This window comes from Talpa occidentalis, unplaced genomic scaffold (genome assembly GCF_014898055.3).
Source record: "Talpa occidentalis isolate TD23 unplaced genomic scaffold, MPIMG_talOcc4v2.1 talOcc4.7, whole genome shotgun sequence".
NCBI classification, from domain to species: Eukaryota; Metazoa; Chordata; class Mammalia; order Eulipotyphla; family Talpidae; genus Talpa; species Talpa occidentalis.
The window spans coordinates 9,972,906-10,549,621 of NW_023605083.1; the positions used below are offsets into that span (position 1 = coordinate 9,972,906).

At 37.5% G+C, this 576,716-nt stretch overlaps 3 protein-coding genes across 7 annotated transcripts in view; 2 read left to right on the forward strand and 1 right to left on the reverse strand.

The window, feature by feature from the left end:
• The first annotated feature begins 7,070 nt into the window (after positions 1 to 7,070).
• HACD4 (3-hydroxyacyl-CoA dehydratase 4) lies at positions 7,071 to 31,530 on the forward strand. 2 transcript variants are annotated; one of them, XM_037493048.2, is made up of 8 exons: positions 7,071 to 7,188; positions 8,565 to 8,668; positions 11,223 to 11,350; positions 19,694 to 19,806; positions 22,543 to 22,649; positions 25,110 to 25,235; positions 26,502 to 26,582; positions 29,463 to 29,497. In XM_037493048.2, exons 1-7 carry the CDS (start codon positions 7,151 to 7,153, stop codon positions 26,579 to 26,581), a joined length of 696 nt encoding a protein of 231 aa, XP_037348945.1. In that variant the 5' UTR covers positions 7,071 to 7,150; the 3' UTR covers position 26,582; positions 29,463 to 29,497. The 2 variants fall into 2 exon arrangements, with proteins under 2 accessions (XP_037348945.1, XP_037348946.1); XM_037493049.2 differs by lacking the exon at positions 26,502 to 26,582 and having other exon boundaries at positions 29,463 to 31,530.
• Positions 31,531 to 34,495: 2,965 nt separating this feature from the next.
• FOCAD (focadhesin) lies at positions 34,496 to 303,165 on the reverse strand. 3 transcript variants are annotated; one of them, XM_037495054.2, is made up of 44 exons: positions 303,124 to 303,165; positions 275,768 to 275,856; positions 272,883 to 272,957; positions 270,250 to 270,404; positions 253,334 to 253,438; positions 236,019 to 236,120; positions 229,467 to 229,671; positions 225,827 to 226,033; positions 219,103 to 219,190; positions 214,154 to 214,356; positions 204,629 to 204,886; positions 169,176 to 169,280; positions 168,678 to 168,779; positions 168,016 to 168,146; positions 166,006 to 166,132; positions 138,385 to 138,519; positions 134,953 to 135,003; positions 134,153 to 134,236; positions 127,312 to 127,450; positions 123,395 to 123,580; positions 119,445 to 119,566; positions 108,060 to 108,152; positions 101,288 to 101,376; positions 98,063 to 98,107; positions 93,256 to 93,364; positions 90,803 to 90,919; positions 88,126 to 88,364; positions 84,934 to 85,023; positions 77,100 to 77,247; positions 74,799 to 74,918; positions 73,402 to 73,524; positions 72,885 to 72,962; positions 72,156 to 72,227; positions 69,212 to 69,314; positions 67,129 to 67,209; positions 53,935 to 54,063; positions 52,118 to 52,233; positions 48,878 to 49,138; positions 48,139 to 48,228; positions 44,508 to 44,685; positions 42,455 to 42,552; positions 39,988 to 40,239; positions 37,467 to 37,542; positions 34,496 to 34,884 (listed from the first exon to the last, which is right to left on the reverse strand). In XM_037495054.2, the coding sequence occupies exons 2-44, from the start codon at positions 275,822 to 275,824 to the stop codon at positions 34,811 to 34,813; spliced, it is 5,418 nt and encodes a 1,805-aa protein (XP_037350951.1). In that variant the 5' UTR covers positions 275,825 to 275,856; positions 303,124 to 303,165; the 3' UTR covers positions 34,496 to 34,810. The 3 variants fall into 3 exon arrangements, with proteins under 3 accessions (XP_037350951.1, XP_037350952.1, XP_037350953.1); XM_037495055.2 differs by lacking the exon at positions 303,124 to 303,165 and adding an exon at positions 287,395 to 287,727; XM_037495056.2 differs by lacking the exons at positions 270,250 to 270,404; positions 272,883 to 272,957; positions 275,768 to 275,856; positions 303,124 to 303,165 and adding an exon at positions 265,489 to 265,573.
• A 45,861-nt stretch (positions 303,166 to 349,026) lies between these two features.
• MLLT3 (MLLT3 super elongation complex subunit) overlaps positions 349,027 to 576,716 on the forward strand; it is a 285,529-nt gene continuing 57,839 nt past the window's right edge. Inside the window, exons 1-5 of one of the 2 annotated variants that reach the window (XM_054689447.1) lie at positions 349,027 to 349,312; positions 350,759 to 350,939; positions 518,332 to 518,414; positions 527,209 to 527,352; positions 568,570 to 569,289. In XM_054689447.1, coding sequence (XP_054545422.1) covers positions 349,301 to 349,312; positions 350,759 to 350,939; positions 518,332 to 518,414; positions 527,209 to 527,352; positions 568,570 to 569,289 — 1,140 coding nt within the window. In that variant the 5' untranslated portion in view covers positions 349,027 to 349,300. Of the gene's footprint in view, positions 349,313 to 349,577; positions 349,813 to 350,758; positions 350,940 to 518,331; positions 518,415 to 527,208; positions 527,353 to 568,569; positions 569,290 to 576,716 lie in introns of those variants that run through there. The other variant, XM_054689448.1, reaches the window with a different exon arrangement.

Consider the following 576,716-nt stretch of genomic DNA (forward strand, 5'->3'; position numbering starts at 1 on the left):
CTTTAAAGGTGATCAGAATATAATGCAGGTAATTTTATCTAATAGCATTAATATAGAAATAACCTTCTGATACTATTTATATCTGCAACCCAAATGTTTCCATCATTATAAAACTAAACACTATGACCAAAATTACCATATTAAGTTTGTTTTCTTTGGGTGAATGGCCTAAATAATTTGTAAAGTGAATTAATTTAAGAAAAACAGCTTTCTGTAATCAGAGCAATCACATGGAACAAGTATATATAGAAATAAAAACTGTGAACTGAACTAAAACCTTACTAGGCAGATAAGGGGGGTAAGAGTTTTGAAATATACTGATGAGACTTTCTTTTTTGCATTTTTTTGCATGTGACCTTCCTCAGCTGCCAAAGACATCCTTCAGCCTCAAGGGGTTTGGCCCATTGTATTAAGATTGTCAAGAATGGAGTGACTTCACTCAGCAGAGGGCCTTTTCCTGTCCTCATGAGGCAATAGTTTTGACAGTTGTAAAGGCAGGAATGGACACAATGCAGGTTTTCTGATCCCATGCAGACCGGGTAAAGGAGGAGTCAGAGTCCTCAGTGGTTTTGCAGGTCTTTTATTGGGGTTCACCAGGCATATGGCAGGCAGGTGTGCTGGCTGGGGGGCTGGCAGGCCACCCAGCCCCCAACAAGTCTTTACTCTATCTGGGCTCTCTGGTGTTCGTTCTGCTGCTTCTCGGCTTCTCTTTCCACTTCTGCTTCGGCTTCTGCTGCTGCTGCTGGCGTCCCCGTGACGCAGCCCTTAAAAGCACAGTCTTAGCTCAGCTGAATCCCATCTACCCATGCCCACACCCTATTCCAGGTGCCCGCCATCAGGCATGCATTCAGGACAAGGATCCATCATCTATCCTGATGGTGGAAGGGCAGAAAAGCCTGACATTTTCTTTACCCTACAATAGTCAAACTTTATCAGGAGTAAAAGGAACTTCTAACTAGTCCAAGAACTCTTTTTTTTTTTTTAAATTTATTTATTTTTTAATAGAGGCATGTTTTATTTATTTATTTATTTGTTTGTTTGTTTATACATGCACTGGGTACAGTCAGAAGCGCGGGAGGGTGAGAGAATTCACCAGAGGCAGAGCGGGGAGCAGAGCAGGCAGAAGGACCGAAGTACACTGCTGAGGGGAGCAGCGGGCGGCAGGAGAGGTCTGCGCGCCATGTGGGACCCTCCTCCGGTGGCCGGGGAGCAGCCGGGGATCGAACCTGCGTCGCAGAGGCCGCGGCAGCTTCGCAACCCAGCACTCAACTGCTGCGCCACCGGGGAGGCCCCAAGAACTCTTTTTTATAATAGCAATGTGGGAAGTTATGGATTGAGTTTTACAATAAGCCCAGGGAAAGAAAATTCAATGTATGACAATAAGGAAAACATACTTTCCTAGGAATTAGTTTAGTGGGGAGGTTTTAGGGTGGGAGGAAAGAGAGATTTTTTTTTTTTAAAGATGCCATAGAATTGTTACAGAGAACCCCAAATGGGGCCTCCCTAGTGGCACAAGGGGTTAAGTCTCAGCACTATCAAGCTATTGCCAGCCACTGCATTATGAGTTCAATCAGGCCAGGGAACTAACCCACATGGTGCAGGAGACCTCTCCTGTCTCACCGGCTGCTCCCCTCAGCAGTGTATTTCAGTAGATCTGCATGTTCTGCTCCCCACTCTGTGTCTGGTGAATCCTCTCACCCCCTACTCCTCTGGCCTACACCCCGGTCCTTGTATGCATAAATAAACAAAAATAAAACTTTTTTAAAAAGGGAGAAATGAAGAAAGGAATAAATCAGCGAGAAAGAGGGAGAAATAAATTGGTGAATGCATCCTACCAGTTCCGCTGGCTGGGACTCCAACAGCATGCTGAAAAAACAGCGGTAAACCAAGCCCCAAGCTCACTTGGCTGGTTATATACCAAGCCAGGATGCTCCACCCTCAGTTCCCAGCAACCCTCCCTTGAGTGGTGATGACATCATGGGATTTGTAGTCCTTGGTCTTTCTTGGATCTCTTTGGTCTGCGGTGGGGGGTGAGGTCCGTAAAACCTGTTCTTGGAGTTCATTCAGGATATCCTTTCCCCGCAACAGAATGACAAGATCTACATCAGAAAGCTCTGGTTTCTTTTTACCCACTCTCTACCCCAAACAGAAACTAAATCACTTGTTATAGGGCAGGATGAGGGGCACCCCGGGCCCCCAAATCCACTTGCTCTAAATAGGCCCTACCATCCATCACATAAAGACAAAACATACTGTAGTGCTTAAGGCCTTCAACAGAAAATAACTTTAATATAATTAGTGCACAAAAAAAGAAAAGAGAAGAAAAAGAGAAAGGATATAGTTTCCAAATTAAGCACCCAAAGTTATCTATCCTCTCATGGGTAAATGTCCAGCAACACAGGTTGGGCCACTGAGGCCCAAAAGCTTGCCACAAGTCTAAGGCACCTTCTGGTGGGGACCATAGAGATGGGCAGAAGGAGCCAGGCAAGTCTGGGCAGAGAAAAATCAAAATACAAACAAGATAAAGGCTGCCATTGTCAACTTCGCCCTGGGTCTCTTACCCAAATTTCTGTCTCTTTCAAGTATCTCCTTCCATGTCCCCCAAGTCCCTGGTACAAGTCTGTAAAGGGCTAGGACAGGACACAGTGCAGGTTTTCTGATCCCATGCAGACCGGGTAAAGGAGGAGTCAGAGTCCTTAGTAGTTTTGCAGGTTTTTTATTGGGGTTCACCAGGCATATGGCAGGCAGGTGTGCTGGCTGGGGGGGCTGGGAGGCTGGCAGCCTCTATCTTTAGTCTTTACTCTATCTGGGCTCTCTGGAGTTCGTTCTGCTGCTTCTCGGCTTCTCTTTCCGCTTCTGCTTCGGCTTCTGCTGCTGCTGCTGGGGTCCCCGTGACGCCGCCCTTAAAAAGCACAGTCTTAGCTCAGCTGAATCCCATCTACCTATGCCCACACCCTATTCCAGGTGCCCGCCATCAGGCATGCATTCAGGACAAGGATTCATCATCTATCCTGATGGCGGAAGGGCAGAAAAGCCTGACATTTTCTTTACCCTACAAAGTCCAAGGCCAAGAAGCAAATGCAGCTTCTTCACATTTCTCTCTGCTCCATGCACCTCCTCTGGGTCTTGATCTTCCTGCCTGCCTGCCTGCCTGCCTGCCTGCCTTCCTTTCTAGCTTCCCCTCCCTGCCCAGCTTCACCCTTCAATTGCCTGGGGCAGTAATGCCCCTTCCCCTGGGTATTACCCTGTAACACACCTAGCAGGTTTGGGATTTACTAAGGATTGGAGGTGACTGAATTACAAAATTCAAGCACTCCCTCTCAGTACTAGGAGTTGGAAAGGGAGTACCTCTTTAAATTTTGCACCTAGGTGCCTCACTAGTTTCATCTAGTCCCTGCAACAAAGATGATAATAAAAACACCTTAAATTATTAGAGTAATCTGCAGCCATCAGGTCCTATTTTCTCAGCCAGATGCTGGAAAACCTGCAGCTTCTTTGTGTAGCACCACACTCAGCCCAGGTGAATGCATATGATGTGGGAAGGACAGGGAAGTGCCTGCATAGAGTCTGAAATAATATGACTACTTTGCCACAGTTTGCTCCACAAGTTTCCACATGCCCTCCCAAGGGAATGAGGAGATGTAGAGAGAATGGGAGGGCTAGCAGCGGCCTTGAGGATGAGTAAGCATGAATACAAGACAGGAAGTAATGCCTAGTTGTAACGCATCTTGAGCAACATTGGATGTGGAGAGTTGTTTTTTTTTAAGATTTATTTAATTATTCATTGAAGAACTCGGGTGTAGGCCAGAGATATGGGTTGAGATGATTCACTGGATACAGAGTGCAACACGGGCAGATCTACTGAAATACACTACTGGGGGGAGCAGCTGATGAGATGGGAGAGGTCTGCTTTGCCATATGTGGGTTAGCTCCCTGACTGGGGATTGAACTCAGGCCACAGTGTTGATAGTGCTGAGACTTAATCCCTGGGCCCTCAGGAGTTCTTAATTTAACCATTCTCATAGGTATATAGTACTAACTCATTGTAGTTTTAATTTGCACTTCCCTAATGACTAATGATGCGGAGTACATGCTTTCCTTTTAAAGTGGGTTTTATCTGCTTTACAACTTCATGAAAAAACAACATGGCAAGCTGAGAATGCAGAAGTGAGCAAAATTCAAGAGAAATTAAAAAAAAAATCCAAGGTACAAACTCTGGGGTAACCAGGAACACCTGGGCTAAAACACCAGTCTTCAAGGGATTGAAAAATTCGCTCATCAGTACAGAATGCCTTTGCCAGGGCCTCCCCAGGTGGCGCAGCGGTTGAGCGCTGGGCTGCGAGGCTGCCAATCTCTGCAGCGCCGATTTGTTCCCTGGCCACAGGCGAGGGTCCCGCCAAAAGAAAAAAAGAAAAAAGAATGCCTTTGACAAAGGTATTCACCAAGGTTACGACTGAAGCACATGCTCCAATACAGGTAGAAACCAATTTCTAGCCCTGTTTTACAATATCTGGTTCTCTTTTATATTACATCTGATTTTTTTAAATACCAAAACCCACAAAATGCTTGTAATCGTCCATTCCTGATATCCCATTGTTACAGGGCCACCTCAAAGGGAAACAAAATGGCCTGGGTGTGAGTCCTCATGTACTCATTAAAACAAACAAACAAACAAACAAACAAAAAAAAACATAGAACAGGCCTCCCAGGTGGCGCAGTGGTTGAGCGCTGGGCTGCGAAGCTGCCCGCAGCCTCTGCAGTGCCGGCTCGATCCCCGGCCACCGGCGAGGGTCCCACCTGGCGCGCAGACCTCTCCTGTCTCGCCCTACCGCTTCCCTCAGCAGTGTATTCGTCGGTCTGCCTGTTCTGTTCCCCACTCTGGCTCTGGTGAATTCTCTCACCCTCCCCTGCTTTTGACTGTACCCAGTACTTGTATAAATAAATCTTTGTATAAATAAATCTTTAAAAACAAAACAAAACAAAACACAGAACAGGAGCTAAGGGCAGACACGCATAGAAAGGTTAATAAAAGGTTTGTTTACAAGGGAAATGAAAAGAGGGGGATATAGATAGAGCTATAGAGAGATTAATTGGTCAAGACCTGCTACCAGTAACCCCAGGGCCAGGCAAGTCTGGAAGAAAAAGAGCAAAATCAAAATACAAGCCAAGATAAAGGCTGTCATTGCCAGCGTTCCCTCAGGTCTCTCACCCCTATCTTTGAACAGGGATGTTTTCTGCAGAGAGCAGAGAAGCTGGAAGATGGTCTGAACCTTCTCAGCAAAGTTGGAGGCTGGTCATCTGAACGTGAAGGACACAGTGATGCCATAAGTCCTGAAGTTTACAGGAAATACATCTGAACAGAGAAAGCGTTCAAGCATAGAGTGTACAAAAATGAACAGTGTTCATCTTCCTAGTCTAGCCCAGCACTCAGAAAGTCTTTTAGGACTGCTTGGGTCTTTATATATATATATATATATAAATAAATGTCTTTTTATTTTTTCTTTCTTTTTTTATATGTGTGTATATATATGCATATATATATAGGTCTTTTTTTTCTTTCTTCTTTTTCATGTGTGTACATGTGTGTAAAGACATAGGGGCAGGACAGGACACAGTGCAGGTTTTTTGATCCAGCAGATGGGGTAAAGGAGTCAGAGTCCTCAGTGGCTTTTTGCAGGCTTTTATTGGGGTTTGCCAGGTACACAGCAGGCAGGGGTACTGGTGGGCCGGGAGGCTGGCAGGCCTCCCAGCCCCCAGCAAGTCTTCACTCTATCCGAGCTCTCCGGCATTCTCTGCTTCTCTCTTGGCTTCTGCTGCTGCTGGCATCCCCGTGGCGCTGCCCTTAAAAGCCCAGTCTTAGCCCAGGTGAATCCCATCTACCTATGCCCACACCCTACTCCAGGTGCCCGCCATCAGGCATGCATTCAGGACCACAAGGATCCATCTTCTATCCTGATGGCTGGAGGGCAGAAAAGCCTGACATTTTTTTTCCTTACCCTACAAAAGACCTGAGCAGTTCTAAAAGATTTTCTGAGCGCTGGGCTAGAATAGGAAGATGAGCACAATGTGGATAGATGGATCTCCAAGAATGACCAATGCCCCAAGTGGGACTGGGGCTGGTGAGGGGAGGTGATTCCTGATCTTGTAGGAATCTGGGCTTAGCTGAAAAGATGCTTGGGGCAGGGGCTGCTCTCACAGCTGAGGTTAGTAAAAGAAGCCAAAACCCTTGGGGGTCCTGGCATCTGGGGAGGTTTTTTTTTTAATTAATTTTTTTTTTTTAATATTTTACATCATTATTCTTTTTTTTTTTTTTTAAGGTTTATTTATTTAAGCAAGCACTGGGTACAGTCAGAAGCGTGGGAGGGTGAGAGAATTCACCAGAGCCAGAGCGGGGAACAGAACAGGCAGACTGATGAAATACACTGCTGAGGGGAGTAGCGGGCGAGACAGGAGAGGTCTGAGCGCTATGTGGGACCCTCGCCAGTGGTGGGGATCGAACCCGCGCTGCAGAGGCTGCAGGCAGCTTTGCATCCCAGCGCTCAACCGCTGCACCACCAGGGGAGGCCCTACAACATTGTTCATTTTCAAACAATATTTGCTTCCCCCCACCCCCTCAGGTGGAGTCCCCAGAAAGTTTCCTTCCCCAAGGCACCCGTGCACCATCACCTCAGTCCCCTGTGCTCCTCCCTCCCTCCCTCTGATCCCTCTCCCTCCTCCTCCCCTGCAGGATGTCTCTGATTCATAATTGTCTGTTTTTGCTTTGTTGCGGGGAGGTTTTGGAAAGGCCTATCTGAATGCTCTTAGAGACAGAGGAGAGGGTCCATTATCACGAGGCTGCAATCAGATCTCAACCCAAAAGACCTGAAGCCCTGAAAGGAGCTTCGTGACCCCGGGGGGTGCAGCTTCCAGGCGGGCCACTCGCAGTGTGGCGCGCTCCCGCGGCTGCAAGAATAATAATGAAGCTGGTTTTTAGCTTGACCATTGCACGACTTCTGCCTTTTTTTTTTTTTTTTTTTTTTTGTAAGTTGCTTAGCATGGAGAGGCCCCGCCCTTCCGCGCCCGGGCTCCGCCAGCCCTCGGGCCGCCCCTCGCGCGCTCCTGGCGGGTTCTCCTCCCCGGACTGCGCAGGAGGGCCTGCTGGTGGTGGTCCATGTGGTCCATGGCGCTGCCCGCCTGGCTGCAGCCCAGGTAGGGCGCTCGGCCGAGGGGGGAGGGGTAGGGGCGCGGGAGAAGGGACCTCTGGGGGCGGGGGCTCCCCCAGCGCAACCTCTGGACTCGCACCAGCCAGCGCGGTGCAGCCCTGCACTCCCTGGAGCTCTTGCCAAGTATTTAGCTCATGCAGTTCTCTCGACCATTCTAGCAAGAAGCCTCCGGTATTTCCCCCATTTTACAGACGAGGAAATGGGCAGGACTGGCTGCTGGGCCAGCCCTTCCTTCTGTGTGCCCTCTGCTCATCCTTTCCTCCTGCCTCCTCCCTCCCCTACAACCCCCACCCACACCCCCTGGCCCTTCTCCAGACTGTCCAGACCCTGTGTTGCAGATCTACCTGCTACAGAATCTCCTACTGTACAGGTATCTTCCAGGGCCCAGGATCCGGGTACTGATGTAGTGGTACAGTGGTAGGGTCTTAGGATGTGTATTTCAGCCAACAAGCAAATGGCTCTGATGCTGGCTAAGGGAAGAAATTCCTCTTTTCTCCCCCTTTACTAGTTCCCATCATCCCTAGGGTGCCCTCTCATCAAGCCACACTGGATTTGCTTGCTGACTTCTTTGCCTGATGTCTCAGGTTTGACATTCATTAGGAGAAAATCTTGTCTACACTGTCAGGGCCACACCCACTACCCTTCTGAACCCTCAGGGGACACTTCAAACAAAATTTTCTCTCTCACAAACCCCATATCTGCCGATCTTCTCTTTGTCATCGTCCCAGAAATCCATTTTTTTAAACCTAGCTTGACTTCCCTTTCCTGGCTCCAGCCACTAAACTGCTACGTGTGTCAGAAGAGGATCTACTCTTGCAAAACGGAGTAGGAGGCCGAGGTGCTTGCAGGCCTGGCTCACACAATGAGTTCAAAAGTCCATTTACTGAATTGCTCACAACTTGGGGCTGCCACCATCACTGCTCCCCTCTTTAACTATACACTCCTTTCTCTCACGTTCTGCACCTACCAAGCTGAGCTACTGGGGACACATGTTGAGCATATCACTCCATCTCCAGCCATATTTTTTTTTTTTTTTCAAAAATATTCAAAGCATTTTTCCAGTGATGACTCCTATCCCTCAGTGAGGAGCAAGGTTCGAACTTTAGCAAAGATGAAAGTGGATTTTGAAATAGAACCACATTTGGTTTCAAGCAAAGCAAGAGTTTCATTTTAGCATATAACATGTGTTCTGTGTCCTTTCAAAATCTGATGTGCATTTGGGGGTAACCAAATAAAAGAGTCTGATGTGGAATCATTTTCTCTTGCTTGTTCAGGTTGGCTCATAAGTTAAAGGGCATGTGTGTAATGTGGAAAGGGTGATTTATTAAGGAAGTGTCTAATAGTATTTCCCTGTATTTGTAGGTATAGGAAGAACACTTACCTTTTCATTTACTACCTAATCCAGTTCTGTGGCCACTCATGGATATTTACGAATATGACAGTCCGATTCTTTTCATTTGGAAAAGGTAAAACTTCAAAACAAGTTTTGATTATTCATGGTTAATCCTGTTTTCATCTAGTCCTGCTTACATTAATTTTAATTTTTAGACTTATGTGAACTTCACCTAATATCCTGCACACCTCTAAAAATAACCATACTTTTCAGTAACCATATTTCTTGCTTATTGTGAAAACCAAGCCTTTTCGGAGATGGGGAGAGAGAAAATGAAGGGGTTTGACTTCCTCCTGAGCAGGCAATTTGCCCTGAAAAGATGTGCCATCAAAGTGGTGCCTTTTAACTTCCTTTCTGGTTCCGACCAAACAGCTAGACTATTTTGTGCAGAGATATCAGGAATTAACCAAACGCTTCCCGTGTTTTTTTCTTACCCAATTTTAAGGGAATTGCAAGTTATTCATAAATCAAAGACAAACTTTCTATCCCCCAGCCCTTGTTGGTCCCTTCAGGGGTCATGTGTCCCTGAGAAAATGGCACGCTTTGTAGATGACTCAGTACACGTGTGTGAGTTGACATTAAGGGTTTAGTCATAAGCTTCCTCTAGTTTCCTGAAAAGTAAAGATTTCAAACAGCATTTCAATTTTCAAAAAAAAAAAAAAAAAAAAAAAACAATGAATCACTAAATTACTGTCAAAATAATATGCTTTTCATGTTCCATCCCCACATGGCTAAGTGTCATTACAGTTTACAACTGTTGGGTGACTTGACAATTTGAGCAACTGCTGGTTTCAGCTAAAAACAAACTGCTGGTTTCCCAGATATATTATCTGGGAAAAGCCATGCTGTGCTCATCAATTCTGACTAATGTATCATAGAAGATTAATCTATATACTATTTTATGTTGCTTTTTCCTACTGCAAACTACAGATAAATTCCTGCCTTATTAAGAGCCTCCAGAGATACAACCTAAGGCTTGAATTTCAGCTCTAATTATTGGAGGTCTCCAAACAGAGGAAACCACAGGCATTGGGAAAACTTCCCTTACATTTTTAGGAAAAAAAATCACTCAGGTCTTGGAAGTTAGCTGCAGCTTTGTGGGCACATTATAGATCATTCACAACACAAGTCACAAGCATGAACTTTCTTAAGCCTTTCCAGTGGGAAAAATGGCCTTAGTCAGCAGTGTATTTATTTCTTAATTATTATCCTGCTGTTATAATTATAGCAGCTGCTTATTATTAAAGAAATACAACCCCTTCCTATGGAAGGCAGCTGAAAACAACTAAGTGGGGATTCAGCACAACTTTGGAGTCAATGTATAATTTAAGTCAGTAGAGCAACAACAATCTAATTACCTGAACTACTAACACATGCCACCTTCCTTTCCAGCGCTGTGTAACTGACAGTGTTCTGGCACAGCCAGTGCAAGGCTAAGTAGAGAAGGGTGTAGACCATGCCTCAGGAATCATCTGTGAAATGGGGTGATAACAGTGTCTGCCTCACAGAGCTGCTGAGAAAAGAAACCCTTAGTGCTTGATAAGTTATGTGAATGATCACTACACAATAAAGAGACTGCGAAGTCTTCACTAGAAGCTTTTTAGCATTGAAAAATTTCATTTTAAAATTGAAAGATTTTGGGCCTCCCCGGTGGCGCAGCGGTTAAGCGCTGGGTTGCGAAGCTGCCTGCAGCCTCTGCAGGGCCGGTTCCATCCCCAGCTGCTCCCCGGCCACCCGAGGAGGGTCCCACATGGCGCGCAGACCTCTCCTGCTGCCCGCTGCTCCCCTCAGCAGTGTGATTCGGTCCTTCTGCCTGCTTTGCTCCCTGCTCTGGTGAATTCTCTCACCCTCCCACACTCTGACTGTACCCATTGCTTGTATAAATAAATAAATAAATCTTAAAAAAATAAAATAAAAAATTGAGAGTTTTTTTCTGATTCAGAGGGACATTTGTTTCACCCCTATTTCATCTCTATCCAAATGTAGAATTTTACTTGGGTTCTCTGCAATGCATACTCCAAAATTCCCCATTCAGAATGCCAAGCTTTAGTGTCTAAAACAAAGCAACAAAGCTGCCCGCAGCCCCAGCTTACCAGATATCAGCTTCACACCTAGTGCATGTATGCAACTACCAATCTAGTATGTATAGCACACAAATGCTGGACACATACGTTATTTAATATCATGCTATCATTAATGTGGTTTCCATAACACTCTGAATTCATATTTTTCTATATCTCTGTCATTTTCTTGTAATTTGAAAAGTTGGGAGCAGGGCGGCTTTTTAAATATGCTTACTCCCTCCCTATTTACATTTGATCTTTCTAGAGTTTAACTAGCTACTTTAAGGAGGAATTGCTTTATAAGCCAATATATGGGGAATACTGTAATTTGGGCTATGGAGACTTCTTCAAGTTGTTACTTTTTGGAAGAATAAATGTACTGTAATGTGAACTACTTGATTGCATTGTATTCTTAATAGTTTAGTAGCCTACTTAGAAAATTTCTCACATGCACAATGAAAAAAGAAGTAAATAATCCCAACTTTATTACAAAGCACTATGTAGATTTGGGTTGCAGTCAAGCTTTTACTTACTCTATCTGTATTTTTAATTCACTGGACACAGATTCAATGGCTGACACTTTTTATGCTATTGGGCTGGTGATGCGAGTTTGCCAATCCATTTCCCTCTTGGAATTGCTGCACATATTTGTGGGCATTGAATCAAACCTACTACTTCCGAGGCTTTTGCAGGTAGGTTTTAATCCAACTGATAATTATTATTACTTTAGAATCTGTCTCATACCTATGTTTGTTTCCATTTGCAGCCTCTCTTGACTTTATAGCAGACAAGAAGCCAATACCTGCTACCTTGCAACCCTAGTCACTATTAATGAGAAAGTTGTAAAAAAATTACCTCTCTAAAACACTGAGTTGATCCCTGGCACTTCTACTTACCACTGTGGGATCATATCACCTACAATTACTGGGCTCTTGAGGACAAGGACACAATACAAAATATTTTTCAGAGTTAATGATAAGAAAAACAACAACAAAACAAGTTCCTTTTATCCCTATCCTGACAATGAAAGCATCTCTAGTTATTTCTTGTTTATTTTATCACTTTTACTAACTACTGATGGAAAGATCATTCACCTTTCTCTAAGGTAGCATCTCATTATAGACTTGGGGATCACATCGACCCGGACTGAAATTCCAGTTTACTTGTTACTAGTTGTATGTATCTAAGCAAATAATTATTTTGAATCTTATTTTCTCATGTGATGTGAAAATAAAAATATGTCTCATGGAGTTACTGAGAAAAATGTATGGCCTAAGTTCCTAACTCTTAGTTAAGGATGTGATAGCTGATAGCTATTGCTATTAGTTTAGCTATTATTTCTTCCCTCTACCATGTCTGTAGCTTTAGATGACCAAGCTTCTTTAAAGGCAGGTTGAAGGAAGGTGGAAAATTCACTGTTGGAGACTCACTATAGGAAATAATTGCTGGATTAGAGTAAGAAAAAGAAAAAAAGTGGTATTTTCCATAAGAACAAAGAGATGAGTTAGGTGATTATGTGAACATGTGTTAAAAGTCTATAGAAAAGGGCATTTATATGAGTATTATTTTTGCTATTTGTAAAATACACCTGAAAATGGATAAATAACTGAATTTGATAATGGTGCATTATAAAATCATTAAAATATCAGAATCTAGTGATATTGTCAGCACCTGGCAAAGTGCTTAGAACATAAGTTACACCTTAAATTTTTGTTGACTGCAGGAATGGCATAGATTGTTGTATTAAAATTTGCTTAAAATATCATGAAAGTTTAAAAGGTGAAAAGAGGAAGATATTCCTAAGAAGTTTGTTAAGAATTCAGCATTATAAGTTTATGGGTGATCTTAAATTTTACTTATTCAATAAAAGTAAAAAAATGTATTTATTAGGACGAAGACAATTTAAGTGTTGAAATCTCAAATGTAAAATAAAGATCAGGGGCCACCCTGCTGGCATGGGGGTTAAAGTCTCAGAACTATCAAGCTATCACAAGCCACTGCAGCATGAGTTTGATCCCCTGTCAGGGCGCTAACCCATATGAGGCAGCAGACCTCTCCTGTCTGGCCCGCTGCTCCCCTCAGCAGTGTATTTGAATAGATCTGCCTGTTCTGCTCCCCAGTCTATCTCTGGTGAATCCTCTCACCCCGCCCCCACACCTTCTGACCTACACCCCAGTTCTTTTATGCATAAATAAATCTTTAAAAAGTAAAGTAAAATAAAAAATCAGAGCAATGTTTAGAGTATGAGCTATTTACAACAGAGTAGTAGTCATTTAGTGAATCAACACCTAGATGGAATTCCCTTAAATGTATTTCCTTAGAAATTAAGAAGGGGTACATATCTTCCCAGAAAAAGTCTATTATTTACGAACAAGATTTATTGGTGTTTATTCCTTGTTAAGAACCAAAATGCATAGAGCACCAAGGTCCCATAATGCTAATTTTAGAGAACAGAAATAACAACTGAGATTATATAAAAGTTGTATTCTATCATGGAATTACTTAACTTGAAGAACAGTAAATTCATCTAAAATCTAAGGCATTTTTTTCTTTTGGTATACTCTTTTGGACTTTTTACTTTTTTAGACTATATTGGCTAACGTTAACTTGATGTTAAGAGAATGATTTCAAAATTCTGAGTAGTGTTATTTTAATTATTGCCAATATCAGGAATGCAAGTGTGTACTAGGATGGGTACATTTGTAAGGGAGAAAATAGAGCATCCTGAATATGCTGAATATATGTACATTTTTAATGCTTTCCAAAATTATGTAGGCTTGCCTAACAATAGAAATTATTGTACAACTTAGATACCTGATTCTTTGGAGTTTTAGAAATTTCAGAAGATATAAGGATGATTTTAATCACTATTAATTGAAACTCTGGTGGTTTATAGAAATATGATCACTGTAATCAAACTCTGTCCTGGTTTGATAATTTAAAAATAAGGCAAATGGGGGCCTCCCTGGTGGCACAAGGGGTTAAGTCTCAGCACTATGAAGCTATGGGCAGTCACTGCAAAATGAATTTGATCCTCAATCAGGGAGCTACCCACATAGCGCAGCAGACCTCTCCTATCTCGCCCACTACTCCCTTCAGCAGTGTATTTCAGTCAGTCTGCCTGTTCTGTTCCCCACTCTGTCTCTGGTGAATCTTTTCACCACTAACCACCCCCTGCCCCCGCACCTCTGGCCTACACCCCAGCTCTTGTATGCATAAATAAATGAATCTTAAAAAAATAAAATAAAGGCAATGTACATAGAAACTTTTTATTCAAAGGTGACCTTTAAACTCTATTGTTACTGAGGCTCAAAGTCTTTAAGTCTTTCATTGTTAGGAGGTTCAACAAATCTGGGATCACCACAGGACAAAGGACAATATCGTCATTCTGGGATAATTACACATTTTTGTTGTGATTGTTTGGATTCTTTTTGTCGATTTGAGAGTTTACCTGTCCTCTGTTTTATTAATTTATATTTTTCTATGGTTTTCAGAATGTACATGGTGTTGGAGAAAGCATAAAAAAAAAGCAAGTTCAAAGTTTCATTTTTCTCTTCCCTTATTAGCTTTTTATAGCCAATAGAGAGAATTCCCTTATTATGAGATGACTCTGAGGTCCTTGCTTTAAAATAACCAAATAAAACTGTGAGGTTGTGTAATCATTCTTGGTTTTCCTGTTTCCCCATTTTAAGTGAAGAAACTTGTTGAAGATGTGACTAAGCTACTGCCACCATCCTCATAGCTGATTGCAGATGCTCTCTTGAAAAATATATGGTGTCCAGCTGATTTCAAGTGGGTTGAAATCCACATCAACTTATTTGTGATGTTACTGGACATTACCTTTAGGATGGTGCTAAGTCACAACTGAATTTTCTTTTTGGGAACTGGTCTTCCAAAATATCAAGATAAGTAATTCCAATAAGCAGTAGGAAGTATTAGCTAATTCAGCAAATAGAATCACCTGTAGAGAGGGGATATTTTCATTTCTTTGTTCTGTTCTGTGCATTTTAAAATGTTTTGTACATACAGCTTTATGACAGTTAGGGAAAGCCATTATGAATTTCTAACGTTACACACAATAAAGGAAAAAGGAAGAAAACCATTGACAATAAGACAAACTTCAGCACAGATATATATATATATATATATATATATATATATATATATATATATATATACCCTTCAGGGGAAAGGCGCAAAACAAAAGTAAATCTTTAAAAAAAAGTAGTGGTTTATAGGCATCCATTTTTAAAAATAGTGACATGCCAATTAAAACAATTACATGCCAATTACTATACATAAGAATATATAGTAAACTTTTGATATGTTTTTTTATATTTTTTTAAAAGATTTTTAATTTTTCAAATTTTTTTTTATTTTATTTATACAAGCACTGGGGGGGCTACGGTCAGAAGTGCGGAAGGGTGAGAGAACTTACCAGAGCCAGAGCGGAGAGCAGAACAGGCAGACTGATGAAGTACACTGCTGAGGGGAGCAGCAGGTGTGGCAGGAGAGGTCTGCGCGCCATGTGGGACCCTCGCCCGGTGGCCGGGGATCAAACTGGTGCTGTAGAGGCTGCAGGCAGCTTTGCAACCCAGCACTCAACCGCTGCACCACCAGGGAGGCCCAAACTTTTGATTTTTTTTTTTAAAGATTTTATGTATGTATGTATGTATGTATGTATGTATGTATGTATTTATACAAGCACTGGGTACAGTCAGAAGTGCGGGAGGGTGAGAGAATTCACCAGAGACAGAGCCGGGACCAGAGCAGGCAGAAGGACCGAAGTACACTGCTGAGGGGAGCAGCAGGCGGCATGAGAGTTCTGCCCGCCATGTGGGACCCTCCTCCCATGGCCGGGGAGCAGCCGGGGATCGAAATGGCGCTGCAGAGGCTGCGGGCAGCTTCGCAACCCAGTGCTCAACCGCTGCGCCACTGGGGAGGCCCTTAAAGAGATATTTATGCATATAAGAAATGGGGTACAGGCCAGAGGTGTGGGGGTGAGAGGATTCACCAGAGACTGAGTGGGGAAACAGAACAGGTGGTTCTACTGAAATACACTGTTGAGGGGAGCAGTGGGCCAGACAGGAGAGGTCTGCTGCGCCATGTGGGTAACCCCCAGGCTAGGGATCAAACTCATGCTGCAGTGGCTGCGGATAACTTCATAGTGCTGAGACTTAACCCCTTGTGCCACCAGAGAGGCCCAAGAATATATAGTAAACTTTGGGTATTTTTAATTTATAAAGTAGTAATGTAAAAATGGTTCAAAAGAAGCATGTAACTGTTGGAAGAAATGACAACTGGAAACTAGGCATCTCTCCTTGCCAACCCTCCCTCCCAAATTAGCATCCATATTTTATTAGTTTGGGAAATAAAAGTTGGATTGGGAAATCAGTTTATTTCAGTAGGCTTAATCAAAACAACTTGACTTTTAAGGAGTGGAAATACTACCAACCCTTAAATGTTAATTTTGAGGGACTTTGTTCTAACTTTGCTTAGGAGAAAGCCCAAGAAAGAGGTTTTGGTTGGTGATAGAGCTTAAACATTTAGAATGTCTTAACTGTGAGAGGGGAAAATATCCACAAAATTTTTAATCTTTTCCATGAAATAAGAGAGATGTCTCTTTACTCCTTTAGCATTTGAGAAATGCTTTAAATGAAAAGCCTTCCTATATAACTGAATTAAAATGGCTAAATTCTGCATTCTTTCCTTTACATCACAATAAGTACTGCTGCACATGTATTAATTTTACATACTTTTAAAACCTGTAAATCAAAACAGTAGGGAGTATCATCCCAAGTTATTGTGCCCATTGTGAACCTAAATTGGGAGAACTATTTTTATATTTACCAATATCACCTTATTCTTATTTCTGACAAGGATAAGAAGAGATTTGCTTGCCAAAAATCACTCCAAAGGTTTCATATTCACAGACTCTTATGAGAACTGATATGAAGGAAATCCCAAAGGAGAGTGTCTTAAAATAACCCTTTTAGGAAAACAGCCAAGTTCCACCCTAATTTCTTTTTAGCTGTGAAGCAGGTGCTTCTTTGCATTGCTAGAGTAATAATTTTCTGATTTTCCATAAAATCATGTAGATTTTCTCTCAGTTTGATTTAGAAACTGGTGAGTATTAGAGTTGAAACTATACCAAAGAGAATGTTAAGCTATAAGATTCTCTGAACTTTGAAGACTTTTGGGAATCAATATATGCATAATTCACTCTGTGGATAAGATTTTTGGACTTTTTTTTGCATTTGAGTTCTTCAGTGTGATAACTATAAAGCTATATTCATAGTCTGATTTTAAGATACTGAGATTAACTTTTCATGGGCATAGGCCATAAAATATCAAAGGTGAATAAAACAGTATTTCAGAACAAGGGGCTCAGAATCACCTTGTCTAGGTTTTTATTTCAGACCTTAGAAGTCATTTTCACTCCACTAAGTACAGTGTCCTTTGTAAAGATGATGACAATAGAGCTTACTTCATAGGGTTATGGAAATTAAATGAGATTTAATTTATATTATTCAGAATTTGGCACAAAGTAACCCAAAATATCAGCTTTTATCAATTTAAGAATATCTCTACCTAAATTCTCCCATTATGTTACTATTGAATGCTTACAATGGAGTTAAGTAGCCATCAGATAATTTGGATATTAGATTGACATCATAGGAGGGGGGTCTTCATATATTTACATATATGCATAAGCTGTGGTTTTTTTGGTGGCAGGCATATTGATTGTTGATTTTTATATAACTGGGATTCCATCACTAACATGCTACAGAAACTCAAGGTTTTCAACAGGGCACGTTTCATTGTGTAGCTCCAGTCTCTTTTGGAAGATTCTCCCCTCTGTACTCAGCAACTAAGGGGCAGCCAGGTGTCATGTATAACTTACAACTCTGGAAACCATGAGACTTGGGATATATGTGTCCAGTCTGTTTCTAGTTTGGGCAAGTCCCTGAATACTTTTTTTCTGGTGCCCAAATTCCTTATATATAAAAAGGTTGGGCTAATATCTAGAAAAGACTCTAGCTATCCATCTTATCAAGAGCTATCTGTGTTTTTTCTTTCAATTGTAAGTAAGAGATTAGAATAGTAGTCAAGAGATTAGAAATAGTAAGTAATGAGATTAGAAATAGTAAATTAAGAGATTAGAAATAGTAAATCAAGAGATTAGAAAACTGTGTGCACATATTCATGTGTAAGTATTTCCTAAGACTTTATCAAAAATTAGAAGATTTTCATAATTAGCAGGCACTGATCAAATGTAAGATTAGGCAGTGTCTACGTATTTGTTTGCTGTTAAGATCTTGTATCTGATCGCTGCTAGGTGTCATGACAGCAAGCTTGGATTATTCAGTAATTATAATTGCAGTTAAGTATAATTAATTACATAAACATAATTAAATCAAGAAAATAGGGCAGTATAAAGAAAGACTGTCAAAAGAAAAACAGTTCAGTAGCTAGCTTCTATAGATTGAGAAAGGTTTGAATCATATCTAATTCCCTTAGCCAAGCAAAGACCAATTGACTCACTAGTCACAGGCATGGAAATAGTTTGCCCATGTGGATTTCTGATCATGTGCCCCACGATTGGCAAGTCTTGGATTTCTGTGCATTAGGTGATTTTCTGGGACTAACGTCCTATGATTTTAAGTCATAGATTATCCCAGTCTTTTTTCTTTGATCCACTTTAAAAATAAAGACAGCTATTGAGAAATACAAAGCTGTCCACCCCTTTCCTTTATCTCTAATGTGTTCCTCAATATTTTCCTTTGACTACTGAGAACAAAGTAATCTACTAACAGTGCACAAAATGCAGAATGTTCAGAAGATACTAATACAACATAAGAAGGCACATTATATTTAGATTGGGAAAGAGGAATGCATTTTTTGAGGTTGGTAATTGGAGTTTTTAAACCATCAGTGTGTGAATTCTCAATGATCTGTAAATGCTTACTGACTTGGAAAAAAATGAATATGCTGAATTTTTTCATTTTCTATGAGCTTATAAGAGGTAGAGTTACGTTACTCTCCCCCACCCAGCCAAAAAAAAAAAAAAAAAAAAGCTGCTAAGGCTTCTCCCATTAGATGAAGTTGAAAAATTTCTGCCTATTGTTCAAACCCCTTTACAACTCAGTCCCAAACACATTTCCAGTTCTATCTCCTAGTATTCCCTTCTGAGCATTGAAGAACTATGGCCCTCATGATTCTTAGAACGTGCCAAAGCAACCTACATTTTCACATCTCTGCTCCTTTGCTGGGATTGCTTCCTAGGTCTGGGATGTCATTTTCCCTTTCTCTTCGGCCTGACAAATTCCTATCCTGGCCTGACAAATTCCTATTTTTTTTTAAATGTATTTTTTAATTTTTTAAATTTTTATATTCCCCATACAAGAAAAAATCAAAATCAACAAACAACTATAAACCAGAGACACACTATGGGAGTGGGGCCGGCAGGGAAAAAAGGGATTGGGGTCAAAATGAGGAGGGGTGCAAATTCCTATTCTCAAGACCCTACTGAAATAGTGCCTGTCACCATAGTGCCTCCTTTCCCCAGGCAGGTATCTCCCTCCCCACTGCTCCCAGCCCCAGCAATGACAGCATTCCTCTCATTGTGTTATAGTTGTTGCTCCCCATTCCCCCAGCACTGCTCCCCTCTGGAGCAAGGACCGTGTTTTCATTAGATATATAATCTTAGCATCTAATACACAGTGAGCACTCAACAAAAGCTTGCCCAAGTGAATAAAAACATGTGTGCCTGTATCACAAGAGGGAAAATATCCTGATTCAGATAAAATATTATCTTTTCATTCATCATTTACCATTTGGAGAATACAGAAAAACAAAGGAGGAAATGAAATTCACCCATAACCCTATTCCCCGAGAGATAATGTTAATAGTTTAGTATGCATATTTTCATTTAAAGCATGTCTTTAGGAGGAACTCTGGTTTTTTAAAATTAGAAAATTACCTACATGCTTAACAGATGATCCTAATTCTTGACTTTGCTGTTTCTTTGTTAGCTCACAGAGAGAATAATCATCCTCTTTGTAGTGATCACCAGTCAAGAGGAAGTTCAAGAGAAATATGTGGTGTGCGTTTTATTCATCTTTTGGAATCTATTGGATATGGTTAGGTAAGGAGGCAAATGATTTCTTAAAACAAAACTAAATTGCTTTCTATAGTGAGGCCAGTAATAGCTGCTTACATTTGGTTACTCTGAATGAGAGAGAAAAACATAACTCCTTTGCAAATTATTTTATCTTGATATGGAAATGTATTTTTAGTACTTTCCATAATGGGCATATCAAAGATAATGAAAACCTACCGTGGTATTACAAGAGCAAATCAGTGCATTTGGGTTTCCAGCAGAAGACTTGGCATGACACCAATTTGGAATAAACCTCACAGCTGTTTGCTAATGAAAGGCATTCCTTGCAATTGCTCCAGTACATGTTACTTTAATAAGCAAAGCAAGACTTTTATTATATCACAGTCTGAATTTACAAAGTTGGTTTCTGTAAATTCAAGAATATTTTAAGTATGGAGCCTCATCTCTCTGCAGAAAAATACACCCCCGCATATATTTTTTGTGCACAATTCCAGTGAGTTCAAATGACTGTGGACTCCCCAGAATCTTTGGGGCTCAGGTTAAGAATCCCTGCTTTAGAATGTCTTCAGTTTCCTTCCCCTTCTAACACTTTGCCACGTTGTGATGCGATGAACTTAGCCTTGTCTCTGCCAGCAGTAGTGTAAGAGTCAGTTTTGCTCAGTGGCTCACTTTGGGGAGTTGTCACAACTGCTGTTTGAACTTTCACAAATGAGAACTGGTCCTCCCACTTGACAGATCTGGATGTGATGACTGGGTAACAAAAGAGCCCTGGCATTTTAGCTGAGATTGTGCAAATTCTGTATGTACTATATTGCCAATAACTTATTTGATTTAAAATATTTCTAAATAATGGCTTGAGCCCTACAGTGAATTGGAATGAAATATCTTGTTGGATTCAAGTGACTACAGTTCTCTGTATATATAACTTAGTAAGCTACTTCTCCTTTTTAAACTAATACTTTTGTAGACTTGGGGCAAATTTTATGGACTTTTGTAGCCTGTGGCTTCTGGTTCATGAGACATTGGCACCTCATTTGGACCTGTGACTTTCTGATGTATTGTTCCCCAGTATACCTGGCTCTTTCTGTATTGATTTCAGTCTCAAATGAACCCATTTGAGAACAAAACAACTTTTGCATTGAGAGTGATATCATGGAAAGACTTTTGGATACACAAGTAAGATCTTGGGATATACCTGTCTTCACTACTCACTTGCTAAATGATCTTGGGCAAATCACTTAATTCTTTAAAAAAATAATAGTGTTGAGATGTAATTTGTATACCTTGAAAGTCACCCTTTTAAATATAAAGTGCTTTTTTTTTAATATCATTTTTCCGGTACTATTTTTTTTTTAAGATTTATTTATTTATACAAGCACTGGGTACAGTCAGAAGCACAGGAGGGTGAGAGAATTCACCAGAGCCAGAGCAGGGAGCAGAACAGGCAGAAGAACCGAAGTACACTGCTGAGGGGAGCAGCAGGCGGCAGGAGAGGTCTGCACGCCATGTGGGACCCTCCTCCGGTGGCCGGGGAGCAGCCGGGGATGGAACCAGTGCTGCAGAGGCTGCGGGCAGCTTTGCAACCCAGTGCTCAACCGCTGCGCCACTGGGGAGGCCCTATAAAGTGCTTTTTTGTGTGTATTCAAAGACATGTACAAACATCAATCTATCTAATTAAAGAGCACTTTCATTATCCCCCAAAGAAACCCCAAGTACATTAGCAGTCACTCCCCCTTCATCCCAGCTCCTGATAAGTACATACTGTCTCTATGTCTATCCTGGACATTTGTGACTGGCTTCTTACATTTAGCATGTTTTCAGGTCCTTCATGTTGTAACATGTAGCAGTATTTCTTTCCCTTTTTATGACTGAATACTATTCCATTGTGTTAACATACTGCTTTTTTTTCCCCCCAATCAGAGAGGAATTAGGGTCCTGGAATGAAAGCGTTCCCTTCCTTTTTTCATGTTTTCAAGGTTTGGGGTTTTGTTTTGCTGAATGTGTGCACTGCCTAGTCTAGTAGTTCTCAAGATACGGTCTCTGGACCAGTGGCGCCAGCATCTCTGGGATCTTGCTTGTAAAAGAAGGTCTCAGGCATTTTTTCAGAATCACTGATCAGACACTGAGGGAATAGTAGTCTGTGCTTTAGCAGGCCCTCTGGATGTTTTTGATAAATACTTAATCTTGAAAACCACTGGCTATTCAGAGAAATTAAAAGATGGGCACTACTTCATCTATTATGTCAGGAAGGGCAGGTTTAAAACTACCTGCGGTATCCAAAGCAGGCTACATGGCGTTCTTTAATTGGTCACATAAGATGGCACCACTGCAAAAGCAGAACAATGCCAGATAAGGATACAGAAGTAATTTTTTTCTTTAAAATTCATTCCCATCAACATTTACAAGTATGCCTGTCTTAGAAAACCTAAGTGCTTGCTGCGTAAAGTGAGCTTGATTTCTGAAACTGAAGTAAATAATCAAAGAAACGTATAACCATAATTTGTGGGAGGTAAGTGTTATTTTTCTGTTTACCTCCACATTTATCCATGATCCATCCCATGAGACAAGCCAAACTTATAAGGTCTCCTCTTCCTATTGTTAAAAACCTGTTCTACTTAAATTATAGAAAATATTGAGAGTAACGAAGTCACACACTTCCCAGTTTTATCTGTGTATTTAATTATATAGTGAGGTGTTTTCTTCCTTTGGTATTTCTAAGATGTCAGCAGTAAATGTTAATGAGCTCCTTGTCTTTTTCAGGTATACTTACAGTATGTTATCAGTCATAGGAATATCTTACACTGTCTTGACCTGGCTCAGTCAAACATTGTGGATGCCGATTTATCCTTTGTGTGTTCTTGCTGAAGGTAAGAAGAGAGTATCTTGATGTCTTGCTTACTGTCAAAGGCAATGTAGTTATAGTGGTTCACCAAATTTTTGATGATTAAGTTACTATTTTTGCTATTGCTTAGCTAACTCCATGGATCTTCCATGGCATATTTCCCTTGATGTAAAGAAACAAATCATTAAATAACAAAGTTAGAGGGGGAAGCAGCACTGCACAGTAAGTTGTCAAAATATTCGCTAAGGAATGAGGACATCTGAGTCCAAGCTCTTAAGTCCATTAACCCCCAGTATGAGTTTTGCGTAAATCATTTAAACACTCAAAGTCTGTTTATTTATCCAAAGGAGATTTAACATTTAGTGATTGAGTGATTATTTTTAATGCATAGAAATTCAGTTCTCCCTGGCTGGACTATCCTTTCACTTACCTTCTACCATGGGTCCCACTCTCTACCAGAGACCTCTACCTTTAGAGCAATCATTTTCTCAAGGAAGCACTCCTTGACTTTCAACCACGTCAGTTCCCCCAATACAGCATCATAGATCTTTTATAAGATCTATCTCAGCTGTCATTAGACATTTATATGATTTTTTTTTTGTTGTTGTTTTATGTCTTTTTACCTCACTGGCCACTAAGCTCCATGAGGAAATAGGGTTATCTTATTTCCTTGCTGCCTTTCTCTTATTTACCCAGTATATGTGCTCAATAAACACTGACTGAATTATTGAATACAAAATGAAGTAGGTGAATTACTTAGTCTAAATCAATTTGCAAAGAGCTTGCAGGTATTTGGGAGATATAAGCTTTAATATGTAATAGATTCGGTATGTAGGGATCTTTCTGAAAGACATGATTGAAGTTTTTGAAAGGTCTAAAGAAATCAAGAATGTTAAGGTAATGAAGGAAAAGCATATAGAAATAGATAAAACATTAAAATGGTGACATTGGCAATGATTGCATAGTACATCAAATACAATCACACTATTTAGTGATGATCAGAGAGAAGGAACAGATAATAAATCATATTTAAAATTTTAAAACTTGTTTTTTTTTCAAGAGAATTAAATTTTTAAATAGGCTATGCTGAATCTAGAGAATAATCTTTTTGAAAACCATAAAAAAAGTCTACTCCTTTGAGAATGAAATCCTCACTCATGAAACATTATAAATATATTTATATTTAATATATATTTATTACAAATAAATATAAAGAGCTTAGGTATAATTTGATATTCCTTTTGTTATATCAAATAATACAGAATATATAAAAGAATAAGATAGAAATAATTTTTTCTAAAAATGAGGAATAAATAAATGCATAGAAAGCTTTCGTGTTCTTATAATTCATAATTCTGAGCCATCTCCACTTCAGGAATGCCATGTTCCTAGATGACTGCCGTGCAAGTTTTTTATTAAAATTAGAATCATAAACCTTTTCTTGCAATTAAAAAATAAAGTGTGCATAGAAAAATGTCTGGAAGCATGTAAGGCAAAAGTCAATACTACTTCTGGGTGATGGGATGTATGGGACTGTAATTTTATCTTTGTATGTTTCTATATATTTCAAATGTTCCAAAGTATACAAACATGTAGTTAAGAAAACCTACTTGACTTATAAACAATGCAGGAGCTTCAGTGCAATGCTGGAACTCTCAGATGGGATGCTTTGCTGTCTTCTATGTAGATCTCTTTGCACTCTTTCTGGCTCTTACAACTGTGGGTGCCTGGTGGTTGTTTTTTTTTTTTTAACTCAAAAGAACTTGCAAAAGTAGTGCATTTTTTTTTGCATGTATTCTTCACCCAGCTTACCCTGATAACATCTTCCGTGACCATAAATTTCATCCCATGAAATGTTACTCAAAGCCCAGATATGGAATATAATTTCATAAAAGCTCTATCTCTTTTTATCTAATACCAGCCTTCTCCCTCAAAATAATTTGTACAGCATTTCTCAGAGTTCCTCAGAATGTTTATTAAGTACTGCCAGGGGTGGGGAGGAAGAAACAATTTCAAGGTCAGTTAGGCTGAGGAAATGTCTATGAAGTCAGTTTTTTTACTGCAAAACTTTTCAGAATCTCTACTAATGTGTTGTGAAACTTCAAGAGGAAAATATGTGCAACATTTTCTAAGTTCATTTTCACTTGTGTTTGTGGCTAAGGAGACAGGTTTATCTGAGATAACATTTTAAGAAATATTACAAGCTATTTCTCAGGCATAGAAGAATATAGGAAACAAGAATTCAAGGAGTAACACTGCTGTAAGGCCTTGTCAATTTAATTATTCAGCAGATTTCGTTATCAAACTGAAGCATTCTTGAAGGATTTAGTAAATGTCACAAAACTGCCATCAAATCCAAAATACCCTTCAATATGCACACACACGCGCGCGCGCGCACACACACACACACACACACACACACACACACACATCCCTATCACAAGTTGCAGAGAGAAACTTCCTAACTCCTTTTTTCTATAAACAGCATTTGCCATCTATCAATCGCTGCCTTATTTTGAATCATTCGGCACTTACTCCACAAAGCTGCCCTTTGACTTATCCATTTATTTCCCATATGTGCTGAAAATATATCTCATGATGCTCTTTATAGGTAAGTGGCTTTTCTATTTTTCCCTTTTGTGTTTGTCTTTCCCCTTGTTTTGTGCTGCCATCTTCCTTAATGAAAGACAGAGACCAAGGAAGAAGGTGAACCAGCTCTTGTTAGTAAAGCACCTACAAGTTAAAAAGTTACAAAGCCTTTTGTAGGACATCACAAGATCAAATGTATCACTACTTAACAAAACAGTTATACTAGAAGAAATTATAACTGCCATATTGTATGGAATACAGAAGTTTTAACCATGGACTCAGCTACCTATAAACAAATTCTAGATACCAAATAAGCAGTTAGGGATCTTTCTGGTTTTCCCAGTTATATCTGTTTTGTTGGTTTGACTGTGTTGCTACCATTTCCTAACAGGCAAATGAGAGCAGATGCTAGAGACTGAAGAAAAATGTACCCAACAAAAACTTAGAATTGGGAAAATTTGATCAAGTAACTTCATTTTTTCCCCAGGATATTAGGAAAAAGACTTCCATTATTAAATTTTAGTTTCTTCAGTTCCAATATTCCCAAATCCCAAGATAATGATTACTTCTAGAAGGTAACAACTGCCAGATATAAAAAGCAACACAGAAAATGACAGATGTGAAACTTTAGAAGGGGTGGTAAGAATGACATTAAAGAAGGGGAAAGATTAATTCCTTGCAATAAAAAAAAATAGGATAGAGAAGGTTGCCTACTTCCCTTTCTGCAAGAAAATCTGGACATTTCTTTCAGTGTCCTGGCTTTGAATCTTCCTCGTGTACTTGCTATGAAGGCAGCACTATGAGTAGATTTTAAAGCCATGGTTCTTGGGAGGGCTAGAACAAAGTGGGCTGGGGGCACAATGGACTGTTGGTGCTTTGGTGGAGCATGCTATGGTAACAACACTTATAGTGGGGAGGGATCCTATACTTTTAAAATACAAACAACTGTGTAAATCAACATTACCTCCATTAAAAATTAATACAAAGTAAAAATCAAAATCAACAAGCAACTATAAACCAGAGACACACTATGGGTGGGGGAGGGACGGGGAGAGGAAGGACTAGGGTTAAAATAAGGGGGGGGGTGCAATTGTATGGGGAATATAACCAAAATGAAAATGCATGCATTGTGCAAAAATGAAAAATGATGTAAGAATTATATAAAATAAAATATTAAAAAAGTATATTAAAAATAAATTGGAAGCTATAAAATAAATAAAACCATGGTTCTTTCCAAGATATGGTTAATTAACCTTACTTACTTTTGCCACTTCTTTTTCCATGTTAGGTATGTATTTTACCTACAGTCATCTTTACTCAGAAAGAAGAGACATCCTCAGAATCTTTCCCATTAAAAAGAAAATATGAGGTACTGCAGTTCAATGTGACATTCGAAGAGCCAGGCTTATGGATTCAGCTACAGTAAACGACACAGGAAGGATTCTAGTGGGGAAATATCTAGTAACTTGACGAAATACATCACATGATACAATTATACTCCTCCTCAAAAAACTCTAGACATATCACAGCAGTCTATGTTTCTCACACATTGTATTTCCCAAATACATACGCTATACAACCTGCTTCATCAAAGCCATAGATTTGATACAATTACATTACAATTGTGTGAAGCTTGATTATTTTTCTGTAAGGTTAATAAAAAAATAGCTGGAGTAGATTCAATTAAATTGAGAAACTAAAGTTGTAAATCTAAATTACATCTATTTACATCTATATATTTTCACTTCTGAGTTCCCAAGTAGCTGCGATCCATAGGAGGGGAGTTAATGTGAAATATCTTCTGTAGTTGTCTAGAGTAAAATATAGACAGATATTTTATAGACAGATATCACTGTTTCCAGGCTAACACCCACCTTAAACATTAGAAACACTTGGAAAATTAAAGGTCTAGCCAAACCCTGAAATAGTAGTCTTTAATATTATGCAAATGTTTGGGCTTTAACACCTTAAAAGAGAACCCAGATGAAAGCAGAATAGACCTTTGGTAAACATACAAATAATGCCCCATCTTCATGTGAAAGCTATCAGACCATGGATACATACTTTACTGGGAGATAAAAGATACAAAAGTATAGTAAATCATTTATATATCTATACACACACACACACACACACACATATATATACACACATCAAGGAGATAAAAAAATTAAGAACCAATAATATTATAGATTATTAATATTCTCATTGATACTTGCTAGAAGTTATATGTCATCATTTATAGTCTTGGAAAATGCTCCCTTTTTGAAGATCTCAAATATGTGTGAATAAATGACTAATAGTATCATATCTGCACCAACAGTATATCATCACTTTTGAAAGAATTATAGAATCTTATTAGCCAGTAACTATATAAACAGGGTAATACATATCTTGTGCCTAGTTCTTAACTAGATAATAAAAATGTAATCATAAAAAAGAGAATCTATTTTCACTAGATAAAATGTTTGAAAATAAGTGAATATTAAAGGTATAGCTTTACAAATTAATATATTTGGAATTTTAAAACATTAAAATTATCCTTTCAAAGCTGCATTCTACTCTTTAAGGTTATTTTACTTTTAAATTTAAAAAAAATTACTGAAAGAATAGTTTGAAGAGTAGAATCCCTATGCCTTCATCCCAATAGGATGGTGATCGAAATTGCTAAAATACACACTGAGAATCACTAAAATGAAAAGTATAGAAACCACCCCTTATTAGGTCATTATAAGAAATTAACTTTTCATTGTTAAATAAAAATTTAATTTTTAAAACTAGTTACCTTAAGAATTTTCCTACTTAAAATAGAAGACAAAAAATTCATAATTATGGCAATTTTGAAATAGAGATGAGAATTAATAATAATTTCGGATATCTATAGCAACTAACATAACGAAGATCTGTGATTTCTTAAGGTGAGAGAATCACAGTATTACTGTGGTTGATTGTCTATATTTATAATTGAAAGAAACTTACTTTCATTAGAAATTAATGAGAATGAGGATGCATTTTATTTTCCCACTCAAGTTCACTTTCATAGTGACAGCAAATATGTAATCAGATGTTACCTAAATTGCAACATTGATTTCTTTTGACTGTCTGAAATGTATGTCCACAAAATCTCCATTTCATTTTGTTTAGTATCATCAAAGGTTTAGTTTCTCAACTCTAATTAATATAGATGACATAGGAAGCATCAGCTATTTTGAAAGCATAAGACATAACTTTTAAAATGATCTTTCCCTGGAGTTTCAAATGATTCATGTTCCAGGTAGCCCAAGCTAAGGAGTAGCAAGCAATCTCAGCAGAGCCTCTGCTGGGGACAAATAAGTAAATAAAACTGCAGTGAATAAAACTGCTTTGGAGAATTGAATCAGCATAGGTCTACCCTGAAAGTACAAATAAAATACATATATACACAAGCTCATGCAACAAGTAACATCAACGTCTCTGGGTTTTACCATCATCAAAGTAGCTCAATGAAAAGTAATAACTAACACTTCTTCCAAATATAGCCATTCCGTATTGGTGCATTTTATTTCTGTATGCTTTTCAAGAAACATTCATCCTGTTCTTAGATTTTAATTCAAAAACAGGTTAACCTTAGTAGACATACACACACCTGTGTTCATTCAAGAAACACTTGTTTTATACCTACAGTATGCCAGGCACATTATAAAATGTTTACCAGACTTCCTGCAAACAAGTTTATTACTGAACTGCATCTCAGTGAAGTTCCTAGGAGAAATGTGCTATTTTTCTTTTTAAAATTATACCTTATGTAACCTGTCTTCTGCAAATTGTCACATAAAAGAACATTTTCTTTCAGAAATGGATGATCCAAATGTTTCTCCAGAGAATCTTACATTAAGTTTATGTACAGTTACATTTATTTCTTTTGGTGTTGAAGAACTGGGGTGTCGGCCAGAGATGTGGTGGGTGAGAGTATTCACTAGAAACAGAGCAGGGAGCACAACAGGCAGATCTACTGAAATGCACTGTTGAGGGGAGCAGCAGGCCAGACAGAAGAGCTCTGCTTTGCTATATGTGGGTTAGTTCCCTGGCTAGTACTGCTGAGACTTTATTCCAAGGCCACCAAAGGGCCCCCAATTTTATTTTACTGTGCTAAAGTATTAGTGATTTAAAATTAAAATTAAAAATTATCTCCCTTTTCCCTAACATCCTTTTTGCATTTTTGTTTTGAGAACATTGTTTCTTCTATTTAGATAACTTTTACTTTCTCCAGGGCCTGCTACGTGATATGCCAATTTTGATATGGCCATTTTCCGTAGAGTTGTTTTCAGCAAAATTCCATGGAACAAGAGCCACAGAATTAACAAGTGTGCCTATTTAGCAGGCAGATTCCTGGGCTTCGCTAATGGTCTGTTGAGTCAGCAGCTTTGCTAATGAGCTCAAGAACCTGAATTTTGACAGGCTCCACAAATGAGCCTTATGCACGCTGTGGTTTAAGAACCACTGCTTTTGGGCCTAAAGAATTTCATCTTTGGACAGAAAATGACTAATAAACTATTTATATAAAAACCACCCTATGATTTAGTTTTTTTGTTCATAGAATTGAGATGACATTCATTTTTCCTTGTGTTTAAATACTTTCAAAACATGCCTTCAACATGCTAAATAGGAATTAGTCTATTTTGCTAAGCGTAGCTAGAGTTTTAAATTTCATCTTCCAAAAAATTACAATTTCATATGAAAATCAATTAGTAAAAACATGCCTTCAGTCATCAGATGACTGTGTCTATTGTGTGCTTCCATTGTGATATTCAGCCGAACCACGGCCTCTCGTGAGAGAATGTGGTCTGGGGTTAATACCACTGGGCTGGAGACCCAGCTCTAATGCTTACTGAATGCTGAGTTCAGTTTCTTTAACTGACCAAGGTGGTTGTGAAGAGCAAATCAAGTATGGCAAATTAAACCTTATAAAGGACTATACAAAAGTAGGAAATGTATAAAGTCTTCTGGATGTTTATGCCACATAAGGGTTTATTATTTATATTTTCTGAACAAAAGCACCATAAGGGCAGTAATGTCAGATCTTGTTCACTTTTACCCTAGTACCTTGTATGGTGATGCAGGGTAGACAGTCATAATTGGGCAATTCTGATTTTATGGATTATTACCTATCTTAAACCTATTTTAAGAAATCAGATTAAATTAGATATTATTTCAATTACATTTGGTTAACCTCAAAAGGTATCTCATATTCAGAAGACACATATAGGTTCTTTAAAGAATACATGCAAGTATCTTTTCTGAAAGTTTTATTTGCTCCTAAAATATTTTAATAGCTAAGGAGACCAATTTTTTAATGAAGAAATTTCCATTATCTTTCCAAGTCCCAGTGTAGATGCCATCAGGCTTAAGCCTATGTATGACAGCTACTATTTTTCAATGAAACATACAAAAATGATAGCATTTCTAGTAAATTTTACAATGTATAAAGCATATTTTTGTATCCTTTCCTTTAATTCTCACAACTACTTTGCAAGCTAAATTATTTCTTTCAGTCAAAAAATAAAACCAGTGCCTCCCTGGTGGTGCAGGGGTTAAAGTCTCAGTACTATCAAGCTATCACCAGTCACTGTGGCTTGAGTTTGATCCCTGGCCAGGGCATAGCAGACCCCTCCTGTCTTGCCTGCTGCTCCCCTCAGCAGTGTATTTCAGTAGATCTGCCTGTTCTGGCCCCCATTCTGTCTCTGGTGAAACCTCTCACCCCTCCACACCTCTGGCCTATACCCCAGTCCTTGTATGCATAAAATAAAAAATAAATCCTAACAAAACCAAAGCCATGGAGTCATCATGTCATTTTTAATTCAGTTTCATATCCAATAATGAAGTTGAAATTATTTACAAGTTTCCTATATTTGAGAAAAAACAGAAGATCTTTCTAAATTGCAATTTTGAAGAAGTTTTTAATGTTTATGGAGATTACCTTCATACATAACTTTGTGTGTGATTTAAGAAAGATGAGACTTTGGAGTTTCCGAGATCAGAATGAAGCATGTCCTTCCAGAAACATAAAAACATATGACGTCACCTAAAACCAGAGCAATGGTGATACACATGCATGGACGAGGATGATGCTGTGAGATGTTTTTCCACAGATGTGATGAAGATGTGAACTGTTCCAGTTACATTCTGTGCCATGTTCCATCTGAAATGCTTGCAGCTCTGACTGATTAGGCTGGTTGGTTGGGGTTAGAGATACAAACTGACCACACAGAGACCTAGCCTGTAACTCTGGCTTTAATAAAGGTTTCCATCTCTCTTAACCAAATGGTCTGATTTATTTTCTAAAACAGCAGCTTTTAAACAAACATGTTTACTAAAAATCTAAAGTTATTGCTTACTCTCAAATTGACTAAGTTATTTCAAGATGGTAGTTTAGTTCTTAATGAAGTCTTCCTCCTTATATAATATTATCATTTTTGGTTAAAGTTATTTTTGGGGAGGTTAACTTTGGCATTAACTCTAAAAAATTAACAGCCTTGGTTACTGTAGAGCCATTATGTTAGATATAAAACTCAAAGAAGATTCTAGGCACTTGCATGGCTTCTAACATCTGTTCCAAAGTACACTCTTGAAATTAAGAATCATAGTATTTGGATATTTCTGAGACACAAAACAAGTCTTTAACCCCACACATTAATTTGTTAGTGTATCCCAGCAGGCTATTTGTCTTGGCAACTTGTGATTTTTAAAAACTAACACAAGATGACTTATAAGAAAACATTTCTTTTTGTGTATAGTTGGAACATCTGGTTGAAAAAAGACTTTGTTTCCAGAGAACAAACTGAAGGGACTAACTCTATTCTTACCTGAGGTCATGCAAATTCATAAGAGAAAGGGTATTATTATTTGAGTGACCTGTATCTTAGAATGGTTAGAGTTTAAAGCATTTAGAATTTCAAATTTAGAACCTTACATTCTATTTTAATTTTTTCTACAGCTTTTTTTTTAAAAGATTTATTTATTTATTTATTTATACAAGCACTAGGTACAGTCAGAAGCGCGGGAGGGTGAGAGGATTCACCAGAGCCAGAACGGGGAACAGAACAGGCAGACTGACGAAATACACTGCTGAGGGGAGCAGCAGGCGAGGCAGGAGAGGTCTGAGTGCCATGCGGGACCCTCGCCTGTGGCCGGGAATCGAACTGGTGCTTGCAGAGGCTGCGGACAGCTTCATAGCCCAGCACTCAACCGCTGCACCACCAGGGGAGGCCCAGAATCTTACATTTTAGAATCTTTAGGGGTTTCCATGAATAGCAAAATTGTATTAACCCCTGAGTACTGAAAACAAACAGAGAGGATAGATACATACCTTGCTTGTACCCTCTCGTACTCCTTTTTTATTAAGGGAAAGAATTAGGGACAAAATTTGCATGAGAAGACACTGGGCTGATTTGAAATAAAGCAGTCTGGTTTTAAGTGCATGGAACAGAATCTTTGTTCCTTTCCTTGAGCATTTAGCAAGCTGTCTGCTGACTCAAGGGAAAAGATGCAGAGTAGTTCAATGATCACTTCCTCTTTGCTATTCTTTATTGCCGTTCATGTTTGCGAGCTCGCGCAGGAATCGAAGATCCTTCAACCCATAAAGACTGTGAGCCTTTACACACAACAGCTCCTAAGATTCCCAATTCCAGAGACTTATTAATAAGGCAGGGCTGTGTCAGTTCTCTATGTTAAGCATGAATGAGGTTGACTCCTTGGTGGGCATTTTCATCTTAAAGTTGGTGCTGATGATCCTGATAGAGTAGAAGGAATACTGGGTCTGAGTTCTGAGGCCTTCGTTCTAGGAATAGCTCTGCCACTTTTCTCTATGTTAAAAAAGCAATACCTCTTTACAATATTGCTGGCATCTAACAATAAATATGAGATGAATTTCAACCTCTGATTGGTGGGAAGTATAAGAAAGCATACGTGGTTGGGAAGGAGAGGGAAGCTGGCTTCTACTGTAAATTTTCCACCTTTCTGCTACCTTTGAATTAATTTCCCTCTAGTCCAACCTTTAAGTAAGTTATGTATGATATTCAGTAATGCAAATATATACTACTTTAGAGCTCACCTTCCCATGCCCTTCCTCTGTAAGCATCTCAGCTCTCTATGGAGTTCAGCAAAAGAAAACCTGTGATCTAGGAAGAGAGTGTGAGTTACCTAATGAAACACAAATATTTGAAAATTGGAATCATAAATCAGATATTTGGAAAATAAAACAAGTTATTTTTAACCTAAGTGGTAGGCAAGTGACAACATGAAGGCATATGTTACCTGGGAACACTGAATGCAAAGTACCAGGCACTGCTAGGCATGACACACACAGAGGCACATTATCCAGTGGCACAAATTTTCTCCCCAGTGATCATATATACATATGCATATACATGGCTGGCTAAAGACAATCCTGATTAGTGGCTCTGTGGAGGACAGCTAATTAGCCAACAGATCAAAATTAAAATGTCTGACTCTCCAGCCCTTGAGTAAAATGCAAATCTTCTGGGTATTGTCACATTCACTTACACTTCATTTACTTGTCATTAGATCACTATCAACCTGATTGGAGATTTGTACTTAATAAAAAAGATTGGGCTTCAAGGAGTAATTTGCCTTTTTTTTTTTTTTTGATTGCCCAGCATCTCATCATCTTTCTTAAGGGGGAAACCCAGCTCAACTGGACATATGATCCAGACCTGGTCAATTAGAGGTCCCCAAACCTTAGGACCTGGACAGTTGTTAACGACTCCCAGGTGACCAGGGTGAACCAGCATCCTTCCCATATCTCCTCTGCCATACCTATGAGCAGATACCTTTCCTTCCTTTTGAGGTTGCTGGCAGACACCTTACCAGCTATGGAGACTAACTGCACAAGGTGCAAAGCCTGGTGGCACTGTTTGATTCACAGGGTACAGCTATGCCTGAATTAATCTACTCTTAAACTTCATGGATTGTGAACTCTTTATTTTCAGCTGAATCTATTCTGAATTAGAGTAGATTTCACTTGCATTCAAAAACCCAAAAAAAAATAGAAAATTAAAGCCACCATTAATGAATCTGATTGAACTAATGGTCAAGGTTAATACCATGCTTATTTAAATGTGTAGTGTAGTTTCAGAGTGTTTTTATCCATATGAAAAAGTGTCCAATTCATTAAATTAACTGGTATCTTCTTGGAGACTCTGTGATGCCACTGTTTCCCCTATAGTTTGGTTTTGCTAGTAAAACCTTCCTCATGCCTTACACCAAATAAAAGTCACATGCACAAAATTCATAAGATTATTTTACTAGGATTTAGGTGGGAGGAGATGACATAGTCAAATTTTCAGAAAGAAAATTTTCAGATTGAACTCTAGCCAAATAAGGGGAAATTCAAGTTCTTATTTCAGACTCAACTGGCCCGGATAACAAAACAATGCCACCTTCTCCTGGCACCATATGTCAAGCTGTCAGTTATGTGGCCACCCCTTCATGACCCTTAACTCCCTGTACCATGTCTCAGCGATGCCAGACCCAAATTCTGAAAAAGCTTCATGGTTTTCTTCATCCAGCTGAGAATGCTGCTGGCCACTGCAAAGCTGTTCACCAACCATAGGCTTTGGTCCATACGGCTTTCTTCTTGAACTCTGGGAAGATTCTTAAGGACAGCAGTGTGGCTAAGGGGACAAAAAATAAAGTACACTGTTGCCTTTGATGGAGCTTTCAAAAGGTCATTTAGATCAGAAAGGTGTCAGAATTTGGCTTTCTCTTACTTGATAATCTTCAAATCTGAGAATCCCATCAAACCTTAGGTGGGAGAAAAGGAGGTTTTTTTTTTTTTTGGCTTGCTTTAAATATGACACAATCATCAAACTATCACTATTTGCAGATGATATGATAATATACATAGAGAACCCCAAAAACTCCACAGAAAAACTAATTCAACTCATCAATCAGTTCAGTAAAGTGGCAGGATACAAAATCAACATGCAAAAGTCAGTAGCCTTCCTATACACAAACAATAAATCTGAAGAAGAAGAAATTAAAAAAACCATCCCTTTTATTATCGAAACAAAAAAAATCAAATATTCGGGAATAAATCTAACAAAAGAGGTAAAGGACCTATACAAAGAAAACTATAAAACACTGTTAAAAGAAATAGAAGAAGACACAAAGAAATGGAAAGACATCCCCTGCTCATGGATTGGAAGAATAAACATTATTAAAATGGCCATCCTACCAAAAGCAATATACAGATTCAATGCTATTCCAATCAAAATTTCAATGTCATTCTTCAAAGAAATAGAACAATTATTGATGAAATTCATATGGAATCACAAAAAACCCCGAATAGCCAAAGCTCTCCTGAAAAAAAAAGAAGGGAATGGAGGCATCACACTCCCAGACTTCAAACTATACTACAAAGCCATAATCATCAAAACTGCATGGTATTGGAACAAGAACAGACATACAGACCAATGAAATTGAACAGAAAATCCAGAAATAAACCCACAGATTTATGGTCAACTAATCTTTGACAAAGGAGCAAAGAAAGTTTGTTCAATAAATGGTGCTGGGAAAAGTGGGTTGCTACATGCAAAAAAATGGAGCTTGACCACTACCTCACACCATACACAAAAATCAACTCAAAATGGATTAAAGAACTAGACATAAGACCTGAAACCATAAAATACATAGAAGGAAATATAGGCGAAACACTACATGATATTCACATCAAAGACATCTTTACAGACACATCACCCAAAGCAGTGATAGTGAAGGCAAAGATAAACAGCTGGGACTACATCAAATTAAAGAGCTTCTGCACAGCAAAAGAGACAATAACAAAAACAAAGAGAAACCCCACCGACTGGGAGAACATTTTTGCACACAACACTAATGATAAAGGACTGATCACAAAAATCTGCAAAGAGCTGATGAGACTCAACACAAACAAAGAAAATAATCCAGTCAAAAAATGGGCAGAAGAGCTAAAAAGAAACTTCTCTGGAGAGGAAATGCAAATGGCCAACAGGCATATGAAAAAATGTTCAACATCACTTGTAATCAGGGAAATGCAAATCAAAACTTCCATGAGAAGTTGTGCACCCTTCTGCACATCTTACACCAGTGAGAATGGCACATATTAAAAAAACTAGCAACAACAAATGTTGGCGAGGATGTGGAGAAAAAGGAACTCTCCTGCACTGTTGGTGGGAGTGCAAACTGGTCCAACCACTATGGAGAGCTATGTGGAGATTTCTGGACCTACTAAACATAGAACTTCCATATGATCCAGCAATTCCACTCCTAGGTATTTACCCAAAGGACACAGAAACATCAATTCCAAAGAGCACCTGCACCCCTATGTTTATAGCAGCACTGTTTACAATAGCTAAGCTTTGGAAACAGCCCAAATGCCCAAAAATAGATGACTGGATCAAGAAGATGTGGTACATATACAACATGGAATATTACTCAGCATTCAAAAAAGATAAACACATGCAATTTGCAGCAACATAGATGGCGCTGGAAGGGATCACGCTCAGCGAAATAAGCCAGAAAGAAAAAGAAAAATACCGGATGGTCTCACTCATAGCAGGAATCTAGAAAACTTAAATAAGGGACCAGGAAAATGAGTAACTATAAGAAAGTGAAAATCAAAATCAACAAAAAACTATGAACCAGAGACACTTTTTGGGGGATGGGGGACGGGAGGGGAGGGACTGGGGTCAGAATGGGGGGGTTGCAATTGTATGGGGAATATAAAAATAAAATTTATTATTTAAAAAAAAAAATACGACACAATCATTAAAAGTACTACTGATGAAGGCAGGGTAAGAATAAGCTAAAATACTTTTTTTAAAAAGGAAGTACTCAGTGTGTACAAGTGTACTTTTAAATTGCTATGTGATTATAAGTGTTTATAATCAACATAGACAGAAGGGGCAAAACTGTCATTGGGAAGTGGGATTCTGAATTCCTCTTTACCTTCTTTTTAGTTTTCTTATTGATATTTTTAAAGTCATACTTTACTATTATATGAAACAATCACAAGCTATTTAAATGAAAGTGAAATTTAAAGGCATTACACTTCTTATTTAAAATCCACTTCCCTATTCAAAATGCCACTTTGGTGATATTCTAGACTGAACCAAGGTGACCCCTTTCAGGGACCAACAAACACTAGAAGCTGTTCTGCAACACAGACAACTGGATGGTTTTCACTCGTGTTTAACATAAGGCATAGAAGTAATACCTTTCAAAAGGTCCCTGGATTTTGCTGAGAGGGCTTCTTGAGGGCTTCCCATGATGCTGAAGAGCCAGTCAATGAACTAGGGTGAAAATGAAGAACAGTATCAGTGAAGACACCCCCACTATCAGTAAGCAACCAGTCAGACGATGCAGCCCTGCTTGGCTGGGGCAGTAGAGATATGACAGGGACCAGCCACAGGAGATGGTAAGTTGGACACAGCTCTCATTTAGGCCAAATTCAAAACTCCTTCCCCTACTGGATACCCTTACACCTGCTATAGGTTTTAAGAGTGAGACCAACATAGGCCCAGAGGGACTTCTGTGTCCTGAAAGTAATCTTTCAACACTTGAGAGGCCCAGAGAAGTTAAGAGCCTTGCCCAAGTCCATTGCCAGTGACTATCAGGCTCAACATTTGAACCCAAGTGCAAGTGGCTTCAAAGTCATAACTCTTTCTTTGTATTATGCTGCCTCCCACCTGGTTTGCATACATGTAGGCCTAGGAAGTAAATAGGGAAACACTTCCAAGGGGAGAAGTGGGCGAGACAGAAGAGGTCTGCTGTGCCACATGGGTAGCTCCCTGGCCAGAGATTGAACTCGTTGCTGCAGAGGCTGCGGATAGCTTTATAGTGCTGCATCTTAACCCCTTGTGCCACCAGGGAGGCCCTGTAAGCCTGTTTCTAAAATAAAGTATGGGGCCTCCTCTGGTGGCGCAGGCAGTTGAGCGCCACTCTGTGAAGCTGTCCACAACCTCTGCAACACGGGTTTGATCCTGGCCAGCCAGCGAGGATCCCACATGGAGTGGCAGACCTCTCCTGTTGTGCCCGCTGCTCCCCTCAGCAGTGTATTTCATCAGTCTGCCTGTTCTGTTCCCTGCTCTGTCTCTGGTGAATCCTCTCACCCTTCTGCACATCTAGCCTGTGCCCCAGTTCTTGTGTAAAATAAATAAATATATCTTTAAAAAAAATAAAATAAACTATGTGTCTTTAAATGAGAACAATTTGTGCCCAAATGAATATGAAACAGAAAGTTGAAAAGCTAAAGAAAAGGCATAAAATACTTTAAAAGTTAATAAAAAAGGGGGGTTTGAAGAAAGAAGAATATAGAAAAAGTAATCCTAATTTCCTGCTTTAATTAGAAATTTTTCTTTCTTTCTTTTTTTTTTGTCCATTTGTTTTATAGTATCCTAATGGAAAGTAAAAAGTAGAACGCTATGAATATACTACAATGCAGTCCAAAGTGAAAATGGTACCCGGGCCAGAAATAATAAAATTATTTTTGTTTAAAATAATGTGGAAAAACAAAAAATTGCAATAATACTAATGTATGTTAGGTTTAAGAAAACAAACCTAATTTTTAATTTTTTTTTTTTTTTTAATTGAGGTGCTCAGGGAGCTGAGCTTGGCTCAACTGTTAGTCCACAATTCAGGAATATTTTTAAAGATTAAGGTTCTTATTTTAAGACTAAGCCACAGAAAGTTGGTTTTAAGTTTTCACATTCATAAAGATCCAGTTTGGATGAAATGGGACTCAAAAGAGAATCTTTTAATCAACTACATTAAGCCAAGTTAGAGCTGTGTATGAAGAAGTACAGGAAACACAGTATTTTCATCCACTCTACGTGGCAGCCAGTGGCCTGGAGAGACTCAACGTTAAATACCAGAGGTGCTTCCTACAGTTTGTATATGCCTGAGGGCAAATGTGATGACATTAGATCTTTACAAACTTCCCCACAGCATCTGGGCACAGGCTCTGAGCACCCAGGTTGCCTGGAACATGGCTGTGGGATGGAATGAGCTACGGGATATGCTAAAAGAAAATGGATGGTCCAGATTCATGATTCCCCTGGTGAAGATTTCCCTGGCATGCTGATCACCTCCCTAATCATCCTATTTGTAGTCTTGAACTCGCTTCCTTGACTGCCCTTATTCTGAGATTCCAAGCTCTCATACACTTACTCATTCTTTCACCCCTAGGGTTAAGAACATGTGGACCTTCAATAAATAGTGCAAGTATAAATTCTTTTTTTTTTTTCCAGCATAGAATAACCGGGCTGTAGGTCAGAGGTGTGGGGAATGAGAGGATTCAGCAGAGACAGAGTGGGGAGTAGAACAGGTGGATTTTACTGAACTATACTGCTAAGGGGAGCATATGGAAAGACAGGAAAGTTCTGCTGTGCCATATGTGGGTTAGCTCCCTGGCCCGGGATTAAACTTAGGCCTTAGCAGTAACAGCACTGAGACTTAACCCCTAGGCCACCAGGGGCTCTGCAAGTGTAAATTCTTCCTTTCATCTTACCCCCAAACCCCAGCTGTAAGCTAGATGTCACTGTTCCTGCTTTTAATCAGTTACCCCAAGCCTGGGCTAGCCTCAACTTCTGAGGTTCCACCTGTGGCTGAAGTTTAGGGCTGTATGAAAGCCTGTGGTGTGATTGAGGTTTCATTCACTCCCACCTCAATCTGACAGCAGAAATTGCTAAAAAGAAGACAGTCTCCTGCCCTGACAAGCAGCTGATCGTCTACCCTACCTTCTGGGTCTGCTCCTTCCATGGCTCTTTCTGCAGCAGAAGAGTTAAGCTACTGGGAAGGAGAGTGAGAGTCTCCTGCAAAGTGACCCTGTTCACTGGACTCCTGCCAAGGAAGCTTGATGCTGGCCCAGCTTGGCTACTTTCCTGATGCCATGGTAACCAACTGGCGCTGAGGCCAAGCAGGAGAGGGGCAGCATGATCTGCCCATACAACCACTGCAGCTGCAAATACCAGCAACAAGAAGTCCAAAGCCTACAAAGGAAGTAGAAACAGCTTAGCTCTCATTTTAACAATTCAAAGTAACACATGTTTACACCACAACCCCCTGCGTGATCTTACCCTCCATCCAGCCCTCCTCCTGCCCCACTGCTACCCCGGAAGAGGAAGTGGACTGAACAGCAATCTCCATTTCCACACTGAATGAAACGATGCTTTGGGAGGCTTCTGGGATCTTTTGTGAAGACAGAGGCCCAACAGTTTCCTAATTATTACTCTTAAGATTTCAGGAGAAATGTGATCGATTTAATTTCAAATCATAGTGAGATCCAAACACTCCTCTGTTCTGGTGTTTTCAAAGAAGTTAACAGTTAAGACTGATATGGAAAGAGATATTTAGATTTATTTTTATGTGGCCCAAACTGATTTTAGAAAATATGTATAATCTGATTCCATTTTTGAACAATAACAACAACAAAAGACTCCCCTCTCACATACAAAAAAATCTAGGCAATCACAGGAAAGGTGGTAATGGGTTATCTATACTTTTATCTGCTTATCTGTATTTTCTAAGTTTTAAAAGATTTTTGTAAGAAAATAAAAGGTTAATAAAAACTTACGATAGGTGTTATTATTATTATTTTGCTTTTATGGAAGTAACGCTGCATTATATTATGTAAGTTTCTGCAGTGTGTGCATCATTGTGAATCAACATTTGCATATAGTACATTAAGTTCACTGCTTCAATGTATCGTTGTTCCTGAAGTTCTTAATTTCACTAATTAAAATTTTGAAAGATACGCAACTTTCAGAAAAACTGAGCTGAATTTCAAACAACATCCCAGGTCATGAAATTTTACTCACACAGTGAACAAGAAAGTCAAAAAATATGCCTGCAGAAAGCATTCTAGGGCTAAAAATTACAGTGTGAGCAGCTAAATCAAGATAATTAAGAGAGCAAGACAGTGTTGTTTCATTTTACTTGGTAATATTTTTTTCTTTTTAAAATTCACTCATTTCCCATACTTGCTAGCTTTTTGTGGTTCTGAGGTCATTCTGCAGGGGTGATGAAATCGTTTTTCCAGCTTGTGCACATGTGCACATAAGCACAAGCTTGCACACTACTCAGCAACTTCTCCAAACCAAACACTTGAATCCACACTCTAGGTTGGTGCAGAGGCCAGAGCCATGTCCATTGCGAATCAATTGCAAGAACACAGGACCCAGGGCTCCCTCCACTTCTGTCAAGGAATTTATTCTGCTGAAAATATTTCTCAAAGGGCAGCCCTGGGTGTTTCCAAGCACTGGGTAGGAACATGTGTTTCCTTCTGACATCAGACAGGTGTCACCATTGCTTCCCCAAAATTAAAGGAAGGAGGGAATGAACAGAATTCTAATAACATTGAATATTTTAGTATGTAATTTCTGTGAAACACAAAAGTGGGCTCACATTTCTCAGATACGTGGCATTAAGTTCACTCTACAAGGAGGTAGCAAAGAGTAACAAGCAAGGGCTTTACAGCAAGAAGCCATGGCTTCCAGTTCCTGAGCCACCTCCTATTAGCAGTATGACTCAGGTCAATAATTTTCTTTGACTTGTCATTTTCTCTTCTACAAGTCAATGGAGAAATTAATCATTCTTCCTTAAGGCTTCTCAGGTGGATCATTAAATAACGCATATGAAAGCATTCTGCAAAGTTTTAAATGCTATAACAGGCTAGGGCTTCTATTTTGACAACAAAATCAAGAATTCTGTTTGATCATTTCTATTGTTATGAAAAGTATAATTTTCTGAATAATTTAGAGTTTTTAACTACATAGAAAACTTCATCATTCTTAACATAGATTGGAAAAGCTTTTTTAAAAAAACAGGCTCTTAACACTTAAATAAGGGCCTCCTGGTGGTGGAAGGGTTTTAGCGTCATCACTATGAAGCATTCCACAGCTACTGCAGCACGATTTCCATTCCTGGCCAGGCAGGTGACCCACATGGCCCGGCAGACCTCTCCTGTCTCGCCTGCTGCTCCCTTCAGCACTGTATTTCACCAGTCTGCCTATTCTGTTCCCCATTCTGCCTCTGGTGAATCCTCTCACCCTCCCACACCTCTGGCCTGTACCCCAGTTCTTGTATGCATAAATAAATAAATCTTTAAAAAAAAAATAAAGGAAGGAGGGAAAGGAAATATGCAAGCCACAGCATATATCTTTTCTTGAAGAGCAAATATTCTATATTTGTTTCTCTAGTTTTTACCTTATCAAGAGCCACATTTGGAATAGAGGTTGATTGGTAAGCAACATTTCTGATATAACCCATCAATTCCAAGAGCCATTCCATTCTCTTCAACACACCTGAAACAAAAAGGGAAGATTTTCAGACCAGGGTTTTCCTCTGAAACATAAAATACATTAGTAATAACCACCATAAATAATAAACCACCATAAATAATAACCACCATAAGTAATAAACTAAAGCAGAACACCTAGTGAGGACTCCATGAAACAGTTTCAAGTTCTTTGGCAATACCTAGGCTTGTGGTTGTCTATAAGAGAGTTCTTTGACTTTATTCATATCATATAACTAAGCTTTGGCCTTGATTTTTATTTTATTTTAATTTTTTAAAAAGATTTATTTATGCATAAAAGAACTGGGATACATGCCAGAGGTGTGTGTGGGGGTGGGTAGGGAGGGGTGAGAGGATCGACCAGAGACAGAGTTGGCCTTTATTTTTAAAAGCTAATTTATTCTTCGAACCTACCACTTACTAGTGATAAAATACATTTTGGGGGGCCTTTCTCTTTAAACATTAAGTATACTAGAAGTCTGGAATTTTGGATCTTGGATAATCAGTTGTTTTTATGGACTTCTTTTGCTTAAATGTTTCCAATTTATGCTAAAATCACAGAGAAAACCTATTCCAAAGACATAAAAAGAAAAAAAATACAATAACTGAAGAATAAACATCAGCATAAACAAAGATTTTTTCCCTTTGTTGTTTTGTTTTTTTTTTAAATGAATATTCCTAGCACAGTAAAGACTATTTGGGCAGGTTTTCAAAATTTAGTGAATAAGGAAAATGGAAACTAAATCTGAATGCCAGTAAATTGGAACCAAAGGCAATATCAAATTTATTTCAGTTGCATGTATTTTCATGCTTAATTGGGAGCAAGCAACTGGATTAACTTCTTGACTTTTGCTCTAGAGTAAAAAAATCAAGTTTCTCATCACAGGTTCATTTTTCACTGGGCAGGCACTGATGCAGGTACAAGTATCTGAATTGCCAAAGAGGAAGAAGAATTGAAATACTTTTGCAGTTTTGAAAAGAGCATTACAATCATGCTTGTCAGATTTCAGAACCTTAAAGATACAAAAGTTGGGGACTCCCTGGTGGCACAAGGGGTTAGGCATCAGCACTATGAAGCCATCCACAACTACTGCAGCATGAGTTCGATCCTTGGCCAGGGAGCTACCCACATGGTACAGTTGACTCTCCTGTCTTGCCCACTGCTCCCCTCAGCAGTATATTTCAGTACATCTGCCTATTCTGTTCCCCACTCTGTCTCTGGTGAATCCTCTCACTCCCCACACCTCTGGCCTACACCCCAGTTCTTGTATGCATAGATAATCTTAAAAAAAAAAAGATATAAAAGTTGAGGGATAAGGACCACAGACACATGTGTATGTTGCCTAGGGTCACATGGTCTTCCCAGCCACTTCTTATCTAGGTGCATTCAGAACGTAGACCAGAGAAATTACAAACATATGACCAAAGGCATGGGAAGAGGAGCTTCCTTTGCAGGGGATCATTAAAGTATAAATGTTTCAAGTGATCTAAAAGTTGCACCATATGATTCATTAGCAGAGTTTCAAGCCTAGAGCTTGAAGAGTTAGGGTATTCAGATACTATTTTTCTCACACCTAAGAACTTCTATATAATACCTACTTAATTTTGCTGTTGCTTTGTTTGTTAAATGATCATCTAAAAGCCATTTTCATGAAAACATCAGGCAGAATAATCCTGTCTGTTGGGGAAACTGAAGCAGGCAGTATCAACGTGATAAACTTGTCTATCGTGCTGAGGGCCTATTTAGGCAAATACAAAAACAAAAAAAAATCCTTAAAAGAATTTGTTCCCCTCTCCAAAGAGTGGATGCTGGGAGGGCTTATTGCTGTCCATGGTGCTCCTCATTCCATGAAAGACCTAGCTTGTCAAGAAGCACTAGCTTGTCAGCTGAGGAAACCATTACACCTTGAAAGGGTAGGTAGGCAGCTCTCAGTTCCTGATGCTCACCCCGAGAGGCCTCACCTGTGTTAGCATGGCTCACGATCCGGGCCTGGTACAGACTCTGCAATACCATCCAGGCCACCGCATCTTTTTCATGATGTTGAACAGCAACTCTGAGCATATCAGTCAAGCCCATCAAGGGGAGTCGTCCTTGAGAGACCAAGTACAGTCTGACAAAGGCAGCCTTTTCTATGCTGCTCTGCAAAAAAGCAAATTGTTCAGTTACTATTAAATTAACTGAAGTCATTATAAAACCTCAGGGCAAGGGCAAAACAGAAAGGTTGAGTTTGATGTTAATTATTATTCCAAATGCTAAAACTGCTCATTTCCTGCAGCATATGCCCCAGCTGCCTGTGTGCTTTATTAAATGTACATACAGAGAGGGGGTTGTAATGTCACCTCCTGTTTCCTCATAAAAACCATAAATGATTTTGGGGGTTAACTGATGATTGTATATAGGAAGGACACACAAATGATAATACTAACATTGATAACTAACAAATACAGTACTTTTCAAGTGCCAGGCACCATTCTGAGCACTTAACATTTATTAATTCAGTAGTTCACAAAGTGTGATACACAGGCCTCTGGAGGGTCACCAAGACCCTTTTAGAGGCTCTGTGAGGTCAAACCATACTCATAATAGCACCAAAACTATTAGTCACATTCATTGTATTTTTCATTGCCATTTGCAATTTTTTAAAAGGCTAATTTCATTTAAAATCTTTGTACGCAACAAAAATGATTAGCCTGAATAAACCTTTGTCCTTGAAAATACATCTTGTAAAAATTGTGAATGGTGAAATGGGCAGTGCATAAGGGATGTCTGCTTTATGCTCAAGCATGATGATTGTCTCAAGGGCAAACACTTGTAAAACTGAATTGTGAGCTGAAGTAGCCACCCTTCATGGAACACCATTTACCTAGAAGAACGACTGTTAGACAAACTGTGGTTATTCAAAACAGTATTTGAGATATTTTCTTAAAATTGAAGGAAATGAGACTGTCACTGCAAGGAAAATATTTGTTGCCAGTGATAAAATCTAGTATTTTAGCAAAAAATTCAATTTTTGGAAAATTTGTATCTGCTTTTATTACTGTGGCAGCTTCCCATTGCATCAGAGAATTTTTGACGAGATTGCTGGTGATATTAACAAGTATGATGTTTTGATATTGTAAAATAAAATGTATCAACATTTGGAAGATTTTCACAACTCAGTGATTCAGTGTTTTCTAAGGGACCAATGCATGATATGCACTAGTAAAAAAGTCCAGCATACAAGACACATCAATGGGCTTTAATGTACCAGAATAAGTTTGGTTTGATATGGTTTCAGAGTCTGCACATTGTGACTAATCTACAAGAAACTACCACTTTTTGTTTTTGGTACAATATTAAAGAAAGCACAGTTATCTGAAAAGACTGTAAAAATGCATTTTCTCCCATTTCATCTATTTGTATGAGGCTGAATTTTTTTCATATGCTTCATTAAAATAACATCAAAATATAATGAAGGAGCTATGTGAACCTAGCTGTCTTCTATTTTTGTCAAGAGATTTGCAGAAATAGTCATTTTTCTAATATTTTTTGAAAATGTTTTTATTTATGTTAAGATGCAATGAATTATATTACTTTTAAGTAGATTTTTAAATAAAATTTTATGTTTAAATTCTAATATAGTAAATATTGACAGGTATGATCCATATCAGTGAAAAAGTTCTTTGGAGTCCTCAATAATTTTTAAGACATGCAAGTAGTCTGAGAAGCCAAGGAGTTTGAGAATCACTGTATTAACTGTTTCTCACCAATCCTATGCAGTAGATCATCATCATCTCTCCTTTACAGATGAAAAGACAAACACAAATGTTAAGTAACTTGCTTAAATTCATGTAGATATAATAGTAGACTAAATCTGAGGCCTTTACTGCATCCTTATTCTTAACTCTATTGTTTTCAGAAACGAATAGAAAATACTGACCTCAGTGGAATATACAAACTCTTTAAGGGACATCAGTGTATTGTAGTGACAATAATCTGAATGGTACTTTATGAATCAAGGCGGATAACAGAAAAATCTTTTAGCTCTACATACTATGAAGTAAATTACATACATTACTTCCAACTATATTCCATGAATATAATAGGATATGATAAATTACATGAATGTCATAATTATGATAATTATTATGGAGTACTTGCCTTGGGTCAGGCACTTTGCCAAGAAATTAATGTGGATAAAGTCACTGAACTTTCAAAAAACAATCCTAGGAGGCAGGTGCTATTATCTATTATCTCCCTTGTACAGATGAGGAAACTGAGGCAGAGAGAGGCTATGAAACTTAACTAAGGTCTCCTCAGTAGTGAGGCTCCAGAATCCATTCTTTCAAGTGTTCCCTTATGTCACCTGCTCTTGCTTAAAACAAGCTAATCTCCAAAATGCTAATATTCCAAGTACTCTACCAGTGGTTCCCAAGTCTCAGGATGCACCACAATCACTTGGAGAAACTGTTAAAACACAGATTCCTGGCTCCTACCTCAAAAGTTTCTGACTGTGTACATCTAAGTAAGATTCTAGAGTTTACATTGCTGATCAGTTCCCAGGCTGGTGCTGCTGGACCAGGGATCATATTTTGAGAATTACTGTTACATGATGCAGAAATTCAAGGACACCATTGATGAGGCAAATCTGCCATGAAGTGAAATAAATAAGATGTCCCCCAGGTACATGAAGGCTTACAATTCTCTAGACCTTTGTATTACCTAGCACACAGGATTGCCATTTGAATAAGTTTGTCCCTTGGGATGTACTTACACTAAAAAACAAGTACTCATTATATACCTACAATTCAAATTTAATAAGACATATTCACTAAATCTGGCAACTTTACTGGTACAGTATCTTTCATGCATTCATCATTTATGTGTGGGTATAAGGGGTTCTTCTTAAGATCTTGTTGTCAGGGCTAATGGGACTTGTATTCAATCTGCCACCTTTACTCATTCCAAAAAGATAAATATCAGGTGGAGGTAAATAATGTGAGGACAGAACTATTTATTTGTCTTGTATTTTCCACAAAGTTATTTGGTCAGAATATTTCCATTCTTGTGCATTTTGTAGCAAAGGCATTGTTTTGTATTTGTTTTTGCACCTTAGGAGATGCTAAGATTTTTTTTTTTTACATTTTAAAAGGACAGGTTCATTAGGGAAGGAGATGATGTTTGCACAGATACAAGTGGGTAGAAATAATAACATCTTTCCTGTTATTGTGTACATTTGTTTGGCTATACTTTTTCCTCCTGATCAGAATCCATCATTCAAAGTGAGTTTTTAACTATTTTGTAAAGGAAAAGGTTTGCGAAAAGAAACACGGGCATAGTCACAGGCAGGCAGGTGTGCTGCCACTAAGATGTTCTTGACAACCTGGATTAATGAGGTTACAAAGTTATGCATCCATCTATCCATCCATACTACTACATACCCAAGCCTACTTGGGGGCTAGCAATAAGATTCCACAGTGCCACAGAGATAGTTTCTGGAAATTACAAAAACAAAGACGAAGCAAAACTAGCTTCAGATAAAGGATACTGTAATCACCTCTTCCATTGTAACGCCCAACTCCATAAAAAAAAAAAAAACAGATATGTTATTACCTCAGCAAACTGGGCAACCCGAATAGCTTCATCATCTGTCATTTCCGAGAGGCATTTTGCTACACTGATATACAGCTCTAGATCATCTCTCTGGCAAAGAAAAATCCGCAGCGTGTCAAAACAAAATGTAAGATAACAAATGTATTCTTAATATTTCACAAACTATTAGATTTGCTTATCTTTACAAAGAGTAGCTGATGAGATTTAACTTTAACCAAACCAAAACATGTGGCTGATTTTTATTATTTAAAAACATCTTTCCTGTTATTGTGTGTAATTGTTTAGCTATACTTTTTTCCTCCTTATCAGAATCCATAATTCAAAGTGAATTTTTAACTGGTTTGTAAAGCGACCTTTCAGAGGCCTATGAGGAAGGGGAAACACTAGTATTAAGTCACTTGACATAAACAGTACATGAACAACATGACGTATACTTCCAGGTGTAAAGTGTAAGGGCTGAGCTTTCTCATCCTCTACAGGCATTTGGTAAAAGGTCTAAAATCACATTTCCTGGTTTTGCACTGGTTAAGCTGCTTCTGAGCTTGCTGAAAACTTTGGTTCTAAATATTCAACCTCAATTTAGATCTTGGAAGCAAACACATTCTTAGTGAAGAATGTGGTTATTTCTTGCTAGCCTTCCCACCACATTCTTAAAACATATACCTCCCTGCTTTGCCAAAAAGGCTTTAAAAAATCCCAAACATAAATTGTCAGGAATGTAAATATTTTTGTTCCTCACCCGAATCTTATTTGGCAGAAGGTCAAAAATTTTTGCAGTAGCTTCGCAGAGCAGACTCCAGAGGTGGTAGGCAGGGCTGGGCAGCTTCATGGCCTGGCTCAGACCCTGCAAGGCACTTGAACATAACTCAGGATTAGAAAGTGAGGAAGTTGTTTGAAAAACTGCCACCATTAAGTTTTCAACAAAACCCAGGATCTGTTCATCAGAGACGTGTCTTATCCACAGAGGTGCAGATACCAGGAGGTATTTCTTGATATTCACCTGGAAGCCAAACAGAAGAGGTCAGGTGTAAACAGGCAAGTCTGGATTTGCAATGCTCAAAATCTCTAGATCTTTTTGTGTTCAAGGGCAGACTAAGAAATAAAAGGTGCAGGTTACCACCTTACTTTCCCATAGCTTCCCATTGGTGGACCACCAATGCATGTAATTTTGATTGCTGTTGTGACTTCTGATGCAGGGTGATTCATGTGCATACATGGTATCTACCAATTTATCTGTGTATTACTCAGATTAAACCTTGGATTTTTTTTTAAAGATTTATTTATTTATGCATACAAGAGCTGGGATACAGGCCAGAGATGCAGGGGGTAAGGGGATTCACCAGAGACAGAATGGGGAACAGAACAGGCAGACTGACTGACATGCACTGCTGAGGGGAGCAGCGGGTGAGGCAGGAGAGGTCTGCTGCGCCATGTGGGTAGCTTCCTGGCCGGCTGGGGATCGAACTTGTGCTGCAGAGGCTGCGGATTACTTCATAGTGTGGTGCTCAACCCCTTGCACCACCAGGGAGGCCCTAAACCTTGGATATTTTTTAATGAAGGGAATAAAATGTTACCTCTGAAAGTACATAACAATTGCTATTCTGTGGCAAGAAAAGCTCCTCAAAATGAAAGGCTGATCTGCTGACAATCAAATGAACAGAATGACTGATATTATTAATTTCTTCTCCTGAGAGTGCAAAAGGAAACAACATGAAGGACTGGGATGCAGGGAGGATTCCTGACCAAAGAAGAACAACTCATTAAGCTTGAGAAAGTGACCTTGGCATCTCAGAGTTCACAGAGCTAAGGGCGTGGTTAGTAACGGGTCTGTTATGTGCTACAGACTTGAAGAGTGGGCTTCAAAAATTCTTAGAATCCTAGTGTCATACTAAAGGAGCAGCAAGTCTAAAAGAAGTGGTATAAAAATAAAATCTGACAAAATCAGTAAATTTCTAAAAAGATTGATGTAGCACCATCAGTTACCTGAAGAGCTCACTTGGAAGAATATACCATTTCGGATCATTTTTTTAAATGCGAACAAATATAATTAGGAAAGTGAGTTCACAAACTTAATCAGCAAAGCTAAGAAGAAAGGTCAATCATCAAGAACAAAAGAAAAGAGTAGCACAGATCTAGAAGACAAGTGGAAAAAAATAATACAAAAGAGAAATGGAAGGATAAGTAAAACCTAGAAAAATTTCTAAGGCTGTTAAAGTTCTATTTGATTCAAAAGGAGGAAGAAAATACATCAGTATTTATGGGTTTTGCAGACAGCGAGACTCATCCCATTTATTAGCCATAGGCATGTTTTGTTGCTTACCACTTGTCTCAGTTTAATCAATCTATAAAATGGAAATAATAAAATCTACTTCTTAGATGTGAAATAAGCGGGGCACAAAATCTGTATTGTATGATTCTATTCTAAATAATATCTAAAGTATATATGAAAGTTCTTTTAAGAAGGCAAAACTACAGAAATAAAAGCACACGAATAGTAGCCTGGGTTTGAGATTGGCAGTGGGGGGATGACCACAAATAAGCACAATGGAACTTTCTGGGGTGATGGAAGTATTTCTGGTGATGGATGAAAATGCGTAAGTGTACTAAAAACTCATCAACTTGTACACTTGAATGGCCATATTTATAGTATATACATTATAACTTAAATAAAGTTGTAAAAAAACATTGACCTTTCGGAGCTGAAAAGACACAATCTAATGTCTGAAAGTTCTCATTGTGTGAGAACTTGCTTACAGAGAGCAAGGCCACAGCAAGTGCTCTTAAATGGCAGCTCAATCAGAGCTGTGTAGAGCTGAACAGGTAGCAGCTGACAGGAAGGGGAATGCCTCTGTAACATCCCCCTTCTATTAAAAGACCATTAGGGTAGGGCCTCCCTGATAGCCTAGGGGTTAAGTTTCAGCGCTATAACCTCTACGGTCTGAGTTGGGGAGCTAACCCACATATGGTGCAGCAGACCTCTCCTGTCTCGCCCACTGCTCCCCTCAGCAGTGTATTTCAGTAGCTCCTCCTGTTCTGCTCCCCACTCTGTCTCTGGTGAATCCTCTCACACACACCCCCTGTACCTCTGTCTTAACCCCTAGTTCTTCTACCAAAAATAAATTAAAAAAAGAACAGAAGACAATTAGGATATAAGAAGACTTTTTAAAAAAATTACAGTGCAGGGACTGAGGAAGAGGGCTTTGCATTTTCCTCAAGGAATCAAAGCCTCCTAGACTAGAATAACAGCAAAGATGAGATCATTTAATTTACAATCAACTGATAAACCTCTAAGGACTCCTGGGATGTTTTTATTCAGTCTCAGCTTGAAATGTACTCAAAATTATTCATCTTCACCAATTTCATGTCTTTAAGCTATCTGGCTCCATTCTTTCCATCCACTCTCAGCCTGCACCCTTGAAAATGCTGGCCCCTTACTCTAGGGCAAATACGAGCAAATACGAGCTAGATCACTTCTTGCTCAGCATTCTGCGCAAGCTGAGCACCCTAGCAGGTATGTTTTACTCTCTCCACATATATCTTTCACCTACATCCCCTCACACAGCTATCCATTCCTACCATCTTCAAGGTTCACCTAAATTACTGCTTTTTCTGTGAAAGGAAGGGATCATATATGAAGTACAAATAAATTTGTTTTTCTCTTAACACCTTCTGGAATGATTACATACAGGTTCAAATAACTCTATACCTTTCCACCTGCATGATCTCAAGAAAGGAATTTTAATAATTCGGGGTATCATTTCCCTTTTTTGTGACAAGTGGTAGCTGAAAGTATGAGTGGTGATGGCTGTGGCAGCATTCCAAATCAGTTTCCAATCTTCTGGCCAGTTACTGCCAAGTCCTCAATTTTCCTAAAATCCCATTTGTTCACTCTTGACTTGGAGAAAAGACACCCAAATGAATGTTAATCTCCCCAAGGAATCATCTCCTCCTGGTGTGCAGCATCCTCCACTATACATACACTCAGTCCATGGATCAGCGGTGGCATCACCCACAATCCCAACAGGGCAGCCGCATTCTGGGATGACTGTGCTTGGGTCACCATAATTTCAAGGCACAGTTGTTGAATCTCTTCACCTGAAAGAGAAGAAAGGAAAATAAAACCTTATATAGCTGCTTCTCTGCTCATTTTCAGGCTTCAGTGTCTCAAGTCAAAGCAGCTGCTTGTCTGACTTTGACAAGAAGTAGAACACAGCAAACCAAAACATGATTGCAAGAGACAGCTATGTGAGGAGGCTGAAAAATGTGCCCATCCCCATCCGAGTCCCCAGTCTTGGAACTGGCCTTGAACTAGCTCAGGAATATCCAGAGAAATCTAGACACTCAAATACTATTAAAATTTCAGCTAAAATTCTCTTTGTCACTGTTGACCCCTCCTGTCGGCCTTGCATTCAGCACATAAAGAAATCTAAGTCTGGAAGGGCTGAAGTCGATAGCCCAGGAAGGATTTAAAGACAGAGCCACATGTTCTAGTGATTGGGTCTTTTCAGTAGTCTGATTCCCCTTAGTGGGTATGTTTTCCCAACCAGATCTTTTCTTTTTTTCTAACTAGTTTTACTAAAGCACAAACAAGTTTTATATAGCATACAAAAGCAAAGGAAGTGCAGGAGAACATATTTTCCAAATGAAACCTCTGGAAACACAGTATGGTGACATATTTGGAACCAGTGAATATGTCACTTACATGGCAAAGGAACTTTACAGACGTGATTAAAGTTAAGGGCATTAACGTGGGAAGATTATCCTATATTTCTCAATTGTACTCATTAACCTCATGAATATAAATGTGGAAACCTTCATTGACTGCAGAGAACCAGAACGATGATGGCATGAGAAGGCCACAGCCCGCCATTGCTTGCTTTGAAGATGGATAAAGGGAGAACTGTGGGCATCTCAAACCAAGGACTGTGGGCATCCTCCAGAAGCTTGAAAGGGGAAGGAAATGTATTCTCCTTGTCTTAGTCTGCTCAGGCTTATAAAATACGACAGACTGGGTGATTTATAAACAACAGAAATTATTTCTCATAGTGCTGGAGGTTGAAAGTCCAAGATAGGATGCCAGCCTCATTGGGTTCTGGTGAACACACAGACTGTCAGCCACTCATTGTGTCCTTACAAGATGGATGGGGCTAGAGAGCCCAGAAAACATGCCTTTTAAGTCAGTAATCTCATTCAGGAGGGCTTCACCCTCATAACCTAATCATCCTGCAAAAGTTCCCTCTTCTAATACCATAACACTGGATTTCAACATATGAAGAGGGGGGCACACACATTCAGACCACAGCACTCTCCTTAGGGCATCTGAGAAGGATGCTGATCTTAACCCAGTGAGAATCCTGTTGGACTTCTGGCCTACACAACTATCAGATGATAAATATGTATTGTTTCAAGGCTCTAAGTCTATGGTAATTTGTTGCAGCAGCAATAGAAAACCAACATAGGGTACTTCCTTGAAACTCAGGGCTCTGGAAATAGGCTGGTAACCATTAGCCCCAGTTTTCTGGGACCTGCCTAGCACACCCAACACCACGAACATTCACTCAAACACTGCTTTGATGGACACATCAGGTCTGTGTCCTCAGACCTCCTCCACCTCCCCCTACCCTTTAGATATTTATAAAGTGACTCAATGAAAGTAATTCAGCTTTCCCATCCAAGATAACAAACAACTGGTTGTGACTGATCCCAGTCACAACCAGTTGATACACAGAATCTATTTTTCAACTCAAGTTGTATCCAGAAAGTAGAATCTAAAGGTCTGAAAAATTTGATATTTACCAAAGTTCAGTCTCATAAGTGGAGAGAGAAGTGCACCCCAGTTCACAGGAGGGTACTGATAGCTTTCTCCAATGGTTGCTATGGGTTTCATCACCACCTTGAGAAGGGAAGGAGGGACAGATTCAGGACCTGCAACAGAAACAAAAATAATAATGAAACACTTCAACAGCATCGAGAAAGTGGAAGATACTGACTTCTTTCTTCCAGGCATTTGGCATCCCATCTTCGCTGTGATCAGTCCTTCAATTCTGTTCTCTTAACCTCAACCCCTTGAACAGTGAAATCTTGCTTGCTTCCATTCTTGTCTTGAGTCTTTCCGTCTTGTCTGGATAGGGATGTTCCCCTCTGCTACTTAGCTGTCTTTACATCTAGTTTTCTAAAAAGGTCTAACTTACCCTACATTATTGCTTCATTGTTTACTCACTCCTCAATTCACTTCCTAAAGAGGAAACAATGATTGTCTACCCAGGTAGAGTTCCTTCTAAGGCCTATGGATTACCAGTCTCTGTGGCCCTAAATGGACATGTTTTGTAGCATGCAATTCACCACGACTTTTACACGCTGGCCTGAGCCACAGCCTACTGCTCAGAGATGGGCAATTAAGGTATCAGCTAATCCATACATTAGCCAGCTACCTATGAGAAAGTATCATAACTTTAATATTATATTCTATTTTTTTCATGTGGGGAGTAATTAGGAATTGAAAAGAAAAAGGATACACTAGAGTAGTTATATACTAGTTATGTAACAGGGTGGTCCCCAGGAAAGGTGGAGGTTCCAGGTTTCCTGTCACACCCAAGGGAGGGTGGCGCTGAGCAGAGAGAAGAAGCTGCAGAGGAGACTGAGGAAGGAAGGAAGCAGGATGGGGAGCCAGAAAGAGACCTGGAGGAGGCACATGGAGCTGAGAGACATGTGAAGAAACTGCGCTTGCCTTTTGGTCGTAGACTGGTTGACACAGATGTGGGTGAGAGACCCGTCGAGAGGTGACAATGGCGGTTTTTGTCTTGATTTTGATTTTGCTCTTTTCCCTCCAGACTTGTCTGGTTGTTTCTGATCCTTTCCTGTGGGTCCCCACTGGAAGATGCTTTAGACTGGTGGCAGGCTTTGGGGCCCTGCTCTGGGCCAATCCCATTTGGATGGACTTTTACCCACGAGGGGACGGGTAACTTTGGGTGTTCGATTGAGAAACTATATTCTTTGTCTTTCCTGTATTGTTTCCTAATTGTATTAAAGTTCCTTCCCATTAAAGTCTCATATGTTTTGTGTTGATGTGGCGGATGGCAGAACCCATTTAGAGCAGGCAGATTTGCGGGGTCTGGGCTGTCCCTCTCCCTGCCCTGTAACAGACTCACTAGTGAGGCAGAGTTGGAGTAACCATTAAGGATCATGTAAAAATAAAGCTACAATAGGGCAGAAATGATGTATAAAAAAAAAGTAGAAACCCAAGAAGGAAAAGCAGAAGCAGCAGAGGGAAATCAGCATCAGCAGAAAGAGAGGCAGAATCAGTAAATGGAAAAACATCATCAGGAAAAGGAAAAGCAGGAATAGAATCAGAAGATAAAGGAATAGAATCACCAGAAACTGAAGAGGGGGTCAGGAGAGGCTGGAGCAGAGTCAGCAAAGTAAAATACATCCACAGGAAGGAGAAGCACAAGAAAAGGAGAAGCAGAGACAAAATCAGCAGAAAAGTTGCATTAATAGCAGATGCTGAAAGTGGGGAACTAGAAGGGGAGACAGAATCAGCAAAAGAAAAAAAAATAACAGCTGTGAAAGGGGAAGCATGGGAAAAGGAGAAGCACAGGCAAAGGGAGTAGCAGAGGCAGAAAGGACCAGCAGAATCAGCACATTCCTAAAAAAGAAGGAAACAGAAGTAGGAGCAGTCAGCAAAGGGAAACCAGTCAGAGAAAGGAGGAGAGCAAAAAGGGAAAGCACAGAGAAACCAAAAAGCAGAAGGGAAAGCAAAAGCCCAGGGAAATGGAAAAGCACAGGCAGAGGAAGTAGCAGAGGTGGGAAGTACCAGCAGAATCAGCACACGCTTAAAAAAGGAGACAGAGGTAGGATGAGTCAGCAAAGGGAAACCAGCCAGAGAAAGGAGAAGCAGAGGGGGAAGAGAAGCACAGAGAAACTGAAAAGCAGAAGGGAAAGCAAAAGCTCAGGGAAAAGGAGAAGCAGAGGCAGAAGTAACAACAGAATCAGCAGATAGTAAAAAAAAAAAGAGAGAGAGAGAGAAGGAAGCAGAAGCAAGGGAGTCAGCAAAGGGAAAACCAATGAGAAAGGAGAAGTATAGGGAAAAGGAGAAGCACAAAAGGGAAAAGTAGAGGGCAAAGAAGCAGGAGGAAAGGAGCAGAGGGGAAATGAGAAACAGAGGGGGAAGGAGAAGCATAGAAAAAAGGGAAGTAGAATGAAAAGAAAAAGCAGAGGGAAAAGGTGAAGCAGAGGGGAAAGGAGAAGCAGAGGGGAAAGGGGAAGCAGAGGGGAAAGGGGAAGCAGAGGGGAAAGGGGAAGCAGAGGGAAAGGGAAGCAGAGGGAAAGGAGAAGCAGAGGGGAAAGGAGAAGCAGAGGGGAAAGGGGAAGCAGAGGGGAAAGGGGAAGCAGAGGGAAAGGAGAAGCAGAGGGGAAAGGGGAAGCAGGGGGAAAGGAGAAGCAGAGGGAAAGGAGAAGCAGAGGGGAAAGGGGAAGCAGAGGGGAAAGGAGAAGCAGAGGGGAAAGGAGAAGCAGAGGGAAAGGGAAGCAGAGGGAAAGGGAAGCAGAGGGAAAGGAGAAGCAGAGGGAAAGGGGAAGCAGAGGGGAAAGGAGAAGCAGAGGGGAAAGGAGAAGCAGAGGGAAAGGAGAAGCAGAGGGGAAAGGGGAAGCAGAGAGAAAAGGGGAAGCAGAGGGAAAGGAGAAGCAGAGGGAAAGGAGAAGCAGAGGGGAAAGGAGGAGCAGAGGGGAAAGGGGAAGCAGAGGGGGAAAGGAGAAGCAGAGGGGAAAGGGGAAGCAGAGGGGAAAGGGGAAGCAGAGGGAAAGGGGAAGCAGAGGGGAAAGGGGAAGCAGAGGGAAAGGAGAAGCAGAGGGGAAGAGAGAAGCAGAGGGAAAGGAGAAGCAGAGGGGAAAGGGGAAGCAGAGGGAAAGGAGAAGCAGGGGGGAAGGAGAAGCAGGGGGAAGGAGAAGCAGGGGGAAAGGAGAAGCAGGGGGGAAGGAGAAGCAGGGGGGAAGGAGAAGCAGGGGGAAAGGAGAAGCAGGGGGGAAGGAGAAGCAGGGGGGAAGGAGAAGCAGAGGGAAAGGAGAAGCAGGGGGGAAGGAGAAGCAGGGGTGAACAGAGTAGCAGAGGGGAAAAGGAGAAGCAGGAAAAAGAAGCAGAGGGGAAATCGGTAGAAAAAACAGCACAATGAAACCATGGGAAAGCAGAAACAAGGACAAATCAGGCAAAAGGAAAAACAACTGTAGAAAGGAAAAGCATAGGGAAAAGGAGAAACATAAAAAATGGGCCAAAAAACTTGAATAGACATTTTTGCAAAGATGAAACCCAAATAGTCAGGCTATGAAAAGATGCTGAACATCACTCATCATCAGAGAAAAGTAAATCAACACTATAAGAGAACACCTCACACCTCTTAGGATGGCTACTGTTAAAAACAAAAAAGACAGGAAAAGAACAGAAATAACAAGCGTTGGGGAGGATATGGAGAAATTGAGACTTTTACACTGTCGATGGGATTGTAAATCCCATAGATTGATAGAATCACTATCAAAAATAGTATGATGGCTTCTCAAAAAATCAAAAACAGAACTGCATATGCCCCGCCATTCCCACTTCACTGGGTATAATCCAAAGAAATGAAAGTAGAGCCTCAGAGATTTATTTGTACACCCAAGTTCACAGCAGCACTATCAATAAACAAGAGGTGAAGGACTTACATAGATAATTTTCCAAATATACTACGAAAGGCCAACAAGCACTTTTCCAAGTCGTTGTTCTGAAAATGTATCATGCTCTCATTCTTGAAATAGATGCTTCCTTAAACTGATGTTTTCCCTCTACTGAATCTCACTGCCTGATCTCATTTAACGGTCATGGTTTACATACTATTTGGGTGTGCTGATGACTAGAAAATCCATAATTCAAACCTAAGTCTTTCTCTGATGTCCTAATATCTCCTCTCCACCTAGGGTTAACTAAAAGATCAGCATTTTTCTTACGATGGCCACAAATTAACCTACCTCCTTACCAAATAGTGCAATAGTCTGCTTTCCATTGATGCTTCTCTCCTTTTCAATAAACACTTTTTGCTTTTTGAATTCTTAAAAGGTTACCTCATCTGTTGCATATGTGAAGCTTATTTCTATTGCATTTTTAGATGTAATACTAGAAAATATCAGGGAATTAACCATTTCTATTACAAGGAGAATGATTTTAGATTAAAAGCAATATAGTCGTGAACATATTCATTCATTCAACCATTATGTAATAGTACCACTCTTGTATGCATAAATAAAATAAATCTTTAAAAAAGATTTATTCCAAGTAACTCTACAGACTACTATAGAAAACATGTAGTTTCCATAGGCCCTTGGGAATCAGGAAAGACATTCAAGATGTCCTCTGCTATCAGGACCTAGTGTGAAATATGGCCATTTGCCAGATGTTTTATTGCTTGATGAGCTCTGCTATAACAGATTAACAGAATCTTCAATAACTGCATTTTACTAAAGACTTTACATGTTGCTTCTACAATTTTTAGAATCGACTGATATACAAACAACTATCAGAAACAAGGGAAACTTTTAAAATGGAACACAGGGTTGAAAAATCAAGTAAGTGCTACAATGCAGTAAATCTTCCACATTTAAAGGGCAGAGAATCAGCACTGAGTAGCATAACTAGAATCACTGAAAATTTTCCACTGCATTTGCAAGGAACTCATTCTGACACTAACTGGAATGAAAGGAATTATAGTCACTATTAGGGATGGGGAAAATAGTTGGCAATTCCACACATTTTGGGGGAGGCATGAAAGGAACAGCCTGAAAGCTTGGGTGAGGGGAATCACATGGTGTCTTTGCCCCAGAGATCTTTAGCACTGGACAGGAGAATCCAAATCTAAGTAACTAGAATGATCAGCTCCCTTCAAAAAGGGCTTTGTCTTTTAAATAAGTGTCTTTGATAAAAAGAAACACTGAAAAGCTTTTTAGACAATGGAGTTGGAATGGAAAACTGGGAAGACCGCACAGCACTTGTTAAAAGGATCCAGATGTTTCGAAATCTGGATACAAAGTTGTTTTAAATTTCTCATCCAGTTGACAGCCACAAAAAACCTTAGTAGAAATGGCATAGCTGAACATAATGCGTTACAACAGGATCCATTATCACACATACTTTAGCTACATGCAGGATCAGACACTTAATACCATGACAAACGTGTAATTCTGACACTAAAAGTCTGGTGACAAGAGGGCTAACAGCAGTGGTAGGCATATTCCCCATCACCAACATGTAGCTTGCGTAGGAAGGACACATCTTTACTTTGATCATCTTTTGTGTTCCTTAGAATCAACTAAGTTTAGAATTTAATTAGTATAGCTATATATGTATATATATAACGCTTAAACTGTGTATCAACAAATGCTTGAAAACTATTATATGCCAAGTAAAGTGTTCTAAGCATAGGATAAAACACAGATGTTCTTCTTGCCCTTGAGGGAACTATAGTCAACTGGGACAGACAGACTTTAAACAGAATTATAAACAACTGAGCAAATAATTACACACATGTAAAACACTGTGAAAAACGTATAGGAAAGTATCACATGAGAAATCTAAACTCATCTGGTATCCTTCCTCTCCTCCCACTGAAGAAAGAATGTTTAAACCAAGATGGACAGATGCGAAGGATTTTTTAGAAAATAGAGGCAAAGATAACTATAGTATGTTTGTGGGGACAGAGAGATGCTTAGTCTCCTGCCAGAAGATGACACTATAATCAAGTCAGTTGTGTAAAACAATTGACAATTCTGATAAATCAGTCTGATACTAAAAGTTAGTAGGATGCTTTGTCATAAGATCAAGTACTTCAAAAACACTCCCAGTTACCAGAAACCAACATATCCCTGGTCCCTCCAGCCCCAAGAAAGCTGCCCAGTCGACATCAGGATCTGAGTGAGGATGGCAGTATTAAGCAGGGCTGTGGCCAAGTGGGGATAAGAAATTGGCTACATATAGGGGAACTCAGCAAATGAGCAAATATATTGAGAAAAATGGCAGCCAGATTTCTTAATATCAGAGAAGAAACTTGTAAATACAAAAAGAATGCAAGGTAGAGTGAATCCTTAGGTACTGAATTAGAGAGATGGGTATCAACTCATGGTCTATTTCCTAACTCTGTTCACTGTAACGGCCTCACAGCAGTGACTGCCCCAGCAACAGTGAGATAATCTGTACCAGATCTTAGTGAAATATGCTCCACAATTTTCTGAAAGAAAACTGAGTTACCTGGCTACTGCAGGGCTGAAACAGTATAAGAGTCTAGAATATCCTTCTGGGCCACAAAGTAAGAAAACAGTCAAAGAATGATGGGGTCGTGTCAAAAGGACACAAGAGCCAACCTGAGGAAGCTCTTACTGATCTAATCTGGAACAATTTGAGTATGAAAATAATGACTAATTGAATAATAAATGATTAAATTAATAGGAATTTAGGGAGCAGGAAGAGAATGAAAAAGAGGGAGGTTGAAAAGAGAGAGCGAGAGAGAGCGAGAGAGAGCGAGAGAGAGAGAGAGAGAGAGAAAGCGAGAGAGCGTGAGCGCATGTAGAGGAGGGGGGACAGCCCTTCTTTATAGCAGAATGCCAAGTAAAAATGTACATGAAATAATGGAATCTTTTTTTTTTTCTTTTTATGAAGTAACATTGGTTTACAAGATTGTATATGATTCAGAGGTATAGGATCACACCCATCAGGTGTATGCTACCATACCAAATGCACCCCTAAGGCACCCATAATCCTGCACCATAGTCCATTGTGTCCCCTCCCCCCATATTCTCTCCTCCCCTTCCTACCCATCTTGTAGCCTCAGTTCCACAGTCAGATTTCTAGGGTTTATTATTGGTTTGGCTTTTCCTGAAATGGTTTTGGTTTTACCTAACCTTTGTTCTGTTTCTCTATATAGAATAATGGGATTTTAAGAATCACTTTTTGGCAATAATGATAGTCATAATTCAGGCAAGAAGACATTAATGGATACTAAAACTAATGAGTAAAAGCAGGAAGAAAAGCGGGATATTCTAAAAGTTTCAAAAATATCTTCACATGAAATATTTGCTCATGACAAAAGGAAAAGAGCAACTTTCTGTGGAGATCCCGGGGCCTGGAAGATACCACAAAGCAATCAGGTTCACATCACTGGTGCAGGCAACAGACACCATGCGCCACCCAATGGGACTCTGTGAGAAAGCAGAGCTCCTCTTTGATCTTCCTGCCAGAGTAGACTAACCTGAAGAATGAAGAACATCAAGCAAACCCAAATAGCTGGGTGCTCACAAGATAACTGACTTCTAACCTTAAAACATGAAAATCATGAAAGTCACAGAAGGACCGAGGAACTATGCCAGACTGGAGACTGAAGAGGTAAGACAAGTGCAGAGAGACCTGCTAAAGACATCATTTGGGAAACTGTAAAAGCTGAGCACAGTTCTGAGGCATACAGCAGGAGAAGGGGAGGGATCAAAACAGGGGAGGGAAGAGCAGAAGGGACTGTGGTGATGGTTCATGGGTGCCTGTGGTGGTGGAAGAGCTATGGGTACTATACCAGTGAGGAGAAATCAAACACTGTCCAAAAAGTAACAATGATATAAGATAATAAATGTAGAAATAGAGGAGAAAAAAAAACTGAAATAAGGTCTCAGGGTGAAGGGTATATAAGTATTCTCTGGCTGTTTTTGTAGCTTTTTGGGTAAACTTGAAATTATTTCAAAACAAAAAGTAAAAGAAAAGGCCCACATTAAAAAAATTTTAATTAAAAAAATGAACAGCCTCTCATATAATAAATACTTGCAAAAATGTTCAGACCTTCTGGCAATGCAATGCAAATTAAAGCAGTCTTAAGGTATCATTTCATACCTGACTGGTTTTTATTGTTATCCTTTGTTTATCTCTATGTTGGTTGCTTTGTAATTTGATACTAGAAAGAGTTTACCCTTTATTTTCTTTTCTGAGTACTGTTACATAAAGTGACTCATAATCTGTCATAAAGTGACAGAAACTCTCCAAAGAATATTCAATTATTTCCTCCACTTTACAGAAGCAACTAAGGTTTAGAGACCTAAGCAGCTTGCCTGAAGTTACATATCCAGCAAGTGGAAGAAGTGGGTTGTGAACTCAGGCAGTCCGACTTCCATGCCTTAAACCTGTATGAAATACTGCTTTCCATATTCATATATGGCTGAGAAACTGAAATCTAGTACAATTCTGAAGAGCACTGAGGCCATGCCATCCCCAAAATCACCAATCCTCAGATTCATCCACTAATAAATTCCTGAGAATTTATCCTAAGGAAAGCTATATGCATTAGAGAAAAAGCTCCATGTGGAGAGATGTTCTCTACTATGGAATTTTTTTTAATGACCAACAGGGAATGGTTAGGTTAATAATAATTCATTAACTTGATGGAAGATTCTTCAGTTATTTAAAATAATAGAGATGTATAGAAAATAGGGAAATGTTTATAATACAATATTAAGTTGAAAATACATATATATGTATACTAGAAACAAGTGAAAATATGAGTGCACAGAAAACAACAAATTAAAAAGATTCAAAAGTGATAACAGTTGTCAGAGTCATGGGATAATAGGTCACTTTTTTCTCTATTTTTTTATTGTTAACAATAATAAAAAAAAAAACATCAAACACTCCCAAAATATATCCTATTAAGAAATGTCTAGAAAGTATGGTAATAAATTTTTTTCATACTTTCCCCCAAGCCTCCATTTGGTGGAACACTGTTTAATATTTAAAAATTAGACAACACAAAAATAAAAATTTTATGATTCAATATAAGCATAACACGCATCTAGAAGGATATATCCTAGAATAGCGGCTCTGGCTATTCCTGGGTGGTAAAATGATAGGGGATTCTTATTTTCTTTATGCTATTTCTGAATTGACTGTTGAACACATATATTCATTCCTAATAATGTTTATCAAAGGAATTATATAGGTGACTCTTACTAAGTTTTAATATTTGAAAACAGCATGCAATCACGGTAATCAGCTCCATGATTTCATCCAAAAAGTAGGACAACTTCCTCGTATCAATTATTCTACTCTCAAGAGTTCAACAAATTCTGTTCCTCTGTCTAAACTCAGCAGATACATCTCAGGCTAACAGTCTGAGAATGACGAGGACATACCTAACTATATTTCACATGCAAGCCCCATATTTATATGTACAGATTATTGACCAATGAATTCGTATCAAGAAGGAAATGCCACACTTAATGACTTAATCACAAGGGTTTAAATATACTTCCCTCAAATAATCCTCATTTCTGTAAACTTTAAAGCCTAACGGAAAAATACAAGCTTAGAAAGTGTTACTCATTTTCTAGTGGTAGGATCAGAAACAATCCTATTATGTAGATATATGTAATATTAGCACTAAAAAGAAATGATTGTTTTTATTAATACTTTTAATACATTTTAAATGTAGTATTAAAGAAATGTAAAATCTTGACAAAATCTGAATATGATATATAGAGTGAACACAAAGATCAGAAATCAGATCAAAGAATGAACAGGAGATAAAGCAAAAATAAGAGTCAAAGTTTAGAGGACTGTAAGGGAAAAAATAATTCTATAATAGGTGGAATTAAGTGATAAGGAAATTTTTAAGTCTAGCATTGTTAAGAAATGTCCACAGATGATGATGATGACAAAAGATTAAGGAATAATTCATCTGCTAGGAGCAGGCCAAGGGTAATTCGGGAAGAAAAGAAAATGTTACATGACATAGTCCAAAACAGTTACGTGCAAAACTAGTCTTCAAAAGCTAGAAGGAATTTCACCTATTTGACATGGCTTTAAGATGTAGGCTTTTATGAAGAAATAGATGCAATGAATATTCTGAATGTTCTATTGCATGAGTATAAAGCGAGAAAAGTCCTAAGCATTAGCAAGCAGATGAATCCATTCATGATCTCAAATCTGATTGGCTAAAATTGAGATCATGATGCCCACTCTCAACCTGGTCTAAGTGTGGATCAGGAATAACTCATTACCTTTCTCTTCCTCTTGTGTGTCATTAAATAGCATTCAGTGCGATGAAACCATGCTATCCCTCAAATTTGGTCTCCTGCCTATGCCAAGCATGATTTTTATTCTCTGAAGCCATTTCTCCCTCAAAAGAGCTCACCAAAGTTGTCATCCTTCCTATCAGCAGCCCCACTGGGCTTTGGTGAGTGACATCCAGACATTTAAACTCAAAAGCTGCTTCAGAAGGGAGTTATTAAAATTCAAATGAGCTGGGCATATTGAAGAAGAAAACACTCGTTTGCATGCACACCTCCGCATTTGGCCATCCCATTTAGTCCCATAGAGCAGGGTCTGGTTTTGTTTTTGTAAATGGGCTTCCCAGGCGGAGGTCAGCCTCCCACGGCCCCCACTCCTCTGGGGTCATCATTAGTAATGTGTAAGGCTGAATAGATTTTCCTCTGAATCTAGTCAGCAAACCTGACAAGAAGGCAGCCCTCTCCCACAACCTGAAAATGCCAAAAAATCTGATTAGTAATATGGCATTTGTTAATACTTCATTTATCCATTTTAGAATAGCTTTCTGCCAGGCTGCACATCACATCACTGATGCCAGTTCCACCTGATTTTTCAGTTTTATAGCAGAACATTTCCTGCTGTGCCATGACTGTGTAATCATAAAAATGTTACATTTAACCAAGAATTTCCCATCTGATTCAGAGAACACTCGTTTGTCAGTATGTCAAGAAATATGGATGGGAGAAGTCCAAGCGACATTTTATTCACTAGAGAGGAAAAAGAGTGTATCTATCATTTGAGCTTAAGAAGTTTTATTTTATTTTTGATGGAAATATCTCATATTAGCATCATTTAGAAATTTATAAGATATCAGTGAGTAAACTAACAAGAAAATATATTCCCATAATATTCTGGTTTGGGACTTCTAGATATTCCTTTAGTTAAAAATTCAATTTCTACTAATGAAGACATCTCTATTATGATATCTAGATTAAACAGATTTAACTTATAGCATTATATCAACTCCAGACTATGTGTAATATATGACATGTCTACATCTACACATATCAGGTGCAAAAATGACATAACCATATATCAATTTTTATAGAGGATATGTAAAAGCAAATCATATTAATCACAATCCCAGTATAACAGCACAATTTCCAAACCTCCAAAAACTAAAGAATTGTTTTCCAAGCTATGGAAGTAGTTTATAATCGAGAAGTTCCAGGGATTACTGTACCCAGTGAGAAATCAGACGTGACCTTTAATATTCCTTTAAATGGCAAGATTTTACTCTTCTACAACTTTCGTTAATCAACTTGCTATCTCCAGATTTCTTCATTTTTCATTTAGTTAAAAAAACTTTTTTCTAAAAACATGGTCTTGTTTGTAGTACAGGCACTGGTTTGCCCAGACAGACCTCACCAGCCTAAGGAAAAATGAAACTAGCAAATTTCAATGAAAGAATATCACGAGTGAAATTGGATTCTGAGCCATGCACATGTTCAGTTTGAATCCATTTTTTTTCGTTATAATTCTGAATAGTGTATCATCAAAGAGTATCGATTTAATAGCTTCCATAATTCTGGCTCCAGTTAAAAATAACAGCACTCAATCTCAGTCATCAGGCTGCTTTTGCTCTAATGTGAGTGGCAGCAAAAAAGAATTAAAAGTGGATAAGTGCTTGCAGAGAAAAAGAACATATAGGCTTCCCATGTGGCCTGGAGGTTAAGTCTTAGCGCTATCACTGCTGCAGCCTGAGTTCAATCCCTGGCCAGGGAGCCAACCCACATGTTGGGCAGCAGACCTCTCCAGTCACACCCGCTGCTCCCCTCAGCAGTGTGTTTCAGTAGATCTGCCTGTTCTGCTCCCGACTCTGTCTCTGGTGAATCCTCTCCCCCACTGCACCTCTGGCCTACACTCCAGCAATTCTATGCATAAATAAATAATCTTTTCTTTTTTAAAGATTTATTTATTTTTATACAAGAACCTGGGTACAGGCCAGCTGCGCGGGAGGGTGAGAGGATTCACCAGAGACAGAGCAGGGAACAGAATAGGCAGACTGATGAAATACACTGCTGAGAGGAGCAGCAGGTGAGACAGGAGAGGTCTGCCATGCCATGTGGGACCCTCGCTAGCCGGCCGGTATCGAACCAGTAGTGCAGAGGCTGCGGACAGCTTCACAGTGCGGTGCTCAACAGCCTGTGCCACCAGAGGAGGCCCGAAATAATCTTAAAAAAAAAAAAGAAAGAGAAAGAATACAAGCTAGCGAGATTCCAACAACATAGAGTGATCATACAGGTTCAAGGAGAAAACCTTCTTCCAAGCCCTGAAATACAAATGGCCCCCAGTGTGCTTTCTGTTTCTAGATAACACTCAAAACTGACAAGAAATCCAAGTGCGGGGCCTCCCTCATGGTGCAAGGGGTTAAGTCTCAGCACTATGAAGCTATCTGCAGCACTAGTTTGATCCCCGGCCAGGGAGGTAACCCACATGGCACAGCAGACCTCTCCTGTCTCGCTCACTGCTCCCCTCAGCAGTGTATTTCAGTCAGTCTGCCTGTTCTGTTTCTCACCTCCTGTACCTCTGTCCCACACCCCAGCTCTTGCATGCATGCATAAATAAAATAAATCTTTAAAAAAAGAAATCCAGGTGCGCTTATATTTTTGAAATAGTCAAATGAAAGATTAGGGTGTTTACAGAGCAAACCCCCCACCCTTCAACCCCTTCCACCCCCAGTCAGATATGCTGATTGAACTATGCAAAATATATGCTGATGTACCATATACTGTAGTTGGTCTCCTGGTCATCTCTATTGCCAAGATGGCCTAGCAGAATATATTCACCCCTTCAGATTGGGACTGAATAATTCTACAGCAACATGCGTAAGGCATATAATCTTACAGAACATGTAGAAAGAATGATAAAATTCAAGAAATGTGCTCACTTACCTTTTTTTCCACCTGTAATGAAGAAGCCAATTGTTGCTCTAATAAAACTGCTTTCAGGCAAATAGCTGTAGTCAGTAGGAACTGTGGAGACAGAAAATGATCAAATTAACTAGTGAACCTGGCAGGACTAATGAAGGAAAGATAATGATCTCATGCAGCCATATCAACCTAGAGACAAAGCAGAGATGTTTATGCCATTAATCTCAGAGCAATACTCTGTGGCTGCAACTAATTCTATTAAATTAAGTGACTGGCCTTGAAGTAATCAATTATGCTACACAAGCAAATCTGAAATGGTGGTATACTTAGTAGAGGCTGAAAATTCAGAGGATGAAAATATTACTGAAGTGGTTAAAAAATCCTGTTCACATTATCATACCAGTGACCCCCAATCCAGTGACCTTTTCAGTGTCAGCCAGAGTGTGCTAAGACCACTATTCTAGGGGATACTTCAGGATATCCTGAATCAGATATATGAACCATGAAATACAACAACCAGTATTAATAGCAGACAGTCTCTTACTTTGTAAGTCAGGGACCTCTAAGGGACAAAAAATGTGCAAGGAACCAGATGTGGCTGCTGACCTGGAACGATGAAGCAGTGACATTTATACCGGTTGAGTCCTGGGAGTTTCCTAGATTCTTTTCCTCCCAGTTGCCCATAATTGTTTCATGAGATCGTTATTACAGCAACAAATGGCTCATTGGAAAATTCCATCAGGAACAAGTAACTGTACTTCTGTAGATCTATAATCATATTGTTTAGAACAACCTGGATAGAGATGATTCATTATGGCCCCACTTCAGCATATGCAGGCTAGATATGTTGCTCAAAACATAATAAGGAAAGAAAGCAAAAATCTGATGTAAGCATGCTTTTTACCAGGACATGCTGAAGTACTGCCCTTCAAAATTAGCATTACCAAGGCTTCCAATATGACTATTTTGTCCCCCACCTCCGCCGCCACTTTAATATAACTCTCAGCCCTCTCAAATTCATTATGCTGTGAATGCTATGGACCAATGTCCTGTTTCTATAGTTAAGAAGTGACTGAAAGTGAGGGAAACAGTAATGACAGTGATGGATGTTGACTGTGAAGCATCTGAAGACTACCTGCCAGGATACACCAAGCTAATTTCTGATGAGGTATCTCTGGTACTTAAACTCTGGCCTGGGTATAGCCAGTGGATCAAAGTTCTACGCAGAGCAAGAAGCAGATGTAGGTGACATGGTATTACAGTGATGTCTTTTCCAGAAAATCTCCAAATAGAAAAAAAATTAAGCATGTGGGAATTGCAATTATTTTTTATTGCTTTTTTAAAAAAGAACTGGAAATAGAAAAAGCCTTGCTATATTGAGATCTAGGCTTCCAATTCTAACATCAAAGGAGATGCACAGCTTTAAATGTACTTATTGCAGTATTTTCTCAAAAGCAGGGGCAAAAAGAACTCCGCATATGAAGAATTTCAGTGAAATATGACTATTATACAAACTATGTTTACATCTAGTTAAATTAAATAATTCTGTTTCAAGGCCTGGTTCCTAGTTTCTGGATTCATCATAACTAACTATGTAAATTAGGTAATCTTTCTGTTCTTTAGTTTCTTCATTTGTAAAATATAGGGTTAGGCTGAAAGTCTAAGCTGTTCTCCAAGGGAGGCAGAGAGGAAGAATAAAAGAAGGGATGAGGAGGCTAACAAATGGGAGTTCAGAATGCATGTCCACAATGGCAAGGCAGACCTCTCCTGTCTCGCCCACTGCTCCCCTCAGCAGTGTATTTCAGTCAATCCTCCTGTTCTGTTCCCACTCTGTCCCTGGTGAATCCTCTCACCCTCCCACGCATCTGGTCTGTACCCCGGTTCTTGTATAAATAAATAAATCTTTAAAAAAACACACATACATGTCCATCACTTACCACCACAAGACTGTAGGCAAGTCAGAAAACCTCTCCACATTCTATTGTAACATATGGATGATAATTCCTGACACTTAAGTTGTAAAGGTTAATCCTTTAAACCAAGTACAGTGGCCCACATCAGCAATCCCTCCTTCTAGTTCTAAGTGTTGTCTGACTTATCTTACCAGAGGTTCTACTTTGATTGGAAGACACAGTAGATAGATGAAGATGTCCTAGAAGCCAGATTGCATTTGACTGAAGACCAATCACCCCAGACACACTGATGACCTATGAATGAAAATGTAACAGTTCAATGATGGGGCGGGGTCCAAACTCCATTTGATAAAAGTTGCTCACAGGAAGACACTAATCTACTATGAGATCGTGACTTGGCTGGCAAGTTTCATGACGTAGATGTAATAAGCAGATGTCTAGAACATTAAACCTGGGGTAGGTCATAAACAGTGTTGCTGAATCAATCAATCAATCACAACAGAAGGTACTAGAGGTTGGCTCAGGTTTCACTAGTCAGATTGGCTGCAAAGGAATTTTCTTTCAAATGGGAAAAAAAAATTCAAAGAGTAAAAAAAGAGGTAATAGTTATGTATCCCTGCCACCCAAAAAAACGCTTAGAAAAATGACTGCAAAAGAGACATTAACCAAAACAAAGAGACACCCTACTGATTGGAGGAAAATCTTTGCACTCCATACAACTGATAAGGGGCTGATGACAAAGATCTACAAAGAGCTCAACAAAAACAAAGTAAACAATCCAGTCAAAAAATGGGCAGAAGAGCTAAAAAAAAGACTTCTCCAAAGAGGAAATGCAAATGGCCAACGGACATATGAAAAAATGTTCAACATCCTTTATAATCAGGGAAATGCAAATCAAAAATACAATGAGATACCACCTTACATCAGTGAGAATGGCACATATTAAAAAAACTAGCAACAACAAATGTTGGTAAGGAGGTAGAGAAAAAGGAACTTTCCTGCACTGCTGGTGGGAGTGCAAACTGGTCCAACCACTATGGAAAGCTTTGTGGAGGTTCCTCAAACTATTAAAAATGAAGCTTTCATATGATCCAGCAATTCCACTCCTAGGAATCTATCTAAAGGACACAAAAACATTAATTCAAAAGGATACCTGTGCCCTGTGTTTATTGCAGCACTGTTTACAATAGCTAAGCTATGGAAACAACCTAAATACCCAAAAATAGATGACTGGATCATGAAGATATGGTACATATACACCATGGAATATTACTCAGCAATTAAAAAAGATAAACTTATATCATTTGCAGCAATGTGGATGGAGCTGGAAGGGATTATGCTCAGTGAAACAAACCAGAAAGAAAAAGAATAAGTGGTTTCACTTATAGGAGGAATGTTGAGGAACCAAATAAGTGATCAGGAAAAAAAATTACAATAAATTAAAAATCAAAATCAACAGGCAAGTATAAATCAGAGACATTCTGCAGGGGAGATGGAGGGAGAAGGATCAAAACAAGGGAGGGAAGAGCACAAGGGACTATGGTGATGGTGCACGGGTGAATTGGTGGTGGGAATTTTACAGGGACTACACCTGAGAGGAGAGAGCATACATTGTACAAAAATGAAGAATGATGTAAAATATATATAAAATTAAAAAAAAGAAAGAAATATGATGCACAACTGAGGCTACCTAAGAGGGGGAGATCAGGGGTAGGAATAAAGAGGGAGGAGGCCCTATAGTCTAGGGTAAAGGACTCTGGGTACCTTGGTGGTGGGTGTGGTTTGGTGCAGTGCATATATCTCAGGAGGTGTGAACCTAGTCCCCTCAACCATACAGTGCTATAAACCAAAGTTGCCTCAATCATAATCATAATCATAAACTGGCTAAGATAACTCTAAAAATGGAAGGGGATATTTTGTTTCCTTATTATTTAAATAATGTTTTATTACTATCTTATAATTCACAACAATCTTTTTAAGCTAAAACTTATCATTTACAGATTTTTCTCCCAAATTATAGCAACTTAAGTTTCAACAGAATTCTTTTTAAGAATATTCATATTCATACAGGTGAGAGAGTTTTTTCTATTTAGAGATTCTTGCTTTTAAAAGCACAAATTACTAAAACTTCTTTACGTGACAGGTCTTACAATCAACTATCTTATACAAGATGGAAAACAAGTATGGTAAGTGAAAAGACTAGCATATAAAGTTCCCTAATACCAATGATAAAAAGAAAATAAGGATGCTTGAAAAGAAATAGGACCCAGGGCCACCCTTGTGGTGCAAAGGGTTAAGACTCAGCACTATGAAGCTATCCACAGACATGGCAGCATGAGTTCGATCCCTGGCCAGGGAGGTGACCCACATGGCACAGCAGACCTCTCCTGTCTCACCTGCTGCTTGTTCTGCTCCCCAGATATGTTCAATCCAGCCTGTTTTGCTCATCTCTTTCTCTGGTGAATCCTCTCAGCTCTGCCCGCCACCCCTGCCTCCCTGCCACCTCTGGCCTACACCCAGCTCTTGTATGTAGAAATAAATCTTTAAAAGAAAAATGACCAAATATTAGTAGCAGTTGTGTCAGGTTGAGAGGATCACGTGTGATATTTTTAAGTTTTCATTCTGTATTTTCAATTTTTTTTGCAACAAATGTTAAGTTTAAAAAATTTAAAATATAATTTCTCAGCAAAAGAGTATGTTTATTCTGCCACCAAGAGTAACACTGACAATGATTGACCCAAATTCTTTTATCAGCAAATTGTGAACTGTGCCTCTTGACCATTCTACCCAGGTATCTGCCCTGCCCTTTGATCACTTTCCATTTTCCTTGCCCTGAGGGCCTGACATTCCTTGCAGGGCCAGGTTTTAATTTCTATGGGAAACCAATGCCAACTTAAGTCAACTGAAAAATGCCGGCTTTCTTTTTTTTTTTTTTTTTTTTCCCAGAGACAGTACATATTTGCTGGTAAAGGAAAGGCCTCAGACACTTCTCTGAAAGGCATCTTGAACTCACCATGAGTAACAGAGATTTCCCCATTTTCCAAGAAAACAATTAATTTGTGCCATGAAAGAGAAAAACACACAAAAAGGGAATATCTGTTTTCCCCTGCCAGGATTTTAAATTCCTCTTCTCACCTGAGTTATGGTTTTAATGACTTCATTAAGTCTGCCTTGAAAATGAGAAGACTGGATGACTTCTGACTTCAACTGGAAGAAAAAGAAGAAACAGTCACCTCAACATGCCCCCCAAAGTAAATGATGATATTCCCAGTGTATGAGCCATTATCTTTTAAGTTATGGAATAATTCATCACTGTGCCCCTTATATTTTAAAGACAAAAGCTGTGATTTTCTTGAGCAGAGTCCATGCTCCATTTATCACTGATTTCCTAACCAGAGTTCAGTGTGGAAAGTATTCGTAATTCAACAAACCTTTTTACTATATGAAATCCTTAGGATTACTCATAAACTTACACATACGTATGTCTTCTGTGGAAAACATTTTAAAGCAAAAAAAATAATTAGGCCAATATAGCGCAAACATTATAGGTACAGAAGAGTTTCTGATGAATGACTTGATATTTTGTATGATTCACTCAGTTTTCTCAGGCAGGAAACTTGGTGGAAAGCACGTAAATTGACTAAGTTTAATGACTATCAACCAGAAGAAATAAGGAACAAATCTCTATAGAAAGAATTCTTGGCCAAGAACAATTTTCCATACAACAGGGCACTAAAAAAGTCTAGTATAACCATTACCATGAGCATATATTCTGTCCTTAGTAAACGGACATAAGAGGCTGGGGATTTTCTGGCAGTGCTTATGGACGCATTTAGATCTCTTCTCTTCTTCTTTTATTTTTACCTGCATTGTATTGCCTTCAGACCCCACCAAGGCCACCATGCCATGAAGAGCCGCCAAACAAAGCATTGTGGGAGTGCCCTGAAAGAAAAGCATCAGCATTTATAAGAAGGGAAACAGTCCTTGCATTGGAATCCATAAAACTTACTATATCATAGAGAAATAAATGGCCAAAATGGTACTAAATTTGTAGGGTCAATATAACCTGTATTACTGACCTCAAAATGGAAGCAGATTTAAATAAAGTTAACAGGTTCAAGTTGTTAGATCACTTTTCAAAACCACAATGTTGTTTTAAAATTAAAACATTCACAAAGCAGCCAGTTTTAAAAAACTATGATGGCCGACGGGATGTATCATTTATAAGGGATTAAAATAAAAGTACGTGGCTCTTTTATTTGAACTTGCCTGATGTTTTATTGTTAAGCTATATATCTTAGTGGCACCTATAAATGGTCCAATAAAGTAGCTCCTTTTCCTTTATAAAAATATAAAAACACATGTAGGAGGTGACCTCTACCTCAGTGAGTACAATTCTGATCCAGGCAGGGAGTAGCTTGTTGCCCAAGTCTTCAGCTTTTCCATGTCCGCACACAGACAAACCATGAACTATGTTTCCTAAGGCCAGGGCAAAACCTGAAGTCTGTTATAAATAAACAAAAATAAAAAGTAAGAAAAAAGAACAACCACTGCTCAGATGGGGCACATCTCTACACAGCAGCACACACGCTCCTCGGCCTTCTTCCCATACCGACATGTTCATTTGCCATTGGAAAATGGGGGATTTGCAGATTTTTTTTTCAATTTATATTGAAACAGAAACTTTGCAACAGAAACTTCTAATTGCAAGGAATTCAGCCTCAGTGAGTGGTCTATTATAGGAAAATAATAATGCACTGTTGAGCAACTCAGCTCAAGTGATCCAAATTCTCAGAGGGGTTAGGGTGAAAGTACCAAGTCCAGTCAACTCTCAAAAAAAGGAGACGAATATCTTGTATGGAGCGCAGCATATGCAAACTACATTTTGGTGTTGCAAAACTTAGTTCTGAATGTAACTTAAGCAGGCATAGCACCATAAAATAGTAACCACACAAGTTCATTGCCAGTGACAGACTATAACCTATCACGTCCAATATTAAGACTTTGGGAAAATCTAAAAAGATTTCAAATGGGGAAATTTTATAGCACGTGCAATCAGAGGGAACTTAAATTTTTTTTTTTATTCTGGTAAATTACACATTCCATAAAATTTATCATGTTAACCATTTTCCAGTGTAGAGGTATTGAGTAGGTTTACATTGTTGTAGAACCATCACTACCATCCAAGTCCAGAACTCCTTTTATCTTGCAAACTGAAACTCTATATACTTGCTAAACAATTACTTCCTTTCCCTGTTTCTCAGTCCTGGCCCCACAATTCTTCTTTCTGTCTCTATATTTTGGCTACTCAGAGCACTTCCTCTAAGTAGAATCATATAGTGCTTATTTTTTTGTGACTGGCCTATTTTACTCAGCATAATGTCTTCAAGGTTCACCTGTGTTCTCACATATGTCAGAACTTCCTTCCTTTTTAAGGCTGAATAATATTTCAAAGGGGAGATTTTTTTGCATAACTCTTATATTCCCTAGTCACATATTTTAAGATTTTATGATACAGAACATTAGCTGGAGAGAGAGAAAAGCTTTTTGTACACCATCAGGTAAAGAAAAAGAAATGTCTATAAAAGAAGATAGGGGATAAGGAGAGGAAAAACTATTGGTGATTGTTGCTTATATCTGTGAGAGAAGAAAACAGAAGTTACTCGGTTCTGGGCATGAAAAATAGCCCATTATAGTCTAATTCAGAGTAAGTCAAAATTAGGACTTAGCGGTGGCATGAGACCCACAGAGAGAAATAATCAGGGCATGCATTCCAACCTGCTGGTTGTTCTCTACTAACAGTTGAAGCTTGTTCATAATATCTTCAGCCTCTGCAGCCTCAATAATTCCAGCACTGAAGGCCGATGTACACACGCAGCTAAGGGTATAGGCAAGGACCTGAGAAGAAAAGACAGCAGGAAAAAGTTTCTTCATGAAGGGAAATAAAAGAACAATTGTTCAGTTGGTACAAATATGTTGCCAGACTTCTCCCCAGGTTAAGATTATTTCCCTGCCTAACCTATTTCATAACAATGTCCTGAGATGAGTATCGTTATCCCTATTTGATAAAGACATGGAGGGTCGATAGCTGATAGACAGCAAGTGACAGAGGTGAGATTCAAGCCCAGGTCTTTAGTCTAACCCAAAACATTTCATCATCACATCATGCCAGAAAACAGCCACTACTGACAGCAGATTTCCAACAGCCGTGGATGGCACTAATTGCCATGTGCTCTCATCTCAGGCCAAACAGAAGAGGAATCAAAGAAGTAAAACATTGCCATGTTAAGATTCCCTAGCAGGGCCTCCCAGGTGGTGCAGCGGTTGAGTGCTGGGTTGCGAAGCTGCCCGCAGCCTCTGCAGCGCCGGTTCGATCCCTGGCTGCTCCCCGGCCACCACAGGAGGGTCCCACATGGCGTGCAGACCTCTCCTGCCGCCCGCTGCTCCCCTCAGCAGTGTACTTCGGTCCTTCTGCCTGCTCTGCTTCCTGCTCTGGCTCTGGTGAATTCTCTCACCCTCCCGCGCTTCTGACTGTACCCAGTGCATGTATAAAACAAACAAACAAACAAACAAATAAATAAACATGCCTCTATAAAAAAAAAAAAAAAAACCAAAAAAAAAAAAAAAAAACCAAAAAAAAAAAGATTCCCTAGCAGAAGTGATATAATGGAAAGGGAATATGGGTTTTGGAATCAGATACATTGTTGTAAATTAGAGATATTATTTACTTCATAAAACTGTCATGAGCATTTAATAGGTAAATGGCATGAGAATTTAATAGGTAAATGAATAAATGCACAAAATATAAATAAAAGAGCATGTTGGGTATAGAGACATTAACACCTAGATCTATGTCTCCAATTGGTCATTTACTGGCTAAATAACTTGGGGCAAGTCCATCAAATTATTTGACCTTCAATTTTTTGCAAATCAAGGTTAATTATCTCCTCTCTGTTACCTGCTATTTTCATGATGAAGCCTTCTATTATAAAGATGATGTTAAGACAAAGAATAAATTTTTAACTCCAACGTTGGGAAGCAGTTTCTAAGGTAAAAACTGGAGAATAAAACACCAGAGGGGAGAAAAACAAAACTGTTTGCTCAAGGCTTTATAGACTAACACATCAAGCAGACAGCGGTATCAATTATAAAAACCTTGCTTTCATTTATTAATCAAATTGCTCTTCGGTTGCAAAATTTTCTCCCTAGGCTTAAAAAAAATGTGTACTTTTAAATCATGCTCGGCACTGCTTTAAAAATGGAAATGTAGTGTGTGTCTTAGAACAAAACTTCAACCCTTTGTGCCCCAAAGAAATTCACCAATTCAACAAGTCCTATTGCTGAAAGCAGAGGAGCGGAGCAGGGAAACACAGCAGCCATTATGTACTCATCAATAGCTCGTGGGCAGGCCAGGATAAAATAGAATCTGCTCTAATGAGAGCAAGAATCTGGCCAGGCCAAGAGGTCGGCCGTCTCCTTCCAAAGAGCACAGGCAGTTCGGCTTCACCTGGGCCCAGCAGAGACACAGCCTGAGAGCCGCCCCTCAGCATGGTGTACACAACACACACTGTAGCACAGGAATGGCAACCCTGCGTACTTTTGCGCCATAACAGAAAAATCTTTTCATTAACTGTGGTAAAGGGAATTTCCTCCATAATTTTTCATGCTCGCTGACGTTAAAAAAATAAAATGCCTTTTCGGTCTGCAGTTTCTTAAGTTTATTGCTGGCCATTTTTTTAAAGTTACATTTGGCTTGAGCATAATTCTAAAAATCTCCATTTAACCTTCCTCCAGAAATTGCAGTTCTTCTTAGAAAGTGCCTTCTAGTGCTGCTGACTTAGGTTTTTGTATTCACTAAGGGCTCTTATCTTCTATGCCACATTTAAGTCTAAGTTGATTTAAACAGCTGCCGAATTTGAAAACCTTATGTTCTAATATAGGTTGTTTGCCGCTCAGATTTTCTCCTTATCTCAGTTGAAATTGAGGAAGAACTTAATTTCAGGGTTACCAAAGTATGAGAAGTAGAAAATAGGCAGCCCAAGGGAAAGAAAGGACAGAAAAAGGCATGCGGTCTCCTACCTCCTGGAAGGTTCTGCTCTGGCTCCTACTGTCATCGAGGTAAGTAGAGAGCTTCCGAAGCGAGGCAGCCACGTGAACTCTCGACTCCATTTGGCTGCTCTGGCTCATGAGGGACAGAACCAGCCCAACTCCCAGTATACAGCCTGTGCTGGGATGCCAAAAAAGACGAGGTGTTAAAATCACATGAAGTCCTTGTCACCATTCTTCACTAGTCCTGGGCGTGAACAGTGCTCCGGACCTGCTGCCTGGCATAGAACACCCTCCCCCCCGCCCCAACAACAACCTCCCAAACCACAGAGGTAGACTCACCTCCCCCTCAAAGAAAAACTTTATATCAAAACAGATATCTGTGCTCAAGTTAGTGCTCTGTACACACAGGAGAAAAACAAAAAACATGAATGAGTTTGACAACCCTATGGAGATAGGAGGAAGTGTTTCAAAAAAGCAAGGCCATGCCAGTTCTGTCTCTGCACCCAGAGAAAGGCTGTGGTCCTTTTTCCAAACTGTACCCATCCACCACCCACTCCACTCCTCGACCCATGTCCAGTGCACTGTGATTAACTGCAGAAGGACAGAAAAGACTACATATTTCAGGATATGAGCTGAGGACATCTGACTTATAACAGGGTGGGGGTAAATGCAAGACATGATTATGAGGTCCCACTAAGGGCTTCATGTTTCCCAGTTAACTTCCACAAATGGAATTTCTTTCTTAAAGATACTGGGTATTTATGAACAAGGACATTAATCCTCTTCTCCCCTCTAATCCCTCGGAGAACCACTGGGTCAGAAGAGAAAATGGACAAATGATAGGCCTGTCAAAAATTTCCCCCATGTGACAATTCAATTGGGATCTTGGGCTTTGTGCCCTAGTTCTCCTGAAAGAATACAGATCCATTTAAAGAAAAGAATTATTTTCACAGGAATCTTCTAGCTAGTATGATATCGTCACTCGGGGTAATTTTTTACTTTTTTTAAAAAACGCTTTTGCCATCATTGCTGTTTTGCAAATTGAGGAAATGCCGAGATTTTCAGAATTCATCTTCACTGCGGTTTGGCTTGTCTCTCATCGTGATATCTGCTGCTTAAGTTGACATTCCAGAGCATTTCTCCAATAACATATTTCAAAGCTCATATGTTATGTCATTTTGCTCTTAAATAACATCTAACTCCTTGGCTGGCACCAAGAACTTCAAATCATTTCAGGAACATGCTGGTTACTTCCCCCAACAGCTCTGCACAAATGGAGCATCCACATCCGATAGAGACACCCCAAAGGATGGAGAAGATACAGGATTTGCTCAGGTTCCTGCAGTTTCCAGCAGAGCTCGGCCAGGAGATGAGTTTTTGATTCCAAGGCTCTGTTCAACTGCCAAAGCCATGGCCCCTCTTGGGGGCCTACCTGATATCACGATGGAATGCCTATCGGTGGGCAACATATCTCGAGTGTTTTTCTAGTTTCTATTGCATAATAGTCTGGCATTAGAAAATCCTTTGTAAAGAAGCTACTGCAGTAATGATCCATCATTAGTCAGGCAGAACTGCTGTTACAGCTTACATGAACGAAACAACAAGCTCAACCAGCATAAGGCATTTCCAGCCGGTTAAATCAGCATCTACCATCTGAGCACTGCATGCTTTTGAGACAAATCACATTTCAGAAAGAGGAAAGGCTGCTCTTGATTAGATGGACTGAAAACTTTGTTTTCATTTAAAATACACAAGGAAATTGTTTTTGCTCTCTTTCTATGTTGGTGCATAGAAAAATTTGATAGGATTAGACAGATAAAATTTGATCGATACTTTGAAAAATATGACTTTTTCTCTCTCTCTGACCATTGAATTGCTACTGATGTCTAAGATTTCCAAGTCACTGCCCCAGGGACACCATCCCAGTCCATCAGAGAGCCTCTTTAAGCACTCTTTCATAGCACCCTGGACTCATTTATCTCAGACAATTTTATTTTATTTATTTATTTTTAAGCATTTTTTAAAAGATTTATTTGTTTGTTTGTTTGTGTATTTGTTTTTATTTGTTTTTTATTTTTTATTTATACAAGCACTGGGTACAGTCAGAAGCGTGGGAGGGTGAGAGAATTCACCAGAGCCAGAGCAGGGAACAGAACAGGCAGGCTGACAAAATACACTGCTGAGGGGAGCAGTGGGCGCGGCAGGAGAGGTCTGCCGTGCCATGTGGGACCCTAGCAGGTGGCCGAGGATCAACCGGTGCTGCGGGCAGCTTTCCAGCCCAGCGCTCAACCGCTGCGCCACCAGGGAAGGCTCTATTTCAGACAATTTTAATTTTCATCTCTGGTAATATTACTGGGGGGTTGTTTGATTTCTCTGTACCTCCTTCACTAACCTACAAGTTGCACGAGGGAAGGTACCTATTCTGCTTTTTCCTTACCACAGCCTTTGGCACCTAGGACACTGCCTGATGAATATAACAGCGTTACATTCACTAACACTGAATGCTGAAGAATGGACCAAATGCAGAGTATCAAGAGAGTCTAAAGCAAAGAGAAGATGTACGATTCAATCAATGATTGATTCTTTTTAGTTGGAAGCAAAATTTATGAGTGGTAAAATTAAAACTGACTATATCATCTAAGAATCAATCAAGAAATTCAATTTTTATTTTCTGCCAGACTAATTTGAGAAAGAGGACATCGAGTTCATGAGGAAAATGTTACCCCTCAAAGCTCACTCAAGTATTGTGAGCATCATTTTCAAGTAAACAGGAAGGTATCCGAGTCTTGCTTTTCAGGCTGTTTGGGGCACACAAAAGTCTCTCTCCTCTGGGCTAGCTCCTTCTTTACCATCCCCAGGTACATGGACACAATGGCTTAGAAAAAGATTCCAGTTTCTAGTACACATTTACCTAGAAATTATCAGCATATTTTTGAGCAAGGTCATCAGTGATAATGATTCTATTGGTAAAATGGTAGTTGCTACAATGGGGGCTATAGTTACTATAGCAGTGAGTTGACGATGTAATAATATGAACATATAATTCTATGCACATCTGTGTGTCAATATAAATGTTAGAGTGTATGAGTCTACTAACCTTTAATCTATTTTATTCTACTTTGTCTCATTTTAGCTAGCATGTACCAAAAAGGTAACCCTAAAACTACATTTTGATGTTTCCTTTGATATCCAAAGCTTTATATTTTCATGTGTTTATTTTTTGTCCTCAGTCATAGAGATTTCCCCAGGTGTTCAGTTAGCATTTCTTCACATTTACCTTATTCTGCTTCCCTTTACTATGTCTGCCAACTCTAAACCAAGACTAGCTTGGGCAAAGGCAGCTCTCACATCTTACTGTCCATCAAAAACACCCAGGAATAAATGCTGGTGTCTCAGATAGAAGAAATAAAAATAGATTATGATATTAAGTATGAAATCGAGGTTTTGAAATTGCTAACATAAATCTTCTATAAGAATACTAACATATGACCAAGAATTTGAAATTTAAAATTATGTCTTTTTCTATCACTACTTCCGTGACTCTCTTATCCATGTATATTAAAATGTCACTGGTAAAAAGAAATTCTGAGACTAAAGCTATGCAATTCTAATATGGGTGTTGCTATGTCAACTGAGATATAACGATATATTTTTCTAAAATTAACCAGAGATGAATCTTCAATTCCCCAGCTTATTGTAGGTTATTCTGCAGATTAAGTACGAGGCCATCTAATAATTAGTTCTAATAACTGTTAACATTTAGATAGCACTTTGCCCTTTACAAAGTGCTATACAAACATTATCGTATTTGTAAAAGCTCAATAGTAATTAACCAATGCTCAGGTCATTGATGGATAGCATGGCTAGTTAGAGCTGTGAGGCTTGCAATGGCACAACTAGCACCACTAGATGGCAGCAAAATGCAAGTGATAGGCCCACAAACGCGCACCAGCCCAGGTGCTTGCTTTTCTCAGCAGGGCTACATCCATTAAATCAGGGAAGCGTGGTGAATTTGCTGTGGGTGAATTCTATCACTTGAGGTAGCATGCTCCCAGATCTATTAACTACCTCCTGCTAACGCTTCCACGATTTCACTTGAGGGAGGACTGCCCTAGACTCCTGCAATCTCATTAGACAAGGGAATACTGTATTCCACACAAACCAGGCTTTCGGCCCAGGGCCTAGTTAAGATCTCTTTTTTTTCCCCCTGACAGTGGGGATATTTTGATATTTTATAGAAAGATATCTACATTGTACACCATATTGTCAACTGTCAAACTGCTTTCTATTAAAATGTGTTCATGCCGCACGATTCAAGAGAAAAAAATGGCTTTGAAGACAAACTAGGCGCCTCTCCTAAGCTCTGCCACTTGCTGTGTGGCCTTGAAGCAATTTCCTTTTTGAGACTCTTTATCTACAAACCAAAGTGATGGTGATTCCTGCTCTTGTATCGGTATTTAGGTTATAGCAGGACTTGACTGCGCAAGAAATGAAGTGAGACTGCCTAGTTGCCACGTGTGGCTGCTCAGCATTATTAGTTAAACCTGAACCCAGAGAGAGAGCTCCATAGTCACTGATAGCCACAAAGCATTAGAAAGGACAAAATACTAAGTTCACTAACTGTAAGAATAAACTGCAGGAGTTCAGAGGATAGAGGGAAATTCTTGAAGGAAGCTTTTGACTGGGCTCTGAAAGTCAAACAAGCTCTTACTAAATGGAAGGGACATTTCTCTCTCTCTCTCTCTCTCTCTCTCTCTCTCTTTCCTTCTTTTCCTTCCTTCCTTCCTTCCTTCCTTCCTTCCTTCCTTCCTTCCTTCCTTCCTTCCTTCCTTCCTTCCTTCCTCCTTCCTTCCTCCTCCCTCCCTCCCTCCCTCCCTCTCTCTTCTTTCTTTCTTTTTCTTTCTTTCTTTCAATATTTAATTTTTATTAAATTTTAAATAAATTTTAATATATTTTTTAAGATTTATCAAATTTATTTTTATTTTATGCATGCATGCAAGAACTGGGGGTAAGCAAGAGTGTTGGGGGGGTGAGAAGATTCACCAGTCAGAATGAGGGGCACAACAGGTGGATCTACTGAAATACACTGCTGACGGGAGTAGCGGGTGAGACAGGAGAGGTCTGCTGCACCATGCGGGTGAGCTCTCTGGCCTGGGATTGAATTCATGCTGCAGTGGCTGGTGATAGCTTGATAACACTGAGATTTTAACCCCTAGGCCACCAAGGAGGCCCAGGGTGGACAGGACATTTCTGATGGGCCTGTACCAACTTCTTCTGTGGGATTAGTTCTCCTGTCCAGGACCACCCATCCCTTTTCCAAACGTAGTAGTTGGTCATCAAGGAGGTAAGAATCAAGTAAGAAGGTAAGAATGAAGAAGTGAGCCTCCCTGGTAGTGCAAGGGGTTAAGCACAGCACTGTGAAGCTATCCCCAGCCAGCGATCTACCCACATGATGAAGCAGACCTCTCCTGCCTCTCCTGCTGCTCTGCTCAGCAGCGTATTTCCTCAGTCTGCCTGTTCTGTTCCCCACTCTGTCTCTGGTGAATCCTCTCACCCCCCGCACCTCTGGCCTGTACCCCAGTCCTTGTATGCACAAATAAATACATCTTGGGGGGAAAAAAGAATGAAGAAGAATTTTACTAAAAACAAAAAAATAATTCAAAAGTTAAATAGGCTTAAACATACAAAGTTATAAAATAAATTAAATAGCCACACTGTGGGTAATTCAATTATTCCTCCAATGAGCCTCTTTACATTCAAACAACTTTCCTGCAAACTAATGAAAATAATACATTAAAGTCATTCCTGGTTATTGCAATGAATGCTTGTAGCACCTTAACAGCAACATTTCCCCCAACTTTATAATCCCAAGTTACAGTTATGATGAATACCTCTGGAAAGAAGGAAAGAGGGAAAATGAGGGGTTGGGGGAGGGAAATAGAGAGAGGGAGAGAAGGAGACAGGAGAGAGTGGGAAAAGAGGGAGAGCAGGAGTATACCTCATTCATGGATTATGCAAAGTGGCACCACCAGTACACGGATTAGGTGTAAAAGCTCAACTCTTCATCATTAGTCTCAGTAACAGTTAAATGACCTTATCGCTTCCATTAATCATTTTCTATATTCAAGTGACTTAAATCATGCCACCAAACTCTTCCTTTTCCCATATTCAAAATGATACTCTTAAGGGCCTCCCCGGTGGCGCAGTGGTTGAGCGCTGGGTTGCAAAGCTGCCCGCGGCCTCTGCGGCCCCGGTTCGATCCCCGGCTGCTCCCCGGCCACCGGAGGAGGGTCCCACTTGGTGCGCAGACCTCCTGCCACCCGCTGCTCCCCTCAGCAGTGTGCTTTGGTCCTTCTGCCTGCTCTGCTCCCCGCTCTGGCTCTGGTGAATTCTCTCACCCTCCCGCACTTCTGACTCTACTCAGTGCATGTATAAACAAAACAAACAAACAAACAAATAAATAAATACCAAAATGATACTCTTAAGATGTCCCTTCATCTCTAAAGCATTTGATAAACTGAGTGGTGTCAATGGCTCTGATCCATGTTAGCCTGCATCTGAAAGAAGATCGCATAACTACCACCTAGTAAGTGAAGATCTGATTTTACTAATTCATGATGAAATACCTGATACACGTAGGAACTTCTACTGCTTATGCTTTTGTTAGTCTGAACCTAACAGACTAGATGGCATGCACATGACTTTAGATCACAAGTTCCTAAAAGCCAGGAATGTAAACACTGATTTAATTCACATTTAGTCTGCAATAGCAAAAAGTAAATAAATTGGGGGCTAGTGCTTATAATCGTGGAGTTTCCTATTAACAGTGGATACTACAGGATTCCAACCTGAGGTGGAAATACAGGTAGAAGTCCTATGAAAGGTACAGTACAGGTCCTCAACAGTGCTGATATTTCAAGAAATGTAATAAAACCACTGATTCTACCATACAAGTCCCACAATAAGTTTAACATCATTATTTAAGCTATTCTTCTGTTATTCCTTTTTACTTTTGTTACCTTTCATAACTGGAATGGGGAACTAAATGAAATTTTAAGATATTTCGTTTAATACACAAAATCTTTTAAAAAGCATGAGGTCTCTGGGGGGCTGGGAGGGGGGGAAAGGATGTACTAATATCAAGGAGGTTGAGAAACCCCGGAATAAGCTTTTTATTTCCATTTGGATTCTTCAGCCATTGTATTTCATAGGGAATCTAAATCCTGGGTCAAAGGTTTTTAGTCCAATCAAATTCAAAGAATGATTTCAACAGACCTTTAAAAAGATGTATACTAGGGCCTCCTTGGAGGCACAAGGGATTAAGTCTCAGCACTATGAAACTATCCGCAGCCACTGCAGCATGGAGTTCGATCCCTGGCCAGGTAGCTACCCACATGGTGCAAGAGACCTCTCCTGTCTTGCCCGAAGCTCCCCTCAGCAGTGTATTTCAATAGATCTGACTGTTCTGCTCCCCACTCTGTCTCTGCTGAGTCCTCTCACCCTCCCACACCTCTGGTCTATACCCCAGCAATTCTATGTATAAATAATCTTAAAAAAAAAGATGTATACTAATCCCCAGGTATATGTTCCAAGAGTGAATGGGAGACGGAATTAAGGTATTTGTCACTTGTTGACAGTCACAAAATGACAATTATTACTTTGCACTAAAGCAAGTTATCCTATTGCTGAAACATGGTTTTCAGCACAAGTAAATTTTAATCACAGATTTTTCATTACTAAAAATTCTTTGCAAAGGAATTCAGCATCAGGTCCTACAAATATTTCAACAGAGAATGTAAAATTTATGACAGTGAATGAAGCCAATCTTTAAGAATCTGTGAGAGAGGAAATGGAATCAACATACTTGTATTCAAGACTAGTGTCGAAGCAGCAATTTTCCAAGGCATCCAAAGACTTCATTAGAAGAAGGTTCATCTGCTGGCCAGATATATCACTGGATAAAGACCAAGAGGGGAAAAATGAATATTTAAAATCATTTAACTGCCCAAAATACTTGTAACAATATTATGCTCATAATATTTTATGGAAATGTCAGCATTTCTTTAAAAAATAAAGGAAGTATTATATACTTAGTTTGTATTTAGGGAAACTGAGTCAGAATTTACTCAATAATTGGGTTTCTGACTGCTATAATCCACTTGTACAAACTAATAATCCTTAAAATGGCTACTTTTGCATTTTACAGTGCAATCAATTTTAAATCACTAAAAAATAAGTATCAGCCACAAAGCCAAAACTTTTTGTAAGAATTCGAAATTGATTTCCTTCAGAGTATTTAATTACCCATTAAGCTGATGCCATCAATAATCATTCCACATCTCCTTCTTGCAAAGATTCCTGATTTCATGTCTCAATTGTGGAGGTTCTAATACCACTTCTTTATTTGCATTTGTATTTTAAAGGGGAAAAGACCAGTCCAGTATTTTTCTGCCTTTGTACAGTAATTGATGTGGTTTTTGTAACTGTCTTGGAAAGAACTATTATTTGCATAGTAAAATATAATTTAGAAGATAGTTCTATGGCTGTTTTTCAGGCACAGTGGTGGGCTTTATCACTGACACTTTATCATTAAGGGTTTCCTAAGTGTCAACTCGCCTGCTGCTGCTCAGCCTATGTGGAAAGCAGTCCCAGGAATGCCAACGAGCAGAGAGCACTTGAAACAATGTAGTCCCAAAGCAAAATGAGAATCGTTTTGCCTGAGGTGAAGGATCGTATTTTCAAACACATCCTCCCTCTCTCCCTCTCCGTACCCACCCCCCCACCGCACCACACAGTTTTAATAGCTTTAATTAAACAAGTCCTATTATAGTTGTTCTCTGGAGTAAAATATACTTCAATATTCTAAACAAATACTAAAGAAATCCTACTGGTATCCTCTGGGAGTTATGAGAAAAGCAAGATGCCTTGGGATATATATGCTTTTCTAGACTAAAATTTAAACTCAGGTGACTTTTTCATCAGTCTTGGAAAACATAGATTGATTGTCATAATTTCTTTCCACAGGTGATTTTTCATTCTTAAGATCAACACATTTTTCTTATGTTCCCCTAAGAGGTTTTTAGGGACACTTATTTGATGGCATTAGACTATTCAGAACTAACAACCCTCAAAACATTTACCTTAAAATTTTAGAAAAAGGGAAACTTTCTCAAAAATAAAAAGCCATTATCTGGTGACACAGCCATTATCTAGTAGAATATTTATTAGCACCAAAGGCATATATTTCAGATTTCTGTGCATTAGGAAATTAGGAAGGCTGGAACCAAGAATAATTATACTAGTAGCTGCAATACTAATACACAGGCCATAAGGAGGAAAGTTATCAAGCACAGGATGCTTAGAGCAAAGTTTTAATGTGCAGTTATTCTGCAGGCGCTCAGCCTCAAGAAGAGCCTCCTGTTCCCTAGGGGTTCATGCAGGTGTAAAGTCAGGGTGGAAGGCAATCTCAGAGCCAGGAATGAATGCTTCAGGTGAATCACCATAGTTTTCTCCAGGTACCAAGATTAAATTAACCACAAATTCAAGTTTGTCAAGCCCTAAAACCAGCAGCATCTCATCCTAACCTAATGAACAAGAAGCCAGGATAGGATGAAATGAGGTGCCTGGAATTCAACTGCCATAGGTCATTTTTAGTTGTAAAACATCTTGCTTGAAAAGATACTGACACTTAAGAAAGAGTGTGAACACAGATGGTGATGAGATTCCCATTTGTAGCATAGTAGCAAAGGGGGAAAAAATCACTTTCAAGTTTTAAGTCTTTAGAAATACTTTGGGTTCTGTCACATACACATGATACATAACAGGCAATTCACACTCAAAGAGCAGCTTTTTGTTCAGGTGCAGAACCAGCTCCACATATACTAATGCTGGTGAGCAGAACGAAATGAACATTCTGCAATTGTTTCATTTATAATCACAAAGACTAAGTCAGCTGACATATTTCCAAGACTTCAAAGTGATCATCTGAAATATAGTATTTCCCTAGATCAATAACATCTCTCATAAAAATTTCACATATTGGTGTTTGTACAAACTATGTAAATTCCAAATGCAAACTTAACCAATGGCTTCAATTTGAAATCTAAATACAGCATAATGCCATCCGTTTTACCTATATCAACACCTTTGGACACACAGTTAATTTCTACCAAGCAGGGAAGTTTACAGACATCTAATATCACAACAGGCTTTTTCTCCCTGCTAACCTTATTTCCAACGCAGGAAAATGAGACTAGATTCCAAGTCAGTTGTATCTAAATATTCATGATACTCAAATATATTCATGCTGTTCCACACTACAATCAATCTGGATATATAAAATTCTAAGATTTGTTATAAAATAAAGAACAAATACAACGAACAACAAAACTAAAGTAGAGTCATGCAAAAGAAAACTTTTCCACTTGTGGAATTTTCCACCTGGGTCTTTGCTATTCCATTAGCTCCATTCAAGGGTAAGGCTAGCAGCCTAAAAATGAGCAATCAAACTGAATAAAGCACACAGTATAATATGCACAGATTAAGACTCTTTAAGGATTATAAAAATGTAGCCAGGGCACAGGATAAAAGAAATATTTAACACTGGGTACATGAAGTTCTCAGGTGATTCAGTGATTCCCAGCACCTTCGGGCACAGGGATACCCCAATCCTTTTGTCCCATTTGACAGTGAGATCAATAAAAGATCAGCAATTACTTTCACCATTACAACCCAGAAAAAAAGCTTTTATTTATAGCACCATAACATTAGCCTTTTTTTCATATCTATCACACAGATGTATCTAGAGCTTTCATCTGAGCATGAAATGATTTTTAAGTAATCAATCACCTTAATAAGAGCATCTCTTAAAATACATTAACATCTCTGTGATGGTATTTTAGAAAGACAAATTCACTTGTAAAGGAGAACAAAGGATCAACTTGTCCATCTCAAAAGTTTAGCAACCACATATTGCTCAGTGTGTGTGTGTGTGTGTGTGAAGTCTTTCTCCTTAATCACAAAGAGGATAAAGCAGGAATATGTTAATATACTGTACCTGAGTTTCTCCTCACACAAACGAGAGAGAAACATCCCTAAAGCAAGGCCCATGTGGATTTGCACGGCTTGAGACTCATCAGCACTTGGTTTCCCAGGTAACCTGGCAGTCAGCATGTTCAGGATTTCCTCTACCTTCTCTTTGCAAGAGATAATGAAAACTGGCACAAGGAGAGACAAAGCCGCGGCGGCAGCAGAACGGGCAATGGCACTAGCTGTGTTTTCACCAGAATAGGATTTCTAGAACATGCCAAAGAAAGAAAACAAGAGGTTGGCCTTTTGTTTAAAACATGAAGCAAGCATACCTATCACAAAAGCACTGTACAACAATACAAGCTTCCCTTAGAACCACTCCTGCCAAACAAAACAATAATTAAAAAAATCTATTTCTGTTTGTCTATAGGTTATGTTTTCATGTTTACTGAAACAATTTACCACTAAACAGTTAACTAGTAATATATCCTTTTAAATTTGAAAAACAAATAACTGTCCCCTTTGCAAGGGTGTAAATTCCCTCACTAAAAAGCCCAAGACAATTTCAGTGTCTTGAAAGCCCATGTGTACAAACAATGAAAAACCCCAGTGACACTATCTAGGCTTGGAAAAACCACCAAATCACATTATAAACATCTAGAAGGCCAGGATTTTTCAGGGAGAGAAAGGAAAAATGGCAGGGTTGGGGGGGGCATTTAAGTTTAGTATTGCAGGAATAAGAGTAAGTTTAGCACAGGGATCTATTGGCAGATCTCCCAAAATTTTTGGTGGGAACGATTCCCAGTAGATGGATTATTTCCTACAGGGGGTTAATTCCTTTTAATTAAAAAGGAAGTTGAAATCCTAAAAGCCTCTGGTTTCAAAGCAATAACCAGCTATTCAAAATGAAATGGAGAGCTCTATATGCTCCTTCCTATATGTAATTATGGGAAAAGAAATGAATAACAGCTCTAATAAAATGACAGGGCAGCTGAATGTGAACAGCTTCTCTAAGAATCACATATTAGAGCGCTCCACTGGACATTATATACATTTATATATATGTCTCAAGTGGGGAAGAAAGTCCATTTATCATTTCTCACTACTGTCCATTTCCAATTTTCAGATGCATCAGAAAGGCTGTACTGTCTCTTGTAGTCGAAGCATTAAAAAGTGTCTTTCATTCTATATCCATTTGCTATCTAGGCTTTAGAACTTTAAGGATAAAAATCAAACACATGCTAAGGTATTCTTTAAGTTAATATTAAGCACTAACAATAAGTACTGTTATAATGACAATTTTACTCAAAAAGACCCAGCTCAAAATGACCCATTTCCAAAATGACTGGAAATAAAGGAAGTAACCTGAAACAGACTTTTCTGAAAAAGTGTAATGATGCAAAAATCACACAGGCAAGAGGCAACTCTGAAGTTTGCTAGTAAGGAAAATATTTTTATTGGTTTGCAAGAACTAAGAAGCATTATTAAAAATCTCATATCCTTTCCTGGTGAATATCTGAACCAGATAACTACTGTAAAGATCTCCATGTAAATTAAACAAGTTTTTTCATCCACATTCAGGGAATAAGGACATTCTGACAGAAAACAAATCACACTAAAGAAATTACTTCTTTGAGCAAAATCTACCTTGCGATTTGATTCTACGTTATCTAGTAAGTCATTTTTATCCTCAAGTATATAGTTAAATATAGTTCCAGACCCTAAACCCCAGATGAATACATACCAGATCTTTCCAAGGGCAGGAGAACAAAGACACACAAAATGTTTACAGAAGACCTACGGCAGTGGAGTTTCAGGCTAAATTCGTGATCTTAGCAACAGTTCAGGACCTGTGTTATATTTTTATTCAAATCAACTATAATCCTCTGCCACTCAGCTGATTGTCCCATGATCACTGTAATTCCCTAAGCAATGGATAGTGATAAGGTAGAACCAAAATAATTCCATGCAAATACAGAAAGCAAGACTGCACTACAGTAACATAGGGAAAATGAAACCCAGACACAAAAAAAATGTCTTCAATTTGATTCAGATCTTAAGATACAAGCCTGAAGAAAGTGAATGACTCAGTAACAAGTGATTTTTCATGATCAACAATATTTCTTTGCATCTGTAGAGTACTTCAAAACATTTTTTTCCTAAATTATGTCTTTGGATCCTCACAATCTTAAACTGTCAAAGCATTAATTTTTACTTTTGTTTCACGGTTATGGAAAGTAAGATGATGAGTTAAATAAGTATCATAAAACTAACATGAGGTAAAGTTATAAGCACAATGAATAATGTACTTCAGTCCCCTCATTTTATGAATAAAAAAAACAAAGGTCCAGTGAGATCAAGTGAATTGCCCATGGTCAATTACTCTGAAATCTACCATTAGATAAGTGGGTTCCCTAATTTATAGCCAATGCTTATTTTGCTATAAATGTTGCTCATAACTCTGACCGTATGTTAGAATAACCTAGAAAGCTTTCAAAATGCTTACCTAAGGCCATACCTGAGCAATTAATTCAGAGGGAAGGCCCACACAGCAGTATTTCTTTTTTCAACATATAGTCATTAAAAGTTCCCTAGGTGATTGTAATATACACGTAGGGCTGGGAATCCTTTACACTAGATCATGGATTTCACGTAAACAATTCAGATGAATTTTCTGATTTCTTTTTTTAATTTCTCAGACTTACATAATAAAACCAGGAGAAGAGCTGTCCTCTGGGTTGGTAATGGCTGTCCACAATGACCAATAGAGTATCAAACACCATAGAAACCCACTCTTTCATTGAAAGGAAATTAGGTTGAACCTGTGGATGGAGAAAAACATGAAATGGTAATGTAAAAAAGGGAAAAACAAACATAATTTCTAGACCTAAGGTAAAAGCCCTTCCTTAAGCCTTAAGATTGTAATATTATCAAAAAGCAAAACTCACCTACCAGGACTGCATCAATTAGACAAGTATTTGACAAGTACACACCCTCACCTGTGCGCCAACAGAAATAAGGGTTTAACTTTTAAATGAGGGTAAGTAGAAGTGAAAGGATGGGGTTGCAAGACAGGAAACACTTGAGTCTTTGGAGAGTATGTGGAGGCAAAAGGAGAAGTATGCAGAGAAAACAACTAAAAATGTTTAATATCTATGGGCCATGATTTCACAAAGGAGGCAATAAAGCAGCTTAAAAAATTCTGATCACCATATCTAGCATTTTTGCTTACTGTCCCTATATATTATTTGTTCAAGTATTATCACATCTGCCTAGTTATTAGGTATGAAAACAGATGATTTATAGTTTGGAAAAAAGGATGAAAGAGAATGCCAAGAAATAACAACACATTAATGAAACTCAACTCACTAAAAAGAGACCCTGGGTTTTTTTGTTTTTTTTTTTTAAGATTTATTTATTTGTTTGTTTGTTTGTTTATACATACAAGCACTGGGTACAGTCAGAAGCGCAGGAGGGTGAGAGAACCTACCAGAGTCAGAGCGGGGAACAGAACAGGCAGACTGACAAAATACACTGCTGAGGGGAGCAGCAGGCGAGACAGGACAGGTCTGTCGTGCATGTGGGACCCTCGCAGGTGGCCAGGGATCGAACCGGCACTGCAGAGGCTGCAAGGCAGCTTCGCAGCCCAGTACTCAATTACTGCGCCACCAGGGGAGGCCCAAAGAGACCCTGGTTTTAAAAATCATTCATGACCATGGATGTCAAAAGCCTCCCTTCATTCATATGGTGACACATAGTTGGCACAAAAGATAAAGGTCAATGCTGTATTAAGTATCTCCTTGAAGTACTTCCTTGAATCAAACAAGATTTCCTTCTTAACATCTTTAGTTGTTGATCATATGCAGATCTGAAAGATGTTTGCAAACTTCAACTTTACTCAAATGAGGAGGTCTGGAGTTAAAAGCACTGAGTAATAGCAAAAGACGAAGTCATCAAGAATAAAAGCAAAGCCCCACCTTGGGTTGTGTGGCCTTTCAATGCTTTGTATAATATGTGTTTTAAGGTAGAACAAAAGGGTGGAGAAATAAAGAAGAACAGGGTCTGGGTCAGACTCTGAGGCAGACTTCCAGTTATTATTGGGGCAGGTTACCTGAATAACTGGAAGTCTGTCATAAGTAATACCAAAATGAAAGGTTTTTAATGAGGGTTGGTTTCTTTGCTCATAATCAAAGCATACTCCATGATAAAAAGGGAATAGAGATAGCCCATACTGTGCAGTGACAGAGACAAGATGAATAATACTGTTCAATTTTTGTAGTAAGACGTAATGGAGTATATGCTGATGTTGAAGACAATGGTCTCCATTATAGAGGGCTTAGTATTTACTAGTCATTGTGCTTTACATATACTAATTCATTTAATCCTTCCAATGATCCTATCGAGTAAGTATTATTATCCCCATTTTATAGATGGGGAAAAGAATCTAGGAAGGGACATTACCAACAATAAGCTATAGACCCAGCAACTACAAGTATCAGGATTTAAATATAGGACTCTCCTACTTCAAAACCCATGATTTTTAACCACTCTGTTCTATTGTCTCCAGATAATGATAACTACCAGATAATGGGCTTAAATGGAGAAAAAATTCATGCCTGTTTATTTTGACAGTTATGAATTATCTGAAAAAGTACATTGGAAATGAACATTGGCCAGCTCGCCACATGTTTAATTAAGAAATAAATGCCTTGCAAAAATGAATAGGCACTTTGTCATTGACATCTACAATTAAAATGCAAAGTACAATTTTTTTTTCAGTCAGTAAACACTGCTTATTTATCATTTTTTGACAGCATTGTTCACTTTTAGTAAGCCTAGTTAACCTCCTAAGATTGGTTACCACTGATGCAATCACAAAAAGACAACCCCTGTTGCATAAAATTGGTACCTTCAAATGGAAATGACCGCTTAACTGTGATGGAGAAAGCACAACAGAAAAGCAGCAAAGAAAAATCTAGACTAAAAGACTAAGCCCCACAGTGTAAAGGCCCATCAAATAGCATAACTTGGTGCCGTAATCAAACTCCAGTCTCACCAATTCAGGACCAATCCACCTACAAGCCTGGCTTCAAGAGACTTCTTACTTTTCAAAGGATCCACAATCAAAGCCCAACTGGTTCAGATCACCTCTACTCACCTCCAGGATACCCTCAGAGTCTGAGGAGAGGCCAGCTTCGTGTTTGGATACGACAACAGCCAGGCTGCTTAAGGCTAATAGCGCATTGCCTTTGACTACTGGGCTGTCCCTGTTTAAAGAGAAAAAAATTTCAGGAGAGGATTTTGGGGCATTAGTCGGGAGATGAGAAGGCATTATTATAGAGAGGGCAGGTGAGGTCAAAATGCACTTCTGTTCCTTCAGGAGCTTCATAAGCACAGGTCTGTTTGTTCCTTGATGCCAGCAGGGGAACAAATTCTTTCCTTTTTTCCCACGCTAGTGCCGACTTGTGACTCTTCCTCTACGTGTTTGGTCATTACGTTTTTTTGTAACTTAGGAGTCTAAGCTCATATATTTAACGTCTTTCTTCCTAAATGTTTTTGCTTCATTATTTATTTCACTTTACATGCCCTAAGATAGCTCCTTCTGTGTCATCTTTGGTCAATTTAAATTTATCGATTTGTTCTGAAAATACCTCTAAGGTCAGTGATGTAAATGTAAGTCCAGCAGGAGAAATAGCTTCTGGCTTTCCCAAGGCACTGCTGAGTGGAACCAGTTTCTAGTAAACTGCCTCAGACACACACTTTGCTCGCAACTTCACAAGCTGCCTGCTTTTCTTAGCCATTACTGCCCTTCCATTCTTTCTCCTAAAGCCAGCAGCCTTGGTCAGTTTGTAATAAAATATATAGAGACCCCTAGAGAAGATCCAATTAAGGGTCTGTCGAGACAATTTGGATTGAGTTACACCATCCAAATGATATTTTTCTAACATTGGCAATAGAATTTTAAATGTGATTTCAGAATTTTGCATCAAGAAAATTGAAACTTTTTAATACAATCACCATTTGAAAATGTGCATTCAGTATGATTCTATAATTTCATGGTGATCCTATAGAATGAAATCCCAATGGAACACTGATGAGATGCTCTTGATTTACTGACTCACCATGACAGAATTTAGACCACAAAACACCTATATCACCGTCAAGTTAGTTCGTGGTCATCTGGTGGCTATGAGTTCCAATAAATACAGAGAATGTTTGTCAAAGCCTGGACATCAGACAGGAAAGTGCATTCAGAGTATGTATCTAAGAATCACTTTCTGTTTAGTCCAGTGTAAAGATGGTACAGATACGTGGCATGAGGGTTACCAGTCCTGCTCCCCATGCAGGCATAATACCTCTAGTTCCAGGCTATGTGAACATGTGAGAGGGTGGGTATTAAAAGGCCAGGGTACACGAGTCCTTGCATTTTTGCTTCCATTTGGTAAGAATGGGATGCAGGATTTGCCATCAAGTTCTTCCCTCTATCTATCTACTCATCTATACCTTCTTCCTTTTCTTTCAGTGAAGACCTGACACTGGCTCATTTTGCTCCCCTCTCCTTAATTCATTCCTCTTTGAAGTCTGCTATACATAGATGAGAAAACATTTATATTAGGGGTGGGTGAGAAAGGAAGGAGACTTGAAGTCCATGCAGATGGCTTCAACTTTGCTAGAGTTTTGCAGTGAGGATTACTGAGCACTCATACAGCTGATAATAAAACAATAGACATCAAGGTCTGGATATTCCCAGGTGCCTTAGCTATAATAACATCATTGAACAAAGACAAAATCAGATCTTTTATTTCTAATATTATCTCTTTCCTTTAGCTGAGACCATTCTGAATCCTGTCTTGATGCCAATGGTCATGAGTTCTTAAAATTAGTAACAAATTGTTTTAAGTTCTCAGTGACCTGTAAATTGATCCCCAGCTTTTTTTTTTATTTGTCCTGTAGAAAAACGTAAATGATCACCATTTAAAAATAGGCTAGCAAATCTTTTAAAATATGAACATTAGACAAGATGACATAAAAATTTATCTTTTTAACTCTAAAATTATGAAAGAATTTAACTTCTGTTTTAGAATAGTGCCAAGCATGATTTTTTGTTTCAAAAGTTTCACTGGTCTGGACGTTCCTCAGCATGTACTATTCTTGCAAAATAGAATCACTGGGAATTAGACCTGTGATTACAGACCCAATGCATATTTGGACATTAATCTTTCAGAGACAAAGTCCATGGGTCACATAGTGCATGCTTAAGCCAAGCTATACATCTCACAGAGGTAGCATGACGGGCCCTTGCTCAGCTCTGCATTCTTTACAAGCTGGAGAGTAGAAACAAAACACGTAGTGAAACAAATTCAAGGAAGAGTTGGCCAGGTGAGAACCTACAACTGGCTCAGCAAAAAAAAAAACCATCACCTTGTTGATCAAGTAACTATCCCCTACCAGGCAAGCAATGTGACTAATCTGCATAATAACATGTCAGCAACAGTACAGTATTTATCTAGGCAACACCACTGACATTTTAATTAAATTGTCTTTTGAAACAAACTGATGCCATTAACCTAATTAAGAAGTGCAAGGAAGGATGAGCTACAATGATGCTTTCTTGGGGACAAAGTATTATGTTACATATTAGTAAAGTGAGCCAATACTTTAGGGATTTTTATCCTCAGGTCCAAAGCCATTTAATTAATAACAATGAAAATAAACTTACATCAATCATCAGGTTTTATCTGTGCTCTGATTCTCCCATAACCCTGGTGCTTTGAAAATGCTTTCAAATGAGCCAATCAGCTTAATTCTGTGACAGGTGTTTTACTTCTTACATTTAACTTATAGGACAGAGCAAAATAAGAATTACAGTGGTCCAAACATTTTGTGGTGGCCATGGTCAGAGGAACAGAGGCTAAGAGAGTAGGGGTGGTAGTGGGGCACTCACAAGGTTGGAAGAAGTCAGTGGGAAGAAGAAAGGAGAAGGCAGCAGAGTGACTCTTATTTCCCCTGCTTTATCATTAATCTCCCCAGTCTCTGGACCTTAAATATCTCCCATTCACTTGCTGTCATGCCTAGTATTGTCAGAATTGCTTTAATAAGATAAGGTCTATAAAATACTTTGAAACTGTTGATGAAAAGGTAACATCATGAGAACATGAATTAATTTTACACCATACCACTGAGAATGTGAACACACTTTTTCCATATTAGCTGTAAAGTTATGATTTGCAAATCTGAAGATTAACATCTTAATGAAGTAAATTTCTAGAGTAGAAAATGCAAAAGCTACTAGTGAGGCAAAATTAAAGTTTATTTTAATAGGAAACTGCTAGTTTCTTTGGCATTCAAGCTTCTTGCTCTAAATGTCGAAGCACTGGTTTTAACAGGATATAAGTAAACTACAAAACAGAACAAACTATGAAAGGTAAAGGTCAAAGCCAGCTCCTCTAGCCCAGCACCCCCTCCCTTCCAATATGCAGCTGAGTGCTCTCCCACTGAGTCTGCAATTCAACCAAACTAGAGAAGCAGACACAAATGAGTCCCTCTCAAAGCCTCTCTGTACTTTAGTTTTCATTTTGTCAACAGATATGTCAACAGATATTTCCCAGTGCCTCCCACCTCACTGAGTGCAGGGGAGGATTCCCACTTCTACTTCCCTTTATTCAGAAGACATGCAGCTGAGTAGTGATCATGTTCTGAGATCAGACTTCACAGTTAAGCGCCTGTTTGAGAAATTACCGGTGAAAAGCTAACTGTAAGGTAGATCATATTTTTGTCTTAGGGTTTTTGTTTGTTGCATTTAAGGCAAAAGCTACTGAGCTATGGAAGGCTCTGGAACATAACAAGGTACTTTCATTAAATATTTCTACATGATATGAATTTCTTTTTTCTTTTTTTAAGATTTTATTTATTTATTTATACAAGCACTGAGTACAGTCAGAAGCGCGCAAGGGCGAGAGAATTCACCAGAGCCAGAGTGGGGAGCATAACAGGCAGAAGGACTGAAGTACACTGCTGAGTGGAGCAGCGGGTGCGGCAGGAGAGGTCTGCGTGCCATGTGGGACCCTTGCAGGTGGCCGGGGATCGAACCGGTGCTGCAGAGGCTGTGGGCAGCTTCGCAGCCCAGCGCTCAACTGCTGCACCACCAGGGGAGGCCCTGTTTTTCTAATAATCATGAAATCCTCTAGATCAAATGTATATCTATGTTATTGGGTGAACAGGAAGAATGGGAGTCAAACAGAAAGGCAGTAGCAAAAGGTGATGATAGAAGGGTGAGTGTGTCTGACTGACATTAACTTACTGCCAGGAACAATTAGTCAGCTTGTTAACAAAAGAACCTGGAGAGATTGCATGTTCATTAGGGTATAGCTTTCTTAGTGAGAGAGCTAAATAAAGTCTCAAGATACCAGTACTCAAGCTATTTTTTTTAAGCCATAAGGATATGATTGATATTGTCGTTGTACCGGGTCTTCACATTCATTTCTACTATTTAAAAATCCAATTTCTAGATCCCCTTGATCTAAATACGAAGGGAATGAAGAGGAAGTAATGCTATGCTTTATTTGCTAGCCCATGGCTGAGAGTTAGTAATTATTTGTAGAATCCACATAATTCGCAGTAACAAGGACCCCCAATGTCCTCACCCCCCCAAACCCTGACTCTAGGAGGGCATATAAATTACAATTCTTTGAGCTAACACACAGAGCATTCTGTTAGGTGTACGCACAAGGGCACAAGTGATTACTGGTGTAAAAGCTATGTGTGTATAATGGTTCCTCTGTATCATCACAAAGAAGCAGGAAAAATTAATATGAGAAAGGATAACATCTGATTTTTAAAAAAAATAATTGGAAAGTCTTGTAAAATCCTTAGTTAGGAAATGTTCTAAAAGGAAAAACTGTTTGTACCTGTGTGGGAAAAATGTTTGTAGAAAATTTTTGGTTAACTGAATAAATGAATCTTACTTTGCAGCAGCCTTGGTGATCTCATCAGTCAACATGTCTCGGACCCTGCAATCAAGATGGAGAAAAGACATGAGGTCACGTTAGAGCAAGAACCCAACCTTTCTGCCTATTCATCAATTAATTAGAACCTCTGCAATGCCTCCAGATCCTAAACCTATATATGTAGAATTTTAGTGTAATATGAAAGAACTATAATAAGGACTGTACTTCAAAGAATGCTTCATGACCTTATTCCTTCCGTAAGTTAGTGGAGACTAGGAAGGAGGTAGATGCAACTGAGGGCGGTGTCTAGGCAATGCTCTAATGATGTCATTAAACTGGTGGGTATTACAAGTGTGCTTCACATTATTTTCTGCTATATGTGGAATGTTTGTATGCCCTCCCCACCCCCAACTCATATGTTGAACTCTTAACTCCCAAGGTACTGTGTTTGGAGCTGGGGCCTTTGGGAGGTCGTGAGAGTAGAGTCCTCAAAATGGGATTAGTGCCCTTACAAAAAGAGACAACAGAGAACTAGTTTTCTCCATTTTTGCTCTCTGTCAAGTGAAGATACAAGAGTGCTGAAGATCCCCAAATTTATATTTCTAGCTCCCACCTGACACATGAACTCTAGACTCTAGATAACTTATTTGATATTTTCAATTGGAGTTCTAATAAGATATCTTAGGCTTAGCAGGTCCTCACCAGCACCCGATCTGTGGGCAACTTGATTTTATATTTCTGGGCCTCCCAGACTCAACAGCTACAGAATTTTTGTTGTTTAAGCTACATGGGTCTATGGCATTTTGTTACAGCAGCCTAAACTGACTAAGGCATTCTCTTTCTTTTGCACACTGTTCATCAAAACAGCAATTTATTATTTTCAAATTTTCAGTAATAGAAAAGTTACTGTGTGTATATATATAAAGCATAATTTTGAATGTTGGTTATAAAACCATATTGAAGCTATAAGAATATAATTGTGAATTTAAAGGATGGTATATTCAATTCAAATATTCACAGAACAGAAAACTTTTTTTTAATATAAGAGTCTTGAGAGAAGGTGAATAATCACTGACTTCCAAGTTTACATTTTGAGGCAGATAACCTAGACATTTTGAGGCAGATAGCCTATACACTTTGAGTTTCATAAAATCAATTTTTATAAATATTAAAAATTGCATATATAAACTATATTTTCATTAATAAGTATTTTTGTTTGAAACATAATAGAATCTTTAAGTTATTTAGCATTCTAAGAATGAGTCATTTCCATGAGCCAAGTTTTTCAAATAGTTGCAAATTACTCCCACAGACCTTAAACTTGACTTGTATAAAACAATTTGACAGTTTCTATAAAATGTACTGTACAATCCCAGTTTTTCTTAATGAAGTATAGTGTTTTCAATACATTCCTTTATTGGTCAGTGTGGAATATTTACAAATGATCACCTGTCTATATTTCTTTGTGGGGCTAATTCTTTTCACTGGTATATTAGGTTCCTTCTTTTAACTATCCCCTTCTTTCTGCCACATCACTAATTTTCCTTCTCTACTTGTATGACTCACCTCACCTGTGCAATACTCTTTTGTAATATTGTTATATCTACTGTTGCAAAGAAGAAAAAAAAAAAAGCTCCAGGTATTGCCCTGCTTCTTATACACCAGGACTTAGACGAGTGGTCTAAGTGGTCTAACCTTGATGATGGTGGTTCATGTCTTTCTACCTTTCTAGACCCTCGTTTAATTTGGCTTTGGTATCCACAACTCCCCCTGAACAGCTCCTGTCATGGTCACCAATGGTTTTCAAGAGGCTAAATCTAATGGTCAATTCTCAGTCTCCATCTTTGGCAGCCCCACAACAGCCTTTGACACAACTGGTTGCTCCTTTTTTGAAATCCTTTCTTCACTTGGCTTTTAAAAGATAGCTTTGAAGATTTCATTCTTTCTTGGTTATTTTCATCCATCATCAATCACTAATTGTCTGCCTTTCTTTTTGGTTCATTCTTCACCTCTTTACACGTCTAGGTGTTGAATTGTGTTAGACAATTCAGTCCTTTCTCTTTATTCATGACCTAGCTAATCTCATCTAGAATAATGATCTAAATGCTGTTCATGTGCTGAAGATCCCCAAATTTATATTTCTAGCTCCCACCTGACACATGAACTCTAGACTCTAGATAACTTATTTGATATTTTCAATTGGAGTTCTAATAAGATATCTTAGGCTTAGCAAGCCCAAAACTTGATTCCTATTCTACACACACCTGCTTTTCTATAGTTTTGCCAATCCTAATAATTGGGAACTCCATACTTGTCAGTCAAAATCTTTGACTTACATCTTTCTCTTGAATCCTTCATTCTATCTCTATATTTTGGAGAGGATAACAAATACACCACACCCACTAAATTATCATTTTCAAATGATATAATTAAAACTATATATAAAAGAAAATAGCAAGTAGGAAGTAAAATCCAAATTCTTAATCTCTAATCTTAAATACAATGTGTTTTAAACTACATCACTATTTTTTAAGTAAATCTAGAGACTGTAAATTAGAATAAAATTAAATACACATACAAACAGCTTTTGCTTTTCTACATATGCCAGTTGTCAGTTTTCTACCTATGCCAAGTCTAAAATCAAATAACCTTTGAGCAGATTTTTAGATTAAAGAAACCTGTGGCTGCAGGCAAAGCTATTTAGATTTTGGGCTGCTGCAACATTAATCTGACAAGGTATTCATCCCAACTCATGTAACAATTTAAATTGCTTTTAATGTGCCAGCACTTTTCTAGATAATACAGTGGGAATGTCTGCCAAAGAAATTAAAACCCTGACATGGTAAACTTGCTCCCAATAATGAAGATATCATGGGGAGAGAGGGGGCAGGGGAGTGAAGGGGTATCCATTGACTAAATTCTAACTCAGGGGGACAATGGATTGAGTGGGGGGAAAAAGCATTAAAAAGCATATAAAACAATTAATTATGGGGAAAATGGGAGGGGAGGGAGAGGAAACAAACCATTTCCATACTGCTTCAGAAAACGAAAAATATCTAAAATTTACTAATAAGGTTCTTATCTGGGAGGGGGCTGGAAAACAGACCTATGTTATCTATCTTTTATTTTCACATTCATGTAGAAGCTAAAACTTTTAGCAGGAGAGCCTTTAAAGTAGTCACATCGTCCCCCTCATAGGTTATTTCCCATGACAAATAATAAGTAGCAGAAGACCAGCCTTACCACAGCCAGGTGGTGTTCTTTTTGTATTGCACCTCCTCGGGTCCTTCCTTTCCATGTTTTAACTGCAACTCCAGCTCTCCTATTCTTCCCTGCAAAAGGTCCAACATACATCAGCATGCAAACTCTATGGCAGATATTATCTTAAAATTTCTCTGGAAAACACACAGATAACAGATGTATCTTTTTCCCAAATGGCTTTAAGTGTTCCCAATAGGATATAAGATTATGAAAGAGGATGTGTGAGGAGAATTAATTACATCACTGCTCAGGTCTTCACCAAAGAAGTACATCCTGGACAAGTTCTATGTTTGGCAAATTTAGTGCAGAGCACTTCGTTTTAGAATATCTACTGAAAGTATATTTGATTCATAGATTCAAAAAATCCCCTGTTGTAATAATAATCTGCCTGTGCCAGCAGCTGAAAATTTTAACTGACTTCTACCAACATTGGGGTCTGGGTACCAGATTTTTAACAGAATGGTAACAAATAAGCAGGATAAATATACAGATTTAAATAAAATGTACCAGAAGTTATTCTGAAACAGCTACATGCTGTATCAGTGAACTCACAGAAATAGATATACTTCAACTTCTATCATGCAACAAAAACATAGCTAACTGTATCCCCTTAACCAAGGCCTTAAAATATTTATTATCCAGGGCCTCCCCTGGTGGCACAGAGGTTGAGCACTGGGCTACAAAGCTGCCCGCAGCCTCTGCAGCGCCGGTTCGATCCCCGGCCGCCGGCGAGGGTCCCACATGGCATGACAGACCTCTCCTGCTGCGTCCGCTGCTCCCCTCAGCAGTGTATTTCATCACTCTGCCTGTTCTGTTCCCCACTCTGGCTCTGGTGAATTCTCTCACCCTCCCATGCTTCTGACTGTACCCAGTGCTCGTATAAATAAATAAATCTTTAAAAAAAATTTATTATCCATTCTAGGATATGTCTTTAAACTCAGGATTATTTTTATCAGATGCTTTCTGATACTCCATCACCAATTACATTACTCAAATGTAATTAAAATTCTGGCTTATTAATGAACTCTAATTTGGACAAGAACTTAATTGCATATTGTATTGGCAAGTAATATCAAACCATTTTCAGGAGCGCTTGTGTAGTTTACATTTTCACTAGCAGTAAATAAGAATTCTGGTTACTTTATATCCTCACTAACATTTGGAATTGTCAGATTTTTAAATTTTTACCATTCTGGTGCATGTGAAATAGTGCTCATTATGGTTTTAAATTTCATTACACTGCTTACTAATGAGGCTGAGCATCTTTCTCAAACGTTTGACTATTTGGATTTTCTTTTTGTCCATTCTTTTGGTTGTCTTTTGCTTATGGATTTTTGACTCATAAGCTATGTGCCACAGAAGAAAAATGTATCTCTATAAAGAAATGGAAGCAACAATGCTTGCTAAGTTGAGGATGTGGGTTCAGGAATCAGAATGTCTTGATCCATCTAGACTGACTTCTACTAGATGCTGTGTAAATTTTAGGGGAGGTAATATCACCCCCCTAAACTTCAATTTCCACATTTGTGAAATGAAGTTATCAACTATTTCATGCTATTAGAACATGATAGTACATAATGGGAAAAAGTATTGCTTGAGTACAGTGCCTGATAATAAGTAATAGCTCTCCTTACCAGGCTTGTGTCAACAATGACAAAAAATCTTCTGTCCTTTTATTATGAGAGGACAATCTTTTTATGAGACAATCTTTCATATATATCTAAATCTTTCTTTTTAAAAAACATTTTTTTATTGCGGTAATGTTGGTTTACATCACTGTTGGTATTTTAGAAGTGTAAGATTCTCCCCCTTCAGATGTTGTTACCATAGTGTACCCACTACCAAAGTGCCTAGTTACCACCACAGTCCACTGTGTCCCATCCACCCCCAGTTGGTGCTCCCCTCACGGTCCCCTGCAGTTGCCTCTGTTCTACCATCAGCTTTCAAGAGATAGTTTTTTAGTTTGCCTTCATCTGACCTTTTGTTTGGTTTCTCTATATTCCACATATAAGTGACACGATCTCATATTTGTCTTTCTCTTTCTGACTTATTTTGCTTAGCATAATCCCTTCCAGCTCCATCCATGTTGCTGAAAATGGCAACAATTTATTTTTGATAGCTGTGTAGTACCACACTGTATATATATTCTACATCTTCTTGATTCACTCATCTGTTTTGGGACATTTAGGCCATTTCCATATCTTGGCTATTGTGAATTGTGCTGCAGTGAACATGGGAGTGCAAATTTTCTAGATCCTTCTCGAAATAATTCATGTTTTGAATCTGTAGACTTTCATAGATGTCATTTTTCTCCCCAGAAATGAAATATCCAGACTATACAGTTTCAGGTAATTGTATCATTCTCTTAGATTTTCAGTCTGATATTAATATTTATTCATTTTTTAAAAAAGATTTATTTATGTATACATACAAGAATGGGGGTAGAGGCCAGAGGTTGGGGGTGAGAGAATTCAGCAGAGTGGGGAGCAGAACAGTTGGAGTGACTAAATACACTAGTGAGGGGAGCAGCGGGCAGACAGGAGAGGTCTGCTGCACCATGTGGGTAGCTCCCTGGCCGGCCAGGGATTGAACTTGTGCTGCAGTGGCTGCAGATAGCTTCAGAGGTTGCGTCTTAACCCCTTGCACCAGGGAGGCCCTGATATTAATATTTAATACTACTACTGGCCCTTCATGATGGTAAGCAAAATAGAAAATAGCATTTTATTGCCCATCTCTGTTAATTATGCTTTTTAAACTATGCCTCTTTATTCTTAAAACATTGTTTCCAAAAAGGACAATATGAAATTAAAAGGTTAAAATCTGTTTAGAAATAAACAAAACACAAAAAAGCTAGTATACGTGCAGTTTCTTGAGAAAGCCTACTGTTCTAATCTTTCCTGTTGCTAGAACCAGTACAACCATTCTATTGTGACTAAGTAAATTTCTTATTTTTTTTTCCCTCTCAAAATCTCTGTTCCTTTCAATCCCCTCCTCTGGAATGTCTACCTAACTCCTCCCATCCAGTTCACATTGGGCCATTTATTCAGATCTACTTTGCTTTTCAATTCTATTGGTAATAGAGATTCAGCGGCTTTCAATCCAGTCACCTCTGTTTCTCGTTAAAAGCCATGGCTAGGAAGGGAAGATATTTCTTAGAAGCGAGAAGACTGAAAAATAACTGAAAATGAGCACCCATATTGAGGTTTTTAAATGACTGTGGATTCCAATTACTAATCTATCTGTCCTTCTTACTTTTTTAAATCCCCAGTCCATAAAACCAAGAGCTGGCTGAGTATAGTGCATATTTCACCTAGCTCCAAATCTGTACATTAAACAAACAACCATTACAGTCAAAGAGTAATTTATTAGGGAGTCAGTGTCCGTGACACTGGTTTTGATTTCAGATTACTCTGCAACTCAGATGACTAGATTAGTGAACACAAATATCTTCAGTCAATCTGCTTTAATTCCTCCCTTCTATTTGAGATCATATTCACAATCCCTATTAGCCCTTTACACACAGGGTGGAGACCTCAGCATCCCATAAGAAAATAAGGTAAAGATTAACTATTGAGGGATCCTTACCAAAATGGACTGTGAACTGTCAATCAACCTGTATCTTTTTATCTTAATGGAAAGAAATCCAAATACCACACTGGAATGCTTACAATTCAAAATCTACATTCTGTGGAAAAATTAGATAAAGCTAGAAGCAGATATTTAACAAAAACCCACTAATAGTGTTCAGATCTCAAACTTATTTACATCATAATCAGCTTCCAGGAGATAATATAGATTGCTTTTAGCATGTCTCCTAGGTTTAATTAAATAGAACACAGTTTCTCTAATAATTCTCTAATTTATTGCTACAAAATATGCCTACCGTCATATCAAAGTAACCATAAGTCCTGTGCAGAAGTTTCCTCCAGGACAGAAATTCCTGATATAGGCAAGAAGTCTGGCTTTTGCTCTACTTTTTCAAAGATACCATAAATTCCATTTGAGTGTGCGGGAGCATTTAAAAAACTTGTTGAATGATTAAAATACATCAGTGTACTTTCAAACAACAGAGGCAGCCTAAAAAGTATTGCTGTACTTTCAAATAATACTTAAAAAAATCACATTATAGTCTATATATCTTGAGTTTCAGTTCTGTTGTCACCTATTCTCAATGGAACTGGACTTCTCAGAAACTCAAGATAAAGAGACTATAAATGATAAATAAATCATCTACAACAGTAAGAAGATAGCACAGAATTACAGACTAATTGACCTGCATACTAAGAATACTCAGCTGGCTTTATATAAATAGATCTGCCCTTCAAAATATTAAACCAGTTTGTATTATTGATATTTGTAGTCACAACTAATGATAGCATTAAGGAAAATGTATGACAGAAGGGAATAAGATGGAGGCTCAGGAGTCAGACAAATCTGGGTTAGTTCTAGTTCTTTCATTTACTGGCTGTTGGGTTTTGGGTCTTTTGCTTTGTTTTCCAATTTAATCTTGTTTCCTCTTCTATATTCTCATTACACATGGGCTTAACACTCACTTGAAAGAGTTTCTGTAAAGATTAATTGAAATAAGACTTAAAGTAATTACTGAATAAAAGATCTATCATAAAATGCAACCAGGAGGGTTTTTTAATGATTAAATTTTATTTATTTTTACTGCAGTAACTCTGGTTTACAACACTGTATATGTATACCCAGAGGTATAGGATCACACTCTTCAGATGATGTTAACATACCACACCCATTAAGACACAATTAAGGGCCCTATAATCCTCCACCATAGCCTACTGTGCCCCTCCCCAGTCTCTCTCCACCTATTCCCTCCCTCCTGGTAGCTTCAATTCTATGGTCAGATTTGCATGGAGGTTTTTTTTTTAAAAAAAAATCAATTGTGAATCATCTGCATAAATTATATCACAATCCTGTTCAATTTAACCTTTCCTTTGCTAAGAGCTAAATAAAATTCTCAGTTCATTCTGCAGGAGGAGGAGTTCCTGGCTTCTCCCAGAGCCTATGCTACTAATCCTCTATTAAAGTGTCAAAGATACTGTACTGGAATTGCTAGTGTACACATTAGTCTCCACACTGGACTGGCAGTTCACTGAGGGAAGGAATGCTTTATTCCCCTTTGTGTCCTACATACCTGGGGCAAGGCCTGGTCAACAAAAAGTACCCTGTAATGTTTAATGAAGGGAAAACACTGCAAAATTACTTAGTAAAAGTGAATGAGAAAAGCGCATAGTCTGACTTGCAATTTCACTCTTCTTAAAAACAAACTCTAAATGGCTAAGGGTGTGCATGAGTAATTCATTCATTCTCTTATACATCTATTCAAAACATACTCAATGACAAGAAGCTCCTGAGGATAAAAATTGTACATTAGCTGAGCAAAAGGAAACACTGGATCCAAGAGAATATCTTTAATGCAGCTTCTGGTGTGGTTTGAGGAACTATCTACAGCACTTGCTCAGAGTGTGGTCGCCTGTGTCAAAATCACATGAAGTTTAATAAACATACTAAGTCCTCATCCGCTAATCAGTTCCAATGAATCAGAATGTTTGAAGATGCACTAGCATTTTATAAATCCTAGACCCCATAAGACATGTTGTAACAAGGTTTTAAGACAAGAACACCAATGTTCAGATGCTCACCTACCCCCTGCATTTTAGGATGGCTGTTTTCCCTAACCATAATACCAGATTTCTGAGACTGAATGAAAAATCTTATTTGGGGCTATGTATTTCTTAAGTAGCTTAACAATGAATTTTAAGCTAGAATGGACTGATTTAATTTTTTTAAATATTTTAACTATTCATATATTCCCAAACTGATTAAATAGGGGAGCAGGTTGCGAAAGTATACATTTGAAGAGGTTTGAACTACAACTCCTAAAGCTGACATAAAGATATAAACCCACTTTATATACCTTAATAAACAAAATTTGGGGGGAAAAATCACAAACTGTAACATAATATTATTGGATTACATGCAGTCAAACTGAGTATAACTTACTTACATAGTGAACATCCCTTATTTTTTCAGACTGTCAGGTTCTAGAGACAACAGAGAAGAAAACACCGCCCCCAGCTTTAAGCAGCAGAGACAATGGGGGAGGGGAGGCGGGCAACAGCTGAAGTGAAAAGGGCTTCTGAAAAGGAAACAATTTAGAAGGAAGCACAGAAGAGGGCAATCCCCAGGTGCCTCCCCAGGTAAAATGACCTAAAGAACAGTAGGAATTAGGTGGGCAGAAAGAGAAGCAAGGCCTGAGACAAAAGGAACAGTGTGAGAAACCCAAGAGGTTAGGGTAAATATGCTTGATTTGGGAATAACAGAAATTCAGCAAGGCTAATATGTAAAATTCAGGAGAAGCATTGAGACAAGGCTGGGGATGTAAGCCAAGGTGGGCTGAGGAGGCACAGGTACAAGGGCGGTCAATGAGCTCGGTCTGGAAAATGCTGTGGGACAACCTGGTGATAACTGAGAAAGATCCAGAAAACAGCAGGACATGAGAGAGTCATGTTCAAGTGGGAGCTGTGGACAGGCCAGATTTGGGAGGCACCAACATTTAAAATTAAGTGGAATTAGTATGTATGCCACACATTCTTTTATGAGCAGAAATAACCGCAGCATTTTTCTTAGCTCTCTTTCCCCAAGTATTTTTATATTAAATACATATTTGCAGTAAAATCGGAGGTAAGGAGACAGTCCCCAAAAGCACACCCTTCTATGGCTTCGTTACCTGTAAAATGGCATGATAAGCACGATTCATATATGCAAGCCAGGCCTGTGGCAGGAAAATTGCCCGGTGCCATTCCAAAAGCTGGATGTGAACCTGTGGGAAAAATGTACCACAACTTAAGTGAGACCACATAGTATTAAAACAGAATAAAATTTTAAACTATATCAATTCTTTCTTTCCCTTTATTTAAATGGTCTAGGTTCTAAAACAAACCAAATCAGTCTAGGGTCAGAACCACAAATAAGATCTTTCAGATATTTTCAAAGGAGAAGAGGTTAGAGTCCTATAAAGACAAAATAAGCCTGGAATTTTCTAACCTAAAGCAAATAAAGCCCTACAATAATAACAAGTTCAGATGTATGTGTAATACAAATATGTCCTGGAAAATGAGGGGGAAACTCTTGTAAAGTCTCTTGCCAATGTCCGGAAACTGGGCATTGTCTAACAAATCCCCCTAGTAATTTTAAATAAAAATAAATATTGCTCACATCCTGGATTTCCAATATGACAATTTCTGAAGTAATAAACTTAAATTGCCAACAGAAATACCATGTTGTACAGAAACCAGGAGGGTAAGAGCATGCAAATGAGTACTGCACACAGCAATTGTGCACGCCACTGGATAAACGCCCTTTAATCAGTGTGGGTAAACAAGAGAAAAATGATAGATGCCAACGCTGAAACCCTGTTTCTGAAGAGAGACCCAGACATAACATCTGGTTTTCATAGTCATTTCTGTTTCTACCTATTAGTATACGGCTATCTTGCAACAAATCTTCCCAAGGTCTGCTTCTGTTAAGAGAGATCACTCAAGAAAAACAGTCACAGTGCATCACGTTTCACATTTCCTGTAACTCATCTCATCGAAAATCAAAACAACTAAAACTTTAGTCTGTGTCCTAAAGACAAAATCAACAACAAAACAAATTTTTATATAATTATACCAGAATCATGGTAAGTACAGTGTTTAGGGGAGATTTTGCTATATTTTCAGGATCAATTTGCTCAAATGTTGAGTGAGAGGAAGAAAACAGCCTCTCTGAATATAGCTGGTTCTCATGGCCTCTGGTGTTTTCTTTAATCCCACTCTTAGTGTGGGCTACAGGGCAAGGTGGTATGATAGGGTATGAGGATTATCAACCAGTCTATCTGCAGAAATTTCTGGTCAAAGAGTCAGAAATGGGTACAAAGAGATTATAAAGCAAAATTATAAAGAACCTATAGGAACTAAGATTAATTCTGACTACTCTTTATCACCTTTCTTTCACTGTTGCTTGTTTAAAAAATTTTATGGGGCCTCCCCTGGTGGTGCAGCAGTTGAGCAATGGGCTGCGAAGCTGCCCACAGCCGCTGCAGCACCGGTTCAATCCCCAGCCACCGGTAAGGGTCCCACATGACGCGCAGACCTCTGCTGCCATACCTGCTGCTCCCCTCAGCAGTGTACTTCGGTTCTTCTGCCTGTTCTGCTCCCCACTCTGGCTCTGGTGAATCCTCTCACCCTCCCACGCTTCTGACTGTACCCAGTGCTTGTATAAATAAAGAAATCTTTAAAAAAAATTAAAAATTAAAAAAAATAAAAAATTTTATGCTTGAAAGTATGAAGACTCTGGGGGCCTCCCTGATGCCGCAAGGGGTTAAGCACCACACTATGAAGCAATCCAAAGCCTCAGCAGCACAAGTTTGATCCCCGGACCGCCAGGGAGCAACTCACGTGGCAAAGCAGACCTCTCCTGTCTCACCCGCTGCTCCCCTCAGCAGTGTATTTCAGTCTGCCTGTTCTGTTCCCTGCTGTCACTGGTGAATCCTCTCACCCCCAATCTCTGGCCTGTGCCCCAGCTCTTGTATGCATAAATATGTAAATCTTTTTTTTTTAATAATTTTTTTAAAGAGGCATGTATTATTTATTTGTTTGTTTGTTTGTTTATACATGCACTGGGTACAGTCAGAAGCGCGGGAGGATGAGAAAATTCACCAGAGCCAGAGAGGGGAACAGAACAGGCAGAAGGACTGAAGTACACGGCTGAGGGGAGCAGCGGGCGGTAGGAGAGGTCTGCGCGCCTTGTGGGACCCTCCTCTGGTGGCCGGGGAGCAGCTGGGGATCGAACCAGCGTCACAGAGGCCGCGGGCAGCTTCGCAACCCAGCGCTCAACCGCTGCGCCACCAGGGAGGCCCAGTTTTTAAATATTTAGCCATGTAATTTCCTACCTCATCCCAAATGTTAAATGTTAAATAAAACCAATATAGAAAATTCTGGGTCAACAGAAAATGTCCTGGCTGGAAACACAATTCACGAGTTTAGGAGGACATTAAAAGTGAGAGTGAAAAAGTACGCCTTACTTCCTCACCTATACATATATTTTTAAGATTTATTTATTTATGCATGCAAGAACTGGGGTGTAGGCCAAAGGTGCAGAGGGTGAGAGGATTCACCAGAGACAGAGCGGGGAACAGAACAGGTGGATCTAATGAAGTACACTGCTGAGGGGAGCAGCGGGTGGGACAAGAGAGGTCTGCTGTGCCATGTGGGTTATCTCCCTGGCCTGGGATCGAACTCATATTGCAGTGACTGGTGACAGCTTGAGAGTGCTGTTTTTAACCCCCGGGCCACCAGAGAGGCCCCCTCATTGATACATATTTTACTTGAAGAGCCTACGTGGCCACCAAATATTGGGTTGTCAGAAAAGTCTCAACATACTTTTTTCTATGTTTTTCAAGCAAAAATATGTCATGATTTTCCTGACAACCCAATAGTTAATTTACTGTTCAGAACACATTGCCCAGAAATTTGGTAGTGTCTCTGCCTCATGAGCAGAAACATGATTATCCACTTACAAGAAATACCCATTTATTAAATACTAAGCTTTGGTGAGGTTGTTGACCTGTCAAACTAGAATGCCATGAGGTAGGGCAGCATGCACAAAAGGACAGGTAAACTATGTTTTTGCTGTTAATTTGAAAACTCTAATTTCATGGAGGCATTTTTTAATGTTCCCCAGATGAATACATTGTGATCAAAAGAATAAAGGATTACTTCAGTTGCTACACAGACAGACATGCCAGTACTGAGCCAGTACATTTGGTCTGTGATATACACACACATATTCCTCCCACATTCTCAGAAGAAAAACCATTTGTACTTAGTGTTCGAGAACCCCAAACCACTCAATGTCCCATGGTTTATATATAAGAAATAATAGGCTTCAATTTTCTGTCAATGGTAATCTTGTTTGCACAAAATAATTTTTTGTTATTCCTGTTCCCTGACACACAGTGATTGGAAGACAGGAAGGGAGGGCTCGTGGAGGGCACATTTTTAAAGTAAAATGATATTTATCTTTTTGTTGGTATTTTCTGGACATTTAAAACTCTTTATCTCCCCTCCCTCCCACATTCTGTCTCCTCCCAACTCAGTCTCTCTCTCTCTATCCCCCTCACCTCTTTCCCATCAGGATAACATTAGCTTGAAAGCTGACAATTCAATCACATCTCAAGTAAGCATTTACTCTATTATTTAATAGGAGGGGGGGAAACCCAGTTACCATAACAACTCACATCACATGGTAATTATGGAGTCTCGAAAATACAGCAAACCATACTTTTCACAGTGTTTTCTAAGGAAAATGTGTAGTAAGCACAGATACCACTTCTCCCAATTATTATACAGAATTTTCATCTAATAGTTTCATATTGCATGAATGCTAACACTGCTCCCTGTTCTTCATAAGAAATCCTGTTTGAAAATAAAGAAGGAACTGAAAGAAAATGGCAAATACACTTCTTATATTACAAATTATGGGTTATATCATCTAGCCCATGTGCTTTTGGGCATCTAAGGAACAATTTTAAAGGAGGTAGAAGAAAAGCAAAATTAACTTATAAGGCAAAAAGAATCAAATGATGATCAACTTTTTTTTAAAAAAAGAAAGAAAACAAGGATGTAGAAACAAAGATTTCATTCAGAGTAGGGCTGCCAGTAAGTCTGGATAAGGTTTTTCTGAAATAAAAACGAGAAAAGAACTCTACCTAAAATTGAAGCCAAGATATGGTTGGGTGGCAGCAGCCTGATCAGGTAAATTTGCATGTGCCCAAAGGTGAAGGAAATAATGAAGCAATACTGCCATTCTCATCCAAGGACAAATGAGTGTCATCCAATTTAGGTAAGAGTGTCATGTCAGAGTTAGAAATGCCAAAGGGGGACAAAGACAGGCAGCAAATTTCAGGGAAGGAAACTGTCATTCACCTTCAGCTTTCTCATCAACAGGAGCCAAGTTAGTCTCAGGATGAGAAGTAGTTACAAATCAGAGAAGAAGAAGACAGTCACTTGAGTTTGGAGAATCCTAGCAGATCTGAAATGACCCCTGGTAGTCCCCTGTTTAAAGGAGCAAAGAGAAAGAAAGGGTACTTCAGTTTGGAGATATCTAAACAGGCACAGTAATTACCCTGGAGGCTTCTAGTAGGGAAGGTCAAATGGAAATCGCAATTAGAGCTGAGTCTTCCAAAAGTAATCAGGGAGGGTTTCACATCAAGAAAAGTCAATGGGGAAAAAAATAGTTTCAAAAGATGAGACTACAATGCTGCCCAAAACAATTCATCACAGAACTAAGTAATTAGTTCTCCAAGACATTGAAAATTACTTGATTTAACTGACATAGTTCTTATAAAGAAATGATAATTATATAACGCATAATGCATTTCAAAAACATGGAAGAGGAGAGCATTTGTACATTCAAACAAAGATATTTCACTCATTCAGTGACTTACTCACTCACTCCTATACAGGGAGGCTAAGACGGTCACAGAATATTCCATAGGGATAGGTTATCTTTGGTGAAGAGGGAAGTTAAACTTTGTAAATGAATAACAGTAGAAAAGAGTATATAAGAGTTTGTTCAAATGACAATAATGTAAAATCTTAGTAAGACCTCAACAATGACTAGATTCACAACTAATTCATTAACATTTCTGGAAAAAAGAAGCTATTCCACTAAATATGCACATGAAATAAAAACACAACCAAGTCTCAAAAGGATTAAAATAATTCACAAATATTTATGAAGTTATCAACCATGTGTCAAGAATACCAGACACTGGAGCTACATGTGACCAAAATTAACTCGCTGTTTTATTAAGTTTACATTTTTTCAAAGATGATAGATACTGTCTTATATTTTGTGTCACCCAAAACCCTCTTCAAGATCAGTAGGGATCAAAAGGACAGAGTAGTATCATATATTAAAAAAAATGAATTCATAATTATAGGCATTAATGAAGAAAACTCCTAGCCCAGATGTTTATACTAAAAAAAATTCTAGGGACACTAGTAATTAGTAATACTAATACTAATTAGTAATACTAGTACTATTACTAGAACAGTATTACCCTGATAACACACCAAGCAGATATCACAAGAAAACTACAGAACAACTGCTTTGTTAGCGGAGGCAAAAATACTTAATATTAGCAGATAAAATTCAGCAATATGTAAATAGGATAATATATTATGAGCAAGTGGATGTTATTCCAGCAATGCAGGGTTGCATAAGAAAATCAATCAAAACAATTCATGATATTGATAAACTTAAAAAGCATAGTCATCTCAATAGCAGAAAGAGCATTTGACAAAATCCAACATCCATTTGTGATAAAAACAACTCAGCAACTTTAGAATAAAAGCAAACCTTCTCAGCCTGATAAAGGATATTTATAAAAACTCAGTTATAATATTTAATATTAAACATGGAATGCTTTTTCCTAAAATGATGAACAAGTAAACAATGTCTGCTCTCACCACTCCTATTTAAAATCACAATGGAGAACTTAGACACTGCAATCAGACACGAAAAAGAAGTGAAATGCACATAGATTAGAAACAGCAAAACACAGATTGAATTCACAGACTGAATTACAATAAAAAAAAAAAGAAAGGATTTACAAAAAAATATAAGTAGGTTTTACAAGGTCATAGAAAAATATCAATTATGTTTCTACACTAGCAATTAACAGTAGGAAATTTACACACACACACACAGAAGAAATCTAACTGCAACAGCATTAAAATGTTTAGGAACATACAATTCTTGTGAAATTTAACAACATATGTGTAAGATTTATAGTAAGAGAACAAAACATTGACCAAAATAAAGATACAACTTGCATGGGTTGAGAGAACTAATATTATTAAGACATCAATTATCTCTCAAATATATATACAGAGTTAATACATTTCCAATAAAAACTACAGCAGGTTTCATCATGGTTTTTCAAAGTTGATTTAAAAATTTGCATGGAAAAGCACAACCCTAAAGACAAAACTGGTAGACTCATATTGCTTTATTTTAATAGTTATTATAAAGCAATGGTAATTTAGCTAAGTGGTTTTGAATAAAGTATAAACACACAGATCAATGAAACAAAATTGAGTGTAGTAACAAATTGACATGTATATGAACAAATGATTCCCACCAAGTGTGTAGGTGAAGAAAAGATGGTATTTTCAACAAATACAACTCAAACTTTATGAAAAATTCACTCAAAGAGATCATACACTGAAATGTGAACCTTAAACTATAAAGCATCTACAAGAAAACAAAGGAGATCCATGAACGGCTTAATGGATAAACTACGTAAGTATATTTACCATAATGGAAAATTACTCAGTCATAAAAAGGAAAAGGACTGATAGATGCTATAGTACACGTGAATATTTAAGACATAGTAAATGGGAAACAAACAAAAAAAAAAAAAAAAAAAAAAAAACAGATACAAGAGATTGCACATGATTTGTCCAAAATAGGAAGATGTATAGAGAAAGAAAGTGAATTAATGGTTGTTAGAAGGTGGGGAGTAAGGAAAACGAAGAGAGACTGCTAATAGGTATAGAGTTACTTTCCGGTGTGATGAAAATATTCTAAAATTGATTGTAGTGAAAATTCCACTATTCCGTGAATATACTAAAAACCGATGAATTGCACAATTGACATAGGTAAATTATAGTACAGGAATTATACCTTTAAAAAAATTTTTTGGAATAAAGAGAAAAATGAGGAAAGCATAAAATTAGAAAAAATAAAATATTTAAGACATTGGGTTAGACAAAAATAAGAACTATAAAGAAAAATAGATTAAGTTGGAATTCCTTAAAACTAAAAATTTATTCTTCAAAGATACTGTTAAAGAAATGAAAAGACAAGGTATGGATTATCTAAAAATACTTTGCAAAGCACATTTCTAATAAAGGATTTATATCCAGACTAAAAATGGCTCTATATTTAAAAAAAAATCTGACCATGTGGTCATATAGCTTACAAGGGACTAATATCCAATATCTACAGAGAACCCATATAACTCAACAAGAAAACAACCCAATCAAAAAGTGGGCAAAAGAGCTAAACAGATACTTGTCCAAAGAAGATATACAGATGGCCAACAAGCTTGTCAAAAAAATGCCCTTCTCACTTATAATCAGAGAAATGCAAATCAAACCACATTGCAATACCACCTCATACCTGTGAGAATGGCCCATATCAAAAAGACCATAAACAAGTGTTGGTGAGGATGTGGAGAAAAAGGAACCCTCTTACACTGTAGGTGGGAATGCACACTGGTCCAGCTCTTGCGGAAAACAGCGTAGAGATTTCTCAAAATATTAAAAATAGAACTACCATATGATCCAGCAATCCCACTCCTAGGTATCTATCCAAAGAATGCACAAACATGAATATAAGGGGATATTGCACTCATATGTTTATTGCAGCACCATGTACAATAGCTAAATTATGGAAACAACCTAATTGCCCAATGACAGATGAGTGGATTATGAAGATGTCATACATATATGCAATGAAATACAACTCAATTATATTAAAACTTCTTTTTGAAATCTTGCCATTAGCAACAACATGGATGGAACTGAAGGGGGTTATACTAGGTGATATAAGTCAGGAGAAAGATAAATACTAGATGACTTTATTCATACATTTATTATCAAAAATCTAAGTAACGGAACAGACAAACCAAAAAAAAAAAAAAAAAAAAAAGCCCTTGAAATCTAACTGCAGAACTGAGACTACCAGAGAGGAACGGGGTGAAGGGATGGGAATCAAGGGGACAGAGGGCCCAGTAGACTCTCCCCTTTATTCCCTTCCCTATGGAGGATTATTGGTGTCTTGGTGGTAGGTGTGCTACATACATTTTATAGTGGTGTGAACCTACACCTCTAAGCCATACACAGTGTTATAAATCAACATTACCTCAAAAAATATAATTAGAAAAAGGAAAAGAAAGAAAAGTTAGTAATTGTTGCCCTCGAAAGCCACCCCTAGAAATACACAAGGCAAACACAGCATTTATAATGACATTGAGTCTCACTGTTAAGTTCAGAAAATTCAAATCAAAGGAATCACTGTTTTTAGACAGCTAATTAACATAATTTTGTAAACATTATGTCTAGTGTTGAGGAGGCCATGGTGGGACTATAAATTGGACTGATTTTTCTGTACCGAGAAGAAACAAACAAACATCAAAGACCTTAAAAAAAAAAACCTGATCGTATGAAGGCACACTGGTAAGAAGGCCAAGCAACCAGAATGCCACGCACGGTTGATGGGTATTCAAAACAGGATAGTCGCCGGGAAAACAGATTGACTTCTTGTAAAGCTAAACATTCACTTACCAGTGAGACGAACAATCCCACTATAAGGTGTTTATTTAGTCAAAATAAATGAAAATAGAAGTCCACACATACACTTGTATGAGTATGTTTATAACACCTTTAGTTGTAATCACCCCAAACTAGAATCAACCCAAAGTCATCAACTGGGTGAATTAATAAGCAAATTGAAACTTGCATGACAAAGTTTTTTTTTTTTTAATAAAAAGATTTGGAACCAAAGCAGAGTCTGAAGAAACTGCAGTTGCAAAAATACAAATGAACTGCAACCAAAGAAAGATCAAAGAGTTAGGAGAAGTTAGTCATCTTAGAAGGATTCAAAGGTATTTTTAAAATGACCTCTGCTTAACCTGAAGCCATATCAGAGAGTTCAAGGACTCATCAGACTGCCCCAGTTCAATTTCCATGCTCCTACACTTACTTCTTCTGTTTTCTCCAAAACTTTAACAGTACCAACTTCACAATTTTAATACAGAGTAAATGAAATTAATATATGGATAGCAAATTCAAAAGTGCCCACGTTGGCAATTAGTTATTAATTACTGCAATCACTAGTCTTAGTTAGAGAAAACGTATGGTTCATTTCTGCCTTTTCTTTTTTTTATATATTTTTAAAATATTTATTTATTTTTGCATACAAGAACTGGGATACAGGCCAGAGGTGCGGGGGTGGGGAGAAGGGCAATGAGTAGATTCACCGGAGACAGAGTGGGGAGCAGAACAGGCAGATCTACTGAAACACACTGCTGAGGGGAGCAGCGGGCCACACAGGAGAGGTCTGCTATACCAGGCGGGTAGCTCCCTGGCAGGCCAGGGATCGAACTTGTGTCACAGAGGCTGTGGACAGCTTCACAGTGCTTCAACCCCTTGCGCCATCAGGGAGGCTCATCTGCCTTTTCTTAGAATGATAGCAAGTAGAAGATGAAATCCAAACTAAAACCCTACTACTAATTTAGCAAAATTCTGTGCAATGTCTTCTAATTGATTCTTAAAATAATGATCTTATTCCCATCTCTTTAAAATATTCTAAATACTCTATAAGTAACAAGTATCTTAACCCATATTTTCCTCTGTTCTTATCTAAGGCACACCTCATAAGTTCTGAACCATTAGTTGAGAACACATTAACACCTTTGCTTGTTTCTGTTGTGACGGTGACTTTTAAGACCAACTTTCCATTAATACTTTATACTTTCATTATCTTTCAAATACGTAAATACATGGCTTAAAAACACAATCTCTCCCTTCTCCATACCAACTAATGACATGCAAGCAGAAAGCAAATCTAGAAACCATCTGTTACTTCCTCTCTCATGAAATTAAGTTTTTCTTCTACCCAGATAAATATTGCTCTTTGCAGATTTTTTTAAAAAGATTTATTTATTTATACAAGGACTGGGGTATAGTCAGAGGCGCGAGAGGGTGAGAGAATTCACCAGAGACAGAGCAGGGAGCAGAACAGACAGCAAGACCAAAGACACTGCTGAGGGGAGCAGCGGGCGAGGCAGGAGAGGTCTGCCACGCCATGTGCGTTTCTCCCTGGCTGGTTGGTAATCGAACCCGTGCTGCAGAGGCTGCAGACAGCTTCACAGCGTGGCACTCAACCCACTGTGCCACGGGGGAGGCCCTGCTCTTTGCAGATTTTACTTGCTTCCTTAGCTAAGTGAAGGTACTGTAATAGACAAAAAAAAATGGCTATAAACCAAGTATTTCCATAATTTACCTCCAATTAGAAAGGAACATGGGTAGCATAGGATAAAGATGGGTGACTAAAAACTACCTCTACTTTGAGTCAGTGCAGTCCCTATAAAAATTCCAATGCCATTCTTTATGGAAATAGAGAAATATATCATGAAATTTATTTGGAAATACAAAAGACCCAAGTAGCCATGGCAATCTTGAGAAAAACAAACAGAAATGGAGTTATCATGTTCTCCAACTTCAAGATGTACTACAAAGTGACTGTAACTAAAACTGTATGGTTTTGGAATAAGAACAAACCCACAAATTAATGGACCAGAATCAAGAACCCTAGAATAAAAGTACACATATGCAGACAACTAATTTAGGACAGAGGTGACAAGTATTTACAATGGAACAATTAAAGTCCTTTCAGTAAGTGGTTTTGGGGAAACTGGACAGTTACATACAAAAGAATGAAATAGATCACTATTTCACACCATATATAAAAATTAATTAAAAGTGGATTAAAGATATGAATGAAAGGTTTGAAAGCATTAAATAGATAAAACATAGGCGATATGGTCCTTAACATCAGCCCTTAGAAGATCCGTTTGGGATTCAACTCCAATAGAATGGGAAACAAAAGCAAAAATAAATAAATGGGACTATATTAAACTAAAAAGACTTCTGCACAGTTCTGTACAGCTTTGCACAGCAAAGGAAACATGAAACAATAAGACAGCCTAGTGAATGGGAGAGGACACATGCAATAATGGGGCCCACAAGAGGATAATATCCAAAATATAAAAGAACTCATAAAACTCAACATAATTACTGTATCTATGGTGAATCCTCTTACCCCCTGCATCTCTGGTCTACACCCCAGTTTTTCTATGCAAAATAAATAAATGTTTTTTTTTTAATTATGATAAAAAGAGAAAAATTACTTCCAAACACCAAATTTCACTAACAATAAAGTGAAAGAGGGAAACTGCAAAGCACACACAAAGGAGGAACAATGTGAAGGAACCTACCTCATGCACCAGAGCAAGTGAGGTCTGCTTGAAACTTCGCCCTCTACTGGCCATCAGTCGGTTCAGTGGTTTGCCATCTTTACTCTGATACATTGAAATATCATAACAAAATAACATACCACCTTAAAAAACAAAAAGACACTTATAAAAATACTTTTTATGGAAAATATTCATTATTTATAGCTTCAATGATCCACATTCAACCAATCTGGCTAGAGAGATTTAGAAATGAAGAGAATTTCCTCAGCAAATTATGGTTTTTGACTTGGTATCCAAGGAAAGAAAATGGAAGAGATTAAAAAGTTACCAACTTTAATTATCATTTGTAAACAAATTAACAAGACTCATTCATTGTAAACAAATTAAAATTCATGACCTACTTAAAATTTTGTGATTGTACTGACCTTTAAAAATTAAATTTCAGTAACAAAACATGTTCAAGGATTAAGATAACTTAAGATATAGCGATCATTATATATATGTATTTTTAAGATTTATTGATTTATACAAGCACTGGGTACAGTCAGAAGCGCGGAGGGTGAGAGAATTCACCAGAGCCAGAGCAGGGAACAGAACAGGCAGAGTGATGAAATACACTGCTGAGGGGAGCAGCAGGCATGGCAGAAAAGATCTGTCATGCCATGTGGGACCCTCGCCGGAGGCTGGGGATCAAACTGGCTTTGCAGCCCAACGCTCAACTGCTGCGCCACCAGGGGAGGCCCAATCATTATATTTTTAAATATCATGTTGAAGTGATAGACATACAGAAAAGACACTTAAGTATAAAGCACAATGAAGTGTCATGAGCTGAACAAACATAGACAGTCAGAAACCAGATCAGGAAATAAAACATAGTTAAAGAATAGTCATTCTCATTGCTGAATAATACCGTAGCATGTGAATATACAATTCATTTATCCATTTCATAGTTAAGAGGTATTTAGACAACTTCCAAGTTTAGGGCTACTCAAGTAGTGATACTATGAATATTATAGTTTGTCTTTTAGTGACTTTATTTGGGTTTATCCCAAGATGAAATTGCTGGCCCACAGGGTATAAATTGCTCAAGTACCAGCTTCCCAAAGTACTTGAATTACCTTATATTCCCACCAACAGAGTGCTCCAACTATTTACCAGTACGTTTTACTTTCCAGTCTTCTTCATTTTAGCCATTCTGCTAATTATGTAGAGGCAACATTTCAGTCTTAATTTGCATTTTTCTGATGACTAATGAAATTGACTATCTCCTCATATGTTCATTGGACATAAGGACACCCTCTTTTTGAACTGTTCATTCAATTTCTTTCTATTGAGTATCTTTCTTGCAAAAATTCTTTGTATATTCTAGATGAGTCATTTATCAGATATCTGCATTTTAAGTATCTTCTTGTATCTGCGGTTGCCTCTCTCGTGCGTCCTGTTCTCAATGTCTCCTCTCCCTCTCTCTGTTCCAGCCTCTCTTGTTTAATTTGCAGTTATTTACCACACTTCTTGAGAGGGAAGTATAAATCATGATTTTCTTTCTTCTTTACTAGTAACAGCACCACAGGTATAAATTTCCCTAACACTGTTTAAGCTACATTCCCACAAGTTGTGATATAGCTATTTTCAGTGTTACTCAGTTTGAAATATTTTCTGATATTCATTCTGTTTTTTGATCTATGGATTGTTTAAAAGTATAATTATTCAATTTCCAGACTACCAGAGACATTTTAGTTTTCCTATGTACTTAATGTGCCATTTATGTATCTTATGTATTCTTATATATTTTCAGAGAACAAATTCTAAAAAATGATTTCAATATTTTAAAGTATATTGGAAATTTATGGTCAAACAAACATATGGTTACCTGATAATCTTCACATGTAAATAAGATTTTAAAATTATGAAAATTCTATCATTGCAAGGTACAACATACTATATGTATATGATAAGGTTTGTTCACAGTATTGCACAAGTTTTATGAGCTTGTTGATTTTTTTGCCTACTTTGGTCCGTTCTTCAAGCTACTAACACTAGAAGCTCTATTTCTTTTTTTAGTTCTGCTAATTTTTTGTCATATGTATCTTTTCCAGTATTATTGAGAAATGACTAAAATGTATCACTGTATAAAATTTTTTTAAAGATTTGTTTTTTATTTATTTATGCATACAAGAACTGGGGTGTAGGCCAGAAGTGTGGGGCTGAGAGGATCCACCGGAGACAGAGTAGGGAGCAGAACAGGCAGATCTACTGAAACACACTGCTGAGGGGAGCAGCAGGTGATACAGGAGAGGTCTGCTGCTAAGTAGAGCTATGTTATTTTCTTAATGGAGTGACTTCTTCATCTCCACAAATGTCCCCTTTTTTTCCTAGCTATTTCTTTTTTCATATGCCTGGTACTTTTTCACTGTCTGCTGGATAGTATACGAAAGAACCACAGAAATTCTAAATGATGTTATCTTTTATCAGAGAGAAGTTTCTCTTCTCTGTTACACAGATAGAGTGAAGGACTGATTAGAGATTGACCAAGGTTAGGCTTGATTAATGCTTTGGTAAATCTCAGTCTACCTCTGGTTCAACTATCTTGAAAGCCTTGTAAGCTTGTAAGCCTCCCACAAGATTTTCAGCTTATAGTCTAATCAGCTTTTGACTCCTCAATACAGAAAAAATATGGAAGATTCAGATCTATCTTCAAAGGTTTTCAGTTTAGTTCTTTAGCCTTCCATCCCAAGTTAGGCAGATATCTTTGAGGGAGAAACAGGCTGTGTGTATGAGGTCTCTGAAATCCCCACTTTTGTTATTCAAGCACTACATGAATGTCAAGATCTCTGTTGGTCTCTCTGCCTCCTGTATGTCTCTTGCTAAGATCAAGCCTGGATTTCAGCCTCCAGCTGAGGTCAGAATTAGTAAGTGCATCCAGCTGAAAAGAGCCACTGCTCTTCAGTATCAATTCATTACTTATGTGCTTTGTTTTCAAATCTGTTCTGGCCAGTCTTTGTTTCTGAAGCAAGATAAGACTAAAAGTGATTTCTCTTTGCCTTTCAGAAGCATCAACCTTGTTCCTTAACTTTCAGTACAAATTCAACGTTCAGCAAATGTCTCATGAGGGAAAGTTCCAATTTGTCACCTATATTAGAGACTTCAGAGAACAAAATCAAGAGGACATACAGAGAAATAGACAGACAGACAGGCAGACAGATAAAGTAGAAATATATTTTAAGAACTGGCTCACAAATTATGGAGACTGAGAAGTTGCATGCTCTTCTTTTGCAAGCTAAGACCCAGGAAAGTCATGGTATAATTCAGTCTGAGTTCCAAAGCCTGAGAACCAGGTGCAGCAGTGTCCAAGGGTAGAAGAATTTGGATGTCTCAGCTCAAGGAAAGAGACCAAAATGGCCTTTTCTCTCTGCCTTTTTATTCTATTCAGGCCCTCAATGCATTGGATGTTGCCCACCCATATTGGTGAGGGTGATCTTCTTTACCCAGTCTGCTGATTTAAATGCTAACCTCCTCTAGAAACACACAGACACACTGAGAAATAATGTTTTACCAGCTATGTGGGCATTCCTCAGTCCAATCAAGGTGTCACATAAAATTAACCATCAATCACCCTAGTATTATGGAAACACTAAAAGTTCCACTGTTTTTGTTACCCTCCAATAGACCTCTTCCTAGGCGAAATTTCAATTTTAGGCCACAACCCAGAATCAATAAATATCCACCAAGGACTGGGCAATAATCATAAAATATTCTCCCTATTCTGGAATTTTATTCCATCTATTCATCTCTGTGTTACAGTTCTCTGATGCCTTAAACTGTGATTTGTTTTGTAATTAATCCAGTTGTGTCTATTGTTAGCAGCAGCAACAGCAGCAATGCTCTGTCATGATGTATTTACACCCTACTTGGAAATGGAAGCAAAATCATTACATTAAAAACCCATGCCTTGGTACTATTACTATACTCACCTGCCAGGCCAGGTTTCAATCCTGGTTGCTTGTTGGTTTCATACATTTTCAAAATGAAATTTGGAATTCCAGCCACAGTCTTTCCTTGGTCTGAACGGGTACCTCCTTTTAATGCAGAGTGATATATCCCACGGGGTATATTCACCATTTCTTGCTTCACAAGTGATGTAAAAAATTCCTCCAAAGCTGGAAAAGGATAAACAGGAGATCAAAAGTAAACACAGTATGCTAGGAGAGAGACATTTATGCTCAACTCATAGATTTAAACTTAGTTGTATTTGAAGCCAAACTTCATAAAATAAAAAGACAACTCTTTATTTCTATCCTTTTGTCAGGATATTCCTTTCACATGGAACATACTAGTCCAGGATTTCCTGTGACCTGCTCCTTCTTTTCAGTTACTTATTTTCAGGGAGGTCTTTAAGACTATCCATCATGTAGCAATATCAGTATAATTATTTAAAAATATATATTGAGTTCAGTATTTTTTGCTTGTGTTCCTTCTAACTGTTAAGCCCAATCTCTTCATTGCTAGATATTTTTAATTATTGTAAGATAATACAGGTATGTGGGATCAGAAGACAATAAAATACCCACATACTTGAAAAAGACCAAAGGTTTATACTCAAGTGTTGTTTTCCTAAGGACCACTAGAGGTTGCCCAATACAGAAACAAAATCCACAAAAACATGAAAGCTAAACAAATTATATGGGAAACAAAAAATGAAACCATTGCCTATTGCCTCTGGTAGGAATAGAAAGCAAGGATCCATCACACTAAACCAGAATTTCATTTTCATTCTGAATAGACCTGAAAGTCTCCTCTGAATGCCCATCATTAAAGGCAGCAGCACGTGCTCACAGGAGTATCTGTTTCGTGCCCAGTTCTGTCATTCCTTTATAGAACCTTCCAGATGGAACCTAGTTTCTCAACTCAAAGCCCAGAAAACACCTTTGTGAGATGTTTTCCCTTCACCCCTCCAGATCTACCTTCTATTCCCTCGACCGTGTTCTGCACCCTGAAAAAATAATCTTTAGCAACTGAATCCATAGGCTCTTTTCTCCACTGGCTACTAGTTGGCTTCATCCAATGGGAGGAGCCACTAGATGTCAGAGGGTAGAAATGGAGAGAAGTCAGGGAATGTATTCCCCAGAAACCCTCCTACAGTACTGCTTACCTGCTGAATGACATTTGGATTGCTTTCAAATTTTATTTCTAATATTTCGTGTCCTATGTGTCAATGCTTTTCAAATTTTCTTCTGGTCATCTGAAAGGAATAGATTGGGTAGGTCTCAAAGACAATAGGGAAAAGTTCTTAGTTGCTACTTTTGTGACTGGAGGAAGATAGTGCTCTGACATACAGAATTGACACACAGGACACAGTATTAGGAATAAAATTTTAAAGCAACCCAAATGTCGTTCAACAGGTAAGTGAATAAGCAAACTGTGGTATATCCTACAAAGGAATACTACTTAGTAATAAAACAATGAACAATAGATACAGATAATAGTTTGGACGAATCTCAAAGACATTATGCTGCATGAAAAAAAACTAATCCCAGAAGAAAATAGAATGTATAGGGAAAAATGGATGCAGTTCAAAAGGTCTATAGTTAACAGTGTTGTATTGATGTCACCTTTCTGGTTTTAATAATGACCTAAGGTTATATGAGATGTTCTCAATGGGAGCAGGTGGCTGGATGGTGCACAAGAACTCTCTAAACTGATTTTGCAACTTCTTGTATGACTACAGTTATTTAAAAAAAAAATCAAAACCAGTAACACCCCTATTCAAAAAAATGCAAATCACTGGGCTTATTTTGCAGCTGCTTTTGGGTTCACTTCAAAGGGATAAGAGAAGAAAGGCCAAGATTCACATACACTGAGCACAAACTGGTTTTCTGCCTGGAGCACCTGAAAACTTCAGACACATCATTCACCCTGTTCTTTTTAGACTCCTAAGGCTGGTTCCTCTTTCTTGGTTCCTTCTGTGTTCTTCAGCAATCTCAGGGAAAGTGAGAGAAAAATGGGTGATGTTGCCCATTGTGACATGGTTTGCTAAATATAGATAGCATCTAAGACCATCCACTTGACCACTAAATTTTCTCTAACTGATAGAGCAGTTGATCTCAAAAACTCCCCCTGTTGCTCAGGGAAGGACACTAAAAACCATCAAGTGCAAACAGAGCCAGGTGAGGGCAACCCCAGCACCGCAACAAGGGGAGGAAGCAACAGCACACCTTGGTAACAAGTATCCTCCCCCTTCTTCTAGTTCCACAGATTTGAGTCTGTCTGAGGGAATAAGGTCATTAAAACATCCAAGAGGACACTGAACTCTAAGGCCATTTTAGAAAACAGAAGGAACTTTGGAAGAATGAAGGTTTTTCCCTTCCTTGGACTCACTAGTAACTGCAGGGGAGAACCTAGACTCTTTTTTTTTTAAAGATTTATTTATTTGTTTGTTTATTTATTTATTTATACAAGCACTGGGTACAGTCAGAAGCGCAGGAGGGTGAGAGAATTCACCAGAGCCAGAGCAGGGAGCAGAGCAGGCAGAAGGACCGAAGTACACTGCTGAGGGGAGCAGCGGGCGGCAGGAGAGGTCTGCGCGCCATGTGGGACCCTCCTCTGGTGGCCGGGGAGCAGCCAGGGATCGAACCAGCGCTGCAGAGGCTGCGGGCAGCTTCGCAACCCAGCGCTCAACCGCTGCGCCACCGGGGAGGCCCTGAGAACCTAGACTCTTAATACCCATTATGGTAGGAAGGGGAAAGAAGAGGGAAACAGGGAACACATTTTTAAGGCTTCTTCTGTACAGCAGGAGAAAAGACAATGTGGACTCTGAGTCTAAGTTGCATTGTTCAGTTTTCTCTAATGAAAGGAGGGACAGATTTGGGAAAGAAGCTTTGTCTAGAAAGAAATAGTATATATTTGACTGAATTCCTCATAAGTCACCATGTGGTATAAACCAAGGGGGAGAAAAAAACCTACATTTCAGGCTAATGATATCATGATTGAAAAGATAAGATGACATTTGTTAAAAAAAAAAAAAAGATGACATTTGTTGTGTTTATTTGACTTGATTTTCAGAAATTACAAATTAAGATCCATGAACATGCAAAGTAGCAGAATATAGTGATAGGTGCATGCTTGGCAAAATGTTGGCCAGTACTGCAAAGCTACTTAATCACAATGGATCACTCGGAGAAAGTTTTTAATAGTCAGAAAATGAAATTTAAAATAAAGTAATGCAAATTCCCAATCACAGCCCACAATCAGATTTCTCAGATCTGATCACCCGCCATTTCTAAGATAGGACATATAATTATCAAGGTAGGTATTTCTAAACATGACACCCACGTAGAATGTAACATTAGAATAACTTTTTTTAAAATGTCAGGGTCCCATAAGTTTTTAAAACTGTGTGGCCATAAAGTGTGATCCATTCTTTAAAAGCACTAATTCATAGCTCTCAGATACTGGTACATTCTTCAGAGTAACCCTATGAGAGAATAAATATAGAATGATGAAACTACCTAGAAAATTTTTAAAGAGCCTAACAATCTCTGAATTTATACAATAAAAAACTATTATGTGAAATTAAAAGTCTCACTATAAATTTTTCTTCCAGAATAACGTTAGTTTTTGAAATGACTCTTCATTTTTAGTGAAAAAGATTGTTTAAACTAGTTTTAGTTTTCTAGTTCAGTTTTATTTGCGTCTAACATTTTTTGATGTATTTGGACACTACACTATCTAAGCAGTTTCTGAAGAACAGAAGGCTGTGTTTTGCATGTCAGATAGAAAATAAGCCCCTAAGATTAAATTCAGCGATAATAGTACACATGACAAAAGAACACCATGAGACAGGTAAAATCACTGAGACAGTCCAGCTTCCCTGCCACTACAGAGGAGTCACCTGGTAAAACCAAAGGAGCGGTGAGTGACAACAGTTTGAGATAACAAGAGCCTGGGATGGAAAGATCCATGTCTTTGTCCCCATTCTCATCTTCCTCATCTTCGTCTTCATCTATTTCATCAGGGATTTCTGGTCTTATCTGAAATGACAGAGAGGGTGAAAATAATATGTAAGATCTTTTTTTTTATCCTTTTTGTGCCAAGACTTATGCCCACTGAATTAGATTCATTGCTCTATAATGACAAAAGCCCATAAAATTAATTTTTAAAAAAATCTCCTCATTTTCAGATTAACCAAATGGCAAGCTCAAATGATTTTATTAGCTATAACCCCAGATCTAGATAAAGAACTAATGATAATACAGTAAAAAAAAAAATCACCATAAATCAGCATGAGCAATGATTGTTATAGAAACCTAGTAAGCCCACATTTTACAACATCCAACAATAAAATTAAAAGTGACATATTCAATAGATAGAAATTCTATGGTTTAAATTAAATATTTGCCTGGCTGAATATTATTTTTTAATCTGTGATTTAGTTATATGTCTATGACAAAGTTTAAAACCTTCTAGCAGGGTATATAGTAGAGATCAGGAAGGACAGCATACTTCAGTCGACTTCTTTATTTTTTAATATTTAGCAGTTCATTGCTATAGATATAAAAACACTAACATCTGTAATTGGTAGCTATATTTCATTGTGTATAATTTGCAGTTTTCAGGTTTTGTGGTTGCTCTGTGATTAGTTGGGTTTGTTTGAATCAAAATTAAAAATGTAAAAAGATTACCCCATTGTAGTTTCTACAAGATTTAACTGTCAAGCAATTAATTAAATTTTTAATACTTTCAATGACACACCATCATAATGCCCACATGGAGATAATTAAGCATTAGGGGAGGAAATCAAAATATATAAAAGTGGTTGCTATAACCATAAAGTGCCAGAACCCAGTCATTACCATTAGACTGTCTCCCGGAGTTATTTTTAGAAATAATTAACAATTCCTGCAGACTGCCTTCTTCATAGGTCCCCAAAGTACTGTTCCATTTAAGAACTGCACTGAGTCAGGATTCTTGCAGGGGGATAAAAGAAAACAGAGAGGAAATGCTTCTCTTAAGTATAATAACCTCCACTCCAATGAAGCCTTTCAACCATAACTAGTGTTCTTTTCACCAGTGAAGGTGGAGTGAAGGCAACCTGACAGCCTGAGCACTTTTCCAAGACAAGATTTAATTCAACGTTGCATTCTTAATTCTCAGAGGACCTCACCACCCATAATTACAGAGATAACAATAATGCATGTTCCACATAGGGCATAATAGCATTTACTGGTGTGAAACCATAGCAGAGAAATCTTGGTACTTTCACAAACCTTTTGGTTCTGACAAGCAGGGTTTTCCAAGTGTCTCTGGTTAGCATACATCCTTGGAACTTGCCAGGTTTAGTATCATCAAGGGTTATCTTAGAGATTGTAACCGGTCCTAGAAACTTAAACTGTTCCCCAAAAGGAATTGGGTCTGGGTCCATTTGCCTCACTTCCTGACATTTTGCATAACAGTGTGCAAAGTGAAAATAGCATCTGAACAACATACTGGGGGAAACAGGCACCAACTCTACAGAAAGAGATTGTATTGGCCACACCAGCAGCCACAACAGTGAACCAAAGCACTGGAAAGCTGTGATCCATATCATATTTCTTTTTATTTATACAAGAAACAATGTACAGGCCAGATGCGTGGGAGGGTAAGAGGATTCACCAGAGCCAGAGCGGGGAACAGAACAGGCAGACTGACGAAATATACTGCTGAGGGGAGCAGCGGGCGAGACAGGAGAGTTCTGCCGTGCCATGTGGGACCCTTGCCAGCTGGCCTGCCGGGATCGAACCGGCGCTGCAGAGACTGCGGACAGCTTCACAGCATGGCACTCAACTGCCTGCGCCACCAGGGGAGGCCCAGAATTTTTTTTTTAAAGATTTATTTATTTATACAAGCACTGCACTGGGTACAATCAGAAGCACGGGAGGGTGAGAGAATTCACCAGAGCCAGAGGGGGAAACAGAACAGGCAGACTGCCGAAATACACTGCTGAGGGGAGCAGCGGACGGGGCAGGAGAGGTCTGCGTGTCATGTGGGACCTTCGCCCCGTGGCCGGGGATCGAACTGGCGCAACCTAGGGCTTAATCGCTGTGCCACCGGGGAGGCCCCCAGATCGTATTTGCAAGTGATAGGAGCCTCGGGGAAGTGAAGGGCAGACGTAAACACTTAAGCTAATATGAAAACTAGAGTGATGATGACAATGTGCAGAAGTCAGAAGCCTCGCACACTTGCTGGTGGGAAGGTAAGATGGTGAGGTCCCTTTAAAAACAGTTTGGCAGTTTCTCGGAATGTTAAAGACAGAATTACCTTGTGGTCCAGTAGTACCACTCCTAGTTAAATAACCAAGAGAAAACGAAATACAGAATAACAGAAAAACTTACACACAAAGTAAGTGCATTATTCATAATAGCCAAAAAATGGAAGCAACTCAAATGTCCACCAAACTGATGAACAGGCAAACAAAATGTTGTTTATCTACACAGCAGAATATTATTCAGTCATAAAAAGGAATGACGTACAGCTATGTGATATACAAAATTAAGTTGAAAACACACTAAATGTAAGAAATCAGTCATAAAAGACCACATACTCTGATTTCATTATAGGAAAGACCCAGAACAAGCAAATTTATAGAGACAGAAATCATATAAATAGTTGTGTAGGGCTGGGGAAGGGAAAAAGTCATGGGGATTAACCACTAATATTGATAGAATACTCTAAAATTAGATGGTGATTGCTCTGTAATTCATTGCACAATTCTTTGAAAATATAAAAACTGGGCCTCCCTGGTGGCAAAGCGGTTGAGCACTGGGCTGCAAAGCTGCCCTCAGCCTCTGCAGCGCTGGTTCTATCCCTGGCCACCGGGTGAGGGTCCCACATGGCGCGCAGACCTCTCCTGCCCCACCCGCTGTGTACTTCGTCAGTCTGCCTGTTCTGTTCCCCACTCTGGCTCTGGTGAATTTTCTCACCCTACCGCATTTTTGACTGTACCCAGTGCTTGCATAAATAAATAAATCTTAAAAAAAAAAATCCTGTCCACCTGAACAGTTTAAATGGGTGAATTGTGTGGAATGCAGATTGTATCTCAATAAATTTGTTTTACAAGGGGAAGAGAAAGAGGTAGGCAAAAGGAAAGCTATAAGAGGCAAAAAAAAGGGAGAGAGGAGGGTTGGAGGAGGATGAGAAGGAGGCAAGGTTGAGGAAGAGGAGCAAGCAGCAGCACAGGCGGTAGAAGCAACAAAACTGGAGGAAAAGAAGCAGAAGCAGAAGTGGCCACCACCTTCAGAGGCAACTTAAACTAGTATGTGAACTCTGCCAAGTGACCAAATGTTTCCAATTCCAGAATAATTTAGAATAAAAGGGATATGATCATTCTTACAATACATTTTGTCCTGTCCTGTCCTGCTAAGTCAACCTAATTACTTGAAATGATTTGCAGCATTCAGGCCATCAATATTTCTGAAAGTCATGAAAGAAAGATTTACCAGATCCACGTATCTTAAGTTGGTCAGTTTCACATTTACATAACTGGATGCCTATATTAATGTATCTGCTTTGTGGAAAACAACATATGTCTACATCTTACACATGCATATGTTTTTACAAAGGAAGTACAGAGTTACTGTAATTTAAATACAGATATACTTCACCTACTTAAAATGACATGATTATTCTTTGACTTTATTTCTTCAAATTGAGTTGATTCTCCTGAACAACTTAGTTCTTATTGTTTGGCCTCTGTTTACCTATTCTTTTTTTTTTTTTAAGATTTTATTTAGTTATGCATACAAGAACTGAGGTGTAGGCCAGAAGTGCAGGGGGGTGGGTGAAAGTATTCACCAGAGACAGAGTGGGGAGCAAATCAGGCAGATTTACTGAAATACACTGCTGAGGGGAGCAGCAGGCAAGACAGGAGAGGTCTGCCACTCCTTGTGGGTTAGCTCCCTGGCCAGGGATTGAACTCATTCTGCAGTGGCCAGTGATAGCTTAATAGTGCTGAGACCTACAACCCCTTGCACTACCAGGGAGGCCCAAGTCAGACAGTTTAAACCGATGTTTGTGAATCAACAAGGAGTCGTTTTCAGTAATGTATAGAAAGGCAAAACTTAAAGCAGCTAAATTATAATCCAAAGTAGTCAATGATAAGAATGCATTATTTCTTTAAAAAAAAATGAATTTCACACTATGTTCATTTAAAATGTTATCTTAGCAATTCCCACAAGTGGAAAGAGAGAATGTAGATAACATTCACTGGAAAGGTGAGAGGTACAGGTAACCTTCATTTTATGAGTAAATCCAATGCCCTTGGTGTAGGATGAGTAATCTCTGACAAGAATAGTCTTAGTTTTACAGTATAGAACACCCTACATGGTAGGAACTTCAGAAACAAACAAACAAAAAAATGTTTTTATAGCAAATGAGCCTCAGTTTTACATCATTGTCATCATGCACAAAACAGAGGTAGGGAACTGACTCAGTCATCTCCTTAACTTTTAGGGAATCATTTTCTGGACTTTGTAGTCCTTAGATATTTAAATAATAAAACTGAAAATCAGCAATCAGTAAAAATAAAAAGAATGCAATATCTTAGCAGGAATATTCTCAACGAAGAGGTAGTTTCTCTATATCAGAAGTTGGGGGACAGCAAACTCTTTAAAGCTACTCAGATCTCATCTTAATCTCAGTTGAGAATATCCATCACAGAGAGCTATTATTATTTCTGGGAATGAGTCATATCCCAGAAGGGGGGTAAGTCAGAAAAAAAAGGTTGAAAGTCATGGCTAAAAAAAGGATAGGTCTTAGAGCTTTTCTTCACAGTTCTTTACATTTTGATGGCGAAAGCCCAAGCATATATAGAAACCCCAACTCAAAGTACATCACTGTGCTTTATGTTAGAAGGTAGAAGGGGATTATTTATGGCTATTCAGGCATCAGAGGATAGCATAGAGTTACATTAAGAAAATATGTACCATTTAACTGAATATAAATAGTAAACATAACCAAAAGCTTAAGATAGACCAAAGGTAGAAAAAAACTAATATTTAAATAGATAGACATAAAATAGTCAAGAGTTAAATATGGGAGTTATTTAATAAAAGCTATTTATTTCTGCTGGAATTTTTCAGGGATAGTTAAAAATAAAGGTAACTGTCATGATATGATCCAAATTATCAATTGCTTATTACAAATAATAATAAAAATTATATTTCCAGAGGCAGTAGCTAATCTTCCCACCCCCCCGACTTTTCTTCTTTCTTTTCTTTTTAGTTAGTTATGGGTATTACTTTGACCATAGTGAAGTATGAAGTCACATCTTTTGAGTTTTTGAGTCATAGAACAGCTTTCCTAAGGCTGCTCATTTGTGTTAACTTCATGACAAGCCAGCCAATCTGTTTTTGGTTACTCACTAAATGGGAAATCCTGCCTTACACAGGATTTGGTTTTATCTTCAGAGCACCTTACGTGGAGGCTCCAATTCAATTTAACAAATAGAAGTTTTGCTTAGGTCCTATGGGTATCTATTCTTTGTATAAAGTCCATCCTGAAAAAAAGGTAAGCCATTTTAATGCCTGAAGATCTTAAGAAAATCATGCCAAAACTTCTTGCCATTTGACCTCAAGGACAGACTCTGCATGGTGTTATACACATTTCTTCTAACACAATGTCTGGGACTTCAGAAAAAAAACAAGGGCCTCCCCTAGTGGTGCAGCAGTTGAGCGCTGGGCTGCAAAGCTTCCCGCAGCCTCTGCAGTGCCGGTTCAATCTCTGGCCACCGGCAAGGGTCCCACATGGCGCGCAAGGGTCCCACATGGCGCGACAGACCTCTCCTGCCGCCCGCTGCTCCCCTCAGCAGTGTTTTTCGTCAGTCTGCCTGTTCTGTTCCCCACTCTGGCTCTGGTGAATTCTCTCACCCTCCCGCACTTCTGACTGTACCCAGTGCTTGTATAAATAAATAAATAAATCTTTAAAAAACAGAACAAAACACAGAAACAAAACAAAACAAAATGTTATATTTTATATATATTAAGGACATTCAATAAACATTTATGTGCATTTGAATAGATAGTAACAATAAATTGGAAACCAGATACTTAATTCCTTAATATTACCTATTACATTTAATTTGGTTATATTAGGGAGATATTAGAAGAGGTTATAAGTTTTTAGTTTTGTCTAAAAACTAAGATAAAGTCACACTATGTGTTGATCCTTAAAATACAATGGCATTTTCTTTATCCAGATTTTTAGGGCTAACCTACACATCACTTCACACAAAACTATAAAGAACAGATATTTTCAGGTGGTACCTCAACTCTTCATCATAAATAAAGATCTTTGGCTGCACACATGGTATAAAACCTTAGTCTCTGAAGGTCATCTTGAATTTGAAATCCAAGATGTCGCTCGCACTAATTTGGCAAGGTGGTTCCTACAGAGGCAAGGCTCTTCTAGAGTAAGTCACAGGCACAAGTGTGAAGTTTTACACCCACTTACCTTAAGATTTCATTTGCATCATAGTTGTCTTACGCCTGCTTCAAAGAGATTTAAACGTATTATCTTGATAAATCTAAGATCTCTACTGTCTCTTACAGATTAAACAAATCATAGACACAAATTCTTTGCTTTTATGGATGACATATCTGTAGTTACTTACACATCCATTAGGTAAGACTCTCCTGAGAGGGGGAATACAAATAAAGTTGTAAAATCCAGAGAAACCAGTGAGAAAGAGAAAGGCCTACCTTTTCAGGCAGATGAAGAATGGTATGCTCTCCAGCACTGAAGTGTGACAGAGATTTATATGCAGCATTTGCTACAACTGGGTCCTAGACAGGGCAGAAGACAGACAAAGAAAACAACATATAGTAAACATCAACCCTGGAGAAAGAAAGAAAATCTTCCCTCACCAACCTCAAAATCCTATAGTCAGTGATTTGGAAATAGTATTCAAGACTTTCTCGATCGATCGCGGTTAAAAATAGAGGAAACAGCCTTGGGCAGGGAGGATAAGAAGCATCAAGTTTTTATACTAATTTGGGCATTAAGTATGAAGTACCTCATAACTTCTCAGGTTCCCAGGAGGTGGTATGGCTTAGTGGAAGGAGTATGAGGATTTAGAGTCCAACGGGCCTGGTTTTCCAGCTCCTAATGGGGAATCTAAGTTAGCTTCTTAGAATCTAAGCTCTTTCACTCATGAGTTGAGTATAATATCACCCTCTTGTTCATACTTCTTGATTGGAAATGACATTTTATAATAAAAAAAGTGGGTTGGTCCTTGTTTGATATGATTGTTGGTGGAAGGACAAAGCAAGAAAAGAGAAAGGTCATATAAAAATATGACACAATGTCAATAGTTCCTCTTCACATCTATCAGCTTTACAAAGTAAGTATGCTTTATGTGAAAAAAGTATTCACGGATAGAAATTGAGATTAATTTTTAAAGCCTAAATTTATTAATAGTCACCATTCTTTTAAAATCAAGAATCTATCATTTTAAGAGAGTTATGTTTTTTATTTTAAGAGCTTTATTTCACAATAGTACCTGGTTTTGAGTATGGGTCCAAAGGAAGCTGAGGACTTGAACTTTAAAATTCTGAAAAAATTGACAAACATCAAAATTAAAATTTAAGGCAAAGATAAAACAGAATAAGCAATATAAAGTAGCAAGTAATGGAAATGAAATCACTTTAAAATTAAACAGTTACTGATTTAATTGGTACCTACCCATCAATGATAAAATGAAAATACTCAGAAACAAACTCATTATTTAAACACATGGATGTATTAAACATGGGCTCTTAAGATTATCAGATTTAGAAATCAAACAATTCCTCAATGACCTGTCAAGTCCTGGTGCAAAAGCCATTTCCTTCTTTTATGCCACAGTTCCTGATCCCTTGCCCAGGACAGTTCTCCCTTCTCCAATCCAATCAACGATATAGCACAAGGCACACTCTAATATCTAGTATGATCATCTTTGTGTGTCATTTGCTCCTTAGTAGATTGTACATTCCTTGGAGCAGTGACTGTATCTTTTTCATTTTGATAACTAAACCATAGTGCCCAGAATAGTTCCACAAAGATGACAAATATTTCACAAATAATTCAGCATAAAAAGTAATTTATCTTCCAGCCAGCATGCAGAGACTTCTCCATATCAGCCATACCTAACTCCTTCCCCTTATTTTAATTGTGTAAGTTCCTTTTATACCTCCTTACCTTTGCCTATTCTATTCTTCAAAATTTAATGGAAAACATTTTATTAATATTTCAAGATCCTAGTCTAACAAGTTTCCTTAGGTTTCTTCTAAGAATATAGGTCACTTCCACCACCATATGAAGATAACTCTTTAACTGTTATCATCTAATGTTATTATATTTATCATTGCTTATGTCTATCTCTTTTATCATACTTTGAACTTTTGAAAGACAGGGACTGACAGAGAATATGCAATGGAAAAACACAGCCTACTGAGTTAGAATGTCCTGGATTTAGACACCGTATTTCACTTAGAAATTAGTTTTGGTCAAATTACTTGCCAGGCAGATTGATTCAATGAGTATTTTTTTAATGAGTGGGTGGACCTCTTGATAATCTCATATTCTTTAGCTATATAATAGAAAAGAATACCTTCCTATCAGATATTAGAACTAATTGGTATAAAAGCTACTAGAAGAATGCTGGAAATATAATACATACTTAAAAATAGTATTTATTATTATTTCTTTGTATTGCTATGGCCAAATACAGTTTTAAGTATATATTCTGTTTTAAGAATACAGTCTAAGACCCAGTACAGTTTTAATATATTCTGAGTCAATAAATGAATGTACCAAACACTCTGCAAAGCAACTCAGAAAGTATACTAATTGAAATGTGTACTCTATTGTGAACAGTTTATAATTTAATGAAGAAAATCATGTATGTATAAATAGACCTACAGTACAAAATAAATATTCTTAGGAGAGTATACATAAAAATTCTCAAATGATAGGATGATTTACACCCAATCTTTACTTCCTAAAATAGATTTTAAAATTAGAAGTAAAACAGAAAGTAATTCTATACAGAGAGAACATGAAAGAAGGAAAAGAACTAGAAAAGTTTGGAGGCAGATAATAAAAGTACAAGTGATACATTTTTTTCTGTAGCATATGAGGCAGTAAGGCCTTCTAAAAGGCCTTATTGATTGGGTATAAAAAGGCTGAACTTAATTTTAGGGAAATGCAAGGCACTAAAGGGGCCAGGAACAGCAATGACCTAAAATACATCTGAAAATTACATTCAATTCTGACTTACATCAAATCAACCTCCAAGCAATGATCAGGAAACAAATTACTTAAACACACAAAAGCAGGAAGGGAAAGAAGGTGCAAGAACAAAAGGCAGAAGGGAGACAGAGGGGCAAGGAGAGAAAGACCAACTGTCAGATAGAGATCCCCCTCTACATTTCTTTAGCTTACTTCACAGTAGACCTATAATCACTGAAGGGTCCTCCCTTACTGGGAGAAAAAATGATGATAGCAGTCTAGCAGAACAAGAGAGGAACCCTAATATTAATATAAGCATGAAGGTAAATTAAAATAAATTACCAGTGGAAAAGAATGTAAGATTTGCATAGGGAGAAAAAAAAAAAATCTAGTCCAAGAGATAATGTATAGCCCTTGGTAAGCAAACTTAAGAAACCAATATACAATCCACATTATGATTTAACCTGCAATAAAATCTGAATAACTCAAAGTAAGACAAAGGCATTCAGCCCTTGAAGACAAAATATAAAAGTATATAACATGCCTGTATTCCAGTTTTTACTCTAAGCTGTTATCACTTGCCTGACAGACTTTCTGAGATATGATGGTATGTACTCATGAAGAGTACCTGAACTATAAACTGTTGGGTCTTAAATTGATTCTTTTTTGTAATACCCTAAAAGAAAAGCCCAGATGTGAGAATTAATTCACAATATCTTGCATTGGTTTAGTCATTCATTCAACAACTACTTACTGAATATATATTATGAGCCACCTACTATGCTAGGTATACAATCTTCAGCAAGGGCAAATTTGATTTTATTCACTGTGTGGCAGTTAGAATAACTAGAAGACATATTATCATATAGTCCCATCTTATCACATAATTGAAAATGTTACTGGAATCTTACAGAGGGGCAGTTTATCAAAGTTTATCAAAGTCTGTGAAGCAGTAAATCAAACTCAAGGTGCACCAAAACTTCAAGTGAAATCAATTGCTGCTCTGTGAAAGAAGGAGGTGGCGGAAGGAGAAAGTTGAGCAGGAAAGGGCATGTGGCTTGTGAAAGTAGGGAAATAAATGAATCTGCTTACCAAGCTATCATTTCACTCAGAGAAGAGATAATGAAGAAAATGTTAAGCAAAAATAAATGAATCCAATAGCTAACAATCTCACACCATGTGTTTCAATTCATGACAATCACAAACACGAGTAGGTCATAAAATTATTTTTTCTTCTCCTAAAACCATTTGATTTTATCATCATCCTCACTGAAGAGTAAAAATGGTATGTAGAAAATGGGAACTAAATTGTAAAAAATCAAATCTCTATGACAAACCTAGAAGCAAAATACAAATGACAATATGTCTATTATTAAAGTCTCTGTAACCTATTTTATAACTTAAAATATCAACAAAATGAATTTACACTGCTGCCCTAATGCATTCTATTATTTTAGAAACACTGGTTTTAATATATTGACTTCTAAGAATCTTGATCATATACTCATAATAAAAACTTGGCATGTAAATAGGTCTTAAAGACACAGACTTGAATAGGATCTTCTTACTCCTGAGAGTCCATTAAGATTTCACTATATTCTCAGAACTAAAAATGATAAGGGATTTCTGGCAAGCAAAATATTATTAATATGTTTTTCAAAAGTTATACAGCATATGTCTTTCCAAGTAGAAACAGGCAATGTATTAAGCTCCAACTGCATACCTCATATTCAGCTGTATTCACTGTTAATGAAGGAACTAGAGAAAACAGTTCACTGAGGGTCTTCAAAATGAGAGGTCTTGTGTCACAGCTCAGCTTTGGGGAAAGGGCATTCCACGTGGAACGAATGCAAACAACCTATGAAGCAAGTAAAAAAGTCAATACCCAACAGAATCCCAACTCACAGAAGCCATTAGTTAAAAGAACTCTCTTTTATTATATGGAAACTTCAGAAAATAATAAAAACACTCCTAGAAGATTTAATAACACCCCTAAAAAGAAATTATTTAAACTCTATAAACTATTTTTTTTATATAGAGGCATGTTTTTATTTATTTATTTGTTTGTTTGTTTGTTTTGTTTATACATGCACTGGGTACAGTCAGAAGCGCAGGAGGGTGAGAGAATTCACCAGAGCCAGAGCGGGGAACAGAACAGGCAGAGTGATGAAGTACACTGCTGAGGGGAGCAGCGGGCGGCAGGAGAGGTCTGCGCGCCATGTGAGACCCTCCTCCAGTGGCCGGGGAGCAGCCGGGGATCGAACCTGCGCCGCAGAGGCCGTGGGCAGCTTCGCAACCCAGCACTCAACTGATGCGCCACCTGGGAGGCCCTCTATAAACTATTTTTGAAGAATAGCCAGCCTGCCTACACAATTGCCTTTGTACTACTTTGTTGGTTAACTAAGAAGATAACTCCTTCTCTTGTGTGTCCATGCACACACACACACACACACACACACACACACACACTCTCTCTCTCTCTCTCTCTTAACTCCAGATTAGCTACATACATTTTGGAAGAACCATTCTCTGAAACAAAGAAGAGTGGCACACTTCTAAAGCCAGATATCCAGCGTACTTACAGTTTTAAGTCCTGCTTAAAATACATCACTACTCAGGGCCTCTCTCCCCTGGTGGCTCAGGCGGTTGAGCGCTGCACTGTGAAGCTGTTTGCAGCCTCTGCAGTGCTGGTTTGATCCCAGATGAACAGCGAGGATCCCACATGGTGAGGCAGACCTCTCCTGTCTCGCCCACTGCTCCCCTCAGCAGTGTATATCATCAGTCTGCCTGTTCTGTTCCCTGTTCTGTCTCTGGTGAATTCTCTCACCCTCCTGCGCATCCGGCCTGTACCCCGGTTCTTGTATACAAATAAATCTTAAAAAAAAAATACATCATTACTCAAAAACTGGGATGCTATATTTATAAATCAAACACCCTCAAATGATTTTACAAAATTTTATATTTTAAAGATTTATTTTATTTATTTATGCACACAAGAGCTGGGGTGCAAGCCAGAGGAGTAGGAGGTGAAAGATTCACCAGAGACAGAGTGGGGAGTAGCACAGGCAATCTACTGAAATACACTGCTGAGGGGAGCAGCAGGTGAGACAGGAGAGGTCTGCTGTGCCATGTGGGCCAGCTCCCTGGCTGGGGATGGAACTCATGCTGCAGTGGCTACAGATACCTTCACAGTGTTGAGATTTAACCCCTTGCGCCACCAGGGAGGCCCCCATTTTACAAACTTTTGAAATGAGAAAGGTTAGTATTTGTATTTATTTAAAACAACAAGTCACTTCAGATTTTAAAGAGGTTGTTAAATGAACAAAAAGATGAAAGCTGAACAAAAATGTTATTTCAAACTTGTCCTAATTTCCTTAAACTAAGTATTCTTTCTTCATATCAATATCTGATTTTATGGATATTCAAATGCCTTCTTAAGTTCAATTCCAAATACAACAGATGATTTCTTCACTTACAGATATTTTTATTAAAAATTTTAAAATTCAGCAGGGAAGAATGTCAACCCAGATCAATTATTTTTAACAAGGATTAATCTTTCTAAAATACTTTAATCCCTTCTGTTAAGCTTCAATTAACACATACAATTTATCTCCATCTACAAACAAATTATTTCAAAAATTCACATGAGGCAGTAAGTAGAAAGGTGTCAAAGATAAAGAAATAATATACACTTAAAGAAAACAGAGCCAGGAGAGGCTCAAAGGAGAAGATAGCAGGAAGAGTATCTTAGAAAACTCGATCCAGTGCTTCTACTCTTATTACCTACTTTCCATGAAACAGCAGAAAAATATCTTTTGACTTGGAATTCACTACAAATTTGGATTCCATTAACATTCATTAAGGGCAGTACTGTGTGCCAGAGAGGACAGTAGGCACATTTATACAAAGTAGCTCTTACATTACAAATCATCAGTATTCCAAATTTTAAAAAAAAGAAAGCAACTACAATTCTTTAAAAAACTATCATCATCAAGTATACACCCAGAGTAGTATACAGCACTAAGAAAACAAAATATAAAGTATAATATAACCCTTCGAAAAACTTAGCACCTTATCAAAGGGTAAGAGAAATGTATGAAATTCTAAATTTTCAGAAAACAAAAGGAAGAGGATTAGGCTCTGAGAGAGTTTCAATAGAAAATATTTTCCAGCAGAGTCCAGGGAGAAACAATATGTCAGTGGGTGGGTGTCCTCAGGGAAAGTATCAATGAGGCAGTTAAGTCTTTACATGGGACATGAAGAAGGAATGGACCAAAATCAGGCAGACACACGAGGAAATGGAAACCTTAAGTCAAAACACAAATAAAGCATATGAAAATAACAAAAAGCATGGGTAGAGGTGAGGAAGGCTGGTGGATAAGAGAGTACCTAGAATACAAGCCAGTTTGAAGGAGAATCACAAAGAAAAGGCAGCCTCTTGAGACTTCTGAGTTTGGAAACAAACAAAATTGCTTCAAGACCTAGTTCAAATCCCAATTCCACAATTAAGCATTCTCTTACAATCCAAGCCCTTATTTTCTTTCTTTCTTCCGACTCCTAACACTTAAAACTCGATGTCACCCGATTTAGCATTTAATTATATACTGTCAAGTACTGCTCACTATTTTCGTGAATATAAGTTGTCTCCTCAACTAGATATTAAGTTCTTTAAAGACAATGACCATGTCTTACAGTTCTCATTCCCCATTCACCTAGCATAGTAATAAGTATATAACAGATTATCAGTACTTATCAACTACAGAAGGCATGAACCTTCTGTAGGAATGATAAATCTGAGAATAAAAAAATTAAAAGACCTTGAGAGAATGAATGGGAAAAGATGCTTTGGACCTAGAGATGTGGGCAAATAAAAAGCAGCATATGAAAAAAGCAGGGAAACGAGAAGAAGCAACACATTTGCAGGAAATGGGCATGAAGATGAAGTGTTCTAGTTGAGATAGGTTTAATTTCAGCTGATGGAAAAACATCTAGAGAGAAATATCTTGCAGACAAAATGGAAACATAAGGACTATAAGATTGGTCAACAACCTTTGTCATTTAAATATTTCTATAAACCAAATTCCATGGGGAAATCTGGCTACACAGAGTTCTGATGTGCTTTGCAGATCAACACAAAATATCTCTGGCTACTAATTACAGAAATCCAAAGACAGCCTTATCCTTACCCATGATGGTGAGTAAGGAATGAGGCAACATCCTTCAAGTATTTTCAAAGGTTTACAAATTCTTTTTTAAGTCTTCTCCTTAGAAAGTTTGTAAACTAAAGCCCGACATGATACTCTACATATGGATTGTGAGAAAATATTCCAGAATCTCAGCAAGAAATCATGGCCTTAAATTTAAGTAAGGTATACCTGAAGGGAATATTTATAAACCTAGGCTTGCCCACACACAATCAGGTACAGGGCAGTCTCTAATAAGGTTGACCTTCTCAACCCTGGACTATTATTGATTAGATCTTGGAGATATCTTAAACAGCTCTTTTGGCCCAGAGTACTCCTTGCATTCAAACTATTCCCATCTTGCTATGTCTATCTCTTTGAATGATGTGGATCTGATCCAGCAGCCTCTTGACCTGTGCACTCTGTCAAACTATCAGCTTAGTCAGGTTCAGGGTGCTGGCCTATAATGGCTTGTTCTACCTCTACTGCTCGTTACACAGTGACTTTTCTGCTTTCAAAAAACAGACTGACTTCTGGTTCCAGCAATATGATGGGCAACACCTGGAATAACTAATAAAGAAGAAAGTTCTACAATATACAGTTAAGCTGAAAAGGGGAGGGATGGGGATATTACCAAGTGCTGGAAATATCTGCATTGAGGTATTATAAGAAAGTTGTCAGGTTCTGTAACTTAACAGCTTATATTTCAATGCCTACATGGTAAGAGGAGATACAGCCTTTAACCTACGGGAATCAAGCAGATGGAACTGAGACCCCCCACTTAAAACAAACACCTTTGAAGAGCTATACCTTAAATGTAATGGACTAGAAACCACTAAGCTGATAAATGAAAAGATGGTGGTGAGTTGTGCGCTGGACCACTCTAGAAGAATATACCATTACCACGTAACCCCAATGATCCACAAGAAAAATAAAACAGGTCCCTTTAAAAATGAGTTTATGTAGCAGGCAAACTACAGAACTGAGAAATACCACAGGGGAGGGGCAGAGAAAAGAGTTAAAAAAAGGAGAGGGAAGGGCACAAGTGACTATGGTGATGGTTCAAGGGTGATTTGGTGGTGGGAATTTTAGGGGGATTACACCGAGGGGAGAAATCAAACATACAAAAATAAGCAATGTTGTAAAAAAAAAAAAAAACCATAAAATTTAAAATAAATAAAAATGAGTTTATGATCAAAACATATAGTGGTACTGTCCAAAATGAGCAAGAATCAGCAAAAACAACAGCAAAATTATCCACCTCCCCAATCTAAGACCTTAAGGTAACAGAACAAGTAGAAAGTAATATGAAATTACTTAAAAGAACCAAAGATGTAAAAAAAAAAAAAAAAAGTCGTTTAATTCACAGTAAAAGAATATGGCATGATGGAAAAGAACAATTTTAAAAAGAACCAAATTGAATCTGTAGAAATAAAAAATAGTCACTGAAATTATTAACCCAGTGGATAGGAAGTTACCCTAATTACAAGCTAGAAAGAATAGAATTACAAAATATAAAAAAGAAGCTGAAAGTCAGATAGGTGGTCTTTCTTCCACTTATGGAGAGTTCCTAGTGGAGTTTAATTTTGGAATGGCCCTTGGCAAAGCAGTTGATTTTAAGGCTAGAATAGGGAAAATATAAGTCTGGAATATATTATGGTATCAGAAAGAAGGAAATGTCCAAAAAAAAGGTTGTGTGCTTGTTGAAAGGGCTTAGGAGCAAGTCTGAGGAGTTCCCAATGACCAGATAAATACCCAGGAATCCACATTAGTATAAATAAGTGAATAAGTAAATAAATGAGGAAGAAAAAGCTCTTCTTTACAGAAGAATTCCAATTAATAAATAAAGAAGTAATGAAAGACATAAAACATCGCCACTACACAAAGGCCTAATTGTTGTAGGCAAGATCTTATGATGAATGTTTTAAAAACAAAGGGCAAATGTTTGAAGGCACACAGGAAAATCGGATAGTCTCAAAATAGCTTCTCCAAGACATTGCTACTATTTATTTACTATTTATGACAAAAGAAAAATGGTAAGTTTGCTGTGGAGAAATCCATTATATATCCACTGACTGAGGTTAACAATACCAAGTGCTAAAGGTCAATATCATTGATAATAAAACATATCAATATCATGTACTCCTGACCTGAGACACAGAGAAAGGCACATCATTTCTGTTTGTCCGTTTCATAACATGTGTCAGTACTTATTCTTCTTTATTGCCAAATAATACTCCATCCTATGTAAATACTTTTCTGTGTTTTTTTAAACTTTTTTTTTTTAAGATTTTATTTATTTTTTGCATAGAAGAACTGGAGTGTAGGCCAGCGGTGTGGGGGCGGGGGGAACAGAGGATTCACCAGAGACAGAGTGGGGCACTGAACAGGTGGATCTACTGAAATACACTGCTGAGGTGAGCAGTGGACAAAATGGAAGATATCTGCTGTGCCATGTGGGTTAACTCTTTGGCCAGGGATGGAGCTCAGGCCTTAGAGGTGACAGTGCTGAGACTTAACTTCTAGGTCAACAGGGAGGCTCTAAACTTTTTTGTAAGTTAAAATTTATTTCCAAATAAAGAGTAAAAATGTAGGAGTAGAAAAAAAGCACTTTTTAAAGAAATAATGGCTGAGGGTCTCCAGAATTGAAAGATGTTAATTAGACATTAATTTCCTAATCAAGACAAACAATTTTACATCTATACACATTATGATTGTTTAACACCAAAAACAAAGGAAAATCTTTAAAGTTAAACTGGAGACTATATATAAAGAAACAATATAGAGTAACACTTTTAAAAATTAACAAAACCAAAAACCATACAGTAAGATCTTAAAAGTGCTGTAGGGGACCTCCCCTGGTGGCGCAGCGGTTGAGCGCTAGGCTGCGAGGCTGCCCGCAGCCTCTGCAGCGCCGGTTCATTCCCTGGCCGCCAGCGAGGGTCCCACAAAAAAATAACAACTTATATTTAATCCACCATTCAACATTAAGGGCAAAGCACACCAAAGGGATAGGAGTGGGGGAGGGTGGAGGAACAATATATAGATATTATGCACATAGAGTGTATGAATATTTATGTACAAATGACTCAGAATGTTACTCAGTTTGTCTCTGAGGCTTTTGATAATTCACCCTATTGTAAGTGATTATATCGAGTATTTTACTGCTGTTTTATTTCCAGGGGAGAATGATTCTTTCCCATGCTATTCTTCTACAGGAATCCTAGCAATACTAAGGAGTACAGATTAATAACCTCTGCAGTGGGGTAACTGGATAGAGCCTATGATTGAAGTCAGAAAACCCAACTCTTCCATTTGGTAGCTGTGTGACTATGACAAAGTCATTAATTTCCTTCAATCTGTTTCCCCAGCTGCAAAATAGAAATAAAACTAGTAACACCTGCTCTTTGTCTAGCACGAGATTAACAGTAAAGGCCATATTGAGACAACTGTATGCAAACGTGCTTCCTACGCTATAGAGGATTGTTACTGCCATTGTAGCCAATGGAAAAAAGAATCCTAAAAGAATCACAGCCTTTACCTAACTCTTGTGTGGTAAAAATGACTGTTCCTTCGCAAAGGAAACAGATAGCTATTTTCTAATTTTATTTCCAAAAGCTATTTCTAGAAATTCCTGAGAACAGCATACTCCTTTTGTCCTGACGCTTTACTCTAACAGAGACGATGCTTTATAAAAACCTCTAGGCTATGAAAACTGCCTTATTTGCCCTTTTCATAATGAAAGTAAAAGAAACTGCCTTCACAATTAAAAGACTCAAGTCATCATCATGCAGTGAAGCCCTCTTAAGCTAATTCAGCACACACAATTCATAAAGCAGGATGCTTCTGTTACCAAAATACAATAACGGGATAAGAGGGAGTTTAAGGAGACACAATCAATGGAGCAGAAACAATGGGAAAAAATAACATTCTTTCTTATCCTAATAATATGGGGTTAAAGGTTATAAGTATAAAAAAATGACTAGCACAGATTTATTTAAGCAATTTCACAGCCTTTTAATGTTTGAAACTAGTTTATTATCAAGGCACTATTGTAGAAAATAATAGGGATAAATACTGGGTTGACTCTTTTTAAGTCCCTTGTAATCTAAAGGACAGGAATTCTGATGATTTTGCTATCAGAATTATTCACCTTTTGTTCTGTTCATGGCAAATAGTGTAAACTCACATATCTGAATCCCACACTGTGGCTTAGTAAATCAAAAATGTTCATATGTGGTATGGTAAAGCTGCTCTTATTTTAACAGTCCCTAATACCACTGTGCCATTTCCAAGAGAGGCACAACAGAAAGCTTTCAAATTATTCTGTATTTCTAAAAAACTGGCAGTTTGTAGAGCAGGCTTGTAATTCTAATACCTGAAGAGAACAGGCTTATTTAGAATTGTGTAAGTGGCACCAGTGAAAACAGAGAGGGATTTATTAAACAGATCATCTAGACTATCAAGCCACCTAAGGGACTCACTACTCAAGAGCCACAGATTTCAGGTCTCTCTTTTATTCCCCCATGTAAGAAGTTGCAGCTTCCTTGAGATATCTCCCTACAGGGAACAATATCTTCCAATGCAAACGCCATTGAATTCTCTACAGGAACAGAAAGAATGACACAAAGAGCTCCCTGCAGGGACGTTCACTTTTCAGTTTTGCTAGATTCTGTCTGGATTAATTATCTATTTCATGTTGTACATTCTGCTGGCATGAACTAGCAAGACTCACACTAAGAATATGTCAGAAATATCCTTTGACAAGAAAATCATTAGTGATTTATTCCACCCCCCCCCACTCCCAAATAACCAGAGGGAATCTTTTCTTAAAGGCCAGCTCCTCCCCCTTTTCAAGAAATGGAGGTCAGACTAGAAGGTAATAAGGAAAAATAATAGAGATTCAATCAAAAGAGTTACATCCCAAATAAACAAAACCATGAGAAAGTTGTTCAGAGATACAAAATTAAAAGAAAAGCAAACTGAGTATCAACTAACGAGAACAAGGAAATGTTTTGTAAAGGGTTAAAGGGACTAAATTTTTCAAAGTGTTAAAGGGACTACTATGAGTGCACTGTAGAGATTGAGAAATAGTTTAGTGTCATCTCATACTGAAAAATCAACATGCTGTGTATATCAAAAATAATTGATGAATTAAGCAGTCACTTCAGAGGCTCTAAAAATGCTTTAGAGAGCAATTTTAAACTGAAGCTTTTAAGAATACCTATTGAGTTTAGTCCACTTTACAAAGATGGAATTCCATGAGTACATTTCTAAGTAACAAATGTTGACAGTTAATGAAACATAACCTGATGACATGCTCATTGAAAATCATTCTTCTAGCCCCTCCATTTTCTCTAGGTATCACAGGTTTGGAGATTATAGAACTGATGAATTCGCATGGATAATAACAGTAAAGATCAGTCTTTCAGGCCTGAATGGTTTCTACAGATTTACAAACCCTAATATGAGGAAACATACCTGTGACCTCTTCCTATAATATAGAAACAAATAAGTACCTGATAAAGAAATAAAAACTAAGTTAAAACCAATAATCTATAAGTCTAAGAGAGAGGAAAAAAATATTTTAGCAGGCTTCCTTTAGGAATTACTTCGCTCTGCAGGGCCAGAAAGCCACTGAATTACAACATGATTCCCTAGAACAAGGTTTGGAGAAGCATAAACAAAAGGTATTCTATCCACACCAATGCAGCAACTAGCACAGTGCTTGCCATGTAAGTACACTCCCCTAAAAAACAAATTACATTGGTTGAATAAATGAATAGTGTTAATAGGTCCATCACCAGCTAGAACAGGGTTGGGTAGTTTTTCTATCAAGGACCAGAGTTAATTTCTGAGGCTCGGTCCAGGACCCCAAAGTCTGTCGCAACTACTTATTCTGCCATTGTATCATCAAAGCAGTCATTGATTAAAACAAAAAAAAAAAAGTACTGAAAATTTTGATAATCACAACATAAAAAGCAACAAAAAAAATCAGAAATCATAAGGTTTATGTCGAAGAGAGAGATGATGATTTGATTAAAATATGCTTCCCCCAAATCAGTATTTTTTGAATTGTTCCTTTGTTTGATGCTCTGGAGGTTTCATGCCTCAGAGCAAAAGCCTAAACAATAATTAAAATAAACTGAGATACATCCACCTCCCTTTTAGAGAATAGAAAGGGTCGCTATGAGGAGGAGTTACGAAAGGTGAAATAGCAGGGATCTCAGGCAGGTAAATGTTAGTGTAAACAGTGAAGTTGAAGATCTGGCAGGGCAGGCACTCAAATTAACCATGTCTACCCATCACCATAGAGTCTTTAGATTCCCCACACACTCATCTAGGAGACTACAGCTTTCATGAATTGTTCACTGAACATTGCAGATGCAAACTTTCTTGCCCCAAGTCATTTGAGAGCAAATTCAAACCACTCCAAAGCAAATACTTAGGAGTTCATAAATTAGAATCATTTATAAACACTCCACAAGTCCAAGTGACCTCTAAATGCCTTCTTAAATTATCCTCAGAAGTTGACTCTGCGATGGAATAACTGTATCAGAAAATCCCAGAAAACATCAGTACTACAGCAATGGTGAAGGAACCGTTCAACAAAGCAACTGCAACTGCTGGGGGAAGGAAGATAGATTGCTGATTTTCAAAGGGGTCCACCTGCCATGGAAAGAACATTAAAAAGATGAGGCAACAAAGAACACCAAAAAGAAGTGTCAGCAAAGTAGGAGAACTGAGAAAATATAGGACCGTGGAGTCCAGGAGAGGAGGGAGGTGTTCAGAAGAAAAGCTTTCCAAGGCTTTATGTACTTAAGGGGCTCTGAGAAGCCTATTGGCCTCACCAGTAAGACAGTCCTTTCTTTATTTTCCCATCCAATTTGAAAATAACTACTTTCTGCTTAAACCTCTCGTTGAATATTAAAAATATTAAAGATTATGAGTATAGAAAAGCAACCGTTTTCTCCCCAAGGCTCTTCAAACCTAACTGTCCATTTGTATCAGAAATGCAAACATGCTAAATAACAAAGATTTGGAAAGATTATGTACAAACACATAATCACAGTGTGGTTTATAACGAGAAAGAAAATCAAGGCAATAGAAAATTTAAGAATACATAAGTGGAAATACATTAACTATGTTATAGCCATGTGCTCATTCAATTAGATGTCAGAAGTGATTATCAGCATGACTTGGTGCCCACAATAAACTGCTGGTTCAAAAAACAGGTCACAAAGGAATATGTATAGTATGATCCTTTTTGGTTATATACATATGTGTATGGCTTCTAGGTAAATTTTATTATTCTTTTTTCAGCTTTATTCTAACTTTCTAAATATATGTATATCTATTTAATTCTTGAGTTGTATTTTAAAGAAAATATATACCCATTTTATGAATTTGAGTCTTCGAGGCTTAATATTGTTCTATAATTAATATCTGATATTTTCACTTCCCTAATAGCAGCATATTTTTTAATGATATTTGGCAAGTGAGCACACCGTGGTAAAAAACTGACAATTATGTTTCTTTCTCTTCACCCACTTAAATTAATATTTGTTTTGTAGGGAAACTTGAAAGTTTGCTAGAACTGTCTTTATTTTATAAAATGGAGTCAAACATCCACCAAACAAGGGAAGCCTAATATAAATCCAAAGAATTTTTTTACATGCCCTTACTGCCTAGCATTATTATTGCTCCTCCTTCCGCAAAGCACAAACCAGGAATTAACAACTATTCTGCCATGTCAATTAAATATATTGCCAGTGATGACTACACAATTCATAAACACATGCCAGGAAAATAATACTGCACAAAGCTAAAAAATTTCTTAGCAGATGGACTAAAGAGCTTCCTGTAGGGTCTTAAAGGAAATAGACAGTGGTAGAATACGAGTTTAGATTTAACAAGTTACCACATAGATGAACCTTGAAAACATTAAGCTAAATGAGAGAAGTCAGGCACAAAATAACATCTATTGTATAACTCCATTTATATGAAATGGAAATAAGGGCAAATCTACAGACAGAAAATAGATTGATTACAGGGCTGGGGGAAAGGGAGAGATGCAGTCACTCTGGGGTCATGGCTAAGGGGTATGAAGTTTCTTTTGGGGGTGATAAAAATGTTCTAAACTTGGTTATGTGAGAGCTGTACAATTCATGACAATATTAAAAACCATCAAATTATATACTGGTAATGGGTGAACTGAATTGTATGTGAATTTTATTTTATTTTCTCTTTTTAACTTTATTTTTTACATCATTGTTCATTTTTAAACAATATTTGCTTCTCCCCACCCCCTCGGGCATAGTCCCCATAGAATTTCCTTCATCAATGCACCCATGCACCATCACCCCAGTCCCCTGTGTTCTCCCTCCCTCCCTCTGATCCCTGAATTTTATTTTTAAAAAATACAGTTTAGATTTAGTGAGGTTCTACTTGATAACAAAGGGATAGATATTTTCTTATAGAGTTCTTTTGAAATCTAGGTTCAAAGCTTGCCTGTGCCACTAAGTACTATATGACCTTCAGTTTGCTCATCTGCAAAATGAAGGGTAGTCTCTGTATTAGTCAGAATTCTCCATTAGAAATTCTCCATTCTATATATATAATCAATTTATATATATAAAATCAATCTCCACAAATACAGGTATCATATATTTATAAATGATCAATCTCCACATAGCTATATGTGGAGATTTATTATAGCAATTGGCTTATGCAGTTAAGGAAGTCAAAAGTTCCACAGTATGACAACTGCAAACTGGAGAACCAGCAGAGCCCATGGTTTCATTCTGTCCAAAGGCCAGGTTCTCTAAAGGCCTGAGAATCAAAGTGTTTCTGGTGTACAACCCAGACTCAGAAGGCCTAAATAAAAGAAACCCCAATGTCCATGGGTAGGAGTAGTTGGTTGTACCAGTTCATTGCAAAGGGCACTTCTCCATCAGTCTGATTCAAATGTTAATCTCTGCCCAAAATACCCCCATGGACACATATAGAAATAACGCTTTATCAACAAGCTGGGAAGCCCTTAGGCCAACCAAGCTGACTCATGAACTTACCCACCATAATGTTAATAATAACCTTAAGAAATTACTGTGTATATTTCTCTAAAAAGACTTAGGATTTGGCAAGCACTCAACAAATGTTTCCTCTTGATGTCAGTATTAAGATTACATTCTGTCTTTAATTCTTTCATTTGGATAGTTTCCCAAAGGTGGACCAGACTTTGGATCACCATCAATTTGCATCACTAAGCTGACTGTGCTTCATCAGAATTTACTTCCTTAGCCTTCACTTGCTGCTTTAATCAATATCTTTTCTGGGGTCTGATGAGCAATGATACTATGATGTTAATTTGGAATTTTAGTCATGCCAGTGTGCTTACCATAAAATTCCTATAATATTGCTTGTAGAATGCTCCAGGCCAAGTGGAGAAGTAAAGTGATTTTAAAAGTTATGGTTTCTCCTTCATTTTCTTGACAAATTTTTGGCTGCTAAAGTTTACGACTGATGCTAGCAGAGTGCAACATAAGGAAACAAGGACTCCAGGAATGTGGCTGCTTCCATCTAGGTTGACACTAGTTCTTACCTTAACTGAAGGAAAATAAAGGAGTTTGGAAGTTTCCTCTGACTCTATGCAGCCTAACCTCCTGGGTAGAAAAGGAGACAAGCCTGGGCAGAAACTCCATGTAGGAACAGAGAGTATACATTTCTCTGCAGTGCCTTCTAAGTTTCAATTCTTTCTCAGGTATCTGAAGCCACAGATAATCTAAAAGAGGCACATGTGGCTGTGCCGCATGTTGTTTTAGAGCACCCGATACAATGCCTGAAATGGTCATGTTCTAGCTTTGGACTGCCTGAGAGTAACCGAGGACTGTGCTTGAATGTAGAAGATCTGAGTTATTCACATCACTCCTTACCACACTGACTGCCCAAAATGACAAGAAAATAAATGTAAATTTTATCACAAAAATAACCAAGGTTTAAGGCTTTCTTGTATTTTCTCATGTATTTCAATTTGTTTTGTAGGTAATTCTGAAACAATTGCCATAGAGTCATCAGTAAGGACTTAATGTTAACATTTGTATAGGGCTCACATGTAGTATATAACTGAAAGTATATGAAACATTGACAGTGGTCAACCACGGTTTCCAAAATAAATATCAAGACACATATGAAAACTATATCCTATATGGAAGAGTATAGGTAAAGCAGCACTCCCATATAATGCAGGTAGGAGTGTAAAAGGGAGAAACCTTTACAAATGATCACTAAATACCCTTGGGTTAGTAATCCATTTCTAAAAATTTATTCTAGGGCCTCCCTGGTGGCGCAGTTGGTTGAGCACAGTGCTGTGAAGCTGTCTGCAGCCTCTGCAGTGCCAGTTCGATCCCCACTGGCCTCGGAGCCACCCACATGGTGAGCAGACCACTCCTGTCTCACCACTGCTCCCCTCAGCAGTGTATTTCGTCAGTCTGCCTGTTCTGCTCCCTGCTCTTTCTCTGGTGAATCTTCTCACCCTCTAGTGCATCTGTCCTGTACCCCAGTTCTTGTACAAATAAAACAAAATCTTAAAAAAATTTTAAAAATTAAAAAATTTATTTTAAGGACATAGAGATGCGTGCTAGGATTTAACTCAAAGGATCACTGTAGCATTATAGATGTTAGTAAGAAATTGGAAAAAAACAAAATGCACATCAGTAAAAGGCTGATAAATGCATAACACATAAAACATATAATGAAATACTATGTTGTTTTAAAAAATACTATGTGGCCAGGAAAAGATGTTCACAATATTTAGAGAGAAAAAAAAAAAAAACAGGTATGGTGAACTGTCTGTTCATTTTTAAAATTATCTAAGGACACATGTCTGTATAGAAAGAGGCACAAAATTCCATGTGACAAATTGTTTAAATAAGAGTTACCATGGGATTGTGACATTATGGGCAATTTTTGTCCCAAATTTTGCTTATCCATATTTTCTAATTTTTTAACAATGTGTATATGTGTATAATTCTAAGAAGTAAAAACATACTGAAATGATGTGAAATAAGAACTTTTGGAACATTCAGGACTTCTCATAAATAAGCAGGCATTGAAATGAACGAAGATGGGAAATAAATAAAAAGAACTTACTACACTCCAAAGCAGCTCACAAGAACAAAACCATGGATAAAAACATGTACAATGAATGATGCTGTTTAAATAGAGAGGGACACCATGAGGGAAACAGGGCAGGACACGAACCTAAGGATAAGGGAATTTCACAAAGGAGAAACAAAAATCACTCAAAATGCTCATTATCAACTAGGAAATGTCCCATTCATAATGACTTTTACTGCCACTCTACGATAAGCTTAAACTGACTACGTTTCTCAATTACCTTACATTCATGCTTTGTAGGATTTATTACAATTGCAAATAGGTATGTGTACCATAAATGGTTAAAATGTCCACTCAACTTAGATGGAAAGTTTCCTTAGGGTAAGAACTAGGTCTGCCCTTGACATCACTGTATCTCTAGCAGCTAACAGTCTTATACACAGTAAGCACACGAATTTTACTTGAAGGGATAAATATGGGGCTAACGATATACCTCTGAAGGAGGTGTGATCCTATGCCCCTGAATCACATCCAGTGTTATAAACTACTGACTATAAATTCAATAAAATAAAGCTGATCTTTTTCTATCAAGTAAATAAATACAAATGAATAAATTGAAATTGCGAGAGTGTCCTTTCCTCCCTAGGTTGGCTCAGAAAGCTTATCACTGTGCCTGGCCCCAGGGTGTCTTTCACTTGTAACTTAAAATCAAGTCCCTCTTTAATATTGCTCTGCAATTACTGACTCTAAACCCTAAGCAGTCTTAAGTGGTTCTTGAGTTTTCCATGACTAAATATTCTCTCTCTGGCCCTCTAAATCTAAGCCATTCTTCTTCAACCTCTTTCATTTAACAAGTAGCAGGAGGCTATATATTTTCTCCCCTTTAGAGTAATAATGGCTGAGGGGGTAGGGAATGGGAAGAGTGAGGAAGAATTAATTACACATATGATATGATCCAGAATAAGGATAAGAGAATGGCCTTGCATTTAAATCCCAAACCTGCCCTTCTTGGTTTCATCCACTAGGAAAAATGACTTAAACTCTGTGGGTCCTAGCTTTTTCACATAAATAACAAGGACAATATCTCCATACTTACGAAGATATTGTGAGAATGAAATGATATAGTGTCTGTCATACACTTAGTTTCATGCCAAACCACAGCAGGCACTCAATAAATGGAATAGCTTTGTTCCTTGTTTTTGTGGTTGTTATATAATGATATATGTTCCTAAATTGCTCACTTAAAGGCAATTCCTCTAAGTGAAGATATATCCTAGCTTCTTTAGTCAGGTGTTTTTTTTTTTTTTTCCTTCGAAGTATTTCTATATCAAATAATAAAACAAAATCTGAGGGGGGAAAGTCAAGTTGCTTAGACCACTTCAGACAGGTGGCTTATTATGGCATCATTGAAGGACATCTTTTTTAAAAAAAGATTTATTTATGCACATGAGAACTTGGGTATAAGCCAGAGGTGTGGGGGGTGGGAGGATTCACCCAAGACAGAGTGGGGAACAGAACAGGTACAGTGACTGAAATACACTGCTGAGGGGAACAGCAGGCAAGTCAGGAGAGGTCCGCTGAGCCATGAGGGTAGCTCCCTGGCCAGGGATTGAACTTGTGCTGCAGTGGCTGCAGATAGCTTCATAGTGCTGCGTCTTAACCCCTTGCGCCACCAGGGAGGCTCCGTTGAAGGGCATCTTAACCTAAGCTGCACAGGAACAACTTCAAGACTGATGACCTATAAACATAGTTTTTTGAATACTTCCACTGGTAACATGTTTTCAACATACCAGCATATAGGTGCACTCGTTTATGTTATATAGATGAAATATGGAAAGGAAAAAATAGGGGAAGAAAAAATAATTTGGAACAATTGTCCTTAATAAGAGAAAAATGTACATTTTATGTTCAATAACCTCTCAACCTTCATGTAATACTAGTATCTCTCAAGGACACTTCCAATCTCAGCACAAAATAGTGTAAATAATGTAAAATGATGATAGCCCATGAAAAGATGCTCAACAATATGTCTTCTGCACACCAAACCCACAATGATGTATCTCTTCATGCCCAATAGGATGGCTATGGGGAAAAAAAAAAAAAGGCAATAATAAATGCTGGTGATGATAAGGAAAATGCAAACTCTCATATGTTATTGAGAAGAACATAAAGTAGAAAAACCACTTGGAAAAATAGTTTGGTAGTTCCTTGAAAAGTTAACAATAAAGTACTCATATGACCCAGGAATTCTATTTCTAGGTATCTATCAAGAGAACTGAAAATAAAAGTCCACATAGAACACACACAAAATGTTCGCAGCAGTGTTATTTATGATAGTTAAAAAAGTGGAAACCCATTAATGTCCATCAACTAAACAAACTGTGCAATAGCTATACAATGGCATAGCATAAAAAGAAGTGATGACTCTTAAATTATTGTGCTAGTTATGCAGTTATTACATTTGTTTTTAAAGCAAATAATCTGTATGTAGTTATGCTTAGGCATAACATAAAGGACTGTGGAAATTCCATAAAGTCAAGGTCAATGAAATATGTGTGCTTTGGATAATCTACCCCTACCATTAGCACATCTAATAAAATAATAGAAGTACATACATACGTATATCTCCAAAAAATTCTTTTTTTTAAAGATTTATTTATTTATTTATACAAGCACTGGGTAGTCAGAAGCATGGGAGGGTGAGAGAATTCACCAGAGCCAGAGCGGGGAACAGAACAGGCAGACTGACGAAATACACTGCTGAGGGGAGCAGCGGGCGCAGCAGGAAAGGTCTGTGAGTGTCATGTGAGACCCTCGCCGGTGGCCAGGGATCGAACCAGCTGCAGAAGCTGCAGGCAGATTCGCAACCCAGCACTCAACGGCTATGCCACCAGGAGAGGCCCTCCAATAAATTCTTTTTACTTTATAAGCTGCAATGAACTGCCACATTCTAAAAAGGGGGAGATGATGCTACAAGCAGTTTTCACTGTGGAGCTCTCACTCTTCCTTTAGGGTACCTGGCTACTCTATGATGACACATGATCATCTCATGTTAGTGTAAGTAAAGAAACTGTCAGTGCATAGATTAAATATTATTAGAGCTTAATTTCTCTTAAGATAAAAGAAAAATAGGAAATACTCTAATATATTCTTCTAAAACTTCATGGATGGGCTTAACACAAATTGCTTTAGAGATGGCAGTTCTTGACAGTGACCCCAAACTTCACTGCACACCCATGCTGCTGGGGAACTCGTTAAAAAAAAAACAACAAAAACTCAGGTTTCATCTCTAGGGATTCTTAGTCAGAATGCAAGCTACCCTCAAGCTTCTGAAGACCCTACTTGACACACTAGAAATCATCACCATTCGTTTTTCTATGAGGTACACAACTCCGATACAGTAGTAGAGCCAAAAAAGTAAGAAGGAAGATAATCTGCACCACTTGAAGTTTAAGTGTAACATAATAAAACAAGTTCAATCGCATTCTTGTGTTTGACCTGTATTTTGATCATTTCAGATCAAAGTCATGTGACCCTGTCAATTGTTTAAGCAAGTAAATTGCTCAAATATCCACTTAAATGAGTAGAGGCAATATGCCATGGCTCTGAGGCAAAAGGAATGGTACTCCTGAGAATATCTGACTCATTACTACTGAATTAGAACTTAGGGCAATATGTTTCACCTTGCTATTGTGAGAGGAATTAAGCCTAGCTTTTAACCAGGCCCAAAAATCAAACAATAAGACCTAATGATATGACTACATATAAACCATAATATACATATTCAAACATGAAAAAAGATTTTAGAATGACATCTAATTAATAATACAATTCATAGACTCTAACAAACCTTTTCCTATGACAGGAAATCCTCTCAAATCTGAAACTTACTAAGTTTTAAGTAAGATACATATATTATCTCTTTAAACACTACTTCTGGATTTGTATGCATGTTATAGAGGCATTCTGAGTAATTCTGTATCTATGCAAAGGTAATTCCAAGTATTTTTAATCAATTCCAAATATTGCCTAAACCCATAAACTCCTTTCACTAACACATGATTTCAATCATCCAATACAGGTACAGTCTAATCTTAAACCAGTGGTTCTTAAAATGAGTCCTTGTGATATTTTATCCTAGGCAAGGAAATGGTTATGTACTTCTGTTCTTATTAACACATTTAAACATTGCGGGGAAGAATTAAAGCATCACAGATAGCAATGCCATTCTTGATAAAAGTTTAATTTTAGTCACTTAAGGGCTTATAGTGAAGAAAATCTTTTCAAAACAGGCCTATTAATTTCTAAGAAGTCACCAAAATAAAGTTTTAATCAGATCTCAAAATCCATAAAGCCTTTCAAACATTAATGCTATTTAGACTACTACCCTCCTTAAGTGATTACCTCTCTACACCCCACGTCCCCATTTACCCCCCAAAGAAAAACCCACCCCTTGTATAAGCTTAAACCAATATATTTTATTCACTGGAATAGTAGAATGGCACACAATTAGCATCATTTTAGTCATGTCATTATTTCCAGCTCAGTGGCATTTATTCAGATGAGCACAATTTGCAACCACCGAGCCCCGCTCTTCTGATGTTAGCTGGCATCATTAAAACCCTCCCAGTGTCCAACTCGTTTGATCTTTTAAAGAATGCCCTGGGTTTGTGACTGAGAGCCGGAAACTCACGGCTGGATACCCTGAACAGTGTTCATGTTCGCTCACAGACTACTCACATCAGTTAATAATCCTCAGAGACCATGTTCCAATTCGAGACAGAAAACTCTGCATATAAAAATACTTTAAACACTAAAACAAACAAAAAAATTGGATACAGATAGTGTATAAGGGGGCAGGCGGAGCTTCTAAATGTTCTAACTTCAAAAGCTTAGACTGCAAATTTTGCAGAGTGAATATCTTGAAAGATCACAGCAAATCTGGGAATGGTAAAGAGTGCATAGCAGAGGAAAGGAGATTGAAAGATAAAAGCTAAAACAGGAAGTGGTAAACTTTCAAGACCTCAAAATAAAAATTTCCTATCACAAGCTTTGATAGATCACTCAACTTCTCATGCTCTCCAAATGATTTCTTTTAAAAAAATAAAACAACCAATTAAATAATAGTAGGGAGCATAATTCTTTCCTATTTTAAGAAAAAAATATTTTTATTTTCACACATGGCTTGTGTATGCTGAATAGTATTCCATTATATGACCACACCAAAGTCGGCTAAAATTTCATTTCAAAAATGAAAAAACATATTTTAAAATCTACTTAACAGGGTAGAAAAGTAAATGTTATAATATCCGCACATGTTTAATAAAAGGCAAGATCCTGCTGTCCTTTTAATGTTAAAAATAAGGCCAAACTACAACATTCAACTGCAAAGAGTCATTGTGTAGTATTTAAAAGGCTCAGCATGGAAATAGATTCAACAAATGTACAAAAAGCGTTTTCATGCCCAGGAAGAACTGAAGGCATCAAAAAAACATGTCCCAACTACAAACATAGAGCTGGGTTCAAAAAGACCAGCAAATTCCTTCCCTAATGCATAGCAAATTAAATTTAATCAACTACTCTGTAAGGTTGAACGGCAATCCACCTTTAAATGTCCCCACAAACAAAACATAAGAACAACAAAAGAGGTTCCAGAGTGTAATAAATACTGAATCCACAGTAGGCGACAGAATCCTTACTGTACACAGCTGAGAAAACCTGCCACAGAACAATGGATCACATTTCCATATTAAATTATATTTATCACGCTGAAAAATGCTTAAACAAAATACAGGATTTCTATTGGCCATTTTTATACCACACTCACTCCCTAAAACCTTGCAAACCTGCTGAGTCCTATTGAAAATTGTTCCCACCCCATGGTGCTCCGAAGGAGCAGCTAGACAAAGGGTTGGGATGATGGGAGAGGGCAGGAACAACTACCTTCCCCCATGATTTCAGAAAATAAATCAATAAAAGAGGATAGAATAGCCAAAACATAACCTTGGCATAGGGTATTTCCGGGAAAATCACTGCCGTGACAAATGGCCTGAAGTGAACTCTTCCAGCGGTCAGGAATCCCCAGGAAAGGCCCCTCCTCTCCTTATCTATCGCTCAATTGTACAATACTGGGCTTTGAAAATATAACACCCTCTTGGAGCTGGGCAAGATGAAAGAGCTTTTCTTCATGATCCTGCAACGCCTATTAATTTTTGCTACAACAGACTCACAGCTGATTAAGAAAACAGAGGGCGAGCACTGCCTCACATTCCCATCTCAAGACTTAGGAAAGAAATGTTCGAACTGAATGGGCTCTCATTTTTCACTACAATGTACTGATTTTCATTTCTGTACATACACCCTAAGTTGTTTCTCCTCCAACCTGGAACAAATTGTTTAGACTGGAAGTTCTCTGTCCCTCCTTGAAACATTAGTACCATTGTTACTGGATTCCTATGCTTTGCAGAATTATCTTTCAGAAATATCAGGATTCATTGGTTACCACTTAGAACACAGCTTTAGAAATCAATGGTTGAAGAAGGAAAACTTAAAGTGTCCCAATTTATAATGACAGTTTTAACAAAATTGGTGAAGCAATATGGGGGGTGTGGGGAAAAAATCACAGGAATTTGAGTCAAACCAAATCTTATGTTATCACTGACTTTTATGCCAATTTGGATATGTTAGATTTCTTAGACTCATTAGCAAATATCACCTACATTACAAAGTTATTGTGAAGTTCAATATAGGATATAATGGCTACCAAGTATCAATTTTCATTAACAAGCATAAAAAATGTACCTTTTATAGTTTTGTTTTACTAACAACATACTGCAACTAGAACTTAGTTGCAGTTTAATCAATTCTAACAACTGTAGACACTGGTATAAACACCAAGCCAATCAACATACAGACCATGGAAATATACTGTGAGCTACATATACAACTTAAAATTTTCTAAACACATTTTTCAAAAGGGGAAGGGAGGCAGATGAAACTAATTTGAATGTATTTTATTTAACAGAGTATATCCAGAATATTATCATTCAATATGCATTATTTTAAAATATCAATGAGACATTTTACTTTTTTTTCATACTAAAGTTTCAAACAGCTATCTCTTCTACGCTTACATCATAATTTGAATAAGCCACAGTTCAAGTGTGTACTAGCCACACATGCTAACAGCTACTGTATGAGGTAGTGCAGATAGAGACCACAATCTAGAAATTTTCTTCATGTCACATTCTAGATGATCTCCCTTTAATCCACTCCAAATTAACCACTATTCTGATTTCTATCCTTATATGTTAATTTTGCCTATTCCGGAACTTCATACAAAATGAAATGTCCAGTCAAAAATGATCTGATTATTTATGACACTTGCACTCAGTGGAAAGAAATTAAGCTATTAAAACATGAAGCAAAGTTAATTTTTTTTTTCTGGCTAAACGCAAAGTGAATCGAGAAATGGAAATTATAATTTATGTATTTGTAAAGAAAATACAATGGGAAGGAATTTGGAAAAATAAAAATGGTTTTGTGAGAGGTTATATTAATTTTTTCACTATCCAAAGTAATTGTGATTACTTTGTGTAATCACAAAGTAAATGTGATTCTATAAAAATAAACATTTTTAAAAGTATGATAAAAACATTTCAACACATCTTTAGAATATAAAATCTAATGTATAATTAGTAATAACTGAAAATTAATTTAGCTCAAAAATTTTTTTTAACTAGGGTCTTTATGCAAAGACTAAAAAAAATGTGAAATCTTATGTATGCACTAATCAATCCTAAAGGAAATGGAGAATTATGGAATAAGAATACAACTATCATGCTTGCAAAAAAATTTCTCCAATATAATGAAAACAGCTGAACATAAACATGACTAGCAAGGATGCACAGTGCTAGTATATAAATTATAACTCAATAAAACTGTATTTCTTAAAAAAAAGTACAATTAAGTCATAGATGTTGATTTTTGAGTTTGAATTCTGGTTCTACCACATCTGCATGATCTTGAGCAATTATTTAATTCTAGCTGTGTACTGGAAGAAAATAGCTCTTATTACACATAGGGTATTTTTTTTTTTTTTCAGGATGTGGGGTAGGGGGCGGGGCACAGGAATAAGAATTAAATAAATTAAATAAATATCATAGTTGTAGTATATAATGCTTACCATAAGAAAACACATTATATACTACAATCATATTTTTATCTTATTTCTTAATTCACTGAAATGGAATCCATCTGTTCAATCTCTCATTGATACCATAATAAATTATTAAGTAGCAGTAATTGTAAATATAATCTGACTCTACCAAAGACGAATTCCATGACTGTGACTTGCAACACTGAAAAATTCAGTGTCAATCTTAAGTAAAATAGCTCTTTTATGTTATAAAGGATAGGTCAGTCCAGCAAAAAGTAAGTTTGAATGACTTTCCAACTCTTGATGCATTTTTTTTTTTAAAGATAGGGTTATTCAATTTATTCTCCATACTGATTCTAAAATGTCATTGTTTTAGGCTGTCTTACTTTATTCTTAACTATATATAATAATCAAGGATCTAAAGAGCAATGGATAAACAAATCACTACCAAATGCTGCTGGGAAATAGATTTATAACTATGCTGAATATTTTCATTCTTGAAACTCTTGGCAGTCATCAATGTTTCACACATGATATCAATTAGAAGACAGAATAAATGGCCTCATAGAATGCATGCTGGCTTCTGTGGATAGAATGCTGGCAAAAAGCAAAATATTAGCCCAGAATTAGAAATGTGGCCTGGCAAGGGATGCTGAATTGAGAATATTTTACAACTTTTACACACATCACAGGACATAACAACAGTAGTTTCACAAATGATCAACACAGACACAAAAAGCCTTGGAAAGACTTAAATGAAACAGAAAGATATATTAACTACCATCAAAGCTCATCAAAGGAGAATAAGTTATGTCTATTTATTTAGATGAACATAAAGCTGTTCATTACCAAACATAAAAATGGGATATTTTTATTACCAGAATTAATAATGATGCAGTTCAGTTTTAACAAATTCCACAACTTAGGACACCTGCATTATCTACAAGGAAAACATGATAAATTACACATTCATCTCTAGTAAGCATCAATTAAATACTGAGCTTCTAGAAAAGAGGTAAAAAACAAGTGATGAGGTAATAAGTATTCCTTTTAATAAAATGAAGTTAACTGGTTGCTGGTGTTGCTTTATGATATACTAATGTACATTTATTACAGAGAGGATTTAAAGGGGCTAGCATCTATTTGCTGGAAAGATAAAATACTGAATTCTTTTTTTAAAAATATTTATTTTTGTTTATTTATGCATACAAGGACTGGGGCGCAGGCCAGGGGGTGAGAGGATTCACCAGAGACAGAGCAGGGAGCAGAACAGGCAGACCCACCAAAATACACTGCTGAGAGGAGCAGGGTGAGACAGGAGAGATCTTCTGCACCATGTGGGTCAGCAACCTGGCCGGGGATCCAACTCATGCTACCATGGCTGACAATAACTTGATAGCACTGAGACTCTAACCCCTGCGCCACCAGGAGGCCCCAAAATACTGAATTCTTATTTCACTCATAATATTTCAGTTGAAGTTTCTTAATAGTGGATTTTGATTAAAATATATAGTATTTAGATTTCATATTTTAAAAGAGAAAGGGGGTGAAGAGAAACACGATAAGAGAGAGAAATACTTTTAACCAAACACAGGAGGGGGTATTGAGGAATCAAAGTAAGACTTGGACTTTATTAAGCAAGATACCTAGAAATGATGTCTCCACTCATCTAGAGATCAATGGAACGCAAGCAAAGTCCTTGCTGGAGGATGAATGTTGGTGTCCTCTCACCCAAAATTCATGTTGAAACCCTAACCTCCAAGGTACTGCCTAAGGAAGTGGAGGTTTGGGAGGTGATTAGGTCATAAGGACACTGAGATGAGTGTCCACATAAAGAGCTACCATGCCCCTTCTGCTGTGTGAGCATACAGTGAGAAGATGGCAAAAAAGGAAGATGGCCATGTATGAAGTAGGAAGTGGGCCCTCACCAGATAGTACCTTGATCTTGGACTTCCCAGTTTCCAGAACTCTGAGAAATAAATGTTGTTTGTGGGCCTCCCTGGTGGCGCAGAGGGTTGAGTGCAGCGCGGTGAAGCTGTCTGCAGCCTCTACAGCACCAGTTCGATTTCTGGCTGGCCAGGGAGATACCCACATGGCACAGAAGACCTCTCCTGTCTTGCCTGCTGTTCCCCTCAGCAGTGTCCTTAGTCCATCTACCTGTTCTGATCCCTGTTCTGTCTCTGGTGAATCCTCTCACCCTCCTGTGCCTCTGGCCTGTACCCCAGTTCTTCTATAAATAAATAAATAAATCTTTTTAAAAAATATTATTTGTAAGCCATCAGTTTATGTTATTTTTGTTACAGCAGCCCAAATGGACTCACAGAGTACGACAATGTAATTGTGGGCTCAAAATGATCTATATGGGTAGTTTGGGTTGGGAGAATGGATCTCAGACTACTCAGCAATCCTAAATTATGCTCTTTAACTATATAAAGAAATACCAATAGTTTCAGTAATGGAGTAAAAGGGTACATTTTGGAGGAAGAAATTTGGTTAGTATGATATATTATGTGAGTTTTAGGGAAAAGATAAAAACTGAGAACTTCCTTAATGGTGTTGACTAGATATCCAATTATGTACTTTTTTTTTTTTTTGTATATATACAATAGCTGAGGTACAGGCCAGAGGTACAGGAGGGTGAAAGGATTCATCAGCGACAGAGTGGGGAGCAGAACAGGCAGATGGACCGAAAGCACTGCTGAGGGGAGCAGCGAGTGTGACAGGAGAGGTCTGCCACACCATGTGGAAATCTCCCCGGCCGGCTGGGAATCAACCCCATGCTGCAGAGGCTGCAGACAGCTTCACAGCACTGTGCTCAACCCGCTGCGCCACTGGAAAGGCCCCCAATTATGTACCAATTTTTCAGAAGCAAGTTTAATGTTCTGTGGGCGGACATTAGGCGAGGCTTTTTTTGTGTGTAATCTTCCTCATTTGAAGAAACAGAAATTTAGAGAGGTTTAGTACATTAGTCAAAGGATATACAGCTATATAACTGGTATGTATCAGATACAAACCCATCATTGCCTAAAACAAAGATGTTTTCTACCACATGATGCAACACCTATCATATCCCCAGTACCAGCCACAGCAAATGATGATATCTTAGAGAAATGGAGTAAGAAAATCAGCGCCACACTCCACACTTATTTCTTATGAGTTAATAAGCATCTACAGACATACGGATTTTTAGTAACAGCGGAAGAAGAGTAGGTAGGGACACGATGGAATTACAGACACAATACGGTAAAATCAGTAATTGTAAAGGGGGGAAAAGTTAATTTTAAAAATAACTAGGTTGCTGTTTAAAAAAAAAAAAAAAAATGAAAAAGAAAGATCCCAAGTAAATGTTAACAGTAGGCACCTTTCAGAGGTGAAAGTATAGAATTATTTCTTTCCTCAAAGTATCGATAAAAACATTTTAAACAAGGATTTTTTTTTTTTTTAAGATTTATTTATTATTTATTTATACAAGCACTGGGTACAGTCAGAAGCGCGGGAGGGTGAGAGAATTCACCAGAGCCAGAGCGGGGAGCAGAGCAGGCAGAAGGACCGAAGTACACTGCTGAGGGGAGCAGCGGGCGGCAGGAGAGGTCTGCTCGCCATGTGGGACCCTCCTCCGGTGGCCGGGGAGCAGCCGGGGATCGAACCAGCGCTGCAGAGGCCGCGGGCAGCTACACAACCCAGCCCTCAACCGCTGCGCCACCGGGGAGGCCCTCGATAAAAACATTTTAAGGACCTCCCCTGGTGGCACAGCGGTTGAGCGCTGGGCTGTGAGGCTGCCCGCAGCCTCTGCAGTGCTGGTTTGTTCCCCTGCCGCCGGCGAGGGTTACACACACAAAAAACAAACAAACAAACAAACAAACAAACAAAAAATCCAAAACATTTTAAAATAAGGTTTAGAATTATTAAGGTAATATAATTATTAAAATGACACTTTGCTATTTCAGACACTAAAATGTTTACCAAAACATTATTTTATTCTCAAACCAAAATCCTGAGCAAATATCTAATCTTACTTTTGAGGTCTATTTTCTTTGCCTGTGAGAGTTTTATAATCCCTATTTTGCAGAGTTGTTGAGAAACATAAATGGAAAGTGCTTAGCACAGAGACACAAACATATAAATACTCAACATGGTCATTACTTATACTTTTATATCATCGTGTTCATTATCATCATATCAACTACAATAAGCCAGAAACTAAGATAAAAGGATTCTATTTAGTCTCCTTTAGTACAAAAAAAATACAGTTGTGTAGTTGTATCAAAGACTTTAGTTAAATCAAGGAATGATCTTTGATGTAACTACCACATAACTCCAAAACAGTAAAAATTCTCTCTGCTATGTTGTAATTTTGGTAGTAGTCGAAAGTTCAGAAAACTTTAGCAAGTTCAAATCAATCCATCCTACCCAATCTGATCACTAGGAAAGAAAGGACCCTTTGCCAATCTTCAAGGCAAAAATTTTTACTGGTCAACGCCCATCTCCTTACCTCATCACTTCTAAGACTCTCTCATCATAAATCTAAGAAACAAATACACTCAAGTTCTCCTATGCATAACATTCACTTTGATATTTACAAAATGAATAAGAACAAAGAAACAAAGTCTGGTTGGCCTTCTTTAGCCTCAGGAGAATGTCTGCATGACCAGATGTTTCAAAACTCCCCTCTTGAAATAATCTATAAAGTAGAAAGTCTTCCCTGAATCTTTCAAACAAAAATCACTGGGAATAATAATAATAATAATAATAATGATGATGATAATAATAATAATAAAATAATAATCCCATTTCCAGTTACTTGAATCAAATCTTACATCCTTGTAACCACTATGCGTTGTTAACATATTTTCTTCCAAATTATCCAAATCAATTCAAAACAGCTTACCTCTGCTTGGCAGAGTGCATGAAGGCCTTGTAACACCAAGGCTGCTGGAGTAGCTTGATCAGGCTTGGTGCATTCATTCAACACCTGGGAAATAGCTGCCAACATATCGGCACCATGCTGATATGGCCTGCAAGAAATGACAGTCTAGAAACAAGGTCAAAGCTAAACACTTCTATTACCACTCCCAGAACTTCTGCCTGAACACGAAGCACTAATGCTTTACCCTGGGCCTACTAAGTGCTGACCCTCAAATATTAACAATATATGTTTTTCTTTGAAGAACTGCATTGTCATTTCTGCTACAGCTTAATGCTCATTTTTAAATAAAAATACAATGCAAAAGAAGACATTTGTGTTAAATTTTATTCTCCCTAAACTGTAAATCCTAATGTCTGAATTGACAAAAATTCAAGTACATGATAATGGTGAAAAGAAATGACTTGCCTTATTGAGATTATCAGTAAAGATGGAGTTATTCCTGCCTGGCGGTTGCTCTGGTATCAGATATTGACTATAAAACAGGGATATGAGATCAGAAAATGATTTATTTATTATAGTCATGACACTAGGGTGGTTACACCATCATGATGATGATAATAAAAAGTAATAGTAATGTGAATTATAACTGACTGAGCACCTATCTCATGTCAGGCACTGTGCTGGATTTACTCACCTATCTTCCTCTGTTCTCTATTCCACACATAAAAAATCCTGCTTAACTTCATGAAGAAAATCTCAGATCTATCTCTTGCACTCCGTATAATCCTTCAGTGATATAATACTTGTCTTTTTAGTAACAAGTTATCAATTGCTGAACCTTCCTATTCTATTGCCTTACTATCCAGCAAGCAAATTATTTTCCAAAAGGAGAGATCTGGAGATAGTAAGTAAAATCAGCTCTGAATAACTCATCAACAGACTCTTGTCCTGTCTGACAGTTAACCTCTCTTGAGCCTCAAGTTTAAGTATGTAAAATTAAAATACCAGAAAATCTTTCCTCTTAAAATGATGTCTATGTCAATACCTCAAGAATCCAGATTCCCAGGTCCTGGGTTACACATGTGTTAACTTTTAGAAAAAGATCATTTTTGTGTTGCAGAAAGCCTGAAGCTTAGAAAAGAGAAAACTGCTGAGAATTAGGTGTGTTCTGACCCAAGATTTTATTTGAAATAGGAATCATCTACATTATCAGCACCTGGGTCAACCCAATCATTGCATAATGTCAAGAAGTAGCATTCACAGTGTTGTCTTTTCAAAAGTGAGAATACTTCCAAGAATTCTGCAGTGCAGTGGCTTGATCCATACAAGAAACTACAGGACTACAATTTATTTCAAATGTATCAAATCTCCTTCCTCCCTAAATATTTTTACCTTACCCAACTAAAGAAAAAAAAAATCTGACAAGGAAGAGCTTTGTTTAATTTATTTCAGTCTCGTTATCATCTACCTATTTACTAATTCATAATCTGGAACAGGAGTAGCATCTCCCTAATTTCTTCAAGTCTTCTTAAACTCTAGAGAATACCATGGAATTCAAGATCATTTCCTTCCTTGCACTAATTCTTAATAATTAACCCAAGCAATGAGTCACAAAGGCCTTCCCCACTAAACCTCTTCCTGAAAATCAGGCATAACATAAGAAGAATATAAGAAAAAACAGTTCAACTACAGTGAGTTGCTTTGCCTGAAAATCATTTTGCCTGAAAATGATTTCAGGCATTTGTGTACATTAAAAAAAAAAAAAATCACATGTTTAATTACAATATTTATTATCCAGGAAAGGAAAGTATCCTATACCCAGATATAAGACCAAGCATAAAATGAAAAGGCAAGATTGCTTCCAAAGGCATTGCCCAATATTACTAAATTTTGCAATCAGAAAACTTGAGTTGAATATTAATTTATTCTTACTCAAACATCGTCCTCTGCCTCTCTTTCCTAGCTTCTTAATGGCAGTCAGAAAGGTAAATGCAAAATAATATACATTCCCAAGGGATAACGACATCTTACCTTTGCTTACATATGTCTCTAATCGATGCTGCTTTAGCGATCAATTTCTCCCACTGGACCTCCTTGCCCACAGACAGAGAAGGCACATCGGACAGAGCCATGAAACGCTGCAGTTCAGTATAGACACGATCCTATGAAGGCAATTTAACAAAAAGGTAATTTCCCAACTTGAGTTGAATAATAATTATCTTCTTTTATGCAGTATTTTCACTTCCAAATCTTGCATTTGCATTACAAATTATAATGTATTTCTTCTAATCAGCAGGGAAGAATGATGTTGTGATTACTGGGGATTTTCTTACAGACCAATGTAGTGTTCAGTTCATAAAACAAGAAAAAAGTGGCTAAATCTCACCATAATTACAAAAGCTCTAATCACTTATAATCATATTTCTATTACTTTTTCCATGCAAATGGAAAAATAAAATTCAAATTTAAGGAAATAAGATTAAATTCCATTCTCAATTTCTCTTAGAGAGTCAATCACAAATGACTGCATTACAGATCAAAAGCATCACAATAAATCAAAATTTCTCAATGCAATCATTGATGGTACCCGCTAATATTACTGTATCAAAGCATGGTCACACATAATGCCAGGATTAGTTTTTTCTAGTGAAAGGAGCGTGTTCAATATTCATAAAGTGTATATATGAGCTTACCTGCTTCTCCCACAAAGATGTTAACAAGCGCAAAGTGACAGCTCTTAGTTGTGGAGTGGTTCCAAGAAGTTGGATTACTCGTAGAATTTGTCCTATACACACCTAGCAAATATCAAAGAAACTTTACTTTCATAAATATAAATGCAGATAACCCTGAGGTTACCAAAAGCATTTTAAAACTCCATATTATAAGATAAAGACTGAAATGGAAGCTTACTACAGTATTACACCTTTTCTTGAAGGTTGGGGCAGTTTTTAGAGGGACTAGCAAGCAATTCTAAAGGCATAAAGACACAATCTGAGACAACAGTCAATGGTAAAGCTCAGCTAATAAATCATTTAAAAGAATTAATTCTTAAATGTTGCAATAAATGCTTGTGTTCCAAAATTAGAAGTAGTGATCATGGCAAAATTAAGGGTTCAAAATTTCAGGTATTGCCAAACTAAATTCAATGTATTAGTCTTGACTATGCCACATAAATTGGTTCACATACAAACCTTGTGAACACCAAGCGTAGGTAAAGTGTACAAGATATCATTGTATAATACTGGTTCCAGTGGTCTTCCCAATTTGAACATCAAAACTGGAATCAGATTTGGCACCTAAAATCAATTTAGAGAACAAATTAATTATGTCACGGTCGATAAGAAATCTATCTATAAAGCAATCATTTCAAAGGAATAATATGAATATAAATGAATTAAAAGACTTAGATGGTGTCCCCCAATTATTGCTAATGGCAATTTCCCTACCATAAACAGTATCACTAATATTGTCTCTTACAATTATCTGCTAATACACATCTAAAATTTTTTATTAAACAGCTTTGAAATTAGTTCTCAGCAAGACAAAAGTAGTTATGATATATCCTACCCCAAAGAAGTTTACAGTTCTAATGAGCAGCTAACACTTAAGATAAATTAACAATAACTCCACATAATGAAATGCTCAATTACACAATTTCAATATGAAATCATAAAATCGGTTGTGCTGTAAGAGGGACGGGGCCTAATAGTAAAGATTTCCCTATAGGTTCCCATTTAAATCCCTCGGCAAAATGAAAAATATGAGAAAAGCAGTTCATTAATAAATCAGAAGACTTGACACCATTAAGACTGAAATATTTTCATACAGATACACAGATTCAACATACTTTCTATGAAAATTCTAGTGGCCTATTTTGCCAAAATTGAGAAGCTGATTCTAAAATTCATATGGAAAACCAAGGAATTGAAAATAGCTGAAACAATCTTGAAAATGAAAAAAAAAAAAAGTTTGACTATAAATCAGATTTCTTTAATTTTTTTTTTAAAGATTTCTTTATTCATGCATACAAGAGCTGGGGCACAGGCCAGAGATGTTGGGTGAGGGGATGAGAGGATTCACCAGAGACACAGAGGGTAACAAAGGGGTAGACTGACTGAAATACACTGCTGAGGGGAGCAGTGGGCGAGACAGGAGGGGTCTGCCTAACCATGTGGATTGCTCTCTGGCTGGCCAGGGATCGAACTCGTGCTGCAGAGACTGCGGATTGCTTCACAGTGCAGTGCTTTACCCCCTGCGCCACCAGGGAGGCCTCTAAATCAGATTTCTTGAATGCAGGAATTCTTGTTGACCATAATATGTTAATCTCTTCAGAAAGGAAGTAAAGTATGTAGTATTTGCCTGCCTTAACCACAGACAGGCAGCTTAGTTTTACTTTTATTACTACTGTTAATGACGTTCTTATTCACTCTGTCCTATCATATTGTGATTTTCTTATTAAATAACATAGTAATATCTTCTCAAATAAAGACTACTTTATTTCTATAAAAAAAGAAAAAACTGAAGATAGAAACTTTATAATTGTATATTACTACAAAGCTATAGTAATCAAAACAGTGTGGCACTGGCATAAGGATAGAAATATAGACAAATGAAATAGAAATCAGAGTTCACAAATAAACTTTACACTTGTATTCTGTTGCTATTGATAACTATGACAAGAATGTACACTGGAGACTGAAGAGACTCACTGAAAAATAGTACCATATTTTGATAACTGGATATCCACATACAAAAAAGTGAGATTGGACCCCATCCTTACAGCACAAGCAAAAATTAACTCAAAGTGGATTTATGCTCTAGATGTAAGCACTAAAGTTACAAATCTCTTAAAAACATATAGAGCAGATCTTTGTGACCTTGAATTAGGCAAATACTTCTTAGATACAACACCAAGATGAGCAAATGAAGAAAAAGAAACAACAAAATCAACATGTGTACTTCAAAGGACACCATAAAAGGTCTCCCTGGTGGTGCAGCGGTTGAGCACTGGGTTGCGAAGCTGCCTGCAGCCTCTGCAGTGCCAGATCGATACCTGACTGCACCCCGGCCACCGGAGGAGAGTCCCACATGGCGCGCAGATCTCTCCTGCTGCCCGCTGCTCCCCTCAGCAGTGTACTTGGGTCCTTCTGTCTGCTCTGCTCCCCCTTCTGGCTCTGGGGAATTCTCTCACCCTCCTGCGCTTCTGACTACACCCAGTGCTTGTATAAATAAATAAATAAATCTTTAAATATATATATATACATTTAAAAAAAATCAAACCCTCTTTAAAAAAACAAACAAACAAAAAAAAAACAAACAAAGGACACCATAAAGAAAATGAAAAGAAAAACCAGAGTGGGAGAATATATTTGCAAATAAAGGAACTGTATAAAGAATATAAAAGAACTATTAAAACTCAATAAGAAGTCATATAACTCAATTTCACTTGAGAAAAGATCTAAATAGATTTTCTCCAAAGACAAACAGCCAATTTAGAAATGAAAAGATGCTCAACTATCATTAGTCATGACATAAATGAATATCAAAATCAGAATGATATACTACTTCATATCCAATAGTACAGCTATTGGGTAGTCAAAATGTTAAACAATAATAAGAATTGGTAAAGATGTGGAAAAACTAGGATCCTCATACAGTGCTTGTAGAAATGTAAACTACTGCAGCCTCTCTGGAAAATATTCTGGCAGTGATTCAAGCAATTAAACAAATTAACATATAGTCTGACAATTTTAATCCTAGATAGCTATCCCAGATAAATGAGAGCATATACACAGAAAAAGATGTATATGAATGTTTGTAGCAGGATGAATCATAATAACCAAACAGTGAAAGAAACCAAATGCCTATCAATTGATGAATGGATAAATTTAATATAGTTGTGTAATGGAATATTATTCAGCCATGAAAAGGAAAAGCAATCAATATGGACATACTTTGAAAACATGCAAAGTGAAAGAATCCAGTCACAAAAGGCCACATATTATAAAAGCCCCTTTATATCAAACTTCCAGAAAGGTGTAACTATTGAGATAGAAAGTAATTGTTAGAACTGAGGAGCCATAAAAGAAATAATTGGGAAGAGACTGTTAATGGGTACAGGGTTTCTTTGTGGGGTGATAATGTTCTCAACTTCTCTGTACTAATCTTAATAAAACTCTGAATGTACCAAGTCACAGAATTTTATACTCTGAATGGATGAATTAAATGACAGGAATCATATTTTAATAAAGCTACTTTTAACAAATTCAATTCCAAATCAAGTGAATGCCTACTATGAGAAAGGAATTTTATTTGATGACACAAAACATACTGCCAAAAAATGTTATATTCATTGTACTGCATTTTAGATTTATTGCCAGAACTTGGTAAATATCCTCTATCTGCTGTAATCTTAGAAAACTTTACCTTCTAGGCTCAGAAGATACATTTTAATTTCAAGAAGGAATGAAATTTCCTTAATTCTTCCAACAGAAAAGTGACAGCCAACCATGAATTCATTAACAAGGTTGACCATGACATACCATGGCAGCATCTAGAGCTACTCCTGTAATGACTACACACAACACAAAATCAGAATTTATGAGGTTTTTAACATGTGCTGGGATTCTATTAGAACAGAAGTTTTATCATGCTCAACTCAAGCAAAAAAAAAAAAAAAAAAAAGAAGACAAGTTTTGAACTGATTTCTTATTCCCCAGTTAAATTAAATGCTAAAGGTTATCTTAGATTGCAATGCACAGATCTTAATGCATTACCCTTTCTGGAAAATTTTTCACAAAGATACTATGACAAATTCTTAGTTCTGAATAAGGCAGTCAGTACATTATGGGTAGTTTATGTGATAGTATATTTAGTTGTATGACTTTCAAGGAATTGTTTTAAGTACATTGTTAGGAAAAAAGAAAATAAAGTTCATTATGCCTTAGACCTGAAAATGTATGTGAGGGTGTTTATTTTTCTCTGGCAAGTTCAAAAATGGAAACACATACTGGAAAACTTTCACAGTAAGTGTTCTTAGATTTCACACAGTCCTTGAGACTACTTACTATAGTCCAAATTAAATCCTCAAGTCAATGAAATTAATAAATGTTATCTCATTAAGAAAACACAAATATACATATGTATGTGTGGATTTTTTTTGGCATAATTTTAAGTATGGGTTGGTGTTTTCTTAATGAAATGACAAATCTGTGTAGTCACTGATTTAGCAGAGATGGCATCACCAGCTCTTAATTCCTGCTTTTAATCCTCCCACTCGTTGGAGGAAGAAAATGGAATGATGCTCTGAATTTACCTTAAATTTAAAATATGCTAGAAATAACAGGCGTATACAGAACATTCCACTCAACAAAAACAAAAAAAGAATTCTTCTCAAGCATACATATACTCTTCAGGATTTCTCACATGTTAAGTCACAAAATAATTTTGAACAAATTTAAGAAGATTGAAATACCAAGTATCTTTTCTGAGCACAATGGAAACTAGAAGTCATTAACAGTAAGAAGACAGGAAAATTCACAAGTATGTAGAAAACAAAGACTGCACTCTTGATTAACCAATGGATCAAAGAAGAAATTAAAGAGGAAATTAGAAAATATTTTGGGACTAACAAGAAAAAAAAACACAACAAAATTTATGGAGCAAAAGCCAAACATTAAAAGAAGTGTGTAGAGGTTAACACATTAAAAGAAATAAAAAAAAAATTATGCTTAAACCACATTAAAAAAGAAAAACATCTCAAAAACAATGTAAAATTATACCACAAAGAAGAGAAAAGGAATAAACCAAAGTTAGCAGAAGAAAGGGAAAAAAATAAAAGTAAAAACAAATGAAATAGAGAATAGGAAAATAATTATTTTAAAAAGGAGTTGATATTTTAAGAGATTTACAAAACTAACAACATACCTTTAGCTAGACTATGAAAAAAAGAAGATTAAATTAAACCAGAACTAAAAGAGAAGACATTATACTGCTGCCACAGAAATAAAAAGGGTTATAAGACAAATATAAATAATTATATTGGAATAACTGGAAAAAATTATATTAGAGTAGCTAGAAGAATAAATTCTTAAATATAAACAACTGAATTACAAAGAAATAGAAAATCTTAGCAGACAAATAAAGGACATTGAATCAGCAATCAAAACTCTCCCTATTGTATGGGGAATATAACCAAAATGAAAATGTATACATTATGAAAAATGAAAAATTATGTAAGAACTATATAAAATAAAATATTAAAAAAAAAAACTTTCCCTATAGAGAAAAGCTCCAGACAAGATGGCTTCACAGGTGAACTCTAACAAACATTTAAAGAATTAATAATCCTTAAACTCTTCCAAACAAACTGAGGAGACAGAAATGTTTCCAAACTTATGATACCGGTCTAAAGCCAAAGATACCACAAGAAAAGAAAACTACAGTCCAATTAATATTCCTAATGAAGATAAATGTACAACTACACAAAAATACTAAGGAATTTCAACAGCATTTTAAAAGGATCATACACCATGACCAAATGGGGTTTACCCCAGGGATGGAAGGCTCAGTATACAAAACTCAATTTATGTAATAAACTACATTAACAGAATGGAGGGGGGAAATCATACGATCATCCCAATAAAAGCAGAAAAGCCATCTGACAAAATTCAGCACTAAATTGGGGATGGAAGGCAATTACCTCAACATAATAAAGGCTCTACAAGAAAAACCCATTGCTAATATCACACTCACAATAAGAAACTGAAAAAGCTTTTCCTCTAATATCAGGAACAAAACAAGGGTACCCATACTTGACATTTCTATTGAGCAAAGACTTCTACTCAAAGTCTTAGGTAAAACAATCAGGCAAGAAAAAAGAAACAAAGGTAATGCAAATCAAAGAGAAAGCAGCAAGATTATCTCTATTTGTGAATGGCATTATCTGATGTGTTGAAAACTCGAAAGATTGCACAAACAAAATAATTTAAAAGAATAAAAGAATTCAGGAAAATTGCAGGACACAACATGAATACACAAAAGTCAGTTGTGCTTTTATACACTAACATAACAACAAAAAATCAAAAAGGGAAATTAAGAAAATAATCTCATTTATAATAACATCTAAAAGAATAAAATACATAGGTGTATAATTAAACAAGGAAGAGAAAGACACTGAAAACCACAAAACATTGCCTAAAGAAATTAAAGAACACAAAAATAAGTGAAAAGACATTCTGTGTTCATAGATTGGAAGATCTAATATTGCTAAAATGCCCATACTACCCAAAGCTATCTATGAATTCAATGCAATCCTTATTAAAACTATACATACAGAAAAAAATCACAAAATTCACATGGAATCAGAATGGACCCTGAATAGCATAAAAAAAAAAAATCTTTAGAAAGAAGATTAATTAAGGCTTCACAAAACCTACTTCAAAATATTTGAAGTAGAGTATTGGAACAAGGACAAACAATAGACTAATGGAAAAGAATCCGGTCCAGAAACTAACCCATGTATACATGGTCATGTAATTTGTGACAAAAGAGTCAAAAACATATGATGGATAAAGGATAGTCTACAACAGATGGCACTCAGAAAACTAGTTATATGTAAGCAAAAGGATGATGTTGGACCCTTATCTTACACCCTACATAAAAATCAATTCAAAATAGCGGCCTCCCTGGTGATGCAGGGGTTAGTCTCAGCGCTATCAAGCTACCAGGCACTGTGACATGAGTTCAATCCTTGGCAGGGAGCTAACCCACACAGCGTAGCAGACCTCTGTTGTCTGGTCTGCTGCTCCCTTCAGCAGTGTTTTTCAGTGGATCTGCTGGTTCTGCTCCCCACTCTGTCTCTGGTGAATCCTCTCACCCTCTGTACCTCTGGCCTGTACCCCGATTCTTGTATGCATAAATAAAAATAAATGTTTAAAAATTTAACTCAAAATGAATTAAAGACTTAAACATATGATCTGCAATTATAAATCTCCTAGAAGAAAAACAGGGAAAATGTCATAACAGTGGTCTTGGCAGTAATTTCTCTGACATGCTACCAAAAGCACAGGCATAAAAGCAAAAATAAACAAGTGTGCCTATATCATATAATATTATAAGACTTGTGTGCAGAAACAATTAACATAGTCAAAAGGGCAATTTGTGCAATGGGAGAAAATATTTACAAACCATATAGCTGAAAAAAGATTAATATTCAAAATATATATGGAGTTCCTGTAACTCAAGAACAAAAAACAAACCACCTGATTAAAAATGAGCGGACTTGAATAGACATTTTCCAAAGATATATAAACAGGCCATATCACTTATCAAAGAAATGCAAATCAAAACTACAATGAGGAATCACTTCACACCTGCTAAGATGGTAATTTATCAAAAAGGAAAAAAACAACAAAAATGAACAGGAATATGAAGAAATTTGAACCCTTGCAAAGTTAGTAGAATGAAATACAGTAAAGACACTACAGAAAACAGTATGGAGCTTCCTCAAAAAACTGAAAATAGAACTAATATATGATTCAGCAATCTCATTTCTAGGTATTTTGGGACAGGCCTAATCTCTTAAAACTTACACACACACACACACACACACACACTTAATTCCATCACAACTGCTGTTAGCGGTCTTTGTAAAACATATCTTTACTTAAAAATCTTTCCTGTTTTATAAGATTATTATTTTATAGGATATAAAGATATTGACTCATTTAACTTGACATGTTAGTTTTTAATAAAATATATGTAAGCATTTACAAAACATTTCAAAGTATTGCAATATTTCAAAAGAACTGGAATCAGGATATCAAAAAGATTTTGCATTCACAAGGTCAGTGTAGTATTCACAATGGCCAAGAGATGGTAACTAATATTCAGCAACAGATTAAGAAAACTTGCTTAGAGAAAATGTGGTATATACTATCTTTAAAATAGGAATTAATCAGTCTTTAAATTTTTTTTTTAAAGATTTATTTATTTATACAAGCACTGGGTACAGTCAAAAGCACGGGAAGGTGAGAGAATTCACCAGAGCCAGAGTGGGGAACAGAACAGGCAGACTGACGAAATACACTGCTGAGGGGAGCAGCAGGCGGCAGGAGAGGTCTGTCGCGCCATGTGGGACCCTCGCCCGGTGGCAGGGGATTGAACCGGCGCTGCAGAGGCTGCGGGCAGCTTCATAGCCCAGTGCTTAACCGCTGCGCCACCAAGGGAGGCCCAGAATTAATCAGTCTTTAAAAAGGAAGAAAATACTGTCAAATTTTGCAACATAAATGAACTTGGAAGACATGTGAAACAAGCCACTCACAGAAGGACAAATGAGCTATCTGAATCACCCAATCTTAGAAGAAAGCAGAATGGTAGTTGCCAGAAAGAGGAAAGAGTGAATGGGCACAGAGATTCAATCTTGCAAAATGAAAAATTGCTCATAATACTGTACTATACACTACATTTTGATAAGAAGCTGTTTTTCAAATTCATGCATTTTTACACAATTTTTAGAAACCATGCGATTATTTTTAAGAGTCAGAGGAGTCTTTGTCAAGTTCATTAGTTAAACATCTTTATTTTATAAATGATGGCATGGAAGCCCACAGGGATTACAAAATTAATTGGTGGCAGAATGAGAATGAGAGTACAAGTCTCAGTACACCCCTCTATTCTATCTTGGCAGAGTGAAAGCAATCAAAGATTCCAGGCTATCTGTAACAGGATAAAGAGCTATCATGTAAGTCTTCTCCCTATAATTGGAGAAAAATATATAGGAAAAACAAGTAAGGGAGACATATGCTAGCAATCTCCACAGAATAAATCATATAAAGAACAGAATATAAAAATTTAACTCTGGATTCCATGAAAAATAGCAATGTTGTCACCAACTATGAGAATACACAGGAAACAGCCTAATATTTCAGAGTTTTATAATGAAAATCGCAAATAGTACTACTACTTATAAATTATAATGATAAAAACACTTTTTATTCATCTTAGTCATCAGATGAGAGAATACGGTTAAGATTTATAACTATCCCTCTTTTTTAAAGTATGAGATACTTCCTAATTTATTAGTGTATAATATAGTAATAACACAAATAGAAAATAAAGATATCAGTGAAAAGAAATAATTGAAGACATGGTCTTGAATTATATAACAGAAGATGCAAAAATTCAAAGCAATATCTGGTTTTCTTTAACTTTTCAGACTTAGGTTTATGTTTTATATATCTAGATCTGAACTACAAAAGTGAATTCTTAGTTCAGATTTTACTCATCTTAGTCATCATCATAAGTCATTTCTGCTTATGGTATCTGCTTATTATGTAAGTAATACATTGGAAAGAAGCCCATTGATGGAAGTGCTGAAAGTATAATCATTTCCTCCATTTATAAGGAATTTGCAGACACGCAATAACATCAAAGAGATGTAAACACCAACAATTTTATTTTTCTGTGATTCATATTATATCATAACAATATCTTTAAATAAGTGGTACAGGATCTTGAAGTTTAGTCTTTGAGAGTCAAGTAGAAAGGTCAAGGGAAGAAAGTTATGTAGAATAAAGGCCCCTACCAGGCAAGCAGATTTCTATTTGATATACATGCTAGCTTTATTCCAGTTCAGCATGAGAGTCTGATCTAGAGTAGCTCCTCTAATGGTAACAGTTAACATCTACTGAGCTGTTATTATAAACATTCCCCTAAGCACTTTATAGAAAATCATGATTATCACCACACTTCAAATGACAAAAATGAAGCCTGTAAAGGCCAACTAATTTGCCTATGATAATAGAGGTAGCACATCCTGGATTTAGAAGTGGACCAAAGCAATTTAACTCCAAAGCCCATATATTTGCCATTTTGCCTTACTAAAGGCAGGGGGATAACATCTTCTTTACCTTTGTATCTCTGCTTCCCAGAACTCATAAATGGTTTTTCAGAATGCATAAAGTACTCCTAATTTCTTTATCTGCTCATATTCTAATCAACAAAATGGTACTTGTAATAGTGTTGCTGCTATTTGATTCTGTCAACAATTATTAAAAGCCTACTACTTGCAAAGAAAAGTATGCTTGGTGAAATTAAGTTAGAAACAGAAAAATTGACCTCTTAAATAAATGTTACCAGTATATTAAAATGTTACTGGGTCCTGTGAGCAGAGCAAAAAGCACATGGCAGGCTTTCAGGTTAGCCATGGGGTATGCCCTATTCTCCCACTGTGCAAGATGGCACTGCCCTTTGCATTTTTGCTGTCCCTGTGCCACTGGAAACCAAATAATTAAAGATGGATAATATGGAAGTACGCAGAGGCATAAATTTTAAACTAGAATAACACCCATAGCACCCTAGTCCTCTCCAAAGTGACACGGGTGTCAAATATGGCATGGTGAGATCAGAGCCCATCAAGCTGCCCCTGAATGTGGAGCAATTCTGGAGGTGGTCAGTGGTGCTGGCAGACACCACTAGGAGGTGACAGTGAAATGCTTCCAGAAATTCCACATAAGAGTAGCCAACATAGACATGTTCTGAGCAGTCTGCATCAGTTCCCGGGTGTTCATCCACACCCAGTGCAAGGGCACACCACGTGGGTGAATGAGAAAGTCCCTGTGGAGGGCATCAGGTAACCAGCAAAGGTGCAACTGCTACTGGAGCAGCAGATAAGCCTGCATGATATGAACTGGGTGGCTGTGGTCCACACACTACAGACAGATTTCCAGATCCAGAGGTACCTGTCTTTGCAGTTGTGATGAAGAACTGTTTACCCACATCTAACTGAGGTATCTAAGGGTACCAAGTATGTTCGTCACTGGAGTCCTTAATCATTCTAGGCCTAAAAACTTTTAATTTTGTTCCAAGCAACCTCTAGTTCCTACAATATAGTATCAGGTCCTCTGTATAATATTTTGGTCATCTTCATCCCTACCCTGTGAAAGCTAGGCACAACCAGTCACCCTACCTCCTTCCCCAATTCTCCCAGCTACCACAAATGTACTTTTTTTTTTTTGACTTGCCTCCATCTGTCCCTTTGCCTATTTCCCCTTCACAGACTGTATCAGTCTGGGTTCTCACCTTTCAACTTTGAATTTACTCATGACTATGATACTTCTCCCTCCCTTGTCCACCTGGAGCTTCCTTTTGTTCTTGGGGCTCCACTGAATCTCTCCAGAGTAAATCCTCTCTGCCTCCGGCTGGAGGAGTACTGCAGTCTATGAGTTGGTCCTTTCTCTATAACAGAGTCTGTTCTCTGGCTTTTTCAAGAAGTGCTTTACTTATCATGTGTCTCTTCAGGACTGTCAAGGAGAGAACAGGGCCCTCCTTCCCTGGTTCCTCTATGCTACACACCCAGCCCACATAGCTGCAACTGTTCTCATTCCTGGACTGTCAGCCTCAATCTGCACACCTCTGACACTGGTCAATCCATTATAACCACTGGCTCCTACAACCATCACTGAAGGGGAAGAGAAACCTGGGAGATATTGTTGCTAAAAACTTTATTCTTTAGAAGTTCCATTTCATTTCTGCTACAGTTGGAACCTCTGGAGGAAGGAGCAAGGCCTGAGATCCTGCACAGGCCCAAACACTCACCCTCTCAGCAGTAGAATACACTTAACCTAGACAGTATCTGGAGTCCCGGAAAGGTGGTTACCAGAGGTGAGGGATTAGACATGTGAAATATATATTGCTTGAGCTCCATCTGACCCTGTAGTTCCATCTTATTTTACTTTTATGATGGAGTTGCAGCTGGATGCTCCTCAGGGAAAAGGAGAACTGGCTTTAGCAAAAAGGACAATTTGTGTAATCGAAGTTTATTTGAGCAGAAAAAAATGTCACTAGGACATCAGATTTTGAAGAATATCTCAAAAATAAGAAATTAAGGTCAGCACCACAAAGAATGGAAAAAGGAGGGAATATCACAGACTAGAATGAGATAAAGTCAAATATCATTATCCCTTGTAAGAGTCAGAAATACCTACAACAAAATAATTATAATCTTTCCCTCATAAACATGATTTTCAGGTTAATCTTAGCTACCCGAATCTTCATTATTTCTCTAAATCAATAACTTCTGTATTTATTAATGATGTAAGAAACTTTAAATCATAAAGTAATAGTTTGCCACATTATTAATTTTAATTACAAGTAGGGAAAATGACCATAACTAACATTCTATAAATGATAATTATAATCACTAAATTCATGTAAGCATTTCCTTCCTGAGCAAAGTAGGTTTTACATTGCTATCATGGTACTAGCTAAACCTTTAATAACATGACTGGTAGAAAAAAAGTTAAAAGCTAATGTCCTATAATTAAAGTATAATGTGTACATTTTTCCTTTAGATTATGTGCAGTTTCTACTACTGTCATTTGTGATATATTTAATTTCAGAGTAGGAAGGAGGAGTATGAACACCCTCTAACAATGAGATATGATTAAGTACAGTTCAGCTAAATAAGTAACCACATAATAAAATTAGAGATTCAATGCTTGTGAATTTATTAAAACAGTAAACTGCTCAAAGAACACAAAGCTATAACAGATCAATTTATCGAGTTATGAAAAACTCTGCTGATTGACAACAGTAAATGTGAAGCCCATTCACTACATTTAAAGGAAAACAGATCAAATAGGCAATACAAGTTGAATGTATATAAAGTAAGGCTCCTAATCCTCACTTTCCTTCTTCAACAACATAAAGATACTTTGATGTTTAAATAAGTGAAGCTATCTTATTCCATAAATTTTATGAAGTCCTAATTCAGTCTTAAATAAAGCACTGACCATTAAATCAGATCTACATGGGCAATGGTAGACTATATAATATATATAAACAATATATGTAAACCACCAATACAATGTGCAAAACATATGACAGAGGAAAATTGCTATAAATAGAATTTTATTATAACCACAAAGAAAATAAGGCAAAGGGGAAACAGAAAATTGTGTTCCTGTACTACAGAGCAGAATAAGTGAACAAAAAAGTAGTTATCTTTATATAAAAGACAAAGTTTGTTCAATGTAGTTTTGAGGCCCAAACTTAGAGGTATATTTGGGTTTAATATGAAAAAGGAATTGAAAAATTTTTAGAGAGTAAACTAGGTTTGCCCAGGAGGTACTGAGCTTTCTGTAACCAAAGACACTAAATAGGAGAATAATAACATTCATTACTGATATATTGATATTCAAATGTCAAAAGGGGGAATAGGAGAGGAAATTACACTTGATCTTACCAAAAGGCAGAGAAGCAATTAGGAAAAGAAATTATAAGGATTAAGATCTACTACCTGAAAATATAAAACATAACCCAAAGTAATCAAAAATTACGTAAATATTTGTACAGAAAAGAGGAAATCATAGCAGGTCTGAGACTGGTATCCTTAAAAAGTCAATTTCAAAGCAAGTCTGGGTGGGGTCTTGGAAAGTAGATTTGGGAGGGTATCTACTATTTGCTGATAGGAGTGTATTTAAACTATTTGTACAAAGAGAGTACACAAAACATTGTGCCTAAACTGACCAGCCCCCAGTAAAATCCTTGGGCAGTCTCTAATGAGCCTCAAGACTTGCCAAAAAATGCTGGAGGAATTAAGTGCATCCTGTGTGACGCCACTAGGAGAGGACTCTTAGAAGCCTGTGCCAGCTTCCTCTGGACTTCACCCACTGAACTTTTCCCTTGCTAATTTTGCCTTTTTACCCTTTTACTGTAATAATAACTTATAGTCACCCTTGCAACTACATGCCAAGTCCTATGTGTTCTTGCAGCAAATCACTGAACCTGGGGTTAGTGTTGGAGACTCTTGACTGAGAGTCATTTCATATTTTGTTTTAAAAGACTAGCAATTAAGGAAAAAACTTGCTATGTAGGATTTTTAAAAAGAATAACTTGTGGAGTATTTCTAGAATCAACAGTAGCAGTAAACTCTCCTAGAGTCATGGACCTAACAGTCAAAAATAGTTGAGGGTCAACTCCCCACTGGGTACCATGTTAGGCTTTAATGACACAACTGAGAAAAGTCAGACCCTTCTCTCAAGTAGTTTACAATCCAGCACAGAACTCACAATTATAATCTCAATATTTAATTGATTGAATAAGCCAAATTTGACTTAAAGGTTGAAAGCATAGAAAATAGTTTCTATACAGAAAGAACAAGAAACAACAATTCAAGAAGCTCTTTCACAAATACAAAATACTAAATAGTGTATTGACAGTATCTCAATTTTCAGATGAAGAGGGAGATGCAAGAGCTGGGCTTTCTATACAGAAGCAATTAGGCACATGTGGCTATTAAATTTTGAATTAAAATTCAATTAAAACTCTAGCTGCTCAGTTATATTAGTCAAATTGCAAGTGTCCAATAGTCCGATGTGGCTAGTGGCTACCATATTGGATAGCATGGATTACAGAGTATTTTTATCATTTCAAAAAATTCATTTGGACTACAATGCTCTAAAAGGCTGAAGTGACCAAAAATGCTTCAGATGGTTACTACCACACTCTCAGTAATGACAACACAAAATAAACATGAACAATTTAAACAATTTAAACATCTATCAATATGGAAAAGCTGCATATGTTAAGCTGTTAATATTCTGTGGAACACCAGCCTCCTTCAAAAGTCATAAATTAGATCTATGTAAACTAACATGGAACATGGCTATAACGTATTGGTAACAGAAAAACACAATCTGCAAAGGAACATATATAATTTCATTGTCTACATGTGTGTGAGAGTGTGTGTATGTGTGTCTGTGTGTGTGAGAGACTGTTGGGGGGAGGGAATATTAAGACGAATTGTTTATGACTACTTATATATACTACTGTATTGTCTGGATATTTTACATATTACTATCACCTATTAAAGGAATGTTCCTTTAGCAAAGTAAGATGTTATTTTACTAAAATAATGTTCAAGGATGCTTCAGCAAATATTGGGACTGAACTGGATGTTAAATGACCAGAAGATAAAGAACTGTTAGGCAAGAGTAGGAAGGAAATAAGGCAGCTTTATGAACCACCAAATGTTTAAGAAAAGAATGACACTGATGATGGATTTCCTCCCCAAAGATGACAAAGTCAGGGAACAAAATCAGATCATGCTTCTTCCCTGTCTTCTTGCTCACTTCATCTTTCAAGGCACATCTAGTCCTTTCCTTTTGCCCCCTGAACCTTGTATGTGTTCCTCCTTTTTCAAATTGATAGTTGAACTATTCATGCACTAACCATGAAAAATGTTTTAAAAACATGAAAAATGTTTAAGGATAAAATAGTAATTGCCTCTTTCTAGGCAATGAAAAAGCACACCTTTATTTCAGTATACTTGGGTAATAGTTATTCATTCTCAAGACAGTTGCCATACTAGCCTGTGAATGCCTTAGAGGCTACAACCCTATTTTATTCTTTGCATTTGCACAGGACCACACATATAGCAAATAGTAAACATGAGCTGAATTAAACTCCAAACTAAAGGAAGAAAAAAGAAATTATACAGAATGTAAGTATTAAGACTGGCTATTTCTACCATCCTCTACCAACACCCCCTACCACACACACACAAGCTAGCTGAAATCCCATATTAAAAATTGTTCTTAACTGATTTAGGTTCTATTCCACTACAGAGCATTTGAGGCTATTTTTAGCCAAGAAAACCAATGAGAAGAGTATTTCTAAATACACATTACATTTATATCAAAGAAGTGAGCATTGGGATTTTTTTAGTACCTCTGTGATATTCAACACAGTAACCACCAGTCATATGTGGCTACTAAGCACTTAAAATGTGGCTAGTATGAACTGAAATGTGCTGTAAGGGTAAAATAAACACTCGATTTAGAGGGTTTAGTACAAAGGTCAAATTATTCATTAATAATTTACATTAAATATATAATTACATTATATATTTAAATATTTCAGATATAATGAGTTAAATAAAATATACATTTTAAAGTTAATTTTACCTATTGACTTTTTATTAATGTGGCTGCCAAAAAATTCAAACTACATATGTGGCTCCTGTTATATTTCTATTAAACAGAACTATTTTCTATCCCCTTTATGCATCTAAATGTAGTTTAAAATTCACATATACAGAGGCACATACAGAAAACAGTTAATGTCTTTTTTTGTGTAGTTGAGGAATAAAGTATGACAATAAGTCTTACATGGACAAAGAACATGTCTACATTGATATTTAGCCTAGTACTGCTCCTGGAATATATGGCAGCAGATAATCATGAAGTGAATGTTAAGGAATATAACAATAAACTACAACTTAATAATATATAACTTCCATTGAGCATTAATTTTATAAACCAAGGACTATACTCTGGATTAGCTCATTTAATCCATGTGATGAGTGTAATGAGGTGGACTCCTGTATTGGACTCATTTTAGAGATAAGAAATTATACATACAAACAGAATTTATAACACAGTATTTTACAATATTACAGGATATGAAACAGTTCAACCTCATCTATACAGGAGGTTTGCATAACTGTATTTAAGTAATAAATATTTAGTGAGTGTCTTCTATCACTTAGTATTATACTAAGTGCTGTGACAACAGAAATCACAATGCAACCAAAATGTAAATGGGGTATAGGTGAAATCCAATTAAAAATAAAACCCATTACAATTATCCCATATCCTGCCAAAATGTTAACAAGACTCATTAATAGCTAATAACATAGTAAAATAGAATTCTTATTGAATTTAGATAACTCCTTGAAATTCACTGTGAAAACCAACAATCATCTGGCATTTTACAATGTTTTTTCATGTGAAGGATCTTGTAATCCTTCCAACAGCCCTGAGAGTTAGGTATTCCTAGAGGTTGGGAAGTATCTTTCAAGTACTTAGATACTTTATCTGACCCAGGAATGCTCCTTAATGCTTTAATTCATGTTCTGAGGCTTGTCTTAATGGCCACCATGAGGATTTTGGGGTAGGAGGTAGGGAGGAAGTTTTAAACAAGCCACTTGTACAATCAGTTCTAGGACTCCAGATTCCTATCATCTTCAGGAATAATGGCCCTGGTCTTAATAAGCATGAAGACAGTGTAATTTAAAACTTTCTAAGTGGTTTAAAGAAATATGTTCCAACAACTTAACCACTTTTGGAAGAAAAGGGCATTGAACTTTAAATAAACCTTCATAAAGAATATGCATATAGAATTTAACTAGCATTGATTGGAATTAAGTCATCCTTATTGAGCTCATTTTTTTTGAAAGCATATTTATCAGTGTTCAAATTTTTGTCTACCTTGAAAAACTAAAGCATTCCTAATACACACTAAATGGTCAACTTAATTTTTAATGGGTGAATGACATGGCAAGAATGGTTCAGGTACTTATAAATGCTGAATGTCTGGGTATGTCTTCATTGGCTTTTGAACAGTTTCGAAGTGCAGACATGAGGATTCATTAGCTCTTAGCACATATGAACCTGTTCCAAAGGCAGCCAAGAGAGTTGCCTAGCAACAGTGCATTTTGCATCTCTCATCATCCCCAAAGATGCTGCAGAGGCAGCAGCTAGGTCAAGCCTCTCATTAGCAACCTGACAAAGGGTTTCTATCTCCCATTTTACAAAATTATTTTTATTTCCAGGTGAAGCTCAAACATCTATGTTTTATTTCTATTGACAATGTATTCCCCTCTCCTCTTTTCCTTTTTCTAACCAACCCCCATTTCAGCAGATGTGTTTTAACAAACCCATCAAAATACCTGTAAGAAAAGCAGGCACTGAGAAATCCAAAGGAAATTTATGTCTATTTACAAAACTCTAATAATTCCTTATCATTGGGGCAATAAAATAAGGAAGCATTAGCAGAAAAAGAAAAAAAGATGCCGAAATCAAATGGAAAGAAGAAAAAGTCACTTATTTGACTTTTAAATTAACAAAAAAAAATTACCTAAATTATTTATGATGCTATCAGTAGGTATTCTTACTTCTTCCTTATCCCCACAAAAATTAATCTCAACCTTGTAGCAAAATAGCAAAAGGCAGAAAATTCCAGAGTGGTAATAAACTACAACAAATGGATTGACAGTTTATAATGAATGTAATCCATTGAAAAGGACCTCTGGTTCCCAATTTAATAACCGTGGTATAAGTATTTGCCTCAGATCAATAGCTATTCATTCACTTCTAAAAATATTTCTTAAAAATATTTACCACCCAGCATGGTTGACATGCAGAACTAAAATATATACTCACATAATCTTCCTTATAAGGATTCAAAAACTCTTAACAAAAAATAAACAATATAAGCAGACTTTTTTCATTTAATGTATTTTAAAGTACTTAATCCAGATTTCAGCATAAACCACATATACCTTGGTCTCTGAGCTTCCATGAATTTCCCTACGGAAAAAGATTATAGAATGTGCATGACATGTTACAAAAGACAGTGTGGTACTAATAACACCAGATTAAAAATGGTGGTGTGAGAAATATTTCAAAGCAATTATTAAGGTCAAATCAAAATAAGTAAAAATTTTCCAAAAGGAAAAATGTGATGTTTTCTCTGAGCTCCCTTCATTATTTTGTAAACATACAAATAGCAAAGAATGAATCTTTAGGAGGATGTCCCAGATGGGTGTCATTTACCACTAAAATATTTCATTCCAGCAGTTGAAAGACCATAAAAGGGTGAATGTCCTCCAGAGCCTCTAATAACGGTCATAGATCTTGTGTTACTATTCACAAGTGACCTCTCAGACAGGCGATTTAATTTTTCCCCCTGCAGCACGGTTGGCTTCACACACAGTATAATAACAGTTTTTGCACAACAAGACAATTCATCCGATTAGAAGGACTGTATTAAGTCTTTCATGAACAGCATGTGTCACTACAGCTTCAGCAAGGATTTGATTTAAGATCACCTAATATATGCATGCATAGGTTTTCATTTTTCTACTGTTTTAAAAAAGATTCTTGGACTTCCTTCAGCAATTTTGCAGACCATTGCCTAAACTCTCCCTGGCTTCAAACAATAACTAAGAACTCATCAAATGCTCAGTTAGCACTTTAAAACAGGTATGCCAAGAATTCTCCACCAGGCAACAGAAATGTATACAAGACTATTTGTTTCTCATGGGTTAAATGAAATTCCACTAATGTCTCAAAGGAGAAAAAAAAAAAAAAACACGAAAAGGGACAGAATGGATATAACTGGTTATTGCAATTACTTTTATGCTTCACAACATTTCAGCAATGCACCATTAATTATAAAGACGGTATGACATTACTGAGAAAGGCTTTAAAGTGAATTTTGAGACCTCCATTTGGAAATCTCAGCAAGCACGAGAAATTTAAAAGTGAAAACCAAAGGAAAAGGTGTGAAATGAACCAACCATCTGGCAATTTCTACTACAATAAATGGTTCAGCATCATTCAATGCCCACAGAAGCCTAAACCTAAGAACATCTACACATTTCTTACTGCCCTGCTGATGAGATTAGGAAGATTAAATCCAGAATCTCTGTAGCAAAGGGCTATAGTGACAGTTGGAGAAAGTCTCAGGGGCTCCCTTAACCTTACTACCTTTAATTGATGCTGATAGGCTTGATTTCCTCCCTCCATCTCTGAATCTGGGAAAGCTCCTCTGAGGATCAGAGTCAGCACTTCTTTGCTACAGGGTTAGGAATGTCTTTACAGCTCACATGCCCCAAAGGGATTTCCCTACAATTCCACAGCAAGCACCCCAATCCTGAAAGATTATCTTCTCTTTATAAACTTTTGATGCAGGTGAGCTGCCCACTTCTGGTTCACTTGAGCTACAGCCTCAATGAAGGAATTCTGTTTCATTCAGCAGAGACCTGCATCCTGCTTTAAGCATACCTGCAAGATGAGATGAGAACTGTCTCTTGCCTATGCTGTCCACATTTTATACACAGGAAACACTAACACATCTTTGGACGATTCTTGGCATTTAAGTCAATCCCTACATTGCACAACTCTTGTCTTTGCTTCCACTATCACGACAGCTAGTCAAGCCATGATTCTCTTTTAGAATTGTTAGCCTCACACCAATCTGCTCTATACATCTTCCCATTCTGGTTGCAGAGGATATACATTAAGGTGGATGGGAGGAGACAGGGTCCCACTGAAATCCCTGACACTGGGCTTGAGCACTTGCAGGGGCCAGCACTTTAGGAACTTTTTCCAAAAATCCTCCCCTTCTCTTCACCTATCCTCTCATTTCCCAATTCCTAAACCTTCAATGAGAAATGGGTTAAAAACTGTAGTAGTACTCAGACATCCAGGGTTATCCCTACTACTGTACAAGTTTTTTTTAAAGATTTATGCATATAAGAGCTGAGGTACAGGCCAGAGGTATGGGGGGATAAGAGGATTCACCAGAGACAGAATGGGGAGCAGAACAAGCAGACTGGCTGAAAAACACTGCTGAGGGGAGCAGCGGGAGAGACAAGAGAGGTCTGCTGCGCCATGTGGGTGACTCCCTGGCTGGCTGGGGATGGAACTCATGCTGCAGAGGCTGCAGATAGCTTCACAGTGCTGTGCTTAACCCCTTGCGCCACCAGGGAGGCCTCTACTCTACAAGTTTTACCAGGTGTTGTGTCTCAGAACTCATTCTGGTATCTCCAGGTCTCCACCAAAACTTCTACCATCGAATTATGTAAGTTTATCTTCTTTTCACCAGGCTACCCCAGTACTTAAAATAAATTCTCATCTCCTACCTGACTACAAGGCTGCTCTTCAGGACCTTGCTTCCAAATACTTGCCCAATATCCACTTCAAGATCAATTTTCCTCAAGCTAAATAACCCAGTTTAATATACAGCTTAATATAAGTTCAGTACTACTTGCAATCTTATTACCCCACTGGGAACTGCTGCACATTTGTGTCTTTGCATAGACTCATATACTCATCCTGCCTAGAATACCTTCCCTTTCACCAGCAGGAGGGAAACTTGTGGACCTCATCGTGTATGTTCCAGGGACACTTACAAACCTCCACAAAGGCAGTTCCCATCTTGCACAGAACAGTATTCTGTATGCCTCTGTAAACTAAGTTCCATGGTTACTGAAAACAAAGACTAAGTCCTTTCATCTTAATATTTTCAGAACCTGCCAGATCGGCAGGGGGGGAAGTGAAATATGCAATAAACACATGTTGAATGACTAAGTAAATTATTTGAAAACATTTGATAAATAAAACAGTATTTTGCTAATAATAGCAAAATATCTACAATAGTTTAAGTTGAATGATAATTTCACTTAATGGAAATCAAGTTGCACCATTAAAAACTGAATACAATTTGACACTAAATAGATATAAGTCGAGTAAAATACCACCAGTATAATTATCACTGATAATAATTCAGACTACTAGAAATAATGAAAGTAGGCAAGACTGGCTTAGAGGAAAAATGTTAAAGAAATAAAATTTTATCACTTTCACATATATACAGTAGCAAACTAATTAGCCAAGTGTTGCCAAGTACCAGTCCCTGCTGATATGTCTTAATGAATAGATAATTTGATCATTGTAAATTGGCACATTCATTGTACAAATGCAAATGAGCAAACCCAAACTGTCTAAAAACAGTGGCTTCAACATCAGCTTACGCTTTAATTTGGTCTATATCAAATTACCCTGAACCCTAATTAATAGGATTCCATCTAATAAGATTTTACTGTAATCTAACATAACCTAAACCTTGTCATTGAACTCCATGATGTTCCACCTCATAGTTTTGATAACACATGACAATATGGGAACTATTTTAATGGTTTCAGGATGATAGGTACATATATCCAACATAATTGTGCATTAACTCAATCAGGCAATAAAACATGTATCAAAAGCCCAGAACTGTCCAAGGTCACTAGAAGGCAAGAACAAGTAAAACATGGTTTGCCTTGAGGAAATCCTTTTATGAATTCTAAATCTAATTGTAATCTACCGAAAATTTCCTTTGAGAACAGTTTACATACAAGATAACCATAGGGCACTTCAAAATGCTAATTTGTCTTTATTCATCTCACTTTTAGCACTATTTGACTCTGTGATATGATAAATTAGGGTTACATATATTTTCATATGCTCATTTTCTCTAGATAGAGAAAAACACTCAAATTATCTTTAATGCAGATATGATCTACTATCATAAGAATACTAATAAGTTGGGATAAAATGGCACATAGTCTTCAAAGTTCAGTCAATACACACATAAAACTCATCCCAAGCTACTTAACTACTTGTCTGGCTCCACTGAGTTTGTAACCAAGTCTGACCATTTGAAATTAACTTCAGAACGCCAAATTTCATTAAGTAAACTGTTCTGAAAGCTTGCCCAAGAGTCTATTATATTATCCATCATGAAAAGCTCAAAATTGTCACTGGTGGGGTAGAAGCCCAGCATGTGCAACAGACAAAGGGACAGCAAAAGTTTCAAGACTTCTAAGAGAGCTAATAAAGACTTTCCCACCAAATCTATCAAAGCATGACCCATGATCTCAACAGCTTATCAGGGAATAGTTATAACAGTGGTGAAGTGTCAATGGCCTTCCTTCACTCTCCAACAAGAAAATTAAACTTGAAATGGTAGAAAATTACTGCTATGGAAGGATACCTGAAATAAAGAACTACTCCAGGAACTTCACACATTTATTTATTCCTCTGTTTGCCCAATTCTTTTTACTCAAAGAGGATCATATAAATATATGTGTGTGTATATCACAGCTCTTCATATATAATAGAAACAGGCAATATGCTTCTACTAATTCATTTCAGAAATATTCTTTAACTTATACTTGTCCAGCAAGACGTAGTTCATGAATCACCTATTCTATGCAGTCTTCCAATTATGACTAAGCTATCCTTGCAGTGCTCCTATAATACCCTGTGCTTTCCTGAATCACAGTACTTATCACATGATACTCTGATTACATATTCCCTAGATCTCTTTGTTTTGTCCTTCATGTAATTTTTAGTAATCCTTTTTTATCATTATTTTGATTTACATTGGCTGCCAATGGAGCATAGTTTCACATCTGAATAAACGTATGTACCACATCATACCCAACATCAAAGTTCTAATACCACCCACCACTATCAAAATGACCCTCTTTACTCATTCTTCCCAACCCTCTTCCCCATCTCTTTTGGCAAGCACCATTTTGTTCTTGGTGTCTAAGAGTTATTTTTGCTGGTTTTTTTTTTTTTTTTTTTTTAAATAGAGGCATGTTTTATTTATTTATTTATTTATTTGTTTGTTTTGTTTATACATGCACTGGGTACAGTCAGAAGCGCGGGAGGGTGAGAGAACTCACCAGAGCCAGAGCGGGGAGCACAGCAGGCAGAAGGACCGAAGTACACTGCTGAGGGGAGCAGCGGGCGGCAGGAGAGGTCTGCGCGCCATGTGGGACCCTCCTCCGGTGGCTGGGGAGCAGCCGGGGATCGAACCGGCGCCGCAGAGGCCGCGGGCAGCTTCACAACCCAGCGCTCAACTGCTGCGCCACCGGGGAGGCCCTTTTGCTGAGTTTTATAAGCTCATTTGAGTGAATACATTAGGCACTCGGCCCCAGTGGTAAGGGAAACAATAAACAAACAAATAGGACCACATCAAACTAAAAAACTTCTGCACAGGGAAAGAAATCACTTTTGTGGCGACAAAAATGAAAAATCACTTTGTGGTGACAAAAATGAAAGACAGCCTACCGATTGGGAAGAGATGCTTCACATCATATATCCAAAAAATGTTAACATCCAAAATATATAAGAAATTCAGACAACTCAACAATAAAAATCCAAAGAAAGAGTGGGCAAAAGATCCAATAACTATCTTTGTATCCCAAGTTCTGATTAAGCTGTATGTCCAAAAGGGATTCTCCACAATTATTTACTGAACAACTGAATCCTTCATGATCTTTCAAGACCCTAAATTAATTTCATATCTACCAAACCTTTTCAATGTTTGAAACCTAATAATCATGGTGTAGCTTTCTCAATGTCTTAGATACATTTTTCAAAATAAAAGGACTGTAACAGCATATATTCGAATACTAAAAGAAACTGAAAAACTGTCTTTGATTAGATTTTTTGGGGTAGCTTTTTAGTGGGAGGGGGATTTTGCCAACAAGCTAATTATAGGTCTCAGCTTTCCCATTTTTTTTTCTTATATTATTTTTTAATTGAGGCAACACAGGTTTACAATATGGTACATGATTCCGAAGTACAGGATCACACCTCTTCAGATGTATCTTGCCGCAACACACCCACCACCAAGGCACACATAGTCATATACCACAGTCCACTAGATCCCTTTTCCTCGTTGTTCTCCTCCATACTTCTCCTTTGGTAGACTCAACTCTACAGTCAGACTTCTAGGTTTGTTTTGTTTGATTTTGTCTGTTCTTTGTTTCTCTAATCAATTTGACACAGATTAGATTTTAGAATCTCCTAATAATCTCCTTTTATCACAAACAAAGGTGTATAAAAGAATAATTTTTGACCATTAAGCAATAATCCCAAATGCAAGCACACTTGCTGACACTGCTTCACTTGGACCTTAACCTTTCTTTTGAAATGTGCTTATATGTGTTATTACTCTGTATTTGTGTTATACTTTGGTATAAATATCTGGCTAATTGTGACTGTGCCTATTTATAGAAGGGAAATTGGAAGCTAGCATAGTAAAAGCAAAGATAATTCTTGATAGTGTGTGTGATGTAGTAAGATTACCTGAAAAGTGTGATCCTACACATCTAAACCATACACAGAGTTGTAAACCAATATGACTGCATAAAAAAAATATTTTTTATATCACACAAAACTTAAGATCTAGCCATATTTCAAACAAATGCTGTCAGTTATCTCTACATTTGACTGGGCAAATCAAAATAATATAAAGCTAGTAAACCTCTTTCAAAAAAACTTTAAATGATTAAAATTTGTAGAGAGATAGTACAGTATAGTGGGTAAGAGAACAGACTCTGGAACCAATTTTAGAATGTGATCAAGCTGGCAATATGACACTTATAATTTTAGACTTGCTCACTACACGTGAAACTGATAAATCAAATACCTATCTGCAGTGAATTTCTGATAATGAATCAGAAGCCATACACTAGTTAATGGTAATTAATGGAAAATAAAACTAAATGTCTTTCAATCATAAGATTACTAAACCTCAATGCAATCTATGATATTCACATTTACATAAATATTTATAACATAACTTCCACATCTAAAGAATTGTGTCAGAAACCATTATGTGCTTTGGGGAAGTTTTATGAAGCATATCAAATGGTTATTATACTTTTCTACTATTTCAAGTTATAGCTCTTATATTGTTTACAAATTATATTTCTTCCATATACTACCAAAGTTTTCTGACTTCATATATTTGTAAAGAAAATCAATTGGTTTTATGCACTGATCTTACATCTGATTATCACACTAAACTGACACATTCTCAAGCCCGAGCTTTCAGTAAGTTCGCTTGTATTTTCCATGTACTAGTTTCAAGTTTTCCTTTACATGTGTAACTTTTCTTTTTCTTGAATTAACAATGGTCAGAATCTCCTGAAAAACAGTAAAACTGACACCAAACATATTTATGCTTAACTTAAAAGAAGCTACTTCTAAATAAAATATGATTTGAGATTCTAGAATTGACAGTATGAAATATCCCTCTATGATCTGTGTAAAGCGCTTCTTGGATTCCATATGATCTACCTTGGATAATAATATTATCACATTTAGTGTCTTCTTAATGATGTACCTAGATTTTTCATTTTCAACATTTGACTTTCAGCTTCTGCCATTTGTGTTAAGGTTTGTCTTTTAGAAACAGCTCAGAGTTGTAATTTTTAGCCCAATATGAGCCTATTTTTTTGATAATGGAATTTAATTAATTCAGAGTAATTTTGATAACTAGAATATTTGTAATTATTCCTATCATTTTATTTTGTTAATTATTGATGTCCCTTTTATTATTTTTTTTATATAGAGGCATGTTTTATTTATTTACTTGTTTGTTTGTTTTGTTTATACATGCACTGGGTACAGTCAGAAGCACGGGAGGGTGAGAGAATTCACCAGAGCCAGAGCGGGGAGCAGAGCAGGCAGAAGGACCAAAGTACACTGCTGAGGGGAGCAGCGGGCGGCAGGAGAGGTCTGCGCGCCATGTGGGACCCTCCTCCGGTGGCCAGGGAGCAGCCAGGGATCGAACACCCGCCGCAGAGGCCATGGGCAGCTTCACAACCCAGTGCTCAACCGCTGCGCCACTGGGGAGGCCCTGTTGATGTCCTTTTAATTTTTTTTCTGTTTTTCAAATTTTATTATGTTACTTGAAAATTGAAAATCACTGTTACTAAAACTGTACCCTTAACGTGCTCTCACTCTTCACATAGATAGCATTCCTACTCTCTTCCCCCACCGTGTCCATGCTTTAAAGCCTGGACTTAGGTTTTATATAAATAATTATCTCAAATTGGCCATAAGGCATACTGGAAATTTGATCACTATTCAACATTTCTTCTCAACGCTCTCTTGGACAGTTTTGTTTTGCTAGAGCACAGCCTTAAGGGGAATTTTTTCCCCATAAAATCAGTGAGAAGAAATTCTTAAATTCTTGCATATCTGAAAAGGCCTTTATTATACACCACTCATTATTCTACCACTTGAAGGTAGAATAATGGGAACGGATATACCAGCGTCAAAGTGGTTTTCCCTGTGAAACTACAAGAAAACACTCCAATGTACTCCAGTACCCACTTTGCTGCAAGTAAGAAACGTAGTGCCAATCTAAGTTTTTCTTTTCCCACTATTCTCTGGAATGTCTTCTGACTTTCTCTACATCCTTCATGTTCTGGGGGACAGATTTAGATATTGATCAATTCTCACTTGTGCTGCTTGGCTTTCAGAGAGGGTCTTAGCAATCTGTACCCTTGTGTCTTTTTCAGCTCAGAAAATAGTTTACTGTCAAAAGTTTCTTGCCTCCAATTTCTGTTCCCTCCAGCTGGAATTCCTAGAGAAAATATCAGAATTGTAAAACTGAGCATCCTCAGTGTCTTAACTTTTTCAATTTTCTCCTGCTCTATTCTGAAACATTTATTGAATACAAATTACTAATCCATTCTCCATTTATATATCATGGCAATCATAATTTCAATTTTTTTAAAAGATTTATTTATTTATTTATACAAGCACTGGGTACAGTCAGAAGCACGGGAGGGTGAGAGAATTCACCAGAGCCAGAGTGGGGAGCAGAGCAGGCAGAAGGACCGAAGTACACTGCTGAGGGGAGCGGCGGGCGGCAGGAGAGGTCTGCGTGCCATGTGGGACCCTCCTCTGGTGGCCGGGGAGCAGCCGGGGATCGAACCGGCGCTGCAGAGGCTGCGGGCAGCTTCGCAACCCAGCGCTCAACCGCTGCACCACCGGGGAGGCCCATAATTTTAATTTCTAAAATCCTTTGTTCTCAAATGTCTTCTTTCTTAGAGTATTTTTATATACAATTAAAAATATATAATACCTTTCTAATACCTAATCTCTTTGGGACTGGAATTGTTTTTATATTATCTTCTGCTCCCTGAGTTCTCTTTCTTCTGGAAACAGATGCTCTGGTTAGTCACGCTGTTAAATTTTCTCATAAGTCTGTGGCGCTTTGATTATCCATTTATATTTATGAATCAAGGCCAAGTTGGTTGTAGAGAGCTGGCATGGGCTGCTTCTGTAGATGTAGAGAAATGTTTCCTTAAATAAGACTCTTCTCTGATTTGAAAAGCTGACTATGGTGGGGCTGAAGAATGAAGGGTAAAGCATCTAATTGGCAGTTTCACTTTAGGGTGTCTGACCAAGATACAATAGGCAGGGGACAAATATCCCATTCTCTCTTCCCTTTCCACTGACTAAGAAAAATTTTATCCTGGAAATGATAGGCCATCTTCAATGTATCTTCCCCTTGATCAGAATTCCTCAAAACTTATCACAAAATTCAAACTTATCACAAAAATCTACTGATTTCCCTCTAAGTTCTTCACCAGCACTGCAAGCCTATCCCAAGCAACATATTTAGACAGTTTTAACCAGAAGACACGGCTACGGTTACCTGATAGTCAGCTGGAAGGAGACAGACTCCGCTGTTCTAAATGCAGTGGGGGTTCCCTACCTCATTAAACTCCACCCTCATCCTTTCTGAAACTCAGTGTTCAGGACATAACAATTGGCTCTTGTTTCAGTATGTTAGAAAGCTACTGTGCATGACAGTGATACAGGGCTGAAATGAAAGTCACAAACAATTCTTTCAATGAGAATTTTAAGCAATTTGGAATCTGCAGATTCCTCAGAAATAACTCAGCCCAGTATTTACAGCCAGAAAAGGCAAGAAATTGACACAAATCTCTAGGCTTCATGCAAACAACTGGAAAAATATAAAAGAGTTCACATACCAGTTACAAACATTTTATTCTACTATGTGAAGTTTATAAAGAATAAACATATTGGGCCTCCCCTGGTGGCGCAGCGGTTGAGCGCTGGGCTGCAAAGCTGCCCGCAGCCTCTGCAGCGCCGGTTCGATCCCCGGCCGCAGGACGAGGGTCCCACATGGTGCGCAGACCTCTCCTGTCACCCACTGCTCCCCTCAGCAGTGTACTTCTTCGTCAGTCTGCCTGTCTGCTCCCTGCTCTGGCTCTGGTGAATTCTCTCACCCTCCCGCACTTCTGACTGTACCCAGTGCTTATATAAATAAATTAATTTTAAAAAAAAAAGAATAAACATACTGCCAGGGGATGGAATAGGCACTTGACCTTGTATTTTGGTCTGTGCTTCTCTTTGTCTAATTGCTTCATTCTGACAGACTCATCCCAATTTTGCTTTGGGCGTAATCGATTCTATGGTTACGAGAGGCTAGTAGTACAGCACTTCTTATCTGGAAAGCTCTTTATTAAAAGTACTGTACATTCTGATTTCTTTTTGCTGGTGTGAAGAACACAGGAAGCAGACTGACTTCAGGGGGTAGCAATTCATAGAATTCAATGACAATAGAACAGAGTGCAAAGTGTCCAAAGACTCTTTGTGCAACCTCTTTTATAGAATATATTTTCTCTTTTTCTCACAGCAGTAACTTACAGACCATTAAATTTCACACATTTCTTATTCATTTCCTATGTTAAAATATGGCTTATGACCTGGAGTAGCACTGTCACAGGATTCTGCCCTGAAAGTCAACTTTTGCTATTTGATAACATATGATTTTAAAAGACCAGAAAGTTGTGGACCATGAACCTAGTCACACAGTGATTTCAAATGGCTCAACAAATGTACACTTTCACAAATGGAAAAAATTATGCCTTGAAAATATTAAAGGATAAAATAACATTATCAAAGATTTCAATTGTCCTCATTAAGCTAGACTTAATCAAAATGTTAAAAGAACTAGTATTGTAAAATGTGAAGCAAAAACAAAACAAAATGAAAACAAGCAAAAAAAAAAAAAAAACCAAAACAAAACTCCACCTCTGTCTACTTCTAAAGAAGAGAAAAGTAGACAAGCATCAAGGGTTTTGAACACTCAATTGTTAGGTTCATCAGTGGAGGTGAGGTTTTTTTTTTGTGTGTGTGGGTTTTTTTGTTTTTGTTTTTTTTTTTTTTGCAGAAGAATGTATCTACTTTTATTTTTTCCAACTGGGAAGTCAGTTTTTTCAATACTAATACACAATAAATCACTCTTTCAAAGTAAGCCAAAGGCCAACACAGAGGGAATCCACTTTTGGCTTTGCTTCCACTCACTGATCTGTTAGTTGTCCTCAGTAAAGAACTGGCTTAACGCATCTACAACTGTAAACTCTCCAAGTTCTAAGGCAGGACAGGTTCAAAGTGGGTCGGCAGGATACCCTACCAGTACAGGGAGTGATCATGTGACAGTATCTCCAAGCAGATGGCAGCATATCTGCACCAGGTACCAGGCAAGGATGAGCAGCTAGACAGTCATGTTCAATGGAAGCAGATGTTAAGAAAGGAATTTGTAGTTTTCTAAAAGCTGATGCTTATAAATGTTTCCTCTTTGACATAATTCATTTTAGAAATCATTTAAAAAGAAATTAATATACCTTATACATAGTATTTAGAATTAGATTATTGAAGTTGAGACACTGAGCTATTCTAAAATTTTATTTTAAACCATCTGGGTCTATCTAAAAATTACTAATCATTACGGTTAATGTTCAGTTTAGATGTCCAAGAATTTAATCTCACCATAACTCTTAACAAAATAAATAGAAACACAGGTAGAAAATGCTTTGTCAGGTTTTAAATCCACTAACATGTAGTCTTGATTTCCAAAAAAGAATATAATCTTTGTCAGATAGTCTCCCTACATATATTTATAAAAAACATTGTATTAAGTATCTAATAACTCCTATAGAGTTTCTGTAGAATCATAGAGTTAAATGAAAAATAGCTTCCTTCAACATTCCTATTAGCCTCTGGGGTTTAATGCATCAGATGGAGAAATTTCAATACCAACAGATATAGAGTAATAGAGCTAATGTAATAAATAATTATAATCATGATTACATATTCAATATAGTAAATAATTATTTAGCAATTAAAATAATTAGTTGTTAATATATTAAAGCTAACTAAACATATTAGACAAGGTTTTAAGAGGTTTCTTCACAAGGAACCAGGGGCCAGAGAAACACTGTGGGGGATTGGTGAGAGTAATCCCAGGCATACAAAAGTTTACCTGAAGCTTCCAGAAGGAAACTGGGTAGGATATTACCAGAAGCCGAGATCAGAGTTGGTAAAGAACTAAACATAAAACTTAACAGGGAATGGAAGGTTTTCAGTTGAGTCTTAGAAGATAAAATCTTGTATATGGAATGGGTTGAGGAAAATGGTACAGAACCAGTGTTACCACCTTATGTGAAGTATGTATTAGAGACACAGAGTCAGATGTGATTTTTAACAAGTGAGAATTCAGTGTGCTGGGCTCACATGCATGGAGACATAGGCAGTGAACCAACACTCGCTGATTGAGAATTATTAACCTCTCCTTAAGGAGGTTTTATCAGTCTCAGACATTTCCAAACTGTCCACAATCACGCTTTACAGATTGGTCAACCATGGGTGAAGGGTTCAAAACAAGATTTGATATTATCCTTTAAAAAGTCAGTCATTAAAAACTTCGGAAAGTGTCCTCATTTAGGCCTGAGAGCCACATTACTCCTTAATTAACTCCGTAAACAACCCATACTTAATACTCACTACCACTGATTTCACACCAGGTCCTACACAAATCACAGAGGCAGGAAATAGCTCTGAGGAGGAAAGAATAAAGCCAATTGGACATTACTCTACTTAAGCCATGAAATCATGTGCTTCAATTGTCATTCAGATCTCTCTGAGGCAGCCTGAATATGATTTACATCAAAATGTGGGAAAATAACATTACTCACAGTAACAGAAAGGCAGGAACTGTTATATATAAACATAGCCAAAAAGCACATGAATCAACTACTATTCCAGAAGAAAAAAAAAAAAAAAAACACTAATTAAGGAAATAGATGGCACTCCCATTTATTATAAGCACAGACTATGATATGAAAACCTCTCTCTAAACTAAATCAATGTGTTCAAAACTTCCAAGACTTCCACAGGAATTCACACACGATGCTCATTCTTGGATCTCTCCCCAGAACACTTTAACACATTCTCTTCAGGAATGTAAAAGACACTTAACTTTTACTAAGCACTGTCTGACCTGGACTTTATCATCTGTAAAGTAAGTCTTATGATGACTGTGTAGAAAGGATTCTTAGTAACTGTTGACAGTATTTCTAGATATAGAAATATAAGTTTCTTACTATTTTTTCCAGTGTTGATTTATTGCTTGGCTTTATGGAATTAACTAGTTATTTTAATATCATCATCTGTATCCATTTAACTCTAAAATTGTACTCACAAGGCAAGTTCCTTCAGGCTACTTAGTTTCATAGTCTTCCATGGTCCTACATGTATTAAACCTAATAGAAAACACAGGCCCCAAGGGAACTAGGGAAGAGACTCAGGATGAAAACTCACTGGGGAAGGGAAATCCATTAAAATATACAAGTGAGAAGTAACAACTAAATTTTTTAAAAAGCAAATTTCTTACCATTATTAACACAAATAAAACATTCCTAGTTGACAATTTGTTGCTATTAATTAGTACCACCAAAAATAATTTTTATCAATAACTTAGAGCTCATAACAATAATATAAAAACACACTTCATATATAGCACATCTCTTTGAAATTCTCAACTATTTTTTTCTCTAGATCTTAGAGTAGGAATGTTACAATAAATCACACAAACACATTACTTAGATAAGCATACTGCAGGCCAGGAGTAGGTGAAAGCAACCACCAAAACCAGTGAACAGCAGCCTCAAAATTCCTTATCTTATTACTTATTTACTTAGCTTCTGTTTATAGTAGTAAGATTTTTCTTTACTATCTAGTCCCCCATGAACCTGAACCAACAATTGCTTGCAAATAATGGAACTTCTTTCTATTAGGTGAAAATAGATGCAAAAAAGGTGAATACGTTGCAGGTGGTCTTGTCAACTTAGTGAAAAAGAAAACACTCCACAAATAATAGAGTCCAACACTAACTTATCTCAGCTGAAACTACTCCAAGCATCAGGCGCAATTAGAAACCTTGCTTTTGCAAAATATTCATTCTCCTTTTGGCTCTTTTACCTTTTACTAAAGGTTATTGAAATCAGAAGATATGATCTGATCACTTCATAAGAAAAGTGAGAGGGGAAAAAACTACTCCCTACTTCTAAGACACTTTTATTATCCTTTTCAAAAAACTTAAATAACTTCACTTCTAAATTTTTATTAATAATATTGCCTTTGCTGCTATAAGAATTTGGATAACTGTCTTTCAACATTTCACAATACCATTCTTTTTTTAAATTTTTTAAAATTATTTTATATATTTTTTACATCGTTTTTCTTTTTTGTACAATGTATACATTTTCAGCTTGCTTATAGTCCCTGTAAAATTCCCACCACCCATATGATAAGGGACTGGTCACAAAAATCTACAAAGAGCTGATAAGACTCAACAAAAACAAAGTAAGTAACCCAATATTTTTAAATTTATTAAATGATTGAATGAAGATAGGATCAAATTAAAGAGGTTTTTAGCAGAAGAGCTAAAAAGAAACTTCTCCAAAGAGGAAGTGCAAATGGCCAACAGGCATATGAAAAAATGTTCAACATCACTTGTAATCAGGGAAATGCAAATCAAAACTACAATGAGATACCATCTTACACCAGTGAGAATGGCACATATTTAAAAAACTACCATTCATTTTAACACAATTACACTGGGTGTTTTTTCTCATTTCTTTCAAAACCATCCCAGAAGTAATCAACATGAGTGCACAATACTGACTTTAATTTATAGCACTGCTTCTTTTTTTTTAAGATTTTTATTTATTTATACAAGAGCTGGGGTACAGGTCAGAGGCATGGGAGGCTGAGAGGATTCACCAGATAAAGAGCAGGGAGCAGAACAGGCAGATGGATGAAAGCACTGCTGAGGGGAGCAGCGGGCAAGGCAGGAGAGGTCTGCCACGCCATGTGGTATCTCCTTGGCCTGCTGGGAATTGAACCGGTGCTGCAGAGGCTGCGGCCAGCTCCACGATGCTGCGCTCAACCTGCTGCGCCACCAGATAGTCCTAGCACTACTTCTTCATAAATATTTATTAAATAAATAAGTGAATCTGGATGGCCACTATAGTGCTCTCCAACTTTTTCCATTTCAAGGTACACATGGAAAATGATATTCACAAGAAAATTGGGATAAATAAGATCCAGGTAGCCAGAGACTCCTGCCAAGGACTTTGGGCACTCTGAGCTTAGATAACTACCTGGTTGCCTGAGACTTGAGAAAGGGATCATATTTTGGCATACCTGAAATAAATTTATAGCATTTCAGTGTCCCCAAAACAGTAAAATAGAAATTCTCCTGTACATTGTTTTTTCTTGGCTCATTTAGCAAACTTCCTCTTTCATTACCAGAAAACTATTTCTCCACTAGGGAATCATTCCATCTTCATTTCTCCTGATCCTGGTGGTATAGAGAAAATTTCAGGGTGCTGCCACTTCACCAACCTCCATTCTACCCAGAATGGCTAATTAAAGTGCCCATTATCCTGACATTATGGTTAACTCTGTGTGGGCATATGACCCAAGCAAAGTCAAGTCAAATATCTCTACAACTCTCTTCTGGATTGTAAATATAAGGTTATAAGGTTTTGGACTTTCAGCCAATTCATAGAGAAAAGAAAGAACTGTACAGTAAATACACAATGTAGCCTATGGTTATTCTAGATTTTAGAGCTAATAAAAACTGCCTAAGACAAGGTGGGTTTCTGTTGCTTATAAGGGGAAGTATCACCCTGGAATTTCAAAGGAATAAATACATATATTGATTAATGTTTTACTCTAGTGGAATACACAGATCAGGTAAGCTACCAAAGGACTTCTTTATCTCCGGGCATAATCTGTTCATTAAATATTATAAAGAGATTATCCCACAAGGTGTCAATACACTGAAAGAAAACATTCAATAGAAGTCAGACTATTTCAGAAGATGAAGGGGGAGATGAAGTCAGAAGTCAAAATGATTCATATTACACATATACCATAAGACAAAGACACAATATATTACAGATTCACTGGCAGAATAAGACTAGAAGATATTTGGTCAGCGGCCAAACTTTGTTAATATAAAAGTTGTTTACTAAACAAAAAAGAATGAGCAGGGCAAGCTACAGACAAAAAGGAATTTCAGATATATTACTTCATATCTTAAAGAAACATTTCTCTCATCTTCACCACCAAATTCCTTTCCAAAGGAACTTTTTTTTTTACCATGCTTGAAAAGAAACAAGCATAGATACTAAAACACAGAAGATCAAAAAGAAATACCTAGGTGGAAACCCCTTCACAGAAAGTGCATTCTAGAGATTCAATTTAATGGAAAAAAATTACAGATTATTATATGAAATACATGGTTAGTTTAAAAGAGGGAGGAAGTACTCTTTTCTATGTCTGACTGTTACCTCATTAAACTCTAATTTCTGAGCAGGTAGAAAGAATGATTGTTTATCCTCACATTCCAGCATATTGATCAAGTACCCTATATAGTGAGGACCGATATTTTTAAATTTATTAAATGATTGAATGAAAATAGGATCAAATTGCAAGATGTTGAAATGAGATTAATGCCTACTGTACAGGCATCTCCATCCTGAGTTAATTAATGTGTGTCCACCTTAAGAGATCAACATTAGAATTAAGGGATATACATCTGGAATAAGTTGCAAGAGCTAACAAAAGAATTACAAATTAGCAAATCTACCAATAAACAAAAATACCAGAATAGCATCAGACTTCTTTGCCAAGAGTGCTTTCATTAAAGAAACATTTGCATCATTAAGTATACATCAACTCAGAGTAATGAGAATAAAAGAATACATTGGGAAGATACAGACAGAAAAAAAAATCCTTAATTTAAACTTTGAGAAAAACACCAAACAATATACAATATGGATAATTAAATTTTACCCCCACTACTGTTCTATTATTTTCCTCCTTACCTGAGAGGAATCTGCTTGGGCTAATTTTGTAGTGACCTTCAGTATCTGTTGAAGATTTTGTCCTTTATCTTCAACAAGGAGGTGAGCCAGCAGGAGAAAAACATGCATAGGGATCTCTGTAGTAATGGGGAGCAAAGACTCCACTGAAGCCAACCAGTCACTTGCTGCAGACCCTTCTCTCATGACTTCAAAGATCCTCCAGGTTGTAAATATTGAACCATACATGCTGGTTATAGGGAATGCAAACTTACAGGAGAGCTGAAAAATATTACACAAAAAGGTAGGAATCTATGAGAAAAGCCGATCTGTCAGATATGTATTTTCAACATTCTTTTGCTTTTTGTATTTTATTGTCCAAGATATCAATTCAACAGAATAAATACAAAGTTTTCAGTTCTTACCCCAAACCACTCAGCACACACATGATTTAACAGTAGAAGAGAGAAAATATAGTAGTTGTTAGGTGGAACTCTAGAATTTTTTCATGACTGAAATTTATTATCTCTTCTTGCTAAGAGAAAAACATGGATCAATATACAACCTCCCAAGTCACTAGTTTGGAAAAAGCCATTATCACAGAGAAAGTATTTACAAATGAAAAGGGAAGATAGAAAAACACTCTATTTGCTCAGTTCCAGGTCCCAGTAAGAGGCAGCCCTGGGCAGATGGCAGACTTGGACTGAGGACAATTCATTTTTGTAACAGACTCTATTTTTATAGGAACAGAATTGGTTCACCTAGAGTCTAGGAATTCATTAATAATTGTGAATCACTTCTGCAATAGAAAGTAGCCTGACGCTTTACATTGAAATGACACCCAAAGAAGTGATGTTTAAGTAAACCTGAGTAACGGCTCCACAGAAACAAAGCAGTGCAGTCAGGGATAGAGTGGACGGAACTCTGCCAGGTGAGCTGTGTGCGCAAATGACTCAAGAGATGATACAGACATTAAAGAAACATTATATATTACCTGCTAATAAATTGATTCAATTCATTTAGAATGTGATGAGACTAATTAGCAATCTTATAAAAGTTAAGCTTATAAAATTTTTTAATAACAAGTTTATTAAAATATAATTCACATACCATAAAATCCATCCTTTTAAAGTTTACAACTTGGTGGATTTTAGAAATTCATAGCTTGAAACTATCATCACTATTCATTTTAGAACATTTTTATCACCCCAATAGGAAAACTCATACTCTCTTATAGTTATTCCTCATGCCCTAATTCCTCTCAGACCCTAGCAACCACTAGTCTACTATTCTGGCCATTCCATGTAATAGGAATCACATAATATGTGGTTTTTTGTGACTGACTTCTTTCAGTTAGAATTTTCAAGTTTCACCCACATTGTATCTTGTATCAATACTTCTTTTCATGATCAAATAATACTCCATTGCATGGATATATCATATTTTGCTTATCCATTCAACAAGTAATGGACATTAGGGCTGTTTCTGCTTTTGTCTATTATGAATAATGCTGCTATGAATATCACATAGAAGTTTTTCTGTGGACATAACATGTTCAATTATCTCAAGTAAATGCTTAAGAATGGAGATAACATTTATTTGCCACTGTAAAAAAAAATGAAGTAGCTATTTATTGCTATAAAAATATTTCCCACATGAAAATACAAGATACAGATAATGTGCCTGGAATCTTACCAATTATTTTTTTAAGGCATGAGGGAGGGGATATTTGCATTTGCTTATATATAGTAAGAAAAGCCATTTAGACAAACACAGAAGACATTAATAATCACTAATAGTCATTTTCCACTTGAGAGTCTGGGAACTGGACAACTAGAATTAGGGTGAAGAGACTATTCATTGCACATCATTTTATAATTTTGAATAATTTTGATGTATCTCTATTTCAAAAAATTATAAAATAAAAAATTAAATAATGAGGAGGGAGGGAGGAGCACAGGGGACTGAGGTGATAGTGCACGGGTGCACTGGTAAAGGAAACTCTATGGGGACTACACCTGAGGAGGGGAAGCAAATATTGTTTAAAAATGAACAATGATGTAAAAAATAAAAAAATAAAAAATAAATTAAATAATATCTAAATTTATCATAGCTTGAATTCTCGAAAAATATTTTTTCCTCAAGAAGATAAAATTCATAAAAGACTAGAATCAACTTCCTTTGACTAATGACAAAAAACATTGGATTTGTGAGTTTAAAAGACCAGGATTTTGGGCCTCCCCGGTGGCGCAGTGGTTGAGCGCTGGGTTGCGAAGCTGCCCGCAGCCTCTGCAGCTCCGGTTCAATCCTCGGCCGCTGGGTGAGGGTCCCACATGGTGCGACAGACCTCTCCTGCCGCCCGCTGCTCCCCTCAGCAGTGTACTTCGTCATTCTGCCTGTTCTGCACTCCGCTCTGGCTCTGGTGAATTCTCTCACCCTCCCGCGCTTCTGACTGTACCCAGTGCTTATATAAATAAATAAATAAATCTTTAAAAAAAAATAAAATAAAATAAAAGACCAGGATTTCAGCACAATCATGCCATCTATTAACTGTTACACAATCTCTCCAAGCCTTACTTTCTTCACTAGTAAAATGGAAGTAATGACTACCTGCCTGTCATAATTATTAAGATGGGTTATGAGGCAATATCTATAAAGCACCTAGCATAGTGCCTGCCTAAATACAAAGACATATTATTCCTGTCATCGTGAGGAAAGAAAAATGGAACTGATGGAAATGAGAAAATAATTGTAATTCAGTATGTACCATAAATTGAATCAAATGTAAAAACATTACAGAAACATGTAAAAATAAACTTATTGAAATGGAAAAGCAATCCCACTTTACATGAAGTATTATATCCAGGTTTAGGTTCTGTTCTTTGCTTGTTTGTTTGTTTGTCTGCCTAAGGTTAAAGCAGCAGGAGAATGGCATAATGAATAAGAGGTCACAGAACAGTCTCTGTCCCATTGAGTAACAGCTGATGCTGGCACAATCCCAGGATTTTTCTCCCAGCACCAGCTACCAAATCCTGGCCCCACTGCGTCAAGAGGACCTGTGAAAGTGCTCCTAGGGTCTGTGTCATAGAGGAGAAAATGGGTGTTTAAAAATAAAAGAGAGGTTTGTGTTAGTTCTCAATAAAATAATAAGAAAGTGAAAAATAAGTGAATAAACAGTTAAGGAACATCTACAGATGTAGGATTTGGGAATCTAAAAAGTTTTTCATAAAAATGTTCAGGAATATTACAAATCAATAAGACAGATATATAATAGTACTTTATCTAAAGAAGTGTGAAAAAGAGGTAAAATACATAAATTTTTGTTAAATAACACTCATCCAAAATAGTGACTAAAGCAGGCTTAACATTAGGCCATTTCAGGCCTCTCCTTGTGGCGCAGTGGTTGAGTGCTGGGTTGCAACGCCAGTTCCATCCCTGGCCACCCGCGAGGGTCCCACAAAAACAAAAACAAAAACAAAAAACATAAGGCCATTTTGTCAGGAAGGAGACATGGACACTCAAACCGGAGATACTTAGAAGTAAGATAGGTTTCTCTAGAAGGAATTTAACCACTCCCCAAACCGGAAGCAGAGGAATGGAATAGACAAAGCCTCAAAGAGTTTTTCTTTTATGTCTTCTGTGAAGAGTCTATTCAAGAGCTAAGAGACTTGAGATTAGTTGACTATCACCCAAGAGAACCTACACCATTCTCAATACTAAGTCATTCATCAGACATAGAAAGCCAAGATCTAGGGCCTCTCTGGTAGCGCAAGGGGTTAAAACACTACCTATGTAGCTATTCACAGCCACTGCAGCACGAGTTCGATTACTGGCCAGGGAGCTACCCACATGGCGCAGCAGACCTCTTCTGACTCGCCCACTGCTCCCCTCAGCAGCGTACTTTGGTCAGTCTGCCTGTTCTGCTCCCCACTCTGTCTCTGGTAAATCCTCTCACCCTCCTGAGCCTCTGGCCTGTAACCTGGTTCTTGTATGCATAAATAAATCTTTAAAAAAATTTTTAAAAAAAAGCCAAGATATAGAACTAATACCTCTTAACTTCAAACCAAAGTTTTCAAAAGTTGTTACATCAAATTACTACTGATTTATTGTTTCCCTATAAATGTGAAATTGTTTATTCCTAAGTTAAGCACAAAGACAATAAATTATTGTGCAAAAAAAGATAAAAAATATCAAAGTGAAGGGGATAGAATGCAGGGTCTACAATCAAACAGCCAGAATCTGAATTTCAACTTTAACCCATCACTACCTGTATAACCCCAAGTTAATGAACCTCTCAAACCACAATAACCATTCGTATAATGAGTAATATAATACCAGGAAAATGCAAATCAAAACCAAATAAAATACCACTTCACACCCACTAGAATGTCTATAATGCAAAAGACAGTAACAAATGTTGGCAAGAACATGGCAACATTGGAACTTTTATGCTGCTGATGGGAATATAAAATATTACAGGCCATATGGAAAACAATCTGGCAGCTCCTCCATCTCTTAAACATGCAGTTATTATATGATCTAGCAATTCCACTCCTAGATTCCACACAAGAGAAATGAAAACATAGGTCCATACAAAAACTTGTACAGGAATATTCCTAGCAGCATTAATCATAATAGCCAAAAACTGAAAACAACCCAAATGCTCATCAACAGATCAAAAATAAAACATGCTGTATGCAAAAAATGGAATATCATTAGGCCATAAAATAAGTGCTGAAACATGCTACAAAATGGGTGAATTTTGAAAATATTATGCTAAGTGAAAAAAAGTAAATATTCAAGAACCATATAGCATATAATTTCATTTATATGAAATATCCAGAAAAAACAAATCTTTAGAGTCAGAGTATAGATTAGAGGCCAGTAGGCTGGGTGGCAGGGGGAGGGGAAATGGGAAGACTGTGGAGTAACAACTAAGAGGTATCCAGTTTCACTCTGGAGTAATAAAAATGTTCAAAATAGACTGTGGTGATATATAACTAAATATAGTAAAAAGCCATTGAGTTGTATACTTTGTTGTTTTTTTTTTTATAGATTTATTTACTGTTGCATACAAGAACTGGGGTGTAGGCCAGAGGTATGGGGGGTGAGAGGATTCACCAGAAGAGTGGGGAGCATAACAGGCAGATGGACAGAAATACACTGCTGAGGGGAGCAGCAGGCGAGTCAGGAGAGGTCTGCCGCACCATGTGGGTTGCTCCCTGGCTGGGGCTGCAGTGGCTGCAGATAGCTTCATAGGTTGTGTCTTAATCCCTTGCACCACCAGGGAGGCCCTGAGTTGTATACTTTGAGTAAAGTGAATGTACATGAATCATTTATCAATAAGTCTAATTAAAAAAAAAAATCATTTCTCACTGAATGAACCTGAATAAGTCATTTATCTTTTCCATGCCTTGGTTTTCTCATCAGTAACCGAGACCAATAATATTACCCAAGTCAAACAATTTGGGGCAAAATTAAATGATTTAATATATACATCAAAGCACACAGAATGGAGACTGCACATCACAAGTGTTGAGTAAGTAATCTTATAAAGTAGGTACTTTGTTGCCCCCTTTTTCAGGGCCTAGAGAAGCTCATTTATTAGACCAAGGCACACAGCTGGAAAAAGAAACAACAGCAAAAAAAACTTACTTCTGATATAGAGCAAATGCTTGATAAAATGTTGATTTTAGCTATAATCGACAATGACTATTGTAAATCTTGTGATTTTTTTTCTGAGACAAGTATTCAAAAATGTTTTTTGTTTACTATATATTACTTCAAAGCAACTTTGAATAAAACCTACTTGCACTGCTTTATGACCAGGCAATAAAGTACCTGATAGTTTAAGTTTGAATAAAGTACTTTATCAAAAAAATTCAAAGACTAAACATATGATAGACTCTAACTCAGTCAAGATGTCTCTAAATCTTTCGGTTGACTAAAGCTGTTATAGAGATGAACTTTACCCTGCTGTATAATTGAAGAATTTAACTTTTAAGTCAACTCACTGCATTTCACCTATCCACCCTAACTTCTCTCCAAAAATGCTTTTCTGATTCTGTGTTATTGGCTATGCCAGCAATCATTGTATTACTTCTCAGCTCCAAATACACACTTCTTTGTTCTGCTTTGTGATCCCACACCTGTACTTGGTCAACATTTCTTTTGCCCTCTGGCTGTTAACAGAGGGCATGGGAGAGTACAAGGCACAGGAGAAGAATGGTCTTTCGTCAGGTTCCTGTGAGCTCCTTTGATGTTTCTACCGTGGTTGTGAGGGGCAAGCAGGAGGCCTGGATTCCTGAACCAGCTCTACCAATTCCAGGCCACTCACCCCCCAGGGATGGTTTCCTTCAGACCAGCTCTGGCCAGCAGCACCCCCAGCACACTTCATCAACAAGCAGGCATTAACCAAATTCTTTCCAAGAAAATCTACCTCAACCTTGAGTGGGGAACAGTCTCCTAGTTCCTCAGTTCCTTCCTTGCACAGTCTCCCAGAACTTGTAGCTGCAAACTATAAATTCCCATTTAGTATTGCAATAATCCTAACAGCATCTTTTTACAAGTTTAATAATTAAACACTCTTTACTAGTTAATAATTCTTTGTGTTAAGTTTTTCTTCATTCAAATTGCCAGTTTGCTTTTCTCTCTCTTGACTGGGCCCTGGCTCATGCACTGGCACTTACACCCCACCCACCACTTCTGGCAGGGAGCAAGAATTTTCAAGCACTTTAGAAGGTGCAACTAATGTTTTGTTTTGTTTTTTTACCTAGGAGACTACAAACAGGTGGCTTAAATATCACTTTTGATAGCCCAATAGAAAAGAATTATCTTTGCCACAAACCACTAAAAAAGAAAAAAAATTTACTCATTAATTTGATGTTAAAATACTTTTTTTTTAATTGTATTATATTTTACTGAGGTGATGTTGGTATACATCATATATGATTCAGAGGGATAGGTCCATAACTTTTCAGATGATTGTTATCATACCACATCTACCACCCAGGAACCCCACAATCTCCTACCATGGTCCATTAGGCCCCCTCCCTACTTAGCTCCCCAACCTTCCCACCCACCCACACCCCTCTGGTAGCCTTAATTTTACAGTCAGATTTACATGGTTTGTTTTTGGTTTGATTTTGTCTGCCCTTTGTTATTTTAAAGAGATGGAAGCATGGTTTCATACCTTACATTTTTAAATTCTTAGAAATGGGAAGAAGTTAAAAAGTTTTAGTTTCTGGTTATCCACACTTCAGAAATAAACAGGTAATACAGATTGCTTGATACGGGATATTTATTTTTGTTTTCATTCATGAGATGAATTGTGCTTCTGAAAAATCATGCTAGTTCTAAACCAACTATTCTAAGTCAAAATCACCACTCCTAAAAAAAAATCTGTGGTTTTTACACAAAGGTCTTTATATAATAAATCAAGATGGTAAAATGATCTTCTATAATCTTATCAGGTATATTTCTTCCTCATGAATATCTACCATGTGGTAAATAATTGGTCAGGTACTGAGGATGCAAAATAAATAAAGCTAAAATGCCAACCTATTTCCTTTAGTATGTCAGTAATAATAGAATATTCAATTTAGCAACTGGCTAAAATATTTTTAATTTCCTCACCCATGATCAGCTGTAAAAAAAAGATAAAAGAACCTCTGGTAGAAAACATCTAAGTTCCACAATTGTTCCAATTTAAATATTAACATTAGTTAGGATTAACATTAGGAAATAAAGACAGAGCATGAAAAAGGCCAAGATTCTTTCCCTCAATGAGCTCAGCTCATAGCATTGCTGGAAGTACAAATATGCACTCCTTAAATTAAGACAACACAATTAAGAAATGCTAAAAATGCTGGTGACACAGAGAAGAGTGAATAATGAATTCTGACCCAGGGAGGCTGAAAACATTTGTCTGGATTCTTGAAGAATGAATAGATCAGAATGAATGAATAGGCAAAGAAGACACTAGGGCATTTTGTGCAAAAGCAAAGATTTAGGAAGAGATGTGGAGTCTCTGGAGCATGTTAAATTCATAGGTATGTTTAGCAGATAGAGTCCTGGACAGGTCCAGAAGAAAATCTAGCAGTGAACTATGGCTTAAATTTTTTAAAGGGTGATCACGTCTACTCAAAGCCTCATTAAGGCAGCACAATATCACCAGAAGAGTATCTAAGATTCCTCCTTTCACTCTATACACCAGTTGCTCAAGAGGAAAGTCCAGCTGTGAATGTGGCTAGGATTCTCACACACACCTGAGCAAATAGTAAGCTGAGTACTTACACATTAGGGGTAGGATGATTCACAGTAAATACCACTTGTGATTTGAAGAAAGAGAACTGAGACATAGTACATCCTGGTCCGCCCTCATCCCCACTCGGAATCTAAGCATTGTTCTACATGGCCTAAGCAAGAAGGAAGGTAAACGCCTATTAGGAAATTTTGGCCACATTTTGTACTCTCTTAGGAAGTACAAAATGCAAAACAATTTTCACAATGCAAATCAATTACTTATTTCAAATTTTAAAATGTTAGTCAATTAGAATTTAAGAAGCTATGGTATACATTCAATTTGCCTAGAGGCTACTTTGCCTAGAGGCAGGCTCAAACAAAGAATAATAGCACTTTGTATTTTGGCTGCTAGAATATTGACAATATGTGGTTAAAGGTATCACTGGCTTTGCAGATGATGCAACTGTGCCTCTAGAATCTCTCCATGGAAACTTAGATGTTTCATTTTTATCTTATTTAAGACTCATTCGATCTCCATAGAAGTGGTAGTGGGGAAGTTACACTCTATTTTACAGAAAGTAAAACTCAAAATACTCAAAAAGAATGAATCTGGCAAGAGGAGGCCCAGAACTCAGTCACTAACCAGACATTGAAAATACTTCTACATTAGTGTAAAAGGAAAAATGAAACCCACACACTAAAATGGAGTATGTCTTACATTGGAACAGGAATGGGAGGGAAAGGCTGCTATCCTCCAGCTGAAGGCAGCAGAGTAGAGCATACACAGGAGACATCAAGAGCCATTATGCCAGGGAGTAAGGTGTAAGGTGTCATCTTCTAAAAATGAAGTCTTGGTTATTACAGATTCCAGGACCTCAGGGCATTTGATGGGATTTCCCAGCTTGGACTGTCCCAAATGTAGCAATACGCTGCATTTATTAAAAAGTAGGACAAGTAAAAAAGGATGCCATGATTAAATACGTTGAAGAACTAGGTTAAAAGAATGAGCTCCTTTTCTGTAAGTCCCTCAAGACCTTTAACCACTAATATATACTGGAAACTCAAAGAGGAAAAAATATTACACGGCACTTCCAAAATTTGTTTCACAGTGGGACTAGATTTTCTCTCTTAAGGTCCAGAAGAAAATACTAACATTTGCACCACTGCCTGACAGAATGGTAAAGTTCAAAGGTAGAGTTTAAACCCAAAAAGATAATCTTACCTCCTGATGAAGTATCTGTAAGATCCTAAATCCCACATTACCACTCTACCCTCAATTAAGAGAAACAAGAATGTGCTCATTACCTTTTGGTGATCGTCTCTGTAGTTTTCCTGCTGTACCAATTCCAAAAGGTTTAGTGCCAACTGCTGCCTAGAGGGACCTTCTTCATCCAATGATATACAGTCTTCCAAAGCAGTAGAAGATAGTATCTGTAGAATCGGCATCACTAGCAGCAAAGATGACTTTGGGATTTTCTGACCTTCTACAGAGGAGAGGAGCTTCAAGGCTATTCATTAAAACAATTCACATTTTTAAAAATCAATGCCATAGTCACACACAAAAACATTATTTAAGAATTACATTCAAACCATTTCTTACCCTTTTATACCTGGGTGAAACTCTTCACTGAAATAAGTCTTATCTTTCAGAAATTAAAAGAAACAAAAATACTAGCTATTATCTAAAACAAGCCATTAATGTAATACAATGGAAAACTTGATACTCTTAAAACTACACATCATATACCAAAAAGCATAAACCACTTTTTTAGATGAATATGAATTTCAACTTTTGTCTTTGCATTCTGGCAGATCGTACTACTACTGCCCTCAATAAATAGCCAGAGACCAGAGTTGAGATTAGTGAAAACAAGACCAGTGATAATGCTTCCCTTACAAACTAATCTGCAAGTTGTATTAAGAGACACAGGAATAGGGGCCTCTCTGATAGCACAGGGATTCGGTCTCAGCATGTCAGGCTATCACCAGTCAATTTGGCATCGGTTCCATCCCCAGCCAGGGAGCTACCCACATGACTTTGCAGACCTGTCCTGTTTCACCCACTGCTCCCCTCAGCAATGTATTTCAGCAGATCTGCCTGCTCTGGTCCTCACTGTCTCTGGTGAATCCTCTCACCCCCTTTACCTCTGTCCTATAACCCAGTTCTTATATGCATAAATAAATAAATCTTAAAAAAAAAAGAGAGAGACAAAGAAGCAGGGCCTTCCTTCAGTTGTGGTGACTAAAAAGCAGGTAAAGAGAATCACAAAGTTCAATAACCAGAATGAATAATCAAACTTAACAATCAAACACATTTTCTATAATTGTGATTGTCTTTTTCTTTTAATTGAAATTTATTTATATATATATATTTTTTTTTTACATCATTGTTCATTTTTGTACAATGTTTGCTTTCTCTTCTCAGGTGTAGTCCCTGGAAAATTCCCACCACCCATTCACCCGTGCACCATCACCACAGTCCCTTGTGCTCTTCTCTCTCCTATTTTGATCCATCTCCCTCCACCTCCCCTGCAGAATGTCTCTGATTTATAGTTACCTGTTAATTTTTTTAATTTATTATTATTATTTTTTCCTGATCTCTTATTTGGTTCCCCTATATTTCTCCTATAAGTGAAACCATCTGATGTCTATTGCAGCACTATTTACAAAAGGTAAGATATGGAAACAACCCAAATGCCAAAAATAGGTGACTGGATCAAGAAGATATGGTATATATACACAATGGAATACTATTCAGCAATCAAAAAAGATAAACTCATGCCATTCTCAGCAACTTAGATGGCACTGGAAGGGATTATGCTCAGTGAAATAAGTCAAAAGGAAAAAGAAAAATATAATGATTGTCCTTTTAACATGAAAACTCAACTTCTTTTTAATCTTTCATATATTTATTTTAATTTATTTATTTACATATTTTTATATCATTGTTCATTTTTGTACAATGTTTGATTTCTCCTGTCAGGTGTTGTCCCCATAAAATTACCACCACTAAGATACCCGTGAACCATCACCGTGAACCATCCTGTGCTCTTCCTTCCCATTTTGATCTCTTTCCCATCCCCTCCCCTTATAAATGTCTCCAATTTATATTTTGCCTGAAAGTTTTGTCTTTTTTTCCCCCCTTATCTCTTGAATGGTGTCCCTATGTTCCTCCTGTAAGTGAAATCATACATTTTTCTTTGAAAACTCAACTTACTCATTAGAAATATACATACAAATATACAATAACTTAGCTACATGAATAGTTCCCCCACAAATATACTTTTGTCATGATTATTAAATGAACCTTAAGTTTCTGAAAAAATGTTATTCATAGCTTTCAGAGCTCGATTATCAAACAACTGATTTCTTCCACTACACCAAAAAAAAAAAAAAAAAAAAAGTTCACAAGCCTTAAATCATGTCAATGAGTTGACAGTATTTTATTTCAAATCACATAGAAGTCAATTTGGAACATGGTATGAAATCAAGTAGCTGAACTCTAACACTATTAATGGACACTTTTTTGGCCTAAGTATTGATCTTAATCCATAGCTGTCTCTAAGATATAAAGAATATTCAGTCTTTTAACAGAAAATAAAATACTCCCATATTCTAAATTATAATAAATTATATATTATAATAATATATATTATACACAGCATTTTAAACAAGTTGCTATTAACAACAAAGGTCATTGTCAGTAATTAATAAGTATAACATTGTGTTAATGCTGTGCATTTTTGAAATTTGAAAGAATCAATATTCTCTTCGTTACCCTATTTCTTGGAAAACTCTTTCCCAATACACTAAGCAAGAGTTCTTCCTTAATTTTCAACATGACAACTGGCTCAATAGTTCTCTATATGGCTTATTAAATCTAAATAAGATAATACCCTATCATAAACACAGGTTTACAAAAGAAAATGTCTGCTATTTACCAAATAATAAAAGTACTGAAGTGTCTGATTCTGTATCAGCCTATAAGACAAAATAAAGGAATAACTTCAGAATTAGAAATGTGTTTTCTCTGACGGCTTACAAAATCCACTTACCAGAAACATTCAGAAAAGGCAAATCTCCAGAGACAGAAAGCAGATTAGTGATTGCCTGGGGCTAAGGGTGGGGATGAGCATTAACTGCAAATGGGTATAAGATACTTTGGGGGAATGAGGAGAACATTTTAAAACTAGGTTGTGGTAATGGCTGCACAACTTACAACTTACTAAAAACCCCTTTATGGTGCTTTTGCTCCATGTCCACTACTACTATTAATTGAAAAAAAAGGCAAAAGCAGTTCTAAAAAGAACTAAGGAGGGGGGCACATGTGAGCACAAGGCCAATTGAGAATGGAAATCTAGGGGGCCTCCCTGGTGGCCTAGGGGTTAAGTCTCAACACTATCACCGCCATCGCCTGGGTTCCACCCTGGGCACACATATGGCACAGCAGACCTCTCCTGTCTCACTTGCTGCTCCCCTTAGCAGTGTATTTCAGTAGATGTGCCTGCTTTGCTCCCCACTCTGTCTCTAGTGGATCCTTCACTCTCCACACCTCTGGCCCCTACCCCAGTTCTTGTATGTACAAATAAAAAAACTTTTAAAAAGGAGAATTGAAATCTATTAATACGTCATGGCAGTATAACAACATAATCTAGACATGTCCTCCATTAAAGCATGGATTCTGCTGGACCACGAAAAGAGAGGCAGCTGTAAAATATGTGGTCTTGCCAATCTGCAAGGTCTAGCAATTTGATTCTCTACCACATTGTTGCCTCCTTTTAGCCCCAGTCCCTGAGTTACTTTAAATGAACAATGGTCAGAAGAGTACTATCTTTCATTTGTTCTAGAAAGGTTAATACAATAACCATAAGTTAAAGCTTGGTCAATGTGGCACCAATTTTGGGTAGTAATGATATACAGAGTGTTAAAAACAAACATGTTAAAAACTTATTTTGTTTCAAGGGTTTTATGTTATTGATTCCCACTTTACTGTACAACTGTTAAAAAGCTAATTTTTGCTTCAAATATATTTACCAATATCATTGCTAAATGGTGTAGCTTATTATGCTCTAAAAGACAGTCAAGATAGTTGGTTAAACTGGGAGAACATTTTTGCACACAACACTAAAGATAAAGGACTGATCACAAAAATTTGCAAAGAGCTGATGAGATTCACCAACAACAAAGAAAATAATCCAGTCAAAAAATGGTCAGAAGAGCTAAAAAGAAACTTCTCTGAAGAGGAAATGCAAATGGCCAACAGGCATATGAAAAAATGTTCAACATCGCTTGCAATCAGGGAAATGCAAATCAAAACTACCATGAGATACCATCTTACACCAGTGAGAATGGCACATATTAAAAAAACTAGCAACAACAAATGTTGGCGAGGGTGTGGAGAAAAAGGAACTCTTCTGCACTGTTGGTGGGAGTGCAAACTGGTCCAACCACTATGGAGAGCTGTGTGGAGATTTCTGGACCTACTAAACATAGAGCTTCCATATGATCCAGCAATTCCACTCCTAGGTATTTACCCAAAGGACACAGAAACATCAATTCCAAAGAGCACCTGCACCCCTATGTTTATAGCAGCACTGTTTACAATAGCTAAGCTTTGGAAACAGCCCAAATGCCCAAAAATAGATGACTGGATCAAGAAGATGTGGTACATATATACCATGGAATATTACTCAGCAATCAAAAAAGATAAACACATGTAATTTGCAGCAACATGGATGGCGCTGGAAGGGATCATGCTCAGCAAAATAAGCCAAAAAGAAAAAGAAAAATACCGGATGGTCTCACTCATAGCAGGAATCTAGAAAACTTAAATAAGGGACCAGGAAAATGAATAACTATAAGAAAGTGAAAATCAAAATCAACAAAAAACTATGAACCAGAGACACTTTTGGGGGGGTGGGGGGCGGGAGGGGAAGGATTGGGGTCAGAATGGGGGGGTTGCAATTGTATGGGGAATATAAAAATAAAATTTATTATTAAAAAAAAAGATAGTTGGTTAAATTATGCTATATGGAACCTTGCAAAAACTAACACCTAGCTAGAAAAGGAAAAAAAAATTAATAACCAATTATGAAAATTCCTGAACAGACGCAATAAAAATCCCTGGAGATGAATGAAAATGAAGTCACAGGCTACCAGCCCATTACAGCATAGCATGAAACATGCCCCAAGTGATTCTTGCCACTATTCATGTTATAGGCACATTTTACTTTAGTGAGTATACTTTCATTTACCTAAATTTAAGATTGGCTTCTGCTGACTTGCTGGAGTCTGTAGAAGTAGTAAAGTTATTCCAATTACGACCAATTCAGTGGGAAAATCCTAAAAGAAAAAGAGTTGGTGAGTAAATTCCAAGGGCCATGGATTGAATAATAAAATATATACACAGGAGTCATATGTTTAATATGAAAGATTACAAAACAAAAATTTTTTTTAAAGATTTATTTTATTCATTTTATACAAGAACTGGAGTACAGACCAGATGCGCAGGAGGGTGAGAAGATTCCCCAGAGACAGAGTGGGGAACAGAACAGGCAGACTGATGAAATACACTGCTGAGGGGAGCAGCAGGCAAGACAGGAGAGTTCTGCCACACCATGTGGGACCCTTGCCCGCTGGCCGGGATCGAACCGGCGCTGCAGAGGCTGTGGACAGCTTCACAGCACGGTGCTCAACTGCCTGCATGACAAAGGGAGGCCCACAAAACTTTTCAAAAGCAGTTATAATAAGTCTGCTCAGGGGCCTCCATGTGAATGCAAGGGGTTAAGTCTCAGCACTATCAAGCTATCTGCAGCCACTGCAGCATTAGTTGGATCCCCAGCCAGGGAGCTGACCCACATGACACAGCAAACCTCTCCTGTCTTGCCCGCTGCTCCCCTCAGCAGTGTATTTCAATCAATTCACCTGTTGTGCTCCCCACTCTGACTCTGGTGAATCTTCTCACCCCCCACACCTCTGGCCTACACCCCTGCTCTTGTATGCATAAATAAAATAAATCTTAAAAAAAAAAAAAAAACCCTGCTCTAATAAAGGGAGAAGTGGCAAAAGCTCCAGAAACCACATGTAATTCAAAATGTTTTGCGTATGACCAAAAAGCAATATAATAGACCAATATATTTAAAAGAGTAAATCTTTAAAAACTACCCACAGTACTTAATCCAAAAAAAATTTCTCTTCTATGAAGTACCTTGATTATCTACTTACCTAGTATAGACATGATGCATACATTTAACTTACATAAGGAATTATACTAAGCAAATTTAATAAATCATGATTATTAGAATAAAAGAAACATTAATGTCTAGGAAGGCAGATATTATTTTTAAATTATAGCAATTTATTAAGCATATTAATGGTAACTATAGAAATTTAAAATTGTTAATTTCATCAAGTGTGTGAATGAACTGAAAAAGACAAAATTAATAGGTACATTAAATTCTAAAACATAAAAGCCCAATGACAAAGGATTTCTGAGGTGTCTAAGTAAAGAAAACACTAAGTTTAAAGACCACAGACTGCAGAGCTGGTCTGGAACCCCAGAGAGATGGAATTTTGGCAGTACACAAAAATGAGCCACCATCCCTCAACCCGTGACTAGACTACTACAAGTCCCTCCCTTACCCCCAACTTAGCAGCTACAAGGTCAGATCTCCAGATGTATGGAAACCCAGAAAGGCAAAACACCAAAAACCATATAAAGCTTAGAAAAGCAAGGAAAAACACAGCACCATGTGCTGGAAAAGTAAAAATACTGCAAATCTCGAAGTTACTACTACAGATACTCAAAAATACAGGGAAATTTATAGAAGTAAAATGAGCCAATGGAAAAATACACACTTGGCACTTTGAGGCCTCAAGGGAATATGTCATCCCAAGGAGAAAATAACTCTTCAAAATCTAACCACAAATACATCTTAGATTTAATACTCCAATCAGATAGAGTTCAAAATTGCCTTGATAAAGAAATTCAAAGAAATGGAAGAAAACTCAGAAAAACAAGTGAATGACATGAGAAGTAAAATTAGAACAGAAAATAGAAATTGAAACTTTTAGAAAATAACAGAGACACATGATGTGAAAAGATTGGTACAAGAGATTTAAAATTCTGGCAAAAGCTATGGAAGTAGAATAAAACAAATGGAAGATCAAATCATTAATCTCAAATCACTGAGCTCATTATAAATGCAAAAAATACCCAGTTGAAAGAAAGAGAAACACAAAGGAAAAATAAAAAGAAGAAACACTTTGAGAATTATCCAGATCCATTAGGAATGAAAAGAGCTAGAGATGTAAGACACCAAAAATAAGGAAAAGGATGGTGGATTAGGGTAGATTGTCTTAAATTGCTTACGTAACAGAGAGATTTTGTTTCATTGATTTTTAATGAACACCAAAGGATGGTATCATTTAATGAGATCTTTTAATAAAAGTCTCTATTGGACATTTGGTTTCCACTTCAAACATCCCAGCAGTATAGCTCCTGCTATAACAACTCTTGATTCTTGCCCTATACCAGTCAGAGATCTAGAAGAGGTCAATTAATGCTCCCAATGCCAAGGCTTGATGAGCTAGCTATAGAAGTTCAGGGATAAATACTCCCCCCCTTATGCAGGAACCTTCTGGAAAGATGTGACACATCATAAGTTTCTTAGAAGATTCTGTGAGACTGCGCAACTGGTGCCCAACTTGACTTCTCCACTTTCAACACTTTCCTTGTCTTGCCCCTTTCCACCTTCTTCTTGAGATCACACTTACAAAGGAGCTCCTGTGGCATAAGCCCTTTGTGGATTTATATTCCACAGTTACTACCGTGGAAATCCAGGCTCTTCTTTTGCCTTTATGGTAACTCAAAATCTACTTTTGAAGAAATTGAAGCTAATTCAGAACCTATCTAGAGAAAAGGAGTAAAATACAAAAAATAAGGGAATGCCTTTATACTTGGCCACATGAGTCTTGATAGACTGCTTAGAGTCCATATTTTTTGTCCTCAATTCAAATGAAAGCTATCAATGAACACCACCTATGTATGAGCACTAAGTACATACACTGGGCCTTGGAATGCCGCTGTGAACAAGACAGTATGTAAAGCTGTTTGTCTGTTTTATTAGGTGGAAATTTAATTTAAAAAAAAAACTTACTTATTAAGAAAGGCTTCATCAGAGGTAAATCTCTGTAGCAGACACACAGAGATGGCAGCCTAGCTCAAGCTGACTGATTCAAACTAGATCATTTTCTTAGGAATTTGAAAACTTTATATGACACAGTGACTAAAGATGAGTAGAAATGAATTATCTAATGGTGATGTCTTAGAAATCACTAGTTCCTGGACTTACCTAAGCCAGAATATTGAGCTCTTGCTTCACTTTGAAAGCTAACCAATCTCCACACAATCAGCATCAATTTTGCTGATCAGAGTATATGTATTTTTCTTGAAATGGAAAGGGCCTGAAGTTATTATGATCGCCCAAATAAGGCTAAAAAATAGCTCAACTAAGACCAAATCCACTTAAACTAATGTAGCCTAAGAAATAATCCATTTTCAGTGGGCAATGAAACATCTTTAATATATAGAGTAGGATGAGAACAAAGGGGAAAAGAAAAGTTAATGTAATATTTGAACTGAATATTCAGGTGATAAATTCAGCAATCTAGAAATGTAGGTAAAATCTCAAAATAGATGATAAAACTGCTTTATGCTTCTTCATTTTGTTTCACATTATAGGACATATAGTTCTAAAGGTGTATGTTTACAAATTGGCTTCCTACGCTTTTTTTTTTTTTTTTTTGCCTTAGGAAAACTAGAATGGGGATTGAAGAAAAGGAAATTTCTGAACAGCTCTACTTAGTTTTATATTCTTCTGAAATTGTTAAAATATTGGACAGAAGGGAAACAAAATAAATATGACCTTCTCTCCCAGACACTTTGATTTTCTAAATGAAAATATACTGCAAGTCTAGATTATAATCAAAAATATTTAAAAAATTGGACTCAAGAGCCTATCTGAAGAGATTTCTATTGGCCAAAAATAGGACAATTTGAACTTTAATAAGGATATTATCTATAAGAGATTGAAATACATAGAACATTTAAATCTATAAATTCAAAATAATACTTTAAAGAAACATGTAAGGGGAAAAGTCAAGTGCTTATCCTATTTTTCCTATATATACTCTACCACTGGATAGCCAAATAGTGAGGGTGAGTTTCACTTATATAGAAGTATTCCAGCTAATAAACAAAGAAGATATTATAGAATTAGAATATCAACATTGCTTTAACTCCTAATGAATTAATGGAACCAGACATTGAGCAGCAATGGCTAGTATCATCCTAAAAAGAAGGAGCAACACACATTATGTTCTTCTCGATGAAAGAACATAGTATTCTCTGTAGTCTTAGAAAAACAAAATGAAACCAAAAATGTTCTGAATCTGATCAAGCCTCTATAACTACCTAGTAACAGAGAAACATGTTCAAGCGCACTTGAGGATGCAAACAGTAAATTTCACAATGTAGAAAACTCTACAGCGCACATAAGCCAGGTTTGTCAGTAAATAAACTGCAAAGAATAAAGAGGGGCTGGAAGGGGATCATCCTATAAAGACAGATCATACACATGCAAGCACATCGAAACTGACATCATGGCATCTGGCATATACACATAGGTGATCAAACTATAAAGAAATTCAAGGAAGATATTACTATAAAAGTCAGCATAGACAGGGGCTTCATTAAAGGGGCTATGGTTAGGACTGGGCTTGTGGACAACTTCTGCCATGATTGGAAAAGTTAAATTTCTAGATCAGAGGGATGCTTATAAGGGTGTCTGTCTCATGCAACAAAAAAATTATGAAAATAACCTGAGATATTAGTTTATTTTTTTTTTTTTTTAAAGATATTTATTTATTTATTTATTTATTTATTTATTTGTTTGTTTGTTTATTTATTTATACAAGCACTGGGTACAGTCAGAAGCGCAGGAGGGTGAGAGAATTCACCAGAGCCAGAGCGGGGAGCAGAGCAGGCAGAAGGACCGAAGTACACTGCTGAGGGGAGCAGCGGGCGGCAGGAGAGGTCTGCGCGCCATGTGGGACCCTCCTCCGGTGGCCGGGGAGCAGCCGGGGATCGAACCGGCGCTGCAGAGGCTGCGGGCAGCTTCGCAACCCAGCGCTCAACCGCTGCGCCACCGGGGAGGCCCCCTGAGATATTAGTTTAAAAGGCCCCACTCATCCCTACTAATTCAGTTCTCTAGGGTAGGTCCCATGGTTTTGCATTTTCAATAAACTCTGCCCAACACCAATGACTTGTGTGCACACTAGTTTGAGCCATTTGACTGAAATGTACATTTCATAAGCTTTGTCTGTTTTCATGTAATTTCTATAGGTTTATGGTTGCCATAGGAAGCTGCTTAAAAAATATTGCTGTGTGTTTGCAAGTGGGAGAGAATATGCAATAAAATAGTCAGAAAATGACAGTAAAATGAATTAAACCATAATTATAATCAATAATTATGTCTACTACTCACGTAGATCTAGTATAAATACAAAAGAATACAGGGCTTACCTGCTAAGTTATTATATTTACAGTTAAGACATACACCTTCTGGTAAGTTAGCTATACAAATAGCTAAATTTAGAAAAATATTTATCTCTGAAACATTACCTATTTATATTTTCCTATAAATGTTCTCTATATTACCTATCTCATATATCATATGTATTATCTATTTTATACTAATAGGTATACTTATATTAATAAATTATGCCTCTGAATAGGGTTTTAATATATAATGTGGATATTCTGTTATGCTTATATATAACATACAACTATATAATATGTAACATACGGCCATATATTTCTACGTAAGTATATATATACATGTTACATACACATTACTATATATTATTACTGATAATAGATTACTGCTACACATAATAAATATCACATTCATAACATATAAAATATAAATATATATTATTATCTATAGATTATTCCAACAATCTTGTTGGAAGATTGTTGGAAGTCCTAGTCTCTAGAAATGTGAGAAATAAAATTTTGTTCAAGTCACCCAGTCTGTGATGCCCCAGGAGTCTAACACATTCCCTTCCCACTTACTGTCCTACTTATGTTGCCCTGCTCCAAACCCTCCTCCACTCTCCCATCAAAAAGCTTTTCCACCGCAAAAATATGAGGATATTTCTCTGCTTAAAGGTGGTGAATAGCGTTCTACTGCAAAGAAAACAAACGTAAACTTAATTGTGAGCATGGAAGATCCTTCATGATATTTTCTCTTATACCTGAATCCTTTAGTAATTCTCAACACGTTCTTATTTTCTAAACCAGCCATGTCTGCCTGTTCTCTGTGTTTGGGCACATGTTTTGTCGCAGCCAGAATGGTCTTTCCAACTTCTCTTATGTACCATATAAATTCCTAGTGAGACATCCTCAAATAACACATGCTCGTCCTCCCCGGTGGCACAGCGGTTGAGCTCTGGGCTGTGAAGCTGCCCCCAGCCTCTGCAGCACCAGTTGGATCCCCGGCTGCCGGGCGAGGGTCCCACATGGCGCGCAGACCTCTCCTGCCGCCCGCTGCTCCCCTCAACAGTGTGCTTCGTCAGTCTGCCTGCTCTGCTCCCCGCTCTGGCTCTGGTGAATTCTCTCACCCTCCCGCGCTTCTGACTGTACCCAGTGCTTGTATAAATAAATAAATAAATCGTTTTTAAAAAAAAAATAACACATGCTCTATGTCCCTTAACTTGTGTTCTCACTGCTCTTTAAATATGCCTCCATAACACCTTAACTTACTGTAATGAAAAGCACTTTAACTTACTATAATGCAATTATTTATTTGCATGTCTATAAGTCCCTTGAGGTCACTGAATATGTCTTTACATCTACGTATTCAAGTGGGTAAAGCATACAGTAACTGTTCAGTAGTTGTTCCATACTATCCTTACCTCCTTCAGAAGTTCAACACTGTGCTCTAAAAGGTGGATTAAAGATGAGTATTCCCCAGTTATCCTTAAGCTGGCTTCACAGACACACAGGAGCTGAAGGGTCAACTGGGTAAGCTGAATTTTCCAGAAAGCAGGATGACGCAGAAGGCTTAAATATACTTCTTCAATAAACAGCATTACTTCTGTTGTCTGCATCAAATCTTTTAACTGTGTTTTTAAAAAAAAAAAAAGTCATTATATATTAAGTACACACAAAGGAAAATTCTGAGTTATATAAGAAGCTTTAACAATAAAATATTTTTCTCTAGACCTATAAAGATTTGATGAGATGAAGAAATGTGCATAACTCAGAGGGTTAAACTATACAACTCTGCCTTCTCCTTTTGGCACTAACCAAAATACAATTTACTACTGTTTTTGTAATAGCTGGTTAGAACAAATTCTTTGCATTTATTTTTCTAACTTCTCTGAGTGTAGATCTCTTAAGACAAATTACATATGTTGAAAGAAATTAAAATTGGTTTTGCGCTCTCCAAATGAACTCCCTTTCTATTTCAGTGCAGTTACCTGATAGTAAAGTTAGCATGTTATTCTAATGCACTACTAAGTACTTTTCCTACAAGATATTTGTTCAGATAAACTTAATTGAGAAAATCATTTCAACACTTGGCAGACGTAATGAAAGACCACATTCAAATGGTAGGGTGTCTTCTCAACAAACAAATGTATTAGATAGGAAGGAGTTGGGTGCTCTTGAAAATCCCAATTCAATTCAAACCCAGCTGTTCTGATCAAAATTCTGGAGTTGGTATTAAGGATATGGTCCTGCTCACAGACACACTGGCATTTCCCAGAGATTACAAACAATGAACCATCTGCTTCAATCAGGAGCCTTGTGTCTGTTAAATTCATCAAGAGGAAACCCTACAGTTGACCAGCTGTATCTTTTACCAATCGTTACCACCATAATAACCCAAATGACTATAAGTTATACTAAGAGAGAAAAATTAATCCCTAGGAAGCAAGAGAAAAAAAGATATTAAAAGACCAAGAGGGAGGAGATCACAAAAAATACCAAGCCATAAAAAATAAATCTGAGCAGTCCAATAGCTAAATTATTTTGCTCTTTTACAAATATACACTAGAAAAACAAAAGGTCACTCAGAAAGGGAATTAAAATAAAGCCTCATCTTTACTGGACAACATATTACGTTGAGTACATTTTTTTTGTGCATACCTTAAGTTTTCCATAGTAAAAATATTTTTTTGAAAGACAACCTTGGCAAGTTAGTATTAAAGGCTCTCTAGTCTTAAGCATTACCTAACAAGAATTCCTAACAAGAATACTTTGAAAGTAATGTCCCATCTTTATGTAAAAACAGATCATGTGCACTGAATAACATGTGTGATGACAAGAATCACAATTACAAAGGAAGAACTACTGGAACCAAAGTCAATAGTGAAGTTTAAAGCAGGTGAGTCCAAAAAAGATAATATGATAAATAAAAGATGGAAAAGCAACTGGCATGAGAAAAAGTAAGAGTTTCAATGGCCATCATTTCAGAATAGGTCATAAGTAGGGAGGCAAATCTATTTCTTTTTTAAAAAATTAATTCATGTGATTATATTAAGGTGTTCAATATGGATTGGACCACATCTGTAATGGCATATTCAGCTCTAAGAAAAATGTCATAGTAGCATTCTAAGCACCAATATACTAGAGATTTCCTGGCAAAGGATAGTGAAAAATCTGAAAACCATTTCATGCAGAGAAATAAATAATTGATGAAGGGGGGGAAAAGATGGAAGTTTGAAAGAAGAAATGAAAGGAAGAGAGAAAAACAGTAAAAGGGTTTTAAAAATGCTTGTTTTGTTTTGTTTTAGTCTGTTGAAAATAAAGCAGACTAATGGATAAAGTCTTAGGAAAATGCAGATCAATTAGCAAAAGTACTTGAAAAAAATAATTGGTTACCTTGCAAAATAGCATCCTCTCTATCACTAAAATATTCAATGCTTATGGGACAGTTGTCTCTTGGGGCATATAAGAAATACCTGTAATCAGTGGGAAAAGGGATTACATTGTCCCTAGTTCACTCCCAACTCTCAGATACTTTCTAATAAAGTGGATTTGTAAGTGATTATATGTATTTAAATCATTAACTCCATGACTTTCAAATTATGTATCACTTTTTTGGTCACTTATCTTGACTATTATCAAGCCATAGATTCCCAGAGATATTCCACAGAGCTCACTTTGAGAAGTATTTAATTTGAGACCCCCCTGGTTAATTTGGGGCCTCCCTGGTGGCGCAAGGGGTTAAGACACAGCACTAAGAAGCTATCCACAGCCACTGCAGCATGAGTTCGATCCCGGCCAGGGAAGTGACCCACATGGTGCAGAAGACCTCTCCTGACTCACCCACTGCTCCCCTCACCAGTGTGTATTTCAGTCAGTCTGCCTGTTCAGCTCCCCACCTTGTCTCTGGTGAATCCTTTCACCTCCCACACCTCTGGCCTGTACCCCAGTACTTACATGCATAAATAAATAAATCTTTTTTAAAAAAAAGTATTTAATTTGTCAATATAGGTTCATGAAGACAAAAAGTTTTACCAGATCTTCCACTGCTCTACCAATCATCACAGAACAGGGAAATGCAGCCATGATGTGAAAACGTACAATCTAGCTCAAAACATTCTGCCTATATATTGCTTTATTGCCCACACAAAACAAATCTTTGGAAAAGCCACAGGAGATTTCATTTTAATTAACTTTGCTCTGCCTTGATTACAGGAAAGCCTATTTATGAGTCACAAAGGAAAGATTCACTCTAGTCACTCTTTGCTAACAAACTTAAAACAGGTCATCTGTGACCGCAAGTGATCATTTTGAAAAATATTCCGATTCTCTCCATTCACTAAGCAGCATGGTGCTCAGATTCTGAGCCTCAAACTCAATTATGGGATGGGATAGCCTAAAAAATGAATCACTATACTAAAATCATGACAAACTGCAACAGGATTGTTTTTTTTTTAAATCTGAGGTTATAGAGACATTAACTCAAATTTATCTTTCCCCTGAACTCCTTAGCACTTTATCCCCCATGTCTGTTCAACATCATTCATCCATCTAACTTTGAATTATGATAATTTAAATACAACACTTGTCTTAACTCCCTTACTAGAAGCTTCTCAAGAGCAGGACCCATCAGGGTCACCACATGTTATATGGGGACATGTAGAAACTGGAATATAGCCAGAACTCAGTCAAGCCCTGCATCCCCAGGACTAAACCTGCCCAGACATGCACCTTTTTCTAATTTGCCCAAAAAGATCTTTTTTTTTTTCCTTTTAACTCTCAGTGTCTAAGAGAGATTCAACTTAAAATTCTTTTCCCTAAGAAGTCTCTTAAACAAGGAAGTTTTCGATCCTAGTTATCCTAAGATAGACTATTGATTTATAATGCTGTGAATTCAGTTAACATTGTATATATTTTTAACACTAGATTTATTTCCTTCATCATCTCTAAAAGCCTAGAGCCAGCATTGTGTCTGTGTTTGCCAAAACCAGAGATTCTATATGTATAATGACAAAAATCAACATTCACTGAGACTTTGCTATGAAGGAGAATGCAAAGCTTTACCTGCAAACATGGAACCATGTCACAACACAGCTGAAGTATTTGTTGTTCCAAAATTGATGGTTGTCCTTTTTCGCCAAGACCCCGGGGCTGAAGTAAGACTTTAAGCAGGGCTAATCGGAGTTTAGCATATTCTTGTGACTGGGATGGTTCACAATATAGATACCATAGAAATGGTGCCATGATTTGGATACATGAAACTTCTGACCTGCAAGTCATATAATGCAGAAACTAGTCATTGAGTTAAACAGAGTACCAAGCAGGTAAAAGGCAAAGATCAACGTAAATAGCTCATCACATATCACAAACTATTATACCATCAAGTGTTAGTTTTCTAACTCTTCTGTTCCACCATGACCTACCTAGACTCATACCAAACAGCTGGGTTGTGTACTGGGGAAAATGACCTGATTTCTACTTGCACTCTGAGTCTCTACTTGCATACTCAGAAGCATCTATAGCCCAGGACCAGTCTTTGGAGAACATCAGAGTCATCTAAGAAGCTTTCTAAAATTATAGATGTCAGGATGCACTGTCAGGGAGTATGAAACAGGAATGCATTTTTGGAAAAACTGTACAGATGGGGTTCTGTGTAGAACAAAGTCACACAGACCTTCCAAGATTATATTAATCACAGATCACATTTACTTACAGTGTGACAGCTACTGCATTTATATCTCATTTGATCTCCACCACAACTCTAAGAAATATAAAATACTATCCCATTAGGCAGATACAGAAATTGAGGCAGAGAAAAGCAGAATAATTTGCCAAGCCCCACCTTTTTCTAAAAAAATGTTATATATATTTTACATCATGGTTCGTTTTTGTACAATATTTGCTTTCTCCTCTCAGGTGTAGTCCCCAAAGAATTCCCACCACCAATTCACCCCTGAACCATCACCATAGTCCCTTGTGCTCTTCCAGCCCCTGTTTTGATCCCTCTCTTTCCCCCTCCCCTGCAGAATGTCTCTGATTTATAATTGCCTGTTAATTTTGTTTTTTAATTTATTATAATTATTTTTTTCTTGATCCCTTATTTGGTTCCACTATACTCTTCCTATAAGTGAAACCATCCGATAATTTTTTTCTCTCCTTTTAAGCTTTTCCCACTCAAAGGAAGTAAGAAGCCCTACAAATCTTTCCTATCTATTTGCATTTCAATGTATCCTAATAGCACACAGACCCAAGTCACTAATATGCCAGAATGACCTTTCACAAATGAAAATGTGATCCTGTCATTAACCAGTTTTAAAAAATACAGCCTTCAGATGAAAGTGTTTAGCCCAATTCACAAACCCTCCATAATTTGGTCCCAGAATTTTTTCCAGACTTACTTTGGCTCTCTTCTCTGCACTGAACTAGACTAAGCTTATTTCAGATCTTCAACCAAGTCCTCCAGGCTTTCTTCCCACTTGCTGTTTCCTCAGCCACAATACTCTTCTCGTCCTCTCTCCTTTCCCTTCCTTCCTCTACTGAATTTCTACCATTTTTCAGTTTTTTCCTTCAAAAGTCCCGATGCTTTCCATGATAACAAACCTAGCTCAGACCCCATTATGTGCTTCTACAGGAAAGTGACATCATTGTCGTTATTTATTTAATATCCCCTGCCAGATGACAAGCCAAATGAGGAAATGGACCACAGATTCTTGTTTATTACTGTATCACCAATAAGTGTACACTCTAAGCTTCAAAGAGATGCTCAATCATTAAATGAATCAATTCAGTTATACTAAGATATAGAGTTTTACAATTAGCATGCATCAATTAAACATCATAATTTCATTTAATGATTTTCATATTTATTACACATAATTATTAGATAAGATGCAACAATGAATCAGTTATTATCTATCCTGCAGAAGCATAAAGTCTAATGGGCAATCAGTTCTGTTCTGCACTAGAGAACAAAAAGTGAAAAGAAAGGTAAAACATGCAATATTTCATGAAGGAAAGAGCATTTTAATTAAGGTTGACAATTTAATTTTATAATATCATACATTCCACAGCAATGTGATTTCAAAACACCATTGACACTAATAAAAATTTTAAAGTTACCAAGTCAGTAAGATTTAATTTATGCATTCATTCATTTATTCGCTTAGCAAAATTTACTAAGTAACCACGGTGTACCAGTCACTCGTCTATGTACTGGAAACAAAGCATGAAACAAAAATAGATAAAGTCCTTGCTCTGGTAAAGCTCACAATCTGGAGGATTTTTTTTCTTAATCACAAGCACAAATACTACACAATCTGTAAAAATCAAACGGAGGACATTTGAATTCATAATTATTACTGAAGCCTATCTATCATAAATTCATTTTCAGATGCTAAAAAAACTTCCTAGATCAAGCAAATAATGTATGCATAGGCTGGAATATGAATAAGTTTCCAGAGAAGAAATTTAAGAAACAGTGTTTCCCCATCTCTCTCGAATAATGCATTCCCTAGAGAATAAATACTACAAGGTGTCAAGATTATCCATGAAGAGCTTAACAGTTTTCTGTTAAGATGCTGAAGGTGAAATGAAAATTTCATATAAAGAAATATATATTTCTAAGATACTGTTTCTATTTGACATTAGGAGAACAATGTTGAGCTTCTTTAAGGATAATATACTATTTTTAAATCTCCTTGGGTAAATCTTTCCTACATGCTATCTGATGATTAAATCTTACTTCAGTGGGGTATGAAACTGAAAGAGCTCAGGAGAAAAGGAAAATAATAAAAACAAATAACCTGAAATTTCAAAGTGAGTAAGAATATCAAAAATGTGCTGTGGCAACATGTGACCCCATACCTCTAAATCATATACAGTACTATAAATCAACGCTACCTCAATAAAAGAGATTTTTAAAAATTTAATAATTGTATATGTATCTATACACAAGTCTTCACTGAGAGAGAAATAGTTGAAAAGATCTCCAATGAGAGTGAAAAAACCTGAGGCTTAGATCCAGCTCTACCACTGACTATAAATTACCCTGAGTAAGTCATTTAATGTTGCTCTTCTTACAATCTCTAAGTATCCACGTCTGAAGATCATGACATCAATATCAATTTACGCAATTCTCAGTTGCATAAAGGTAAAACTTTACTATCACAGGTCTTCTACAAATTAATGCAGAATTTAATTATAAAATAATGTTCAAAAATTCTAAGACAAAGTTAAACTTCATAACATCTATGTACTATTAAGAATGAATACAAACAGCTACTATAATAATCAACAATTCCTCACACAGAAAGAACTAGAATAGAAGGTATCTTCAGAACATTTTGCCATGGCTGTGAATTGTTATTTATATTCTTAATAAATTACCAACTTCCTTTATTACCTTCTAAACAACAACTTAAAAACTGCTAGCTTACTCTAAAATTAAACTTAAGAAAGCTAACAGTCTGCTGAAAAACGAAGTCAGAATTATCAATTTCATCTTGCAAACAGCCCAAAATGCAAAAGTGGAAATGAGGCATTTGACATTATTCTGTGCAAATAAATATAAAATAATTTAGAACTTTTAAGAGAGTCTAGATGGCAGACACAAATACCTAAGAGCTAAACTAAAAGAAATTAATCAATAAAGCTCATCAGTAAATAAACAAGAGTCAATTAAAAGCCTTTCATTATGCATATCTGGCAAATTTCTTTAGAACAGCTACTTCCAAGTTCCAAAATAATAATACTCCTTCAAAATCAAAATTACAAAAGGGTAAATTACTTGTCAATTATCTCAAGCACTGGAAAAGAGAGATATTCTTAAGAACTGCCCTAAAAGTAAGCATATTAACAAAGTTAGCAATAATTTAAAAAGATGACACTGTTGATATACCATCTATTTAACAAAGGTAATTCCATTAAACAATGCAGTTATAAATCCATTCGGGACATAGCTAAACAAAGACTTATTTAGCAAATATTAATACCTTATCTTTGAAAATGCAATCCTAGGTGAGGGATAAGAGGATAATGATGTTTATTTTGAGTTATTGGTTAAAATGCTACATGGATCTTTCTCACTGACAGATGATTACAGTGTTCCCTATATGTCTTTAAAATTTCCGGGCCTCCCCTGGTGACACAGTGGTTGAGCGCTAGGCTGCGAGGCTGCCTGCACCCTCTGCAGCGAGGGTTTGAACCCTGCCAGCCATGGACATACCCATATGGCACATCAGACCTCTCTTGACTCACCCGCTGTTCCCCTCAGCAGTGTATTTCAGTCAGTCTGTCTGTTCTATTCCCCACTCTGTCACTGGTGAATCCTCTTACCCTCCCATGCATCTGGCCTGTACCCCGGGTCTTGTATGCATGATATGGACAGATCTTAAAAAAAAAATTTTCCTTCAGCAGTCCATTCTGCAAAGAAATTCCATCTAAAATTGAAGTTACAGACTCAGAAATGGAATCCTAAGAAACTGTGTCTATAGAACACTATAACACCTTCAAGGGAAAACAAAACAAAACATGGGTATACTGGTATGGCAAATGTAACTCAGGCTCTGGATTACCCAGGGTAATGACTCCATATCATCACCTTACCTGATGGTACTAATATATGATGACATTACCTATTGGGAGGCACCCTATAGCCCACTGACTGAGTCCAGTCAATCTTTGGGCCTCACGTATATAAATTTCAACATTTACAGAGCAACCCAAAATGAGCCAGGCATTATTAATTCAAAAGTAATGAGGCACTGTCCCTGCCCTGGAGAAGATTTCACAGTCAATAGAGAAGAGTAAGTATAGGGCAATGTAGTAAGTATACAGGTGTTAGAAATCACCGTTGAAGTTATTATGGACGCAAGTATGAGAATTACCTAGTTTAGGACAGGCATGAACTAGGGCAGAGAACAGAGATTTTATTTTTTTTTTTTTTTAAATAGAGGCATGTTTTATTTATTTATTTGTTTGTTTGTTTTGTTTATACATGCACTGGGTACAGTCAGAAGCGCGGGAGGGTGAGAGAATTCACCAGAGCCAGAGCGGGGAGCAGAGCAGGCAGAAGGACCGAAGTACACTGCTGAGGGGAGCAGCGGGCGGCAGGAGAGGTCTGCGCGCCATATGGGACCCTCCTCCGGTGGCGGGGAGCAGCCAGGGATCGAACCGGCGCCGCAGAGGCCGCGGGCAGCTTCGCAACCCAGCGCTCAACCGCTGTGCCACCGGGGAGGCCCAGAGAACAGAGATTTTAAATAGAGATTTAAAATAGAGAAGTAAGGGCCTCCCCAGTGGCACAGTGGGTTGAGCGCTGCACTGTGAGGCTGTCCGCAGCCTCTGCAGTGTGGGTTCAATTCCCAGCCGCCCAGAGAGATACACACATGGCACAGCAGACCTCTTCTGTCTTGCCCACTGCTCCCCTCAGCAGTGTCTTCGGTCCGCCTGCCTGTTCTGCTCCCTGCTCTGTCTCTGGTGAATTCTCTCACCCTCCCGCACCTCTGACCTGTACCCCAGTTCTTGTATAAATAAATTTAAAAATCTGTAAAAAAAAATAAATAAATTAAATAAAATAGAGAAGTAAGTCATGAAAGGGTTGGGTGAAGATTCCCGGGAGTAAAAGGTGGGCATGAAAAGCAAAAGCACAGAAGCCAAAGAATAGCACCACTTCCTGTGTGGAACCAAAAGTCAGTCAGTGTATTGCTGAAGCAGAAACTGTAAGATAAAGATATGGGAAGACAAAACTGATGAAATAGGTAGAAGCCATATTATACACAGGGCCTAGCATGACATACTAGAGTTTATCCTGTAGCCCAGGGATTTTCCAACTATTTCAGAAACTAACCTATCTTTTTTTTTCAATCAACAGTTTCCAGGAAATAACATGTAAATTTTAAGGAACACAGCTGAAGCAGCGTGGGGCCTTCCCTGTGCTTAGCCCACACACCACAAGTGCAGTTTGAAAACCACAGCTGTGATGACTGAAGCAAAGGAGTGAGACAGTAATATATGCTCTCCTCATACACCACTCTGAGGGATGCTTAGAGAGTGGCCTTTTGCAGGATGAGATTAAGGGCAGAGACGCCAGTTAGGAACAGTGGTGACAGCTACAATCAGAGAAAATGACAACCTGAGTCAGGGCCATGGTAGCAAGGATAGAAGAAAGGAGGTATCTTTCAGGACCATCAGGAAGTCTTGGTAAAGCCAAACTAAGTACACAGATAGAGACTATTTGGTCCCAGCTGGCAGTATTACTTGATTTTAATTGGCAGGTTTCTGATGAAGATTTTAACTCATTAATAAATTTCCAGGAGGAGGAACCTATTTTCTCTATGTATTGTGCAGTAAACTAAATACTCCTAATATATATTTCTAATATTTCTAATCAGCTCTCCTAACTAATACCTAACTTTATTACCTTTTGTCATATTCAATACTTACTCATCAATAAAACCTTTGTCTCTTTCTTAAAAAAAAAAAAAGAAGATTCCATCCTACTCTAAGACATTTCTTTCTTCTAGAGAAAACATTATAGTCAAAGCAGCTGAAAAACAAAATATAAGCTCTAAAATTAGCATAGACCATTCCACTGCCCTCATTTATTTTACTTTACATTACCTTTCAGGGCACTGCTGGAAAAAAGCTGTCAGCTGCTGCAAAAGTACCGGCCAGCAATCAGGTCTATGTTCAAGCACAGTGATCAAAGGCTGAGGATGATTTCTGAAAAACAAGTCACATTGAAAGCTGTCATTTCAGGACTACACATTCTCAATATCCAAATATAGCCCACACCATCTACAGACTTTTCCAAGGATTCATAATTGTCATAAAACTATCATTGGCTGCATTTATTGCAGTTGGTTCCTTAGAACTGACACTTTTTCCCCTTTATCTAATTTTTACAGAAAAGAGAATGAACCCAAGAGACTGAGAGACCCAAATATGAGAACAGACTCTAGCACGAAATAGCTGTGGGATAATGGCCAAACTCCTGAATCTAGTAGCTCCCTTACATGCCTTCCCTTGACTCCCTCATTCCTAGGAGTACTTCATTTGCGCTCCTCCACGTTTTCTAAAACTGAAAACTCTGTTTCTTCTAACATTGTCCCAACATAGAAGGCATTATATCTCTCTCTCTCTATTTCCAGTTATCGCCATTCTTCTCAGCATATGGATCTGTTCCTCCAGCATACTTATGATGAGAAAAAAGATATTTCTCCCAAATTTCAGATTGTCCAAATTGATAATGTCTGAAATGTCTGTTGAGTGAGGAAGAATCATTTTATTAGTAGTATAGCCATTAAGAAATGTAGACTTAACAAAACATTAGATCTGAAACCTGAAGAATTCTCAAATAAAGACATTTTAAAAAGAACAATAAAACAAGTTATTTTAAATAGTTCAAAAATATCCTAAAAACTGTAAATACATCAGCTTTTTGGTCTATGAACAGTTTTTAGTTAACACTGATGTGGCTTTCTCCACCACAAAAATTTTTTCAATAAAATTTTTAATGCTCTTTGTAAAAAAAATATAAATATATACATAGGAAGTAACTCTTTAGCACAAAAAGAATAACACATATGGTGCTATTCTTTAATCTTAATTTTAACCCAACAATACATCACTAGCAATGATTTTTCAAAAAGAAAAATCAGACCATCAGTTACACCCAAATGATTTTTTAAGACTGCCTTCTTGGTGGTTCCCAAAATATGATTACCTTACCAGCAATATCACTCATCACCTGAGAACTTGTTGGAAATCCAAATCAATTCTCAGGCCCAGCACAGATCTAATAAAGAGCTCTAGAGACAACTCTGATGCACTACTATAAAGCACTGGTTCTCAACCCTGGTTGAATACTAGATTTATCTGTGAAGCTTTTTTAAAAATACCAATGGCCAGATCTCACTAATAATGGGGTTGCTAGGAGTAGAGTCCATTAGTAATTTTTTTTAATTCTTCTAACAATTCAACTGTATTGCCAGGGTTGAGACCTACAAGTGAAAAACCACAGAAGAGGGAAGCTTTATGATTTTTGTTCTCTTTCAAACAAGTATGGCAGATCCATCACACTGAAACACTCAAGTTAAACATCTTCCTGTTACTACTACACAGTTTCTGGATATTGCAACACCATCTCTCTATTTCTCCTCATCCTCACCTAATCTATCAAGCACTAATCTATCTATCACATGCTGGCAGCCTCCTATTTGTTAAAGCACAGACTATTCCTCACTGATCAGATGAATTGCCATTGCCATTGCTAAGAAATAAATTGCTCCAAGCAATTTATATGCCAAAACTCAAAAATAGTATCAAAATCACATTTCCAAATTCCAACTTGTTGGCAGTTAAACCTATGTAGAATTTGCTTCCACCCGGGTTACCACAGATATTAAGAAACAAATGTTACAAATTCTACAAGTCTCTCAGGCATATCACATCAGCTGAACTTAGGTGGTAAGTTCAAGTAGGCCATATTCAATTAAACATGAAAAAAAAGGAAAGGGATGATGTCTTCTGATAGTCATCATGCTGACCATCCACTAATTTTCTAGCTAATGGCATTCATGACCACTTAAGAAGAAAATCCAATAAATTAACACATAGGTTTTGTGTAATCATAAGTCATCCCTTACCTGTTCCCACTCCTTACTCCAAAAAACTATTAAGGCTCTATCTCCTTGTTAAAAGTTTATCCAAGTTAAATCAAGTCATCAGCATTAAGAAGTATGCTTTCAAAGTAGGATTAGAAATAGCAAACATATAGCAAAGAACTATTATAATTAAGCTTCTACTTCACTGAGAGCATGATCACTGTCATTATAACTTTGCCACATGAAGCTAAAGACCTGTTTTGCTACCTATTGTATTTGGCAGATTCTATTTAGCATCTCAAACTTAAACTTTAAAAATGGTATTAAATAAAATATAGAGATAGTAATTATACAGATTAATTACTAACTTAGACATCTAGATAATTTTTCCAGGGAATTGACTGTCATATCCAAGTGAAAATATTGTAAGAGAAAAATACACAATGTTGATTCTAAGAAAATCCTGAAACTGTAAGGGATGGGGGCAAGTCCAAAATAAGAACAATAATTCTTACTGTTGATTAACACTTGATTACTAACATTATACTATTTAAACTGAGTACCACTATTCCAAAAACAGTTATAATTGCCAAAATCTTGTTTTAATACTTTACACATAATGAAGAACTAAATTTCCCTTTATGAATCATCATGTATAAATAAACAAAATAATATATAAAGTCTTGTGTTTAAGTAATAGAATGGATGACACTATTTAATTACATATACTTTAATATGCAACTGCCATACATGAAGGTTTCTCAATCTTAGCTCTACTGACTTTTGGGAATAGATAACTCTTTGTTGTTATTCAATGCACTATAAAATGTTTAGAAGCATTCCAGGCCTCTACACAGTAGATACTAATAGCACTCTCCCTAGTCATGACAATCAAAAATGTCTCCAGACACTACCAAATGTCCCCTGGGGGGTAAAATTGTCCCTGGTTAAAATGCACTGCATTAGATAAAATGACAACCACTGTGAGAGGCACAAAATTGATTAAAACATGGTATCATTTTTGAGTTATTAAAAAAAAGATTGTAATTGTACCTTCACTCTTCCCTATGCTGCATCAAAAGCAGTTAGTTGATCAATCATGCTCAAAAATTTAAGTTTCTTACGGAAATATAGCTATCAAATATTAACATATGGTGTTCAAGTTAATCAGACAATAGAAACTTAAGACTTAAAATGGAAAAAAATGTGAAAGTATTCCTTTATGAATATAGAATCATGTTCCAAAATAAGTAATATACATGCTAATTTGAATGATAGAAAGTAGAGCTATTTTCCTATTTAAAATAATATATTTAGATCATTTAAAATGTCGTAAGGCTAAGTAAGTTCACTCTTGATGTATTCAAAGACTGATGACTAAATTTATGGCTTATTCAATATTTTTCTTTTCTTTCTTCCTCTCTCTCACTGCCTAACAGTCATTCTGCTTGTTCAAGTAAATCTACCTGTAAAAGATCTAGATAGATAGAAGGACTCACCATAAAACAAGTCAACTTTCTCTAAATTAGAAGACTGTTGATCAAGAAAAGTAACAATTACAAGACTGTTGATCAACAAAAGAAAACCAAACTGAAACAGTTGTACCTTAAACTTTCAATTATTCCCAAACCTGTTATTCAAATTAATGATTCAATTGTCTAAAATGTTTACGAAAAATGATAAATGGGTTAACCATACAATCAACCTGATCACTTGTAAAATCTAGTTTTACAAGTTACACAAGATTTTTTAACAAACATAAGGGCCTCCCTAGACATTAACCTAGGGGTTAAAGTCTCAACACCATGAGCCAGGGAGCTAACCCACATGGTGCAGCAGACCTCTCCTGTTTTGCCTGCTGCTCCCCTCAGCAGTGTATTTCAGTAGATCTGCCTGTTCTGCTCCCCACTCTGTCTCTGGTGAATCTTCTCACCCCTGCATCTCTGGTCTATATCCCAGTACTTATATGCATAAATAAATAAAAATAAATCTTAAAAAAAATAAAAGTGAGTATATTCTTATACAGACACATCTATAACTCAGGGGAAAAAAAAAACTACAAGTGAAGACATGAGGTTACTGAAATAGTAGAGGAAGGCACAAAATTAAGAGTCAAGAGTTGCAAATTTACATTCTATCTCTGCCACAAATCCTGTTATCTCAGGCAAGAGAATTAACCTCTCTTGGGAAAAGTCTCTTGATGTATAAAATGAGAAAATCAGACTAAGTATCTTCCAGTGCTGAAGTTATTTAACCCAAACCACCCATTAAAACCCTCACCTTCATACTACTCAGGACTAGAGATAGAAAAGAACCAAACCTTGTAAAGGCAGAAAGCCATAAAGGTAACTCTCAACTATTAATAATTCTATGCTAAGCTTAAATGATTCTAAAACCAATGTCAAATAAAATCTAAGATCTCAAAAGAGAGATAAATCATCCATTTTTTTTATTTCAAAGAGAAGTGCTATGTCTAGAATTGAGTTCACATAAATGTTTAAATCAGAATTTTCTAACTCTTGAGACATCAACTATATTCTCCATCAATATAACCAAGCAACTTCTTTGGTCTCTAGTATCTCTTTCTTACTGTCCATTTTTTTCCAACCAAAGAAGAACCAATTTCTTGTACAGTCTTTACACTTTTCCATACATGATTTGTGTTTCACTGCCATGATAAGGAAAGCATTTAACACAGTACCTTGTACATAAAATATAAGTAGGGTACTACTATGAATATCAAGCAGGTAACTTATATTTAAACAATAGTATAAGTAGCTTAAAAATTGGTGTGTCTTTTTATTCTTTGTATGTTTCCTCTTCAATGCCAAATGTACTTCTACAATTAATGTAACGTACACACACACACATGCACACACTCCCCAAATCAGCTTTTTAATTTCTTTGAATTCTGACTGGATCATGGAAAACCCACTTAGCACAGTTCCTTTAGGACAGTGTCTCAATTCACACTGCTTGGGGGGGGGGGAGCATAGAGAAAACAGACAGAGTTTGATACCTAATTCTTCAGTGATTCTCACCCTTTAATAATACTGTCAACAACACAGTGCAGTACATGCATCTTAACAGAATGGAGGAGGAAAAGAAATGAATGATAAATTCTTGGTTCCACTAGGCTAGCACAGAGGCAATGATATAATAAGGTATGCACTAGATTCACCTTGCCAAGTATAAATACATCAGTCTTAATAGAAAAGAGGGAGTAAAAAAATTAGTCTTGTGCTAGGCAAATCAAAAAGCAAAAGTTATATGTAACCTTTAGGTCACCTCAACCTTTCTACTATATCTCTAAATATAGGAAAGCTATGATTTGATTTACATCATAAATTCAGTGATAGACACAGATTGCGTTTTCTGTGTGAGGAAACAATGCCTGCAGTCACCATGCATTTTCATGTATGCAGCTGTGACCCTGGCGCTTTCAGAAGCATAGCATAGCACTTACTACATCAAATATGCATTTTAAAAGCATTTCTCTACCTGCTCTGAATTTTGATTTGCAAGTGCTGGTGAGAAGCCAAAAAGGGTTTTTTGTTTTGTTTAAAAAAAAAAAAGCTCTGCAGATTTGTAGATTTTAAGTTAAATTACTAACAAAAATTGTTATGAAGAGTCTTAAAAATTTTTACTATAAAAAAATTAAACAATATTTGTAAATTATTAGGTACCCAACAGTTTTAAGACAAATATAATTTATATTTTCCACGCAAGCTCTCAGAAAAAAAAAGACCTAGAGAAAAAATGAGTTGAACTTTGACATTTTTTATGAATTTCATATTTTCTTTGGGTCTATAAGGTAGACAGGGGAATATTAGGATTAACTTGAAAATAAACTCCATATTCAAATAATTCTGCCCTCACACAAAACCTTTTTCTTAGGATTCCAATACTGAGAGACAGTGTTTTAATGCAAAGGTGTCTGCCAGTGTCAGAAGTCTAAGATTATTTTAGGCACAAGGTGATGGCAGGTGGGAGGGGGTGAGAGGGGGCAAGCAAATTGTGTTGGTAGGGAGAGAGGATCATACAAATACTTAAGGGATCTAAAATTTCTTTAAATTCTATGTCCTGATGACAAACAGACAAGTAAGCTGGTAAGGCAAAATTACAACACTTCATGATCTTAAAGACATTTATCAGCAAAATACCATCCCCATCTTTAAACATCCATATTTAGAATAATGTATAATGTATTTTCTAGTGGCAGTTTCTACCTGGAAGATTATTCAATATGTGTAGCTTATTCTTTAAGTATGACTATAAATCCCAGGTGCAAACCCCAGGTGATTACAACCATAAACTGAGAAAAAAGACTTCCCTCCATAGGAAAGAGAAAGAAATTTAAACAGAAGCAAAATATGCAGTTCAACAGAAAGAACCTAACTGCAAGGAGCCAGATGCCCCTTGAAAAGTACTACTGGCTCTGTTTCCCAATTAATGCCCCAGCTTCTTTCTTTTTCTTAACTCTGGTTTTCTCAGGGGACAGATCTGATACTGATGCACCCATCTTTCCCATCTTTTTTACTTGACTCTTCTATAAAGATGTCTACTTACTTACTAAATCAAGAATTCACAAGTCCTCTGAAATTATATGCAAAAATTTGAGTTCACGTCCATAAGTACATTTTCTAGGGCAAGGTCAAAAATCTTTTACGAAAGTCTCAAAAAGATCCTGACACTCCCTCCAAAAAAAGATTAAATACCAGTGAAACAAAGCTAACCATGTCTAGGGTAACTGCTATATTTCAGCCTTGTTTTAAAAAAAAAAAAAAGCCTATAAAGTAATCACTCTTTCCAAATGAAAGTTTATATGTGATGTGTTCTACCCAGAAATGGGGCTTCCTGAGAATGAAAGGTTTTGTAATTTCAGCAAAATAAAATATATTAATGTATTCTACTGGTTCCAATCCCTTATGGCAGCTTGATTGTGTAGTACAAATGATTTAATAATGGTGTTATGCTTACTTTATAATAAATAAAACCAAACATCTACATCTCAGGGGATCACTTTAAAGAACATATTCAATTATTAAAATAATCAGTTTCCCAAAAAGAAAATTGCTCACTTGGACAAGAAAACCATGATAATAACTGATGGTTGATTTTCTTTTTAAGTGTGAACAGGATTCTAAGCAACCTCATTAAGAAATAGTAACTGTATTAAGGAAACTTGTATAGAAATTAAAATTTGTAACAAATACTCATAATTAAAAACAAAGTATATTTTCAGGAAATTACAAAATGTAGTTTATCTTCAGAATACATGTAAAAAAAGACAAAAACAAAAAATTCATTAGATTTAGTAAGCATACAAAATTATAGAATAAAAGCATAGCCATGCAGTAGAATATTATGCAGCCCTAAAAGAATGGAATGAAGCACTAATCATGCTACAGTATAGATGAAACTTGAAAATATTATGCTAAGTGGAAAAATTCAGATATAAAGGTCACCTATTTTATCATTCTATCATTCTATTTATATGAAATGTCCAGAATAGGCAAATCCATCAACACAAAAAGTAGTGTGTTCCAACAACTGAGTAGAAGGTATAGAGGAATGAATGCTAATGGATATGGGTTTTCCTTTGGGGATAATAAAAATGTTTTGGAATTACACAGTGATAACACTAAACTATGTGAATATACTAAAAAAAAAATCACTAAATTATATACTTTAAAAGGGTGAATTTTATGCTATATAAATTCTACCTCAGTTAAAAATGTAAAATGTTCCAAACTTAACACAGTCACAAACCATTGTAAATTTGGTTAAATGCTTCTTTTTTTTTTCTGCTGTTTGTTTTTTTTTTTTTTTTTTAAAGATTTATTTATTTATTTATGCAAGCACTGGGTACAGTCAGAAGCGCGGGAGGGTGAGAGAATTCACCAGAGCCAGAGCAGGGAGCAGAACAGGCAGAAGGAGTGAAGTACACTGCTGAGGGGAGCAGCGGGCGGCAGGAGAGGTCTGCGCGCCATGTGGGACCCTCCTCCAGTGGCCGGAGAGCAACCGGGGATCCAACCAGCTGCGGCAGCTTCGCAACCCGGCGCTAACCACTGCGCCACCGGGGAGGCCCTAAATGCTTCTTAATTTTAGGAAAATTCAAATATTATGCGATGTATATGAATACTGCTAATACAATAAACTTACAAAGAAAGTAAGTTCAGATTTACTCCCTCATTATGCTTGGTTGATCACTTAATTGTACCCACATTAAAGAGGCTGATATGGAAAGGTGATTATGTTTTTCTAATATCACTGTGAAATACCGTGACATTATTTGGTATTTTAACCACTTATCCAGTGATCCCCAAGTTTAGCTCCACAGCAGAATTCCTTGAGATCTTTTAAAAGAATATATATAGGTTCTAGGTATTTACACTCATCCCACTAAGCTTTCTAAATCATAATTTATAAAGGTGGGATCTCAGAATCTATAGATGAAGTAAATTTCCAGGCATTCCTACCATTTCCACCTAGAGTGCATCCCTATCTCGATTTCCACTAGTAGCTACAGACAGTAAAAGATTTGGAAAATCACTTTTTAGAAATCATCACAGTAAAAATTGGCTGGTAGGATGTAAACTTAAGAGGGGCAAGATATTTGCAGGATCTTGATGTGTCTTCCCCACAGATTGTTTATTGGGTATAAGTTGAAAATTACTATACAGTATAAAAATTGACATTACTTGCAGCGAATAAAATTAAAATCACTGGTGAGGATTGTTAAAACATGAAATTCATTGAATAAATTTAGATATAACTGGCTTTATTAAATGATTCATGAATCAGGTAACATTTATGCATTAAGCAGAAAAGTGTTGCAGGGAGTGAGAAAGAGGATGGCACAAGAAAAGAATGATTTCAGGTCAAGCCATCTTCCCTGATGGGAAAACAGGGAGAGTCTTGTCACAATTTACCACATTAGCAATGACCAGGAAATTCCAGATTAATTGGCTTAAATTTTCAGTTTGGATTAAAGTTTGTAAGTATTAAGTCATGATAAGGCTTGGCGTGAAGGACCACATTTTGGGCCTGTTCCTTTTTCTTAATAGGGGCAGAATGGACATCATTACCTCCAGATGTGACATCCTGAGAAGGACACTGCATCATTTTATAGTATTCAAAAATGGCAATGTCATAAAAGATGCAGGATGAGAAACAGCTCCAGATCTCAAGAATATGAAGATTTGACCACTCGGGCCTCCCCGGTGGCGCAGCGGTTGAGCACTGGGTTGCAAAGCTGCCTGCAGCCTCTGCAGCGCCGGTTCGATCCCCTGCTGCTCCCCGGCCACCGGAGGCGGGTCCCACATGGCACGCAGACCTCTCCTGCCACCCGCTGCTCCCCTCAGCAGTGTGCTTCGGTCCTTCTGCCTGTTCTGCTCCCCGCTCTGGCTCTGGTGAATTCTCTCACCCTCCCGCGCTTCTGACTACCCAGTGCTTGTATAAATAAATAAATCTTAAAAAAAAAAAAAAAAGATTTGACCACTCAAGGCAGCATATGATCCTATTCTAGATTTCATACACTGGAAATAAAAAGGGAAAGACTATGAAAGGACATCATTAAGACAAATGACAAAACTGGAACATGGAGTTTAAAATATTGAATAATTTGATAACTGTACCCTGGTTATATGAGAGAAAATCCTTTTTCTTGAAAACACTTACTACTGAATATATGCAGTCAACTATCAAATAAAAAGGGCAAAGTATAAATAAACTGATGTCTCTAACCTCCCTAGACATAATCTTCCTGCATGCTTCAAATGGTGGCTGGAGGTCATCCTTCGAAATGGATATTAGAAAAAAAAATGCAAAATTATCTTAACGCAAAGAAAAAGCTAGCGATCAAAATTAAAACTGGGGTTTACATTTTAAAATTCACAATCACAAACTACTTTAGTGTACTTTTAGTCAGTGTTTACCTTGGAAGTTTGTTTTGTTGTTTGATGACCCAAAGGGATGAATGTACTAGCCTGAACAGATACCTAAGAGAATCGACAGGAATTACAAAGCACTTCAGTCCTTAAAGCATGTGTCTAAGTTCTTGAAATGCACTCGCCATCTGAACTACATTAACACTATACACATAGAACAAATACACTTATAGATCATATAATCTACTTTAATCTACTCAGGGTATAACCATCACTATTGGCCTAGTCACTCATTTCGGAGCACACCATCTGCCAATTTTTTTTTTAATATTTAATATTCCCTTATTTCAGAAAGCACAGCTTGATGTTGATCAGACCAAATCTTTCCACAAATAAGATTCTTAACATTTGATATTTGTGCATGTCAGCCACTGTCTGGCACATCAGAATGATGCCCGGATTCTGGAACAAGCAGTTACTGCTCATGAATTCACAGCTATTTCCTCACTTCAGCTGAGGGAAGAGAGATCTTAAAAAGATTGCTATCATATGAATATGCAGAGAAAAATTAAAAGCAAAAGCACATGATAAAATTTCAGGGGGGGGTGGGCAATTTTACAAAGCAAGTATGAAAATGAGCTTCTAATGAATTAATAAATCATAAAAAATAATTTAGTTATTCTTCCTTGCAACTGAAATACCAGCTCAAATATTGATTCTCTGTCCCACTTTCTACATGGTCATAATTAGAGACTATGTTTAAATAACTTAGTTAAATATAAGCAAGTTACAGGAAAGTGGAGTTGAAGATAACCAAAAGAAAATTCAAAGCAAATAGAGGGCATGGGGGTTGGGGGGTGGGCGGATGGGAATAAGTCTCAACTACAGAATATCTTAGTAACAGTTTTTTAAAAAGTAATTAGCATAAAAATTGCTCATAGTTAGAAAAGCACTTCTAAAAAATTGTTAAACAGTTAAATGCCTAAACTAGAAGTCACAAGCATGCCTCTGGATTGGATCCAGTAAGAAGGTGTTTAAAAATGCCCACCCTATTATTTTTAAATATCTGAGTTGTTTTCCAACGTTTAGAAATCAGAATAATTCACATAAAATGTTATTAGTAGTGAAAGAACTGAAGGCCTGGGAACAATGAAACCCCTATTGCTCATTGCAAAAATTGGCTAGTAGTTCTCAACCTTACCTGAACACTGAAATTCACCTTCCTAGGTGAATTTACACCAGTGCTTTGAAAATACACCAATGCCTGAGGGTGACCCTCCAGGCATTCCTGGGTAGGCCCAGACATTTCTATATTTAAAAGTACTTCTATGGGTTCTGATGTTCAACCAGAGTTGATACTTATAGGCCTAAAGTTTTGCACTTGGCATTTGTTCTTCATTTAATCACAGTAATGAAATGTTCTAGTTACTCCCATCCTAAAAAGATTTGAGAGTTGACATTCCATTTAAATAACTCCATTTAATGTCATTACAGCCACACAACTGAAAAAGGATCACATTAATATAAGTTTACTAATTACACACTGACTCTCCAATGAAATCTATCTCAATCTCCTGTTAAAATGCAGGTTACCAGAACAGGTTACCAAACCATGTTCCATACACACATATCAAAAATTGAAGACAAACTACTTGTGTACTGTAAAAATTGAAAAACTGTTGGTTTCTCAGAGGGTGCTCAGGACTTTCTCCCCCACTGCTCTTACAACCATCTGCCCTCTGTCCGTGAAGAACCCTAACTTGTCAGGGCCATGAAATTATTTCATTAAACAGAACAATGAGGTTTAAATCTCATACATTTTCCTCTTGCATTTGCATTAAGCTTGTTCTCTGATTAGATTACTTTTCCTTTACAACTGTTCTTTGGTTCTGCTCTTGGCTATGCATTGTCCATGGTGGATGTGATAAGATGAATTCAGGGCCTTCCAACTTAGGAACATATAGATCTTTTGCCTCTCAAGTAGGTAACAGAAATAAGAAAACACAATTAAGTTATTCAAATGCCCCCTAGTCTACTCCCAGGGGTTGCTTGCAGCTCAACCATGGACCATTAACCCTGAGGTAGAGCAATATTTCTCAAGAATAATCCACAAATGACTATGTCATATCACTGAGCAGTTGGGTAAATGTGCTGATATATGTCTCATAAAAAACACTACGATATAAATGGGAATCTCTGGCACGTGCACTTAATAACCTGTATTTTTCACAAGCTCCCTAGGTGATTCGTATGCATGGTAAGTGTAAGAACCATGGAGCTCTACATTCAAGAGAATACCCTGTCTGAAGCTCCTTCAGGAATTCACTGGGACCAAGAGAAGTCACTGGCTAACCTTCCAGGTCCTCACAGTCCCTCTCTACACCCTCATACGGGCACAACTTAAAAAAATTCAATATAGGCTTATTTAAAATGATCACATATTTTGTTTTACTATACTTCAAATTAATCAAGAATTAGGAAGAGAAGTGTGAAATATTTAAACTCCCACTGTATATTCGAGTCCTTAAAACCAGAAAAACAGATTAGTTTCATGCCCAGAAAGCTTACAATTATTTGTCATTCTACTTCTATTTTAAATTAATTCTACAGTATAAACAGTGAACACCTCTCAGTGGAGTTCTAAGCTTCTCATATCCTTTTTATGCTTTCATACACTGCTCATCAGTTGCCTTTCCTAGGCAGAAGATTGCTAACCAACATGCGGCAAAGAAAGCTCTAAAACAGCATGACAATTTTATGCTTGATTCAAGTAATAATAGCTGTTGAGGGGAATCTGCTCTTCAGGCTCACCTCTCTTCTGTTTCTACCATCTACAATCCCCCCTGGAGGAACTTAAGGCTCTTATACACTCAATTACACTCTACTGATTTATAGTGCCAAACAGCCACGCACATGAGGGCTCTCCATAAACATTACTGGATTATGCCGACTCAGGTGACTGAATCTGGATCTCTTAATGTGCCACCAATCTTAAGGCAGTATGATGTACCGAATATGGTTTCAGCTCCTTTAACTAGACTCCCTATTCACACCTTTCACCTATTGTTTTCTGAAGACACGACTTCAATTAGAAGAACCAACTACAGGAGAAAATGAATTATAAATAGGGGGAAAGGTAAAATATTACAGGTGACTAAAGCTCTCGCACACAATGAGGACAATAGGTATGAAAATCAAAGTAAGTCTATTTCTTCCACATAATAGAAAATGTCCTTTTACCATAATCTGAAATAGTGCTTCTTAATTGTTAGGGTGCCTATGAACTACCTGGAAAATCTAACAAGAATGCAAGCTATGTTTCAGGTAGCCTGAAGTGGGACTTGAGATTCTGCATTCCTAACATGCTCCAAGGTACTGCTGATGCCGCTGGGAACTCTGTTACTTAGAATGGAAAGGGGGTGGTGGGGAGAAACAGCAGCTTTGGTATCACCTGGGAGCTTTTTAGACAAGAATCTTTAACCCACCCTAGACTAGAAGAGGAAAATTTCCCTTCAACAAGGTCCCAGGTGACCGGTATGCACATTAGAGAACAGTTGACACCATCTTGTACCTGCTGCAAATCAGAATCATGTAGGACCTTTTTAGATCTACAAATATCTAGGCCTCCCAGCAGATCTGGTTCAGTTGGTTTGGGCATTTGTTACACCTATGTGTGTTTGTAAACAAGGTGGTTCTAACTGGCAGCCAGTTTTAAGAACAATTGAATTACTTCATCATGAGGGTTGCTCCCTGGCAGGCCGGGATCGAACTTGTGCTGCAGAGGCTTCAGATTGCTTCATAATGTGGTGCTTAACCCTTGCACCACCAAGAGACCTCTCCTGTCTCGCCAGCTGCTCCCCTCAGCAGTGTATTTCAGTCAATCTGCCTGTTCTGTTCCCCACTCTGTCTCTGGTGAGTCCCTCTCACCCCCATGCCTCTGGCCTGTGCCCCAACTCTTATATGCACAAATAAATAAATCTTTAAAAAAAAAAAAGAACAATTGAATTAAACATATGCCACAAGGTAGAGGAAAACAGAGAGCAATTGCTCATAGGTTAGGAATTTCTTTTGAGATGATAGAAATGTCCTGAAATTTATTATGTGATAGTTACATAACTCTGTAAATATAAAACCACTGCAGTGACATTTTAAATGGGTCACTTATATTTGTGGACCATATCCCCAAACTGTTTCATAAAACATTAAAACGTTCAGTAGCTTTCCTATTTTAAAATACCTAAGTAAACAACCCCAGCAAACAACAATGAAATGGAATTCTTTTCTATGCTACAGCTCTGGCCAAAGAATTTAAACTTTTGAAAAAAGAGAAAAACACAGATGTTTACATGACTCATCTAGAAATATTAAGATCTGCTCATCTCTTCAATAGGTTCATTCCTGGTCGACATAATGAATAAAGAAGAAACCTAAAGGGCCTCCCCGGTGGCGCAGCGGTTGAGCGCTGGGTGGCGAAGCTGCCCGCGGCCTCTGTGGCGCCGGTTCGATCCCCGGCTGCTCCCCGGCCACCGGAGGAGGGTCCCACATGGCGCGCAGACCTCTCCTGCCGCCCGCTGCTCCCCTCAGCAGTGTACTTCGGTCCTTCTGCCTGTTCTGCTCCCCGCTCTGGCTCTGGTGAATTCTCTCACCCTCCCGCGCTTCTGACTGTACCCAGTGCATGTATAAACAAACAAGGAAACAAACAGATAAATAAATAAATAAGTAAGTAAATGAATGAATGAATGAATGAATAAATAAATAAATAAATAAAAGAAGAAACCTAAAATGAAAAGCTGTATCTCAAAGGGAACCACTATGTTTAAAAAAAAAAAGTGCATTTATCAATGTGGAAATGTCTGTCCTGTATATCCCAAGTTTCCATTGTATTTCAAATAATTTTCCTTTTATTTTCCCTATTTAAAAATAAATTATACAGGGCCTCCCCGGTGGCACAGCGGTTGAGCGCTGGGTTGCGAAGCTGCCCGCGGCTGCAGCGCCGGTTCGATCCCCGGCTGCTCCCCGGCCACCAGAGGAGGGTCCCACATGGCGCGCAGACCTCTCCTGCCACCCGCTGCTCCCCTCAGCAGTGTACTTCGGTCCTTCTGCCTGCTCTGCTCCCTGCTCTGGTTCTGGTGAATTCTCTCACCCTCCCGCGCTTCTGACTGTACCCAGTGCATGTATAAACAAAACAAACAAACAAAATAAATAAATAAATGAAAAACATGCCTCTATTAAAAAATAATAATAATAAATTATACAAAAATGCAATTTTGACCTTATTTTTTAAATTGGCTTAAGAAACACTAGATAATGTACTCAGAAAAAATAAAAAATAACATTAAAATTTCAGAAATAAAATTTTAGGAAAGATCATTGAAATGTGTGAGACAGTACTTATTACTGAAAGGAAAGTACTATAAATAATTATAAAAAATGGGCACCACTCAATATTTTGGAGCTAGGATTCAATATTTTGTTTGTTAAGATTCAGATAAATGTGGTGTCAAATATTCAAAACAGCAGGTGCTGTGCATATTCAAGTTAATAGCAGTTGAGCAATATCCCTGGTGGGTCACCATAATGAAGGAAGTCACTTTCCCCCATGAACCAGTGCTTTTGTTCAAAGTCATATGTTCTCATTCTTTTAAAGCAGGCACATTCTTTTTTTTTTTTTTTAATAAATTTTATTGTTATATTCCCCATACAATTGCAGCCCCCCCATTCTGACCCCAATCCCTCCCCTCCCACCCCCCCCCCTAAAAGTGTCTCTGGTTCATAGTTTTTTGTTGATTTTGATTTTCACTTTCTTATAGTTATTCATTTTCCTGGTCCCTTATTTAAGTTTTCTAGATTCCTGCTATGAGTGAGACCATCCGGTATTTTTCTTTTTCTTTTTGGCTTATTTCGCTGAGCATGATCCCTTCCAGCGCCATCCATGTTGCTGCAAATTGCATGTGTTTATCTTTTTTGAATGCTGAGTAATATTCCATGGTATATATGTACCACATCTTCTTGATCCAGTCATCTATTTTTGGGCATTTGGGTTGTTTCCAAAGCTTAGCTATTGTAAACAGTGCTGCTATAAACATAGGGGTGCAGGTGTTCTTTGGAATTGATGTTTCTGTGTCCTTTGGGTAAATACCTAGGAGTGGAATTGCTGGATCATATGGAAGCTCTATGTTTAGTAGGTCCAGAAATCTCCATACAGATTTCCACAGTGGTTGGACCAGTTTGCACTCCCACCAACAATGCAGAAGAGTTCCTTTTTCTCCACACCCTCGCCAACATTTGTTGTTGCTAGTTTTTTTAATATGTGCCATTCTCACTGGTGTAAGATGGTATCTCATGGTAGTTTTGATTTGCATTTCCCTGATGACAAGTGATGTTGAACATTTTTTCATATGCCAAAGCAGGCACATTCTTGATGATTATGGAACAGAGTTCCTAGCACCACATATACTGGTTTGGCATCTTCTACAGAGTTCTGCTCATTAAGTGGGAGGCCCTCTCTGAAAAACGGCTTTCTGAGACCTTCAAGGCAATTGTTAAGGATACTTTTATAAGCATGATGTTCTTGCTTGCCCACAACTCTCATAAAATCCCATTCTTTTTTTTTTATAATTGTTGCTGTATTTTTTTTTTTTATTAAGTAATGCTATCATGTTACAGTCTATAGACCAAAAAAAGGCAAATTAACAGTCCTAATTACTGACCTTGTCTTGGGTGGTAACTGTTGGATAGTCTCCTATTATTTTCTTTTCCTTTTTTTTTTTTTTTTTAAAGATTTATTTATTTATTTATTTATTTATTTATACAAGCACTGGGTAGAGTCAGAAGCACGGGAGGATGAGAGAATTCATCAGAGCCAGAGTGGGGAGCAGAGCAGGCAGACTGACAAAGTACACTGCTGAGGGGAGCAGCGGGTGGCAGGAGAGGTCTGCATGCCATGTGGGACCCTCGCCCTGCGGTGGAACCCTCACCCGGCGGCCGGACCCTCACCCAGCAGCCGGGGAGCTTCTCAATCCAGCGCTCAACCGCTGTGCCACCGGGGAGGCCCCAGTCTCCTATTATTTTCTATTGAGAAGACGTTTAACCTCTTGCTAAACACCTGATTTAAATAAATTTGCTTAACGAAATTTTCAGTTTTCATAGTATTGGTAAGATGGTTATAGATTCCAGAGAAAAATGAGTGACCTGAATTTTGGGTAACAGATTTCATTTCCAAGGAGGCAATTCTGAAATCTACAATGATGATACTCTACATGTTGTACTCTTCATGGCAATCCCCTGAGTCTTTGAAACACTGCCTTCCTAAGAAGTCAAGAGTCACCATCGTTGTTGAATTAAATAATAATTAATGGATTATGTGCTCAGTTCATAATTTAGTTAACAATTCATATTTACAGTCTTTTTTTTTTCAGAGAAAGGAAAAAAGGCTTACCTAATAGTATATATGTCCTGAATATTCTTCTCTCCACCTTGTCCTTCCTTAAGAGCTTGCATTTGTAATAATTTCATAAGGGCTTTTATCAAGCCATGTGTATTCCTGTGAAGAAATGTAACAACATATTAAATGTCATAGAAATAAAGTGAATATTCTAATAAAGTGCTTAATCCTGCCCTTTTAAAATAAATGAACACTAGCCACACACACTGGGTAGTAGTCCCCCACAAAAAAACTGAGTTCATTCTATAACACAGACAAGAAGAAGCCTACAGAGGAGAAGCAGAGCCTAAGAATCAAACCACCACCCACTTGGGGGGGAAAAAAAAAAATCTATTGGGAAAAAAACAAACATTAGCCTACATAATTGCAGCCAGTGACCACATCAGTTGCCCATACATAATAATCAAGTCCTTCATTTATAAATATTAGCAGACCATTAATAATAACCTGACATATGAAATGATCAGCTACTCAAAAAGTGGGCTTGGGGACAAATCAGAGTAAATTACTCCCCTTCATGCCCATTTAAAACAAAGTCAACGGAAGTGGAGAACAGAACTTAAAAATTTTTTTTTTTATTCTCTATGAGAGGAAGTAAGATAATATAGATAAATAAAGAATAGCTTGCCCCTTTCATTTTTTCCTTATTATATTTTTTATTCGTAAAATGGAATTTTTTCCAGCTTTACTGAAGTACAATTGACAAATACACTTACAGCATATTTGAAGTATACATGGTAAATGTATACTCTGGGAAATGATTGCCACAAACAAGTTAACAAGCACCTTCATCACATATACTGTTAAATTTTTTTCATGAGAATGCTTACGATCTACTCTTAATTTTCAAGTATAAAATATAATATTGCTAATTATAGACACCAAGCTATATATTAGCTCCTTAGAACCTATTCATCTTATAACTAGAAGTTATCTCTTCCCATTTTCTCCACTCCACAATCCCTATGAGTTCAACTTTTTTCTTTTATAGATTCCACATATAAGAGATATATCCGGTATTTTATCTTTCTCTGAATTACTTCAATTAGCATTAGGTCCTTCAGGTTCATCAGTGTTGTCACAAATTAGTCAGATCTTTTTAAATAAGAGTCTCCCAGAAACAAAAAAGAAACCTTAGAAACAACAAAAAGGATTATTTTAAATGAAAAACTTAATTATTTTAATCATGATTGTCCATGTCAATTCCACTCCTAGGTATCAATCTGAAGAATACTAAAACACATATTCAAAGGGAAACAAGCATATGTTCTTTTTCTTTTAAAAATTATTTTAGAGGCCTCCTTGGTGGCACAAGGGGTTAAGACCCAACCTATAAAGCTATCCGCAGCCACTGCAACACAAGTTCAATCCCCGGCCAGGGAGCTACCCACATGGCGCGGCAGACCTCTTCTGTCTCACCCACTGCTCCCCTCAGCAGTGTATTTCAGTCATTCCCCCTGTTCTGTTCCCCACTCTGTCTCTGGTGAATCCTCGCACTCCCCATATCTCTGGCCTGTACCCCAGTTCTTATATGCATAAGTAAATAAATCTTAAAAAAATTTTTATTTTAATTTTTGGGGTTATAATTTGTTACTCTGTATGTGCACGTTTCACTCACTCTCCACCAGACCACCCATACCAGTACCCTCTATGTAACTCCCCCATTCTATTCCTCCCCTTCTCTGCCACCACCCCACTCTTGTTCCCTGCAGTAACCAAATTCTCTCAGTACTATTAACGATAGCCTAACTATGATAACAGCCTACATGTCCAAATACAGGTGAGTGGATGAGGGCGATACGGTATATATGCATAGTGTAATACTACTCAGCTATCAAAAATAATAACTCTTGACCTTTGTGGCAACATAGATAGAGCTGGAAGGGACTATGCTAAGTGCAATTAAGTCAGAAGGAGAAAGACAAATGCAGGATGGTGTTTAGGTCATGGGTATGGTGTGGTAATGACACCTGCATGGAAAGATCTTATATTTCTAAAAGACAAAGTTGTAAACCAATGTTACCTCAATTAAAACAAATAAACAAAAAACACCAAAAAAAAAAAAAAACAGGCAAAATACAGTAGGAATAAATCTTACATACTGACTACAAATTAAAGTAATATTTAAGAGAGGATCTGAGGGGAGTACTATGAAAAAGAACAAAAATTAAGAAAATCTGTAACTAAAATCCCAGATGATTTTAACAAAATTATTGAGGAGCATTTTCAAGGGAAAGAAAATAAAAAGATAATAGTCTGAGATACAATATTTATAACATATAACAAAGGGTTAATATCCATAAACCAGAGAAGGCAACAAAATAAGGCAAATTATATAATAGAAAAATGAGGATATGGATATGCAAATCACAGAAGAATAAGATTCATAACATCCAGTGTTGATGAGTGAATGGGGAAATAAGCACTTTATGCTGTGCATACACTGGTTATGGGGAATAATTTGGCAGTATCTATAAAAATTTTAAATGTACATCTCCTTTTTCCCACAAATTCCACTTTCAAGAATCCATCCTATAGAAATACCCAATAGAAAATACTGCAATGCATTTGTTATTTTTGAAAAATGGAAGAAAAGAAGCACATGTTTGTCAACAGGGAAATCATTAAAATATGATATATCCATATTAGAAAATACTCTGCAGCCATTAATGATAATACAAACAGATCTATGAAAGATATCCGAGACATCTGAAAAAAAGCAAATTTTAGAAAAATATATATATATGAATTGAATGTCTAATTTTAAAACAGTTGGAGTATATATGGCTATACTTTTTTGTGAGTCTAGAAAGAGGACTCTAATTTCACTGCAATTAGCCTGTCCCTGATTTCATACGCCTGGGTGTGATTCCAGATTACCCTAGCTTTTTCTGTCTAAGAACAAGACCAAGATTTGAAGGAAACTCCTACACACAATGTCAGTTCAAAGTTTTTCTAGCACCGTCACTTCCTAATTTTCACTTAGGCCCTTTCAGTGAACTTTTTTTAAAAGAAAGGAACAGATTCTGACAAAATGGAGTTATACCATTAAGTTTTCAAAGAATGCTATAGTTTTAACTGAGGAAGAAAATTTAAAATCGCAAAGTGAGGAAGGACTCTCTGAATACAAATGATTAAACCTGATCTCCTAGATAGATATCAGCAAAAATTTAAATAATGAAATGACAACAGTGTCTCTGATTTAGAACCTGTCTCCAGCCACAGTTCAGCAGAGACACAAAGACATATTGTTTGATTTGAAAAAGTAGATTTGTGAGAAACAGCTTTAGGAACTGAAATTAGCCCTTAGATAAGTAGGCTGTCTGTGTTTGAATTACACAGGTACACATTTCAAAGTCAAGGCTTAAGGTAGGGTAGAAAAGATCTGATTAGATATTACAACTAGATTCATAGTATAATTGTCCAGGAAACAGCATTACCAAAAAAAGGTATATCCTGCTAGGTATTTCCACAAAATAGATTTTGTGCCTTAAATTCAACATGCCCCAAATCAAACTCACACTTTCTCCACATACCTGATCTTCAAATGTTCCCATGTCAACCAGTTCAGCAAGTCATAAATCAAGGAGTCACCTGACATATCCCTTGTAGTCATCTTCATAATTAATCCAGATGAAATGCTTCACCCCCTAATTAACCATCTATTTCCCTTCACCTCTAGAACAAGCAACCATAACCCCTTATCTGAACTACAGCAAGAATCACCTCAACTCATCTCCCTGTATCCATTCTATCTGCCTCCCGGACACCCACCACTTTGAATGTTATCTTCATATTGTAGCCAGGGTGGCCCTTTTGAAATCATTGATACCCACTAGGTAAAACACTTCAATAGATTCCCTCTGCATTCAATAGATTCCTTCTGCATTCAAGATAAAGACCCAAATCTTCAAGACCAACTACCATTGCCCGTATAGTCTAATCCCTATGGATCGTCCCAGCTTCATCTCAAACCATCTCCCTTCACTCCTGGCATTCTTCAAGGCCTTCCTACTGGCTATCTTCCTCCAACCTCAAGGACTTAGCTCATTCTATTTCCTGTAACTGGAAAATTCTACCCTCTCCTCCTTGCCTAGATAAGTCCTATTCATTCGTCAGTCTCATCATAGTATTACTTCATCAGGAATGCCTTCCTTCATCTCCAAGATGAGAAAAAACCCATATTAAAGGCAATCCCAGAACAATATACTTAGTCTGCAAGTAGTTTAATATATAAATGTGCAATTAAGTGATTATGGCAACAACTCCTCTAAAACAAAATCATCACAGGTACAGCAACTATGCCTGTTTGGTTATCACAGCACCCTACACAGGTATAAAGAGATACTTACTAAGTATATAAAATTAACAGATGGGTAGAAGGATGAAAGACACCTTAAATATTACCTTGCTTGGCCAAAGAGGTGATCTCTAAAGGTAATTTCAATGTGCATATGATTTTACATATGCACACAAATTATATTAACTGATAGCTTAGTTGCTAAAATTCATTTAGTTTTATTACTGAAAAAAATCAATACAAGTGGCATCACTGATTGTAGTTATAAAAGGTCTTTCATTGGAGAAAAACACAGTTAGCAAATGAAAGCATCGAAAATACTGAGAAGGTACAATTAGATAACATCACCTTTTACAATATGAAGCAATGAAATAACCCTGTTGGGAGGAAGGGAGGCAGGTGCTCTTTGTTGGAGTTCTTTTTTAAAATACATTTTAATCCAAATGCTTACAACATTAAAACCTACTTAAGACTCCTGACAGAATTAAGTAAAAGATTAATACTCAGCATGGTAAACAGACTTAACCACTGTGTTGAAGACTGCCTACCATGCAGCCAAAGTCACCACACTGCAAATTATCTCCTTAGAAGAGTCTGACTGTTAGATGGTTCTTGTGACTTAAGATCTGAGGGGCTGCAAGAAGTCCTTTCTGGAAATGCTACTTTCTTTCACTCCCACCTTAATTCATTTGTTATATATGAAGAGTGTTAGGATTTTTGAAACTTTACATCTCTCTCTTTCTCTCTCTCTCTAGATGCTTCTAAAGAATAGGTCTAAAACACAGCTTTAAAAACAGAAGAGGGCCTCCCTGGTGGCACAAGAGGTTAAGACGCAGCCTATGAAGCTATCTGCAGCCCTGGCAGCACGAGTTTGATCCCCAGCCAGGGAGCTACCCACATGGTTCAGTAGACCTCTCCTGACTCGCTCGCTGCTCCCCTCAGTCATGTATTTCAGTCAGTCTGTCTGTTCTGCTCCCCACTCTGTCTCTGGTGAATCCTCTCACCCCTCACACCTCTCACCTGTACCCCAGATCTTGTATGAATAAATAAAAATAGAAGAAAGATAACACAGACTCAAAAAATGATTTCTTAAAAAATGATTTTCTAAAATACATCAAGAAATCTAGGGAACCACCATCTTCCAGTAAGTTGCTAAAATGACCAACATAAAGGGAAAGAGAAGACCCTACTACGTGTTCTCTAGGCCTTTTCGAAAACAAGTTGTTTCTGTGGCTGCATACATGCGATTCTACAAGAAAGGTGATGTTGTAGACATCAAAAGTATAGGCACTGTTTAAGAAGGAATGCTCCCAAATGTTACCATGGCAAAACTGGAAGAATCTATAATGCTACTGGAGCATGTAGTTGACATTGTTGTAAAAACACAAGGACAAAATTCTGGCCAAGATGGTGCACGGGTGACTTGGTGGTAGGAATTTTACAGGGACTACACCTGAGAGAAGAAAGCAAACACTGCACAAAAATGAAGAATGATGTAAAACATAATAAATTTTTAAAAATGGTTTTTTTTAAAAGATCTATTTTTTTAAAGATTTATTTATTTATACAAGCACTGGGGTACAACCAGAGGCGCAGGAGGGTGAGAGAATTCACCAGAGACAGAGCAGAGAGCAGAACAGGCAGACAACCAAAATACACTGCTGAGGTGAGCAGCGGGCAAGACAGGAGAGGTCTGCCATGCCATGTGGGTAGCTCCCTGGCCAGCCAGGAATCGAACCTGTGCTGCAGAGGCTGCGGACAGCTTCATAGCATGCTGCTCAACCTGCTGCGCCACTGGGGAGGCCCCTAAAAGTGGTTCTCTTAATCAAGTAGAAGTGTGTTCACTCTCCAAAAATGTTTAAAGCAAAAAAAAAAAAAAGAGAACTAATTGGTGAAAACTGATGCTTAAATAAAACTGACTCATTATTTTGAAGTTTAGCCAATGAAGAGAATAATCAAATACATGTACTATTTTTCCAGCACAAACTACTACTGGGTAACCAAATGGTAGATGTCCAGAAGGTTCTCTTTATGGCAGTATTTCAGATAATAAGAGAAGAAAACTGAGGGATTTAGAATGCCACCATGGTGAACCTCCTAATGAATTAATGAGTCCAGTCATTCAATAGCTAACATCACCAAAAAAGAAAACAATCAGATCTCATGTCCCTGCTGAGGGAAAAACACATTATCACCTATAGAGAAATCTTTCCTCTCCCTACCCCAACCATCAAATCTCATCAAATCTCTAAAGCAAACTCTCAACTTTCAATTTACAGGAAATATAGAGAAATAAGATAAAATACACCATGGGGATGCAATTAGCAAAATCTACACTGTAGGAATCACTGCAAATAAGCAGGTTTCTTCAATAAATTGTTAAGAGAAACAGAGATGGACAGATTTAGGAGGAAGACCCTGTAGATTAAATGAGCATAAAAGACATTCATTCTTGTTTGGATGGTCATTCAAACTGTAAAAATAAATTGAGATCATTAGAAATGTGAATACTACTGAACATTTGAAAAACTAAACATACACATATCCAGCTGTAATAAAGACATTATAGTTATGTTTTAAAAAAAGAGGTATGTAACTCAATAGTTACAGAAGAAATTGTACAATGTCTGAGATCTACTTCAAAAGAATAGAGGCAGGATGGAAGTGAATTGCATTCTGGAAGAAGGACTGGCTACAGCTGATGGTTATTGGGATTGAGTGAGAGGAACATGGAGGCTCATAATACTATTCCACTTACTTCTAAAAGTCTCCATTAAAAGTTTTTAAAAGATCAAAAAAAAAGTTTTTAAAAATCATAGAAGAGTTCCTCTTTGTAACACCTGTTCTTTTCCAGAATTTTCCTGCTTGTGTGCATGTGTGTTTCACTCCAAGATGATCTTTGAAATAGCTTTATAAGTTCACTCAAAAAAAATTAACATTGAAATACATTTATATATTAATTTGGCAAAAGATGCAAGTTGAAATGCCCTGAAAGATTTTATTTTGCCCTGAATTTGATTTCATAGTTCCATTTCTACTTACATATTCACAAGTAAAATTGACCTACATTAATTTTTTGTTGTATCTGTTCAATGTTTAAGATAATGGTATGAAAATTGAATAAATTTCAAAACTAAATGAAAAAATATAAAGGTAAAAGATAGACAACAGGAGGAGAAATAACATTTTATGAGTCTTAATGTTATTTTCTCCAAAGTTAGATATCCATCAAAACAAAGTTCACTGACAAAGCTACTTGTCCATTTTTTAGTGCACTATTATTAAAAATAATACATTTCTACTATGCCTCAGAGTTTATGAAGGTCTTTCCAGATATTTCTAGTAATAAGCTCTTAAATGGAGTAACACCTCTGAAATACCTTATGTTGTCACTTAGATTTTATATCAACACCTGATAAAAAAAAAAGGGACTTCCAAAAAAGAAACTCTCCTACACTGTTGGTGGGAATATAAACTAGTCCAACCGCTATGGAAAGCTGTGTATATATTCCTCAACCTGCTAAAAATGGATCTTCCATATGATCCAGCAATTCCACGACTAAGTATCTACCCAAAGTACACAAAACATTAATTCAAAAGGACACCTGCACCCCTATGTTTATAGCAGCACTATTTACAATAGGTAAGCTATGGAAACAACACAAATGCCCAAAAATAGATGACTGGATCAAGAAGATGTGGTATATATACACAATGGAATATTACTCAGCAATCAAAAAAGATAAACTCATGGCATTCACAGCAACATGGATGGAGCTGGAAGGGATCATGCTCAGTGAAATAAGCGAGAAAGAAAAAGAAAAATACCTGATGGTCTCATTTATAGGAGGAATATAGAGGATCCAAATAAGGGATGGGGGCGGGGAGTAATTACAATAAAGTGAAAATCAAAATCAACAAGAAACTATAAACTAGGGACATTCTGCAGGGGGGGAGAAGGGTAAAAACAGAGATGGGAAGAGCACAAGGGACTATGGTGATGGTACACGGGTGAATTGGCGGTGGGAATTTCACAGGGACTATAACCGAGATGAGAAAGTACACATTGTACAAAATGAAGAACGATGTAAAAAATAAAATAAAATAAAATATATAATTTAAAAAGACATTAACCTGAAAAAAATAAAGGCATTGTTTTCATCAATTATACATCACTAGAGATAATAAATTTAAGCCCAAGGTCTAAGCAAAAATAGTAAAAGAAATGAAAAGTGACTTCTATAGCTCCTCTATACTCACATATGTGAAATAAGTACATGTAAGTCAAAAAGGCTTAATGCCAACAAAGTAAACAGATTCAAAAAACTGAGAACTAGGAAAATTATTCTAATCTTCCCATTTCATATATGAATAATGATCTCTTCACTCTTCAATTCTACTCTAATACTCAACATGTCTGAAGCTCAGTTTCTATTCAGTCACATAGTGACAATTTTATCTTATGTCAAAGCTGCTCTGAGGATTAAGTGAGCAATTTAAACTATATTTCTAAGCAAAAAAAAAAAAAAAATTAAAATTAAATAAATTTCTAAGCACAAATCTAGACATATAGATTGTATTGAAAAGGTAGTTTTCGGCCTCCCCGGTGGCGCAGCGGTTGAGCGCTGGGTTGCGAAGCTGCCCGCAGCCTCAGCGGCACCGGTTCAATCCCCGGCTGCTCCCCGGCCACCGGAGGAGGGTCCCACATGGCGCGCAGACCTCTCCTGCCACCCGCTGCTCCCCTCAGCAGTGTACTTCGGTCCTTCTGCCTGTTCTGCTCCCCACTCTGGCTCTGGTGAATTCTCTCACCCTCCTGCGCTTCTGACTGTACCCAGTGCATGTATAAACAAAACAAACAAACAAATAAATAAATAAATAAACATGCCTCTATTAAAAAAAAAAAAAAAAAAGGTAGTTTTCTTCCTTTATCTATCTCTTCTCCTGGTAATCAAAACAGTTATTATTATTGTTGTTGCTCAGAGATGATTACAGTTTCAAAAAAGTATTCCAAGAGGAGGAGAACTATCTGCCATTAGGAAAACCATGATGTTATCTATACCTAAGTCATTATTTGGAAATAAGGACTTTGCAGATAAAATTAAGGCAAGCATCTCAAGATGAGATAACCCAAGGATTGGTGTCCTTTAAAAGAAAGGGGAGGGAGATTCGAGACACAAAGAGGGAGAAATTAGAGTTACACAGCCACAAGCCATGGAATCCCAAGGGTTGACAGCAGTCACCAGAAGCTAGGAACAAGGGATGGAACAGATTCCCCCAGAAGGAAGCAATCCTGCTGACAACTTGGCTTTAGAATTCTGGCCTCCAGAATTAGGAAGACTATATTTCTATTGCTTTAAATCACTAAGCTATGGTAATGTGTTAGAGCAGCCCTAGGTAACTAATACACAGTCCCTGGAAGAGCTGACTGGTCCAAGAATGAACATCTCACACATATGCTGGTCCTACCCTTGGAGATCTGTAATTGTCAACAAGAAATTCCAACCTCAGCCTGGCTATCTCAAACATAAGTGATGTTAACCCAGGAGTAGGCAGAGCCCTGCAGACTAGGAAGTATAGAAGTCGATTTGCAGCAAGAGAGAATGAAAGACACAGTCAGTATCTAATTTGTTTCTGGAGCCCACATCCCTATCCTTGGGTACTATGGGGCATTCCTTTATCAAAAAAATTAATAAACACCCTTTTGTGCTCAAATGAGTTCAAGTGGGTTGCTGTAATTTATAGCCCAAAGTATTCTAACCAGGAACTTGCTGCCAAAAGCCCTTCAGTAAAGATCAGCTGTTACAAGTCCTACCTTGGGTGAGGGCCAGGAAAAGCTGAAATTGACTCAAGAGCCCTCTGAGAGCAAAGGAAACTTCAGGCCTGTGCCACAACCATGGTGCCACAACAATGCAAAAAGGAATCTCAATTTCCCCGGGAGTAAGAGCCAAGACCCAGATCTCTCAGGAGAGGGATCGTGGGTCATAATGATGTTGAATATGCCAAATATATATAAAACAGAAAAGAAAAAAAATTGGTTAAGCTTTACAAACTATACTAAATAAAATCACCCATGGGAAAAAAAAATCACTTTTTAGAAGGTAAATATAGCACTATTACTATTGTGCCTCTGAATAACATATAGCAGTTTCCCTTGGTTTAGGGTTTATTTTATTATAAATAATAATAATATTTTATTATTTATGCTCAGTTTCCTTTGGAAAAGACTACAAATAATGTTTCATTATTTACTTTCAAATTATTCCAAATATGAGGCACAAGGAAGTACCTGTATTAATTTTTGTGACCAGGAATGAGAATAATAAGAGTATGGGATGAATATATAATGACGCGACTATCCCAGAGGAGGCAGTCCTGGATACCATGGGGTGAGTGCTAGAAAGGTGATCAAGTTCCTTTTGACCTGGAGAGAATAAAAACAGTCAGTCTTAAGCAGTATAAATCACCAGCAAATAAGAGCATGACAAAAACTAGATTCATGATCAAATCACTTTTCTCAAAACATGGTATGAGAAAAGAGACACAAAAAGAGTCAGGAAGAGAGGAAGATGAAGGAAAAACAGTTCTGGGGGAACCTGTTTTTGAATAATGACAAAAATAATGCTTCTTTTAAAAAAAATTTAAGAAATGTAAAGTCACTGAGATTTTTCCTGGGAAAGTTCTATATACTCATTTGTCTTCTACGTACCAGGAAACAGTCTGATTTCTTCTGAAGCATTTTTATATTATAAAAATATGTGTTCAATAGTCACTTTTCCGAAATCACCTAGAAACATCTTAGCATAAACACATGACTATTACAATGGAAAATTTTGTGACAAACAAACCATTCAACCAGATCAACTAACTTAAAAAGAAATAGGGCAGAATGTCCTAGACAAGAAAAGTGGCTGGAATCACTTTTCTGATTATGAGCTGCAAGTTGAGATTCTGGGATTTTAAAGAAAGAAAAAAAGGATGGAAAAAGAGAAAAGGACAACATCTGGAAACAGGCACAATTACTTAAAGGAATATTTAGAAGACAAGATGCAGAAACAGACACGGACTTGTAATTCTGTCACTCTCAGATAACAGTTAAATGAGCAATGATACTAATGTAGCTATAAACCCTGGGGAAAAAAAAAACACCTCAAATTCATGAAAAATACTGGCACCCCAGCTGTAGATGAAAGCTTGTTAACACTGTCTTCCTTTTAAACCTTGGGGGAAACCTCATAAAGGCATCTTTCCTTAGTTCTTCTTCTGCCAAATAAAATAAAGAGAAAGAAGCTAAATTGTAGGGGAAAACTTCAATAATATAAGCTATGAATACAGTGTCTCCTCAGTCGCTAGCCATTCCCTACATGATAACAAAGCAATTAAGTTTCCCAAGGAAAAGGGTCATCAATAAAAGACAAGACCTGAGAGACAAGAATTTTCTCATTAAGTTACCCTAAATCTTAACTCCAAATAGTTCTCAGAATCATTTTTAGCCAAATTGGACTTTCATCAATCCATGATCAAAGACTCACTGAATCCAACAGCTTTAGTAGGACCCAGCATTTTTAATAATCCCTTGCAAGATTTCATTATAAAGCAGATTTTCGAAATCCCAGGAAAAAAACACACTTTAATCTCTTAAACCTTCACACACTTTATTTTCCCCCAAATACACAAATTGCAGGTCCCTTCTCTGACTAGAAGCACAAAAAGCACATAAATCAAACGCTAGCCTGGTTTATCTAGGGCATAACCTTCCTACCAAACATATTTTTAAAAGAAGGGGGGCTGGGGAAGCAGTTGAACAGAAATTACAGGCTGTCATGACATCTCAATATCAAAAACTGAATACCTGGTTCCACAGGAGAGTATGGTTTTTATTCGCAATCCCGTTACTAAGCAACTGTAACAATGGCTGCAAGAGCTTTCTAGAAGCTAGTGGAGTTAAGAGAGGGAAATCTAAGGAAAGAAAAACTGGGAACTTCTTGTTTTGGGGATCTGTATTTCAGGATAAATTTCATGTAAAAACAAACAAGTAAAACCAAAAATCTACAATTAAAACAAGCAATTCCTTAAAGGACAAAAAAAAAAAAAAAGTACATGCTACTATGTATCCTTCACTTTAATTTCAGTTTTGGTAATTTCAAAATTCACATTTAACTGGTGATAATGATTTCCTTACTGTGTTTCCTTTGTGGTACCCTTCTTTCCTTCACCCTCCCTAGGGAATGTGTTTTTTTTTTTATTTTTTATTTCCTTACTGATTAAAAGAACATTTTAAACCTCTTAAATCCATTTCTTTGTTTACAGAAGCCATAAAAACTAGTTTACAATTGTTTCATGTTGCCTCAGCTTTGAACCAAGAACACTCTTGGACATCAAACTATTCCTTTGAAGAGAACAGTGCCTCTAACAGGGCCAGACACTTTCCCAGCCACTCCCTGAAGTTTAGCCGACCAGAGTTTTGCAAATGTCAAGCCTTTTTCAAAGTTAGACTACACAATGGAGCAGGCTGTAGACCAATGTTTCTCAAATGGTTGGCTGGATTTGGGGAAGTAAGGAGGCATATATTTTTCAAAAGAATTTTATAGGCTAGACCTTCAAAGAGCCATGAAGCAAGTTATAGGATTAGAAGAGATGACCTCACCTACTTTTCCTTCCATCTTTCCTTGCAGCTTTCAATGCTTGCAATGTTGAGAAAGCTCTGGAAGCTATATTCTCTAAATATCTATTCCAAAGTAGGCTACTTCCCACTACTGATTCCACACCCCTTTCCCCCTCAGTTCCTGAAGGATGCCAGCTCAATGGACAAAATTAAAAGATGAAAGTTTTAGAATTATTTTTCTATTAATAAATCAAAGTTGACCAACCAATGAGTGGCTCTTTCCCCAAGATACCTCTAGATTCTGATAAACTTCTATTTTAAAAAGAGAAATGCAGAAACAAGGAGAAATATCAGTGCTAGAAACTAAGACTCAAAATGTCCCAGCCAAGACAAAGGAGAAATGACAGTCATTCCTACTTTTAGATCCCAAAGATAAAGATGATTTTCCATCTCAAAAAATTCCCTCAGCTGTATTTGACAGAAGAGTCTGTTTGGGTCTCCTGTTTCTAATTAAGTTTAATTTAATTTCTGAAATTTGATTCTCATTTTACTTTTTTTTTAAGATATAAACAATGCAAACTAGAGTATTTGCAATCACTACAAACCACAATACTCTGCTACTTGAAATAAAGTAAACAAAGAAAATTCTGTTTTCTGACACACAAATAATTATTACCTCAACTGGCAATAATAAAGAAAACTTAACACTTACATAACACATTTCATGATCAAATTAAAATGAAACTGGTTAGCTTCAAGGTCACTCTATCCATTTCACCCTGTGGCTAACAACTTAAGCATCCCCCTCAGATAAGAAACATTTTTAAAAATTTTTCCAGAATCCTTCAATTTATGAAATTCCTGTATTTGCTTACTATAAAATTAACATAAAATAAAAAATTTTCTTACTATAAGAGCTGTATCTTGGTCATATTTCCAAAGAACCTAAAAAACTAATGTGTAAAATTACTCATTGAAGCAGTTGGTAATTACAAATAATGAGAAAAACAGCAAGCTGATAGATTATCAGACATTCATACAACAGAATATTAGGCAGCTGGCAAAAGATCAGAAAGCACTTCGTGCATGTTATGGAATGATCTCCAAGATACATTTTTTTCCACTAAAAAATGCAAGATACAGTATACTACACATAGTAAGTTACTAATTCTGTTTTCTTTTTTAAAAATAAAATATATAGTCACATAAACGTTGGGTTGTATGTACATACAACAACTTGAAAAGGATAGTAAGACCTGGTAAGAGTTTTACCTCTGAGAAGAAAAACTAAGAGGGGTAGAACAGGGACTCTGCCTCATAGACATTTTTAAATTCTTACCATGTGAATATATTGCCTATTCAGAAAATACAAACAGTCTATGATTACTGGCCAATGTAATATATACAAATGACATACTGATTCACTATCGGAAACAATACATACTTTCATATAATCAGCAAAAAATTATACTTTTCAGTTTTCAATAGTGATGGACATGTACTGATGTGTTAGTGATATACCACAGCAACCTAATTTTCTAACCTGATGTTCTAGTACTAAAGATGTAATATAACCTGCTTTAATTATTCTTTGCCCTTCTTACTGACACTCCTACTTTTTAATGTAAAGAGTACAACCATGCAATACAAGTATATTTCATGTTTGTAAGTTTTAAGGCATTTGAAGACTATTTAGTGGGAACAAATATTTGCAGAATTTTATAAAAGGGTAAGACAAAATCTAGAAGGCATGCTTGAAGTCAGCCAATAAGTTCCAAAAAGAGTTAAAGAGAGCAGAGAGTTAAAATTTAATTCCTCAAAACTACTTACTTAATGTGTATACAATAGGATCCTTCTAAATGCATTTGTTTGTGTGTGTGCACCAAAACAGAGACAGAAAATGAAGTTTTTTTTTTTTTTTTAATTTTTTTTTTTTTAATAGAGGCATGTTTTATTTATTTATTTGTTTGTTTGTTTGTTTTGTTTATACATGCACTGGGTACAGTCAGAAGCGCGGGAGGGTGAGAGAATTCACCAGAGCCAGAGCGGGGAGCAGAGCAGGCAGAAGGACAGAAGTACACTGCTGAGGGGAGCAGCGGGCGGCAGGAGAGGTCTGCGCGCCATGTGGGACCCTCCTCTGGTGGCCGGGGAGCAGCCGGGGATCAAACCGGCGCTGCAGAGGCCGCGGGCAGCTTCGCAACCCAGCGCTCAACCACTGCGCCACCGGGGAGGCCCAGAAAATGAAGTTTTTAACTATGATCAAGTCCTTACTTTGAAACATCTGGCCATTTGCTAACTGTCCATGAGTGTGGTAAATATAAAAATATAGGTTAAAAAAAAGTATTCTGAAAGACCAAGTAGCCCAGCTGAGAACAGGGAAGTGTCTAGGCCTTGAAGGATGAAGAAGTTTATATAGTCCACAGATTGATATTTACAGCTGAACTCCATCTCCACTGAAGGCAGAAAAATAAATATTCAGCTCCAGTGATGCTACAGGCTAGGCGAGTAAAAAAATATTAGGAGGGGGCCTCCCTGGTGGCGCAGCGGTTGAGCGCTGGGTTGCGAAGCTGCCCGCTGCCTCTGCAGCGCCGGTTCGATCCCCGGCTGCTCCCCGGCCACCGGAGGAGGGTCCCACATGGTGCGCAGACCTCTCCTGCCGCCCGCTGCTCCCCTCAGCAGTGTACTTCGGTCCTTCTGCCTGCTCTGCTCCCCGCTCTGGCTCTGGTGAATCCTCTCACCCTCCCGCGCTTCTGACTGTACCCAGTGCATGTATAAACAAACAAACAAACAAATAAATAAATAAAACATGCCTCTATAAAAAAAAAAAAAAAATATTAGGAGGACGAGTAACTTCCTTGTGAAGGAGAACAGAGTTGGGTAAGATCTGGGAGAAGGGGGCAGAAGCCCAAATGATTGAAAGTAGGCAAAGCTGAGGGTTTATAGAGAGAGACCATTTCTTGAAACAGAGAGTGGCTTTTCCTTTTCTAGGGGTATTTTACAAGAGATGCTCACTTCCACAGGATGGTTCAAAATGATCCTTTTTGACCATCTTAGAATGGAGGGTTTCCCTTTTATGCACTGTGATGCCAGTCTGTAAATTGAATAAGTAAGGTCATACCAAACAAATTCAAAGAACAAAATGTTATTTTGAATAATTGAGGGTAAATGTATCTAAATCACAAATTACTTGAAAGGAAATTAGTATTCATATTTTCTAATATACATACCAATGTCAAAGGCTGACCATGTATTGCCACTACAGTGTATTAAACTTTACTACTGTCAAAGAGGTATTGCTTATGGGCAACCTTCCTTCTTAAAGTGTCTGGAATTTGCACTGTATTGTACATTATAAACTACTTAGCTATTTTCTTCATAAAAAGAGACTAATGACAAATTTAAGCAGAACCTTAAAACTTCAGTACAACAAAATGACCAAAAAAATTCCAAAACTGCGGAGTTTAAATTAGGACACTCTCACCACAATAGACAGAAATCTGGCTAGAATATTGACAATTTTGATGGGTAAAAACTTATTCACTTCCTGCCCTTTATTTCATCTATTGTCCCCACAATAGACAAATACATCAAGTACATTTTTTTTTTTAAAGATTTATTTTTATTTATTTATACAAGCACCGGGTACAGTCAGAAGCGCAGGAGGGTGAGAGAATTCACCAGAGCCAGAGCGGGGAGCAGAGCAGGCAGAAGGACCGAAGTACACTGCTGAGGGGAGCAGCGGGCGGCAGGAGAGGTCTGCGCGCCATATGGGGCCCTCCTCCGGTGGCCGGGGAGCAGCCGGGGATCGAACCGGTGCTATGGAGGCTGCGAGCAGCTTCGCAAACCAGCACTCAACCACTGCGCCACCGGGGAGGCCCACATCAAGTACATTTTAAGGGGAAAAAGAAACCAATTGGTTAGTAGGATGTTTACCCTTAATGGCAAGTTAGTGAATTTTTTCCTAAACAATTTAAACTGTTAACTGATGAAACATACAGCAAAGAGTACCTGGTGGATGGAATCAGGTTGAGTATCCCATTGAGAACGTAGCTGAACTCCGCATGATCCTGGGCCACAAGAGCCACCAGACCCTCACAGCAGGCTATTCGAACCACTATGTTATCACTGCAACACTTCTCCCAGAGCAAGTTCAAAGCAGGAGTCTGAAATCAAACCAGTGATTGAAAGACACATACACACCATCAGCCATTCATCAAAATTTAATTTGTTCACAATAGGTTATCTTTCCTTTTCAAAGATGATTTTGTTATTACTCCATTTGAGAATAAAGTAAAATTCTTGGCTATGTTGTGACATAGCAACTCCCATGAAGTATTTTATGAGACAAAGGTTGCAGACAAAGGTCTGATCTGAGTTCAAGCAACACAACAAAACTACCTGAGGATCTAGACAAAGTCTCTGCTGTAGCATAGTGGCGCTAACCAAGTCATTTAAGCAGATACTAGCAATATCAGCCTATTTGTCTAAGTTGAACTCCATGTCATATACCTGTACTTTAAGCCCTAAATGACAATAACATGTCCAGAAAACATTCCTGCTCTACCCTTAATGCCTATCATCAACATCCACCACACCACAGCCCACAACATCCCTGTCACAATTTGTTGAAATCTAACGTGGGTCCTGAGGGAAGAGAGAGAAGTAGGGCAGGCTATCAGCACGCTGTTGGTTCCATGGCTACCAACAAAAGTCTAGAAAAATTGTTTTTCCCAAGAGAGATTGTGACACCACCCCCACCCATTGTGAAGCTGTCATCCTGCATAGGAAAGCACTGGAAGCGCACATGAATAAATGTGATTTACTTTAAAAAGTCCTACTAAAGCAGAGGTTATAGCTTTCATAACTTCTCGCAGGAACCCTTAACACCCCAAAAACAGTTCACTACTAATGACAAACCTATATTTGAGTGTGCTGTGGGTTAAGTCCATTTAGATTTGTTCATGGTTTGAGGGCTGTTTCAGTTTTTCTGCCTTGTTTTAAGAATATACAATGAAGCTATTTTTCCTTCTTCCTGACACAATTTTTATGGGAAATATATAATTTGGAGGAAAAAAACCCTGAGATCTCCAGCTCCTACAGAATAACCAGAAGAATAAAATCATCATACCATGCTTTTTTCCCCACTGTAGCTGGCCCTGAGAGCCTTTTCAATCTTAGGATCCCACTATAACAAAACAATACAGTTAACAGTCTCTGCAGGAAGGAAATACTTATAGTCCATTTTTCCTTTAATTCAGAAGGAAATTATATTCACCTGCATGGACAATACTAAAGGGTTCTAAATCTCATTACTCCATTCATTCATTACTAAAGCCAGAAAAACAAAGTAAATGTACAAACTGTTGGCTCAGGTAATACTGAGTCCTCATGGAAGTAAGTATTGGTTTATAAATAGAAGAGGAAACATTTAGTTACAGGGATTTGACATTCAATAAATCCTGGCAGTTTAAGTAAAACCTCTAGATCTGCTCACAGTGTGTAACATGATTATAGGCAGGATTAAGATCAGGGTTCTCAGAAAACCTAATTTATATGACTACATACAAACACCAGATAAATGCCGATTAGCAAAGTCTGCCCCTACATTTACTTCAACATGTCAGCAGAAGCTGTAAAGAAATGTGACTTGTAGCAGCTAATCAAAAAGAATGTGAGAGAAAGAAAATCAATTTATTATTTCTCTTGTGAGGAAAAAAAATCTTGTTTCCATCAACTACGTTCTCCATAGAGTTTACCTTAGAGCACTTAGTTAAACAGAGTTTCCTATCCAGCATGCCAAAATACACACTAGACGATCAAAACCTAAGTTGTGTATGTCTCAGTAAGCTGGCAATGCTTCAGTTCTTAGCATTCACCTGCCCTATGCAAGGGATAGCATTTTTCCTCCAGCTCCAACTGTCAATGCATGACCTTTTCAACTTAGAATTTGCATTTGGCAATACAATAAGGATTGAGAAATCTACACCAAATAAGACCCACAATGCTCACTTTCTCTGTGAACAAAACTATTCCCTCAGCAGTAATGCTATCTACTTTCTCTAAAACTCTGCAACCCTCATTCCATCCAGGTTATTTTTTGTTAATAATCATAAGAATACTCCCCTCCATCCCCTCCATATCTCAATTAGTTGAGTCAAACATAACAAATTTTGAAGCTTAAAAGAATTTAGAAGATGGCCTCCCTAATGGCCCAAGGGTTAAAGTCTCAGTGCTATCAAGCTATTGCCAACCACTGCCACATGAGTTTGATCCCCAGCCAGGGAGCTAATACACATGGCGCAGCAGACCTCTCCTGTGTTGCCTGCTCCTTCCCTCAGCAGTGTATTTCATTAAATTCACCTGTTCTATTCACCGCTGTCTCTGGTGAATCCTCTCACCACCCCCCAACTCTGCATGTCTGGACTACACCCCAGTTCTTGTATGCATATATAAACAAAAATAAATCTTAAAAAAAAAAAAAAAAAAGAACTTAGAAGTAAAAGAAGGCAAAAACTGTGATGATCTTCTCTTGGTTCAAAATCATTTCTAGAGTGACCCAAACTGTGCAGGAAACAAAGAAGAGAACCAGCTGAGAGCAACATCTGAAAAGAATCAAAGTATAAAAATTACAAAACACAGACCTGGTTTGTGGACTGGTGGATCTTTTCTGAAGAACCATTTTCCTTTAGGACTGCAGCAATAAGATGACCCACAGTCTAAAAACAAACAAAAATGAATACATGTCCTCAGAATATCACTTCAAATGGTATATTTGAAGGTAAGTAATATCAATGCTACTTGTTAGAAATGTGAGTATGCCAGAGGGTGAACTGATAATAAATATATAAAATTCCCAGTCAACCGTGTGTGCGCTATCTAGAAGACACTAAATTAAGCATACCACATACCTATTTTCTAATCTTCGTAGCAGCCCTCAAACTAAACATATTTATTTATTTATTTATTTATTTATTTTGTGGGACCCTTGCCAGTGGCTGGGGATCGAACTGGCGCTGCAGAGGCTGCGGGCAGCCTCGCAACCCAGCGCTCAACCGCTGTGCCACCAGGGGAGGCCCTAAACATTTTTATACCAATAAAAAAACTATAGTTCAGACATACTAAGAAAACAGTCAGATTTTTTTTTGTTCAAATTATTGTCACTTAGTATTATAAGATAATCTGAGATTGTTTAATCCATGAAATCATAAAACAAATGAGAACTCCACAGCTTTTAAAATCATCTCTGCGTCTAAATGGAATCCATCATGCTTCATGATGAAGCATGGAGAAATGAAGATGGAAAAACTAACATCTTTATGACTACAGCCCACACAGATCTGAACCAATAGGTCCCCTTCCATCACAATCATTCTGCCTCCTCCAGGCTCAACAATTTCTTTATTATTTTTTCCCACAGGTTTTATTCCTTTATATACACTTTCTGTCTCATAAATCTGTAATTTTCTGCTTTAGCCAAAAAGTCCAAAATTCAATCTAAGACTCTGAAAGAAGTGTACTGATTACATAAACACACCTAAGTATCATCATTTCTTGCTACCTTCACTTTATTCTCTCAGTTCCTCAGTAATACCCAGGACTGCTGTCTTAGAGACAGTTAGTTCCCAGCATTGACAGTCATTCTCTGCATGGGTTGGGAAAAAGTTTGCTACTCCAAATTTTGATCCTGCACTTGGGGCCAATGTATGATGCAGCAAGGAACACATGGCAGTCTTGCACAGTCTCCAGAAAAGCTCAAAAAAAAAAAAAAAAAAACACCACAGTACTCACTCCTTTATTTCCTTTTGCATAACACACGTTGGAAATGATTAAAAATCCCAATGCTTAGTGGTTTCAGTTTTGCAACACAAGTCATTTACATGAATGTTAAGTTTATTTCAATTTACTGTCTCTTTCTACCTAGGAATGGTGGTAACAAGAACTGATGACCAGTAAATTTTGGTTCCTGTTTACAAAATATACCATATTTCAATGAATGTAAATAGCCATTAGCTGCTAGATGTACCATTATTTTATATAGGCTATGAAGGAAAAAAGACTGCTAACTAATTTGTTACCCAATGCTTCCTTATAATTAAAATTTTTGTTTTTATATTAATGAAAGAGTTCTTTTAGACTCATTTAAAAACTCCTGGTCAAATTCATAAATGTGCAGCAATACAGCTGTATAACGACTGCTGACATCAATTACCAGAAGCAATCCAATTTCAAAGATGTTAAAATGTGAAAAAAATGTGTGTGAATCAATGAAATATGGTGCTAACAATGAGCAGGGACTACAAAAGAACAATAATAAGTATTCACAGAGGACAGGGCAGAATTGCAAGAACCTAATAAAACCAATATGAAAAATACAACAAGGATTTTAAAAAGTTACGTTTCATATTAAGAAAAAGAACTAAAAGAAAATAAGCTTAATGACAAACATCCCCCAAAGCCCATCAGATTCAAGTTCTCTAATTTATCTTTAGATTTACCCTTCTAACAAATCAAAGAATATAGCCTAAATTGATTTTAAAATACAAAATCCAAGACTATATTACTAGTTCAATCTTTCATAACAGAAAGTTTAAATAGATATCCTACACTAAACACTACACATACATTCTTCACTTAATTTAACAGAAACACAGGAATTTCTTGTTTATCTATGTTAACAATGAGACTCCAGGCAGAGAAAAGTAGAAAATGTGGACAGTATCCTCCAAGCCTTCCTCTTCATCTTCATGGTAAGAACCTGTGTTGCAGAGGCTATGACTCCAACCCAGTCAGGTAGAAGGGAATCTTGCATAAGGAGTGTTCTACTCCTCATGGAAGGTTCCCCACTACCCAGCTAAGTCAATTCTTCGAAGTTAGCTGTTGCAAGTATCCAAGATGTTGTCTGCTAAGTCTTCAGGGAGGCTTCTGGGTAGCTTTATGGGTAGTTTTACTCTCACAAGAAAAGACATTAAACTGCTATGGCACCTTGATTAACTAGAATGTTTCTAGCTAGCTGACAGTTAACAATATTAACCTTAATAATCAAAAGCTCTCTAAAATAAATTATCAGAATCTCCTGTCTGAGTTAGTATTTACAAAAAGTTTTAACCCAGGATATTTTACATATTTAATGCTATTACAAAAATCTACTATTCTTAATAGTTGTACAGGGGTAGAAATATACCTTTTAAACATTAATTTCTCTATAAATGTACAACCATTTACTTCTCTTCCTAGTAATTACACACTAAAAAAAGTACTTCTTCAGTAACTTTCTAGTTAAGCAAGGTCTTTTTTTTTCCTCTAAGAACAGCGTGATATAAATAGAAACCAAGATTGATCAATTTTCAATTTCAAATATCTACTTCCTGTGTCAAATATAAATTCTCAATTTAATGTATATAAAAGTTGCTTAATAAAACAATACATATTCACACATAAAGATGAAATATTTAATTTGAAAAATAGAAAGTTAAATTAACAATCCACCAAAAAGGGGAGGGAGGAAGGGAAAATGAGATAAAATTACCTGGGATTGGATAAGAGAATTTGGAAATTCAAACCTTTTCCTGATATCATCTGACATTTTTGCTTCTCTTACATGTACGTATACAGATTCTGTAACCAAAACAAACAAATATCTGTTAGTCCAGAAAAGGAGTTTCAGACCAATGTTATTCCTCAGATAAAAGAATTCATCCCAAAGATGCAAATGGAAAAAAGGCAGGGGGTTCTGCAGGGCAATCTTGGCATACCCTTCACTGTTAACCACTTCAGATCTCTCATGCCATCATTGATAAATAAAACTGAAAATACCCAACAGCCATTCATTTTTCCCACCAGATTTCATCCTGAAACAGACCAATTTATACTTTAGAAAATCAAAAAATCAAAAAAATTAAAACATAGGGCCTCCCCTGGTGGCACAGCGGTTGAGCGCTGGGTTGTGAGGCTGCCCGTCAGCCTCTGCAGCGCCAGTTCGATCCCCGGCCACCAGCGAGGGTCCCACAAAAAAAAAAAAAAAAAATCCAAATACAGATAACACGATTTTAAAATGTCATCCTCATGTTAGAAACAGAAATCAAAATTTTAATGATTCAAAAGTTCTGAAGGGGAGTTAATCAAACTTTCACAAAATTGTTTCAACTATGCCTCACTCACTTCGGTACAAATTTTCATTTAAGCACTAATCCAAATGCTAGTGACATGTGTAAAACCTAGGTGAGCCTTATTAAGGAAGTATAGAAATGACCTAAAACTCACACATCAAAACAGATTTGCCTGTCTCCTAAAAGACGAACAAGCAAGCAATTAGCACCAACTTTTAATATTTACATCACACCTCTAATTCATACTGAGCTCCCAAGGGGAGAGAACACAGGCAGGAAGGATGGAGGAAAGCAGGTGGTAAAGTAGAGTCACTGAACTAATTAGAGGATTACCTAGGATCCCAACTTATCCAATTCTCAGGCAGCACTGAACCCACCAAATTACACTACTTTGAAGAAATGGAGGCTTCAGCTCAACTATTTATTACAATAAAGCTTAAAAATTATGTCACTAGTCTCTTACCTTATGAAAATAACAGGCAGCAAAAACCAAGCTCTCCTGACCTCAAAAATAGAGGCAACTTCTATCAAATTTGTGGTTCTTTTCAACTACTTTCTCCCTTCCAAAGCACTTGCTGAATGGATTATTTATCTTCGTTTTCCTCTTCAAAATCTAAGTCCAACTTTATTCTCCTGATTTTGATATTTCACCACACTGAAACGACTTGTTCTAGTACAGCAAACTTCTGCCCACTTAAATCTATTCACTAATTAAGCAGTTTTTGTCACCTTCCCACCTGTATCAATCTCACTTTTCTTGAAATTTCCCTCTCTTTTGAACTCCGTCAGACATTATAACAAAATGCCCCAAGTGTGTCCCTGGGAAGGCCAGGATTAGGTCTCCGTTGGGTTAAAAAAGAATTTAATAGGAACATATAGCTCCATACTGAAGATTCATTCACTCTAGTATCTGATATACATTTATTAGGTAACTATTGTGTTATGTATTTTTCTAGGTGCTTGAGCGTTGATAGTGAAAAAAATATAGACAAAAATCTCCAAACTCATAGAGCTTACAGTATACTAGGAAGAGGGAGACAGTAAAAAAAAAAAAAAAAAAACCAAAAAAAACATAAAATGCAATATATTATAAGGTGATAAGTGCTATGGAAAAACAGAAAGTAAAGCAGATAGTCTGAAAGGGATGAGAGGAGAAGGACACACTTGTATTTTACATTTGATGGTCAGGGTGAGTCTCTCCTAGAAAGGGTGGCATTTGTGAGTTAATTACACATACAAAGAGCTGGAGGAAGAGTGACAGGTACAGGAAAGAGTGATGCAAAAGCCCTGAAATAATAAAGTATTTTAGACTTATTGTAGAAAGAACAAAGAGATGAGTCAGAAACAGAGGGAGAGGGGAAAGAAAGCTAAATCAGGACAGAGTCAATGAGAAGCCAGATCAGAATAGGCCTTGCGGGCCACTGGAAGGACTGATGCATTTATGAAGTGGGTTTCAATGTGGCTGTTCATGAATTGGATAAGGGTAAAGGAAAAGGAATCCAAGATCAGTCCAAGGTTCCTGATCTGAGCAACTTTACTTTTAATATTAACTCCTTTCAGACATTCTATGCATGGAACAAACATAGCATTTTTACTAAGAAAAAGTTGGAGATGCCATCGACTGCAACAGGGAAGAATAGGAATTTAATTTTAAGAAGTAAGTTAAGTTTTATAGGCCTAATAGATACTCGAGTGGAGATGTCAGGTAGAAAGTTGAACACGTGAAGTCGTAATTGAAGAGAAAGTCTTAGGAGACAAATAATGGTGCATGTTCTTAAAGAATCTGAGTGGTTCTACACCAAGAACTTTGATTAACTTTGCCTACCCCGGAATTTGCTAAAGCAAAATTGGTAAGGGAACACTTTGTATAGACTGTTAACAGGTATTTCTAGAAAAACAGCTTTTTCTGGGATACATGTCGCAACTCCCCTAAACTTCTGTCCATTCTGCTACTGGAGCTCCATCCTTCTTCCTGAAGGAGGTCTCAAGGCTCACTTCCTGTGCTCTCCTTTCACATTGTTCCAGAGACTTCATCTAGTACAGTTCTCCAAACACTTCTCTACTATTTGATAAGGCTCTAAAATACCAGAAACTGGAGATGTCAAAAACAAGACTTTCCCTCTCAAGAAGTGTTGCTTTTCAGTTTCTCTCTGCCCAGTTCTCCTTTCACACCACCTTCTCCTTTCACATCTCCTTCCTTCACCACCGTTCTCTAAATCTAACCTCAGTCATAATATCAGTCATTCTTTCCAGCATCACAGTCTACCTTTCCTCTCTATTTCTATACTTATCATTGCCCTCACACCAGGCTTACTTTAGTAGGTGCTTAGAAATAGGGTTCTGCGTGCTTGACTTCATCCCATACCCTGTTGTTAGACTGTCCTAAAATGCTATTCCCATCATATCATTCCCTGTAAAGAATTCATAGAGGGTTTTCAATAGCCTGCCAGATTAATGCAAATTCTGACTTGTAGCTTTTAAGCCCTCCCTCCACAATGACCATTCGACTTCGTTTTCACTACTCTCTAAATCCAATCTGAACTACACAGTTTTCAATATGAGCCCACATGCTCAAAATCTGCTCATTCCTAAGGGGGGAAGTTTACTTGTGCTGTTCTCTCCCACATAAAATGACCGTCTCTAAATACTCCCACTAGTTAAAGATGAAATTTCTCTCACAACACATCTTCTCTGTTAGGTCTTTCCCAAGTAGCCAATGCTTAGAGTAATCACTTTGCTTTATAATCCTTCAATTCTAATGCATTTGGTCTGACTCATACCAGCATATGAGTATTTGGGATATTTTTTTTGTAAAGGATCAGACAGCACCTGCTAGAGTCTGCTATTGTAGAGGAAAGCAACCAAAGACAATACATAAGCAAACAACCATGGCTGTGCTCTGATAAAACTGTGTATGCTTTAGTTATAGCATACACAGTGGTATAAAAAACAATATCCTCAATAGCATAAGCAAAAGGAAATTTTTTATTATTGCTTTTGTAAACAAGCCCTGGAATAGTGATAAGTATAATATGTAATTCAAGCAAGAGTCTCAGCAAATGGGGTCCGAGTAGATTTTTCTGATGAGCTAATCTCACTCAATAGAAAGTAGAGTTTAGAGAATCCAAAGAAGCAGATGGTTATTGATGACAGAATAGATGTACTCAAATGACAACAGTGATAAAACTAAATAGAAGAAAGTGTGTAATTGTTAGGGGAAAAGGATGTCCCAAAGCAAATTCCATATAGGCTTTGTGGACTCCACCCCCACCCCAGGTCAAAGCCAAAGACACTGGGAACTCCAAATCCCATCACCACCAAAGGGAAGGTGGCTGGGACCTGAGGGTGGGGTTAAGCAGCCAGGTGGATACAAAAGGCAGACACGTGGGCTTTGGGGCTCTCTCCATTTTTGGGCTCTTGGCCAGCAGCAGCGTCCGGTCAGCTCTGAGAGTGACTTTGGGGTTTCCAGGTCGTCGGATCGGGTAGGACGCATTAAAGACTTTATTTCCCTATTTTCTCCCTGAGTTGTACATTTTCCTTATTTCCTTTTCTCTTGTAAATAAACCTTTTATTAACCCTTTTGCATGTGTCTGTAGTAGAGTATTCATAAGTCCCTTTAAAGCGCGCGGGTGAGGACCCACAGCCAGGAACCCGTTTAATATCGGGGTTGCTCTATAACATGATCACACTCTCGGATCCAGGCCCAGAATGCTGGAATTCCAAAATGCTTTAGGGACTAGATGAGCAGTTGGTTCGGCAAGGAATTTATTATGGCAGTGAAGAAGCCAAACCACCCAGAAAGATTACTTTACCGCCAAAAGAATAAAACACTACTGTATATAGATGATAAATACCTATGCTCACAAAAGACAACACTTATTTCAGTGTGACACTTTAGAGAATGAATACGTAACTTTATCTTTCCCATCAAATGGCCATTAAGCATCCCTGAAAGCACTACCCACACACTAAAATATGATTTGATATCATCCTTGATTTGATATCCTTGGGCTATAAATTGCAAGTGTCTTTCATCTGCTAGAGACTTATATTTCATGGCTAATCCCAATCATTTGGTCTTTCAAGGCATCACAACATCATAGTCTCTTAGGGGTTTCAAAAAGAGTACATATGCTTGCTATAAAGTATATAGCAGTGCAGTCTGTGTCCTACTTTATTTGAATCTCAACTTCCCTTAAGCATTTTATACATTAAAGAAAATAATTTATAAATTACTTCTTGTTATGGTATTCCTTACTAAAAGGAAACCAGCAGTATGCCTCATAAACCACATTTATGTTTGACTCCAAAAGATTTATCTCCAACCTGTGATTATACCTTTTTTGTCTATCTAAATCTAAATCAGAAAGAATTTTTAATGAGGTCTTTAAGTTCCAAGTGAATCAAAACATTTGTTCAACTTAAACAATTATCCTCTTATCTGTCGAGGTATTTCAGCCCCATAAGAACACTTTCAAGAAAATAAATCTATCAATTGCGCTCTAGAGGTAATACAGACTTATGAAGCACTTTGTTTTCAATTTTCTCAATGGTTTCTCTAGGATATATAAAAATGCAATCATATATCACACAAAAGTATTTAGCATGAAACTTCAAATGAAGGATCCATTCTGAAAACAAAAGAAAATGTATCTAATTATATTCATAAATGCAATGGAAATCCTGAAGAGGGAATATGCAGGAGAGGTGAGTATGGGGAGGTCACAGAGAAAGACTTAACTGTACACTCTGGACCACCAAATTTCTATATACAGACAGCTCAGAAAAGTAGGTGAAGCTATAGAGGACACATTCTTGAAGCTAGTTTGCATGAACAAGATGGAAAGATTGATAAAACTATACTTCGCAGTAATGAGAATCTTTCAGAGGCACAAAACCTGAGACTTTTTTTCTTTAACACTTTATCGACTATTCCAGTTAACAGCTATGTAATTAGTTCCTTCTATCTACAAATCAAGCTTTCAAACCACCAGCTTAAGAATTTTAAATACTTATCTTGACAATTTTTTAAATATTTTAATGGCTTATAGAAAAGCTGACATGCACTATCATTCATTGGCGTTAACCTTACATGCAGTTTATCAAGACTGTGACTCAGGGATATATTCCAGACTCTGCTAGTTATTTCACCGGGCCTCTTAAAAAACAGGAAATATGGAACTGCCTATACTTTTCAACCCACCTTGCTCTGCTGTCCAATATTAAGAAGTTCCTTGTTCTTCTGCCTTAGCTTCTCACCTACCACTCCTCGGTCCCCTTAGGGCCTGGCAGCTGGATTGTTTCAACACCCTGGATTAAATCCTGACACCTGCTGGAAACTCAAGCTTAGTCTCAGCTCTTACTTGGAAATCCAGTGACCACCTGTACTCTCAAATTAACAACACTATATGATTCATAAAATGGAAATATGGGGAAATCACCACGGAAAATTTTTAACACTAAAGAGCAAGTGTAAGAAAGCAGTCATTTTAATCACTATAGTGTCAAAAAGACTCTGGGTCTGTTAATTCTAAGTGGCTTGTTTAGCCACCTTTTTTGTTAGCTGCAGTTCTGCATTTCTGTACAAGGTCAGAACTGCCCGGTCGATCAGTTATAGGAGTCCGGACCTTACAAGGTGCCTTCTAAATCAACCAAGAGTTTAAAGCCAGATCACTCTGAGAAGGCTATGCCTCCCGAAGTATGACCAGGAATGCCTGGGGCTTAGGGTCCGGGATTGAAGACAATGTATGACAAGGGACCACAGAAGCAGATCAGCAGAAAGCCTTGTTGATAAGATTGAAACGGTGGCTGGGGATCTAGGGCTTGATCTCAATTACAATACCAACTCATCAAGCAGATGAGAAGTGCCTGGAGGGCAGACTCACAACGCCTAATACTAAAGAGGACGGAGCACATTTTCTAGTTGCACCCTGGCCTTTTCTTTTTGCCCTTCTTCCCCTCACAACTGATGCTGTATGATTATTCTATCAATAAAAATGCCAGGATCTTGCTCTTCTTTGCCCTCCATCCCCTCACAACTGATGCTGTATGATTATTCTATCAATAAAAAGGCCAGGATCTTGCTCTTCGGAAGTCTCCTGTGTCCTACAGCTTGCTCCACAACTCCCGTTTGTCAGTGTGATGTCAAACCAACAGTTATAATCACTATAGTGTGATGGAGGACAAGAATAGAAAAACTGGAAAGGCCTCACAAGACTAAAACCTAACTCACACAAGGAGATGTGGGGGAATAACATGACCATTAACCCAGCTGTAGAGGTCAGACCCTTAGGCACCAGTGCCTTATCACAAGGCACTCCCGAGACCCAAGAAGGATCAGATGCTATAGGGAGTGGAGCACAGACCTGAGGGTAAAGATATGGAGATTGGGCCCACCCTGGAATCTCTGGTCCCTTCCTAGTTTTGCCATTACCCAACATCTGCAACCTGCAAGCCACTCCACGGAGGAGAGGAGTGACCCCTCCCAAAGAGAAAAGGACTACATCAGTGCAGTCTCTGCACAGGTTGAGGCAGCATGCTCATTGCCCACCTGTGACTACGCAGGTGCTTCTTTTCACCAACTCTCTCCCTCTGCAGGGCAGCAGCTTCCTGCCTGTCCATGACCTGTCAAGGCCGCCTGCCTGCAACCATGCAGGCCTCTTTTAGCAAAACCTGTCCCTTTTTACTTTCCCTAATAAACCTGCTCTTTAAATATAACTAATGTCTCTGTCTCATGGAGAAACGCGCCTGGGGAACTTGCAGCATGGCCGCCGAAACGAGAGCTCTGGTGAAACCTTTCCCAGAGTGAACCCAAGGACCCCGCACTCACTCCAAAAACCCCATCAGTGTCAAAAAGACTACTAAGTCATAGTTAAATCAAGCTGAGAAAATATTTTTATGTCAGCTAGTTAATTTCAAAATCAAGTTGAGGCAGAGGGCAACTAAGAGGCATGTCAGAATCACCTGGTCAATATTATAATGAGATAAAGCGGAACTGCACAGATATGGCAGAGACTGGTATATTTCAATATTGAGCTCTGCTCTCCTCCTTCTATATTAATAAAACTGCAGGATAATCAGTTTCATGAAATCTCCTAGGCTCAAGCATGGTTTGATAAGAATGTGTGCATGATCAAGTTCTCTCCAACAGAGTTTGGACAGACATAATGGGTCACTTCCAGGCTGGAGACTCTTATTCTACTCTTTCCAAGCGAAAGCAGCTACTGGCAGTAACTCAGATTCAATCATGTATATAAAGACAATGCTTCTACAACACTGTCGAAGAAAAAGGTGGAAGGAACCTGGATCATTAAATGATAGCTTAGAACAAAACTACATATCTGAAACTCCAACTACTGCATGAGAAACTCCTGCTTTGTTCTAGTCACTGTATTTTGGGGTCTCTCTGTTGCAGTACCTAGTAATTCTTTAATTACATAGTGAAACTGAGCTCATTTCCCTCCCATACTTTTTTTCCCTTAGGAAATGGAGAAACTAAGTGTCAGAAAGGTTAAAAACCTTGCCAGGCAGCAATCATCCTGGCAGTTCAGGTAAGAAGGAATGTTCCTAGACTTCCTTCCACAATTTCCCTGGACCATCACTAACATGATCCATTTTCTGCACATCCCACATTACTGCATCATATCCGTGAAATTTTAAGATCTATAATTCAAGTGCTGAGGAAGTTTAGGTAACTATGAGCTCTAAGGACCTCACTGTTTGCAATTTACCAACCACATTCCTGCCTTTACATTTGGTTCCTTCTCAGTTTTATCACATACTACTTACTCATAGATTTTGAAACAGAGGTCTAAAATAAGATCAAAGGCAGGAAATTCCAAGTTAGAACTGGTTGCTGTCCAGAGAGTAGACATTAAATAAACAGAATCATCAACTTGAATAATACCTGATTTGTCACCATAGTTTCTCTAATTAGTCTTGAATAATCTTTTTAAAACTGTCATGTATGTATTCATATGCAAAATAAATGAGAATAGATGAAAAATATTTAAAGTTTTTTATAAAGACTAACTTATTGCTATAATTTTATAGTATACAATCTAAGTCTTCAAAGAAATCCTCAAATTAGCTCTTTTCTGAGATGATTTCCTTCCAATATTACAAATTTTTACTATTTTTAACACCAACAAAGGGTCAGGAAAAAAAAGACCAAACTTCCTCGGTACATTTTAAATGAAATATTGCTGAAACAAAATAATCTTTAAAATATATTTATAATAAAAACGATGTCCAATCATTTTAAAGATCTTATTGACCAATAAATAGCTAATGTAAATAACAAACTCCATATTTACAATATAAATTTAAATACCATTATTAAATAAATTTAGTAAAACACCACAGAAATGTATTTTATAAGTATTTTATTTATATTTCCTCTCCTCAAAAATGTCTCCAATTTTGCTTACCAGTTCTCTACAATTATTTACTTCTTAGCAAATATTAATACAACTTGAAGTATGTATGGCTTAATGATGTGACATTGGATAGTCCATAAAAATATTTCAATCTCCTCCAGGGGAAAAAAAAAAAGAGGTAATGATAAAACAAAATTATCTAAAGGTTGATAACAGATGGGAACACTGAAGTTCATAATACTATTCTTAAATGTTTGAAAAATTCTATGATAAAATAAATTTAAACCCCACATATGTGGTTCTTTACTAGGGGACAGACAATATTCTAAACACTGTTTAAATTAATTCATTTAACCCTCACAATAACCCTGTGAGCTACGTTACGAAGAAACTGAGGCACAGAAAAGTTAGATAACTGTCCCAAGGTCACATATTAAAGTGGCAGAGCTAGAATTCAAATCAACAAAATCTAGGTACATGTTTACATAAAAAAGCCTGGAAAACAAAAAACTACGAACCAGAGATATAACAGGGTGGTCCCCAGGAAAGGGGGAGGTTCCAGGTTCCCTGCCCCACCCAAGGGAGGGTGGAGCTGAGCAGGAAGAGGAGAAGCTGCAGAAGAGACTGAGGAAGGAGGCAGGATGGAGCCTAGAGACACGTGAAGAAGCTGCGCTTGTCTTTTGATCGTGGACAGGGTGACACAGATGTGGGTGAGACCCATGGGGAGGTGACAATGGCAGCTTTTATTTTGATGTTGATTTTGCTCTTTTCCTTCCGGCCTTGTCTGGTAGTTTCTGACCCTTTTCTGTGGGTCCCCACTGGAAGATGCTTTAGACTTGTGGCAGGCTTTGGGCCTTGCTCTGGGCCAATCCCATTTGGATGGACTTTTACCCACGAGGGGATGGGTAACTTTGGGTGCTTCATTTAGAAACTAGACTCTTTGCCTTTCCTGTATTGTTTCCTAGTTTTATTAAAGTTCCTTCCCATTAAAGTCTCATATGTTTTGTGTTGATGCGGCGGATGGCAGAACCCATTTAGAATAGGCAGGTTTGCGGGGCTTGGGCTGCCCCTCTCCCTGTCCTATAACAGAGACACTTTTAAGGGGGTGGGGGTGGGAGGGGAGAGATTGGGGTCAGAATGGGGGGGCTGCAATTGTATGGGGAATATAAAAATAAAATTTATTATTAAAAAAATAAAAAAAAAAGCCTGGAAAATATAAATTATGGGTGGTTGCCATTTTCATTTGCTCCAATTTTCTAATTTTTCACAAAAATACGTGCTTTGTAATTGGAATAAATTACCAAAATATGAAATTCATTATTCAGACACTAATGCATCTTTAGAAACAGGGAATGTGACATTCTGAAACCCAAATCACTGTAAGCTTAGAACTCCACCATTAAGGAATGTCATAAGGAAACACCAAACTAGGAAAGTTTTAGGAATGAAAAAAAATTCATTTGTTAGCCATTTTACAAATGCTTTATGGAAAGAGTAATAATGAAAAGAGGTAATTTAATTAGATTCAATTAACTTTAGACCATTTAAAAACTTACTTTCTCCATTTTCAAGGGAAAACATAACCATTATAATTTTCCCAATTAGACTCCTGGGACATTTTACACCAAAATAAAACTTTTATTCTTGAAAAGAATTATATAGACTGATTAAAGTTAATTGACAACATTTTTTGATTGCTGTAAACTAACCAATCAACCTCGCTTCTTATTTTTCATAAAACTAAACTCATGTAAATGCAATAGTTACGCTTAGCTATTTTAACTTGCATTTTTAGTACAAATTAAAACTGAAGATCAAATAAGCAAAGGAACTTTACGGTAAGATGGTAAATCTCTCTGCTGTTAACTAAGTCAATGTAGCCCAAGAAGACAGAGAGAACATCTCTATAATTCAGTCCTGAATGGATACAATCACAAAAACGTAACCACCACACTTAGAAAAACCACTTTGAAAATGTTAACATAATAAGCTAAACAGTCCACTATGAGGGAATGTCACACATTCATTTGCAAAGCCTAAAATGAGAAAATGTCTTTATTTTGATTACACTTATAGTCTTACACACCTCCCTCATCAGGCTAAGAGCAAGCTGACACAGAGAACAAAGTGCATAGATTTGAGGGTAGAATTGGGAGTAGAGGGCAAACTGAGATGTAATACTGGCTCCAACACTAGCCACTAAAATTTAAGTGATTCACTACCACCTCCGAGCCTACTGCTCATTGGTTAGATAGGAAGTCTCTCAAAATGGTGTGAATAACATGAAACTTGCTTGAAAGTCAAAAAAGTTGGAGACAGTAGGCACTCAAAAAATGTGATTTTCTTCCCTCCCTTGATAACATGTCAAAGGAGGTGAATGATGGAAAATAATTTTGAGTTTTAGTGATAAGTAGGGCATCTCTAATCAAGCACTAGGGTGGGATCTTGTAATTTATCAGACGGAGAAATAAGACACCAGTCCCAAGGTTGGAAAAAGCATAAGATGCCCATTCAAAACAGGATTGAATTCTAACTCACATGCTGAAAGCTTTCAATATCTTCTCATTGTACTTTGTAATAAAATTACAAACACCTACACAAATTTAAAACAGCCATCCAAAAGAAAAACACAAAAATAAATAAACAAGATACAAATACAAATACCTTACCATGGCCAAAAGGTCCTACATGATCTAGTCTCACAATTCATCCTCCTCTGGGGAGCTTCAGCCAAACTGACCTCTAGTTTGCTCCATAAACACCCCAAGCTCTTTCCACATTCAACTCGGAAACACTCAGGCCCCTCAGCCTCAAGTGTTTTTGCCTTTGTTGTTCAAACAGCTGAATCCTCTCACCCTTCACAGCTTCCCTGGAGCATTCCCTACTCCCAGCTTCAAGTAGTTCCTCACCAGCTACCCTGAGTGACCCACTATTGTATTCTCCAGAGCTTTGCTCACAATAGCAAATGATCATTTATTTATTTCACCTGCCCTTCTCTATGGCCCCAGTGAAATGCATACGCTTGAGGGCAGGAACCTGGTCTCTCTTGTTGACCTCTATAATCCCAGTATATAACAAGCATCTGTTTAGTAAGTAGTTTACTGAACAAACACGATGGGGGACACATGATTCAGAATACCTGTTGGAAGTAACAGCTCCTGTGTGCCAAGCGCTCAGCAAAAACTCTTTAAGTAGCTAATCCCATCAGATCTTCACTCTGAAGTAGATATTATTAGCTCCATTTCCCACATGAGAAAATAGGAGCTCAGAGAGAAAAGTAACTTGCCTGAGGTTATACAGTAGCATTAATAGCAAGGATTTATTGAGAAATTTACCATGCACCAGGCAGGCCCTGTCGAAGCTCTCTAAATGTATTTTCTCACCCAATATTCAAAACAACCCAAGACACCAGTACTATTAATATCCTCATTTTCATATGAAAAACCAAGTGAGGTAAAGAGAGGTCAAAATTAATTGCCTAATTACGTAAGATGCAGAGCCTGGATATGAACTATGCAGTCTGTCTCCAAAGCTCACATTCTTAACTACTCGTCTATAAGTACAGTTGACAGGAAGTTTTTGTAAAAGTAAGATAATCCATTAAAGCACTTCACTCAAACTAGGCATATAGAAAATACTTTTAAATGTTAGCTGTTACTATTCTTAGTCCAAATTCAACACCTAGTTGTAGGGTAAAGAAAATGTCAGGCTTTTCTGCCCTTCCGCCATCAGGATAGATGATGGATCCTTGTCCTGAATGCATGCCTGATGGCGGGCACCTGGAATAGGGTGTGGGCATAGGTAGATGGGATTCAGCTGAGTTAAGACTGTGCTTTTAAGGGCGGCGTCACGGGGGACGCCAGCAGCACCAGCACCAGCAGCAGCAGCAGCCTCAGCCGAAGCCGAGAAGCAGCAGAACGAACGCTAGAGAGCCCAGATAGAGTGAGGACTTGCTGGGGGCTGGGAGGCCTGCCAGCCTCCCAGCCCCCCAGCCAGCACCCCTGCCTGCCATATGCCTGGTGAACCCCAAATAAAAAAACCTGCAAAACTACTGAGGACTCTGACTCCTCCTTTACCCGATCTGCATGGGATCAGAAAACCTGCACTCTGCCAATTCCTGCCTTTACAATTGGCGTAAGTCGGCAAGATCCAAAGGCCTGGAGGGACTAAGGAGTAAAAGACTGCCTGTGACGACGCTGGAGGCGCCATGGCGGTACAGAAGATGGATACGTCCACGAGCTACAGGATGAGACCTGGCGTGAAGGAGACGCCCGAAAGGACCAGCCAACGACACCGGAAAGGACCAGCCAACGACACCGGATAGGACCAGCCAACGACACCGGAAAGGACCAGCCAATGACCCCTGAGGCAGCAGGCCATTGCTGACGCAGGGAGAGGCCAATGGACTTGAACTGATGAACTGATGATTTTGGACTGACAATCCCGCCAGAAGGCGGAGGACCTTAGCAGGTTATCTTTATTTTTTGAGAATCTGGGGGTGGCCAGTGGGCCTAGATGGCCAAAAGCACCCTGTGTATGCCAGTGGCCAGGTGGAGGAGAAAAGCCAACTAAGGTGGCAAAAGCTGGTACTGATGCTAAGTTGAGAAGCCCTAAAGCGGCTGTTAAGCAGCCTGGGTATGCTGAAGCCCTGTGAATCTCGTAAAATCACCTATGGTGATGCCCTGCTCATTCTTGAGTGAGGGTGAGGAGCTGAGGAGCCCGTCCTTGGGGACGGGTGGGGAATGTGGCTTGGGGTGGAGCCCAAGCCAAATGCAAAGTTTGGATCCCCAACCCATGTGCTTGTGCAGTGGGTTGGCTTGAGAGCAGGGGTCTGTGAGTCGCATGGGTGGCTGTGAAGGCCGAGTGTTGGAGCGACTGCAGACAGAAACCCTGAGGGTTGGCGATTACCCCAACAGAATAAAATTGCCAATCCCAGAGCTAGTGCATCCTGGGGTGGATGCTGTGTGTGCCTTGTAGCCGAGACTACAGCCAGAGAAGGCCAGGAAGCCTGACGGCTCCTGTGTGATATAGTAGATGCCGTGAGTGGTTCCCCTCCCTCGTATGAGCAGTGCCTTCGGCAGCAGATTTGGTGGCTCATCTGCTGGTACCAATAATTGTCTTTTGCACTTGGTTGGTGCCCTGCCTGGACTTATTTGTGTTCTGTTGTATTTTGTTATATTGTATTTTGTTATATTGATGTATTTGCTTTTGTGGGCCATGGCTGCATTGTTTGTTTGCTTAGAAAATTGTATATGTATATGTATAGACTGTATGGCAGAAAACCCTGAGGGGGTGGACTGTAGGGTAAAGAAAATGTCAGGCTTTTCTGCCCTTCCGCCATCAGGATAGATGATGGATCCTTGTCCTGAATGCATGCCTGATGGCGGGCACCTGGAATAGGTGTGGGCATAGGTAGATGGGATTCAGCTGAGTTAAGACTGTGCTTTTAAGGGCGGCGTCACGGGGGGACGCCAGCAGCACCAGCACCAGCAGCAGCAGCAGCCTCAGCCGAAGCCGAGAAGCAGCAGAACGAACGCTAGAGAGCCCAGATAGAGTGAGGACTTGCTGGGGGCTGGGAGGCCTGCCAGCCTCCCAGCCCCCAGCCAGCACCCCTGCCTGCCATATGCCTGGTGAACCCCAAATAAAAAAAACCTGCAAAACTACTGAGGACTCTGACTCCTCCTTTACCCGATCTGCATGGGATCAGAAAACCTGCACTCTGCCAAGTCCTGCCTTTACACTAGTTTTTACATTGTCTTGGGGCATCATCTTAGGAAGTCAATCAAATCTCTAAAAGAACACCTAACTAGGAAATATTAGTATTAAATCCGGTTCCCAAAGCAGTTCATCAGCAAATGCAAACACCTCTGCATCTTTTCATATATTGCAATCCTAAAAACAGATAATTAAGTCAAATGTGCAAAAGTTACAAATTAAGGAGCTACTCCATGCTGACCACAGAACACAAAAATTATCACTGTGAACACTCACCCATACAGCACGATCCCCAGCAATATACTTCCCACATCTGCATTTGTTTTGTGATTTTATGCTTTTATTTCGTCATTGACCATTCAACTGAAATTCAATGAGCATCTAACAAAGGATAAATTGGCCACTTTCATTAGGGTAATTAGTGAATCTCTTTACTAAGTCCATGATTCTTGCCACTAATATCCACATTCAAATTTCTATTTTCCATTTACTTTTTTTAAATAAGTAAATATTCATTGAAATAGATGAAAGCAACTATTTGTCCAAATGACTGCCCCAAAACACAGACACAGAGGGCTCCACTGCTAGAAGTGCCTGGCTGACAGGTTGCCCCACCTGTGACAGCTCAAAACCTAGCTCAAAGAGATGGAATTTCTGCATGGATGAGTTTACCTGTGAAAGCACCTGTAAAAAAACAAAAAACAAAACAAAAACAGTGGCACTTTGAGAAGAAATGTCCAGAAGCAGTCAGATGAAGAAGAAGTCGGTGTCCTTTCTCAGTTCCTACAGTTGCCTCACAGAACAGGGCTTGAACTACAACTGGGCTTCATGATTCAGAAAAGAAGAATATGAGGATAAAGGTAAAGGCAACACACTGCAGAGTTAGGCTTGGACAATTTCTCATCTCGCTTCCAACTCTGAAAGGACTATATCCAGTCCTCAAGATATTGATCTACTCTCATTCTGAATGAGCTGGCTTTCATGGATGTTTTCAAATCAACTTTCCAAAACAGAAAGTGAGAGAGAAGACTCTATCTTTCACTAATTAAGACTCATGAGACCAAAAAAAAACCAAAATAAGTTAGTAAGAACCAGATATAGAAAAATAAATTCGTAAACGACTTTATTTTCAAATTAATACATTAACCTGAATTGAGTTATCAACACATTTAGGATTTAAAAATAATTAGTCCCTTTTCTTCCTGCTTTTTAAAAAGGAAACTGAGCATTTGGTTGGTTAAAATTTATGTATAGGTAGCATAAGGGTGAATTCAGTGAAGCCCAAATCCCAAATCAACAGAATCCAGATTAGTAAGATTTTATTACACTATTATTCACTGTGGTACATTTTCCTTTTTTTTTTTTTTTTTTTTGAAAAGTCAATGAACACATATGAAAGCTCACAAGACTGGTTTTCACTGTTTCCAGCTAAATCAAACAGAGATGGAAAGTGGGGTTTTGTTACTTGAATACATCATAAATTTTACATGAATGCTTCAATTGACAGCTATTATTTATCATAGGTATGCTCTTAACCTGCTATGTATTATAACCCCTTTATAAAAAAAAAAAAAAAAAAAAAACACCGCAGTATCACCTCTATGTATTTCCCACTGGGAAAGGAATTTTAAGCATGATTACTCAAAAAAGTAACATTTACTGATTTTTCTAGCATTGTGGCTCTTTTTATTTGGAGGATGCTTAATAATCAGGTATTCGTTAACATCACAATTACCCTGGGCAGAGCACTAGTAAATCATTTCACATTAGCACAGAACCAAGCAGCATAGTCAAGACTTAGAAGAGGACCCTGGAATGAATACCAATATTCAGTTGACAGAATACAGCGGGTAGAATGTCTCTCAGATAAAGTTAATTTATGAAATATATTTAAACACAGGAGGCAGAACAAGTAACTCCTCATGAGGATTTTTTTTTATTTCACAAATTTTAAAACCAATATGTATTACACACATATAATATTTCTAATTAGCGGCTCAATGGAAATTTTTGACATTTTATGGAAGTCACTGAGTAGATGAACAGCAACAGCAGCTACATAGGCCACCAGCTCTCAATGAAGTCAATGTTAAAAGACTGCTTCTGCCTCTCAGCCCAGATTCAAACACTATCTGTGAAATTCCTCCCAACCTGGCTTACCTCCAAACTGATACCAGGTCGGCCCAGGCTAGAACAGCTCAAGAGCAAAGCCACAGAAAGGAGGCCTACCTAGCTTAGGTCCCAGCCACACAAGTCTGCCCAAGCCCCGCCCACCATATTCAATTCCAAAGGGCATTTAGCACAATAAGGCTGAAAAGTCTGGGGCGGTTCAAAAACTAACTCACTCTTTGTGAGTGGGCAGTCAGGGTATTTCTTACTGAGCATTTGATCTTAGTGCCTGGCACTTCTTGGCTACATCCCAAAGTGCGGCATACATTCTTTAAGCGCTATTCACCTCCCATTTCAAAAGTGCAGGAACACAAAAGACATAAAAGCAAGAATCTTTTGTGTAAAGTTACTTACTCATTGATGGATCTTTAAGGTAAGCTAAGGAATATGCAGATAAAATATTCTTCAGCAATTTAAACCATTTACAATGAGTTTTAGTAATGTAAAGAAATGCTTATGATACAGTAAAATACTGAAATTTTATACAGTCGTGAACATAACTAAGCATAACCAAGTTTAAATAAGCATACACACACACACACACACACAGGGAAATAGGATTAAATAGAAAAGACAAATTGATTACACAGAAAAATGTTAAGGTTATTTCCCCTTTACGTGTGCTATATTCAATTTTTCTTTTTCCAGTGGGCAAATATTATTTTTATATAAGATAAATTATTAATTCTCTTCAAATGAAAACATAAGTTTTTTATTCTTCATTAAAAAAGTTGTGATCTTATTCACTTGAAGTCATAGTCTTTTATCATTGTCTAAAGAGGTATTTCACCACAGCACACACCAAGATTAAAAAAGTCTCACTTGATCCAATTACACTGCTTATTAAGAGCTATTTAATGAGAAGGTAACACCTTTGAGTTATTAGAAGCTATAATGGTCCTGCAGAGTTCCAAACAAATAAGCTAACAGAATTATCTTTGATTCTAAATTGTTTGTCAGGAGATTAATCCATCTGTCCATGAAAAAAGTTATGTTCCTCCAGTGTGTTCAACTTCCTCTGATCTCATTTTAATCAAGTATATTAGCCTCAGTCAAGAGAGTATTTTTTACAGATTTATTGACATATAATTGATATAGTAAGAAATGAATATATTTAATGTGTAAATTTGATAAGTCTAGACATAATGCAAACACCACAATTAAGGTAACAGATGTATACAATACCTTCCAAAGTTTCCTTGTGTCCTGTGGTTTGTTTTTGTTTTTGGTTTGTTTGTGGTAAGAAAAATTAACATGAGATATACTGTCAAAAATTAGGGCCAGGGCCTCCCCTGGTGGCGCAACGGTTGAGTGCTGGGCTGCGAAGCTGCCTGCAGCCTCTGCAGCGCCAGTTCAATACCCAACTGCTGGCGAGGGCCCCACATGGCTAGCAGACCTCTCCTGCCGTGCCCGCTGCTCCCCTCAGCAGTGTATTTCATCAATCTGCCTGTTCTGTTCCCCGCTCTGGCTCTGGTGAATTCTCTCACCCTCCCGCGCTTCTGACTGTACCTAGTGCTTGTATAAATAATTAAAGAAATCTTTAAAAAAAAAAAAAGAAAGAAAAAATTAGGGCCAAAATAAAGGGGGTGGGACTTGTACAGGGAATATAACCAAAATGAAAATGCATATATTGTGCAAAAATGAAAAATGATGTAAGAATTATATAAAATAAAATATTAAAAAAATTTTTGACTGCACATACTGTGTTTACTATAGGCACTAGGTTGTACTACAGATCTCTAGAATTAATTCATGTAAATAACTGAAAATGTATAGAGGTAGGTGTTTTTAACTGTTTAAATTACAGCACAAAAGATTATTTTAATTTTCCAAAAGATTATTTTAATTTCCTAAATGCATATAAAATATAATAACTAGGAAAACAAATTTTTGTCATCAATAGGTAAATTTTCAAGAAGTCTTTATATACTTTAGCATCTATCAAAGAATAAAGAATCACCTTACTGATATGGTAACATTTGGTTAACAGACCTGCAGGAAATACTAAACATTTAAGACAGAAGGAATGGTAAGGGCAACAATCTTGAAGTGAAAGCACAGTTGGCAAGTTTAGGGATGACCAAGGGCACCAGTTTGATTAGAGCAAATAAGCAAGTTGGGTAACGAGAGAGCACAGGGTGAAGCAGGGGCCCACAGCATCTGAGCCCCTGTAGGATACTATATATAAACTGTTGGATATTTTTTTTTTAAGATTTATTTATTTATTTATACAAGCACTGGGTACAGTCAGAAGCGTGGGAGGGTGAGAGAATTCACCAGAGCCAGAGCGGGGAGCAGAGCAGGCAGAAGGACCGAAGTACACTGCTGAGGGGAGCAGTGGGCTGCAGGGAGGTCAGTGCACCATGTGGGACCTTCCTGCAGTGGCCGGGGAGCAGCCGGGGATCAAACCGGCGCCACAGAGGCTACGGGCAGCCTCCAACCCAGCGCTCAACCGCTATGCCACCGGGGAGGCCCAGCTGTTGGATATTCTTGAGTGAGATGGGAAGTTCCTAGAGGGCTTGAGAAAGAGGGATGGCATAGTTGGTCATCACTTCAAAAAGATAATTCTATTCTGGCTTCTATGGACAATAGACCATAAGAGGGCAAAGATGGAAAAGGGAAGAGGAGATAGAAAGTTATGGCAATAATCCAGGAGAGATACCAAGTTGCCTTTGACAAGAAAAGCAGTGAAGAAGGTGAGATCAGGCTCTCAGATATCTTGATAAAATTTGCTAACAGATTGGATGTGAATTGTAAGGAGACTGAAGGATGACTCCAAAGTTTCTGGTTCAGAGAAGAGAAAGAAACATCACAATGAGAAAAGGAAAACTAAAGGTCTCGTGGATGTGTTTTTAAAACAATGCTGCAATGCCTGAGTCTCCTAAGTCCTTGGGGAACAATCTACCTTTGTGCATGACAGCAAGAAAAGGCTACACAACAGGTGTTAAGTGCAGAGTTTACGAATATCATCTATTTCTAACCTCAAGGCCAATCTTCAACTACACACCAAAAATGTTAAATTTTGTATGCTTAGCTCCAGGTGGATATACATTCAATTCAGACTCAATACCAATGTACCTGTCAAGGGTTCTTTCCACTTTCCAATTCCTCTAAGGCCTCCAAAGGCCCCCTAAGCCCTAGCTATCCTACACAGATTAAAATGTTATTGACTAAAAAAGGAAATGGGGGGAACCTCCCTGGTGGCGCAGCAGGTTGAGCACAGCACTGTGAAGCTGTCCGCAGCCCCTGCAGCGCGGGTTCGATTCCCAGCCCACCAGGGAGATACCCACATGATGCCGCAGACCTCTCCTGTCTCACCCGCTACTCCCCTCAGCAGTGTATTTTAGTCAATCTGCCTGTTCTGCTCCCTGCTCTGTCTCTAGTGAATTTTCCTGTATCCCAGTTCTTGTATAAATAAATTTAAAAAATCAAAAAAAAAAGGAAAGGAGGGAAAGACAGGTGAATAAGGAGGCAAATGGATATATTATATTCACTTTCTCCCACCTCCAGTCTTCATTTGCCCCTTCCATTTCACATCTCCTTCCAAGACTTATGTCAAATATCCAGCACATCTAAAGCCGTGTGTGTGTGTATAAATGCAGGATTTGGGCGTGGGGAGTTGAAGGGTGGATATTGGTTGCAAAGTAATATTGCGAACAGAAATGTGAGGAGAAAAAAAAGAATACTGTATTCATTTCTTTTAAAAATTTGAAATATGAAGTCACTTTGTTAATATGTAATTGATTTGTGAATGAATAGACTGTTGCTAAAAGGCTGTAATTAAGTTTGTAGATTAATTGTAGGTTAAAGGATGATGGGGACTTTAAACTAGAAGAAACAGAAAGAACCCACTCGAACCCAAAGATTCATTTTAGCACCATGAAAACAGAAACAGATATTGCACCCTCATGATGGGATAGAATAAGAAACACAAAGAACCTTGTAGGAACATTCACGCCTAAAAAAATTCTGGACAGCTCTCTATATTTTTCCTATACCACTTTATAGGAAATACAAGAGCTAGAGATAGAGGAATGTGTTAAACAATACCTCTTGCAGAGTAATATTTTAGAATTGAGTAGTACTGATTCAATTTTATGGAATTTTATAGGACTAATGATTGTTTCTCCAACAAATCAAAGACATGGGAAAGAGAAGGGGTACAAACCTATTACAGGTTAAATCAATGAACTTACATAATAACCAATATAATTTAGGACTTTATTTGAATTCTGATTCCAACAAATCAACCATAACACAACACCCTTGGTACAACTTAAAAAGTGTGAAATACATCCTGAGTATCAGATCATGTTAAGTTGGAGGTAGAGTAGGTATTAATTTTGCTAGGTGCAATAATTCCATAGTAATTATATTTAAAATAAGAAGTCATTAATTAAAGATAATTACCTTTCTTAGAAAAAGCTAGAGGAAAAAAAACATTAGAGAGGTAAAACAAGAACAATAATTTTATTGCAACGTTCATTCACCATACTCCCTATGTGTTTCAAATTCTCCTACAATTAGATGTTCTTAAGAATAAAGAAAAATGGGAAAAAATATCAGTAACAAGAGGCAGTGAGACCTCAATATGAACTCTTAAAATTATTTGAATTGGTATAGCCACTATGGAAAGCAGTATTGAGGATCCTCAAAGGAAATTTTTTTTAAATATTTATTTTATTTATTTATGCACACAAGAACTGGGGTATAGGCCAGAGGTGCAGGTAGAAGGATTCACCAGGGACAGACTGGGGAGCAGAACAGGAAGATCGACTGAAATACACTGCTGAAGGGAGCAGTGGGTGAGACAGGTCTGCAGCACCATGTGGGTTACCTTCCTGGCCAGGGATCGAACTCATGCTGCAGTGGCTGGCAATAGCTTGATAGTGCTGAGACTTTAATTCCCGTACCACCAAGGAGGCCCTCGAAAGAAATTTTTAAATAGAAAATACCATCTACTCCAGCAATTCCACTTCTCAGAATATATCCAAAGGAAAGGAAAACACTAATTTGAAGAGAAATCTGTACCTATACGTTAATAGCAGCATTATTTACAATAGTCAAATCATGAAAACAACCTGAGTGTCTACCCGTGGATGGACAAATAAAGAACATGAGAGATACACAAATACACACACACACACACACACACAATGGAATAACATCCAAATAATGTGGAAATTCTACCATTTGTGACAACAGGAATAATGCTTAGTGAAATAAGTCAGAGAAAGATCTCAATTCTTTGTGGAATCTTTTTATCTTTTTTTTTTTTAATTTTACTTCATTTTATTTTTTATATTTATTTTCAAACACTTAATTTTGGGGGAGTATTTGATTTCTCCCCTCAGATATGGATCAAGAAGATGTGGTATATGTACACAATGGAATACTACACAGCAATCAAAAAGATAAACTCATGCCATTCAACTCAACTCAGCAACATGGAGCTCGAAGGGATTATGCTATAAGTTGCAAGGAGAAAGATAAATATCAGATGGTTTCACTTACATGTAGAATATAGAGAATCCGAACAAAGGATCAGGAAAAAGACAAAACTTGCAAGCTGATCATAGAGCTGAGGTATACAACAGGGGAGGGGAAGGGAAAAGGGTCAAAATGGTAAGGAAGAGGACAGGGACTGTGGTGACAGATCACTGGGTGGTGGAAGAACTATATGTAATCTTAAAGAAAAGAAAACCCCGATTGGAAAAAAAAAAGAAAGAAATATCAGCCTTGTGATTGCCAGAGGCAGTGGGAACAGGAAAGGAGAATTAGAGGAAAGTAGTTAGAGGTACAAACTTCATTATAAACTAAATAAGTACCAGGGATGTAATGTGCAATGTGATGGCTGTAATTGACACTGCTGTGTGATATGTAGGGAAGACATTAGAGTAAATCCTGAGTCCTCATGATAAGAAGAAAAAAATTTTTCCTTTCTTCTCCTTTCTTTTGTTTTTATTGTATCTATATGAGAAGATGAATGTTAGCTGAACCTATGGCAGTAGTCATATTTCCAATACATGTCACTGAAACCATCATGTTAAACTCCTTAAAATTTATCCAACGCCCTATGTCAGTTACTTCCCAATAAAACTAGAAAAAGTGTCAAAAAAGTAATACTATTGGTAACTGTTAATCTGTGTGAATGAAGATTTCCTTGATTATAGCAACATAAAATACAAAAACCAAAAATAGAAAAATCAATTGTACACTGAGGCTTTTAAGAGGTTATCATTTCCATTCAATAATCACTAATTGTAAATGTTATGTTCATTATAATGACCTTGTGGTTCAGAATGACTTCATAATAGAATTTTACTATAAATTAGAATTTAAAATAACTTTATTTTGATTAACAAACTATCATTCATCTGTAGTTCTCAATAAGTTATTTGGGGAGGAATGGAGGCTCAAGAGTTAAAAAAAAGGTTTGAAAATTCTCTGCCTTAGACTATTGATTTCCCATATTAACTGTTTCAGCTTTTGTGGCTTTAAATGAAATATTATGATTTACAAATTGAAAAGGTTGCTGTTAAGTACCTAAAGAGCAGGTATTCTATACAGTTTATTAGGAAATATGATACTCTTCTTTCAAAGAATAAACTTGGATGTGGAAGAAGACTGTGGTAGGCAGACCTAAAGTATGTGGGGATCACAAAACTACCTGCAAGAAGACAGGAATTTCCTCAGGTAACAGGCCAGAATCTGTTCCAAGAGCTTTTCCATAAAACACAGAAGAGAGAACTAGACATGAAAAAGATTGCAGTACCAAAAGCCTACCATCATTCATTCATTCATTCATTCAACAAATGAATTTTTAATGTGAGTATTTATTAGATGCCTACCTTACTACACTAAGTACTGGGAGACAGGCAAAAATCCTGCCTTTGTGGGTTACATTCTTAGAAAAGGGAAAACAAGAATTTTTTTGTTTTTTAAAGATAGTACATGATAGAGTCATATGCATCAGAAAAACTCACTTGACACCCCAATCTAACCTCTAACCTGCCTTCCTAAACAGTTTCCCCTCCCTCCCATCTTTCTGGGTTCACACCAAGGTCAAGCTTTCTTACAACCTTGGCCTTTACATTAGATGTTTCCCCTACGTTCTAAGTTAATGTTAATGGAAACTATTCTCCCTTTTGATGGCCCACTTCAGTGAAGGCTAATAATCATCCTTTCAACTCCAAGAGAGGTTTTTCCATACCATTTGCCCCCATAAGTTTGAGCCATGCCCCTCCAGGTATAGCTGCATCTCTCATACATTCATATCACTACCATAGGCAATCTAAACCTGCAGTCTATCTTTGTCTATCTCTCTACCCGGAAAACCACAGTCACCTTGAGTCAGTGGCTAGGTGCATGATTCATCCAACACACCAGTTTTACTGCTTCTAAATACCAACATATCACAACTATTACAGCCATTAATATCCATGGCCAAATCCTACACTCCATCTGTACCCTAAATATTAAATTCCAGTATTGTACTCTGACTACAGAGTACTTCTATCAGGTATCTCTCTTATACTTAGCTATACTTGTATATTTACCTCATCCAGATTTCTAATCCCTTGAATTAATCATTTTCTGTCAAAATTAATCAAAATTAATCATTTCCAGCTTTTTCTGATTTGGTCATCACCTCTACCCAATCTAAACCTCACATCCCATCACTTCAACCACTCTCTTGCCAATATTTTGAACTCCCTTGCAGTCCTACCACAGGTACAAAACAAAATTCAAATACTAGACTTTTCCAAGTATTAATCACCTCTGGTTCTACTGAATTTTGCCACATAAGTCAAACAATATATGAACTAGTGTCACTGCAAATTAATGTCCCTTGTCTTTGTGGTAAACCTTTCCCAAGTTTCTAGTCATCCTTGATGCCACCTTTGCCTCATCCCACATATTGAACTGGACATAACCAATCACCTTAATAATATAACTTGAATCCATCCTATTCTCTCAATTTCTAGTGCATAATTTAGAGAAAAAGAAAGACAAGAAAAATCAAAACTAAAATTAAAACAATAATCTAAATGGGAGAAAAATGGACAAACATCCCTTGTCCTATTAACTCAGAAAATCTTATTTCCTATCATGTAGAAATAGTACACACCCTCCAAACAATTTATCACTAATTGTGAATCACAGATTGATATCATATAACTGCATCATATTTTATTGTACTATTCATCTCTAGACTTATAATACTTTTAAAGATATATACATATATACTTCTATCTTTCACATCTCCTAAAGAAGCATGTACTTACAGTCCACTTGATCAAAATTTAAATCATCACACCAGATTTCTTTCTTTAAATGAGTTCATTGCTACAAATAAGTACTAATTAGATGGAGTTTTGCTATAGATTCACCAATAATCCTGACAATACTATTTCTTTATACATCTTCCAAATATAATTATATTTCCATTGGGTGTTTTTTCCTTAAATTTTAAACCAGAAAAGACTCCACTTGGATTTTTTCTCCTTGGTTTTTGCATTTCCCCTCAAACTTCCCATCTTCACCTGGTACATTTCTAAAACTAGAAAGACCTAACAAAAGCAGAATATTGAAGGTGTATTTTCTTAAATTCTCCAAACCTCTAATAGTGATATAAACAACTGAATTCACCAGCTGGTTTGTGGATACTTTCCAAAAATGTATCATGAGGTTATGAATGTTATGTCTCAGTAGAATATTTTAGAAATCAATTTACACCAACAGGCCAACCAAATGACCTACCTATAGTACCATCAATCAACCAACAAATGAAAAACTATCATTACAACTCTACAGAAATTTTTATTCATTCTCAAACTAACAACTTATTTACCTTTCCATAATCAATTCTCAACTAGAGGTAGTAATTAAAATCTAGCACATTTTTGATTGATATAAAATGTTAACATAGACGACAGACATTAGACAGATAACCCATTAACTGGGTGCGCAAATAACCACAGCAGAGGTTTTAGCTACCACTAATCTATCAAAGCAAGTCAAGTGCTTTCAAAATTGCATTCTTACCCAATTTTTATATCATACCTTTAGCTGTAACATTTAAAAGCTCCTGATTACTACATTTTAAAATTTAGATGAGTCATAGTGCTTTGTATGCAGGAGTTGGATGTGAATCAAAATTATAAGTAATGCACTTGCTGGCTACTCAAAAAGTGATTTTGTGGCCAGATTCAGAAAGATTGAAACATATAATCATAAATACATCCTGTGTTTTTCAAATGGTCACTTCCCAACTGTAGGCACAGTTCAGTAAACATGCCAAGTGCCCCTCTCCTCCCTGAACATCTCAAATTATAGACTACTTCTAATCCCACCCCCTTAATTAACACGTAGGTGTCTGAAACCTAGGGTCATCTGCCGTACAGTCGCAGGATTCCACCTCAGAAACATCATGTTGTGAGCCATTCTAAAGGTGACAGTAAAGAAAACTGAGAAGGATATTCTAGAAGAGCTCTATCTTGTGATCTGGAATCATAAGCTAAATGATCCTATATCTAAATCTAATCTAAAATTGAACCATCAACAACAAAATTCCATCTCAAATCTAGACACTAAAACTAGCAAATTGGAAGAAAAAGAAAAGACAAATTTAAATGCCCATTTAAATTTCTGGCATAAGACCACTACAGAACCAACCAAAAAGTTTGTTGAATAAATGACTGCATAATTCTTGATAGGATAACTTCATTGATTTTAAGAGTTCCAAATTCAGTAAGTAAACTTAGGTGTCTGGATACCATAGCTGAAATTAAAACCCCAGACTAGTAGATGCAACACACCTCCAGTCTCTGCTAGTCTCCGCATTGCTGCTGCAGTCATTTCAAAACATACACACATCTACACAGAGAGAGATACGCTATTCTTCGAGTAATCCCCAAAAGTGAGGACAGAACCAGAGAATCAGGAGGACTGACAGCAGGCCCTGCTCCCCCATAAGCCTTTGCATTAAAGTGGCCAGGATCCGAGTGAATCACTAGGAATGAGACAGTCACCCCAGACCAGACAGTCACCCCTGGCCATGTCGAGGGCAGGAGAGGCGAACAAGTCAGGGGAGAGTTGAATAACTCCAACCTGCTGCAGGTAAGTATGCAAGGATCGCGCAGAACTCTTTTGAGTCAGGATCCCGCAGAGCTGCACCATAGATACCAAAGCCGACCCCACCTAGGCACCCCAAAGCTTTCTAACGCAGAAGGCCTAGTTCTCCGGGACTTCAAAACCCGTACAGGACAGGACAGGACAGGACAGGACGAGGGCAAACGGCAGGATCTGTCCGCTTCCCAGCCGCCCCATGCTGCGACGCGGCCCTGCGGCCACATGCTCCACTGCCCCATCGCCCAGCACAGCCCCAGGCCCGCAGGGCCTCAGCCACCCTCCCCACAGGTTGATCCAGGCCACAAGCAGGTGAGATCGGGAGGCCTCTGGGCAGCCGGCAGCACCCCGCAGCCAGCAGCCTACCAACACGCATCGCTTACCTCCCTTCTGCCACTAGCTCAGCCCCGCGCCCGCTGCCTGACGTGGCCCGCCCCGCCGTCTCGAACGCCCGGAGGCGGGGTCTGTGAGAAGAGAGCCAATGGCCTGCAGACCATGAGGGCCTGCCCCGCCTCGTCCAGCTCCGGCCCGCCTGTCCTCGCTCGCGCGCACGCGCGCCCAGTGCCCAGGCCGCGCACTGCGGCTGCAAGACGGCGTAGGCGGGGAGCCCAGCGCCCTGCGCTGTGCGCCCTGGAGCAGGAAGGGCGCGGGCTGCTGCTGGCTTTGGGGCTGCGTTGCAGTGTCAGCCCAGTAGAAAGCAGATTACAGAGACCTGCCTGGAGGATCACTGCAGCGTGTCCGGGTAGTCCTTTTGGCAATCTGTCCCGGTGCAGCTTCAGCGATGCAAAGCGGCTTGGTATTTGGAGATTTGTTTTCCCAGGGGGAGGGTTAAGTATTGGTAACATTAAGGATCCAGAAATTTTAATGCACACAGACAACTTGCAGCTACAGTCTTCGCCTTGTACTTGCTGCTTGGTATCTTGACTTCACTTGGCCAACACAGAACACTGCAGCTGTCTATGCCAGAGTGACACGGTCATCCACCTGTTGAATAGTCTGAACAGAGCCTTCTAACCCAGGTGTTTTTGTTGGTTTAATCTGGAGAGAATTGATGCACGGAAATGTTACTGTTATTGTTATTGTTTTTGTTTGATGTCTAGAACGTGTCCATGTGTGCGTGATCGGGCATCTTCAGAGGAAATTGATAAGATCCCTGGTCCAAGAGAACAGAAACTGAAAGAGGCAGCAGGGGGGGAAAGAAAGAGGGGAGATTATGATGATTGTGGATGACTGAAGTGGAGATTAAATACAGGACAAAATAATTAAGTCAACTTGCTCTAGAGAACTTGACTTACCCAGCATTTTCTAAACCCTAGTGCAACTTTAGAAGCAGGTAGGGAGCTTAATTTAGAAGGCAGTTCCTGGCCCCAATCTTTAAAGATTCTGACTTAATTACTCTGCTATGGGGCATTGATACTGGAATTATTCTAAGTTTCCAAAGCCTTTTATGTACTTTGATGTACTGACAAGTTCTGCTTCTCATGTGTAGGAATAATTTGGTTCCTTGTATGTTCTCCATTATCACAGACCACCATTAGTTCTCGCAATAATCAATTATGCATTCATTGTGTAAGAATTTATATTAATTTTGAGCCTATTTATATATTGAATCTGTTATCGTTTGAGAGGAAGTGATTGCCTTTTTGATTTTATGGACTTTGATGATATTCCTCTTCCGTCTTAATAATTCCAAAAGCAGGCCTCCTTTGTGGTGCAAAGAGTTAAGTGTCAGCACTATGAAACTACCCTCAGACACTGCAGCACGAGTTCCATCCCCCATCAAGGAGCTAACCCACATGGCACAGCAGACCTCTCCTGTCTGGTCCCCTGCTCCCTTCAATCAGCCTGTTCTATTAGCTGCTCTGTCTCTGGTGAATCTTCTGTGAGAAGAAGATTCACACTTCTGGCCTACACCCCAGGTCTTGCTTGCATAAATAAATAAATCTTTAAAAACAAATAAATAAATAAAAATAATTCCAATGCATTGGCATTTCTTTAAGGACCATTTTAACTCTTTTTAAAAATTCTTCTATTGCCTGCAAACTGTTCTAACCACTATGGAAAGCTGTGTTGAGGACCCTCAAATTACTAAAAATGGATCTACCATATGACCCAGCAATTCCATTCCTAACAACATGTTTTTCTTTTTCTTTCTGACTCATTTCACTGAGCATAATCCTTTCTAGCTCCATCCATATTGCTGCAAACAGCATTAGTTTATCTTTTTGATTGCTAAATAGTATTCCATTATGTATATATACCACATCTTCTTGATCCAGTCATCTATTTTGGGGCATTTGGGTTGTTTCCAGGTTTTACCTATTGTAAATAGTGTTGCAAGGGTACAGGTGTTCATTTGAATCAGTGTGTTTGTGTCCTTTGGGTAGATCCCCAAGAGTGGAATTACCTGGTCATATGGTACCATTTTTAGTAGACTGAGGAACCTCTGGACAGCTTTCCATAGTGGTTGAACCAGTTTGCCTTCCAACCAGCAGTGAAGCAGAGTTCCTTTTCACCACATCCTCACCAACATTTGTTGTTGCTAGTTTTTTTTTAATGTGTGCCATTCTCTTTGGTGTAAGGTGGTATCTCATTGTGGTTTTGATTTGCATTTCCCTGATTATGCGAGATGTTGAACATTTTTTCATATGCCTTTTGGCTATTTGCATTTTCTCTTTAGAGAAGTCTCTTTTTAGCTCTTCTGCCCATTTTTGACTGGATTATTTACTTTGTTTTTGTAGAGTCCTCTGGGTTCTTTGTAGATCTTTCACATCAGTCACTTACCAGTTGCATGGAGTGCAAAAATTTTCTCCCATTCATTAGGGTGTCTCTTTGTTTTGGTTTGGTTTGGTTTGGCATCTCTTATGCTGTACAGAAGCTTTTCAGTTTAATGTAATACCAGCTGTTTATCTTTTCCTTTACTTTCTTTGCTTTTGGGGATATCTTTAAAGATGTTACTGCTGGGCCTCGCCGGTGGCACAGCGGTTGAGCGCTGGGTTGCGAAGCTGCCCGCAGCCTCTGCAGTGCCGGTTCTATCACCCACCACCAGGTGAGGGTCCCACATGGCACACAGACCTCTCCTGCCACCCACTGCTCCCCTCAGTAGTGTACTTTGTCTGTCTGCCTGCTCTGCTCCCTCCTCTGGCTCCGGTGAATTCTCTCACCCTTCTGCGCTTCTGACTGTACCCAATGTTTGTATAAATAAATAAATAAATCTTTTCTTTTTTTTAAAAAAAAAGATGTTACTGAGAAGTATGTCGTATAGTGTTTTACCTATATTTTCTTCTATATGTTTTATGGTTTCAGGTCTCATATACAGATCTTTTATCCATTTTGAGTTGATTTTTGTGCATGGTATGAGGTAGTAGTCTAGCTTCATTTTTTGCATATAGCAGTCCAGTTTTCCCAGCATCATTTATTAAACAAACTGTCCTTGTTCCATTGCACAGGACTCCAAACTATTTAGGGGTGCATACTCAAAGTGATCTGGCCATTCATGCACACAAAAGCAAAAGAAGCATAGATAGTAATAGGTCTTTAATAGATTAATGTGTACAGAGAGAGAGGACAATAGACAATATATCTAATCAGGGGCCTTCCTTGTGGCACAGGGGTTGGTGACACAGCGCTATCAAATTGTCACCAGCCACTGCAACATGAGTTCAATCCCTGACCAGGGAGCTAACCCACATGGCACAGCAGACCTCTCCTGCCTTGCCCACTGCTCCCCTCAGCAGTGTATTTCAGTAGATCTGCCTGTTCTGGCCTATACCCCAGTTCTAGTATGCATAAATAAATAAATCTTAAAAAAAAAAAAAAAAGAATATATCTTTTTTTCCCAGTAAAACTTTTAAAATCACCTATCTCCTAATGGGCAAATATCTAGCAAAACAGGGTCAGCCAGAAGCAGGGCCATAGGGCCAAAAGCTTGCCACAAATATAGGGTAACTTCTGGCTTGAAACTACAAAAATGGAGTAGGCCAGGTACCAAAGAACTGGGGCAAAAGGAGGTGGGGGAAAAGTACAGTCAATATAATGGTTTCCATTGTCTGTGCCAAGGACAGTCTCCCCAAGTGTCTTTCATGGACATGTCTCTTCTCCATGTGTCTCCTCTTTCAGCAAGCAGTACCAGGGTACAAGTCAAAGCCTGAGAAGCGAGAGCCCTTGTGCCCACCTGCCTTCTGGGTCACCACGTGGCCACTCAGCTAGCCTCTACTTCCCAGCAGCTGCATGTAAGTGAGGGTGGGAATATGGTACCTTCCCTTACAATGAGAGTTTTTGTTTCTTTGATTGGCTTTAAAGTCCTGTGTTGTTTCTCAAAAATTTTTTATTTTATTTCACAGATTTAATTTTACTTTGTCATTTTATACATAGGGAAACCAAGATCCCATAGGAATAAAAGCAGTCCTCTTTCTACAATATTCCCACTGGAACAACCCACTCCATGCTTAGAAATTTTTTAAATAATAACAAATTTAAAAAGAAATTAGGGTCAAGATTAGACAACAAAGCATAGAACTGACTCTGATAGGCCAGCTGTGTTCTTAGCTGGGAGGAAATGTCTCCAGCCTACTTAATTATTCAAATTAGCTGAATAATTCCGTTTCCTTTTGAGCTCAAAGCAAAGAGTTGAGCCTGTGGGAATACAGCTACTATTTGTAGTTTTGATTGAAGTTAAGACCTAGGAAAGGTCAGTTTACTTGAGTAAGGTACACCCACATCTAATACAGGTATTTGTAGTCCAGCACTAGCAGTTTACGAGAGTCAGCCTTCAATGAAATTTTGAGAAACAACAAAGAAATGAACAAACCTTCGTGGGGGCAGTGGGAAGAGAATCCACTTTACATATATAACCTGCAGAGAGTAATCTAGACTTAACACAGAAGAAACAGCAAAGATGGACCTGACAATGGAAGGATTAAAAAAGCCTTCAAAATCAAGAAAAAGATAAACAGCTGGGACTACATCAAATTAAAGAGCTTCTGTACAGCAAAAGAGACAGTAACCAAAACAAAGAGAGACCCCACTGATTGGGAGAAAATTTTTGCACACAACACTAGTGATAAGGGTCTGATCACAAAAATCTACAAAGAGCTGACAAGACTCAACAAAAACAAAGTAAATAACCCAGTCAAAAAATGGCCAGAAGAGCTAAAAAGAAACTTCTCTGAAGAGGAAATGCAAATGGCCAATAGGCATATGAAAAAATGTTCAACATCACTTGTAATCAGGGAAATGCAAATCAAAACCATAATGAGATACCATCTTACACCAGTGAGAATGGCACATATTAAAAAAACTAGCAACAGCAAATGTTGGCGAGGATGTGGTGAAAAGGAACTCTCCTACACTGCTGGTGGGAATGCAAACTGGTCCAACCATTTTGGAAAGGTGTCTAGAGGTTACTCAGTCTGCTAAAAATTGAGCTTCCTTATGATCCAGCAATCCCACTCCTAGGTATTTACCCAAAGGACACAAAAACATTAATTCAAAAAGACACCTGCACCCCTATGTTTATTGCAGCACTATTTACAATAGGTAAGCTACGGAAACAACCCAAATGCCCCCAAATAGATGACTGGATCAAGAAGATGTGATACATATACACAATGGAATATTACTTAGCAATCAAAAAAGATAAACTCATGCCATTTACAGCAACATGGATGGAGCTGGAAGGGATCATGCTCAGCAAAATAAACCAGAAAGAAAAAGAAAAATACCAGATGGTCTCACTCATAGCAGGGATTTAAAAAATCTAAATAAGGGATCAGGAAAAAGACTATAATAAAGTAAAAATCAAAATTAACAGGCAACTATAAACCAGAGACACACCATAGCGGGGGTGGGGGGGGGTAGAAGGGAGTAGGATCAAAACAAGCGTGTTGGGAATTTTACAGGGACGATTACCAAGATGAAAATGCATAAATTGTACAAAAATGAAATAAGATGTAAAAAATATATAAAATAAAATTTTTTAAAAAGTGAATTTCTTAGAGTAAAAAATAAAAACATTTAAAAAAGCCTTCAAAATCATATACAGTGTTGTAAAGCAATGTTATGTCAATTATATATATATATATATATAAAATAAAAAAATTTAAGGACCTCCCTGGTGGCGCAAGGGGTTAAGCACAGCACTAAGAAGCTATCCACAGCCTCTGCAGCACAAGTTCGATCCCCAGCTGGCCAGGGAGCTATCCACATGGTGCAACGGACCTCTCCTGTCCCACCCGCTGCTCCCCTCAACAGTGTAGATCAGTCAGTCTGCCTGTTCTCTTTCTCCCTCTGTGGTGAATCCTCTCACCCTCTGCACCTCTGGCCTGTACCCCAGTTCTTGTATGCATAAATATATAAATCTTTTTTTAAAAAATTAAGTCTTCAAATCTGTGTGTTATCTTCTCCATAGGCTTAGATTGTCCATGCAAATGAACTCTGCTTCTAAATATTCGACAAATCACCATGCCTAAGAGGTAAGCAGGCAGACAGCTTTTCTGTTAAACTCCTGTATTATTTCTTCTAAAGTAGTTAAGCACTTAGTTCTGTATTATATGTGACCCTTTACATAAGTACATTTTTTGAAGTCAGTATAGAGGGGCTTATTGACTTTCCCAGCAACAAAGAGATAAGAAAAATGTGTCCACTCCTAAATCATTAACTGAACTGAAAAGAATATGCTAACAACAAAGACATAGTCTGAATCCTGTACAATAAGGGAAGGTCATGTCATCCACAGCATTAAGAGAAGGACAAAGCCTGAACTCAGGCCTGAGCATGCTGGGCTAGCTCAACACGCCCGCACAGTCATCAGCAGCATGAGGAGAAATTCAGAACTGAGTCACAGGACTCTGCTGTCAACACCTAACAAAAAGAAATCTTATTAGATTTAATTAGATGCAAGCATCTAACTTTGATGGCTTCCCATCTCCCCATTTCTTTCAGAGAAGCCAGTCTTTACAGGGGCCAACAAGCTGTGTGTGATTTGCCTCCCCAGTACCAGGCACCTCCATCCCCCTCTATCCCTACCCCCACAGATTCCTAAAGTCTTTGAACTTGAATTCTACTCTCCTTCCCAACTCACTCTACTCCCATCACCCTGCCTCCTTGCTGCTGCAGTATTTGGGCACTTCCCCCATCAGCCTCATGATACATTCCACTGCATCATTCAAGTCTTTGCTGAGCTATTGCCTTCTAAACAGACAGTCTATTAGAAACAGTCCTAGCAGGAAATAGATGGCACAATTAGAGGGGAGTTTAATAAGGGACTATAAACAAAGGCGTGGGCAGGAAATAAAAATCACATAGGGGCCAAAATCACTCAGTACTCCTGGGGCCCAAAAATTGCCCCTGGGCCTAAAAAGCAGGGAGAAAATGTAGTTATGAAACATGAAGATTGTGTGCAGAAGTCCCACCTGATAGAAATTGGGAACTTGGGTCAGGAAACATTGAGTCCACGGTGACCCAATAGGAAGGGAACCCAAGAATTAACACCTTGACCTTCCTCACGCTCCTGGCTTCTCTCTCCTGATCTTCTGAAGCAAAAGAAGCCAATGATGCTGTTCATTCAAGTCAGCCTCCTGGGACACAGTGAAAGAACAAAAAGAAGGTATCTGGTACATTTATCTACATCGCAAATAGCATTTAGCTTTGGCTGTGTATCACACCATCCCAAAACTTAGTGATTTAAGAGCACAAATATTTATTCATTTGCAGGCAGTTCTTTGATATAGACAGGTTTTGCTGGTGCCTCTGGAGTCTGTTTATGTGTCTGCAGTCAGTTGGCAGCTTGACTGCTCTAGGATGGCTTTATGACATGCCTGGGGTTTGCCTAAAGGCAGCTGGGCCAGTAGGGATGATGGAGCCATGTATCTCTACTAACTATAACCAATTACTTTTCTCATTCATGAGATACTATCAGATCCTTGCTTATATCGAGACACATTAATTTGATGGAATTCCCATGTTAAAGCAATCTGAGTTTTGGGCCTCCCTGGTGGCGCAAGGGGTTAAGACGCAACCTATGAAGCTATCCGCAGCCACGGCAGCACGAGTTCGATCCCTGCCTAGGGAGCAACACACATGGTGCAGCAGACCTCTCCTGACTTGCACACTGCTCCCCTCAGCAGTGTATTTCAGTAGATCTGACTGTTCTGCTCCCCGCCCTGTCTCTGGTGAATCCTTTCACCCCCTCCACACCTCTGGCCTGTACCCCAGTGCTTGTATGCATAAATAAATAAATTTTTGGAAAAAAATCCAGTTTTCATTTGACTCAGGAAAGTTTCAAGCCAAAGGGATAAACGATGACTGAACATTATTGCTCTAAATCCAAAGGTCAGCATTTTTTTTTCCTGAAATGAGCTAGAGAATAAATATTTTAGATGTGTGAGCCAAGGGCTAAATTTAGAATATTGAACTTACAATAGCAAGAAGAAAACAAATTTCTATACAAATTTTATTGAAGAAATATATAATGATAATTTAGTACTATCATTTGAAATACTGGTCTGCTGATGAAAAGAATGGAATTTTTTATTAGGGGATAATATTTCATTAATTGGGGTTCAAAGTTAGTATGCCCTGTCATCAAAGTTGCAAATGTTCATCTGTTAATACTGATCTATAATGAGGTTTATGCATTTTTTTGAAAATATCTTTTTAGACACATAGATATAGCCAAATTTTGAGATCAGTCTGTGAGAGTATGATTTTAATTGAGCATATTTGTCACTTGGAGTAATTTACAGAATCCTATTAGATTCTGCTCTTGATATTTGCCAATTATCATGTCATTTTATTGCAGATTAATCACTTCCAATTGAAGATTAGTTGGAAGATTCTCAAATGCAAAGTGAAATGGAATTTGAAATATGGAAATTTCCTTTCTACTTGCACTTGTATTGAGATTGAAAAGTGTTGTTGGAGATGTAATTTGAGCTTTAAAAATATAACTTGTACAAATTTTTGTCAGAATGAAGATCTTCCTTCTTTTTAAAATTTTGACAGCACAGTGTATTAAGCAGCTTGACATTAATTGTGACTCAAGCAGCGTTAGTTAAAACAGCATTAGTTGTTATATGACTTTATTACAGTATAATTTATATATATGAAAATATATATAACTTATAACTTTATACTGAGAAACATAATCAAGTCTGCACCTAAAACTTATATTCAGAGCCACACAGCATTCAATAAAAGTGATTGAGGAAAGATTTCTTTCCAAACAATTTCAATCTTAGGCCTCAGTTCAAAAATCACAAGTCCTCCCCGGTGGTACAGCGGTGGAGCGCTGGGTTGCAAAGCTGCCCGCAGCCTCTGCAGCGCCGGTTCGATCCACGGCTGCTCCCTGGCCACCGGAGGAGGGTCCCACATGGCGCGCAGACCTCTCCTGCCGCCTGCTGCTCCCCTCAGCAGTGTACTTCGGTCCTTCTGCCTGCTCTGCTCCCCGCTCTGGCTCTGGTGAATTCTCTCACCCTCCCGCGCTTCTGACTGTACCCAGTGCTTGTATGTATAAATAAGTAAATAAATCTTTAAAAAAAAAATCACAATAAAACTTTATACTACAGCTAAGTCAGTGACAGAAGTTCCCAGAATGATGATGTTAAGTCAGCCAGAGTAAATGAAGTTCACGAGTGAGACATCTGGTTCAGAGGCACAATAACTCCAAACACTTTTTGCACATTGCCCACAGTTGAACCACACAAATGATTAACCACAGGTTTTATATACCTGTTTTCACAAGCATTCTAAAGATGTCCCGCTAAGCATTTTTTTGCTCCACTCATATGTTTATCACCCTCAGTGTAGTAAATCTTGGCCGATTCCCCTTCAGATTGTATCAAATAAAATTTTCTCAACTTATTTGAAAATATATTCACCTGTTGTTCCATGTAGACAATTCATAGAGGCTGGTTCTTCAGTCATTTCAAACTTAACATTGATTCCTTGAATAAGCAAATAAACAATATTAGTAACACCTGTCAAATTTTCCCCTCAGGTAGTCAAGGAATACTACCTAAAATCAATTACTTTGTTTTTTAATTAACTATTGCTGTTGTCCCTGTGTCATCAAGTCCTCAACTGTTTTACTGAAAGTCTTAAATTTATTTTCTCCAGAAACATTTCTTTGCTGATGCAATCAAACTGATTTGATTAATGGTAATTTGATTACCATTAATAAACAGCTTTCCTTGCTTGACTAACAAATGAGCTGCTCAAAACTTTGGTTGCAGCTTTTTCACTTAAGTGAAGAAATCGGCTGTAATAAGATATATTGCATCTTAAATGATCAGTTTTCTTACTATGAGTTGCTTTCTCAGGAGTTGGGCGTATTATGATGAATCTGAGAATGTCAATATATATTGTAATAGTAGCACACATATAGTTGCACTGTACAATAACAGTATACTTTTACCATCTACTTTGAAAACAAAATAATCCAAGTTCCATCATGCCTTAAAAGTAAAACATGGGCGGGTCTCCCCTGGTGGTGCCGTGGTTGAGCGCTGGGCTGCGAAGCTGCCCACAGCCTCTGAAGTGCCGGTTTGTTCCCCGGCCACCAGTGAGGTTCCCACATGGCATGGCGCTCAGACCTCTCCTGCTGCACCGACTGCTCCCCTCAGCAGTGTACTTCGTCGGTCTGCCTGTTCTGTTCCCCACTCTGGCTCTGGTGAATTCTCTCACTGTCCCGTGCTTCTGACTGTACCCAGTGCTTGTATAAATAAATAAATAAATCTTTAAAAAAAAAAAAAAAGAAAGTAAAACATGGGCCTCCCTGGTGGCACAAGGGGTTAAGCACCGCACTATGAAGCAATCTACAGCCTCTGCAACATGAGTTCTATCCCTGGCCAGCCAGGGAGTAACCCACATGGTGAAGCAGACCTCTCCTGTCTCTCCCGCTGCTCCCCTAAGCAATGTTTCACAGTCACTCTGCCTGTTCTGCTCTCCACCTGTCTCTGATGAATCCTCTCACCTACCCGCATCTCTGGCTTGTACCCAGCTCTTGTATGCATAAATAAAAAATCTTAAAAAAAAAAAAAGTAAAACATAAAAGGGAAATGATGTCACTAAAATAGCAAAGTGGAGACCCCAGCCTCCATCCTTCCCCCGCACAGAGCACACATAATCTATCCACAGACAAAAATAGTTCTGGGAGAGCTGTGGAGTGTACTTGAAAACTTCAACACAGCGCAACAAAAGCAAACACTCAGAATGACTGCCTAAGAGGAAAGATGACTTAACTTAGTGTGCCCCTCCTCATCCAAGCAAGCATTGCTTGATGCCAAGAAGGGTCTTCCCAAAGAGGAAGAGTTCCCCTCACCAGGATAGAAGGAACGGGGTAGGCAAACAATCACCCAACTATTTGAGACACTGAACAAATGTCCCCACTTCGGTTTCACGCATCCAAAAAGGCAAAGCTGAGACACTTAAAGATAGCTCGGAACAAGGGGGGAAATCAAGAGCCACCAGAAGCAGCCACACAGTTGGAATATTTGCGGATTAAAATGACTTGTTTTGCAGGCAAGCCCAACAGATTTTTGCCACTGAAGAAACCCAAAACAACACAGTACAGCAGATTTCATCACCACTCATTGATTTCATCACATCGGTATTCATATTTGTTCATGCCTGAGTTCCTCCCAGTTCCCTTTCTTACTGCCAGAGCCAGAGAACTGCACCAGCAGCCTGTCCAGCACCCAGGAGGCTATATGCAACATACCAACCTAAACCCTTCCAGCTAACCCCACTAACATGCATATACTCAGAACTAGCCCCTCAAACCTTTCACTTGCATGCCACTGCCTTGATCCTGCCCCAGCCTTCTCTGCAGTGTACATTGCTAGTGGGAAAGTGCATCCACAGTACTATATGCCAATGGCCAGCATCCACACAATTGCTTGTAGAAGGTGATCGTGCCATTTTCTGTCACTGACCTATAGCAGTGTGCAGTATAACCCTTCCACCTATGTGGTACCTGCATGTTCCAGACTTAGTCTCTGTCCAGTGACTTGTGCACCCATTGCCAGACTCAGAATGGATGCCAATAGCCAAGGTCTCTACAGCTGCCCTAGAGTTCATAGTTGGCATGGCCCTTGCTGCCTTCTCTACCCCCCCACCACTACATATGAGTCTGGCAAGGGTCATTACATAGGTTCCTGAAACCAGCTCCTGTAGTCAAGTACACAACAACAGCTATGGTCAACACCAGTGCCTGCCCTGCTCCCTAAAAATATAGCATACCAAAACTCATGGAATACAACAAAAGCGTTTCTAAGAAGGAAGCTTGTAGCAATAAATGTCTACATTAAGAATAAAGATATCAAATAAGCAATCTAACTTTATGCCTCAAGGAACTACAATAGGAAAAGAACAAGCTAAGCCTAAAGATAACAGAAGGAAGTACATAAAAATCAGAGCAGAAATAAATGAAATAGAGATAAGGAAAGCAATAGGATAGTGAAATTAAGATGTATTTTAATAAGTTTAACACAGTTGATAACCATTTAGCTATATAAGAAAAATAGAGAAGACTCAAATAAAACCAGAAATGAAAGAGGAGACATTGCAGCTGATATCATGGAAATACAAAGGATCAGAGTATGAAACTACTAGGAACAACCAGGGAAGCCCTGGTTGACATCCTTTTAATACCAAAGTTAGATATGGACCATACAAGAAATAAAATGACAGACCTGATGAATATAGAGGCAAAACGTTTTAACAAAATATTAGCAGAGAGAATTCAATAACACCTTAGAAGGAATCTATACCATGGTCAAGCAGAATTTATTCTTGAGACGTAAGGACCAATTTTCATATGGTTTTAACATGAAAATCAATAAATGTGATATACTACATTCATAGGATAAATGATAATCTCTGGTCTCAATAGATGCAGAAAAAGCATTTGACAAAATTCAGTACCATTTATGATTAAAAAAAACTCTCAATATACTGGGTATAGAATCACTTGCCCTTGCTTCTGGCTTTTGAATTTTTGGAGAATATATGTAAGAGCAGCAGTTGGCTCACTTGGAGTTCCTGTCCTCAACTCCATCTCCCAGATTATGGCACAAGCGCCTCAATAAATATTACGATATATACATACATATATACACATATATTCACGCACAAATGCACACACACACACATGTTCTAGATGCTATGCTGAACACTGGTTATGGACCTAAGTCAAAACTTTCACTGTTTTTTCAAGAAGTTCAAAGACAGTGAAGTTGTGAGAGGTGTGAATCAGTTAATACCAAAGATAATCCCAAAACCAGTCCTTCCAAAGTGCCTACTGTGAGCAGAGTAGTTAAGAGCTTAGACCTTGGTACCAGAGAAATATGTGTGAGCATCCCAGAGGCTAACTAGCTGTGGGACCATGAGCAGATTGTTTTAACTCTCCAAGCATCATTTTCCTTATTTGTAAAATGGGAGTATGATATTCACTTCATCCAATTGCTTAAAGATTAAATGAGATCATTCATATAAAACCCTTTCCAGTTTTTAAATTTCATATATCCATCCATTCTTGCAACAAATATACTATGTACCAGGTCTCAAATCCATAAGAACTCAAATATTAGTTATTATTGTTGCTTCTGTTAAAATCTCACTATCTATGGCCTCCCTGGTGGCTCAAGGGGTTAAGATGCAACCTATGAAACTGTCTGTAGCCACTGCAGCACGAGTTTGATCCCCGGCCAGGGAGATACCACATGGTGCAGCAGATCTCTCCTGACTCTCCCGCTGCTCCCCTCAGCAGCGTATTTCAGTCAATCTGCCTGTTCTATTCCCCACTCTGTCTCTGGTGAATCCTCTCACCCCACCTCACCTTTGGCCTGTACCTAAGTTCTTGTATGCATAAATAAATAAATCTTTAAAAAAAATCTCACTATCTATGTCGTGCTTTAATGAACATATGGACTAAAAAGATTCCTAAGGCATCCATGCTCCTGTCATAGGGCTTGCAAGGTTTTAAAATGATTTAATTTTATTTTCTGAAGCTTCTTGGATTATCCACAACTCCTCATAGATTAATCTCTTCATCTGCAAGTATACCAGAATCAAAGCCAACTTAGAGATATGCAAACTGTACCCTCACAATTGGGCCCCACTCTCAGAAAGTGCCTGGAATGGAATATTACTCAGCAATCAAAAAAGATAAACTCATGCCATTTGCAGCAACTTGGATGGAGCTGGAAGGGATCATGCTCAGTGAAATAAGCCAGAGGGAAAGGGAAAAATACTGGATGGTCTCACTCATAGTGTAACAGGGTGGTCCCCAGGAAAGGGGGAGGTTCCAGGTTCCCTGCTATACCCAAAAGGAGAGTGGAGCTGAGCAGGGAGTGAAGAAGCTGCAGAGGAGACTAAGGAAGAAAGGAAGCAGAATGGAGCCACAAGACCTGGAGGAGGCACATGGAACAGAGAGACATGTGAAGAAACTGCACTGCCTTTTGATCGTGGACTGGTTGAAACAGATGTGGGTGAGACTCATGGGGAGACGACATTGGCGGTTTTTGTCTTGATTTTGATTTTGCTCTTTTCCTGCCAGACTTGTCTGGTTGTTTCTGATCCTTTTCTGTGTGTCCCCACTGGAAAATGCTTTAGACAGTGGCAGGCTTTGGGGTCTTGCTCTGGGCCAATCCTGTTTGGATGGACTTTTCCCCACAAGGGGACGGGTAACTTTGGGTGCTTGATTTAGAAACTATATTCTTTGCCTTTCTGTGTTGTTTCCTAATTGTATTAAAGTTCCTTTTCATTCAAATCTCATATGTTTTGTGTTGATGCAGCAGATGGCAGAACCTATTTAGAGCAGGCAGGTTTGTGGGGTCTGGGCTGCCCCTCTCCCTTCCCTGTAACAATAGCAGGAATTTAGAAAACCTAAATAAGAGATCAAGAAAAAAACTATAATAAAGTAAAAATCAAAATCAACAGGCAGCTATAAACAGGAGAAACACTGGAGTGGGGGGCGGGAGAAGGGAGTAGGATCAAAACAAGGGGGGCGTAAATTTTATGGGGACTATAACCAAGATGAAAATGCATACATCGTACAAAAATGAAAAATGATGTAAAAAATATAAAATAAAAATTTTAAAAACTAAAAAAATAAATAAAATGTAAAAAGAGAGCAAAAAATTAAATAAATAAAAATTAACACTTGAAAGCTGACTAAAAAGCTAAGGCTGGGCCTCCCTGGTGGCGCAGCGGTTGAGCGCTGGATTGCGAAGCTGCCCGCAGCCTCTGCAGCGCTGGTTCGATCACCGGCCACCAGGTGAGGGTCCTACATGGCACGCAGAACTCTCCTGCCACCCACTGCTCCCCTCAGTAGTGTACTTTGTCTGTCTGCCTGCTCTGCTCCCCGCTCTGGCTCTGGTGAATTCTCTCACCCTCCCTCGCTTCTGGCTGTACCCAGTGCTTGTATAAATAAATAAATAAATCTTTAAAAAAAAAAAAAAAAAAAGCTAAAGCTTACAGAGAAGGAGGGGTAGGGGTGTGGACAAAGTAGGGAGGGAGCACAAGGGACTGTGGTGGAGACTAATGGTGATTTGATATGGATGCACTACAGTGATTGTGCCTGGGGCCAGAAATCCTATTCTTACAAAATGCTGAAAACAGTGTCAACCAATGATACTTCAATAAATTAAAAAAAATAAAGTTAAAAAAAAGGAAGTGCCTGTGTTTGGTTTAATGTTCTGCTTTCTTGATATTTTCAATAATTTCTCAAAAAAACACTGCATTTTCTTTCTTTACTAGGTCTTGCCTATTACGTGGCCAGCACTGCCTAGAATATAATGTTTCTGAATTCTTGGACCCAAAATTCACCGAGAACAACAAAGTGTTCTCTAGCTCTTCTTAGGCTTCTGTTCGCTTTGCTATTTTGAGCTGTGCTGTTTTGGTTATAAGGAACAAAATCCCCTCAAACTAGTTCAATAGAGGAAGGGTTAATGTAAGGAGTTTATAATAAAACGTTTAGGAGTCTTACTCTTTCAGATGCTGACTCTCTTTTGCACACCCCTAAAAATGAGTGCTCCCTACATCATAGTTTGCACACCGTAGTCCTCACTTGGGTCACCCCCACTGGCACTGCAGTGACATTTAGTGGAGCACAAGTCCCAAGAAGGAAAACACCAGAGAATTAAATAGCCCAGAGGTGGGAAATAAAGCGGGAAGTCCTCAGCAGGACTTCCCACTGGCTAAGTGGAACAATCAGAAGGCTAGGTGATCCCATTTGATGCAACCCATAGAGGTCAGCCCTGAGTCTGGTTGAGAGTCCAGTGGGGAGGGAGGTGTGGGGGAAGCTCTGACGAGAAAAATCTACTTGGGCTATGTGTCTTATTTAGTTCATTCCACAAACACAAAATTGCTTTTAAGTCTTGCTGCTTCCTTCCTAATAAGTAAAGTTTAAAAAAAAATGTATTTGTCCAGATAAGTTGGGTTCATCCAGATGAAGCAGATTCAACCTCTTAACAAGGCTAATACTTCACGTAGGCCACCTCGTATGTAGAAGGTGACCTCCTCAGAGACAGCCATTTAACTGGCTCCTGACAGTTTCAATTATGACTAATGGATCTATTCAGTGGCCATCATGCCCTGTAATCATAGCAGTTAGGATTTTTACAACCTTTAGAGCCTATCTTAATTTCTCTCCTTTCCTCCCCCTGTATTTTTTCTATATAGATGCTTTGTATCAGAACATAAAAAATAGAAATATGATAACAATAGTTAGCTGTTAGTAATAGCTTCTTATCACCAGGAGTATTTTCTTGCACATTATCATGCCAGCAGGTAATGCAGCTTTGCTCATGTCAATAAACATTTATAAAATGTTTCATCTTGATTCACATTTCCATCTGAATAGGTTAAGAGGATGTCCTTTATCTTGCTTCTCTTTTTGTATCTAGTTGTTAAAATGAAGTCATTAAAGATCAGATAATTTTGGGGTCATTTTCCCCTCCTATGATTAAATGTTGTAAGGATTCAGTAATGAATTCTCAAAGAGAGGAAAACAAAAAGAACTTTGTTGTTGCAATATAACACCTCATTCTAAAAAAAAAAAACTAATAGGAGAAGCAAATAAAAACAGATTTCTTCTCTACTACATTAGACAAGGAAATGCATTTACTTATAGGAAAATATACAATTTGTTCAGAAATTGTTAGAGTCTTGGATCTCCTGGAAAAAGTAAGAGGACAAAGGTGTCCACCCAGTTCCCCAACTTAACTTACCTAAACCTTTTCTAGTGGCATTTGTAAGCAACTGAAAAAAAAAATGAAAAATTTGGGGCCTCCCCTGGTGGCACAGCGGTTGAGCACTGGGCTGGGAGGCTGCCCTGCTGCCCGCAGCCTCTGCAGCGCCGGTTTGTTCCCCGGCCGCTGGCGAGGGTCCCACCAAAAAAAAAAAAAAAAAAGAACAATTTGGCTCCACTACTGTTATCTATCTACATTATAGTGATCTCTTTGATAAACACAGTGCATAAAGAATCCCTTCTCTATTAGGAAGGTGGGTAGTCTGGTTTTTATTTCAGTTTGATTTTGTTGTTTGGGGGGTCTTTTTGGTTTATTTAATCTTTGGAAGTCCAAGGTTTTCTACACATAATCTTGCCAGAAAATGACCCTGAAGCAATACTCCTTAACATAACAGCAGTAAGTGTGAAAAAATATTCATCTGTCAACATAAAACACCAAAGAGATACCCAGAATTTCTATAGTGATTTCCTTGGTGATTTTTTTTGTCCTCTCAGAGGTGTTCTAGACTTCAGGCTCATGTTGTAGAATTAGGATGAAAGACTCCTCTGTCAGAGATGTGGCCAAAAGGGTGGGATTCATTGTGGATGGGGCTATGACATATGAGACGAGTCATTAATTGGGTTCTTGTACTTTTAAAATTTAAATTCTCAATTATAAAATTATACAAGCACACTTTTAGTCTCTGCCTTTTGGGTTAAATCTGTAGACTTTCCTTTAACCTTAAAACTCTGTTAATGAAAGCTATATAAGTCAATTTCAATCCCTAATGAATGAATAAATCATTTTTGCTTTTCCCAAAATATATAACCTCAGATTACTTATCAGAATATTTTGAGTGGTATGGAAATGTCTATTTTTGTTTAATTAAGATGACAGAATGAGACATAGCCAACATGTACATTTCACATAAGCATGTTCACAGAGACTATATAGAATGAACAGAAAGAAGCTAATTAATGGTGGATTCTTAAATTAATTCACTTGTGATTATTAGTAGCTTCAGAGAACACTGCAGGAAATAACCACCAAATTTGCCTAAATGAAAAATGACCTCAGAATTAAGTCAATTCCTTATTTTTCTAATAAGGAGTTGCAAAAATAGTAGAGGTTTTTTTTTGCCAACTAGAATATATAATATTTTAGGAGCACTGAAAAACTAGTTTAACAATTTAGTAATTAATGTTTCTATTTGTACAAATAATGACATTTATACTGTATTATCTAGTATTAATTGGAGTGTTTTCCTACTTAACTATTAAACAATTTTATTAAAACTCTTCATGAGCATCTCCATCATCAGTGTTTTTGTTACCAATAGAGTCATTTTTAATTAGTCATTATAAATTTATAGCACACCATCTTCATTTCAATCTAAGTTGCTTAAGTCTCCATATTTATTAAATCTTTAATTGAGCTCTAATTGGAAATTTTATTCTAAGTCATAAGTACCTATTCAAGTAAGATTAAGGCAGTTATTTTCCTTCATACTGTATGTAATATTCATGATTTTCACCAAATAACCACTTAATGGGATGCTTGATAATATGAGCAAAAGCTTAAAAATCAGATAACACTACACAATTGTTAACAACAAAGACAACACCAAATAGTATTCTGCTACTATCCTCTTCACTTTTGATTCCAGATCTCTAGTGACCAACAATTTCAAGTCTATTAGGTTTTTTCTCTCCTTGTATTTACCTTCCTGATTCTAAATAGATTATTCTAGTATTTCTTGATTTTTTTTCAAAACATAGTGCTGCATCTTTACCCCTTGTGCCACCAGGGAGGCCCTGTACCTACAGTTTAAAAAACATTGCTCCTTTTATCTTCCAGCTGTGCCATTGAGAAATATGAAGTTATTTTGATACTAATTATTTGTATGTAACATGATTTCTCCTTGAAAATTTTAGGATCTTCTCTTTATTGCTTATATTCTAATATTTTATCTCATTGTGTCACAATGCTAGTCTTTTGTCATGCTTTTTGGGGCATAGTACAAAAAAGACCCAGGAAGTCTTTTCAATCAGGAGATTCAAATTTATCACCTCTGGGAATTTGCCTTGGATTATTACTTTGATTTTGTTTCCCTGGCATTTTCTCTCTCTCTCCTTATTCTATTAGTCTGACGTTGGACCTTATAGCTAATTTCTTTCATTTAAATATATTTGATGGGGTAGTCTGGAGTGATGAGAAAGTTTGCAAAGTAGAAGACACAATTGGAAAATACCGTGATGCGCTAAGTATCACTGAATCGAACACTTTAAAATGGTTTATTGTGTGTTATGTGAACTTCAAAAAGATTTTCTCTTCTATTTTCCACTTCCTTGACTTCTCAATTTCTTCTTTTTATAGTTTCACTTTTTAAGAGTCTTTTGTTCTCTCGATGTTTTTTTAAGATCCTCTTGGCATTCTATGAATGTGATACTTAAGCTCTCTGAAAGATTTCTTTTTCCATAAATGTTTTTGTTCTTATTATTCTCCTTGAATTGTTTCTATTTGCCCAGGCTTGGTGTTTTTTCCTGTTGTTTTTTTTTTTTGTGTTTCTTCTAGTGCACGCTGCCTCTCATTCCTGAATATTGTTGAAGTTTTCTATCTTTGGAGTGATTTGCTTCTTTTTTCTTTTTTGTTTTTTTTCATAATTTTTATTTTTTTTAAAGATTTATTTATTTATGCATACAAGAGCTGGGGTACAGGCCAGAGATGTGGGTTGGGGGGGTGAGAGGATTCACCAGAGACAGACTTAGTTGAAGTCATACTCTCTCAGACTGGGAATAATAATTACAGTAAATCTGGTTAAGTTCTTCTGTCTGACTTAAAAAAATTATTCCATTGCTTGACTACTTGAGCATCCCACTAGCATTTACTGAGATCACTTGAAGGTAATGATTAAAAAAACAAAAAACAAAAAAAACCATATTTTGTAATTCAAATAACATGGTGGAGATATTATTTAAGTAATATAAGAAACTTAACATAGAGCATTTCTTTTTTATCCAAGAGAGAATTTGGTGGAAAGAACTTTGTCTTATTGGTATGTGTATTATATTTTAAAGAAATACATTTCAATTCTATTGTAGATAATGAGAAATTTAGACCTGGGAAAAGAAAACATGCAAAGAAATGTATTTCCTTCAAGGACAAACTTTTATTCCTTTCTCCTGTTCAGCTTTGTGTTTTCACACTTTTTACCCATATAATTTCTTATTTTCTTCTTATTTTTACTCTTTCTTATTTTAACTCTTTTATTTTTGAAATCGATTTTATATATGTAGCATAAACATATATACACATATTCCATCTCCTCCTGGCATATTACAGACCACAATTCTGAGGAACTGAATGGACTGTACCACCATATTTACATTCTCTACTTAAAGAGATGATTTAGTTGATTCTGTATTGACAGAAGAATTTGGTTTTAATGATTTGAGGCAACATGAGTCAGTCATAATCTCTTAGAAAATAACATTGAAGCAAGGAAGTGTTTGCATTTTTTACTATCATACTCTATCATTACAATCAAACTCTTTTATAAGACTGAGAGAAATATGACATTATCTCAGGCCTTTGGACAACTTGAAAATCATTCTTAGCCTTAATAAAGGTTTTCGTTTTTTCTTGAACTATCTATAAGTCAATAAATCTAGGTCTACTAAACATTGAATTGCCAATATGCCTACTTAAACTAACAGAATACTTCCTTCTGAGATATTCTTCTGGATTTTATTATTTTCCTTTTCTAAATCAACTAACAGTGTCACCAGTTTATTCTTCATAAAGTCGAATATCAGTTTTATCATTTCTCTATTTGAAAATCTACAGTATTTTTCATTTTCATTATGTAAAACCTTCTCACCTTGGCATTTTTTAAAATAGCTTTATTGAGGTAGATTTGACATATAATAAACACTGTGTACTTAGAGGGTACAATTTAATAAGCTTTGACATGTGTATATACTCTTGAACCATTACCAGAGTTAAGGTAATACCTGGCATTTGCAGCTCTTTATGGAATTTGTCTCTTAGTACCTGCTTATTTGCCTTATTATACTTAAGTATATTGCAAAAGACGGGAGGTCTTATTTGTCTTTGAAACCCTCAAAGGTGCTTGGTAAATAATATGCACTCAAAATGGATAGCTGTTTTTATTAATTGAGTCTTATCTTCTGAATCATTGAATAGCTGTTTTTATTAATTGAGGTTTTATCTTCTGAATCATTAAATAGAATCAGTACTAACTGAACTATAATTGCCTCTAACCTCCCTAATAAAGTAGATATTTTATAGTTCGTTATATTTGATGTCAGATTACTTGATTAACATCGTACCACAAAAGATGGATTTAACATTAGAAATTTTTTAATGTATAGGTCTAAAAGTAGTAAAAGAATTTAAAAAATAAAAATACATTTATGTAGAATTTATATTACATTTTGTGCAGACTCTTGATTAGAAGAAAATAAGACTTAATATCTTATTTCATTAATAATCAATAAAATAATGATGGCTTTCTTATTTCACTCTAAAGCACTTTAAAATGTATGATCTCATTAAGCCAAAATGAAAACACAAAATAATAAGGACATTTTATTTATTTATTAAAGATTTATTTATTTATGCATACAAATGCATATAAGAACTGGTGTACAGGCCAGAGGTACGGGGGTTGTGTGTGTGAGAGGATTCACCAGAGACAGAGTGGGGAACAGAACAGGCAGATTGACTGAAATTCACTGCTGAGGGGAGCAGGGGGCGAGACAGGAAAGGTCTGCTGCATCATGTGTGTTAGCTACCTGGCTGGGGATCGAACTGGTGCTGTGGAGGCTGCGGACAGCTTCATAGCACTGAGACCTAACTCCTTGCACCAGCAGAGAGGTCCCTACAGACATTTTAAAAAGACATCATTCATTCCTGATTTACATTATGATATTAATGAAAATTAGAAAGATCTATAAATCTTTAATGTTTATTTTCTAGCAGGAAGACTGGAGAAAAATACCATATCAATATTTTTATAAGGATACCTAAAATGATTTTACCATAATATTTTAAGAAAATGGAAAAACATAAAAGACTGGAAAGGAAATATTTTCAGAAAATGCTATTAGCTCAGGTTTGAGGTTATGTATTACTCTCTTCAAACGTAAATTTTAAAAACATTCTGATAATATTATTCAAGAACCAATTAGATTGTGAGTTAGTTAAAAATAGAGTGCATGTCATAGAATCGTTTCTGACACATAGCATCTAATAATGTTATTAAATGATGAAGGATGGATGATGGAGGGAGAATTCAAGTCTAGGGATCAATTTAGGGTGTGTATATGTGTGGGGTCTGCATGTGTTGTGTGGGGAAATGACAGTGCATCCCTGAATGTGCTCATGTCATAAGTAATATACACTGTTGGTAGACTATTTCATTAAGAAAAAGATCCTTTTAATATATTTTCACTTGTAAACATAGCCATACTTCCTTCCTTGATATTGTGAGAAGTAAAAAAAACAAAACAACAACAAAAAAAATCCCTTCTTTGTTACATGATTATTTTGTTTTCTGAGAACAAGATGCGTTTGAAAGAGTTGCTGTTAGAATTGTTACTTCAAAGAGTTATAATGAAACACATATGACTCAATACTCCTGGATGCAAATAACTTCCTGTGATGCTACTTATAGTATTCCTTTCAGTGTGAATTTCTTGTTTGCCAAAAAGTGTAATACCCATCGAAAATTAATAGTGTTACCAAATACATGTGTTTCACAGATTAAGATCTCCAGGAGCTGAGGTCCAGAAGATGTTCAGGTTGGGAGGTGTTTGTAAGGGATCTAAGTAGCTGTCAGTAGCTGGAGGAGGAAGCTGAAACGAGCCGATGGAAAGTTAAATCCAAAAACCTGCCTCCCTCCCAGAAACGGGCCTTCCCTTGTTCATACAAAAGGAGTCCAGGCCCTCTGTAAGGACTTCCGCAACCTGCAAAGCAAAGCTAAGTATCACATTGCTGCCTTAAGGTGCCTTCAAGGGACCTTTGGACCCACTTTGTTCCTGTAGCCAAATGAGAAGCCGAACTGAGCTCCAAGAAACCTGGAATACAGGAGCTAGGCTACCCAGGGCCTAGAACCCATGCATGCTATCAAAATGGGTGGCTTGTAGCCAATCACGCTTTTGTTTTTCAAATATAGCAAATGCTGTTAAATCTAAACTTTTATATTAGAATCATTTTATCTCCGTCAGCTTTAGATTTCAAGGCTTACAATTTCAACTGTTTTAAGGAGCTGTATGATGCCCAGAGAAGAGCATAGCTAGAAAATATATTGGTTTCATATGGATCTAGGTGCAAAAGGGATTAACTGGAGAACTCTACAGTTCTGAAATCTCTACTTTTCACTTACTAGTTGCCTTAATAACCAGAAACCCACAAGTCAAAAGCAATTTTACCCCAGCCTGAAAAAGTGCCCAATTTATCAGACAAGTTTATCTTCAAGGTCTTTATGTATTATAAACGTAGCTGTACTTCATTGCCTTGTGATTACTAGGAAATTTAACCATGCTGAACTTTCAAAAAACATTTATTTTGTCACCATTATGAATTGCTCTGATATGGTTCCCTAGTTCTCAGGCACAGGAAATGTCACATTATTTTTCTAAATCAAAGCAAATCAAGGATGCTTACAGTCCCCTTTTGCTGTATCTCCCGTTTCTAGTTGCTCTCACCAGAGACACCCAGCAATGATTTCTTCTGTGACTCTATTGCAAGTTCTGGTCCCTCACCTTCTAAGAGGCAAGCTAGGTGTGACAGTCTGCTGACCCAGCAGGAGACCCTCATGGAGAAGGCTCAGACCATACCAGCAAGGTACCCCAACCCTGAATCCATACAAGTCCTTCCTTTCCTGATGTCACTTTCTGTGACATCCACAAAATTCTTAGAGACTAGAAAACTAGTTTCAGTAGGCATGAAGGACAAGAAGAAATAATCTTTCTTTTCTTTTGCTGAGACGGAATCTGGACAGAGATGAGCTCTAAAGCAGCTTCTGTTGCACTTTCTAAATTTGAGTTCACAGTTGGTTTATTGTCAGGAAACATAATTTTTAAAAACCCAAACTTTTTCTTCAAAGAAAATGTATCCCATTCTCACAATTGTAGTGTAACTTCCTTTGTAGACCTTCTTCTGACCACCATTACATCCTATGTACCAGAAGAGTTACTCTTCATTCCTTTTCACTGGTTGTGTATCTGTCATGTAATACTCCTACTTTATGTATCTTTTCCAGCCTGAAACCTCCATAATACTGAAGGAAGCCTAATTTGGTTTTTTTATTATTTATTTTTTTCAGAAGCCTAATTTGTCTCCTGTACTACCATACTGCCAATGCCTACCATGATATCTAATGATAGCCTATACTCTTTTTCTTTCTTTTTTAAATATTTATTTGTTTATGCATACAAGAACTGGGGTACAGGCCAGAGGTGCGGGGGGTCGGTTAAGAGGATTCATCAGAGACAGAGTGAGTGGGGAACAGAACAGGCAGACTAACTGAAACACACTGCTGAGGGGAGCAGCAGGCAAGACAAGAGAGGCCTGCTGCACCATGTGGGTAGCTCCCTGGCCAGCCTGGGATCGAACTTGTGCTTCAGAGGCCGTGGATAGCTTAACAGCACTGTGCTTAATCCCTTGTACCACCAGGGAGGCCCGAGAGCCTATGCTGTTAATAAATTTTAATTAAAATACATTCAGTATTGAAACAAAGCTCAGATATTTGGGTCAAATGTGTAAGGAAGGAAGAAAGCAAGTAATTAGCTGAAAAGATAGACCATTAGAGTAAAAAAGAAAAATCCAGAGGTCTTCCAAACTTAGTATATCAAAAGTTATAATAAGTGTAAAATAAACTGTGCCTCGGTGAGTTTCATTCTTTTCTCTGCAGATTTTATGTTTCAGCTAAAAATTCTGTGTAACCAGAGCACTGCATATTTAAAGGATTTTTCTCAAGACCAGAAATTACTACTAAAAGAGCCAGTTCTAGAACCTGACCTGATCCATATTTCAGTCTAAGGGTGCCTTATCATTACCACTACAATAATTTACTGATGTTAGTACTAATAAAAAGTTTATGTCCTTGATAAAATCTAAGAAATACATAGTTCCTATTTCACCTCACCAAGATTAATAATACTCTGGATATAAAATGGTGAGAGTTATGTATGTCAAGTGGAGAATACTTAATGAAGGTCTATGATTCAGACCACCCCAGGAGTCTCAGAATTGGTCTCCACAAGATGCCCTTCTTTGCTGTACAGAGTATTTTGAGCTAAGAGCAACGAAGTCCCTTGAAGCTGAGAAGTTTCTGTTCTTGCCTAGCCTTTCACCCTTCCTAATCTAAGAAGAAATCATCATGTCTTAAGCTTCTGGCCTTTTTCCAAATCGAAGAGGCAATCACTTTTAGGATCTAAAAGAATGTCGTTTGGGCGGTTCTCATCCAGTTGTGGGTTTATCAGTGAACATGTTCTTTTTATCTAAGAATCTCATCTTTTCTCTCAGGTTAGAAATTAAGTAATCGGGGCCACCTTGGTGGCCTAGGGGTTAAGTTTCAGCGCTACCAACTCTAAGGTCTCAGCTCAATCCTGGCCAGGGAGCACCTACATATGCCACAACAGACAGATTTTACTGTATTTCTGGTCCCCACTCTGTCTTTGGCAAATCCTCTCACCCCTTCACCCCCCTCACCTTTGCCTACACCCCAGTTCTTCCACACAAAAATAAAGTCTTTTTTTTTTTTTTTATAGAGGCATGTTTTATTTATTTATTTGTTTGTTTGTTTGTTTTGTTTATACATGCACTGGGTACAGTCAGAAGCGCGGGAGGGTGAGAGAATTCACCAGAGCCAGAGCGGGGAGCAGAGCAGACAGAAGGACCGAAGTACACTGCTGAGGGGAGCAGCGGGCGGCAGGGGAGGTCTGCGCGCCATGTGGGACCCTCCTCCGGTGGCCTGGGAGCAGCCGGGGATCGAACCGGCGCTGCAGAGGCCGCAGGCAGCTTCGCAACCCAGCGCTCAACCGCTGCGCCACCGGGGAGGCCCAATAAAGTCTTTTTTTTTAAATGAAGTAACTGGGCCTCCCTGGTGGTGCAAGGGGTTAAGCACAGCACTGTGAAGCTATCCACAATCTTTGTAGCGAGTTTGATCCCCCACCAGCTAGGGAGCTACCCACATGGCACAGCAGACCTCTCCTGTCTCTCCTGCTGCTCCCCTCAGCAGTATATTTCAGTCTGCCTGCCTGTCTGTTCCCCATTCTGTTTCTGGTGAATCCTCTCACCTGCCCCCGGCCCCCATACCTCTGGCCTGTACCCCAGTTCTTGTATGCATAAATAAATAAATCTTTAAAAAAAATTAAGTAACCGCTTGCTGTCTGTAACATCAGGTCTATAAAGTCCACTCCTTTCTTCAGGATGCCCCAGGTCTCAAAACAGAGGATAAATATTTTTGGACTGCTCCATTATTGCTTAGTACTTAATAGACTTGTAAATTCTCCCTACATATATTATTAAATTTTGGCCTTCCTACCTACTCATCTGTCTGATGTTAATTTGTTCATCAGTACAGCCTTGGAAGAATCCAGATGGGGTAGGGAGATTTCCCACTGTACCCAGACATTAACATGTGTAAAATGGTGGTGGGTAGTAGCCTGGTGGGTCTGATATAGATACTCATAGACCAGAGTTAAAAACAAATGACAACATATTAAGTCAAAGAATTGCCCGCTATGGGACTAACCATGTCCACACAGGATTTAACTAATCCCAGTCAAATTTAGGGGGAATCCAGAACTGTGGAACAGCAGCTATGCCTTCCCCTTCCATGTCCTCACTGTGGGGAAGCAGGGGTAGATGCTCCAGGTCAGATCTGGTAGAATAAGAAGAAAAGGGTCAGAGGAAGGAGAGCAGGAGTATCAGAGAAGCAGCCTGACTTCCCATTATTTGAAAACTCATTCCCTAAATAATAGTTGCAGCTGCGTAATGTAACAATATTTTGTCATTAAAAAGACAAGTGAGGTTTTATATGTACCAGTATGGGATAGATTCCAAGATACATTAAGTAGGGGAAAGAACAGAAATATAAAAAATGTAATATGCTATCATTTGTAAAAATTAAATGTCTATAAATAAATATATATGAACACATATGTTTGCATACATATGTATTTGGAAGAATATTTAAAACTTGGGAATCTTAGGGGCCTTAGGGGACAGGAGCAATGCTGGGCTTCTAGGTTATAGATCACAACCTGCAGGGGCCCTAATCACATCGGCACTTTCTGGCATCACCTAGGAGCTTGTTAGAAATGCAAAATCTTTTTTTTTTTTTTTAATAGAGGCATGTTTTATTTATTTATTTATTTGTTTGTTTTGTTTATACATGCACTGGGTACAGTCAGAAGCACGGGAGGGTGAGAGAATTCACCAGAGCCAGAGCGGGGAGCAGAGCAGGCAGAAGGACCGAAGTACACTGCTGAGGGGAGCAGCGGGCGGCAGGAGAGGTCTGCGCGCCATGTGGGACCCTCCTCCGGTGGCCAGGGAGCAGCCGAGGATCGAACTGGCGCCGCAGAGGCTGCAGGCAGCTTCGCAACCCAGCACTCAACCGCTGCGCCACCGGGGAGGCCCAGAAATGCAAAATCTTAATTCTTACCCCAGAATTATAGAACCATTCATAACAATCTCCAGTTATTTTTTATGTGCATTAACTTCAAAGAAATATTCTTAGAATATATTTATATACAAATAAATATATGTGCTGCATTTTCTTTATTCATTCATCCATCGATCTACACTTAGGTTGGTTCCATACCTTGCCTATTGTAAATAATACTATAAAGAACATCGGGGATGCATATATTTTTTTGAGTGAGTTTCCATTGTATCTTTTAATAACTAGTTGATATATGCAAATAAGTTGACTGTTCATTTCTACATGCTAATTTCATAGTCAGCTTACTGAATTTTCTTATCTACATTGGTTTTCCAGTTGTTTCAAGTTTTTAAAGGAGTGCAACAGTTAACACAAGTAACTATACTTTTACCTCCTCTCTTTCCTTTTCCATAAGAATTTGGCAGAATTCCTCCATAAAGTCATTTAAAAAAAATTGTGATTCTTTTTGAGGAGAAGAAGAGTAACTAGTTAATAGTTTTCTCAAAAAATTTCAGAACAATTTGTTTGCATAGGTTTAAAAAAATCTCTTCTGGGCTTAGATTGAGTAGGTTATACGTTCCCATAAAGTTATCAATTTCATCCAGATTATCAAATATATTTTTCTACAGTGGTAGATAGTTATAATAATGACCAGATCAATCTGTTTCCTAATATCTGTGTGCTCTTATTGTCCACTAACTAGACTTGATCAGGTGACTTGCTTTAGTCAATGTGACATCAGCAAATATAACACAAGCAAAAGTTGGGCAAACATTTCACACCGGGGCTTGTCCTTTTGGAATGCTGCCCCCAGTGTCCTACCAGGTGAGGAAACGCGGCCGAGTCTCCTCAAGGAACAAAGACCTCATGGAAAGACAGATCCAGCCATTCCAGCTGTCCCAGATGTGTTGAACCTCCATCTGACTCTGAGTGTCATTGCTGCAAGTGAGGCTGCACAGAAATAAATCTAGCAAATTATAGAATTATAAGAAATAGTCATTATTTCAAACCACTAAATTTTGGAGTGATATGTTATGCAGCAACAGGTAACTGGAACACCTCCATAATATTTAGAATCGGATGTACTATGACTAATTATTCTTTATCGAGTTAAATTTAAATAACTAAGGACATTATTAAGCACCTCTTAGAATGAGAGATGATACCTTATTTGATCTAAATTGGTAGTAACCAAATTTAATTTTCATATAATGGCTATGAAATAGGTAGGACAAGATAAGACAGAAATCACATGTTTCAGGTATATGTCTACTCATGAATTTTATTATGTTTTCCCACACATTAATTATCACACTAGATTCCTACCACAATCCTGAATTAGGAATCTTATATATGAAGAGATTCAGTTACAAAGCAAGATTTAGAAAACAAGTCTATAGGCATGCATTTCAGCATTTTCCCTAATTATTATGCTAAGTTTTAACTTCTATTGTTTTTCATAGTTGAAGTATAAATGACAGGGAAATGTTTTACTTTTGAAACAAAACAAAGCATTCAAGGAGGGAAGAATTTTGAAAATTTAATTATAGGACAGTTTTTTTCCCTAGTATATTCACTATCTTCAGTGTCTCCTACTGCCAATAGATAGTTCAACCTAATTTTCCTCATTCCTTGTAGGTGAAACAGTGATTTTCTTCTCACTATAATTTGAATCTAGAGATACAAAGTGAGATCTGACTTGAAGGAATGGATTAGAAAATCAACAGTGTACAAATGATTGATTGAAGTCACAGGCTTAGGTGAGATAATCAGAAAAACATCACTCTAGAAAGAGAATAGAAATAAACCAAGGATGAAAACCTGACTAAAACAAATAAGAATGGTAGTAGAAGAAGAAAGGTGCAAAAAAAATAAAAAGAAAGAAAGAAAAAGAATGGAAAGGAATAGCAAAAGTGAAAAAATGAAAACCATAAAAATGTGGGGGGCTTCCTTTGTGGTGCAAGGGGTTAAGTGTCAGCACTATGAAGGTATCTGCAGCCACTATAGCACAAGTTCCATCCCTGGCCAGGGAGGTGACGCTCATGGTGCAGCAGACCTTTCCTGTTTTGCCTGCTGCTCCACTCAACAGTGTATTTCTGTTGATCTGCCTGTTTTGTTCCCCGCTCTGTTTTGAAATAGAAAGGAGAGAACTTCAAGAGGTTGTCCTCAGTATTAATGTTTTCAATAAGGAAAGTAATAACAATGATTGAAAAGTGTCCATTGGAATTAGCAACAAGGCCATCACTGTCAAATTTGTCATGAACAATGACAGTGGATACAGTATATCTTTCCTTCTCTTCATCTGGCACCAAGTTCCTGTCCTGGAACTGGCATGTGACTCAGGTTGTGCCTATCAGTCATAGCCTCACATCTGCCAGCTGTAGAGGTAGGGAGATGTTCAATAATAGGTATGCGACTCAAGCTGATCCAACTTGAGTCTTTCCCTAGAATTTTACCATATGGAACCGGTGAGGAAAATACCCTGTGCTTGGTGGGGGTGGGGGGAGGTGGATTTTTGAAATAATAGAATGAAGTAAAAATCAGAGACATGTAGCGATGAGAAAAGAATAGCAGAGTTTATGAAAGATTCAATGGAGTTTCAACCCATGGACCCAGTCACCCCTGATATCATCTGTCCCTCCTGAAATTTAATTCTCATTTCTTAATTCTATGAGATTCCTCAGTGTGCTCAACAAATTCCACTGCTTCTCTCTCATTTTAGTAATAAAAGAATTAAGATAAATAGATAAATATAAAATACCTCAGAGTAAACCATCTTAAGAAATGGACAGGAATGATGTAAATAAAGGCACAAAATTTCACTGAAGAACATAAAAGAAAACTTGAATAAATGGGAAACCCCACCTTGGACCTATGTAACAATGACTATAATAAAGATGTCAGTTCTTTTCAAGCTAATTTATAGGTTTAATGTAACTCCAATCAAAATCCAAATAGGATACCTTTTGGAGCTTGAAACAGTGATTCTAAAGTTGATTAGCTATAAGAAAATAGAAAAGAGCCAAGAAATTTTTGAAAAAAAAAATTGATGTGGGGCACCCTCTGAATGCCCACTGTGGCTCAGAGGGTTTCCTAGGGGTGCCACTGTAATTGTCCTGTTTAAAGCAATCTTTGCCTTTGGGCACAGCTGATTGGTCCAATACTCTCCCTTTTGCTTAAAGTAACTTAATAAAGAAAAAAGAATGTAAAGCATTTCATTAATAAGTTTTTTTATTAGTTTTTTTTTAAGATTTCTTTATGCATAGAAGAGCTGGGGTACAGGCCAGAGATGCGGTGGCAGGGTGGGGGGGGGCGGGGCGGTGAGAGGATTCACCAGAGACAGAGTGGGGAACAGAACAGGCAGATTGACCAAAGTACACTGCTGAGGGGAGCAGTGGGCGAGTCAGGAGAGGACTGCTGCGCCACGTGGGTTGCTCCCTCGCTGGCCGGGAATCAAACTCGTGCTGCAGTGGCTGTGGATAGCTTCATAGGTTGCATCTTAACCCTTGCACCACCAGGGAGACCCCTCATTAATAAGTTTTATGTTGATCACATACAATATTTTGGGTATGTTGGGTTAAGTAAAAATATTAAATTAATTTCACCTTTTTCCCTTTTTTTTTTCACCTTTTTCTTTTTTAAAAACATGGCAGCTAGAACATTTAAAATGACCTATGTGACTCACATTACATTTCTATTGTGCCATACTATTTCAGGTCAGGTGTTGACAAATGTTTTCTGTAAAGGGCCAGATGGAAAATATTTTATGCTATGTGGACCTTACTATCTGTGTTGAAACTAATCCATTCTGCTCTGGTAGTATAAAAGCAACCACAGATAATACATGAACTAATAAGTTTTACTGTGTTCCAATAAAACTTTATAGACACCAAAATTTGAATTTCAAATAATTTTCACATGTCATGAAATATACTTTTATTTTTTTATTTAACAATTTAAAAGTGTCAAAGCTTTATTATTATTATTTTTAGCTCAAAAGATTTAAAGCCTGATTTAGTCAGCTGGCCATAGTTTGCCTGCCACAGATTACACACATCTGTTCTATTTCAACAATGAGGTCCTAGGGATAAGATTATCTTCATTACCACAAATAAGGTCTCAAGGGCTAGGCTGGGGAGTAAATGAGTGAAATGAATGGAGCAGAACTGTAGGTAATGGGAAAAGGAGCACTAATAATGATGCAGCCTGGCCTTAGCATCAACTGACTTGCCATTCAGATATGGGTCTGTTGACTGGTCAGATCTTCTGACTTTATTTTCCAGGAGAAGCAGAGAAATGAAATTTCTACGTAAATTTTCCAAATTCTATATATTGCCCACAATGCTATTTTAATCAATAATCAAATCAACAATTTTGTTCAGGCCATACAAAATATATCTGTGGAGTTAATTTACTTTATGTCTTTGGCTCTAGCCATAGCTCTTGTTCATGAACACATTTTCCTTAAACTCTGCAGATAAAGGTGAATGGCATTGTTTTTAGCATTTATATGCCTTTCAGTGTGACATGATTTTGCAATTACTACTTTGTGTTCTCAAGGAAGACTTTGTTTCATGTAAAGAAGGGGTTTTTTTCCCCCTTAAAATCAATCAGTTTATTTATTTATTTATTTATTTTTTGAGGTATACCAGGACTTTTTTTTTTAAATAAATTTTATTTTTATATTCCCCATACAATTGCAACCCCCTTATTTTGACCCCAATCCCTCCCCTCCCCGCCCCTCACCCCCCATACAGTGTCTCTGGTTCATATTTTTTTTGTTGATTTTGATTTTCACTTTCTTATAGTTATTCATTTTCCTGGTCCCTTATTTAAGTTTTCTAGATTCCTGCTATGAGTGAGACCATCCAGTATTTTTCTTTTTCTTTCTGGCTTATTTCGCTGAGCATGATCCCTTCCAGCACCATCCATGTTGCTGCAAATTGCATGTGTTTATCTTTTTTGAATGCTGAGTAATATTCCATGGTGTATATGTACCACATCTTCTTGATCCAGTCATCTACTTTTGGGCATTTGGGTTGTTTCCAAAGCTTAGCTATTGTAAACAGTGCTGCTATAAACATAGGGGTGCAGGTGCTCTTTGGAATTGATGTTTCTGTGTCCTTTGGGTAAATACCTCGGAGTGGAATTGCTGGATCATATGGAAGCTCCATGTTTAGCAGGTCCAGAAATCTCCATACAGCTCTCCATAGTGGTTAGACCAGTTTGCACTCTCACCAACAGTGCAGGAGAGTTCCTTTTTCTCCACATCCTCGCCAACATTGCTAGTTTTTTTAGTATGTGCCATTCTCACTGGTGTAAGATGGTATCTCATGGTAGTTTTGATTTGCATTTCCCTGATTACAAGTGATGTTGAGCATTTTTTCATATGCCTGTTGGCCATTTGCATTTTCTCTTCAGAGAAGTTTCTTTTTAGCTCTTCTGCCCATTTTTTTACAGGATTATTTTCTTTGTTGTTATTGAGTCTCATCAGCTCTTTGCAGATTTTTGTGATCAGTTCTTTATCATTAGTGTTGTGTGCAAAAATGTTCTCCCAGTCGGTGGGGTTTCTCTTTGTTTTGGTTATTGTCTCTTTTGCTGTGCAGAAGCTCTTTAATTTGATGTAATCCCAGCTGTTGATCTTTGCCTTCACAATCACTGCTTTGGGTGATGTGTCTGTAAAGATGTCTATGATGTGCATATCATGTAGTGTTTCACCTATATTTCCTTCTATGTGTTTTATGGTTTCAGGTCTTATGTCTAGTTCTTTAATCCATTTTGAGTTGATTTTTGTGTATGGTGTGAGATAGTGGTCAAGCTTCATTCTTTTGCATGTAGCGACCCAGTTTTCCCAGCACCATTTATTGAACAAACTTTCTTTGCTTCAATGCATAGTCTTTGCTCCTTTGTCAAAGATTAGTTGACCATAAATCTGTGGGTTTATTTCTGGATTTTCTATTTGATTCCATTGGTCTGAGTGTCTGTTCTTGTTCCAATACCATGCAGTTTTGATGATTATGGCTTTGTAGTATAGTTTGAAGTCTGGGAGTGTGATGCCTCCATTCCCTTCTTTTTTTTTCAGGAGAGCTTTGGCTATTTGGGGTTTTTTGTGATTCCATATGAATTTCATCAATAATTGTTCTATTTCTTTGAAGAATGACATTGAAATTTTTATTGGAATAGCATTAAATCTGTATATTGCTTTTGGTAGGATGGCCATTTTAATAATGTTCATTCTTCCAATCCATGAGCAGGGGATATCTTTCCATTTCTTTGTGTCTTCTTCTATTTCTTTTAACAGTGTTTTATAGTTTTCTTTGTATAGGTCCTTTACCTCTTTTGTTAGATTTATTCCCAAGTATTTGAAAAATCAATCAGTTTATTGCTGTATAGCAATGTATTACTGATAAGCTCATGCCATTTGCAATAACATAGATGGAGCTGGAAGGGATTATGCTCTTTTTCCAGAAGGAAAAAGAAAATATCAGATGGTTTCACTTATAGGAGGAATATAGGGGAACCAAATAAGGGATCAGGAAAAAAATAATAATAAAGAAAAAAACAAAATTAACAGGCAACTATAAATCAGAGACATTCTGCAGGGGAGGGGGAAGGAGAGGGATCACAACAGGAGAGGGAAGAACACAAGAGACTGTGGTGATGGTGCACAGGTGAATTGGTGGTGGGAATTTTACAGGGACTACACCTGAGAGGAGAAAGCACACATTGTACAAAAATGAATGATGATGTAAAATATATATATATATAAATTAATTAATTAGTTAAACACACACACAATCAATCAATCTATTTAGTACTCCTTCTCCTCCCCTGAATCTTCTCTAACCCCCCTCTTTTATTTTATGGTTCTATTCCTTGCGAAATATATTCTTTGCTGAAAGTGGCTTTTAAGTGACTGGTAGGTGAAAAGTGTCATGACTCAACAAGGCAAGATTTTTATTTTAGTTTTAATGTCATTGTTTCAGGGAGAATGAATACTTAAAAAATATGTGTATTCATGGAAAGAAAAAACAACAAAATATGAAAACTGATTCAAATATATCATTTTCACCTTTGGTTTAATAATTACTTTTGGACTGTCTTTATTCCTATTTCTAAGTGTATTTTATACTATTAGCTTAATGAAAAAATATTCTGAAATTTTTTTTTCTATTTTTACAATAGAATAAGATATCTCAAATTTGTTATTCTAGGAAGGTCTGCTATTTCTGAACTCTGCCAATTGGAAACAACTTCTTGATGTCAGAGAACTTCCTTTTTGAGAAATGTGCTTGGCTTAGAATTACTTGTACCCCAGTTTTGCCAAGTGGGCTTGCTTATATCCAAGAGTTAAATCATTTTTTCTTTGACATTAAAGAGTAGGTTAGCCAATTTACATTTAGGTCAATATTTTTAAAAGGGAAAAATCTGCTAAGATTGACCTAATACTGTTTTGTAGCATTTTTCATTTATTTTAATATGAATTCAATGAACGCTTAACTTCAAACATGCAAAGTAAAATAACGCAGCCTCAGCAATTACCTTCAGACCTAATTTTTCAAGGTTTCTACCCATGAACCCAAAGTAACTTTAAAAAGTGGCACAAGGGGTTGAGACACAACCTGTGAAGCTATCTGCAGCCACTCAGCATGAGTTGGATCCCCGGCCAGGGAGATACCCACATGGCACAGCAGATTTCTCCTGTCTCACCTGCTGCTCCCCCTAGCACTGTATTTCAGTCAGTCTGCCTGCTCTGTTCCCTACTCTGTCTCTGGTGAATCCTCACACCCCCCCACACACCTCTGGCCTGTACCCCAGTTCTTGTATGCATAAATAAATAAATCTAAAAAAAAAGTAACCAGTATGATCAAATATTGGGGTAATGGGGAAAAATAATGAAATTAAAGACTGCCACCAAAATAAGACCAAGACCAGGAGACTAATTTATCCCAACTGGAAGAATGAAGTTGGGTGTACCTTAACCTTGATGTTACTTGTAGTGACAGAATCCTGTGTAACAACAACTGCACTTGTTTCTTCTATCCCAAGAGGTCAGAAAAGTTAAATTGTGCCCATGACATTGTATGCATTTTATTTCTTGTTATTTAACAAGTAGATCTATTTTGGGAAATACGTCATCTCAAGGAAGGAAATACATCATTTTGAGGAACGCAAAAACTTCTTGCAACACTTTTCAATGTTGCCTTTTAAAACATTTTTCTTATTTCTATACATAACTCCAAGTATTTCTTCCCTGTGCCTTCTGTTTTTTCTTATATTTGTCTCACTCTCCTTTAACCAACATCACTCAATCAAAATTGTTTTTTCATTGGTTTCTATCTAATGTTGAAAAACTGGGTGTGGGTTGCGATAGGTGTACAAAAAATTTTGGTAAAAATCTGTAATGTTAGGGAAATTATTGTTTTCTTTTTCATATTTTTCTAAGATAGTCTATCAATAATTTTACAGATTGGTGAATTAAGGAGTAGAAATAATTGCATCCACTAATATGGTAATTGTGAATTTTATTTTTAATTGGGCTTAGAGGAATCAAAACATGTTCACATTTCCCAAGCTAAAATAACACAAATCAAAACTTTGGGTGTCTAGCTGAAATATTTATTTCGTTGGTGAGTCAAAGGAGGACAAAATAATTAGGAATATTTTGAGCTGTGACCTGGAGACTTTTTCTACCTGTTTCTTCTGACATGTGCAAAGGATCACCACTGTAAGACTCAACTGTAGTCTTGGCTGCCAGTCAGATCATTGTGTTGGGCTTACAGCAGGACCAGTATCTAGTTTTAAATATAGGTTTGGAAAGAGGATTAAAGGCTGTCTTAATGGAAGGAAAGTTTAAGAGGCCTGACTTTTCCAGCTGATGCTCCTCGTTCTTTTTGTTTAATCACAGTTTGGGTAACAACACAGTATACTAGGTAATTCATTGGGAGAGTCTGTGGACTGTGTTACATGGAATTATTGTTTCCATTCACATTGGCATTACAGAGTAAAAATTAAAACCTGTCTCTAAAAGGTTGACCCTTAGAGCAGAGTGAATTTTTTTGTAATACAATTGTTATATTTATAATTTCCATGTTTTGTTTTATGAGCTAGTTAGGAATTTTTTTTTAAGTGGTTTGGATTTGTCTTCTTTTTTTGTTCTTTATTTGGGGCCTGCTTTTTTCTCCCTCGACTTATTGTGCTTAAAGAACTTCTTTAACCCTGACCAATATTTTATGGAACAACTCTATTCTCTCTCAAATTTGGAAAGGAAAGATGGAGCTCTCTACCTTGTTTCTATTTTGTCGACTCATATCATTCCTCTCTCTGTCCATATTGGAAAAAAAAATCTGCCATAAAGACCCTGGCCCTAAAACAAGAGCCTGAAGAGCAAGCTACTAATTCTTTATTTGTTCAGGATTGCTGGCCCGTCTTTAAACATTGCATTGACTGTACTTGGTGAAGAAAAGGCCCTATTCCTGCTTCTGAGAAGTGCTAACCTGACAGGTGTCAGAGGTAGGTGACCTTTAAAGAAAATATTAACTGAGAACAAAAGCATTAGATGGTTTCTAAATGAGCCAAGGCTACTCATCCAGCTGCCCTTGAGCAATAAAAAAGGAAAGTCAGTGCATTATACACCGGGTCAGTGATAAAAGCCATGAAAAAAAAAAAATCTTTCTAAGTTAGACAATGCTGATATTGGCAGTCCTTGAACGCTATTTAAAAAAAAAAAACACACTTCTTTTTGAGAAATGCTTAATGGGGCACAATTAAGCGGTCTGTAGAATTGAATGACCTTTAAATTGCTGTAATCTCATGAGAGAAACCTTTCACACACAGCATCTACTTTCGAAAGAACATTCGCATGAAAATATTGTCACTAATTCACAGGGCACGCCAAACCCATGTCCTGTGTCTTGCTGCCTTTTGGACTCCTTCATTGACAGAGTAAAGATGAGATCACCAAAGATGCTGACCTCAAACATGTCATTCAATTAAAAGCCATCACACTGTTAAAATTCAAAAACAAATTTAATGGTGAGCAGAAAGGAGCAAACATAAAGCCTTAAAAGGCAACAAAAAATTTGAGCCTCTGTCTTTCCTTTCCAGTAAAATCCTTTTGTTTATAACATTTTTCTCTTCTCACTTCCCTTACTGTGTCTTTCTAAACATATATATATATTTTAGAAAACAAAAAGAAATAGTGTTGAAGAAATATATACAGAATGAGACTTCTGAAATCAGTTCTGAATCTTGAAGATCAGTTCCCCCCTAAAATTTATATTTTTAAAATAAATCTACAGAAAAATTCACATGATGATCACCTCAATTTGCATCACCTGTCTCTCCATCTCAATTATAGCTACATATCTTCATTTTTTATTTTGACTGATTTACTTGAATGTTATAGGTATGATACTTTCCTGAACCCTTCACTTTATATTTTCTAAGAACTATTATGAAATCATAAAACCCTTTTGCATGGTCAAGAAATTTTACTATGATAGATTAGTATCATCAAAATAGAGGACATATTCACATTTTCCCATTATTCCAGTAATTTCCTTGGATGTTTTGCTTATATGTTTGGTTTTGGATCTAGAATCCAGTTATCTCCTAAGCATTATATCAGTTGTCATGTTTCTTTAGTTACATTTAATCTGGAACAATTCCTCTCATTTTTTATGGAAAGGGTTTCATCGCTCGACACTGATTTTTTAAGAGTCCAGGTCAGTTATCTTGTAAAATGTCCCAAATGATCTAGATTTTTTCTGATTTCTTCCACCATTAGATTCAAATACTGTTGGCAGAAACACTACATGGGCAAAGCCATATGCTTTTTATCATGTCCCATCAAGAGACACATGGTGTGAGCTCTTCCCATTGCTGGTGATGTGAAGTTTGATTGCTTGATTAAGATTTCTCTGGTGTAAAAGCCCTCTTCTCCCTTTACAACGAATATGTAATCTATGGAGCATAAAGTGAGACATTGCATCATGAAGAATGTATTCTCCAAAAATATTTTACTCTTTACTTTTAGCAGATATTTATGTATCTTGACTAATCTGTTTCACCATGGTGGCTGAAACATTGTTTTTCTAAATCTGTTTTACCTTTACATATGTGAATTGGCTAATATTTTTTCATAAGGAATTTTTACTTTACCTGTTTGTTATTTTTTTAAAAGTATCATTACAGACTCACTGATTCTTCTTGAGATTCAAACTGCCCCAAATTTGACCAATTGGAACCCATGAAGATGAAATTCTAATTTGAGATACTTACTTGTGATTATAGTAAATATTTTCAAACATTTTTCTCAAAGTAAGGATTACTGCCAATATCATGGGAAAATCTTTTTTTCTTTAAAAAAAAAGAGATACAAATGAATAACAAGGGTTTATAGCTATGTATTAACAACTTTCATTTTCTATAACGACCTATCAACTCTAAGGCAATTGTGAAATGTCTTGTTATAAATAAGTGTTAGAAGCATCCTATGCTTGTATTCTGATTTCAAACTGCCAAGAACAATGGCTGACCTTCAATGGAGAGCCAATAAAAGTTAACTGAATACAGTGAATTAATATTGCAATGAAAATGTCAAAATCATGAAACATAACATATAGTAAGAGTCTAATTATATAAATTTCTTTTGTTGTTCACAAGTGACTTTTACTTCCTTATTGCAACTTGAAATTCTCAAATTGCTAACACTATAGCTGAAAAGATAGTCCTTTACTAACTTTCCCTTATTTTATTTCATAGAGAGTATATACTAGATACACAATTTGCAATGGCCTCTAGGAGTTATTTGGATTCAGCACACTGGTAAGTGGCTATTCCTCCTTTCTTATCAATCTGTATTATTTCCTGTATCAATTTTTTTTGCCAAAGTACTCTGAAAAAAAATTTTTTTTGAGGATATATATATTTATTTATTTTATACAAGAACTGGGGTACAGGTCAGAAGCACAGGAGGGTGAAAGAATTCACCAGAGCCAGAGTGGGAAGCAGAACAGGCAGACAGACTGAAGACACTGCTGAGGGGAGCAGCGGGCGAGACAGGAGAGGTCTGCTGCGCCATGTGGGGTTCTCCCTGGCTGGTGGGGTATCGAACCGGCGCTGCAGAGACTGTAGACAGCTTTGCAGCACAGCGCTCAACTGCTGCACTACTGGGGAGGCCCATACTCTGAAAATTTAGACTGCGAATTTGCTTAGTAAACATTAGAAAGTGGAGCTCTTTAGTCCAAAAGAATGGACTAAAACATAAACGTCTCTGTAAGAAAAACTATGAGTGGTAACTAAGAAATAGATGGTTGTGTGCATTTCAAAAACTGACTCTAATATAAATTTCCATTAAAAAAAAACCCTGCTTGGGCCTCCCTGGTGGCGCAGCGGTTGAGTGCTGGGTTGCAAAGCTGCCCGCAGTCCGCAGCGCTGGTTCGATCCCCGGCTGCTCCCCGGCCACCAGAGGAGGGTCCCACATGGCACGCAGACCTCTCTTGCCGCCCGCTGCTCCCCTCAGCAGTGTACTTCGGTCCCTCTGCCTGTTCTGCTTTCTGCTCTGGCTCTGGTGAGTTCTCTCACCCTCCCGCACTTCTGACTGTACCCAGTGCTAGTATGAATAAATAAAAATAAATCTTTAAAAAAAAAAAAACCCTGCTCACACATAAATTGTGTCATATTTACAAAGTGGTTAATATACTCATGGATTATTCAAAGCTGACTGTAAATAGTTTAACCCAACCAGGATACTTGATCCTACCAGAAGGTAGTAAATCACTTACTTCTTAGAGAATTAGTATTGTTTTCAAGTCATTGTGAGGCTATTTAATGCACAGATGGGAGTAATTGCTTTTTCCTAATTTTTTTTTTTGCTATTTTATTGAAGTTTGACCTGTGTATATTAATTCATAAGCCTGATATGTTATTTTTTCATTTTTACCAAATAAGGCAAAGTACATTTTATGATTTTAGGATAAAGTGATTATTTGAATTCTCCATATATAATATGTGAATGGAAGCTATAAAATCATATGAAAACATTCCCACTGAAAATGAAGGAGATCAAATCATTATGTAAAGAAATTGGAAAATTGTGCAGTAGCCTTTGAAGAGATGCCATGGTAAAGTAGTCTACTTTTTAGATAGATTGTTTTATAGCAAGTAGTTTCAATTTAATAGTGTATTTTACCAACAAATATTCCACTGGGATTCCTGTATATATTAGGAAGACATTTTCACTAACACTGTATCAACTGATCACCAATGTTTATTTTGTTTCATATTGTTGATCTTACAGAACATCCTTGTTTCATTTTTCAGACCTTGAGTTACTATTTATTAAATTAGGGATACAGCCCGCTAAATTAATAAATTATTACTGTGGAGGCTCTCTTGTCTTCTGAATATATAAGTGCATTGCTTAAATTACTCTCAGGGAATAATTTACACATGAAGAGGCCCTGGTGGTTAAAAAGCTTTGTGTATATCTTATGTCAGGAAACAGTCCTGGACTGGGTGCTTAAGTGTGTATCAAAGCAATTTTTTTTCTTCAAAATAATAACCATTTAGTTATTCTGAAGTTCCCAATACACTATGCTGGAATCATGAATTTCTCATGCTTTACACACAACTCTATCCCAAATCTAGGTATTAAGAAATTAAAGGAAAAAAAGAATGGTTTTGGCGAGACTTCTCCACTGGGTCATAAACTTTGTGACAACAGGAACCTTACAATTCTTACATTCTTAGAGCCTAACTCTGTGTCTGGCACATGGAGCAGCAAAATATAGCTTTGGTGAATGTATCCATGGATGAAGTACACAGAAAGAGTGTACCATTATAAAAAAATTCCTTACTTGGGCCTCCCTGGTGGCACAACAGGATAAAGCTCAACCTATGAAGCTGTCAGCAGCCACTGCAGCACGAGTTCGATCCCTGGCCAGTCAGGGATCTACCCACAAGGCACAGCAGACCTCTCCTGTCTTGCCTGCTGCTCCCCTCAGCCGTGTATTTCAGTCAATCTGCCTGTTTTGTTCCCCACTCTGTCTCTGGTGAATCCTCTCACCCCCAGCACCTCTGGCCTAATATCCCTGTTCTTACATGCATAAATAAATAAATCTTTTTAAAAATCCTTACTTATTCTGAGTGTAATTTTTTAAAACTTTTTTTAAAGATTCATTTTTATTGGGCCTCCCCGGTGGCGCAGAGGTTGAGCGCTGGACTGCAAAGCTGCCCGAAGCCTCTGCAGTGCCGGTTCATTCCCCCGCCACCGGTGAGGGTCCCACATGGCAAGCAGACCCGCTGTTCCCCTGAGCAGTGTATTTCGTCGGTCTGTGTGTTCTGCTCCCTGCTCTGGCTCTGGTGAATTCTGTCACCCTCCCGTGCTTCTGACTGTACCCAATGCTTGTATAAATAAATGAATAAATCTTTAAAAAAAAAATTCATTTTTATTTATTTATTTATGCATACAAGAACTAGGCTGTAGGCCAGAGGTGCAGCAGGTGAGAGGATTCATCAGAGACAGAGTGGGGAGCAGAACAGGAGGCTCCACTGAAATACACTGCTGAGGGGAGCAGTGGATCAGACAGGAGAGGTCTGCTGTGCTATATGTAGGATGGCTCCCTGGCTGGGGATCGAACAAACTCAGGCCACAGTGGTGATAGCACTGAGAATTAACCCGTAGGCCGCAAGGGAGGCCTCCTTTTTGTGGGTGTAATTTTTGCAAAAATGTTTACTGTCTGTTTTCTTCCTTTGCATCTTTTCCTTTCTCTCCCCCCCCATTCTTATAGCAAAGGAGAAGCAATGGTTATTTTTTATTTATCTGATTATTTGAGTTCATGCATCAAAAATCTACCACATCTAATAGGAAGATAAATTCTAAGAAGAAGTAACTGCTTTTTACACCTTAATACTCTTAAAGGATCTCATGTTGTGCAATTGACCTCAACTTTCAAATTAAACAAAACAGTTGCAGCTGAAAGAGTTTGCAATCAAGTGATGGTGGAGGGGTAGGTGGTGTTAGTGATCAGAAGATCTGCCCTACACTCATCTTTTCTTATTCTTCATCAAGCATTCTATTTGATGTGATAATGTCAATCTCTTTGCTTTTCTGTTCCTCAAAACTAACCCATGGTGCTTCATAGGTGCTACATACTACAGTATGAATTTGGTAAAATAATTGTTGTTTGGATAGATGGTTTTACTTCTCAACATTTTCATTAATTTTTTTTTATTTTTGGTACTTAGTACTAAAGGAGATTGCCTTACTATATATTTTCAAAATGTTTTCTTTCTTTTTTTAAAAAGATTTATTTATTTATGCATACAAGAACTGGGACAGAGGCCAAAGATTTCTGTGGGGGGGGGAGAGGCGGTGAGAGGACACACAAGAGACAAAGCAGGGAACAGAACAGGCAGATTGACTGAAATACACTGCTGAGGGGAGCAGCTGGTGAGGCAGGAGAGGTCTGCTGCCTCCTGTGGGTATCTCCCTGGCCTGCCGGGGATTGAACCCGTACTGCAGTGACTGCGGATAGTTTCATAGGTTGCGTCTTAACCCCTTGCGCCACCATGGAGGCCCCTCAAAATGTTTTTTATAATTACATTATCAAGTACCTAAAAGGTTGTTTCTGATATTTGCATCTCAAAGTGCAAAGATAAGCTGGATGCAAAATAAGTCTGCTGTTATTCCTGATTTGATTGCTTTTAATTAATAGCCAGCTCGTTAGAATCGGTTATAACTAATAAATGGAAAGATCGGCATTAATTCCTTTGTCCAAAGTTGAATCTAGAGTAGTCAGAGTACTGTTCTCTTTTCCTTTTTTCCTACTCCCGGTCTTTTTGTTGTAAAGAGGTCACATAAGGACGTTGGTGAAAGGGCTCGGTGCGCCATCTACTGACCGAATCTAAATTTCCACTCTGGCGAATAAGAACTAGCACTACGTTCGGTTTTAAAGCACTTAGAGAAAGGAAGGGTAATGGAGAAAGACCCTCTCTGACTCGAAGTATTTATTTGTTACTCTTGGAAGAAATCTGAATTTAGGAAACACAATGCATAAAGAAGATACCAGGCACTTGGCGCGAGTACAAGTCACAGTGAGAATCCCAAGAGAACCTGGTTGGCTCTGAAAGAAGTTAACCAAACTCTGAAATCAACTCATACGAAGAATGGGCTTGTTGTCTTTCACATGTATGCTGAGCTGCACTCGCTTCCTTATGGTTGCAGTGTATAGGAAATGGCTTTATCAATGGCTCATCCAGATAACTCAGTTTCCTTTCTTATGATTTCAAAGAATACTTCAATTTTTCCAAAACTTTACTTTTATCAAAACTTAATAAATCATAGCAAGTTGGTCCACCCTTCATGTAGCTCTTACACATCCAGCTTTTCTTTGTGTGTGTAAATTTAGTCCCTATTCACACAGACAGACACAGCTACCTGTACACTTATATACCTGTACACTTATACGATGATGTGCATCTACATACAAGGGGCTAAATTGAAGAAACCTAAATCCTTGGATTTGGATTAAAACGTTACCCCTCAGTTGTCCGAAATTTCCATTCAATGCTCAATCCGTTAGAAGACTAGGAGGTATGGGGGGGGGTCCTTAAACTCAAGATTTTTTTGTTGTAACTGGGGTAGAGGAGAGTAGTACTTTCAGGGGTTCAAATCACTTAAAGTTGGAGACTTGTTGGATTGGAAATTAAAGTTGGCCCGAAGTGGTGCAATCTGATTCGGGTTACTTTATCTTTTTTTTTTTTTTTTTTTTAAATTCTGGAGAACAGAAACATTAACCATGAGGACCCTTGATGCTGCAGGTAAGCTCCTTCCCCCTGTACCACTCTCTTTAATTCCAGGGCCGAGACAACTTGCTTTCGAGATTTTAAGAAAGCAAAAGAAGCAAGAAAGTTGAGCCCAGACAAAGGAAAGAGACAAGGAAAGCTGTAAGTCAGGGAGAAGAGAAAGGAACTAAGATAAAGAAGTCGGGAGACTGGAGTGAAAAGGGAGTAAAGAAAATAAAAAGGACAAAAAAGTAATGAGGGCTGGGAAGATGCAAGGATCTTGATTTAACGAACTGAAGTTACACCCATCTTTCACTTGCAAATCAATGGTCTAGATCTTATCCGTTTCCTTTGTAAAGGTTGTCTGCATTGCTAAAGGAAGCTAGTTGGTACCTCCTCAGCCCCCCCAGCCCCCACCCCACACCCCACGCGTGGCTACGCTCTTCTGTCCCGGGGTTCCGAGACAGATACAACCCGAGTGGGAACGTTTGCAGGAGCGCGACTTGGGGAACGCGCCTGCGACTGATTGTCACCCGGGAGCCTAACCAGATTAATATCCAGAAATGGATTACGTTGGCTGTCAGCAACACGTTAAAAGATTATAATCCAATTTATACACATTAGAGTCAGTATTAACTTTATCTGCTATTTCAAGACTCCCAGTTGCCCCCCGAATCCTCAGAGGACCCTCTTCCACGTTCTGTGCAACCCAGCAGGTTGTCAGGAGGGGCAACCTCCCGAAGAAAACAACTTCAATCCTGGTCCCCGAGGGTCCGCCCCGGCCCTCCCAGGTGTCTCGCCTTCACCTGGGCACCGCTTTGTGATGCCTCCCAGCCGGGGACTACCTACGCGGGGGGCGTGCCCTTGGAAGGAAACGTCGTGCTTGTTTCTCTCTTGTTCATTTCATTTTTACATTTTCGGTGACGGTGGTAGCGGCAGAAGGGCAGGGCGCGGGGTGGTGGGCGGATGCCTGCGAGGGGCTGGGAAGCAGGCCAGGGGATTGTTACCAGTTTGCACAGTCTCAGCGATTGCTATTTGATGCGTGTTTGTAGGGTTGGCATTCCTCTCGCTCTCTTTTCAAATAAGTTTGTTTGGGGATGAGCTCTTGCCTTTTAGCACAAACCCACAAAAAAAGACGTGGTGCAAAGTAAAAGAAAAGCCTGCGCCCCCCTCCGAGAGAGCTAACTAACGCTGAAGCCTTGATGGAGCACCCCTTCTCCGGCTGCTGGGGGCTCCACGCAGTGGCTACATTCCAGCAGTTTTAATCCGTTTTTTATTGTAGGGAGAGAGGAGTTTGCACGGGGGCTGGGAGGGCTCCCCAGCTGGCCGCTCTCCCCACACCAGCGCCCCCTCCCCGCCCTGCTGGCCACCTCCCCCTAGCGCCCCCCCTTACCCCAGCAGGAACCTGTTACTTTAAGCCAGGCGTTCCAGTGTGGCGGTGCGGGCCGCCGGGGTTTCGGGAGGTGGCCGGTGATTGGCTCTTTCGAGCTCCCCCTGGCTCGCTCGCTCGGCCTCCCCGCGCGCCCCGCCCCGCCCGCGCGCCCTCCCTCCGCCCCGTGAGGCTCGGAGCCCCGTGTCAGGCGCCACGGCGCATGCTCCGGAATCTCATCCTCTGGCCCTGGAGCTGCTGCTGCTGCTGCTGCTTTTGCTTTTGGGGCTGAGTTTAATAAGCCAGCGAGCGAGCAAGCGATCGCGGGGGGAAAAAGGCAGAGAATGTCCGCCATCTACCCTCCGCTCCTGGGCGCGCTCTCATTCATAGCAGCCTCTTCATGAATTACAGCTGAGGGGGGCGCGGGAGGGGGGTACCACACAACACCCCAGCAAACCTCCGGGCCCCCAGGCATGGCTAGCTCGGTAAGTACATGCAAAAATAATAATAAAGACCCCCCCCTCTCCCCGCCTTTCCTCCCTCGCCCTGCGCCTCCGACGCAGCCCAGACAGCGCCAGGGCTCCGCGGTTCCAATTAGAGAAAAAGGTTGGTACGGCTTGCAGGGAGCTGCTGCCTCTCCCTCAGCCTCCGCTCTCCGCCCTCCCCCACCCCCCCGGCGCGCGCACACACACATGCACAGACACTCACACACTCCAACACACACGAACACACACTCGCCCCTCCACCCCCCGCACCGCCCTCCCGCCTCGCCTCTTTGCAATCGCAAGAAGCGCACTCGCTCACACGCGCGCACTCACACACTCGCACACTCGCACACACACACTCTCTCTCTCTCACACACACACACACACACACGGTGGAAGGAGGCGAATAATAACTCAGCCATATTTCAGCCGCCGCCGCCGCTGGGAGCCGCGGGCACAGTCCGGGGACGCGGCGAGCAGCCTCGGCGGCCGCTAAGATGGTGCGTTCTCCGCGGCGCGCGAGTGTGAGCCCGAGTGTGAGCTGACAGCGGCGGGGCCGCACGCAACTTTGCCCCCGCGCCCGGCTGTGCGCAGTCGAGGCTCGGGGACTGTTCACCCGCCGCCCTGCCTTTCGGAATATGGTTTTTCTGGGGGGAGGTGGGAGGGACTTTGGGGCCACTTTTGCTCATGGAAGTGTGTTGCCGGGGCTCTGTGGGGCTGGTATCGCCGATCGCGTGGGGCTCTTCGTTGGGGGGCGCGGGGTACCTTAAGTTAGGGATGCCTCGGAGTGCGTGTGTGTGTGTGTGTGTGTGTGTGTGTGTGTGTGTGACGACGTCTCGTTTTTGCTGTGCACGAACCCCGTGGTAGGAGCACGGGAGTTTGTGCCCATCAGCAGAGGCTGCCTGTAGTTTCCATTCCGCCTGGCACAGCGCTCCACACGCACGCACACACACACGTACACAAAGACTTGCTCGGCGTGTGCCTGTCGCCGCGGTACTTTCGCGGAGGGGGCTCGCCAGAACCCCCACTTGGAATTCCAGCGACCTCCCTTTCCACGCCGGGAAACCGCCCGGGCATTGCCTCCTAATTGTCTCCTAATTTGTTTCCGATGCATTTTGTTGTCGTGCTTGTAGGAGCTAAGTGTGCTCTCTTGCCTCTTTCCCCCCACATCTTCGGACCCCCTTTCGGATCGGGGGTAACATTCCCTTACAATCCCGGCCGGTGTGGATGCGGGACCCGGGGCGCCAGGGGCCGTGCTGGCCCGCTAGGGTGTATTTGGGGGTGTGGGGTGTGCGCGCCCACGCGCGTGAAACGTGGATGCAGAGGGCACCGCTGTTTCCTTTTATGTGCGTTTCAAGAAGGAGGAAAAAAATGTCAGGCGCAATGTTCAGTGTCGAACGGTCGCCTTCCTGTTGTTCATACTGTCTCTCCTCCCCCTGCCCGCAGTGTGCCGTGCAGGTGAAGCTGGAGCTGGGGCACCGCGCCCAGGTGAGGAAAAAACCCACCGTGGAGGGCTTCACCCACGACTGGATGGTGTTCGTGCGCGGCCCGGAGCACAGTAACATACAGCACTTTGTGGAGAAAGTCGTCTTCCACTTGCACGAAAGCTTTCCTAGGCCAAAAAGAGGTAGGGCTTGAATACAAAAGGAGCTCGATAAAAAATGTCTTTGCCGGCGGAGGAAACAATCGCTTGGCCGGGGCGGTCCCCCTGCCCCTCTCCCTGCCCCCCCGCGTCTCTCTCGCTGGCGCAGCCTCGGGACCTGGGTGCGCGGCGCCGCGCGGGCCAGGTCCCTGCTCCCGCCCGCGCGCGCGCGACTTCGGCTCCGTGAAAGTCACCACTGTGAAAGGACCGTCAGGTGTCGAGTGTTTATTCATCCCAAGCCAGCCCTCACCGGTCCTCTGGGGGTAGCCGCGGGTTCTGTGGGGAAGGTGCAATTAGTTGTGGGGTTAGGAGGCGTGAGGAGTGGGGCTGGAGGGAATAAACAGTCTGCGCTTTTTATTTTTTTCCTGGAGAAATTGACATTTACCTGTGTTATTAGCAAGAATTCTTGAAATCTAATTATTGTTCCGTTTTTGCGAAGTAGCTTCTTTAGGGTCCTGCCTGCCTTCCGATGTATGGGACATAGGGTGCTAATTGTCACAGACTTTCCTTTTTTTTTTTTTTGTGGATTAGGCTCCCCACCACCCACAGTTAGGATTTTATGTTTAGTTGGGGGCTTACTGGTTCCTAGCCCCCAGCAGCAAGCACTTGACTGCTCATTAGATTTTGAGCACGTTCCCAAGTAAAGTGTCTGCCCAATGTGATCTGCGGGGAAGAGGGTCCCTGCAAAGGTCGAAGCTAAGTTTTAGAGGAAAACGCTGTGGTCTTGCCTTCTGCTTCAGCCCTTCCCACGTCGGTGTCTGGTTTGCGTAATCCTGTTCAGCCTCTACAGTTCCAAACATTAGGGACAAGACAGTTTTGGAACAAAAAGAAAGGAGGTGCTATTTTAAAAGAAATTTGTAGGGGGCTCAAGAAATCCCGATTTCTGTTCTCTTCAACCTCTGGAAAGCTACTGTCTGGTTGTTTTAGTTGGATTAGTGGAGGTAACAGTACAAATACAATAAGGTGCTTTGTTTGTGAGCAGGTTTATTTATCTAAGTCGACACAATGGTTAGTAGTTATCTTCTGTTTGATCCATAATCTTTATTGGCATCTAGAACTCCTGCAGTTTCTTAAGAGTAACATCATAATAAATCCTTTCTGCTTAGAGCTATGTGGAAATTATTGAACATCCAGGGGCTGGATGTAAAGAAAGGAGAAATACTGTGTGCCTTAGAGATGGCAGACGTTTGTACTGATGCTTATATTTGTTCCCAGAGCTCTTGCTATGGGGCATAGGATGGTATGTTTTGTTTTTAGTGGTTTGTTTTATAGTGCCTCTGAAAAACTTGAACAGTTGAATTTGATGGGCTTTGCTGGATGGCTAAGAAATGAATCCAGCTTCTAATAGGGGGTGGGAATTGGCATGGCTTATAGGAAATAACATTTAGATTTTGTTAGCCTTGTATATCAAAATGTAGCCAGGGATATTATAGCTCATATTTCCTGGAAACTGTGATACGGATGAGTACTGTCAAGTTTCTGTCAGTGTATGAGGTATGTAGGGAAGGAAGCATCCTTTGCTGGGATCTTGCTCTCCCCTTTCAGAGGAGCTGCTGCAGAGGAGTTTAAACAAAAGAAACCACCTCCTAGGATCATTGGTACACACTATTGTGACTATTTGGCTGCTGTTCACTTTGAGGTGAAATGCACATAACAAAAAAAAAGCAATATTTATTATATTAGGAAAATTAAGGCACTTGTCAGATGTAGTTCTTAAGATAACTTTGTGCAGGTACCTTGACAATCAACAAATTGGCATTATGAAATTAAAGATGTTCAACTTCCCAATATTTCACTACTGTTTCTCTGCTGCAGTGGGTGTGCATGGTGATGTTTCTCTCCATTTCCCATACTTAATGATTTTCTGTCCAGCCTGGGGAAAGCAGGAAGGTGCTGCCCACATAGCCCACACCTGGGAGTTGTTGCTAGGCGTGGTAACCTGCTTGATAACAGTGATATCGTCTCAGATGTCTCTAGTGAGAGATGTCTGCTAGTTGGATTGACTCTTCAATTTTATTCTCAAATGTAGGATTTCTTTATGTAGTCTATAAGCCATTGTTTTAAAATGTTTAATTTTGGATTTTTATTTGTTATGTGTGCTTCCCATGATGTGACAAGTCCTGGGAAAAATGCCAGTTTACATAGCCCAGGAGAGACCTTGTCATACTGTAATTACACATGATTCAGATTGCAGGAGAAGGTTTCTGTTCATTGGGAATAGTTAGTTGTAAATTCACGTAACACCAGCCATGCCACTTAATCCTGGGACTTATATTTTGGCTTAGAAACTTCTTCCATCTCATCAGATTATATATAAGAATGCCAGGCAATTCAAAGTTTGCTTCTATAGGTTTTAAGGTTCTGTCTTTGTGATATTATAGATCTATAAGTGATAATGGGAGAAATTGCAAGTTAAAAGATATTTAAGAGAAATGTACATACTCTAAATTAAATAGTAAATAACTGTAATAATGACAAGTTAACTCATTTTCACCACATACAGTTGCCTCTAAACAAAGGTGAACCTTAAAACTGAGGATGAACTGCTCAGCTCATGTGAAAGATGAGACCTTAGTTTGTAAATCTTTGGTTTGGAAAAGTGAATTGATTTTTAAGTTGATTTCTTTTATTTCACAGTAATATTATAAAAACTTGTAGAGTAAGAACTGGCAGCATTTTCAAATTGTTGTCCAATGAGAATTACGTGTACCATTTCAGAATTGGGCTAATTTGACTTGAATTAATGAGGTTTTACTATGTCCGAAAGATGTGCTGTAGACTTGTCAATTGAAAACTTAAGCGCAAAATCCTGGCAAAGAGATTCTGATGAAATAGTGAAGCCTGAAATATCCATTAGCCATTACAGAATAGGCAGGTCAGAGTATAAAGCATTTTAAGATTATCTACTTGCAAAACAGAGGACCATATTTTATTTATTACTACCAAAGATTTATAATAGTCTGATATGACAGAAATGAATACTCACATTCAAAACATTTCATTTAAAATATTAATGTTTTCATTTTCTGTACAATGTGAGTTTGAGTGAACTTTCTTTCCAATTACAGCCATCTTTACTATTGCAATCTGTTCCATTGACATTTATGATATGAAATCTGTTGCTTAGTATTTTATGTAGGCTAATCTGGCCACTGGTGTGATTTGATAACTTTTTTATTTGTAGCCTTAGTCCTTTGAGTGGGCAGATAAAGCATAATCAATCCACGCTTACAACTTTCCTTTGATTTAAGTATTTAAGCTTTATCGTGTAGGTCTGATTTGCGTTAATAGTCTTTTGAAATAATTATGATAACTTTTTTATCAGGGTATCTGAAATTTGAGGACTTACTAGTTGAAGATATTATGTGGCATATTTTTTCTTCTGAGGTATTTAAAAGGTTTAAAGATAAAATAAAGATGGGTGACCATACTGATATATTCAATTAGTGTTACAAGATTTGTGTTGGGTTCTGTATGGAATTAAGATGACCAGTGAGAACAATTTTATTGCCTCTCATTTTGAAGCAGCGTAAAGTATAATTTTCAAGGCACTTAAAAACTGAATTGCTAGAGGAAATCTCATGTATTAGTGAGAATGTCAGTTGGGCAAGGACATTTTGGAGGACATCTGGCAAAATCGATTAAGATTTTAAATGTTTGTATTCTTTGACCCAGTAATTTTACTTCTAGAAATTTTCCAACAGCTCTGACTTCACAACTACACAAATATACAGCATGTTTCTTGTGTCTGTTTTTTTAGTAGCAAAATTTGGAAGCAATCTATGGTGGACCACTTGGGTACAGTTGAATAATGGTAATCTATTAAAAAACAAGGTGAACTTATTGTGCAGATGCAGGAAGATCTTCAAGAGATATTAAGTGGAATAAGGCAAGTTGTTAAATCAGTGTGAATCCCAGTTAAGATGCACTTATACAGATAAAAAGTATTATGTGTATGTGTATACATAAATACCTTCTGGCTGAGCTGAGTGGGTACCAAGTTCTTACCAATACCTTTCTTCAGTGGGTACTTAGGGTACTGACAGTGATGGGAGAATATTTTTCTGATGCTTGATTTTTTAAAATAAAGTTAATTCTATATATTTAAAGCATTGTAGTGCGCCCTCCATTGCTTTTTAAGACTGAATACAAAGAATAAAGACCCAACATAGAAATTCGCCTTTTAAACGGGGATTGGTATGTAGCTATCTAAAAGTGTTCTTTAACTATTTTGGGGTACATGTTATTTCTCAATAGTGAGAAGGAGTCACAGTTAGGAATTACAGACTTGTGTTCAAATAATGATTTAAGAGACATGATCTTGGGCAAATTACTGGTGTCTGTTTTTTCATTTGCATTTTGTGTTATGGGAATGATGACAGAGGGAACATTACCTGATAAGTTGTGGATTAAATATGAATCAGCTGTTCTCAAACTGCTCTTAAGACCATCCACTCTTAACAACTGAGGATTCTAACAGTCTTTTTCTATGTAAATTATAGCTATTAATATTTACTGTATTAGAGATTATACCTGAGACATTTTAAACATTTTAAATTACTTGTTAATTTTTTTTAAACAGTAACCCACTCATTACATAGTAATAATAAAATATTAGTTTAATGAAAAATATTTTCTAAACAAAGAAGTGAGAAGAGTGGCATTGTTTCATCTTTCTTTTGGGTGAAATCTCTTTAATGTTTTGCGTAATAGAAGACAACTGGATCCTCTTAAATGTTTCACATGCAGTGGATGGAAAACTTCACTGTATATTCATGAAAGAACAAGAGTGGAAAAGGCAGTTAACATTTTCGAGTCATTATGAAAATACTTTAAACTTTACCAATCCCTGGAAAAGGTCTTGGGAATCCTGGGGTCTCTGGGCTATACTCAGAGAACCTGTAATTTAAAACATTCAGCATTAAACATGGCACAGAGAAATTATCCTTTTAATGTGTGGAAGTTTTTTAAAAAATTATAATTGCTGCTAATATAAACACTCATTTAACAGAAAAAGACAAATCTTCTAAGGTATGTACATGGTCAATTTCCATTGTAACTATTACCTAGCATTTTTTTTTCAAAAACTGGAAATCCAAACTTTGATTTTCCTGGATATGTTTTATAGTTAATGTCACTGTCCATTTCATGGTGTTATCTGCATTATGTAGATGACTTTTACGCATCTGTTATTTTAGGTGACCCTCTGTAGAACTACCTCTTTGAGGTAGACTGTGGGCTTCATAATTTTACTCTCAGAATCCTTTGTTCCTTCTCTTGGTTCTTTGAAATTTCCTTCCAGTTGCCTGCCCTGGACCAGCCTTCGCCCTTCAGTGATTCCTTCTCGTCATCTATGACAGATCATTTATAACTTACCACAGCTTTTATAGGTTTAAGATGTGGAACTTTTTTTGCGTTTTATCTCTTACTGACTTGTCTTTAAAAAAGAACTTGGAAAACTTGGCTATTCGGGGAGATCCGGAGATGATAATAAAATTATACCAATTACATAAGTAATTACTGAACTTCACTGGATCTTGGTTGACCAGATTTTAGGATATTTGTGATCTCTGAAACATGTTTCATATTTCTCCTAAGAGAAATAATATAGACTTCTTTAATATTTTCCTTGACTTTTATGTTTTCTTTTTGATTTTATATCTTTATTCCTCAAAGTAGCTATTATATAGAAAGAAAAATTCTCTTATCTCAGTGATATAAGTTATTGTTCTTTCTTTTTTTTTTTTTTTTTTTTAATAGAGGCATGTTTTATTTATTTATTTGTTTGTTTGTTTGTTTTTTGTTCATACATGCACTGGGTACAGTCAGAAGCGCGGGAGGGTGAGAGGATTCACCAGAGCCAGAGCGGGGAGCAGAGCAGGCAGAAGGACCGAAGTACACTGCTGAGGGGAGCAGCGGGCGGCAGGAGAGGTCTGCGCGCCATGTGGGACCCTCCTCCGGTGGCCGGGGAGCAGCCGGGGATCGAACCGGTGCCGCAGAGGCCGCGGGCAGCTTCGCAACCCAGCGCTCAACCGCTGCGCCACCGGGGAGGCCCAAGTTATTGTTCTTGCAAAACAATTTTGTTTGGCCAGAGTCGCTTTAGTTCATCCTGTTCCTCAGAATATATATTCTAGTGCTTTAATCTTTTATTCTCTTATATTGGTTCTCTTTGTTCTTGTTTATAGTGCTGTATTTATCTTTAGTTAAATTATTTACCTAAAGAGTCTTTGGTTAAAATAATTTCCCATTAATGATGTTATAAGTAATTTGTACATTAAAAAAAGACCTTATAGATGTCATGGAGGTTGAGAAGTTACATTGTACAATTGTATAGTGCAACTTTTATGAAGAATGCATATAGTAACCTTTTTTTATATGCAGATTAAAATTGTTATTTTTCTAATTTATAGATGTGTTTATTCTGGAAAAATAAAGCCATAGAAATACAAAGAAAGGGGTTACCTGAATATTACTCATAGATTATAATAATTACTATTTTGGCAAAAAATTATGCATATTCATAAATATTAATATTAATTAGCATTAATTCATTCACCAGACATTTTTGAAAGCTCCTACTATGTACCTATAATACTCCTAAGAGCTGGGGAGAAAGCACAGAGGAACATTCTTATCCTCATATGAGTATGGAAGAATATCTTTTTGAATTGCTAAATTACATTGAATATAGATTTTTATACTTTATTTGGAGTTTCTGTTGTTTTTAGTTTTGTGATTAATGCTATGATGAACATCCTTGACATTCATTTTTTAAGGTTTTTCTATTAATTCCCTTGTGTTAAATTTCTATAGGGGAGGTAGTTGGGTCAAGATGTATAGATGTTACATTTTGATATTACCAAACTTTTACATTTGCATTACCAAACTTTCCTTAAAAAGATTGCCATTAATATACTTCCCCAGAAGATGGGAGACAACCCATTTCTGCACTTGGTTGCTAACACTGGGAATTAATGGCTTTATTTTTAAAAACCATTTGCCATTTTGCTGGATGAAAAGAGACCTTGTTTTTATTTACACATATTTGATTATTAATGCCTATATCTTTTCTTATATATGTGTATTTTACCATTTGGCTTTTGGGGTATCACTGTTTTATACCTTTTGCAATTATGACCACATTTTAAAATTTCTCAACAAAAAAGTTTGGGAAAATACAAAAGTATGACACCACAAGCATTCAAATTCTCAGTGCCAAGAATGAACAAATGTATACACTTATCATCTTTGATTATTTTGATTTTAGCAGTATCAGTATTAGAGATGCAGCTAAAGTTTTAAAATACTTCAGCCTTTTCTTCTAACTCTTCAGCCTTTGTTCCATTCTATTAATGTATCTACGTTTGTACATTTTGCTACAAGTAATGATAATGTTATATCTTAAATCTTCATGTAAAGTGTACTGGGGTGACCTCCTTTTTTTTAACTGAAATTTGTCATGTTCCATAAATTTTACCCCTCTAAAAGTGTGACTATTGGGTGCCATCATTGCCACTCTTTAATTCCAGAACATGTTCAGGAGTGAATAATTCTGGATCTTGCCTTTTTTCCTAATCAGTATGTTTCTAAATCTTTCCACATTTTATCTATAGAGAGTCAATTCATTTCCTTTAATTTCTTCTGTTTAGGATTTCATTGTGGAAAAAAGCTGTGTTTTTACTTTTCTCCTGTGAAGGAATATGAGATTGCTCATTTTCTCTTCTGGGTAGTGAACATCCTTGTACATGTTACTTTGTATAAATGAACAAGATTTTGTATATCAAGCTAGAATTTGAGTTGTTGAGTTATAGGTAGATACATTTTCATTTGTATTAAATACTGTCAGATTGTTCTACAAAGTAGTTGTGACAGTTTGTCCTCTGTCAGAAAATGACTACCATTTCTCTGCATGGTTGCTAACACTGGGAGTTTAAAACCTTTTATTTTTGATATTTAGTTAAATATAGTATCTTTTTTTTTTATTTCCATTTCTCTGGATCTAAGTGGGGTTCAGCATTTTCTGTATGTTTAGTGACCATTTGTACTTCCTTTTTATTGACTTTTATAATTATCTTTTAAAAAACACACTCTTGCGATGTTTGTCTTTTCCTTATGTGTTAGGATGTTAATCCTTTGTTATTTATGTTGAAACTTTTTTTTTAAAAAAGATTTATTTATTTATACAAGAACTGGGGTACAGCAGATGTGCGGGAGGGTGGGAGGATTCACCAGAGACAGCGCAGGGAGCAGAACAGGCAGATGGACTGAAAGCATTGCTGAGGGGAGCAGCGGGCGAGACAGGAGAGGTCTGCTGCACCATGTGGGTTTCTCCTCTGCTGACTGGGACCCAACCAGCGCTCCAGAGGCTGCAGACAGCTTCACAGTGCGGAGCTCAACCGCCTGCGCCATCAGAGAGGCTCTTGTTCCACTTTTTTTTTTTTTATAGAGGCATGTTTTTATTTATTTATTATTATTTTATTTGCTTGTTTTTGTTTATACATGCACTGGGTACAGTCAGAAGCACGGGAGGGTGAGAGAATTCACCAGAGCCAGAGCGGGGAGCAGAGCAGGCAAAAGGACCGAAGTACACTGCTGAGGGGAGCAGCGGGCGGCAGGAGAGGTCTGCGCGCCATGTGGGACCCTCCTCTGGTGGCCGGGAGCAGCCAGGGATCGAACCGGCGCCGCAGAGGCCGCGGGCAGCTTCGCAACCAGCGCTCAACCGCTGCGCCACCGGGGAGGCCCTCTTGTTCCACTTTTGTTACTTTTTCATGCAGCTTAAGGTATCTTTTTGTTATACACAAGTTTTTAATTTTGTCAAGTTTTGATCCGTTTTGTTTTGTTTTCCTCTCTGGTTTTGAGGTTTTGTTTAAGAATATAGTTTGTGGGCATGGTAATGCACTTAACCAACATAATCTGTATGTCTAGTATGGAGTGAAAAAGACTGGGGGAGATAAAAATAAGGGGAAGAGGAGGTCCTTGCCTTCAATGTGCTTGTGTCTTTTAGAACTGGAGAGGATACTTGAGATTCTTCATCTTTGTTTACCCTTTCATTTTACTTTTTATCAGAAGCCTAGAAATGTGAAGTGATCATGCAGGTAGACACAATGAGTCAGAAAAGTGACAGTGCAAAGATAACTGTAATCAACAGTAACAAATGTTTTCTTTTAAAACATTGAATAATTAGTCACTTAGTAGACAAATGTTCAGCAATAACTGCTTTTGTAGATGTGATTAGGATTTAATCAAGTGGTGGTAACCATGGTAGATGCTGTTTAAAAGGAAAAAGTTCTATAGCTACTTTCAGACAAAATCAAATTCATTTTGTGGATTAATTTAAGGTTTTCCTTTGAGATTAAATCATTAGGGAAAATTGTTATTGAATGGTCAGTATCCCCTGATATTTTACCTCCTCACCACATGGTAGGATTGTAATTCCGTAAAGGATGCTAAACATTGTTTAAAGAAATAATGTTGTCTGACCTAATCCTTTTAACTTAAGTTTGATAAATTTGCAGTGATTGTGGCCTGAGGAAGTCTAATACCGAATTTCTAAAAAGATAAGGCTTGCATTTGGATGTGATTTAATTGGTATGTAGTAGTTAACAATTAACCTTTTTGGATATAATAATGGGACTATCACTTTTTATTAAAGACAATTATATATAGCTTATTTTGAACTTAATTCTGAGGTCCATTTATTTAAAATAATATTGATGTGATATAAAGTTGATCAGTTGAATTTAATTAGCGCTTCTACCATGTAGGAAGATCCTAGAGCCAAATAAAATTCAAAATATTTTAATTTTGACAAAAAGTAGGTATTTTTCTTTGTTCCTTTCCAGCAGAAATTATTTTTTGCCCCATCAATACTAGGCCAAATACTGTGTGTATATTGATTTTAAAAGGCAAATATATGTTACGTTTCCTAAGATATTAATAATAATTGCAGTATCCTAGAAAGTAGGAAGAGTTACTTGCCTGTCAGTGTGTTTAGGTATAAAGGTAGTCTGCATAATGCCTTTAAATATTTGGGTGGGTTTTATGCCTTCTTTTTTCTCCTCTTTCCCAGAGTGGTATTGGGGGGAATTAATATCAGATTATTTCAGGTATCTATTTATTTTGATAAATATAACATGTTGAATGTTTAAAAACAAGGTTTTTTTTTAGACTTCAATCATGCCTACCTTTTACCCTAAATGTTTCATTAATATATTGCTAAATAATGAGCATTTTATTTGTATTGAATACTTATCTAGTTTACTTTTTTTTTTTTCCTTTTCTTGATTTCCTTCCCTGTTCCTACATTATAGACAGTTATTATATGGTGACTCTTGATGGGGAAAAAATGTTTAGACTTGCGATTTGGTTGCTTTTGGGGGGATCAGTTGTTTTAAATGTTGAAATAGCTGCAGATGGTCTCATCAGAGATACTTGTTGTATGACTTATACAGAAATAGCAGCAAGGAGTAGGAAGGGACTTTCCTCATCATATGGAGCTTGAGTCAGATGATTAAGTCAGCCCAGCTTGTAAATGTATCTGTCATTCCTACTATGTTGCATTAAAGTTATATACATCAGATGAGACTGGACCTATGTTATTATCACCATAGATACTAGTGGAAACTTGAATCAATTTAGTGTCTAGACATTGGATGCTTTTGGCACTGTTACAACACAAAGATAGATATTCCCAGTCAGAAAGCGTTTTTGAATCCTTCCACTCCTCTAAGTGGCAAGTTATTACCCAGTGTTGTGAAACACGTTTATTTTTTATTTTGTTCCATCGTTGTTCATTTATGTGCAATATTTCCCTCCCCTGTTTTGACTCCTCTCCTGCTGTATGTTATTCCCTTAATCCTACACCAAACTATGTTTTCATTCTATAATTTGACTGCGAGTTTTGTCTTTTTTTCTGACCCTTTGTTTGGTTCGAAATACATTTCTTGTGTACCTCTAATAGTTGACTTTGTGTAAATATAATCATTACTTGAATTTAGCAGGAAACATTGTATGCTGAGAATCACATTTTCTAGAATGCATTTTATGTTAGCGGCAATATTGAATTTTTCTCCTTTTCTGTCTTTTCTTCCTTATTCTTCACCTATTTTTGATGCTTTTTAAAATACTAGACACTTGGATAGGTCTGCTTTTTTTTTCTTCCACTACTTAATCCATGAAACACAACTAGCCTTTTAACTTTAAAAATAGGAGTAAGTTATATTCCAATAACTGGTAGCAGCAGTATTTAGCAATAGCAAAGACACTGGGCTATGTTTAGAATGAGTAAACTGTGAGCTTTTTCAGCTCTGAAATACCATTTTTCTTCAGTTTTCAAAAAAGAATAATGCTGAGGGTGTTATTGATCTAGTGTTTTCATAATGATGAAATAGCTACCATTTATTAAAGAGCAACTGTATATTGGTTATCGTGTTAGACAAGAGATATGCTGTATTTCATTTTTCATCAGTATCCTAATGGGAGGATGATTTAAAAAAAAATCAAAATGTTGATGTGAACACTCAGTATATTGGATTTTTACCTTTTTTTAAATGGGGAATGAGCACTTAATGGCAAGTAAAATGAGTCAAGACGTGGCGCTGTATGCAGGAAGTAGAATATAACATGGGTAATTCAACAAATTGGTGATTAAATTTTGGTTATGAGATGTTGCTTTCTGATCATTTTGGTGCCATTTATACTAACCATCCAGTGTTACATGTAGGTTGTTGTATTTTAAGAACTCAAGATACCTTGTACTTATTTGAAACTTTCTGCAAACATGGCTCTTATGGGTTTGTTCATGAAAGTTGATCAATTTTTTTTTCATTTCATTTACCATAGACCAGCCCCTGATACTTTGTTACTCAGTTTGCTTTTCTGAAGTATGATGTTTTAGAAATGACTTGTGTTTCTATTATCAATAGAATAATTTGGGATTTAGGCTTACATTATCATGTGAACAGATTAGAAGAAAGTAGAACAAATCTTTGGTCAGTCAACATACTTGCAGGGTTTGCTTTTTAATAATTTAGACACTTAATTGATATTTTCTTGAAAAGTACATTTTCTTTTAACCCTTTACTTGCAATGTGTTACATAAATTTTGGGTAAAGAAAAATAGTTTTGGTTAGCCTTCCAGCTTGTTAAAGGAAATTGTTGAATCACAGACTAGAGTTAAGGATTTAATTAAAAAAATACACAAATACAGACATTTTAAAGAGAGCAGCCAAAATGTGATTTTTTTTTTTTCTGTTGTAGAGGCTCCACAGTAGCTTGCAGTTTTGTGGAGGCTCTTTTTTTTGGTTTATCATCATATAGATTTTAGTACTTGATTTAGCCCATTTTCTTTATATCCAAACCAGAATTGCTTATCTTTGCTCACATTTTGAGAATTGTGTGAAAGATAAAAATGCATCAGTATAAAGATGTGAAGAAAAAACTATAAGAAATTGTTAAAAGTTATCTTTATGAAGTGGAATATGAGAAAATTTTTTTTTAAAAGATTTATTTATTTATTTATGCATACAAGAGCTGGGGTATAGGCCAGAGGTGCCAGGTGTGTGTGTGTGTGTTTGTGTGTATGTGTGTGTTTGTGTGTTTGTGTGAGAGAGAGAGAGAGGACTCACTAGAGACAGAGTGGGGAACAGAACAGGCGGACTGACTGAAATAAACACTGCTGAGGGGAGCAGCAGGCGAGACAGGAGAGGTCTGCTGTGCCATGTGGGTCACCTCCCTGCCCAGGGATCGAACTCATGTTACAGTAGTTTCAGACTGCTTCATAGTGCTGATGCTTAACCCCTTGTGCCAAGAAGTTCTTACAACCAATAAAATTTGGTGGACTTTTCTAGTTTTCTTGAATGCACACATTAGGTAAAAGTAAAAGTAGATATTTAAGTGTACATATGAACATATTTACAATGTGCTTTTTAGTTTAGTTTTTTTTTTTTTTAAAGTAATCTCTTTTGAAACAAACAGGAATGTGTTCCACAGGGGACATTTTGATATTTAGTTATTTGAAATTTAAACACTGTCATTTTGAGTGTTTTCCTCTAATGTTACTATAAATATATGCCCAAATGTTTCATTAGTTGATTGTATACATTAAAGATAACATGTAAATCATGTCCTTACCTTTTTGAACAATTACTGTTGTGTTGAAGTTGTAAAATCCCATTAGCCTGATTTATGATTCATATAAGATATTCTCTGTGATAGAAAGGCAACCATGTTTAACATTTCAGTATAGTATACATTTTTGTACTAAGTAGGAATGTTTTGAAAAGTTTTGACTTTGTTTTTCCTTGTGAGTATTGACAAGTGTAATTTTGTTAATATATTTATCTTGATGTGTAGGATTAGGGAATTTTCCCCAGCCTACATCTGACTTTAAAAATTGACTACAAATAGGGCCTCCCTGGTGGTGCAAGGGGTTAAGCACTGCACTATGAAGCAATCCACAGCCTCTGCAGCATGAGTTCGATCCCCGGCTGGCCAGGGCGAAACCCACATGGCGAGGCAGACCTCTCCTGTTTTACCTGCTGCTCCCCTCAGCAGTGTATTTCAGTCAGTCTGCCTGTTCTGTTCCCCACTCTGTCTCTGGTGGATCCTCTCACCCCCTCCATCTCTGGCCTGTCCCCCAGCTCTTGTATGCATAAATTAATAAATCTTTTAAAAAGATTGACTACAAATGAAAGGACTCTATCATGTTTAGGTATATGGTGATAGTGTTAGAAGTAGGACAGATCTATAATTGGATATAAAGACCAATTTTCAGTTTGTGAGTCTTTATATACATAATTTGGAAGTTAAGTATTAAATTATGAGAAATGCAAAGTACAAAACAGCTACCCAAATCAAGGCAAAAATGTTTGAAGGGAAAGAAGTGATTCTTTTTTTTATGGAGACTGCATGCATAATTGCAAAAACATACAAAAACGTTTTAGCATTAAAATGTTTTTAATATTTCATGTATAGGCTACAAAATAATGAGATGTTAAGAAAAATTAATTGTATGTTTTGTATACAGTGCTGGTAGATTGATATGAGTATTCCTCAAATGTGATCAAAAGATAATATTTCTTCAAAATGAGAGAATTAATTTGAGTTGTCATAAAAGGTCTTCTTGTAACCTAAAGTTTTTCTGATTAAGTCCATGATATTATGATCTATGGGAAAACATTTTAGCATTCAAAAAAATAACCATTAAAAATATGCCATGTTCAAATGCGTAGCAAAACTCTATGTAAAAAAAAAAGTCTCGTTTTCACTTTTGTATTAGTTGCTTTTATAAAATTCTTAAATTATAATTCTCTAGATTAACTCCATCTTAGAATGTAAGATATAAAAATTGTTATTTGTGATCTGAGCATTTCCTTTAAATCTACTTGAATAAAATTGCCACTTTAAGTTCTGTTTGCTAGGATTTGGAATGTCATTATTTTCCGTGGACTTATTAAATTTAGTTCTGTTGATACATTTATATTTAACCATTTCTATTCCTGGCAAGAGAATTTAAGTGAAGTTGAGAGTGGCCAGGACTCTTTCCTTCAGGATTAAGGTGTATATGGGAATGAGGAACACATACTCTTGTACTGTGATTACAGCGCGCACATTTGCTTGCTCTTTTTATTATTAAATTAATTTATGTAGCTGTCTTCACTGCAAATATAGAAAATAAAGTAATTCCGTTAAAGCCAATTCTACCCTAGTATTCTGGGGATCAAACTGGAGACTTGAGAGTTTGAACAGTATGGAGATTTGGTTTGAATATTACACATTGCTAGGAATTCCAAATTTGGCACTAAATTAAGTGAATACATTTAGAATTTTATTGTAGGACAGACCAAAATAATGCATAAATGCCTCTTATTTGAAGCATATGGAGTGGGAGCATATTTTGCAGTGAAAGGGGGACTAAAGGACAAGGTGTTCTCTACTTGTAGACTTGTAAAGACCTCAGAGTTTTCTTTATGTTATTGTAGAAAGACATTATTTTTGCTTTGGTGTGCTTAAAACTAAAGGGCAAATGATCCAAAAGAATAATCTTGAAATTCAATAGCAAGAAAACTACTTGACATTGTGGGCTGGAGGCCAGCAAACGTGTTGCTTTCATTGAATGCGTGGGAAATAGGGCAGGCCTGGAATTTAAAGAGACAGGGTGCACTACCCTAGAAAAGAAAAGCCCTCCTGTATGATTTGCTTACTTGGAGGAAAAAAATAGAGTTTTCTCCAAAGGATCTTTATTGGATCAACTGTTTAAGGCATGAAAGACACTGAGTGAATTTTTGCTGACTCCACCTCCCACCTCCCTAGCCATCTTCTCTTGTCTGAAATTGGTGTGGAGTAAAATTGTTTATAAGAGAGGAGAGGCAGCTTCAAATAAAAGTACTTTGTAGCCTGTTCAAATGGAATATAATGTAACTCTCTCAGAAATCTAGCACTTATTACTCTGTTTATGTAGCTGTTTAAGAAGTGGGGTAGGATGAAGAGTGAGGGTACTACAGGGACCTCTGCTTTAGAAATTACTGTTTTTTGAGTTTTCCTCCCCCATCCACTCATCCACTCATGAATCCCCCTTCCCCTCCACCCCTACCTCCCACAATTCCTCAATAAAATAGTATTTAAAAGACTTGAATAACCAGTCCTATGTACCAGCTTCTTGCTTGAGGCAATAATGTTGTACTATTTTCAATGGGTGGTCTTGAATCTCCATGGGAGATTTTACAGGCAGTGGGCTCTGAGACCCACTGAGTGTATTATATTGAACATAACCAGTTAAATTCCCAAGTCAGAGAGAAAATACAGATAGCTTTATGTTATTAAAGTGTATCTTTATATACTTGCAAACCAGTTTATCTAACTTTATTTGAAGAATTTATTGTTTAAATCCCCAGAAGTGACACATATTAATCTGTTTGGGATCTACCTTTTGAATCAATCAAGTCATTCATATTTTCAGTAATACCTATTTGTATGTGTGTTCATAGGTGGGGTTTTTTTTTTTTTTTGCTTTTATTTAACATTTTCTCCTTTAAGAAACTAAAACCTGGTAGTCATTTAAAAATGTTAAATGGTTGAAGTCGTATTTCTCTTGAGATATTGTTAAATGATAGGATCTGTTAAAATTGAAAAACTATCATAAGTTTATATCAAGTACCTGTAGCATAAGCATATACAAACCTGAAATTTAACTGAAATTGCTTTGGCCCAAATCTTTATGGAAGTAAACAAGATTGGAATTACAAATTAAATACTGGATTAAGATTGCCATTAAAAAAACAGTTCTAGGGCCTCCCCGGTGGCGCAGGGGTTGAGCGCCAGGTTGCGAAGCTGCCCGCAGCCTCTGCTGTGCCGGTTCGATCCCCGGCTGTTCCCCGGCCACCGGAGGAGGGTCCCACATGGGGTGCAGACCTCTCCTGCCGCCCGCTGCTCCACTCAGCAGTGTACCTCAGTCCTTCTGCCTGCTCTGCTCCCCGCTCTGGCTCTGGTGAATTCTCTCACCCTCCCGCGCTTCTGACTGTACCCAGTGCTTGTATAAATAAATAAATAAAAATAAATCTTTAAAAAAAAAAAAAAAAAAAAAAAAAACAAAAAAAAAACAGTTCTTTCAGGGCCTCCCCGGTGGTGCAGCAGGTTGAGCGCAGCACTGTGAAGCTCTCCGCAGCCTCTGCAGTGCTGGTTCGATTCCTGGCTGGCCAGGGAGATACCCACATGGAGTGGCAGACCTCTCCTGTCTCGACCCCTGCTCCCCTCAGCAGTGTTTTTGGTCCATCTGCCTGTTCTGCTCCCTGCTCTGTCTCTGGTGAATTCTCTCACCCTCCCGTGCCTCTGGCCTATACCCCAGTTCTTGTATAAATAAATAAATCTTAAAAAAAAAAAATAGTTCTTTAAGCAGCTGTACTTGAAAAAAAATCAATTTACTTGAAATATCTAGGGGGCTTTTAAAATATCTAGGGGGCTTTCTGGGGGCTCAATATGAAGCTATCAGCAGCTTCTGCAGTCCTAGTTTAATCCCTGGCCAGGTAGCTAACCCACATGGCACAGCAGACCTCTCCAGTTGAGCTCCTATTCCCCTCAGCAGTGTAGTTCAGTCAATCTGCCTGTTTTGCTCCCCACTCTGTCTCTGGAGAATCCTCTCCCCTCCCCAGACCTCTGGCCAATACCCCAGCTCTTGTATGCATAAATAAATCTTTAAAAAATATATTGAAATGGGGCCTCCCCGGTGGCGCAGCGGTTGAGTGCTGGGTTGCGAAGCTGCCGGCAGCCTCTGCAGCGCCAGTTCGATTCTCGGCTGCTCCCCGGCCACCGGAGGAGGGTCCCACATGGCGTGCAGACCTCTCCTGCCGCCCACTGCTCCCCTCAGCAGTGTACTTCGGTCCTTCTGCCTGCTCTGCTCCCCGCTCTGGTTCTGGTGAATTCTCTCACCCTCCCGCGCTTCTGACTGTACCCAGTGCATGTATAAACAAAACAAACAAATAAATAAATAAAACATGCCTCTATTAAAATATATATATATATATATATATATATATATATATATATATTGAAATGGGGAATGTCACAGCCATACCTATTCTTACCCAACTTAATTTAAAATTATTTTCAGGTTTCTTTCTGGTATCAACCTGTAGTTATTAACCAAAGTGAAGACATGTCTTTGTGGGGTCATTGATTTGATTAGTTGTTTCCTTTATTCACATTCTTCAGAAAATTCTAAAGAATGTTGGGTTTCTATTTAAAGTAAATATCTGTAAGTCTTGTCAGTTTTATGTCTGAAATGCCTATTCCCCACCAACTAAGTATGGAAACATTTAGGAGTAGCTATCTCAGATGTATTGGTAATAACTGGAAGATGATGCATGATGAGAGAGTTTTTTTGTTTGTTTTAAAAAATGTAACTAGCTTTAGATGGAAAATTATAATCCTTGAAAAATGAGTTTGTTGCTTTTATAAAGTCATTGTTCCGTTTTCAATCATATATAAAATGTTAGGAATGACGTAGTTTTCTTCACTGACAGAATCAAAGATCCGTGACTCAGTAGTTTACAACAGTGACTCAGTGCCTTTTTAAAAGTTCCTTGAATAGCTAAAACTAGTCCTCGAAAAAGTTTTCCAGTAGTTTTTGTAAGTGGGTTTAAAGAAGTCATGGTCATCTGAAGTTTATCTTGTGTCACTAGTATTTAAAAGGTGTTTGTCTACACGCAAAAAAGAAATAGCTCTATGGATATACATATGAACAAAAGTTAAAGGTTGGTAAAAATTAGCTTGTCAAGTAAACTTACTGTCTGAAGCGTAATTTTGTTTTTATTATCCATTCCCTTGGCTGAAAATGAAATAGAAACGATCTGGTTACTAAAGGCCAGTGCTGTATTGGATCACTTCCTTGAGCTTTTGCTATGATCATTAAAGGCAAAGTTAGACAGCTGCTGCAGATTTTGCCAGTGGCCTCACAAAAGAAATTGTTTAACCCCATTAGTTTCAGACACTGTCACTTCTGCTTTGCAGATATATTTGCTGTCTTTGATATGAATGATATCCTTGCTGTGTTAGATATGAATCTCCATGATTGTGATTTGAATTTATGGTTTACAGGAAGGTAGTATAGCAGAAAATGAGTATTTTTTAGTTTTCTATTATAAAATGGTTTCATGCCTTGGACTGTGACAAATATCAACATTTTTGCTTGCAATTAGATAGATTAAAAAATGTCAATAGATTTCTAAAAGCTAGATTTTATGTATCTGAAGATCTTCAGGATATTGTGAAAATTGAGTTTTGCTTATAATCCATGATAACTGGAAATTTAAATGTCCTTTTAGTGGCCCAAAGTTTTGAGAAAATACAAAGTCATTGACTTTAAAATCTTGTTTTGGGTAATCATAGAATTAGAGCAATACCATCCACTCTTGAAATTAATGTCATAATGTTAAAAAGTACCAGTCCTGTTGGATTCCTTTTATGTAATGTGTTTGCATTATTGGTATAGGTTTAAAGGGCAGGGGAATACCTTATTGTGAAGACTGAAGAGGGCAAGATTTTGAAACCTACTGCTATGTGATTAAATCAGTGTGTTTGCCCTGAGGCTTCAACCATTCAGTCCCAATTCATAGTCTAAATTTTGGATTCCTTCTATGTTTGAAAATAATACTTCTTTAAAATTTTAAGACTCCCTTTACCTTCTCACATAAAAACTATTGAGGCAAATTATCAGGGTTAAGGTTTTCACGCAATCAAGACTGAAGATATATTTCAGTATTTTAAAGAGAAAGTTCACAGCCATTTTACATAAAATTTTACTGGGCTTTTCATTAATCTAAAATAACTGGTCTCTAAGTACTTTATCAGTGAAAACTGCTCAGCATGTAAAAAAACGAGTAGAAGCGCACAAAGGCTTCCTGCAAATTAAGGGTACAATGGGTACTAACGGACTTTCCAGCCATCTCCAGCTGTGAGATTATTATAGTTTTTGCAAACCCTTTTCTCTCAAAACTAAATCAAGAATGGTAGAGTCCTGATAAAAAGAAGTGTAGAAAAGCCTAACTAATCCTTAGATGAGTTACTTCAAACGTGCCAAAATAGAATAAAATCAGTTAATAGCATGGATTAAAGGTTACTTTTAATGCATTTTTATCACTCACACTGAGAATTTTGTTGTATGTTAATGCATTTGGCCTTGGTTAAAAAATCCAGAGGAAAATATAATTAAATTTGAGAGATTACATAATCAAGTTGTTATGAGGGAATTTAGTACCAATGTTAGGTGCCAGATTTGACCTAAGAGATAAAAGCTGTGTACTTGAGCTCAGAACTATAAACAGGTGGCTCCAATTTTGAATGGTAAGTTTTGGGGTGATACTGAAAGGACTCAACTATGTACTTCTAAGGGTTGGTTTATTATATAGATTTTTAAAAACAACCTGGCTTTCTGTTTTTGGATAAACGTGTGAAAGGGAGTCCTTGAATAAGTTTAAAAAAGAGTGCGAAAATCAGATCTGGATTAATGTTTTAAAAGTGATAGAGGAGAAATAGGCATTTTGAGTGCAGATGTGGACCTTTTTATGCATACATCTGAAATTATCTTTCATATTACAGAAGGAAACGATCTCATCTTTACTTTTAATTCAGAATCACATGTTTACCAACTACCTAATGTGAAACACTTTTTCTGTTTAACTGGCATGTTATGATAGAGTTGCCAACTGTAGGGTTAAGGAAAAGCTGATTTGGCAGCTTGCCATTGGTAGGAAGAATTAAAAAAAATTAGTACCTGGGCAGTGGGAGATTTTATAAGCATGTCACATTTGCCACTCTTTTCAGATGCCAATTTGTGAGTTTCTCTAATAGGACTTTGAATATATTTCCTTGTAGTGGAATTATGGCTTTTGCTGTGACTTCGGAGAAAATAGCCTGGCTGCTACCCTGTATGTGCTCTGTATGTTAGGTATTTGTGTGTGCAATGCCACTCCACATATAATATAGTGATTTTTTATAAGCCATGTGAGAAGTCGCCTTATTAATTTACAATCAAAATATACTCTCACCCATACATATATTTTATTTTGTGTTTGCTATTCTGACCAAGTTTAACTTCATACAAAGTTTCTAGCTTGAATGAGTTTTGCTGCATTGAATAAATACTGTGCTGTATAGTTATTTATGTGCTCAAGAAGCTGAACTTTCGTTCCATCCCAGTAAGTTCCCATGGGATAAGTTATTCTAGTGAATACGAAAATTTCTCTGAAAGCAAAGTAATTCCTAATTTTCAGAAGCTTGAAAGTGGGGGGGGGAAATAGCCATATGTATGAGGGATAGAAATTCTAGTAGACCCCCATTGCCAGTAAAGTAAAAAAGAGATTCAAAGTACTTGTGTGTCCTAAATCTCTTGGGGAGAAGAAACTCCACTACAATGTTGCTGAATTGTTTTACTTCTGTAGTTATGTCTTTGTGTGTTTATAGGAGTGGGAACATTTTATCTTCTGTGTTTCTGGTGAGGTTGTTTTTCAGCAGTGCCCCAAGAAAAGTCCTGGAGGCTAGCTTTGAAGCCCTGTGGATAAGCTGGGTATCAAAGAGCCGGAGGAATTCGGCAGTAATTGTTTTATGGCTGGCCAGAAATCAGACCTATTTGTATAGGTAGCGCACAAAATAGCTGTGATTTGACAATTTGGTGCTATTTATACCTACCATAAAAAGAGAAAAGAAAAAGTTAAAGGGGTATTTTGGAAACAGGAACTAAGCTGTAAATGCAAATTGCTTCACCATTTTCTCAAAGGAACAAAAAAGGAAAGGGTTTAGGAAGTTTTTATTGAAACTACATTATTGAGGATCTGTCTGCTTTGAGACCGTTTAATATTGTACTCACAGTGAAACTACACTTCTTTCTGTTTGCAGTTTCTATTTCTTATTCCCATCTGATTGAAATTTTTTTTTCCAGTTTTGATTGAAATTATTTTTGTGTATAAAAGAAATTATCTCCAGAAGGGACAGTGAAAATCATCTTTTTTAGCTTAATCTTAGACCTTTATAATCTCTTTTTACTAGCGTTATTTAGCCTGGCATCTGCTAATTGCTAGGGCAATTATTTTCTTTCCAAAATAAAAGTTTTATTTTCAGCCAACGGTCACAGGTTGTTTACTGCAGTGGTGGGTTAAGATTTTGTCAGGTAAGTTGTGCGGCTTTTAGAGACATGCAGACGTTTCAGTATTGCTCTCCAGAGGTTTTTTTGAATATGATATGCCTAAATTGTTACTCTCACCTAGAGTACAGTCCAAGCTCAAGGTGGGCGGTGTATCTGGGTTTGTCTATACTTCAATGAGCAGCTCAAAGTGAAGTTTGACTGTTTCCAGAATGTCATTCAGACCTTTTGAGGTTGTCAAATGCTTCATTGTTTTGCCTTGAAACTCCTAGCCCCTAGAGAAGTCTGAGTCTGGGGGCAGCGGTGCAGAGAAAAAGCAAACATGTCTGTGATTAACTACACTTAAAAAAAAAAAAAAAGAAACGCTAGAAATGCCTTACGGACCCCTGGGGCTTCATCACAATTTAAAACCATTTTACCATTGAAGGCATTTCAGTGCTTTCGAATTGTGACTGTATTAATTTGCTTTGGCTTTAATTTTTTTCTCATTGGATTCTGATCTGCCAATAGTAAGTAGAGGGGTCTTTGTCTGTGTACCATAATTTCTGTTGGGGGTGGGGGACAGCACTATAGTTCTGATTGGATCAAAGAGAGTTCACTGAGGGTAGGAAAAAAGCAGTGGGGACTGATAGGTGATTCTCACATTAGGACAGTCAGCTTTGTCTGCTTTCTTGTAGTGAGGGATCAGACTTTAATAAAGTATGTGAAAGGTCAGAAGCATTGAGAAAAGAAAAAAGATTAAAAATGGGAATCTCCTAAGAGCCTAAAACCTAATTGGATTTCAAGATGGATTCCCTTTAGGGAGATGGGAAAAACCACTCTATCGAGAAGAAACATTTTGAATTGCTGTTACTCCTCAGGAGGTTGAAAACTCAGGTGGGGAAAGATATTGATATAGGTAATTACAGACCATCCTTGTGGGCTGAGATGTACACCAGGTCACGTATTCAGCTGACACTGAAATTGCTGTGTACCAGGAACTGCTGTAAACATTGAGAGTAACAGGAACAGAAATAGTTCTTGTCTTCTAGGAGTGCTTAGTTTGGCATCAGGTATGTTAAAAAAAATCACAGTACAAGGTGAGTGCTTCAACAAAGCTATGCAAAGCAAAACTGTGGAAACAAAGTTCTGAGTGATTAGTTCTACCTAGGTGTCAGAATTTGAACTAAGTTAATTTTTTTTCAAATGTGAAAAGTCTAATAGAAATTATACGCATTAAAAAGTCATCCTGAATAATCATCAAGGATAGATTTTCATCTCTTATATTTCTTTTCATCAGACTGTGTGGTACCTTTAAAGTTTCTGAACTCTCTGGGTTAGCATCATATTATGTAGGGTAATATAGCTGAAAAGGGGTAGGAAAGCAATTTCTAGTTATGGAAGGTTAAATCTGTACCTTGTTGTCCTTTTTACAAATGTGATCTAAGATTCAAGATTAAGTAACTTGCCCAAGGTCCATATGGCTTGACTATAGTGACTATATGTCCTGTTTGCTGGGAAGAGCCCAGGGTCTGTCTGTGGTCCTTTGTTACTCTCAAAGCTGATGCTTTGATGGTCACTCTGGTTTTAAATGGCACACTAAGATTTATACTCAGGCATTTTTGACTTCAAGTCATAAGCTCACCACTGTTTTACACTGTTTATACTATGCTTCTGTATCATGCCTCTCTTTCTCTATTGATCTACTGAGAAGGAGTCTCATGTTTGGTACAGGAGAATACTCAATAGTTGGTGGATGGTGTTTGTCACTAGTGATGGAGAGAAACATGGTAACTTTCATTCTACTTTTTTTTTTTTTTTTGGTTTGTTTAATGCCCTGTTACTAAATGTCTTAGACTGTAATTTTCCTTCAGAAAGCCTAAAAGCATTTGAGGAACTTTGTCTTGGGATCATATTTGTAAATATTGGTCATCATTGCATGGTGCTAATCAAGAAAATTCTGGTGATTTGTATCTTCTGGATAAATGGAAATTTGGTGCATCTCTTGATCACTGAACATGTTGCCTTTCCCTGTAATTTTTGTTTCCCTTTTTCCACCTAATCTGAAGTCTGGAGCAACAAAATTGGTTTTGAGGAAATTAACTCAAAATTACTAATGAGAATTGGAAACTTGCTTAGATTGGTTAGTTTTTCCACCAGATTTGATGGAGAAGTACTGAGTACATCATCTTTATTGGGTCCTGTTTAAATGGCTTAGTCCTTTAAAAAGGTGTAGTTTTAAAGGAGTGATATTTACCAGGCAGGCTAGCTAAAACTTAAATAAAAAAAATTGCTTTTAATAATCAGTTCTGGTAATTCAGAATGTTGTTTTGTTCTGCATCATTTCTGCCATGTTCTGTGTCACCCATCAGAAGAGGAATGTAATCTGTGCAGTGCTTTGCTGAGCTTGTAGTCCCTTCACTAAAAGAAGGATTAATTTGTTAGGTTGTGAATCAACCAGAGGGGTAGAAGCAAAACTAAAGTCATTTGTAAGACTTTCTGAGCTAGATGATGGTAGAATGAAGCATTTCCATGCTTCATGTTGCTCATCCCCCTCTTGCTCAGATTTATACATCTGTTCAGCAATATGACTGATGTGCTCTTGAAAAGCTCAGAGATTTGGGAGAAGGGGAGAAGAACTTGTAAGCAGATAGATTTCAGTACAACTTAATTAGGAATTATAGTTGATAAGAGGTTGATATAAGAATGGATGTTTTATGGAAGCATAAAGTAGTATACCGAAATTAAAGCTGAGTAGATTTGGGTCCATTTATGCTGTTTACTTGACTCTACATATGTAAGGTGTTTGAACCTGAATCTTTTTTCATATTTTGTATGACTTTTTTTTTTGGTTTATATAGCCAAAGAAGTCAGACATTTAATCCAGAAATAAGTTTCATTTGGGGGAGAGTTTCTAGATCTGTAAATATAATTTAGTTTCAGATTAGATTGGGATGCAGGAGGAGTTTTCAATATTTCTAAAATAATCATTTCAGAGTATTTATATAAATATAGTAGATGGGGGTTCAAATCACAGCACTGTGTGGGATGGATTCTTTTGCTGTGATTTAAAAACGTAAAATAGAGTTTTTGATGGAAAGTCAAACAAAACAAAACAAAAACAATCAAAAAATCTAAAAAAAAACCCAACAAAAAACAGTCAATAAGCATGTGAAAAGATTCCTAGGATCATCAGTTTTAGGGAAATTCAAATCAAAACCATAGTGAGTTTACCACATTATACCACTAGGATGGTATAATGTGGATGACTAGGATGACTAAGATGGAAAATCAGATAATTATTGATGAGGCTGTGGAGAAATAAGAACCTTCACACATTGCTGGTGGCATAATAAAATGGTATATCTACCTTGGCAGTTCCTCAAACAAACATTTAGTTACCATGGAACCCAGCAGTTTTACTTCTGGTTATCTATTTAAGAGGAATGAAAACATATGTCCACACAGGAACTTGCACATGAATATGGATAGCAGTATTAGTCATGGTAGCCAATGGGTGGAAACAATCTATATGTCCATCAAATAATGAATGGATAAACAAAATGTGGTATATTCATGCAATGGACTATTATTTGACCATATAAAGCAATGAGATTTTGATACATGTTAAACGTGGATGAACATTGAGTACATTGTGCTAAGTCAAAAAAGCCAGTCATAGATTCCATGTTATATCAAATGATTCACATATGATTCAATTATATTAAACGCCCAGCATAGGGAGTCTATAAAGACAGGGTAGTTTAGTGGTTACTTAGGGTTGGGGAATTTTAGCAGGGAGAATGATAAAGGGTTACTTTTTTTTAAATGTTCTAAAGTTGTGGAAATAGTCACACATATTTATAGATATACTAAAAACATTAAATTGCACATTTTAAATAGGTGAATAAATGTTATGTGAATGAAATCTTAATAAAGCTGTTATTTTTTTAAGTTTGCCTAACTTTCATTAATAAAAATATTGACAGCCTCTGCAGCCCCGGTTCATTCCCCCGCAGCCAGCGAGGGTCCCACAAAAAAAAAAAAAAAAAAAAATTGACACGAGTATTTTCATATTTATATATTTAGGAAATAAAGTGAATGATGTGCCTCTTCTGATATCATGTACGTATCAACATTCCAGGTGGTTTGACTACCCTATTATGATTTATTAATAGTTTTGTTTCTTAGATTGAACAAGACCTAATTATAAAAATACAGCTGTTTGCTTTTGTAATTTTACTCTATGCAACTTTGTCTTTTGTTTCCATCCATCAAAAATAGACACTCTAAGTTGAGAGGAAATAGTTAACAACTAATAGTCACTAAATGCTTACTGTGTCCATTCTAAGTGATTTTAATGTGTTATTCAGTAAATTTCACAATAATTCTCTATAGAATGTAGAAATATCCTGGGTTTACAGATGGAAACCTGAGGCACAGGGTCTAAGTAACTGAGTCAAAGTCAAGTACAGTTGTGTGTTATTTAATGTTATTTTGGATCAAGGGACCATCTATATCATGGTGGTCCCAATAATCTATACCATACAGTAGGTGTATAGTATGTTATACATCTAGGTTTGTGTAATTGCATCTGTATGACATTCACACAACAACAAGGTTGCCTAATGATGCAGAACCTTTCCCCATCGTTAAGCAATGCATGACCATGACAGGTAAGGGGCAGAATAGTACTAGATAGCAGCCATGCTTCATGGTGTACTAGGCCAGGCGTATCTTACTTTATATAGTAGTGTGTCTGGCAGTGTATGTTTACAATGACTTTTGTAACTAGAACTTTATATATGTGAATGAAAATTTCAAATAAACCATTTTCTTTTATTATATATTTTTTTAAAGATTTATGTATTTATACAAGAACTGGGGAACAGGTCAGAGGTGCAGGAGGTGAGAGAATTCACCAGAGACAGCAGGGAGTAGAACAGGCAGATGGACCGAAAACACTGCTGAGGGGAGCAGCGGGTGAGACAGGAGAGGTCTGCCTCGCCTTGTGGGAATCTCCCTGGCCGGCCGGGAATTGAACCCGCACTGCAGAGGCTGCAGACAGCTTCACAGCGCTGCACTCAACCCGTTGTGCCACCGGAGAGGCCCTATTATATTTATTTTTTAATTTTTATATATTTCATTTTCTTTTATTTGTCTTGACAGTTGTGACTTCTTAAATCAGAATACATTTGATTGAATTCAGTACTTTCTGTGATCATTGTATCAATTTGGAGTAGGTTTAAAGCAGTATTAGTTTCATCTGAAAACTTCTACTGAGGACTTATTTTGTGGGATGAACTTAACTCTATATAAAACTCATGACACTGAGTCTCATTTTCCCATTTCACTGTCTAACCCAAAAACCTGAATGGCAGGAACACTGTCATGTGCTCACTCTGTGAGCTATACTTGGACATCACTGTTGTCAGGGACCTGCTCTCAAATTCATGCAAGTCAGGGCTCTTTGCCACCATCTTATTTGGATATGTGCAACTGAAAAACCTTTTTCCATTCCTGTTCCCTTTGTTGGGATCTACAGGCTGCATCAGCGGTGCTTGGAGTGTCTGGAGTACATGATCAAGCGGGCCTGTGTTTTCCCTCTGCATTTAGGAAGAGTCTGTTCATTTGCCTTGTGGATTATATTCTTCATATTTTCAAGCACATGTATTTCTCATAGACCATGTTTTCCTTCAGTTTCCTCCTCCCATAGGAGAATGGATTTCACCTTAAATAACAGTTTGGAGATCTAAAAACCTTCCATGAATTTCTGCAAGATCCCTATTAATGAGGTGCATGAGACTGAAATACTCAGTTCAACTTTTTCTTGCCACCTCCTCCTGGGGCAGCCTCACCAGTTGAGTGATTCTCAGTCCCTGGGCCACTCCCCTTGGCTGACTCCTGTAGTAAAGAAAAAGGATTATAAGAAAGTCTAAAGGAGGGAATTTTTGATCTAGTATTAGCTGTCGATAAAGTCTTGTGAGACATTTTTACTGAAGTTTTTCCTTAAATTAAGCTTGTAAATTGTATTGTTTTTCTTGTCTAGGTTTTGTATATACTCTACAGTAACATTGTTTAAGACTAGATACACATGGCCTATTTAAATCAAAGGTTCTTAATAGTTGTTTGCAGCTAATAGATGCCATATTTGACAGAGCTTGACTAGAAAATGGCAACATAATTCTCAGGACTTCTTTTTACAGTGGAATTAAGATAGTATGTGTGTTTTTGTGGGGAATGAAAAGTAGAGGAAAAGGATATAAGACTTAAAAGATAAAATCAGTAGCTATGTATTTCTTTATTTTTTTTTTTTTTTTTTAATAGAGGCATGCTTTATTTATTTGTTTGCTGGTTTGTTTGTTTGTTTTGTTTATACATGCACTGGGTACAGTCAGAAGTGCAGGAGGGTGAGAGAATTCACCAGAGCCAGAGCAGGGAGCAGAGCAGGCAGAAGGACCGAAGTACACTGCTGAGGGGAGCAGCGGGCGGCAGGAGAGGTCTGCACGCCATGTGGGACCCTCCTCCAGTGGCCGGGGAGCAGCCGGGTATCGAACCAGCGCCGCAGAGGCCGCGCGCAGTTTCGCAACCCAGCGCTCAACCGCTGCGCCACCGGGGAGGCCCAGCTATGTATTTCTTTAAACAGAAGGAAAACATCCAAATAAATTTTATATGACTGGCAAGCCTTCATAAGGAAGTGAAGACAAAGAAACAGCCCTGTGTATTTTTATGTGAGGTTGGATGAAGAGTAGAATAACTTGATAAGTTAAGGAGTATGAGATAATTCAGTTAACTGGGGAAACTCAGTGAGGCTTGCTTATTAGGATTCTTCTGGTGCATTTATCTATGGAGACAAGGAGACTCCTTTCCTCCAGATAGGGGAAGGGCACCTTACACATGAGATTTTATGACCTCTCTGGGTGCCTGCTCTTACTTTGTTTTCATCTCTTATTAGCTACTTTCTGGCCACCTCACTCCCCTTCTTAGTGGCTATTTCACAGGGCTATCAGTCTGTGTATCTAGTCTGCTGTGAAATGTACAAGTTCATTATAAAAGGTCTAATTTGGGAATAGTCATGCATAGCACCAGATATGTGGAAGGGGACAGAGTTCAGTGCCCTCTTTGAGCATTGCATTTACCCTGACTCTCCATGTGTTTGCCAACCGGGAAGCTATCCATGTGTTACATTTTTTAAATCTTGGAGGATCTTTACCATTCTCCTCCCCCCCCCCCCCCCAAAAAAAACAAAACCAAACAAACCAACCAACAATATAGAACAAGGAATTGCTGGTAAAGAATACATTAAAAGTGTTAGTCATACTACTTGTTAAATGAAATAACATGCTTTAAGAGACTGCATATATGCTTTTAAGTATTTAGTAAGATAAATACATTTGCTAAATGCAAAAGGATATAGAGGGTTTTGGTAGTATACTCTTGCCTAACATTTAACTATTATTAAAAAATACAAAGAAATACATGTTGAGAGATTACTGCAGCAAATGTTCATATGCTCACCATTCATCATTCTTCAACCATATTTGGTTGTGTGCCTATCATTTAAAAGTCACCATACTTGATACTGTAAAACTGGTGGCATTTGTCCCCAAGAATCAGAATGTGGTCCTATATGACGGTGCTACCATTACCACAGATGAAAGAAATGATCATTTTTCACTAATATTATAATGCTAGGCCTATTTAACCTATATAATTGGCTCCCCAAAATCTTTTGGTTCTTTCATTTTTCCAAACTAGGACCCCATGAAATTTCATGGAAGTCTTTAAACTTGAGCAATCTCTGCTCTTTTTGTCTTTTTATATTCATGACATGATCAACCTATGTTAAAGTTGAAACAATAGGCCAAGGAATGCCGAGATTTAACAATTTCTAGTGCTTCATGTGCTTTTTCTTTGTAATCCCCTCAGTCATTTGAAAATAAGTTGCAGATATTACAGCTTCTCACCTTGAAGGACTTAACAATGTATGTCCTAAGAACAATAATAGTTTCCTACAGACCACAAAGCCATTGCTCACATCTAAGTTTTAACAGTAGCCTTAAGGTAACAAGTCTCTCCAGTATCCTTTAATCTAGGACTTTTCCCCCCACATTTTTTTTCTTTTTGGTATTAACATTGACATTTTTAAGAAGTCAGGCCAGTTGTCTCACAGACCCTCCTGCAATTTGAATTTGCTTAATCATTTTCTTGTAAAGTCATATGACTTGTATAATCATAGATCTCCATCCCCTGTATTTTTTTTTGTGAATTGGAGTTGGATCTGTAATCTTTGTTTGATTTAGTATTTCTAGTGAGAAACTTCGTGAGTACCTTTTGTTTTACTTCATATTAGGAGGCTCCTTATGCCGATTATTCCAATATTAGTGATACTGAATTTTATTACATGGTGAAAGTGGCAAAAGATACACCTTTGCTGTCGCAGTTGAAGAATGACCAGTGTGACAATACTTTGTATCTTTCAAATGTTATATTCCTTGGCAGTCTTTTCTATGTTTTTTTTTTTTAAGATTTATTTATTTATATACAAGCACTGGGCACAGTCAGAAGCGTGGGAGGGTGAGAGAATTCACCAGAGCCAGAGGGGGGAGCAGAGCAGGCAGACCGACGAAGTACACTGATGAGGGGAGCAGTGGGTGGCAGGAGAGGCCTGTGCACCATGTGGGACCCTCGCCCTGTGGCCAGGGATTGAACCGGCACCGCTGAGGCTGCGGACAGCTTCGCAACCCAGCGCTCAACTGCTGCGCCACCGGGGAGGCCTTCTATAATGGTTTTACCAGTCTGGTAATGCACCAGAATTAGTTCTTTACTGGGATTGCACTCTGGTGATTTTCATAGTTCAATAGCACATATGTTTAAAAGGATAGATGTCAAATCTATTCCATTCTCCCCCTCCATCTTTACCCATTAATACACATTTTTGGTAACAGTTTTTTTTAAATCATGGCAAATGCTTTCTGTGTCTTATTTTATGGTTATTTTAGTGCAAAAATATGTGATAACATTAAATTCCCTATGTAATCAATTTCTGCATTTTTTTTTAATGATGAGTTCTGGTGAGGGAAGTAGTTTAGGGGAGGGTGAGGAAACTGGCTCATCATGTTTATGGCCACTTTAATTTACAATATTGAAATACCCCCCCTTTTTTCTGGATTTTAAATACGTTTATGGCTACTGAACAGTCATATTGTTTCAGGAGAAATTTCAGCCATTGTAGATTTAGCTACAGTTCAGGAAAATTTTGCAAGCTTTTATTAAAGTCTGGGCATGGACATCAGGAATGCCATCACACACTTAACAGCTTTGGAAGCAAGTGCTGGAATGTAACTATATAAACTCCCCCCCACCCCCACCTTTGCCTTCTAGTTTCATTGCTTCTTTGGTTTTTATCACCAGGGATGGGTGTGAAATTCTGCTGTCTTTGTGGAGTGACTTAAAATTCTCAGGATAGTTTTAGCTGATTCTTGATCTTGGAGTGATGGAACAGACCTCCTGATAATCCTCTGGCTGAAGGGAACATGGATGCCTGGAGAGGTCTGGTTAGTCCTGAGTGTGGTAGGTTTTGTTTTTCTCTTTTGCTTGTGAGTTTTTATTAAAGATTTTTTCAAATTTTGAAGTAATGGTTACTTTAAATTTAAAAATGTAGCTACCTACAGTGTTATGGGCGGAACTATGCCTCCCCTAGCCTAACTCCTAGCATATGACTATATTTGAAGACAGAGTATTTGCATAGGTAATTAAGAATAAGCCAGGTAATTGAGGCAGGTCTTAAGCCAATATGACTGACTTCCTTATAGAAAAGACTAGGTTATAGGCCTCCCTGGTGGCACATGGGGTTAAGATGCAGCACTATGAAGCTAGCCACAGCTACTGCATCATGAGTTCGATCCCTGGCCAGGGAGATGACCCACATGGCACAGCAGACCTCTCCTGTTTTGCCCACTGTTCCCCTCAGCAGGGTATTTCAGTCAATCCACCTGTTCTGTTCCCCACTCTATCTGGTGAATCTTCTCACACTCTACATCTTTGGCCTGTACCCTGGTTCTTGTATGCATGAATAAAAATAAATCTTTTTAAAACATTTAAAAAAAGAAAAGATTAGATTATAGATATAAAGAGAAGATGGTACCTACAAGCCAAGAAGGAGACCTCAGAAGACATGAAGGCTGATGATACCTTGATCTTGGACTTCCAGCCTCCTGAATCATGAGGCAGTACATTTCTGTTGTTTAAACTACTATCTATATTATTTTGTTAATGTCCAGCCTGAGAAGACTAGCATACCATATGAGCTAGTACTATTGCATGTAGTTGAATAAATTACTCTGGTTTATATTGAGAGCCACATATAAGGCCCAGAACTGGCAATGTGGCCAAGAAATAAACAGATGTTAGGGTTATGTAAAGATGGATTGTGAACTTAAAAATCCAATTTCTCCTTTTCTGTGTTATTCAGCTGTGTGATTGGAATCAGTAAAATGTCCATCCTTGAGCTTACCCTGTTTTCTCTCTCCTGTAGGTCTTTATCCATTTCGCATGGGAATGAAAATATGTTAATAGGATTGGTGGCTCACAATTTCCTATTCATTCTGTTTCTTTAGCATCTCTTAAAAAACTCTTTTCCTTTCTTTTCTATTTGGGAACTCATTTTCTTCCTCTTAGTTTAGTCTTCTTTAGAAACCATCCTTCACACTTAATATACATCCAATCATTCACATCCCTGCTTAAACACCTTTGTCTTAAAATGCTTTTTCTGTGAAAAATTCTACATGCAAGATACTCTCCAAAGTGTGAGCCCACAGTTTGGACATAGATTAATTTTCAGATGGTTTTTTGTTTCCAAGCATTTCACGATTCCATGCCATCAGCGATGTTGTCCCTCTCCTTCTGGAATGTTCTTGTTCCTCCCTGTAGTTAATTCCATTTTTATGGGTGCTTAATGTTCACAAGTTGTTTTTAAATATCTGTTTATAAGTGTGTCCTGTGTGGCAGGGTGGATTCTTCTGTCGCAGCCTGTGCTGAACACATCTTTGAGAACATCCCCACAATGAAATCATGTTAAAAATGCTGTTTCCTGGACAGTATCCCAGGTCTGTTCTGTCTCAGAACTTTTTCAGAGTGAAATCCAGGAATCTATATTTTAAACAAGTTCCCTGTTGATCCTAGAGTGGAACACCCCAAGTAGGGGCAGCAATTGAACTCATTTTCCCTATTGTCACATTCATAGTGATTAAGAAAAGACATGCAGAATAAATTAGGGAGAACAATAAAATAGTTCAAAAATAGAGGTCCAATAAGTTAGAGAATGCTGCTAAACTTACTAAAATACCAACATTATTTGAAGGTAGTAGAGATTCAGAAATTATGGTTAAAACCCCTTTGAAATTCAAGCCTTCCAAATGTTTATATTGCTACCTATTATTCTGAAATGGGTATATTTGATGTGGGGTGATTCAATTTCTCTTGTGTTTCTTAAAAAGTGTAGCAGAAATAGGGCCTCCCCGGTGGCACAGCGGTTGAGCGCTGGGTTGCGAAGCTGCCCGCAGCCTCTGCGGCACCGGTTCGATCCCCGGCTGCTCCCCGGCCACCGGAGGAGGGTCCCACATGGCGCGCAGACCTCTCCTGCCGCCCGCTGCTCCCCTCAGCAGTGTACTTCGGTCCTTCTGCCTGCTCTGCTCCCCGCTCTGGCTCTGGTGAATTCTCTCACCCTCCCGCACTTCTGACTGTACCCAGTGCTTGTATAAGTAAACAAACAAATAAAATAAATAAATAAATAAAAACATGCCTCTATAAACAACAAAAAAAAAAAATTAAAAAAAAAAGTGTAGCAGAAATATAGGGACTATTCTACTTAATACTAATGGAAAAGAGGCATCTCAATTCCTGCATCTTCTTCCATCCTGGCTTTTTGAATGTATTAAAACTTGGAGGGAGTGATTGCTCATCTAAATGACTATCACTGTAGCTGTTAAGACTTACAAAGTTAGAGACCTTTGTGAAAGAATGGTAGAAAGAGGGTTTCCAATTTCAAACAACTGTCACAGGTGGCTTAGCACATGGGCTGTTCATTACCTGTAGCATGTTGTGTCATGGCAGGTAACTTCTGTCATATAGCAGACTCCCTAGAAATAAGCAGTTATTACCTTTACTATGGAAACCACCAGTAAACTTGGAGTTCTCAGAGGAAACAAGAGATACAAAGCTTATGAACACCCAGTTTTCAAATTACTCATTTTTTAAGGATGTCTTAGTATACTATAAAACCACACTATAGGGCCTCCCCTGGTGGCACATGCGGTTGAGCGCCACGCTGTGAAGCTGTCTGCAGCCTCTGTAGCGCAGGTTCGGTCCCAGTTGGCTGGCTGGTGAGGGTCCCACATGGTATGGCAGACCTCTCCTGTCTCTCCCGCTGCTCCCCTCAGCAGTGTATTTCGTCAGTCTGCCTTTTCTGTTCCCCGCTCTGTCTCTGGTGAATTCTCTCACCCTCCCGCGCATCTGGCCTGTACCCTGGTTCTTGTATAAAATAAAAAATCTTAAAAAAAATAAAACTACACTATACATTCTCTCCCTGTGATGATTTTTTTTTTAAATTTTTTTTAAAGACTTATTTATTTATTTATACAAGCACTAGGTACAGTCAGAAGAGAGTGGGGAACAGAACAGGCAGACTGATGAAATACACTGCTGAGGGGAGCAGCGGGCGCGGCAGGAGAGGTCTGTCGCGCCATGTGGGACCCTCGCCGGTGGCCGGGGTTCGAACCGGCGCTGCAGAGGCTGCGGGCAGCCCCACAGCCCAGCGCTCAATCGCTGCGCCACTAGGGGAGGCCCCTCCCTGTGATGATTAAATTGAAGATTTGTGTGTGTGTGTCTCAAAATTTAGATGTTAAATTACTGCAAAGTAGAAAAAGAAGGGGCGCTTTTGCCCTGGATATGGAATCCTGAATTGGAATTCTGGTACTGCTGTGTGCTAAAGGCCATGTAGTGAAAAAGTTTCCCTAGCCTCCAAGAGATTCTGCTTTTTTTATCTGTTAAATGAGGACAGACAGATTAGTTTCCTCTGCTTTTCTCTGAATAGTGATAATAGGATTGAATAAAAAAAGAGATTATGCATGAGAATGTGTTGTAGATGATAAAATGCTAATAATTCAGTGGTTTAAAAAAGTTATTACTCTCTACCATTACTCAAGAATTAAATTTTGAGTTAATAGTCTGATTTACAGTTGATTAGAGTTTAACATATTAATCATGAAGGAAAATGATTTTTATCTGGTTTGTGTCTTACTGGCTTTTAAAAAAAGTTCCCTTTGCAGATGTGAACCTATTGGGAAATCATTTCTTCATTTGCTTATCTGTTGGAAATATGCAGTAATTAAAATAAAACTTTCATTTACAAAATCTAAGAGAACTTAGTTTATTAACATTATTTTAAGGTGCAGAATCATGTCTTATTTTGTACTTGATGTCTTATCAAAGAATGGATGAGTACTATCTAGAAAATTTCTTAAGGTACGGCCTACAGAAACTTTAAATTCATCAGATTTTCTACTTAAGAAATGGTCATGCTTTTGACTTAAAAACAGATTGGAGGTTTCCTTTCAAACTTAAAAAAATCAACATAAAATATGTATAAAATAGATAAGAAATGTTTACTGGGAAAAACTCTCCTATTCTCTTTAAGTTTTGCTTTTTTCCTCCTTTTACTCCCCATGCTTATAAGAATGGATAACTATTTCCCATCCCCATTTCCACCCCACCACAGCAAGTTTCATTGCTTCACTACCTTTTCTCCCTTCCTTCCTCTCCTTGTTTGGAAAGAAAGAAGTTCAAAAAAAATGAAGCTTATTAGGGGCTTTAAATTTGAGTTTGATTTGTGACCTGTCATGGTTTGAATAATTTGCTTCCATAGTATTTTGCTTATCTCAGCTTCCCAGCTGCATGCTCAACTCCTGCCCCTTCTCTTTCTTGGCAGGTTAGGCTAGTTTATTTTTAAGAGTAGAACTAGTTGTCTCTTTCCTGCAACCTCCAGTGTTTTTCTAGGAGGATTGGACTCAAACATCTCAATTCCCACTCTCTCTTTTCCCAGATCTCTGAGTAGCCTCAATGTTCTGATCATGGCGGTACCCACCCATGTTACATTTATTCTTTTTAAAAGACTTTGTGACTTGGAAGTCAGCAGTCAGTGATGAAAAGATAATGGGGTTTAGGTCTCTAACCAGTCAATTCAGTAAGAGTGAGATTGAGTGATTCGTAGTTGGTAGCTCTCCCTTCTCCAATTATATGTCTGTCATTTAGTAATTTTCAGTCTCAAGTGCATTAGGAAATTCTAATATTTTAGTATTGGGTGGAACCCAGTCTTTTGCACTTTTAATAAACAACCTACTCCAATGTTCTTTACAAAAGAAAATATACACATGAGAGATGCTCAGATCAGATCAGCTCATAGGAAAAGATGCTCAAAATCATACATTATTAGGGCATTGCAAATTAAATCAATGATGAAATACTAGTGTACACCTCACAGAATGGCTAAACTAAAACACTGACAAAACCAAATGGTGGCATGGATGTAGAGCAACAGGAACTCTCATTCATTACTGGTGCAAAATGACACAACCACTTTGGCAGTTTCTTACAAAGCTAAACATACTCATAGCATATGTTATGAACTAAATGTTTATATCCCCCTCAACTTCATATGTTGAAGCTCTCCAGTGACTGTGTTTGGAGCTAGAACTTTTATGGAGATGTTAAGGGTTAAATGAGGTCATAAACTTGGGACCATTGTCTTCCACCAGAAACAAACAGCTGGCACATTGATCTTGGACTTTTCAGTCTCCACGGCTATGAGAAATAAATTTCTGTTGTTTGGTGACCCAGACTATAGTATTTTGTAGTAGTCTGAACATAGTAATATACTGCATGATTTAGTAGTTGTGCCTATTAATATTTATTCAAATAAGTTCAAAACTGTTATCCACACAGAAACCCACACATGAACGTTTATTCATACTTTATTCATACTTGCCAAGATTCAGATTGGTGGAACAAAATTTGGAAGCAAACAGGATGTCCTTCAGTAGGTGAATGGATTAACAAACTGTGGCATATCCATATTCCACAATGGAATATTATTCTGCAATAAGAGGAAATGAACAATCAAACCACAAAAAGAGATGGAAAAACCTTAAATGCATAATGATAAGCTAAAGAAGTCAGTCTGAAAAGCCTGTGTAATGTATAATTCTGACTATATGACATTCTGGAAAAGGCAAAGCTATGGAGACAGTAAAAAGGTCAGTGGTTTCCAGAAGTTTTGTGGGGAGAGAGGAAGGAAAGAACTGGTGATACATGGAATTTTTAGAGCAGTGAAACTATTCTATGTAATACTCTGGCAATAAATACAAGACATTACATTTGTCAAAACCCATGGAATTATATATCACAATGAGTAAACCCTAATTTAAGTTAGGGACTTTTGTTAATAATGTATCAACTGGGTATCAATGTTAACAAATGTATCATATAACCTAAGATGTCAATAGTAGGAGAAACTGACAGCAGGGTAGAGTGGAATGAGGGTAGAGTAAGGGAATATGTAAGAATACTCTGCTTACTGTTCATTTTCCTTATGAACCCAAAATTGCTCTATATTATTTATTAACCTAAAAGTATAATTAGGTTCACCCTTGTATCATAAGGGAGAAAACTGAAATTAAGATAATTTAAAAATTAAAAAAAATTAATTTTAACTGGAGTACACCTCAGCTATAGAACTTTGTTTTATTGCTTTAAATATAAGAGATGAGAGGGCCTCCCCGGTGGCGCAGCAGCGGTTGAGCTCTGGGTTGCGAAGCTGCTGGCAGTCTCTGCAGTGCTGGTTTGAACCCCGGCCGCAGGGCGAGGGTCCCACATGGCGCACAGACCTCTCCTGCCGCCCGCTACTCCCCTCAGCAGTGTACTTAGTCACTCTGCCTACTCTACTCTCCGCTCTGGCTCTGGTGAATTCTCTCACCCTCCTGTGCCTCTGACTGTACCCAGTGCTTGTATAAATAAATAAAACAAATCTTTAAAAAAAAATACAAAGTCATTAAAAAAATTAAAAAAAATAAAAATAAGAGATGAGAGAGTGAATGACACTAGAACTTTGGTGGTGCATGTGGTAGAAGGTATATACAACACATCAAGGTGTGAAGCTGTATTTTTGAAGCTCATGTTGTATTATAAACTAATGTTAAATCAATAAAATGTTATTTAAAAGTTAGCTGAATACCATAGTTCACTGTTCTGCTTAAAAAAATGAAAATAGGGGGCCTCCCTGGTGGCGCATGGGGTTAAGATGCAGCACCACGAAGTTATCCTTAGCCACTGTGGCACAGTTCTATCCTCAGCCAGGGAGGTGACCCACATCGTGCAGGTGGCCTCTCCTGATTTGCCCGCTGTTCCCTTCAGCAGTGTATTTCAGTCATCTGCCTGTTCTGCTTCCCACTCTGCCTCTGATGAATCCTCTCATTCCCTCCCATTTACACCCCCAACTGCACATCTCTGGCCTGTACCCCAGTTGTTGTATGCATAAATAAATAAATCTCAAAAACAAAAAAAAAGAAGCAAAGAAGTAAGATGAGATCTTTAAATGGGAGGGAGGCCTGTTCTCCTTAATATTGACCTTGAAATGTCTTTTTGTTGTTGTTTATCATTTAGAGAAATAGCCAAAGGCAATGGCATTTCTCTTATCAAATTGAAGGGTTAGATCTGCTCAGAAAGTTGAATGTGAAATGCTTTCCTGGTAGGTAATAGAATTGTAGTGTTTCCTGGTCTTTTGAGTGTATGGGAAATCAGTTTAAGGTATTTCATGGACTGTGAGGTTGGAGTTCTGTGGGGTATCTCTTATTGCCTGCCTGGGGCCTAACAGCTTTAGCATTTTAATCAACTGTCCTTTTTCCTGGCCCTTGGTTTGAGACCAGTTAGGTTAGGTTTAGAATAGGAGTCAGCCACCCCAAGAATTACAGGTGTATTTGCATAACTTCTTTTAGTTAAAAAAAAAAAAAGAAAAGAAATTCCAAGTGAATTTCTAGTGTTAGAGAAGACTTATGTAGGCTGCCCTTTTTAATCATTAAAGTGGCCTCTAAGAACCCCTGATTGAATGAAAAAATTAAATGTTTCATAATGAGAAGATCAAAGCACTACTGTGGCTACTGTTTGTGTTGTCAGTATGTAAATTCAACTTTTGGAAGGGAGTGAAAAGAATTTGTTTAACACCTCTTTAACTTTGTTTATGTAATTCCTTTGCTTAAAAATCTCCTCCTCATTCTCCTTCACATTGATAATTCTAAGGTAAACATTAACTTACCTCTCTCAATTTACTCTCAAAAAAACTTGAGAAACACTAGTGTCCGATTGATTGAAATTTATTCTATGTAAGTTAGTGATTGAGTCCATTCATTCTATACATGAACTATGATCTTGGAGAGCTCATTCAGCAACCATAAATGAATCCGTTGATAACTTGAATTAAAAAAAAAAAAACAAAACACCAAAAGAAATGGGTGTATCCATGGTAATCCTGAATTGGAATTTGGCAGTATCTTTCTGTAGGGATTAACAAGCACGATGTAGCCTAGCTTGCATTGCTTGTTTGGAACATAATGTATATTTAAAAACAAAATCTCTCAACAGAAGCTTTTCTGTTTAGGTGGTTAGGCAGGTTAGCTCTGTGTGAACTGCTGTAGTTCAAGTTCAGCCCCTCAAACAGGACAGTGAAGTATTCTCTTTTCACAGTGCCCTGATATGATTAGAATGCTGTGTCTAACATGGTGACCGTTTTAAATAAAAATGAACATTGATAACTTTATATCAAGGCTCAACCTGGGTGTGTTTGGAGAGCAGGCACATAATGGAAAGATTGGTAAACCTTGCCTCCCTGTAAGGGGAGTGGCTTTATATTTAGTGATTCCAGCCCTGATCCCTTTTTATTTTTTTTTAAAGATTTATTTATTTATGCATATAAGAACTGGGGTGCAGGCCTGAGGTGTGTGTGTGGGGGTGAGAGGGATCTGTGGAAATATACTAATACATTGCTGAGGGAAGCAGCAGTTGAGTCAGGAGAGGTCTGCTGTGCCATGTGGGTTAGCTCCCTGGCCCATGTGGATAGCTTAACAATGCTGAGACTTAACCCCTTGTGCCACCAGGGAGACCCTGATCCCTTTTTAGTTAGCAACTTTGGTCTTGTCTAGGACTAGCCTTTATATTCAGAGTGTGGGCACTGGATAAAGCTGCTCAAAACAAGTGGATTAAAAAATTTTCCAAGAGAATCTAAGATCTTGGTTTATGAAGGTTGTCAGCTCTCCACTGGGGTGTTGCAGTTAGAATTTATTTAAGATTAAAAAGAGTGGGAGCATGTCTACAGAAGAATATTTATCAAGTGATTTACTCTTAAGTTCCCAGTTGAGTTAAAAAAAATGTTAACTAAAGGCAGGGTGTTAGATGTAACTTGTCACTGTCTAGTTACAGCAATAGATTTGCTTTAGTTAATTTCCATAAACGAGAGAAGGGATTTGACCTTCTGTTTGTTTTAAGGAGTTATTAAGCCCTCACAGGGAACTAAGAGGGCAAAGGAGAAAGTTGGTAGCATTTGTCTTCATGGCTATCAGCAAGGCTGGAGTTGTCTGTGCATTAATGACTAAGATGGGCATGTTATAGGGCAGCCCCGATACAAAATGGGTTGCCTGACTGTGGGTCCTCACCTGCGTGCTTAAAAGGACTTATCAATACTCTACTGCAGGCACACACGAAAGGTTAATAAAAGGTTTACTTACAAGGGAAGGGCAAATGAGTAAATGTACAACTCAGGGAGAAAAGTGGGAGACAAAGTTTTAAATGCATCCTACTCGATCCGACGATCTGGAATCCCAATTGGCATTGTGAGAGCCGGCTGCAAGCCAGGAGCCGTGAAGCCAGGAGGCGAGTGAGAGAGAGAGAGCCCGCCCCAAGGCCCACGTGTCTGGTTTTTATACCAACCCTGGCTGCTTAACTCCACCCTCAGGTCCCAGCCACCTTCCCTTTGGTGGTGACGGGATTTGTCTTTCCCAATGTCTTGATGGCTTTGGTCTGGAGCGGGGTGGAGTCTACAAAGCCTGCATGGAATTAGCTCAGGACATCCTTTACCCCTAACAAGTGGACTTTTTATGCTGTGAGATGGTGGTAACTAAGCCAGAGCTCTTGGGTTTTGTGAAGGTGACAACAAGCAAGGGCTTTTCTTTATTTGGATCTCATTAAGTATAACTGGGGTAAGACTGCATTGCTCCCTATTCACCTCACACAAGTCTGGTGAGATTTAATTAACCACTTACAAAAAGCTACCTGGGGCCTACATGTAAGGTCTGAACTCACCCTTTACCTGCCCCTCCTCTGCAGAAAACAAAACAAACAGCTCCTTCCTTTTCCCTTCCCAGAAAGTCCATGCTGACCTCTGTGAGTCCCCAGGCTGCAGTCCTGCCTCACATTTATGCTGTCACCATGTTTTGTCTAGTGTCTCCCATGTGTCCATAACTTGATTTTGGACTTAGTAGTGGGTAAAAAAGGTAGGGTTAGAAGAGAGATTTTTACTCTAACCACAAGACTACATTTCCTCATACCTGTCATATTTGCTGATTCATAGAAAATTAACTTTGTGTACCCCTGTAATGGCTCCCAGCTTCCTGCTAAAATAGCTTGCTTTCTTTTCCTTCTTTCCTTCTCTCTCTCTCTCTCTCTGCCTTTCTTTCTTTCATTTATTTATATTCATTTTTAGGTCAGGATTATTGTGAGTAAATTATCTGGGTACTTAGAAGTCTTAGTTGGACACATGCCAAAATCTCCTCATAGACTCTTTATTGAAGCTTGTTTCCTTTTGTTTCTCCATGATGTTAATTTGCTTTTTTCCTTATTTTTAACTATGCTTTTAGAAGCTTTTAAGTTTTTCATCCCTTAAGGTAGAACTGTTCAATGCAAATGTAAGGCAAGCCATGGTTGTATTTTTAAGCTTTCTAGTAGCTGTGTTTCATGTAAACAGGTAAAGTTAATTTTAACAGTATAATTTGTTTAACCTAATATATTAGAAGTATGATTGTTTCAACATGTAATCATTCTTAACAATTGCTAAGGTATTTTACATTTTTTTCCGTATTGAGTCTTCAAAATGGTGTGCATTTACATTTCATAAACTATGCAGTTGAAAAGTAGATTCATACACGAGAATAATTTCAATATATTTGCCTTCTAGTAATTGATTGGTTCTGTTTTCAAAATTTAAATTAATTAAATTAAATATGCAGTTTCTCAGTTGCCCCAGTTATATTGCAGGTACACAGTCAACATACATGTCTGGTAGATACTATGTTGGACCGCTTAGTGTTTTTTTTTTTTTAAAGATTTATTTATGCATACAAGAGCTGGGGTACAGGCCAGATGTGTGGGGTGTGAGAGGATTCACCAGAGACAGAGTGGGGAACAGAACAAGCAGTTTGACCAAAATACACTGCTGAGGGGAGCAGCGGGCGAGTCAGGAGAGGTCTGCAGCACCATGTGGGTTGCTCCCTGGCCGGCCAGGGGATCGAACTCATGCTGCAGTGGCTGCGGACAGCTTCATAGGTTGCGTCTTAACCCCTTATGCCAGGGAGGCCCTGGACAGCTTAGTGTTTTTTATGTATCATTCTTTCTTAGGGTCTCATTTTCAGATAATGAATCTGGGTGATTATCAATCACTTTTTCCATTATGTTTTCTCAATATTTAGAACAGATTTTAATTTAGAGTGATTAAAAAATTTGGAACATATCTTTTGTGCCATATCTGACCAGAGAGGGAACAATTTGCCTATGTTATTTTCATTTCATCCAGCAGTTCTTAAATTGTTATTTAGTGGAGGTGGAGAAGTCTAGAATAGAATCTGTATCTTCACACCCTTACTGACTCTTCTATTATGCTAAGTTATTCTCCTTGCTATGGGATATTCCTTTTCATTAATGATAAGAAGTTAAAGGAATCCTTTTTTATTTGGTGGTATGTAGGTCTGGATCACCTGTTGAAAGCAGACTAGCCAATTTTTAGCAGGGAGAGATTTGATATAGGAAATAAATTCATATATCTTCAAGGCATTGAAAGAGTAGGCTTTGAGTTGAATTTCGAGGAATGAGTCCCAGAATAACATTGTTGAATGGGAGAGTAAAGGAAAATGCTATCTATGTTATAGTCAGGAAGCCAGGCGGCCTCCCATTATTCAAGCAGCTGGCCCAACAAGCAAGGTTGTGTGAGAGGATTCACCAGAGACAGAGCAGGGAACAGAACAAGCAGATCTACTGAAATACACTGCTAAGGGGAACAGCAGGCGAGATAGGAAAGGTCTGCACCATGTGGATTAGCTCACTGGCCAGGATCCAACTCAGGCTGTGGTGGTGATGTGCTGAGACTTAACCCTGAGGCCACCAGGGAGGCTCAGATCCTTAACCTTTGAAGCTGGGGTCTGAATGCCAGGACTGCAAGCTCAGAAGCACAACCTGCCTTACACTGTTACTTGTGCCTTCAGATCTGTTGTGGCTGTCTGGCAGAAGCTCTGACAATTGTGGTCTTCTCTTGTTGTCCCCGTTTTACAATCAGGGAGCTACGAAATATTGGAATGACCATGTCTACAGTTGCCCCAGTGGTTAATGTATGGGAGTGGTAGTGAGAGGTAATCCAGGGGTATTTGTCTTGTTGAGGCAGTTTCACAGATAAATTGAGAAGGTATATGACCCAAGGAGAACATATTTTGAAAGATCTGAGTGTTCAACTCTACATGAGTACATCAGTATTTTTTAATATTTAGGATAGTAATGTAAGTCTGCTTTATGATGGTTTTGTGTATCCGAACATTCAGGCCTTTAAAACACAGAGTAGGGGAGATTACATTGAAATTTTTGCCATATTATTGTTTTAACTCAGATTATGAAATTTCAAATATGAGGATAAATCAAAGAGCAGTATGTGATTTTTGGAAGAGATAGAAAGAGTTTCTTGGGACTGTTGTGGGTCAAGATAATAGATATTGCACAACGTGACAGAATTAATCCTGGTTTGAAAATATACTAGTCTATACCAATGTATTTTCATAAAACTGTTGTTCTTCAAAATGTATATAAATCAAATAAATTTGAAAATTTAGACACTTTGAACACAATTCATCTTCCATTGCATCTTTTCTTTTTTTTTTAACATTTATTATTTATTTATTTTTATATAAGAGCTGGGGTACAGGCCAGAGGCGCAGGAAGGTGAGAGGATTCACCAGAGACAGAGCAGGGAGCAGAACAGGCAAACAACAGAAATACACTGGTGAGGGGAGCAGCGGGCGAGATAGGAGAGTTCTGCCGCGACATGTGGAATTCTCCCTGGCCAGCTGGGAATCGAACCTGTGCTACCGAGGCTGTGGATAGCTTCATAGCGCGGCACTCAACCCGCTGCGCCACCAGGGAGGCCCTTTCATTGCATCTTAATGTTTAGCATATCTTATTGTAATTAGTATAAAGCAATGGATCTCTAAATGTGGTCCATAACAGCAATAGTGCCACCCCGGAACTTTCTAGAAATGCAAATACTTGGACTTCCACCACAAACCTATTGAATCAGAGAATCTGGGGGTGGTATTCAGCACTCTGTAATATTCATTTTGACAAATCCTTCAAGTGATTTTGATTTTCAAGTTTAAGAACACTGATATAAAATTATTCAGTATTTTAAAATCTCTTTAAAGGGATTATTATAACCACAAATTCTTACTATCACAATCTGTTCTTTCAAAACAAACAAAAATCAACAAAAGTTTTTCCATGGACAGGTAAGTTCATCTCTTTAAGTCTGAGCTTCTCACCTGTAAAATGGGAAAATCTATAGTTTTGGGTTTGGTGTGACTTAAATGAGATAGATAGCATATGCAAAGCAAAGTTCAGTCATTAATTGCTGTGAATACTAATGTTAATTTTTCTTGAGGTAGCACTGCATTGTAACATATAAGCTCCAGGTGTGCATCTTTATAAATCAGTGCCCGTATATACTACATTAACTTCAGCATTTAAAAGTCCAATTCTATCCTTCACCATACAGTTGATCCCTTTTACTCAATTTACCCATCCTCCTTTTTTCTTCCTTTCTGGTAACCACTAATTTGGTTTTACAGTCCAAACACCTTTTAATTTTTAAAAAAAAATTATTTCGTTTGTTTCTTTTTGCACCACATATGAGTGAAATCATATAGTGTTTTGTCTTTTTCATCTGACTTACTTCACAAAACATGATCCCTTCCAGTTCCATCAAGTTTTTGCAAATGGCAGAATTTTATCATTTTTAATAGATGAGTAATTTTTTACTATGCATATATACACCATATCTTTTTTATCCAGTCATCTGCAGATAGGCACTTAAGTGATTTCCAACTCTTGGTTATTGTAAATAATGCTGCAATGGACATGGGTGCACACATCCCTTTGAATAGTGTTTTTGTATTCTCTTGGTAGATCTTTAGAAATGGGATAACTGGATCATATTAAATTTGTTTTTAAGTTTTGAGGAATCCCCATATTGCTTTCCATAATGGCTATACCAATTACATTCTTTTTTTAAAAAACAATTATGCATATAAGAGCTGGGGTGTAGGCCAGAGGTACAGGGGGTAGGGGTTGAGAGGATTCACCAGAGACAAAGTGGGGAGCAGACTGACTGAAATAAACTGCTGAGGGGAGCAGCAGCGTGACAGGAGGTCTGCTGCGCCATGTGGGTCACCTCCCTGGCCGGAGAATGAACTAGTGCTTCAGTGGCTGGTGATAGCTTCATAGTGCTGAGACTGTAACCCCTTGCACACCAGGGAGGCCCCACCAATTACATTCTTAACCACTAGTGTACAGGGGTTCCCTTCTGACCACCTCCTCTTCAACATGTGCTTCTTGTCTTTAAGATAATAACTCCAGATCTTCTACGTAAAATAAAATGAAATAAAATAAGAAAATCTTAAAAAAAGAAAAAAGATAATAACCATTCTCACAAGGTGAGAGATGATGACTCATTGTTTTTTGCTTTTCATTTCCCTGATGATAAGAGGTGATGAACATCTTTTCATGTGTCCACTGACCAACTTTATGTCTTCTTTGGTGAAGTATCTATTCAAGTCCTCTTCCTGTTTTTTTGGTTGTGTTGAGTTTTATGAGTTCTCTACTTATTTTGGATATTAACCCCTTGTTGGATGTGATGTACAAATATTTTCTTCCATTTAGTAGAATGTCTTTTTTCATTTTGGTGATAGTTTCTTTAGACCTGGCAGAAGCTCTTTAGTTTGATGTATTAATTATTTTGTTTATGAATGTTGTTGGTGTTGTAGCACAGTTTTTTCAAAACACCTTTGGAGGTATTTACGAAGGGGAGGGAAGCTAAGCATACACCTAACCTCATTTGGCTTCATCTTCTTAAATTATGTTGGATCTTACAATTTTTCAGGGGGCATTTAGCTCATTATAGATTTAGCTTCATTTACTCTTAGACATTAACTTTGAATGTCTTTTCTAAGTCTTTTTCCATTTATTTTCATTTTAATGATGTTATTTGTATCATGTCTTATCTGGTGATATTTCACCCTGACCTACTTTTTAAACTTGGTGGACAATGTGGAAAGATCAACAGGAAAACAAACCAGATGGTTTCTTTAGATTCATTTAGACAGTTGCCTGCAGGTACTTCTTTCATATGCTAGATTATAATTTTTTAGAGGAGAGACTGTATCTAGGAATGAAGAAACAGCTTTGAGCATGATGAGGTTTTCTTATTTTAATTGTCTTTTGACTAGTGAAGACATTTTCATAGTTTCTAAAAGCTAACAAGTGAAATGAGAAATGTAGAAGTTATAAGCTCACCTTTGTTCATAAGAATTTTTTTTTTTACAAAGTTGGGTCACACTATATGAAAAACACATTCTGGTCGGTATGCATGTGTGTATGAGTGGTGGACCTTGTTTTGTTTGTGTGACTGAGTGTGTTTTTCTCTACAACAAAGGCAAGTCTTCTATTTTCAGAGAGTAGTAAAGCGTTGAGTTTTACTCTCAGCTTCTTTGTATGAAATACAGTCTAGCAATTGTGTAGTTAGTTTACAAAGTCTGTGTGACTCATCTTTAGGCTATGGCTTTTTCAAGTTACACTTAAAGGTCAGAGTCTACTTAGTCCTTAACCCTGTCTTTTCTAAGTGGGAAGTGAGAGTCAAAAGAAGTAAAAAACATATGGAATTTGCTGGTCTAGATCCGACTAAATATTTTTTTTCTGGAGATGTTGCTTTAAAGGGAGAACTATTAGGAGTGATAGGATTTCCCAGAATTGCCAACTCATTGAGACAATCTTTTTTAAAACAGTTTTGTTCTTTAAAACGTGCCTTTGGATTTTGACTTTGATTTAAATGCTTGTTTTCAGTATCATATTGACTAAAATGGCAAGCTAAAAATTTCTTCAGGGTTCGGAATCCCTTTTCTCTCTCACAAATATACATATGTCTATATCTGTTTTGTCGTAGATATTCCAAAAATATTATTTAAACAAGAATAGCTGAAGTAATTAGCTCGAAAAATTGTTAAAATTGTGAGACCTATTTTTATGTTTGTTTGAAAACATAGCATTAAGCCTTATTAATTTTAGTTTTATTTATATTGAACATTGGTAAATAACAAAACATAAAATTGAAAAAACAAAACACTTTGAGTCCTTGGTTGCTTTTTATTACTATCACGCTGGTGCAACTGGTGGAAGAAAATTAAGATTCTATGACTTGATTCTTTGGAATTCTGACTGTTGTCACTGTATAAACAAATAAAACAATCTCTGGCTGCTCACAGAGCTTTTGTCCCTCGGACAGATACAATGTCCTGGCATTTTTCATATTTTATTATCAAAGCCAAGGTCTAGAATTTTAAGTGGGAAATTGGCTCTGAAATAATCAAATGCCAAACAAAGCCCATCTGAACGTTCAATAAAGTAAAATTATAGTATTGCAAAATAAGAGAGTTACTGAACTAAATCCCCATAATTTGAGGATCTTTACTATAAAGATGTTATTGTGTTATGAGAGGGGAGGGGAGGTAGTTTGGGCCAGCTGGGGGCATTACTTTGATCCACAAGTGGGGAGCTGAAGGTTCATTTTCCCCTTGGGGTGACTGAAGGAGGAAGAATGCTTGCTGGTACAGACCACAGTGCATTATGTGGGGATGAAGCCTTCACTGAGCTTCTGCTTCACTTTGAGAGCCAAGCTCTGAGTTAGGAGCTTTACATATAAATAGGTATTGTTAGCTGCACTAATGGGGACAGAAACTGAGATCTGAAGAGGCTAAATGATGACATGCCTCAGGTCATGAAAGTTGTAAGTGGAGACACTGGGAGTTGAAAGTCCCTCCACTCCAGATCGCTCTCTTTTAAAAGATTTATTTTTATTTATTTATGCATGCAAGAACTGGGGTGTAGGCCAGAGGTGGGGACAGGAGAGGATTCACCAGAGACAGAGTGGGGAGCAGAACAGGAGGATCTACTGAAATACTCTGCCTAGGGGAGCAGCGGGCAAGACAGGAGAGGTCTGTTGCTCCGCGTGGGTTAGCTCCCTGGCCAGATCTCTTTATAAAACTTGGGTATTCTGAATTCTAAGGACGCCTCTGAGATCGCCTCAACTCTTATTTGCGGAAGTTCATCAACTTATGCATTTTTCTTAATATCCAGGTATGGTTTTAAATATATCGTTGGGAATTTCTTTATAGTCTTCCAAACACCTCCCAGACTCTGGGAAGTCTTGGGATATCTTGGTGACTTTTTGTTTGAGTGTTAATTTGGGAGGCAGGTCCTCGCTCTTCAGAGTGAAATTTAGACATTTTAAAGAGGCCCTGAGCCTATTTTTCAAAGAGCAGCAATGTGGTATGTACAGTTGCCTCTGGAGGCTTTTTGGATCTCAAAAAATGGTTTTTGCTTCCTAACATGTTTTTTTGAGCAAGTCACCTGGCTTCTCTAAGGCCAACTTGTAAAATGGGAATGACAATATTTCCAATATAGTGCTAGACACTCTGCAAATGCTAGCTGCTGTGGCTGATCTTATGTGGGTTTATGGCAGTTTGAACTCTTCCTGATGTATTCCTTGACAGCCATTTCTCCTGTCTTGGTCTTGAAGCTGGACAGGAGGATTATAAATATTACTCTTATATGGGTTAGCATGGAGTCCCAGACTTGGGAGTGTTTGTTTTACTTGGGGGATTTTTTGGAAGTAGATACATTTTTCTCTTTTTACTTGGGAGTTTCCCCTCCTATTTTCTCTTAGACATCCTGAAGACAAAGATGTGATTATTACTACATTGGTTGGACCAATTGGCTGTTCCAACCCACACTCTGTTAAACTTTCTGAATCTCAATTTCTTCATTTCTGAAATAGGGAGAATACTTGTACTTCTCTCAGGGCTGTTTTGTGCATTAGATGAGACTACAGTAAAGCTTTTGTGCATAGTAGGAGCTCAATGAACTTTAGCTAAAAGGGAAATAAACCTTTTTAAACAGACGGTATTGCCCCTTCGGGAAAAGGAATTAATTTATTTTACTTTCTATTGGGATATTTTTGTCAGACTCTTTTCATGCTATGCTTGTTACAGCCTCTCATGATTCAGTTTATGTGCATTTCTGGGTGTGCGCGCCTCAGGGCACAGTGGTTTTTTGCTGAAATTTGGATCTTGCTACAGCTTGGTTAACTTGACAGGAATGACTTCTAAAGACATCAAGATAAGAAAGAGTATAATTTCTCACCAGAAATGCATAGCAGACATCCTAATGATAATAGTAAATATTTACTTTTTGAACTAAAGGTGATATTATTTTTGTTGAAAACCTCAGTGAAGAAAATAAAACTATACTGAATACCTCCACCAAAGTGTCTTTAGTATTGGTGTTTTACTGTATATACCTTTACCCCTACCCCTTTTTTATTATGGCAATTTAAGGATATTTAGGCAAGTCGAGCTAATACTTTATTTTATTTTATTTTATTTATTTATTTTTAAAAGATTTTTATTTTATTTATTTATACAATCACTGGGTACAGTCAGAAGCCCGGGAGGGTGAGAGAATTCACCAGAGCCAGAGCGGGGAGCACAGCAGGCAGAAGGACCGAAGTACACTGCTGCGGGGAGCAGCGGGTGGCAGGAGAGGTCTGCGCGCCATGTGGGACCCTCCTCCGGTGGCCGGGGAGCAGCTGGGGATCGAACCGGTGCTGCAGAGGCTGCGGGCAGCTTCGCAACCCAGTGCTCAACCGCTGCGCCACCGGGAGGCCCTCGAGCTAATACTTTAATAAACTCTTTTGTATTTATTGTTCAGCCTCAAAATTTAACTCACAACTTTGTGTCACCGATACCACTACCCAGCCCTTCTTTATCTCCTCTCTCCAACTGAATTTATCTTAAAGTTAGTCCTAGACATCATCTCATTTAACTCATAAATATCTGTGTTGTGTACTTTTAAAATGCTATCTGTCTTATTTTGTATCCTCCCTTCCAGGTGTACCTCTTTACTCGAGGGGATATTCAGGTATTTTTTCCTGGTCATTTTATTTAATTATTCTTAGTTTAGGATCTCAGTAGTTGATTTCTCATTGCTCTGAAGTTGTTGAATAGCCATAGAAACAGAACTCAAGTTAGCATCTTAAGTGTCACTGAAGGCTGCTCTGGGGCTTTGAGGGTTGGAGTTGAGGGTGTGGGAAGAGTTCTTGAAAGGAGGATCTCTGTCTTTCTCTTCCCTCCCCCTCTCTATCTCCCCTCTCCTATCCCATCTCCCTCCTTCCTTCCCTCCCCCTCTCTCCTCAGCAGAAGAAGGTCTGTTAGCTTTCAGAACTAGAAGCCAAGTGTTAATCTCTGTAGCCATCCTTGACTGAAGTGAAGATCTCCTTCCTTTGTCTTGGTACAAACCAATCTGTGCATCCAAATGTATGATAGACATAGAATCTTTTCTGGATTTCCTTCTTAGGTCAGTTGCTTTGGGTATTATTCACAAAAGGCTGATACGCTGCTGTGCCTCAGTGTTTCTGTTTGGGCTAGAGTGCCATGTGGGGCCCCAAAGTCCAGATGCTCTCTGTTCCTTTCCCCTCTTCTAAATCTCACATGGAGGGCCTCCCCTGGTGGCGCAGCGGTTGAGCGCTGGGCTGCGAAGCTGCCCGCAGCCTCTGCAGTGCCGGTTCGATCCCCTGCCGCCGGCGAGGGTCCCACATGGCGTGCAGACCTCTCCTGCTGCCTGCTGCTCCCCTCAGCAGTGTACTTCGGTCCTTCTGCCTGCTCTGCTCCCTGCTCTGGTGAATTCTCTCACCCTCCCTTGCTTCTGACTGTACCCAGTGTTTGTATAAATAAATAAATAAATCTAAGAAAAAAAATCTCACATGAATAGGCACACTCACATGTACGGATGCTGACATCTATTTCCTCTTTGCCTCTTTGAGGACTCCTGTAGACACCTGCTTCTCTGTTGCTTTGCATCTTTGATCATTGATTGATGAAATATTTATTGAGCACCTATTTGTACTGGCAGTGTGCCAGGTGCTGGGTACAGCGTAAGTCAGTTCTTGCTTTCACAAAGTGCACAGATCTATAAACCAGTAAGCATATACCTCTTTAAGTACAGAAACCAGGCTGGAATGATACATACCACATGGTTAGCAGGGGTTGGGGGCAAGAGAGAGAGAGGATCCTCTGTTTATTGTGTAGGTCTGGGTGATGTTTGAACTTATTCTAAGCATGGATTATGTTATAACCACATTCATGCAAGTAAAGATAAGATGCATTGTGAAAAGTACAAGGAACATATAAAAATATACCAGGAAATTGATTCTATGAGTTCCATGAGGAGCAGGGGCAAAGCAATTTTTTTTAAAGATTTTTTTATTTATTTATACAAGAACCGGGGTACAGGTCAGAGGCGGGAGGGTGAGAGGATTCACCAGAGACAGAGCAGGGAGGAGAACAGGCAGACGGACCGAAGACACTGCGTGAGGAGAGCAGAGGGCGAGGCAGAAGAGGTCTGCCGCGCCATGTGGGTTTCTCCCTGGCCGGCTGGGAATCGAACCCGCACTGCAGAGGCTGTGGACAGCTTCACAGCATGGCGCTCAACCCGCTGCACCACCAGGGAGGCCCACAAAGCAATTTTTTGGGAAATATTTTCCTTTTCTAGAGAAGAGGGGGAAGGGGAGGTATAGGGAAATAGAGAGAAGGCTGTCATGCAGAGGGACCAGAATGTGCCCAAAAATGGACCAAGCAGTTGGTTTTGTTTATAATTCCAATACTGACTAGCTGGTATTAGATCGCAGTTATCATGCCTTTCTTTTTGGGGAGTGGAGAGTACATGCAATAGTGTTTTTATTTTTATCTATCTATCTATCTATCTATCTATCTATCTATCTATCTATCTATCTATCTATCTATCTATCTATCTGTCTGTCTGTCTGTCTGTCTGTCTGTCTGTCTGTCTGTCTGTCTGTCTGTCTGTCTGTGTGTCTGTCTGTCTGTCTATCTATCTATCTATCTATCTATCTATCTATCTATCTATCTATCTATCTATCCATACAAGCACTGGGTACAGTCAGAAGCGCAGGAGGGTGAGAGAATTCACCAGAGCCGAAGTCGGGAGCAGAGCAGGCAGAAGGACCAAAGTACACTGCTGAGGGGAGCAGCGGGCGGCAGGAGAGGTCTGCGCGCCATGTGGGACCCTCCTCTGGTGGCCGGGGAGCAGCCGGGGATCGAACCGGCGCTGCAGAGGCTGCGGGCAGCTTCACAACCCAGCGCTCAACTGCTGTGCCACCGGGGAGGCCCGCAATAGTATTTTTAATTGGGACTTGGAATATTTTTACTTAAATATATTTGAAACCTATGTGATATTTTCGAAAAGGTGCCCTAATTGGTGATTGAGTTTCCAGTGAGCCTGGGTAAGATTTTTTAAGTCTTTTCATGAATATAGGTGAGCTATGGAGCTCCACTATGGTTAACTTTGTTGCTATATGACATAGAACTAAAGGTTGCCTACCGGTGTGCATTAAATTGTGAGGGTGGGATGGCATTTATTGATAGTCATCTTATAAAGCAAGTGAATAATTAGGTTCTTAGTTCAGTTGGGGTACTCTGAAGCTTTCCCTTTTGGGCAAAGAATTGGTAAACTGGTTCTCATGCTTGTGCCCACCAAGGGCACAGTAGCGTTACAGTTTGCTATGATTCTCCCTCCTCCACTCCATCATCCCTCCCAGCTCCTGAGCCCAAACTTTTCTCAGTGTATCTGGTAACCCAGTGGAACCCAAGCTTCAGCAGCATACAGTGTGACTAGCAACACACAGAAAACAATTTGGTCAGCTGAGTACACACATGTTCAAGGAGTTATCCTTTCTTTCCTCCAGTTGATGGGAGAAAATGAGAAACCGAGAAAAACACCAATCAGGTAATCAACCAGAGAGTTAATTTATGTAGAGCAAAGCACTTAAGTTCTTTGATTTTCTGTACATGTCAGTACTCTAGTGTTATTTCTACAAATTTCCAGGATGCTCATTCTTTAACTTCTCATAGATAAGTGGTAGGCATGGATGCTGAATTTAGTGTAGAAAGCAGTCATATTAAGTACTATACATACTGTGTGGTATTTCTTCCCTTTCCTACAAAACATTTGCCTTTTGGAAGAATGGATGGCTCAAGGGATTAGTGATGGGGAAGTGGAGGCTTTCACATTGGTTCAGATTTGACCTTGGTCAGTGATGCTTGAAAATCAGCACTATTTAATAGGCATTAAGAGAGCCCACTTTTTGATCCACTTCCAGTGGATAAATATCCATAGGTCTTTAATGCCACAGTTGTGGAACTAATTGGCAGAATTAAATGATTTAAGAACTTTACTACCCTTTTGCCCTCAGAAAATCGCTGGTTGTTGTTTAAATCAGAATCTTGGAGACGGCAGGAGTCATTTCTGAGGACTAGAGACTGTAGCTAGTTTTGAGCTCTTACTGTATTGGGAAACTTATGTGCTTTGCATTGCTTTTAGTAAAGGGTCTTGGAAGAAGGGCTGTTTTTTCCATTCTATTTGCAAATTTCCCCAAATTTGGTCATTCATCTGCTCCTAGACACACTTAAAAAAAATACTGGAGTCATCAATTGCCCAAGAACGGTTCCTTTTTTCTCCATGATCAAATAAGGGGGGTACAAGCACAATCTATTTTCTTTCTCCTTGTTTTCACTACTCTGAAAGAATTTCAGCACATAAAGCCTTTTCTGATACCCTACTTCTGATTAATACTATGGATTTTGTAGTATGGCTCCAGTGAAGTTTGTAGCATTTTATGTTTTAAGCTCAGTAACTGCCACTCATGATCACTCTATATTTATAGAGCTTCCAGGGAAGGGTGAGCACTCAGTGATGATATATTACCTGCTAATTTGTTTGCTGAAAGATGGGCCCATATATTTAGGATGATGACAGATCAGAATATTTGGCTAAGTGTATCAGTCAGTGTCTCATTTTTCAAAACACGAAAACTCCAACATGCTACTATAAAAATGCTAAGTATGAATAGAAGGATTTTTCTTCCCTAAATGAATTTTTGTTCTGGTTAGGTCCTTTTATATACTTATTAAAAAAAATCATTTTTGGTTATATCCTACCTTGGATAATAAGAACTTCTGGCTGATTTTGTATTTTTTTCCCATACGTTCTACTTGTATTTTATACAATTCATGTTCCTTTTTCTTATTTCAATATTGAACACCAACATCTTTACCACATAGGGAAGGTCAAGTACAGAAATCTGTAGGTCTGGCTATCCTTTGTTCTTGCTGTCTGTAACCAAGAAGTGTAGATGAGGCCTTCATTAAAGGGTAAAGGGAACAACAACAACAACAACAACAACAACAACAACAACAACAACAATGAGCTCTCTAGTCCAGCTGAGACATTTTACTTTGTGGGAAGAATCAAAAATACCATCCAGAAGGCAGAGAAGCAGTGGCTACTCTTGAGCAGGTAAAGATGTTGCATATTCTGACCTTCCCTGTGAGACTATTGTGCTAGTTCTCCCCACCCAGCTCCCCTCTCCCCAAGAATCCAGAAATGTATTTAGAATGACTTATCAGAATAAACTGTCAACTAGAAGAAAAGAAAAGGAAAAAAGCTGTTTTCAACTCTTACCTGCCAGTTATGTGATGCCAACCCCACCTTGGTAGGGCCTTGGCTGGGGGACAGCAAGATTAGATAGTGAATGAATAAAAGGTATTCTCCATTGTAGTTCACCTCTGTATAGAAGGTGATCTTAAAAAAGCAAGAAGTTTGAGGATGTTTAGAAATAAGCAGATCAGATTCCAGGTAAACCCATTAATGCTGTTACTCAGTGACATGTTACTGATTTTCCCAGGACAGTCCTTGTAATCTATATGTTTTAAAGGCATTTAAATTTGGAAGTGAGCATAGCTGAAAAGATAAAGTTTCTTCCTTTAGCTCTGCCGAGTTTGCTTTTTGCAAATGTTCCCCAGCCTGCCTGACAGCTCCTACAGGCTGCTATGCCCCTCATCCCCAGGTCCTTGGGATGCCAGCCAGGTTCTGAGCTGGGATTTGGTGGCAGTGGGATGGAGTGTGATAGCTAGTGTGAGGTATACTATAAGCAAAATCAAGACAATAATATAAGAAATATGTCTGTCACCCAATATTTCTGAGACCCTGCAACTCTCCTTAGTTATTACTCAAAGGCAGTCCTTCAAAAGAGAACCTACTGGGTCATTTGTTCTATCATGTCAGGTTTTAGGGAAACACTTTAGTTTTTCCATTCCAAGTAGAGAGACAGAGCTCCTGAGGACGTTGTTCTTAAGAACATTGTCTTTTTTTCATCCCCTGCTCATGGATTAGAAGAATTAACATTATCAAAATGGCCATCCTACCAAAAGCAATTTACAGATTCAGTACAATTCTGACAAAAATCTCAATGGCATTCTTGAAAAACTAGAACAAATATTGCTGAAATTCATATGGAATCACAAAAATCCTTGACTAGTCAAAGCTCTCCTGACTAAAAAGAAGGAAAATGGAGATATCACACTCCCAGACTTCAAACTCTACTACAAAGGTGTAATAATTAAAACAATATGGTGCTGGAACAAAAACATACAGACCAATGAAATCGAATTGAAAACCCAGAAATAAAGCTACACATATATGGACAACTAATACATGACAAAGGATTAAAGAATATGCAATGGAACAAGCATAGTCTTTTTAATAAATGGTTCTGGGAAAACTGGACGACCACATGCAAAAGAGTGAAACTAGATTACTACCTTACATTATACACAAAAACCAACTCAAGATGGATAAAAGACTTAATATATGAACCAAAACCATAAAATATATAGAAAAAAACATAGACAGAACACTCCATGACATATGCTTCAGAAACATCTTTGAGGACTCATCTCCAGAAGCAAAGAAAATGAAGGAAAAGATAAATAGCTGGAACTACATTAAACTAAAAAGCTTCTGTACAGCAAAGAGACAATAACCAAAACAAAGAGACACCCTACTGATTGGGAAAAAAATATTTGCACTCCATACAACTGATAAGTGACTGATGTCAAAGATCTTCAAAGAGCTCACATGACTCAACATAAACAAAGCGAACTAGCCCATCAAAAAATGGGCAGAGGGCCTCCCTGGTGGTGCAAGGGGTTAAGCACCGCATTATGAAGCAATCCACAGCATCTGCAGCATGAGTTTGATCCCCGGCCGGCCAGGGAGAAACCCACATGGTGAGGCAGACCTCTCCTGTCTTGCCTGCTGCTTCCCTCTACAGTGTATTTCAGTCAGTCTGCCTGTTCTGTTTCACAGTCTGCCTCTGGTGAGTCCTCGCACCCCACCCCCGCATCTCTGGCCTGTACCCCAGCTCTTGTATGCATAAATAAATAAATCTTAAAAAAATTGGGCAGAAAATCTAAAAACACACTTCTCTGAAAAGGAAATGCAAATGGCCAAAGGTATATAAAAAGTGTTCAGCATCATTTATGATCAGGGAAATGCAAATCAAAACCACAGTGAGATACCACCTTACAATAGTGAGAATGGCACACATTAAAAAAACAGGCAACAACAAATGCAGGTATGGATGTGGAGGAAAAGGAACTCTCTTACACTGCTAGTGGGAATGCAAACTGATCCAGCCACTATGGAAAGCTGTGTGGAGGACCTCAAAGTATTAAAAGTGGATCTACAATATGACCCGGCAATTCCATTCCTTCCAATCTACCCAAAGGACACAGAAACATTAATTTGAAAGGAAACCTGCACTCCTATGTTTATTGCAGCACTATTTTCAGTAGTTAAGATATGGAAACAATATAAATGCACCTAAACAGGTGACTGGATCAAGATGTGGTATACATACACAATGGAATACTATTCAGCAATCAAAAAAGATAAACTCATGCTATTTGCAGCAACGTGGATGGAGCTGGAAGGGATTATGCTCTGTGAAATAAGTCAGAAGGAAAAAGAAAAATATTGAATTGTTTCACTTATAGGAGGAATATAGGGAAACCAAACAGGGGGTCAGAAGAAGAAAAGACAAAACTAGCAGGCAAACTATAAATCAGAGAAATACAGCAGAGTTGGGGGGAGGAAGAGGGATCAAAACAAGGGAGGGAAGAGCACAAAAGACTACTATGGTGATGGTTCATGGGTCACTCGGTGGGGGGAATTTTATGAAAATTACATCTGAGAGGAGAAAGCACACATTGTACAAAAATGAACAAAGATGTCAAAAAATACATAAATAAATATATATACTAAAAAGAATATAGTCTTCTCTTAGGATATCAAAGTTATAAATTCTTTCTATCCAATGACCCCCTAGCTAATCTTTTTGTATATAATTACATGTGTATCCAAGAAGTAATCCTTTGACCTTTAAAAATATTTACTCCTTTTTCTCTTGTCACTATTTGTATTTTTTTCCTTTTCTTTCTGGATCTGTTTAACCAAATGGTCTCTGGAATTGTGTTTTCTGGTGTTAAGTCTGTTACTTAACTGTCTTATTTGTGAATTAGGTTTTAAAATTGTATTAGTGTTATAAATTAATATTTACATCCATTTACAGACAACGTTAGGGATAGGAAGTCTCACCTTTTGCTTTTTGAAGTAGAAATTATTTTTAAGCTTTTCTTTTTGTGTGGGCCCTTCATGAGATGGTGGTGGCAGGGAAGTAGTGGCAGGAATGGAAACAGGACAGCCAAATTCAACCACATTTTAAATTACCTAAATTCATTTGCCATGCCATATTTTGCTGTTGCTTCTATGTAGCCATCAAGTGGGACATTACACTGATTATAAACTAGTTTTATTCTGGAAACTAAGAGTCAATTAGAATATGGACAGAGCACAACTCTGTGCACTACATTGTAAATATTGACATGGATAATTGTCTAGCTCTCAATATTAAATATGATTAAATAAAATACAAAAAGTTATGCATAAAATATTCATGGAAAGGGAACATTGAAATTCTCATGTCTGTGGTAATTCTGGGTATTTTCCTCATCTCTCAGTGGTGATCCGCCTCACTTCTTGTCTCTACCCCCTGCCCAACCCACCAACAAACACAAAGCAAAATTCTAAAAATCTTCAAAAGGGTCAGAGAGAGTTAATTACAGTGATATGCAGCAACTAGGACAATTGTAGCTGTTGGTCTGTCCCAAGCCTACAGAAGGTTCTTATTTCATAAGCAGAGATAATTTGTTTTTCTCTGTGTGCCATATGGTTTTGCAACTGCAGAGATCAAACAGATTTGTGGATGTAAACTTCAGTTCTGTACTAAAAAAAATTTTGAGTCTTGTGGAGATTTTCATAATGTGCTTGAATCATTGATGCCAACCAGGTCTCGGTTGAGGATCCCTTGCCAGTTCTGTAAGCAACTCTGTATGGTGGTTTTTATTTGCCTTGGACTTTAAAGATGACATTAGAAAGGAAACTTGGAACACAAATTGTCAACTGGAATGCAATGATTATTTGTTTTTTATAAAGATGATGATTAAAACCAGGAATCATTAACATAGAAGAATAATAGTTTTGAGGCTGCCCAGGTGGTCTCTGGAAAGGACTGGAGCTTTCTCCTTCTCAGAGAAGTTTTAATTGCACTAATTTACTTTGAGACTAATTGTTTTGGTGATGGTCTTTATAATTAAGACATTGAGTTTTTTGAGTGCTGTTTTGTTAATGGGGAAAAGAATATAAAGGTGCCAGTGATTTTGCCCTTATTTTTAATGACTGTATATGTGCTTAGTCTTGCTGGTTAGAATGAGTTTGCTTTTTAATATTGTGCTTAGTTTATCTAAAGTGGATGCCCCTGTTTAATCCCTGGTCCTTTGTTTTCCAGTTATAAAAGTTAACAGTATATCAGAATTACATTGTCTCCATTTCTAATTGTAAAATTTGATGGATTCTAAGATCTGTTAGGAGTACTCACTCCTGTTAGCCCACAATCCTTAACTTCTCAGATGTATTATTATTTCCTGAGGAGAGCCTTCAGGACCCTCAGACTCAGCTTCTAATGCAATTAGGCTTTCTAGGCACACCTGTGTACACTTCTGTGGTGTTGCCACCACATTTGTAAAAATTAATTCTTTAATTTTGGTTAACCTGACTCTACTGCTGTTTATCTGGCTCCAAAAAGCAGGAACTGTTCTGTGTTATTTTCTACTCTGTTCCCAGCCTTTGGCTCATAATGTGTGCTCAGTAAATATTTGTTGAATAAGTGACAGTATAGTTGGTGTAAATCTTGCTTACTTAGTATGTATAAATGTGACTTTTTCCCTTTTGCTAATTTTCATATAGAACAGCTTCTAGAATAGCAGTTATTGTCCCCCCTCCCCCATAACTACATACCTTCTGCTTGCATGTATTCATACAGATCAGTTACTTAGATATCCAGATGTTATTCTTATTTGTTTATTTTCTAACTTGAAGTTTGTGCATGGCAGCTATTATTTTGCCATTTCCTGGGCTTATAATGCCAGAACCTATGGCAGGAATAAGCAGACATTAATGCCACATAAATCTTACAATGTGTTTCATTCATCCTGGTTGGTACAGAGCACAAAACCTTCTTGAAAAGAACAGGGTCATGAAGTGAGAGCTCTTAGAAATCATATCATCTAATTTTTCCTTATTATATATACCATGAAATAAGGCAGTCAAACTTTGAGCAAAGTTTGACTTTGCTCAAAGTAAAATGACTAGTTAGACTGGTTAGTGTTTGAGTAGGTTAAGAACCTGGTTACTCCACTCCAAATTGGTATTCTTACTGCTAAAAAACATTGTTTTTGGCAGAAAGTCAGTTTTTCTGTTTACCAAAACTTCTTTAGTATGTTAGTGCATCTCAAACATTCATGAATGACTGCTCCATAAATATGCATTTTATACTCCCCGAGGCAGTGGTAATGAGAGGCATCCAATATTTGATAGCACAGAGTACTTTATCTTACATAAATCAGGTAAAGGAGACACTAAATGAAAGGGTGCAGTGTCTTGCATTTTAAAGGTGCAATGGCTCTGATGAAAGGCTCTGCAGTAGGTTTCCATATGAAGACCCACCCCCCTGTCTCTGTGCCGCCTCTGTAAGAGATATTTAGAAAGACCCTTAGAAAGACCCTTCTCCATCAAATAAACATAGCCATTTATTTGGGGGTAAGTTAAGGAGGAATGGATGGGGAAGTAAAGAGTGCTTTCACCCTCACTGAGTGCTTCTCTCTGCCCCATGCTCTGATGCACAACCCCACCTCTCAGGCATTCTTTCATAAAATCAGCCTGGAAACTGGAACATCCACTTGAACAACACACACTTCAGCAAGTTATCCAGAGCTTGGTTTATTTCTTGTTGCTTTTTAAAAGCAGAAGTCAAAAGAGTTTGATCTTTTTGAAAGTACTCACACATACGATTTCAAGGAGTAGAAGCTGTGTCCTTTCCTTGCTTGCTTTAGGAACACAAATATTCCAGAATACTTAATTTTATGTAAGTATTTAAAAATGAAGTCACATTATAAGGCATAAGAACTTTCTGTAAGATTGTTTATGAGATACAAATTAGGGATCCAGATGATTCCCAAAGCACCACGTCTATACAAAGCCCCCTTTTCCTGCCACAAGGTTCTTGGCCCTAAGAGTGGAAGACTCAGGATAGGATTAAAACAACCCCAGTCACCCTCTCCCTCCAGCCTTCTAGCAGGAAGACAGGCAGTGGACTTATGGTCAAGCCAGACCAGCTGGAATTCTTCACCAAGACAGTGCCATCTGAAGCTATGAGAATGATGCTTTTTTCCTCTTCCTCTCTGTTTTCATGGCTGTAAAATTTCCAACCCAAAGCAGTTTGCAGTCATGTTCCTGCCTTTTGGAGACAGAGTGCATGGATGAAAATGATGTCAACATGTCCAAGTTTCTCCGAGTGGGCAAACAGGATTGCATTTACTAAGTGATATTCCAGGGATGCTCGTCAGGCAGTGGTTGTGAAACTACAGTGTCCTCAAGAATTCCCTGAGAATTTGTTTAAAACTGCAGATTCTTGAGTCCTGCCCCAGCCTGCTTGGTCTCCAGGAATCTGTGTTTCAAACAAATATCCTGGGTGGTTCTAATGCTCTTGACTGTTGTTAACTTAAGAACCTATTCTTCAGCCCACCAACTGCAATTGTCAGTTTTCATTAGGTGCAGGTTTCCTTTTAGGTTTATTGCAGTAAAAAGTTTGGTTCATTGAAATTAGGTTTAGAAATATACTCTTAAGGCCAAATGCTGGACCACATTTATTACGGCAAATTCTTTGTGAAGAAGAAACTTTCTTTCCTAAAGATGTGATATTTGAGAGTGGGTGAGGGGGGTTGTAGTGGTCAGTGAAATCAACTGTTCTGTAGTCTTACACTGGCCTGCTCATGTTCCCCAGGACTGCTGTTGTTGTCCTCTTTTTGGCTTCCTTCCTGCAGTCTCCTTTTCTTTTGACAGCCAGCTGTAGACCAGAAGGATTGGAGGGGAGCAGGAGGTGGTATCCCCATCAATCTCTTTATTTAAAAGTGTAGTCCCTGGGCCTCCCCTGGTGGCACAGCGGTTGAGTGCTGGGCTGCGAAGCTGCCCGCAGCCTCTGCAGCTCCGGTTCCATCGGGTCCCACATGGCACGACAGACCTCTCCTGCCACGCCCGCTGCTCCCCTCAGTAGTGTACTTTGTCGGTCTGCCTGTTCTATTCTCCTCTCTGACTCTGGTGAATTCTCTCACCCTCCCGAGCTTCTGACTGTACCCAGTGCTTGTATAAATAAATAAATCTTTTCTTTTTTTTTTAAAGTGAAGTCCTTCCGGTTCACTTTTGGTTTTCCTTGGTCGCTGGCACAGATAATCCCTGTCTCCCAGTTATTTTCCATGTATTGTCTCTCCATACAGTCAGGGAATGGAAAGAAGCACTGAGGATACAAAGTGTGACTTCTAATTGTTTCTTCTTCAGGCTTACTCCCTCCCTATGTTTGTGGCTACTGAATTTTTCTGTCTTTCAATCGCAAAGACTGAGGCCATGAAGAAAAAACAGGTTAGAATTTTTGCTGATTATAATACCCTTGGTAATCACTCTCTTACATAAGTTATTTTATGTAGAGTTTTGATGAACTCTTGTATTTCCACTGGCCATCTTTCTCTAAGAGGGACAAATGTGGTAGGGAGATGTTCTTGTCTATTCCTCTGAACTAAATAGAGCCTCACAATGATAATAGGAAGTTTTTTTTTTTTTAAGGTTTATTTATTTATGCATACAAGGGCTGGGGTACAGGCCAGAGATGTGGGGGTGGGGTGCAAGGACTCACCAGAGGCAGACTGGGGAACAGAACTGGCAGACTGACAAACACACTGCTGAGGGGAGCAGCGGGTGAGACAGGAGAGGTCTGGCTCGCCATGTGAGTTTCTCCCTGGCCGGCCAGGAATCGAACTTATGCTGCAGAGGCTGTGGATTGCTTCATAGTGTGGTGCTTAACCCCTTGTGCCACCAGGGAAGCCCAAGGAAGCAGTTATTTATAAAGATGTGGGCATGAGCATTAACAATAAAACTCTGTATTTGCAGATTTTATTTTTCAGGGTATGGTTATAAGTGTAGTAACAGTTGTAGTGTTGCTAATACTGATGATGGCTAAGCAGTATTTTAAATGCATTAGTCCAATTAACTTGTATAAGAGCCCAGTGAAAGAATGTTATTACCCCACTTTATAGATGAGAAAACTGGACCACAGAGAGATTAAGTAACTGGTTTAAGTTAGTAAGAGGCAGAGCCAGAATTTGGAGCAACAGTATCCTTCAGTAGATTCCTTGCTGTCAGCCCCACTTGCCAAATTAACAGTTCATGGCACCAAATTAACAGTTCATGAGACCCCAGCTGCAGGTACACAGCAAGGCGGTTCTGTGAGTGAAAGCCTGGGCAGGCAGACTGGAGGATTCCTCTTCACAAGAGGCTTGGATGCAGACAGAATGCTATCTGTGTAGCTCTGTGGTCTGCAAAACTAGTGCTGGTATCTAAACTTTCATTTAAGGTCAGATTGTTTCAAAGATACAATTTCAGACATGTAAAAATTCACATTTAAAAATAAACCTTTTTTGATGTCCTGACATATAGTTGATGAAAATATAGCATCTTCATAGCAGCCACTGTTCATTTAAAAAAGAGAACAAGATCTTTAATTAGAAACTTGTCTTCCTCTGTTAACCTTGAGCTCTTTTTCATCCTGCTGCTCCCCAAATTTTCTAGACATGTTCATGTCTTTTGTTGATCATCATGTTATACTTGTATAAATGCAAGTACTTGTATAAATGTTATACTTGTATAAATGTTATACTTGTATAAATGCAAGATTAAAAATGCTGTGCCTGCAAGAATTAATAAATCTAGAAGTAATGAAACATTTTATTCTATCAAGTAGAATAGACTCGATTTAAAAAAGAACACGATCATATTACAAATTCTAATAAATGTTGAGTAAAAAGTAAAAATGTATCTTAAAAATTATCTCTTGCATATATGTGGATGATTTTTTTTCACCCCATATTCATTTTTAAGTAGAAGATGAAAGATGATATCACATCTATTTTCTGTTTTTCTTTTTTATTTACACAGACACTGGAAAAACTTGCTCCCAAAAATGAAAAAGGAAGGAGTATTATAGCAAAGACAGCTACTTTTTGGGATACTTTCTGAAGTTATAAGGCAGTGATTTGTCATCCAAAATTACTTCTAATCATTGGCTGATGCTCAGATATTGGGTGCTCTAATTTTGTTTGAAGCTATTGGACTTGCAAAAGCATTTGTTTCCCTGCCCTTAATATCTTTATTTCTTATCCATTTCTTTGCACCAACACCAGCTTTTCCCAGTGATTCTCCTCTTTGGTGTCCCTGGTGAAATGTGGTTGTAGCTGAGAAGTCTGCTCACTTGAGGAGTGCTCACTGGTGGGAGTTAAAAATGAAACTTTCTTAGGCATATCATGTTTTAGGATAGAGGACACGAGGAAATAAGATGTAGAAACTGATTTCTCTTCTTTAGAACTACTTTAGAACAGTTCCATGTGTGTTGAAGGGTTTATATAGCCTGGCTTGAAGACTATTGCTCTAGGATGTGGGGTACCAGTGAGATTTAAGTTTCCTATTTCCCCAACTCTCTCTGTTTAAGCATTCAGTTTTAGCTTCTGAAAGTGTAGCTTGGGGAGCACCGCCCCCATCCTCACGCCTCTCCCTACCTACCTCTTACTTGTCTATCTACATGTATAACTCCAAACTTACCCAAGAAATGGATTTTTGAAGTAAGATATTATTTCTTTTTTAAAAAGATTTATTTTTATTTATACAAGAACTGGGGTACAGGCCAGAGTTGTGGGAGGGTAAGAGGATTCACCAGAGACAGAGAGGGGAGCAAAACAGGCAGATGGACCGAAGACACTGCTGAGGGGAGCAGTGGGCAGGACAGGAGATGTCTGCCATGCTATGTGGGTCTCTCCCTGGCCGGCTGGGAATCGAACCCACGCTGCAGAGTCAGTGAACAGCTTCACAGCGCTGTGCTCAACTCGCTATGCCACCAAGCAGGCCCCCAAGATATTATTTCTACCATGACATTCAGCCAGAGACTACAGCTCGAGTTTAGAGGGAGGTGACCTGTGTGGCCAGTTAGATGGTCTCTAGAAGGAGGGTTGGCAGAAGACCCGTCTGATTGTGCAAGGTGTGGGGAGTTGATGGTGTAGTGACCACCCTGCACTTTACCATTCTTGTTCAGTTCCATGCTGTTCAAGTCAACCTTAAATTTGACATGAACCGACAAGTTGGCCTAATTCTAGAAAGTTAATTTGTTAGGAAGGGGAAATTAATATATAGGTATGTATTCATCTTACACATTTTAACCGAATGTATAAATGTCTTCCTTTCTGCAGTATCCTGAGGAAAGATTTCTTTTTTTCCCATTTAATATTTGCCCACTGATTGGAGTGCTGAGTGGTTTTTCTTGTATTATCATCTATCTTAAAAATGGAGCATGAATTAGAATCTCTGAATGTGAGGTTAGAATCTTTCGAGGTTAAAATCATTTTTTCTTTGTCGTAAATTTTCTCTCTACAGTTGATTGGGCGGATATTAATTTAAATGCTCTCCTTCATTGAGTATGTGCTAAGCATTTGCTTTCATTTTGTAAAAAGTTCTTTTTCACCCTCATTTCATTGGCTTATAAGATGATAAATTATGTAATTATGATTATCACTGCAAATAGCTAAAACGTCCTTTCCCCACACCTCCAAAACGAGATCCTGAAAGAAACAAAATGCCTTGTGGTCCATATATTACTGTGGGGGAGATAGTTAGTAGGTATTTTTATAGGAGGCAGGGAAGAAAAGTTAGTTAAGAGTTTAAAATGCATGTAAATTTCTGCTCCCCACTCTGTCTCTGGTGAATCCTTTCACCACCCCCCACGCACCTCTGGCCTAGACTGCAGTTCTTTATGCATAAATAAATAAAAATAAATCTTTTAAAAATTAAAATGTATATAAATTATCTTTTTTGCTTAAGTCTGTATTACTGAGAGTGTTGTTCAATAAATAAGGATCTTTCTCTTGGTTTTCTTTCCTATTGTCTGTAATATTGCTGATTGTTACATTCCATAGTGTTTTATACACATCACTTCTTTTTGGTGTTTAGTAATTTTTAAAATGAGTTTTAAGAAAGGGCAGGAGGGCCTCCCCTGGTGGCGCAGCGGTTGAGTGCTGGGCTGCGAAGCTGCCTGCAGCCTCTGCAGTGCTGGTTCCATCCCTGGCCACCAGCAAGGGTCCCACATGGACGACAGACCTCTCCTGCCACGCCCACTGCTCCCCTCAGCAGTGTACTTTGTCAGTCTGCCTGTTCTGTTCCCCGCTCTGGCTCTGGTGAATTCTGTCACCCTCCCGCGCTTCTGACTGTACCCAGTGCTTGTATAAATAAATAAATAAATAAATAAATAAATAAATAAATAAATAAATCTTTAAAAAAAAAAAAAAAAAAAAGGGTGGCGTTTGAACCTGGAACTCACATTTTAAGATGACTGAGCACCTTTTCTCTGTCAGAAAGTTGTAACAGAACTTATAACAACTTGTATTTGGTTTATATTCTGCCAGGCTACAAACTTCCTTAAATAATAGGGAGCAGAAGTCTTTAAAAAAAAATTGTGTACTGAGGTTTTTTTTTTCAAAGGTGAAATGAAACCAGTACTGTACAGGAAATTAAATTTTAGAGTAAGGAAGTGAAATTGGTTTGATTGTAATCATTAATGTCTCTTTAATGAGGGGCTGTATGAAAAATGTTAGGCAGAAGATGTGAGGCTAGTTAAAAATCATAAATGTGAAATTTATTGTTTGAACAAATAATATTTGGAACTGAACAGAGAAGAAAGGGAAAATTTTTATGTGGATGGAATTAGCTTCCATTCTCAAAGGTGTGGAAAGCTACTGGGCTATTGCAGTTGATTTGATTTTTACTAGAGAAAAATACTTAATTCAGAGATTTGTGATATTAGTAAAATTTTCCACAAATTAGTATTTAGTATTCTGGGGACATTTTCTTTTGCCAGGAGTATTGTGAATGTCTACATTTGTATATTATAATTGTAAAAGTATGTTTCCCCACCCCCATCTTCTAAAAGCTAGGAAAACATTTCATATAGTTCTAAAATCTTAGTTACATAGTCAAGCTCTTGTTTGTTTCCTGTCTTGTAGATCTGTAATCTTCTAGATTAAGAGGTCAAGTAATTTGAACAGCTTCATTGAGAAAGTCTCTGAGGATGCTGGCAATAATATTTGGAGATGAATTTTCAATCATAGGTGCCAGAAAAACCTCACTTCCAATAGGGAGGCAGGAATGTGAGCACTATCCCAGGTGGGCAAAACAGTTATATGTGTAGTTACAGATATATTATACATAATATATGACTGTTGCTGAGTAATGAATTGAGGTGAGCTGGAGTTGGTGAGCTTCATGAGTAGAGGGAGTCTTTTTCTGACTTACATTAAGTTCAGAGCACCTAACACCATCCTTGGTAGGTGTTGGGCGCTCGGCCATCCTTTGTTATGAATGAGGTATGTTCAGATACTAGGATTGTAATCTCGCTGTGGACTTGAATAGAAACTCTTCTAAGTATTTCAGGGAAGAAATAATCAATGCCACCTCATTCTTTTCCTTTATGAAGTCCTTTTCTTTTTTTTTTTTTTTTTTTTTAAATTTTTTTTTTTTTTTTAAGATTTATTTATTTGTTTATACAAGCACTGGGTACAGTCAGAAGTGTGGGAGGGTGAGAGAATTCACCAGAGCCAGAGCGGGGAGCAGAGCAGGCAGAAGGACCGAAGTACACTGCTGAGGGGAGCAGCGGGCGGCAGGAGAGGTCTGCGCGCCATGTGGGACCCTCCTCCGGTGGCCGGGGAGCAGCCGGGGATCGAACCGGCACTGCAGAGTCTGCGGACAGCTTCGCAACCCAGCGCTCAACCGCTGCGCCACCGGGGAGGCCCTGAAGTCCTTTTCTACAGTGTTAAAAAGTGAGGGCTTTTTAATTTTAAGCAGCATTTAAAACAACTCCAAGATTCACAAAGTTAAAGTATAGAAGTGTGACCGTAAGGCAAGGACTTACTTTTGCCTTCTGACCTCTGATGGTGAAGAAAAAACACCCATACCCATTACTCATAAATGATTCTCAGATTTTCTCTGGTACTTTCTGAACATTCCATACAATGAACGTCTTTATTAGAAAAAATATTTTTGCATGCACAATTTTTGAAAATTATTCAGTTTAAGAATAACCCTTTATTTTTTCACCATACAGCTTTTTTAATAAACCTATAATAATATTTGGGATTTACATTTATAAGGTTTATTACTGAAACTGGTTTTGTCTTTGGGACCTTGCCAGGTGTGAAACAGTAGATTCTATGTGGGATTGTATTTCTAATACAATTCTGCATTTGAGTTCTTAAACTTTCTGTTTAAACTATTTCTCAAGTAAATCTAAGGTTTGGATAGCAGTGGCATTGGCACAAAATATATACATGAATGTATTACTGGTGGATTGCTTTGGTTCCTTTAAGTCATAACTTATCAGAAACTCAGAGCTTGCCCATCAGTTACTGGGTTTGTAGGTTCTGTTCTAATCCCTTTCTATCTTAAACCCTATCTTCCTCCTTTAACCTCCATAAACACTGGAGAAGGAGATATCCTAGCAGTTAGAGTCTAGCTACTTGTAGTGCCAGAGGTGATGGGGAGGGGGGATTGCAATGTGAAGTTTATTCTGCTTACGTGAGTGATGTCAGCCTTAATTAAACAAAAAAAAAATTTGATGTTTGGTAGCTTTGAAATGAAGAAGATAAAAATTCAAAGGGCTGCCTAGCATCTGAACTGTACCTTGGATCTACTGGGTGGTCTTTTGCAACTTACTTAACTTTATTTTCCCTGTGTTAAATAGGATTAAGAATGCTTCCTTTTCTGGAGTGTTGTAAGAAGGCTCCAATGTGATTCTGAAGGTCTTTGCAAACACGACTCTAAGTAATAAAGAAAAATCTTAAATCATCTCTACTCTTGCTTACCATCCTCCACCAATATATTCCTGAGAATGGATCAGAGTTCTATAAAATGAAGGTGGTTAGAGTGTGTCAGGAAAATAACACAAGAAATAAGTAATCCATAAACTTTACAGTCATAAGGGGATCCGGGTGGGTGGATCTAATGACTTGGCAACTGAGAGCCGGAAGCAAGTGTAATTGTTGATTTTATCAGAGCAGATTTGTGTGTGTGTGTGTGTGTTTGTGTGTATGTGCGTGCGCACATGTAGGCACACAGAGGATGGGGATCAAATATACACTGAACAGTTAACATTACTTTCAAGAAGTTAGAAGAGTCTACAACCTATAGAATCCTAAATATTATTGTGTTTAAAGGTGTGATAGTAATGTTCAATTACGAAATGTATTACATTCTGTCAAAACAGAGATTGCAATAAATATGTAGGCTTGCTTTTCATAGAATTTATGTTTGAGGACTTAGAGGTAAATAGTTTGTATTATCACTGGGAGTTTATGAAGGTTGATTGTAATGTAATTAACTCTTTGTTGAACACTGAACCTAGAAACTGTCATTTTGGTCAGTCAGCAAGTTTTTTTTTCTGTTTGATTCTGAAGTTTTATCACTTTCAGCTTTAAAGGTTGCTTTGGGCTTGTTTTTGAATTGAAAATGTCACAGAAAAGGCTAGCTGTTAGATTCATGACCAACAAGGAGAATTTATAGGACTCAAAATGTTTAGTAGATTTCTTTCATTAGAAGATATTTTTCTGGACTTCTTCCAGGGAGTGCAGTTCTGTATAATAATTTACCAAAAGGGACTTGAAAAAAGGAAATATCACTTTTGGGGCAGGAGGCTGAGAGGGGTGGGTGGAAGGAATGTTTTATAGAATATGTTGAGTGAAAGAGTTGCATGGACCATAGAAAGGAGCTCAGTCCGTTATCAGGTGTGGCAGTGCCTTAGAATTTAGACCACACATGTAGTTATTCTTCAGGAGCCTAAAAGGCAAACTTAAGGATCAGGGCTACTTCCTCTTTACCCTCATGTCTGCTGACTGCTGAAACCATTTGAAAATTTTAGCTAAGATGTTGGTTAATGTTTCTTTACCTATTAAATTTTCCTGAGTATTTTTCTCTTGCCAGAATTAGTCATGTAGAGAAGACTTTCACACATTAAACAAACTATATGTGTGCATGTATATATGTAGGCTTATCAGGTATATGTGTATATATAGATAGATATGTTATATGAGATTAAACAAGTGTGTACCAAGGGATACACTTAAGTGAAGGGAAAGAGACTGTGTCATAATAAGAATAAGTATGGTGCAAAGCCACATTAAAACACCCATTAGGAAGGTGGTGTATTTATGCTCCCTTTTCCTTCCATTTACTTGGGTTCCTCACTATTTATAAGCAACCTCTGTCATAAGGTGGTTTGAGCTTGGGGACAAAAAAATAGTGAAATGAGTTAGTTGGAAAATCATTATCAGCCTTAGTAGATGGAATTGGAGTTTTCATATGAAGTGGAATTGTGAGATCTCAAATTGTAGATGAGGTTTAATTTTTATTTCCATATTAATTTGGCAGTCATTATCATTACTGTAGGTGGGATTATAATGTTGCTTCCATATGACCACTACTAAAATTGGTTTGAGTTTGTGTTATTGGAAACAAGTACAGATTAGCAGGGTCCTATAGGTCGCTGATAAGCCATGGGATTTCTTTTGGGATTTACATTCAGTTGTATGAAATCTTATGAGGTGATAGGGCAGTAGAGTAGGAATTCCTTAATTTGGTTGTACTGATGATGTCCTGGGACCAGAGTTCCTACTTGTATATGCTAGAGAGAGAGAACAGATCACAGTGGGAAGATCATTGAACATCTTTGGTATGCAGGAGTCTTCACCTATTTATTTTTCCGTTGACATGGCACTTGAAGGTCCAAGTAGTTAGTTGTCCTACATTTATTCTCAAATCATTCAGAATTCAAATGATCACTGTTTTTTAGAATATAAAAACATCTTTCTTGGGGAGGGGGAATGGAGGGATATTCTTTGGCTGTGCCAATTAGATGCCATGAGAGAATCATACATGAGTGATATAGAACTAGAGGAGGGTGAAGCCTGGTAAGATAGGTGCCTGCTCATGTTCCTGTTAGATAGATGCTATCCCAGATGATAGCTCCCAGCCACATGTGGCTATAAGTAATCAGATGTGGCTAAAGTGAAGATATGATTGTCAAATTATATATATATATATATTTATTTAAAGATTTATTTTATTTATTGATGCATACAAGAGCTGGGATGTAGGCCAGTGGTGCAGGGGGAGGGGGGGAGAGGATTCACCAGAGACAGAGTGGGGAACAGAACAGGAAGATCGACAAAAGTACACTGCTGAGGGGAGCAGCAGGCGAAACAGGAGAGGTCTGCTGTGCCATGTGGGTCAGCTCCCTCACAGGGGATCGAACTCTGCTGCAGTGGCTGCAGCTATCTGCTGGATAGCTTCATAGTGCTGAGAACCCCTTGCACCACTGGGGAGGCTCGTGTTAAATTATATTTAGTCTTAAATAAACTTAGATGATTCAATTATTGGAATATGATAAATATGTTTAGACCAATTTAGGTATGTGAATCTGCTTTGTAAACTATAAATTTTTTAAAGGATTTATTTATTTATAAAAGAAATGGGGTACAGTCCAGAGGCACGGGAGGGTGAGAGAATTCACCAGAGACTGAGCAGGGAGCAGAACAGGCAGAAGGTCCAAAGTACACTGCTGAGGGAAGCAGCGGGTGAGACAAGAGAGGTCTGCCTCGCCATGTGGGACTATCCCTGACTGGCCGGGTCTCGAACCGGCACTGCAGAGGCTGCAGACAGCTTCACAGTGCTGTGCTCAATCTGCTGCGCCACCGGGAAGCCCCTAAACTATAAATTTTTGAAGTCTAGATGCTTGTCAAATGATTCCAATGAAAATTTAACATCTTCATTGACATGTGCTGTAAGTGTAAGATACATGTTAGGTTAGAAAGAAAGACTTACTGTGCATGAAATAATAAAATATTTCACTTCTATTAATTACTTGGAAGCAATATTTTATATCTATTAAGTAAAATAAAATATATTATTAATTTTACCATTATCTTTACTTTTTTAAAAAAGATGACTGCTAGAAAACATGAAGTTACACATGTAGTTCATGTTCCATTTCTATTGGGCAACACTGTATTAAGCTATTTTCCAAAAACTTGCGTCTTTGGAAGCTCTGTGACATACTCCTATGTTCCTGTGTGTCGGGAGATCTTATCCTACAAGAGTTGATGAGAAATAAAAATCATCAGGAAATAAAATGATCAGTTTCACAATTTTTGAATATGAAAAATAATTTTAATTCTAACTCCTTTATTAATTTCATGTGAGTGTTTTATACATATATTTGTTGCTGACGTTTATTTACCTCTAATGGGGTTATTTTATGACTAAAATAAGACTTACATATTGGTCCTATATTTCTGTTTTGGACCACAAAGGAGAAATACAACAAAATATACCCTTTTCAGTACAATACTGTCAATCTCACGTATATTGTTGTGTGATGGGTTCTCAGTACAACCCTCCCCTCCCATCCTGCAGCCTCTGTACCCACCCAACACTAACTCTCCACTTCCTCCTCCCATCAGGGCTGGCAAACATTATTCTATTTTCTGTTACCCAAGGTGGACTACTTTAAATTCTGCATGTAAGTGGAATTGTATAGCGTTTGTCTTTCTCTGCCTGGCTATCTGCCTTTAGCATAATGTCCTCAAGGTTTATCCATGTTGTAGCATGTGATGTGATTTTCTTCTTTTTTAAGGGCAAATAATAGCCCACATTTTCTTCATTCATTCATCTATCCATGGGCTTTTAGGATGCTTTTACTTGGTGATTATGAACAACACTGCAGTAAACACGGATGTCCAAATATCTTTTTGAAATTCTGTTTTCAGTTCTTTTGATATATAGTATACCCAAGGTGGGATTACTGCATCTTATAATAGTTCTATTTTTAGCTTTTTGAGAAAATGCTATACTGTTTTTCATAGTGACTGCACCATTTCACATTTCCAACAATACTCCACAAGATTCTAATATCTCTACATTTTCACCAAATTTATTATTTTGTTTTTAATAATGCTCAACAATCCTAAGAGCTGTAAGATGATGTCTCATTGTGGTTTTGATTTCCATTGCTCTGATGATTAGTGATGTTGAGCATCTTTTCCTTGCATGTTGGTCATCTATATATCATCTTTAGAGAAATGTCTGTTCAAATCCTTCCCCCTTTTTAAAATTCAGTGTATTGCTTTGTTATTGAGTTGTAGAAATTTTTAACAATATATTCTGGATATTAATCTTTTATCAGATAAGTGACTTGCAAATATTTTCTCCCTTTCTGTCCTTTGCCTTTTCACTCTGTGGATTTTTCCCTTTGCTATGAAGATGTTTTAAAATGTGATGTTCCATCTGCTCATTTTTTTGTCCTTGTTGCCTATGCCTTTGGTCCTTGTTGCCTATGCTTTTGGAACAAATTGCCTTGTTGCCTATGCTTTTGGCATCATATTTCAGCATTCCCTATAAAATTTATGGTCATGAAGGTTTTCACTTATGTTTCCTTCTAGGGCTTTTTAATTTCAGAGATACATTGAGGTCTTTAATCCATATGGAGTTCATTGTTGTATATGGTTAGTATAAGATAAGCATCCTACTTCTTTCTTTTGTATGTGGATATCTAGTTTTCCCAAAACTGTCCTGGAGGACTACCCTTTCCCCATTGTGTAGTCTGAGAACCTTTATCTATGACTATTTGACCATTTACTTGAGGAATTATTTCTGGGGTACAAGCCAGAGTCCTGTTCATTGATATTTATGCAAGTACCTTACTGTTTTGTTACCCGTTGTACTAATTTTTAAGAAGCATTGTTTGTGCTCTTGTTCTTAAGGGTCTGACAAGGATTATTTAGAAACTCTATTGATAGTGCATTTTCTTTAATTCTTTACAATCTATAATATAACCATTTGCATTTTTGTATCACTTCCCTAAAAGTGTAGGGCATTCTTTTTTTTCTCTCAAGCATATTTGGAACAAATTTGGTATGTGAAAATACTTATTATAAAAGGAATGATAGAGGGTGTGAATTTAGTTGGAATGTTTCCCTCTTCGGGTATTTCTGATCTTCAAATGCAGGTAGGAAGGCAGTGGGAAGTTTGGGATTGTTTACTGTGGTGTAATCTGGAAATGTGGTTAAGAGGTTAAAACTCTGGAGCCAGATTGCCTGCATTTGAGTCTCAGCGATGCCACTTACTTAGCTGTAGATTTTGGGAAAGTAACTGAATCTCACCATTTCAGTTTTCTCATCTGTAAAATGAAATTAATGTTAGAAGTAACTTCACAGGATGCTTCTGAGTAAAATGCAGTGTTTGGCACATTAATTGCTGTATACATGCACATGTGTGTATTATTTTGAATATTAAAAATAAAAACTAACACTAATTGGCTAAATTCTGAGGTTCCATTAGAAATAATGAACAAATGGGGCATACATGATTTCTGTTCTTAAGAACTCTAACACCCAGATGGTGTAATAGGAGATTATGCATTCTTAGGTCAGTGGAGGTTTCCAAATCTTTTAATGATTATACGATCATTGCATTTATATTAGGGATATTACAAATACTGCCATGTAGTTTATCATTTGTCTTCTGGTTTATAATTAGCTTTTTAATGTATTATAAAGCCCAGGGTAAGATGAAGATTAATGTATTTGAACAGCATAAACCATGATGATGCTTTGATATTGCAGTGCATGTTTGTCAAATAAATTTTGCAACTTTGACTTTATTTTTTCATTGCATTAAATCATTTAAAGGACCTTAAATTTATAAATGTAGTGCTAGTGCTTTTAAATTTCATTTTCTTGGTGTTTTTAGTTACATTTAACTTTTATAGTTTGTGTTGTTTTATATTTGAATTATCCCAATATTTGAAAATTAAACATGAAAGTTCACATTGGAACAAAGGATTTGTTTGAAATGTGTGTGTGTGTGTGTGTGTGTGTGTGTGTGTGTGTCTGTCTGTCTGTCTCTCTCTCTCTCTCTCTCTCTCTCTCTCTCTCTCTCTCTCATGGCAGAACTCTTACTCCCCTCTTTCTTTAAAAACGATCAGTGGGGCCTCCCAGGTGGCGCAGCGATTGAGCACTGGGCCGCCGCTGGCGAGGGTCCCACATGGTGTGCAGACCTCTCCTGTGGCCCGCTGCTCCCCTCAGCAGTGTACTTTGTCAGTCTGCCTGTTCTGCTCTCCACTCTGGCTCTGGTGAATTCTCTCACCCTCCCCGCTTCTAACTGTACCCCAGTGCTTGTATAAATAAATAAATAAATCTTAAAAAAAAAGTGATCAGTGAATGAAAATCTCAAATGTGTTCTTATTAAGAAAATCATACTTTAGAGCTAAGGATTCAAGATATTTGTGATGGGAGATGAGGTGGTTTCTTTGATTCTTTTTTGTTTCTTGATATGAGCCTGTCTTGTTATATACTTTCTTCTTATTACTGCTTTTGCTGCATCCCATACAGTCTGGATCAAGATGTTTGTGAATGATGAGGTGACCATCTCTAGTAAAAGCATTCTTCTGTGAAAAGTTATCTCTACAATTACTTTTCTTTTCTAGAAGGAATACAATGCACATTTCCCACTATGTTTTACATCTCTCTAATGTAGTAACAACTACCCTACCCTCTGCCCCAAACACATGGAATACCCTGGTATCTGTAGCATACATCCTTGGCATGAGTGGAGTCATACCTGTGTGTGGTACCAATCCTCTGCAAGTACATACTGGTTGCATCTTAGCAGTTTCTTTCCCAGCTGCAACAACATTGAATGCGTGTCTGTTTCTTTTTTCCAAGTCATTTTGGAATGTGTGATATTTTTAATATCTGCAAGTGAATGAAAGGTAAGTGTATGTGAATGCATACGTTGAACACCTCATATGTGGCCTTAAATAATTGGCTACTTAGTGGCTTCCCATGTATAGCTCTCCAGTTGGCAATGCAGGGCAGCCATGTTTCATGCTCCTAGATCTTTTTGTGGCTGAAGACCTAGTTATGTGTGAAGAACCAGATGTTTGTTCTTCATTTGAGCTGCCAATCTTAGAGGTTTCTACAAAGCTGCTCCTGTCTATAAATGCAGTACTTATATTTTCTGCACAGTATGTGCCTGTTGGTTGTGTTTTTGTTTTTCTAGTTAAACATCCACTACCTACAGGAGTCACACACTGGAGTTAAGAAATAGCCTTGACTATTTAGTTTGCAACAATTTTGTAATAAAAAAAAAATCCCACACTGTAGACTTTGTTAAAACAAAGCAAAACAGGTCCATGTATGAAAGATGATCCTTCAGCAATATCATCAGCACTCAGAGCAAATTTAAATTGGAGGGACTTTGATTAAAATGTGCAAACAGGGTGTAGGGTCTCTGTGTCTTGCTAAGCCTCCCCTTCACTAAACCTTTTCTTCTAACCCAACTGTGATTGCAGTTGACTCACTAGTCTGAGTCCAAAAGAACCACAGGACATAACACTTTAAATTTATTCCTCAGCCTTGCATCATGGTTTTTATGAAATTCTCTCAGTTAAGGGCATTGGGAGAAACAGTTGGATAAATCCAGTGTATTCTTTTGGCCTACATGATTGCCTTCAAACTCTAGAGTAGGAACTCTTTTTCTTGGTGACATGCTTTCTCCTTTTATCAGTACATGTGTTTCCAAAACCTGGGAACTTGCTCATCTCCAAGGACATGATATAAGCCAGAAGTATAAGCTCTGCCCCTGTTGTAGGATAGATATTACAAAGGCATTTTCCACTTTTTGGTCTACTGTCCATTTATCTACTGCTGTCCATTTAAAAAAGAAAAAAAAAAGATCTAGGCTTATTGCTCTTCGCCTGACTGAATTAATGACAAAGCATAGATTTCTGTCTCTTTGATTTTTCTAATGGATTGATTGGCTCTTTGCCTGCTTGACTACATTAAGAAAAAAAAAATCCCCTTTAAAAACTACAGTCAGAAATATACCTGTGATGGCCTTTTAAAAGCTGTTTTATATTTAATAAGTGCAGGAGGCCCTATAAGTTTGAGGCAGTCTCTCTGCACTGCTACAGTCCACCCCCCTCAGTTTGTAAAAGAATCACATAGCCCTGTCTGCCTCTTGATGGATTGAAAGGCTCCCTCATTGGGCCTAATTTATGCCTTGCTTGGATATTTCTAACTGAAATATGGACGGGCATCTTACTTCTGTTTTTAACATTTGTTACTATCAAACAGTTTTTGAGCACATGGTGGGTCTTTGAGAATGTTGAGCATATCAGCTAATCAGTCTCCTGGATTGGACTTAATTGTGGTGAGCACCTCTGCTCCTCTAAGACCCTGCAGCTGCAGCACCTGTCAGTACCTATTGTGATCCTAAACGTGCTCCTTGTAGAATCTATTCTTGCCCAGTGAATGTGGTTTTCTTTCGGTAACTATTTTGTCTCTCATTATTCAAATATTTTATGATTGATTTTTGTGTGTGTGTGTTTATGTGCATTTCCTTCCTTCCTTAGTTTCTATTAAAAGTATGTTGTGTCTAAAAAAGCATTGCAGACTCTGGCCTCTTTGGCTCCAAAGCTTTCTGGGGGTAGACCCGAGGAACTGTGTTGTTGTTGAAGAGTTTTAGTAATGTTTATGTGACTGTGTGAGACAGTATTGTAGTTTTGAATGTGCATTCTTGTTTGTTTAGACAGTAATTAGTGTCTTAGTTTCTGACTTTTTTTCATTTTTGTGTTTACAGGTTTGAAGTGTCTAAGGGGAGAACTCTTTTTTTTTTTAAAGATTTATTTATTGATTGATTGATTGATTTTTACATACATACATACAAGCACTGGGTACAGTCAGAAGTGGGGGAGGGTGAGAGAATTCACCAGAGCCAGAGCAGGGAGCAGAGCAGGCACAAGGACAGAAGTACACTGCTGAAGGCAGCAGCGGGTGGCAGGAGAGGTCTGCGCGCCATGTGGGACCCTCCTCCCGTGGCTGGGGAGCAGCCAGGTATCGAACTGGTGCTGCAGAGGCTGCGGGCAGCTTCACAACCCAGCGCTCAACCGCTGCGCCACCGGGGAGGCCCTAAAGGGGAGAACTCTTAATAATATGATATTTTAAAAAATTTATATATATTTTCATCATTGTTAATTTTTGTACAGTGTTTGCTTTCTCCTCTCAGGTATAGTCACCATAAAATTCCCACCACCAAGTCACCCGTGCACCATCACCATAGTCCCTTGTGCTCTTCCCTCCCCTGTTTTGATCCCTCTCCCTCCCCCTTTCCCTCCCCTGTAGAATATCTCTGATTTATAGTTATCTGTTAATTTTATTTATTTATTTATTTCCTGATCCCTTATTTGGTTCCCCTATAGTCCTCCTATACGTGAAACCATTTGATATTTTTCTTTTTCCTTCTGGCTTATTTCACTGTGCATACTCCCTTCTTGCACCATCTAGAACATGGCGTATTTTTTTTTAGTATTTTTTTATTTAAATATTTTATTTTAAATAATTCTTACATCTTTTTTTATCTTTGCACAATGTATGCATTTCGTTTTGGTTATATTCCCCATACAATTGCACCTCCCCCCTTATTTTGACTCTAGTCCTTCCTTTCCCTGCCCCGTAGTGTGTCCCTGGTTTATAGTTGCTTGTTGATTTTGATTTTTACTTTGTATTGATTAGTCTTTTCCCTGGTCTCTTATTTAGGTTTTCTAAATTCCTGCTATGAGTGAGACCATCTGGTATTTTTCTTTTTCTTTCTGACTTATTTCGCTGAGCATGATCCCTTCTAGCTCCATCCATGCAAACTGCATGTGTTTATCTTTTTTGATTGCTGAGTAATATTCCATGGTGTATATGTACCACATCTTCTTGATCCAGTCATCTATTTTTGGGCATTTTGGGTTGCTTCCATAGCTTAGCTATTGTAAATAGCTTAGCTATTGTAAATAGTGCTGCTATAAACATTGGGGTGCAGGTGCCCTTTGGAATTACTGTTTCTGTGTCATTTGGGTAAATACCTAGGAGTGGAATTGCTGGATCATATGGAAGCTCTATGTTTAATAGTTCAAGAAATCTCCACACAGCTCTCCATAGTGGTTGGACCAGTTTGCACTCCCACCAACAGTGCAGAAGAGTTCCTTTTCCTCCACAACCTTGACATGGCGTATTTTTAATTCAAACTCTCATTTTCTGTTTTCCAGGTAGAACAATACAGGGTAAAAGTGCTACCAAAACTTGCAACTTTTCACGTTAGTCAGTCAACTCATAACTAATTTTGAACTCTAGATTATTTGAAATTACCTGTTAGATAACTTAGATATAGGACTGAAGTTGAAAGACAGGATCACTATTTCATTTGGACTTTTCCTAAAATTTTTCAGAGGTGGAAAACTCTAAATAAAGGTGGTTTGTAGTAATGATACCCTCTTCCCACCCCCAACATATGCACACATTCACCATTGCTGTTTGCCTCACTTGTTTTTTAAAAGTCATTACAATCTTTCACAGTAGCAAATTTTCCAAGACAAAATTTCACAGATATATTAGCTAAATATTTCTCCTTTGAAAAATCTGCAGTTTATGTAGTAACTGTTGAATAATTGGTGATAGGTTTTTTTTTTTATTTTTTTTTTAAAGAGGCATGTATTTTTATTTGTTTGTTTGTTTGTTTGTTTGTACATGCACTGGGTACAGTCAGAAGCGCGGGAGGGTGAGAGAATTCACCAGAACCAGAGTGGGGAGCAGAGCAGGCAGAAGGAACGAAGTACACTGCTGAGGGGAGCAGCGGGCAGCAGGAGAGGTCTGCGCGCCATGTGGGACCCTCCTCTGGTGGCTGGGGAGCAGCCCAGGGATCGAACTGGTGCCGCAGAGGCCGCGGGGAGCTTCGCAACCCAGCGCTCAACTGCTGCGCCACCGGGGAGGCCCTGTTTTTTTTTTTTTTTTTTTCACAGCCATTAAAAGACCATTAGATGGTGTACGTTCTGGGACAAAGTTCATGATATAAGTGGAAAAAGTTCGCCTAAGTTATATAACATATGACTGCAACTATGTTAATTTTTCATATATATGAACATATAGCATATTGATGTCTTATTTGTTCTATAAATGTTAACAGTGGTTATTCCTGGTTGGTAGGTTTTTGAGTTATTTTACATTTGTAATATATCTTTAGATTTTCTAGGTTTTCCATGTTGTCTGTCTAAAACAGCAACAAGAAATGCATTGAACTGGTGAATCTTTTTAAAAATTAAAAAAAAATTACTATTATTTAAAAAATTTTTATTTTATTAAAACATTTTCCATTTTTGTACCATATCTGATTACTCCCTCAGGTGTATTCTGCATAATTCTCCTATTACATCACCCATGAACTGTCACCACAGTCCCTTGTGCTCTTCCCTCTCCTGTTTTGATCCCTTTCCCTCCTGCTCCCCTGCTTATGCCTCAGATCTATGGTTTGCTAATGAAGATAAGAAAAGAGGGAAAAGTTAGGGGGAGGTAAATTAGAAGCAAAACTTGCTTTTCAAAGAGGTGGCTATCGAATGTGAGGGACTGCTAACAGGATGAAAGATCATTTAGTACTTGACAAAGAATTCAGATAAAGACAAACATCATATGGGCCTCCCTGATGGTGCAAGTGGTTAAGCACAGCACTGTGAAGCAATCTGCAGCCTCTGCAGCACAAGTTCAATCCCCGGCTGGCCAGGAAGCTACCCACATGGTGAAACGGACCTCCCCTGGCTCACCCGCTGCTCCCCTCAGCAGTGTATTTCAGTCAGTCTGCCTATTCTGTTCCCCACTCTGTCTCTGGTGACTCCTCTCACCGCAACCCCCCCCCACCTCTGGCCTGTACCCCAGCTCTTGTATGCATAAATAAATAAATCTTTAAAAATAAAAGGACAAACATCATATGATGAAGGGCTGAATTCAAATTTTAGCAGTGAACTTAATGTAATATGGACACATTGACTTTCCCTGCTGCACATATGAAACTTGTCATTGTTACCATGCAATGTTAGTTTTAGAAAAATTTTTAATTGAAAATGGAGACATAAAAAGTAATGCATTAAAAAAGATTAAAAGAAAACAGGAATACAAAGTTAAAAGGAAAATGTATTTGAAAAAGCAACTATGTAATGGATAGATGAGGAAAAAACAAGGGGTGGTGTGTCATGAAAAAAAGCTAAAAAGCAAGACTAGTTATTCCTGGATTTTTCTTTTAGGCATAAAACTGGAGGTATCTAAGAATATGAATTAGGTGTATTAAAATAAATGGGCTATTTTAATGATATACATAAAAGATATAATACATAATTCATTCAAAATGTATAAACAGTTTACAGAGGACTTTGGGATTGTGGCGTACTAAATACTGATTTTTTTTTTGTTTTTGTAATTGTTTTGTGAAAATATTTACCAGAGGTTGTTTCATAACTTGGCTATTGTAAATAGTGCTGGTGTGAATGTAGGAGTGCTCACATCTATCCCTTCCAGTTAGTGCTTTTGCGTTTTTTGGATCAATATCAAGGAGTAGAATTGCTAGGTCATATTTAGTATTTTGAGGCACCTCCATATTGTTTTCCATAGGTGTTAGACCATTTATATTCCCAGCAACAGTGTGTGAGGTTTCCTTTTTTTTCCACACCCTCCCAAATATTTTTTTTTTTTTTAATATTGGCCATTTTCACAGGTGTGAGGTGGTATCTTGTTGTGGTTTTGATTTGCATTTCTCTGCTGATTAATGATGTTGAACATTTTTTCATGTTGCCTCTTGGCTGTCTGTGTATCTTCCATGATAAAGGACTATGGTGGTCCTCACCTACATCTGAGGAGGTATGAACCTGTTCCCCTAAATCATGTACAGTGATGTAAACCAATGTTGCCTCAATGTGTATGTTCATGTGTGTGTTCATATATGTGTGTGTGTGTGTAAAATAAAGCAATAAAAGAAGTGAACTTTAGGAAAACAGAAAGTATGAATTTCTGAATACCACTTTTCCTATTTTGAAAGAAACTTGTTGAGTGAATTCTCCTTTATGGCATCTAGGGAATGGTATGCATATCTTGGCCTAAATGCTGAAAAATTTAATATGTGAGTTGAGTGAAATATTTCCTAAGAGACTTCGTAGTACTTTTTCCACTGGGCATACATTTTGTCTTTATATAAAATTAAAATGCATACCTCAAATCCAAAGTTTGGTGACTTACTTACAGTTTTCATATTGAAATATGTGTTCTAGTCTTGAAAAATTTCCACTAATGTAATGAGATGTAAGGATAGCAACAGAGACCCAGCCTTTATGTTACTTTCTGATCTGATCCTCCCCTTTATGTGTGAAATCAGTGTATCTGAACTACCGTTTTTGCCACCGTTGCAGCTATTGATCATAGTGATCACAAAACAAAATGTGGCATTTCTTTATAAAGGAATCAAAACAAAGGCAAAAACAAAATACCACCACTCCTTATATCTCCTTCACCCCTTCTGCCACCCTCCATTTTCTTCATCTCTGGTAACCTCAGTTTGGTTATCAGTGTCCACAGTTTAGTTTATCTCCTTTGCTTCTTATATTACCCATGTAGGTAAAAATCATCCAATATTTGATTTTATCTTCCTGGCTATTTGTTTTGCATAATCCTTTCAAATGTTTTCCATTTTGCTGAATAGTATTCCATTGTATATATTTATGCAGTCATCTCTTAGTGGGCACTTAGGTTGCTTCCATATCTTAATTATTGTAAATAATGCTGCAATAAACATTGGGGAACGTATACTTTTTCGAGTGTTGATGGTTTTGTAATTTTCAACACCCCTGAAGTGGGGTTGCTGGTACATATGGCATTTCTAGTTTTTGTTTTTTAAGAATAACCACTTTCCAAAATGGTTGCATCAATATATATTCCCACTGACCATGCATAAGGATGGGCTCCTCTTTCTCCACATCCTCACCAAAAAGCATAACATTTTATTTATTTATTTTTTTTGCTAAGCAAGAACAAATTTATTGATATGAAACTTCTCTGAAAACTCAATAGGTGTGCAGCAAAGCAAGAAGGGTAAAGGGGCTGAATAATTCATTGAACCTTTAAACATCAGTATGTTTAACATTAAGAATAAAATATGACTATAAAATAAATGACAACTTCAAAGTATCATGTTATAATATCATTTGTTGTTTTTTTAATGTTTTATTTTATATAATTCTTACATCATTTTAATTTTTGCACAATGTATGTATTTTCATTTTGGTTATATTCCCCATACAATTGCACCCCCCCCCCCTTATTTTGACCCTAGTCCTTACAATATCAGTTGAATAAACAAGGGCTGTTTTTTTCATTTATAATATTGTAGGTAACACCAACGTGAATAAGATATTTCAGGACTTGGAAATTCTTGTCATTCTGTAGAGTCTCTCAGATTTTATGTACATAGGTCCAGTCAGTTCACACATGACAATAATAAAAGCAGAAAGTTTTATCTGTACAGAATGATACACAACGATGATGATACTATAATTTTAACAAAAATGCAAAAGCATTGATTTATATACTATGAAAATATTATAAATATTCTATAACTCTTTGTAAAAATATGCAAATGGCATATTCTTCAATAAATCATTGTAACTATACTACTGTTACTACCAACTTTATTATTACTAGAAAATATCAATCCCAATAATGATAACTTAATATTTAACAACCTTTAATAGGAAGTAAAATATTGACACAATTTTCAAGATGACTTAAAAATGCTAACTTGAAAAAAGCATAACATTTTAAAGCAAACCTTTGATACTTATAGACTTCCTTTTGTCTGATAAGAAACATTTGAACAAATATACATTTGGAAATAGAACCAACTGACTTTTGTTTTCCTTCTCTATCTCTGTAGCAGAGAAGGTTAAAAAAACCTACCTACACTGAATAAAATAGTGGTCTCAGAAAGAAGCAGAATTAGAGACATGAAAATAAAATCCACAGTTTGGAAATAATTAGTCTGGGTGATAGAAAATTGGACTTACTATTTTTGAATCTTGACTATCATTTCCTATGCTTTAGTGGAGATCCTCAATATAAAAATAAAGTTGTGAAACAGTAAGTATAATTCTAAAATGATCTCAATATAGCATGAATATTTTCATGAGTTGCTTATTCTAAGCAAGCATTGCTTGAGACTGTTAGCGCTGCATCAATTAAACGAAGTAACTTAAAGTCCCTGTAGTCAAACTATACATTTATATTGTACTATTTCTTGATTGGTCGTCCTGCTAACATATTCCAATTTAGAAATTCTACTTTCAACATATTTTTAAATTAAATTAAGAATATGATTACTAAAGGGATCTTCTCTTTGAAGGAGAATAAAATGGCTGTATTAAATTATTTATAAAAACAAAAAATTCTTTCCCGGTGTACTTAAGGTCACCATCCCATTTTGTCTTTTCCTGCTAGAAATGAGAGTTTTTGAACGCTGGATGCATATGTGAATCACCTGAGGTTCAGAAACAAACAAAAACCCCAAACCTAGGCTGCACACCCAGATTCTAATTTTAGTGGCCTCAGGTGGAGTAATAGCTTTAGTAATTGTAAAATGTTCCCAGGTGATTTAATGTTTAGCCACAGTTGATAAGCCTGTGCTAGAAACTTATTATAATGAACATCTGTAATGTGACACAGGTAAGTCTTTCATTTCTCTGGACATTGGACTTCAGTACACCTTGAACTTTCATATAGTCCAGATAGAATTTCCCTACAATACCTTTCCTACACTTGGATCTTTTATATATTAACTGATGAGTACTTTGAACAATCTAAAAGTAGGCTGCTTTAGTAGAGTGAATAGTGGCCCAATGAGATACCCATATACTGGTCCTTGGAATATGCAAATTAGTGTTTTGCAAATATGATTAAGCAAGAATCTTCAGATGAGGAGATCATCTTGCATTATCTGGATTTTCCCTAAAAACTATCATAAGTTTCCTTATAAGAGAAAGGAGAGATTTGCTAGACATACTGAAAAGACAGGGTGAAGAAGGAAGTATGAATTGGAATGATGTGGTCAGGAGTCAAGGAATGCCAGCAGCCACCAGTAGTTGGAAGAGGCAAGGAACATATTGTCCTATAGAACAAGTAAAGGGCATGCAGGTTTGCTGACACCTTAATTTCTACTTAGTGAAACTAATTTTGTACTTCTGACCTCCAGAACTGTGAGAGAAAACATTCCTGTTGTTTTAAGTCACCAAATTTATGGTGTTTTGTTACAGTAGCCCCTGAAAACTAATACAACTGCCTTTTACTTCGCAGTTGGGTTTTGTGGTATGCTCTTCTAGTCTACACAATTGTCTGTATTTGTGTAACAGATTAAATATTTTATTGCATTACCCCTGTGTTATCACAAATAAGTTGAAATCACAAGGTTTTATGTATGCATGTGAACACATGTATATGTATTTAGATACACAGTGGCGTAGCTTATAATCTTAATGTGATTGAGATAAAGATGGAAATCATTAGGATGGGTCTTTAACCTCAATTAGATGCTCATTAGATTTAAGCTGTGTTTAATGATGAAGCAAAAGAACACAATTAATGAACATGTACCAAATGCTGGGACTATTTTGTTGAAGATTGTTCTAAAAACGTGAGAGATAATTAGGGATTTTAATAAACTTCTGTTGCACTGGGAATAGATCAACTCTTAATACATTTATTATGCTTCTTTGATTCAAAGGTGTACTATTGTGTTCATTTCTAAAATCAGGATATCTTATAGTAAATATGTTCATTAGACATCGTTCGCCCTCACTCAAAGATTTACAGAATTAATGATGTTATTCTGAAATAAAGCTATTTTAGAATTGAAGAAAAATTCTTCAGCAAGTCTGTTGTTTGACCTTTCAGATTTGATTCTTGGATATTCAATTGAGAACATTTTCTGAAATGCATTATGTTATCAGGCAAGTGGTACCTATATACACTTCTGAAGTTCCTCATATTCTAAATTAATTACTGTTTTTGACTTCAGTTCCCAGGAGCTACTATAGTAGATAGTAATTTTGTTTGTTGAGGTGTAGTATATGTAGTGGAAAAAACATAGGTCTCAATTCTTAGTGCAATTTTACTGCTGATTAGCTCTGATATTAGGTGAGCCATTTAATTAGTTTCTTCATTGGCAAATGGGGGATAATACTTACTTTGCAGACTTGGGGTGATTAAATGAGGTAATGTATTTAAAGTGTTAAATCAGGCCTGTCCAGAATCCCATAGCACTCCTTTATCTGCCTTCATTTTTATGTAACCTTGATGCCCAGTAAAGTCTTGAACTTCAGGAAAAACATTAAACACTTACCATGAATAAGGTTCATTTGGATTTGAATTTTGCTGTTCCTGCCTCTTTATGTTCCTGCTGTGATTCTTCTATATTGTTCTATTTAGTGTGAATTCAATCATTTCTTGATGGTCCACCTCATATTCTCCCTTCTCTGTATATCTTTTCTACCCACAACAGCCTTAGATTCATCATTCCTTGAACTCTTGTAGGTTAATGACATAATCTTAGCCTTTGATCTTATACTATTCTGTCTTTTCCACACATGTGTGTATATACCATGTTTGTACTAAATAGATTAAAAGCCTCTGCCTGAGTACTTGTATCCAGGAGAAACTTGGTAAGAGTGTCCCTCTGTACGCTGAACATATGAAAGTTGCTTAATCTTCTTAGTCATTACAGAAATGCAAAAATAAACCACAGTGTGATTCCTCTTATGATACTTCATAAGAGTGTCCCTCTGTACGCTGAACATATGAAAGTTGCTTAATCTTCTTAGTCATTATGGAAATGAAAAATAAACCACAGTGTGATTCCTCTACACATCCACCAGAGTGGCTAAAATTAAAAAAGACAATAAAGTATTGATAGGAATAGAACACAGTTGAAACTCACATTCTACTGGCAGGAATGTAAATTGGTACAGGTTTTTAGGAAAGCTGCCACTAGGCAGACACACCCCACAATCCTGCTATTCTATTCCTGCGAAGGTGTGTTGTACGCATGTGGAGATGCATCTCCAAACATGGACAAGAGCACTCATAGCAGGATTATTCATAACAGCTGAAAACTGTCCATCAGCAGCATATTGGATAGGGCCTCCCTGATGGCCTAGGGGTTGAGTCTCAGCACTGTCACCACTGTGGGTTCCATCCCTGGCTAAGGAGTTGGCTCACATGTGGCACAGACCACTCCTGTCTCGTCCACTGCTCCCCCTCAGCAGTATATTTCTGTGGATCTTTCTGTTCTGTTCTGGTGAGTCCTCTCACCCTCCCCGCTCCCTTACCTCTGGCCTACACCCCAGCTCTTCTACGCAAAAATAAATAAAATCTTCAAAACAAACAGTATGCTGGATAAATGTCATCGAATGTTCCTACATTAGAATAATATATACATTCGTCAGAATGAGCTTTTATACACAACATTACTGAATCACATAAAAAATAGCATTAGATTAAGAAGCCAGACACAAAAGAATATGAATTTGTTGGTTCTGTTAACATGAAGTTCAAAAAAAGGATTGTGCTATCTTGGCAGGTCCAGTTTGGAGGAGATTGTACTGGTAGGGGAAACTGGGGCTGGTTTTTGAGAAATTTACAATGTGCCATTTCTTGAACTGATTGGTGGTTACTCTAGTTTGCTGTTTTACTGAAATCTTACCAAGCTGTATATTTATGATTTGTTGCACTTTTCTGTATGTGTGTATGCTAAATTTCAATATGTTTATTTTACAAAAAGTTCATTATCGTGGGGTAACAGAGGCTGGCAACTCACAGGTACCAAATTGCCTAAAAAAAACTTTGTTCATTTTACTTGATTTTTATGTTTCTGTTATGGGTTTTATTTTATTTTTATTTATTTAAAGATTTATTTTATTTATTTATTATACCAGCACTGGGTACAGTCAGAAGCGTAGGAGGGTGATAGAATTCACCAGAGCCAGAGCAGGGAGCAGAGCAGGCAGAAGGACCGAAGTACACTGCTGAGGGGAGCAGCGGGCGGCAGGAGAGTTTTGTGCGCCATGCAGGACCCTCCTCTGGTGGCCGGGGAGCAGCCGGGAATCGAACTGGTGCTGCAGAGGCTGCGGGCAGCTTTGCAACCCAGCGCTCAACCACTGTGCCACCGGGGAGGCCCAAGGGTTTTATATTTTTTAATGGAATTTTTGGCATGAAATGTTATAGTACTTTTTGATCTTAAACACATATAGCTACACAGCAAACTTCTACCCCTGCCCCTACCCACTATCCCCCCATTACCTTTTCAACCCCCAAGTCTTCTTTCTTAGGCAAGGCCAGAATTATAAAATATCTTGCTTATTTGGTCTCAGTATAAATGTCTTTGCCATGATTTTCAATAAATGCCTTCAAAGAATGTCACAACATGTAAATTTAGAGGGTCAGGCTTCAAGCTAACCTACTATGGGTCTTATGAGACCAGTTATGAATAATAGTTTGATGAAAGGTATTAAAAGCCTGGACTGACACATTAAAAGAGCTAAAAAAAATCTTATAGCAATGAGATTGTATCCCAAACCTATTAAAGGGAGACGCATGTGTGCCCAGTGACCTTGGAATTGACTAGACCTGCATTTGAGAGTTGACAGGAATGGTTTACAGATGAATGAAATAAGAAGCATGTGTAGTGCAGATATGGTTACATTTGATAGGAGGAATGAAAACAAGAGCTTTAAATTTCATTTTAAAACCCCTGTACTTGGGGGGAAAAAAAACACCTAGGAAATGAATTTGGCTTATTCATTGTAGAACTTAAAATGTTAAGAAGCTAGATACTTTTTTTCACTGCCCTTTTTTGTCCAGGCTTTCTTTTGTTGGTTCTTTGCATTCTTGTTCATGTCCTTGTCCTTCCTATTTTTCTAATTCAGCTTCTCCTCTTCCCAGTCCCCTTCCAAGCAGGTAGGTGGTCTTGCAGAATGTTGAGGGTGTCTGGCTCCCACAGGAGCCACAGGCTTTCTTCTTCCTTCTGACGAAACCAGCTCACAAGCATCTACCGTTTTTTTCTTTTGGGAGGAAAAGCTTCAACTTGTTTTCCTTTAGAAATACATTTAAGGGCCTTCCCAGTTGGTGCAGCAGTTGAGCGCTGGGCTGCGAAGCTGCCGGCAGCCTCTGCAGCGCCAGTTCAATCCCCAGCCGCCTGCGAGGGTCCCACATGGCGCCCAGACCTCTCCTGTCATGCCTACTGCTCCCCTCAGCAGTGTATTTCGTCAGTCTGCGTGTTCTGTTCCCCGCTCTGGCTCTGGTGAATTCTCTCACCCTCCCGTGCTTCTGACTGTACCTAGTGCTTGTATAAATAAATAAATCCTTAAAAAAAATAAAAAAAAAAAATGGACAGTTTGGTAATCAGAATGGGGATCTTTTTGAGAATTTTTTTTGTATCAAAGTTTAATTTTGCATTCTAGAAATAAATGTGTTTTTTTGTTTTTATATTTGGTTTAATGAGGAAACTTCCCATAGCATAGGGAAGTATTTCAGAGTATTAAAGCATTTGTGACTATCAGAATTAAATTATAATTTTCTTTGTTAATATCAAATGGTATCTTTTTTTAATTTCTCTGTATTTCTTCTACTTTATCTTATATCTTCCTTTAGATTGCTGTTAACTTTGAATGCCAAGTTGTTTTGGATAATAGAATGAGAAACTGTGGTTACTTTTTCAGTAATTCATGAGGTCTAGCTGGTCTCATTTAGGTATCACATCATGAATAATATGGGATTTCTCTTAATTAAATCCAGGATTCTATAAGGATTTAAAGAACAGAAAGCTCTGAGTTGTCTTTTTCTTATGTTACTTGAGAGAACATTTTCCAACTTTTTCTTCCTGACCAGCGTGTCTACATTTAAAATTCTTTGGCAGTTTAAACCTTCCATTTATGGTAGAGTTGCTACTGTAAATGTGGTATGAACCAAAAGTCTTGATAGAGACTTGGATTTGAATTGCAATTAAATGATTCCTTTTGCCATCTTGGGAATTTTGAATTTACTTCATTTCCATTCCCAACTGCCCCCCAATACCCTTAGCACACCCACCAGTGCATCTTTGCCTATGTGTGTAACTATTGTGCTGTGGACATGGACAGCTTTCTCTCCTAACACTTGACCATTTCCAAATCTGTATTGGAGTATCCTGTCCCTGGATCTTTGAGATGTTATTCCCCTTTCTCAGATATCCCCTTTATTTCAACTATCAACTCTGGGAAACAGTCTGTGCTTTTTACCAGGTGGTCAAACATACCTTCTTTCTGTGTGGCCCCAACCCTTGTGTATTTTATTGTGATGTTCTTTGCATTAATTTCTGTTTTCCTGTGTTTTCACATTTTTTTTAATTTATGTGTTTCTGTTTTACTAGATTTGGGTAATATGAAAGAAATTGAAATTGAAAACACTTAGGATGGAACTTGGCTGGCAGAAAGTAAATTCAAAATAAGTACCTTTTTTCAAAAAAAGATTTATTTATGCATACAAGAGCTGGCATGTAGGCCAGAGGTGCGGGGGTGAGAGGACTTACCAGAGACAGAGTGGGGAGCAGAACAGGTGGATCTATTGAAGTACACTGTTAAGGGGAACAGCAGGAGAGACAGTAGAGGTCTGTGGCACCATGTAGGTAGCTCCCTGGCTGGAGATCGAACTCATACTGTAGTGGCTGCTGATAGCTTCATAGTGCTGCTGCTTAACCCCTTGCGCCAATAGGGAGGCCCTGATATTTGTCATTTTTCTGACTTCCTTTAGTATAATCCCTTCAAGGTTCATTTTTGTTGTTGAAAATAACAAGATTTCATCCTGTCTTATGCCTGAGTGGTATTCCATTGTCCTATTTCTTTGTTCACTCATCTGTCATTAGGCACTTGGTTTGTTTTCAGATCTTGACTATTGTGACTAATGTTACAATGAACATAGGTTGCATGTATTTTTTTCAAATTAGTGTTTTCATGTTCTCTTGGTAAATACCCAGAAATTGGATTATTGGATCAGATGGTAGTTTTATTTTTAAACTTTTTGAGATGCTTCCATACTGTTTTCTATAGTGGCTGCATCCATTTACATTCCCACCAACAGTGCATGAAGATTTTTTCCCCCACATCTTCGCCGACATTTATGTCTTGAGTGTTTGATAATTGCCATTCTAACCAGTGTAGGGTAAAATCTCATTGTGGTTGTGATTTATATTTTTCTTTTATTTTTTTAAAGATTTATATATGCAAAAAAGAGCTGGGGTACAGGCCAGAGGTGTGGGAGGTGAGAGGATTCAACAGAGACAGCATGGGGAACAGAACAGGCAAGTTGACTAAAATAGACTGCTGAGGGGAGCAGTGGGAGAGTCAGGAGGTCTGCTGTGCCATGTGGGTAGCTCCCTGGCCAGGGATGGAACTTGTGCTACAGTGGCTGTGGATAGCTTCTTAGGTTGCGTCTTAACCCCTTGCGCCACCAGGGAGGCCTGTGATTTATATTTTTCTAGTGGCAAGCAATGTAGAACATCTTTTCATGTTTCTGTTGGCCATCTGTATGTCTTCTTTGGTGAGCTGCCAATTTAAAACCTCTGCCCAAGTTTTAATAGGCTTATATATTTTTGTTGTTGCTGTTTTTTTTTTTTTGAGTTGTTTATATATTTTGAATATTAACCCCTTGTCTAATATGTGGTTGCAAATACCTTATCCCATTCAGTCGGTTACCTTTTCCTTTTTTTTTTTTTTTTTTTTTTTAAAGATTTATTTATTTGTGCATACAAGAGCTGGGGCACAAGTCAGAAATGTGGGGGATGAGAGGATTCACCAGAGACAGAGTGGGGAACAGAACAGGCAGACTAATCGAAGTTCACTGCTGAGGGGAACAGTGGGAGAGTCAGAAGTCTGCTGCACCATGTGGGTTGCTATCTGGTGGCCAGGGATCAAACTTGTGCTGCAGTGGCTGCAGATCACCTCATAGTGTGGTGCTTAACCCTTGCACCATCAGGGAGGCCCTACCTTTTCCTTTTAATGGTGGTTCATTTTGCTATGAAGAAGCATTTTAGTTTGATGTTGTCAAATTTGATTATCTCTTGTATTTCTTTTGCTGTCGAAGATCATGAAGGTGTCACTAAGACCGTTGTAAAAGAGCTGACTATGGATGTTTTCTACTATGTATTTTATGATTTCATGCCTTATATCAAGTCTTTAGTCCATTTTGAATTGATTTCTGTATGTAGTATAATATAGTGATTTAGTTTCATTCTTTTGCAGTTTTCCTGGTATCATTTATTGAAGATATTTTCCTTTCTCCATTGCATTCTCTTGGCTCCTTTTTCATAAATTAGTTGTCCATATATGTGTGAGTTTTGGGGTAGTGATTTGGTAGCCTGCAACTTTACAGGATTCATTTATTATTTCTAGCAGGTTTTTGTTGTTGTTGGTGGTGGTGGTGTCTTTAGGGTTTTCTATATATAACACTATGTCATCTGCATGCAGTGATAGTTTTACTTCTACTTTTTCTAATCTGGAATCTTTTTTATTCCCTTGATCCTGGCCAGGACTTTCAATACTATATTATACAATATTGGTGAGAGTGGGCACCCTTGTCTTGTTCTTGATCTTAGAGATAAAGTCTTCTGTTTTTCCCCACTGAATATGATAATGGCTATGGGTTTGGCATGTATAGTTTTTATTATATTTAGGTATTTTCCATCTGTACCCATTTTATTACAAGTTTTTTTTATCATAAATGGGTGCTGAATTTTATCAAATGCTTTTCTGCATCAATTGAGGTGGTCATATGATTTTTATCTTTCATTTTATTGATTTGATCAATCACATTGTTCATTTGCATATGTGGAACCATCCTTGCATCCCTCAGTCAGTCCCATTTGGTCATAGTATCTGATCTTTTAAATGTATTATTGAGTTTGATTCCTAATATTTTTGAGGAGTTTTGCATCTATATTTATTAGAGATATTGACTTGTAATTTTCTTTTTCTATTAGCTTCTGTTAGTCTATGAATTTAGTGTATTTTTCCTTTTAATCTTGTTTTTACGGCCTATAAAATTTTGTTATGCTCTCTGTAGTTGTGTTTTGGCAAGTTTATATCTAATTTTTTTTGTTGTTGCTGCTGGTATGATTAGGATCATTTTTTTAGAAATTGCATTTCTAAAACTTTTGAGATAATTTTAGGCTTAATGAAGATTTGCAAAAATAGGAAGAGTTCTTGTACATGTTTCACCCAGCTTCTCCTTATGTTAACATTTTAAATAAACATAGAAAAATTTTGGTGCCATATAAAATTTAAATCTCATCCGTTCTTTATTGGAATTCTTTTTCTTTTCTAAGGTAGTTTCCTACATAACATTTAATTGTCATCTTTCTTTTGTCTATAGTCTGTGACAGTTTCTTGTTTTCCTTACCTTACATAACCTCGATATATCTAGAGTACTGACGAAGTATATTAGAGGTTGTCCCTCATTTTTGGGTTCATCTGATATCTTCTCATGATTAGATTATGACTATTTGTTATTGGGAACATATTGATGAACCCTTCTCAGTGCATTACATCAAATAAATGGTGTTGCGGTTTGCTAAGTCTGCTTGGATTCTCCATTATAACGTAATTATTTTTCTCTTTATGATTGCTAAATGTTTTGGGAGTAATACTTTGAGACTGCATGATATTTTGTTTCTGCCTAAATATTAGTGCATTATTTTAACATCCATACATGGATTTTCCTTGTAGCAGTCACCACTATAGTGTTCTAAGGTTTTTTTCCATTCCCTTTATTTCCTTTATTAAAATTGGAATTCTGCCATAAAGAAAACTTATCCTTTATTTTTGTTTATCTAGTTATTCATTCTGTTCTTTATTTATACTAATATGCTGCATGAACATTTATTCTTTGGCTTATATTATTGCTGTATGTTTGGATATTCAAATTGTTCCAGATTTGTCCAGTGAGATTTCCTGCATTTTGTCTCTTGTGCCTTTCAACATGTTTCCGTCTATTCCCTCCCTCTTTTTTTTAAAGATTTATTTATTTATGCACACCAGAACTGGTGTATAGGCCAGAGGTGTGGGTGGTGAGAGGATTTACCAGAGAGAGTGGGGAGTAGAACTGGCAGATCTACTGAAAGACACTGCTGAGGGGAGCAGCGGGCGAGACAGGAGAGGTTTGCTGCTCCATGTGGGTAGCTTCTTGGCCGGCCGGCTGGGGATCTCATGCTGCAGAGGTTGCAGATAGGTTCATAGTGCTGTGCTTAACCCCTTGTGCCACTAGGGAGGTCCCCTCTCTCCTTCTTATGATATTATCCAGCTGCATCATACCTTGTCACTGTCTGCTCGTGCAATCATTTATTGAAGGAGCCCTGGTTCTTTTTACTGGTAAATAGAAAGAGCCCTGATTCTTTTTATCTGGGTACTTTTTGTGATCATTGCTACTTGGATGCTTCTGATCCTGATCTTAGTGGATGGAGCTTTGAAATAGGTATTGAGATTCTCTTTTGATGTTGACTTAATACTTTTTATATTAAGAAGTGACTATTAGTCTGTGTATTTTTTAAATTCCTCTGTAATAATCTTTCCCCATTCTGTGTCAGTAAGGAAATTTGTCCAGGATTCTAACGACATTAGAATACTCAATAAACATTATAAAACACTAGGCTATGATCACTTTAATCCTGAAAAAAAAATCTATACTAGCACATGGCAATAAATAAATATTTATTAAAATCTTAGACTAGTTAAAAATATAAATACCATATAAATATAATTATTTCCTATAGCAAATTAATAAAGTGGAATATATATCTTTAACCTTGGCAGTTATTTTAAAAATATTACTGATAATTTAGTTGGTACTTAAAAATGTGAACCAGGTTTATTAGAGCACATTTTAAATCTCATGATATTATAAAAATATTATACTCTTGGAAAAGATTATACCTATTAGTCTGGCTATTGAAATTGCTAGAAAGATAGTTGAAAACAGTGTTCAGGTGAAATCTGTTACTAATTCAAGATTTCCACATAGCCTTTCTACATAATTATAGCTACTTGGTACCCTGTTAGTAAAAATACAATTGTTTTTGGATCAAATATATCTGGAAATAATTCTATATACTCTTTAGACCAGATCGAGAATTATAATAGGTTTTGACAAAAAAGAAATAGATGTTTCTCCTCAGCCTAGCAAATAAACTTTTATAGTAGTATGTGCCTTTTGGCCTGACAATTATTTAATAAAATAACATTCCTGAGACACATAAAGTGAGGAATAACAGGGGGCACCTGACAGGTAATGAAAGTTTTGGAGCTATGCCAAGGAAAGAGAACAGTAAGGCTGTTGAAGCTCTCTGATTAACCATAATTTAAAGCATTTGGGTGTGTATGCATGCAGAGTTTTACTTTTTTTTTATGTATTTTTGTGGGACTACTTATCAGATTGGACTAAGTGTGATTTTTAAAAATAAAGTTGTTATATCTTTGTGCTGGTTGTGCTCAGAAGAGTTGTTTAGTGTAAGCATTGGTTTCCAAGCTTTTATGATGAAGATCCACAATCACAGGTGGAGTTGGAGTCTTGCAGGAATCTGAAGATGACATCTGAGGTACAATTGGTAATCATGGCTGTAAGAAGCTAGAGCTGGGTGTGGGATTTGTGGTTAACATCTTCTGGATATTTCTTTCTTATTGACTTTGCTTCCATTTGGTATTTCTTTGTCATTATTATGTTCCTGTGGCACATACTATGCCTAGTGGCACTTACTCATGCCTCATTTTGTGTGTGAAAACTTTCACAAATACATGTTGCTCTGATGCAGACACTACATTAGCTCATTTTTGTTTTGGACATCCTCACATTCAAAAAAAAATTACATCAGGGGTTCTTTGCATGAACTTTGGCAGTGGCCACAATCTCCTTAAAATGGTTAAAAGTGTGAGAATATTTATTATGCAATTGTATTTTTGGGTGGGTGATTTGAAAGTTTCATCAGAGTTTCAGGAATCCATTAGGGATTTTTTTTTTTTTTCCAGTGAAAATGCAGTGGTCCTTGACACAGATTTTTGTGTAGAGCTAGAAGTTTCTGCAGCATTCTACACCCTGTTCTTTAGCTAGCTTGTGAATTTGTTGAAGTCAGGACCTTACTTGGTCTTCTTTTTATGGTGTCTTATCTATAATAGATGTTCTGTCTTCTGTGTTTGTTGCGCTTTCCTACACAGTGGAGGTTGTATTTATGTAGGTAAAGTCATTTCACAGTTGGTCATGCAGAAGGTGATGCATAAACAGCAGGAGTGCTAGCCCAAAAGCAGGCCCTGCAAGCTACATGCTCAGTGTGCGGAAAGATTCGTGGCAGTGAAGTTAGAAGCGTTTGATGACAGTCATAGCTATTTTGGTAACTTCAGTTACTGACTTCTAGGAGCAAATTTTCTTGAAGACCAAATCAGCTGTATTAAAAAAGAAAGCAAAACAACAAATGCAATTTAATGATGTTGTTACATGTTATTGAAACAGCATTGTTATTAGTAAACTTGGCAGGTGTGAATAGTTTGAAGCATTCTGAAACTTTTGTGGGTATCAGAATCACAACAAAATGGAAGACTTGTTAAAAAATGAGCTGTACTCATGTACTAAAGTTTCTGATTCATTCATTTTGAGGTGAGGATCGAGAATTTGCATTTCAACCAAGTTTCAAGGTGGTGTTGATGCTGCTAGTGTTAAAGTCACAATTTGAAACCCACTGGTTAAGGTAAGGAGAACACACCAACCTGTCAAAAAGGGCAAATATTGGATATTATCAATCCATGCTGGTAAGTTTGTTGAAATATAAAATCTCTAAGAAAAATGTATTATGGAATGAAAAACATGTATTAATAGAATTCCATATCATTGGCCAAATAGGGAGACATCTATTGTTCCACATGCCCTAAAACCACACCACTGCAGCCTTTCCTGGAGGCAGATCAAGAATGAATATTTCAGTAATTATTTATTGAAGGAATACTTTTGAGAGCTTGTTCTTGAAGTGCTTGACTAGAAAAGACTAGGTGGAGGTGTCTCTCATTGGCTTAGACTTGGAAGTGGTTTTTTTTTTTTTTCCTCCACCAAGGTCAGCCAGGCTATCTGCCTTTCTGAGCCAGGGAAAGCAGATTGGTTTCTCTTGCTTTACAATTCTGAGGTGGCAGTGGCATTCTGAGGCTACCCACAGCTCCACAGAAAAAGTCCAGTGATTACTAATGTCTACCATGGCTTCTGTTCTCTTCCCCTGCTGTCAACCTGAGCACTTAGGTGAGTCTTCTGACTTTTGCCTCTTTTTCTTCAGTAGATGGTGTGTGTGTGTGAGCATTTGTGATATCTTTGTATCTATAAGTGGTACATTTAATGATGCTCTGTAGTGTAAACCTTTATCTGCTTCTGGTAAGTATTTGGGTAGCAGAATTATAAGATAGTATATTATGAAGCATCCACCATTGAATTTACTGTATTATATTTTTAACTTTCTTGGTAGATTTATTTTTTTCCAATGAAAAAAAGTGACAGTATTGCTTTGCTTTTTTTTTTTTTTTTTTTTTTGCATATATTTGCAGTATGGGGTATGATCAGTTTCACTTGCTTATAGTTTTTTTTTTTTGACTTTTAAAAGTATAAAAGTGACATAATTTTTAGAAATTAGTCACTCTAGAAATTAATAAACATCCCTCCATACACGTGACAGTTTCTCTACTATCAGCACTTCATGGTGACTAGTGTTAATATTATGATATATTTTTTCCAAATCTTCCTCATGGTCAATAAAATAGACACATTTAATAATTTTTTTAATGGGATGTGTGTGTACAAAACTTTTTTTTATACAAAGCTAAATTATACCATTCACTGTTGATTCTCCAACTTGAATATTTGGGACATATTTTGAGATATATAGAATTTGTTATTTTTAAATGTTAACTAATATTCCATAGTGAGAATCAGCAGTTATTTATTTAGTTTTTCAGCTGGTGATAGCAATCATATTTCCAGTTTTAGTTCTTATAAGCAGTAATTTAAAAGTATTTCTGAGTACATATCTTCTTTGTACTTTTTGTTCAATTGAATAAACAAAAATTAGGATTCCTACCAGAACAGACACACAGACCAATGGAATCAAATAGAAAATCCAGAAATAAACCCACAGATTTATGGTCAATTAATCTTTGACAAAGGAGCAAAGACTTTGCATTGGAGCAAAGAAAGTTTGTTCAATAAATGGTGTTGGGAAAACTGGGTCGCTACATGCAAAAGAATGAAGCTTGACCACTACCTCACACCATACACAAAAATCAACTCAAAATGGATTAAAGAACTAGACATAAGACCTGAAACCATAAAATACATAGAAGAAAATAGAGGTGAAACACTACGTGATATGCACATCAAAGACATCTTTACAGACACATCACCCAAAGCAGTGATAGTGAAGGCAAAGATCAACAGCTGGGACTACATCAAATGAAAGAGCTTCTGCACAGCAAAAGAGACAATAACAAAAACAAAGAGAAACCCCACCAACTGGGAGAACATTTTTGCACACAACACTAATGATGAAGGACTGATCACAAAAATCTGCAAAGAGCTGATGAGACTCAGCACAAACAAAGAAAATAATCCAGTCAAAAAATGGGCAGAAGAGCTAAAAAGAAACTTCTCTGAAAAGGAAATGCAAATGGCCAACAGACATATGAAAAAATGTTCAACATCACTTGTAATCAGGGAAATGAAAATCAAAACTACCATGAGATACCATCTTACACCAGTGAGAATGGCACATATTAAAAAAACTAGCAGCAACAAATGTTGGCGAGGATGTGGAGAAAAAGGAACTCTTCTGCACTGTTGGTGGGAGTGCAAACTGGTCCAACCACTATGGAGAGCTGTGTGGAGATTTCTGGACCTACTAAACAGAGCATCCATATGATCCAGCAATTCCACTCCAAGGTATTTACCCAAAGGGCACAGAAACATCAATTCCAAAGAGCACCTGCACCCCTATGTTTATAGCAGCACTGTTTACAATAGCTAAGCTTTGTAAACAACCCAAATGCCCAAAAATTGATGATTGGATCAAGAAGATGTGGTACATATACAACATGGAATATTACTCAGCATTCAAAAAAGATAAACACATGCAATTTGCAGCAACATGGATGGCGCTGGAAGGGATCATGCTCAGCGAAATAAGCCAGAAAGAAAAAGAAAAATACCGGATGGTCTCACTCATAGCAGGAATCTAGAAAACTTAAATAAGGGACCAGGAAAAAGAATAACTATAAGAAAGAAAATATCAAAATCAACAAACAACTATGAACAAGAGACACTCTATGGGGGGAGGGGGGTGGGGAGGGGAGGGATTGGGGTCAAAATAAGGGGATTGCAATTGTATGGGGAATATAAAAATAAAATTTATTTAAAAAAATTAGGATTCCTTGATTTGGGGTATATGACCTTTAAAATTTAGGTAATAACATTTTGCCATAAATCTTTCCAAAAGATAATGTAGAGTTTCATCTCCTCTCCCCCCAAAAAAAATTAATATATGAAAATGGCCATTTCCTTATAGTGTTACCAACTCTTTATGTTAACCACCAATTTCTGGCCAAGTTAATCTTTTATTTGCAGTTCTCTGCCTACCATAGAAGTTGAGCACCTATTCATATCCTTTTCACTTATTTTTACATTTTCCATCCTTGCTTATTTTTTCCCTTTAGTTTTTTTGTTTATGGAACCTTTGAAGTATTTTAGAGATATTATTCCTTTCTCAGATGTGTTATAATTATTTTCTCCTAATTTATTATTTGATAATGATGTTTTTGCCTTTTGCCATACAGAAATTATTAAATGTTAAATGTAGTATAATCTGTATGGTTTCTTTATGGTTTTTATAGCATTTTAGGGCCTATAAAACATTTTCACATTTGATTCTCATAATTTATCAGAGATAAAGAGGGAATAATACTGGTATTCTCAGCTTTAGATGAGATCATCAAAGAGGCCATTCAGCCTGTTAAGCTTCCTAAATGGCTTATATCAGATTCAAATTAAATTGTTTTTTGAATTTTGTACCCTGACTATTACACTGTACTCTTATTGATAGCTCTTTTTACAATGAAAGTTACTCATTACTTAGCAGAATGTAAAACAAAAATCTGTGGTATTAGTGAAACATAATTATTATCTATTTATAAGGATGTATGTGGTATAAAATATAAATTATTTTAGTAAAAGATATATTGATATATCCATAATAGAAGTGATTTTGAGCTGTGGTACAATTACAGTCTTGAAGTGGTGAGCTGTTTTTTTTTTTTTTAAAGATTTGTTTATTTAATTATACAAGCACTGGGTACAGTCAGAAGCGCTGGAGGGTGACAATTCACCAGAGCCAGAGTGGGGAACAGAACAGGTAGAATGATGAAATACACTGCTGAGGGGAGCAGTGGGTGTGGCAGAAGTCTGTTGCGCCATGTGGGACCCTCGCTGGTGGCCGGGGATCGAACCAGCGCTGCAGAGGCTGCGGGCTGCTTCACAACCCAGCGCTCAAGCGCTGCGCCACCTGGGGAGGCCCTGGCGAGCTGTTTTTAATAAACTATCACAGCATTTCAATCATTTATGCTTAAAAACAACCAAGGACCTCAAGTGTAGATAGTAATGAATATTTGCCTTGAGAAAAGAAAAGCGAGATAGAAGAAAAACCTCTATCCACAGACTTAGACAGACACTACCAAAAAGTAATAAATACTTTTGTCTGGAGATAAAGAATTGTAACGAAAACAGTAAATACTTCTTTCACTATTTTTCATCTGAAATTTCAGCAGAGTAAATTTACCTTTCAGTGCACATTTTCATGAGTACACTGTTCATAGTTAACATGCTCAAAAGATAGATTGCCACCTTAGGTGGGCGTCTGGGATTGTGGTACCAGATGTTGAGGGGGCCCTGTCTGGACTGTGAATGGGGAGAGTTTGAAGAGCCCAAGCAGACCTGGTGTTCATTTTGATCCTCATGAAATGTCAGCTCTTGTGGACTTTGCATACCTGGAAAGTAGGGAGCCTAATACAATGGATATCTCTCTTGCATGTAAAGAATGAGTCCTAGTTATTCTACTTTCCATTGTAGTCATTTTTTCAGCACCCCTTACCAAACACAAAATCACACCTGACTAGAAATGAAACTGCTTAAAGTGAAATCATGTGCTATTTTCTTTTGGTTATTAATTCTTTGAGGCTTTAGAGATGACAGCTGTATGAATTAGGGATGCCATAAAATAGAGATGGTTTTAGTATAGTAAAATTGGGATCCATAGCCATATTTATATATTTATAGATATATATATATATATATACATCTACATATGTGTATACATGTATACTTATATACATATATACACATTTTTTTTGGTGAGCCTATGTGGTTCATACACTTATTTTATACTTATTTTAGTTAACATGCCAAATGCAGTTTGCCATCTGGCATTCAAACATTAAAAAAAATTATTTCTGTTTGTTTTATTTAGTTCTTTTTAATTCAAGCGGCTAGTCTCTCTGAACTTAAATTGTATAATGTCTGACTTTATAAAGCGATAGCTTGTCTAATCCTTTCTTATAGTCTAAATCTTTACCATCTTTTGTCTTCTTCATTCTTTACTTCCAAGATTTACTTTCAGTTCCTCACTAAAGCTATGACTGGGGTTTTGTTGACTAGAATTTCTTTTCTTTAGGTTTCTAGATTCCAGGATGATAGTGTTGGCTCTGGGGTAGTGTCTTCCCTTATCTCTTTCTGCCATCTGTAAACACTTTCATTCTGCCTTTAGTGGATGGGCCTCCAGAGGATACATGATGCAGGGTGTTTGTAAAAGGAAACTGATAAGACTAAAGACATTTTCCTTTATAAAAAGAGGAAGGGTGGAATATGGGGAAAAGGTAAGGGAATAGATCTATTGTTATTTTTACTTGTCATTCTTATTTGTACATTTCAGGCATCCTGTGAGTTTTTTTTTATTTACCTGGGATTTTGTGATACCAATACAAATGAACTTTATGACAGCAAAGTTTCCAATAAATTTAGAAGAGTTTCAAAAGCGTGGTACTGTGGTTCCTATCAATGGTAGATCCTATAATATATTATAAAGATAGATTGAAATGGAATCTTTTTTTTTTATTACACAACAGTAAATGCAAATTTGAATATTTTAAAATTACTGATTATTTTCCTGGTTTAGTATGTTTACTAACATTAGCCACTTTCTTTTATTCATTTTTAATGTGTGATTTTTTTATAGCATAGATATTAGGTACACTTAATTTGAATTAGTGATGTATTCTTATTGTAAAATATACTTTTCTTCATCACTTAATTTTATTTTGATTTCAGCATTCATCTAAAATGTTGAGTCTGTTGACTTATCTATTGTGGCTTGAGTTTTTTTTTTCGTTTTTGGAATAGACTGTATTATGTGATTGGTTCATTTTCTTTTACTGCCACTTGCCTTTGAAGAAGACAATGAACTTGCCATAGTTAGTAAGCAAAATCTTGCATGCATGGGCAGGAGGAAATTGAGTAATCTGAATAAATCATCTGTTAGCTTTGAACATGGGATTAATTTTGGTTTTGATTACTGTTATACCAGAAATTTGGGAGGGAAGGAGGAAACTCATAAGGCTGTAGTTTTTAACTCAAGCTTATCATAAATGTCTTTTTGTAGTGATACCAATGTCATTTAAAATAAGTAATGAGGGGGCCTCCCCTGTGGTGCAGCGGTTGAGCGCTGGGTTGCGAAGCTGCCTGCAGCCTCTGCAGCGCCGGTTCAATCCCCAGCTGCTCCCCAGCCACTGGAGGAGGGTCCCACATGGCGCGCAGACCTCTCCTGCTGCCCGCTGCTCCCCTCAGCAGTGTACTTTGGTCCCTCTGCCTGCTCTGCTCCCCGCTCTGGCTCTGGTGAATTCTCTCACCCTCCCACGCTTCTGACTGTACCCAGTGCTTGTATGTACAAATAAATAAATAAATAAATAAATAAATAAATAAATAAATAAATAAATAAATCTTTAAAAAAAAATAAAATAAGTAATGAGGGGGATGCAATTGTATGGGGAATTTAAAAAAAATTAAAAAAATTAAAAAAATCATAGTACCAAAGTACAATAAAAAATAAAATAAAATAAGTAATAAAATGCATGGACCCTGGTTCCTTGCAGCTGTCAATTTTAGGCTTAAGAAATATTCTCTAAGCTTTTTGTCAGATACTAATATTTTTCTGGTACCTTGTATAATAAAAAGTAGGTTGATGAAGATGTGGACTAACAGATTATAAGATTTTGTAGACTTTATGTCTATCTATCTATTTATCTATCTATCTATCTATCTATCTATCTATCTATCTATCTATCTATCTATCTATCTATTAAAATGTGTATTACGTAAGAATGGAAAACTTGACCTGGATTCAGTTTGCTCCATCCCCACTTTTAAGATTAATTAGCTGCTAACATGATATTTAAAGTAGATATTGTATTTAAAATTCAGTACCCACTTTAGCATTAAGCCAAGGCCTATCTACTGATGATTTCATGGGTGACTTGCACTCTTGCTACTGCTAGTTGAATAGTAAGTGTTGATTTGGAACAAAGAATTAATTTTATGTGTTTGAAAAGGATTCATTTCAAATGATATTCTTTCCATTTCTTGAATAGCAAGTGATTAACTACTACTTTAATTTTCAATTAATCAAATTAGGTTTCTACTGGTAGATTTTGATTACATGCAGTTCTAACAGCTTCCAGATACACTTCTTTTTCCCATATGCTTACCATATGCTGAGTAAAACCAATGTAGAATAAATTAGTGTAAAAGTAAGAACACTTAGTTCTTTTGTAGAATTCATCTTGAATGACAGAAGACAGCTCAGCATCATTTTAGCTACGAGGCACCTTTTGAAAAGTGATATGGAAAAATAACCCATTTATGTGTGCCAGGGTCTGTTTTCATAAATGTAAATTTGAAAGTTCATTAAAATTTTGGCATGTGATTTGGAATGCATAATAATTGGAAATGATTCAAAGCCAGAGATCTGTATCCTTATACCAACAACATGTTTCACTGAAGACTGGCTTTGTATGGTTGTTTAATATTTAAAAGGTTAAAAAAAATAGTATTTACTTGATGGTTATGGCTCTGGAAACTGCTCAGGATGGAGAGGCTACGGAGTCCAGGGAGAGTGAATGGCTGAGCCAGCAGCCCCAGAAAGCTCACCAACCTTAAGAAATAGTCAGGCTTAAGAAATATTCTCGCAGCTTTTTGTGAGCATCTGATATTCTGGTATGCGGGAAGGTGGCTTTGGAACACTGATCACTGTCAGTTGACAGCTCTCCCTCGTTTTTCAGTGAGGACAGAACAGAAATGCATGCTTTCCTGCCGTCTTCGGCAGTGTGAAGATGGGCTATGAAGGACATTTCAGTTCACATAAAAACAACTGAAAAGCAGCTGACCTGGGGTCAGACATGGAAGTAGAAGCTAATAATACTTGAAGATATTCTAATGTTACATGCAGGCCTACTGCTAACCTGTAACATAACCCTGCCAAGGTGAGCATATTGCAGTAAAGGGGAGAGAAAAATCCCACCTATGGTTGGTGCAAGCAAGCCTATTTCTTGTCTGTGATGAGAGAAGTGCAGGTGAGGCCTAGGAAGCAGTGCTCCAGCCGAGGCAAGAATGAATGAGGAGTTATTAGGATAGAACATTTTCATTTGAGAGCCTAGAGGCTTAACTCTGCAAATTCCTATCCTCTTCCAGTTGTTATTTTTTGCTGTGATATGTGTGTACCTTGAATGGATTTCATTTTTATTCTATTAGTCCTCTTTATGACTTTGTTTTTAAAGTTTCTTTTCCCCAGGCACCCCAGGCCCCATGGTTTCTACATTCCAGTGATGTCATAGGAGAAAAAAATGGCTTATCCAGTGAATAAGATCATCTCCAGAATCCTTGAATTTTTAATTATGTATTTAGCTCAGATTCTGTCTCTTAGTATGCCATTTATGGATGTTGTTCTATAATTAGCCAAGCTTCCTGCATAAAGTAAGTTGAAAATCAGGGTCGACTTGGTTTATTTCCTCTCTTAGCCTTTGATCTACTTGACTTGGACACATGCTTCTCACCAATGTCTGTCGATTCTCATTCAGACAGGATGCTTTGATTTCCCCACTGCTTTCCCCACAGTCCTGGTTCAAGGCATCAGCCACCAGCTGAACATTCTTGTATCTCTTTTGTTCATGTCATTTCCATGACCTGTGTCCAGCCCTCCTTTCCTTTCACCTGAATACAATTTTTTTTTCCTGCTTCCAGCTTTCTTTCCCTCAAACTGTTTTTCTCATCGGGCCAATTACCATTCTGAAAACTTGGGTTTTATCAAATTCTTCTACCACTTCAAAAGATGCATAGAGGGGCCTCCCCTGGTGGTGCAGCGGTTGAGCCCTGGGCTGCGAAGCTGCCCGCAGCCTCTGTAGCGCCGGTTCGATCCCCAGCTACCGGCGAGGGTCCCACATGGTGCGCAGACCTCTCTTGCCGTGCCCGCTGCTCCCCTCAGCAGTGTATTTCGTTGGTCTGCCTGTTCTGCTCCCTGCTCTGGTTCTGGTGAATTCTCTCACCCTCCTGTGCTTTTGACTGTACCCAGTTCTTGTATAAATAAATAAATAAATCTTAAAAAAAAAAAAGATGCACAGAGAACAACTCCTTGTTGTAGCAGGTGAGGTGTGTCACACAGCGGCCTTTACCTCCCTGCCTTGCCTTGTGGTTGGTCATAGGCAGGCAGGTGCGGAAACTGTGCTTCGGATTCCCTTGTGGTTCATTATCCAGTCATGCATTCACTGTACCTTGGTTTTTTGCTTATGTTTTCCCCTTTGCCTACAATGAATGCCCTTCATTTTCCTCTTGGCAAATACTTACCGCTTTTCCTTAAAGATAATCTCTTGTGTATATGGTTTTAATGGAGTCTCCTAAGCCTTAATGAAGCCTTCCCTGTGGTTAGGTGGTATAGTGGTTGTTGGCAAATTTGCCTTCATGGTTAGCAGCTTAGGTACACCAGGGGAAGGAGAGTGTGCCTTACTCATTGCTGTGATCCAGTGTGTTAGACAAGGCTTGGCATGCAGCCTGTGTTCTGTAAATATTTATTGTATGGAATGAAGTTTCCTTTCCATTGCATTTTATGGAGAAAGGGGATCTTAAAGTAAATGAAGTGCCTAAAATGGATATATTTGAATGAAGATTTGTGAATCATGATTTATGGAAAGAGAAAGGGAACTATCACAGATCCTTAGTATTCAAATAAGTGAGTAGCTCCCATCAACCATAATTGGTGTCTTATCCAAAAAATACATTTGGCTAAGATAAGTGTTGTATTATGTGTTACAATGAGAGATTAACTTCAAACTAATGAGAGAATGTTTGATGCTGTGAATTATAAATAGTTGTTAGTTACTAGTAGGGCTAGAGGAACCTCAGGCCTTAATCCTAAGTAGGATGTTGGAGTGGAAGGAGTTGCAATTGAGGCACCTGACTGTCACCTGGTTGCCATCTGTTCCCCTGGACCACTGAGGTTAAGTTGTTTTTTTTTTCTGAATTCACTTTCTATAACCCAGGACACTGGCAGGCCTAAGTTAGTAGTGCATGCTGGATGGCAGTCATCAAGATGGAAAACAGTACTGGCAGAAACAAGACTGGGGAAATATTGAGCCCTAAGGGTTTCATCATATAGCTTGTTCTTTTTTTTTTTTTTTTTTAAAGATTTATTTATTTATTTATACAAGCACTGGGTACAGTCAGAAGCACGGGAGGGTGAGAGAACTCACCAGAGCAGGGAGCAGAGCAGGCAGACTGATGAAGTACACTGCTGAGAGGAGCAGAGGGCAGCAGGAGAGGTCTGCGTGCCATGTGGGACCCTCGCCAGCAGCCGGGGATTGAACCGGTGCTGCAGAGGCTGTGAGCAGCCTCGCAACCCAGCGCTTAACCGCTGCACCACCAGGGGAGGCCCAGCTTGTTCTTTCTTTTTCATTGGAATGGAGCTGACCACTGTTCTCACAGCTTGAGGGAGATATAGGGTATGTCAAAGGGGCAATATATATGTTTCAAAGATTTCCACATTCTCTCCCCCACTGCATGTTCTTCTTTCCATTTGATTCTGACACTTCTATCAGGAGGTGGGTTGGTGAAGTTGGGTGGGCTTTGCAAACTTTCTAAGCCAAGATAGTACAGCAGTCATGATGCTATGTGATTTCTGAGGTTAGTTCAGAAAAATTGATTCAGCTTCTTTGTTGGAATACCATGCTCTGGTGTGAAATCTGCAACCACCAGGTAAGCAGTCCAGTTGTTCTGATGCTTTGTTGTGAGGCAGGGCTATGTGGGAAGGCCCTTAGAAGACCAACAACCTTTGAAGCAATGTACAGCCAGCTCTTTGCCCCATGGAGCCCTTTGCTCCCCCTCCAGACATCATTTTACTGGAGCCACATGAGAACCTCTGAGCTAGAACTGTACAGCCAAACCTTGTTGAAACCATGAAACCATGACCCAGAAACCATGAAAAATAGTAAAATGGCTGCTGTTGTTCTAAACTAAGTTTAGAGTGATTTATTTTGCAGCCATTAATAATTAGAACATGTTTCTTTGGAGAAGCATTTTCTGTTTTCTTCTAGGTGGTTTTGAAGGATGACAGGGCTGGCTGGGATTGGTAGCCTCTTTTAGTGCAGATTTAGAGTTGTCATTATGCTAACCCTATATCCTCAAACTTTCATAGTCCAGTTGGGAGTAGATCAAGAGGAGGATCATAAGAGATAATCATCCAACAGATTTCCTTTTTTTCTTCATATACTATTACCTTCTAGTTGGTGAAGAGGGGATAACCAAGATTAATTGCTTGATTTCTGCTGCCCATATTGTAAGGAATCCATCTGTTTTGGGTAAGAAAGACCATGGACAAGAAATCCTGCAGAAGAGTGTAGGGATCTCTTTATGGGAACAATGAAAAAGGGCAAAGATTGATTTTTGTCCAGGAGGCCAGATTTTATGTTGATTAATCTATTGTTCAGTGTGGGGTTTTTTTTTTTTTAAGATTTATTTATTTATTTATTTATTTATTTATACAAGCACTGGGTACAGTCAGAAGCGCGGGAGGGTGAGAGAATTCACCAGAGCCAGAGTGGGGAGCCCAACAGGCAGAAGGACTGAGGTACACTGCTGAGGGGAGCAGCGGGCGGCAGGAGAGGTCTGCGCGCCTTGTAGGACCCTCCTCCAGGGGCCAGGAGCAGCCGGGGATCGAACCAGCGCTGCAGAGCCTATGGGCAGCTTCGCAACCCGGCGCTCAACTGCTGCGCCACTGGGGAGGCCCTGTTCAGTGTGTATTTTTTGAATATTGAAATCTGAATGTCTATTGTGTGTTAAATTGTGTCCTTCCAAAAAGATACGATCAGGTCTCACCTCAGATACCTGTGCATGTGCATTGAAGTGGGATCTTTTGTAGATGAAATCAAGTTAAAATAAGATGATAGCTCACAGCCTTAAGGTCAATGACTGTTGTCTTTACTAGAAGGCAAATGAAGATCGAGACCTAGAGACACACAGAGAAGAAGTCCTTGAGAAGATAAAATTATGCTGCCATAGAACCATAGAAATAAATACCAAAGATTTCTGCTACCACCAGAAACTGGAACAATCCAGGAAGGATTGTTCCCTAGAGCTTTATAAGAATCAGGCACCCTGTCCTCTCCATAACCCTCCTTGATCTCCTTAATTTCAGGCTTCCAGCATGGGAGATTAAATTTTTGTTGTCTTAAGCCACCCAGTTTGTGGCAATTTGTTACACAACCCCAGGAAGTTAATATAGTGCTTAAAGTTAGAGAAAATGAAAAAAATTAGTTCTTTAAAAGTCATGAAAATGAAGGATAAACCACAGGCTGGGAGAAAATATTTGCAAATATCTATTTGATAATAGACATGAATTTAGAATATATGATGAATTTGTAACTCATATATAAGAAGACAACCCAGTTAAAACATGGGCAAAGGATTTGAACAGACACATCACCAAAAGAGATATACAGATGTCAAGATGTCAAATAAGCCCGTGAAATGATGTTCTATATCATTAATCATTAGGAAAATGCTAATTAAAATTACTATGAGATATTATTACACAACTACTAGAAGAGCTAAATTTAAAAAGACTGAGGATACCAAATATTGATGAGGATGTGGAACAACCGGAATAATCATATGCTGTTGATTAAAATGGTAAATCATTTTGGAAAACAGTTTTTCAGTTTCCTGAAACATTAAGGATACACCTACCTGGTTGTTCTTCTCACAGGTATTTACCCAAGAGACTGTAAATCACATGTCTAGGCAAAGAATTTTATGCTAGATTCATAACAGCTTTATTTGTAATGACCCCAAACTGGAAGCAACTCAAGTTTCCACCAACAGGTAACTAGATAAACAAATTATGATGTATCTGAAAAAATAAAGTACATGTTGTATGATTATACACACTATAAAGTACACACACTATAAAGTAATCATAGTGACAGAAAGCAGATTAGATGTTACCTGGAATGGGAAGTAGGGAAGAAGAGCAGGGAAGGGGAAGAGTTTTAAAGAGATTTGAGATAACTTTAGGGTATGATGGATTCATTATCTTCACTGTGGCGATGGTTTCCTGGATGTATGTTTATGTCAAAAACATCCCATTATTCACTTTAAATATGTGATTTTGATATATCAATTATGTCTCAAGCACTAGAATAGAAAGCTAGAATAGAAAGATAGGAAAACTGTAGGTTTAAGTAGGGGACTTAAACCTCAGACCCTTTTCTTCTAGTATTTTATTGGCTGAATATCAGCAGGTGATGTTTGCTTTGCCATTTACTGTAGACCATGTCTTCAATAGCAAGAGAGCATTTAAATCTAGAGCCAACAACTACAAACAAACTTTTAGAATCAGTTGGGGTTCAATCATGGAAGAGTGCAGTGGGTTATGGGGTAAGTTATTTATCATAGAAATTAAACTGTAAACATTTATGGTAGGAGTTTGGAAAGTGAGAGTCCAGAAGGTACATTGAAGGGTCAGTGGATTCCCTAACTAGTTGGTCTGAGAGGACAAGCATGAGACAGGCACATAGGGAGGGTCTATGGAAGGCTGTGCCTCCTTGTATCTCCCGCCTCTATAAGTCTCTTGGTGGCCTGGAATAGCTGTTGACCTTCAGGCCCAGCTTGGGAATTTGGACAGGGAGCTGAGAAGAGCAAAGATAAGCTTGAACCCACTGACACAGCCTTGTCTGGTCACTGTACTAATTGTGATAGCTGTAGAAGAGTACTAGTTTCCAGATCCATGAAGATTCTTCCAAATCTCTGCAAATTCTGCTTTTGGTCAACTTTAAGCTGGAACTATCCAGAGAAGAAGATTATAGGAAATGCAGTTCTTGTTTAACTAAGTTGGTAATAGCACAAACCACTATTAACATGCTAGCTAATGAGATTGGTAACTGAGTATGTATTAAGAGCCCAGACTCCCCTTTTCTTATGTGACAAGTCAGTTTTGGTAAACAACTACAGAATGTCTTTGTGAATGATCTAGTGGGACAGAATGGAGGGAGAGGCCAGCCTTTAGGATCAAGGGTAGATTTTTTTTTTTTCTCCAGAATCAGGGCTGATTACAATGTAAACAATGAGGATCCTGCATTCCCTCTTACAAGGAAGGTGTTTATAGCAACATAAACACCTTTTCAACACAGTAACATAAACAGTTTCTCAAGGAAACATTCTCTGGCATTCAGGAAATGTTTCTTTCTTTACAAACAAAAAAGTGTGTTTTCCTAAAGATTTAATTTACTTAAGGGCTCTGTTTAGAACAAGGATATGATTGTAGAGGGATAAAGTTATTCCCAGAGCACTTTAGTGGTAGGCTAGAGATGAAGTCCTTATAGAAGCATCTTGTTTAAAAATCTGTAGATGAACAGAGCACAGGTCAGTACAGGTGTACTGTGTTACATACTGGATGCAATTCTGCAAAGTTCTATAAATTATACTTTGTGAGTCAAATTTTGTTACAAATTCCCAGTAGCCTGCAACTTGATTTTTTTCATATGAAAATCCTTCTTGAAGCTGTGAGGACTGCTTGTTACCTGTACAATGTACTGGCAATCTACTATGAGACTACGGGCTATATATTTGTCTCAAATATGCATATTTAATTCATTTGTAAAGTGAATAAATGTTTCCTAAAATTGGTCTATTAGGATTCTTACATTAATTTCCTTAAAATGTTTTTAACTTGGAACAATTAAAATAGACCCATTTTAGGGCTGAAAAGGAAAGAAAAATTCTTTAGCAAGAATGCTTTCTCATGGAGAATAGATGTACCTATTTTTAGTGTATTCTTAAAAATATCTAGTTCTGGTAGTGCAGTGAAAATGCTGTTGATAGGCACAAAGCATCAGCCAGCCATATGCATTTTTAAATCTTTGTGAAAAGACTTGAATTAATCAGAAGATTTACCAACAATGTCTAGAAATGATTTATTCATTGCTAACTGTAGATTTTATGCAGCTTTCTATGACAAAGAATGTGCAAGTAGCAAAGAGTTTATCATGCTGCCTTCTATCTTGACCTCCAGTGCTTCTCAAAATTTAATGTGCAGACAATGGCCTGGACATTCTTGTTAAATGCAGACTGTGATTCAGTAGGTCTGAAATACTCCTAGGTGATGTTGATGTCACTGATTTTCAGATCATATTCTGAGAAGCAAGGGGGAGGGGTGTTGCCTGAGTGTGATTTTTGGTGGGATTACATGTATTATCCAATGTTTTGCAGTACATGTGGTGAATACAAGGAAAAATGATTTTCATATATGCCCAGTTTTTATTGAGGACTAAAATATAATTAGGAAGCTTGCTAGTTGTTTGATAAGGATGCAATACAAGCTTTCTCCATTCAACTAATTGTAAAAGGTTTACATTTTTTAACTTATGAAAGTGGACCAATTTAAATGCTAACCATTAATTGGGATACAAATTAGTCTAAGTGGAAAAATATCCTATATACATATATACATGTGTACATACACATATAGGTATATACATATATACACATATATGTATGTATATAGGGTATATATACACATCTATGTGTATATATACATGTGTATATAGGATATATATACATGTGTATATAGGATATACCTCTATCTATATAGTATCTATCAAATAGACCAGTAGAGATACACCCATAGTATACACACATACACACACACACACACACACACAGTACAGCTGTGGGCTTCTTGACCCTGGAAAGACTGCTTTGGTATTCATAAAATTAATAAATTATTTATTTGAATGTTAATATATATATAAAAAATGAGGTTTTAGTGGGCATTAAAATAAACTCAGGACCAATTTGACTTTATTGAACATTTCAATATTGGGGAAATGTTCATGATGGGAAAACTTGTCTGTTTGAAGGATGGAAATGGGCGAACTAATTTGAAAATGCTTTTGAATTAGTATAATTTTTTTTGACCTTTTAGGACTGGTAACCTGAAAATGCTGGTAAAATTGTACCAAGCACTATTAAAATACTTTGGTCTTGAAAGCTTTCAAAGCAAACTTCAGGAAGTTGATTTTATCTGCAAAATATTGAAATACGAATTTGAGTTGACAAAAAATGTTCAGAGAGGTAATCAAATGCTTCAAGGAATTATTTGGTTGTTTCTTATTACAGTTTTTTCCTAAATTTTATCTTGAATCCTTATAGTTTAGTTGAGTATTAAAAAGAAAAGAAGAAAATGAGCATCTATAAAAATTTTCTGGATTGGTACATAAATCTGAACTTCCCTGAAGATAGGAAAAAGATGTAACCAAATGGCTATGGGTCTGTAGAGTGATATGATGGATTCTAGAAATCATTCAAGCAACAGTGAAGTTTCCCCAGAATCCTGACATTGGTGGGAAAAAGAATCCCAAGGGACTGTGGAAGCCAAATGTTTATATGCTGTAGTGATCATTGATAGCCAAATTAATTTTAACTATGATACTTTAATAATCTCCGACTTGACTTTGACATCTAAATATAAATGAACCCTTTCCCAAGTGTTTCTTCCAAAAGATCAAGACTATTAGTTTCTATCTGAAAAAATCCTCATCTGTGTTTCAGATGGCTGAGTAAGCATTCCAGAAAAGTAAGTAAGGAGTTATGGAGTAAGTAAGGAGTCTAAAGTGTTAACATGGTAGCAGTATATTTTGAAGCATTACAAGTAGAATAATCATTGTGGTGCTACAAATAAAAAATTTTGCATATACATTTTATAACATTTAGGAAAAGAGAATAAAGTTTAGAAAATCCCAGTGTGCTTTTTAATCTTGTTTCTGTATAGTTTAAAAAATTGTAATCATCCTTTTCTTCATATTTTCTGTAACTTAAACTGTTTCCCATGTAATTACATATTATTGTGGGGAACTTTATTTTTAATGGCTGCCTAATATTCCAGTGATAAAAGAAATATTGTTTAGGCCATGAGTTTCATCTTATCAGAAATATGACCGTATTAGTATGTTTTTCTAAGGCAGATAATATCATAACAAACATGTGTGTCTAATGATTTTCTTTAATCAGAATTATCTGCCTATGTCAAATCACTGGGACTGAGATTCATATTCTTACAGGAAAGCTTTCTTTAAAACCTGATCAGTGAGTTGAGGGACTGTTTATGAAGAAATTCTTACTTCCTGAGTGTTAAAAGATAAGGATGTTATGACAAGGTGATAAAAGCTAAGCTGGGATTGGCAGGTTACATTAATCTGGTTCTATCTTTGACACCTCTTTTTAACACCTGTTGAAAAGGGGGAAGTTATGCTAGAAACTTGTCATTTGATAAGTTTTGGTATGTAGCATACTTTCTAAAGAAATAAGTTGTTTACCTGGCAAATGCCTTTTAAAAATATGTTCCTAATAAGAGAAAGAAGACTTGTGAAGAAGTTTTTAATAAGAAGAACAAGTTTATAATGTTTAACTCTTAACCTTCTCAACTTTATATAGGGAAAAAAAATTGAGGTGGTTGTGATTCATGAAGCAAACAAAAAAAAAATGGATGTGAAAATAATACCCATTATAGAAAAAAAAGAAAGCAGCTCACAATCAGATTATATTCTGGTTTATCATTGTTAGCCATATCTTAGAGGTAAGACAGTCAATTGAATAGGTAGGTCATGGATCCATCCTAGTTATTTCATAAAGTTCAAAATAAGCCCAAATGTCTACAATTAGCCAGCAGTATTTTAGTTGTTTTATTGTCTGCTAGCAATAGATTTTTAACCAGAACAAAGGCTCTTAAGACCCTATCTGTATATTATCTTTTCTATGGATATTTTACAAAGTTCTTCATTTTTATTTTTCAAGAGGATTCTAATTTCTCTAGGTTGTAACATTTTGTGCTGTCCTATAAAGTTAAAAGGTTGATAAAGGAAATATTTAATACTGTAGATACCCTTAGAAGTAATGAAATTTTTTTCACCATTTTATTTTTGTTTATAACTGCATTTTGAATAAATTATATCTTTTTTTTAAGGACTTATTTATTTATACATACAAGAACTGGGGTATAGGCCAGATGTGTGGGAGGGTGAGAGGATTCACCAGAGACAGAGCCAGGAACAGAACAGACAGACTGAAATACTCTATTGAGGGGAGCCGCTGGTGAGACAGGAGAGGTCTGCCACACCATGTGGGTATCTCTCCTGCCGGCCAGCATCAAGCTGCACTGAAGAGGCTGTGGACAGCTTCACAGCACTGTGCTCAACCACCTGTGCCACCAAGGAGGCCCAAATTATATCTTTTTAGGCTATATTTAACTATGTATCACACTAGGAGAATACATGTAAGTTTCAAAGCAAAATCATAAAATGAACATCCATGCAGTGACCATCCAACTTAAGAACTAGAACATGATTGAACTGTTTGAGTTTCTTTCCTAGTCTGGTCAGTTTTGCAGACCTACTAGGTTAAAAAGATATTGGTACCTACTTTTCTGAATTATAATTTGTATGCTACTAGCCTTGTAAGCGGAACAGGTATATGTAATACATTAGGAACACCTGCAAATTAATGATTAATATCAATGCATATAAATAATTCATAATGACAGTGATGTACTAGGTTTATAAAAAGAGGGCATTGGTATTGAAAATGTTAACTGAATAGATTTAAACATTTTCTATAAAGTCTTAGACTAGAAATTGTTTCTTTTTTTTGTAAAGGGGCTGTTTAAAAAAACTTTGATTATGGAAACTAAAAGCAACAGGAGCGCATTATTTATACATAAAACACCAAATAGGCCTTCATTTAACAGCAAAGATTCCCTTTACCTATTAGATCCAAAATTGGTTTACCTGAGAGGAAATTATTTCATTAGTATAGACCTCTGTGTTCCCAGATCTTTGCCCTGTGCTGTGGGAATCAGTCCATCAAGGTTAAATCATACAAGAAAACAACAAATCTAGAGAAATGTGCCATTAATTTAACTGATACAACTCCATGTATATACCCGGTCATTTAACCCTTTGCACTCCAAACCATTTTACGATATTTTGATTTAATTTCTTGTGCCATTTCAAGATAAAACTTCAGGGAAACATGCATGTCTCAAAAAGTTGCGTTGAAATAACCTCAATTCCCCGTAATCACTAATAAATTGCAATGTCCCCTGAGAGGGGACATCTGAGTGATATGCTAGAATTCCGATGTCCCCTGAGAGGGGACAGTGGAGTGCAAAGGGTTAAAGGTTTCTTGATGTTCCCCACCCTCCAAATATTATTTCTTCCATTTGTGCTTTTTCTTTTTTACTGTTTTAAAATGTAATGGTTCCTGGCTTCTGCATTGATTTTTGATGTACTCTCAAAGAACAGAAACTCAAATTCTTTTAAAAATTTTTGTTGTCTTTAGAAGCAACCCTTGAAGATTAGAAAACACGTTTTATTCATCTCCTATAGCCATTACAGGTGATTAGTCAATGGCAGGTGATTGTCACTGCAGGTGACATGTTGTCTGTGGTCTTCATAAATGCTAGATTTCATTTTTGGCTTGAATTTCCTCCCGATTTACCTCTGTATTTTCATTCCTTTCTTCTGGAATTGGTGCTTTCTGGAGCAGGAGTTTAAGCATCTCCATAGTATGGTACAAATGATGTTCCTCATTTTTCTTTCTTTCTCTTTAAATCTCAGATGGCTCTACTAATCACTTTAACTTTTTCTTCTCATAATGCCATATTTAAAATGGATTTGTGGAGTAAGAATAAAAGAAAACTGAATTTGCATTAGAATGTAACCTTTTATTGCATAAACATCTATTTTAATTTTTGCTTGTTTAGGAAGAAGTATGTAGTTAGATTTGCATTTATTTTCAGCAGTATAGTTTTTCTTATCAGGTTGATTGTATATATTTTCATAAGAATGTTAAAAATAATTACCCCTTTCCTCTATGGAGGCTTTTTATTTTAAATATTTAAAAATTTAAATAAAACTTAATTTTTTAATTAAAGTTTTAAATAAATCACTTCATTAAAATAAGTTACTTCCTTGTTGAGTGAAATTTAGTAATTTTTAACCTGAATTTTAAAACTCATCATATGGGCCAATTAGCAGTTTTAAATACAAGTAAATCACTCTGGCTATTCCTAATTCCTAGCCAGATGCTCTTTGGCAAGTTATTTAGCCTCTCTGTTCCTCAGCTTCCTCACTCATAAGATGCAGACTGATAACTTTTCAAGGTTATTTTGAGAACTGACTGAATTATTTAGCCAGGCACTTACATTTCTTAAGTGCTTGCATTTTTTGTTCTATCACTGCCATAATTAACTCACATAAATTTAGCTGCTTTAAACAACACAAATTAATTATGCCATGGTTCTGTAGGTCAGAAGCTGGGATTGGCTCATCTCATTTGTCTGCTCCAGAGCCTGAAATCATGAGACTGAAATCCAGGTGTTGATAAACTGGGATGTGATTTAGAGGCTGAGGGAAGAATCTTTCTAAAAAATTTTTTATTTATGTATTTTTTACATCGTTGTTCTTTTTTTGTACAATGTTTAATTTCTCCTCTCAGGCATAATCCCCATAAAATTACATCATCAAGATACCCATGAACTGTCACCATAGTCTGTGCTCTTCCCTCCCTTGTTTTGATCCCTCTCCCTCCCCCTCTTCTGCTGAATATCTCCGATTTATAGATTGCCTGCTAGGTTTTTTTTTTTTCCTGATCCCTTGTATGGTTTCCCTATGTACCTCCTATAAGTCAAACCATACAATATTTTTCTTCTTCCTTCTGACTTATGCCACTGAGCATAATCCTTTCCAACTTTTAGGGTAAAGAAAATGTCAGGCTTTTCTGCCCTCCTGCCATCAGGATAGATGATGGATCCTTGAGGTCCTGAATGCATGCCTGATGGTGGGCACCTGGAGTAGGGTGTGGGCATAGGTAGATGGGATTCACCGGGGCTAAGACTGGGCTTTTAAGGTCGGCGTCACGGGGACGCCAGCAGAAGCCAAGAAGCCGAGAGAGAAGTAAGAGAAGCAGTAGCCAAGAATAAGCCGAAAGAAGAAGCCTAGAGAATGCTGGAGAGCCCAGAGTGAAGACCTGCTGGGGGCTGGGAGCCCTGCCAGCCTCCCGACCCCCCAGCACCCTTACCTGCTGTATACCGGGTAAATCCCAATAAAAAGACCTGCAAAAAGCCACTAAGGACACTGATTTCTCCTTTAGCCCATCTGCTGGATTAGATAACCTGCTCAGTGGTCAATCCTGCCCTTACAATTGGCGTAAGTCGGCAAGATGATCCATGCAGATGGGTATGGAAGCCTCCGAAGACCTGGAGGGACTAAGGAGTAACAGACTGTTTCCCTGTGACGACGCTGGAGGTGCCATGGTGGCACAGGAGATGGACGAGGTCCAGGAGCTGCAGGATGAGACCTCATGTGGAGGAGTTGCCTGAGAGGACCAGCCAACGACCCCTGAGGCAGCAAGAATCATCGGCGAAGAGAAGACCATGATTCGGAGCTCGCCAGTGCTGATTCAGGGAGAGGCCAATGAACTTGAACTTGGCCTAATGGACTTGGACTGACAATCCTGCCAGAAGGCGGAGGACCTTGGCAGGCTATGTTTTTTTTTTTTTTTTTTTTTTTTGAGAATCTGGGGGTGGCCAGTGGGCCTTGATGGCCAAGAGCAGCCTGTGTATGCCCAGCAGCCAGGCAGAGGAGAAAAGCCAACTGAGAAGGCAAAAACTGGTGCTGATGCTAAGTTTGGGAAGCCTTGAGTGGCTGTTAAGCAGCCTAAGTATGCTGAAGACCTGTGAGTTTTGTAAAATCACCTGTGGGTGATGCCCTGCTCTTTGTCAAGTGAGGGTGAGGAGCTGAGGAACCCGTCCTTGGGGACGGGTGGGGAATGTGGCTTGGGGTGGAGCCCAAGCCGAATGTAGAATTTGGATCCCCGACCCATGTGTTTGTGCAGTGGGTTGGCCTGAATGCAGGGGTCTGCGAGTCTCATTGGTGGCTATGACAGCCGAGTGTTGGAGCGACTGCAGACAGAAACCCTGAGGGTTGGGCGATTACCCCCAAAGAGTAGAGAATCCCCAATCCAGGAGTGATTGCATCTTGGGAGTGGATGCTGTGTGTGGCTTGTAGCCGAGACTACAGCCAGAGAAGGCCGGGAAGCCTGACGGCTCCTGGCATGTTACAGTAGATGCCGTGAGTGATTCCCCTCCCTCGTATGAGCAGTGCCTTCGGCAGCAGATTTGGTGGCTCATCTGCTGGTACCAGTAATTGTCTTTTGCACTAGGTTGGGGCCCTGCCTGGACTTATTTGTGTTCTGTTGTATTTTGTTATATTGTGATGTATTTGCTTTTGTGGGCCATGGCTGCATTGTTTGTTTGCTAAGAAAATTGTATATATGAAGACTATATGGCAGAAAACCCTGAGGGGGTAGACTATAGGGTAAAGAAAATGTCAGGCTTTTCTGCCCTCCCACCATCAGGATAGATGATGGATCCTTGCGGTCCTGAATGCATGCCTGATGGCGGGCACCTGGAATAGGGTGTGGGCATAGGTAGATGGGATTCACCTGGGCTAAGACTGGGCTTTTAAGGTCGGTGTCACGGGGATGCCAGCAGAAGCCAAGAAGCCGAGAGAGAAGAGAAGCAGTAGCCGAGAAGACGCCGAAAGAAGAAGCCGAGAGAAGGCTGGAGAGCCCAGAGTGAAGACCTGCTGGGGGCTGGGAGCCCTGCCAGCCTCCCGGCCCCCCAGCACCCTGCCTGCCATGTGCCTGGCAAATCTAAATAAAAGACCTGCAAAAACCACTGAGGACTCTGACTCCTCCTTTACCCGGTCTGCTGGATCCTAGAAAACCTGCTCAGTGGCCCATTCCTGACCCTACACAGCTCCATCCATGTTGCTGTGGACAGCTTGAGTTTCTCTCTTTTTGATTGCTGAGTAGTATTCCATTGTGTATATGTAGGGCTCATGGAAATTGTCAGGTTTTTTTCCGCCCTCTATTAGCATCTATGATTGATCCCTATGGTCTTAGATGCGTGCCTGATGGTGGGCACCTGGAGCATGATGTGGGTGTGCATGAGTGGGCATAGCTGAGCCGAGAGACTGGCCATATAAGGGCAGCAGCAGAGGACAGGAGGTGGCAGGGGATTGTGCAGCAGAGTGCAGTGGAGAGCAGTGGAGAAACCAGGAGAGAAAGCCAGAGAGCCCTAGAAAGAATGAAGATTTGCCGGAGTCTGGGAGACCTGCCAGCCTCCGGGCCCCCAGGCTCCCCTGCCTTCCCTGCACCTGGTTGCTGCACTACAAATGGTATAGAAAGATCATTAAAAGCTTGAAAAAGCCACTGAGAGCTCCAGGACTCCTCCTTTATCCGTCTGCCTGGATCACAGAAAACCTGCTCCGTGCCTTGCTGGCACTACAGTATATATACCATATTGTAGTGGCAGGAAGGCACAGAGCAGGATCTCTGTGATCCGAGCAGACGGGTAAAGGAGGAGTCCTGGAGCCCTCAGTGGCTTTTCAGGCTTTTATTGGGATTTTACCAGGTAACCAGCAGGCAGGGGTGATGGGGGACTGGGAGGCTGGGATCCTACCAGCCTCTCAGCCCCCAGCAAGTCTTAACTTTTTCTGGGCTCTCCCACATTCTCTCGTGGTGTCTGTTTCTCTTTTGCTCTGTTGGTGTCCCCATGACGCTGCCCTTATAAGCCCAGTCTTAGCCCAGGTGTATCCCACCTACATAGGCCCACACCCTACCCCAGGTGGCTACAATCAGGCATGCATTCAGGACCACGGGGATCCATCATCAATACTAATGGTGGGAGGGCAGAAAAGCCTGACAATTATTTACTCTACACACATCTTCTTGATCCACTCATTTGTTTTTGGGCATTCAGGTTGTTTGCATATCTTAGCTATTGTAAATAGTGCTGCAATGGACATAGGAGTCTAGGTTTCCCTTTGAATTAATGTTTTTGTGTCCGTTTGGGTAGATTCCTAGGAGTGGAATTGCTGGGTTATATGGTAGCTCCATTTTTAGTAATTTGAGAGTCCTCCACACAGTTTGCATTCCTACTAGCAATAGTAAAAAGGTTCCTTTTTCTCCACATCCTCACCAGCATTTGTAGTTGTTAGTTTTTTTTTTTTTTTTTATTGTGGGCCATTCTTACTGGTGTGAGATGATACTCATTGTGGTTTTGATTTGCATTTTCTGAGGGAAGAATCTGCTCCCAGACTGTTCAGGCTATTGGTGGAATCCCATTTTTTGTGATTACAGGACTGAGGTCTCTATTTTTTTGTGAACTGTCAGCAGGGCCATACTTTACCTCTTGGAGGTGAATCCCTACATTTCAAAGTCAACACATCTGGATAGAACAAATTCTTCTATGCTGGGGATCTTCTGACTTCTGCTATATCTTTCCTTTTCCTCTTGTACTTTATCTCTCTACCTGCAGTTGCAGATAGTTCTCTTTCATGTCTCTTTTTTTAAAGATTTATTTATTTATACAAGCAATGGGTACAGTCAGAAGCACGGGAGGGTGAGAGAATTCACCAGAGCCAGAGCAGAGATCAGAATAGGCAGACTGATGAAATGCACTGCTGAGGGGAGCAGCGGGTGGCAGGAGAGGTGTGCGTGCCATGTGGGACCCTCGCCCGGTGGCCCGGGATCGAACCAGCACTGCAGAGGCTGCGGGCAGCCTCGCAGCTCAGCGCTCAACCGCTGCGCCACCGGGGAGGCCCCTCATGTGTCTTGTTAATGGCTTGGGAACTACTTCTGCATAGTATGTGCTTGATTATTTATAGCTGCAGAATCTCTCACAGCTATACCTAGGTTAGTGCTTGATTGAATACCAGAGGACAGGAATCTTGGGACCCAGTTTTAGAGTTTTGCCTATCTTGAGCTCAGAAATCGTGGTAGGGTATAATCCTGGAAGGCACTGAGAGTGATAAAGGAAATCTCATCTTTACCCAAGGGGCGTAGAGTAAATTGTAAATTCTTTGTAGGTAGGCACTGTTTCCTACTTATTTTCATTCTTAGGATCTTACAGTTTGCCATGTATTTTATTTAAATACCTGCTGTTGATTGCTCACTTGCATGTAATTTCTCTTTTTTTTTGTAACACTCATGTAATTTCTCTTTTTTTTTGTAACACTCATGTAATTTCTCTTTTGACTTACTCATTTTTATTCTCTGAATCAATAAAAGTCACAGGAGTTATGTTTAGTACCCCCGGTAGCTCCTTGAAAAGATTAATTACATTCAGTTTCTTTCTCCTTACCTTTTTTCCTGCTTGATTTTCATCAAATCACAGGATAAAATAATTTGTTCTTGCATATAGGACGCTACCATGACAGGCCTTTTATCATCAGTGTATAATTTTTAGTCTTCTTTAAGGATTTGTTGGCATTTTTATGTACTTTTAGCCATTTTCCCACTTCAATCTTGTATTTGAAGATAGGTTGTAAGTAAAGCAAGATGTTGATGGTTAAGTATAAAGTTGGCCAACTGCCCGAGCAGAGGGGTGCCCAAATGGCCTTCTTCAGAGTAGCATCCTTAGCATCTGAACCTATGGCCGTAGACATTGGCAAGATGATCATCACCTAGTATTTCTCTTACATATTGGGTTATTTCTGGAACAACACATCTAACTTATTCTTTCTTTAATGATTTTGTTAGACATATTGAAAACCTGCCAAGAAAGTATAAATCTTCACCTTTAAGATGCCAAGATCTTTGACAAGGGATTAAGCCTTCTAATACAGTGTTTATAGGATATTTACGTAGACCTGTCTCTGTAGATATTAAAATCTACTTGTCTCAGGAATGCTCCTCATTAAACATGTTTTAAAGTTTATTTTTCTAGACCCTTCCCATCATATTGGTTTGTTCAGTCCCCTATTCTCCACAATCCCCATCCTATCCTGTGTTAGGCCAGGAAAATGAGGAGTTTAATATACTGTTTGTGGAATAGCATTCACCTTGTTACTTCCTATCATTCATACATGTTTTGGAATCTTTCTTGATTTTTCTGACACTTAGATGTTGTCCAAAAATATGTATCTATCCTCCCACCTGAAAAAAAGCATGAAATGAAATGACTCCTTTATGCCAAGAAGTGTCCTGCTTACCTGGGTGCTTTGAACTTCCCAGCAGGGGCTTCTTGGCCATTCACATAGTGAGTCCTTTCTAGAATGTCTTTTTGTCAAAACTGGGAGCAATGATGTCCCTTCACCTTTTCTTCAATCTTTCTCCATGTTTTGTAGACTCATTTGGCAGTTCAGTTTTTATCATGGAAAGCTGGGCATTTGCTGCTTTAACTTTTAAAACTGAATTTTAGCCTGCTTTCCCACATTTCATTTCAGGAAAACAAATCTTTTAGAAGCTCTTTGAAATGATCAGTTTCATTTTTTCTGTGGGACCCTCGCTGGTGGCTGGAGATTGAACATGGTGCTGCAGAGTCTGGCAGGCAGCCTCGCAACCCAGCGTTCAACTGTTGCGCCACAAGGGGAGGCCCTGAAATAATGAGTTTCTGCACATTGCCATTTGTAGGGTAAGGTAAAAAAGTATCAGGCTTTTCTGACCTCCCTCCATTAGGATTGATGATGAATCCTTGTGGTCTTGAATGCATGCCTGATGGCGGGCACCTGGAATGGGGTGTGGGCATATGTACTTGGGATTCACCTGGGCTAAGACCGGGCTTATAAGGGCAGCATCACGGGGACGCCAGCAGAACCACGGGAAAAGCAGAGAGCAGAGAAGCAGAGAGAGCGAGAGCTAAAGAGAGAGCAAAAGAACAGCAGAGACCACCAGAGAACGCCAGAGAGCCCAGACAGAGTGAAGAATTGCTGGGGGCTGGGAGGCCTGCCAGCCTCCCAGCCCCCCAGCACCACTGCCTGCTGTGTACCTGGTAAACCCCAATAAACACCTGAAAAGCTACCGAGGGCTCCAGGACTCTCTGCTCCTTTTCTCCATTTGTTGGGGTCATAGAGATCCTGCCCTGTGTCCTTCCTGCCCTTACACCATTTCATATCTATTTTTGAAAAGTTATTCATGTTATCAGAATAAGTTAAAAGCAACTTATTTAAGTCTTTGAGGAAGTTGTCATTTTTTGAGGTCTATCAATCAGGGAAATGATTAGCACTCTTGATTTAAAGTTTTCTAGATTATTGACAGTTTTTTGGTCTTTTTCTATTGGCATGCATGATTCAATTTGTCTTATGGATCACCAGTCTGATTGTTAATTTTTTTTATTGTGGTAAAATACATATATTGTAAAATTTACTATTTTGAGGTCGGCAGGTCATCAGTATTAAGCACATTCACATTGCTGCACACCCATTATCACTATCCATCTCCATGACTTTCCTTCCAATCTGAAAGTCTGGGTCTTAAACCATAGCTCCTAATTCCCTTTTTCTCTCAGCCCCTGGCAACCACTGTTCTACTTTCTCTCTCTAAGAGTTTGACTTAATTGATTTGTTTTTGTAAAGTTTACCTTTTTTTTTTTTTTTTAAATAGAGGCATGCTTTTATTTATTTATTTGTTTGTTTTGTTCATACATGCACTGGGTACAGTCAGAAGCACGGGAGGGTGGGAGAATTCACCAGAGCCAGAGCGGAGAGCAGAGCAGGCAGAAGGACCGAAGTACACTGCTGAGGGGAGCAGCGGGCGGCAGGAGAGGTCTGCGCGCCATGTGGGACCCTCCTCAGGTGGCCGGGGAGCAGCCGGGGATTGAACCGGCGCCGCAGAGGCCGCGGGCAGCTTCGCAACCCAGCGCTCAACCGCTGCGCCACCGGGGAGGCCCTGTAAAGTTTACCTTTATCCTTCAAGGTCTGATGCTGGATGAGGCCTGGGCACTGAGTAGAAGACTTGATTTATAGGCATCAGATTTAACTTACTACTTTAGGAATTAATAAGTAAGCTTAATCTGTCTTGTGCATGTTGATTACTTTTGATTGAAGGATTTGCACACTAGGAATGTATGATTATAACTTGTCTTTAAAATATTATGTCTGAAGAAAAACACAAAGCTTTAAACTTTGAATTATGGGTTTTAATTCATCTCTCATATATGTATATATTTTCAATTTGGCTTTTCTTCAGATCATTTTACTTGTCATCTTGAATGTTTAGTCTATGGCTACAAGAATTCAATGGGAATAATTCCATGGTTTTTAGACAATTAATGCCTTGATTTTTGACATAGATGCATCTCACATGCCATATGGTTGTTTCGAGATTAGTTTGAGAAGAGCGAGTTGTTCATAAATTATACCATTTGGGTGGTGGATACTTTGATAACTGAATTTGGTACAGACTGACTATTCTTGAATGGGGGCAAAAGATCTCTCTCACTCTAGAAAAGTGAGAGTTTTCCTAATTAATATTGACTAGGAAATATAAGACAATGTTCTGGTTTTGGGCATGGGAAAGTGTGACTTAGTTGAAAGCAGATTAACTTGTCTTCTTAGGCATGGTTGTATATTCTTCATGGGCAGAATTATAGCTGCATTTGTTCATTTTGTAAACAATTGAATGATATGCTGGACAAAAATAGATTTTCATTTTAAAGTTAGTCTTATGATTTTGCTAAGCAGCCATAAGATTTTAGCCTTGGATAGTCAGAATTAAAGATAACTAGAGTAGGGCCTCCTCTGATGGCGCAGGCAGTTGAGGGCCGCGCTGTGAAGCTGTCCGCAGCTTCTGCAGCACCGGTTTGATCCCGGCTGGCCGGCGAGGATCCCACATGGTGCTGCAGACCTCTCCTGTCGCTCCCACTGCTTCCCTCAGCAGTGTATTTTATCAGTCTTCCTGTTCTGTTCCCTGCTCTGTCTCTGGTGAATCCTCTCACCCTCCCGCGCATCTGGCCTATACCCCTGTTCTAGTATAAATCAATCAATCAATAAATCTTTAAAAAAAAAGATAACTAGAATACAAGATCAAGAAGCACTTTTAATCTTGTTTCTTCCCTATACCTAGTAAAAGAGGTCAAATGAAAGAATAGGTCAGAAAGCTTTTAGCATTCACTAGCTCTGCCTTGCAACTTTCATGCATCAGCTTCAGAAACTTTTGAGTTAATGCCCTTTCTCCCATAATTTTAGGTGTAGATGAATAATATGTTTATACATAATTTGTTTATTTCATGGTATGATTAAATAATTCTGTTTTAGTAAAATGGACAATTGTGGATGCATTTTTGTGATGGAGGCATTTATGAATTGGAGGTGGTTTTGTTGTGACAAAATGCCTTGAGTAACTAATTGTATTTTATTTCCTTCCCGATTCCTTTCTATTACCATTTTCTGTTAATCAACAAGTGCTGAATACAAAGTCAGTAAAACTTATGTCCTTCCACTTTGGGAAATAAACCAACTGATAGAGGCTGATAGACATTCACTAAAAGCGTTTTGTGAGCACACAGGGCTCTGACAAGGTTAGGAAAGTGCTAGGGGAGCAGGTCTATTTGACAGCTTGAAGTTTCCTAAGGGTGAACTGTGAGCTGATACTTGAAGAGTAAGTAGAAAGATAGATCTTGCTTATAGTGTGTGAGTGTGACCTTATCTTATTTAAAATTCTTTGCCAATCTTTTAGAAAATTGTCTTTTGCATTCTTTGATACCAGCAAAGTAGAATATGCCTTCATATATTTACTAGCTGCTCTTTGGAGGGTTGCCAGTTAAGTGTACTTTCCTTATTTCTTTTATTGTCAAAATTGCTCTATGTTAATGTTGGCCTATGGGGACAGGATCTTTGTTGGAATTGTGATTAAGGATGTGGATTGATTTATGAGAAATTAACCTTTCTGTGATACTTCATCTTCCCAAAGAGCAGGTTGTATTTTAAAATTTATTCAGGTCTTATTTTGTATTCCTCAGTAAAGTTAAATAGCTTTATTTATTGGTAATCTGTGTTTCTTGAGTTCATTAAGTTTTTGTTGCTTTTTAAAAAGGAACCTTTTGTTCCATTATATTTTGGAAGCAGTTATTCCAGAAAGTAGTTATTGTTGCTATGTAGGAAAGCTATATATTTTTGTTTAATACCACATTTCTGGAAATCCTTTTGGTGCTAATACTTGTTCAGTGGACTTTCTTCTCTGGATAGATAGTAATCTACAAGAAAAGATGTATGGCTCTTTTTTTTTTTTTAATATTCTCTAGGAATTTCAAAGCAATTTTGAATTATGGTGGTATTACGGATTATTCTTATTGAAGGCATACAAGAATTCAATGGTTGGGCCTCCCCTGGTGGCGCAGCAGTTGAGTGCTGCCGGTTCGTTCCCCGGCCGCCAGCGAGGGTCCCACAAAAAAAAAAAAAAAAAAGAATTCAATGGTTATATTTGGGCAAACAGAAAAGCAGAGCTCAGCACTTGAATGTAATTGATAAAAATAAATTTCAGGAAATGGATGGCTTGACCAAGATTTGTGTGTGAGGGGAGTGCTACTTTATGACTGAAGATTATGATGTCTACATGGGTCCACAGTCATCCATTCTTATTATTTTATATTATTTTGACAATTGGTCAAGAAGTGCTGTACAGATATAGTGTAAGTTTTAGACCAAGTGAAGTCTGTTTATTCATGTCTGTTACAATTAATGGTACAGACTTACTTATCATAGTAATACTATAAAAAGCCTTCTTATTCCCCAATCCTACTCCCAGGAGAAATCACTGTTAAGTTTGTTTTGTAGTCTTCCAGTCTTTTCTTTATGCCTTTATTTATACCTCATAAATACGGGATAATTTAAAACAGAAAGTTTGGTAACTTTTTAAACACTAAGCTATAAAATATATTATGCATCTCTTCCTATGTGATTAATAATTTTAAATGTTTTGGTTTAGTGTTCTACACTATATTATTATGGTGATGACATATATAATGTGCATGGAGCATATGAGAAATAAGTGAAGGTATATCACAGCAAATGACTTATTAGAAAATAAGTTATATTATTTAGGTTTTCATATATATAAATCAATTATTCTAGGAACCAGTTAGCTAAAAACTAACTTAAAATCCTGTGTGGGATTTATATTTTTCTAAGAGAATTTTACCAGTTAAAAGAACAGATCTGTTTAAATTCAACAGATATTTTGTGTGTAAAGTCAAACCATTAATGAATTGTTTTGCTTTTGATTTAAAATATGATTAAGAAAAATAAAGATTTTTTTCAGCAGGGACTTATCTAAGTTTGATTCTTATTTACAAAGACCTTTGCCATATTCCTTATATTTTGAAATTATTTAACTGTGGGTGCAGTTATATAATTATTGTTCTCTGGGTCATATTATTGATGTGTTCATAATTTGTTTTGAGTATTTCATCAAATATTTTGAATACTTTTGTGTAAGTACCATACTAGACCCTGGTAATGCCAAGTAAAAAAAAGGGGAAAAAATTAGTTCTTCACAGATTTATAAGTTATAGACTAGTAGGGGGTACAGAGAATCAAATTTCAAGTACAATAAAATGTTGCTTGGCTACAGGGCTCATTGAAGATTCTTGAGGAGAAATTAGGAATTTGGGGGGCTTTAGGAAGATGCTAGGAAAGTTAATGGGGAAGGCAGGGAAGAGAAATAATTTTTAGATTGAGACTTTGAAAGATGAGTGGTTTTTTTCACAGATAGATGGGTAGTAGGGAGAGTCTCATATTGCTGACAGCATTAAGTCCAATAAGATAGAAACCTTTCTGATTCTAGAAACTATAGGCAGCTGGGTTTGTCAGCTGAGGAAATATTAAGCAATGAGAGATTCCTCTAACTCAGCAGCATAGAGTAATGATAAAGAGGAAAGGGTTAGGGGCCTCCCCTGGTGGCGCAGCGGTTGAGTGCAGCCTCTGCAGCGCTGGTTCGATCCCCTGCTGCCAGCGAGGGTCCCACACGGAGTGACAGACCTTTACTGCTGCGCCTGCTGCTCCCCTCAGCAATGTTTTCTGTCCATCTGCCCGTTCTGCTCCCCACTCTGGATCTGGTGAATTCTCTCACCCTCCCACGCTTCTGACTGTACCCAGTGCTTGTATAAATAAATAAACAAATCTTAAAAAAAAAAAAAAAAAGGGAAAGGGTTAAAAGAACATTCTAGAGAGCACGGCAGAGTATGTATTAGATTTCTCCCATAATATCCTTCATCAAATACATTGCTTCAAAAGTTCAAGTAGACCTAAATGAAAAATATAGTAACATTAGAAGGGAAATGAAACTTATTTGGCAAGGATTCTTTCTGCTATTGACTTTGCTGGATTGACCTCTTTTTACATTCCATCTTCAGCCAAATTTCTTTTTATATGTTCAGGTGCCAACAAATGATCAACTGTAATTATATGACTATGTATTTCTTAGGTTTTAAGATCTACATTTTGACATCTCTGAAAGTAGAGTAGTATATCTTCTCAGATCAATACTAAGTTAGAACCAATAATTATTTAGAATTTCCTAAAGTTGTATTTTCTTGAAATCAGTGATATCTTATGCTTGAAATATAGTAATATTTTGTTGGTTTTATGTCATTAAAATTGTTTAAATATACATATTTGCAAGTTTTTTTTAAAGATTTGTTTATTTATGCATACAAGAACTGGGGTACAGGCCAGAGGTGTGGGGGTGGGGGAAAGGATTCACCAGAGACAGAGTGGAGAGCAGAACAGGCAGACTGAGTGAAATACACTGCTGAGGGGAACAGCAGGTGAGTCAGGAGAGGTCTGTTGCGCCATGTGTGTTGCTCCCTGGCTGGCTGGGAATCGAACTTGTGCTGCAGGGGGTGCGTATTGCTTAACCCCTTGCACCACCAGGGAGGCCCACATATTTGCAAGTTTTAAGATAGTAATTCTTTTCAGTGATAGGATAAGAATCCATCCTGGTCGCTGAACATATATGATCATTGCCTTAATATAGATTACTGGATATGGGATTGCTGTTTCACTTTTAATTGTCTAAAATGATTCACAATTGTTGCATTCTGGTTGTCTTTTAGTTTTTTTACAACTGAAGATTCCAGAGTTACTTGTCAATTGTCATTTCTAGTTTCTAGGAGCTGAATAATCAGATATCATTCTAAAGACATTTGGAGTTGGGGTATGGAAGGAGGGTGGAGGATCTGTTTTTAGGATATAAATAGTCACCCAACAGGTTAGGAGATAATGTGCTAAACTCATGATTTACACAAGAAACAATGAAGTAAGTAAATGGCAAGACAAATGTGTGGGCATCCTCTGTCATGAGAGAAATTTATTACCTGAGAAATCATTGTGCACTCATTTGAACTCTTGGGTAAAAAGAAAGAAAATAAAATGAAACCAGTCTACTAATACCTCTCATACCAATTTTGTGAACCAGTGTGCATTCTTTTCTTTATTAGAACTCTTTATTTTTAGGATTCTCTGTTATTCTGACTGGTAATAAATAGGAATTCCTAATGGTATATGTTGTATATGTCCTAGTGGTATATGTTATAGGTGACATCACCATTCACATGCTCAAATTCAGGAGTGATTGACACAGAGAAATAGAGGATGTGATGGTGAGTCTAGCTGTTGACTTTCTTGAGTTGGGAGATGTCTAAACAGGCATCTAGAGGAATCTGTAGGAATGGTGAATAAACTGGACAGGATAAGAGAAGAATTTGGAGCACATTCTTCAATAAGTGTAGGTTTTAGGAGTCAGATGAAAGTGTATTGAGATTATATAGAAATACTGAGCAACAAGGTGGATACAAAGTCTTCTAGGTGTCAGAGGCTATCATAAGAAATAGGAGTCATGTATTCTAAGTGTTAAGAGGCTCAGAGAGGCTGATGGCCCAGTTGTATGGTAATAAGGTAAAACTGGGAGATGAAATTTCAAAAGGCACTTGTTTACAGAAATTTTTTTCATTCAACATTGTCCTTTCCGTATGAAGAAAGTTGGTTTCTTTTTTCTTTTTTTTTAAAAATTTATTTATTTATACAAGTACTAGGTACAGTCAGAAGCACGGGAGGGTGAGAGAATTCATCAGAGCCAGAGCAGGGATCAGAACAGGCAAACTGATGAAATACACTGCTGACTGGAGCAGCAGACATGGCAGGAGAGGTCTGTGCACCATGTGGGACCCTCCTCCTGTGGCCGGGGAGCAGCCAGGGATCGAACCGGCGCTGCAGAGGCAGTGGGCAGCTTCGCAACCCAGTGCTCAACCGCTGCACCACCAGGGAGGCCTTTAAATTTTTTTTTTTTTAAGAATTTTTTTGCATAGAAGAACTGGGGTGTAGGCCAGAGGTATTGGGAGTGGTGGTGGTGGTGGTGGTGGTGGTGGTGGTGGTGAGAGAATTCACCAGAGACAGTGGGAAGCAGAACAGGCAGCTCTACTGAAATGTACTGCTGAGGGGAGCAGTGCCAAAACAGGAGAGGTCTGCTTCACCATGTGGGTTAGCTCTCTGGCTGGGATTGAACTCAGGCCTGTGGTGGTAGTGCTGAGACAACCCCTAGGCCCCCAGGGGGGCCCCATTACTTAAATTTCTAAGAAGAAAAAATAATAAGTTGTGTGTTGCTGAAAGTTGTAGGAAAAATTGAAACAATTTCTTGACTTGGAAATGAAGAGCCTATAATACTTGCGGTACTTAAAAATTGTAGAATATGATTGATGACAGCTTGTAATGATGGAATAAGAATAAGCTACAGCAGAAGGCACTTAGGTGAGAAGTAACTAAGTATTTTCCTGAAATACTGAACACCGGAAATGAATGCTGATCAACTTAGGCTTTTAAAAATGCGTTCTCTGAATACTTTTAAGAAAGATCTTATTTATTTGGGATGATTGTAATATGTGCCATCTTGAATTAGAGGTGTTTTGAATCACCTCCCTGTTCCTTGTGGCCCTATAATTTAATACTCTAATGACAGTTTGCCAGTTGATTCTAGTGGTAAAATTCTAGGAAAGTTGACCAAATGAGGCTGTGGTTGAAAATAACATGCAATGAGGATTTGGTCTGCCACAGTTATTTTAATAAATGGCCAACTCTTTTCCCATTCCGATTGCTCTGTAGTATTCATATCTTCTTTGTGAATCATGTCCTCATGTGGATAATACGTCCTTTTAGGTCATGTGCTTTTGTGTTTGTATTCTGACTGAATAGAAAACCATCTACCACCCTTGCAGAGATGGGAAGAAATTAAGTCCTGTGTCTCTGAAGTTTTCACTACTCAGGTAACCACTAGTGTAATTTTGACCAAAATCAACGGCAATGCCTAATTTTTACTGTGAAAGAAGAAACCTTCCTTTTGGTTGACTTAAAAAATGCTGTTTTTGCTTCTCAGACATAATCTTGACTTTTGATAAGTAGCTTGTAACCTCTTACAAGTAATTGAATTTTCTCCATGCCTAAGAAGTGAAAGGGATTTTTAACTGGCGATATATTGATATTATTGCAAGAGGGATCTACATGGTGACAAGGAGGGACTCTGGGGAGACAGAGTATAGAAAGCACTTCGATTCCTAACTAGCAGTAGATACTCTGGGGTCACAAAACCAGAAAACTGTGGAAGCTATCCCATTAGGTATTTCTTAAATTGTCCTGGGTCTGAGGTACTATAGGTTCCCGAGGCAAATATTGGTTTTTGTGACCTCAGCTGTGAAATTAAATCATTAATTGGCCAAGAATCAAAATGAGAGATTTAATAACTCTTAATTGTCTGACTGAAATATATAGTTTGAACATTAGGAAAAAGTATATAAATATCCAGTTTCCAAAAATTGCTCTGAGAGAATTCATCAAAGAAACTTGGCTTTGATGGGATAATTGGCATAGTTTGCTTATTTTTATTCTCTTTCTTCTCCCTTCAGATCCTTGAGTCCTTGAGTCATAAGTCTTTATTGATAATACTCATTTTTCAAAGGTCAGCTTTAGGAATGACTCTTTAAATACCTACTGTGAAGCCCACCCTGACCTTACCATTTTTTGGTGCTTCCACCACACTTTGCCATTTCTTTTAATACTCCATGCCTTACATTATAACCCTTAGTTTACCGTGTATCTGTTGTTTTCCTCTGGATAGGGTCCTTATGCTGTAGTTAACTTTGTTTTTCTAGCACCTAGCACTTAATAGGTGATCAGTAAGGAGCTAATTGAATTTCTACTGTGTGCCATCATTACAGGAGGCACTCATATTAAAATAAATGCATTCTTAGTGATGACTCTGTCTTCCTTCCAAAAGGATTGGGAGGCTTGCTCAGAGGTCAGTACATGAGTGTTCCATGAATTCACTGGTTATCTTCAGGCTATGAAAAACATATTTGTCTCTGAGAGAGAAAAATTGCTCTAAGGTGTCCAGCCCAGAAAAGAAAGTCATCTCTGAACGTATGGAAGGAAAGGAATCCTGACCTTCTTATGTAGAAACAGCTTTGAAATAGGCCAGCAGCATGCTCACCATTTGAAACTCAATCCCCCGTGTTGTTTCCATATAGAAATTTGCCTTCACCCAACTCAGCCTAGGGAGTACTCAAGTGGATCTGTTTGCATAAAGGGAAACTTCCAGAACTAGCCCTTCATCTGAAAGAAAAACAAGGAGCCAAAAGTAAAAGCAGTGCAAGAGCTATTTCACATGCTTATTTATTTCCAGGCTCCTTTCCTTTGAAGAGGTAGGATGGATTGACTTAGTAAGGCCCCAGGTATGCCCCAACAGGTTTGTGGCCTGTAGTTTGGCTCTCCAGGAGACAGCACCAGTTCTTTCTAATTTTATTTTAGTACTCAAGTTTTACCTCTACATTTCGCTTACTTTGTAGCCCCTTAAACTATTTTTCCAAAGACCAAGTCCATGGGAGAATGGATGCATAATTTGGCAAAGGAAAGAAGCAGATGAAATACCTCTTGTATTTGAAGAAAGGACTGTACCTTGTTTGGGCTGTGATATTTTCACATTGTACATTATTAAGGACACCGGAAGCTTAACTCATCACTAGGGAAACACTATGTTGCAATAGTTTAGAGCATACTTGCACATAATGCAGCCTGTTGTATTTTATATTCTATAATGACATTACAAGTTTTGGAAATTGAACCATGCCTGGTGCATTATTTTCATGAAAAGTATTCTGCAGTCTTTATTCAAATTTGGCCATATCCACAAATATATCTATGTGACATTCCAAATGGTGATTTTTATACCTTTTATTTCTAGAATACTTTTTAATACCTAACTTTTTTTTTAAGATTTATTTTCTTATACAAGAGCTGGGGTACAGGCCAGAGGTGTGGGAAGGTGAGAGGATTCACCAAAGACAGAGCAGGGAGCAGAACAGGCAGACGGACCAAAACACACTGTTGTGCAGCGGGCACAACAGGAGAGGTCTGCTGCACTATGTGGGAATCTCCCTGGCCTGCTGGGATTGAACCAGCGCTGCAGAGGCTGCAGACAACTTCACAGTGCTGCACTCAACCCTTTGCACCATGGGGGAGGCCCTCTAGAATACTTTTTAAAAGAATGTTACTTATAGTATTCTTGGAGAGAGAGTTTGGTAATCTGTGTGATTAAAGAAACTGAGTCTCAGGGAAACTGCAGCTTAACTTGAAATATCATAGTTACCCAATTAGTGGTGACCCAGAATCCCGAACTGTAGTGCTAGAGTTCCACAGGCTTCCTTATTCTCTCTTCTCTGACCTGCTTACATTAAGTCAAATAGGTTAGCCCTTCCCAGGGGAAGGTCTCAGCTTAGAACTGGGTACTAACTTGAAAACTTGTTTTGTTCAGGGTTTGTTTGAATCACCTATCTTTCTTGTTAAAAGTAAGCTGCTTTACATCTAAAGCAAAAAGGCAAATTGTTTGCTTTAGATGTAAAGCAGTAACAATAAAAATATAAAAACAATTAAACAAATTGTTCTCATGTTTAATTGCTCTGTGGCACAACCAAAAAGTTAAACACTTTCATTAGAAATGTAAATGTACAAAAACAGAAATCCCCCTACTCCATGCCCCCAGTTAAAAAAAAAAAAAAAAGAATAACCCCCAAACCCAGCCTGCACCAGTTTGTCATATAAGAGCATTAAGTTTATAAAGGAAGCCATTTTAAACAGTTGCTTCCAAATTACTATTCCCAACCCCTACCCCACCCCCCAATGAAAGATATCTCCTATGAGGAATGAGAGAACGGATTCAGGCCCTGCCAGATGAGGGCAGACCAGGATCTCTTTAATTGAGAGCCTTCAAACCCAAACTGTCATCAGGCCTTGTCAATCTCTTCATAGTCTCCCAAGTACACTCTCACAGCTGCTCTCCTCCGGGAGCCATCTATGGAACATTCTGCTTTCAGTTTCTGGAGGTGGAACTTTACTTCTGTCAAAGCCTGGCCTACCTCCCTCTCCTTTCTTCCTCTTCTTCCCTCCAGGTGCTTTCACAGACATGGCCTCATTTCTGAATACAACTAGACTGTGAAGTGAGTAGTATTCCCTGGTTACACTTGAGGAGAGCTGAGAGGTTAAAATGACTTGCCCCAGGTCATAGCTATTAAGTGGTGGATTTAGAATTTGAAACCAGGTCATCTTATTCCCAGCCTTGTGCTCTTTTCGAACCTTGCCCTCGCTGTCTCTCCCACCTACACAGCAGTGATAGTTTGCAGAGAAGCCTAGATTTTAGGGCTTTAGAAGTGCATGATCGATTGTTGGAGTTGTCCCTCGGCAGGGTGCTGTATCCCACTCTGCAGTTCATCAGCCATATTTCTGGGTTATATTTCAAACTCATTTCAAAAGGCATGCCTGTCCATTGGCATGTGGTTGTTGCACACCTCTTCTGGGCTAGATATTATGGTCAAAGCACTGGGGCAAAGTGCAGGACAAGACAGAACAACTGTGTTCACAGAACGTTTATCTGCTCTTGCTGGTGCATTTCTTCAGTGGGAGCCAGCAGTGTCTGTCCAGCCCTGTAAACACTGCCAGGTACTGTCATGTTAAATTTCAGAGCACATATTAGAGAGGAGGTGGCAGAGCTAGAGGAACAGATGCTCCCCCCAGTGCTGCTACCGGCACAGTAAATATCCAAGATTGCTGAAGGGTTGTCGAACACCTCCTCCTTCTTCCCCACATTGGGACACAGCTTCAGCAAATGGGCAAATGATGTTTCATTATAATATTCATGAAAAGAAAACTTGATCCCCAGGCAGGGCCACTGTCTGTGTGGAGTTGCATGTTCTTCCCCACTTATGCGTGGGTTTCCTGGGTTCTCTGGTCTCCCACATCCCAAATATGTGCGCAGTACGTTCATTGGCATGTGTCATCGTCCAGTCTGAGTGACTGTGTGTGTTTGTCTGGGCAGGTGGGGGTTCTCTTCGGGGTTGGTTTCCACCTTGTGCCTTGATCTGCTGCTGTTTGCATTAAAGGTGTAGTTTCCAAGAACCTATTAACTATGTTAAGTGAGGGCTTTTCTCTTTTTAAAGATTTATTTATTTATGCATTTAAGAACTGGGGTACAGGCCAGAGGTGTAGGGGGTGAGTGGATTTACCAGAGACAGAGTGGGGAACAGAACAGGCAGATTGGCTGAAATACACTGCTGAGTGGAGCAGCGGGCTGTAGGAGAGGTCTGCGCGCCATGTGGGACCCGCCTCCGGTGGCCGGGGAGCAGCCGGGGATCGAACCGGCACTGCAGAGGCTGCGGGCAGCTTTGCAACCCAGCGCTCAACCGCTGCGCCATGGGGGAAGCCTCCTAAATACTTTTAAAATATTCACTGGATAGTTATTTATGAAACAGAGTCATAGATTTCTTTCTTTTTAGGATTTTCTTTGTTGCCTTTATATCCCAGAGATTGCTCATCTTGTTAGTGTGTGACCAAGGGGTTAGCCAGAGACCCCAGATTGTTCAGGGGTGCCTGCTCTAAAAAGGGTCCTGACATCTGCATGCACAAAAGCAAAGGAAGCATACTCTTCATGTGAAAGATTTTTAATAGAATTGGTATGCAGAGAGAAAGAGAGAAGAAAGGATTTCAAATAATATTTTCCTAATAAAATCCCCTCAGTTATCTCTCCCTTTGTGGACTGATGCAAAACCCAACAGCCTGAGCCAGAAGCAGGGCTGCTGAAGGAGGCCCGAAAGATTGCCACAAGTCTAAGGTACTTCTGGCAAGAAACCACAAGAAGCAGGTTAGGCAGACCCCAGATTACTGGAATAGGAGAGACTCAGAGTTTAAAATGTACCACATCAAGGTAACAGCTACCACTGTTTCAGCAAAAGACCAGTAGCAGCCTTCCCACAAAGAGACGTTTGTGTCTCCTTCAAGCATGTTTTCCAAATGCCTTTACATGTCTCTTACCCACCTGTGTCCTTCAAGTCCCCTTCCAGTGTTACTTACCCCCTACTTTGGTTCACTTCTGTTTATTTGTTTTAATTAATTTTTTACTAATGAAAATTTTTTTACATCATTGAAGTCCCTTTAGTTAGTTCTCCCACCAACTTATCACCTGTGAATCATCACAGGTGATATTTCCTTGTGTTCTTCCCTCCCATCTTGACCCACCCCGACCACCACCCTTGCTGTGTACCTCACTTCTATAGTCAGCTACTGGCTTTGACTTTTTCTTCAGCTTTGGGTTGGTTTCTTTAAATTACACACATGCGTGAGACCATCTGGTATTTATCTTTTTTCCTTCTGACTAATTTCAGCTAGCACAAACCCTTCCAGTTCCATCCATGTTGTCGCAAATGGCAAGAGTTTGTCTTTTTTGATCACTGAGTAATATTCCATTGTATAAATATACCACAACTTTTTGATCCATTCATCTATTTTGGGGCATTTAGGTTGTTTCCTTATCTTGGCTATTGTAAATACTGATATAAAAAAAAAACCTTAGGAGTGCAGGTTTCCTTTCGAATTAGTGTTTTTGTGTCCTTTGGGTAGAATCCTAGGAGCGGATTGCAGAATCATATGCTAGCTTCGTTTTTAGTGGTTTGAGGAAACTTCGCACAGCTTTCCATAGTGGTTGGACCAGTGTGCACTCCCACCAGCAGTGTAAATTGTTCCTTTGTCGCCACACCCTCTCCAGCATTTGTTGTTTCTGTTGTTGTTTTTTTTGTTTTGTTTTTTTGCTGTGGACCATTCTTACTGGAGTGAAATGGTATCTCCTTGTGGTTTTAAAGATTTGCATTTCCGTGATAACTAGTGATGCTGAACATTTTTTCATATGCCTATTGGCCATGTGCCTTTCTTCTTTGGAGAAGTGTCTTTTGCTCATTTTTTGGACTGGATTGTTTGTTTTGTCTTGTTTTGTAAGTTCCTTGTAGATCTTTCATATCAGTCCCCTATCTGCTGTATGGTGTGCAAATATTTTCTCCCATTCAGTAGGTAGGATGTCCCTTTGTTTTGATTATTGTCTCTATTGCTGTACAGACGCTTTTTAGTTTGATGTAGTCACAGCTGTTTATCTTCTCCTTTTTTTTCCTTGCTTTTGGAGAAGAATCTTCAGAAATGTTTCTGAGGTTTATGTCATGGAGTGTTTTGCCTATGTTTTCTTCTATATATTTTATTGGTTCACCTCCATTAATACATCCCCTTTGCGCCTTCCCAGCTGCCCCTCACTCAGGAAGTCTGGTTTATGGTGTGCTGGGACTTGTAACCCAAGGCAGCTGCATGTAAGGAAGAATAGGGAAAAATGGTGCCTGTTCAGTGCTCTGCAGAGCTTCTTCCCTTTTCATGGAGATGCTTCAGTAACAATCTCATTAAGATGAACTTTCTAACATAACTCTTACCATTGGGAATAGTTTCTCTCAGTCTCTGGAAGATAAGGACTGAGGCACCTGAAAGGACACTAGCTCTAACCCTTATTTTATAGAAAAACCTGAGTTCCAGGGTGAATTAAGTGACTCTACCTGGATTTATTCCCAGGCTTCCTGGCCTCTGGTGTGGGTCAGGGAGGAGAGATTTGCTGCGAGGCTTTTCCTGTTCTGTTTTATCATCCTTCTGGTTGACGGAAAAACATGTTCACATAAAGCAATATTGATGTTTAGCTTCAGTTTCAGGTTGCAGTTTGCTTTTATATTTGGGGGAGGGTGTCTACTTTCAAAGATTTTTCACTGGGAATGCTAGACAGCATCACGATTTGATAGCCAAGTGCCACTGTAAATCAGAGCCTTTAATTGTTTCACTCTTCTCTCTGAAATGCAACTTAAAAAAAAAAAAAAAACCAAAAAAACAAAGGACATAAGCAACTTGTCGAGTTTATTGCCTTAGAAAGAAAACAGAAAGCCTTAAAATTTCCTATCATGACTGATGGAACAAACTTTGAAGTAAACACATTAGACTTTTTCATTTTTGTTCCAGTTTTCTCCTGCAAATAGAAGAATTTAATAAGAAAGGAACTCATGGTTCCAAAACAAATAAGATCTAAGTCCAAGACATCTAAAGCTTGTGTGGAATCCCTCCGGCATTTATCCCACTGGGCCTCAGGGAAGGGAGGAGACAAAAGTCCATATCCCTGTTCTAGTCTGAGTTGGTTCAATTAAAGGTGAAACTGTCTGTCAAACTATTTATAGCATGTTTATAGCATGATGGAAAAAACAAAAGACCGTCGGTTTGAAAGCCTGGCCCTTGTTCACAGATGGTGAAGATTGTTTGCTTTGAAGTATAGATTCCTTAACCTATTCTACAGTTATTGACAGGAATTTAAACTATGTCATTTTAGCCAATTCATGATTTCTTTTTACCATAGTCATTACTAACAATTCATGTTTAATGTTGAGAAACCAGTGAAATGTCAGTCTTTAGGATGAAGACACCACTTATTTTTAAATGGGTTTAAAGGGGCTTCAAGAGAAGATATTATCTTAGAATATAAAGTTTTTCATTTCATTTTATTTTTTTAAAAGATTTATTTTTTGTTTGTATGTACAAGATTGGGGTGCAGGCCAGAGGTGCAGGAGTTGAAAGGATTCACCAGAGATGGAGTGGGGGGCAGAACAGGCGGATCTACTGAAGTATACTGCAGAGGGGAGCAGCAAGTGAGACAGGAGAGGTCTACTGCGCCATATGGGTTAGCAACCTGGTTGGGGATTGAACTCCAGTGGCTGGTGATAGCTTCATAGTGCTGAGACTTTAACTCCTGTGCCACCAGGAAGGCCCCAAGTTTTTCATTTTAAGTACTTAGACAATTGGGTTTCATTGGTGTTTCCAAGGAATTTTAACCAGGTAGGATATAATTTAATTGATTTTCCAATATAATTTTGGAAACATTTTAAAAAAAATTGGTTTATTATTTTACCATAGTAACTTATTACCATATACTCTAATATCTAGTTCTCCATCACTTTTGAATTATGGTGCTATTTCTTTTTTGTTTTAAGGATATATATTCTTTGACTTTTTTGGGTCCTATTTCACAAGTGACTGCTATAACTTACACTTGCATAATATAATAAAGAAAGAACATGTGGGTGCAGCTTGAGGGAGTCTAAGAGGAACCTTTGCTAGATGACATGTTTGCCTCTGGGATGTGTTCATCAACTGCTATCTCAGGGACCTGTTTGAAAATATTTCTCTGATTTGGGTAGCTCTACTTTGCTTAGAAAACAAACCCCTGGATTGCTTCTTCAGTTCTTATACAGAAGATGGCATTAAAGAAAAAAAGATGTGTTTACTTAAATACTACTAGTTTCTTCCCTGTTTTGTTAGCTTTATGTATCATAAAGCATTTTATCCGGAAATGTCATCATGAAACAGAAGCATTAAACTTGAGTCATTTCGTCACTGTTTTGGATCAAGTAAATTTGTGCAAAGGGGAAATTTTTAGGTAGCATTCTCATAGTTGATATTTCAGGAAAATGTACATTAGTGAAATGTGTCATTTGCACCAGTAGGATAGTTTGTGGCTGATTGAAATAATATCCAGACAATTTTACTAATATGCTATCTTCAACAGCAAAATAAGATATCTGTATTTTGAAAGAGGAATCGACTTTGGTAGGTCAATCACCCTAGTATTTAGAGTATGCCCAATTCCTGGAAAAGGTAGGTAATGTAAATCAAAATAATGTAAGGCAAATGCGATTTTTACCCCCAGGAAACCAATGTGAGAATCAGGGCTTACATTCTTAACCCTAGGTTGGGCTAGCTTTTTATTTTTTAAACAAAGGAGCTAAGCGCTGTATTAAGTCCGTTGTAAGTGATAAATTTCTGATCCTGTCGGATTGTCTTTAATATATGCATGGCTCATTTCAGTATAGCAGCATAATAGTAGCAAGTTATATGAAACTGTTTAATATATGTTAACCTATTCTTCCATATTTCCGAAATGAAGGTGATTTGTGCCTTCTTTTAAGTAGCAGATCAGAATTTGAAATTATACAATCAACTTAATAAAATGCAGGGTAGCTTCTAGGAGGAGAAATTTGATGGGTATCTTAGTGAAAATTTGTTAAGACTTAAGAGTATGTAATGTGCTTTTTAAAGTAAATTATTGAGGGATATCTGTTTAGCTGCCCTCTTTCACATTTTCAAAATTTACAGTAGAAAGGATGACCATTAACAATCAAGTGGTTGGCGTTTTTTTTTGCTGTGTTTGAATTTCTGCTTTTCTCGACTGCTTTCCCATCAGCACAAATAACTTTGCCTTGAGCCTTAAGGTTGTATAAATCATACTGACCTTTAAAATGCATGAATCAACTTTTAAAGCAATGGATTTTTCATTCTTTCTTTTCCTTTTCTCTTACTATTACTTCATAAAGTCAAGTAGCCTCAAAGCTTTGGCTTGGAGTATATTGTAGGCTCATAGTGCTTTGGTGAATTCATAGAATTAAGTTATTCTGGTTCAGCCATGAGATGCAGATATTGACTATGCCAATAAAGTCCTCCATCAATTAGAACACTATTTTTGGCACTTACCAATCATTTAAAAATATTCAACAAGCCTAATGGGATTTCAAGTAGACATATTTAGAGCATATCCTTGCAGAGGAGTAAGTTACTTAAAGTGCTTTCTATGGATGTTGCTTTCAGAATCAGTTTACAAAGCTGTGGGAGAAAATTAATGTTATTAAATTATAATGTTTGGTTACTTTGGTCTGCTTTTTTCTCCTCTTTGTTTAAACTGCACGTAGGGTATCTTTTGGAGCTAAGAGCTAGATCAGAGAAGTGATTCTATTAGGATGAAGTCAAATCAAGATGGGATAGAAACTAAGATATGGTATTTAATGTGCTGAATGAAGGCAGAGGCTTTGGGAGGTAGACTGAGGCTGGTAATATATGGGTGGAGGGATTTAAGTGCAGAAACAGATTGACAAAACAGGGTAGCTCTATTTATAGGCAATATCTTGAGCGTAATTGAGTTAGCACAATGAATATTAATGGGTCAGCTAGTCACTGAAAATGAAAGTACTCGCAACTACACTTGGACATTAGTGTCTACCTGAACCTGATTTTCAAGGTGTTAATATTCTTCAAAATTTAGCTGACATCTAGATTATAACAGATGTAAACTCTTTACCACTACTTCAACCCCCTTTCTACAATCAACTCAATTCATTTATGTAGGCCGTTATAAAAGTTTCTTGTGGCAATAAACTGAAACTATTGAAAAATATTTTGTTTCAAATAAGTCCAATAACTAAAAAGAGTTATAGAAAATAGCATCAAGCTTCTCAGAAATGATATATTGCAAATTTGGGAGCTAAAAGACAGAAAAAGATACTCCCAGCTGACACTTGTAAATCAGAAGCAGCTGCAGCAAGGTCAGAGTCCCTGTGTGTCAAGGGGCTGGTTATTTTATCATCAGTTGAGGGAGTCGACTTTATTCCATGTCTCTAGGCATTTGACACTTCTATTGGGCATTATCTCTCACCTTCTAGGAACAGATGTCAAGCAAGAGTGTGGTACAGTCAAGTCTATTTGTGCAATGACTGCAAAGTAGAGTTGTAATTTGCAAGTTGCACAATAATTATATTTATATATTGTGCTTCATTGTTGTATGTGGGCCAGGCTTTAAATCCATTAGTGTTAAACGGCCTGCAGCTAGTTTGTTCTTTGAGTTTATTAGCATAGTTGGGTCTTTTGCCTTTTTTTTCTTTCTTATGGTTTATGGTTTTCATAGCAGTGATATTGTAGGATTACTCTGTTCTTGACTTTTCTTATGGGAAAAGTTTAAGTATTATCTGGTGGATTAAGCTTGAATTTGGACGCGTTACCAACCAATGAAAAGCAAGTGTTGGTTAGACTCTGATGTTCAGACAGTTCCTTCTGTACTGATCTGTGTCTTCCTGCGGGGACTGCTTAAGCAGTAAACAGACATACTTCTCGTGTTGTAATCCCATTAGGAATCATAAGCTTACTACTTGAGCATTTTGTTTTTTCTGTTTTTAAATACTACGTTTGGTGAAACTGAATGTTTATATTATTAAAATAGTGTTAAACAGAAAAGGAGAGGACAATGTACACAGTCCTCACATCCTTTTAAAAAATGATGTTTTAGATAAAATTTATGGGATGAAGGAAGTCCCTTTACCCAGTTGATGGAAGAAATGAAGCAATAAGAAAACCTGATTCACAGAGATAGGAAGTGTCTCTGTTCATTAGAGGGAGTGTGTTAGGGAATCTCCAGGGCTGTGGCTTTTACACTTGAGCAGGTATCAGAACCGCCTGGAAGGCTTAGGACAATGGGTCACTGGGGCCTACTCCAGAATTTCTACTTCAGAAGGTCTGGGGTAAGGACTATGAATTGACATTTCTTACCAGTTTCCCAGGTGATGCTCATATTGCCGATCCAGAGACTACTGCTATGGCGTAATGAAAAGAAAGGAGACATAGCTAAGAAAAAAAACCATTTTTTTTTTTTTTAAAGTATAGCGTGAGTAACATCACAGAAAATGGAAAGAATGGCAATTAAAGTTTGTTAGCGTAACTGACTCTTGATGACTAGGGAAGATTGAATTATAATCACATTGCTGAACAAATATCAAGAAAATGATAGGGTTTTGAACTTAATATGTTTCTACATTTTATTTATTTGGTATTTGTATTACAGCTTATAGCTTATGTCTCATTTTGTAAATATGAATTTTTGCATTAAAAACATGCATGAACTACATGTAAGGTTGGTTTCACGCCATCATGAAGTTAGTTTCATCTGGAATGTTCAACTATTGCTACTAGAGACTTGGCACTTTCATCTAATGCTGCAACCTCAGGATGGGGGTGGGTAGTTGAAATTCTTAATTGGGATCTGAAATGCCTGGATACAGAATACCCAACTACAGTTTCATAGAGGATGTCTTCATTTTATTCATGTTTTCATTTTTATTCCTGGTGTGTAATCAGTGCACAGTGCTTGTGAAATGAATGGCCAGCAAGACACCTGACTAGGTGGTGGTGGTGATGGTGGAAACCATCCCAGAAAATTAACTCACCCCAGGAAATCCATTGATAACTTGAAATTTTGTCTATTAGCTTATTAAGAGTCTGTTCAATAAATTTAAGGCAAATGAAAATCCTAATAGAGTTAAATAATATCTGGGTTTAAAATATAAAGACAAATCTGTAGAAGCATATATTTTGATAGCCATGATACATTATCTAGATGACGTTAGGATTAAAACTGTAGAGTGGGACCACCCCTGGTGGAGCAGCGGTTGAGCGCAGAGCTATGAAGCTGCCCACAGCCTGTGCAGTGCCGGTTCGATCCCCAGCCACTGGCGAGGGTCCCACATGGCGCGCAGACCTCTCCTGCCGCCCGCTGCTCCCCTCAGCAGTGGACTTCAGTCCTTCTGCCTGCTCTGCTCCCCGCTCTGGCTCTGGTGAATTCTCTCACCCTCCTGCACTTCTGACTGTACCCAGTGCTTGTATAAATAAATAAATAAATCTTTAAAAAAAACCCAAAACCCTGTAGAGTGATTCAAAAGAATTTTACTTAAATTTGAAGTCCAAGGAGACCATATTGTTAAGAGAATTCATAAACTTCCAAATCTACATCAATTTCATTTTAATAGTTTAGCAGAATCATACTATCCTAATTTATTTTTTTATAAGTCTTCATTTTCCTTACTACTGGTGGTGGAGACATAATAACCACATTGTACTAGATTCATGTGCACATAAAATAATGGGAGATTTTTTTTTATAAATTTGGTCAGGTTTTTTTGTAATTTATTTTATTATTTTAAATTAATTTCTTTATATATATTTTACATCAAGTGCCGTCCCCATAGATAATGGCAAGCAGTGTTTTAATATTTCTGATACTTATGTCTTGATTAGTCAGAAATTTTGGCTAAATAGCCTCTTTGTCCCTCTTTACTGGAAGTATGCATAACTGTTGGTAAAATAGTCATATGTTAAGAACCAGTGTTTGTTAGGAAGTTAGCATTTACAAAATGATTTTCTCATATCAAACCTAATAGTTCACACAGTGATGCTTCTTCTTATTTTATGGATAGAAGTCTTGGAGGTAGAAAAAGTTATGTAACTTACCTGAAGTTAGCTACTCCAGCTAAGAAGTGTCAGAGACAGGCAGAGAACACAGATTTGGTAGCTCTACATCTGAATCTGGTCTCTATAAATTTAACTATTGATGTACTGTTTTTTTTCTTTCCATAGAAAAGAAAACTAACTTCATGATGGTGTGAAACCAACCATACATGTAGTACATGCATGTTTTTAATGGAAAAATTTATATTAACAAAATGAGACATAAGCTATAAGCTGTAATACAAATACCAAGTAAACAAAATGTAGAAAATATTAAGTTCAAAACCCTATAATTTTCTTGAGAGATATTGATCTTGTTCTCCAGTTTTCAAAGTCCAGTGTTCCTCTTGTGCTCCCCCCTTAACTCATGTCACTGTCTTGCCCCCAAAGCCCACCGTTAAAGTGACATGCAAGGTTCTGCATGAAGCAATGAGATTTAAAAATACTACCATCACTAGGGGCCTGATTCCTTTTTCCTTTTTTTTTTTCTTGTTTTTGCTTCTTTTTATTTTATTTTTTTTAATTGAAAAAGGCTTTTTTCTTTACTATCATCCCTTATACCTATTTGATCCTTTCTCCCTCTGCCTCCCTCTTAGCCTCAGAAGCCTCACTTTGTTTATTAATGACTGTTAGTTTTTTAAAATTGTATTGTATTTTTTTTAATTGAGGTGATAATTTACAACACTGTGATTTAGTGGTACAGGTTTAGACCACTTCATATGTGTATTACCATATCACACCCACCCCCAAAATACTCATAATCCTGTACCATAGACCATGAACCCCCTCTTCACTTTGCTTCTTGCTCTCCGAGCCCTCCTGTTCTGGAAGCCTCCTTTCTGTAGTCAGATTTCCACAAATTTTTGGTTTAGCTTTTTCTGTTCCTTTGTTTTGTTTCTTTAAATTCTATATATGATTGGAACAATCTGGTATTTGTCTTTTTCCTAAAGGCTTATTTCACTTGATGTATCCTCTCTATTTCCATCCATGCTATCTCAAATGGAGAGATTTCATCTTTTTTCTTTTTCTTTATTGAGATAACATTGGTTTATGCATTGTATGTGATTTAGATGAATAAGTTCATACCTCCTCAGATGTATGTTACTACATCAACCCTACCACCAAAGCACCCATAGTTCTTCACCCAAGGCCACTGGGGCCCTCTCCCTCCTTTCTTCTACCCACACACTTCCTCTTAGTATTTCTGGTTTTTGTTTGTTTAGTTTTGTGAGTTCTTTTTTTCCTTCTATATTCCACATATAAGTGAAATTATCTGGTATTTGTCTTCTTCTGACTTATTTTCACTTAGTATAATCCCCTCCAGTTTCATCCATGTTGTTGTTGGCAATTGGCAAGTGATCATTTCTTTTTATGGCTGAGTAGTATTCCATTGTATATATATATATATATACACCACATCTTCTTAATCCATTCACCTGTCAGTGGACACTTTGGTTGTTTCCATAACTTGGCTATTGTGAATAGTGCTGCAATGAACATAGCGTGTTCATCAGTTAGTGTTTTTGCATTGTTCAGGTAGATATCTAAGAGTGGAATTGCTGGATTTTATGTTGTATCTATTTTAAAGATTTTAAGAACCCACCATACTGTTTTCAATAGGGATTGGACCAGTCTGCATTCCCATCAACAGTGTATGAAGGTTGCTTCTTTTCCATACCTTCCTCAGCGCTCACAGTTTCTGGTCTTTTTTACAAGGGGCATTGGTATGAGGCGGTATCTCACCATGGTTTTGATTTAAATGTTCCTGATGATAAGTGATGACAAGGGCTTTTAATCACGCTTGTTGGCCATTTATATGTCCTCATTAGAGACATGTCTGTTTAGTTATTTTCTCTGTTGTTTAGGTTATTTGTTTTCTTGTCATATTGTGGGAGTTTCTTGTAGATCTCAGATGTTACTCCTGGTTAGATATATGATGTGCAAATATTTTTACCTACTCAGTATGGTATCTTTTCATTTTAATGATTGTTTCACTGTTCAGAAGCTTTTTAGTTTAATGTAGTCCCACATTTTTATGCTTTTGTTTCCTTTACCATTGTAGCTGATCCCCAAAGATATCACTGAAATCAATGTCATGGAATGTTTTGCCTAAGTTTCCTTCTGTGTATTCTGTGGCTTCAGGTCTTACATATAATCATTAGCCCAGTTGGAGTTAATTTATGTGCATGAGATTATATGATTATATATGGTGGTCTAGATTTATTCTTTTGCATGTGGCTGTCTAGTTTTCCCAGCATCATTAGTTCAAGGAACTTTCCTTTCTTTTTTGTATACTCTTCTCTGCATTATCACAGATTTAGTCCTCGTATAAATGTGGTTTTATTTCTGGGCTATCAGTTCTATTCCATTGGTCTGTGTGTCTATTTTTATTCCATTCCATACAGTTTTTGATACTATAATTTTGTAGTAAGTTTGAAGTTGAGAGTATGATACTCCTCTTCTTTTTTGTCAGAATTACTTTGACTATTCTGAGTCTTTTGTTGTTCCATACAAATTTCAGCAATGTTTATTTGTTTGAAGAATATCCTTGAAACTTTAATAGGGATTACACTGGATTTGTATATTGCTTTGAGTAAGATGACCATTTTAACAAAATCAGTCTTCCAGTCTATGAGGAAGGACATATTTTTTCATTTCTTTGTGTCTTCTATTTAACAATGTCTTACAGTTTTTATTGTATAGGTCTTTAACCAAATTTGTTAAGTTTATTCCTAGGTATTTAATTCTTTTAGATGCTGTTGTAAATGGTATTGTTTTCTTGATTTCTTTATCTTCTAGTTTTGCTATTTGCATATAAGAACACAGCCAGTTTTTATATATTGATTTGTAGCCTGTCACTGCATTATACTGGTTTATTGTTTCTAATTGCTTTATAGTGGAGTAGTTAGGATTTTCTATGTGTATTATCATGTCATCTGTAAATAGTGATAGTTTTACTTCTTTCTCAATTTGGAACAATTTTATCTTCCTCATTTTTTTTAAGAAGCAAAAAAAAAAAAGATTTTTATTTCCATAAATTAATTTTGTTCTTAAACTTTATATAGATAGAATCATAGATTACGTGTCATTTTATTTATTTTTAAAAAAATTTTTAATTTTATATATTTTTTACCTCATTTTTAATTTTTGCACAATATATGCTTTTTCATCTTGGTTAGAGTCCCCATAAAATTCCCACCACTCTTGTTTTGATCCTACTCCCTTCTCCCCCTCCACCTCATAGTGTGTCTCTGGTTTATAGTTGCTTGTTGATTTTGATTTTTACTTTATTATAATTAGTCTTTTTCCTGGTCCCTTATTTAGGTTTTCTAAATTCCTGCTATGAGTGAGACCATCCGGTATTTTTCTTTTTCTTTCTGGCTTATTTCACTGAGCTTGATCCCTTCCAGCTCCATCCATGTTGCTGCAAAAGGCATGAGTTTATCTTTTTTGATTGCTGAGTAATATTCCATTGTGTATATGTACCACATCTTCTTGATCTAGTCATCTATTTTGGGGCATTTTGGTTGTTTCCATGGCTTATCTATTGTAAATAGTGCTGCTATAAACATAAGGGTGCAGGTGTCCTTTTGAATTAATGATTTTGTGTCCTTTGGGTAAATACAAGGAGTGGAATTGCTGGATCCTATGGAAGCTCCATCTTTAGCAGATTGAGGAATCTCCACACAGCTCGCCATAGTGGTTGGACCTGTTTGCACTCCCACCAGCAGTGTAGGAGAGTTCCTTTTTCTCCACATCCTCGCCAACATTTGTTGTTGCTAGTTTTTTTAATATGTGCCATTCTCACTGGTGTAAGATGGTGTCTCATGGTAGTTTTGATTTGCATTTCCCTGATTACAAGTGATGTTGAACATTTTTTCATATGCCTGTTGGCCTTTTGCATTTCCTCTTTGGAGTAACTTCTTTTTAGCTCTTCTGCTCATTTTTTGACTGGGTTGTTTACTTTGTTTTTGTTGAGTCTCATCAGCTCTTTTTAGATTTTTGTGATCAGTCCTTTATCATGAGTATTGTATGCAAAAATTTCTCCCAATCCGTGGGGTGTCTGTTTGTTTTGGTTACTGTCTCTTTTGCTGTACAGAAGCTCTTTAATTTGATGTAGTCCCAGCTATTTATCTTTGCCTTCACTATCACTGCTTTGGGTTATGTGTCTTTACAGATGTTACTGAGGTGTATGTCATGTAGTGTTTTGACTATATTTCCTTCTATATATTTTTATGGTTGCAGGTCTTATGTTCTTTAATCCATTTTGAGTTGGTTTTTGTGCATGGTGTGACGTTGTAGTCAAGCTTCATTCTTTTGCATGTAGCAACCCAGTTTTCCCAGCATCATGTATTGAACAAACTTTCTTTGCTCCATTGCATATTCTTTGCTCCTTTGTCAAAGTTGACCATAAATCTGTGGGGTTTTTCCTGGATTTTCTATTCAGTTCCATTGATCTGTGTGCCTTTTCTTATTTCAATGCCATGCAGTTTTGATTATTATGGCTTTGTAATATATCTTGAAGTCTGGGAGTTTGATATCTCCATTCCCTCCTCTTTTTTTCAGGAGAGCTTTGGCTATTTGGGATTTTTGGTGCTTCCATATGAATTTCATCAATATTTGTTCTATTTCTTTGAAGAATGTCATTGAAATTTTTATTGGAATAGCATTGAATCTGTAAATGCCTTTGGTAGGAAGGCCATTTTGATGTCAATTCCTCCAATCCATGAGTCTTTCCATATTTTTTGTGTCTTCTATTTCTTTTAACAGTGTTTTATAGTTTTCTTTGTATAGGTCCATTACCTGTTTTGTTAAGTTTATTCCCAATTATTTGGGTTCTTTTTTTGTTTTAATAATAAAAGGGATGGTTTTCTTCATTTCTTCTTCTTCAGATTTATTGTTTGTGTATAGGAAGGCTACTGATTTTTGTGTGTTGATTTTGTATCCTGCCACTTTACTAAACTGATTGATTAGTTTGATTAGTTTTTCTGTGGAGTTTTTGGGGTTCTCTATGTATATTATCATATCATTGAGAATAGTGATAGTTTGAACAACAAACTATTCTTCATTCCCTATTTGGATTCCTTGTATGTCTTTCTCTTTTCTTATTGCTCTGGCTAGGACTTCCAGTATTATATTGAAAAGCAGTGGTGAGAGTGGACATCCTTGTCTTGTTCCAGATCTTAATGGAAATCAACTTTTCACCATTGAGAATGAGTTTGGCAATAGGCTTGTCATATGTGGCCTTTATGATGTTGAGTTATGTTCCTTGTATCCCAAGAATTACAAGGGCCTTTATCATAAATGGGTATTGTACTTTGTTGAAAGCTTTCTCAGCATCTATTGATATTATCATATGGTTTCTATATTTTTGTTGATGTGTTGGATTACATTGATTGATTTTCAGATGTTGAACCATCCTTGTGTCCCTGGAATAAATCCTAGTTGGTCGTGATGAATTATTTTATGGATACATTGTTGGATTCTGTTAGCTAAAATTTTATTGAGGATTTTTGCATTAGTATTCATTAGAGAGATTAGCCTGTAGTGTTCTTTTTTTGTGTTGTCCTTGTTCGGTTTTGGTATTATTGTAATGTTGGCTTCATACAACGTGTTTGGTATTATCGCTTCCTTCTCAATTTTTTGAAGGAGCTTGTGAAAGATAAGCATTAGTTCATTTCTGAATGTTTGGTAGAATTCATTTGTAAATCCATCTGGTCCTGGGCTTTTGTTTTTGGGGAGGGTTTTGATGACCATTTCAATTTCACTGCTTGTAATTGGGCTGTTTAGGTGTTCTATTTCTTCTTTATCTAGCTTTGGGTGATTGTAAAGTTGTAGGAATTTGTCCATCTCTTCTAGATTGTTGAGCTTGTTTGCATATAACTGTTCATAGTAGTTTCTGATTATTCTTTTGATTTCTGCTGTGTCTGTTGTGATTTTTCCTCTTTCATTTGTGATCCTATTTATTTGTGCTTTCTCCTGTTTTTCCTTTGTGAGCCTGCTAGGGGTTTGTCTATTTTATTGATTTTTTTTTGAAGAACAACTTTTGGTTTCATTGATCTTTTGGATTTTTTTTTTGAGTTAATTTATTTCTGCTTTGATTTTTATTATTTCCTTCTACTAGTTTTAAAGTTTTTTTTTGTTCTTTTTCTAGTTCTTTGAGATGTCAGATTAGGTTGTTTCTTTGAGTATTTTCTTGTTTCTTGATATGAGCCTATATTGCTATATATTTTCGTCTTATTACTGCTTTTTCTGCATCCCATTCATTTAGGAAATTGGTGTGCTCCTTGTCATTCAACTCAAAGTATTTTTTAATTTCTTCTTTGATCTCCTCATTAGTCCAGTAGTCTTCCAGCATTGTGGGTTTCAATCTCCATGAGGTGGGAGGGTTCCTTGCCTTCTTTTTATGGTTTATTTCTAGTTTGATACCTTCATGGTCAGAGAAGATGGTTGGTATGATTTAAATCTTGGTGTATCTGTTGATGTTTGTCTTGTGTCCCAGTATGTGATAGATCCTGGAGAATGATCTGTGTGCACTTGAGAAAAATGTGTACTCAGATTTTTTTTGGGTGTAATGTTCTATAGATGTGTGTTAAGCCCATGAGGTCTAGATCCTTATTTAGTGCTTTAGTGTCCTTCCTTATTTTTTGTCTTGTTGATCTATCCATTGTTGATAGTGGTGTGTTGAAATCTCTTACTACATATATATTTTCTCTGATGTCTATTTTCAGAGATGATAATAGTTGTCTGATATATTTTGGTGCTCCTTCATTTGTTGAGTGTATGTTAATGAGTGTTATGTCTTCTTGACGTATTGTCCCCTTGATCATAATGTAGTAACTGTCTGGGTCTCTTTTTACCTTTTTGAGTTTGAAATCTGTTTTATCTGATATAAGTATAGCTGGTCCTGCCTTCCTTTTTGGTCCATTTGCTTGTAAGATTGTTTTCCATCCTTTCACTTTCAGTCTGTTTTTATCTTTTGTAGTTAAATATGTTTCCTGGAGGCAGCAAAAGGTTGGGTTTCGTTTCTTAACCCAGCCTGCAACTCCGTGTCTTTTTATTGAAGAGTTTAGTTGTTTACATTTAGAGTTAATATTGATACGTTAGTGTCTGTATTTGCCATTTTGTTTGTCTTTTCTGTGGTTTTATTTTTTGGCCTTGATTTGTTGTTATTCATCCCTCTGTTGGTTCTGGCTTTAGGACTTCTTGTAGTATTTTTTGGAGTGGGGGTTTAGTTGTAATGAAATTCAGGAGTTTCTGTTTGGGAAGGTCCTTATTCGTTCTTCATAGAGGAAGGAGAGCTTTGTGGGATAAAGTATTCTTGGTTGGCATTTGTTGTCTTGGAGTCTGTTGACTATGTCCCTCCACTCTCTCCTTGCCCGTAGTGTTTCTTTGGAGAAATCTGATGTCAGCCTGATTGGTTTTCCTTTGTATGTTGCCTGTTTCTTCCCTCTTATCTGCTTCATTATTTTTTCCTTGTCTTGGATTCTTGGGAGCTTTACTATTATGTGTCTTGCTGTATTTTTCCTTTCATCATGGAAGTTTGGTGTTCTTCTTGCTTCTAGTATGTCTATTTTCAGCTCCTTCTTCATGTTTGGGAAGTTCTCTTCGATTATCTCTGTGGATATTTTCTCTGTTCCTATCTCTCTCACCTCTCCTTCTGGAATTCCTATAACTCTTATATTTCCTTTCCTCATCAAGTCCTATAGTTCCCGAAGTCTTTCTTCATTCTTTTTCCTTCCTATTTCTCTTCCCTTCTCTGTTTTGGTTCTTTTTATTTCTGTGTCTTCGAGAGTACTTGTTCTTCATTTCATCTATTCTGCTTTCACTGCTTTTCCCAGAGTTCTTTAGCTCCTCCATTAATCCTTTGATCTCCTGCGTTTCTTTCACTTTCCTCTTTAGGGACTCAATTTCATTCTGATCATTTATTATTTTCCCCTTATCACTGTTTTCCTTTATGAATTCTGTCAGTTTTTTAATGATGACAATTTTAAATTCTCTTTCTGGAAGACTCAGAAGTTCTTCCAAGTCACTGTTGTTGCATTCTGGTGGGTGATTTTCTTTTTGTGGTGTGTGTTTTCCCTAGGACTTGCTAGGTTGCTTGTAGTTTTTCTTCTCCCTGCTGCTTGTTTTCTAATTTGTCCTGTTTGTTGGGACACTGTGTCGTTGGTACTGGCGGGCGTCTCTCTGGTGTGCACCTTCTGGAATGTCAGAAACTGGTGGCCCAATCAAATCCAATACTGTTATGCCAGAATTCCAGTAGGGCAGTGGTACTGAAGATATGTTGATGGGCGCTGTCCCCTGGAAATCCATTCCCTCTGTATTTATTTAATACCAGAGGTGGGTCTTGAGGTCCCTCATACTGCCCTGGTAGTGACTGGATCACCCCTGGGAACCTAATTGCTGGATCCCCTTTTGGGTTCCGACTCAAGGCCCGAAGTGGGGCCTGGCTTGTGCACACTTTACAGCTCACCTCTGACTGTGGGGATAGCCCTTTCTCAGTTTCACACAGTTTTGGTGAGGTCCAGACTCAAAGCTCCCTGTCTTAGCTACAGCGCTCCTGGGAGGCACTTCCCTGTGCCCTGGGTCTACCCTGGCGGTGGCTGGATCCCCTTCTGGGCTGCAACCAGCAGCTAGTGGTGGGGCCTGGCTTGTGAGGGATATCAGCTCACCTCTGACCAGGGGGTCAGCCCTTTCTTAGTTACACACAGCTTTGGTGAGGTCCAAAGGCAGAGCTCCCAGTCTTAAATATGGTGCATCTGGAGGCACTTCCCTGCACTCTATCTTCCTCTTAATTAATTGTTGTAGTGATTACTTCCGATACTATGTTGAATTGCAGTGATGAAAATGGTAGTGGTACTGGTTTATTTTATTATTTTTCTTTTTGAATCATCTGCTATTGTAAACATCCAGCATTATTATTTGTCATTATGACTTATTTTATTGCTAAACTCCTTTTATTTGGCTATAAATGGCAACATTTCATCTTTTCTTATACTCAATAGTATTCTGCTGTGGGTCTCACTTCTTGACTTTCAAATATTTCAAATTGTAGAAATATTTCTCTTCTCTGAACTTCTCTTTGAATTCATTGGGTATCACATTATTGTTTTAAACACTTTTATCATGCAATAAGGAATTTTGTTTTTGTAGAAAACGGAGAAGATACAAATCAGCAAAAGGAAGAAAATATGTTTCATCCAAGCATCCAGCACAGAATGCTGGGCATAGAAGCCATTAATAAATACCTATTGATTGAATGCCAGGAATTAGTTTCCTGACCTCTGGGTAAATTGCTTAAGTTGTCATATTCCATCTGTAAAAAGGGGTGCCTAGCAGGGTTCCAGTGCTACTTATTTCCTTATGTTATGGATTTATGTGACATCAGCTATCTTTCAAGGACTTGGTGAAAAGGTGTTAAATAAATCATATCTTTTATTATCTCTGAGAAAGAAATTATTTGAAATATGCTCTTTTTAAATATCTTACTGATTTTTATCATAAGTAGAAAATAAAATGACTTATTTGCAATGTATATGTGTTTGGAGTGTGGGGGTATGTATGAGAGGAAATGCATTTATTTATAAATAAATCATCATTATAAAATATTAAAACTCCTTCCTGTGATATTTCAGGTTCTACTGTTTAGTTTTCCCCTCTGCTCGATCCTAAAGTACAGTTTGATAGATTTAGAGTTTATGTACTAGTGTTTCTTCATGAATGTAGATAAATTTTCATGAAAATAAATAACAAAAAATGAATAGACTAGGAAAATTTGATTTGATTTCTTGGTATTCTTTCTATTTGATTGCATTTATTTCATGGGCATCTAGGAGCTTGTGTTTATTAATTTACATGTTTTTACTTAGTTCATTAGGTGACAGTCACATCATTATTTGCAAATATGATTTAAAAGAGAAAGTCAATTAGATGTTTTCAATATAGGTTGTGACAGCACATGAGAATGATTTTTATAAAGCATGCAGTAGCTGTTGTCCATGAAGAACTTTAATAAACCAGCCTTTTTTCCAGATGGGATTACAATGTCTCTAGTACATTAACCAGCATGATAAGCAACTTTTTTTTTCCTATTGTTTTAGTACAATTTTTTCCTTCTAAGATTTTCTTAAAACTGAATTTGTATTTCCATTTCTTTACACAGTATGTGTATATATATAGAGAGAAATATGATCATCCATTTGGTTAAACCACCTGTCAAAATGTATTGGGACTGGTGATTGGACATTTAAGTCAACAAATGAAAAATAACCTTGAAACAGAAATTGCTAGTTTATTCTTAGTAAACTTCCTTTTCCTTTCATAGAAATAAATAAAACTATAATAGAATTCTACAAAAATTTTAACTGAAAGGCTCTTAGCAAAATTTATATTTCTATTAATATTTGATATTTAATAAATCTAGACTTAATTTTAAAGTATGATACAAGATTTTAATGTGTAACTTTGCCTTTAAAGCTAATAGTTTTATAATAGAAGTGGTCCCCTTATAGTTTATTTTGGAACTTAGCTCACCTTCATTCAATTTTATAATTTATCTTTTGAAACAGACTCAGTGAAAGTTATTATGTTCACACTCAAAGAGGAAGAATTTTTCTTCTGATTTACACTGAATGAGTGAGCATTAGCTGGCTCTTCAAGTTAGGGTCTTAATTATTCTCTTGTTTGACCTTTGCCTGTAACATTTGGTTTGAGTTGTGTTCTTCTCTTTGACTTTAAGATTCAACCACTGGCAGGAGCCTTATTTAATCTTTCTATTGAGCTGTTTCATCTCCTTGAATAGGGCATAAACCTATTCATCAACCTATCTTTCATATGGGCATGCTGTTCTGGAATACTATTAAGATTGAGTGCATTGTGGCAGAGTGCATTCTATTTAAAAAGCAATGTAATATGTTTCAATGTGATTAAGAACAAGGGTGTTACAAGTGCAAGATATAGTAAAATTATAACACTCAGGGCTTTTTACATAATGTACTATGCCTAATGTGCACACAGTTGATTTAATTTTTTACTTTAGCTTTTTAAAAGCATGGTGATTCTCATAAATGCTGCCAATATGTTCTGATGTTTCATTCCTTAATACATGAGTTGATATGCTACTATAAATAAATTATATCAAGTTCCTGAGGAATCAAATTTCTAGTTTGATTTATACATGCAGAATAGGGTCTTATATAGTAGATTTAATCTGACTTCATAATCAGAATGAAAACAAGAAAATGAAAATCAAATCTATAGAATTTTTCTGGGGTGAGCAGCCTCTATTAAAGAAATTCAGTATTCATTTATTAGCTAATCTAATAAAAATAAAGTTCTTTCCTAATTAAGAAAGAACTTTTACCAAGAAACATTACAAAAATTCAAGTGTGATTTTGAATCTTTGCTTTGTTTCTGCTCTTTGTTTTGTACTAGTTTCTTGAATGTATAATAACAAATGTGTTATTTAACTGATAGATGTTTTATGCTTAGATAAAAACACTGAAAAGCAAAATGTCTTTGCCTTCAATTTAGAATGGAAGTAGCACTTATTACTCCTCTTTGGAATAATAGAATTTTAGACCTAGAAGCAATTTCTGAAATGGAAGCTGGCTCCTTAGCTGACAGAGGAGGTCTGGGGTGAGTGGTTAAAAGGACTCTCCAAAGGTCAGATAGTGAATTTGTGGTAGAAATGGAGCCAGAACTATGTCTCTTGACTAATTTTTCTTTCACTATACCACAGGACTCAAATTCAGATTACAATGCCATTTTCTACTCCTTTGTCTCACTGAATTATTTAAGTGTGATGGCTTTGTAATATACAAACTTGGAAACTTTACGCAATGTCTTTTCACAACATGTGCTAATTGGGCTTTATGAGTTTGAAGGTAAACTGACAGTAGGAGCTGACTGCTAATATGTTAGTGGTATGTGGAGCCAAATGAATTCTAACATGAAAAATAGTTTTTTTTAATATATTCCCAACAATCTATAAGGCCAAAAATAAAAACAGTAGTAAGAATATTTAATGAAATGGGTTGTAAATATATGTATTTAAATGTTTTTTGAATGATTTTGGACAAGTCCAAAATAGTTCTCTAATGATTTTGGTTTGCTTTTGAGATAACTGGGTGATTTCTGATTTCCTGAAAGTGTTTTAAGGCTTTAAAGGAATTATCTCATTTATACATCTAGTGTGGATCATCTCTTAAAGCTTATTGGCATTGTATGATGTAGGTAATAGCATTAGCTCCATTTTTATGACTTAGAGAACATGATATATTATGTGGATGTCAAAGGTGGGGTCTGAACTACAGGTTTTTCTCAAAATCCTTGGCTCTTTTACTACTAAGCTCTTTTGCTTCCACATTGCACATAATTTCTTCTGCTACAAAATGCCACTAGTTGCTAAAGTGAAGTTCTCAATGGGCCATTAATTTAAGTTGAAAAGTTTTACAATTGTTACAAGTTTCAGCAGCATACTTGAGATTTCTCATGCTTACATTTGGGATCTAGTGATAATTTCTGGTGATATCTTTAATGTCAGTTTCCCTCTTCTTTCTCTTTCTTTGTATTTAATATCAAACTTGTACACTTTGCTTTCTCCTTGATTGATTTGGGGCAACAGTATGTGCCTTATGCTTTTTTTTTTTTTTTCCAAGAACTTCATTTCTATTCTCATAAGAATAAGTGATTCTTTATTACTCCCAACTAAGATTAAAGCTTCTAGTTGTTGGCTCTTAAGTTCTAAGTTCTTACCTTCCTTTTTGGAAAATTTATTTCCTTAGTATCTCAAGATTGAAAGAACCAGGAAGGAATACCTACCAGTTACCCACCTGTAGACTGTTCTTACACACTCCAGCTTGTACTACAAGGTTCTTCTAAGCTTTACTACTCATTAAAATTTTCATTTCTTTCCCCTTTTGGCTATGTCATACCTGCTTTTTTTAAACTAAGATTAATTCTTGTTTTGTACCTTAAATTTTTCAGTTTGTGAGTACCAATTTATAATATTGACTATTAATAGTTGTCTTGTTTCTCTTTCACTGATATTTGTACTTTTTTTTTTTTTACAAAATAATTCCTGGAATTCAGAAACCATACAATTAACATTGCATTTGGTAATTAGAAGGTATTTTGTAAAATTTGTCCTGTAAAAAAAAGCAAAAAGAAGCTACAAATCTGAGAAATCAATCTTGCTCACCTTGATAGAATAGGCAGAAACAAATAATTATGGTGTCCAATAAGAACATGCAAAAAATCATACTCTGTAAAAGTAGATTCATTTTAATGATACAGGTAAATGTTTATAGTGTACTTTTGAATAGTGGCTTCAGATTTTATTTTATCAATGACTCCTTGTTTTGTCCCATAATCTTATTGGACCATAATACTGTGCCTAGAACTCTGGATTGACCCTTTGACCATTTCACTTTTTGTTGTTTGGGGCAAACACTTTTTTACTTTTGTAAAAGTTAATACTGCAGGTAATAGTGTTTCCTGAAACACAGTTTGAAAATTCTTGCTTTAGAAGGGTGGAGACAGAGGATTTTTCCTCGTTTATTTGAGAAGACCGAAAGACTGTCAGCCTAAATAGGACCCACATTCCTGTATCCACAATGCATAAACAGTTGTCATCATTTTAGTGTCACCATCATTCAGTCTTCATTTGTACTATCTAATGGAGCTTAAATCAATTAGGATACTTAGGGTAGGCTCTCTCTGTGCCAAATGCTAATCAGAAAAATAAAGCAGAATCCACAAGATGACAAAAAGAAATCATGTTCTTAACCCTTCCTCTAAAGTTAGAATGCTTTTGATTCCTTCCCCAGAAACATTTATTTTTTTCTGCTGAAAGGGAATAAAGTAAAAAATTAATGGAACAGAGAATAATTGAACAATGTTTGGGGTTTTTTTGGAGGGGATCAGTATCTCTTGGTGTTTTTAGGGATTTAGGTTGTGGTGGTTTCTTAGGCTGTTTTATGTTTTTATATTCATATAGAAATGAGCCTGAACTTTCATTTATTATATTTGATAACACATCGCTACCTCTATCACACTAATGCTACTGATAGCTTTCTGTGTATAACACATTTCATTTCATCTTCACTGGTAGAAGAATAATAAAGGGCAAATATTGGAAATGGAATTGCATGCTATGTATGAAAAAAGGCATGTAGCACATTTAAAATGGTTCCTATACACTGTGCACATAACATAAGAAAAAAGTTTTATTTCAGTTTAAAACCTCTTTAATATGAATATGTGTTGAGAAAATTGCAATTTCTGTTAGTATTTGAACATTATGGTTCTTGTATTCTTCCTTTCTTTCTTGAGCCATGTAATTTTTCCCCCCATGGCACTCTCTCCTTCCCCTTGAGTAAATAGTTTTTCACTTGTGATCTGTGTTTTTCTCAAATCACACATTAGATCTGCTGCCTTTTTAAACTGATGTTCCCTAGTCCACATGCTTCCTTCTGTACTGTGCTTGGGAATTCTGAAATTTCAAGGGGGTGGCATACTTTAAAAAATTCTGGCATTTAAGATTAGGTTATGCAACTTTTAAGAATGATCTCTACCTATAAAACCTCATAATAGAGGCTTTATAAGTAGATGGATGTATTGCTTTCTTGGGAGTTGATAGCATTTGGAACATTTATGATTGAGAGGTGGGATTGTAGATTCGTAATAGCCGTACTTTTGCGGGTGTTAAATGGTGAATTCAGGACAGAAGAGAAGTACAAATGGGAAATGTTCAGAAAGAAGGAAGTAGCCTTCACCTCAGTTAGAGGCAGAATCACATAAGCAGCTAAGCAGTTCCGGAGGTTGATATAAGGACAGGCTTTCTTTAGATTGTTCACACATCTTCCTTTGTAAGCAACATAAATAGCAGCCCCCCCTCCCCTCCAACACACACTCTGCTCCTTTTTTCCTTGCAGACCTCCACTTAAATGTCACCACCTCAGAGGGAATACTAATTGAAAATAGGAAGCAGCTCCCAAGTCTCCTAGCATCAGATTACTTTATTTCACCATAGCACTAACTACCCAGTACTTCCTTTCTCAGTATTTTCTTGTATGCAAATCCCCTTTCTCCCCTGCCTTTTTGCTCTCCCTTCTTCCCATCAGTGGGTGTAAGTTCAGTAAGTGCAGAGGTCACGTCAATTGTGGTGACTGCTCCATTGGAAATCCCTACAATGAAACTTGCGCTTAGAGGACAGTGTCTCTGGCTGGACTGTCATGTGCTTGAGAGTAAGACTCTGCCTTATCTTTGCATGATGACTTCATGTCTGTTGGATTGAATGAATTAGGCTAATATTGAGGGAAAAATCTTCATAGTAATGACAAAATAGAGTAAAATTTCAAATGAAGATATTGTTTCTTTTTTCCCCTCTAAATAAAAAGCAGCACCAGTCTGCACATAGCTGGCCAACTGTAAAACTTGGGGTAAAACTTTGATGCCAAAAGGCTGTCTCAAGAGTTTTTTCTGCTACATCCAGAAACTATGAGGTGATTATTTTAAAAAATGGGATCCACAATGACATCTCAATGTATTTGATTAAATGATAAAAAACCACACAGAGGAACTATGTTTCTGATGACACACTGAAATGAACACTCTGCTGTCAAATATTGAGAGGTTCTTAGTCACTCCCTTAGATGATCATTTTTTACATGTTAACATTGCTTTTCTGGTGGGCCTTTGGAAATACGGTATTCTGAAAAACATTTCCCCAAGCCTTAACTAAAAAAAAAAAAAAAAAAAAATCATGGTCATCCTTTAAAATAGAATTCTCAGGATTTTTTTCATTTGAGTAATTCCAGGAAAAACATCTAAGTCTGCCTCTGAGTTGAACTGTCTCTGATATAGTTTTAGTTTTACTATTTCCTATTATATAGTTTTACAATTTCCTGTCAAATTAGCCTAGATATACCTTTCCAATAGGCCAAACATTTGAACAATGCCATATATTGGAAAAAAAGTTATTATAATAAAGTGAAAATCAAAATCAACAAGCAACTATAAATCAGAGACATTCTACAGAGGGGAGGAAACGGGAGTAGGATCAAAACGGGTGGGAAGAGCACAAGGGACTATGGTGATAGTTCACGGGTGAATTGGTGGTGGGAATTTTATGGGGACTATAAGATGAGAAAGCTTACATTGTAAAAAAATAAATGAACGATGTAAAAATATATAAAAAATTATTGAATTAAAAAATCTATTCATAAAGCCCATTAGATTGGAAAATATATTCTTTTGAACTGAATTAAATGAAGTTCTGCCTTTAAAAAAATTAAATAAATGATCCTCATTTTTACCCACTTGAACTGATGTGAATTTCTGAGTCTTCTAAGTTTTAGCCATGTATTATCTATTTATTTCCTCATGCTTCCCAGCATGTCTACTTACACTGACTATTCCATAATGCTTTTTGACTTTACTAACACCATCACTTATACTTTCTGCTTGCCATCCAGGCCTTGCCTCTCAACTGTCTCCTCTTTAGCCCCATACTAAAGGTATGTTTGATTAGTTCAATCTCAATTTCAGAAATAGTAGGCTGGCTTCAGAGATGAGAAGAAGCCTGAGACATAACCTTAGACCAAAAAAGTACAGAATTTAATTGGGATGAGTATGGGGCTTAATAGTGGTACATATACATTAGATTTAGCTACTATGATGGCATGAGAAAAAAGGTTAAACCTAGAAGAGGAAACTACCATTTTTGTTTTAAAGTTTGGGAGAAGGTTCTCCAGAGGAGGCTGTATTTGTCAGTCCTTGAGCGGTGAATCCTGAAGAGGTAGAAGAATGTGCAATCTCTTCCTAGCTAGCTAGTTGTATCTAGTTTATTTCCTTAAAAATTTATGAAATTTGGGCCTCCCCGGTGGCGCAGCTGTTGAGCGCTGGGTTGGGAAGCTGCCCGCAGCCTCTGCAGCACTGGTTCGATCCCCGGCTGCTCCCTGGCCACCAGAGGAGGGTCCCACATGACGCGCAGACTCCCGCCGCCCGCTGCTCCCCTCAGCAGTGTACTTCGGTCCTTCTGCCTGCTCTGCTCCCTGCTCTGGCTCTGGTGGATTCTCTCACCCTCCCGCGCTTCTGACTGCACCCAGTGCTTGCATAAATAAACAAACAAACAAATAAATAAATAAATATAAAATAAATCTTTAAAAAAATTTATGAAATTTAGTTGATTATCTTTTGTGGCCACATTTCTTTTTGGCATTGGAAGCAATTAAATTTTTAGAATTACAATCATATTTAAAAAACCAGCCCATTAAAAATAATTCAAAAATATAACTCCAAGTTCCCTGATGTTATCTTTATTTATTTTTTTTTTTTTGACATTATTAACATATAATTATTGATTTTTTTTTTTTTTTAAATATTAAATTTTATTTTTATATTCCCCCATACAATTGCAAACGCCCCATTCTGACCCCAATCCTTCCCCTCCCGCCCCCCACCCCCCAAAAGTGTCTCTGGTTCATAGTTTTTTGTTGATTTTGATTTTCACTTTCTTATATTCATTTTCCTGGTCCCTTATTTAAGTTTTCTAGATTCCTGCTATGAGTGAGACCATCCGGTATTTTTCTTTTTCTTTTTGGCTTATTTCGCTGAGCATGATCCCTTCCAATGCCATCCATGTTGCTGCAAATTGCATGTGTTTATCTTTTTTGAATGCTGAGTAATATTCCATGGTATATATGTACCACATCTTCTTGATCCAGTCATCTATTTTTGGGCATTTGGGTTGTTTCCAAAGCTTAGCTATTGTAAACAGTGCTGCTATAAACATAGGAGTGCAGGTGCTCTTTGGAATTGATGTTTCTGTGTCCTTTGGGTAAATACCTAGGAGTGGAATTGCTGGATCATATGGAAGCTCTCTTTAAACCTTTCAGGGAGATAGGAGAAGTGACACAAATAGGAAACAATTTTGTTGTTTAGAAATACTATCTGGATTGAAATGTGTTGAATTGAAGCAGGGGAGGTGGTGGTGGCAAAGGTGGTGGTGGTGGTGTGTGTGTCTATGCTTACAAAGACAGACTGTTGATTTTTGTTCTTTTTCAAATGTCACAAGTGTAAAGGCTCTGCCATGCTCATTGGCAGTACAGTGCTCATTCTGTTACATGTTAGCCCTGGACTTCCAAATGTTCAACAGAACTGTTGTGGGCAGAGAGTTAGACCAGGCAGTAACCTGTTTGACTGTTCTTGGGGGCTCTGATGTGGTAGAACTAAAGCAGGAAGAGAAGGAGTCCAAAATACTCAAGCTAGAAGGGGCTTTTGGGATAAAGTAGTGATAATAACCAGTCTAGAGAGAGAGAGTTTGATGTGTTTCCTTCCCAAGGACTCTGTGTAGTAAATAAAGCAAAGCCAATAGTTATCAATGGATAACTGGGCCATATACTTAGCAAGTGTTCTGATATTATATAAGCAAATACAGTGGAGAGAAGCTTTGGAGAAGAATCTACCAACTGTTTTCCTCTGGTTTAGGGGAAAAAAAAACCTGTTGCCTGGTGATTGGAAAAAAAGAATGTCTTATAGATCTGCAATTTTTTTTTTTTGAGGGGGGTGTCAAAATGGGATCTTTAATTAAACTTATTTATTGCCTTTGTATATATAATTTATTATGTTAACATGAATTCATTTATTCATTTAAGGAGTGTTTACTTATCTGGACTTAACATAGCTCTTTTTCAAGTCTTTCTCTTCTGAAAGGAAGAATATTAAAAATCTCAGATAATAAGGATTTGATATATTCTAGGTTAATGAAAACATGACCTTTTTTTTTTTCCTTTTCATGCTTGTGTACATTTTTTGCTCAGTTTAAAAATTAAACAGGTTAATGGTCAGTGTAAGTAAGCATCACACTACATATTGTATATAAGTAATTTTTCCTATTATTTTGAAAGCACTTTCAGGGGGAGAAAGCCTAACTCACTTATAAAAATTTTCATCTATTCTTCTCATGCATGAAGTTGGGTGTTGTGTGCTGGTAGACCTGTGTGGTACATCTGGTTATTTGGACAGAGTTTTGAAACACTGTAGCCTTGGATTACAAGGGTAGTAATATGGAAGGAGAAGAGAAATGATACGGTTATATCATACAAATTTCAATATCTTCTGGCCTGAATTGTTAACTTTATTTTTAAAAATTTGGAATCATCAGCATTAGAACCAGTTTTATCTTGGATATTCAGCTTGCAAGAGAAGATTTCTTTAAAGTGGAAATACTTTATCTCACCAGTTGATGTAGGGAGCGGGAAGAAAATTTGACTGTCAATTCATCACTGTTCCTGTAAAGCAACTTCTATAGTAGGGTTAAATTAGTGTAGGATAGTGGCATGATTCTTAAAATAATTCAATTCAGCAAACATTTGTTAAGCACCTATTATTTGAGTCAGTGTTTAATGCCAAAAGTTACAGAGACGAATGATGATGAGTGTTGACCTTAAGAGGCTTATTCTAGTGGAGGAGCCAAAGGTGAATGAATGTTACCCACCAATCTGATAAGTGTAAACAGAGAAGCTTGGAAGAGTAGCATCTGAAAGAGCTAACATCTGGGATGGATTTGATAGGAAGAACTTCTAGTGATTTCGGCTAAATTGATATCCATAGTTTCAAGAATGAATATTAATCTCCCCATTTTGTCACCTAAAAAACCTGATCACTTTCTAAAGATGGATATTCCTTCCATATTTTCTGAAACTTGGTCTTTTATTGCATAGATCTTATGGATTATCTGATTCTTGAACAATTTGAAGGGCAATATAGGGTTTGGAGTGTTTAGATTTTATAAAGGTGATATAATGGCCAATCATCATCAAAATGATTCTTAGGTGTTACTGAGTGACAAAGAGTGATCCTAAATGTTGTTCTAATTAGTTTAAAATTAATTGCTTTATTTTTAGAGTACTATCTATTTTCTAAAATGTTTTAGTTCCTATTTCTTTTTAAGAACAAGTTAGAAACGCATGTTAATAATTCTGGTTATAAAATTCTCAAATAAACTATTCCCCCTCATTTGACTTTCTTCAAATTAGAATTGTAAGTCTGTATTTGTGTTGCTACTGCTTTCTGTCATGTTGTATGTAAAATGTTCCCATTGTTTGCTTCTAATTAAGAATGGAGGGTGCTCTATAGGCATCCTTCACTGTTATTTATGAAAATAATTGCATTTAAAAATAATTGAGGTATGACATGCTGAGTGATTTCTTATAAAACCAGACTTGACTTCTATGGAATATTAACACATAACAGATCATTTCCTTTAGCGGGTGGGAAAAAATAATCCAAGACCTTCAACTATAAGATGTGCTCACTAACAGCTGTTTCCTATAATAGGAGCAATTTGCATGCAGAAAAGAGAAAATGAATTATACAAAAGGGTGTATAGAGAAATAGCTATAACTTCTCTGGCATGTACAGCAGCCCACAGAATAAACTTCCTTCAAATGACATTGGCATGATTAATCCCAAACAACCTGGACACTGAGACTGCTGTTCTGAGATGGAGCTCTGCAGCCTGGTTATGCCGTGCTTATAAATTCTAGCCTTCAAGCAAAGAGGGAATGTGGGGGAGCTCGGTGCATTCAGGGGCAAACCCCTTCCAGTGCTCAGGGTATTTGAATATTCATACCAGGTTGGCAGGTGGTCAGTGGACACAGGACTGAAGCCATTCTGAGTTCTTCTGCTCTTTCAGTTTTTATTAGAGTAGTTTGTAAGGTCAGGTGAGATGCCTCATTTCTGATTTATTTCTGATGTCAGTTTGGGGGAGTTTTTCCTAAAGTGGGGTAAAGAAAACTGCCAAGTGTTTAAGTCCTACCTGTAGTTTACTCTTTGTCATCATACTTGTACTCATGAAATGACTGACCAGTTTTCATGCACATCATCATCTGTTATAGAGATGCCTCACACTTAGATTTCTTCACATCTGCTTATATCACGGTGGTCATGCTTACAGATGTGTAGATAGTGTTGTCTCTTAAAGAGAAAGGAATGGGAGCTGTCTAGAGAGTCCTAACTCTAGGACCATGGACCTGAGTCTTCTTACTTAAATCTAGACTGCTTTACTTGCTGCTCCTTTCTATTTTCATCTGAAAAGCTTCCATGACTATGGGGTATTTTATGGGTTAGATTTCTTGCCTCACCCATAGCTACTTATTGAGAACTTATGTGTACCAGGATCTTTTCTGTATCCTTCCCATACATCATCCTCTTTAATCCTCACACTGTCTGCAATAGGCATCCAATGTTCAGACTGGAGTCACTTTGCAGAGAGGTTGGGCTTGGATTGGCATCCAGGTGTTGTGGGTGACATAACTTGAACCCTGACATTCTCTGTGTTCCTCAGGTAAATGTTTCTGTGTTGAAGAAATGAAAGGAAATTGCAGAAAAGATTCCTGAATATATGGTAATTAGAACTCAGTTGAGCGTCTAACCAATGAGTCAGACAGTTGATGCTTTGAGATGGTAAAAGAAGAGATAATAGTACTATGTAGTCTGGAAAGGTCTTGTAAAGAAATTGGGATTTGAACTAGCAGAGCATAGTGCAGAGCATTAGGTGTGATAGAAAGGGTAACAAAAAGCAGGGCATGGGTGGGAAAGGTTGTACATATTGGGGGGAATTGATGCCTTTGAGTGAAGCACAGGAGTTTTAGTGGGTGACAAAGGAGAAAGACTGAAAAGGTAGGCTGGAGTTTTGATGAAGAGCACTTGGGTTATCTCCATATGTGGCCTCATTCAACATGGACAGTTTTACTCCTTTGCCATACTAACAAGTACAATCTCACCTAGAATAATTCCAGTAGACTTGTGACAGGCTCGATATAATGGAAATTACAGCGGGATGAAATCTTATTTAGCCTCCCAAGACCTTACCTAATAGTTCCTACATAAGAAATACAAAAGCCTTATAGTTGTTTATACAATTTTATGATGTGAATAGATTTAAGTGTTTTTTTCTATTTGTAACAATATTTTAATAAACATTCTTTTGGGAGAAAGAGAGGAACAGTAAATATTAGTGGGTGCCAATGACATTTGGCATCTGTGGGTTTGAGATTTTCTTAGCAAGAAGGGTGGTCCTACAATCCTATAGCATAGAAATCCTTTCTCCAAAGAAGCGATTTAGGGGTGGGGTGATTTGCATCAAGGACTAGATATACTTAGTATTTTGTGAAGAAATGTATGGGTGTTTCCATGTTTTCAGTCATAAGGAGCTATCCTGTTTCCCTGAAACTTTAGGGGAGGGTGGTAACACCTGAAGCCAAATTATTAACGATGATGGATAATGGTGATGAGCTACCCACCTTCGAGATTTATATAAAAAATTTACATATTTGCCTTATGTGGTATAAAGAATAGATTAAAAACTTAGCTGGGGGGGGTTAGCAAGGGACTGCGGAAATTGAGGGTGGTTTAGATGGTAGAACTGGATTTTCTTTTTTTTTAAGGAAAGAATATCTTTTTGTCTATTATTTTTAACTTACCTGTTTTCTCTTTTAATGTTGCAGTGTGCAAAGACCCACCTTACAAAGTAGAAGAATCTGGGTATGCTGGTTTCATTTTGCCAATTGAGGTTTATTTTAAAAACAAGGTATGTAGTCTTTATCCATTAATGTTTGCCTAAAAGGTCCTCTATTAGCCAAATGATGTTTACAGTAATTTGGATTAATAAGCACGTCTATCGCTAGGTGATTTTAAAATAAAAGTTAAATTTGTCTCAGGAATTTTGGTTGTTATTACCTTAATTATAGAGGAGGTGGCTAACAAAAGATAATTTCAAATAAATAAAGTCAGACTATATGGAATTCATTGAATATTTCTTTTAAGGGAATGATTACCATTTGGGAAAAGTAGATTAATATGTTTGTAATATAGAAAAGATAAATTATGGTTTTTTAGTGATATGCTTCTTTGCTCATTTTCCTATTTCTAGAATTTTGGGGACTTGCAAAGAATAGTCTTTCATTTATCTTTAGCTGACACACCTGGTGCACATATACAGTTGTATCATGATAAGAGATTATGGATTCTACTGCATTTAAAAGTTTTCAATAACATCACTGTGACAGAACATATAAACTATATAATATTGAACAATTACTCAATGTCAGTAAAGTTCACTTTCCTTTGTAAAATGGGGATAGAATAAGAATATCTCTCATAAGGTAACTTAGGGAGGGTTGGATAAAATAAATCAGTGTATTTAGAAAAATGCCTCATTTACAAGTAAGCACTTAATAAGTGCTGACTGTTAACATACTTTCTAAAGTCCTGAAGTGAGATAACATACCTTTTTGTATTAAAGGTACAGAGCAAATTAAATGTCATGTCACCCAAACAAGTACTTGATAAAGTGTGGTCTTTGGACCAGCAGCATCAGTATCACCCAAGAGCTATTTAGAAATAAGATTCACTGTAAACCAATGTTAACTTAAAAAAAAATACATACTGCAATATAAAAAAAATTAGTAAGCAATTCTTATAAATCGTGAAGAAAAAAATCAGAGAAAGAACTGAGGTTTTCAGGCTCCACCCCAGAGCTAAAGCAGTATCTTGGAGGTGAGGCTTAGAAGTCTGCGTATTTATAAGCCTTCCAGGTGTTTCTCATGCACAATAAAGTGTGAGAACCACAGGTAAGTCAGTCTAATGTAGTGTACCTTCCTTTGGCACAGTGCCCTGGTGACTATTGTCAATGTATAGAAGGCCCCACCTTTAGTTAATATAAAGCTCTTTATGATTAAGGGATAATTCACTTTCAATTAAACTGTAATAAAACTTTCTGTAGATTAGGATTATATGCATGAGTAGGATAGATTTTGTTTTCCATATTTCTTGTTTCTTTCTGAGCCCATGCTCCGCACACACCACATTCTTGCTGCTATTGGTTACCTCCCAACCTGCTACCTTATTACTAGTTTATAAAAAAGTTGTATTTTGTGAGCATATTTGGCAGTATCCTATTTCTGTAGAGCTAAATATTTTCATGCTTATTTTGTCCTTGGAAGTCCACTGAACCCCTTAAATATGTTGTTTCACCCCATAGGTTTATAAGAAGTTTTTTTAAAAATATTTATTTATTTATGCATATAAGAGCTGGGGTACAGGCCAGAGGTGTGGGGAGTGAGAGGATCCACCAGAGACAGATTGGGGAATAGAACCGGCAGATTGACCGAAGTACACTGCTGAGGGGAGCACTGGGCTAGTCAGGAGAGGTCTGCCTCGCCATGTGGGCAGCTCCCTGGCCGTCCGTGGGATCGAACTCGTGCTGCAGAGGCTGCGGACAGCTTTATAGGTTGCCTCTTAACCCTCTGCACCACCAGGGAGGCCCTATAAGAAGTTTTGAGGGGTAAATAATATTATTCCTACTTTGTGAGAAAGGAAACTGAGTCATAGAGAGGTTGAATAGCTTGTCTAAGGTCAAACACAGGTGGAAATAGTTCAAACCAGAGTCTCAATCTAGATCTTTCCATTGCCTTATGAGTAATAGGTCGTTGCTTACTTTTCTCAGTGGTGGTATCATGAATTCATGATTTTCATTATATCACTTCACTGAGTATGTGCTAATGTAATATACCTTTACACTGATATATTGATTTGATTTTTTTCTCATTTCAAGCTGTATTTTCCTTAAAATACTAAGTTTTATCTCTTTCCCTAACTTCATAGAAAATTGATATATAATTTATATACCATAAAACCATTTTAAAGTGTACAGCTCAGGGTGTTAGTATAATGTGTCACCACTACCACTAATTCTAAGGCCTTTTTATTACTTTACAAAGGAACCTGATACCCATCACTTCTGCAGAAGCCCTTGGCTAGCATTGAACTCCTTCTTTTCTGTGTGGTTTCCTGTACCTGCTACTCCAAGTATATAGAATAATACAATACGGAGCTTTTCATGTTGGACTTCTTTCACTTAACATGTTTTCAAGTTTCCTTCATTTTATAGGATGTATTAATACTTGCTCCTTTTAACAATATTTTTATAATCTTCCAGTGTGTACATACACAATATTTTTTTTAATTCATTTAAAATTTAATGGGCATTTGACTTGTTTACACCTTGGCTGTTCTGAATAGTGCTGCTGTGAATACGCATATACAAGTTTGTGTGTGGACATAGGTTTTCATATCTCCTGGGTATTTATCTAGATGGTGTTTTGTGGTCATATGATAACTTTTATATACTTTTTTTTTTTTTTTTTTAAATAGAGGCATGTTTTATTTATTTATTTGTTTGTTTGTTTGCTTGTTTTCTTTATACATGCACTGGGTACAGTCAGAAGCACGGGAGGGTGAGAGAATTCACCAGAGCCAGAGCGGGGAGCAGAGCAGGCAGAATGACGAAGTACACTGCTGAGGGGAGCAGCGGGCGGCAGGAGAGGTCTGCGCGCCATGTGGGACCCTCCTCTGGTGGCCGGGGAGCAGCCGGGGATCGAACTGGTGCCGCAGAGGCCGCGGGCAGCTTCGCAACCCAGCGCTCAACCGCTGCGCCACCGGGGAGGCCCATATGATAACTTTTTATTTAACTTTTTGAAGAACTGTCAAGCTATTTCCCAAAATGACTACTAGTATTAGAAGTTCCCACCAACAACATAAGAAGATTCCAATTTCTCCACTTCTTTGCTAGCACTCATTATTTATTTTTGACTATAGGTATCATTGAGAAGTGGTATCTCATTTCGGTTTGATTTGTGTTTGTTTGATCACCTAAGATGTTGAGCATCTTTTCATAGTTTATTGTTCATTTATTTTCTTTGGGAAAATGACTGTTCATATCCTTTGTCCATTTTTTACATATTGATATATAATTTAAGTGGTTTTGTCTATGGGAAGGAATTTAGAGCCAATCTCTTGCCTACCCTCTTCTTTCAATATCATAAAAGCTTAATTAATGGAGATCATTTGATGATTTTCTTCCCCCTTGTCATACTCTTCATATCCTGTGTTTCATTTTATTTAGGCATGTGACTGCTCTAGAGTCGAGGTTTCAAGATAGAAAAAGATCTTGTCCCAAAGAAATTAGGGGTTAGTCAGTTACAATCTCTTAAGAGAGGACCATACTGGTTATACTGCTCTTCTCGCATCACCAAACTTAATAAGGCTTTACATTGGCTTCACCGTGAAAAATAATGCTCCAGTGAAATATCTTTTCTCCTTTGTTTTTAACTTTCCTGGTCATTTTTACAAGCTTTCAGCTGAGTGGCGAAATATATTTTCTGAATTGCCCAATTTTCTTCTTTACAGATAACTGGACTCTCACTATAGATAAGATTTTAAAGGAGCACAAATGAAGGATGAACAGGTAGCATGTATTGCCCACATGTGTGCACTTACAAACTCCGTCTTCTTGGTACTTTGGGTAGTCAGGCTTATGACTGAAAAGCATTATTTGTTTCCTTTGTGAGGAATTTTAATTTCTTAAGATATAAAGGAAGACAGAGGCATGTAAGATTTCAAAAGCAGTTTGCAACTTTAAGGCCATAAAAAAAATAGACACTTGGGCTGAATGCTGTAAAATAGATTCCATTTAATCTCCAGATTAGCTTATTTCTATTTTCTAGTTTTAGATTTTATACTTAATAATCTCCCCCTCACAGATGTACACAGAAATATGTGTTTGTGTATTTATATATGTCTGTGTGTATAATACATATTTATGTGTTTGTAATATGAAAAAGTAGGATACACCTAATTGGTCACAAGTAGAGAAATGAATTAGTAATGCTAACCCATTTATATTAGAATGCTCCATAGCAGTGAATATAGTAACATGGGTGTCTCAAGAAAAAAGTAACAACTTAAACGTTGTAGAAGTGTATGCATGTGATTATGATGTCTTTCATATATGTTTTTATAAACCACCAAAGTCAAGAATCAATGATGCTACAGAAAGTCATATGTACAGTAGAGGGCACGAGTTGAAATGCCAGGACAGGAACTAAAGGTTACTGGGGAGGAGGGATAGAGTAGCTTATATTTATAAAATTTCATTTTTTTTTTTAAATTTTTTTAAAGATTTATTTATTTATGTATACAAGAACTGGGGTACAGGCTAGAGGTGTGGGGGGTGAGAGGATTCACTAGAGACAGAGTAGGGAACAGATCAAGCAGATTGATTGAAATACACTGCTGAGGGGAGCAGTGGGCGAGTCAGGAGAAGTCTGCTGTGCCATGTATGTAGCTCCCTGGCTGGGGATCGACTCTTGCTGCAGTGGCTGCGGATAGCTTCATAGGTTGCATCTTAACCCTTTGCACCACCAGGGAGGCCATAAAATTTCATTTATTTAAAGAAAAAAGGTAAACATGGTGACAGTGTTACTATTTGGTTTAATCCTAGTGGAAGGTACATAGATGTAGTATTTAAGGACTTTTCTATATGTCTTCAGTTTTTCATTAAAATGATAAATTATCACTCCGTCATCTAATTTATCTTGATAGAGTATCCTGGAGACCAAAGTTTTGTTATAGTTCAATATGGATCTCTGAACTGGATATATTCCTTATTTCTCTTCCTCTTGAAATGATCCATGGGTAAAAATTTAAGAGGTCTAGGCTGTTGCTCCAGAATGTACACTTCATTTCTTTTCAGAATCTATTATTTTATTCATCCCTGGAGTTTGCTCAACTCCGTTTTGAAATATGATATTTCACTACAATAATGGTTTGTGAAAAAGTACTATCCAGAGATTTCATAAGAGATGACAGACAGCAGCAAAGAGACTTCCACCTGATGTTGGAAGAGCCCTACTCTATGTATTATAGATGCCATCCTGTTTTGGCCCCGTGGCTATCCTTGAGCTTTCCTGGCTTCTAACAAGCCTTTAGTTCTGCTCACTTGAGAGTTCAGAGTCAAGAGGAGTGTTGGAGTGTCAATGCTTCTTTTGAGTTCCAATATGTTTATTCTGCCTTATTTTGTATTTGTATTCAACAAAGCAAGCCTATCTTTGAGAATCATGTGTGTTTCAGAAACTCTAAACCAACAGACACACTAAAACATAATTGACTGTAGCACTTTAGCTTTGAAAGGATCCCTTGCTTCTCTTTTTCACGCTGTCTCAGAAAAAGGACACGAGTAAATGTCAAGGACTGAAACAAATGAAAAGGGTAATTTGATGTTGCCCAAAACATATTTCCACCTCTAGAAAATTCTTTTGCTTTATATGTAGAATAAATGCATGCTTTTCTGTTTGAACTTTGAGTAAAATCTTTTTCTTAGGCATACAGATTGATATAATATTGATATCTGCCCTCTAAGAATCTAACCTAAGAAAGCCTGCTCTCTAATTTAGTTGACTACCACATGACTTTTTTATGGGTACTTTTTCCTTACTTAAAAGAAAATCTTTAAAAGAAAATTGCACTCTTCAAAAGACAGCCATGTCGACCCTTAGTTTGACCTTTAGTTTTATCTTAGTGAAAAGTGATTTTTTTTCTTTCTGATGTTATTTCTGCATTCTTTTTTACTGGCAATTAATTATACTATCAATATTTTTCTCTTCAAAAAAGTATGCAGGCGTTTACTCGTAGTAAAAGTATATAGAATAAAACTTGAGTTTTATTCCCTTACCTACCCTTTTAATTATTAACTATTTTGTATAGTCTTTGCCAGTTTGCCCCATGCATTTGCATAGATAAAATTTATGTCAACATAGGTATTGGCAGGGGCACAATATATCATACTTTAATGTTGTTCCTTGACTTGTCTTTAATTCACTTAGCAATTTGCCTTTCCAAGTCAGGTTTTCTAAACAATTGAGTGGTATACCATAGTAATGAAAGTCTCACACACAGATCATTCTTTTATCTTTTAATTGTAAACAGTGCTGCCATGAAAACTTTATAAACATATACCTTTGCACATATATTGAATATTCCTCTGAAGAGATTTTTAGAATTAGAATTTTTAGATCAAGCTTAATATGCATTAAGTATGTTGATAGAGGGCCTCCCCGGTGGTGCAGCGGTTGAGCGCTGGGTTGCGAAGCTGCCCGCAGCCTCTGCAGCGCCAGTTCGATCCCCGGCTGCTCCCTGGCCACCGGAGGAGGGTCTCACATGGGCACAGACCATTCCTGCCGCCCGCAGTTCCCCTCAGTAGTGTGCTTCAGTCTTTCTGCCTGCTCTGCTCCCTGCTCTGGCTCTGGTGGATTCTCTCACCCTCCCGCGCTTCTGACTGTACCCAGTGCTTGTATGTATGTATAAATAAATAAATAAATAAATAAATAAATAAATAAATCTTTTTAAAAATAAATAAATAAAGTTAAGTATGTTGATAGATATCACCAAAATGTCTTCCAAAAGGTTTCCAATTTACACTCCCAATTACAAGCTAGAAAACTGACCCGGAGAGATTTTAAAATGTAGCCTCTCTGAAAAACAGTAATGCAGTTCCTAAAAATGTTAAACATAGAATTACCACATGACCCAGAAATTCTACTCCTCGGTATGTGCCCAAGAGAAATGAAAATATGTGTCCTAACAAAAACTTTTACATGAATGTTCATAGCAGCATTATTCACAATAACCAAAAAGTTGAAACAGCCTACATGTCTATTAATTCATAAATGGATAAACAAAACCTGATGTATACATAAAATTGAACCATAAAAAGGAACAAAGTGTGAACCCAGAACCCAGTCCTTTCAGTCCTTTCTGAAAGGACTTTCTGAAAGGACTCAGTCACAAAAAGTCCTCATTTTGTATGTGTCTTCTGTATGTGTTCCTGTGATTACATGAAATGTCTGAAATAGGCAATTCCACAGAAACAGAAATAGAACTTGCCAAAGGATGTAGGGACTGGGGGGGACGGAGAATGACTACTAATGAGTTTGAGGTTTCCTTTTGGAATGATGAAAATGTTCTGAAATTTGATGGTCGGTGATGGTCTCTTACTCCTGTGAATATACTAAAAACCACTAAATTGTATACTTTAAAAGTGACTTTTTTCATTAATAAATTGTTTCCCAATGAAGATATTATTAAAGATATAAACAACATTGATTAAAAAAGCAAAATGACAAGTTAATAACAAACTGAAAAATGATAACTGAGCAGAGATGGTTAATATCCATAATAAACAAGGAATTTTTATAAAAAGCAGTATGACAAATTCTAAATGCCTTAATTTTCTAACTAACCCAAAGCAGAGTCATGACAATTAAGTGAGATGACTGTTGAAGTTCATGTTATTGTTACCCTCAGTATCCATTTTATCTTGGATGCTTAAGAATCACTGTAGAGATGTTTAGATGTTTCATCACCTGAAATAATAGCTTAGAATTAGAATTTGGGTATCATGAAATTATAGTGTTTTCTTGGATGTGACACACTTATCCTCCTAGTTCAGAAAATACCTTTTTAAAAAATTAATTTCACAGATATTTGCTTCCTTGTATATACTATATGCATGCACTAAAATGATTGTCGAGAGTACAATGGTCATTCAACCATTGTTTTTACTTTCAAGAATCTATAATTATCCCAGTGTAAAGGGAAATAATAAGAATACAGCTATTCTAAGATGTAGCAAAGAGAAGAGAGATGCATAGAGAGCAGAGGAGAGGAGAGGGACTAGTATTCAAGCAATGTTTCCCAAAGTGAAACCTGAATGAAGAAGGATGAGTAGAAATTACCTAGATAAAACAGAACTTAGAGGGATGAAAGCAGGCATTGGAAGTAGTAACATTAGGCGAGGATAAAACTCAGCATTAACCTACCATGAGGGTGATATCAGGAGCAGACAACAGCAGTGGACCATCAGATGAATTGAAGAATGTGGGCTGATGTGAAGTCAAAAGTCAGTTTATAAAATCCTTTATATGACATTCAGCTTAGATATTTATCCTAATGACAATTGGAAGCTGTTGAAATTGTAATTAAGCAGTGAACATTTGTTTCATATAGTACATTTGACCTGTGAAAATGTTGAACATATTTTATCCGGGAATAAGAAGACCTACTAGAGAAGGAAGTTCTTAATAGTTTGGGCAATGAGTAATGGAAGTAGTGGTTAGAGGGATTATGCCAAAAAAAAAAAAAAAATCTAGGACGTATTTAGGAGAAAAAAATGGCAACCCTTGATGTGGGATGAAATAGGGTAAAGTAAGAAAGGGAGGAAATATCTGTGAGGGTATCTTAGGTTTCTAGTTAGGTGTCTGTTGGTGTTGTCATACCACTCGAGATGTTGCAGGGAAAATGATGAGTTTATTCTTTTAGATTTTCTCTGGCACATGAAATTAATTCATCAGATATTTCCATTTTGCCTCTTGACATTACAGCTTTTAAATGTCTGTGTCTTTTCCATTCATTCGGAGGAGTAAACCCTAGCCTTTTCCATTTCTATTTGTGTCTAACTCTATTCTCTTAAACTTTGTAACCTCCAGGAAGAACCTAAGAAAGTCCGCTTTGATTATGACTTATTCCTGCATCTTGAAGGCCATCCACCAGTGAATCACCTCCGCTGTGAAAAGCTGACTTTTAACAACCCCACAGAGGACTTTAGAAGAAAGTTGCTGAAGGCAGGAGGGGTAAGTGGCACTGCCTTGTGAAAAGCATTCCCATAGGAACTAATTGCTAGTGTGTTAAGTATGATAATTTTTTGAAAGATGTGAAGAAGATGAAGTATCATAATGGCTTAGCTGTAGACTCATTTGAGATGAAGAGATAAACTAATATTTTAAGTAGCATGAGTCTGAAATTACAGTTGGTTAGTCCTTAAGTCTATGCAGTTCAAGTTTATTTTCAACAAGTGTTGGACAAAAAGCCCAAAAAAACCCATTAGACTATCCTAAATTAAGAAAAGAACAACAGCTGGACTTTCTTATTGTCAGTTTATAGAAACTGGGTAAAATTGCAAGTCACATTAAAAATTATGTAAAAATGAGTCATTGTCCAAATTTTCTTGGTCAAAATTAATAGAAAAGGGGTACTCATGCATCCATATTATATATTTGGGTTACTTAGGTACACATTTTTGTTTGAGCATAGATAAAAGATTTTTTTTTTACTTTTTAAATTTTTTGTCCATGTGATTTGGTCAGAAGGGGGAAAGATTTTTGCAAACCTAGACATATGGAAAATATACTTGCCACTAAGTCAGCTGTATAGACAAACAGTACTGACTGGTTGAAATCTACTTAACAGTGGGTGCCATTGAGTTATCTTCACCTCAGGTGAGCTTCCTGTGCCATCTTACATGGGCACTTCAGACGCCATAAAATATTAAAGTGTGTTCTCTACTCTAGAATCACCTTCACTCAGTTTTGCTGAAAGGTTTTTTGCTAGTTTTGCATTTATGAACTAATCATTGCAGTAAGGATGTGTAGACATTCCTCAAGATGCCCCAGTCCACTGATAAACTTCACGTGAGGATTTTACAGGAAAGAGCTGGACTTGACATTATATAAACAATCTTTCCCTTGATGGCGGTATGGACAACCCTTTGAGAACCTCAGGAAAGCTGTGGACTGTCTCATAAAAAATCACCTATATATTTGTAAAATTGTATGAACATTTTGGATTATGTAGTATCCCTGGTTTTTGGCATCCTGTTTTGCTAGGCTCCAGTCCTTTCAGTTGAATTACTGTCTGTTGGAAGCATTGCAAGTCTCTACCACATTTCATTTCATACTGTAATTCATAACAGTAAATAGGGGTTAAATAGGTATTGGTGGGCTAGATTTGGAAATGAACCACCATTTATGGTATTTTATGGGGGAATGCATCTTAATGAAGAAATGAGATTGTGTAATATGACTCATTTTAAAGTTAGGGATTTATTATGTATTTATTAAGGAAGTGGTTTTTTAAAAAAATATCCTTTTTTACTCTTTTTATGGATATCAAGAGCACAGTGTCAATGCTATTTACCTTTAACTATGCCCTTAAAAATGAAGTGGTCCATTTTATATCCTAATTATTCTCATTATTTTTCTTTTTATGAAGGTGGCATTTTATGTTTCTGATTATTCCTTCTGGGCATGTAGGTAATTGGAGCATGTGAATTATGGAATTTGAATGCATCAGACTTCTGATAAGGGTCTTAGGATAAAGTAAATACGACACAAGAACTTTTTAAAACAACCACTTAGTCCCAGAATACTCATGGGTTTCTTGTGAGCTGTAGAGAAAGTTATAGATCAGGAGACTTCAGCAGAGTGCAGTGCTATATCCTGATAGGGTCTCTAGTACATTTCTGTCTTTTGCTCCACTCAGCCTTTATCTCAGAATTAGTCTCCTCAGCTTCTAACTTTCTTTTTTTGTGTTTCTTTAAGTGCTGTGTGAAGCCTGCTGATTTTTTTCTATTAGACTTAGATTGTGTCTTGACAATGCTAAGATAATAAGTTGAAAAGTGAATTATGCAAGCACACCAGTTATTTGACTTAGGTTCTTTAAGGGCCTGATTCCAGTGAATTTCTTAGTAAAATTAAAATTTAAAAATCCACTTAAAATGATAGTAATTTCAGAGACTATTCATTTCATATAGCAAGATTAATTTTTTATGGACATGTGAAAATCTGTAGACTAAATAAACTTTTTTTGGTCTAAATCTAGACTTTTGGCAACCTTGTACTAGTTTTACCTGACATTTAAACATTTATCATTGCCTTAGTATTAATTCAGTTTACCATTGTGTTACAAACTTATGAATCATTTTAATTATTTTAGAAATTTTTTCAGCTTTATTGAGATATAATTGACTTATAACATTGTGTAAGTTTAAAGTGTACAACTTGTTAATTTGATATACTTATATATTGCAAAATGATTACTACCATAGCATTAGCTAACACCTGCATAATTGCCATTTCTTTTTTGTGGTGAGAACATTTAAGATTTACTCTTAGCAACTTTCAAGTATATAATTCAGTATTATTAACTTTAATCACCATGCTGATCCCCAGAACTTTTCATCTTAAAACTGAAAGTCCATACTCTTTGACATGCACCTCCACCCTGACAATTACCATTCTTTCTATGAATTTGGACTTTTTCTATTCCACATGTAAATAATAATATGTCATATTTTTCTTTGTCCAACTTAGCTTACTTAGCTTAATGCCCTCAAGGTTGTATCTACATTGTCACAGATGACTGAATAACATTCCTATTATATAGTATATAATACTACATAATATATATATATATATATAATATAGTATGGGATACACACATACTACATCTTTATCTATTCTTCTGTTGATGAACAATTAGGTTTTTTCCATATCTTGACTATTTTGAGTAGTGCTTCAATAAACTTGGGAGTACAGATATTTCTTGGATATTGCCCCCCTTTTCCTTTTTTACACATTTCCTTTGGATTTGTGGGATTGTTGGATCACTTGGTACTTCTATTTTTTAAAAAATTTATTTATTTTTATACAAGAGCTGGGGTACAGGCCAGAGGCACGGGAGGGTGAGAGGATTCACCAGAGACAGAGTGGGGAGCAGAACAGGCGGAGACAGAAATACACTGCTGAGGGGAGCAGCGGGTGTGACAGGAGAGGTCTGCAGCACCATGTTGGATTATTGCCGGCTGGCCGGGATCGAACCCACACTGCTGAGGCTGCGGACAGCTTCACAGCGCTGCGCTCAACCTGCTGCTCCACCGGGAAGGCCGGGTACTTCTATTTTTAAGATTTGAGGAACCACTGTGTTTTTTTCCAGAGTGCCTGCACCAGTCTATGATCTCACTGATCTCCACATTCTCTTCAACGCTGATAATCATTTCTCTTTCAAATGATAGCCTCTAACAGATATGAGGTGATGCCTCACTGTGGTTTTGATTGCATTTCCCTGACTATTAGTAATGCTGAGCTCCTTCATATACCTGTTGGGCTTCTTGTCTTCCTTGGAAAAATATCTATTCAGATACTCAATCCATTTAAAACTGAATCATTTTTGTTGTTGAGTTGTTTGAGTTCTTTAAATATTTTGGATATTGAGTCCATATTAGATACATGACTTGTAAATACTTTCTCCTACTCAGTAGGTTACCTTTTTGTTTTGTTAATGATTTCCTTTGTTGTAATGTTCTAGAGCTTTTGAGTGTATTGTGGTTTTGCTTGTTTATTTTTGTTTTCATTGCCTTTGCTTTTGGTAGCTATTAGAAATGTTATGTTTATGACTGTTTTTCTTTAGGCAGACTTTCTAAAAAACTAGGTTTTAGGGTAAGAGAGGGAGTACTGTGTTCCTTTTACTAAAACATTACATGTGTGACATGGATGTGTATGTTCCACCTTTAAAGGAAAAAAAGGGTCCCTTCTTTCTATGTGCAATGTGAGACAGGGTGCAGCATGCAGCATGTACAGTGCAAAAGCATTATGTGACGAGAGGCATGAGTGGAGTAAACTCACTGTGTTGGCAATGTTTTCCTCTCTTTCAGTTTTTTCTTTGAAACCAAAAGTACATAGCACCATTAAAAGTTGAATTTGGCTTTCAAGAGACCAGAAAGATTGTTTTTAGAGTTGGCAGCATCTTAGAAAAAATACTTTTCAGTTCCTTGAAGAAAATGATTCCAAAGAACTTTTTGCCAAAAGAATCATGAAAACTTGGAGATTTTTTTCTATCTCATAATCTATAAACCTATAACTGTACAACAACTTTTTTTTTGTCAATGGCATTCTTTTTCCTCATTGATTCTCTCTCTCTCACTCTCTCTCATGTTGCCACTCCTTTCTAAACAATCTCAAAGAAATCTTGATGTATTTCTCCCTTGGAAGAAATGTACCCTATCTTCTGTTGAATAGTTCCCTCATATTAAAAAGAAAAGCAGTTGTAGGAAGGGCACATTTGTATTTAAGATTTATTTTCTGAGATTATTAAAATGCAAAAGGATTTCATTTATAAGACTCTGAAAGTAGTTTCCTCGAAATGAGAGAACTCTTTGGAGCTTGCTAGGGAAATTGGAGATTTGACTTAGAACCTAGGTTCTATCAGGCATGAAGTCAGAAAAAGACAGGTAGGGATCAGAATTTGGGAAAGAACTACCCAAGAACTTCTGGGAGGAGATTGCCTTTATTTTGAGATTTATTTATTCTTTGACTGCTTGTGCAGGTAGAGGATAGTGAGCAATAAACTACTGAAAGTAAGACTTACCTCTTTGTCCTTAAATTTTAATCAAAATGGCCATTGTACCCCTTTGAGATGCACCTCTCATTTCCATAAGATATTTGTTTCTTTTCCATTAAAAAAATGAACCAATGAGTATTTTTTTTAAAGATTTATTTATTTATTTATACAAGCACTGGGTACAGTCAGAAGCGCGGGAGGGTGAGAGAATTCACCAGAGCCAGAGGAGGGATCAGAACAGGCAGACTCATGAATGACACTGCTGAGGGGAGCAGTGGGTGCGGCAGGAGAGGTCTGTCGCGCCATGTGGGACCCTCGCTGGTGGCCGAGGATTGAACTGGTGCTGCAGGGGCTGCGGGGAGCTTTGCAATCCAGCGCTCAACCGCTGTACCACCAGGGAGGCTCCCAATGAGTATTTTTTGAGTGATTTTCAGATATGTGCTTCAGGATTCTAGAATTTTTTTTTTAGGGTTTGCGGTCACCATAGATGAGTTTCTCTCAGTGTATTTGATCACCTGCTTAGTAACTGGAATTCAGTCACACCGCAAAACTACAGAGGATTTGACTTTCCTTATGTTAGGGTTGGTGTTAGGGTTTGACATCCATTATGTCCGATTGAAAGAACATAAGTTTGTCTTTTGGGTGATGGCGAAGTAAAGATATATTAGGTAGTGTATGTCCTATGACTTAAACTTGTTGTTCTAACTCAGTTCTCTGGATACGCTGTTGCAAGGGAATGTGATACAAATGGAAAAGTTTTGAAATCAGGCAGATTTACATAAAAACCTCATCTCTAGATCTTTTTCCAACAGAATTACTCCAGGAAAGATATTAAATCATTTTGACTTTCACTTAATAATCTATGAAAGGAATGAGACAGTATTTTTCTCACTGGTAATGTGTGACCATGATGTGTGGTACAGAGTAGAAATAGCCCCTTAGTTCCTTTGTTTGCTTGCTTAGAAGATCAAAGGATGTTTAGCCACTTATATATCAAGTTCTTGAAAGTGCTATGGAAAAGACTTGTTATTTATGGTAAACTACTCTAGATTTAGTATGAGCAACACATTGATGGACCTGTGTAGTTCCCATGATGTCTTTAATGAAGAAGTTTATATTCTGTGTTTTACTTGTATAAAGAGAAAACTGATATGTTTGGATTATCTTTTTTTAAAATTATTTATTTATTTTTTATTTGTATCTTTTACATCATTGTGTATTCCCTGTAAAATTCCCACCACCAGTTCACCCCTAACCATCACCATAGTCCCTTGTGCTCTTCTCTCCCCTGATTTGATCCCTTTTCTTTCCCCTCCCTCTCAAAATGTTTCTTTTTTATGGTTGCCTGCTAGTTTTTGTTGTAGTAGTTGTTATTATTATTATTGTTAATTTTTTCCTGATCTCTTATTTGGTTCCCCTATATTCTCCTACAAGTGAAACCATTTGATATTTTTCTTTTCCTTATGGCTTATTTCACTAAGATGTGGCTCTTCATTAGGAAACTTATCAGTTCTTATCAACCTTCATTCTAAATTTCTAGCATATTAAAGGTTTCTCAAAGCCCTTGGAAGATTTCCTAAGTAGAATGTTTAGGAAGCTTGCTGCATCCTGGTGCTTCTATGAAGAAAGCACAAAAGGGGCAAACATCTTTGGACAACTGAGTTTATTTTACAGCTGCTTCTTTTTTTGGCCTAGAAATCAAGTGGTCTGCTTTGGTTCTGTTGTTCTTTATGGGTTGGTGGTATGATGTTGGTGGGTATTTTTTTCTTTCTTTCCTCAATTAAACAGGGCAAAGTCTAAACACGTTGTTCTGTCTATTTCTGAATCACTGGCAAGCAGTTAATTTTGAGGACTGAAAATTAAAACTAACTACAGTTGTTAAAGCTAGGGTTTCTACAGGCAGAAATCCAATTCTGTTCAGACACCACCTGTTTCAATAGGACATTTCAGACGCCCATTTGGCAAGATTTTCTGGAGAAGACATGGGGAACATGCTTTCAGTCTGCAGCATAATGCAGTCCTGTTCTCCAGAGTGACAGTTACATATATATGTGTGTATCTATGAGTGATACGTTTTGCAAGGAATAAATTGGAATCATTCAGAAACACTGCTTATTGTGAAGTGGGATTCATGTCCACCATGGGCCCCTAACAAAGAGTTTTGGTTAGTAAAGGGCCAAAGTGATCTTATGGTAAGAAGCTTTTGCTAATGCAGCTGCATCAATGCAAGTCACCTAACTTAGCATGTTTTCATAGGGTTCTGGAATGAATCTTGCACAGCATAGTTTTGTATTTCCTTTCCTTTTCTTGGTGGGTTTAATTTTTTGGCAATAGGTAAATGTGTATAAGATGCAAACTTTAATTTTTTGGCAATAGGTAAATGTGTATAAGATGCAAAATGACATAGAATGAGTCTCTAGCCAACAACAAAGCTGTAGTGAATAATCTTTTATATAGTTCTTGGTGCACACGGATGAGTTTATCTGTAGGATAAATTCCTAGGAGTAAAATTGTGCCTCCAAGGCAGAAGGGAATTTAAATTTTGATAGGCATTTACAAATTGCCTGCCAAAGAGGTTATACTATTCTATGCTTGCATCAACAATGGGTGAAAGTACCTGTTTCTCCACATGGTGATTTATTAAACATTTTCCCCAAAAACTGATGAGTGAAAAATGACATCTCATTTTTCATTCACATTTCTCTTATGCGTGATGATGAGCATCTTTTCATATGTTTAAAAGTCATTTTCATTTCCTCTCAAAGACCACATTTTAATGTATTTTAAATTGGAAATATTCTAAGTGTTTCAGTTTCAACTTAAATTTATGGGTACTCTTCCCACATACTTACATTTGGAAATGTTACAAAAAGATACGGAAGCCTCTCTAACCAAAGTCTGTGTTTTCAGGCTTTCTTCAATGTGTAACAAATTATGTTCTTAGGAACTGATTTGTCAAGACTCTGGCTTCTAAAAATATAAGTGGCTTTTGTGGCAAACTCATCTCAACAGTGCCCAGAGATGGATAGTTGACTGCTTATTTTAAAAATTACTCAAAGGAAATAACACAGAAAAGTTTATTTTAGTGGCTGTTACTGGACAGCTTCATTGGGTTTTTTTGGATATTCATTTTGGAACAAGTGTGTCTTTTTGTTATTTTCTGATTCTATATCATCCTGTAATCATCTGCCTAGAAAGATAAAAGGATGCTGCTCTTTTTCTACTAGCACTGATAAAGGGTGATTTATTTAAATAAACATAGGATCAAGCAGGCAGCTTCTCTTAGTTTGTTTCTCAGAGTTGAGGTTAATTTTCTGTCATATTTGTATGTTCTCCTTTTTATGTCTTTTACCACCCCTTCCCCACCACCCAAGTCTGGAAAATTAAGTCATAAAAGTAGAACATACATATCAATGATGGATAGAATGTCTGAGTTGTGAGTCTTCATTCCAAATGTAACAATGATCTCATAAATTTTTAGGAAAAGCCTGGTCACGATAGTGGAAAGTTATTTATGTCCTCCCATCATATTTAGTGGTTTTGTGGTTTAATGTCTTCTGAAAGTTGCATAAGTTGATTGCAAAACAGTTACAGACTTTTGAAAATACATACAAAAAAAAATCTGGTATAAAATAATCTTATTGTTCCTTCCTTCTCAGTTACTTGTTTACCTTGTCAGTAGGGAGAGAAAAATAGGGGCACACTTTTCGCCCAGTCCAAACCTCAAATACTCTTGTTGCATAAATTGAGCAAAGGCTAATGCAAAAGAAATATAACAGACAAATGTCCGCAGAGGGTGTACTAGGCAGCTCGCATGTCCTGTCGGGGTTAAGCTGCATTATTGGATGGTGTGCCACGTGTCCTTCCGCAGACCTCCCAGCAGGAGCAGTTTAGCTGACTTTAAGTAGGAGCCTCAATTTAGATTTGAATGGAAATGCTGTAATATCAGAAAGAAAACTATCACTGAGCCCTGCCTCTAGCTCTAACCCCAAATGCAGAGAATGCCAAGAAATTATGAATAGAAAAGGAAAAACAAATCAGTGCATGGAAATCTTGGTGAATTTCAAATTTAAAAAAAATTGAACAGTTCTTTTTAAATGTCAAAATGTTACCATTAATTTCTGTTGGTTCTGTTGGTTTAATTTCTCTCTCCCTCTTAGGATCAGGTAATTCATCATGCACTTGTTTCAAAACTACATAGGAAATTTAATATATTGTGTCTGTGCCATAATTCTAGAATGGTAAAGAAGTTGCTTATGAGGGCGACTGTCTATTTTAATTGACCTATTGGATATTTTTTTGGTTCATGCACTGTGATACTAAGTGGAAAACAGTTTATATTCTGCATTTTTCTGTTCTAGAAGTTAAAAGAAAACTTGACAGTGATTCGGGTCTAAAGATAGCACTTTAAGAAATAAATGCCTGAGCAAAGGGTAGAGGAGGCCCAGTGAATTAAGATTAGGATGCAGAATCATTGATGCTGCAGTGATGGGTTTGGTGTGGGGACATGCATCTGAAGAGGTATGAATTTACACCTCTGAGTCATACACAATGTTGTAAACCACTGTTCCCTCAATAAGAATAATACAATTAAAAATAATAAATGCCTATTAGATATTTGCAATTCGTTTTTGAAGGCTGAGGATAAATGGCAGCTGGCTTAATACAACTTTTATATCGCTCCATAGCCATGGTGTGATAGAGTGTTTGACTTGAATTTTGAAGGCACACATTCAGTTCTTGGATCTGCTCCTTTAGGTGGGTGTAAATTTAAATAAACATGACATCTCCTTCCTCCAATTTGAGATTATTAAATAAAATGTAGCATGTTGTTACATGGTAAGCAAATGATTGTTTCATTTATTGAAATGACCTTTTTGTTCTTACAGGGTTTTATTATGCCTTGGTTTTGAACTATGATTTGTATTACCTAGAAAGTATTTCTATTTCAAGACATTGACATCATAATCATGTTCTACTGGAAAGAACATGTTTTAGGCACAAGAAGGAATCTCATTTTTGCCTGATTTTAAAATAATGTGATATTTATATGTTGAACTTAATATATTAGCTGTAAGTTGCTTAGGTTTTAAACTGTGGTTTTGTCTTATTTCTTCAAAAAGCTGTCTTCACACTTCAGAGGACTGATGTAAAAATTTTGGTTGGTTTTTAAGAAGTTTCCAGTAATGTGTTCTTTGTGGTTTGGGATTTTTTTTTTTTTTTTTTGGTATTGTTGTTATTTTCTCCTTATGACTCTCAACTTCTCAAAATGAAAGATACTGGCTTAGTACTTAGAGACTGTAGACAACACTAAAAACAAAAGGACTGACTTTTCACCAATTTCAGAGTATTTCTCAATATGGAAGCATCATGATCCATTTTTTCTGTGATTGAGTAGGCCTTATATGATCTATTGTTTAGAAAAATTTATATTATTATGGATTTGAATTATTACAGGTGTAGGTTACATAATTTGTCTTTGTATATGTCATTCTTGGTTTCTATCCCGTTATAGGATAGACTGAGAGCTTGTGTGCAGTGTGAAATGGTTAAATGGTTAAGATTTAATTAATGGAAAGATTGGCTAAAATAAGGACGCCCTATCCATAAAACAAACTGGGCCATTCAACTATTGTTAGAGTGAAAATGGAATATAATAAAAATCTAGTTCACCTCATAAATTTCAGTCTTAATGTGAACTCATGGTGGTTCAGGACATGGGTTTGGGTAGGTTGTATAGACAGAAGGCTATCCATATTGTATCCATGCTGTCTTTGTGCACATTAGAAATTAGTGCCCCTGCCCTTAAAGCCCTAGCAAAGGAACATAGCATGGATTTCAGCTAGTCCTCATCCCATTGGTATAGCATACTTGTGTAGGGAACCGTCTGGACAATCATTTATAGTGGTGACATTATTTACAGGTCTAGACAAAAAGCTGATTTGATTGTTAAAGACAAAACTATATGGTCTGAGAATCTGGACTAGACTAATCTGGGGAAACAATAAGCTTCCTTAAAAATTTGTTCTTAGAATATTCCACTTTAGAATAGCCACGTCCTTTCGGACTTACAGTCTGGCCTTTTATTCTCTCACTCTGCTTTGTGTTGTTAACTTATTGCACTCTTATCCAACATTTATAGTTATTTGTAAAGTTCTGGTTTCAGGGAGCAAGAGGACTTTTGATAAGAACATTGTGCTAAACTGAAGTTTCAAAGGTCAGTAACTATGAGACCATGTTAACTCTGAAAAAAGAGTGGCCACTAAAATGGAAAGATCAGGTGAATAATGTAGCCCCCACTATTGGGATTTTTCACTCAATGGGGAGTGATTTATTATTTTTTAAAGTAAAGATTAAATAAAGTAGAATTTTCCTTTCTGATAATTTTGAGTTCTGAGTGCTTTGGTAAAGAGCATGAGAGAACTGCAGATGATGGGTGTACGCTAGGTCTTTTTTTTTTTTAATTAATTTATTTATTTATACAAGCACTGGGTACAGTGAGAAGCGCGGGAGGTTGAGAGAATTCACCAGAGCCAGAGCAGGCAGAAGGACTGAAGTACACTGCTGAGGGGAGCAGCGGGTGGCAGGAGAGGTCTGCTTGCCATGTGGGACCCTCCTCCGGTGGCCGGGGAGCAGCCAGGGATTGAACCAGCGATGCAGAGTTCGCAACCCAGTGCTCAACCGCTTCGCCACTGGGGAGGCCCACACTAGTTCTTAATAACAGTCACCATTAATAACAATGCCTTCCACTATGTCCTAGTACGTTATCTAATGCATTTTATCTAATTTGACTCTTCAGCTCAAGAATAGGGCTGGAAACTTGTTCTGAGTCTATTTCTCCTGTGTCCTCTTCTGTATTTTTTTCCTTCCTAAATTTTATTCCTACTCTTGATAAAGAAGCAATTCATTTGTTTTGCCCACCCCAGCTCTCTCCCAGGATTAAGTTTCTTGAGCTTCTGTCCGTTTCCATCCACACTATCCCTAGCTATCATCTTATCTGAATCCTGGTCTTATTCTTTTTTATTTTTCTACTGAAGGATTGTTTATGGTTTACAAAATACCCTCCATTATGATTTCAATACTTTTTTTTAATTAAAAAAACATGGTATAGGTAAATCTTTATTCTCATTTATCTTTTTTAGATGAAAATACATTGTGGTTAAAGATACATGTGCCTCTGCTTCAGAGCAGCACAGGGTGTGAAAGTTTCACAGGCACAAATTTAAATTCCATACTTGATTAATCAGCTCAAAGGTAATAAAATCTATATGAATTATTGAGATTGTAGTAAATTTTTCACTGGTCAATTTTCTGAACATCTATCCTGATTTTCTTTGGGGAATAAAAGGGCATGGCTAAAAGGGCATACTCTGTTAAGAAATGGACCATATTATCAGCTGTTGGCATTGATGCCTAGGAATTCTATTACTTTGGACAAATTACTAGTTTCTACTGGTTCATTTCCTCACTTATAAAAATGAGAAGAATATACCTATACCTATAGTTTTTAAATCAAGTTTTATTGATTTGCCATTCATTTACATAAGATTATGATTTTGTGTGTTCAACTTCACACTTCAAATATGCATACCACTTAACTCATACTCCACCAAAGCTCTAGTGTCAATGCCCTGTTGTCACCCTACCCACAATCCCTCTTCTGTGCCCCCCATCCCTCTGGTAACCACTATGTGTGTCATAGTTTAAGGATTATTTTTGTTGTGTTGTGCTAGTTTATTTTTCTTTAGTTAATCATAGTTCACAAATGAGTGAAACCATCTGGTAATTATCTTGCTCTTTCTGACTTATTTCACTTATTGTAATTACTTCAGGATCTATCCATTTTGTCCCAAAAGACACCTTTTCATCATTTTAAAAAGCTAACTAGTATTCTATTGAGTATATATTCCACAAATTCTATGTCTAGTTGTCTGTCCATTGACATTTAAGTTGGTTCTATGACTTGACAATAATAAATAATGTAGTTAGGAACATAGGGGTGTTGAAATTTTTATATTAGTATTTTCATATTCTTTGGGTAAAGAGTGGAATTGTTGAATCATATGGTATTTCCATTTTCAATTCTTTAAGAAATTTCCATACCATTTTCAAAAGCTGTATCAGTTTATATTCCCACCAACAGTGGACAGGTGATCCTTTTTCTCCACATCTTTGCCAGTATTTGTTGTTTCCGTTCTTTTTAATATGTGCCATTCCCACAGTAGTGGATAATACCTCTTTGTCGTTTTGATTTGTGTTTCTATAAAAGTGACATTGAGCATTTTTTCATGTGCCTGTGGGCCATCTGCATGTTTTGGAAGAAGTATCTAAGTAGTTGCTTTGCCCATTTATAAATTGGGTTATTTGATTTTTTTTATTGTTGAGTTTTCTGAGTTTTTTACACATTTTTGGATATTAGCACCTACTTGGATATGTAATCTGCAAATATCTTCTCCCACTCTGTAAGTTACCTTTTAATTTTTGTGGTGTTTTCTTTTGTTGTCAGGCTTTTTAGTTTGATGTAGTCCATTTCTGTGGTCATGGTTCTTTTGTCAAAGATAAACTGTCCATATTCTTTGTGAATTTATTTCTGGGATTTATATTCTGGTCTATTTGGTGCTTGTGTTTTTTTGTTCCAGTGCCATGCTGTTTTAATTACTGTCACCTTGTGGTATAATTTGACACCAGACACATGATACTTTTTTTTTTTTCCTTTCAGAATTATTTTGGTTATTCTGTGTTTCTTGTGGTTCCATAAAACTTTCATAAGGGCCTCCCCGGTGGTGCAGCGGTTGAGCGCTGGGTTGCGAAGCTGCCCGTGGCCTCTGCAGCGCCGGTTCGATCCCCGGCTGCTTCCCGGCCACCACAGGAGGGTCCCACATGGCGCGCAGACCTCTCCTGCCACCCACTGCTCCCCTCAGCAGTGTACTTCAGTCCTTCTGCCTGCTCTGCTCCCCGCTCTGGCTCTGGTGAATTCTCTCACCCTCCCGCGCTTCTGACTGTACCCAGTGCATGTATAAACAAAACAAACAAACAAACAAACAAATAAATAAATAAATAAAGCATGCCTCTATAAAAAAAAAATTAAAAAAAAAACTTTCATAATTGTTTTATATCCTTGAAAAAGTAGCTTTGGGATTTTGATAGATCTTGCTTTAGGTGATATGATTAATGATGTTGTTATTATTCCAACCCATGAATATAAAATAGTTTTCTATGTCTTTTTTTTATTTCTTTTGATAGTGACTAATAGTTTTCTGTGTATAGGTTCTTTACCTCCTTTACTAAGTTTACTCTCAGATTTTTCATCCTTTTTGGTGCAATTGTAAATGGGAATGTTTTCTTGATTTTGCTTTCCATTAATTCATTGTTTGTATATAGAAACACAATGGATTTTTTGTGTGTTGACTTTGTATGCTGATCCTGTACTATATTCATAGCAGTGTTGTATATCTTTTGTTCTTTTCTATGTATATTATCATACTATATGCAAAGACTGGTAGTTTCACTTCTTTAACAGTTTGGATGCATTTTATATCTTTGTCTTGCTAATGGCTCTGACTAGGATTTCTAGTACTGTATTGAACTGTAGTAGTTAAGAGTGGACATCTTTGTTTTGCTCCTTATCATACAGAAAATGCTTTCAGTTTTCACCATTGTCTATGATACTAGCTGAGAGTTTGTCATGTATGGCCTTTATTTGTTAGTTGTCTTCATTTTATTCCCAATTTATTGAGAGTTTTTATCATAAGTGAATTGTGCCAAGTATTTCATTAGTGTCTATTGAAATTATCATGTGATTTTTAGCTTTCATTTTATTGATGCGACATTGAATGACATGCACATCTTGAACTGACTTTGCATCCCTGGAATAAATTCCATATAGTCATGCTGAACAAATCTCTTCAATTTTTTGTTGGATTCAATTTGCCAAGATTTTGTTGAGAATTTTTACATGTATGTTCATCAGCAATATTGACCTACAGTTTTCTTTTGTGTGTGTATGTTGTTCTTGTCTAGTTTGGGGATCAATGTAATGTTTCCTTGAAAAGTGTTTAGGAGTTTCCCTCCCTCTCTTCAATTTTTTGAAGAGTTGAAAAGAATAGGTTATGCATCTTTGACTGTTTGGTAGAATTCAATAGTGAAGCCATCTGGTCCTGCATTTTTTGTTCTTAGGAAGACTTCTGTTTATTCTTTTGATTTCTGAGTTTGTGATAGGTCATTTCAAACTGTTTCATCCTGATTAAATCTTTGGAGGTTGTATGATTCTAGAATTTTTTTTTATTTCTTCTAGATTGTCTAATTTTTTTGTATATAGATATTCATAGCAGGCTCTTATTATCTTTTGTATCTCTGTGGTAAGAGATATACCCCTTTCATTTTTTATTCTTATTAGAGTTTTCTCTTTTTCTTAATGAGGCTAGCAAAGGATTTATCAATTTTGTTTTTCTTTTGATCAAAATGCCCCTTGGTTTCAGTTATCTTTTGTATCTTTTTGTTTTCCATTTTGTTTATTTCCACGCTGACTTTTATTATTTTCTTCCCTTTATTGATTTTTGGTTCCCTTGTTCTTCTAGTTGATTCAGATGTAAAGTTAAGTTGTTTGATACTTTTCTTGTTTATTGATGATGAGGGCTTGCATTGCTATGCACTTTCCTTTGGGACCACTTTTGCTGCATCCCATAGGTCTGATAGCTTATCTCTTTTTTTAATCTCCAGTAATTTTTAATTTCTCCTTTGATTTCTTCATTGACCCAAGAGTTATTCAAAAACATTTTGTTTAGGGCCTCCCCAGTGGCGCAGTGGTTGAGGACTGGGTTGCGAAGCTGCCCGCAGCCTCTGCAGCGCCAATTTGATCCCTGGCCTCTGGGTGAGGGTCCCACATGGTGCGCAGACCTCTCCTGCCACTGGCTGCTCCCCTCAGCAGTGTGTTTCTTTGGTCTGCCTGCTCTGCTCTCCGCTCTGACTCTGGTGAATTCTCTCAACCTCCCGCGCTTCTGACTGTACCCAGTGCTTGTATAAATAAATCCTTAAAAAATTTTTTTTGTTTAGTCTCTACATGTTTGGCTTTATTCAGGCTTATTTTTGTGGTCAATTTCTAGCTTTACACCTTTGTGATAGAGAAGGTATTTGATAAAATTTCAATTTTCATGTATTTGAGGCTTGTTTTGTGTCCCGTGTCTGATCTATCCTCAAAAATGTTCCATGTATTCTTGAGAAGAATGCATATTTTTTTCTTTGTGATGAACAGCTCTTCATATTTCTATTAAATCCATTCTGTTTATTACGTCACTTAAAGCCAGTAATTTCTTGTTTATTATCTGTCCGAATAATATATCCATTAAGGTAAATGATATGTAGAGATCTCCCCTTCCATTATTGTGTTGTTGTCAAGGTTTTACTTGAGCTCTGTTAATAGTTGTTTTACACATTTGGGTACACCTGTGTTGAGTGTATAAACTTTGATGACAGTTATCTTATTGATGAATTGTCTCTTTGATCACTGTATAGTTCTTTTCTTGTAACTAATTACATTTTTTGGTTAAAAATGTAATTTATCAGATATAAGACTAGAGGTTCTTTCTGTTGTCTCTGTTGACTTGAAATGTCTTGTTCCAGCTTTTCACTTTTAGTCTATGTCTTTAGAGCTGATGTATGCATGGAGGGGTCATGTATGCACAGATGGGTCATGCTTCTTTATCCAATCTGCCACTTTGTGTCTTCTGATTGGAGAGTTAAGACCAATCACATTTAAGGCAAATATTGATATCTGAGGCATATAGCCATTCTGGCTTTGGTTTTGGTTGTTTTATCTTTCTGTTGTTTCTTTTTTCATCTATTTCTTCTTCATTTGGGTGACTTTCCATGTTGGTTCTCTTAGTTTTTTCATTTCTTTTTCCAAGGGTATGCTTTGTGGGTACCATGAAAGCCATAGCAAATTTTCTATATCTAGAATACTCTTTTTTGTGTTGGTATCATTTCATTATTTGACTATCCAGAGTCTGTCCTTTTTTTCCTCCCCTTTAATATTTTGTTGTTTGTTCTGTATTGTTCTTATTTATATTTTTTGTATCTGTGTTTCTGTTTTTACATTGCTTAGTCTTTTTTTTTTCTTTCTCTCTTCGTGTAGAAGGACTTTTAGCATTTCATATAAGGCAGATCTGGTTGTGTTAAACTTAATCAGCTTCTGTTTGTCTGGGAAAGCTTTTATTTCTCCATCAAAACTGAATAATTTTGCAGGAGAGTATTCTTGGCTGGCATTTTTTATTTTTTAGAATTTTGTGAATATTGTACATACAGTTTTCTATCTGAAGGGATTTTTTGATAGAATAGCTCAAGCTCCCCATTTTTCAGATAAATAAACTAAGATATTAGCTACAAAAATGATTGGTCAAGTAAGGGTTGAGTTAGGGATTTTGTTTACTGTACTTTCTTATTTTATCTGTAATAATGCAGTGTAATGTTAATTTTTTCAAAATCCAATTAAAACAGAAAAGGAATTAAAATCAACCCATGTTTGGGCCTCCCTGGTGGTGTAGGGGTTAAGTCTCAGCACTATAAAGCTTTTGCCCGCCACTGGGGCATGAGTTCAATCCTTGGCCTCCGGGAGCTAACCCACATGGCACAGCAGACCTCTTCTGTTTTGCCCGCTGCTCTCCTTAGCAGTGTATTTCAGTAGAGCCACCTGTTCTGTTCCCCACTCTGTCTCTGGTGAATCCTCTCACCCCCCGCACCTCTGGCTTATACCACAGTTTTTGTATGCATAAATAAATAACTCTTTTAAAAAATTAAAATAAAATAAAAATAAATAATTAAAAACAACCTAGGACTACTTCTCTTACATACCTTAGAAATACTAGAACAGGGCCTCCCTGGTGGTGCAGGCAGTTGAACATAGTGCTGCAAAGCTGTCCACAGCCTCTGCTGTGCCGGTTTGATCCCCGCTGGCCTCGGAGCAACCCAACATGGTGAGCAGACCTCTCCTGTCTCGCCTGCTGTTACCCTCAGCAGTGTATTTCGTCAGTCTGCCTGCTCTGTTTCCTGCTCTGTCTCTGGTGAATCCTCTCACCCTCCCACGCGTCTGGCCTGTACCTTGGCTCTTGTATAAATAAAAGATAAAAATCTTTTTTTTTTTTGAAAAAAAAAAAAAAAAAGAAATACTAGAACAACCTTGGTTGGGTCCCCTTAACTGAAGACAAGTTAGAGAAATTGTCAAAGTGGAGCTACTTACCTGATGTTGGCAGTAGGCTTTATTATCCTTTTGTTTCTTGCTTTAGAGACTTTATTTGCCTGTATTTCTCTTGCTTCTTAAAATGCAATTTGCATGGAGAGAATGATAATTAGGAATACACTCCTCACCACCCAAACTTTTGTAAGTCAGCACCAACCTCTGTGGGGATTGGTTATGTTTTCATTTTTCTTAAATTAGAGGCGAGCATAATTTTTGGAGTCATTTATTTTTTCAGTTGAACAGCAAGGGTATGCATGACTTTAGAAGTGGTTTTCCTTGGCATTAACCATCATATGAAAATTCTGTAACAAAGTCAACAAATAACTTTGTAATCTACCAGGTTTTGAAAGTGGAGATGCAAATAAGTCATGGGTAGTGGTGATTCTTTGAGGGCTTAGATATTAAAGAGCTTTTCTCCTCAGGGTTGGAAAGTCGAATGGTAATAACTTTATTAGAATCAGCTTACTGTGTCTGGCTTGCCACCTCTTCTGTGGGAAAGCTGCTTTGATTTCTTGATATTTTTCCCTCTCCTTCCAAAATCAGTATCTATGACCTAAAAATGGTGCAAATTATTTCAATTTAGGACAGGTAGGACAGGCTCAGGAAATTCAAGATGCTTTTTAAGTCCTCATAGACTTCTGCCAGAAGCTCTTTTGTTTCTTGCTTCATAGATTGAAATTCCCTGAAGAAAACTAATTTCTCTTGCTTCTGAAAATCAATGTTTGAGAGGATTGCCTTTAAGTCTTACCCTATCTGTTCTTGTCTTCAGATGCCAAACTTTATCCCTCCCACTTCCTGTCAAGTAGCTCCAAGTGTTTAATAAAATAAATTAAAAATAAAAATTACCTGCTGGGAGATTTTTTTAAAGTTCAGTGCTTGCCTTTTTTGGTGGTACTTAAGTACCTACTCTGTGCCACATTTAATGGCAGATGCTGAGTATACAGTGAATGAACACTAGTTTTTGTTTTTTTTTAATTATTATTTGTTTTGCTTTCTACCAAACCTTAACCCTGATCAATTTTCAGTGGATAGATAATATGATATCATTATCTTCTCAGTGACTAAAATAACCCAGGTCAGTTACTTAAAAAAAAAAAAAGAAAAACAAGAGAAATTTCTAGCCATCAATCCAGGCTACTGTGTTATGATTTTAGAAGGAAAAGCTGCAGTATTTTAGGCATCCATTTTTTTAAAGTTTTATTTATTTATGCATACAAGAACTGGGGGACAGGCCAGAGGTTGGGGGGTGGGGAGAGGATTCACCAGAGACAGAGTGGGAAACATAGCAGCCAGATCTACTACAATACACTGCTGAGCAGTGGGGTAAGACAGGAGAGGTCTGCTGTACCATATGTGAATTAGCTCCCTGGCCGGGGAGCGAACTCTTGCTGTAGTGGCTGCAGATCGCTTCATAGTGCTGAGACTTAAACCCCTGTGCCACCAGGAAGGCACAAGGCATCCATTTCTTTCAGTGCTGTGGCAGTAGAGGCCCCAAGCAGGCTCTGAGGGCTTCTGGATACCAAAGATGGCAAAATAGCTATGTTTTCTCTCATGAAAAGCTGACCTTTGTGTGCATATGTTAAGTGGTTAAAGCTAATGTGTATAAAAAAAGCTAATGTGTATAAAATTGCCTGTTTCTTCAACTATCCTAGTAAGTGAAAGATTTTTTTTCCCAAATAAGCTATAGGTAGGTTGTTTCCAAATACATATTTGAATTTATGTTTCCTCTCTTTCTCATCAACACAAACAACTGGTTTTAGTTGACAGGAGATGTGACGACTTATATCACATGTGGTTTTTGTTTTTGTATGTGATAAAAATAATGTAACCTCGTTTGGTATTTTTGAAATCAAACCACTGCCTTTCCTTACACTGGGAAAGCTTTGATTTAGTTGATAAATCTAATTTGTATAAAGAAGCCTTGGTTCCTTTTGGAATGGTATTTATATGCCTCTTAGAAAGATGCAGTGAAATTTACTCTGCTCAGGTATAGAACTTTTCTTTCCTGAACCATTTGAGAGAAAGCTGCCAACTCAATGCCCCATTATCCTTGAATAATTTAGTTTATGTCCTGCAAACAGGGACATTCTATTGCATAATCAAGATTCAACCATTAAAGTAGGGAATTAGCATTGATACTTTACCAACTTCCAGTGTTCAAATCTTGATCAAATTGTGCAGATTTTTCTGGTAATGTCCTTGTTTTTGTAGCAAAAGAATCCAGCCTGGAGTCATATGTGACATTTGGTTGTCAGGTGTGAATAGTTCCTTGGTCATTGACTTTATGAACTTAACATTTTGAAAGATTTCAGGTCAATATTAAGTAAATGGTCCTCAATTTGGACTTACATGATACACCCTGAGGACTAAATTCAGGTTATGCATCTCTGGCAGGCCTGTTCCAGAAGTCATGCCTGCCTTTTCTCATCACACCTCATCACATGGTCACCATTTCCATTGTACACAGCGTTACTCTTACTCGGCTGTTACTCCAAACATTGATTTCAGATGTTATCTGCCAGGCTTCTTGATTAAAAATTACTTTTTGTCCCTCTTTGTAATTAATTTCTTATTGGGAGATAATTTGAGAAAATATAAATATCTAATTCTTCTTCAAATTTAAGTTTATTCTTGTATTTAGTCTATCATCACAAACTCATGGAGAGAATTAATATGTATCCCCCACCACCACCACCACCATGGTTTGTAACCTATTACTGTTATTATTAACTTTCATGCTTAAAATGCCTTGATTTGGCCACTTGGACCCCCTTCAGTTTGGTTTCTGAGTCTTTTTGACATGTCCTGATCATTCTTTACATATCTCCATACTGGGCTACAAAAAAGATGTTCTGGGCTCATTTTCTACTTTCCTATCTCAGCCCTCGATTCAGCCATTTCATCAAGGAGCAGCCCCTTTTTATTTATTTATTTTTTTGTTATTTTTAAAATTTATTTTATGTTATTTTTTAATTATTTTTTAACATCATTGTTTATTTTGAAACAATATTTGCTTCCCCCCCACCCCAGGTGTAGTCCCCATAGAATTTCCTTCCCCAATGCACCTGTGCACCATCACCTCAGTCCCCTGTGCTCCTCCCTCCCTCCCTCTGATCCCTCTCCCTCCTCCTCCCCTGCAGGGTGTCTCTGATTTATAATTGTCTGTTTTTGTTTTGTTGTCTTTTGTGTTGTTATTTTTTTTTACACTGATGTCTTATTTGGTTCCTGTATATTCCTCCTATAAGTGAAATCATCTGATAAAAATCAGATTCTTTTTCCTTCTGGCTTATTTCACTGAGCATAATTCCTTCTAGCTCCATCCATGTTGCTGCAAATGGTATGAGTTTATCTTTTTTGATTGCTCAGTAATATTCCATTGTGTATTGATTCAAAAGAACACCTGTACCCCTATGTTTATTGCAGCACTATTTATAATAAGTAAAACCTGGAAACAACCCAAATGTCCAAAAATAGATGACTGGATCAAGCAGCCCCTTTTTTAAAGTGGCTTTGAACCATGGCAGAGGCATCCTCTCTTCACATCACAGCCCTCTCCACTCCTATCGTTGCCTGTGGGTCTTGGCCCTGCCTAATAGCTATTGTTCAGGAAGAGGAAGGGTAAATTTTGTTTTGATTTTGTCACTTAGGTTAGCTCTGTTTGGGTAGGAACTACAACCTATTTGATCTGGCATCCCCCAAGTGCCTACTATATAGTAAATACTCATTAAGTGTATAAATCCACTCAAAGATAAATGTTTATTATGAATCTGTTAGGAGTGGATCATTACTCCAGGCACATGGGGATACAAAAGTGAACTAAAATTTAAAAACAAAAGAAAAAGCATACATTGGTAGGAGCCCTGTGAAGGGAAATAGCTTTATAAAGGGTGGAAATAATTTTATAAGGCAACCATTTCCCCAAGTGTGTTTATTTACATTACTACGTATTTGATGAACAAAAGGTTTTGACTTTGCACTTTTTAAACTGTACTTATTAGAGTGCAGACTAAATGTGTGACAATTTTTCTTCTTGTTTTAACCTTGATCATTTCTCTTCTTCTATGCTGCACTTTGATTTTTGCCCCACCATGAAGAGACTTGGTGCCTCATGTAGAGCTAAATCTGCTTTTAAGAGCAAAATGGAAATTCTAGTAATACAGAAATCTTACATTATTTAATTATACTTGGTCGCTTGTTAGTTTTTATACCTTGGAGCTGGGATATTTCTAAAGAAAAAAATATTTTTCTTATTATTGATTTGTGTGACTTGCTTTAGTGGTAATAAGTAATAGAATGTAGAAAGAGAAAGAATAAACCACACGCTCCTTTCTATTAATAGAGTTAATCATCTTTGTTGTTCATTTAACCCCTGTGGGGTAGAATTGCAATATACAGCATATAATCAAACTCTTTCTCCTTTTTGTATTATAAAATTACTCAAGCATTTATTCACTCAACTCATATTTGATTGCCTATTCTTTGTGAAGTACGAACATCACAGGACTCTTAGGAAAGATTCAGTGAGACAATGTGTATGCTTTGCTCATAGCAGCTAGCGATTAAGTGTCCTTTATATCTGAATGTGAACTTCCCTTGCTAGACTATAAGATTCTGACATCAGGTATTGTGAGTTTTTCCTTAAGATAAAAATATTTCTCTGCTGCATTTGATTCACATGAGGATTATATGCATATTATATATAAATTATAGAACAAATACCATAATCCTATCTTTCAATTTAAGAACAAGAAATAGGACATAACTACTGTCATTAATACTACCTGTATACACTTTTGCAGTCCATCCCTTTGCTTCCTTCAGATTTAACTACTCTCCTAAATTTTTCTGAGCTTTTAAAATGTGGTTTTACCATAAATGTATATATTCCTCTGATTTTTCAGCTTTGCTCATTTTGGGTCAGTGAAGTAGTATATCGGTGCAGTTAATTTTCTGTGACTTGATTGATTTGTCTTGTTATTGCAGATTTTTTATTTCACTGCTCTGGAATGAGCTCATAGAGTAACTACATAATGGTTTGCCTATCTAGTCTCTTCTTATCTAGATATCGAGACTACGTCTTTTTATTTTATTTTTGCTGCAGTGAATAATGCAACTGTGAATCTTCTAGAGCTTATGTCCAGTACACATTGCCAGACTTTCTCTAGGGTAGTAGAATTCAGACTTTTATGACTGTGAGATATACTTAGAAATATGTTTTCCATTATGATCAAGTAGCGACGTATATAAATGCACATAGACAAATGAGACAAATGTTTTGCAAGTCAAGGCTTATTTTACTACATGAGAGTCAATCTGTTTTATTTTACTGGTTGACTTACGAGTAATGCAATTCACTATATTTCCAGTATTAATAACAGGTTCTGTTTAATTAACATTCTAAGTTAGTGGTTCTTAAACTCTGGGGCCTGTAAGAATCACCTGGAGAGTTAGTAATCATGAGGATTCCAGGGCCCCACTGCAGAGGTTTTATATAGTAGGTCTGGGATGGGGCTTAAAAATCTGAATTTCTAACAAGCATAAAGGTAATATACTATGTTGCTGGTTCATTGACCATATTCGGTGAAATACTTTATAGTATATTCCTACTGATGAGACTGATGGATTATAGAGCATTCAGTTTATTACTTTATATTGTAATATAGCTTTTTATTATTTTATATAGCAATTGGAATAATTTGGTACTTTACATCAGCAACACGTAATGATATCCCACTGCTCTGTGTCCTAGTCAGGCTTGTTTATACCTATTTCTTAGACATGAAATTGTATTTTATTGTTGTCTTTTGCATGTCAGTGATTAGTGACCATACATTTCAGTGGCCATTCACATTTATTTCTCTGTGAAGTGTTTTTCTTGTCTTTTGTTAGAGGTCTTTTTATATTCTGGATATATGAATCCATTGCTCATTTTTTGTTTTGTTTTGTTTTGTTTTTTGCTGTCTATGTTTACTGCTTTGCCCAGTTAGTGGCTTTTTAATTCTCTTTATAGTATCTTGATAGACAGAAATTCATAATTTCAAAGTGGTCAGATTTCTTTATGGTTAGTTTTCATTGTGTCCTGCTTAATATGTTCTATACCCCAAGGTCATATAATCTTCTGTATTTTTTTTCCCAACACATTTGAGAAGTTTTGTCGAACATTTAAATATTTTCAAACATCTGGGATTGATTTTTATGTATGGTATGAAGTAACAGTTTAATTTAAATTTTTCCTATATAGAAAATAGGCCCCACCACATTTTGTTGAGTCTTTGCTTTACCTGATCTGTAGTATCTACCCTCTCAACTGTGAGTTTTTCATATACGTGTGCATGTTGGGGGAATGGTATTCATTTCTGTTCCATTGGTCAGTTTGTGAATCTCTATAGCAAGACTACAATGTTGTAATTGTTAGTTTTATATATGAGGTTTATTATATGGTGTGACAAGTTCTAATACATCATTTTTTTTCCATTTAAAATTACAGTCAACTTAAGTTCTTTCAAAACCTCTATTAGGATTTCCATTGAAATTACACTGAATCTATAGATAATGAGTACTATCAGTTTATTTAGGCTTTCTTTAATGTTGTTGAAACATTAAGATATTTTTAATAAAGGTCTAATCTAATTTTATGCTTTGTTTATTCATGGGTGCTTTATCATTTTATTGCTATTATAAATAAAGGATTAAATGATTGTTGTTTGTTACTAATGTGGAAATAAGCAGTTTCCCTCTGCATATTGATATTACTTCTAATCATCTTATTTAACTTATGAATATCAGTAATTTTTCTGTATCGGTTCTTTGATTTTTCTATGTGGACAATCCTGTATATGTGAATATGATATGTATTCTGTATTTTCAGTTTTTCTATACTTCTCCCCCAGCCTTTGTTAGTAGGAACATCAGTAACATACTAACGAGCAAGAGTGATAATTCTGATTTTAAAGGGAATAATTTTAATGATTCACCATGTAGAATGTTTTGGGTATTTTTGCATGGTGTTTTGATAGTTACATTTTGCCAAGCTAAAGAATTTATCTCTAAGCTCTGTTTTATTAAGAGTGTTGGTTGTTTTCTTTTTAAAACATGCATGGATTTTGATTTTTATCATATAATTTTTCCGCATATTTGGAGATAACTGTTGATTTTGCTCTCCTTTAATCTTTTAACATGGTGTTTGACAAGCATTTTTATCATTCCTGGCTACTCTTGAATTCTTAGGATAAACCCAGCTCTTGGTTTTGCTCTATTAAGTTTTTGTTCACTGCAGTTGCATCAATTATGATAACATTTTATTAACTAATGTTTGTATCCATATTCTTGAATTAACTTGGCCTGTATGTTTCTTTATCTTACTCTTTTTGGTAAGTTTGGTTGTGTGATAATATTCACTGCATTAAATAAGAAATGTTACCTCTTTTCCATATTTTGAAAGAGTTTCTGTGATATTGAAATTATTTTTTCAAAAACTTACTTTTAAAATCTATGGGTCTGATATTTTCTTTGTAGCAATATTTAAAAATTATTTAAGAAGGAATTATTCTTAGTTTTAATTTATTGTTTGGGTCAGTTTTGGTGTGTCATATTTGCCTGAAAATTTGCTTTCTAATCTGTGGGGAAAATTGTAAATTTTCTTATCTGTTTAATTTGTGTTGTTTTTGCAGATATTTTCCTCATTTCCTTCCTATTGGCTATTTGTGTTTTTGGTCTTTCATACAGGAGTCTGAATTTTATTAGTTCTGTTTGATAAGTTAGTTTAGTTTAATTTTTATTAGGGTTAAAAAATTTGTATAGTCTTTCTTTTGCATGACTTTGCCATGTCATTTGTTTTCCCAAATTTTCTGTCATTTTTTTCAAATATGAACATTAAGGGCTGAATAGTTTCCTTCAAGCACTGTTTTAACTACATTCTACAAATATTATGGGTATTTTTTTATTCAATATGAATTTGAAATTTTCCACTTTAATTTCTTCATTTCCATTTGAATTATTTAGAAATATTTCTTTGTAATTCCAAATATGTATAAGATTTTTAACTAAATTTTATTTTAACTGTTAGCTTAACTGCATTATCATAATTTCTTCTGAAATTCATTTTGCTTCTTCCTGAAGTAAATCCTATGAATATTCTTTTAGTGAAAGTTTCCTATTAGTGCACTCTCTGTTTTTTAGTATATAAATATTTTGACTATTGACCTTATCATAAAAAGTGATCTTGCTGGTTATATAATTCTAGGTTGGCATTTAATTCCAATACTTTGAAAATATTTTTCTTTTGTTTTTGTGAAATCTGATATCAGCTTAATTTAGGATTATTCTAGTAAATGTTTAGTAACTCCCTCTTTAGTGGGAAAATTCCTGAGTTTTAGTGTTTGCTTATATTCTCACCGTATTATGTCAGTTACTATAGAACTGAGAAAAGATGTGCAGTAGCACAGTCATGAAGTATGTCCACCATCTTGATTAATAAACGTAAATGATTACTCCATGAGCACAATAATGTTATGCAGTAAAATAATAAGTGATGAGTTTTGATTATCTATTGCCTTTGCTTTTAATATCTTTCCATTTGTACATTTATGTAATTTAAATTTTCATAATGATCTTATTTTCAAAACTGGCTCACAAAATTTCTGAAAATTTAATAATTGGCTCTTATGAGCTTTTATTAGCTTGTTGTAGCGTACCACTAGTTACTTGGTCTTTTTTCAGTAAATTGTCTCATATTTCTTATTGCTTTCTTTTATACTTTTTGTCTCTAATATTTTTAAGTTTTAGTATAGTGTCTTTCCATTTGTACATTTATATAATTTAAATTTTCATAATGATCTTATTTCAAAACTGGCCCACAAATTTCTGAAAATTTAATAATTGGCTCTTATGAGCTTTTATGAGCTTGTTGTAGCATACCACTAGTTACTTGGTCTTTTTTCAGTAAATTATCTCATATTTCTTACTGCTTTCTTTTATGCTTTTTGTCTCTAATATTTTTAAGTTTTAGTACAGTGTGTCTAGGAGTAAATGGTTTTAAGTTATGTATCATTTTTATATTATACATACTCTTTTGTGGATTCATGGCTTTTATCTTTTTTTGGAAAATTCTTAGCCATTGTGTTGCTTATCTCTCTTTTCTGAGTCTCTTACTAGATATTTATTTTTCCTCTGTTCTCACTTAGTAGTTTTTAAATTGTCCATTTTCTCGTATCTTTGTGTATATTTATTAACCTATTCATATCTATCTTCCAATTCAGTAATTCTTTTCACTTGTGTTTGAGCTGCTGTTTAATTCATTGACATACTAATTGTTTAATTCATTGACATACTAATTAACAGCAATTTTCTTTTTTCCCTCATTTCTTAAAGTCTTAGTGTTTTTCACTGGTCTGCTCATTCTTCCTTATGTCTTAAGCTTGGTTATTTCTTAGAATTACGAATATTTTCACAGTTTACATAAATAGTTAATTTACATTCTGTGTTTGATGATTTTAATATCTATACTCTTTCAGGCCCTTTTACAGACTCTTAGAGTATAGTGGTGTATTTCTTTGTGTTTTAGGCATAGTTTTAAAGTGTGAGTCCATATTTGATTTAGCTGAACTTCGAGAATCTTAAAGCCCGAATACAGAGTACTTTTCTCTAACAACAGATTCATAAAGGCAACGCCTGGGTTTCTGAGAGACTCAGAGATCTCTGTCTTCTGTAGGTGCCGTGTTTGGGGTATAGAGGCCCACATGTGCCCTGGGGGACAGCCTCATCTCTCATGCGTGATGGTAGCTCACAGTTCATGATTCAAATCCTTTCTTCTCCCCTTTGTTCTTTCTCTTTATATCTCTTTCAGATACTCTTTTTTTTTTTAATGTTTTTAAATTTTTTTAAGATTTATTTCTTTATGCATATAAGAGCTGGGGTACAGGCCAGAGATGTGGGGGGTGAGAGGATACACCAGAGACAGAGTGGGGAGCAGAACAGGCAGACTGACTGAAATACACTGCTGAGGGGAGCAGTGGGAGAGACAGGAGAGGTCTGCCTTGCTATGTGGGTAGCTCCCTGGCCAGCCGGGAATCGAACTCATGCTGCAGAGGCTGTGGATTTCTTCATAGTGCAGTGCTTAACCCCTTGCACCACCATAGAGGCCCACTTTCAGATACTATTGATTCTTGCTTTTATTTTTTATAAGTGCAGCAATGAAGGATTTTCTAATTACTCAATATCTAGTTGAATACACACACACACACAATATAGTGAGAGTTCCCAAGGAGTTTTCTGCAGTTGCCAAAATAAGAAAAAATTTTTCCCTTTGAAGCATAGTTTGGCAGTTTTAGCATAGTTCTTTGCATGTGTGAGAGACTCAATAAATATGTATTGAATAACCACTGAGAAAAGATGACAAGGTAGTATAATCTGATTATATTTTTCCATTAATCACTGAATTTTGATGTGTCAGCTGTAAGATTTCATCTTCACTAATCACATTGTGATTAGTAGTATATATTGCAGATAGACTGTTTTCTCTCTGTAATAATTACTTACTGAGCCTCACTATCAGAAATTCAGCTAGTACTAGAAGGACTAAAAAGATATGGCCAGTGTTTTTTTTTTTTTAAGATTTATTTATGCATACAAGAACTGGGGTACAGGCCAGAGGTGTGGGGGATGAGAGGATTCATCAGAGACCAGATACAGAGTGGGGAGAAGAACAGGCAGACTGAAACACACTGCTGAGGAGAGCAGCAGGCAAGCCAGAAGAGGTCTGCTGCGCCATGTGGGTAGCTTCCTGGCCAGCCAGAGGTCGAACTTGTGCTGCAGTGGCTGCTGATAGCTTTATAGGTTGAATGTCTTAACCCCTTGCACTACCAGGGAGGGCCCTGGCCAATATATTTTGAAACATGTTGAAAAAACAAATCGTACAGAGCTAAATATATATAAACCTAGAAAGAGAAGTGATATAATTATTACTTCCAGTTTCTAGTGTCAAACCACAAAAGTAGACAGAAGTTTGCTTGAAGCTGCAAAGTCTTCTAAATATAACTTGCTGTAACAATGTTTAATTATAATTTAGAATCTAAACCATAGCAAGTCAGGGAATAGTGTATAAATAGGAGCCTTTTAAATGAGATTTTATTCTGAAACAAAAGTATTTTACAATATACAAAACATAGCTGAAACAAATCATTAGAGAAAGGAAGACATTTTAAATTTTGTCTACCTGAAGTGTTGTTTTATAAAATATTGAGTAAATATTAAAGATAATATTTATTTGGTTTGATTATAATGTTTTTGTGAAGATGACTAGGAAAATGAAAAATTAACTGTTGCTTATTCTGTTTTCTTCAGAAATAAAAGAAATATTTTTTAATTTTTTCATTTCTCAATTGTAAATATCATATAAATATTTTCACTTTCTTCATTTTTAGTGGTGCAAACATAGTGAATAAAATTTTAAATGTGATCTAAGTATCTTAAATTAGATCTCTTGACTGTAGTTTGCCTTCCCCTCCCCCAGAAAATTCAAGCCACATCAGAAGGAAAATTTAGTTTTTTTTTAAATGCTGGAAGATTAGCCATCACATGATTGAATATTTTCTTTTTTATTTTTCTGATGGAAAATATTTTCACAAAATCTGAAATGCAAATGGTACATAAAAGGGGAGAGGATATAAAAGGAGATTTGAGAAGTTGAATAAATTTATATCAAAATAATGTATATCTATGGTTTAAGAGAATTAAATAGCAATGAAGGTGTGTAACAAAATATGAAAGTCCTTTTTTGCATATTTCACTGTCTTTCCTTTATCTTGGTAGGAAACAGTTCAACCTTTTCTTTCCTTTTGTATTTAATTTCTAGGGTTATGACAAAAGTTTCCAAATCAGATGCTTTTCTACATAAGAACTTAACCCATTGCTCCATCTTCATTTCCTCCCAATATGACACCATTTTTAAATAGTAGTCTTTATTTATTTAAAAAATAAGCAAAAAAAGATAATTTTTGTCTTGGACAAAACTTTTTAGGTGTTGATCATAGAAGTCTTATTTCTTGTTCCACCAACTATGGACAGTGCCTTGATTCTTAAAACTTGTAAATTCAGGATATCCTAGAGTTTCATTCATTTCTCTTTTTTTTTTTTTTTTATAGAGGCATGCTTTATTTATTTGTTTGCTGGTTTGTTTGTTTGTTTTGTTTATACATGCACTGGGTACAGTCAGAAGCGCGGAAGGGCGAGAGAATTCACCAGAGCCAGAGCGGGGAGCAGAGCAGGCAGAAGGACCGAAGCACACTGCTGAGGGGAGCAGCGGGCGGCAGGAGAGGTCTGCGCGCCATGTGGGACCCTCCTCTGGTGGCCGGGGAGCAGCCGGGGATCGAACCGGCGCCGCAGAGGCCGCGCGCAGCTTCGCAACCAACCGCTGCGCCACCGGGGAGGCCCTCATTCATTTCTCTATTCCTGTTTCTATCTTCCTTATTTGTCCTCCAAACATTTACTTTTGCAGTGTCACAGTTGATAACATGTTATATAAATTTTAATTTTCTGTTCTTATCTACAGTAGTAGATAAGAATCAAATTGTAATCAAAAGCACTTTACGTGGTTCCTGCTAGTTACAATAGTATTATTATATACATGGATTATTAAACTTATATAATTATGAAGTTCACCTTCATTGTATAGGTAATAGTATAATCTCCATTTTATATACATGAAAATTTAAGTCACTTAGCAAGTGGTAGACATGAACAGGTTAATTTCTAAAAGTAAAACCAGTAGACATAGTTTACAGTTATGATTTGTTAACATGTTTATTCACAAATAAGATGATGTATACTGTTATCTTTCTTGTACAGCCATCTATTATTGTGGCTTTAAAATTGTTGCTTTTCTTTGTTGCCTCCTTGTTGTGGCATATCTTTTATATTCCTTTTTTTTTTTCTAAATGCCTTCAACAGAGTTTCCAGAATCCTCCACTTTTCTTTTACAGCGACCTCCCTGACCCACTCATTTTGGATATAATCATTTGTTTGATTTGAACATTCTACATTTTCGTAATTTCAAAGTTTATAGTGTGGCATTTTTTCCTATTGATTCATGAAAACATGTAATTATGAGATGAGATGTAGCTTACAGTTTTGTGATACTCTTGGAGACTTGTGATGCCAGCAATATGATAGGAGAGCTTGATTTTCCAATAGCACATAAGCTCTCTGAATGTAACTATTTTATTCCATCAACTTTAAAAAATTTATGTGGTAATAAAAGACTTAAAATTTAAGCCATTTGTAATGAATACAGGAAGAATATCTGATTTCAAAACAAGTTATTTGTCACCTACTAAAAAGTAGTATGTTGTACCCCCTCTACTGGAACTAAATAGAACTTCATTTATATAGTTTGCTTGAGGATGGGCATGTGCAATGTGTTTTTTTTTTCTTTTTTTCTTTTTTTTTAAGATTTATTTATTTATGCGTACAAGAACTGGGGTATAGGCCAGAGGTGTGGAGGGTGAGAGGATTCACCAAAGACAGGGTGGGGGAAAAGAACAGGCAGACTGACTGAAATATACTGCTGAGGGAAACAGCGGGCAAGTCAGGAGACGTCTGCGGCACCATGTGGGTCACTCCCTGGCTGGGGGATCAAACTTGTGCTTCAGTGGCTGCAGATTGCTTCATAGTACAGCAACTTAACCCCTTGTGTCACCAGGAAGGTCTGAACTGTGGTTTTTTAAGTGATTAAGTCCCTTCCCTGCCTAACCATCCTTTTATTTCCAACTCAGGTTATGTTGGCAAGATTGACAATTGGTTTGAAACCAACTAATCTTCTGAGAGTCCATAGAAGAATATGGTTGAGAGTATGAGCATTAGAATCAGACATGGGGCTTTAATATCAGTTCTACCTATATATATGTTTTTGGGCACACTGATTTTTGTGTCTCAGCCTCTTCACTTGTGAAATAGAGCTAATAATAGCTACTTGAAAAGATTGTTGAGTTAATAATTATAAAACTGCTACATGACAGTCTGGTCTAGTACATTCATTGAGTGGTTACCACTGCCACCACCATGCATTGCCATCACCACCACCACCTCCAGCATTTCACAAGTACTTCTTCCTATATGTGGCCTTTTTTCTTTCTTTTTTTTTACCCTCTACCCAATGCGACCTCTCTTCAGTAAGGTGAGCTTACTGAAATGAGTATTGCTTCATGCTAACTTCCTCCTTAAAGTCCTCAAATGGGCCTCTTTTGCTTCCCTGCTATAGCTACTCTTTGTGCCTGTTATTAAGGCCAATCTGTCTTAATAAAGACTTGGCAGAATTCGTAGTCAGGCATGGCTTCAGGGCGCTTACTATTCTTGTCTAGATTCTCTTCTCGAATGATCAACATCATCTTTTGATCCTCTTTCATGTTACTTGTTGGTTCATGCTTAACTATTACCATGTTTGATGCACCTTTTATCACTATTTGTGCAAATTCCAGGATTAATATGTTCATCTCTAGGTGTAGTTATTATCTGTATTGGTGGATTATTGTACACATGCAGGCAAACTGACTTTCTGTTCACTAAAGGATATGACTTTCTATTCACTAAAATTATCTACTACCTCTTCCAGTTCGGTCTAGAAATGACTTTTATTATTTTCTCCCTCAAGTAATGGGGATATATTGTATAATTCCCTATAACTTTGTGGTTGAATGTAACCCCTCAAAAATGGTACATTTTTAAAAGTGAAAACACACAAAACCTTCCAATTTTATTTCTTACAATAGACTTTTCTTTATCATACTTAATGTGTATATAAATATCTCATGTTTTTTATACATCGGCAATTTAGATTGTTATTGAATGAACCCCCCCCCCATTTCTAATTCTCAAGTGCCATTTCTCTTCCACTTGTGCAATGTTCTTTTAGTCCTATATTCCTTGACTGATAAATATTAAATTTGGGATCTTTCCTATATTTAGCTTTGGTGTTTAATAAGTTTATTTTTGTATTAGTCCTACCGTTATTGTTGAAACATTTTCTGCCTCACAATCTTATTGTCTTATAATATTAATTTTTAATAAAACATTTATGTAAAGTTAAATGATGTTATAAAAAGCACATAAAAACCATCAACAGTACATTTTGCTCCACTCCTTCCCTGTGTACACACACACACACGTAACCATTGTTTACTGTTTGACTGTTCCTTTTTTTGTTTACCTATTTTGAAATATTTATACATTGCTAACCTTTCATTAATTTCCTCCAAGGTGAATCATGAGTTTAAATTCAAGAAACTTTAAATCTAATAAAATTTAAATGCAGAAAGCTACATCTCAGTTATTTGAAAAGTAGATAGTAGATTTTCATTCCTTTTTTTTTTTTTTTTTTTTTTTTCTTTTTTTCTTTTGCACCCCTTCACTGATTTCCCTCATCCCACCCACCCCAATTCTGGAAATCACCAATCTGTTTTCTGAATAAGTCTCCTTTAAATTAAAATTAACTTAATAATTATCTCATTATAATTTGAACCTTCAATATGTATTAAGTAATTTTTTTGAAGCATAAATGTTAGTAAAATTAGTTTCTTTTATTTTCTTCATTATACTATATTAGATCTAATATCTAATAATAACTAATACCTTTTATTAGCATATGATCAACCGATGTTATCAATTTAAATATATAAAAAAGAGTATTTTAATGTTTTATGATACTTTATGATACTTTTATGGATGACTTTTGTCAATGTTCTGTGGGCACATATACAAATTGTAAGTTTTATTTGACAGAGAAAATTCTATATATAATTATTGAATCAAGTTTGTGGGTTGTTTTAGTCAATTTCACTGTCTGTACTCATTTCATTTTATTTTATCTGCCCATATATGAAAAGATATAGTGATATTAGGGCCTCCCTGGTGGCGCAGTGGTTGAGTGCTGTGTTGCGAAGCTGCCCGCAGCCTCTGCAGCGCCGGTTTGATCCCCGGCTGCTCCCCGGCCACTGGAGGAGGGTCCCACATGGCGCGCAGACCTCTCCTGCCGCCCGCTGCTCCCCTCAGCAGTGTACCTCGGTCCTTCTGCCTGCTCTGCTCCCCGCTCTGGCTCTGGTGAATTCTCTCACCCTCCCGCGCTTCTGACTGTACCCAGTGCTTGTATGAATAAATAAAAATAAATCTTTAAAAAAAAAAAGATATAGTGATATTCCATGTCAGTGAAATATTTTCAAGTTTTTTTTCTTTTGTACATTCAATGCCTTTTGCTTTATGTAATTTAGCTTTTACATTTTTTATGCTGTGTGGTTCTCCTAATATTGAATCACATTGTGTGATTATTAATATTGCATTCATGTTTTTTAGGGGGAGACTTAGTTGATATTTCTATTCTATCCCTTTACTTCAAATCAAATTTTTCGCCCTTAAAATTTGGTTTTAAGTTTCTTACAGTTTTTATATGATCTTTGTCTTTTTTAACCCAGATTTCCTTTTTATGAGTGAGACTTGATTTTATTTTTCTTTAGCTGTTTCTGTGTGTGTGTGTTTTATACTATGATGTTTATTGAGGTAACAGTGTTTTGAAAGAGTGTATGTTTTAGAGTTATAGATTCCTCTCTCTATAGAAGTTTTTTTCCTATCACACTACCTCCACTGAATGCCCTCCCTCCTTTGCTGCCCACCCCACTGAGTACCCTCAGTTCTGTAGTCAAATTTCTAGGGTTTGTTTTGATTACTTTTGTCTGTTCCTTTGTTTTGTCACTATGTTCCACATGACTGAAATTATCCAGCATTTGTCTCCTTTTTTCACACCATTTCTCTTAGGATAACCCCCTTTTATTCCATTGGTGTTGTTACAAATGGCAAGAGTTTGTCTTATTTAATAGCTAAATATTCTGCCTGTGTGTGTGTGTGTGTGTGTGTGTGTGTGTCTTCTTAATCCATTCAACTCTGGGCACTTAGGTTGTTTCCATTGCTTGGCTATTTTTAAAAACAGTGCTACAATGAACATAGGAGTGAATATATCCCTGCAAATTAGTGGGGTGGGTTTTTTTTTTTGTATTCCTCAAGTGGCTACATAGGTGATGGATTGCTGAATTGTGTGGTAGATCTATTTTTTATGTTTTGAGAAACAGCTATACTATTTTCAAGTCGATACTCATTTCTCAGTTTTCCCTGATCTATGTGGCAGTCCTTCTGTACTTTTCCATTTCATTATTGGCCACCTTCCATTTCAATTGCTCATAATCCCATTTTTTCCTACTTTACATGAAAAATGATACTAACATTTTCCTTCACCTTGACACTCTAATTCTCTCCTCTAATGTTCCTAAATTTCTATGGTGATAATTTAATTTTTAGCTCCAGATTTTTTGTTTGTTAGACTTTTCTGTATCAGAGCATTTACATTTCATATAATTTATTATCCTTTTAGATTTGATTCTGTATAAAAGGAAAGGTATATTATGCTCCTGTTTCCTCTTTCCATAGTCCAACACATAATTTCTGATTCACTTATTGTTTAGTTAAAAGCCCTTGTCAAGTCCTTTCCTTAGCAAGGCAGTAGGCAATGTTCTCTTGAAATACTTAAATTTTGTCAAACATTTGTTTATACTGAACACCCGGGTAAGCTGTTTGGGTTACACTGCTTTTTCTCTCAGCAGTCTAGATGTTATAGTTTTCTCTTCTTGATTCCAGTGTTAGAAATGAGATGTTCCAATCTTGATTTGATTCTTGGTGACTTGAATGTTTTTAATTTCAATCCTTAAAATTGAGGAAGTTAGTGTGATATCCTTGAGTATGTGTCTCTTTGTCACTAGTCCTATCTGGAGCTTGGTGTGCCTGTAAGGCCACAATTCAGTCTTTTCTCTATGTCATGGATTTTTTTTTCATATTACTTTAATTATTACCTGCCTTGTATCTCTTCACTTCCTCCTTCCAGAGAGGCTTTTTTGGAATTCTTCCTGTGACTAGCATGTTAGTTAGGTTGCATTAATGTGTTCTTCAAGTCTCTTGTCTTTTCCCATTGTGATTTTCATCTTTGTATTTTTGCTTTATGCTTTGAGATTTATTCTACTTGATCCCTCATACTACCACTTAAAGACTATTTTCTCTTTTAATTCTTCTAATTATTAACTTAAGGATTTTTTAAAATTTTATTTTTTTTTTATTGTGAATAAAGATGTGTTCTAGTTTTCTTTCCTTAAATAGCTAGGCTGTTTTTGACCTCAGTTTTTCATCTCTGTCCTTCAGTAGATCTGTTAGGTCTGCTCTCTCCTACACTGAGATCCTTCACTTGTATTTCAGTTGGGGTTTAGTTGAACTATTAGGAGATCTTAGGTTGCTATGATCCTGTAAACAATTAAAGGCCCAGGCATCTCAGCCAGCACTGTACCAACAGGCACATAGTCTGTTTCAGGTGCCTTCCTTCTGGTCTCCCTGCACTCTTCAGCTTTGGGAATAAAAAGGAGTCACCCCCCTATTGAGTGCCTTCTGAGCACCTTTGGGGGCAGGGGTGCTGGTCACTACACTGGTGCAGTTATCTTTGTGCAAAACCCTTCTGGGTTGTCGTTAGAGCTCAGAACAGACCAAACCTGCACCAACTTTCTTTCAAACTGCTTATAATCCTGTGACCACTACACTCTGGAACCCACTAGTTCAAGAGAGGTAAATAATTGAATTTGTTGTTGAAGTGGGAGAAAGTAAATCAAATTCAGAGTTGTTCCTCTCCCTCCCCCCAAGTCCTGAATGTCTACACTTTATTCATAGCTTCAAATGGCATTTCATCCCTCTGTGTGTCATTTGTCATTTGTTTAATGACATTAGAAGAGACTTGTATTTTGAAAGCCTATCTTTGCAATGGTTTCTCACCCTTTTATATGAATAACCTCTTGGACTATATACTACAGTTTCTAGGAAGTGGGTTTTTAAGATGCGCTTTGGACAAATAAACTCTTTTAATAGAGTTTATTGGTTTTGAATAACAATAACTCTTCTTGGGAGACTTTATTTGTCCGTATGCAAATTTCATTGAATAAGATGTGAATGATCTGAAAATCTTGTACAACACAGAAGCCAATTAAAGTAGGACAGAGTCTAAAAATAAAGAGACTAGGTAAAGGGGAAAAATAGGTGCCTGAGAATCAACTTTGAGTTATCATTACTGTTGGGAAGAAGATAAGGTGATAACGTGGAAATTGAAAACCACATACAATCAGAAAACCTTATTCTGGCCAATAGTTATGATCTCTTTTTTTCTTAAGCCATTACTAGAATGCTGACAAGTGGTATTAGAAGAGATTATACATTAAAAGCCCCATTCTGTTCCATAAAACTCAAGCAAGGAAGCATTCAGTAGAACCTGAGTAGATGAAAGCAAATATTGTAGCTTAGATTCACAGGTTGTAAAGTTACTGCAAATATATGTATATTTATGTTTAAACAGTCATTTGCCTTAAATATTTGAGATTTTAATTATGCACACATGCTTGCTTAATATTGATATTCAGTTTGTCCTAATCATCCTCAGGCAAAGAAAATTTGAATTATACAACATGTGTCTACTTCACATTGAATAGTAATTAGTCTGTACGGCTTAGTGGCACTTAATGTTGAGGTTAATAATTCTGGAAAGTTTTAAAAAGCCAGTGACTTGATTCCATATATATATATGGAATAGCTAGAGAACCAGTGAAAGCTTTTATTTTGTGTTAAAACACAGAAAAACCTCTGTTTTACATTTTTACAAATCTGAATATGGAGTCAGGCGACGTGCCTTTGAACTTTGCCATTTATTGAAGATCCAGGCAAAGGAAAATGTAACCCTATTTGGTAGAGACTGTTCTCTCACCTTTTTGTTATTTTCTGTCTGGAGCCTTGTTATGGAACTTCTTAACTCTAAGTTATGTTAGTTAAAAGAAAACTGTGATGATAAAAGAGAAGGAATTTCAATGGCTGGGTCACTTGCTTGTAACCTAGATTTGCTGGTTGTGTGAAAAGGTGACAGTAGGTATTAAATACTTAGACCAATACAGGGAGTAAAAAAATGTAAAATTTCTGGAACTTTGTGGTTAACTTCATATCTGTGTAATTAAATTAAGAACTTAAACTTTCCATAACTTAAACTTTTCTTAACACATTGTGTTAAGAATTTTAGTTTATCTGGGCCTCCCCTGGTGGCGCAGTGGTTGAGCCCTGGGCTGCGAGGCAGCCCGCAGCCTCTGCAGCACTGGTTTGATCCCTGGCCGCTGGCGAGGGTCCCACATGGTGCGCAGACCTCTCCTGCCGCCCACTGCGCCCCTCAGCAGTATATTTTGGTCCTTCTGCCTGTTCTTCTCCCCACTCTGGCTCTGGTGAATTCTCTCGCCCTCCCGTGCTTCTGACTGTACCCAGTGCTTGTATAAATAAATAAATCTTAAAAAAAAAAAAAAGGAATTTTAGTTTATCCTACAAAAGGATTTTAAAAGTAAATCATGAAAATATACCTATGGTAGTAACCCTTAAAAAAAAAAAACACAAAAATTATTATCATATAGTTCTAGAGATCCGAAATGAGTTTTATGGGGCTAAAATCAAAGCATCAGTGGTCTGTGTTCGTTCTGGAGGAAAAATCTGTTTCTACAGAAGAATTTGTGTCTCTGCATTTCCATCATCCAGAGGCTGCCTACATTCTTTGATTTGTGATCTCTTTCTCCTTCCATGCACCCTGATCCAACCTCTACTTCTCTCATCACTTCTCATCTTCTGGAAGTTGCCTCCCTTTTGAGGTTGCTGGAATGTTACTATTTTTAATGCTTACCATTAGAGAACATGGTGGTAGGTTAAAAGGTACATTCATGAAAATATGTGTAAAATATTCATTAATAAATGTGTTTAGAACTTTAAAAAAAAACATGTATTACTCCAAGTAGGCTAAATATTAAATAGTAATGCTTGGATGTTCTAGAATCATAATTAGAAAATTGACTGTAAATTGCTAAAATTCAGTGAGTCAACAAACCAATTAAAAAAAAACCCTCAAGGATATTAGATTTCAAAATGTTCTTCCTTAATTTAGTTTGTCCATTATACTTTACTTTAATTATTCATAGTATTGCTTAACATGCCAGGAAATGTCTTGTAATAGAATTTATAAAATAATGTAGTTTCAATAATATGAATACTATATTTAGCTGTCTCCTTTTAAATCTCAGATTAAAATGTTTTGTAAGGACTCATCTAGTTTGATGTATAAAAGCATGTCTATGCTTAGTAACATTTTTCATTTTAGAATTTTGAAACCAAATACTCATTTGAGAAAAGACATGGAATAATTGATGTGTCATATTTTTGTTGTTGAACAAATAAAACCCAAAACAATGTAAAAAGGAAAAAAAGTACATATTCTAACTAGAACAGTTATTTTTCATTTTGGGTATTATTTTCTAATGCTTATCCATATACATGGCCTTTTTTACTTTCCTTTTTTTGCATAGACAAAATAAGTAGATTGTTCACCGTATTGACAAGCATAATCCCTGCTTACTATTTATCCTGTATCATTCTAGTTATTGAGGGTTACAGGAATGGTTTAGGCGTCATTGACCTTAAGAGGGGAAGTTAAAAATGAAAAATAATAAGCCTAAAGATATAAATTCTACTTGAACATTTGGGCATTCATTTCTTCATTTACCTTTGCTTTTACCAGGGTTTTAGTATTGATGTGGTTTTTGGCATATCCAAGATCTACTTCTGTGTCTTATTCTTACAAATAATGATAAAGTTTCACAAACATGGCTAATAGGTCCTTAGATTTGTTCCTAATAGAAAGGTTATATCTAGGTTTATGTTCTAAGGTGTTTATATGGATAAAATGGAATAAGCAGCTATTAACTCTTCATGATTACACAGCAGTAATTGCTTAAGAGTTTTCAGTTCATTTGATAACTAGGTGATACCTTTGTTCTATTGAAGTTCTTTTTTTCCCTTTGCTAGTGGATGGGTGACATGTTCCTTACCCGATGAAGTTTGGACCGCAAATATTAATGTTTTTATAATATATTTTGTATTCATCTATTATTATTTTACATCCTTGTTCATTTTTTTTACACTATAGGATTTCCCCCCTCCCTCAGGTGTGGTCACCATATTTCTTCCATCATCAAAGCACCCAACATCCTCTACCATAGCCCATGTGCTCTATACCACCTTCACCTCCCTCTTCCTCACCCTCCCCTCCTGGATACTTCAGCTCTATGGTCAGCTTTCAAGGGTTGGCTCTAAAGTTTTTGTCTTTGACTGAACCTGTTTGGTCTCTATATTCCACATATAGGTGAAGCCACCTAGTATTTATCTTCTCTTTCTGGCTTATTCACTTAGGGATATCCCTTCCAGCTCCATCCATATTGCCGCAAATGGTATGAATTTATCTTTTTCTAATCAATGAGTAGTATTCCATTAGTATGTATCTACCACATCTTCTTGATTCACTCATCTGTTCTGGGGCATTTAGGTTATTTCCATTTCTTGGCCATTGTAAATAGCGCTGCAATAAACATGGGGGTGTATGTTTTCTTTCAAATGGTTTTGTGTTCTTTGGGTAGACACCTAGGAGCGGAATAGCTGGGTTGTATGGCAGCTCCATTTTTAGTCTTTTGAGAACCTTCCATACTACTTTCCATAGGGGCGGGACAAGTTTGCATTCCCATGAACAATATAAAAGTGCTTCTTTTCCTCCATACTCTGGTGTTTTTTGTTTTTTAAAAATCTCAATTTGAGAATTATTTTATTTCTTTTTTTTTTAGTCTTGTGTTTCTTTATACTGGAAAACCATTTAAAATATAATATCTGGCCTCGCTAGTGACCATGGGCTACTTTCTACCTGTTTCTCAATATTTGCTATAGTTGGATGCTTCTGCCCAAATGTAATTTGTGTTTTGAGCTTTCATTGTTTTAGTTCATCCTAGTTCCTGGTTTCCAAAGATCTTTTCATGTTCTCTTTCTAGTTAATTACCTGCTTATCTTCTAGAACATAATTCATGTGTTAATTCTCTATAAATTTCTGAATTCTTCTTCCCATGCTCACAACAGAATTAATGACTGTCCTTTCTTTGTTGTCATAGAAGTTTATAGATGGGTCTTACAACAACTGTGAAGCATAGATACGTCATAGTTATTCAGAGCAGGCCATGTGTTACCCATCTTTGGATCTTCTAGGACAAACATCTAGTGAACATTTGTTGAGTTGAAATGTTTAGAACACCATGCTTCTCACGATTAAGAAAGAGGCTCACCCTACTAAATTCCTTGATCATAGCAGCCCTCATTCCCTGTTTCTCAGAAACCCCACCTGTTATATCGTGGCCGTTTGTTTCTGTGAAAATTAATTTGAGAGCAGGCCAGGAAGCATCATTTGTATACGCTAAATATGTGACTTTGGATTCTTCAATGAGATGTAACTTGGAGAATGTCATGTTTGTGTCGCCTTCTGCAGGACCCCAATAGGAGCATTCATACCAGCAGCAGCAGCAGCAGCAGCAGCAGCAGCAGTTGTAGCAGCAGCAGCAGCAGCAGCAGTAGCAGCAGCAGCAGCAGCAGCAGCAGTAGCAGCAGCAGCAGCAGCAGCAGCAGCAGCAGCAGTAGCAGCAGCAGCAGTACCAGTTTTTCAAAGCCTCACAAATTAATGAAGGAGCACAAGGAAAAACCTTCTAAAGACTCCAGAGAATATAAAAGTGCCTTCAAAGAACCTTCCAGGGATCACAACAAATCTTCCAAAGAATCCTCTAAGAAACCCAAAGAAAACAAACCACTGAAAGAAGAAAAAATAGTTCCTAAGATGGCCTTCAAGGAACCGAAACCCATGTCAAAAGAGCCAAAACCAGACAGTAACTTACTCACTATCACCAGTGGACAGCAAGATAAGAAGGCTCCTAGTAAAAGGCCCCCCATTTCAGATTCTGAAGAACTCTCAGCCAAAAAAAGGAAAAAGAGTAGCTCAGAGGCTTTATTTAAAAGTTTTTCTAGTGCACCACCACTGATACTCACTTGTTCTGCTGACAAAAAACAGATAAAAGATAAATCTCATGTCAAGATGGGGAAGGTCAAAATTGAAAGCGAGACCTCAGAGAAGAAGAAATCAACTTTACCCCCATTTGATGATATCGTGGATCCCAATGATTCTGACGTGGAGGAGAATGTGTCCTCCAAATCTGATGTGAGTAGTTTCATTGGTTTCCCTCCTTTCCCTTAATTTGTTTCTAGATTATTTCTGACAGCTTCAGAATAAAGAATTGGAGAAATAAATGACTGCTGAACCATAAGATGGTGGTATGAAAGTAGATGTGGCCTAGAAATGAATTTCCTTGGCTAATGGCAAGAAGGAAATGAAATCATTAAGGAATCTGCAGATTTTTGGCTCTGGTTTAAATCATTAAAGGGAAGCTATATTCTGTAGTATAAGAATGGATCATTTGAGCAGGAGCAGAAAAATCTAGATGGTCAATTGAGCTTAGTTACTTGTGACTTTCAATGATTATTGCTTGAAGAGTGTGAGAAGAATGCAATAAAACTTGAATGCATGGGAAAATTAATTTAAAAAGAAAAACTTAAAAAATATTAGAATGCAGCTGTCATGTTGATCTTCTTGGTCAGTGGAGTCAAATAATTTGTTTACATAGTTGGAAAGCTGGTGATCATATATTTTAAAGTTTTATTGATGCAAAATTGATGTAACGACATGCAATACATATTCAAAATGTAAAATTTGATAAATTTATATATCCATTATATGTGTGTGTATCTGTGAAACCAGATAGTAGAAACTTGAAAATTTTTTTTCATTGTTTAGCCACTGATTTGGAAGGAAAGGGTATGTAATCCTCATTTCAAGGTTTTTGTTGATGAGTAGGATTCTTTTTTTGTGGGTGCCTAAAAGACCGTCTGATTCACTAATGCCCTCCTCAAAAGTTATTTTATATTGAGATTTAAATTTGTTATTACGTATTTCTCTGAGTTGTAAGGGATTTTCAGGTTATTTATTCTAATGTAGCAATGTAAGAAATCTTCACATCTAGTGGCAGAGCTGATAGTAATTCAAAAGATTCTCAATTCTATTTCTGGAGAGTGAACATTATTTACTATGATATTATCACCTTCTCACTTTAACTTTTTCTCCAACTTTGAATTCTTCAGTTACTAATCAGTCCTGAATTGTTCCAATAATCTTCTTCCTTTGGTATTTTGATATTTCTAGACTAGTGAAGGATGGCTGAAAATTGTTCACAATATTTCTCTTTCTGTCCTACATAGTTGCCCCACAAACGTTCTTGGTTTAAGTGAATGACCTTCTAGCAGATTCTCTGGTCTGCATTATTTTGTTCAGGGTAGAAAGCCAGTCAGGATTAGGCATGACGTCAATACCAATCCCTAGTCATTCAGAGGCGCCTACTTCCTTACCCCCCTACTGTCTATAGCTAATCTAACAATTTTAACAGAAAATGATATGGAGAGCAGAGTAGCATATAAATATAGGAAATGGGTAATTTTTTCCAGTGTTTGATAAAGGTTTTCTAGTGATAGTTGGTGAAATGGAGATGAGAGCTAATGGGTTTGTTCCAATACCTCAAATACTTATTTTTCCACCTGTGCTTTTTCCCTCTTCTTTAAATGTAGGTGTTACACAGACCTTTTGGTATGTTTAACTTTTCTTTTAAATCACCTGAGATATTTATTGATGCTGTTGGGGTGTGATTCATCTATCAAGGTTGTTGAGTTTAGTTACTTTTCCTTTCTATATTCTGACATGTTGCCATTCTTCTAGAACAGAGATTTTTCAAATCGTAGGTTGTGGTTCACTGATTAGCCTGAAAATCAATTTAGCATGTCATCACCAGTATTAAAATCATAATACAATGTAATTAGTATGGGTAAGTAATGTTTTGTGAAAATTTTATTTCAGAGGGTGTGTGTATAGCAGATGATTATCAAAACTTTGAAAGACACTGTTCTTGAATATTTGCTGATTTGTGAGGAGACCAAGTGTACTCACATTTTTTTTAATAGATGATATTCATCTTTACATAATTCTTAGTATTTCCTCTTTTTGCTTGCCTCTTGCTCTCTCCCTTTGGATATGGTTTGTAACAGGTGAGAGCTCCCTTATTCACTGATAAGTGTCTAGGTAGGTAGGGCCTCCCTGTTGGTAGAAGGGGTTAAGTCTTAGCACTATGAAGCCATCAGCAGCCTCTGCAGCACAAGTTCAATGCCCAGCCAGGGAACTACCCACATGGTGCAGCAGACCTCTCCTGTCTCGCCCGCTGCTCCCCTTAGCAGTGTATTTCAGTAGATCTACCTGTTCTGCTCCCCACTTTGTCTCTGGTGAATCCTCTCTCACACACACACCCTGCATCTCTGGCCTACACCCCAGCTCTTATATGCATAAATAAATAAAATAATTTTAAAAAAGTGCCTAGGTGAATAGTTAGATAGGTCAGTCTATAGGTCAAAATACCACAAGTCTGTGCTCTGGGGTCACACAAGCTCTTTAGTATCCCAGCCTGGTTAGTGATCTTGGGCAAATGAGCTGAGTCTGTATTATTGTTTCCTTTTTTGTAAAATGGACATCATAATACAAACTACTTCATGGGATTATTGTGAAAATAGCCTGGGTACAGCATTTAGCACACAAATCAAAAAATGTTAGTCATAGTTACCTTACTTGGCTTCTGCAACCTTTATATTATGTAGCTTTGAAAGGTAATTTTTTTTTTGATATTCAAAATTACTGCAGAATTCTAGAGTCATTTTTCTAGAATGGAGGTTATATGCTGTGACGGGGGAAGAAGTCATTGGGAAAGATGTCCTGTTGTTCTGAATTTTGACATGAGGAGGTATATGGCCTTGATATTGATATGTGTCTGTTGCATGATAACTGGAAAAATACAGTACAAAGAATCTAAGTTTTAAATAAAATTAAGAAAATATTTCCCAGGACCTTTTCATTTTTTAGTTAAATGTGATTAAGATGAGAACATACCCAGGACTTTATTGACAGGCACTTGGTAGTTTTGTTGTTGTTGTGGCTACAGTTGTTATTATAAAAAGACATCCTAAGAAATGATTTATCTTTGGGTTACTATTAATAGGCCCTAAAGACTAATTTTTAAACATATTTTACAATTCCTGAACTGTTTCTCATCTTAAAAGGAAGTCTAATATTGTTCCATGAAAGTCCATCAGTAAATTTTCCCTACAGAAAAATTCAAAGGAGAATGGGGTTTTGAAGATCTGTTTCATAGTGAGGAAGCACTTAACAAATACAGAAACATGCTAAAGGTGTGCGTTTGTTATATACTTAATGTTAACATTCAGAGTATTTTTTTTGTTGAAGAAGGAAGGTAATTCCTATTAAAGTTGTTCAGAGTTGTTGGCCTCAAACAGAGGTAGTTATTCCAAAAACAAAGTTGGTTTATTCAGACACACACAACAGAAGAAATGGCAGAAAATGTATTAAAAAGAAAACTCATGTCAAAATCAACAAGCAACTATAAACCAGAGACACACTATGGGGCGGGGTGGGGGGGGGCAGGAAGGAGAGAGGAAGGACTAGGGTCAAAATAAGGGGGGTGGTGCAATTGTATGGGGAATATAACCAAAATAATAATGCATACGTTGTGCAAAAATGAAAACGATATAAGAATTATATAAAATAAAATGTTAATTTAAAAAAACCTTAATAAAAGTTGGATTTAAAAAAAAAAAGTCATGTATCCCCCAAATGGAAAGCTAACACCCCCCTAAATAACCTCCAAAGGACAGCCTCCTTCATCCTGCTGGAGGGGGGAAGCAGCAGTATTTCTTGCGGGAGATGCAGGGCTTGGAGGGGCCTGTGGTTTGTGGATCCAGGCAGGCATGGCATTCTAGCCTCCCAAACTCGTTTAAGTTGGGTTCTAAATATCAGTGCTCACTGGGCTCCTCATTTTGCAGCCATAAGCCAGAGACTATTTTTACTAGTGACTGACACTAACTAGTGGTTGAATAGGGTGAGGCTTTGCAGATATCAGTGTCAACCAGACGTTGATTATTGTGCTTTGTTTTACCCATTTAACTTTAATTGACAAGAAAAAAGAATCCAAATCTCTTTCACTGCCACACCTTTAATTCCCTAGCTTTTGTTTTTTGTATCATTCCGTTTCTAAAGAGAAGTCTAATAAATGGATCTTGTTTTGTGAATACCACCAAGTTTGGTTTTCATAGCACAGAAGGAAGAAAAAAAATGGAAATAACCATTTATGATACGATTTGGTTATGGCAATAATTTTCATATCATCACCATCACCTTTTTTTGTCTTGTTTTGTAGAGATTTCATGATAAAGGTGAAGCAGTTCAAAGCTTTATTTTCCTTGAAAGTGGGTAGATTGAGGGGGTAAGGTGGGAGGAAATGAGCGGATTATATTTGGCAAAATGTCACATACATACTTCAACCTGAAGTGTGAGAAATGAGATTTTAATCATATCTTTTGATGGCTGTGGCATACCAAAGTGTTTTCTTGGATAAAATCTGCTGGAGAAAGACAAGATCCCATTAAATGGTAGCATTTTCCCAAGGTCAGGTGGTGCTTCAGATACAGGATAAATACTTCAAACCACCTTAGTAGAAGTTTCTTCCAAAAGAAAAAAGGAAGAAGGAGGAAAAAGAAACTTCCTTTCTTTTGTTGTGCCTCATTTCCTCCGCCCCACCCTGTTCCGTGCCCTGCTTAAACTGTCTGGCGCTGGCTGTAAATGTCCTGCTGTTGAGGCATTGGCCTTAGGTTTTTATGTGATGGAAGGTTGTCACAGTCAGAGAAGAAGGTCTTTATTGTGTTTTCAAAGTGGCTTTTTAATGACTTGTAATTCCAGCACATGCAAGAGCTGTAAAATCTCTAAGTACCACGAGTGAGCAGCTGGAGAGACCATTCATTAAAGGGCTGCCCTGGCTCTCCAGGGGGGGCTCTCATTCTGGACTCCTGTTCTCTGTAGTTTATAACTGGAGGTAAAAATACCTGAAGGGTTGCAATTCTTCCTCTAGTGTATTCAGCCCAGTGTGGAACATTAATTGAAACAATTGGAAGAAAGTTAATTTGGGGGGTGCCTGGAGATACATCACCTGAACTTGTTTTCTAATGAATGCTCTGTGTCTGCTTTTGTGTCAGAGGATCAGATGGAGGACGTGCAGTGGAAGCAGTTGGCTGTTCCTATATTCATCCATCTACTTGACTTTTTCCAAAAATAGATTTGAATTCATTAAAGGAGAGATTTAAGAAACAAATAAACAACAATGAGTGTCTTAGAGTGTCTTTCTTTTCCTTTTTGGGATATCCTATGAACTCTACGTGTATGCTCAGATTTTAAGTTAAGTAATTCCTTAGAAACCCTCACATGACTGAGGGTCATGGGAAGATGGGGGTCTCTATCATTGCAGTATCTTGTCATCAGTTGTCAAAACCCAGCATTTTTACTTACTAGAACTGAATTGTCTCTCAGTAAGTCCTATCAGTCACCTTCAGGAGACTTAGTGCATTACTTAGTGCATTACTGTTTCTTCCTGTACAATCCGTGATCTTTATATAGTTTGTTGCAGCTGTCATCTTTAGACATAAAGTCATAGATGAGACTCAGCATGGTCTTCTCTTGAATAGCTTAACCATACTACAGAGATGCCTTGTAGGGGCAGCTGAACTCCCCTTGAATGCTTTTATGTGCTACTTACCCCTCTAAGGAGTTGATTTGTTTTAACTCATTTAACCATCAGAACAACTTTATGAACTAGGCACTATTATCCCCATTTTATAGGTGGGGAAACTGAGGCTCAAACTAAGACCCTTGCCCAAAATTTCCATGTTTAAAAATGCAGGAGTTAAGATTTGATTCTACTTGGTAGGAAGGTTCCTCAAGAGGAGTTTTGGGGTGAAACAAATTTGATTTTCCCGTGAATCCTTGTTATAATTGTAGAGCTGTGCTTTATGAAATTGATGTCACTGCTATGCAAACTTTTGGTGTCATGTTCTTTTTTTTTTTTAAAGATTTATTTATACAAGAACCAGTGTATAGGCCAGATGTGCAGGAGGGTGAGAAGATTCACCAGAGACAGAGTGGGGAACAGAAGAGGTAGACTGACTGAAATACACTGCTGAGGGGAGCAGTGGGCGAGGCAGGAGAGGTCTGTTGTGCCATGTGGTTATCTCCTTGGTTGGAAGGGATCAAACCCACACTGAAGAGGCTGCAGACAGCTTCACAGTGCTGCGCCCAACCTGCTGCACCCCTGGGGAGGCCCTGGTGTTGTATTCTTGTTCCATTTGTAAATCATATTTCTTTGTCTTTTGGTTTGTACTTTATCAGCAGCCTTTAGGAGATGACAGACAGGTTGTCTTCATGGATGGTTCTGGCATTTAGCCAGAACTGAGGGAGATTGGCGCAATATCTTCTAACTTTTTACACATACTTGCTTTAACTAAAACAGACAATCATGGTTTTGGATTTCACATTATTATACTATCAGCACTAGTTCCTCGCTCCCAGGATTTTTCCCATTTGCTTTTGCATGGGAATTTATGTTTATCAGAGCTGAGCTGTAATATCAAGCTTTCCCAGAAGGTGCCACCAAACAACAAATGGTGTCCTCTGATTTGAAGACTCCTTTTTGAATCATCTTGTTACATTTTGTAATTTCATTTTTATAATATCTCTTAAGTTACTAAAAATGTGAGCTGTGCTTTCTTTGAATTAGAGACAAGATAATGCCATGGTCTAGGTAGAGGATGGCTTTCTTTTGGTGTCTATGTAATTATTTCAACACATTTGAGAAATTGTTCTCAGTGGGTAATAATTTATGACTATAAACTTTCAAGGCAGGGTCAAGGTCCACAAAGAAAAATCACCCCTAAGAGGCTTCTTTAGGTCACTGAAGGTGACGGCACAGTGAGATGTTCTCAGATAAAGTCAAAGATCCTTCTATTAGGCAAGAGAAAATGGAAAAGCATTTACTCAAGTGTTTGGAGACAACAGACTTTAGCCTTTGAATTCTGAAGACACAGAGGATGTAGGGTTATGGGGGTGAGTTGGGCTAGGGACAAATATTCAGAGTCAGTGATGCAGATTAAAGGAAATGGCTTTGCCTTTTTTAGGAAGAAAATGTATGCGTGGGGCTCTCAGATGTTATCTTAAATAAATACATAAGGTGATCACCGGAATGCTCTGGTTTGAGGTCTTAAGTGGTTAGACTCATAATACTGTTTTTTTAAAAATTAAATTGCTAAATTTTGTTTTATTATGTGACTCATTTTTTTTTTTGAATATGATAAGCCATCATGTCACCTTGACCAATTAAAAACATTTTTGTTCCAACATGTTTGTCTGTAATATTCTTTGGTTACTTTAGTGCTGGTCAGTAACATTTGAAAATATGTTAGCATGGTAGATACTCCTGTACACCCCATTAAGCAGTGCCAAATTAGGATTTAGGCTGAGCTTTGAAGGCAGGCAGGCATGAATTCTTGGAGACAAGGGGTCAGGTGGGCAAGAGAAGGCGTCTTGATTGGAGCAAACGGTTTGACTAAAAAGAACTGATGGCAATTGTAGACAAGCTTGTGTTGTCCATATTGAAA

What these genes read in the sequence shown, in the direction of transcription:
- FOCAD (XM_037495054.2), bottom strand. Translation starts at nt 275,824, where the DNA reads ATGTCAGATGATATCAGGAAAAGGTTTGAATTTCCAAATTCTCTTATC. An exon ending in TTCTGCCAAATAAGATTCGG is followed by an intron (nt 48,229 to 48,877) that starts GTGAGGAACAAA and finishes TTTCTTTGCCAG; the next exon opens with AGAGATGATCTAGAGCTGTA. An exon ending in GGAAGGAGCAGACCCAGAAG is followed by an intron (nt 37,543 to 39,987) that starts GTAGGGTAGACG and finishes TTTTCACCCTAG; the next exon opens with TTCATTGACTGGCTCTTCAG.
- HACD4 (XM_037493048.2), top strand. Translation starts at nt 7,151, where the DNA reads ATGTGGTCCATGGCGCTGCCCGCCTGGCTGCAGCCCAG. An exon ending in AATCTATTGGATATGGTTAG is followed by an intron (nt 19,807 to 22,542) that starts GTAAGGAGGCAA and finishes TGTCTTTTTCAG; the next exon opens with GTATACTTACAGTATGTTAT. An exon ending in TTTGTGTGTTCTTGCTGAAG is followed by an intron (nt 22,650 to 25,109) that starts GTAAGAAGAGAG and finishes TTCTATAAACAG; the next exon opens with CATTTGCCATCTATCAATCG.